At 34.3% G+C, this 576,716-nt stretch overlaps 1 protein-coding gene and 1 pseudogene across 5 annotated transcripts; both read left to right on the forward strand.

Annotated features, from left to right (window-relative positions):
* Nucleotides 1-10,127: 10,127 nt before the first annotated feature.
* MCTP2 (multiple C2 and transmembrane domain containing 2) lies at nucleotides 10,128-276,508 on the forward strand. 5 transcript variants are annotated; one of them, XM_074234162.1, is made up of 23 exons: nucleotides 10,129-10,241; nucleotides 73,589-74,121; nucleotides 87,335-87,397; nucleotides 88,168-88,276; nucleotides 113,994-114,136; nucleotides 115,150-115,226; nucleotides 115,850-115,961; nucleotides 119,826-119,861; nucleotides 135,481-135,645; nucleotides 138,125-138,255; nucleotides 148,639-148,825; nucleotides 151,187-151,280; nucleotides 175,079-175,181; nucleotides 176,486-176,588; nucleotides 194,325-194,426; nucleotides 195,676-195,750; nucleotides 197,878-197,997; nucleotides 241,486-241,608; nucleotides 247,162-247,203; nucleotides 260,904-261,013; nucleotides 264,284-264,393; nucleotides 272,836-272,933; nucleotides 275,301-276,508. In XM_074234162.1, exons 2-23 carry the CDS (start codon nucleotides 73,660-73,662, stop codon nucleotides 275,367-275,369), a joined length of 2,634 nt encoding a protein of 877 aa, XP_074090263.1. In that variant the 5' UTR covers nucleotides 10,129-10,241; nucleotides 73,589-73,659; the 3' UTR covers nucleotides 275,370-276,508. The 5 variants fall into 5 exon arrangements, with proteins under 5 accessions (XP_074090265.1, XP_074090263.1, XP_074090267.1 ...); XM_074234163.1 differs by lacking the exon at nucleotides 10,129-10,241 and adding an exon at nucleotides 52,865-54,455; XM_074234164.1 differs by lacking the exon at nucleotides 119,826-119,861 and having other exon boundaries at nucleotides 10,128-10,241.
* Nucleotides 276,509-474,699: 198,191 nt separating this feature from the next.
* LOC141520034 (large ribosomal subunit protein eL33 pseudogene) lies at nucleotides 474,700-475,032 on the forward strand (annotated as a pseudogene).
* Nucleotides 475,033-576,716: the final 101,684 nt, after the last annotated feature.

A 576,716-nucleotide genomic window follows, 5' to 3' on the forward strand; every position in this document is an offset into this window, starting at 1 on the left:
AGGTGATGAATCAGGGAATAAGGAAAGTGGCCAGTGGAGCAATAGAAAACAAGAGCAGCTGGTGTTTCAGAATCACTAGGATGAAAAAAGAATCATGGAGTGGGAGTATGTTAATCAATGAACAGTCAATTCAGGTAAATTGTCATCCTCCTCTGTTTGGCTTAGGGGTGGAGTTATCCCAGATATGAGATGGAATGTAGATCAAAAGGTGAGGGGAACTAGAATTTTATGGAATTGTAGGAGGGTGGGAGCATCATGACTAGAAATCAATTTAATTCCACAAACATTTATTAAGCACTCTGCCAAGAACTGTAAATACAAAAACATCAATGTTATCCCTATCTTCAAAGAACTTACATTCTTTAGAAACTTTTTTACCAAACACCAAGCTAAATTGGTTGTTGATTGGTTGGTTCTTGTCCTTCATTATCAAAGAAGACCAAAGTGACATCGGTATGTTTGAAAAAAATTACAGTGTGTTGACTCGTAACTGATTAGATCAACACGAGCTCAGAATACTCCACCACAAATAGTTTATTTGAACACCTGGGGTCCTTATCTACACATATAATTGTCATGTTTCCTCTTAGTTGCTTCCATTCTGCCATCCTTATGGAATGCAACACCCTCTCAGATGATGGCACATCATGCTGGGCAGTCCTGTGCCAATATCTCCCATGCTGTACAATCAATTCTAAAATTGTTAAGAGAGAACTTCAAGTTGTATCGGTATCACTTCTTCTGACCCCTTTGTGAGCTCTTGCCCTGTGTGAGTTCTCCATAAAATAGTCTTTCTTGGCAAGTGCACTTCTGACATTCTGCAAAGCTAAGTATATATTAAGTATTTAGCAAATTATGGAAAATAATTTCAAGAAGGTTGTAAGTACTAACAACTGGAAGAGTTGGGTGGAACCAAGAAAGGCTTTCTGTAAGAGTATGTTATGCTTTGAAAAAAGGTGAGCATTCTAAGAGCCAAAGTTAAGGAGGGTATGAATTCCAAACAAGATGAGACATAAAAGCATGGTGACAGGAAATAGAAGATCACGCATCAGCCTGTTTCACAGAGAAAAAAGTTTAGGGGAATAAGATAAAATAAGACAAATGAGGTAAGGGGAAGCAGATACTCCATGAAATATTATTTTGTTAAAGAGAATATTTCTCTTAAAATTATGAACAAAAAAGTTGAATTTAAGAATTGTATATTTTAACTGAGAAATAAAAGGAAACATGTAAAGTTTTATTGGTTTGTGGTTGTTGTTTTGTAAGGGAATATAATAATATCGTCATATTTGTTAGGAATATCAATTCTATAATTGCGTGGACAAAAGATTTGGAAAGAGAAATTGGAAACAGAGAAATCAATTAAGATATTACAATAGTTCAGGAAAGATGAATTAAGGCCTGGAAATTGGATAGAAGCTCTAAGAGTGGAAAGGAGAAACATAGAAGAGATATCGTAGAGACAGAATCAATAAGACTTGGCAACTGATAGCTTTTGGTGTGGGAGAAGTGACAGAGAGGGAAGCTTCAAGGATGACCCCATGGTTATAAACCCAGCTGATTAAGATGACAACGTCCAGAGATAACAAAAAAAAAAGTTGAAAGAGGACTAGACAGGGGAAAATGTGATTAATTCTATTTTGGACATGTTGCTTTTGAACTATGAAACATCCAAGTGATGGAGTCTGGGATCAGGGAATAAAAATAACAACTACAACATAGTCTTAGAAGTTGTAAGACAAAGAATTGATACTGGTGCGATCAACCAATGAAATTTTATAATCTTAGATCATAGTATTAGAAAAGTTACAAATCATGGTTAGATTAAATGAAAAATCATACCTCTGTGTGACTGAGGTGGAATGAAGATGAGGTGGTGTTTAGGAAGTTCATGAACTAAAAGTTTATTACATTCAAAGGAATATTAATATATATTATTATGCCCAACTTAGGGGTCAGGGTTTGGGATAGAAAGAAAATCTAGGAGTCAGTTATTGAACTCCTTGAGAAAGGAAGATAATGAGTTGAAGATTATGACTGAAAATAATTTATATTTTTTGATGTCTAAGGAATGAACTTCTAAGAAGGAGAGTATATGAAGGCATATTATGAAAATGATAATGTAGAGTCAGTGTAGGACTGCGCCTTGCTTCAGAGAATTATGATCCTCTGGGGAGAGTTAGGGGTTTTATTAAGGGTTTTGTTTTTTTTTTGCAAGGCAATGGGGTTAAGTGGCTTGCCCAAGGCCACACAGCTAGGTAATTATTAAGTGTCTGGGGTCAAATTTGAACTCAGGTACTCCTGATTCCAGGGCTGTTGCTCTATCCACTGCACCACCTACCGACTCCTGAGTTAGGTTTTTGTTAACCCAAGGAGATGGAAGGAAGGTGAAGTGTACAGATCCAAGTATAGGAAATGTTATCCAAAATGGAGAAGTTACAAGACATACAATAGAATGAGAAGAGAGGATATGGATTTAGGTGGGATAGGGCTAAGAATAAGAATGAGTGCAGGAAAGACAGGAGGTAAAGAGGATTTTCAACCCAGCAGATTAGGTAATATTGAATTGCTAGAATAAGAGAAGGGGAAAGCTAGAAATATGCTGATATAGCAAGGAATGGATTTGATTGGGGCCACTAATCTCTTGTTCTGTAATGACCAAGCACAGAACTATTTCGGATTCACTGTCTTTGATTCCCAGATTGAGACTGAATAATGATTTAGGAAGTGATCTGGATTTAAAATATAATGACTGAATAGTGTATTATCTATTGTTCTATCTAATACAGAACCTCATTCTAAAACAGCAGTAGATAAGGCACAGGTAGGAAATATCCCTAATTTGACCCAGGCACAGACATCCAGATAAATAATATAAAGATATTGAATAGTTCTGTATTTTTTATGGTCTTAGCAAACATGAGCATTGCCACATGCAAAGAACAGAAAGATTATATATGGAACTTAATACACAGGGTAATTTTATGTGTGTTGTCTGTGTATGTTGTGTTTGTTGTAAAGCACCATGATTTGAAACTACTATTTTTTTTTTTCTGGACAAAAAATCTACCAGTGACACGTCAACTTAATATTAATTGAGGCCAACAGTAATAATTTTGATTTGTATAATGCCTCCTATTTTGCAAAATTCTTTCTTGCAAGTACAGAAAATGAGACTTTATTCTGTACTACTACTCTGTGTTAGATACATGGTTTGGGAGGAGCCATCCCTCTTGCTCTGTCCTTGTGAACATACTTCCTAGTGGGTGAGTCTGATATCCAGGCCCCACAATAGGCCACTCCCTTCATTTGATAGACAAGCTAGAGGTAGCTTCTCAGATCCCATCTTCTGTGAGTAGAAGGAATAAAAAGGTCCCTTTTCAAAGGGATATCTTTTGGTTTGGGCTCTCTAGACAGACAGCCCCTCCCCCCTGCCCATGCATGCCTGTATAATCTGAGAACTTAGAGAAATATTAATAAGATGTGTATATGTTAAATAATTCTCTTTACTAAGACCAGAATCTTGAGGTTATTTGTCCCTTAACACATATTTAATGTAATTACTATTTTTAAGGCCAAAACTCAATGAGGATCACTTCTAATTTTGGGGGCACACCTCCTCATCATCTAAGAGCAAATTACACTCATGGTAATTTTTTTTCTGTAATTAAGCACCATAATGGAAACATTGCCATTCAATTTGTTTTCATTGTTTCATTACTTACTGTTTTTTTTTCAAATTGCATACTGTGTACATAGAAACTCAGTAAGCTCATAGCGAAATGAAAAACTTAAACATCCTCCATAATTGGTGATGTAGGTTTAATATTTAAGTAAAGATGATTAAAAGCTGAAAGTTTAAAAAGATTCCATGTTATGCAATGTTTTAAGTGACTAAAAATTCTTTCATTTTGAAGCTTCCATAAATAAATGTTTCAATAAAATACAGTTACCCAACATCTTGGGAATATTAGAGCTTACTCATAAAAGTTAATGCATCTGATTTTAGGGGATATCATTTTGTGTGTCTAATTTCATAGCCATTAAATATCAAATTTCTAACCCCTTTATAAATGATGCATGTTTTGTTAGTAGTATGAGAGAAGCAATATTTGTAAGGAAAAAAGAAAAAGGAAAATGGAAAAATTCACAGTATGACCTCTTCTTCAGTTTCTTCTTCTGTAAAATGAAAATAATGGATCAGAGGATTTCTAATGTCCAACAGTAATATTTCTGAAAAGCTTTGGCCCAAGGTAATTGTTGCTCAGTTTATATTTTCTGAGCCATTAGCTAAACAGTCCAAGTATCTTTCAATATGTCTTCTCTTTGTTTTGTTAAGTATTGTAGTGTGCATCTCTTTTGTTGCTTTTTTCCCCTCTCCCTTCTTTCCCCTCTTATCTCCTTTTCAGCTGTTCCTTCTTTTCTTTCCTGTTCTCTCTCAGCAAAATTAGTTTTTCATTACTATACATGTCTTCATTTAAAAAAAGCTTTAGTAGACTATCTAATTTTCAAGATACTTTGAATTTATTTGAATAATTTTCCATACATCCCAAAAGTGACTTTTCTTCATAGGAATCCAAAAGAAATTCCTTCTCCCTTGCTAGAAACTCAGTTTTAGGATTAGATTCATTTTGATTGCATTGATTTACTATTTTGGGTACAAATATTTTCAGGAAGTAGAAACAAATTGTTCCATAGTTTTGCTACAAAATCTGTAAGCCTCATAATTGCATACTGAACTTACTTGTAAATTACTGTTATTACATATTTATATGACACCTATTTTCAAAGTGTTTTTCTATCCATTAATTAGTAGAATCTTAAGTACTTCCTCTAAAGACCAGTATTTTGATCTTTACTTTGTAGCTAGATAAATTAAGCTCAAAGCTAAATGTCTCATAGAGTCAAGATTGGACCTCAAGACTGAAAAATATGTCTTATCTTTGTGTATCAGGTCAAATTATTTTTAGTGCTATTTATATATTTTAAATTCTTAGAGGAATCTAATTAGATCAAAATAACAATGTTGTTAGAAACAGTTTTCTTTTCTCTTCTCCCCACCCCCTTTGCTCTTTTATTTGGGTAAGCATGTGCCAAATTAGGCCAGAGCCCTAACTAGAAATTTTTGCACCCGGGGCAAGTGACACAGAATTTACTCGGGGCAAGAAGCATGAAGTTCACCTTCAATTAAGTGATGAGGTGGCAAGCACACTGAGTCATGGGGAGGAAACCTTTTTTTTGTGAATGCTGGCTTGATAACATCAATATGCAGAACTCCCAAGAGGCCTGGCAGTAGAAGGAACAAGAGAATTCACACTAGTCTTCTATCGGCTAGTTTGTTATTTTGATCTTTTGCTTATTATTTTTTCTGTTGTTTTCCTAATTAAACTGAAATTCTTCTTAACTTTCATGTTTCTTCCTATCCCCAGTACTTAGCATATTGGAGGCAACTAATAAATATTTATTAACTAACTGGATGATTGGTTTATGTGGTCTGTGACAGTTCACAGAAAGCTGGAATAAGTTGTTTTCTGAATGTGGGTACATGTATTCCCCAAGATTTGATTGGTGCATTACCTTAAAAAAAAGGTTATTCCAAAGGTTCCTCTGTTCCCATAAAAATGGATGAGGATGGGGATTTTTGACCCAAGTCTTACAAATTCAAAGAGGTCTTCCTTTATTGAGTTTACAGTATGGGGTTACTTTATCTCACAGGACTAGAGTGATTAGAAAGTAATTATAGAATATTCTACTTTAGATGATATGGATTACTTTAGCAAGCAATGAAGCATTGTTATGATTCCACAACAGTGACTCCAAATTGTTTATAAATGCATTGCGGGCAGTGCCAATTATGAAAACAGGTGAGAGAATCCTGGCCAATAGTTTGCTGTATGAAATTGTAATAAGCCAAGAAATATTATTAAACTACTGTTCAACTAAGCAGAACTATCCCAAGAACAGACACATGAAAGATAAATTAAGTATGTAGTCCTGGTATAGGGACCAAAACAAATGTGGTGATTGAGAAATACCAAATTAAATTAAATTATATTGGCAACATGTGTAGTTCCTCCCAGATTAACCACTTTGGCAGTGACATTATTTCAAAAGACTAGAGACAAAAGATTCCCTGTCACAAAACCAGATTATTATCTCCACCATAGTTACTTAGAATTGGTTTGGCTATTGCACCTTGTTATACTTAGTAAGAAACAGGTTAATTTAAGGTATCAGATACAATAATAACATCTTAAAGTTTTATTGAGAGCATATTATAATCATAAACCTGTTCTAAGAGCCTCTGGCATGATAAGGGAAAAGAAAAAAAAAAGTTTGGCTGAGTTCTTTTGGCAGATCAAAATATTAAACCAATGGTTAACACTGTTTCGGAGGAATATAACAAACACACACACACACACACACACACACACTCATGGACATATACACACACAGAAACCTACAGTGTCTATCTGTGAAGAATAGAGATATCATGATCTTAGGTGGTTATGTTTTCTATTATTATTTCACTTTTTACATAATGAGCAGGGTTTTGAGTCTTTTAGGGTCAAAGTACAATTAGTTAATAAGGAAACCTAATAAATCTATTTAGGAAGAAAATGGTGGTTGGATTTATATATTGTTCGACTATCTATGATATTACTATCAAAATAGCATTTATAAATTTATGCTTGTTATTTTTACTCATACTATTAATACTCATTTTTTTTGTTATCCCCTGAAAAAATTCCCATGCTGTATTTTTCTTTCCTATGAAGAAAGCCCCCTCTAAGTTGGAGTTACCTCCTCAACTCCAAATTATATTTCACGAATGCTTCATTTTTATGTCTCTAGGGTTAAACCTAAAGATCAATTGAGTTTTCCAGTGCTTTTCTCATCAGTCTCTATGATGGGACTTCCTGATGATTATTAGTCAGACTTAATTATCATTTATATTCTAAGTTAACAGCAGTGGGTAGGGTGTTGGGTCTGGAATCTGGAAAAACCCAAGTTCAAATTCAGCCTCAGACATTTACTGGGTGAAAAATTAACACACAAAATGTGAGATGAGGATATAATGAGGTCAGTTATTACAGAAATAATCAAGTTCTGCAAAGAGTGGACCTGTGGCTTTTGTTGAGGGTAATATCTTGACCTGCTTGTGAATCAGAATTAAACAAAGTAGAGTTTCTACTCACTCTCTCCTCCAGAGTTGTTAAAGTCTGGACACAAGTCAATAGTCAAGAAATCCAGGGATGATGTGGTATGCAATGGTTGATGTTGGCCTTTCTAAATTGAGGTCTTTTCCAGGTCTCAGTTTGTCTTCGGTAAACACCCAATCAAGAGGGTTCTAAACTTTTTTTTTAGGTTTTTTTCAAGGCAAATGGGGTTAAGTGGCTTGCCCAAGGCCACACAACTAGGTAATTATTAGATGTCCAAGGTCAGATTTGAGTTTAGGCACTTCTGACTCCAGGGCCAGTGCTCTATCCACTGTGCCACCTAGCTGCCCCCTCAACTTTTTTTTATAAAAAAAACATAAATAAACAATAGGGTAGATAGGTGTCAAAATGGATGGAGTACAAGACCCAGATGGCTTCAGAGGAGAAAGTGAGGCTGGTGATTTAGCATAGAACTCCTCATTCAAATCCAATCCATTTACTAATCATGCCATCACCTCCCAGATGTCATGTTCTTCTTTGAGTATGAAGGAAAACAATAACAATAATCCCTAGCTCATTCCAAAATAATAACAATAATCCCTACCTCTCTTCAAAATACTCACTAAATTTCTCTGTCTAGTTTTAAGGCCCTTCATAATCTAGTTTTGTATAACTTTTCCAACATTACTTCCCATTACAACTCCAATAGAAATGCTCAACTATAGTCAGTCCATTTGTCTTACAAATAAACAGTGCTGTATCCGAAGAAATAAATGTTCTTTTCTTCTTTACCTAATATAAGCCCTACCTGTTAAGTGAGGTCTTAGTCAAGATTCATGTCTTCCAAGAAATTACCTCTTGTGTTCTACAGAATGTTATTCTCCACATTTGCCACACTTTTCCTAAAGCACTCTATTTTTCCTCCACTGACATTTATAATAACCAGTTATAATCCCTCAGCAACACTTTCATTCTTTACTCTCTAACTACATTCTCAGCTTTTGAAAGAAGAGACATACTTGTAGTGGATAAGATGCTCTCCTAGCTCAGTACTGGGCACAGTCATAGTATTGCCGAAGTAGACAAAATCTTTGAAGTCATTTACTTTGATCCTTAGCAAGTCTTCAATGAGTACTTAAATATATATTTATTGATAACCTTCATTTTTACATTATCTTCATTTCCAAACACATTCTTCCTCCAACTCTCTAGAGAACCAGTCTTATATCAAAATTTAAAAAAAGGAAAGAGTGGGGAGTGAAAGGAGATCAGTTCAGCAAAACTAATGGAAACAATTTGAGTTTGGCAATAAATTCAGAATTCCTCATTTTTTGCAAAGAAGGGAGTTAGATTTTTTCCCCCAAAACAACATTCCCTCTCTCCCTTCCTTATGCCTCCTTTCTCCCCTATTTAAACTGTTTTTTTGTGCTATATATTGTTCATCTTTTTTTGCTTCCCTTTGAATCATTTCATATATATTCCTTCTTATCTGAATTTCTCATATTCATTTTTTCTTATGATATAACGTTCCATTCATCTATGAACCAAGATTTATTCAGTCAAAACCCAGTCAATTCTATCACTTTTTGTTTTCATCTTTCTGTTATGAGTATTTGGAGCTCTTGAAATTTTTATGCCTGTGACTTCCTTGGGGTGTGTAACTTACAGTGAGAATGATGTCAAAAATATGAATATTTTAGTCGCTTTCTTAACATTAATCTGAATTGCTTTGCACTCTATAAATATTTGGGGGCGGGGGAGGGAAATGAGACCAGAAGGAGGAATGAATAAAGGATAGAGAGTTAAAACAGTGAAATAGATGTAGAGTGGTGTTGGATGTCAGCTACATCAAGAATGGGTACAGGGGGAAAAGTAGTGATTTGGGGAGCAGAGGACTTGGCTTTCAATCCCAGTTCTGGTGCTTCCTACTTCTAGCTTGGGTAAATCACACAATATTTCTGAATTTAGGTTTCTTCACCTGTAATCTCATCTGCTTTATTGTCTCCCAAGGTCCTTCCAGCTGGAAACCTATGACCTGTGATTTAATCTTGCTGCTCTTCAGGTTCACGTCATTCAGTGATGTTCCTATGTTTTCCTATAGAGATGTGTGAAAATTATTAAATAATCTTAACTAGCATTTACACTTCAGATTCATTATCTCATCAGGCAAGCACGTTTTTTTATATTTTTGTAGTAAAGGAAACCTGAGCCTAAAAGAACCAGGCCCGTCAGCTGACAACAAAAATTTACTTGGTCCCTCCAAGGACTCTTAGAGTCTCTCTCTTAAGTGAATTATTTCAGTCACTCAGTGACTGGGTCTGAGGCAGTAATTAAACTCAGATCTGCCGAATTCCAAGTCCACAATTCGATTCAACTAAATCATTTAGCAAATATCTGAATCGTTGTCAATAAAAGCCCTACAAAATGTAATGGTTATGTTGGGCCATTTGAGGAAGCTTCAAAGTCAATGCATTTATTGTGTCTCCCCTGTGCAAGGGGCTGAACAGGGCTGTTGAAAAGAAAACAAGGAACCTTATAACCTGTCAGGATTTTACAGGTTAATATTACCACAGCCAGGCCAGGCGCATCCAGCCTGAAGTAGTCTCTTTTCCTGCTCATTCCATGGAAATCCCGGGACCTGAGCCTATGCTAACCCTGCCAAGGCGCTACCGTCTTTTTGGTCGGCGGTAATTCAAAGTTCTCCTGTGGGGGGACTGACTGTTCCCCTTTAAGAGACTGTTCGCGTGTGAGAGTGTCAGAGTGAGTTTCTGTTTGCGTGTCTGTGTGTGTGTGTGTGTGTGTGTGTGTGTGTGTGCTTGGAAGGTGCAGCTGTCGGTCATGTCGGCTCTGCTGCCGCCCCGTTCGCCCCTCCCGCCCGGCTGCGCGACTCCCTGGGGGAGAACCTTGGCAAGCTCTGCCCAAGCATGAGCGGCCGCGGCCCGGCCAGTCCCAGGCGAGCAGGTGAGCCGAGCGCGGAGCTCGCCGACCAGCTTGCTCCGCCCGGGCTGCAAGCACAGCGCCCTTCCCGGGGCTGGAGCCCTGGGCGCTGCTGGCCTCCTGGAGAGAGCAGGCATCCCACAGGTAAGGCAGGTACCCGCCACTCGCTTGGATCTCTCTCGGCGTGGAAACCGGATGGGAGGTGGGGAGTGGGGAGATAGTTGGTGATGGGCGAGGGGGACTCGCCCCTTTGGATTGCTGCTCAGGGGCGCTTTTAGGACAGGTAGCTCCGCCTGGCAAGGCGATCCCAACGGAAGAGTTGGAGCAGGGCACTGGTTTGTTGAAACTGCGGGGAGAGGAGCTTGACTTGTCTACGGAAGGCGTCCTTTGGGGCGCAGAGAGAGTACGTTGGGGAACCAGCCACTGTAAGAACCTCTAATCATTCCTACTGTGTGGTTAATTCAATGGCTTTGAAGCTCCCCCCAAGCGTAGCCCCGGTGAATCCTCTCAGAGCAGTTCTCTTGGTGTTTAGCAACAAAGAAGCAGAGAGGGCTTAATTTCACAAATGATAGACTTCCTCTGTGCAGACTCAGGAAAACTATCAACTATGTTTCGAGCCAGACTGGGTGTAAGTAAAAGTTAAATATTACTGCTGCTAACACTCCAGGCAACAGTCATATTTGCTAACCAAGTCATGCATTATCAAACTTTAAACTGTTCCCATTTTCATATTCAATATTTTATCTTGTCTAAATGAAGTTTAGAGGAAGTCAGAAGTGTGAAGGAGGCCATTTAAAAACATTATTTTAAAAGCATGTACAGGAAGTAATTTTTAGCATAGTCATAGTGGAGTGTTTAAAACTCTCCTATTAAACTGCTTGGCATAATTGCAAACTGGTTTTCTGTTGATGGGACTTTTTAATTCTCCACAGAGCATTTCTTCTGGTTAGCCCAGTGAGGCTTTAAAAATCTAACACTTTGGCAGCTCTGTTTGTCTTCTTTGACACTAAAGGACAAAATTATTTTAAAAATTAATTTATAGGCACAAAGAAATTGTCAAATAGAGATTTAGTAAATAGTCTAGGAAGCTTTTGAGTGTGTCTTAAATGCTCAAACAGTGAGACATGACAGCTCTTATTTTATTTGAAAGGTATGTTGTGGGAATGTCAAATTTTAAGGAGATAATAATGTTAATCTATCAGATTCAAAGCATATTACATAAAATGTTAAAGAATCATATTTTATGGGACCACAAGTATATGAATGTGCACATACATGCATAAATATGTGTGAACTCCCATATCAATATAATACAATCTTACCTGATGTGGTAAACTGATAATTTTTTTTAAAATCCTACTGTTTTTCTCTAGTGAGTATATACCCCGTGGTGCTGACTTTGATCTATCCAAGCCTTCTTACCTTGCATGACTCTAGTCGATATATTTCCTGTAAATCCTCCACAGGAGTTTCACTTAGTGTACTCTTGATTTCATGATGTGTCATGAGTACCAACAGAGCATTTGCACTTTCCATTGGTTTTAAACATCGACTTACCTTTTCTGGTCATAACATTTTATACCACTTTTGAACCCATTTTCAGTTTCAATAATGATTTGGTTTACTCATGTAGAGCTTGTATGCCTCTGCCCTTTTTGTGTGACTGAAAGCTATAATTTTTCAGAAACTGTGTATACCTTGCTTCATAGCTCCAAGAAAATTGGGGTAAAAAAGATAGGCCTTTGTTTAGTGGGAAAACTTTTAAGTTGTTACTATGTGTTGTAAAATTTTTAAAATTCAGTCTAGTTCTCTAATCTTTTCTTGATATTGAATTCTGGTTCCTGTTTATTTTCCATCTGCAATAATTGACTAATAAATTGATGATGATAGACAAGTTGTGTGGTTTCTCCAATCAAATACCTTGGAATATAATTTGAACAAGAATATACCTTGAACAAGAAAAAATGGCAAATTTAAGACATAATATTGTTTATTTTATTTATATAATGTCTCAAGAAAGTCCAAAATGGAAATAAAAAACTACAGTGAATGATTTGTAGGTGAATTTTCTATATGGTAATGTTTTTGCCATAATTAATTTTCATTCCTATAAAAAAGAGTTCAGTATTGTTACTTTGAATTTCATACTTGTTCTATACCTTCTTTATGGAAAAAACTCAATAATATGGTCATTTGGGAAGAAATTCAGAATTTATTAAATTTATGATTTAAGTAAATGATCTTTAATGGTTTGACCTGTAAGTTGTTTTACTAAATATAATCTCCTTGACAAAACTCATTATTTGTTATAAAATGAGAAAGGACAGTGACTTTTAAGAATTCCAAAGAATCTTTTCTAATGGAAGCAGAGTATTTCTTTACAACTTCCTAATCATTGTATGTGGTTACATTCTAAAATAGGAGGTTTAGATCATTCAATAAATATGGTTTTATATCTGCCAGACATATTGAATTGGATATTCTTCCTGGATCAAATTTGATGCCAGCTTCTAGCATTGTTATTTGACTGTAAAATAAATGACACCCAGAACAACTTGGTAGAAAACTTGAAAACTTTTCGGCAAAAGATTTGTTCTGAAAATATTACTTTGAATTAAAAAGATCTTATAAGATTAATGAAATAGCAGAGCTATCCAGAAAGGCCAAAGAGTGATGAGTATAATAAGGAAACCTGGTCATTAAGATACCAAGTGGGAGAAGTCAAAAGGACTAATTCTATTTCTAGCTCTACCACCAATCCATTCTCTCTTGCTTTGGTGACTAATGTCATTTTTCCGAGTCTCATTTTTCATTGGAAATTAATTCAATACTTTCCCCACATCTTTTGACCTCTTCCATTTCTATAGAAGATCTGAGTTTTGGTTTTGTTGGGGTGGTGGTGTTCTTTTGTGAAGAAATCGGGTTAAGTGACTTGCATAAGATCACACAGCTAGTAAATATCAAGTGCCTGAAATAGGATTTGAATTTAGGTCCTCCTGACTCCAGGGCTGGGGCTCTATACATTGCATACTTAATTGCCCCAAGGACTGAGTTTTTTAAGTTTTGCCCCACAAATCTCCAAAGAATAATGCTACTCTACAAGTTTCCATAACTAATATTATATTCAGTGAATCTACTAGTTTATTAGTAATGATACCAATAATGTTAGGCAACATTAGTATTGATATACATTATCAGTGTGTAAATTTTGTTTCTTGATTGTAGCCCTCATTCTTTAGAAAACAATCTGCTTTGACCATCACAAGTAATTTTAATTTAAATAGAGAGGGACATGTCCAAAAAGAAAACCCCTAAACATGTAAATTCTTTCCTTCTGACTCTTTAAGAGGGCAACAATTTGCCCACCTTTCTCAGTCACAGAAGGGAAAAAATATTCATTTACTTTCTGCTTCAATATAGGCAGAGAAAATCTCTTTCAATGCCACTATAAAATTTCCACTAATCTTTAATTTGTCTGAATGAAAACGATTAGTAAACTAATCCAATCAGTGTAGTAGTGTTCTCTGCATATCCATTGAAATTCGAAATTCAAATTGAGTGTAAATGTAGTGGAAATTTAAATCATGTTATTTTAATGTATTATATAATCAATGTCAAGTCTTACTGATCTGTTTTCAAGTCACATATTTATTTGTATAGTTTGATCATCATTTCTCCTTAATAAACTAAAAATATTATTTACATAAATCAGCAACAAGCATAAATGTATATGTTCAGGGCAGAATTTTTGAATTAATGAGGTCTGTCATTATAATGTTCCTGAAATTAAAAGTTTAATGACAAAACCCATAAGCATTCCGGCCCTCAGGCAGTTTAGAGTCTATTTGGGGGATATCATATATCCACAAGAAAACTACCAAGAATAGTGAGCCTAGTGAAAGCTTTAATATTTGTTGGCAGGGAATGGAGTAAGGACGGTTTGATGAGGAGAAGGAAAGCCCATTCCAACATGGGGGTTGGCTTATGCAAACATACAGAGCCAAGAAATAGAAAATCAAATTAATGAAAGAGCTTTATTACTTTGGGTGAAACAGATTTAAGAGTCAGTTTTCCAGAGTAAAGTAAATTCTTCACAGTTGATTGAATGTAACAGTAGGTCTATTTTCACTTGTTATCTCTGCTCCTTAGATTGTGAATTCCTTGAAGGCAAGACACTTTTAGTTTGCTAGTGTCTAGAAAAAGAATCTGATGTAGTAGTATCTTAAGAAATGCTTGTTGATTGAACAGTTTAAAATTGAAAATAAATATACTGTATGTGTAAGCTACCAAAATAAAATGTAATATGGATAAATATCCTATACTTAGGTTCAAAAAATAAACTGCATAAATCAGAATGGGCATCCTGATACTTCTATGACCATGTACAAAAACTAATGACCCTTCCAAATTTAAATCCTATATGCCAACTCTAAATCCTTAAATCTCTATTTCCGAATTAATCCCATTATGTATTCTTAATAATCATTTAACAAAATTTTTGAATTGGCATTCTCTTAAGCCTATTTATATAAATATTGTGAAAACATTAGTTGGAACTAAAAAAAAATTAACAGAGAAATGGCATTATTTTTGATGAAGTGGGGACAATAAGGAGACTCAAATCATAAAATAATTTTTGGTAAATTTTCCATCATTTGGGGGAATTTTCAATTATGTGACATATTTTATGTAAAGAATCTCCAGATTATATGAATTTAAATCTTATTAGTAAAGAACAATGTCTTGAACCAAAGAAACTTAAATTGTTGGGGTTATTCCTACAACTTGTCAAGATAGCAGCTTTCAGGGAAATCTACATTTTGATGATCCTGCAAATGACATTTTACTCACATTTTTCATCTCATTTATGGGAACAGAATATGTGATTAATTCTTCTTCCACCAAGAAAGACTCCTTTTATAAAGAACTCTTTCTCTTTAATCTTGCTTTTTTTGACCATTTCACTCACTTCCTTATAGGTTTTAGTATTTTGAATATCTCAGGAGACCTTGGCAGTGGTTATTCTCAGAATTTCAGACCTGTCTAAACAAGTAACATTTCTCTTACATTTTCTTCACCTTCCTCAGTACTTTGTGAGCTGGCACACAAATACCTAGCTTTACCAAGTCATAGAGGCATAGAAGCTTCAGATTGAATGGGGCCATAGAGATTATCTAGTCTATTCTTGTAATTTGCAGAGCAGTCAGGGAAGGAGTGGAGTTATCCAGAAATATGGTTCTTTAGCAGTTTACAGGCTTGCTCTGAAAAACATAGCAAATATAGAGAAAGGTACACAGCCAATTGCCTTTAAACAACATAAACTATTTATGCGTGAGGGGAAAAAAAGAGACTTTGCAGGTAGGGTGTGGTTCTGGTCATTAATAACAAATTGGTTTTTGAGACATTTCCTCATTAACTTGTTCCTCCCTATCTCACAGGCTTCTCTTATGGGTAGTTTTAAAAATTTATATTCATCTATCCAATTGTCAGAGTTTTGAGATTATTATTTTTATTCTGTGTTTTGTGTCAATATGTGCTATTTTAGTCATAAATGTTTTGTTTTTTTTTTCTCAGTGGAAGAAAGCTTTCAATAAATATATTGAAATAACTATTGGGTGTTTTTACTTCTTAAAATTGAAAGCAATTTCCAGGGCCTTTCTATTTAGAAAGCATAGTGAGGAATAAAGAAAATTAAAAAATATATAATTATATGTGATAATTTTAATTTTTTTCAGAAATGCATTCATTTTCTTTCCCTCAATTTCCCCATAGTCTATTTCCAAAATCAATTTCTCTTTCAAAGGAAATGCTTCTTAGTCTATCTAAAATAATTCTGACTTTCTTAAGTAGTAGTCCAGAACTAGGAATCAAGTCCCAATTTGGCCAAGACCACCTTCATCATGTAAGTCAAATTCTGTGGGACCCTGTTTCCTTGTTCTTTTTAGCTCTAGGTTAATGTGATTGTTGTATGTACTCTCAAGTTTGGATGCAGAAGTGAAATCCTCAGATAATACAGATTATTTTGAACTAAATGAGAGATAGGGGTGGGGTAGGGCAAGACGACAGAAACAGGCAAACTGAGACACAGACGGGCAGGCTCGCAGAGAGAGAGAGAGACAGACAGGAGAGAGATGCAGGCAGAGACACATAGGTAAGAGATAGACAGAAACATAGTAATACATACACACATATGTGTATAGATACATTTAATATATATTGACATAGGCATTGTCTATAATAGTTGATTTATACAGATCAATAAATTGATATATTCCTTTGGTGACATTTCTAGTATACATGATGATCATGAGCAAATATGACTGAATGCTTTGGTAAAGTTGTCTTTCCTTCACCTGAACTAGATGCAATAATATTATTTCTCCCAAAGAAGTCATCTAAGTAGAAAGCCAAGAAATCATTGGTTTTTAAGTACACACTAGAGATAGACGAGATATAGAATTAAGTTTAGTTTTAAAATTATACATTTTCTTATGAAGATGAAAATTTATTGACATTTCAAGGCCCAAACAAAAACATTTGGGTGCTTGTTGTGGGTGTGGGTGTAGTTGTAGTTGTGATTTCATTAAGGATAGGGAACTTCCCTTTGGAGGAACTGGGTCTACCAGGGCAGAACAATAACTATTGAGAGCTAGTGTCAGCCAGGAACCTGGGCAATTGAAAGTGACTCTTCTGAGATATCACACAGTAAAAGGTGAAACTTGACCATGGTGGCACCCTTGATTTTAATCCAATATTCTTGAGTCTTACTATAATAATACAGCAAACTCAGGAATTATATATACATATATCCAAGATGTCTTTAATTGGATCCCTCAAAGACATTGTATAGCTAATATTGTTTTTAGATGTTTTTTCCTCAAACTAAATCCAAATATTGGTTAACATTTTCAACTAAGTAAGCTACTAATTACATTTAACACATTGCCTCCATTTTATAAGTTTAAATGATTATAATGTTCCAGCTTTTAAATTCTGAGATGTTTTCTTTCTTTCTTTCTCACAAAGCCGGAGGACTGGGACAGACAAAATGAACAAAACAAAACAAAACAAAACACAGTCTTAGAATGTGACAGAAAATCTCTAAGACTGAAAAGTTCACAACTCTAAAGTGGGAGGACACAGTTAAGTCTCATTATAATTGAAATCTGATGCCCCAGATTCATTCCCAATGCACCTTTACTGACACTCATCAAACCTGTTACAATATAGAGTAAGAGGTCAATCATTTCCTTCCTGTAACTTTATCTTCATTGAAAGAAAAGGAGGGGAAACCAAAATTTGCAGAGGTAAATCAGAAAAGGCATATTATCTTTTTGATCATGTACTAGCAAGCCTGTGGAGTGTAACACTCTTGTTTTGTCTGATGTTTCTTTCAAAGAGATTCAAGAAGGAAAGCTGATTTGGCCATGGATAAGAGTAAAGAAAATTTCCTTTCCTCTTTCACAGAGATGGAAACCCATATTAGCATATGTACAAAGGTTTTGTTGATGATTGATTTTGTTGAATTGATTTTTTTTATATAAGGAGAGATTATATTTATATATGAAAATGATGCAAACTAGATAAAATAATCTTTAAAAACATTTTATTATTTCCATATAAAAGAAAAGAGGATTCAAATGATCAAAACAGTCTTTTAAAAACTAAATAGAGACATATTTTTAATCACTGATGCATATTTTAGTAAGCAGGGAAGATTTTCTAAAGCAGATCAAATTTGGTAGTTAGTGAGCTATGAAAGCTTAGTTCAGTTTCCTGAATTTTTGTCCTTCCTCTTATTTTTTTGGCAAGTCAGTGGGGCTAAGTGACTTGCCCAAGGCCACTTAGCTGCCTGCTAGCCTTCCCTTTTAAAGGAATACTAAATATTAGCTTTTAGTGAACCAGGCAAATAGAATACTAATTAAAGGCATGCAAATATTAAAAACTTAATGCAAAGTTCTTATGAGAGAACTAAAAGCTGAACTTGATGATGTGTACGTGTCAATGCATTATATCATAGTTGTTCAGGGGAGACAGAGAATCCTTCAGTATACTATCATCAGAGAAAGCTTCTTGGAAAAAGTGGGAACCTTCACTGAACCTTGGAAAGGCCAGGATTTGGATAGCTCCAGGTCATACAGTTGTTCTTTATGGGAAGAGTACCTAGTTTCTATAATTGCTACCTTATTTTTGCCTAATTCATCCTAGGACCCTCTTATCAAGCACAGGAGGATATATTGCCTATTTAGGGTCATTAGATGGTGCAGCAAATAGAATACCAGACCTAGAGTCAGAAAGATCTGAGTTTAAATATGGCCTCAGACCCTTACTAGCTATTTTACCATGGACAAGTCCTTTTCCTCAGTTTCCTCATTTTGTGAAAGGGGCTAGAAAAGGCAAAGGCAAACCACTTCAGGATCTTTGTTCCCCCCTCCAAAAAAACCTAAATGAGATCACAAAGAGTCAAACATGAATGAAATGACTGAAGAACAACAACAATTTAGTCACCTTTATTAAGTGCCTACTATTTGCCAGGGAATATACTAAGTTCTATGGCTGTAAAAAAAGACAGAAAACAATTTGGTCTTTCATGGAGCTCACCAGGGAGAGAAAACATGAAAATAACTTTTCATACACAATACAAAAAGTATAAATTGGAAAAAATCAATAGAGGGAAGGAAGGGTTTAGGATTATAGAGGATCAGGAAAAATTTCTTAGAGAAAATCATGTTTAGCTCATGCTTTAAGGAAGCCAAGGAAATTAGGAGGTATGGATGAGAAGAATATTGCAGGAATGAGCAACAGACTATGAAAATATACAGTCTGAAGATGAAATATCTTATGGTGAGAACAAGAAAGCCCATGTCACTAGATTACAGAGTATGTGAAGGAGATTATGGCATAAGGAAACTGGGGAGAAATGGAGGTGACAAAATTGTGCCTTGAATGCTATACCAATGAATAGAGATTAAAGAAGCCACTGGAATTTTTTAAATAAGGAGGTATGTCTCAAAAATTATAGCTCAGTTTTAATCTTGCAATAACAGAAAGCAGCACTAAAAATTTGGGGACACCTCATCACAATAAATAGAGACCTACTTCTACATTCAATGACCTTTGAAGAATTCATTCTAAATGTAATGAAATGTTAGATATCATGAGTATTTAATCTTATTTAGTGATTACTCCATGTTAAGATTTCATTTGCCACATTTTAGCCTAGAGTGAAAGTGTGCTATCAAGCTGCTATTAATCTTTGCCACATAATGTTATAGTTGACAATCTACTTTAACATTAAATGAGCATTCCAAGAAAATTATAAAAGGTTAGAATGGGGTAGCTGTCCACTTAAACAGTTACAGATTAAAGTTCATTTAATAAAATTGAAACTGACATGGATATAATCAAAACAGAGGGAAGGGGGGGAAAGCCTTTAAAAAATAAAGATTGTTTTAAAATTGACAAATTCTATTTAATTCAAGAAATGGCCTCACGAAGTCTTTTAAATACAAATGGGAATATGGACTAAAGAGGTGTCATCATCTGCAAGCATTTTTGCTGTGTGCCAATTACTCTGCTAAGAACTATGGTACAAAGAAAATTATTGATAGGTTAAATCTTCAAAGAAAATACTTGTGGCTTAACAAATGGAGAGTTGACCTAGAACCAATAAAATCTGAATTCATGTCACACTGCATATAGTAGCACAGTGCCTAGTTTATATTAGTATATGATAGGTGCTTAATAAAGATTGATTGATTGACTAAATGATCCTAGGTAAGTCATTTAACTTCTATGTTTTTCGGGTAATTCTAAGACTGATCCTTGAAGAGAAGGTACATGAGTAGAGTTTTCTCACTCAAAACCTATTCCATTAAAATCACAAGTCTAGTCTCTACTCTTCAAAAAAGCCATGCTTCACCTTCAGAAAAATCTATCTGCACATGTTTTATCTTCAATTTAAAGGAAAGAAAGGTTATAATGCTTGTTCTCAGTTGACCTGAATTCACTTTTGGTCATTCTCATTTAGCTCATTCAACAATGCATCAGACTTGGGGAGAAAAATAGAGAAAAGGAAGTCTTGGCATAGTAAATCTCTGTTTATGCTTTTTAACCCTCAATTTATTCCTCTTTGTATTTATTTCCCAATAATTGTTGGTGGAAGGCAGATAGCATTAAGGGAAATTCAGTTTTGAAATATCAAAGACTTTCCCATCAAGCATTATTAAGGGCAGCTATGTGGCACAATGGATAGGGTGCTAGATTGAAGTCAGGAAGAATAGTGAGTTCAAATCTAGCCTCAGACACTTGCTATTTGACCATGGAAAAGTACTCAGTTTGTCTCAGTTTCTGTAAAATGAACTAGAGAATGGAATGGCAAATTATCTTCCCAAGAAAATCCCAAATGGTATAACAAAGAGTCATATACCACTGAAAAAAGACTGAACAACTAAAACAAACATTAATGGGGGACAGCTAGGTGGCAGAGTGAATAGAGCACCAGCCCTGGAGTCAGGAAGACCTGAGTTCAAATCTGGCCTCATACACTTACTAATTACCAAGTTGTATGACCTTGGGCAAGTCTACCCCATTGCCTTGCAAAAACAAAACACCAAACATTAATGGAGGAAAACAGTATAGCAAATGACTGATACTATAATGGAATTTAGTCATGTCACCTTTATGTTTTCCTTCAAGTATGATATGTTTATTATCAACTTATTAACCATTTTTGAAGAAGATTAGATGAGTAGATGATCTGTTTTGGAAAGGGTAGCAGGAAAGCCCCCTTGGGCTGGAGCTGTGAAAAATAGCTTTCCATATCTACTTCATTTAATAGTGACCTTCAAAGAAGTTAATTTTCCTTATCTTATTTAACCTACTTTGTATGAAACAGAAGTATGCCATTATAGCATAATTATTTAATAATTAAGGAGCTGATTATATTAAAAAGTGTGTTTTAGGTTCTGTACTTATTCTTGTTTCTGGTCAGTCAGTATTGATTATAATGATAGTAAAAGGAATCACTGAGCAAAGTGACTTATAGGAAAATTAATTTGTCTGAGGGTTGACCACTGTCTCTTTTCAAATGCTTTTCAAGTTCACAGTCTCATATCATATTTCTTTTGCTCTGGGACCCTTGGTCTGAACAACCTGTGCTTTGTAGATATTCTCAATAGTATGATCCTTATCTTTGAAGATATCTTAGATTTACAATTGCATAAAATCCAAGTTGAAAATAACTGCTTATATGTTTTGATTCCTGGCTATATTTCCTTTTAAATTATATTAGCCTTCTTGAAAATCAGAAAAGGAATGAGTCCTTCTTAAATTAATTTTGTATATAAACACCCTTATTTTGCATTACCTTTTAAAGCTGTTTGTAGAAGATATATTATTCCTTTAATATTCTTAGGTAGTCAGAATGTATTGAGACACCTGCCGGAAGTAGGAGCTTTCTCTTCATACAATATGATCTTTCAACCATGGATTGTAGTTATTTTGTAATATTTATAGTGTTTGAATAATTTTATGTACTTACAGAAAGAGGCACTAAAAACAGCAACAAGCATATAGATTTCTTCCCTGAGACTAAGTAAAAAAAAAACAAACGGAAAAAAACCCTCACTTGTATAATGGAAAGCTTATTCAGCAGTGTAAACTGTTCTGTGGTTGTTTAACCACATGCACTTTCTTTCCAATCGATTAACTCTCATCGTGGGGAAAAGGAAGAGAGGGAGAGAGAGAGAGAGAGAGAGACAGAGAGAGAGAGAGAGAGAGAGAGAGAGAGAGAGAGAGAGAGAGAGAAGGAAAAAAGAGAAAATAAATTGAGTATATGAGCAACTAAACAAAGACATGAGTACAATTGAATTGAACTTTAATACCGACTTTAAAAAAATAGAATCAGGATTTCAGGTGCCAAGATGGCAGTGAGGAAGGAACCCTTTGAAGCCCTCCCAAATTCCCCTCCAAATAATAGAAAGCTGCCTCAGAATTGGTCTAAGAGCTGAGAAGCAAATTACTAGTTAGTAGGAACAGTCTATCTCACTAAGGGAGTGGGAGCAAAGTCTAAGAGCAGCATTGTAGCCAGCCTCACATCAGGGGGCTTGAAGCAAGGGATCCAAGATTGAGGCAATTCATCATCAAGTCTCCACCTACCTGCAAACCAGCAGCCCCTGTGCAGGGCAATAAGGTCCCACCCTAGGGTCCCTAACTCAGCACAATGCAAGAGCTAGATTTTTACCCCATTTTTGTTCTCTGCTCCAAAGCAGGTCAACAGTGACCTCACCCTGGGGCCTAGTAGCAGAGCTACTGTGTTTCCATAACAACTGAACAGCAGGATCCCCACTCCTCTGATAGATCAGCAACAAAATTATTCTTCTAGGACCAGCTACCAGAAAGATCCTGTTTGCTATGGAAGTGTCCGGAAGTAGGTTAATGGCTAAACTCCACAGGCTGAGGTCAACAGAGAGGCCTTATTTCCAATATGAACCAGAAGGGAAGACTACTATCCAGAGAAAGTAAGCACCTTGGCCCTGAAGTTTAGTGAAAGCCTGCAATAAGGTCCAAAATCCCATCCCAAAACCTGAGGACAGTGCAGGCCAGAGCCCAACTCTCAGAAAAAACACCCCCAAAACACCCCCCCAAAATAAACACAGTCACAAAAAGCAGAAAAAAGAGCAAAAAACAAACAAAAAAAGAGCTTGACTATAAAAAGTTACTATGGGGAAGATCAAGATATAAACTTAGAAGAGGATAATATTGTCAGAATGGCTATATGTGAAGCCTCAAAGGAAAACATACTTTAATCCTTTAATCTCAGGCCCAAAATATATTCCAGGAAGAGTTTTAAAAGAATTTTAAAAAAGAAATTAGAGAAGTAGAAGAAAAATTGAGAAAATAAAAGAAGGGAAATATGAAAGAATCATGAAGAAAGAGTCAGTAACATGGGCAAAGTTAACCCCATGTATAAGATGCTCCCATGTAAAAGACCCACCTTAATTTTTGGACATGAAATTTGAAAAAAGTATTAAATAAAGTTATTGAACTCAAGTATTAATCATCATGAAATTCAAAGACCTGCTGCTCAGAGCTTTCAGACATCTTTTTTTGGGAAAGTTTGGTGCATGTATGCATGTTTAGTCCATTTTGTTTCATGAACCTGAAGTACCAATTGTATCCTCCTTTGAAATCTGTAACTTCTTTTCATCAGCCATTCTTCTAGCTTTACACTGAACCTTCGTTTTGGACACAGGAATTCCAACTGCCCTTTGCTCTTCAATTAATATCTTCATTTTCCTCTCTAAATCTGTTGATTTGACTATCATGGTTGCTTTCTGCCACTGCATTTTCATTAGGGTTTCTTCTTTCTGCATGCAGTTAGTGTCAAATTGTTTTCTCAATTGGAGGAGGACCAAACTTAGGTCCAGCAGCATGGTTTCCATTCATTTTTGCAAACTGGATCACATTGAACTTGAATTCAACGTAGTACAAAACTTTTCTGTGCCATTTCTGGGCAGAATGTTACAAAATGTAACCTAAAATATTGGTAAAAGTTAAACAATTGAGTACAAAGACAACAATCATGAAAATGTGGGAAATCCAAGTAAAAAAAACTTCAACCACTGTATAAGATGCTCCCAGTTTTTAGAAAACAATGAAAGAGCTGTTATAATGGATGGGAAGATTAGGGGAGGAATGGTGGGTGGGGAAAGCTTAAATTTTACTCACATCAAAATTGGTTCAAAGAGGGACCAGTCAGTTGTATATAAAAATCTATTTTACATTATAGGAAAGTGTAAGATGGGGATTAGGAAGTTCATTGATGGCTTGTTCAATTTATTTTTCTAAGATTTGGTTATTTAAGTATTTTTATTTCTTCTGTTAATCCGGGTAAATATATCTTTTGTAGATATTCATCTATGTATATTGTCAAATTTTTACTGGCATTATTTAGGCAAAATAACTCCTAATAATTTTAATTTCTCTTCATTGGTGCTCACCACTTTAGTTTTTGATACTAGCAATTTGCTTTGCTTTCCCCACCCATTTTTAAATCAAATTAACCAATGCTTTATGTATTTTATTGATTTTTTTCATAAAACCAGCTTCTAGCTTTATATACAAATTCAATGGTTTTCTTGCTTTCAATTTTATTAATTTCTTTGAGTTTCAGGACTATAGATTGGGGATAATAGAAGGGGGATTGATAAAAGGGAGGGTATATTAGGGGACTATGTCAGAAGTAAAACACTTGTGAGGAGGGAAAAATAGGGTGAGAAAGAAATAAGGAAGTAAAAAATATGGAGAGAATGCACAATTATCGTAAATATAAATCTGAATGGGATGAATTTACCCACAAAATGGAAATAGGTAGTAGAATGAATTAAAAAGCAGAATCCCATAATATGTTGTTTACAGGAAATACATTTAAAGCAGAAATATACAGAAAGGTTAAAGGTAAGAGGCTGGAGCAAAATTTATTAGACTTAAATTGAAGCAAGAGAAACCATGGTTAGCAATCATAATCTCAGGCAAAGCAAAAAGCAAAACTAGATATAATCAAAAGAGATAAAGAAGGAAAGTTGCCTTAGACAAGAAAGTCATACCAATACTAAACTTATATTTATCAAATGCTATAATAACTAAATTTTTGAAGGAGAAGTGTAGAGGGGAATAGATATGAAGGAAGAAATAGATAATAAAACTATTCTACTGGGGTACTTCAGCTTTTTCCTTGAAGAACTAAATAAATCTAACCAAAAAATAAACAAGAAAGAAGTTAAGGTGGTGAATAGAATTCAGGAGAAATTAGGTATCATAGATCTCTGGGAAAAAAAAGCAAATGGAAATGAAAGAAATGTAGCTTTTTTTCCAGTAGTACATGGCACCTACACAAAAATTAACCATGTATTGGACATAAAACAACATCACAAAATCAATACAGAAAAGCAGACATAGTAAATAGAGCCTTTTCAGATCATAGTGCAATAAAAATTCCTTTTACTAATGGATGATGAGAGATGAAAAATTAATTGGAAATTAAATAATACACTTCTAAAAAAAGCAACTGGGTTAAAGATCAAATCATTGAAACAGACAGTAATTTCATTCAAGAAAAAGACAAGGAGACAACATACCAAGATTATGGGATACAACCAAAATGGTCCTTTAGGGAAATTTTATATCTCTAATTGCTTACATCAAGAAAATGGAGCAAAAGTAGATCAATGAATTTGGTATGCAAAGCAAAAAAGAAGAAATTGATAAAATTGAAAGCAAGGAAACCATTGAACTAATAAATTAAGCTAGAAACTGGTTTTAAGAAAACAAAAATCAATAAAATACATAAACCATTGGTTAATTTGATTTAAAAAAGGAAAGAAGAAAACCAAATTACTAGTATCAAAAATGAAAATGGTGAGTGAACCACCATTGAAGAGAAATTAAGACAATTGTTAGGAGTTATTTTGCCAGCTTTATGCCAATACATTTGACAAATATCTACAAACATATAATTGCGCAGGTTAACAGAAGAAATATAAAATCTAAATAACCAAATATTAGAAAAATAAATTGAACAAGCAATCAATGAATTTCCTAAGAAAAAATATCCTTAGGATCAGATGAATTCACAGGTGAATTCTACCAAACATTTAAAGAACAATTAATCCCAAAGACTATAGAAACTATTTGAAAAATAAACAAAGTAAGGAATCATATCAAATTCCTTTTGGAGAGTAAAAATAGTAAAAGAAAATTATAGAATAATTTCCCTACTGAGTATAGATGAAAAAATTTTAAATAGTGTATTAGCAAAGAGATTACAACAATGTATCACAAGGATCATACACTATGGGTAGGTGGAATATATATACCAGAAGTGCACAACTGGTTCAATATTAGAAAACACTATCAACATAATTGACCATTATGTACAATACATGGTCAATTTTTGTGTAGGTGTCATGTAGTAAAATCACCACAAATCATATGATTATATCAATAGATGCTTAAAAGCTTTTGACAAAGTGCAATACTCCTTCCTACTAAAAACATTGGAGAACATGAGAATAAATATAGTTTATCTAAAAATGATAAGTAATATTGATTTAAAAACTATCAGCAATCATTATCTGCCATAGGGAATGCCTATTATTTTCTCTTTGATATTGTACTATATATAGTAAGAGAAGAAAAAGAAATAATTAGAAAAGGCAATTAATAAACATAATAATTCTTTGAAGATGATAAGAATCAATTACATAGCTTGAATTTATTAATAATGTTAAAGTTAACTCACATAAGTAGAAGTTAACAAAATAAGCTCACATAAATCAACAGCATTTCTATATATTACCAACAAAGGCCAGCTGCAAGAGATATAAAGAGAAATTACATTTGAAATGACCATAGACAATATAAAATACTTGGAAGTCTACCTGCCAAGACAAACCCAAGAACCCAATGAACACAACTGTAAAATATATTTGACACAAAGTCAGATCCGAAAAATTGAACAATATTAATTGCTTAGAGATAGGATGAGCCCAAAATAATAATTCTGCTTAAATTAATCTACTTGTTCAGTTCTATACCAATCAAACTATCAAAAATATTTTAAGTGAGGAAAAAAATAATAGCAAGATTCATCTGGAAGAACAAAAGTGTAAGGATATCAGGGGAATCAGTTAAAAATACAAAACACATTCTAGCCACACCAGATCTCAAATTATATTATAAAGCAGTAATTATCACAACAACCTGGTCCTGCTAAAATATATAGTAGTAAATCAGTAAAATAGATTAGGTACAAATCACATAATAGTAAATGACCTTAGAAATCTAGTATATGGAAAACCCAAAGACCCAAGCTTTTAGAACAGTATTTAGAACAGTTTTTCTCAATATTAAAAAAATGGGAAAACTGGAAAACAGAACCAAGATTAGAAGGAAACACAACCAAGATTAGAAGGAAAGCTGAAATCTGGGAAATTTTTGCACTCAGTGGTCTGATTTTTTCAAAAATTTACAGAATGTAGTCAAGTTTATAAGAATACAAGTCAATCCTCTATTGATAAATGTCATAAGATTTGAATAGAAAGTTTGAGACAAAAATCAAAGTTATCTGTAGTGTGAAAAAATATGCTAAATCAGTGTTGATCAAGGAATGCCAATTAAAACAATTCTGAGGTGACACCTCATAACTATATGACAAAAATGGAAAATGATAAATATCGGAAGAGATGTGGGAAAGCTGAGAAATTTATGCAATGTTATTGCAGTTGTGAACTGATCCAATCATTCTGGCGAGCAATTTGGAACTATGCTCAAAGGGCTATAAAACTGCCTATCCTTTAATCCAGCAATACAATACCACTGCTAGGTATTTGTTCCAAAGAGATTCAGAAAAAGGAGAAAGGACTTATTTATACAAAACATATTAGCAACTCTTTTTTGCAGTATCTAAGAATTAGAAATCAATGGGAAGCTAAAAAGTTAGACAATGGCTAAACAAACTGTGATATATATGATTGTAATGTAATAGTATTGGGCTATAAGAAATGATGCAGGCAGATTTCAGAAAAAACCTGGAAAGATTTCCATGAACTGATGCATAGTGTAGTGAATAGAACAGAGGGAATGTTGTACACAATTACAGCAATATTGTTTGATGAAGAACTGTGAATGACTTAGCTATTCTCAGCACTACAATGATCCAAGACAATGTCTAAGGACTTATGATGATGTATACTGTCTGCCTCCAGAGAAAGAAGTGATATTGATTGAATACAACCTACAGAAAACATGCTATTTTTTACTTTCTTTCTTTTTTTCTTTTATTTGGGTCTTTGACTAATATAGAAATGTTTTACATAATTGTACATGTATAATACAATCTAATTGCTTCTTGGGGGGTAGAGGTAAAGAACAGATAAAATTTGGAACTCAAAATTTTAAATAAAACACTTAGTAGACCTTAAAATAAGAAAAAGATAAAAGTAAGATATGTATATATTATATATATATATATATATATGTATATATATATATATATATATATATATGTATATGCACTCCTGTTCTGTAATCATATTCGTAACTTCCTTGGTAGAAAACTTGATGAATGTAATAAGGAAGATGGAAATAATTGTGCTGCTATTCTACTGTATGAATAGAAGGATCTCAAGATCATATCATTGTTAGGCTAGGTATCTGCAAAAACTTGCTGACAGTAGGGAAAAAATAGAATCTGCTAATATTTTGTGATATTTAGAGGCTCCCTTCCTAAATTAGTATTTTCTGGATAAATAGGGATAGATCTGGTCTCACTACTCCTCTTTGGGTCCCAAGAAACACATTGTCTGCAACCTCTCCCCAGGTTCTGGGAGTAACCTAGAGGAGCTCTATTCCTGTTCTTATACCTCATGAGTGTACTTCCTCTTAGCAGTCATCTAGTAGTTTAAACTCTTGTTATTTAATCATTTCAGTCATGTCTAACACTTTATGACCCTATTTGGAATTTTCTTGGCAAATATATTGGAGTGGTTTGCCATTTCCTTCTCCAGCTCATTTTACATTTTCGGAAACTGAGGTAAACAAATTTAAGTGACTTGTCCAGGAGTACAGAGCTGGTAGGTATTGAGGTCATATTTGAATTCAGGAAGATGACTCTTCCTGACTCCTGGCCTGGCACTTTTTCCACTAAGTCACATAACTGCCCTTAGAACTCTTTAGAAAAAGCATTTATTCAAATGACATAGCCAAAATAGTTGTTAAAATATTTTCCTTCCAAACAAGTTCATTATTTCAAAAATATAGAAACCATAGAAGGAGAATGAATTCAGAGTTTAACGTTAGTGAGGATTCCTTATATTCATGGCAAAGGAAATTTACCACTTTGTAAATACAGGTCCCCAGTGGCTTTCTGCCTCTCTCTGCCCCCACCTCGCAGAAGGTCTTCATGAACTTTGCTATTGGGCATGCCATTAGTAGATGGTGCATTTGCTACTTGACTGGACTTAATCCTCCAAGGATGTAGTGTCATAGTGTCTGCACCTGATGAAGAATTCACCTTAGTTTACCATGGAAACTTTCTATGGCTTGGTTGGATGTTGGACTGTGCCAGGCAAATCACTCAAAAACTGGTATAGTTGCTTCTGATGTAGGCATGGACCACTATTGAATTGGGCTAGGCAGCTACTACTTGCCTGGGCTGCTCAGGCTATTCTTAAGGAATGCTTGTTGGATGGCTTCATCAGCTACATTCTCCAAATTTGTCCTTTGAAGATCAGTTGAAATCTGATTTGGCTTTATCACAGTATTCTTTTCAACAAGTGTTACTGTGTCTTTTTGCTACTACCATAGCAGTTCATCTTGAATTGGCAAAAGCCTCTCCTCTTCCCATGCTTTCAAAGAATTAGCTCTTGAGTTTGTTTTGTTTTGCTTTGTTTTAAGACATGGGTTTCTAGACATGGGTTGTTCAATACTAGTCCCCAGCACTGAGGACTACTTGGATTAGGGTGGCATTCCTGATTCAGAGGATTATGCTGAGTGGCTAAGGTCAAAGTTTAAGAGACAAATTCATTGTTTCACTGACTTTTTCAGTTTCAATTGAGCTATTCAAGCTTCTGGCTTTTTCTGAGAAGTGGAATTTTTTTCCCCTGGAGATCTTTCTTAATATTTCATTCATTTACTACCTCCCTAGGTATGTTGCTAAAGTCCCCCTGGAGCAAACTATTACTTTTATATGATCTGTTTATCTAGATTTGGTATCCTTAGGGAATCTGTATTTCACACAGAAAGAAATTTCTGTTGCATTTAAGTTGATTTGGTTTAAAATTGAGCAGGTTCTTATTACGAGCATTACCATTAAATGTTCATTTTAATGGAGGCAAGAGACGATAATTCAAGTCTGATGTTACTTTAGTGTAAAACCTACTCTAATCATAGAGACCAGCATAAAAACTCTTTTCATAGCAGTTTTCTTTCCTACTGGTGCTGACTGAAATAGAGAATTTCTCATATTATCTCTTATGTGCAGTAGCTCGTATGGTCATGGCTTATTTGTTGTGTAATGACCCTTGTTGTGTAATGACCCTTTAGTTGCTATGTACATATTAGCCTCACTGATTTCACACATTTTTTATTTCTATTTCCACTTTGAATTCTGAGTTTTTCTCCTTGTGTGTAGTCTAGTGCTTTTTTATATGTTCATGTGAGCACATATGTTTCTCTGTATATATTCATGTATGTGCACTAAGAAGGGCTCCTTCAAAAATGAAGAATATCCTCACTAAATTTTCACCTTAAAAATAATAATTAGATTAAATATATGTTAACCCCAAGAGTTTGTCCTAATAAAGGACAAATATAAACTTCCAGAGTTTGGCCTTAAGAAAGAGCAAAACAGAATTAAGTTAACCAAAACATTTATTGACATTTTATGCAGGCAGTGGAAGGTCTGACCAGAAGGTCAAACACCTAAAGATTCAACTTTGAAAAGCATTATTTTATTTTATTTAATATCTTATTTTCCCCAGTTATATGTATAAAAAATTTTTATGTTCGTTTTTAAAACTTTTGAGTTCTAGATGCTATTCTTTCCTCCCTTCCCACCCCCTCTCACTGAGAAAGCAAACAATTGGAAATAAGTTATAAATGTATAGTCATGCAAAACATTTCCATAATGATCATATTGTGAAAGAAAACATAACCTCCCTACCCCTTAAAAAACCTTCAAGAAAAGTAAAATAAAAACAAAAGAGTTTGTTAATCTGTATTCCACAAACCATCAGCTTTTTCTCTGGGGAGGGATAGCATTCAGCATTACAAGTCCTTCAGATTTGTCTTGGATCATTTTATTGCTGAGAAAGGGTCATTCACAGCTGAACATCCTATACTTTTGTTGTTATTTTGGCCACAATACATTTCACTTTGCCTTAGCTCATGCAAGTCTTTCCAGGTTTTTCTGAAAGCATCCAATTCATCATTTCTTATAGCAGAATCATAATCACATACCACAATTTGTTCAGTCATTTCCCAAATTGATGCATCTCCACAGTTTCCAATGCCTTGTCACCAGAAAAGAACTGTGATAAATATAGGATCATTTCCTTTGTTATTTATCTCTTTTGAGATACAGTGACATTACTATGTCAAAGGATATGCATAGTTTTATTGTTCTACAGAATGGTTGAATCAGTTCACAACTCTACCAACAATGTATTCATGTCTTATTTAACCTACATCCTCTGCAACATATGGCATTTTCCTTTTCTGATCTATTGGCCAATTTATTACATATAAGGTAGTACCTCAGAATTGTTTTAATTTGCATTTCTCCAACCAATAGTGATTTAGAACATTTTTTTAAATGTGACTACAGAAAGCATTGCTAACCTTATTTGAAAATTTTTATATCTTTTAATTATTTATTAGTTTTGGAATAGTTCTTATTTTTATAAATTTGACTCTGTTTCTACGTTTGAGAAATGAGGCTTTTGTCAGAGAATCTTGCTTCAAATTTTTTTTTCATGGTTACTATTGTCAACATTTCTCTCTCTCCTTTTACCTTGTCCCTCCTCAAAACTGCTTTGCTTCTGACAACCCCATCCCCTAATCTTCCCTCCCTTCCATTCCCTCCCCGCCCCACTTTCCTATTAGGTAAGATAGATTTTTTATCTTAGTTGAGTGTGTATGTTATTCCCTCTTTGAGCCATTCTGATAAGTCAAGTTCACTTATTCTCCCTCACCTGCTCACTCTTCTCCCTCCATTGTAAAAGTTTTTTTATTGCCTCTTTTATGTTTATTCTCATTCTACATCTCCCTTTTGCTTTCTCCCAATCCATTCCCCCACACCCCATAATCCCATAATATTATATTTATATCATCCTTTCATATTCAATTCACACCTGTGCCCTCTGTCTACATATACTCCTTCTGCCCCATAATGAAAAAAAGTTTTTATGAGTTACCAGTATCATCTCCACATGTAGGAATATAAACAGTTCAACATCATTAAATCCCTTATGATTTGCCTTTCCTATTTACCTTTTTCTGCTTCTCTTCAGCCTTGTATTTGAAAATCAAATTCTTATCAGAAAAGTTTGAAAATCTTCTATTTCATTTAATGTTTATCTTTTCCCCTGAAAGATTATGCACAATTTTTCTGGATAGTTAATTCTTGGTTTAAATTCAAGCTCTTTTGCCTTCTGGAATAGACTAGTCCATACCCTAGGATCCTTAACAGCAGAAGCTGCTAAATCTTGTGTTATTCTGTCTGTGACTTCATGGTACTTGTTTCTTTCTGACTGCTTTCAATATTTTCTCCTTGACCTGGTGGCTCTGAAATTTGACTATATTATTCCTGGGAATTGCATTTTGGATCTTTTTCAGGAAGTGACTGGTGGATTCTTTCAATTTCTATTTTACCTTCTGGTTCTAGAATATTGGGATAGTTTTCCTTGATTAATTTCTTGAAAGATGATATTTAGGCTTTTTTTAAAATCATGGTTTTCAGGTAAATGTTTTTTTCCAAGGAGATATTTTACATTATTGTCAATTTTTTACATTTGTTTGGTTCTTGATTTCTCATAAAGTCATTAGCTTTCATTTGCTCAATTCTAAATTTTAAGGAATTATTTTTTTCTATGAGCTTTGGTACCTCCTTTTCTGTTTGGTGCTTTTTAAGGCATTCTTCTTCTCATTGGCTTTTTGTACCTTTTTATCATTTGAATTAGTCTTTTTTTAAGGTGTTGTTTTCTTCAGTATGCTTTGTGACTCCTTTGTCAAGCTGTTGACTCATTTATCAGAATTTTCCTATACCACTCTTATTTTTCTTCTCAATTTTCCCCTCCACTTATAACTTGATTTTTCAAAATCCTTTCTGAATTTTTCCATGGCTTGAGATCAAGTCATATTTTTCTTGGAGGCTTTGGATGGAGGAGCTTTGATTTTATTTTCTGCCTGAGGATATATTTTGATCTTCCTTGTCATCATAGTAACTTTCTATAGTCAGATTATGTTTTCTGGTGCTTGTTCATTTCTCCAGTCTATTATTTGACTTTTAAGTTTTTGAAAAGATAGGGCTCTACTTTTTAAGGAGTGCAGTGTGGGGTGTGGTATACTGTCCCAAGCTTCTGTGGCTTTGTACAATTATTTTCAGAGATACTTCTGGGGACATGCAAGTTTTCAATTCTTACAAATAGTACGATTTAAGGAGAGGTGATCGCTACTCTCCTGGCTGGTACTCTGGTCTATGAGTGGCCATAAGTACTCTTTTCTGCCCTAAGACTGTGATGAGGGTGCCTGCTCCATTGCATTCCACAAGATCCATTGTGTTCCTGCTTCTCCTCATCTTGGGATTGTGACCAACCCTAGTCCAAATATGGACAAAAACAACAGTTTTGCCTCCATGATAGCAAAGAGACCCCTATAATCTCTTTCCATTCCTTATCATTTATGGGCTGAGAGCTCCAGAAGCAGCAGCAGCTGCTGCTAATTCAGAGGCTCTTAAGGCTACTCCTGGTTTGCCGGGCTACTAGATTCCACTGTATTGTACTGTACTGTACTGTACTCCACTCCCACCCAGACTTTTCCTGCTGACCTAAATTTCTTTGGAATCTCAGGGCTGAAGGATCATAAAACCATCACTGCTGCCGCTGATTCAGTCTCACAAGGTCTGATTCTGGTTTCTGAGGCCAGGGCTGTGCTGGATTGTGCTCCTCTCTCATCCTAATACACAGAGCTCTCCTGCCAATCTTCTAAGTTGTCCTTGGCTGCAAAATTGTTTCAATCTTTTTCTGAGTTCTGCCATTCGAGCATTTATTTAGAATCATTGTTTAAAGGTATTTGGAGTGGTTTGAGGGAAAACTGGACTGAGTCTCTACCTTTATTCCACAATCTTGGTTCTCTACCTTTTATTTGCTATCAGAAGGTGGGATCTGAACAAATACCTCTGAATTTTACATTAAAGGAAGGGAGGGTCCCCTAACCTAGACTGGGACTAGATATCAGACACACCTATGCTGAGGTATAGCTGGTGGAGCATGCCAGGAGGGATGGGCTCTTCCCAAAGCTAGGATCTTGTACCTTATCAAATTTGCTAAGAACTCTGTAAATGTATCTTTCTTTCATGATTATCTGCATACCCAGTAACTTTTGATACAATGGGATTAATTATTAGAGGTCAACACGTACCTGTATGGGTATGATTAAACATATATTACAAATACATGAGGCCTGAATGCATATAGATACATAGAGGCAGAATAGTATAACTGGTAGAGATCTGAACTTGGAATCTAGGAGAGCAAGTTTCAAACCCTAAATAATATTTCTTAGAATCCTGAGTTTGGATAAGTCACATAACTTCTTTGTTCCTTGGAAAATACTATATGAATTTACATAGTATGTCACAGGGGCAGCTAGGTGGTGTAATAGGTAGAGTGGAGCACCGGAAATCAGAGTCATCTTCATGATTCAAATCTGACTTCAGACACATACTAACTGTGTGGCCCTGAGCAAATAACTTAACCCTATTTGCCTTGTTTCTTCATCCATAAAATGAACTGGAGTAGGAAATGGCAAGGAAATGGCTTGCCATAACTTTTTCCAAGAGCATCCCAAATGGGTTCATGAAGAGTCAGACATGACTGAAACAACTGAAAAGCAAAGACTAAATCAAGGATTGTTACAGTAGACACTGGTAATGGGGTTAAAATGCCAAGAGTTTTCCAAAGTCAAATTCATGGATGCTTCTATGTATAAGAGATAATTAGGTAGCACAGTGATAGATCTCTGGGCCCAAGTACTTATCTCAGGAAGAACGGATTTCAAATCTACTCTTAGACACTTACTAAATGTATTACCTTGGGAAAGTCACTTAATCTTTGTCTTAATTTCCTCAACTACTAAATAAGAATAATAATGACCCCTATTTTCCAGAGTTGTGAAGATAAAATGTGATGTTATTTGTCAATCACTTAGCATAATATCTGATATGCTTAATAAATGCTTATATATATATATATATAAGCATGTGTACAATATAAATATATTCCTTATATGTATATGCATTTATTCATATATTTCTGTAGTTCACACCAAATGTATTAGACCTATAGTGAATTAGTGAACTCTAGTGATTTAGTTGTAGTCTCAAACTGGCTGGGAAAGATAAATTCTATTCCTCCCCTGTAATCCTGAAGGTAATTAAAATTTCACATGGTGAAGATACTTTGGGAATTGGTGTAGAAGCTTGTGAACCATATATTTTATTTGTGTGTATGTTTTTTGTTTATTTTGCACAATTCAATGTCTATTTAAAAAATATGTTAAGGCAAATCACTAGACTCCCAAAAGGATCAATGTCTTCAAATTACTTGTAAAACAAAATGTATCTAAGTAGATTTATGACAGCAATGGGAACTGGGAGTTCTTTTTTCCCCTTTTTGTTGACTCTGAGTGAGTCTTTTTTATTAAGTGATATGAGCTAAAGAAATATCTGCAAATAAAATCATTCAGAAGGTAATGGTAGCATTAAGTACTAGGGGGAGAAATAATGTATCTTGATTTTTATACTTATGTATAGAAATGGGTATAGAAATGACTGAAATAGCAAGATGAGAAAAAATACTACCAATTTTGGTGCAAATCTTATCTGTTATGAGGCAAAGTGTACTGCACTATGTTATTAAGAATAACTCAGTGTCAGTTATTTTTAAAATGATGACTGTGTAGGTTGAAATTCATAGGGGGTATTTTCAATAAGTACAGCAATAATAAAAGCAGTATACACATTTTCACAATGAAACCTTATCTATCTGGAACCTTAGGGAAAGAATCATTTCAGAGAGCTTTTTTCCAGATACCTTATAGTTTATCTCTTTAAGCATAAATGCTTCAAAACATTTTAACCAATTTGAATGGAAATCTTCCTAAAATAACCTTTCTTACCCCCCTTAAACAGTATATTGAACATTTTTGAACCTTTTCTTGATGACTCAGGGTCATCTCTGAGAATCAGTTATATTGTTGTCTATTATTATAATGCCCTTGGGAGATCTTGAGGCATGTAGAGATGTTTGTTTCTACTCTAAATGATATCAGATTTTTGGCTTTTTGTTCTATTTTTAAAATACTTTTTTTTTTCCTGTTTCCACACTGACTTTCATCTGAAACTTTGGTATCTGTCTCTAAGTTCTTGCTCTCCCTTCTTTTTTCTTTAATCCTGAGAAACAGAAACCAGAAAATGAATCTAAGTAGAAATCCATGTAAAATAAGAGAAAATAGTTTAAAGTCAGAGTCAGGGATACTTCTCCCAAGGTAAACTTCTTTGTATATATAGATTTTATGATAGCTCTTTTGTTCAGAGGATTATTATCATAGTTTCTTTTGAGGTGTTTTGGTACTTATTTTTTGGTTCTTGGAAATTTCCAGAAAGATGAATTTATTGGATAACTGAGTTCAAGAAAGATGAAGTTTCATAATACTTTTATTAATTATATATAAAGTTTGAATATTACATTGTACTTTATTTGTCCTCTACCTCCAAAAGACATAGAAACTGAATCTTACTCATTTTTTTTTAGATTTTTGCAAGGCAATGGGGTTAAGTGGCTTGCCCAAGGCCACATGGCTAGTTAATTATTAAGTGTCTGAGACCGGATTTGAACCCAGGTACTCCTGATTCTACGCCTGGTGCTTTATCCTCTGCGCCACCTAGCTGCCCCCTATATTACTCATTTTTGTCTCTATACAAGATCGAGAATAGGAAATGCTAAGAAAACTAAAGTTGAATTCAATTACCAAAGTAAGTAGACACATTTTAAAAAAGACAACAAATTTTTGATAGATCTAGATAAGGGTATTTTTTGTGTGGAAATTCCCCACTGATGCAGTTTTAGGATTCCACTGCAATTTTTTCTTTTAGAGAAGTGTCTGGAGCCTTGAGAAGACAACTGGTTTACTAAAATTCACATAACTAATGGGTCAGAGGCAATATTTGAATCAAAATCTTCCTTATTCTGTAGCTGACTTTCTATCCACTAGTATGATATGGTGAAAATGTGCTTGCTTAGAAGCTTTAGGACTTCAGTTACAATCCTAACTTTGTCACGTAATACTGATGTGACCATGGGAAGAAATCATGACATATCTGGGCTGCAGTTAATATATTTATCAAATTAAATGTTTTAATTAGGTGATTTGTTACCTTGAAATTTAGGTCAATTATCTTGTGATTATTTAAGATGATTGCAATTGCTCATTCTTGTAGGTTTTTCAGTTGTAGATGCTCTCATTTTACATGGATTTCTACTTAGATTCATTTTCTGGTTTCTCAGGATAACAAAAACAAAAGAAGAGAGAGCAAGAATTTAGAGAGATACCGAAGTTACAGCTGAAAGTCAGTGTGGAAACAGGAAAAAAACTTTAAAAAAAAATTTAAAAGTCAACAATCTGATATCACTTAGAGAAGAAATAAACATCTTTACATGCCTCATTATAACAACTCTAACATTTTGTTACACTATAGGTAGGACCTCAGTAGCAATTTAATGAAACACAATCTTATCAAATATTTTGAGCAGGAACATTGCTTAGGAAAAAAAGAAAGGATTAGAAAGTTGAAGGTGTGCTAATGTAAGAAGGATATTTGGTTAGCATCCTATAAGTGCAGAAGTGTAAACCTCTTGTGGTCTATGACACTCACAACCTGAATCAGATTAAAATGTAATCCAGATATGTTTAGCATAATAAATGAAAATGAAACAAAAAATAAAAACCAAGTGCACATGTGGCCTACAGAGATCTTTAGGTATGCATTAGTGAAACCTGTTCTTATTTGAGTTCAATGATAACTGCTGGAGACAACTGATTGATATCCACCAGAGTTATGAATAATTGTTCTATTAAATATCACTCATTTATGTAAACCTATGGAATTATGCTTTAATTTAGGAGTATTCTTCTACATTTATGCTGCAGGGTTGGTTTTTCAATCTTCTGTGTTTCTAGAGTGTCTTTATTTGATATGAATAATTAGGAAGGTTGAAGTAAAAAGTAAATATTTAAACTGAGAGGAGGGGCTCTGGGATACATGCTCTTTAAAATCTATGATATACATATATATATATATACATGTATATTTATATATGTGTATATACATACACATATATAATGTATATATCATGTCATTGGTTCTTGTCCTTCATTATTGAAGAAGATCAAAATGACATCACTATGTTTGAGACAAATTACAGTGTGAACTACTGTGGCTGATCAGACCAGTATGAATTCGGAATGCTCTACCATAGGTTGGACAAAAATAATCCATGTGAATACTAAGGTGGGTACTCTAAACTTACGGATGTCACATTTCCTTTGAGCTGCTTCAATTCTGCCTTCCTCATAGAGCACAGCATCCTCAGTGGAGGCACACCATGCTGGGAGGTCCTGTACCAGTGTCTCCCTGAGTATACAATTAATTCTAAAGCTCTTCAATGAGATCTTCAGGGTGTCTCCACATCACTTCTTCTGACCCCTTTGTGAGTGTTTGCCCTGTGTGAGTTCTTCATAAAATATTTTTTTTGACTAGCAAACATCTGGCATTCTAACAATGCATCCAACCCATTGTAATTGTACTCTTTATAGTAATGTTGAAATGCTAGTTAGTTTAGCTCAAGAAAGGACCTCAATATCTTCTCCTACCAGATGATCTTCAGAATCTTCCTAAAACAATTTAAATGGAAGTGATTCAGTTTCCTGACGTGGCTCTGGTAGACTGTACAGGGATCATAGGTATATAGTAATGAGGTTAGCACAATGACTCTGTAGACCTTCAGTTGGTAGTCAGTCTAATATGTCTTCACTCTCATACTTTCTTTTGGAACCTCCCATATACTGAGCTAACTCTGGCAATGTCTGTGTGTCAACCTCATGGTCAATGTGCCTCTTTGGAAAGGACCCTGCCAAGTTAAGTGAACTTGTCCGCAGTACTCAAAACTTCTCCATTTGCTGTATTCAATGGTTTCACAGATGGATGGTGTAGTGCTGGTTGATGGAGCACCTGTGTTTTCTTAGTGTTAATTTTTCCATACTTTGTTGCATCTCAGCTTCAGAGACTGCAGTGAGGATACAATCATCTGCAAACAGAAGATCATGCACCTTCCACTTTAGTCTTGACTTATAACCTTTTCAAGTTAAAGAATTTGCCATCAGTGTGGTGGCTGAATTTGAGGCCATGTTCATCCTCATTGAAGGCATGGCTGAAAAAATCTTGCTGTGATTGTAACAGGAAAATCTATTCTCTTTATAGAGATGGACAGTGGAGGAATCTTTGAATTCTTGGGATATAATCTCTTCATGCCATGTAACCTGGAAAATTTCAGTAAAGTTTTGGATGAGCAACGGACACTCCCACACACACCTTATAGATCTCAACTGGAATAGAAACAGCAACAGATGCTTTGCCACTTGAAAGGAGCATAATGGCTTCCAAAAACCTCTTTTTCAGTTGGAACTTCAGCTAGGGACTGGTTGACTTCAACTTGAGGTTAATGGTTAGTGATTTCTGCATTGATTGATAATGGTTTGTTAAGAACACTATGAAAGTGTTCAGCCCATCTCACTAGGATCATGTCCCTATCATTATTCAATGCTGATTCATCAGCACTGAGTAGTTGAGATGCATCATATGTCTTTGGCCCATAAATAGCTTTCAGGGCATCAAAAAAGCATTTTGGTTTGTTATTATCTGCATAAAATTGAATTTCATTGGTCTTCTTACTGAGCCAAGAGTCTTGCATCTCTCTAAGCTTCACTTGGACTTTACTTTTGATGGAATTAAATGCTGCCTTCTTAGAAATGGATGAACTATATTGTTAGTAAATTCTGTGGAGTTCTCATTTTTTATTTAGCAGCTTCTGTATTTCCCCGTAATTTTCATTAAATCAGTCTTGGTGTTTCGAAGTGTTCTGGCTCAGATGAGCAAATGCAGTGCTATGCAACTCTGAAAGTTGCCCATTATTTTCCATACACTGATGGTGAGTGGAATCTTCTTTGAAGGAGTTTTGTAGTTTTTTTTTGTGTCTCGCCCACACTCTAGGATTCCTTGCCTGTGGTGGTAATCTGGCCAAGATTGGGTAAGCAGACAAATTGTAGGACACTTTTTTCTAGCCCATTCCTCTCATTAGCAAGTGAGCAGTGCAATCTGTAAAAGAGCTGCTCAGTCACCCAGGGGACAGTTGAATCCCACAGCTGCTTTCAGTGGAGAAACGACCTTATGTCCCTGGGCCCTGTGTGCAGGGTTGTAATTACAGCTCCCAGTGTATCTGTACCTACCTGTCACCACAGGACTTTGAAGAATGGTTATGAGTAATGTCTATTGTTGCATGCGTAAATTTGATTTAAATGAGACAGAGCTGCACAAAATCAACCTCCTCCCTCTGTCTTCCAAAGTCATCATGATCCATTATGGCAGGACAGTGTCAAGACAACTGGTGATGGCTCTAGCTAGATGCACTGGATGACTTTGGTGTCTGATGCCTAACCACCTGCTTCAGTGGACTTCATAGCCATTGGAACAAATTGTTCTTCTCTGCCCATTCCACCAGTGGAAGACTTCGTATGCTTGGGGTAGACACCCCCCACTACTCACTGATGAGTTTGAGACTACCTTGGTTACCCTCAACCTGGTTTAGCTCACCTGCCAAAATGATTTATTGAGGTGTGGCCACTGTGCATGCTATAGCTTTTGGAGCCACAAGTGCAAGTTAGGTGACTTAGTTGGACATAACAGGTGGAAGGCAGCCCTCACACCAAGGTACTAGTCTTCCTTAAATACACCCTATACCCTTGTGAAATATAGATAGACAGATACACACACACACACACACACACACACACACACACACACACACACACTAAATCAGTCAACATGACAAAGCCTGCGATTCTTGTACCAACTGTTATTTGAATCAACACCACTAAAACTTACTTCACTTTCTAAACTATTGTGTCTTCTTTTGTTTTCTTTACAAAGAAGAACTTCTTTGTGAGTTTTATGGGCTTTTTTCACTTCCCCTTCCAATCTTACTCATTCTACTTTAATGCTGGCATGTTGTATAATTGAGCAATGTAGAGAAAATGGTGCTAGTATTTCACATTCTATCAGGAAAACCTAAATGTAGTTTGGTTTCTAATATTCCTAATATTCAATGAATTAATGGGGAGATGTTACTATCTTCTTCATATACATATTTCTTTAAAGAACTTTGGGGGTCATATGATTAATTGATACCTTGCTAATTCTAATAGATGATTAGGATAGGTTTCAAAAAAAGGTTTTTTAATAATACCAGAGTTGTTGGATTATTGATAGTTTTGAAGCTGTAGAATAAGGAAAAAGGAACTTCGAAGTTTAAATTAAATCTGCATAGTAAACTTCAATAATACATTAGTGATATAGGATACTAGCTTTAGAGTTCAAAAGAACTTTCAAGATCATCTCAACTCCTTTATTTTTTGCAGATGAAGTTGCTGAGGCCCCCTTAAGGAAAGAAATTTGCCAAAAGGTCACACCGGCAACCAAGAAACTAACTCCTCTGAATTTGAATTGAGAATTAATTGGAATTTATGTAACACTTTATGGGTTACAAAGTGTAGTACATAATTTGATCTTCAGTGAAACCCTATGAAGTAGATACTATTATTATCCCCATTTTACCAATGAAGAAATTGAGGTAAAAAGAAGTTAACTGACTTGTCCAAGTTCCTACAGCTACTAAGAGTCTGAAATTGGATTTGAACCCATATTTTCTTGACTTCAGGCCCAGAATTCTATTCACTTCTCCTCCAGCTACTTCAATTAAAATATGACAGATTCAAATGCCAAAAGGCTGGATTTGAACTTGAGTCTTCCTGGATCCAGACTTGGTACCACCTAGCTTCCTAAGTATTTATTAAGACCTTAGTATGCGCCCAGCTAGGCTTGACAATTGTTGCATGTCTGTGATACAGATGTAATAGGTAAAGACCAAATATTAAAACTTTTATTCTTCAAAATCTCTCCTAAAGCCTATTTTGACACTTCACAAGTGACATGAAGGGTGCCTTGGGTTCTCAACCTTGAGATTTTGAGTCAGTAAAATATACCTTCAACAAATATTGCCACAATGGAAAAAAGTTTCTGTTATATGACTGAAAGAGTACTCAGTGCAACTTTTTTTCCCCCAAAATGTCCATTCTTTCCACTCACATAGTTAAAATCCTTGCTTGAGTCTTCTTGCCTCTCCTCTGATCTCGTGAAATAATTTCTTCATAAGACTTGCCAATACAAGACTTCTGAATACAATCTGCCATCCACACTGTTACCAAAGGAATTTTCCTAAAGTACAGGTCTGACCAGTCCCCTCCCCCATAACAGTGATTTCCTGTTACCTTTGGCTCAAATAAATATATATCATCCTTTCCCTGACATTTAAAGTTGTTCGCAGCTATACCCTTTCTTGCTTCTCCAAGCTTCTTACATGTAATTTTCCTCCATATGTTTCATAAACATAAATATATGTATTCTTGATATAGTTCATTCACAGAACTTTATTTTCCAACTTCATATGAGCTGACCTTTATGCAGAGAATGATGAAGATCTTTCTCACCTCCCAGTCTTTTTGGAACCCTTAAAGACTAGGCTCAAATGCTTTCCTCTATAGTAGGCTTTTTATAATACCCCCTTTCCCCTTGCCAGCTAAAGATGCTAGTGCTTGATGATTTAGTGGTTGGAATGGTAGACCTGAGTAGGAAAACCTGAGTTCATGTGTGACCTTTGATACTTAACAATGTAACCTCTAAGCAAGATATTTAAACTTTTGCCTCAGTTTCCTCACTTATAAAATGAGGATAGTGATAACATAAGCTCCCATAGATATTTTGAGAATAAAATGAAATATTTATTCAGTGCTTTGCAAACTTTAAAGTGTTGTGTGAATCTTGTTATTATCATTATTTGTATGTGTCATATCTATTATCTATCTCTATTGATATATATATATATATATATATATATATATATATATCCCCTTAGAATATAAGCTCTTTGAGGAAAAATGACTCATTCATTTTTTGTTTTTTTATTGCTAACAGTTAGCACAATTCCTGACCTGTAACAGACACTTAATTATTGGTTCTTGTCCTTCTTGTCAGAAAAGAACAAAATGACACCACTATGTTAGAGACAAGTTATAGTGTGTCTGTGATGACTGTGACTGATCAGACTACAGAATATAAATTCAGATTACAAACTCAAAATATGAACTCTACCACAGGTTGGGCACAAGTAGTCCCATGTGAACACCTTGGGTGGGTACCATAAATTTACATATCTCATGTTTCCTTTGAGAGTCTTAGATTAGCTAAACAACCTAATTACCTTTGGAGAAGTTTATCATATCTTGGTAGAAGCAAGATGATCTTTTCTGTGACAGGAACTTTTTTAAAAATTTTTACAGATTTCATTCGATTTTTAAGTTTTATAATTTTTCTCCCAATCTTACTTCCCTTCCCCCCCCACTCCCCATGGAAAACAATCTGTCTGTCTTTATTTTTTTCCCATGTTGTACATTGATCAAAATTGAGTGTGATGATAGAGAACTCACATCCTTAAGGAGGAAACTAAAAGTATAAGAGATAACAAGATCAGACAATAAAATGTCTGTTTTTTTCCCCCTAAATTATAGGGAATAGTCCTTGAAATTTGTTCAAACTCCATGGCTCTTTATCTGGATACAGATGGTGTTCTCTATTGCAGACAGCCCAAAATTGTCCCTGGTTGTTGCACTGATGGAATGAGCAAGTCCATCAGGGTTGAACATCACCCCCATGTTGCTTTTAGGGTGTACAGTGTTCTTCTGGTTCTGCTCATCTCACTCAGCATCAGTTCATGCAAATCCCTCCAGGCTTCCCTGAATTCCCGTGTGACAGCAGTTCTTAAAACAAATCTACCTACTAAACTGAAAGAGCAGTTCTGTGATCTATGGGAAGAATACCCCACCAAGAAATCACATTCTTGAGTTATTGAAGTTCTTCAAAACCTAAAACAAAACAAGACTTTGATTAGTGTAGCTCTTCAGAGAATTAAGTGATGTTTGCTTTCTTACCTAGATTACTTTTCTTGCACTGCCCAGGGCTGATTTTTTTCAACTTCCATCTATTGAAATCAGGGTTGTGTATATGCTCTCAAAGGAGAGGATGGATGGATCAGAAGAATGTGACACTTTAAAAAGTGTTTGAATACATCCAGATTGGTTGTGCATCGTGATAGTTTCCTTTCTTAGTTCGTATTGAAATTTCCACTGTTCTTTTAGAATTTCTACTCTTAGGTGTTCATCAACACTTTTTAAATAATCCTTTTTTTTTGGCTAGTTTTTCCTCCATTCAGCATTGGGCGCATTTTGTTTTTATTGCTGGAAATTATGTATTTTGTTTTTAATTTTTAAAATCACTGGAGAGAAAACTGTTTTTATACAAACTAGTTAGGTTTTTTTTGTTATTGTTGTTCAAATTTTTGATTTCATCACCTCGTGAGGAAGTGACAAAATAAGGAAATTCCCTCTACTGGTGTATAACTGCAATAGTTTTACAACCTAGTCTTACAGTTGCTTGGATTATTTAGACATAATTTAAGTGATTTGGTTAGGCAGTCTATCAGAGACAGGATTTGCTGACACTGAGGCTGATTACAGTTTCCTTATTCAGTATAACAAATTATTCTACTATGGACTTATTGCATTTGTCATATATGGATAGTTTATAAGTCTCTAGCAAAGATTTCACTAGTGGGTATAAAAAAATTGAACATTTATTAAGGTCAAGTCACTCTCCTTGGTGCTGAAGGTACAAAAATAAAGTGAAGATCATTACCTTTTCACAAGAAGTGTAAGTTCTATTGGGTATAGTATATTTATTTACATAAATAATTCAGGGTAATTTATCTATACAGACAGAACTAAGAACTAGGGCATTTAGGAATATCCATTGGAGGTTTTTAGGGAGTTAAGCTGGTGAAATAAGAGAGAAAGTACAAATGGCCCTTTCACATGAAGCTGGTGATAGAATCCTGAGCTGAGTTTGGAGAATGTTGCACTTGTCTTATGTGGACATTTATACATATACATATACATATATATATATATATATATATATATATATATATATGTGTGTGTGTGTGTGTGTGTGTGTGTGTGTGTGTATGTGTGTGTGTGTGTAAATAATGTATATTAAGAAAAGCCAAACAAATCACATTTTGCATTCTTCAAAATATATGGAGAATGGTTTGACTTTGTGCTGTTTTTCTTTTCATTCTGACAGTGTTATATTCATCAATAAACCCCAGAATGTAATTTATGGTTATTTGTGTAGAGCATGATATTTTTAACCAGTTACAATGTTTTATCTCTCTTACTTGGTGGGACACTAAATAAAGTCATTTTTTGTTATTCACCTGATATGCAATTCTTCAGGTGGCCATTTTTATAAAAGAGATATTATAGTCACAAAAATTTAAAGAAAGAAATTGTAAGGTTTGACAGATTTCTTACTAATAAGAAGACATTCATTTTCATTAAGGAAAATGGATGAGGAACTTACATTTATTAAGTGACTACTTTGTACCAGACACTCTGCTAAGCACTTTACAGATTTTACATTCTCACTACTAACCTGCTATTATTATCTCCATTGTACAGTAAGAAGACCTGAGGGAGACAGAGTTTAAGTGACCTGCTTGAGGTCATATAGAAAGTGTCTTAGACTGGATTTAAAATTAGTTTTTCCTGATTCTAGACCCAGTGCTCTACTATTATTCCATAGTGAGAATCATCACCTAAGGACAAAACTCTATTGAATCTACTGCTCACTATCCCCAACAATATTTCAATGTTAATAGTTTATGAATACTTTTTAATCATTAAAAACATCTTATTTAAGAAAATAATTATTACGAGCACTAATAGAGCTTTAGTAAAAACCTATTGAACTCTGTCTTTAAATTACTTCCTATTTCTATAAAGGGTGGAGTCTTTTTTTTTCAGATTTACCTGGCAAGGCTTTGTAAAGATTTGCACAATTTTATGTGGCATTGCTTAAGCTGAGAGAGGATGTTATAATCCTATTGCTAAATATCTGGGAAAGTAAACTTTCTTTATGTAATGTCTTCTTTTTAGCTGTAGGGAGAGAATAATAAAAGACTGAGTTCGAGAAGAACATAGCTTTTCTCTTTATGTGTCACCCAATGTGTGCAGTATACTTTGTGGTGCATTAAGTAAGGGGTATGGAGTCTGAATTTAATAGTGTAGTATGCTTTCTGAAAGTTTTCACAAGTGCTTATAATTTTGACACATAATAAATATTGCTTTATTAATAATATGAGCAGTTGGAAGATTCAAATAACCAAACTGTTGTTTTGCATGCTCTAAACTCCATTTACAAGAAACTAAATGTAAGCAGACAATAGATAGTGTTTTTAAAAAGTAACTCACCAAATTACCTATCCTATGACCACTACTTGGTGAAATTTTCTCTATATTGTATTTCTATTACACTATGTGGTAAATACCATTATTCATGGAAAGGGATTAAGAGAATAAGTACTGTACAAATGCTTTTTACAAATATTATTTTGGTATTCCTCACAACAACCCATTGAGTTAGGTACTATGTTTATCCCCGTTTTTACAGTTGAGAAACCCAGGTCAAATAAAGTGACTTGCTCAGAGTCACACAACTGGTGCCCAGAGTTAGACTTAGAACTCCCTGACTTCAGACTGAGCTCTCTGAACTACTGGCTACCATAATTATAATCTTAATTAAGAACAAGTCTTAATTAAACATTATTTTTCCCAGAAGAATTATGAGAAATTTACTAGTATAAATATTTTTATTTTGAGTTTAACAAATACCAAGATAGAGTGTATATATATATATATATATATATATATATATATATATATCAGATTTTACATGAACTTACTTCATATAATTTGCTTAATATCAATACATATAATAAATTCAGCCTTACTTTAAAAATATTATTCTATTTTTCTGTGCTTCAGAACTTCCTTTAATTCTCTTTTATTTACTTTATAAATGTTTAAAAAAGCCCCCCCTCTTCTTTTTTTTTTTAGGTTTTGCAAGGCAAATGGGGTTAAGTGACTTGCCCAAGGCCACACAGCTAGGTAATTATTAAGTGTTTGAGATCAGATTTGAATCCAGGTACTCCTGACTCTAGGTCCGGTGCTTTATCCACTGCGCCACCTAGCTGCCCCCTCTTCTTTTCTTTTTCTTGTTTTTCTATCTTTTTCTTCTTTACTTCCTTTCTTCCTCATTTCCTTCTTGATATTAATACTTCCTCTGCTCCCAGATTAAACATGGGCATGGGGATGGGGAGGAAAAGCTTATAACAAGGAGTCAAGTAAAACAAATGCATTCATATCCAAAAAGAATGTTTCTTTCACATCTTGGGTCACATTAAGATTAAATACAATTATTTATTCTCCTTCTAAACCATTCTTCCAGAGCTTTTATTTATACTTCATGTCTTCTAGGTATTCAAGGAGTACTTAGGGGAAAGGATACATTTTTTATTTTTTTTTGCCTGAATTTTAATAGAATTGAATTTTGAGATATCTTTGGATTTTTATTTTATTTATTTTTTTTCAAGGCAATGGAGTTAAGTGACTTGCCCAAGGTTACACATTTAAGTAATTATTAAATGTCTGAGGTCAAATTTGAACTCATGGTCTCCTGACTTCCTGGTGCTTTTTCTGCCCCCCCCCCCACTGTACCACCTAGATACTCCGGTATCTTTGGATCTTTATAATAGACTTTATCTTCCTGATGTGGGATCTATGCCAGGGCCAAATGATTGCAATCTATTGCACCTTGGGGTGAATTAGTCAATTCTTCTTGCACCTGAATGAAGGAAGTTTTTGCACTGTGATTTATACTTCTGGGTTGGGTTCTGGGATATTTGAGGTACACATCATTGGATCTTTTTGGCGTGGCTCTTTGGTGTCTTAGGAAAAGTAGTATGGACCTGGACTTAGGGTTCCTTAAAATGAGCTCACCAGAGCCCTGATTAGTTGTTCCTGCTCCCAGTAGCTTCCAATGTCCCCTTCCCTTTTGCGATTCTGGCTGCTCTGAGGTTGCCTTCAGAGAACTCTCCAATCTTGTTGTTTTGGGTACTGAATCTTATTATAGCCCACAGATGTCCTTGTTCTATCTGGGAGGCTACTATTGGATCTTCTCCCCTCCCCTCCCCCCTCTCCCCCTCCTCCCCTCTCTTCCCTTCTCCTTCCCTCTCCTCTCTCCTCCTCTCTCTATTATTTGGTTTGGGTTTTTAGGTTTTTACCGGATTAGGCATAGTACTACTGGGCTGCCAGTCTCTGTGCAGGCAGTCAGATTTATTTGTAAATTGGTTGTGCTAGCAGCTATAAGATTAAAAAGTTAAAAATAGCAATTGTTCTCCAGAAAAATACAGATCCACTTAGAATTGAAGCAGAGGAAAAAATGCATTTTCCATTGAGTATAGTTCAAATAATATTATTGGATGAAAGAAAAATCTAGACAGAGTATTAGAAGAAATTCAAGGGATAGAAAAATCAATTGTTGGCATCAGGGGAATGGCGCTTGATTAGAACTTTGAAGTAGAACAAGAATCTACCTCTTTCACTAGCTTGGTGACCTTGAGCAAGTCACTTAAATTCTCTGTACCTCAGTCAACTGAAGAGATGAGGAGGATAATCTAGAGAAATGATCCTGTCTACAATCATTCCTCTTCTTCTTCTTCCCTCTTCTTTTGCTTCTTTTCATACTCCTCTCATCAGAACTCTGACTCATGCCTCCACAATCTGCCTCTAATTGTTGAGATTTTCCCCTTATTTCTTCTGGTCCCAAGTCATTTAGTGACCATCTATAATTCATGTAATATAGGGATACTTTAACTCTACCATATATGTTATATTTTGCTATTCTGAAACATGCTTGGGTTCAATGACTTCTTTTGCTTATATTTGTAACTGATATATAGTAAGTACTTAATAAATGGTATCTTGATTCATTCCTTTATGAAGGAAGTACATTCCAGGAATGAGGAACTGCCTGTAAGAGTTGGAGAAGTAATAGAGGGCAGGATGGGACCAGGGAACCGCTGCTAGACTCCCCATTTATTGGAAAGAGTAAGAAAGAGTCTAATGAAATAGCAAGGAAAAGGTAGGTTTAAGCCAGATTATGGGATACTTTAGGTAGTGGGGAACTACACCTTCCAAATAATCGAAAAATAACTTACTCTTTTGTAACTTGTAACTTGAGTTATTGATGTTATTCATTATCATTTATGTATTTAAGGAAGGTTTCATTTTTCAGACTGATAAAATAGAAGAGTCAAGGATGATTCTTAGGTTTCAAGCCAAGGGGAAGTTGAGAGGCCTTAGAAGTCACCTTTTCTTCAAAATCATATAAAGATTGCATTAGTTTCAGGGACAATGTTGTCCTTATTGTGCCCTAACTTTTTGAAATGATATTAGCTTATTTAGATAGCATTTTACAACTGTGAGATGACGAAAGTGTCATTATTAGTTTACAAATGAGGAATCTGAGCCTGGGAGTGGTTATGTAACAAAACTCAGATTCAAGTCTTCTATTTCCTGATTAGTGTGTGTGGTAAAACTCAGTTGATTGGACAATGTTGTCAGTGTTCAGTTCCTCAACTATTTTTAATTGATTTGCTTAATAATCTTGTTGTACAGACTTTTCCTATCAGATCGGGCTATTCCAAGTGAGAAGGAAGAATTTTTCCCCATATTCCATTTGATCCCCTATTAGGAAGAAAGAAGGATACAAGGATTTATTAAGTGCTTACTGTAGGTTGACACTGTACTTTGAAAATATTATATCATTTGAATTTCTCAATAACTCTCAGATGTTGGGTTATAATATAGTTAGACCTGTTCTATAGTTGAGGAAACAGGCAAATTAACATGACTTGCCCAAGGTCGCACAGCTAGTATGTGTCTGAGGGCAGATTTTGAATTATTAACAGCCCAGGGTGCTATCTATTGTACTCCCTTTGAGTAAGTGGAAATGAATCTTTATACACTTATGAGAGATGAACATTCTATAAAGTATGAGAGGAAGCAAGAACATGTTCTGTACTTAGTGTTTTGCAAAACATTTTATGAATGAGATCATAGGATCATAAATTTTGAGAGGGAAAGAGTTTTTAATGGTCATCCAGTCCCACCTCTTTATTTTTGCACATTAGGAAATTGAAGCCTGAGAGTTCACACCAGTAGGAAGTGTCTTAGCCAAGATTTGAACTCAGATTCTCTTAAACCAAATTCAGTATTCTTTCCACTTTGAATACTACTGGAGGTAAAAATAACTTCAACTACAAATATCTTTTATTATAAGAACATTTCCTTTGTTTTAATTTGCATTATTTTGTTATTAATTCTACTCCAATGAAAGAAAGGAATCTGTTTTGAAAAAGCATTTATCCTGAAGAGAAAGAGAAATTCTACTTCTCCAATTTCCACTTCTTTGTATTTAATTTCATAGGTATTTTAAGGTAGATATCTTAATATTTAACAAAATAAACAACAGACCAGTCAGTTATTGTAGAGGGAAACTTTAATAAATGAAATTAATTTATATTTGTCTAATTTTGGTGATGTGTCCACAATCAATTCCTATTTGGAAAGACAATTTTATAAAATTGTAACATTTCCACGTTCTGTGATTTTATTTGTATTAGTGTTAATTAGCATTATTACAGATCCCTATTCCTTAAACACCTAGTAAATGTTTTCAGAATTCTCTATGGCTCAAAAGTAACCTATCTTACAGGGAACTAGAGGATGAACATCTTCAGACTTAGCCATGATTATCTTAAAAAGCAGATGTAACATCACATAAATATTTGAAGCCTTTCCAAGTTATCTTCCAGTGATATTGCTTTAAAGGATTCAAAGTAATTGGTGGAAGACTTTGGTGGAAGAGTCTTCATTTTAAACCTAAACTGCCAAGAACAATTAGCAAACTTGCATAACTTTTTGTAAAACATTAATTTCCCAAGGTAGATCAAGTTGGTTTGTTCTAGGACTGTGATAACAGGATCATAGATATTTTCATAGTAACCTCTAATAATCAATTTTATTCTTTACGTAAAATCAAGATTTGTGAAATGAATGCACCTGTAATTACAGTTAAACTTCATTCACTGGTAATCATAAGGGACTTTGTTAATCAAAAATTTAAAAAAATATTTCTTAGTAACGTAAACTTAAGATAGTTAATAAATATTCTGATTTTCTTTGTTTTCTTATATGCTTGAACTAGATTTATTGTAATAAATATTCTGATTTTCTTTGTTTTCTTATATGCTTGAACTAGATTTATTGTAGTGAATTCATAGTTTGCCTGAAGTTTGTGCCTCTAATTAAATCCTTCTACTAGCTTTCAAAAGACACACACACACACACACACACACACACACACACAAAGTATTACTGTTCCATTTGGATAGACCCAATTTAAAACAAATTCTTGTTTTAAGATGGGTTCCAGAACTTTAAAAATTTTTAGAACCTTTTAAAAATATTTGGATCATGACATAATGAAGCTTCAGTATATCATCTTAGGTAGTAACATAACTTTTTTCTGGAGCTATTATGCAAGACTTTAGTTTAATGATTATAAGTTATGGATACCAATTTGCTAGAGACAAATTCTAATTATCTAATTCTTTTTAAATAATTCACCATTATAGGATATTTCTGTTTTAATTTAGTTTTATGCAGAGCCATTTATATTGATAAAAATTTAAAACATTTTCATCAATAAACACCTTACTGTTGCTAAAATATGACAATGAAATGTACTTCTAAAGTTCCTACTAAAGTCCTTCTTTACTCCCTCATTAAATCATCAAAGTGACCCTGAGTTTTCAAAGTCTGCTAGCAGAGCACAATTCCTGGCAGTTTCAATAAGCAGAAAAGTCTGTGAGTGAAGTCATCAATAGATTGAATGTTTTCCATAGGAGCTTCTCATAAGTTAAAATTATGAACTCCACCCTGCCTTGTACAGAAAAGGAAACCAAGACCCATAGAATCATATATTTAGAACCAGAAGGGCATTAGAGTTCTTCTGGTTCAAAACTCTCCCCCCCCCCAACTTTCCAGAGAGATTGTGATATACCCAAGTTCTAGTAATCAGTGACATATTTAGAATTTTCCTTCAGTTTTCTGACTTCAAATTCAGTGTTCGTTACATCTTGCTCTACAGAAAGCATTTAGTGACTTACCCAAGGTCACACAGGCAACAAGCACTGAAAATTGAACCAAGGACTTGTGATTTCAAAAGTAGAATTCTTTTTTTCTATTCCTGAAGCTTCCCTTTGAGTTTCAGAATGATGAGTTGTTTTTGTTTGTTGGTTGGTTTTGTGGAAAGTTTGTTGTCTGCTTTGAAAAAAAGAGACCCTACATTGGCAAAAATGAATTGAAGTTTTAATTAATTATTAAATACCTTAATATTGATATTGGTAAGTTGTCAGTCCTAATTTTGGCTATTTTAAAGAAACTATTTTAAATTTGATACATATGAGTATATGTTCCTCTTGGTTATCTTTTTACTTCACATTATCACATCAAATGTTTAAATTGGTAGATAAATTAATCATATCTAAAAACATTAAGCATACTTTATTAAAATTAATAACTTACAAACCTACCACTAATTTTATCTTTACTTGAGAAAACAAATTCAGTACAACTATAAGATTTACAAAGGTGATAATAGTAGTATTAATAAGCTCAATATCATGTCCTTCATATTTGACTACTTTTAGGGAACATATCTTAATGATGCTCACCATGAATTATGCAGCAATATCTCAGTCACAAAGCAAATTGAGCAGATAAGTTGTTGAAACAACAAAGGTAACTCTTATTGCTTCATACTAATAGACCTACTATCAATTCTTCGTTTCTCTGTTCTGCAGTTGTAGGCCACAAATAGTACAGCTGTGGTATTCTGGTATTGTCTTGGACATAATTGGACATAATTTTTAATGAAACCACCTACTTTTAGATTCGGACTTAAAAGAGGAGAAATCAGATTGTCACTTACTTATACAATGTATGTTTTAAAATTTTTGGCTTATGACATTTTCAGTCAGTAAACATTTATTAAACACTTTGCAAGTTATAGATATTGTGCTAAAAGGCTGAGCATAAAAGCAAGGTGAAAACAGGGTTTTTGCCCCCAAGGAGTTTTCACAGAATTCTAATGGGAGAGATGACATGAAAAAAATAGTACATAGAAACTATATAAAGATCAAGTAGAAGATTATCTCAGAGAGAAGACACTAGTAGCAAAGGGGGAAAGTGGACATGGAATGGACTCCCATAGGAGCTATAATTTGAGCTGTGTCATGAAGGAAGCCAGAGAATCTATGATAGAATATGTTTTCTACAGCTTCATGATGGGACAAATGCAAAGGTAACTACCCCATCTGGAAATGAGAGTTAACAAAGGGCATGTTATTTAAATCTGGTACTCAAAATGACTTAATTCTGGTTCTGTTAGGGATTTTATTATTTACTGGAGTATGTGTATGTGTTTTTACTCATAATTGTGTCTACATTTTCTGAGATTGAGTGAGAGAGCAAATAAGCAGTTTCTGTGGTTTATGTCATCTTAGTCATTAAAGGAAATACCACTCAGTAAGCTTTGAATCACTAAACAGGATAGTATTGATTTTAAAGAGTTTGCTATATTGGAAGGAGAACCCCGATTTAGACATATAAAAGCAGGATTTGGTGAGATGGACTGAGCTACAACTGATGAAACCCGAAAGGGTCAATATCAAATCTTATGCTTTCCAGTGGTGTTTATCATCCTATTCCCCATTTGTTCTCTATGCTCCTTCCTTTCCTCCCTCTTCTCTTTTTTGTCTGAACTAGTTATTGATGGTGAGCACAGGTTAAATTTGGATCTAGGCTTAGAATATGGCAACTTCTGGTATTTCAGTCTTTTAATTGCCCTGAGTAACTTAATTAATACAATATCAATCAATATTATATAAAACTTCCACCATTATGAATTAGCTGAATGTTTAGTTTAATTGGTAAATTTCTGATGTTAACACAAATAAGACCCCTAAGTTAAACACTATTTTTTCTTTATCCTCTCTTTTTTTAGAAGAGAGAGAGAATACAAAGGAGTGGGAAGGAAAATGATGGACTTAGTGAAAAAAAGAAAAATAATATCCAGAGTGACATCTGAAGTGTTTGATGACAGAGGTAAGGAGAGAAATGAGGAAGGGACCAGAATTGGGCATCTACTTAGGGTATCAGTGACCAAAGGATGGGATCAGATGCCAAAGATTTTCCAATCTTGAAATCCAGTCAGGCTTAGTTACCAAAAGATCAAGACATTCCTCGCTTCAAGTTAGGGTTTAGAAATCAGGAAGTTAGTAATTATAAAGAAGAAAGAAAACCCTAAACTCAAAAGCAAAGACCAAGTCTTTGATAACTTTTGACTACCTTGGGTAGTCTTAGATCATCAAGGTCTAAAGTCCAGAAATAAGCCTGTCATATGTAACAGATCACTAACAATGTTTTCCTGGAAACATAATAATAAGAGAGCTAGGGAAAGATGGAACCCTGGACAATATTTGAAAATTGTATCTGGAGATCCATTCTTTGGATACTTTGAGAACATTCACTATAGCACTTCATTTATTTACCATAAAAAGAATACACAGGTGGTAGTGACAGTAAAATTCTCTAGCATGGTAAGTATGCTCAATTATATAAATATATATTAAAAAGTGTCTCTTGTAGTTCCCTTCTGAATGTTGCTTCAGACTACCTACCTAATTCATAGTGTGTTCCTGCCTCTGAATAAGAAAAGTATATTCTGGAGGCAAAATTTGAGTTACAGAATGAGGAAACTGGAATCACCTTCCCCAATACCAATCCTTCTTGAACCTATTTCCTCTCCTATCACTGCAAAGTTAGAGAAAAAAGGTTAATTTTCTCTAAGATCATGCTTATCTCTAGTTCCTATGATCCTTTGATAAAAGGAGTAAGATAATTTGGCAATTCATTTAAACTAATATTTACCATATCAAAACACTTCACCAGGTACCATAGATGTCAAAAATGAAGCATAGCACAGAACTTAAGTTCAAACTAATCATTATCTAAATATGAAGAGAGAATAAAATGACATGATGAAAGAGTAGATTAGGAAGTTGTTAAAAGTTGTTACAATAAGAAAATTGTCACTGATCATGCTAAACATGACCTGTAGTCTCATATCAAATATTTTTGAGCACCTAGTATGAGTAATGCTCAAATATATACAGTATATAAAATGCATGCTCTTTGATTGTTTCTCATGAAGAACATATTAGGATCAGCTCCCTTTTCTCATTTTTACACTACTTGACCTTGGCAGCATTTAGCACCATTACAACCATTCCTTCCCAATCTGATAATGTCTTCCCTTGATTTCTATGTCACTTGGAAGAGCAACATTCTCCTCCTATCACTATGAATACTTACCTCTTTATCTATCTCCTTTTTTCTATGCATCACCTAAATATAGGCATTTTTAAAGGTCCTATCCTTTATTGTCTTCTCTTTATATTTTCTCTATAAGTGATATCATCCACTTTCTTTCTTTCTTTTTTTTTGCAAGGCAAGTAGGGTTAAGTGGCTTATCCAAGGCCACACAGCTAAGTAATTATTAAGTGTCTGAGATCGGATTTGAACCCAGGTACTCCTGACTCCAAGGCCAGTGCTTTATCCACTGCACCACCTAGCCGCCCCTAATCATTAACTTTCACTGGTTCAGCCATTACCTCCGAATTTTTCTCTCAATGCCAGTCTCTCTCCTCTGAGTTTTCTGTTAAGTATTTTCAACTTCCTGGTAAATATTTTCTTCTATAAATTCTACCTAATGATGTACAAAGCTAAAACAATTCAACATATCTGAAACAAAGTTCTCACCCTCCCCTTGACTGGTTTTCTATTCTCTATCTGACTTCTTTTTTTAGCACTATCATTCTCTCAATTACTGAGGTTTGAGATCTTGAAATCACAGTTGATTTTTACCTTTGTTTTCCACAATCAGTTACTGAATCCTGTCAGTCCTATAATTGATTTCTTCCTCCTATTTCTCCTATTTTTGTTAATCTTATTGACACCTTCATAGTTCAAACCTTCTAGCTTTTTCCTGAACCTCTCTTTCTTGTAATTTTTGAGACATTTACCTAACTAGTTCCCCTAATTCCCAAATCTCTCAACCCTTCCTTTATCCTGTCTATTAATCATTCTAAAATATATTTGTGATCATTTCAGTTTCCTTGGTCAGAAATTTTCAGTGATTCCCCATTGTCTACTGTGTAAAATCTAAACAATTTATCCTGGAGTTAATAATCTGGCCCTAACTTTTCTACTTTTATCTCAGATTATGTTTCACTTTTATTGTCCCCTATGCATCAATTTAACTGTTCAAGTGTAGAATGCTCCTTGCTTTTCTTTTTCCAAAATGTTGTTTGAGGGGCGGCTAGGTGGTACAGTGGATAGATCACTGGCCCTGGAGTCAGGAGAACCTGAGTTCAAATCTGGTCTCAGACACTTAATAATTCCCTAGCTGTGTGACCTTGGGCAAGTCATTTAACCCCAGTGCCTTCCAAAAACCTAAAAGTATATAGTCCTTTGTGGTCCTCTAAACCAAAACGTTTGTATCCATTTTTCTCTGCCTAGAATTCTTTCCTTATTTTCCTTTGCTCCTCCATTCCCTTTCCCTATAGCTTCCTATTAGATTCCTATTCATTCTTAAAGTTTTATTTTAATTGCCTCCTCTTTAATGAAACTTCTGTGAATTTTAAGCAATCTCTTTTTTCAGAACTCTAGTACTATGTGACGATGATGATGATGATTAAGGTTATCATCATTTATATCAATTTTTAAGGTATGAAATACTTTATAAATATTATTTGATTTGATTCTTACAAGCATGGGAAGTAGGTGCTTTTATTGCCCTCATTTATAGATGAGGAAGCTATGTTCTAACCACTGCACTCCCTGATGACATTTAGCTATTCTTTTCTGTCATAATTATTTGTGTATATGCTAAATTTCCATTTTCTCTTAGGACTAGAACCTTATTATTTTTTCTCATTCCTTTGTTAAATCATGCCAATGTAGCATGTTACAAATTACATGTTAAAATTAGATTTTATTACATTAAAAATCATTTTACTCCATCCTTTCTAGAAAATAGGACAGATCTGGTAGCACTTTCTAATAACTGAACATATTTACTAAAGTATCTTTAAAGGACTTCTATTCTTGCCAGGTACAATCATTACAATTTCTTCATCTTTTCTGATAGATCAGAAATTTTTTTTTTACTTTTTGCAAGGCAGTGGGGTTAAGTGGTTGCCCAAGACCCCACAGCTAGGTAATTATTAAGTGTCTGAGGACGGATTTGAACTCAAGTAATCCTGATTCTAGGGCCAGTGCTCTACCTACTGAGCCACCTAGCTGCCCCCAGATCAGAAATTCTTAACATAAGGTCTACAAATCTCTAAGGTATCTATCCTTAGATAGGTTTTGGGGAGGAGGTCTTTGAACTTGGTTAGGGACAGAAAAATTCTCTAGCATGGTAAATGCACTCATTTACATAAATACATATTAAAAAGTGAAATTATATCTTTATTTCACTACTGTCATGGTGAAATTTAGCATTTCTCTTTGTTTTAAAATAGTATAATATGGAGGGGTCCTTATACTTCATCAGATTGATAAAGTGGTTAAAGATTCGAGAAAAAAGATAAATCCCCATGCTTGAGCTTATTTTTAAAATTTATATCAATTTAATTTGTATGCCTCTGCAACTTCTAAATTCTTATTATTCTTCTGAAATTAAATAGTCCAACCTTAGATATTGTAATCTTCCATTGGTCTGACTGTTTCCAAATAGAATTGTAAAATTGCTTTGCAATTTCTCCACTGACTTTTTTAGTTGAGTCATTTTTCAATCCTATGCAACTCTTTATGACCACATTTGGGGTTTTCTTGGCCAGGATACTGGGGTGGTTGTTCAAGAGCAAATTTCATAAACATTTTCTTTACATATATGCAAACAGGATTGCAATTTTCATTTCTTCTTTTCATTTTGTTTTTCTTTTAAGGGCCAACAGCTTTCTATCTCTTAAGATCCTAAGTATTACTTGGACAAAGATAGTTAACACGCATTTATTAACTGCTTACTATGTAATGGGAAGTATGATGACTTCTCTGAAAGAAGATTCTACAAGATAGTGATGTCCCTGTGTAGTGGACTTCAGATAGTTCCTGATTTGCAGACTAACCATAAAGTCCAAAGCACAACTTCTCCCTGCCCCCTACTTTGTCATTCAAATGACCTAGAGTCACTTTTATCTCAGGCAAATTTTTTTCAAGTTATCATTCTCTAACTCTACTAGACAATTTTTTCCCCTTAAATGACAGGTTGATATTGTTTGCCTTTCCTACTCTGTCCTGCCTGCAAATCAAAGATGAAAAAATACGAGAAAAGGGCAAGAAATATGTTGAACTGAAGATATTTACTCCTAGACTATTTCCAGAGGAATTTCTTATAGATTTATTTCCCTGGAGATGTGTTTTTCATCTTTGCCACAACTACAATCTGATGTCATGGCATGGATGAAATTCTAAAGGCTCAACTAATAGAATGTGAGCTTTCATAGACTTCAAGGATGGGAGGAGTAGATATCTATGATATGATAGCCTAAGTTTAGGGAGACCACTTCAGAAGGTGACGTGTGCATGAATGCATTCATACATGCATGTCTCTGCCTATGTATGTGTGTATACATATACACATATATTCTTATATCTATTATATATAGGTATATATATACACATGCATGCAAATATACATACACATGTTTTATTATGTTCTTGGCTCAATTTTTGACTCTCTAGTTGTTGCTCTTTGTGGTCAACTGTCTTAACCATCAAACTACTCAGTTCCTTGGACTTTCTGACCCTGGAATAATCCTTCACAAGGCCCATATTCTTTTCTCCTGGTGCATTCTTTCTGTGGCTTCCTTTCTTCATTCCTCTATTTTCAGTTCCTTTTTTAATATGTTTCATTTGCCATTAGAATATAAGATTCTTCTTAAGTGATGTTTTATTTTTCCAAATTTTTCAACTTTTATCCATATGCCTATGTATATATTTTAAGTTACAAAATTCCTTTCCACCTTCCCATTATCAGATTCTGAAGGATTATTTTGTTTAGTTTTGTTTTTCTTCCTCTGAATGGGGATAGCATTGGTCACAGCCAATCTCCCAGGTTTGTCCTAGCTCTCTGAACCGTTGAGAGGAGCTGCTTCCATCAAGGCTGATCATCTCACAATGTTGTTATTAATGTGTGCATTGTCCTCTTCATTCTGCTCCCTTCACTCAGCATCATGTCCTGTAAGTCATTCCATGGTCCTCTAGAGTCCAATCATTTATGTATTTTTTATAAAACAATAGTTAGAATGTAAGATTCTTAAGAAGCTGTCTTTCTTTTTTTAAATTTCTATTTGTATTCTCAGTGTTTAATATAATGTCTTGAACACAATAAGAACTTAATATGTACTTGTTGCTTGCATTGCCTACATATCCAATGGATCATAAAAGAAGCAAAAAAATCAGAGGAAAACTACAGAATGAATTGTATTGCTTCATTTGAGAATTGTTAAAAATATAATTACCTAAGTGACTATAATGTTTACAAGGAAGATGAAAGAAGGCAAGGATTTATCATAAATTCATTAAGATAAAGAAAGACACTGAAAATGTAATAAAGTGCAATAAAGCAACATTTCACCCCACTGCAATACTTGGGTGAATAGGGCTGTTGTTGATATTTGAAATGAAATTTTTATAAAAATGATGCCATTGGAGTAGACATTAACAACAACATTGTGAGATGATGCACCTTGATGGAAGCTGCTCCTCTCAACGGTTCAGAGAGCTAGGTCAACCCTGGGAGAACGGCTATGGGCAATGTTATCTCCATACAGAGGAAGAAAAACAAAACAAAACAAAAAAAGAAAAGCCAACTCTTCAGAATCTGATGACCACTTTATAAAAATTATCACTTAACAAATTAAAGCATCTCTGAGGTACCACCTCACATCTCTCTGCCTAATATGATCAGAAAGAACAATGATCAATGTTGGAAGGGATGTGGGAAATCTCGGACACTAATACATTGTTAGTGGAGCTGTGAATTCATCTAACCTTTCTGGAGAGTAGTTTGGAACCACATCCAAAGGGCAACAAAAATGTGCATACCCTTTGATCCAGCAATACCACTATTGGGTCTATACCTTGAAGAGATTATGAAAGAGGGTAAAAACATCACTTGTACAAAAATATTCATAGCAGCCTTGTTTGTGGTGGTGAAAAATTGGAAATTAAGTAAATGCCCTTCAGTTGGGGGAATGGTTTAACAAAATGTGGTATATATATATGTATGTCATGGAGCACTATTGTTCTATTAGAAACCAGGAGGGATGGGAATTAAGGGAAGCCTTGAGGGATTTGCATGAACTGATGCTGAGCGAGATGAGTAGAACCAGAAAAACATTGTACATCCTAGCAGCAACATGGGGGTGATGATCAACCTTGATGGTCTTGCTCATTCCATTAGTGCAACAATGAGGGAGAATTTGGGGTGTTCTGTGATGGAGAATATCATCTGTATCCAGAGAAAGAATTGTAGAGTTTGATCAAAGACCAAGGACTATTACTTTTAATTTAGGAAAAAAAACTGATATCTTATTATATAACCTTGGTATCTCCTATACTTGGTTTTTCTTCCTTAAAGATATGATTTCTCTCTCATCACATTTAATCTGGATCAATGTATACCATGGAAACAATGTAAAGACTGGCAAATTGCCTATTGTGGGGAGGTGGGGCTGGGAAGTAAGATTAGGGGAAATATTATAAAACTCAAAATAAATAAAAGCTTTAAAATAAAAATATATCATTAATCTCTTTCCATTAATACTAATTTCTCACCTCAAAAATTACTAATATTTAAATATGTTTATCCAAAATATGTATGTAAAATGCTAACCTGACCTTTTTGCCTCTGAGGGAAGGGGGATGAGAAGGGAGGATGGAAGAAAATTTTGAAACTTAAAAATATACATGTACATATACATGAAAATAAATAAATCAATTTAAAAAATGATGCTATTGGAATGGGATTCATTAGAAAGTCCAGAATTGTCAAATACTGGAGAAGAGTCAGCTGTTACACAAATGTATATTTTAAAAAAAATTTTTATTGGCAGTGATTTGTAATTTGACAGAAATTATATATATATATATATATATATATATATATATATATATATATATATATATATATATATATATACCATTTAATCTAATGAATACATCACAATTTTCTCCAGGTTAATACACCTTACAAATAATTGGCCAGCCTCTACTTGAAGACCTCCACGGTAGTGGAAAACATTACCTCTTAAGATATACCATTTAACTTTTGAGCAAATCTTGATTTCACAGTTGTTTTATGCAATTGCAATGCTTTCTTAACCACCAAAGACGTCTTGGAATGTGGGTAGAAAGGTTTCTCACAATGTCAGTTATTAGACATTCCTCTTTAACTGCCCTTGGCTACAGAAAAGTATTTTCAGTGTCTCTACTTGAGTTCCCAGAAACATGTCTATTTAGAACTCTCATATGGTTGAGAGACAAGGATCACCTAATCACAGAATTTCAGAGTTGGAAGAGATTTCAGTGAACATCTACTTGATTAATACTCAAAAAAAGAATGTCCACTGCAACATATCTGACAGCTGGTCATGCAGACTATTATAAAGGCCAAGAAGGCCATAAAGGCCACTTGCAGAAATCTCAAGGAAAACCAATCATTCTCTCAGAGATTCAAAGTGATAGAATGTTGGTTTGTTGAAAGCACAAACCAGCCCATTTAAAGTATGGCAGATTTTTCTCTGTTATGAGTAACTTTTTATTTGGAAGTTGCATGCCTTTGTATATCTTTGTATTAATATAAGATAATGGATGATAGAATCAAGATCCAAAATGATTATGACAGACTAGAATATTTAACTCTTTCTAATAAGTTTCAATTAACTGGTATAAATTAATCTCAAAATTTATTTAAAAAATCATCTTGATGAACATATAATGGCAGAGGCATGCATGTTTAAAAAATATTTTTTTCTGAAAAAGAAAATCTGGTGACTTTGGTGATCTGAAAGGTCAATTATAGTTGATCCTGTGCTATGATACCTAAAAAGCTAAATAGAGCTGGGCTGCATTAAGAGATATTGGCATAGGGGTGGCTAGGTGGCGTAGTGGATAAAGCACCGGCCCTGGAGTCAGGAGTACCTGGGTTCAAATCCGGTCTCAGACACTTAATAATTACCTAGCTGTGTGGCCTTGGGCAAACCACTTAACCCCATTTGCCTTGCAAAAAAAAACCCCTAAAAAAAAGAGATATTGGCATAGATTCCATTTACTCTTATCAGGAGTATTATATTTAGTTTTGGTGACCACAGTTTAAGAGTAGAGAACATCAGAAGTCAACCAGGAAAGTTAAAGATCTCAAATCATATGGAAATTGAAGGAATTGTGAATGGTTAACTTGGAGAAGAGAAGATTCCAGTAGGCATTATAACTTAAAAGTCAAATATTTAAAGGGCTATTTTGTGGATTAGTTTTGTTTCATCTAGAATTAGACAACATGAGTTAAGAGCAGTGCTTAGAAACAAACAAGAAGGAAAAAAATTTGATAACATTTAAAATGGTCTGCATGATCATCTGTCAGGTGGACATGCTTTTCTGTGTATTAGTTAGGATAGATGACCACTGAAGTACCTTCCAACTTTGAAGTTCTGAAATAAGGTGCACCATAAATGTCTCTGAATGTAGGGCAGTAATTTTTGTTGTTGCTATTGATTCCATTGCACATTTTGAATAGGCTATGAAATGGTTTCAGGCACATTACTTGATTTCTAGACTTAAAGCTTATGTCTTTGTGAGGGCAGACAGATATTTTGAAAAGAAAATAAATGTTCCCCATTATAACGGATGTGGTTAAGCGGCATTTCATTCAACAGGCATTTATTGAACATCAAGTATATGCACAGGACTCTGCTAATCAATATAAAGGTTCAAAAGATGAATATTGCATCATGGTGGTAACTCTTTAAGATTATAAATTGCAGATAAGCATTTGGCTTACATTCCCCATCTAGAAATTCTCTACACTAATGCAACACAGATTCAGTTCTTGTTCTATCTAAACTAGATAATAATAAAGGAAATAAGATTGTAACCTTCAAGTATTTATAGATGGGAAACAAAAGAATGACTGAAATTATATAAGGATTGATATTTTTGCTTCAGTACAAATAACTAGAGCTTCCCAATGATGGAATGCTCTAATTTGGATAACAAAGAACTTCCCAGAATGGCAAATGAATCAGTAGTCCTTTGGGGATAGAACAGCTTCTTCACATTGTTAGATATTGTCCCAAATGACATTTTAAGATCCCTTGCAGCTCTAAGTCTGATCCTCTACTTCTTCATAAACCATTACCAGTGGCTATGTCTGGTCTCTCTCAGAGCTCCTGCTCACAGAGAAATTTCTTGTGAGAGCTATACATTCTTTGTCAGTTAGAATCTTTGATTTTTGTCAAGGATTTGAATGTTTATGCAGAGATTACATTGTTCACATTTTTAATTTGAGTCTTCTGGTATTGAATGTACTGTTCTTCAGTTCATTTCTCCCCGGTGCTCTAGGCAGGATCATGACTAATTCTGTTTAATTGAATTTTCTTGGACATGTTTGCTAGCCTGTATTTGGGATATTTTAGACTCTAATGAGATTTGCTTTTTCTGTTTGACCTTGTTTGTTTTTCTTCACTTGTTTGTGGTAAAGCACTATTGAGAACAATTAGTCTTCCACCAAATATCATCCTCTGAATCTTTGGGATTTTGATAGTTTTATTTTCATTTGTGTTTAACAAGTTCTTGGTCACAGAAACAGGTTGGAGGACCTGTAAAATTTTAGAAACTTTTTCATTACACTTGACACATTTGGATTTGAGGACCAGAAAGCTAATTTTAATGACCCAGTATGACTTGAGATGAAGTAGGACAAAGAATTTTCTCCATGATCTCTAAACATATTTTTGTCCTATAATCCTGACCACTTTCCTTGACTATATAACATATTTTGAGGAGAGAAAGCAAAAGTTATGAAGAATGGAGAATTTAAAATGGAAAATAGGTATGTTCTTCAGTGATGTATTTGGGAAAAGTAATAGGTAATTAAATTGCCAAGAGAAGATGTGGATGTTCCTTCATAACCAACTGAAATGTTAACCTTTGGCAAGCTAGGCCAAGTTGGATATTTAAGACTGGAATTCCTGGGCTAACTTCTTGAGCTCATCATGAAAGAATGACTGAAAAATGATTTATCAAGAATTCACAATGTGCATATTAAATTATTAGAATACAAATAAGAAACATTAACTGCATTATTCTAATGGAAAAGACAGAAAATATAGAGTAGTAGTGCCCAGAAAAGGGAACATTGTTCTGCAGTCAGGGAACATGAGTTGATCCATAGGACAGCTGATTGACATGTCTCTTACAAATCAGTGATAGTATTGATTTGATTATTAATCCTAGAGCAGGAAATAAAAAAATGTTATTTCTCCTAAACTGAATGGGATGTGAGACATGATCTGCTGTGTATCAAATTGGGTGTGCGCTCAGTGAATTTGACTCACTTAGGACTGCTCTATAGGTGTCCCATCACTGAGTGGATTAATTTCCTTAGGGGCAGGAGACATAATTTTTACACTTTCAAACTGAGGGGAGCTATTCCACGTGGGGAGAAAGAATCAAATAACTTGAATATCAGCTTTTCAAGTCAACATTGCTTGATTTTTACTACGGTGGCTAGGGACTGTTTGATAAACCAAATTTCTGAATTCTATGTTCATATGAATTTATAAGAAAACATCACCAGAAATTCATGACTCGTCAGGTTCACAGGATGCTCTGTTTCTGAATGATAAGTCTATTTAAGGAAACAATCAAAAAGTTGTTTCAAAACAAGATATCATAAAAAGGAAACCAGATGTTGCCAAAAGTATCTATACTTGTAGTTAATATAACAGTGAGTTATACTTCCTTAGTTTAGGGATATTTTTGTCTTAAAGACATGGGAAAGTTATGCAGATTTGAAATGTTTTTTGCTGGTCTTTATACAGAATCCAGTAAGTATGATAGAGAGTGACTGTTCTTTTACTTCTTTTACTGCATCATTACCTTTTGATGGATTATGGTTGCCAAGATTGTGACTTAGTCTTCATTAATTCTTTTGTGATAATTTCTCTCATATAGGACCTCTAAACTATGAGAAAATTAAAATTACAATTTTTAATGGATATTACATCTAATTTCATTTATTATTTTGGGGATTCTTCTAAAATATTGGTATATATATATATATATATATATATATATATATATATTTATTTGTATTATTTCTTAGTTTCTGGGATCCTATCCCATCTTAACCCTTGAATCTTTAGCTCCAAGAAAAAGTGTAATATAATGAAATGCATATTGAATTGAGAAATGGAAAACATAAACCTATTTTAATATTGAATATGTTTACTTTTTAAAAATATTTAGTTTTTAATGTTCAGTTCCAAATTATCTCCCTTCTCTAGCCCCTCTCCCAGGCATTGAAAAGACAAGCAATATGGTACCCTTTCTATATGTGGTTATGCAAAACATATATCCACCTTAGCAAAAAAAAAAGCAAGAAAAGTAATGTGAAAAAAATTTTCTTCAGTTTGTACTTAACAGTTTTTAATACTTAGGGGCAGCTAAGTGGTGCAGGGGATGGAGCACCACCCCTGGAGTAAGGAGTACCTGAGTTCAAATCCTGCCTCAGACACTTAATAATTACCTAGCGGTGTGACCCCATTGGGCAAGACACAACCCTATTGCCTTGCAAAAGATAAATGAATAAATAAATAAATAAATAAATAAACAGTTTTCAATTCTCTCTCTGGAGGTGGCTAGCATTTTTCATTATAGCTTCTTTAGTTTATTTTTTTTAATAAAATTAACCATAGGTTTATCTATTTAAAAACAATAAAACTAACTTCTAGTTCATTTTTAAATTTTTTTTAAATTTTTAACATTTTCAATTTTATTAATTTCTCCTTTGGTTTTTAGGGCCTCCATTTTAGTATTTAATTGGAGGTTTTAAATTTGCTCTTTTTTTCTAGTTTTTAATTATATATTCAATTAATTTATATAAGCAACTCGAATGAAACTTTGAATTGAGAGGTTCATGAATCAAAAATTAGACTTGAGTTTGTTTTTTCTTGTCTCTGAGGTAAGTTCTTTATCTACCTAACCTCATATAAGTGTGTGTGTGTGTGTGTGTGTGTGTGTGCATTAATATGTGTATATAACAAGGTAAACATATTTTCTTATGGAATGCAGGGTGACAGACTAGATGACGTAGTGTTGGATGGATAGATGAACAAATGCTATATTTGGCATCAAGATTTCCTTGGTTCTGATCCACATTCTTCTATTTACTATTTTTGAGACTTCATATGATCAATTTAGCTTCTTTAAGTCTCAGTTTCCTCATATTTAAAATAACTATTTTCTAGATTTCCTCTGGAATCATATCTAACATAAATCTATAATTCTGTGGTGGTCTATGTAAATGCATGGCATGCAGGTTTGTTCTGAGCTCACATGGACTGGGATCAATCTTTGTGGCTTCTGAATAATGCATTAACTATCCTCCTTTGATCACCTTTCAAATGTAGCTTCTGTGATCAATCCTGGGAATATTAGAAATTTAGGGGAAGGTCATGTTTTTCTGCTACTTCTTCCTGTCCAAACAGTGAAACTTATAAAATAATTAAGGAAATTGTTGACCAATAATAAGAATTAAAATAGCAAATGAACAAAAATGACTCAAGTCTTTGATTTCCCTTTCTCTTAATTTTCCTTCTACTTAAGCAGTTCATTTGAAGTTCTTATATGTTTCACCTCCTATTTTTGAAGCTTTACCTTTCTCTTCTTGCCCCTACTATCATCACTGTTATTGTGTTTTATATTCCTCCCTACTTTCCAACCCTCTTCAATCTATTTCACCAGCAAAATTACTATAGCAAGTTCTTTTCTGCTATAACTATCATTAGACACATAGAATAGATTAGGATCATAAAATTTTGTTGTTGAGTCATTTCAGTCATCTTTAACTTTATGATTCCATTTTGGTAAAGATGCTGATTTGCCATTTCCTTCTCTAGCATGATTAACAGAAGAGAAACCGAGGCAAACAGGATTAAATGTCTTATTCAGGGCCACACCACTGGTGTGTGAGGCCAGATAAACTTAGGAGGATGATTCTTCTTGATTCTAAGCTCAGTCCTCTATCCACTGTGCTACCTAACTGCCACCAGGAAGATAATTACTCTCAAATAATGGTTTTTAGGTACAATGTTCAAGGAAAACCTTAATTACATGAGACTGTAGAGATTGCCAAACTTTTAAGCTTCAAGGGCATGTCTTAAATTCAACTCCAAAAGTGTTGTCTCTAAATATGGCAAATAGGAAGCACATCACAAATGTATAAATTAGTAATTGAATGAATGACCATATGTGCCAAACACTAGGAATACAAATTCAATACTAATGACATTCCTTGCCCTCCAGTAGTTTTTAATCTAATGAAAGGGCAGAGACTATATGTATAGGAGAGTAATGGTTAGCATGCCCTTTCCAAAAACCATCACAGTTGGTCCTGGATTTGATTATGTTTCAAGAAAGATGGTGTTATTCTCTATGGCATGGCAAATGTTTAGGATTTAGGCCAGGGACTGAAGTGAAGCTTGTCCAGAACCAGATCTAAATGTAATAGGAGACTATGGCAATCACCAATTTTAATAAGACTGGCATAAAGGATTAAGTCCTCCATAGATTGGTTTCTTTGCTTTTTGCAGTTATCATTGAGTCTGTCTAATGTCTATACTGACTTTCACTCATCCATAGCTAATTATTACCTGCTAGATACTTCCTCTTGTTTGTTCCATTATAATCTCAAGTTCAATACAGTCAACAGAACAGAACAGATATCTCTCCCAAGAGATCCCCTCTCCAAACTTCCCTATTTCTGTGATGGACACTATCATCTTTCCAGTCAGATTCATTGCCTTTGAATCTTTTACAATATTCCCCTCTCCTATATAAAAACAGGTGTCAAGTTTTGTCTATTCTACAATCACAGTTTCTCTATTATCTCTTGTCTTTTATCTCTAGCCAAATATCTAGTTTGGAACTTCATTGCTTTTTAACAAGGGTTATTGTTATAGTTTCCTTATTGGTCTCATTTTAGTTTCTCTCTTCTTTAACCTGGAATCCATATGGTTGTCAAAGTAATCTTCCTAAGGCATAAGTCTGACTATGTCACTTCCCAGTTCAAAAATCTTTAGTCTTTCCCTAGAGACTGTAGGATTATGTTTTAGGTTTTCAGCCTGACACAAAATCCTTCTCAGTCTGACTCCTAGATGTGTATATATACATACATACATACATACATACATATATATATACATCCTGTTATATTATAAAATCAGTCCTTTCAAACTTATTTTATATTACCTACCTTTATAAAATTTACCTTCCACTCAAACTGGATTACCAGCTATTGCCAGAATTCTACCTATATTCTGCTATCTCCATGCCTATGTCTGTCCCTCTGGCCTGCTGCCCCTTACTTCCTAAATTCTATCTCTTAGTATCCTTTATTTCCTTCAAGACACAGTTCTTTAACTAAGTCTTCTGACTTTTCAGTTTTGATGCTTCATTCCTCCTAAAATTTATTTATGTAAATGTAAAATTTCTTGCAGAAAAGACCATTTGATTTTTATCTTTGTGACTCCAGTGCTTAACTCAGTATCTTGTACAAAGAGCTTAATAAATGAATATTGAAGTCATGAGAGTAAGTTTTCATGGCAATCCTAATGGTCTAGGTTATTATGAATTATTTTAGAAATTTTTGAGATCTTTTTAGTTGATGTACTTATTTATTGCAGCTTAAGTGATATGAAAAAGATGTCACTAAAAGATTAATGACAATTATTGTGCTTTTGTTAAAAGATTGTAAATGTAAATTGTAAATAGACTTCAGTTCATGGGGGACCTCCATCTGACTCCAGCAATATATCTAGATTAAAAAATCTTATTCCCATTAAAAAAGAATTTTTTAAAGAAAGAATTTAAATTAATCTGCTTAAGGAAATTGTGCCCTGATCAGAGTTGATTTTGCTTCTTAGGAGTATCTATATTGATTCTAAACTGGTCATTTGAACTAAGAAATCATTACTGCTTTAACATAATGTTGAGAAATTTTGGCTTAGAAATAAAAGCTAATTTATATTAAGAAAAATAGGAGGATTACAGGGTATTGCTGGAGACTGAACTGAATGGCCATGTTTCTCAACTGTTCTCAAGTTTGATAATGGACCTAGCTATCCAATTGTAAAGCTATGCTCTCAAAAATGAAAATATATTTGGTTGTTAGGTGATGTAGTGGAAAGAGTTCTGTTCTTGGAATAAGGAAGATCCAAGTTCAAATCTTCCTCAGACATTTAATATTACTTTATGATTCTTGTGAAGGCCCTTAACCTTTCTCAGACTCAATTGCTTTAACTGTTAAATGAGGATCTATTAAAAAAATCTATGATCATATGTAGATTCTAATTGACCCAGGTAAAATAGGATCTTATCCTAAATATAGTCTGGTGTAATCTAGAATGTATTTCTCTCCTTCCTACTCTTTATAGACACAATTCAGGGTTAAATATATTGAATTCTTTTTTCCCCCCCTCCCAACCCCCTCACCCAAACAGGAGGTAGTACAACTTCTTTGAGCTATTGGTAAATCACCATATCAATATAGGATCCAATTAAAGACAACAAGCTAGATTGTTGGTTAAACAAAGGGAGAGTTGCAATCTTGAGTAATTACTTTACTGTTCTTTCATAGAATTTTTTTTAAATCCAACTTTTTCAAAGCATTTTTACTTGAGGCGAACCTAAGGTAACTGATAATGTGTTCATAGCATTTAAAGTCAGAGATATCTGCTTTACACTTTATTCGTATTATCTCTTTATTCTTATTCTTTTACTATGTCCAAAACAATCTTTCCATTCATGTATATATATATATATATATATATATATATATTTTTTTTTTTTCCATCAACTCTGAGTTAGATAGTAGTATCTTTGGTTACTATTTTAAAGATTTTTGAGGCTTTTTTCCCTTCTCTTAGGCTAGTTGATTGCAGTCAGCTTAGAAAACTATACTTTTAAAGCTGTAATAAATGAGGCTTCTTCCATTAAGTGACTTGGCTCAGGAGTCAGCCAGGTAAAGATCTTGATTGCTTTTGGGGAGCTTGGCAACCTAGTATAGTCTTCTAAATTCAATAAATGAAAGCCATGGTTTGCCAGATAATGTGGTACAAATGCTCTAGCCTAAGGGAAATACTTTACTTTTCTAGTGCATGATTACATTTGAACTTGTAAGGTTGTTCAATTATGTTTTCCATAGTAAAGGAAAACAGACCCTTAAATTTTTTTTCAAGCATATTTTGGGAGGAGTGCAGACAGATATTTTGTCATATGTTAAGATTTTCTTTTAAACTAATGTTCTGAGGGAAGAGACCATGAGCCACAAAGATAGGCTGAGAATAGGCTAAAAACAAGGACTCTGACTAATGAACCTATCAGATTATTTGCGCTCTCAGGAAAATGACTTGAAAATAGTTTAGGAAAAATGTCTTAAATGAAGAATAAAATATATTGAAAAACTAGGATTGGCAGTTTCTTTCCTTTCAGTCCCATTTATTTTATATGTAATTTGGATTCATCAATTCTAATTTGCATTTTGGCATGTTTTTCTTTAAATGACATTTCTTTATCTATAAGCATTTATAAGTGTGTTGATCAAACTTTTTTAGGCACTTCATCAAAGTTTCACTTTTGAGCAGGAAAAGTGCTTTTACAAAAACTTTTCAAAATGAATAATCTTTGTCGAATAGATTTTAAGATTGGAAAATATGTTTTGTGTCTGCAGGGGTAAACAAATAACAGGTTTTGAAAAAAATTATGTACATATTTGCCAGCAGAGAATACTTTCAAACTTTGAATAATTAGGTAGTTCTTTTTTTCTTCATTTGCTTTTTTAGACTAGTTGGGAATATGCATGAAATAAATAAATAAAACCATACCTGTCTTCTAGAGAACAACTTAAAAAGGTTCTCTCCTTACCTGGGTATCTTGATATCATTGGAATTTCAAACATAATGAATGAATGTAAAAGAATAAACCTCAACTATTTGCCAAGCCCCAACTAAATTTTGGGGACATACACACACACACATACACTTAAAAAAAGAAAAGCTGTCTTGCATTTAAGAAGCTTGTGTTTAAAAAGAGAAAGTCAACATTTGAATAGTAGAGAGTTTGAGCCAGTTTTGGTCTGCAAGGTCAAAAGGATGGGGAATTGCTCCAAACAATTAATTGACTTGCCCTTTCTAGAAAAAAAATGATACTATTGATTGATTACTAGGTCCAAAATAAAGGATGGGAAATTGTGGAAAAGAAACGATCAGATGTTAAAAGCTCATGTAGCTGGATGTGGAGGTGAAGCATGGTCTGGTGTCTGGAGGCAGGTTGTAAATTTAGTAGGTGAGTTTACAATTGTGTTGAATCACCAGATAGCTAGCACAGGAATTCCAAAGATGAGTAGATGATCTTTCCCAATGACTAGGATTTTAGATAGGAAGTCCAGCTTGCAAGATCTGGGTAAAATGTGAAGGTTGATCATACAATTGGGGAAAACCAGATGTCATTGGCGGGCAAAGAGTAGGGTGCCTTGGAAATTGCCAGATGAGATTGGAGGTGCAATAAGGTCTGGTAGATGGGTTACCTTAAGTAGGGTCATTTTCATTGTGTCAACCAATCATATAGATTAGATCCTAGAGAAGATTGCATAGCATTGAGTCTGAATAAAGTTTGGAAAGAGGGAAAGGGTGGGGGAAACCTTTTATAAAGTACGTCAGACACCTTGTAAAAGTTTGATCCTTACATTTGATCCTCACAACTGGAGGTAGACAATATTATTCCCAATTTACAATTCAGGAAACTGAAGCAGACAGAAGTTAAGTGACTTGTCCAGAAGCACACAACTTGTAATTTTTTGAGACTGGATTTGAATTCAGGTCTTCCTGAATACACGCCCAGTGTTCTATCCATTACTCTACATACTCGCCTAGATCAATATTAAGGCTTCTCTTTCTGTCATTTTCCAGTAATGTCCAACTCTTCATGACTTCATTCGGCAAAGATCCTGGAAGGAGTGGCTAGGTTGCTCAGTGGGTAGAGCACCGGCTATGGATCCAGGAGTATCTGAGGTCAAATCCGGCCTCAGACACTTAATAATTGCCTAGCTGTGTGATCTTGGGCAAGTCACTTAACCTCATTACCTTGCAAAAAACAGCAACAACAACAAAAAGCAAAGATCCTGGAGTTATGTGTCATCCCTTCTCCATTTTACAGATGAGGAAATTGAGGAAAACGGGTTTAAGTGAATTGCTCAGGGTTACATAGCTAGTGAAGTGTGTGAGGTCTAATTTGAACTCAAGAAGAGGAGTCTAGACCATTTTATCCACTGTGCCACTTAGCTACTTTTCCTTTCTGAACGTTTTACTTTTGCTTTGAAGGTTCTACATGAAATCTATATAAAATATTTACTGATGATTTTACTTTTTTGCTGCTAATTTTGAAAACTGCATTGTTATGAGATAATGTTCTGATTGATATGGGTTGTCAATTGACCTCAAAAATAAGGATAGTGGTTTCCATCACACTAGTCAAAATAGTTGAAACTCTTTTAATCCACAAATGTGTAAATAATCTGTAGGAAAAATTTCTCATTATGCTTACCCTGGGGAGGAAAAGAAGAAAAATACTTGACTAGATCATGTGTTCCGTGCTTTGTGTATTTCATTTTCTTGCCTGGTACTATTGTGATAAAGTCTAAAGACCTCGACTCATAGCCAAAAAAATATTGCAGTTCCCCAGTGGGAAAAAATTACTAATTGAATTGTTCTCATTCTTGAGTCATTTTGGTGGAAGATTGGAAAATTCAAATTGTGTTTTCCCCAAAGTATTTTGCTCTAAATTCAATCTATTTATAAAATTAACTACCATTCTTCCTAAATTGTGTTTTATAGGATTTGTTGAAGTTGTTTTAAGTTGAAGCCTTTCCCAGCAGAAAGAATTTTTCAGAGCAGCTTCTGCAGCCATGGATCTGGATAAACCATCTGTCTGGGGATCATTGAAACAGAGAACACGACCTTTGTTACTCAACTTAAGCAAGAAGGTGAAGAAAAATTCAGACAAAACTCTGGACTTAAGAGAAAGCTGTCGTTTGGACCGACGACTCAGCCTGTCGGTTCCTGACATCCTGGAGGCCGGGACTTTGGCCCAAGAGGGACATCCTTATTCGGAACACCAGGCCTCATTCACATCTGTGCCTCATGGGCTCTCCACTGTGGGAATTTCTCTCAAGAGCAGTAGCAGCTCCTTGAAACAATCAGAAGACTCAGAGTGGAGTCAGGATGAGGTAGCCCATTTGAGTGTGGCTGAAACAGATTCTGAAGACACAAGTGCTTCTGTATTGGAGGAGAGGAGGGCTTCTAGTGATGGCATCTTTGAGGTACTACAGAAGGCAAACCTGGGTGCTGACACCATGGGAGAGTCAGAGGTAAGCTGGATGGGAGGTGAGGGCTTTAATTCTGTGAAACTCAATCAAAAGTTGTAAAAAAAAAAAAGTTGTTTGGGGTGTGTGGTTGAATTAGACTAGGAAGGCAAAATTTTGCTAGAATTTGTTAGTGGGGGAGCCCCAGTCCTGGAGTGAGGAGGACCTGAGTTCAAATCTGGTGTCATACACTTAATAATTACCTAGCTGTGTGATCTTGAACAATATCACTTAACCCTATATTGCCTTGCAAAAAAGTAAAAAAAGAATTTGTTAATGAAATATTGACATCAGTAAGTAGTTCCATGAGTTATGGAACTGACATACATAGTTTTATATGTTATGAATATTTTTTCACAGTGTATAGTTCATCAAATGTTATATTTCATATTTAAGGATTTTTGTTGTTTTAATTGTTTTTACTTCTGGCATGAAAGTCTAAAAAGCACCTTTTACTAATTTAATATAATAAACATTTTTGAATTAATTTATTTTTTCAATTACATGAAGATCGTTTACAACAAAATTTTTTGATAAGGTTTGAGTCCACATTTTTCCCCTTCCTTCTCTTCCCTCCTCTCTCCCCCCAATCAGGAAGCAATCTAATGTAGATTATACATATATAAATGTGTTAAACATATTTTCACATTAATTATGAAATAAGCATTTATTAAGCATAGACTATGTAAAAGATACTGGACTAGGCATTGATGATGCAAAGGACAAAAATGATAGTCCCTTCTCCCAATAAGAGTACATTTTCCTAGCAATATACAATAGATGCTCAGAGAAATAAACATAGAACAGCACAGAATAAGTATGAAATAATTTGAGATGAGGAAAGAGAATCACAAAGTGGGGCAGGGTCCTGGATAGAGAGCAGGACAGAATAGGTCTTGTATAGACAGCAACATCAGAACTGAGTTTTGAAGGAATTTATAGAATCCATGAAGTAGCAGTGAAAAGGGAAGAAAAGTTTTTTGGGCTAGGATTTGGGGGTCAAGGGAGGGAGAAGAATGCTTAAGAAAAAGCACAGGGGCAGGATATATTGATGTTGCATAGAGTAGGTTGATGTATTTGCAACACCTGATGAGCTGGAGGAGGGGGTGAGAGGAGGGAGTTATATGTAACAAGTCTGGAAAGAGGTCTCAGGCATATCGTGACTGGCATTTACATAGTGAGCAAAGGATTTTAAATTAGAGAAAACTCCACTTCTTGGGTAGAGTCAAGTTGCTGTTTTAGACAAAATATGTTACTAAATTTTTGGAGAATAGATTGGGGAGGAGTGGTCCTGGAAGCAGAGAGAGCGAGATTTGTAATGCTTTGAGAAAGAAGGCCCTTTAATAAAATAGAACCCAATCCTCTAGTGAAACTATTTTTAAGTAGTTAGTTTTTTAAGAAGGCGATTAATTCTGTCAGGCTACTAAGGTAATCATATATTGACTGGGAATAATTACCATATTTTCCTGAAACTGTGAGATCTTCAACTCTGAAAGGCCCTTTTTTGAACATATTCTTCCATTTTTCTAGTCTTATTTCTTCCCAACCTCTTCCTCTCATCGTTTCTGATTTGACTTTATTTCCCTTCCTTCAGAGTCTTCTTAAAAAAAGTTTAAATTTTAATACTGTTTTTTATTTTTACATCACCTTCATTTCGAGGTACCTACTCTTCTCCATTCCCAATGAGTTATTCCTTGGAACAAAAAAAAGAGCAAGGTGTGTGGGTGGGTGGGAAGGCAATTTGGCAAAATGAGCAAATCTCCATGTCTACCAGTATAAGCAATGTTCCATACCTAGGGTACCCCACATTTATGCAAAAGAGAATGAGGTGAATTTTATCATTTTTAGGCAGCTAAGTTGATCTGGAGAATGATTGCACTATGCCAGCATCAGGAAGACCTGAGTTCAAATGTGATCCAAGTATTTACTAGGTATATTAGCCTGGGCAAGTCACTTAACCTTGCCTGCCTCATTTTTCTTAACTGTAAAATGGAACCAATAACATTTACTATCTTACTTAACTGAAAAATGGGGCAATAACATTTACTTCTCAAGACTGAACTTAGGATAAAATGAGATATTTATGAAGTCATTTGCAAACTTCAACATGCTATATTAATGCTTTTGTTATGTCCAACTTTTTGAGATCCTGGGGATCACAGCCACATTGTTTGTGGATATTTCTTGTCAAAGATTCTGGAGTGATTTACCATTTCCTCCCCCAGTGGATTAAAGCAGATTTGAATGACTTGTCCAGGCTCACATGGCTAGTGGGTGTCTGAGGTTGGAATTAAAGCCAGTTCTTCCTGTCTTGAAGCATAGCATTCTATCTACTGAACCACCTAGCCACATTATATAAATGCTAGTTATAATAAAAATAACTAACACTTATATAACTATAACATATAATTATAATATGCAATTATACTTTTTATATATATTAAAATAACAAAATATAATTATTTGTAAACATAATAACATAAAATAGTTATACATAATAAAATATTTAATAAGATATATTTTGATATGATAATTATAGCAATACAATTAACATAATAACATTGTCATTACTGGTTAATACAATAATTATAATCTTAATTCTCTGGTGATCTGAGCCTATTAGTTCAAAAGAAAAACAATTCCTTCCAAGTTCTGACCATTGAGTTTACTACCCAAATCTATTTGGTATCAGGCCTCCTAGTGTCTTTCTTTTCACTTTGGTCTTGGAAAAACAGATTTTCTTCATATACTTCAACAAAAACAATATATCGGGGCGGCTAGGTGGCACAGTGGATAAAGCACCAGCCCTGGAGTCAGGAGTACCTGGGTTCAAATCTGGTCTCAGACACTTAATAATTACCTAGCTGTGTGGCCTTGGGCAAGCCACTTAACCCCATTTACCTTGCAAAAAATATATCACAATGAATTGAATAGAGATACATTTATGATAGCTTTCTTCTGTTAATTCAATCATTGAAGAGACTTTTTAAAAAATGTAAAACAATACTACTCTCACTATTTGGGGAGAAATGTTATTTTTTCATTAAAATAAGTAATTTTTTTTAATTTAAGGGGTCTATTACAAGTTTACTGAATTAATGAATAAATAATATATTTCTTTTTTAATTTCTAGTAAAATAAATCTTCAATATATGTTTATATATGTATACATATATAGACATATGTTCCATATGAAACAAAATGAAAACAATGAAATTGAGAGTCACTGACTTCACTATTTCTATTGCTGCCCTTGAAAAAATGAATTCCAATGAGTGTTTTTATTGATTTTAAACACAGAGATATATATATATATATATATATATATATATATATATATATATATATATATACCGTTTTCAAAAGAGAATCATAAATTTATATTTAGATAGTCATCTGGTTCAACTTCTTCTAATATATGTGACCAAGGTCACATAGGAATTAAATGTTAGCTCGTTAGCTCTTTGAAATGACGTGGGTTTGTGTGTGTGTGTGTGTGTGTGTGTGTGTGTGTGTGTGTTGAGAAAAGTGGAAAATCAAGGCAATACTTTATATCAAGTCATCGAGCAGAGACTCAGAAATAGACTCTTAGGGTAGTCAAGGTAGGAGGGGAAAAGAATTCTTAAAGGGATAAAGGAGAAATATATACTAGAAGGATAAGTAAACAAAACTTGACTATGTATTGAGAGCTGAGGGAGAGTATGGAGTCAAAGATATCATCTGATTTTTCCAGCTTGTGAAATTGAATGAATAGTGATTATAATTGGCAAGAGATAATAGATTAGGCAGCTGGTGATAAAGTGGATAGTGAAATGGTCCTGGGTCAGGAAGACTGAAATTCTTATTCAGGGTTAGACATGTACTAGCAGTATGACTCTGGAAAAGTTACTTAATCTCTCATTTCCTCACTCTCCTCAACTGTAAAATGGGGATGATAATAATAGGCCTTACTCTTCAGGATTGCTATAAGATTCAAATGAGTAGAATATGAAAAATGAAATGTTTTAAATAAAAAATGATAATAGAAGAAATGTAAAGACCACTTAATATGCAGAATATAAAGAGATAACAAAAGATGAGAAAAATTAAGATTTGAGGGGTTTTGAAAAGATAGGTACACTAACATGTGTCTGAATCTGAAAGGAAAAATTTGGAATCATTAGTCATGTTTCAAAAAATTAATAATGCCTGTCTAGTTATTAAGTAAGAGAAAGAAGAAGAGCAAAAGGAAAATGAATAATTTTTACTTAATTCTTATATGTACTTGTAAACATTTCTTAATTTCCTTGAGCCTTGATAAAAATGAGAGGGTTTTGCTGGATAACTCCTAAGGTCTCTTTCATTTATGAATTTATGATTCTTTATAGCTCTTACACATTAACTAAATCAGATTTGATTCAGTGACCTGCCTTTGCAAAAAGAAAATGAAGCACTTTCCAAATTCTCTTCTTGTTAGCCCATAGAATTTTTTATTCATTCATCCATCCATCATCCATCCATTTGTTTGTCTGGGAATGCCAACCACTGGCTTAAAATGCAAGCAGCCCATTCTTTGACCTTCTGGATTATTCTTTTTTATTTATTAAATAGTTTATTTATTTATTTTTTTGAACTACTTGAAATGGTAGTATTCAACAAGTATTTTTGGCAAAGTTTTGAGTTTTATAATTTTATCCCTCCCTCCCTCCCTTCCCTTCCCTTCCGCTTCCCTACTGTCAGAAAGCAATCCAACATAGGCCTGGCATGAATAATTATCCTAAACATAGATTCATGTTAGGTATGTTGTGAGAGAGGAATCAAATAAAAACTGAGAAAAACAATAGAGAGAAAAACTTAATAAATAAGACAAATTTTAAGAACTGAAAATAATAGATTTTTAATTGCATTTAAATTCTTCAGTTCCTTCTCTGAATATGGATGATGGTTTCCATCATAAATCTTTTAGAATTGTCTTTGATTATTGTGCTGCTGAAATAAACAAGTCTGTCATAGTTGATAATCACCCAGTGTTGCTATTACTGTATATAACGTTCTTCTGGTTCTGCTCACTTCATTCAGATCTTGCAAGTCTCTCCAGGCTATTGTGAAGTCCCATTCCTCATGATTTCTCATAGAATAATAGTGTTCCATCACATTCATATAACACAGTTTGTTCAATAATTTCACAATTGATGGGTACCCCCTTAATTTCTAATTCTTTGGGCAAGCCACAGAACCCCATTTGCCTTGCAAAAAAAATCACAATGAATTGAATAGAGATACATTTATTATAGCTTTCTTCTATTCAATCATTGAAGAAATTTTTTAAAAATGTAAAACAATACTACTCTCACTATTTGGGGAGAAATGTTGTTTTTCATTAAAATAAGTAATTTTTATTAATTTAAGGGGTTTATTATATGTTTATTGAGGTAATGAATAAATAATATATTTCTGTTTTAATTTCTAATAAAATAAATCTGTAATAAAAATAAATAAAATAAAGATAAAATAAATAATAAAATAAATGAAAAGAGCTGCTATAAATATGATTATACATGTGCATGTTTTTAACCCCTTTTCATGTTCTCTTTGAGATACAGACCTAGTAGTGCTATTGCTGATCAAAGGATATGCACAGTTGTATTGTCATATATTAATTCCAAATTGCTCCCCAGAAAGGTGAGATCAGTTCACAACTTCACTTCTGTATTATTTTCATCTATGCCTTTCCATAATCCCTCTTCAGTGTAGGGATTAAGCTGCCCATTTTTTAACTGTAACTTTTGTCAATGTACAGGTGACATTTTCTGTTCACAGAGGTAATTTGCCTGTCACTTGTTATTCATAAATTATCATTTGTAATATGTGGAAGCTTTTGGAGGTTTATCATTTGACTATTATTCTTTAGATTATTTTGAGTTTAGATTCATTTAATTTTCTTTTTCTTCATAGTCATCTCATATTATTATTAAACAAATCAAATAGGTAAAGATAAATATATGCATGTTTATTCTTTTAAAATGATTTTAAGAAAATTCAGTTCAACTAATGTTTCTTAAATATCAAATATGTGCTACATATTGTTTTAGTTACTGAAAATCCAGAGGCAAAATTAAAAAACCATCCCTCTTCAAGGACCTAACATGTACTAACTAAAAGGAAAATTTTAATCTTTACCTAATTTGTATAATAACACATTGATATTGAAGCAGACAATGACCTGTTTCCTATAAAAATGAGTATAATTATGGTTTAAAATCTTATATTAGTCTAAACTCAAATCCCTGGTTTTTCTAGTGTGATTTTTACCTCTCTTGGCCTCCAATGATACCAAGGATAACAGTGTTTATATAGTGTTTTTTTTATGTGTCAAGTATAATGGTCTTGGGAGATAGGTTATTCAAATATGAATATCCACATTTTACAAAGAAAAAACAAGACAAAGCAAAACTAGCCTTAATGAAATGCAATGACTTGCTCACATTCATACAGTTAACATTGGGACCAATTTGTTGTTGGGCATTCTTTCCATTATGCCTTTTTGCTAAGCTAAGAGGAGATATGAATGTCAATTAAACCCTTTCTGGGGAAAGTACACACCCTGTTTAATGGTAATTCCCAGCTTTAGTAGTTTATTCTATTTGAGAGTGACAGCTAGTACAAAATGTTGCAACTGGCAATAGGATTGGTCTTTGAATCTTAGAAAGTACCCAGATTCTATAATCAGAAATGTTCTTCCCTAATTGAGCAGTTGGTGATTCAGTATGTTTTGTTTGCTCTTTTAGTTGTAAAGCTGAGGGGAAAGGAAGAGGGAATTATTAACTTCAATAAAAATATATTAAGTTGGATAAATATTTACTATGTCTAAGACATTGTGTTTGCTTTGGGTGCAGAAAGATGAAGAATGACAGTCCCTTAAGGACCTTACAATCAAATTGCAGAGAGGAGGGATAAAAACATGTATGCAAATGATAGCAGCATAAGATTGAATTTAAAAGGGTCACAGTTCAGACAGAGTGTGGTAGAAAGATTTGAGGACGGAGAAAGCTTTTGAAGTTTGTATGGGAGAGAGATGGGAAGGAGGTTGGAGATTTCCATGGAATAGTTAACAACTGACCTTGAAGGGAAAGAATATAGCTTAATAAAGCTGTAATGGTATACTTTACAGGTGTGGTAGCTAGTCATAGGGACTTTTGCCAACAGGTTTTCCTGTCTCTGCTTTTGCCTTTGTACAATCACTTTCATGCTGCTAGCAGAATAAACTTCCTTATAGATCAGCTCAAAAACCTGAGCTACATCCTTTTTTTCCTGATAAATATGGCTTAAACTCCTTTCACTGGAATTCAAGGCCTCCATTATTTAACTCCACCCTACCTTTATAGTCTTTCTCATGTTATTCCATTAGTTTCTTCTATGTTCTTTGTTCTTGTGTGGTCAACCTAGATCATTCTTTGTTACCAAAGATGTTGCCTTTATGTGTTTTTGCTCAGTCTTTTCTGTCATTCTGCAATATCTTGCTCCCCTTACTTTGCTGAATTCTTTCCTGTCCTTTGGGTAAAGTCCAAATAATAGTATTATAAAATATGATTAAAGATCTAAACCTGGAAATCTCTCAGAGGTCACCTAGTTTATTGACTTCATTTTGCAATTGAGAAAACAGAAAGGCTGAGACACTTGCCTAAAGCCATAGAAAGTCAGAGACAGCATTTGAATTCTAGTCCATTTGACTCCAGAGCTCGTTTTGTTGTACTGCACACCCTACTCCAAATATTATCCACCCCATGATGCCTTCTCTGATCTTCAACATGCTACTGTAAGCTTCACATGAAACATCAGCACATTTATAGCTGTTGGTGGGTTAACTATTTGTGTCCAATTCTTTAATGTTCCCATTTGAGGTTTTCTTGATAAAGTTACTGAAGTGCTTTGTCATTTCTTTCCCCAGCTCATTTTACAGATGAGGAAACTGTGGTAAACTGATTTATACATAGCCGCATAGATCTCTGAGGTCAGATTTGAACTCAGGTCTTTCTCATTTTTAAGTTCTAGCACTCTATTCCCCTGTGCTACCTCATTTTCCTTAGGTGCATTAGAGAGATGCAAACAATTGAACAATAATCATATTTTGAAGTTATCTGTTTCTTCTCCCTTTTGCTGAGTCACTGAAGGCAGGGAATATGTCTCATCTAAATTTTGCATCAGCCCCATGCTTAGGACAGTGTTTTACCTATAGTAAATAATTTAGTACATGCTTGTTAAATGAATGAATATTAATATTAAGGATTATAATCTGCCACAAAAATAGCATGAGTTTCAAAGTCAAAGTTCATGCTTCAATATTCTGCATTTTCATTTTATGTTTTGCCTCCTTTTCAGGATCTTCATCCTCGTACTGCTTATTATATTTTGTTGCAGCTTAGGACTTGGTCCTAGACCCTCTTGTCTCTCTCACTGATTTCTTCAATTCTCAAGGGCTTCTGGGTGGTTCAGTGGATAGAGCACTGGCCTTGGAATCAGGAAGATAGGAGTTTGAATCTGATCTCAGACACTAGTTAGGTGACCTGGGAAAGTCACTTAACCCTGATTGCCTCACATCCAAGGGCCATCTCAAGTTGTCCTGATTCACATCTGGCCAATGGACTCAGATGCCTGGAGTAGAAAGTGAGGCTGGTGACTTAGCACAGCTCCCCCTCCCTCAGATCCGATTCATGTGCTTGTCATGTCATCATCTGGCTGATGTCATGGTCTTCATTGAGAATAAAGGACAAAAAAAATCATCTTCAATTCTCATGAGTTCAACTATCCCTACTATGTAGATTGTTCTTAGATCTATAAATATATCTCCACATTCTGAAATATACTTAATTATCTCCAAATAAATTGATATTTCTAAAGCACCTATGTAGAATTAATCAACAAATGTTTATTAATCACATGTTGGTGTCAATCACTGACATGCATGCAAAGAAATAACATGGTTAATAATATGATTCATTATCATAAACAAGCATTTATTGAACCTACTCTGGGGAGACCTATTAAATGGCAGAAGGTAGATTCTGGTCAGGAGAGAAGCATTTGACTATTTGATGTGGCACATTTTCCCACTATATATATTTTACTTTTCATTTCTAACTTCTATTAAATTCATACAGGCTATAGTCAATATAATTTTACTGACCAAGGGAGAAAAATAAGCTTAAAAATGTGTATGTGCCCACATTTTTGCATGCCATATAATCATAAAGATGGAATATATACATGTGTGTAGTTCAGGCACACAGGAGGTTAGCTAAAGAGATAATAATACTACAACTCTAACTCTCAGTAGACTGTACTTTAGGCTTTTTATACATTTGTACATGACAGAATATAAAAGTTATTGTTCCCCCAGTGACAATAATTCTGCCCTTTTGTGCATATGTAGTATTTTCTTTTACTCCAAAAGGTGATCATTTTTTTACCTTTATATGTATATATAGTGTGTGACAGTTACTATTGCTTTGGGAACCATAACTTTAAATTCTGTGACTTCTCTGCAAGTATAACCTCCATCATAATAGTGAGTTAATGGAGCTCGTTGCCTTTAATGCCCTTATTGTTTTAAGGAGAAGAGTTATTATAGTGTTTTGAAATAAATGTACTGTACCTGTCTATTTAAAAGTATGTAAATAAATTTAAGTGGTTAAATGATGTCATAATCGTACTTGTATGGAATAATACTGTGGCAGAAATGGGTAAAGAAAACCTAGAGAGACAATAAAATGTCATATTTGGGTGAGTTAGGAGAAAGGAGTTACTTAGATATAGAGTTATTTTCTGCAGGAATGGGATGCTAGTATGTACTCCTACTCTGAGACATTATTTTTAGAGAATGACCCTTACTTCTTGAAGTCTTTGTCTACTTAGTTCAAACTTTGGAAGGGCTAACCAAGCAGTAAAAACTTTGACAAAATGCCTGATAATAGACTTTCTGACTTCTCTGAGGACATCAGACAGCTCCCAAAAGTTAGTCATCAGGTATTTGATTTGTGGGGGGCTATGGCAATTGAGAAGAACACCTGTTAAAACTTGTAAGGGTTGTAATCTGTTATTAGGAGTTGTTATAAACACTCATGGAATCATTGATCTTTTGAGATATTAAAACAAAATATGAAAACAGGATTATACATGCATAAACCCTTATCAGATTCCTTGCTTTTGTGGGGAAGGATGAGGAAACAGAGGGAGATAGAAAGATTTGGAACTCAAAATCTTACAAAAAGATGAATATTGAGAACTATCTTTGCGTGTTATTGGAAAAAATAATTTTTTTTAATTTTGCAAAGTAGTGGTGTTAAGTGACTTACTTGCCCAAAGTCACATGGTTAGGTAATTATTAAGGGTCTGAGACCATATTTGAACTCAGGTTCTCCTGACTCCAGGGCTGGTTCTCCATCCACTGAACTATCTAGCTACCCTGGAAAAAATAAAATACATTTTCAAAAAAAAGGCAATATAAAAGTACTGAGAAAAGTATTTCAGAAGTTTTTTTTTCTCCTCAATATCACCATAGCCTAAGATCAATTAATCAATAGGTATTTTTCAAGCACCTACTTTTGACATCATAGTAGAAGCTGTGAGAAAAAAAGACAAAAATGAAGTGGTCACAACCCTTATGAACATACATTCTACTGAAAGAAAAAGCAAATTTCCTCATAAGTAGGTACAAAAGGCATAATGTATCAGGCAAATTAGCACCTAGGGAGGAGCAGGAGCAGGAAAGGCCTCATGTACTTTATACTTGAATTGAGTAGAATTAGAGACTGTATTTGTATTTGGAGAAAGCCAACGTAAAGCAAAGAAAAAAAATGGAATGTTATGTATAAGGAACAGACAGTAGTCTTATTTGGTTGAAACATGATGATGAACTAGGGATAATATATTATAATTCTGTAAAGATAAACTGGAGTCAGACTGAGAAGAACTTTATTTTTTTTTTCATTGCAATCCTCCAATAAGTATTCAAAACCTTGATTGCAATTTATGTCATTAAATATCAGGTTTTTAATTAATTTTAAATTAAATTAAATTTAATTTAAATTAATGCCATTTGATATCAGGTAAAAAATAGCCCCTGTATCTTCATCATTAAAACTGCAAAACATAAGTGCTACAGCACTTATGGATGGAATGTAAGCGTATTGAAGTCCAACTTTATTGGACATTAAAAATCTAATATCTGGGGTGGCTAGGTGGCGCAGTGGATAGAACACGGGCCCTGGAGTCAGGCGTACCTGAATTTAAATCTGGCCTCAGACACTTAATAATTACCTGTGTGGCCTTGGGCAAGCCACTTACCCCCCCCCCAAAAAAAATCTAATATCAAATCCAAAATGAAAGGAAGAACATCAATAAGTTTACAAATGACTAATGTGGAATGGGGGAACCTGGAGGCTTTGTGAGATAAATCCTATGATATTTAAATGGCCTTGAGGTGGGATTAATGAGTGATAATCTAAAAATGGGAAAATAGAACAAAATTTTGAGAATACTCTCAAACTAGAATTCCTTATCGCATAATGTTTACTTTGATAGAACTTCTAGACAAAATTAAGAGTCCTTCTAATTCCTATTAGATCAATCAATCATTCTAGTCTTTGCTAAGGATTAGGTACTGTATTCTAGACTGGGAATCCCAGCACAAAGAAAGGTCCTTACTCTCTGAATTTATATTCTAATTGATGATATAAAGGAAAGACGCATTGAACTTGTAATTGGTAGACCTGATGAAATCCTAGTTCTAATCTGGGCTAATGCTATGACCATGGATAAAGAATTCAATCTTCCTGTTTCTGTTATCTAATTTATTAACTTGGAATAATAACAGCTTCCCCATCTCTCCAATATATCCAAGTATCTGAAGGACTGCAAAGTGTTAGTGGTTATATGAGGCAGATACAGTTTTAATGGATAGAAACTGCAGAAAGGCTTAATTTTAGAACATACTGACAAAACTATTTCAAAAGTTATGAATAAGACTTGCAAAACATTAAATAATTAGAATTTTTCTATCAGAGATTGATTGGTTGATCATTTGTCTTAGATTAATGTATCAGGTAGAAATTTGAATTCGTTAACCTCTGAGTTACCTTACATCTGAGATGAAATTAAACAGTGAATGCAAAAATCACTTGAACTATAAAGTTCTATGCAAATTTAAGGAAGCATTGTTTAACCATATGTTTCATTACTCTATGGCATCATTTTCTGGGTTTCTTGATATATTCAATCAGGAAATGAATAGGCATAATTATAAACTATGTATATCCAGAGAAGAGCAACCCACATATTTAAGATCCAAGATATTGTTCAGGATGAGGATCACTTGAAAGAATTTAGGGGAGCCTTAAATTTAGGGAGAAGGCATGTTCTATCTACCTTATAATATCCAAATGGTGTTTATGTGGAAGCAGATTAAACTTCTGACACTTAACTATGAGAACATGGAAATCAGGGGAAGTCAGATTTTGAGTCAAGAAACAAATATGTGTATGTATATTCCCTTTAGCAATTATTACTGTCTCAAACAGGGAATGGTTTCTTATGAATGATTTTTTCCATCCTTGATCCCTTTCATAGAGGTGGAATATTGTAGATGGGATTTATAATTTGAGGAGGATCTAGACTAAATGACCTGACGTCCCTTCCAACTGTCATTCTCTATTTCATGTAATAGTCAACTTGTTTAGAATATGTCTTTAACCCAGAGTTAATGAAATTTCACTCTCCTATTTAGTGAATTTGCAATCTAACAGTTTGAGTCAGGAATACAAATTCCACAAAGGTATAGTATAAAGTAGTATCATTAGACCTCATTTTGGAAAATTTCTCATTTTATTTTCCTTATTTCTACTTCAGTTCCTGAGTATAATATTCTGCCCAAAGTGTTCTGTGAAACTAGTCAATCACACCATACCACGGTATACCAGTCCACACAGGCATTAAAACATTATAGCACTTCCTAGATTCGACTGACATAAAATGTGTAAGAGACACATTTGCAAAGTGAGAACCCTAGTGAAGAGCTGTCTTCAGAATCTTCTGATCCAAACAAAAGCTTTTAGCCTGTCAAATGTTCAAAGGTAATGAAGCACTTTTGGAGGGTGAAGCAACATCTCTCTATATTAGTTCTTTCAATTGATTTATTATCAAGGTTTTTTTTTAAAAAAAAGGTTCTTATTTTTTTAAACAACAGAATCCAGGTGGATCTAGTGATTTGGATTCTTCAGTGACCTCCCAGCATTTTGAAGAGCAATCTGTGAGTTTGTGGTTATTTTATTTTTAAATTCTCTAGCACTCAAGTAAACAATTCTTAGGAAATATTTATTGGAAAGTAAAGCTAGGATTAAGTTTGATTTCAGGTCTATATAGAATGTTGAATACAACCTCATTCATGGAGTTTGTAAAACATTTTGTAATAAACATGCACTGACTTGATATCAACAATATCTTCAGTTCTCAGGATGTTAATTTTGCAATCTCATGTATAAGCTTACAGAGCAGTATTTGATTTAAGACAATAAATGGCTAAGTGCTGACCATGGGCAGAATACTATGTTTGGTCACAGGGAGAGACAGAGAAGTCATCGCATTGTAGAATCAGACCAACTTATGGTGTTACCACAGTTACATAAATGATGATAGACAGTAGATGCTTGCTCTCCAGTGGGAGTGAAGACTAAACAAAACAAGCAACAACATTAAGTTTAGAGGTAATATTCCTGACTAATCAAAGAAGATTTTACCTTGTAAGAGGAATATGAGGAAAGAATTACACAATCTGAAGAATAAAGTTTGCATGTCTATCTTTATGTGTCTCTATGTGTATAAAACTCATAACATACCTATCAACATTTCACCCCTATGAAGAATCATTATCTTTAGCAATTTTTCCCTCCTAAAGGAAGAAAACTTAGTTTTATTTGCTTTTGTTTTGTGTAGTATGTGTGTTTGCATGTACCCATACATGTATTTGTTCTTTGCTTACAAATCAGGAAAAAAAATAAATGTTTTCTCTATCTCTTACAGATTCTAGAAGAAGCAGGAGATTGCTTAAGTAACCTTCCCAGCCCTTTTGCTTATCTCCTCACCATACATCTGAAAGAAGGCAGGAATCTTGTCATTAGAGATCGCTGTGGTAAGGACTCAGTTTTATTGATATGCTATTTGTGTTTTTTCCCCATATTTTCCTTTCAACTCTGGTATTGAACTCTCTATTTCTTTTCTAATTCTGCTACTTACTTTTTTTAGGCATAGGTACATACAAATATTTTCAAGGAGGAAAGAAACATAAACTTGGTCATCAAGTTTCAAAGTGGTATTAGTTTTTTGGAAAATATTAGTATATGATTGTAGGGGTACACTTCTGCAAATACTCTACTATCTTTAATTGAACTTTTCAGAAATGGCATTTTGTTGGCTGATTAGTTTTTGCAACCATATTTTTTGTAATTTAGCATTTTCTAGAATATGTCAGAGATTTCTTGTTAGTCATATTGGGAAGCAAGTTATGATTAATAGATGCAAAATAGGGAGTGAGGAGACTTAAAAGATAGAACTTTTCTCATAAAGAGAAACACTTATGTATAAAGAAAATATCTGCAGACCATAATGCATACCTGTTTGCTTCCTAGCTCTCTACAATGGTTTAAGCCTTTGCTGTCTTCCATATTAAGAACTGAATTCATCAATGTAGGAATAGAAGTTAGAATAACAATCCAAGTTTGTTATACAGTGAAGAAATGTTTGAAAGCATAAGAACTTTAAATGAAGTCATTAAAAATATTTATTTAGGGCAATGGGTTTAAGTGACTTGCTCAGGGTCACACAGCCAGGCTATTAAGTGACTGAGGCCGAATTTGAACTCAGGTCCTCCTGACTTCAGGGCTGGTGCTTTATCCACTTTACCCCAAATGAAGTCATTTTTAAAATTTGAGTTAGCTTCTGGCAAAGTGTTTTTCTGAACATTGAATGTAAGAAAATGTTATATTCTTTAGGTGATCAAATTCTCATCTCCAGAATGAAGTTTTGATGGTTTTCTGAGTGGAGAATTGTTATGCTAAGGATATTTATTATTATTATTTTGGTTCTTAAGTTTTATCATAATAAAAGTTGACTAGGTGTATGGAATGAATAAGGGGTCCCAGTTGTAAGCCAAGCTTTATTTTGCTTTCTAGGCCCATCCACGAATCTTTTATGGTCAATTCTCTTTTTTAAAATTAAGAATGTTAAAGATTAATGTGACAGGATTAAAAATATAAATCAATACTCAACACTGAGAAACTGATTATTAGGAAGTCTGAACTCAAACATGTCATTATGATTGTTGGAAATAAATTTAACTCATTTCAGACACATTCACTTAATTCAAGAGACAGTAAAGACTAAAATAAATATTATGATCAGTGTATGTGGTAATCCATGTTCAAGACTTGATTCCTTACTTCGTTTATTATCCTTCTAAACTTTTATATTCTCATTGTCACCAGTCACCTAACAGATTTCTTGAATTCTTCCAATAGAAGCAATTAAGGCAAAGTGGGGAGTGCAGAGAAGGAAAGGGAACACACTGACTGAAGAGATTTGTGATATGATTCATTTGATTTGTTGATCAGGTTGAAAGAGGGTTAGGAATGAAAAAGGCAGAGCTGAAGAATGAAGACCATTTCAGAAAAAAGGGATCAAAGTGAACCAAAGGCACAAAAGGCACAAAAGTAGAAATACAAGGATGATGATTTCTTAGAGTTTTCTTCTATAAATATGAACTCCTTTTAAATATGTTTTAAGAATTTTTTAAATCAGAGATTATATCAACAGTTCTCAAAGTTGACTGTATTTGACCTACTAATAATTAATTTTTTTATTTTTTTAATCATTTTGATGGAGTTAATTTGAATTTTTATCTTTGAGATAAAGTTTCTCCAAAGTGATCAGTGAGTTAAATTTATTATGCCAAATATATTTGCAATATATTGCTTTCAAATGTTCTAAATATTTAATATCAACCATTTGGGATACATTTTAGTTTAAGGATATAAATGGAAATCACTGTTAATGGTAAGTTAAATTAATTGAATTGCTATTTTGTAGAGAAACTTAAACATTAAATATTTCTGGCAACAATTCATCAACCACAATAACTTAAAAAGTAGTGCTAGGGTAATTGTTAATGAAAGGAGGTGACAGACCAAAATCTGTTTGCTAATTATATATGAGTGAAACTTGAGGCTAAAACTTAAAGGTAAAATACCTTTACAGAGAATCCAGAAAAGTATTTTCTTTATGTCTTTTGTTTTTATTTTAACATTTTTTGAATATATATTTCTTCTAATAAAGGATTAAAAAGAAGGGCAGGAAGCAGTTCATCAAAAATGAGCAACCATCAATAGAGTCTGACAGTCTATACACTCTCTGACAACTATTGCATCCTATCTTTGTAAAGATAGGAAGGTGTCCTTGCAAAGTTATTTCCTGAGATTTTCTTATTTTTCTATTTAATTCCTGAGTATAATTTTGCTTTAACACTTGCTCATTTGTCTTCTAAAATATTTTATTATAATTTATTATAATTTTCTCAAGGAGATGATTTAATATTTCTGGGTTTTGCAGTCATATTTGTGAAACCAGTGAATGGCTACTTCTCAATGAAGGAAAGTAATGGATTCCTAATTTCCCCATCATGAGTCTGTTTCTCCTTTCCCATCACTCCTAAATATCTATTTAGAATGAGCACCTCATTAATATGGTTTTAATATTTTACATATTTACGTATGTATATATACATACATATATACATACATACATATATATATATATATATATATATATATATATATATATATGAGATTAAACAGGTCAGAAGTTATTTGGGGGGGGAATAGTAAAAGAATCTCTTCAATCCAAGACTAAAATGTTTGGATTTTATTTTATTTTGTATCATTTATATCATTGCTTATTTCCATTATATAAAATATAAATGACTATCTCTATTATAATGTTCATTATCAGCATGTGGAAATATTTTTATTTTTTATTTCTTGGCATATTTATATTAAGAAAATGTCTTGTTTTCGTCAGTTTTGTTTGGGACCTAATTTATGGGTCATATTTTTGAAGTAGTTGAAATACATAAATAGTATATTTATTATTTGTAGGTGATGAAATGAGACCTGACACAGTAGATTAAAGTACCTCAAAAACTTTATAACAATAAAATGTTTTCCATTCATGCATTAAAATTATTCAAGATTCTTTGAAAAAACATAACAGAAATATCTTTGTTCAGTGAATGACCCTAAAAATCAAAGTAGAAAATGGGATGTTTGATCTTCAAAAGGGTCCACTAGGTGGCACAGTGGATAGAGCACTGGAGTCAGGATGACCTGAGTTCAAATCCTGCATCAGGCACTTAAAAAATTTAGCTAGCTATGTGACCTTGAGCAAGTCACTTAATCCCATTACCTTGCAAAAACAACAAAAAAAGTGATTACTATGATGAAGGAGATTTTTCACAGTATTTGAGTTGAAGAAGAATTCCCTGGGAATGATGAAGTACTCCAGATCAGAAGTACTGAGTACATGGACCACTAATGCAACAATCCCAAATTCAATCCAAACCAAAATAAAGTATAATTTGGAAATATTTTGCAAAATAAATAAACATAAAATGGAATGTAGATGTTACTTTATAGTTTTCTAAGTTAATATGTGATGTGCAAGAATCCTTATGTATGGTTTAGCCCCTTCATTTCTATTCAAGTTTGATACCTGCTCCAGATGATTTGTTAGTGAATGATACTAGTCAGGCTACACCAAATTCTGGAATATTGAAGAGTTTGGTTTTTTTATTGTATAAATATTTTATTTGTTTTCTAATTATATACAATAGTAGTTTCTACCAATCATTTTTTACAAGGTTTGATTTTTACAATTTTTCCTTCTTTTTCCCTTCCCTCCCCCTCCCTCCAACAGAAGGCAGTTGGATAGTCTTTACATTTTTCCATATGATGTTTAGATCAAAATTGAATGTATTGAGAGAAAAACATATCCTTAAGGAAGAAAGAAAATATTAAAAATAGCAAAATTATATAATTCATAAGACAATGTTGTAAAAATTGAGATAATAATCTTAGGTCTTTGTTTAAACTCCACAGTTCTTTCTGTGGATACAGATGGTATTCTCGATCACAGATCCCCTAAAAGTGTCCCTGACCATTGTAAGTCCATCAAGGTTGATCATCACTCCATATTGTTATTAAGGTGTACAGTGTTCTGGTTCTGCTCATCTCACTCAGCATCAGTTCATGCAAGTCATTCCAGATTTCTTTGAAATCTCATCTTTCCTGATTTCTAATAAAACCATAGTGTTCCATCACCTACATATACTACAGTTTGTTCAGCCATTCCCAAATTAATGTACATCCCTTGATTTCCAATTTTTTTGCCACTATAAACAGAGCTGCTATGAATACGTTTGAACACATGGGGTTTTTACCCTTTCATAGACCAGACAGTATAAATGAATAGTGAATAATACTCAGACTTAAAGATTAGGAGGGCTATGAGTTGGACTTTTTTCAGGGAATTGTAAATATACTTTAATGATGTCAAGCTACTCCAAAATTAATGAGGTGGTCATCCCAAATAGATATTTAGGGATAGTGAGAAAGGATTGGAAAAGCATGCTCATGATGGGGAAATTAGCAATCCACTATTTTCCTGCATTGAGAAGTCACCCCATAGTTCTAACCACATGGTTAACAAGAAGTATGAGTGTAATATTTTGAAATATTTAGTAATCACCTTGACAACTCTAAGGCAGTATTGTTTTTGTTTTTGAGGATTGTAATTGGTAATTTTTTTTTCCAATTATATGTAAAAGTAGTTTTTAACAATTATTTTTGTAAGGTTTTGAGTTCTAAATTTTTTTCCTTTCCTCCCTTTTCTACCAGCTTTTCATTCTATCTATCTCTTTTTTTTAGTTTTTGCAAGGCAATGCAGTTAAGTGGCTTGCCCAAGGCCACACAGCAAGGTAATTATTAAGGTCCGAGGCCGGATTTGAACTCAGGTACTCCTGACTCCAGGGCTGGTGCTCTATCCACTGTGTCACCTAGCTGCCCCCATTCTATCTATCTTGACAGCTATACCAGTATGGTTATATGACTCTGAGACAGGAATTATTGTCTCTCTGTATTTTAGAAAAAAAAGGAATATTCTTCAGAATATAATAGAGGTTTATATTGGGTGTGCTGTAAAATGTAATCACTCAAGAATTTAGAAGAGGAATAAAAGCTTGTCATTGCAAGTGTATGACAGCAAGAGAAGATGGGCTGGTCATATGCCCAGGGTTAAGGATAAGACAGACCAAGGTAGACAATCCAAATATTCTTGGGCTAGTATTCTACTTGTGAGAGAGAAAACTATGAGAACCCCTGTGGCAAACATACATAAGTACAAATACCAGAGTCACAAGGAATGAACAGGAATGGATTGTTATCAAGTCTGCCTCATGGAATGAACATCCACATTGATGAGACAAACACAAAGAGCATATTAGGAAAATATAATGAGACAGGAGAAATCATAGAATACTTGAACTAGAAGAGAGACTGGAGAGACAATCTAATTCACTATTCTCATTTTACAGTGAAGAAATTGAAACCTAGAAGGATTAAATAACCTGCTTATGATGACACAGACTAGTGGAAATTTAGGACTCGATTTCAGGTTTCTGGGTTTCTAAGTTAATTTTTCTGCATGTATATCTGTACATTCTTCCTTACTCTGCCAGTAATATTTTCAAATTTTGTCACTCTCTACTTTCCTTCTCTTCAACACTTATAAATCACAGCAATATTTAGAACTTTTGTCCTAGAAACATTTCAAAGAGTGATGTCTTATAGATTTCGTTATGATTCTTAGTTGATAGATAAATAGATAGGTAGATGATGCATGGATGGAATTTAAGTAAGAGACATGCTGAAGGCAGGTTTCAAACTTATCATGAATTCACTTTAGATTTTTATTTTATCTCTATTTTTATATTTGAATCTACAGTCTATATTTGTCAATCTGGATAAAAACAATTTGTGCCTAACCTCCATTCTTTATAAGCAGCCTATAATGTTCCTTGGAGTGGTATATATAATTAATAGCTTCTCCATACTTCTTTCCTGAAGATTACAGTGTACTGAAATTGAATTTAGCTATGAAAATTTGCTTTTTTAAATTACTGTTTGGTAGAAATAATTTAGGTAAACAAGAAGGTTTTATAATTAGAAGGCATATTAAGTTTTGTACACTTTGTACACTTCAAGATGATTACTTCCATAGAATATCTTATCAGTTGATTGTAAGAAAAAAATGAGGATGCTTGGAAAGACAGTTTGTTTTTTAATCTACTATATTTCCATTGGATTGAAGTGAAATAAAGAATTAAGCCATTTACCTTGAAGCATGAACAATTTTGAATATCTTAAATGAGAGTCTTAAAAGGAGGCTAAAGTATTGTATGTCAGAAATCTGCTATCAGTGAACCCATCTAAAAATAATAAGCCTGACAGGAAAATACTGCTCCAATCATGTGTTTTTGGTAGAAAAAGGAACTCAGCAAGGTGCTGTGATATGGTAAAGCTTTTAGCCAAAGTTTCTTTGTATCACTGGCTTTAGACAATAAGGTCCTTTCTTTGATTAGTTTGATGTCTTGTACCTTGTTTTGTGTTGAAACCAAGAGATTTTGGCAATATCCTGGATGCAGTATATAATTATATAAATATTTTTGGAAACAAACAAAAACAAGTATTTTTAACTCCTTTTGAAGAAGAACTGGGACTCATCAGTGTTTGACACATCTTCATATATTCTTTTTTTTAGAAAGATTTTATTTATTTTTGAGTTTTACAATTTTTCCACTAATCGTGTTTCCCTCACCCTACCCCCCACAGGAGTCAGTCTGTTAATCTTTACATTGTTTCCAGAGTATACATTGATCTAAGTTGAATGTGATGAGAGAGAAATCATATCCTTAAGGAAGAAAAATAAAGTATAAGAGATAGCAAAATTACATAATAAGATATTTTTTTTTCTAAATTAAAGGTAACAGTCTTTGGTCTTAGTTCAAATTCCACAATTCTTTCTCTGGATACAGATGATATTCTCCATCACAGACAGCCCCAAATGGTTCCTTATTGTTGCTCTGATGGAATGAGCAAGTCTATCAAGTTCGAACATCACCCCCATGTTGCTGATAGGGTGTACAGTGTTTTTCTGCTTCTGCTCATCTTACTCAGCATCAGTTCATGCAAATCCCTCCAGGCTTCCCCGAATTCTCATCCCTCCTGGTTTCTAATAGAGCAATAGTGTTCCATGGCATACATATACCACACTTTGTTAAGCCATTGCCCAATTGAAGGACATTTACTTAATTTCCATTTTTTTTGCTACCACAAACAGGGCTGCTATGAATATTTGTACAAGTGATGTTTTTACCTTCTTTGATAATCTTTTCAAGGTATAGACACAGTAATGGTATTGGCGGATCAAAGGGTATGCACAATTTTGTTGCCCTTTGGGTATAGTTCCAAACTATTCTCCAGAAAGGTTGGATGAGTTCACAGCTCCACCAACAATGTATTAGTGTCCCAGATTTCCTACATCCCTTCCAACATTGATCATTGTCCAATCTGAGAGGTGTGAGGTGGTACCTCAGAGAAGCTTTAATTTGCATTTCCTCTAATAAGCAATGATTTAGAGCAATTTTCATATGATTATGGATTGCTTCTATTTCCTCAACATGTTATTTTGATAGGATTTGTGCTGCCTTAGTTTTAATTGGCTTTATGTGCTTAGAAAGAACTGATAAATTAGTGATTATAAAATAGCATATTGATAATATTGATAGCATATTGATGACTATGCCCTTTCTTCCATACACATTTTCCAACTCAAGCTCTGAGAATAGTAATTAAATTAACACTGACCTTCTTAGACAGTACATGTTATTCAATGACTATAATCCCAATCTCCATCCCTATAATTTCACTGGCCAAAACAATTCTCTTTCCTATGGATGTTGTCTCCTCCTTTATAATGTATACTCTTTAAATACAGATATTGATTTGCTTCCTTTTAGTTGTGTCCCTAGCCTTTATACAAAGCCTGGATTATAGTAAACATGCAATAAATATTTTTATCCTTTGATTTATACAGTTGATGGTTTTACTCACATCAGTTATGATATATAATAAACTTAAGATATGTTCCATTGAAAAATATGAATATTTATAAAAAAATAAGGGACAAAGAGGATTCTGAAATGGTTAAGTACAGACTCTTAATTGGAAGGTCTTAAAAGTCAATCTCCTACCCAAAAAAGGACTCTCTACTTTGTTGTTCCACAGTTCCAGTTATTATTTATTAAGGCATGACCTTTCATCTCTTGGATTCCTTTATTTTTTAATAAGATATTTACTCTAAACTAAAAGGTGCCTTCTTAATGTCTATTTTAATTTTTTCTGAATAGCAACATAGAAAGTGAATAATCGCTTTAAAAGTTTACACATACAACCTTCTGATTTTAGGATGTTTACATATGCATATGGTCAATATTCTTCCTTTCCACAATTAATAGGAATAAGAATCCCACATGTAACAAGGTTTTCACTAAACCATACATATTTTATATTGCTATTCTCTTCATATATATATATGCATATATATATATATATATATGTGTGTGTGTGTGTGTGTGTGTGTGTGTGTGTGTGTGTGTGTGTGCATGTGGGAAAGCTAAGTGGTACAGTGGATAGAGCACTATTTCAAGAATTATAGAGTATTAGATTTAGGGTAATCTGTAGACATAAAAAACTGAGGAAATATAAGTAGAAGGAAGTCAGAAGAGGAAGGACAACAGAAACTCAGGTGCTGTTTCCACAAAATGATGAAGAATTAATGAAAGTTATTGGAGGAGTGATAAGAGGTGAGTTAGAAATTGCAGAACCACAGAAATCAAAGGATAGTATTATAGTCAGAAGGAGAGGAATAGTGTCAAATGCTACCATACCATATTCTTCTGGAAAAAATCACAGAGGCCAGAATTAGATAACAGTACAAATTCAACTGGACTGTTTCCAAAACTGCTTTCTTTGTCTCTTTTTATTTCTTAAATGTTGTGCTTTATTCCTGTACCTCTCCTTTTCTTTCTTCTACCTGAAGAAATCATGAGAAAGATCAATTCCTCAGAATGATTTCATTCTTCCAAAGCATTTGATCATCAAAGATCTGAGACTGAGCTATTCTTGAATGACTCCCTTGAGCAGAATAGATTTGATATTCTTAGTTCAGGTAAGCTGCTTTCAATATTTCTTTATTTGGATATTAGATGGAGAGAGCTTTAGTGCTATATAATTTAGTTCTGAGTTTCTAGCTTTCAGAACCAAGAATGTGGTATTATTCTTTGATCTTAGAATTTCCAAAGGTGAATATTGAAAGTATTGATAGTTTTCTGGCATATAATCTCTGTTTAACCTCAATTTCTTCATATCTTTCATGAAGGGGGTAGACCAGTAATTAACAGAAGACATTTGTAAAAATTTATCCCATGTGTCACGGAATTTCAATCTTTACATCTATCCTATCAGAATACAGCTTGTGCTAACCATAAATTCCAAACCTATATTTCTGTTATCCAGAGAATTTTATATGACTCCTTTGGAAAAATCTTAATTATTTCATGCAATAACTATTCCAGCCTCTTGATTTTTTGGTAACTGAGTATAATAAAGTGCCACTTGCAGATAGAAAAATATAGTATGTTGATGCCCTCTTGTGGCCATTTCAGAGTGCTACAATAGGGGAAAGTGAACAACTCCCCAAATTGTATTCTGAATAAAAGTTTGCTAAATTCCCCTATTATCTCGGGCCCAGAAATGAGCTGATTAATGTAATTTTGTTCAGTGTGAATGGCTAAATGTTCTTGTAAAAACTCATGAACTGGCTGTGAAGGTAATTTAAGAATTAGCAGCCCAATTCAGACGCAAACAACTGTCCATTTTTGAAGTATTCATAATACCTTATTTTCAGATGATAGGGAATATTTTGAGTATAATTATGAATATTTATAGATATGGTTTTTAGGTCATTCTTTGTAGAGATTCACTTTATATATAAATACGGGATTTTGTCAGCATGATGAATTATTTGTTAAATCCCAGTGATTTTCCAGGGTCATAACTACTGCTAAGAATATTGACCAGGGTCAGTCATGGGGTTAAGTAGTGTAAGGGAGAGGATTTGAACCTAAAACTTCTAGACTTAAATATAGAATTTATTTGTATACACCTTACCAAATTCATTCTCTAACTCAGAAATTGCTGGTAATAGATTATATAAATGTCATAGTCGAAATACAATAGACTAGTAGGACCTGATTTTTCATTTTATCTATAATGATATGTGATCTTGAGAAAATAATCTAACTTCTTTGTCCTTCAATTTTCTCATCTTTAAAATGAAGGAATTGGACTCTAAAATTCTAATAACACTATGAGTCTGTCAGTGAATAATAGATTTAAAAAAAAACATGCTTCCTATTTATTAGTGCTGAATTTTAATAAGAAAAAAGTGTTATAGACTCATTACTTTGTTTTTCCATGATATATGTGTGTATACATGTTGATAGACAGATTGATAGATAGATAGATGTGCATATACTAATCTAATTAAAAATGTAAAGCTTGTACTAAAACAAAAGAACAAAATCTATTTCTGTCAGTTAAGGATGAATTCTAGGGAACATTGTGGCAAGTTTAGTTCCTGTAGATAAAGATTTTATAGACCATTTAATGTGTTTTGAGCATTTGGAATTGTTTTTATAACTCCAGTCCAAATCACTTATGTTACTGTTTTTATATTTAATCTTTATCTCAGGTTCTTACCAGAATATAATATTTTTCATTCCTAGTCATTTGCTTTAGATTTTTCATTCTTCCGTTGAATTAACTCTCCTTCCTGTTGTTCTTAAGTGAGTTTGTTTGAATTTTATTTACTGTCTGAAGAGGCTGACCACTTCCTTTTACTGACTATCCTCAATTTCATCACTTCCAATTTCTATGTGTGAAATGTGGATTCTTTTTAATATATAACAATTGTGCCTTGTAAATGCTAGAGTTCGTATGTCAAGTCATGTGGCTTAATCTTCCACATTTATAATTAGGTTCTACAAGTTTTACTTAAGTGTCATCATCACCTCTTGTCTGAATTATTGCAATAGCCTCTCTATTGATTTGTCTGCTTCAATTCTCTGCCCTCTTCAAACCATCCTCCTACCAAAAAAGAGAAACATGAGGAAAGAAAGAAAGAAAGGGAGCCATTAGGCTATGGCTCTAAAATAGTGTTTGCTACTTGGGCTAGAGAAGAACAGAAGACACAGCAGGTAGAAGAGTTAAGAAATAAAGAAAATGTGAGATTTTTTAAACTGAACCAATGAATAGGTTCTCTGCACACACATGTTTGTCTTGTAACTGTTTTAGTAATTAATTTATTTACATGAAATTGTAAAAGTCAGTAGAGACCATTATTGGATCTGTTCACAAACAAAGTTCCTCTGGGTTAGTAAGTTTTCCCAGAGCATAAATTTTGCTGACCTGGTATTAAGAAAATCAAGAGTCACCTCTATACCATGATAAGGCACTACAATTAGACCTTTGTGGAATAACACATTGTATAGAAACAAAATATGTAAAAGCCTTTTGAAATTTTCATAAGATACTACTTTTAGTAATGTTCATTTATCTGAAGATTAGATTTCTGATAACCTAGGTTATTCAGAGAGCAGACTTGTAAACTGGAAAAAAATATAAAAACCCCATTTGAATCAGGGGAAGTAAGTTGCTATCAGAAAACTCTGATTTTTAAAATTGTGTATTTTATTGCATGATACAAGTTTTTACCTCTCACTTAGAAACTTTTGAAAAAAAAAAAAAACATAGTTCTGACAAGGTCAGTTATTCAGTTTTCCAGCCCATGGCCAATCAAAAAGGGAGATAGCATTGCTGGAGCGTAGCACACCGAAAGCAAAGTTATAATTATGTAAATTATGACAGTTGCATCTAGTCTAATTGAAATATATAGTGAGAATTCAAATAATTCAACCACTCTATGAATTCATTATATACACAAATCAAGACCTAAATGAAAGTGTAGAAAAGTAGAATATAAGAACACATAAAATATAGTCATCTAGGGTCTTCTGGCCCTACACACCTCAGCACATCCTGAGAGCATCAAACATTACAGAACAAGATAACCCAGTACAGTAATTTTATTTACCAAAAAAAAGGATGAATATTTTTAAAGTGATGTTTTTCTTTTTATATCTCAATCATTTTCATATAAGACCACCCCCACATAGAACAAAGTAAAATAGTTATATCAAAGTCAATCAGTCAATAAACATTTATTCAGTAAATATTGATCAATAATCTATATGTTAGTTACTATGCTAAGCACTGGTTACAAATAAGGAAAAAAAGAATCTCACTACCCTCAAGGAACTTACAATCTAATGAGGAAAGACAGAGCACAAAGGAAAGCAGAAAAGGAGGGGACTGGGATAAGAAGAGAAGGAACTTGGGCTGAGTATAATGGAGGATGCAAAGATAGTAGGTAAAGAAAAGATGTCTGACCCTGAGCCCTCTTTAGATGGAATTTTGGAGAAGAGCTGTCTAGAACACTGTCCATTAAGATGGATCCCAGGTGCAGAGTATACCAAAGGGATGTGAGCACTAAGGTTGATTTGATCTTGCAGGATGATGAGATACAAGTGGGCATGATGGAGAAGTCCAAAGAAGGGAAGCTAGCTAGGAAATGCAAATCACTATAAAATAGTTAAGTCAAATAAGGACTGACATAAAAACCATATATGCAATATTCAGTGTACAGTGTATTGTATTTTGTTCAACTTTATTTGTTTCATGTTACATCTTCTCATTTAATCAACTTTTAGATGCCTTTTAGTCTGTTTTCGCTTAAATTATTGTAGTCATGATGATTATTATTGTCTTGTTTCCATTTTCTTTATTCTGTCAGTTCATACAAGTCTTCCCTCATTTCTCTGAACTCCTTATATTCTTTTGTCCTGGGCAATAATATCCCATAACATTCATGTGATTCACATGAGAGATTACCAAGTAAATAAGGTACTTGAGTCTGCTTGTTTTTATTCTTTTTTTTAAGTTTTTTTGCAAGGCAGATAGGGTTAAGTGGCTTGCCCAAGGCCACACAGCTAGGTAATTGTTAAGTGTCTGAGACCTGATTTGAACCCAAGTACTCCTGAATCCAGGGTTGGTGCTTTATCCACTGCACCACATAGCTGCCCAATGTTTGTTTTTATTCTTGAGAAAAAAGATATTACTATGAATATTTTTGTATAGGTGAGACCTCTCTTTTTGTCTTTGCTCTTAAAGATATTCAATTTAGTCATAGAATTGGTAAATCAAAAATATGATTAATGGTATTTCTTGCATTATTACAAATCATTTTATAGATTTAGTGGAACAAATCACAGCTCCACCAAGAGTAAGTTACTATTTAACATTGAGTATGCCATTTATCCTCTTCAGATTCAATGGCTCTGATTTATTTTAATTTGTATTTCTCATGATTAATCATTTGGTACATTTTAATACAGTTCATATTTTATATTGCTTTTTTAGCAAATGTACATGCCATTTGAGCCATTACCTAGCTATATGCTAGAGAAGACCTCTTTGATTAACAGTAGGTAATTTTGCTGTCTGGTATCTCGACTTCCAATTGAACATATCATTTTAGATCTCCTATAGACAGCACAAATGCAACATATCAGAATCAGGCCTCATTTTCCTTCTCTCCAATCCTTCCCTCTTCTTAATTTTTCTACTTTTGTCACTGGTGCCACCATTCTTCCAGTGACCCGGGTTTTCAAGCTGAGTCATTCTTGATTAGCCTTATTGACACCTCCTATCTAATCAGTCTTGTCAGTTCTACCTTCACAATCAATCATCTATTCATCTTTTGCCACTTACTGGTACAGATCCTTACCACCTCACATCAGAACTATTACATTAACCTCCTAACTGTTCACCCTGCCTCCAGTCTTTTCTCTGTTTAATTCCCCACCAAAATGATATATTAAGCACAATTCTGACTGTTGCCTCTAGTAAAAAATTCAAAAACTCCTATGTTTGACCTTTAAAATCTTTTGTAATCTGTTTTTCCCCTAACATTCAGGCTTTTTTTCTATATTATTTCACTATATTTCAGTGAAATTGACCTGATTATTGTATTCCATATAGGATATACCATGTTATGCCTCTCATCCTAATTACTATTCCCTCTGGTAGAAAGTACTCCAATCTGCTATATCGACTCCTAAGTTTTTTTCAAATCTTAAACGTGTTCCTCCTCAGGCAATTATTTTACATATATTTTGTATTCTTATGTATATGTTGTTTCTCCCAATAGAATTAAAGCTCTTTAAAGACAGAAATTATTTGGGTTTTTTTTTTTTTTTGGTAACCCCTGTAACTAGCAAAGTACCAGACACCTTAATAAATGCTAGGTGAATTGAGCTAAATTCAATGCTGTGTTGCAAAGGAAATTCTATCTTGTAAAGCAAGAAGAGAATTCTAAGGACTGATGTATTGGAGAATGGTTTAGAGTAAGGTATCTTTTTAGATAGAGGGTCCTTTAAATTTAAAGACATCTAGGAAGGAAGCAGGTTTTCTAAGACTAAGTCAAGTTTATGGAAATGGAAGTATAATAGTGGAAATTTGCAATTAGTTTTAGGGTAATATTTTGTATTCATAGTGTTCTCTTTTCTTTTTTTTAATTAAAAAAAAACTTAGGACTCTCTTTTTAGTAAAGAGTACCAGATTTAAGGGGTGGCTAGGTGATGCAGTAGTTAGAAAACTGACCCTGGAGTCAGGAGGACCTGAGTTCAATTCCGGCCTCAGACACTTAATAATTACCTAGCTGTGTGGCCTTGGGCAAGCCACTTAACCCTATTGCCTTGCAAAAACTAAAAAACAAGTGCCAGATTTGGCAAAGTTTTCCAGGAGTTAAGTCATATTATGAACTAACTGGAATGTATTTGATGAGAAATTAAGTGCCTACTGGGACTATTATGAAAGACTTTAGAGGATAGAAAAACATGAACTGGACATTGAAGAAATGGGTATAATTTGGATATGCTCAGGAAATTTCGTTCCAAACATGGAGCAAACATGAGCAAAAATTTGGAAGTTGTTTATTAATAGTTTGTAATAGACCTGGATAAAAGGAAGCATATATTGGTGACCAAACAAAATAAGGTTAAATAGATGATGCTAGTTTGTACACATTTCCAAAAACTACATAAAAGAGTGGATAATTTATGCATTGGAACTTTGGAAGCATGGAACTTTGAGCATTTTAATAACATTTAATAACATGGTGAAATTCCTATTTAGAAAAAACAGTCAATAATAACTTATATTATTATTGTTATTATGTGTTAAATATTGGGCTAATCGCTTTACAATTATAATCTTATACAATTATAATCTCATAATAATCAGAAATAGCTTGTGTCTGAGACATATAGTCGACTATTGCACAATACTCTAACCACTGTATCAATCTTGAACTAGCATACAAATTATATTGGTAAAAAAACCCTAAAAGTCAACATAATTCAGTGACAATACATGATGGTGAAAGATATGTAAGTACCTTAAATTTCCCAAGCTTGAAAGACTCTGAAAATTGTGGTACCACTGATGAAGATAGGAAAGTATGAGAAAGAAGACAGTTTGGTTTTTTTCATACTTTTCACTTCTCTATATTATGATAGCCAATCAGTTACAAGTACTTACAAGGTACAAGGCACTGTGCCAACCACTGGTGATGTAAAGAAAGACAAAAGCATTCTTCCTGTGTCAAGGAACAGAGATTGTAATGGAAGAGATATTTAAATGATTAGGTGTATATAAAATATATACAGATTTCATGAAGGAATTTTAAAGAGGACTATAGTGGCACCTGAGGGTATGGGAAAATCTCCTACCAGCAAGTGGGATTTGATCTCAGTTTTGAAAGAAGCCAGACAAACTAAAAGGTGAAGATGAGAGACCAGAGCATTTTAAGCATGAATCTTTGATAATCTGCAAGTAGGTCATTGTATCTGGATCATAAGAGCACTCCTTGCTGATTAACTTAGAGATACTGTCTAGCTCTGAAGGTCAATCAAAGATTTACTATAGGAATATCCACATTGTCAAGTTTTTATTGGATTATTTCAGATTGCATCTAATTTCTAACTAGAGTAGATATGAAAAACTAACCCCAGAACTGGTCCATTATCTCCGAAATCCACAAAAGTTTAGATAAAATTACTTTGGTCCCCTCTTGACCTCAATCCTTCCCTACAGCTAGAACCAAACAAGCCTCCAGGAGTCAGGAGCAAAGTGTTAGAATAATTTACTTATGCAAGCGATCTTTTCTTACTATCATTTCTTCTATATTGTCTTTTATCCTTATGAACATTCTAGAGTGGGTTCTTTCAACTGTTTTTTTGGTGTGGTCAAAAATAACCAAATCTTTATGTTTATCCTTGTCAAGAACTCATTCTAAGTTCCCTAAGTTCTAAGTAGTAGTTTAGATTTGATAATGAGCAATATAATGACTAAAAGATTGATTTTTAATGTTTCTGTAACATTGTTTAGAATCAAATTTGAGGATTCAATTTTACAATCCATCACTTAAATGCAAAACAAGCTACCTTTATAGTGGAAAGGTTTGATTTGAAGTCTAACTTTTGATTAAAAGCATTAGTACAGGTAGTGATAATTATGACTGAATCTATGTTATCAGAAGTATAAGTAATTGAAGTAAGAAGTGATTCTTAGCATCCCTGACCTCAGGGGTACATCACTCATTTATAAGATGCTTTATGACTCTACAAAGTGCTTTCCCCAAATTAGTATTATAAGGTAGAGAGTACTACTTATTCTTCCATTTTAAAGAAGAGGAAACAAGAGGTAAAATTAATTTGCCCATGGTCATAAGCCTATTATCAAGCCTGGATGAGATTCAAATTTGTTTTTGTTTACTCCAAATATTACTGTTCTTTGTTCTATATATGTATAGGATATTAATAAAGAAGATTTTTATATTTTTAAATATTACCATCAAATTATTTTAAATACAAACCTATATTCTCTAATGCAGTAATTCTGAAGATTTTGGAACACCACCAATAATCATTATTAAATGTAATCCAAAAAGCAATGGAAAACTACACAGTAAATTTAAGTACTGTATGTTACTGAATGATAATGACAATGATTTCCCTAATAGAAGAATATTAAGATACATCACTAAGGACCTGAATGACTAAATACATCAGTGGGCAAGTCATAGCAAGAAGAAAGAAGTCAGATCACCCAATGGTACATCAATGCTTCCTTCTACCAGGGTATTAAACTTACATGAGGAAAGTTGCTGACACATCAGGGTCAACTCTCCATGAACAATTTCTTGAAAGACATGAATTAGAATTGCTCAGAATGAAATGAGAAGACATGGGTATATTATGACTCCTCTCACTGGAGAGAAAACCTAAATCACTTTAATCATAGATCTCTAAAAGTGTCAAAACTTGAATGACTTGGCTCCTTTCAAAAAATTATAAAAAAATATTAAACTTGGAAGGTACCCTAAAAATCATTTAATTTAGTACCTTTATTTTCTGAGAAAACCAACCAAGACCAAAATAGTGAAGACCAATCCAGTGAAGTTTGAAGTCAAATTAGTTGAATATGTTTGCCCCTTAATTGCTCGTTGTACCTCTCTGTTACCCAGAACTTTTACCATTCCTGAAGCTATGTTCATTTTCCTCTGTAAAACTGGATTTTGAGCTTGGTCCTCTGCCCTCTTTTGTATTGTTCTATATGGTACTGCTGTCCAGTAAGCAAGCACTATATTTCATTAAGGTTCTGTCTGACTGCTTCAGGGATACCCTGGAGCCACTTTGAAACAGTGCAGCCTCAGATGCCTCTCGTTTACTGTTTTGTCTGTATTAGAGACAAACTGTAAACAACCTAAGGACATATACTTAGGTTTAATTTACTATGTCTCTTCCATTTAGTTCAGTGGGAGTTTCTCCATGATGTTTTATTTTATCTGACAACACAAATAGTTGATTTCTGGACCAGTAAACTGGGAATGATTTTGTTGCTGGATGCTGCCTCTTTTCATGATTTACATCTTGTCTTTGCTTGTGAAAATAATTTAACTAGTAGTATATGTGTGGAGGAAAAGGGAAAGTTAAAGGGGAGGGTAACTTCTTTGTGACTTGAATATGGTTTCATATGCCAGTTATACTGGAAATGAAGCCCTTAATTAACATTGAAGCATTTTATCATTACATCATACTTTAATGTTTGATGTTTCAATGTAGGAAACAGCTATCTCTCCTCTCTCCTTTTCAAGAAGGAAGTTACAGTATCATGGATTCAAAGGGATGATTACTTATGCCACTCTGTTTTTCATATTACCCATACTTTCTGTCTCCCACGTGAAAAGGAAAAGACTAGATCAGTCTTCCAAGGGTATGATTATAGTACAGATTACTGTGTGGGATTCTCACAAGGGACTCTTGGCACAAGTAATTTTTCTCATTGACAGAACTGGGTACCAACATTGTTTCCTAATTGAAAAATTGTTAAAGCTATGGATGGAATGAAGAGTTAGCTTTTCCTCAGCCATATCGTTCACCATTTCTTTTTCTGGGAGTATGTGATCCAATAATGCTTTTTCCTCTGTGCTATAACTATGATGCTGAATTTCCAGTGATCTGATGTAGTCATACATTAGATATAGATACAGATCTAAAGATAATACAGATATGCTACCTTTTAGATGAAAGATTATCAGACCCCAGATTTTGAGAAATATATTGTTAGTGATTTAAGTCACAGGTGAACTATAATGATAACATTATAAAGTGCAGAATATGATGTGTACTCCATGTACCCTCCCTCAAAAATGTATCTCTAGTCACAGAAATTCAGATAGAGTATCCCCATACCCTCCCATGTAGGAAAGAATGAATCAGAAGATATCTGAGAATATTCAGCACATCTCTCTCTAGTATTTGTGATCCAGGTTTGCTTTAGAAACCTAAAATTTGATATGACCTTTGTTTTTCACCAGGTTTAAGCTTTCATGAAGATTATTAGAGTTCATGAAAGGTAAATTAACTGCAGCAGTTTGTAACCATTGCATTAAGAAATCTCTGCTTAGCTGCTAGAGGGCAGCAATAGATGATACAAAAGCATCACTGACTCCTTTTGGTGTTTAACTGTTGTGCTCAGCAAGCCCCAAACAACTATAATTTTAGTCCATGGATAACCATGCAAAAATAATTTGAAACCTTAAGAGACTTTTTCTTGACAAAGCCTCTTTCATTCATGAAGTTAAGGATCTGAATGTGTCCACAGAGAAACATTTGCTTACTTTTGTTATCCCAAGGAGTGTGGGAAAGGCCAAACTCCTGTTTATCTGTTTTTTTAGGAAAGTTTGTATAGGATAACTGTGCACAACTATGAATTTCAACCTCTTGTACATGGTCCATAATACACTATCCTTAAATACATTTCTGGTTCAGTAGATGAATGATGACTTCTCAAAGAAATTTGATAATTTAAAACAATTTTAAAATTTATCTATTAATAACTTTTTCTTGCTTATCTCTCCCCTTTTCCTATTGAACAATCAAAAATTCAGAATCTTCTAATTATATGCATAGTTAACAAATTTCCAATTTGGAGAGGACCAAACATCTTTATCTTATTTTGCTTTATAAGTCCATTAGCTCTCTGGCAGCAAATAGGTAGCAGGTTTCATCCATGGACATCTAGAAATATGGGCATGTCATTGTTTTGATAATAGTTGTAAAATCTTACAGTTGAATTTCTTTATAATGTTGCTGTCATTTTACAAATTATTTTAATGTCATTTTCATGAAGATTTTTAAGAATAAAATGATGTTAGCTATGTAAACCTTACTGTAGGAAAGAAATGGGGAAAGAGGTGGAATAACTTTCATTAACATATCTTTGAGATATCTTCTTCTTTTATTTAAGATTTTCTAATTTAAAAAAACCTTTCTCTTTGGAGAATTGAAATAATGATTGGTATATACTTTGAGTAATAATATGTCTCTTGATTTCTGCCAGGATTAAAAATTTTTTACTCAGGCAATTTTTTTTGAGGATATGAGTCAATGATGTTATGATTTTTAGTTATTGAAACATAAGAATTTATGATTGTTGAACCTCAAAAATGGATCAATTCAATTTGGTTTAAGCTCTTCATTATTACCCTTCAGTAAGTTAATTGTATCTTCCTTCCCAAATAGTCTTTTGTCATGAGGACAATTAAGTAAGTCATTAGGTTGAAAAATAAAGTACCTACCAGACTCTGGCATTTATCTCACCATCAATGGACTGTTGCTAGTTTATAGACTTCAGAAACTAATATTTTTACTTTACAGAAACTATCCTCACCAGGTACTTTAAGATCTTCAGAGAAAGGTCTTAATATTATAACTACAATAGCATCATGAATATTAACTTTTTCTGTTTCTTATTATATATTTTTGCCAAAAATCACTTTTTTCTACAGTTTACAAATACAGAAATAGAATTAATCATAGTCTAAACAACATAAAAATTTATACCCATAGGATAGTATAAAGGTAATTATCATCATTATAGATATTTCACAGGATTATAGATTGAAACTAGATGCAAGGACCTTATAGAGACTATCAAGGCTAATATGCAATTTCTGAAATGAAATTATGAGTTCTTAGTACCCTCCCTGTTTGGAGATCTGTTTTTTTTTAATTAACATCAAACCAAAGCTTTTGATTTCTATTTTTTATTTGGCTTTCTGAGGTGTCAATTGTATACAAGACATTATATTTTGACATCATAATGAATTTTTACATTTACATAGTAAACTGCAGAATTGTAACTTGATTACAGAGCTTCCGACTCCAAGATAAATACTTGTTCCACCAGTCTACTCCTATGTAGGGGACAACAAATATCTACATATTACTAGATAAAATTACTATTAATATAGTATCTCTTATTCCTAGTTTGCTAAAAAATTCTGAAAATGTGTGCTTTTCTACAACATGTTACATTTCAATCATTTCAATATGTATGACACTTTGTGACCCCCATTTGTCATTTTCTCCTTCAGTTCATTTAATAGATGAGGAATCTGAAGTAAAGTGAATTAAGTGATTTGCCCAAGATCGTTCAGCTTGTAAATGTTGAGGCCGATTGGAACTTGGGTCTTCCTGACTCCAGACCCAGAATTTTATCTTCTCTGCCAACTAATTGTCTTAATTTTTAATCTACTGGTCTATATCAAGGTAGAGGTCTTCTTTAAGTTATTTGATTCACTCCATGTACATGGTGATATTAGTAAATTAAAAAAAGTTTTTTATTAAGCAAATATCCCGTTATAGGTACTATACTAAGTGAAATGAGGAAAGACCAACTGTGTTGCATAGTGGATAGAGGGCTGACCTCATAGTCGGGAAGATTTGAGATTGAATGCTTTTGCTTCAAAAAAAATAATAAGATATTCTCCCTCTTATCTATCCTGGTTATATAACCCTTCTCTATGTCCACATAGGGTGTCATATCCTTACCTGCTAGTGCTCTGTCCAAAGGAATGTAAATTTTGATCACTGAAATTTCCCAAGATATCTTGGGGTTTACAGCTAGATTTCTTCTAAGGATCCATGCCTTATAATAATCCCAAATCACATTGACTAACAAATAGGTCCCAGGCCAAGCCCCATGATTTGGTCCTGGTTGACTAAGTGAATGTAAAATGCAATGGTTTCCTGTTTTTTTTTCCAGAATCTCTGAGGGTCTTCCTCTCTCAGATTTCTTTTTTTCTTTTTTTTTTTTTATAAACTACGTTAAAAAGGCCATTCTTTGTCTGGTTTTCTTACCTAGCAGGACAGCTGAAGTCAGGAGGACCTGAATTCAAATGCAACCTTAGACAGTTACTAGCTTTGGGACTTTGGATAAGTCACTTAACCCTGATTGCCCTGCATCCTGGGTTATCTCCAGTTGTCCTTATTCATATCTGGCCACTGGTCCCAGATGCCTGTGGAGGAGAAAGTGAGACTGGTGACTGAGCACAGCTCCCCACCCCAATCCAATGTCATGGCATCACCTCCCTGATGTCATGGTTCTTCTTCTAGAACTAAGGACAAACATCATCATCATCATCATCATCACCATCATCATCAGTGTCTGTTTACCTAGCCTTCATCACAGAATGGGCATTGCCTCAGTTAAACAGAGACCTGGAAAGGTTAGTTATAAGCAGGAAAGGTTGCTTTAAAAGACCAGAATGAAGCTTCCCCTGCATCCAGAACTATCTCTAGTCATCATGATCTTATATATCTTGCCACTGGACCTGGTTTCCTTGGGTGGAAGAAGTGAGACTGATGGCTTTGCATAATACTCCCTCCCTTAAATTCAGTTCACTTGCATGTCATGGCATCACCTCTCAGATGTTATGGTCCTTTTCCAGAACGAATAACAAACAACAACAGTATGACCCTGTGTAAGAAACTTAATTGTCAATGGCAACAGCAACTCTTTGCCTTGTAATATGCATTAATAAAGGGACTTGGTTCTCTATGCTAATGAATCACAGATCTCATCAAAAAGGAGAAAATAAAGAGGGAGAGAAGAAGGATAAAAGGAAGGAAGGAGGAGGAAAGGGGGAGGAAGGAAGGGAGGAAAGAAGGGAGGGAGGAAGAGAAGAAAGAAGGAATGAAGAAAAGAAGGGGGGAGGAGGAAGAAAGGAAAGAGGGAGCAAGGAAGAAAATAAGGGAGGAAAGGAGAAAAAGAGGGAGGAAGGAAGAAATCATTTAAGGATTTTGTGAACTGCAATGAGAAAAAGTGCATCTTTATTTTCCCTTATCTACAACTAAAATTGAGCATTTCCTTCAAACATTAATGTAGAAAACAGATTTTATTTTGAGAAGGGGTTCATAGGTTTCTCCAGACCACAAAAGAGCTCCATCACACATTAGGAACAGGACTCTCATCTAATCCAACCTCATTTTATAAATGAGAAAATTGAAATCTGGAGAGATTCAGTGACTTCCTTAAAGCAGCAGAGCTTGTTAGAACCACAACCTGGGTCTCTTGACTTAGTCCATTGTTCTTTCCATTTCACCATATCACCTCTTTTGCCACAGAATCATATTATTTATGGAGCTCCCAACAAAAAAAGGCCAAAGTCCTATTTAGGCACCATCTCATCATTTGTATAATGGGGGAGGTGTATGGCCAGGCAGCCAACCCCTTTCAGAGCCTGCCTAGTTGAGATGTTACTTCCCTGACAGTAAGACATTTTACGCTCAGATAGAAAACCACCACATGCCCCAACTCCCCTACCCCCAGCCCCCTCCTCAATGATTTTCCCTAACAATTAACGCTGTACTAACGTGACACTCTTTTTCCTTGTTTGGCTTTGTAAACCATCATCCTCTTTTCTATTAATTCCAGACATTAATATTTTCTTTCACGCAAGTGCCGCCATTCACCCGTGAAACAGTTTGAACATTATGTAGCTGTCAAGACGCCTAGGGATTACCCAGTATGCCTTGCCTGTGAGAAAGTGACACCACTGAGGCCTAGTTTTGAGATGTTTATTTTGAGAGTAAGCTGACAGGCATGAAGGCTTGATCCCAGAGTGGCAATTTCATTTAATTAAAGGCTTCTTTTTATTATAGTTTTTTTCCCACTGTTTTTTTTATATATATATATCAGAATGATTGTTAAAGTCTGACTCACCAGAGGCCCTCTGTTGTACTGTAAAAGGGGGAGGGGGTTCACTCTATTGCTTAGTCCCATCTGCAGAATGACTAGGAAACATTCCTTTTACCTTTCTTCTCCGTGCTTTTAACTAAATGAGGCCAGGATGGGAGAAGGGCCAGCCATAGAGTTTCATAGTAACGAAAATGAGAGGGCAGATGTAGAGATTATCAGCTATTTTTTGGAGGGTGGGGGTCCAAAAATAACTTTTTCCTTGATGACCTTGGTCCATACCCTTGAACTATTGCCCCACTTATTCTATTCAATATTTTATTCTTTTTTGTTGTTTGACCATTTGTGGGACAAACTTCCTCCTTAAATATAATAATTGGAAATGACTTCAATAATTGCAAATCACTTGTCAATAACACATATATTCAATAATACAAAATGGTTTGGTTAAATAAACAGATAAAGAGGGCTGAAGACAAATACAGATTGAATAATTGATTAAGAGTGAAGGATTTTATATGTTTTGTGATAGATTATTTAAATTGATTTTTTAAAATAAAAAGTCTTTTTAGCCTGTCTATGATATTACACCTGATTTCTAGAAATATAAGCATTTTCTATATATACTTATTGAAAGATAATTTTCATATCCATTTTAAATATATTTATAAACATATACATAATTCTTACATTGAAGTTTAAATTTATATTAAGATTCTTAAAATATTTTAGATACTTTATTTTTATGTTGTATTTATATTATTTTATTTCTATTTCATTATCATGCTTTTAAAATTAAAAATGATATTCCTTAATAGTAATCATTATTCATTAATATTATTTGTTGTAATATATAATTATAGTATTTAATTATATATTTATTTATCATATTTATGATGTTATGTAATATATATTTATACATGATTTTATATATATATATATATAAAACATATAAATTTTAAAAATAAAGCATTTAAATACTTTAAAAACTGCATTGGGGAATTCCTGCATAATTTTCTTCACATTTTCCAAAAAAAAATAGTTTTGGTACATGCCTTTGAATTCTCAAATTTTCCTCATATGTGTAGTTAATGATACTATAGTAACACCGACAGTTTGCCTGTTTGCCAGTGTTTTTTTTTTTTTTCTGGTTGTTTGAATGTCGAAAACATTTTTGTATTGGACCATTCCTCATGTTTTCATTGTAATTTGGGTTCAGGGGCTATTATTATAAGCGATTCTCTTAATCCCCTTGGGGATCAGTTTAAAAGCTCCGCAGTAGGTGCCATTGCAGGTCAGGGATGTCAGGTCTCTGGCCAGCTGAGTAACTGGTTTGGAGTTCAGCTGGCTCTTGTGGAACAATATGTTAGGGCTTTATTCCAGGTGCAGAGAGTCAAAAAGAGATATTGACTGTCAATTTAATCTCTACGCCCTCCTTTTCAGTGAACGCTGTTCAGTCCCATCTTTTGAATCTCAGTGGCTTCAGAGATTTTTTTTAAAGAATCTGCAGGTCCTGTAGAGTCAACCATCTGGCCATTCTCTTTAAAGTGGTTTCTTTCCCTTTTGCCTGACACCCCGCTGTTCCTGGGAGGTACGGCCTTCTTCCCATGATTTCTGACACTGTCACTTGGTGCCTGTGAATGTTTTTTTCTTGAATTAAAAAAAAAGAAAGAAAGAAAGAAAGAAAGAAAAGAAAACAACACAGAACAAAACTGAGAACTCTATTCAGATTCTACACACTGAAGGGGCAAAAGGAATGTCATTTATCTCGACACTTCTCATCTTTTTTTCTTTCTTGGCCCCTGGGGCCCTCCATATATAGGAGTACTTTCATTGAGACTTTATGCATTGAGTGTGCATTGAGTCTTGAGGGAGCATAGAAGGACTTTGTTTGGTGATTCCTTGATTTTTAAAAAATATCTTTATTTCTTCCTATTCCTTTTTGGTTTCTTTTTAAAGGTACAAGTGATCCATATGTGAAATTTAAGCTGAATGGAAAGACCTTGTATAAAAGCAAAGTCATATACAAGAACCTGAACCCAGTTTGGGATGAGATAGTTATATTGCCAATACAAAGCCTTGATCAAAAGCTGCGAGTTAAGGTAACCAACTATGGATGTGACATTATAGTATTACTGCTGCTTTCCCCTTTTATTTCCTCTGTTGAGAATAGAGGACAAAATTAATATGATAAAATGAAGACTATATTCAAGTGCTATGCTTTCAGATTTGAAGACTGAACAAAATTCTGTATTCTGTATACTGATGGCTGTTGGACCCAGTTTATTGGGATATGAACAGAAATCTTTAATTAGGACAATTTTCTCTGCATTTTAACTTTCAGAATATAAAGTTCTTACCTCTGATGTAGCTATGCTTAGTAATGAAGGTTTCTTGTTAGAAATGTGTTTGTACTTAACAAAATGCTAAGGTACCAGTTAGTTGTAAGCAACAATTGGCCTAATAGCTGTGTGGAAATAGCCAGATAAGTTTTGCTACAGGTGTGTTTAGCAAATTTACATTTATTTGATGAAAATGTTTCAAAAGGGGAAAAATCTACCTGAATATTGCATATGAAAAGAAGTATATAAAATGGTTTTGCATATGAATTGGACTTTAGATCTTTTTCTTTTGATGTTTCAAAGTTGGGAGGCAAAATCCTTGAGGTGAAGTGAATTCTTCCTGTCCTTGGGATCTGTTAATTTTGTCTTAAGGAAATACACATATATCATTGTACAATTCTTGTACAATTATAAAAAAGTAATTAACTAAAAACAAAAATTATAAAAGGTAAATGAAGAGAAACTATAAAGTTCAATTGTACAATATCATTGTACAAGCAAATACACATATATTATACAAAATATAATATAACATGACTAATCATAAAGTAGTATAATATATTTTATATGTATATTTATCTATATAATAATATAGTATACTATTAATAGTAATATAGTATATTAAATAGAATTCTATATAACTGCATATATATTATATGCTGAGCTTAAAAAATTCAATTCATAGTTACTGGCATAGCTTATCTAATAATAATATTAATATATTTGATAACTATAAGCAAACTATTGATGATTTTTATTTTCTTCCCTTTCAGGTATATGATCGAGATCTTACTACATCTGACTTTATGGGTTCTGCTTTTGTAGTCCTTAGTGACCTTGAGCTTAATAGGTACTGTATCTATTCTAAAATAATTTTCACAAGATAAACATAGGAGGAGAAATGAGACAATTCTTACCACAACTTATCTGTGCTTCTCATTTTCACCGAATTTTAGTAGCTTTATTCCATATAAAAGAAATATAGATGAATGTCAAATCATCGGTGATATAGCAGATAAATGAGATTATACCATTTAGTTAAAAAAAATAGATTGGACTTTTAATCCCTTATGTGACATGATTTATAAAGAGCAATCATTATGCTAAAGCTCAAATGTCATCAAAATAACTAATAGGGAAAGTGAGGAGATAACTGGTTAGTTGATTTGATCTGTTCTCTCAACCTTCTATTTCTCTTACTCCCCACCTCCCGTACCTCTCCTTAGCTGAAGTGGGCTATAGTATTGGTATTATAGCAGAGTTCAAAACCAGAAGTACAAGAATTTTCCATAATTTTCTAGTTTGATGTAATTATACATATGTATAATTAAACTAAATATATATATATATATATACATACATATATATATATATATATATATATATATATATATATATATACTAAAAACTTCTAAATTTTCTGGTCTGGTATATGTGAAAATACTAATGCTATTTATTATTATTTACTTGTAGAACAACTGAACATATTTTAAAATTGGAAGACCCAAACAGTTTAGAAGAGGACATGGGGGTTATTGTTTTAAACCTAAACCTGATAGTCAAACAAGGGGATTTCAAGAGAAATGTAAGTAATGAATCTATGGACATGAAAAGAAATGCTGACTTCCTTCCTTGCTTACTTTGCTATCAGATTAAATAATTAGATCTGTGCACTAATTTTTATGTTTTATTAGTGTAGAAGATCTCTTGGTAATTAATATAGTTTGTCATTGAGCTCAAGTCCTTCTTTTGCCATCTATAGTCTTAAAGACTTGCTTTGGTCACTGAAAGATTATATTATTTATCCAGTAATACAATGCCAATATGTGCCTGAGTTCAAATTCGAATCCTGGTCTTTCTGATATAAAGTTCATCTCTGTACATATTACATTATGCTGCCTCTCATCCTTGTAGTATAAAATATATTATTATAAAAGTATATTTTAATTTTTCAGTGAGTGAATATAATACTTCTCCCTAGAAGAATTAGCTCTAAAGTGAAAATATCTCAATTTTGAATGTGCATATTATTTTTGAAAACTATAAAGAACATAAGTAACTTGTGGTTTTAGGGTTATGTTAATGATAGTCTGAATGATGACTCTAAGTATGTTTTGACAGTTTTGTTTACTATTTATGCTAGGTTTCAAATGACCCATGCAATGCTCAGCTGTGAGGAATAATTTCCTTGCTTTAAATATTGCATTGTATGTTTGTTACAGTGCTAAAATATAAACTCAGAGAACTGTGGTTTATTTTAACCAACATATTTTCCATTCATATCTCCTTCAAGATATATATTTGAAATATTAAATTTTTCCATAAGTGAATGAAAATACATTGTGATTAAATTATTACTAGATCAAGAATTCTAGATAATGAACAAATAGCGATTTTATCACAGAATTTATGAAGCATGATATGGATGTATCCTTTAAACTTGTTTTAAATTCAGGGAAGATTTGTTGACTCTTTTTAGAGAATTAGACTATAATAAAAATATACCTGTGATGGATCTAAGATGTAAAGTAATTTAAAAATATCACTGCCTTCCAGGAAAAAAAAGGATAAAATGTGGGTTCATTTATTAATTTTTATTTTTAGAATAAATTGTGCAAATCCGTAGCCTGCTGCTAAATTGATAAATTGCTGAAATCTGATTTTTAAAAGTTTTTATATTGGGAAGGGAGCAATTATTGGAAAAAGACATCACGTTTAGATGGCAGCTGATTGTTGAACTTTATTGTTTTTCTTCATTTACCTTTTATAATTTTTGTTTTTAGTTAATTACTTTTTTATAATTGTACAAGAAATTTTGATTTATCTAATATAATCACATAAGTGTGTAGTCTATAGCAAAAGTGAAAGATGATACCTGTAATTTCTAATCTCTTATATAAGAATAGTAGAATAAAAATGTCCTTTTATATTCAGTATAGGTAGGTAGCTCTTTGCATATGGATAGACTGAAGCATCAAAGTAAGGTAACCTTCCGAAGATTTCTTTTGGAATCATTGACAGAACCACAAACAGAATGTCAATTCCTTATTTTTATGTCTAACTTATTTGAGCATCTGTTATTTTTGGGGTACTGAAATAGCTTAAAGTAGTTACAGAATTTAAAATATATTTTGTGTCCTCAGGAAAAATTTTAAGCTTATAGAAGATTAAAATGATCTGATGAAACATCAGTTGCCCAGGGATCTCCTAGTTAGACTTGGTTTTTCTCACTCAAATTTCTTGAAATGAACATATCTCATAATAATTTTGCTACAAACAATAAATGCAGAACAAGTGGTTTAGTATGAAATTAAATCTTACATTTCAGATTCTCTAAAAGGAGTTTTTAATTTGGAGAATTTGCCCCTGAAAATACTGTGTATTTTTAAAAGAAAATGATAGACTTTCTCAGTGCCACTGAACATATGAGAAAGTTGATGAACATAGGGTCATTCTCTTTTAAGGGTTATTAATTTTATTTAAATTTTATTTCTAATACAAAGACAACTCACTGAGGGTGTAAGTTATAGAGTGGGTAGTGATGGGCCTGGTGGAGGGAGGTTTGTTACAAGGAGCTCCTGTTAATAGCACAAAAGTCCAAACTAAAGCAGAACATATATATTTATTTGTAAACTATTTAAATAGTTTAGTAAATGTGTTTTATTTTTCGTAATCATCAAGAAATAGTTTAGAATTAATCCATTCCATGTAAGATTTGAATTGCTGAATATGGCAGCCTTATTATAATATTTAAATTTGTTTAAAAATAACATTTCAGTGCAGGATATGTTTACTTTTGTCATTGGAAACAATGAATGGCATGTATGATTTCCAAGTAATGTTTCTGATTTGGAAATATCTAAGTATACTTTTAATGACTTATGTTCTGATTTAAATACTATTATAAGATAGTAAAATTTCTAGGCATATATGGATTAAAGTGTATCTCAGAATTTTCTGGATTTGTTTCTACTTTCCTGGAATAGCCTGAGTTGAAGCTATCTGAAATATGGTCTGTGACAAATTGTTGCAGATAATCAGGTACTGTGATGCCATGAGAAATTTAACTCTGTTTATGTTGGAGTGAACATATGCAAGAACATTATTTTGTGGGAGGAAGTTTAAATTGGAGGTTATAGAACTGTTATCAATGTACTTGGAATCTTAAAGAAATAGATTTGTAAAATTTATAATCTAATTGATTGAAAAATAATTTACCAAGAAAGAAATTTATCATACAATGTGCTGCACATATGGTCTAATACCTTTGTTGAACTTGAAATTTTAATGGTGGAAATAGACTTTTAATAAAGAATATGACAAATAAGAAAAGTTTGTCTATTAAATATTTCATTTTCCTCCAAAAGTTACTTATACTTTAATTCTTACTTTGTTGAGAAAATGTATTTGGAGAAAGAAATATATAATTTGCCCAGTCACCTCCTCGCTCCAACAAACCCACCATCATATTCATAATAGTAAATGTAGTATGCTTGATTATATCCTTAATTAAAATGTAATCGCTAGCATTTATTCAAGTTTTAGCAACCAGTTAGTCGTTTAACTAACCAGAGTGGAGCCATACTAAATCAGAGAGCAATAGGAATAATGAAAGAGTAGTATTGGAAGAGAATTTTAATTAAGAAATACATTCAACAACTTGGGTATGACAAATGAGTGTTAAAATAGAGTATATGGTAAAGCTTCCTGCTATTTGAAATAATGGTGTTTCCCTCAGTGCTTATGTAAATTAGTCTGCATTTTTTTATTCATTAAGTAATGATTCAGGTTCTTCATATATGTGTGTATTACATGCAAACACACACATAAAAATATATAACATATACACACAGACACAGACACACACACACAAACACATTCCTAAGATTCTTTTTCTAACTCTTTCAAAATAAACATTTCAATCTTTTCTTTATTTGAGACCTCTTAAAGTTATATTTCTAAACAGTAGACACATTTGATTGTTTCAGTCATCTTTATAAGGGATATTAATAAATGAAGTCAAGTAGAGTTCATATATTGGCTTCCGAATTTATGTTGGAAGGTTAAATCTTTATCTTTACAAATTCTTTTTCAGCTTAGTACAAAAATGTAATTATTTTACATGAATTTTTTCTATTTAATTTCAAACATAGATAATGAACTTGTTTTTAACTCCCTCATCCTATCTTTTATTGGAAATTATTAGAAAATCATTTCATTAAAATATCTTTATTTTTGAAATAATTTCTGTAAATTGTTAAAGTAATGCTCATCTTTGTATCAAATTCATTCACTTTAATTCGGGTAAATTTACTACAGACTATAGTAATTATAACCCATTTTATTGTTACTAACATTATAAACTAAAATTATAACCAATTGTATTGTTACTCTTTCCCCTTCATTTATTTACATGAAATCTTGGGTGATCCTACTCAACAATTCTTAGAGGTGGTCAAATCGGAAAAGGTTAAGTGGAAGTAAGGTAACTATACTTTTTTCTTATAAATTGATTAGTTGATTCTATTATATAGTCATAGCCTAAATAAACTAAATTCTAAGTTTCATAATATATGTTTTTCTGATGTAATTTTTTCTTATAAATGAGAAGTATTATACATTTCTAGTTGTGTTTATTGAATAAATTATATGCAAACATTTATATAATATTTATAGTAAACAAAAATGAATAAAAAGATAGCATGTGGTTCAATGGAGAACCAATAATACTTCCTCAATTGGTTATTATTTTCAGTAATAATGTTTTCCTCACTCTTTGATACATTTATTTTCTTGCATTTCTTATAATTAGAGGGAATTAAACAATTTTAAAATCTAAAATTATATTTTTAACTGAAATTTAGTTTTTTTAATTTTTTTTAAAATTAACTTTAGTAATAATAGAAGCAAACATTAGAATGCTAATTGAGAAAATGAATGTTATCTTCTGAAAGCATATTTTCAAAATTCTTCGTCCAGGCCTGCTGAATTTTTTTAGAATATACATACATACATACATACATACATACATACATATACAAATCATGATATATGTATGTATGTTCTAACTTATTTATTCAGTTTTATTTGCTGCAAGATTTTTTTGTTTTTTAATGTTTGTAGGTTTCAATGTCATAAACAATCTTTTCAATCATAAAATATGTTTGAAAAAAAGTTATATTTTTTAACTCCTAGCAAAATACCAATACTGGAAGATATGAAAAGTGGAGAGACAGAAATAAATAAACAATTCAGCAACTCAAAACAATTTTGACTTGACTAATATGAAATTTAGGCTAATTATTAAGTTCATCTAAAAACTGTTCTGTCAAGTAAATTATCAAGCACTGTATCTGTTGAGTCTGTGTATGTGATATAATGTAAAGATGGGGAACTACATAAAACATGTTCTCTCCAACTGTGAATAAGACAACCGAATTATATCATCTCTATTATATATTATCATATTAAAATAGGAATATTTCTACACATATACATGTATGCAAGGTTTATAAGTATGTAGCACTAACATACGTGGAATGTGAGTATGGACCTAAATATATATAAAAAGATATTTGGATTTCATAATTACTAGAAGCTTACAAGAAAAAAAAAATTAGTGCTTCGAAATTTGCTCTTTGGTTTTCAGAAGAGCCAAAGTTCTGTTCTGTGTCTTGACATTTAATCTTTGCATTTTGGGATACTTTAAAAATAGGTTAAGATAAGGCTTTATATTATCCTGGCAGATCATTTGGTTCCCAAGGCTCTGGTTAATGCCTTAGAATATTTTAAAACTAAAAGGCATCAAATAATGATATTGGATTAGAGAAAATATCATGATTTATTTTCTTAAAAAAAATCCCTAAACTTTTGCTTTATTCTGTTGTAGTCACTAGAGGGTAGAAGAGCATCAGTTCTCACCAGAGAAAGCCCAGTTCAAGCTCTCACACATTAAGAAGAGTTTCTGTAGCCATCTGAAACAGTAAAGAATTTCCCAGAATGCTCTGGTGAAACCTGACAAAGCAGTATTTTCTAGTTTATTGATTCTGCTACTGCACTAAAAAACTAGTACTGCACATCAATAACCATCTTTAGTTAGGGAACTCTGGTCTGTGCAACAGTACTGGCAGTTTGTGGAAGAACATAAAGGCTAGAAAGAAAAATTGTGAGCTTGGGGAATATTGGAGTCTAGGGAGGACAGGAAAGGTTATGGAAGAATGGTCAAAGGAGTGGTATGGGGTAAAAAAAAATGTTGACGGCCTAGATAAAGATATCAAAAATATGAAGGAAACATGGGATCCTAGAGAGCAGTATTATCTATATTTTCAGAGCTCAGTGGTAGCATTCCCAATTTTCCTTCTTAAAAAAAAAGACTTAAAAATCATAGAGCACCTAGGGATTTCTTTCTATATAATATACCTTATAGTAAAGTAACTGAATTTCTCTAGAATATACATCTAAACAGAAATGTATGTATATCTGAATATATATGCACTATATATAAATGTTTACATATAGATATATACACAGACACCCCCCCAAATACATATCTTGACTATTGTAAATAATCCATTTATTGGAATCATTGCTTATTTGAAAAGGAAAGTGAGAAATGACTTATATATTTTAAATATGAATATATGGAAAGTCTTTTTTAGACAAATTTAGACATAGATATACTCATAGATATACTAATTAAGTTTGTTAATTCAGGGTTTTTATATTCTCCAACATTAAATTTTGAGTTGTATTCTATAATTTTTTTTTAAAATGCATTCTATAAGGATCCTTAAAAATGGAGCTATCATATTAAAAATATCCCAAATTTTAGTGGTTCTAAGTGCTTGTGTTTACCATGGAAATGTTGACTTGTTCACCTCAATTTTATTTTAGTGATAATTTGACTTTATATCCATAATTATATTCAAAATGATATTTTTGTCATCATCTTAATTCATCAAATAGAAGGTTCCATACTATCGTGCGTCTGTGGGCTTTCTTTCATAATCATTTCTTGACACTACATCTCAAGTTTTAAAACAGAATGTATAGAGAGTGTTTTTAATAGATTTAGGAATTAATCCAAATGCTTTGTTCTCATTTTGATGTCATTAAAAAAATGTCAAGATTCTCCCTTTCACTGAAAATTAGGTTTGCTCATGGATGGAATGTCTGCATGATAACATATATATATATATATATATATATATATATATATATATATATATATATATATGTGTGTGTGTGTGTGTGTGTGTGTGTATTTGTGTGTTTGTGTGTGTATATGTGTGTGAGATCTGTAGTACAGCTAAATTTGCAATTTAAATTTTACTTCTATCTTACATTTTGATGTTATTAATTATAGATAAGATAATCATCATTATAACATACATGTCTTAAACTTTGAAAAAATATCACAATTACATAATCTCATTTGTTTCTCCAAACTACCCCTTAAAGCAAGTACTATTGCTGTTATTATCCCAGTTTTTCTTAACTAAAGAAATCAAGTCAGAGAGGCTTAGTGACATCTCTATCGTCACACAACTACCTAATTAGTGTCTCAGGTCCCTCCCAGCCCCAGCAATCTTTTGACCATACCACACTGCTTCTAGTCCTATTTTCCTTACGCTTTTATGTATAAGACCTGAGACCCAAAGAGAAATATCTAAATCTGGTGTGCTACCCTTCAAGTAGAACAAAGAGAATTATTTTGCTTTTTTTCTGAGAACGTATACTGTGAGATTCTAGTATTTAATGGTACTGAGTTGGCCCAGAGCCTTCTGTACACTCACTTGGCCTCTCAGCGTGGATTTGTGAGCCAGCTCAATATTATTTAGCACTCTACCCCATGTGAAGAAGTGTTTTGCTGTATGAAGATCAATATATAAAGATTGAACCCTAGACTTTGACTGCCTCCAATAGTGTCCTGCTTTTTTTCAACATTGAAATTTCTCCATAAATTATCTAAGTAACTTGGTAAGAATTCATTGCTGTTGCTTTTTTTGTCATATTTTCTTTCCCTGAGATGATGATTTCAGTCACCAATATCCAGCCAGGCAGTAGCATTATGAAACAACTAGACAAATGAACAATTTGTTTTGCTTGGGGAAGCTCTTGCTTGGACCTGCAGGATGACCTGCCAACAGTTTGAGTGACAAAGTTGCAGCTAATCCTGTTTTGTTGCCATGTATTCAGTCAGAGTGAACTGATTGAATAAATTGACTAAAATGTTACTTCAGAATCATGATAACTAAGCTATCATAAGGCAAAGACATATTGCCTTCCACACTACTCATTGTGCTTTAATTTTATTTGTTTGACTGCCTCAGTGTATTTGATTTTTTAGAGACACCCTCTGGCATTGGTACATCTTGAGGAGCAATCTCAGTTGCCACAGGGTTTAGTGCCATCCCAGCAATCTACTGTCAGCTTAAATGCTTTTTCTTCTACCCTTTCCCAGAGGGCAGCTGCCTCCACTGGCTGGTTTACTTGCCAGTGAGACTCTGGAATTCTCTTCTGCAAATGATTTTGACCTAGTCACAGAGATTTAAGTTCTTTCTGTGCCTTACTTTGCCTTATTTACAGTACTTTACTCCTCTCTCTAATACTCTGGTCATACTCAGACTGCCTTCAGAGTACAATATGAATCACTTTCACTTGATATCTCCCTAACTACTCATAGGATTTTGTAGACTTTGTAATTTGTAGAAAGGGTGATGATATGGGTTTGAGAACTTTCTTGGTTTAAATTTGTTTTAAACACTTTTAGTCACATGATTGTTTTCTAAGTATGGGAATAGTTAGATATATGAGAAATGGGGAAAAAGTGGATGAGAAAAGGGAGAAATGCTATTTGCGGATTAACTTATGTTACTCTGTAGCTACACAGAGAAGGGAAGAGTTAGTCATTCATTCTGTTCTCTTTTTTGTTCATTTGTTTGTTTGTTGATTGTTTATTTTTTTGTATTAATTCTGTGATTTTCTCTGTGCAAAGAGCTTTTGGTGAGAAAATCTCTCTATTAATGTAGAATAACTCCTGCTACTCTGTCTTAAAGAGTTAAATGGGGCATGAGAGTTGACAAACCCAGGATCACACAGCTAATAAATGTCAGAAATGGAATTGAACCCAGGTTGTTCTGTCTCTTAGATCTGATTGAGATGTAGTGATGTAAAATTCAAATAGAATGAAGTCTTTGCAGACTTAATTTTTTTCTGTCTTTGTTGAATGTGGATAAAGTCTTGTGATTTTAAAAGGCAAATTAAGATAATCTATGTCATACTGTATTTTTATTAGTATTTGTTAAACATTTCCCAGTTACATTTTCATCTGGTTCAAGCTGTACTTAGTTTTGCTAGCAGAGAATTTGAAATTTTTGTACCATACCACCCTGTCCATTATGTATTATATAGCTCCCCTCCTCCTCCTCTCTAAGTATATTCAGAAATTACTCATTCACACATTCTATGTACTTATTGAATAGGAATCTCCAAATTTAAACACATTGGACTTATATATGATTGCACATACTGCTTGTGAAAATTCTAGCCTATTTTTCATCTCTCAGTTGGAGAGATTATAAGAAGAAGAGAGAGAATATATTTCCCTCTTCCTTTTCCATTTTCATTTCAATCATATATATGTTCTCAACCCAATTCCATTTCCCATTCAGAATCTCTTTTACTCTTTGAAAAAAAGACTACCCTGAAGTTATAAGACTGTATTTGTAGTATTGTAGAATTGTATTTGAAAAGACAACTAGTTAGCTCAGTAGGAGGAGTCAGTAAAATAGAACTATAAGTGCTAGTAAGACTAGTCAGTTCTATTAGTAAAGTTATTTTGAGTCCCATGGTAAGGCACAGCCTCTATCTACCTATATTTTTCTCTTTTTTAGTATAGATTTTGTTCATTTGTCCAGGGACCAAGAATTCATACCTTTTTACCCACTTTGTACTGTCACTCAATGACCCTCACTGCTGTATTCTCTGCAGTCCACAAAAATGCTACTATTCTAATATAGAACCAAGATTAGGCTCAGCAGAAATGGGTTTAGGTGCTTGACTAATTTTAATTGCAGAATTACCTATTCCAATGTTTGATATATCAATGCATTGATGGTCTTACTCATGATGTGAATTGTGATGTATTTGGACTTCTCATTTTGGATTATTACTCAATTTAATTCTACTATTAAAACACTAATTACTACTATTGATATTACTATTGTATTACTATATTACTAACATTACTACTGCTACTGCTACTACTACTATTACTGCTGCTATTGTTACTACTACTCTTGCTGCTGCTCCTACTACTGTTGCCTCTGCTTCTGCTGCTGTTTTTACTACTACTACTAATAATAGTTGAATGTATATCATACTTAAGAATTTACAAAACTGCTATCCAATGTTCTTATTTGATCATCGTAGCAGCCTTGTGAGGCAGGTGTTATTATTATCCCTATTTTAGAGCTGAGGGTTCCAGGAATACCATTGTACTTCACACCACCGACCTGCTTGCAGTTCAGCCCTATCAGTTATAATGGTGGGACTATAGCTCAGTAACTGTAGTCCTTGCTGTTGGGACATTAAGGCTTGCTAGAGTTTAGGATTTCTGACCTATAGTAGAGTTAAAGCACCTAAAAGTTATCCATCACTATGAGGACCACCCCAGGACTGGGCGCTCACCAGACTCCTTAAGGATGGACAAATCTGTTCAGGACTGAAGTAGATGAGGTCAAAGCTACTGCAATGATATTGAGTGCATCAGGTCAGTTAGGACATTACTGAATTTCTAATCCAGGTGAGAAGATCTAGTCTAGGAGAGTAGAAGAGTCCAAACACATGGTAAGGAGAGGGAGAAAATGAGAATAAGACCTAGTAATATTATCTGCAGTTGCTCTCAGGGGACCAGAAAATCCTCATCTTTAAAGTCCTTGTCACTGCCATAGACATAGATATGTTTTTATTAGTGGAAATCACATTAAGGAAGAAACGTTGGGGTGGCTAGGTGGCGAAGTGGATAGAGCACCAACCCTGGAGTCAAGAGTACCTGAGTTCAAATCTGGCCTCAAACACTAAATGAGTGCCTAGCTGTGTGGCCTAGGGCAAGCCACTTATCCCCATTACCTAGCAAAAAAAAAAACCTAAAGAAGAACCTTTACTACTGTACTTTAAGGATCATGGGTCCTTCCATTTTACTTGCAACGGAAATTTCCTAGATATCTTGCCTCCTGATGTTGGAATGCAGCCTCATTGAAAGAAGAGACTATTTTGCTTTTTCTGTTTCTATCTGCAGTCTTTTTACACATAGTGCTTAATAAAGGCTTTAAGAAGTTTTCATTCATTTCTCTGGACTTTTACTTCCTCTATAGGAGGAAAAGTTTATACCAAAAGATTTCTAAGGTCTCTTTCAGCTCTACTCATAATTTTGGAAAATTCAGCATTTAGCAATTTTCTTGCCTCCCTTTGATGTACTGATTAATATACAATGTGATTGAGATGGCTAGGTGGTGCAGTGGATAGAGCCCCTGGAGTCAGGAGGATTTGAGTTCAAAGCTGGATTCAGACATACAATACTTCCTTAGCCATGTGACCTTGGGCAAGTCATTTAACCTCATTACCCTACAAAAATTAAAAAAAGTACAATATGATTTCACAGTGATGATTCTCTGACCTCTCAGAATTTGGAAAATTGTGTTTAAAAAATAAACTATTGGTAAAATATAATAATTAAGCAAAGGGAAGTTTTTAAGTTTGAGGACATTACTTGGCACTGGATTACATGAGAATTTTTATCCACTACGCCACCTAGCCTCCCTACATGAGAATTTTTAAGTCATTCTTGAACATTGAGTAATCACAAAGTCCTGAGAAATGGAAAAAAATTTTGACAGAGAGGACAGTGTTTGAATTTTGGTGTTCTGGCATTTTGTGCAAGTTTAATTTCATACCTACAATTGAAAAAGATATGAAAAATCTCCTCTTATTTGGTCGGCCAATCTCAAGTCTCAGCCCTTTCCAGTCCATCCTCCAAATACTTTCCATAGACATACATGCCTAAGAAGGACAGTTGACCACATCACCTTTCAACTCATTAAGCTTCAGTGCCTATGTTACCTTGAGGATCAAATATAAACTTCATATTTTAAAACCCTTGCAATGTTTTTTGCACCTCCCTTTTCAGGCTTATTAAACAATCTCCCTTTTGTACAGCCTATGATCCAGTCAAGAAGTCTTTGTTACTATTCCTCCAACATGATATTTCCTCTCTAATCTTCATGTTTTGAACAGACTTTACAACTTCACTGTAATGCATCTTTTCTTGCCTCCACTTCTTAAAAATTCCAGGCTTCTTTCAGATGTCAAATCAAGTGCTATTTCCTACCTAAGGCCTTTCATCGTCCCCTCACTTTCTAGTGCCTTATGCCCCAAATTGCATTGTTATTTATCTACTTTGTACAGGCTGGGTATGCACTTATGTACATGCAGTTTCCAATGAGAAAATGAGTTCTTTGATGGTAGGGACTATTGATATTTGCCTTTGCATTGTCAGTGTCTAGCATAGCCTGTCTCATAGTATGCACTTAACAACTGCTTGTTATTTGACTAAAGTAACTAAAAAATCAGTGATCATTTATACAATTCTGAACCCCAGTTCAATATTATAAAATGAGAGCCAAATCACATTTGGTTACCTTGTTATATCTTCCACTCATTTTGTGACAACTCAGCATTTCCCTTTCCTTTGATCAAGAAATATGGAATAAGTAAAATATAATATATCCTCTACAGACTAGAGCATGTTGATCTTCTTTTCTTTTGAAAAGGAAATAACTCAGTGATGACACTACCTTACTGTTTAAGTAAATTCAATTAATTCCACATAAACTTTTTTAGCTAAAGTGTGCATATTTGTGTGACCAAATTATTTTACATTTAAAATTTTAACCACAGAGCTATACATAAATCCTTTCAAAATCACTTAAGGGAAAAAATAAAAACTAAATTTCCCACATAGGACATGGGAACCAGGAGAATTAATGCCTACAAAATCTGCTTCCTCTAACTTAAAGAAGCTGTTTAGTGTTATCTCTTTTGGAGGTCTGTTCTGTGGAAGCATGGATATCCTCATGTCATTCCATAAAAGCTGTTGACAGGGTATAGTAGTTTCACATGATGAAAGTCAGGCCAAGGATATTTTGGGGAAGCATTTTATAAACTAAATGTTCTTCCTTAACTCTTTCAGACTAGTGATCATCATAGGAATCATCTTTAGGTTAGTGTTTATATTCTTCCTTAGATAGATATTGCTGGAAAGTTTTTTTTTAACCTTCTTTGTTCCATTGACTACCTAGTTGCTATTAGAATCTTGGGGGAAAAAATTGTACATGAGAGTTGAATTAGAATATTAGTAAAATCATTTCCTTTCCATCAACACATCCCCTTTCCCAAAAAAGTGGTCTTAGAGAACTCTAAGGAGAATTCTGGTGTTGGAGTTGGTAATTAATTAAAAATCATTCATGCATTTATTAAATAACTATATGCTATGTGCTAGACATAGGGAATATAACAAAGAATCAAACAGTTGCTACTTATATGAACTTACATTTATACTAGAGAAGCAGCATGCACATATGTAAAAAATAAAATGTGTAAATGGCAAATGATATCCTTTCAACCAGCAGTTGAGGGTATCAGTAAAGTCTTCATGTAGAAGATGGTGCTGGGGGCTAAGTCTTAAAAGGAAGAAAGGGTACTCTATGAGGTAGAATTAAAGAAAGAGTTCATTCTAGGCAAGTTAGATGACCAGTCCAAAGGTATAGAGTTGAGAGATAGAGTGTCACATGTGTGGAACAGAGTAACAGAGTAAAGGCTAATTTAGTTGGAATGAAGAATTGAGGGGTGAGGGCAGAGAGAGATAGGAGTCAGTAATGTCTAATGAGGCTAAAAAGATAGGTTCAGGCTAAGCTGTTTTGGGCCTGAAAAGTTAAACAGAAGAACTTCTCTATCCCTAGTTTGCTTAAGGAATTGTCACCTAGCCAAAGATATTAATGGTACCTGATTTGATCTTTGGTTTTTAAAGGTACCTGATTTGATCTTTGGTTTTTAAATAGTATAGTTTTTAATATTCAGTTCTATTTATCCAGAATTTATTGTAGAATATGGCACAAACTGTTGATCTGAACCTAATTTCTGCCAGACTGTGTTCAAGTATTTTCAAGAAATTCTTGGCAAATTCCCCAGGCAATTTATTTTTGTGGATTATTGAATTCAGATATTTTTGATTTTTCCTTTTCTAGTAACTGTTTTGTGGGTCCATTTTTAATATAATTTAACAAATAGTAGTAGTCATTGTTGTTTGTCCTTAGTTTGAGAGAAGAGGATCCTGACATCAAGGATCTGGTGCAAGTGACCTGGATTTTTTTTTTTGCAAGTCAATAGGGTTAAGTGACTTGTCCAAGGTCACAGCTAGATGGCTATTAAGTTTCTGAGGTCATATTTGAACTCAGTTCCTTCTGTCTACAGGGCCAATGCTCCATCCACTGTGTCACCTAGCTAGCTGCCCCTTGATTTGCATTTAAACAATGGAGGAGTGTACAAAGTTATCACAGGATCATTTTCTCCTCCAGAACCATCTGGGTCCAGTGACCTGATATGGAACAGGACCACTGGATATTTCCCTGGATGAATTGGGCTTTTTAAGCTAGGGTCTTTAACAGCTCTCAGTTTGAATAAAGATTAAGTCTAGCTAAGCCTGGGGTGGTTAGATGGCACAGTGGATAGAGCACCCGCCCTGGAGTCAGGAGTACCTGAATTCAAATGTGACCTCAGACACTTAATAATTACCTAGCTGTGTGGCCTTGGGCAAGCCACTTAACCCCATTTGCCTTGCAAAAACCTAAAAAAAAGTCTAGGTAAGGCTAAGACATTTAGGTTGTACAGTGGATAGAACACCAGCCGAGTTCAAATTTGACCTCAAACGCTTGACATTGTGACTTTGATCAAGTCACTTAACCTTAGTTGCCTCAAATTCAGGGCCATCTCTAAGCAACTTGATCCATATTTGGGCACTGGACCCAGATGGTTCAGAGGAAAAAAGTGAGACTGTGTGACTTATCACAGCACCCTCTCTCTCAAATCCAAATCACAAGCTTGTCAGGGGCTTCTTCAAGTTGAAGGACAGCTAGATTGTGCAGTAGATAGCACACTGACTCCAGAGTCAGGAGTTCAAATCTGAACTCAGATACTTGATAATTACTAACTGTGTGACCTTGGACAAGTCACTTAACCACATTGCCTTGGAAAAACAAAAAGAATGAAAAAAATAAAAGAATAAAGAACAAATCAGGAAGAAAGAAATAAAGGAAAGAACAGCCTCTTTATTAAAAACAACAACAACAAAAAAAACTTCTCAGGGTTTCTGGCCAAAGCAGAAATAATTGCTATTTACATTCACTCTTAGACAATCTGGATCCAAATAATGAACAAGTAGGACTGGGCCAGGGACCTAATGTTGGCCAATCAATGAGAGCCAAAGTGATTTGAGGTTTGTAAACCCCAATATAGCTTGCCACTGGACCCAGATGGCTTCAGAGGAAAAAGTAAAGCTGGTGACTTTGCACAACCCTCCCTCATTTTACTCCAATTCACTTGCATGTCATGGTATCACATCCCTAATGTCATAGTCCTCGTGGAGAATTAAGACAAACAACAATCTACATGAGTAATAGGAGTTGCACCTTTCCCATCCCACTCCTCTTCCTTCCCCTCTTCAATCCTCTATTTCCTTCTTTCAGTCTACATAGGGTGCTCTGCCCAATGTAAATTTTAACAAATAACAATTTTGTTGAAGGCTGCTTTATAATATGATTTAGATCTGTAAGTACTATTCTTCCTTCATTGTTATTTTGTCATTGTTTCCATCCATATACTAAACATTTTATTCTGCTTGATGAATTTCGTTATGTTACTGAGCTCTATAAAATATCCCCAATTTAACTGGTATAGCATTAACTGTGTAAATCAATTTAGATAGTATTATCACTTTTGTTACCATACTGGAATGCTTCCTAGTTCAATTTGATATAGCCAAGCTTTTAGAGGCTGTATGAGGTTATGGAAAAATATTAAACAAAGAAACCTAGATTCTAGGAAATCGGTCCTTGTGCACACCAAATTATATTTCAAGGGCTTATGATTTCTTTGCCATAGGTACTACTTCTACTAGCACACCTTACAAACTGTCTGATCCATGAGGTTCCTGTTGTTTAAAAACTTCATTATCTAAGAATCCAACTTTGCAGTAAACCTTTATGAACTAAACTATAGACATCAGATATATTTTGTGTAATATAATTTATTCATGTATCTGAAGCTTATCCAAATTGCTACCACTTAACACATGGCATAGATGTTGAGAACCCACTTCTATACCATGAGACATGAGAAGATTTCAGTGATGATGATGATGATAATGATCATTATAAATTTATTCTAATGTGGCATTTTGCTACTCACTTTTACTTTCATTACATATTATAATTTTAATACCCTCTTTGAGGTAAGGAGAGAATAAATTATTTCTACTTTATAATTGAGGAATCTAAGACTTAAAGAGATTGTAACTTGCCTAAAATAAAGCAGGGATTTTATTAAGTATGGCATAAGTTTCCATTATATTTCACTGCCCTGCTAATATTCTTTTCTTCTTCAACTCTTTGATAATATCAATGACTGACATTCATGCTGTAACTTTAACTTCATTCCATTTTAAATTAAACATCAACAATATCAGTCCCTTCACTAATATACTTTTTGGTTCTAAAGTTTTAAAAAATAATTATTTCAACATAATCATCTTTATTAGATTCTCTTATCCTTTGTTACAGAATAAGAAAAAATTTTAAAATGTAAAGAATTTTAGAGATTAAGTACTTATTGACAAATGTGGAAATATAGCTTAGATTTCTTGAGTTCTAATCCAGATATATTTTTCAATTGCATTACAAGTAAATTAGAAGATGCTTCATGACATTTTTGCTGGAAAAGATAAAACACTGTATCAAATCACTCTAAAAATAAAGTTGCAGCAATAACTAACTCAGTGTATGTTCATTTTATTTTGTATATATTTTAAGTGGTAGATTATTTTTGGTATGAGAATAGTTCTTATGATTCTGTCTAATTTCTTCATTTATTTAAAGTTCCATGGTTCAAGTTGAAGATAGTAAAATAAGTACATTGTAATATGAAGGGGTTTGGAGAGACAAATAAGGTAGATTAATATATGATTTTGATAAGGTGAAGGGGAGGAGAAAAATGAATCTATTTGAAGTGAAGTACTTTGTGAGGTGAGCTAGGAAGTTAGGGTCAGAACTGAAGGTTTGACACAGTTCAGGTGGAACAGACTTCCCTTTTGATAAGTCACTTCCCTTTCTTCACATTCCAGCTCTTAGGACAGCTAATTTTGTTCATAAGCAGCTCAGGCAGAGACTCAAGAATCTTAGTTGTACAGCCAAGTGAATTAGAGGAGATGAGATGATTTATTACTAGAAGAAAGGGAGTGCTAGAGGTTAGCACTGTAGCACTCTGAGAGCATAGATCCCAAAGCAGCACACACAATGGTTCAGACCTCACCGACCTCAAAGAAAGACTTATTGCCCTTCGAAGAAAGCTAACCCTCAGCTGTGCAAAACAAATGTGGAAGTTATTAAGAATCCTTTATGTATATGCACATAAACACCCCAACAGAATAAAGGGCTTAGAAAATGAAATTTTATTTTGAAGAGAACTATTTGATAGTTTTTAATAGATATTTTAGAGGAAAAAATAGTTGAATGGGAAAAAATGCAAGTCTCTTTCACTTTGTGAACCATGCAATAAATATGTCCTCTCCCACCGTGTCTTTGGGAAAAAAAGGAAAAAAAAAAGATAAAATTGGACTGGATGCAGCAAGTACATCACATCAAACATGACTGTGTTAAATACTAAAATGTTCAAAGTACGACTGAGATAGATAAAGGCTTTGATGGGAAGTGGATATTTCCCAGGGACATTACAAGCAATAATCCAGATGTTATGGTGTAATGCAACGAGTGTCCATGGATAGATCGGGAGCTCAAGCCAAGGAGCGCCTGCTGTAGGCCTTAGCCCTCCACTCCCATGCTGTTCTGCCATATGGAAGCAATCTCTAGGCCCCTTTAATAACCAGCTTTGGATTCCATTTTCACAGGGCTCATAGAGCTAAGTGGAGCTGTTTTATGGACAAGTTAGATAGAAGCCTTTCCAAGATAAACATCCAATTTGAAATTAGGACATACCAAGCCGCAAAATTATTTTAGGGCATATTTCATGGAAGTACTGCCATTTTTCTTAGGCAATTGCCAGACTGTAGGATGCCCTTTGATCCCTTGTGGACATTACTCCCTTTTTTATAAAAAGGATTTTGAAATAGTTGCTGTGTTTAGGGAGGAATATATCTGCCGGGACTTTGAAGTATGTCCATGGGAACAGTCATGCTTTAGCTTTTTGGCCTGCGAGTCAAACTTTAAAAAAAATGCAGCTGGATTTATGAATCAAAATCTCATTTTCTTTTTAAAGGTAGGAGGTTTCAGTCTGTGTCTCTAATAAGCCAAATAATGATTTAAAGGGAAGTATATTAACATGCATATAGAATACATTGACTTGCATTTGCCTTAATAAGTAAGTAGTAGGAAGTGTAAAGACATTTCTGTTTATGTGTCTTATAAACCTTTATTACTGAATGTGTCACAATCTAATTCTAAATTTCAGCCTTTAAAGGAATTACTCATTTTCTTGTAGCTGATGTATTTGTCTTTCCTCTTCAACAGCCTTCAAACTATAGTCTTTGAGTATATTGAGAGAAAGAAAGATTCATGCAATTTTTCTATAGTTTTTCCTTTTTAAAGTTGTCATAAAAGAATAGACAAAACATCCTGTGTTTGTATTGGTGCTTCATCTAATTAAGGATAGGAAAGTGACTTGTATTGGATGAGGTAAGCCACTAGATAATTAATATGGTGCTGACATACCATTTGTTCTGGTAAATTGTGACTAACTGGTGTCTGAGTGAGTCTTTGTCTAAATGATTCCAGAAGATATATTGCCCAGATGACAAGAATGAACAAGCTAAGTTAAGAATTCATCCATTAACTTGGATCCTTGATGTCATTTAAATTTTTCTTGCCCCCCTCCCCTGAGAGAGAGAGAGAGAAGAAGAAGAAGAAAAGATCTACATCCTCTCATGAACCTGGGGTTTTACTTTTTGAATTATGAAATAAATATCACTTAGATATCTCCATGTGACCTAATATTACAGGCAGTTTGACAGACATTTGTGTGTATCCTGAGCATCTACTGCTACTTCTTTCATGTTGCAGTATAAATCTGTACTTACAAAGGTCACTATGAGGTAGAATGTAGTTCATACTATTGGAGAGGCTGAGGCTGGTAGACCATTTGAATTTGAGCATTGCAAGGGATTCCATCTATATGAGATATAAGGAACTACTAAGTAAGATAACTCTCTCCCTTATTGCATAAAAGTGAGAGGTCCCATTCTTTGTAACTCATACTCTTAGAAAGATGCCTAAAGCATTAGAAATTAAATGACTTGTCATAGTTGATATTATTAGTCAGAGCTGTGCTGGTTGGTGACTCCTATTGCTTTGAAGAACTGATTGTTAAATAGTGTAATCTTTTACAGATCAGAAATCAGCAAACTCTACAAATCAGGCTTTATTTATTTATTTTGTTTATTATACACACACACATAGAGACTTAAGAACATGAGGGATAAGATATTAATGATGCAAATTAAACTTAAATGTGTATCCTGCATACTTTTTTTTTGATCCACCAGCTGACCTGAACCCAAGTCTTCCTGGCCCTGAGGTCAGCTCTCTTTCCTCTATGACATATTAGAATTCTCACCATTAGAATTCATTTACAAAATGCTGTCTTTAAATTCTTTGCTTGCTTTAAATGAGACATTTTCAGAGTTCATTTATGAAATCAGATCTATAGTATTATAAAAAGATTTTAGTAATTAATTCATATATTTTCCTTTTTTTATTTAGTCCTCTTTAATACGCAACCTGCGACTTTCAGAATCCTTGAAGAAGAACCAACTCTGGAATGGGATTATTAGTATAACTTTATTAGAAGGGAAGAATATATCTGGAGGAAGCATAACAGAATTATTTGTCCAATTAAAACTAGGAGATCAGAAATATAAAAGCAAGGTAAGTTTCAGCAATTTTATTAGGAAATAAGTATCTTTAAGGATGTTAAGATGACCCCTTTTTCTTCTCTTGCCCAATCCTGACCTTCTCCCTACGTTCTGTTTAGTAGAATTTTCGTATTGTGTAAAAATAACTAAAGTGACTACAAACATTTCAAAATATATTTTCCATATAATTCAATAACTGTGAAGACCTAATCATTTTAAAGATTATTTTGAAATAAAACTAGTGATATTGTATGTGTATAGACAGATATCTATATATAGATATATATGTCTAAAATAGATTTATTCAAATGTAGTTTTTCCTTTGTGACTGCATTTATTTTTTTATGATAAACCTAGTCATTATAATTTCTAGGAAGTTTGCAAAGTGTTTTTATGACTATAGAGGGAAAAATAACTAAAACAGTACATTGCATTTTAGTTGAAATGATTACATATCATGCCATATATTTTTAATAATCTGTGTTCTTTGATTTCTTTGCCTTGTCTGTATGATCATCAAAGATTTTAGTAATCTGTTTTCCTCAGCAGTACTATTGTTCCTTGCTGTTTTATTCTTGACTGACTTAAACACTGAAACCATTTTTATTTATGTTGATAAGAAATGTATTTTAGATTCCTTGCCAGATTTCTCAACTTATTTTTGCCATCAAATATTCATTTATTTTTATCATAATAATATAAATTTATACACAAAGACACACACATATAAACACACACACACACACACACACACACACACATATATATATATATATAGAGAGAGAGAGAGAGAGAGAATTCACTGATAATATTTCAGAATAATTAAACTGTTATATCACAGAAGTATTATAGAATGTAAACAAGTAAATTCCAGATATTTTCAGGGAAGTATATTTGAACCTGTAGTAATTATCATTTCCCCTACTGTGTCATTTTTAGCTTAACACATCTATAACTATGAAATGTAGTGTAGATTTGAAGTCACAGAGTTTGGAAAAATCATTCCTTCCTTTTCCAGAAATAGCCTAATAATTAAGATGCTTTGTGAAATATTTAAATAACACGATTATTCTCATAATTTCCTCCTTTATCCTCTTTCATTTACAAGTGTAGATTCTGAGAATTCTAGCTAGTGCAACCAAATTTAGTCTATCTTCTGGATTAAGATTCATTGAGTCAGTCCCCAGTGGGTCATGCAAAGGATTTATAGGAAAATGATTCATCACTAACCTCATTTAGCCCTTTTGACTAGGTGAAGTGTAGTATTAGTTAAATATCTTGTGCTTTCTCCCTCTGGGGAATTCTGCACTTAATTTGTGGTCTAATAGGTTTTTTCTGTTTCTGAAATTCTGTGATTTGATATATCAACCCTAATGTGAAAAAATAGCTTAAATTATTTTAAGTGATGTTGGTTGCAGCTGAGGCTCAATATTGCTGAGCGTTTTTGTTCTTCAAGGGAGAATACACAATACAGTTTGGGCATAAAATAATAAGTTCTACTGCAGGTCTGCCCTGCTCTTTATAATCTGATGTTAGTGTTTCCCTTTGTCATTTTTATAAGCTCAATTCATAGTCTAAATGAATAAAATAATTAAAATTATTCTAATGAATTAAAATGTATATAAGTAGTTTAATTAAAATATGGGATTGAACATAAATACTAAGTGTTTTAAAAGTTAGTTTTTAAACTACCCTCATTAACTTGTCAGATTGTCTTTATATTTAAAATGGTAGAGCTCCTAATCAGACCTTAGTTTAGCCTTTCACTGTCCAGGAACTGGCAACGAACCTGTTATAACATGCTCTGTGGCAGCAGCTTGTAAGAATTTTCTTCCCATTCTTATCCTTGGCTAGCCTGTAAACTGTTCAGTAACTTAAATTGAAAAATCACTGACCATGTATATATATTCTAGGTTTCTGGTGACAGACAATATTTTCACATGTTTTAATGTGTCTAGCAGATGCTAGATAGCTGCAAGGTCTTTTCAGAAGACTATTTTATTTGCATTTTTAAAAAATCACTATACTCTATTCAGAACTCTTACTGATGAACCAGGGCAATGAATGGTAATATTTTGGAGATTGATTGTCAGAAGAAAAATATCATTCCCCATTTGTGAAATTTATCTATTCTGTGTTCTAACAGTTCTAAGACTCTTATTCCATAGTCTGTATAAAGGTGTATTGACTTAAAGTATCTCTTGTTAACAATTATTATAATATATCTATAGGGAATAATATTTTTTCCTTTCAAAGATAATTTGTTCCATTCATAGCCTTAGAAAGCATCTAAATCGAGGTTTTTTTAAGAGAAACCCTTTAATATTCCTTAATGTGTTATTTTTAATTTTATCAAAATACATTTTTGCATATAATAAACATTGCCATTTACTCTCATAGTCCTTATATTTGAATTGATTAACTTTATGTATGAATACTATAGACATGAATAAAGTTTAAGAAAATAAATACTATAACTGCATGTTTTCTAGACACTGTGTAAGAGTGAAAATCCTCAGTGGAGGGAACAGTTTGATTTTCACTACTTCTCTGACAGGATGGGCATATTGGACATTGAGGTGTGGGGAAAGGATTACAAAAAGCATGAGGACCGTTTGGGGACGTAAGTCTTAAATATATAAATAATGTCAAAATCACATGAAAAATGTGTTTGCAAGTAGTTTATAGTTGGAAGATGGTTTTACAAATTTGTTGGGTATAGGATGTGCTTTCTTTGACAACCCAGGTGGTGATAACAAAGTAAACTGCTGACTCTGGGTTCCCTGCCAGCAAATGCTCAGGCACTCTCTTTGTATTTTATTTTAATGGTCATTTTGTTATATTCAAGAGAATTATGCATATTTATTGGGGGGAGTTAGGGGTAAAGGTGAAGGGGGATATAAGACAATATATTTAGTTTTGATACTTTTGAATCATCAGGAGGTTTTTCTAAAATAAATACAATTTTCAATAGAAGAGCATTGCTCTCTCTCAGGCAATAAAACTTTTCAGAGGGAATATAAAAGGAAATGATGGAGACCTAGTTCACTTTTAGACTTTTTTTTTCACTGCTTCCTCTATACTATTCACTTTAGCAGTTGGAACTCTATGAAAACAATTTGCTTACAAAAACTTGACCTTTGTCCTCTATAGGATCTGGCTTTTTGTACTCTGGCATAGATAGGGTCTTAGTTTAAAAAAAAAAGTCTTTAAATCCATATGTTATGCTTTCCTAAAACTTTTTCGTGACTCTCATAACCTTGGCAGGCTTGATCTTGAGGCTCCTGGAAATCTATATACCCGATGATCTTAATATAGTTTCATTGTTATTGTTTTGCTGCTGGGCCTAGCTGGGGATCACTCATGAATGATGGTAGGGAAATAGCCCACATCATTGGCTAACTTTAATATAAGCTTTACTGGTACTATCCACATCGTGAATAGCATCCTTTTTTTCACTTAGAGAGACAATATAAACTTTATCTCAATTTTCTTAACAGTTCCCTCCTTTTCCCTCTCCCACCATTGAGTTTTTACGTGTCTAACTGAATAGTATTACCCACAGGCATCTGAGAAATTCAGGTATTGGCAACACCAATGGTCTTTGTAACAGTCCTCTTTCTCTTGTGCTAAAAGGATATGGTCAGATATCTTTTCAGTGTCTAAAATTTCATTAGATCATTACTGGTGAAAAATGAGTAGGTTTTTAATATATATAAACTGAAATGTTCTTATTTTTCAGAAATCTTTGTGACGTTCCATTTCCTTTATGCAATAGGAAATGGTTTTCTACCCAAATTCATCTCTCCATGTAGAAATATGTATTTTAAGATTGCCTTTTTGCTTCAAGTTTTGTCATTTGGGCATGCATTTATTATTCTAGATATTTCCTGTTTGTAACTTAGAAATATACCTGCATTAGTGATCAGTCTGACCTTCCTCTCCATGGGCTGTAAAGGATATTTTTTGCATCCTTTTCCTTTTTCCTCTCCTGGGTTATAAGAGATAACAAAGTACTCTCTTGGGAGCACTGATCACCACTGAACTTCCAGGTGGAGCCAAATCCCACTCTTAACTGAGTTCTGTTTTTTTAACTAGGGAGAGATCAGTTTCTTAGGACTGTGCAAATCATTCTGATTTTCTAGATCTTTTGCTCTTTGGACTTACTGCTTTTTTGTATTTTAAAAACCTTAGCTGAGAGAGATGGAGACAAAGGAGGGTGAGAAAGACGAGGGTGGAGAAGGGAAAGCAAAGTTTATAGGGAAAACAATCTGATGAATGAATGTTCCTTAACAGTAGTAATTTGGTTTTTCTGTTTTGTTTTTTAGATTTTTTTCAAGGCAATGGGGTTAAGTGGCTTGCCCAAGGCCACACAGCTAGGTAATTATTAAGTGTCTGAGGTCGGATTTGAACCCAGGTACTCCTGACTCCAAGGCCTGTGCTCTATTCACTGCACCACCTAGCCACCCCTAAAAAGATTCATTTTTTTTTTGTTTTTAGGATTTTTGCAAGGCAAATGGGGTTAAGTGTCTTGCCCAAGGCCACACAGCTAGGTAATTATCAAGTGTCTGAGACCAGATGTGAACCCATGTACTCCTGACTCCAACACAGTAGTAATTTGTTAGAACAAGATGGTTCAGATGACTCCTAATAAATGGAAAAGATCAATTTGAAATGTCTTTTTGGGGAAGAAGGTACTTATTTAAATTAAGATGTATTCTTTATGGGGAAATTTTCTGTACCAAAACTTCAGTAGTAAATATAGTTGTACATCTTCTCTCAGACTTGATAAAATTTTCCCCTCTAATGGAGAGCTGTAGATATCTACTCTTATTTAAAACAAACAACAACATTTTTTATTCATGGATTTACTTTCATTTGTCAGTAATCTCATTCTTCTTACTGCATTTTAAGTTGCTCACCAACAGCTATATAATTCTATATTTTTTCTCAGCCTTTTTTTCTTATTATAAATAATCATAATACTTTTATATTTCCAGTTATTGTGCTTATAATGTACTTTTATTCAGCTTTATGTCTCTCCTCTAGCTTTGGTAGTCTCTGAATTTTAAAACATCTTGCTTATATCAAATAGGAAATATTTATGTAAAATTTTATAAACCCTATCCTTATACTTCACCATTTCTAGCTACTAGATTTTTATGAATTCAGATATTTAAATGAGCAGTTATTGTTTTTGTTGTTGTTAACTCCAAATCAAGTCCTCTTTCTACCTGACCATGTTACTTCTCTTAATTAGCACCTTCCCTTTCACTTCTTGTGGGAAATTGTAAAAGATCATATGTAGAGACTTTACTACAAAAAAGGTTGAATACTCCTAAATCTGAAGCACTATGGAAAGATTTTTCAGTTTGTAACATTGAATACCAGTGAACTTTGACTTCTATTTCGAATCCTTGAAGGGATAGTAAAAATTATAAAATGAAAAGTCAATCATTAGGTCAGAGTTGAGGCAACTTCCTTCCTTTTGTGAGGCATGAGTTTGTAGTGGCTGTGAAGGAAGCTTTACATGTACACATTTGAATTTTCAAATCAAATGATAATAGTCTGGTTATAGAATGGCACTTTTTTCCCATGTTCTAAAAGGACTCTCTGACTCAACTAGTATTACATTTTATATGGTTATTTTTCACAATTAATAGTTTCATAGAGATAACAGACATGGAATCATTATTGAATGTCTAGATTAATTTGGTCTGAAAAATTCTTGAATGATAATGCACAGACCCCTTTCAGAAGCTCTTTCTTAGAGGCTGCTCAGTTCCAGACTTTGTCACATAAACTTGATCCGACATTCTGGCAGTTTACTTCACTGGAGGGGTTTGTTAGTGGTTCAAAGCTGGTAGGGAATCTGGGTAGGAGAGTTCCTTTGGACAGACAAATTGGGCCCAGTGTCACTGATTTGATTTTACAGCCAGACTTGACACATTCATAGTTTTCCTCCTGTTTTTTTTCCCCTTAGCCCCAGAGATTTACAGCTTTTAAAACTATTGCACTGTTTTTTGTCTCCCACATTTAAGTTAAAAGCTGACCAGTCTGCAATATAAAACATAGAATTATGGTAATGAAAAAGAGGTTAAAAGCTATCATGACAAGTAAAACTTGAGCAGGTTTGGCTGACTGATATGGTAAAATTATGCATTGAATTAGGGCATTAAAATTCAGTAGAATTAATGGAGAGGCGAGAATGGGAGGGCAGTAGCAATGCTGTATCAGCATGTAGACTGCAAATGGGCTGAAGTGGGCATCTTAAATGCTTACTAGATACAGAAAATATTTATATTTAGGACTCTGCTGTCTTTATCAGAATTGTAGAATTGAATGAAACAGTTAAAGATCATTTATTTCAATATCTTTAACTGACAGCCTAGAGAAGTAAAATGACTTACCCAAAGCCATATAGAAAATGTCAAAAAGTTGGATTTAGATTTTAAGTTTATTGCTTCTACTCCTTGGCGTTTTATTTCATATATTTTCATATAATTCATATAATTTTATTTCTTATAATTATTTCATTTAATTCATATCATTTCATATAATTCTATTTTTTAAAATATTTTAATGAAAAAATATAAAATTTATATGAAGATTACTCAGTTATTTTTGTTGTTGTTGTTGTTAGATGAATCCAATATACCCATGTAGGCTATAACATTGCAGTGGTTTATGGCAATTTCCTAATGAAATGGGATTTTCCAATGATATTTCAAGATTAAAAAGTATATTTTTAAATTAAGAAAGAAGGAAACAAGTGAATTAATAAATAATTCTACAAAATCTAACCCCATAATCCTTTATGTTACATTGATTCCAGGTTAAGAGTCACTGAATTAGATTAATTAAAAATATTTATTCAGCCTTTGCTATGTGCTAGAAATTTTATAAAAAAAAATACAAAGTTAAAAAGTTTATTCACATATATCAGGATTTGTACTAGTGCTAGAAAAATGGAGAGGCAAAAGGATTTTTTTTCCTTTGGTGTTTTTAAGTTAAAAATGATTTTCATTAAAGTTTCTCAGGTTCATTATATTTTTTAGGTTTTTAACCTGGTGTTCTTTATTAGAAGTCTTTCTGATTTAAATGATCAACTTCTCACATTTCATGTTCATATGTACTACAAATTTATAGATATTCATGCTCTATATTAATAGTAAGACATGAAAACTGCTCTAAACTTAACTAGATTTCTAGGGAAAGGAAACTGGATGGTATAGCAGAAAGCAATATATCACAGTGAATGAATATAAAAATAATTTAATAAGTTCTAAAATACAGATATCAGATTTACATTAGAAAAGTCAACCTAAGATAAATTAAAATAATGTCAAATCAAGATGTTATTTTGAAATGGTAGAAAAGATTTTTGAATTTTGCATCAAGCTTCTGATAAATATTACAGTATCCATTTTGTCCCTCCCCACCCCCCCAAAACAAGAATAGGCTATAAAGTATTAAAAAATAAATCATCAGTTATTATAGTCTTTGACTTTTGTTAGTTCTTCTGAGTGTCTCTTTATTGTCCTGCCTCAGAGTCCACATTCCACATTAACATTTTGCTGTGAGATTGGAATGCTCTAGGTTGAATTCAACCTGGTTGCCCTTCCCCTAATTTGTCCAATAGTTCCATTTCTTTTGTGAGTTTCTTAGACAATTAAATAAATTCTAATAATTCATGGTCAGATTGACAAGGAAGATTGGTAACATGGGAAAGTTTGTCTACAGGATGTATTAATTTGACATCCCTTAGCAATCACTCAAGATGTTTGTCTTTCTAGGAAGACCAGGTTAAACAGAAGATAACCATTAGAAGGGAGAGGGGGAGGAAGTTGGTTCATGGAACAGCTCTTTAGTTAATAAATTAAAAATTATATTTAGGAGTAGCAAATTTGTACTTATTATAAATTTATATTATTAAATATATGTAATATCTTATTTATATATATTAAAATATACATTTTTTCCTTTTCATCACCTATTTCTTTCCTATAAGGGAAGAAAACTGAGGAATGGGAAGGTACAGAAAAGATAACTGTTAATTTTTTTAATATATTTTAAACAATTAATAAAAATACCTTGCTAGGTTCAGCTATCCTAGTTAAACCAACAGATGGAAAATCTTTGAAGTCAGGACTACTTTCATTTTTTTCATCACATCCCCAGCATAAAGCATGGTACAAACTATATGCTTAATATATGTTTATTGAATCACATAAAGATTTTCCATTTTCTGATGAAACAATGCTTAAACTTTTTCATGAGCTTTACTGTTGGAATGACATTTCATCTAATGGACTTAACTAATGATTGCTTTTCATAAATTATAGTGCATGTGCAAAAGAAATGCATACCAAATTGTGCCTATCTGATATAAAGACAAGTGACTTTGTCCATTTCATTTAGCTTAATGGAAAAATTCACTACTTGAATAAAAGAGAACATATCTGTCTCCCCATGTCATTATACCCAAAACTCGAACCCTGCATCTATGAACTTTTTTTTCACAATGATGTTTAAAGTTTGCTGATTTTTTTTATTTCATCACAAAGTAAAGACAACTCTTCAATTACATTATCTTAATAAGCAAGATAAAACAGAAAACTGATAAAAGTTCATTAGTGGAATAAAAAAAGTCAAGGAGTCTGCTTAATATGGAGTACCTGAAAAAGCAATATATAACTTATTTATTTATTTTCACATTTATTTCTTTGAAGCCATTAAGAGCATTTTGCAATTTCCTAACCAATTCAAGCTAGTCTCTTCCCATTCACTTTTGGATCCAAGTCTTACATATTTCCTGTCTTTTCAAGACCAACAGACTGAAGAACAAACTCTAGGTCACCTACCTATTTATATGCACATCAAGATCTGAGTATTGCACTGTGTTTCTTTAGTCTTGCTGGTATTGGACAAAAATTGAATTGAGGGTCAGGGCAAAATGTTTTGTGTTGTTGTGAATCTCTTCCAGTAAGCTATGCATTGATGCACTAGGAAACAACACAATAATAAGATTGACTTTTGTAAACCAATATATCCAACCTACTATATTTTCAATTGATTTATATTAGTCTTTACAGTGTCATCAAATCTGAGTTTTTAGACACCTCAGAGGTCTTCCTTTCTAATATATACCTAAACAAGAATTTCATCTCAAATATATCTAGCTTTTATTTTAAAAAGCTTCCAGTAACAGGAGGACCACTACATTCCAAGGCACTCTGTTCCACTTCTGGGGAACACACATTGTTATGAAGATTTTTTTTTCTTAACATAAAACCATTATTCTTGGTTCTGTTGTGAGGAGTCATACATAGAAGTCTAATCTGTCTTTCATATGGTCATCCTTCAAATATTTGAAGGCAGTGATTGAATTCCATCTAAATATTTTCTACTACATGATAAACATTTCTTATTTCTTCAGCTGATCCTTATATGGTATGATCTTGAATCTCTTCATCTTTCTGACACTCAAGGCAGCTAGATGGCTCAATGGAAGAGCTGAGCTTCCAACACTAGCTGTGTGACCCTGAGCAAATCACTTAACCTCTATTTGCCTTTATCTATTTAAGAAGGAAATGGTAAACCATGCAGTATATTTGCTGAGAAAACTCCATGGATAATATTTTGTGTGCTGTGGTCCACAGGGTCATGAAGAGTCAGACATAACTAAATAGCTTATCAACCCTAGGGAGCCATATACTTTTAATAGCCCTGATACTTAAAACATTTTGATACTGTCTGATATAGAATTACATTCTAAAAGTGTCAAGTATAATCAGTTTTCAAATATTATTGGTTCATTATCAAGAAATATCTTTCTGTTCCAATTTCTACATTCCACATATGTTAGTTCAAATCCTCAATGCTTCTCAACTAAATTATTGCAAATGCCTTCAGATTGGATATATGACATTCAGTCTCTCTCTTTTCCCATCAATTCTTCATACAACTTTTAAAGTCTCTGTATAAGAAGAATTAGTATTCCCTCCTGACTCTAGGATCAAATACGAACTCCTCAAGTTGATCATTTGAAAGTCTTTTACAACCTGGTTTAAGACTATCTTTTTAAACTTCTTGCAATTAATTGTCTTTCTCAGATTGTACATTCAATCCAAATACTATGATGATTATGTTGGTTCTTCATTCTCAAAAAAGATCATGACGTCAGAGAGTGGATGCCATGACATGTACATGAATTGGAATTGAATGAGAGAATGCTTTGTTAAGTCACCAGTCTCATTTTCTCCTCCCCAGACATCTGGTCCAGTGGCCAGATATGAAACAAGACAACTGGAGTTGGTCCTGAATGTGAGGCAATCGGGATAACATGACTTGCCCAAGGTCACACAGCTAGTTAGCATCAACTGCCTGAGGCTGGATTTGAACTTCCATCTTCCTAACTCCAAGACCAGTACTCTATCCATGGTGCCACCTGTTTGATGTTTACAATGCAAAACAGTCTCAATTCCCTTCTCTGTGCCTTTGCCTAGGCTAGTCCTCATATATTCACTATTTATTTCCTAGAACCATAACTTCCTTGAAAATTTAATTCAAGGCATATCTCCTCCAGAAAGTCTATCCTGATTTGTCTTTCCTACTGTAGTTACTAGCATTCAACTCTTCATAAATAACATTACACAAGACATGTATAATATATATGTATACATATAAACACATAATACAAATATATATGAACACACATATACATGTAGAATTTTGTAAATATCATTGTATATAATTATATATTATTATATACACTTGTATATTGTTATAAATATCTATATAAAGTCTTAGATACTTGTAACTATATAGACAGTTATAGCACTATATCGAGAGAGAGCAATATCCCCTTGAATATAGATAACTATGTAATATTAAATGAGTCTCCATCTCCAGACTGTGGGAATTTCAGTGATTCTCTCTTATACTTGGAATTCTCTCTTCCCCTGACTTCTTCAGCCAACTAAAATGGGAACTAAAATGTTCCTCTACAAGAAGACTTTCCTTATTCCCTTTAATGCTAGCACTTTCCCACTTTTGTCTCCATTTTATTTTATATAGCAATATATGTTGTTTATGCCAAGGGGATGGTCCTTTGCATTTCATTGTACCCTTAGCATTAATGCTTGGTATGTTTTAGGTGCTTGATAAATGGTTAGATATGTATAGAGAACATGAGCTTCTTCATGGCATAGCTATTTTGCTATGTGTTTTTTCATTCTTGGGATCTAATGGTCCCTGGAACCACAAACTCTTTTAATAAATGTTATCAAATATTTGAATCAATGAATGAGTGACTGAATAAACATTCATCTAATTCTATTTGTTCCAGGCTAAAACCCAAGTTCATTACTTAGAAGTCATATTTGTTTTTTTAAAAACCAAAATCAGTTTGGAAGTACAGCTTGACCATTCATTTCAATCAGTAGCATTGATTCTGATTAACTTTTGGAGGTTTCTAAAATAACAAATTTAACCTCAGAAATCTAACATTTGTTGCCACTAAGCGTACCATTGTATATTTTTGTCTTTACATCTTTATTGTCTGACTCGTGGCAACTTTGTGGCAAGTGTTTAATAGATACTTGTTGAATGATAGATATATCATTTCAGAATTCTTTGTTTTTTCTCATTCTCTAGGCTCATGTACAGTTTCATTTTTAACAGTGAGTTGATTTCTTAAAAGGCAATGTACAGAAATATAAATCAGTTATGATGAGCTAAATTAATTCTTTTTAAGGAAAAGGAATTTGAATATTTTCTCTCTGCAATAGCTAAACTATAGATTTATATTCTGTGTCACCTGAATGAAAACTCTATATTCTTTTAAATATAATTACTTGTTACCTATATCTCTTTATTTCACGTTATCTGCATATGCATTAAGATGGATGATAAAGGAAAATAAATCATCACGCCATCTGATCAATGATGAACATGGTCCTACTCTGAAACCTTTAATATTAATTTTTGTTAGAAACTGCAAAGAGAATAGAGGAGGAAAAAGTTACACATTATGGTACCAAATCTACTTAACATTTTCTTAAGCTTAACCCTCACAGTAGTAGCACTGTATGTAAACAAATCAAGTGGGGTCCAGGCCAACCTGGAGTGTTTTCAGAGGCAAAGCACATAAATGGTTTAGCACCTCAGTCTCTTTTCTGTGTGTTTGCTTCTGTATTTAAATGTGTTTGAGGTTTTCAACATTCCCAGAAAATTGGCTGTTAAGAGGCAGAAAACATGCAATTTATAGCAGATGGGTACAAACTCTGCCAGCAGTACAACTGAAATGGGATCAATCAACAGTACTTCATGCCCCATTTATCCAGAAGGAACCCACCTGGGGGAACCCTGTGGAATTTTTGCCTATTAAGAAACATCTTAACAAGTTTTCTTTAAATAAAAACTTGCCAGTTGGCATTAATCTGGCAGAAAATGGTTTCTCCATTAGCCATCTTTTTGTATTTCTCTTGTTCTCTTTTTAAAACTGTTATCCTTTGTTCTATTTACTTGTAAAAGACCAAGCCTGGAGAGGAGCCCAGATTAATAATGCCCAACCTTTGGAATTGGTTACATTTGTCCAATTGACTTCATTCGGAATATAAATACACACATACATACATATATGCACATATATATGTATATGTTGCAAAGATTCAGCTCTTCTTATTTCTGCTCACATGCTAGCTCCTTATTTCTTTTCTCTGTTTTCCTTGTTCTTTCTTCCTCTTCCCCTTCTTAATTTTAAAGTGTGTCTGATCAGCAATGAGTATTATAAGCCTGGGGAACACCTGCAACCTTCACTACCCTTCAGGGAAATGGAGCAATAAATTGGAACCCAGACTTTGTGAGGTTTCTGAAAGAGACTGGCCTATGCAGCACAGTGCGATTTTAAAGTAAAAATCAGTTGCTTTTGAATGTTCTAAAAGAACCATGAGTTAATCACCCCTCTCCTTGTTTCTTTTTGATTTGTGAAAATGATATATAGGTGTAAAGTGGATATTGCAGCCCTCCCACTCAAGCAAGACAATTGTTTAGAGTTGCCGCTGGAAAACCGTCTTGGCTCACTGCTTATACTGATCACGCTTACACCCTGTTCAGGTGTCTCTGTCTCTGATCTCTGTGTCTGCCCCTTGGCTGATCCTGATGAAAGAAAACAGATTTCCCAACGCTATGTGAGTTCTCTGGAATGATATATCACTTTTCTTTTAAATTTAAACAAATATTTTTATGATTAAAAATAGTATTTAGAAGGAATCTTTATCCAGAATATAATAGTTTGCTTCATAAAAGGAGAATTAACGCAGTTGTTAGGCAGATAAAATGAGATGCCAATATGCCTAATTATACATGGTTTGATGTTTATAAGAGAAAAGGTGAAAAGGTATCTATGTAGGTATCAACAAAGATTTGTGGATTGTAGGAGTAAACTTCACCTTATCATATTTACAAAGGCTAAGCAGTCACGTATATGATACATATCTGAAAGTTACTGTTGACTCTTCATGAAGCATATTTACAAAAGCAGTTACTGATAATGCATTTCTGAATATTTGCAAAATCGTGTACAGTCCCATGAATTTTCACTCCTTTTGGCTACATAAATATTATACCAACAACTGTCATTTGCAAGTGATTTATAGTAATCTAAATGATCACTTTTTTAAATGAGTATTTTTTCCCCTTGATTTTATGGTCTTTGATCCTCTATTTTACATTCTTCATTTATTAGTTCCCTAGTAACCTAGTTACTCCTCAGTTAATGGGCATGATTAAGGAATAACATAATCTAATTACAGATAAAATTCTTCATACATACAATGAAGTGCCCATCAATGTAGATGATACCATTCAGTTGTACTCTAAAATCTCTATTTGCCTAGATGCATTAACCTATATTTTAGCTATATTTCTTTTTCTTTCCATTTTTTTGGAGATAATCATATTTTAGTGACTTGCTCAGGGTCATACAACTAATAAGAGTCTGAGAACAGATTAGAATTCACATTCTCCTGACCTTGGAAGATCTGTGATCTATTCATTGTATCACTTAGCTGTCTCCCTTAATTATATGCCCATGAAAGTATAGAACTTAACTAACTACAAGTCTTTTAAAGATACTTTTTTTAAAAAGATACTTAAAAAACTTGTGATAGTTGGTAGTTAATATATCTGATGACTTTTGATAAGGGAAAATAAACTTAAAATGTTAGGGAAAGGTTAGGATGTAAACATTTTCAGAAGTCTATGACAAATGTCATTTACTTTTTAAGTGATCTCAAGAATAATTTTGGAGTTATTGATTAAAATTTTTAGGTTTAAACAAGGCAGCATTAAAAATAAAACTTGAAGTCGCTCTGGCTCACTAACTAGTAGAATTAACAAACTTGAATCTTAATTCATTTTTTTTTCTTTTACCCAAAAGCTGGCCAGTTCAAAAATTAATTATTTCTTTTACCCTTATATTTTTTGCAAATGTTAATGCATAGATTAATAAGTATTAGCCTAATTTCCTCATTTTAGATAAAGTTAATTGCATTTATTAAATATTATATTCATTAAGGACAGATTCACAACTGTTAAATTTCATTTATGGCTGAAAATAACAGCTATTTTGTATTTTTCAGAAACATTTCTGAAATCTTTTTCTGTTACAAAGAACCAAATGGACAGTGAAGTTATTTGCCACAATCATTTAAGTACTGGTTGTTTGAAAGGTTCTAGTTATGCAGATGTCAATCAAGATGTCCCTGTTTAAGAAGTAGTGATAAAAATATATATCTGATGCCACTGCCATTCACAGTAATGAATAACAAATGATGATAGGAGATTTGGTTTATAAAACCAAAGGGAAAAGACATTTTTCATTAAATATTAAGAAAAAGATTTCTGACCTGAGTTGCTTTAAAAAAGCAGATCCCATGTATCTACTTAATATAATTGAAAATTAATAGCTGTTGGGTCTATTTTGGATTATTTGTATCTCCAGAAAAACATCATGTCTTATATGCAGTAGGTACATAATAAATATTTTTTGAATTGAGTTGAATTTTCATTGGTAGAGATACTTATACAGAGACCAAATTCCACCACCTAATGTCCATAAGTTTGCATTTGTGGAATAATAATGGGAACTTTTAGGGAAGTTCAGAGTTGATTTAGTTAAAAAAAAAAAGGAATATTGTCTGTAACTATAAACATTTGCCCTTGGATGAAGAGGAAGAGTATGTCTAGTGTCACCAGGGAATGACGTTAAAGAGAAATCTTATGCAGTCATAATGGTTTCATTTTGAAGATGCAGCTGATTAATGCTTGACCATTTGCATTTTATGTAGCAGATATGAATGCCTATTTTGCTAATGGGTCCATTTTCTTAATGGGTTTAGTTGATTTTACCTGCATTTTTGCAGCTCTTCTTTAAGGATATAAAAAGGAAGATAAAATGAAAATGTTCTTCCATAAGATTTAAATGCCATTTAAAGAGTATATCAATGAACTATTTTTGTACTTACTTAATTCCTTTTTTCTCTCCCCAGTGCTTACAGAACTCCCTGAAAGATATGAAGGACATTGGCATTTTACAAGTGAAAGTTTTAAAGGCAATAGATCTCTTAGCTGCAGATTTCTCAGGTACAGCATACTTTCATTTACTCATCAACAGTTATTTCTCTTTCCATCTATTGGTGTCATTGCTTTTCCACCTTCTTTGTGATCTAGTGGCAACGGAAAATATGATGAGCTACGAATGTTTATACTAAAATCATTCCTTGTAAGATAGTCAGGGACTTAATCAAATTTGTTTAATATATTCCTTTGCACTAAATACTTATAGTGAGTTTTATGATGATTGGTTTAACAAAGTAAAAACAATGGGCATTTGCATAATAATTTATTTTTTATGTACATTATCATCTGATCCTCACAATACTTAGAGAGGGAGACAGTACAAGCCCTATTATATCGATTTTACAGATGAGGAAGATTGAGGCTCAGAAAGGTTCAGTGACAATCAAGATCAAATATTGTTTAAGTGGCAGGGCCCGGGGGCAGATATTAAACTCACAACTTTTGTTGCCTCATTCAATGCTCCTTACACCATGAACACTTCCTCAGTAGTAATGGGGTTTGAGATTTTTAAGGAAGCAGGTAAATTATGAGCATTGCTATGTTTTTAATACTGTTAATTTGCAACCAGAATTGATGTAATAGTGACCCTAAGAATGAGTTATTTTACTTATTTCCTGCCTTTGATCAATTAAAAAAAATTCTTTCCTAGTTCCAGGGTCTTATCTTATAGGTCTATCTAAACCACAGACAGAATGTGTAACATATAAATTTTAGTCGTAAGACATACATAATATATACTTGAAATTCACTATAATGATAAGAAGAAAAATTCATGTTTATATTGTGCTTTAAGTTTTCCAAAGTACTTTCCTCCTAATGACCCTGTGGGATAGGTAGTGATATAGAGTCTAGAGCAGGGGACCCCTCTATAGATAAGTCAGTTTTATGAGTTTCTTTTTGAAATTCACTAAACATAGATTCTTGGATGCAGACAGAGATAGTCATATCTCATACAAAATTAAGTTCTCTAATGAAAATCATATATATTATATATGTATATTTGCATGTATAAACAAATAATCCTTATCGTCCACATACTTATTTTCCATGATCACTAAGCACAGAGTCATTGTAGGGGGCAACGATTTGTCTTTCCATGGATATTCCTTCAAACACAGGGAACATGAGAGTAGAGATTTTAAAGACTTCTTTATAGAAGACTGAGCAGTTGGAACTGACATTTGGGTCTCTCAGCATGGGCTGCCCTCACTTCTAGTGCCAGCCCATAAGCTGATCCAAAGATTGTGAGGGAGAAGTCATTAATTTATTCATTTAACAAGAATTTATTAAGTTTTATTATGTACCAGACATATCTAGACATGGTGAATACCCTGAGAAAAGCAAAATGATTCCCCTCTCCTAAAAAAGTTTACATTCTGTTTGGAAGATACAGCATGAATACAAATAAGTGCACATATAAACATACATGCAGATTAAGTACTATGTAAGTTAGCATGGGGAGGGAACTAGTTATTGGAATTTATCCAGAGAAGTCTCTTGCGAAATATTTGGTACTTGAATTGTCTTGAAGGAAGTAAGTAATTCTAAGAGATAGAGATAAAGAGGATATATATATATATATATATATATATATATATATATATATATATATATATATATATGTATATGCTAGCCACCATGAAAGATGGCCCAAAGATGGGAGATGGGAAGTTGTGACATATTAAACCAGTAGTCAACTCAACAAGCATTTATTAAAGGCTGGGTGTGTGTTCTGGAATGCATATAGCAGAAAGATATATAGTCATTGTCTTCAAAGAGGGAAAACAACACAAGAAAATTGAAAGGAGAGGCTGAGGTGGGAGTAGAAGTTGAAGGAAGGGAATTTGAGAGATATTCAAACAGGTGCATGATACATAAAGACCAGAGTCAAAAGGGAAACAAAGGGGAGTGAAGATAAGGTTGAGAGGCAGCTAAGTGATGCAGTGGATAGAGCACCAGGCCTGCAGTCAGGAGGACCTGAGTTCAAATGTGACCTCCAACACAAAATAATAACCTAGCTTGTGTACCTTTGGGCAAATCACCCACTGCCTTGCAAAAAAAAAGAAAAGAAAAGAAAAAGACAAGGTTGACCAGGGCATTTTCCTTAAAAGATAAGTTTTAGGAGGAAGAAACCTGAATGGTGGAAACAGGTGTGCTAAGGAGAGGAAAGTATGCATGATGTCCTTTTAATTTTAATCTGTATTTTTAATACTTTTCTCCATTACTCTCTTAAGACTAGACTATCAGCAAATGATAAATAAATCCTTGCCTTGTGGGTTGCCTGTTCCCAAAGGGAAAATACTTAAACTGAAAATTTAACACAGCTCCCAGGAGCCAGTTCAAACTGACTCCAGCTCATTTTGAGGCAGAAAATACTTCCACTGTGAGAAATCCCAGAGTTAAGGAGATGTCTTTGCTATGATAAAATTCAGAGAGTTATGATAAAATCGAGAGTATGGCCTGTAGAAGAATGAGGATTAATTTGGTTGAAACATAGAATACAAAATATACAGTAAGCCTGGAAAGGTAAATAGAAGTCATGGTCATGTTATAGAGTCTTTTAATCAAGATGAGAATTCTGCATTATATTCTAGAAGTAATAGGGAGCATTAGAGTTCCTAGAGCAGTGTAGTAATATAGTTAGACTTCTTTAGAAATATCACTGGGCAGGGGTGGCTAGGTGGTGCAGTGGATAGAGCACTGGCACTGGAGTCAGGAGTACCTGGGTTCAAATCTGGTCTCAGACATTTAATAATTATCTAGCTGTGTGGCTTTGGGCAAGCCACTTAACCCCGTTTGCCTTGCAAAAAAAACTAAAAAAAAGTCTTTTGGGGGTGGCTAGGTGGTATAGTGGATAAAGCACTGTAGTGGATAAAGCACCGGCCTTGGAGTCAGGAGTAGCTGGGTTCAAATCCGGTGTCAGACATTTAATATTGACTTAGCTGTGTGGCCTTGGGCAAGCCACTTAACCCCATTTGCCTTGCAAAAAAATGTAAAAAAAAAGAAATATCAATGGGGCTTCTATATAGAGGCAATCCTAGAAAATACTTGAACATAGAATAATCACCTTGGTTTCATAAACATTTCTTGCCCAGAATCACAACTAATATCCAAGGCCAGATTTGAATTCAGGTCTTCCTGACTCCAGATACAGTGTTCTGATCAAGTTTCTCTGCATTTGCAGTATAATTATTACCATTTTCATACACAAGTATAATTAGCCCCCATTTTTTCCAGACTCCAGATCCAGAGGCACTGGCTTGGTGTATCTTCATTTAACATACTATAAGTATTATTATCTCCTTGTTTTTGCAAAAAAAAAATTGAATCCATTGAACCTTGAGATATTTGCTCATGATCACACGACTAGTTATCATCAAAGTAAGACTATTAACTACTCTGCTGATTGCCAGTGCTACATCTTTTTATCAGACCAAGTTAATGCTATTTGAAATATAGGAATACAATGTAGTTCCAGTGTAGAACCTATGCCTTACTTACCAATGACTATAGCTAGCTGGTATAAGGGATAGAGTGCTGGATCTGAAATCAAGAGCAATCATCTTACTGAGTCCAAATCTAGCCCCAAGCAATTAGTTGTGCAACCCTGGGTAAGTCATTTAACCCTGATTGCCTCAGTTTCCTCACTGTAAAATGAGTTGAAGAAGGAAATGACAACCACTCCAGTATCTATGCCAAAAAATCTCACTTTGGATAACAAAATTTTGCAAGACTGAAAAACAACTGAATACACAACAGGAATTGACTCAGTTCAGATGCATACACTCATTTAGTATAATGACTGACAAAATAAATTGGTGAATAGGGAAAATAAAATAGTTAGTGTAAGCTTTGGTATTCGCTCATTTTTGAATATACTACTTAACTTGCCTTTACCTTTTTTGAATCCATTAATGCTGTGACATCTCCTAGAACAAACTTTTCTTGATCTCCTCTGATGATTAGTTTTAGTCCTCTCCTAAATTTGCTTGGTTGTGTACATCTTCTTTAGCCAACTTGAATGTCAGCCCTTTAAGGGCAGGAGCTGGTGTGTATGTGTGTGTGTGTGTGTGTGTGTGTGTGTGTGTGTGTGTGTATGTGTATGTGTATGTGTGTGTGTGTGTTTGTATTTGTAGCCCTCAGGGCTAAATATTACTTTTTGTATAATAAACTTGTAATTATGCTTGTGAATTCATTTGAAATCTTTGCCTGGCCTCAAATATAAGTCTTCAGTACCAGGACTTCCATCCAAGATGGTGGAGAGAAGACAGGCACTATCTCAAGTTCTCCTGACTTTCCTTCAGAACAACTATGAACCAAGTCTCTTAACAGAATTTAGATCCACAGAACCCAGAGAACCTAGGAGAACATCTCAGTAAGATCTACCTCAGGGGAATGTGGGTGAACTAGGGGCAGAGAGCAGAGAGCCAGTTCAGGGAACGTGGGGTGAGGCCTGGGGACTAACCTGAGAATATAGTGGCAGAAGTATTTGCTATATGACCCAGGAGAGCTCCAGCACGGTCACTAACCATCGATCTGGTCAACTCTGCTGGTCTGGAACATCAGAGTTGTGAGCCCCTGTGTTTTCATTGAACAATCAGAGTTTCCATTTAAGTCCTCCCCCCATTCCTATGTATGAAAGTGACTCTTCCAGAACACACACAGTAATAGCTCCCCAGTCCCAGGTTCATGCCTGGGTGGCAGATCTCTTCCAGTGTTGATTAAGAATTAAATAGACAAATTATGTAGCCTAAGGGCCCAGCTCACATTGCTCCAGATTATTGCTGATCCTGCTGCCTACTCCAGCCCCCAGGCCTAGGGAGTGTGTCACAGAAATTCCAGAGAAAGCATCTAACATCCCCTACAAACTGGCCCACTTGAAGTTACTAAACACAGTGAGCAAAACCTCTAGAGATCACAACACCAAAGTCTGTGAACCAGCCCCTCCCCCAGCACAAGATCCTAGGAAAATGAAGAGAGGCTAGTGAAAAGCAGGGTCCATTGACTGTTACCTTGAAGATAAGGATCCTAACTCAGAAAGAACTAGAACTTTAGAGGAGAATATAAATTAGTCTCCAACCCAGAGAGACTTCTTAAAAGATATCAAGAAGGAGTTTTAAAGAACTGAGAAAAGAAACACAAGAGAAAATTAACACTTTGCAAGAGAAAAATTATCATCTTGCAATAAAAAAATGAAAATACATTTGAACAAGTGCAAAAAGAAAATGCTTTTCTCAAAATCACAATTGGACAAATGGAAAACTCCTTCAAAAACTAGAATTGACCAATTGGAAAAGGAGTTGCAAAAGGTAAATCAAGAAAATTCTTCTCTGAAAAAAAGATTGGAATCTGTGGAAACTATTGACTTCTGGAGACAACAAGAATCTTTTAAACAAACCCCCCAAAATGAAAAAAATAGAGGAAAATGTAAAATACCTCATTGGCAAAACAACTGACCTAGAGAATAGATCCAGGAGAACCAATTTAAGAATCACTGGACTCCTTGAAAACAAGGAGAAGAAAAAATGCCTGGACTCCATACTTCAAGATATAGGCAAGGATAATTACCATGGTATCATGGAACCAAAGGACAAAATAGTTATTGAAAGAATACATCTATCCCCACCTGAAAGGAAACCCAAAATGAAAACACCAAGGAATACTGTGACCACACTCTAGAACTATGAGATAAAAGAGAAAATCCTTCAAGCTGTCAGAAAGAAACAATTTAAATACCAAAGAGCCAAAGTAAGGATTACATATGACCTGGCTGCATCAGCATTAAGTGATCAAAGGGCCTAGAGTATGTTATTTCGAAGAGCAAGGGAATGCAGCCAAGAATTCATCATCCGGCAAAACTGAGTCATCTCTTCCAGGGGAAATGATGGATATTTAAGTAAATAGGAGACTTCCAACTTTTCCTGATGAAAAGACCAGAGCTAAATAGAAAATTTGTACTTCAGATAGGAGATTCAAGAGATACATGAAAAGGTAAAAAAGGGAATAGGAAAAAAAAACTGTTACCTATTAAGATGAAACTGGCTATATCCCCACCAGTGAGAAAGATTCTCATAGCTCTTGAGAACTGTAACTTTATGAGAAGGAATATACTTAGCCAGAAGTAATGGACACTCATGACTAGTCTATGAATTTGATAGAATGATTTAAAAATAATATCACCTTAAAAAGGTAAAAGAGAAGGGAGGATGGAAGAGATTGAATGGGGTAAATTACGTCACTTGAAGAGGTGCAAAGGACCTATTACAATAGAAGGGAAGAAGGGAGGAGGTGAGAACCACCTGAATCTTACTCTCATCAAATTTGGCACAAAGAAGGTCACACACACACACACACACACACACAAAGAAACTCTTTATCTCTCTCTCAATTAAGTTTATAAACATATCCTACTTTTCACATATTAAGAGGTAAAAGGGAGGATGAAAAGAGAAACTGATGGAAGGAAAGGAAGAAGGGGCAAAGGGAAAGGGGAAAGAAAGGGAAGGGGTTTGGATATAAGGGGGCAAACACACTGAAGGAAGTGATATTCAGAAGCAAAATATTGGGAAATAGGGATAATGAAAAAAGGGGGAAAATATAAGCAGAGAAAAGTTAGTATGGAGGATAATAAAGATTTAGTAATTATAACTTTGAATGTTAATGAGATTAAGTCTCCTGTAAAATGTAAGCAGATAGAAAAGTAGATTTAAAACCAGAATTCTACAATCTACTGCTTACAAGAAAACCATTTGAAGCACAGAAATTTATACAGAGTAAAGGTAAAAGATTGGAGCAGAACTTCAGTGGAAGTCAAAAAGGCAAAGGTAGCAATCCTTACTACAGAATTGTTTTTGTTTTATTGTTTTTGTTGTCTTATTACAGACAAAGCAGCCACAAAAATAAATTTCATTAAAAGAAATAAGGAAGGAAACTCTATGCTCCTAAAAGGTACCATATACAGTGAAGCAATTTCAATACTAAATATGCATATACCAAGTGATATAGCATCCAAATTCTTAGAGGAGAGACTGAATGAGTTCCAGGAAGACATAGACAGCAAAACTCTTTGATAAATCTAACCATAAAATAAACAAGAAGGAAGTTAAGCAGGTAAATAGAATGTTAGAAAACCTAGGCATGATAGACCTTTAGAGAAAATTGAATGGGGAATAGAAAGAAATATACCATTTTTTCCTGCAATACATGACACCTATACAAAAAATTTACCATTTATTAGGGCATAAAAACTTCATAATAAAATGCAAAAAGGCAGAAATAGTGAATACAAGTCCTTTTCAAATCATAATACAATTAAAAATCACATGCAATAATGGGCCATGTAGAGATAGACCTAAAACCAATTGGAAATTAAATAACCAAATTTTAAAGAATGAGTGGATCAAACAACAAATTATAGATAGAATTAATGATTTCATCGTAGATAATGACAATAATGAAACCACTTACCAGAACTTAAGGGCCAAAGCAGTTATTAGGGGATGTATTATATCTCTAAATGCTTGCATGAATAAAATAGCAAAAGAGGAAATCAATGAACTAAGAATGCAAGTAAAAAACAGAAAGAACAAATTAAAAATCCCCAATTAAATACAAATTGGAAATTATAAAAATTAAAGATGAAATTAATAAAATCAAAAGCAAGAAAACTTTTGAACTAATAAATAATACCAAGAGTTGGTTTTATGAAAAAAATAACAAAGATAAACTTTTGTTTAATTTGATTTAAAAAAAAGAAGGAAGTAAACCAAATTACTAGTATCAAAAATTAAAAAAGGTGAACTCACCACCAATGAGGAGGAAATTAAAGTAATAATTCAGAACTATTTTACCCAACCGTATGCCAGTAAATTTGATAATATAATTGAAATGGATAAATATTTACAAAAATATTTTGCCTAAGGTAAATGAAAAGGAAATTAAATAACTAGATACTGCTATTTCAGAAAAAAGAAATTCAACAAGCCATCAATGAATTTCCTAAGGAAAAACATCTCCCTGCCCAGATGGATTCACGAGGGAATTCTATCAAACATTTAAGGAGCAATTGGTTCCAATTCCATATAAACTTTTTAGAATATGGAACTCTGCTTAATTCCTTCTATGAAACCCATATTGTGCTGATATCTAAACCAGGAAGAGTCAAAACAGAAAAAATTATACACCCATTTCCCTAATGAATATGGATGAAAAAAAATCTTAAAATTTTAGCAAAGCAAGTTATCATAAGATAGCATATTATGACCAAGCAGGTTTTTTTTCCTAGGGTCGGTTCAATATTAGGAAAACTGTCAGTATAATTGACTAAATTAATTACAAAACTAGCAGAAATCATATTATCTCAATAAATGCTGAAAAAGTATTTGACAAATACAGCATCCATTCCTACTAAAAATACTAGAGAGCATAAGAATAAGTTCCTTAGAATGATAAACAGTATCTATCTGAAACCCTTCAATAAGCATTATATACACATAGGGATTAGTTTAGAGGCATTCCCAATAAGATCAGGGGCAAAAAAAAAAGGATGCCCATTGCCACCAGTACTATTCAATATTGTATTAGAAATGTTAGCTTCAGCATTAAGAGAAGAAAAAGAAATTGAAGGAATTGGAAGTAGAAAGAAAGAAAGAAAACTCTCATTCTTTGCAGATGACATGATGTTATTTACCTAGTGAAATCTAAAAAATCATCTATAAAGCTACTGGAAACAATTAGCAACTTTATCAAAGTCGAAGGATATAAAGGAAACCCATATAAATCCTCAGCATTTCTATATATTAATAGCAAGATACAGAAGTAAGCACTAGAAAGAAAAATGTCATTTAAATAACTTGAGACACCATAAAATATTTGGGAGTCTACCTGCCAAGGCAGTCTCTCAGAAACTCTATGAAAGCAACTATAAAACACTTTTCACACAATTAAAATTATATTTAAATAACTAGACAAATATCAACTCCTAATGGATAGACTGAGTTAATATATTAAAAATGAGAACTCTACCTAAATTAAACTATTTATGTAGTACCATAACAATAAAAAAAAATACTTTGAAGAACTAGAAAAAATGGTAACTAAATGCATATGGAGAAACAAAAAGTTAAGAATATCAAGGGATTTAATGGAAAAAAGTACAAAAGGAGGAGGCTTAGCCTTTCCAGATGTAAAATTATATTATAAAGCATCAGTCATCAAAACTGCTTGGTACTGGCTAAGAAATAGAATTGTGGATCAATGGGAAAGACTAATGCAAAGAGACAGCGGGAAATGGTTATAGTAATCTACTGTTTGATAAAGAGCCCAGCTTCTGGGATTAAAAACTCACACTTTGATAAAAACTGTTGGGAAAATTGGAAGATATGCCAAAAACTTGGATTATACAACCACCTCATACCCTATACCAAGATAAGATCAAAATTTGTGCGGGATTTAGTCATCAAGACAGTATTATAAACAAACTAGGAGGAAAAGAAACAGTTTACCTTTCAGATCTATGGAAAGGGGAGGCGTTTATGGTCAAAGAGAGAGAGAGAACATCATATAAAACAAACTGGATAATTTTGGTTACATTAAAATTAAAAAGGTTTTGTACAAACAAAACCACTGTAACCAAGATCAGAAGAAATGTAGCAAATTGGGAAAGAATTTTTACAACTATTGTTTCTGACAATGGACTGGTTTCTAAAATATATAGAGAATTGAGTCAAATTTATAATAAAACAAGCCATTCCCCAAGTGACAAATGATCAAAGGATTTACAAAGGCAATTTGCAGATGAGGGAATCAAACCTAGCTACAGTTATATGAAAAACTGCTGTACATCATTGCTGATTAGAGAAATGCAATGTAGCACCTCACACCTCTAAGATTGGCCAATATGACTGGAAAGATCAATGATCAATGTTGGAAGGATGTGAGAAATCTGGGACACTAATGCTTTGTTGGTAAAGCTATGAACTGATCCAATAATTCTGGAGATCAATTTGGAATTATGCCCAAAGGGCAATGAAATTGTGCATACTTTTTGATCCTTCTATACCACAACTAGGGCTATACCCTGAAGCGATCATGAAAAAGGGTAAAAATATAACATACAAAAATATTCATAACAGTTCTATTTGTGGTGGCAAAGAATAGGAAATCGAGGGGATGTCCATCAATTGGGGAATGGTTAAACTAATTATGGTATATGTATGTTATGGAACACTATTGTTATATTAGAAATCAGGAGGGATGAGATTTCAGAGAAATCTGGAAAAACTTGCATGAATTGATGCTGAGTAAGATGAGCAGAACCAGAAGAAATTGTACACCTTACAGCAGCTTGAGGGTAATGATCAACCTTAATGGACTTGCTCATTCCATCAGTGCAATAATCGGGGACAATTTTAGAGTATCTGTGATAGAGAATACCATCTGTATCCAGAGAAAGAACTGTGGAGTTTAAACAAAGATCAAAGATTATTACCTTCAATTGTTTTTTTAAAAGTTGTCTTACATACTACATAATTCTGCTATCTCTAATATTTTATTTCTTCATCAAAGATGTTTTTTTCCTCTCAACACATTCAATTTTGATCAATTCATAGCATGGAAACAATGTAAAGATTATCAGACTGCCTTCTGAGGGGAAGAGGCGGGAATGGGAGGGTGGGTAAGGAAAAAATTGTAAAATTCAAAACCTTACCAAAAAAAGATAGGTAGAAACTACTATTGTATATAATTGGAAAACAAATAAAATATTTATATAATTTTTTTTCAAAAAGAGTCATTAGTACCACAAATGTTCAGTTTTCCAGAGAGCATTCTGAACTCATGAATCAGGAGTTATCTGAACCTAAATAGTATATGAGTTTGAGAGGGAGACTATTAAGTGTTTTATATATAATCTCTGGTTATATCAACATTTAAAATCCAGATATTTACCTTTGCTTTTGAAGAGTCTTATCACCCTTTTGAAACCAGGAATTTATTGAATTGTATTCAGGATTCAAGAGATGAATATTTGAGAGCCAAAGGAAAAGAGAGTCTTCTTTTTCCTTTAAAGAAAATTTGATCACAGCTAATGAATTCTTTGAGATTTCCTGAACCTTCTGGCAAACCCTCCCCATCAAGAATTTAACTTGTAGGGGTGGTTAGGTGGTGCAGTGGATAGAGCACCAGCCCTGGAGTCAGAAATACCTGAGTTCAAATTTGGCCTCAGACACTTAATAATTACCTAGCCTTGGGCAAGCCACTTAACCCCATTGCCTTGCAAAAAAAAAAAAAAAAAAAAAAAAACCCTAAAAAAAAAGAATTTAACTTGTTGACCATTCAGTTTGTATTTGGCATATCAAATACATTTTCAGAGTGTTGTGTATAAGAAAAGACATTCGTCTTCAGTAAAACATATTTATCAACCAGTTTACTCTTTATTTTAGAATAAAAATTATTTGCAATCTGTCTTATGTGGGGATTGCATATTCCACAGTGAACTATTTCGAGATCTAAAGGAAATACTTCAACTCTTGAGTTAAACAGGAAATGTTTTATACATTTAATAAAAAATAGCTTATTCTATTAGGTGAAAACAATGTTTCTGAGTGTAATAAGCAATCCATCTGGTATCTTGATTTACAAGAAGGTTTAGATTATTTTTTAAAAGGATCAAATACAGTTTCCTTGATATATTTTAAAATGTACTTTGACAAACTATCTAAAAATTGCCTGAGGTTGCACCTCAGAGTGCCACCACTAGGAGAGTTAATAAATAAAACCTCATGTTCTTTGGAATCCTATCATTTAGAAAACCCTGTGAAAATATCTATCTAGTTGATATGATCACATGAGTATGTGACATTATAGTTATCCAGGAAAAGAAAGTTTCGCCAGTTATGAAGAGTAAACAGATTTATTGGGAAAAAAAGCAGTGCCCACCCCCCCTTAAAGACAGTCCATGTATAAGCAATGATTGGGGACAATAAGTAGTTATTAAGCTCTTTTCTTATGCTAGGTAATGAAGGATACAAGACTAAAACGTCAATGTTCTAGTCCTTAGAGAGCTGCCTTTCCATCAGACACACACACACACACACACACACACACACACACACACACATACACACACACACACACACACACACACACACACACACACACACACACACACACAGAAAGACACGCAAAGGATAGAGGTAGAGACTAAATCTATGATTTGTCCTTGCAAATGCCGGTGAACAGCATCTCTACAACTTATAGTCTAGAATCACCTAAAGCCCTTAGATATCATATATCCAGTATGCATCAGAGGCAGGACTTGATTCTAGGACTTTCTGGCTTTAAGGCCAGTTCTCTTTGCACTACACCATGTTGTCTCTTATCCTTACAAACATGTGTGTGTGTGTGTGTGTGTGTGTGTGTGTGTAAAACATTAAGTATATGCAACATTTTGGCAGGATGCATTAATAAATAATTGAATAAGAAAGGCCTTATTAAAAAGGGGCTCCTTGAGATAAGTATTGAAAGAAATCAGAATTCTAAAAAATGGTAAGGAGGGAATAACAGAACATTCCATGAATGGAGGAGAACTTCGTAAATTCATATTGATAGGAATTACCAACAGCAAGGACAGTGTGACTGGATTGGAAAATGCCTATAGGATATCCATTTTAAAATTTTGAGATAGGCAATTAGAAGCAATGTGAGACTAAAACCCTAGACAGAGAATTATGCCAATCTTTTCTTTTTGCTTCTTTGCTTAACGATTTTACTAAAAAATAAAAAGCAAGTTATCAAGTATAGGCAGCAAAGCACTGTGGTAGATACAGCTCTAGTTCTGAAGTCAGGAAGATCTAGGTTTAAATGTGGTGTTTGATTGGGCTGCCTCTTTTAACCTGTTTGTCTCGGGTTCTCCATTTGTCAAATGATCTGAAGAAGGAAATGGCAAGTCACTCCAGTAATTTAGTCAAGAAAAGCCGAAATATGGTTGAGTCAGTCATAACTGAAATAACCAAACAACAAATCAAATAGGTTCTTCTTCAGAATGTAAATGACCCAGGCAAGAGGAAAGAATGGAGGAATGGTTCTTGAGTCATTCTTTTTTAAAAATTTTATTTATTTTTTCCAATTACACGCAAAGCTGGTTTTCTACCTTCATTCTTTTGCAAGCTTTTAAGTTCCACATTTTTTACCACCCTCTCTTCCCTCTCCTTGCTCTCCCTTCCCTTATGACAGTGAACAATCTTGTATAGTATGTACATGAACAGTCATGTTTAACATATTTCCATATTAGTCATAGTGTGAAAGAGATTTTAGAATTAAGGAGAAAAATCAAGAGAAAGAAAGAAAAAACAAATGACATTTTTAAAAAGTGCACATAGTATATTTTTTTCTGAATTCAGATCTTGAAAATCCTTCCTACAAAAGACAGTATTACAGACATAAGAAATTCTGCTTTCAAGAATCAGTGCAAGTTTGCAAAGAACTTTTGCTGTAACTCCTGTTTGTGATGATTTGTAATTTTCTTAGATCTCTTGATAATAAATTTCCAATTATGTTCCAAAATTTTAAATAACAACTTCAGTGAAGGGGTTTCATCAATATCTATTGCTATTGTTACTTTTGGAGTTCATTGACCACTTAAAAAAGACTATTATTTGTTATTGTGCAGATTGTTGCAGAAGAAAAAATTTAAAAGTCACTAAAAATAGGCATCATTTTTTTTAGTACTCAAAATAATGGCTATTAAACAGATGTACTAGAGTTGATTTTCTTTTGTTCTTGAAAAGAATAGCATTAATTGTAAAATGGGTTATTATTTCTGAAGATATTTCTTAGAAATGCAAATCTATCTAAAAATCAATAATATTTAAGTTTCTCTTCAAACTTTTAAACTGGTCAAATCTGTTCATATATATGCATATATATATACATATATATATATATATAACTTTTAAATATTTTATCAAGTTAGAGCAAAATAATATCCTTAATAAGTTTATATTTTAGGTATTAAGTGTTTTAATATGTGGAAGTGCTATCTATATCACATTTAAGTAATAGTTAAATTCATTAATTTCTTCTGAAATATTTTAGTTTGAGCCTAAAGTTATTTACATGTATATTTATGAATTTACTTCCAAATATCCCAACTGAATTTTGTATTTCAATTATTCCAATATTTGTCTATCAAAAAGGAGAAATGTTTTTCAATCCTAAAATATTTTATCTTTGTTATGATCTTGTTCCTTTTAATTGGAAGAAAGACAGTCTAGTATTATCAATTCTGTAATTAACATTATTAGCCCCGTATGTGATTATCCTAATGGAAAAGTTAGTGCTTGTCAGATACTTTCTATAGTTTGTCTTACAAGCTTATGTCCAGTAGAGTCTAAAATCATCTTTAAGTAAAAGGTTATTCAGTATAATGTCATTTACATTGAAGTAATTCATGCCTGAGCTTTGATTCATGAAGCAAATGACAAATAATTTTTTGAGACTAGTGCCAAAGATAGCCTCTGTGTTTTAGTGTAATGCAACCAACACATCTCATTTGGCTGCTACTATTTAAAAAAAGTAATATCATAAGTTCTTATCACACAAAAGGGGAATCATAAAGATCAACGTTCTCTCCTATGCCATTGAGAAATAATGAGTACTGCAAGTACTGTTTCCATAATAATGCCTTCCTCAAATGGTGCTGTATTTCCTACTCTCCCTAGGCAAGCTCTTAGATTTATGAATTAATATTGATAAAAAGTAAAATCAGGGTCCCTTTAAGAGCATAATAAAGAGCTAATCAAGAAGACAATAAAGATCTCTAAGGGTTAACAGAAGAGTTATGAAGGAGCTTTAAAACTTTTCATATGGTCAGAAGAGTATTGTAATTCAGTGATCATAACCTTACTTTAAATGCTGAGAAGCATCAGTGACCGTCTGATGACCCTACATCTATTGTTCAAGTAAAAGCACCCCTAGTGAGGAGAAAGGATTTGTAAATGGACCTGGATAGCCTAATTGCAGAAGCAGCACATAGGATTGCTATATTACTTTAGGAAACTTCAATACACACATTGTCACATTAGGGACTAGATGGAGTATAAGACAGAGAATGTCAGTAGTGAATTGAGAAAAACTCTCTTCTTCTTAATGTATATCCTAGGATAATTAACACTTGGACTCTCTTCTACCTAAATACAAAATACATAATCAAAACTATTATACTTTATTAATAATACAAGACTCGTTCACATGACTTGATATTTGAGTTACTGTACATATCATGGCTATAAGTATTGAATTGACTGTTCCTTGAAAAATGCTTCAAGGTCTCACCAATGCTACTACATAGCACTGAGCACACAAAGGTAATGTGAAAACTTCTGCAGGACAAAGGCAACCATAGAAAACTATGACAGCAACTCAGCAGTTCTACAAAATTGTGTGATCCAAACATGAAAATAGTGTTCAGTTATCTCTGTAAAGCTATTTAGCAGGTAAATTATTAAGAACATCCAAAAACTGATCTTTAACATTAATTCCTATAATTTGATAATGAATAGCTAGAGTTTTATTGACATGCTAACTTTTGGGGATTATTGATGATGCAAACAAAACCACAGCTTGAGAAGCTGATTTTATAATCTGAAGAATAATTTTCAGATATTTTTTTATCTGATATTGGTAAAATGAAAAAGTCATAGACATTAAATTCTATGAAGATTGCCAGAAAGATTAAACTTTCTGTGCTGCATTGAAGGATATATATATATATATATATGATAATTTAATAATCATACTAAACCCCAATTGATAAATGGTCAAAGGATATGGAAAGGGAATTCTCAGATGAATAAATTAAAGCTATTTATAGCCATATGAAAAATTGTTCTAAATAATTATTGATTAGGGAAATGCAAATTAAAAAAAAACTCTTGAGTTGCCACCTCATACCTATCAGATTAGTTAATGATACAAAAAAGGAAAATGATCAATGTTGGAGGTGATACAGGAAAACTGGGACACTAAGGAATGTTGGTAGAGTTGTGAACCAATTCAAACTTTCTGGAAAGCATTTCATAATTTTCCTCAAAGGGCAATAAGACTGTGCAAACCCTTTGATTCAGCAATAACACTATTATGTCTATACCCTAAAAAGATCAAGAAAAAGGATTAAAAAAACTCAAATTACCAAAATATTCATAACAGCTCTTTTCATAGTGGCAAAGAATTGGAAATTGAAGGGATGTCCATCAATTGAGGAATAGCTGAACAAATTGTAGTATATGAATTTGATGGAACACTAATGTTCTATATGAAATCAAGAGACAGGACTTCAGAAAAGCCTGAAAAGACTTGATGCTGAATAAAGTGACATCAACTGAAACTGAGTAAGATGAGCAGAATCAGAAGAACATTATATACAATAACAACAACATTTGGTGATGGTCAGCTGTGATGGATTTATTCATTTCAGTATTACAAGTATCAAATACAATTTTAAAAGACTTGTGAGGATAAGTCCCATGCATATCCTGAGAGGGAACTGTGGAGTTAAAATGCAGACCAATGCTTACTATCTTCAATTTTTAAAAGTTATCTTATATATTATGTTTTTTCTCTCTAATGCTTTTTTCTTCTATTTGGATTTAATTCTTCTTTCACAACATGATTAATATGGATCTATGTTTACCATAACCGTACACGTAGGGCCCATATTAGATTGCTTTCTGTCGGGGGAGGTGCGAGGGAAGGAAGGAGAAAAATGTAAAACTCAATACTTTGCCCCCCCCCAAAAAAAGATTGATGAAAGCTATTATTGGAAAAACAAAAATACAAAAAATATATACTAAAGTGAAAAGATTCCCCTTCACCCCTGAAAGGAAGAAAGTCATGAATGAATTGCTACTGATGACAGGTTTGATTTTTGCAAATATGTATTCCAGCATCATTGATAAGGTACTCAGAAGTATAAGGTGTCTTTCTAAGACACAAATATATTGGAACATCAGTTTTAAATCAGAATTGGAAATTATTTCAGAATTTCTACTGCCTCTAAACCCTTTACTAGCTTGTTTTTTAGATTTCCTACTCATAAAAAAGTACCTCCTCATTAAATGTTACTTATCCAATACTTTCTGGAGGGAACCCTCTTTCAGGTTAGAGTTTCACTAAATGATTTCAGAAGTCTGTTCTAACTCAGGGATTATGTACTTTCAGAAAAAAACTGGGGCTTTGAACAAATAAAGTAACCCTTTTTCAGCCACCTGCTTTTCATATTCTCCCATTTCAATGTTCATCAGAAGAGTATCCTTGGTAGTGGATCAGCAATTGTAGAAATCTATTCTCTTTCATTTGCTTCCTTCTCTACAGAGATATAGAAATTTATCTGACCCTAGTCACCAATGTCTTTGTTTTATTTTGTTTATTTTAACAGTATAATTTGTAGGCATATAGCAAATTACATTATCAAGGAATATCAGGTGCACTCAAGTTCTAATACTATTGGGACTTCTCTCAGTCTATAAAATTGTGACTGTATAGAAATCTTGATGAGTAGACTTCACCATCCAAAGTGATTGGCACATTTTCTGAGATTTATAGTCACAGAGATAATATCTGAGGTGAAGAGCTGTTAAGTGACTTTCTCATAGTCTCAAATTCTCTATGTGTCAGAAGCATGATTATTTCTAGTGTCATGAAAATATTAATTTTTATCATTTAATATTTTTCATCTTTTTTAACAAACACCAAAAATATTTGGAATGTGTTCCTCATTTGTTACATGCTTTAAAAAGAAGAAAATATACTTTTTTAATAAGAACATCCACCTTTAAAAAAATTTGATCTTTGCACACTAATTTTTGATTATCTAGATAATAGTTTTGTTAATGTGAAATGTCTTTTCTGCCTTAGTGAATATCTTGGTATGCATAAAAATGCTATTCTCAATAACTGTTGACCAAAAACAGTATTCAGAACACAAAATTATAGAGTAGGAATTGTTCTTGGCATATTCTATAATACTGTGCATTTTAAGTAGATTCTGTAAGTTAAGAACAGTGGCTGTTGTCTTTTGAAACACAGGTCTGTGTAGCAGAAGAGAATAGTTCCTATAGTTATTGTTCTTCTGGCATATTAATCAAAAAGTCTATTTTCTTGTTTTTCTCCCCATTGTTGGCTTTTGAAGCTGTATCCATAGCAATACATCTCCTCTTAAAGACATTCTCATTTCAAAAACATTTTGGTAATTGAAATTCTTAGAAAACTTAATAGTAGCAATTGAATGCTTTTAATATTGTTTGTGAACACCATGGTGATTTTAACCTAAATCAGGGGGAAAAGCACTTTTTAAAAAAATTGAAGGTTTGTAAGTAACTTCAGCAGGAATTCCTCTTTAAGACTGTCAGAAAGAATGGTATCTAGTTTGTGTAAATTTGTGGAATGAATATAAAGTTTATAATGTTTTATTAATCTGTTGCATTTTGAGTATGAAATCCAGTTCATTCATTTCTAGGGTTGATGAATAGTTCCCTTTATATAGATAAAACACTTCTTAGTTTCCAGAGTATTTTTGTCATGCTGCCTTGTGAATTAAATATCACTAGCTCCCCTTTTTACCAGAAAATAAGTAAACTGAGGCACATAAAGGCTCAATGACTTGTCTATGGCCATAAAACTATAAAGTCTTAGAACTGAAAATCAAACACAAGATTTGGAGCTCCAAGTCCATTCCTTTCTCTACTGCAGCATGCTACCTCAAAGAAGCTACTCAATTCTTACTGAAAATATTCCAAAAGAAGTTAAAGGAAAAACATCATTGTGTATTAAATTAGTCAGGAGAAGCTTCATGAGGAGATAGGTTCCAAACTAGCCTTGAAAGAACCATAAATTTTAGATTGGGAGAGCTGGGATTTTAGATCAGGGAAGAGAGTGAGCAAATACTTGTATGTAGGAATAATATTTCATATGTGGAATGGGACAGCAAGTAAGTTAGTTGAGCTGTTGAAGAAGATGTTGTATTGAGGAATTTGGAAGTGATCTACTAAGCCATGGTTGGTTCTCTCACAAGAAACTGTTAACAAGTTTGTAAAAGCAGTGACTTTGAAAGACTGTGGCATGTTATCCTGGTCTCCCCACCATGATACTCTTACTTCTTTGATTCAAATAGCTCTTAAGAATAGCTCTTATAGGGGCAGCTAGGTGGTGTAGTGGATGAAGCACCGGCCTTGGAGTCAGGAGTACCTGGGTTCAAATCCGGTCTCAGACACTTAATAATGACCTAGCTGTGTGGCCTTGGGCAAGCCACTTAACCCCATTTGCCTTGCCAAAAACCTAAAAAAATAGCTCTTATATAAGTCTTATTTTAATCATCTTCCTTTAAGGGGCAGATAGGTCCAATGGAATTTGGATTCGGTATGATGGTCATTCATTTCCCTTCATTCTCAGTTTCTTCATCTATAAAATAGAAATAACTATAATAATACCTACCTTAAAAGATTTTTGTAAGGATCAAATAGGATGACAGGTAAAGTGCTTAAAGTATATAAATATCTAGCCATGATGATGATGGTGATGATGGTGATTCTGATGATGATTCTTAACTCTCTGTTCTATCCATCTCACATGCATACTGTAATTATTTCATTATGGCCTATTTTGTTTTCCCAACTGATAAATTGTCCTTTATTCTTCAGTATTTTCTACTTCATCTGGAAGGTCCTATCTACTTAATTTAGAAAAAAAATTGGCACCTTTAAAACTACACAATCAGGGCAGCTAGGTGGCATAGTGGATAAAGCACCGGCCCTGGAGTCACGAGTACCTGGGTTCAAATCCGGTCTCAGACACTTACTAATTAGCTAGCTGTGTGGCCTTAGGCAAGCCACTTAACTCCATTTGCCTTGCAAAAAAAAAAATAAAAATAAAACCCAAACTACACAATCTCTCAACCAGCATTAATTGTTGACAATGTAGACAATGCTGTAGACAGGCTATACTAAGGATCTAGAATAAAAAGTGAAATAACCATTGCCCTCAGGAAGTTACATTTCATCAGAGCAGGCAATATATGTGTATAAAAAACATACATGACTATATGGAGAGAGAAAAAGTTATGGTTATATACAAGGTAAATGCAAACTGTTGGAAATATCCCAGGAGTTGGGGGTTGAACAAGAAAGGCTTCCTCTTGAACTGAATATTGAGGGAAATTAGAGATTCTAAGAGGCTGAGGTGAAGAAGGAGTATGCATTCTAGGCATGAAGGAAAACCCATAAAAAGTCATGGGCATGGGAAATGCCAGATATGAGGAACAATAAGAAAGTCTGTTTGACTAGACCATAGAGCATATGAAGGAGAGAGATAAATAATGAGGGAACAAACAATATTTAATGGTAAACTATGTTACCAGGTACTATGCTAGGACTTTATAAATTTTTTCACATTTAATGTTTACTGAAACCCTGAAGGTGGCTGCTATGATTCCCATTTTCCAACTGAGGAAATTGAGAAAAAATGTAAATGATCTCCTAGTATTACATAGCCAGCCAGTGGCTAAGTCAAATTTGAATTCCGGTCTTCTTGTCTCCATTACAGGAGTTCCCTCTGCCTCCTGATTGCCTAGACTGAAAAGGTAGATGAGGGGTTAGATTGTGAAGACTTTAAAGTGCAAAGGGAAGAATTTGTTTTTCTACACAGATAATAGGGAGTCACAGAAATGTATTAGATTTGCTGCTCAAAACCTTTGTTCTGAAATTATTCTGAACTTGATTCCAAGCATTTTAATCACTCAAGTAACTTAGGTAGTCAAGATCACATTTTCCTAAATGGATCCCATTGGGAATGGGAACTACTGAATTGTAGCTAGGGCCATAAGAAATAAAAGTCTAATGATTTCTAGCACTAGAAGATAGGGTATGTAGGTACTAGCCACATGAAATTTAATGTGGATTTTGAGTTACTGTAAATACTGTAAATATTTTCTAAGATTTTTGAAGGGAGGTTAAGTCTTTGGAAGGCCTTTTCATACAGATATAAAGAACATGTCGAGGTTGTCATTTTAAATTGTAGGAGACCACATAGTACAGATACTCTCTCAAGGATAGAGGATTTCAGTTCAAATTCTGCCTCTGATAATTAATACTTGTATGACCTTAGGAAAATCATTTAACTCCTCTGGCATAACTCTATCCTGACCTGGAAAAAATCTCTTCTAATTCTAACTGTGTGATAGCTCAACTACCTGTACATTGTTTTTATTTTGAGTTCACTAAACATAACCATTTAACAAGAAAGTCTACAGGATATGAAAATAATATTTTATAGATGTTGATAGAAATGTAATTCTTTGTAGTAACTAATAAAATTATTAGATAATGATTTCTCTCACCAATTGCAGTTTTTTTAACTATAACATGGGTTAAAAATTCACATTGAAAATCACATCTGATAAAATATTTCAAAATGGAAAATGTTAGTAAAATTCTTTGTTTAAAAATAAACCATAAATACATTTAATATTGACTTAGTTACATGGAAGCAAAAATCTTAGCAATATTCATTTACCTGGAAGATCTTTAGGATGAAAGAAAAATGTTGAAATAGGTGCATTTGTGTATTAGATTAGAGAGGAGGATGGCAAACCTTTCCTTCCTTATGCTTTATGCCATTCCTTTCTAATACTTTTTTAGAGATGCTTCTGTTATTAAAGTGTTTATATTTTTGTTGATTAAAACTTCTAGTATATCATTGACTTCTTTTGAGGAAGATGGACTAAATTGTAAAAGTATGCATAAGACAGCATATGTGGTAGTTAGTCCTTTTATTTCCTGGTACACTACCTTCCTTGTTTATTCTGTAATGAAGCATTTTAATGAGCTTTGACTGAATTATAATCTAAGGGCTGGTTCAGGGTGTTCCTCAGAGACATGTTGCAAAAGTTTGCAATTTCTAAGTAGAAGTCTGTTCTTCATTAGCTGGGACAACCAGAAGTATACTTGCTCCACAGTTTCAGTGCCAAACAGAGAACCTATGTCTCAAAAGGACAGGCCAGAGAATTTGCCCTGCTGTAGAGTAACCCCAGGGCTTTCATTAAAAGTGTCAGTCTGTTTCACTAGAGCAAGTGCTGATCGGATGTCATATTGGTGCCTCTGGAGGCTAAGCACTGACACCCACTAATAGTCTGACAAATTGTTAAATAGATGATGTAGTTTTGGTTGAAGAAACAAATCACTAAGGCTTGGTATACCTGGGCATGAAAATGTAGTGTTTGCTGTCTTGATAAAGATGAAAGCTCTGCTTTCACATAGTAGAAAAACAAAAGTCTTTGCAGAAGTGGAACTTTGTGGAGAACTTTGATTAGTTATATAGTCCTATGTACTTGGGGGGAAATTAGCAAAGTGGTTACAAGCTGGATAAAAGATGCTAAGAGATATACCAATTCTCCCTGATCCCTCTAAACATCAAATGACATAAATTCTGATTCCTGGTTTTACACCATTCTAGATAATATTGGGTTGAATGTTTCTCAGGCATGGCCCATTTGATCTTTGACTCTACTCCTGCTTCTCTCTCTTTTCTCTTTCTCTGCTCTTTTATATGGAGTTTCTATGTATGTCAATCATTTTATTGATGTGTAATACCATGGAGTTCTTAGTTACTAATTGTAGATATATAGAATGACAAATGTTTGGACCACTAGATTAAAGAGGGCTCAGAGAACTCAACATTAAACCCTGACTCCAAGTCCTCTTTGGCCATTTGTTGGAAAAGCATCTATTGCCCTGCTCCCTATTAATTAATTTTTCTCTATTCTGTGAAATGCCTATAAGGATTTGACCTACAAAGCTAGGCATTTTAGGAATGTTACATGGAATCATTATAGAAAAAATCAGTTCTTTCTCTAATAATTACTTGAGACCAAATTTAAAGTTTAGAGAATTTAATCTCCCCTTAATTGTTCTCTTTGGTTGGGTTCTACTTTAAAAGACAAGAGGAAGGGACTAGTGAAAAATGGGAAAGCTCCAAGGGTATATCCTCTTTTCATTTTACCCATAGACAAAAATGCAGAAATGGACTCTAACATATCCCCAAACATTCCCCGAAATTAGAAAAAACTGCCTCCTGTTCATCCAATCTTATATTTGTGAGAGTGCATTCACATACTTATGGAAATGAATACATAACCCCTATCTTAGTTCTGTATTAATACAGATCATTTAGTTTAGTTATCTGCCATTACTATTGGGCTCTGCTTCCCACGCCTCTTTTCTGCCTATACTCAATTCTTCCTTGACCTCAGTCATATAAAGATTCCACAGAATTTGCCAGTTCAATAGAATATCATTTGTGTATCATGGTTCATATATTTAGAATGGGAAGAAACCTTAGAGGACAAAGAAATCTCATCATTTTACAGATGAGGAATTTGATGCATAGATTGCCCATAAGCTCTGAAGCAGAAATTGAGCTAAGGCCTAGTCTTCTACAACTCTTGATTCTCTATCACAGGCAGTTTAATATTAGTATAACAATTGCTTCATAGTTATCATTTAGGGCAGCTAGGTGGCTCAGTGGATAGAGTGCCAACCCTGTCGTCAGGAGTACCTGAGTTCAAACCCAGCCTCAGATACTTAATAATTGCCTAGCTGTGTGGTCTTGGGCAAGTTACTTAACTGCATCACCTTAAATAAAAAGCAAAAAAACAAAAAAAAAACTTACTCAACTACAAAGTTACCACTTACCTCTAATGAAATACCTTTAATGTGATATATTTTTCACTCTCATGTATATTTTCTTTTCAGGAAAGAGTGACCCTTTTTGCTTATTAGAATTGGGAAATGACCGACTTCAGACACATACAATTTACAAAAATCTCAATCCTGAATGGAACAAAGTTTTTACATTGTGAGTAAATGACATTAACAGCAAAACTAATCAGTCTTTTAGCTGTGAGAACTTTTAACATAGGAGATCTATCAATTATGTTATTGCTCTGTGTAGGTTGAGACAAGGGAATGGAATTTCTATTTGTTGAGAGAAATGTCCCTTTTTTTCATTCCCTAAAACCTCTTATGCATTCCTTTGAATTTGAAAAATACTGATATTGAAAATAACGATTTTGAAATATTTGGTAAAGCAAATTATTTAATGGATAGATTAGTCTACATATTAGGTTTTTTTCTACCCAGAATAATTCTAGGGTTAAAAAATATAAAATTTATATCTTGAGTTCAAGAAACTGCAATTTAACACATATGGTAAAGTCAAAATATCTCAAACTGCATAATATTTCTGAAAACAAGCCATCTATGAATTCTCAATGGTTTCATGTTTTTTTTTTCATTCTTGGTAATCTTATCTATCCAACTCTTTTTAATCCCTACCATGTTTCTCAAATCTAATCCAAATGTTTAGGAAATTTAATAATCTCATAGTTTAGATTGGAAGCTGTAATACTTGGCAAGAAAATGAGTGCTTGTGCTGTTTGAGTAAAATGGGGGTTCATTCTGCTAAGAGACTGGTAATATAAGAACCTTATAAAGGAAAGAGTGGGATTGATTAGAAATGATGTAGGCTAGAGCAATAGAAGAACCTGAAGAATGCAATAGAAGTGGTTTCTTTGCTTTACTGTTAAAACTAGTAAAATTCCAGGTGCCACCAGCTATATATTTGTGTATTGCACTCTAAGAACTTTAGTTCCATCTTTCATCAAAGAAGATTTTTGACTGTAGGTCTTACGGTAACGTTTCCAGATATTTATGGAATTGTTCATGTCTTATGTTTCAGTTCAGAGATTTTGTCAACTGTTAATTTTTAATAGTTTCACCAGAAAGCAATTCCTCAGTTTATTATTAATAAAGTTCATTTTTCGTTGTTACTTTGAAGTAACTCACTCTTAACCTACTTAGTCATCTTTCCCCTAATCGTGTTTCTTTCACAATTCCAAACTAAGTTCATGAACACATAAAAAAGTCATAGAAGAAAAGTTGACTTTTTTTTTTATTTTTCACATGGTTGTCTGAATCTTCTATGATGGAAGGTTTGGGAATATAGTCAGTTTGATTTAATTTTTGGAATTTAATTAAATGGTAGTTTTATACTCTAAGGAAATGCAGACTTAATTAGTGAAACAGTTTTTTCAGATCTTCAAGGAACAGACTTCATTTGTGTGTGTTTGTGTATAACACACTCTGTACTTCTTGTTCCAGTCCCATTAAAGATATCCACGATGTTTTGGAAGTGACAGTATTTGATGAAGATGGAGATAAGCCCCCTGATTTCCTTGGGAAAGTTGCCATCCCCTTGCTGTCTGTAAGTTATCATCACTGGAAAACATTGCTTCTTTCTACTTTGATGGAATTCAATGAATTACAGTTATATTTTTTCTAACAAAATTAAAAAGCTTGATGAAAAGATAAACAGCAATAGGGTTACTTATTGGGCAATATAATAAGAATTCTTGCTCTATGAAAGGCTACTTTTTATCTAATACTTTTACTAGTTAAAATGTTCGTAAATTTCCCATACCACAAGGGTAATTTCCCTATTTTCAGGTACCTATTTATGATTTATATATGTATGTATATGTGTGTGCGTGTGTGTACTGACAAAAAAATTACTATTTTCCCAGAATTGTAATTGTAATTTGTAACAACCATACTGAAAAGAATTGCTCCAAAATGAGTTTATTAGTGTCTGTCTGTCTGTCTGCCTGTCTCTCTCTCTCTCTCTCTCTCTCTCTCTCCCCTCCCAATTTCTATATATCTATACACATAAGTATATAGAGAGATAGAAACATACATAGAATATATGTGAAGAGGGAAAAATACAGATAAACATCACATTTACATTTACATATATATATATATGATGCATGTTTATGCATATGCTCATATTTGTGTGTGTCTTGGAATGATCTATGGACTCTCCTAGTAGAAAGAAAGGTGTTTTCATGATCCATAGATATGTTAGAATTTGAAAGCAACTAAGAAAGGAAACTTTAAATATAATTTATTGAACAAACTCAAAGGAGAAAAAGATGACTCAATACCCTACACTTTCATGGAAACAGAAAGAGCATGGAAAGGTGGGTACTAGACTCATCCTAATCAATTTGATATGCATATCCTTTTTCATACAATGTGTTCTTCCACCTTGGCCATTTATTGGCCTTGTTGGGTTTTGGACCAACTCAAACTATAATAATTTGTTGGTAGCCATTCAGCCAATGTAGCTTTATATATTTCTTTCCCAAGATATACATTTTTAAAAAGCTCTTAGTACAGTTCACTGGATAGAGTTAGTCTATATTTTTAAATGATTCTTCTGCATAACATGAAGTGCCATTTGATGTTTACAGGGAACAGAGAGGATTGGTACACCTCTTAACATCTTTTATTCTGTTTTTGATCACTTTGCTAATTTTTCCCCAAGTCCTAATATCCCTGATGTTACTGGAAGAGAGTGGCTGGAGCATCTGCTCTCCTGTAGAATCTGTTCTTGCCAAATGCTCTATATGATTAGCATCAGGCAATGTGGGCTATAGAGGAAAGTTCTTAATTTGGAATTTTCTTTTCCTTTTTTTATTAGGACATTGTCAGTTATTCCTTAATGAATTCATATTAAAAAAGGATATAATTTGTAGTGAAATTTGTAAGGTGTTCAGTTAATTTGAAGGAAAAGAATATTCCAATCTAGTCTCCTTCTCTGTGATTCATTGATCTTTCCAATTAATTGCTTAATGCTTATACATGTGTCTTCTTAGATGAACACAACTTAGTATCTTTAATTTCTCTCTTGCTCATAAAACTTACTTCCTTGAATTTTTTATATGTAATCAGGGAGTTTATTTCTCCTTTTAACCTGTGCTGTACATATGTTAAAAAGTGAGCACTAAGGTAATAACTTCCTAGCTTGCGTGATTAAATACTTCTCTCCTTCCCTCCCACCCTCAACAAGGATTGGTAATTCTCAAATGTTTGACATATTTAGCACTTCTGCAGTCAGAAATCATTTTTATATCTATTGTCTTCATGAAATGCCTTGACCCTTTACAATTTGCCTACTTAATATTGTCTTTCATCTATTCACTCAAAAAAAATTTACTGTGTATCCTATAAGACCCTGTGTGGGATATAACATTGGTTGTTGTTAATTTAAGACACTGTAATACTTCTTGTTATCCATGTGTCTCTCTACCACTAGGGTGTGCTCTAATTAGAGATATGGTCTCTTTTATTTACTATTTGCCCTTGCTTTTGCTATCCCTGATGTAGCACCGGTGACTATAATATTTTATTTTATATATTTTATATTTATATTATTTTCTTCTTTATTATTTATTTATTTTATATATTTTATTTAGTGAGTGAGTCATTTTAGTAGCACACTCCTCACTTTACTGCTAGACTGACTTTTTACCACCATCACTCATCATCCTCTCCCATTGAGATTCACTTTATCTTTATCACCCAAATCAACTTATCACAGATTCTTGTCACATCCTTTCTTAAAAAGTTCAGCAACTTATTCCTAGTCTTCCATTCCACATTGATCCCAACCTTAATAATTGAACATTTCAACTTCATTTGTTATCCCCCCAAACACATTGGTCTTCCTCCTAATTCTTCAACCTCCTCCTCCTACAATCTCCATACTGATTTCACCTCAACCATAAACAGGAATGGTCATCATCACTTTGGAGATCATCATTTACATATTACTTCCATGATACAAAGCTCTGACCATAGCCTTCTATTGCTCTATCTCTTACTGTGCCTTCTACTCCTAAACCTATTATCCATATTCTCTGTGATGTTTACCATCAGAACCTTATGGTTGATCAGTCCAACATGAATCCCTTACTTCCATGTCCTATTATAAGTCATGTTTTCTCAAAGCCCAAATAGTGATTTCCTCTTCTCTTCCTATTCACATGCTGCTGAACTCTTCTGGTCTAAATTACACAACTGTGCTGAGAGGGTCCACCTCAGATTTATTTTATCTGATCTCAACTGGCACCTCACAGTTGCATGGCAATGTAGTTATTCTCTCCTACTCTAATATTCCACAAAAATAGTGCCAAGTTATCAGAATCCCTATACTCTTCCTCCCTTAATTGAGAAAATAGAGTTCATCCAGTATATGAGTTTCCTCTTCTCTCCACATCTCAAAAATAAAAAAAAATTATCTTTGACATTCCTTATTCTCTCATTTGATTTAGACTGTGATGGAGATGTGGACTTTCTCCTTGTTAAAAAGGATTCCTTTACCTGTGCTTTTGATTCCATCACCTCTCTTTTCTTTTTCCTCTTTCAATTGTTCTACTAATCTTTAATCTGTCTTATTTGCCCTGAAACTTCTATCCCTTCCCTACCTCCATCTTTTATCTTCTCTCTCTCTCTTTCACAACCACAGTCTCAGAAAGGGGTTGTCTGTTTTCATTACCTTTCTTTCCTTTTCACTCTCTTCTCAATACCTTGTAATTCACTTTTCTACACTACCATTTATTGGACAATAGTACTACCTAATAGTAATGATACTTTACATAGCTCTGTAAGGTTTATAGAGCTTATTACATATTTTAGCTCATTTGATCTTACCAACCTTGTGAGATAGATGCTATCATTATCTCTATAATATATAATACTATCTCTATAATATATAATATAACTGAGACATTGAAAGGTTAGATGACTTTACCAGGATCTCAAGTTCTTCCTCACTTCTAACCCTTCTGCCTAGCTGCTTCTTTCCAAGGTTATCTCCACTAGCTTATCAGAAGTATTCCAAAACTCAGCATCTCTGAAATGGTACTTAACTCTGTTTTCTCAACAAAATCCATCCCTCTTAAAAGCTTTACTTTTCAGTTGAAAGTACCTCATCTTTTCAATCAACCAGGATCAAAATTTTATAGTCATTTTGATTTGTCCTATTTAATAAATATTCATGTTCAAGGAGTTGTCAAATGTTTTATATTTAGATTCTATAACTTTTTATTTGTCTCCTCTCCATTTACTCATCTTTTACCCTTGTTCAGTGCCTCTTCATTTCTCATCTATTTCAGTACTCCCCTAATCAGAATTCTAAGACTGTTCCTGACTATTTTGAAGAAAATATTTGGTTATACTTTTGACTTCATATGTTACTTTATGATTAAGTGCTCACTAAATCACTCTGAGAAAGAAAGTTACTTTCACTAATTTTGCAGAGCTAACTTTAACTCACTATCCACCTATGATCATAACACCAGATAGCACCTAAGGAAAATTCTGAGTTTATACAGTCACAGATTCACAAAATTTAAGAGGATGACTGTCAATATAATCTAAACCTTTAAGAAATCCCCACATTCAAACATTACTTGTTACAGAAATTAGATTATCTAAAAAAACTTATTTACAGTGGTAAATGTGATATTTTTATTAAAATACTCTAGTACAGTTCCAATTACTGAATATGAATTAAATGTACCTTATTTCAAATTTCTGCTTTAGTTTGTTCCCTTGCTCCACAGTCTTCCAAATACATAAATAAAAAATGTATAGTTATAATTATAAAACTGTTACAGTTTGTTCTTTGAAGCAATTTAGCATTTCACAGGTTGAAAAATGTATTTGACTATTCTTCTACCTTAAACAGACATAATTCAGTTGTTTTAGATTGATTTTGTGCATTGTACAGCTAGTAGAAATTCATAAGCCTTATTGAAAAAGATTGATAATAATAAAAAGTCTTGAATGACTTCAACAAACCATCTAGAGAATTTAGCCTTAATTATTTTCATAGAGCAAGACTGATGAAATAATTAGATTTTGCACGTATTATCAATTCATCAATATATGTACAATACAAGAGTATACTAGTCAGTATATTATAATTATTTAAAATCAATTTTCAAAACTATTTAAAACATAATTTTGAATATAAGAAAATTATTTTAAAATCATTTAAAATATGAAGTACCCAACTTTTTAGTGTCTTCTATCTTATTAATCTTGGTATTTGTTATTTGGTTAATATTTTCATTTAGGAAGGTTTCTGCTCATAGTTCAGGTACTGTGATGCCATGTTTTAAAACAACTCATTTGCTTGGATTATCAATATTAAAATATCATCAAATTAATTTGTGAATTTTCTGAAATAGCACAAAGCCCAAAGTCATGAGAAACTGAGTTCTCCTTAAGTAGCCTCAGGCTATCTTCCTTAGATGTAAGTATTTTTCTACATTTATCAGATATGCTTAGGTATTCACTTTAGGAAAATAAAACAGATGCTACTGAAAGCTAAATTTAAAAAAGTTAGAAGTCATAGTGCATGTTTGTATAACCAGTGGCCATAATAATATAAGTAGAAAATTGTTATATATTAGGCCTTTGCAGCTGCCTTTTGGAAGTTCTAGCCCCTTAAAGAATCAATTCAACTACCTCCTATATGAGATATTGAGGTATTTATATTCTTTCTCTTCCATTAAAATTCACTTTGTGTTTGTTTTGTGTATATTTGTATTAACATATCTGTTTACTAGTTATTTTCTTCCAGTAGAATGTAAATAAACTCCTTAAGAGTAGAGACTTCCTTTTGCATTCTCAGCACCTAATATAGTGACTATAGTATGTGTTCAATAAATCTTGATGAATTGAACACAAAAAATGAATTCCTTGATGAAAAATGTGGATTAATCGTGCTAGTATAATTAAACTAGTAATCAATTTTTAAACTATGCTGTTTATAAAAAAACTAAGAAAAAAGGGTTTGTGTGTGTCTGTTTTAAATAAAAGTTCTAAAATTGTTAAGGGGCAGTCAACACATTGAATCTTGGAACATGGTCTTTGTCTTATTCAAAATGGTAATATTTTAATAAAGTATCCTTAGGCTATTAAAGAACCTGTTCTTATAAGGCAATTGAATGAGTCCATTTTAGTTTTATTTTAAAAAACCAATATGTTGGCTACCTAGTTTTATTTGATATACTATACTTTCTTATATTAGTTGTGAAAAATTTCTAGAAAAACATTACTTGATTTTTTAAAGGAATCTAGTTATGAAATTCATTCTGTTTGATTTTATTTTAAAATAATGTCAAACATGAAGTTGTAACAATGTAAAATATGATCATGATTATATAATTTAATATAATAGATAAAAATTTATAATTTAAAAATACATGTATTAAAATTTATTCCTTTCTTTTTCCTTCCTTCCTTGCTTTCTTTCTTTCTTTCTTTCTTTCTGTCTGTCTGTCTGTCTTTCTTTCTTTCTTTCTTTCTGTCTTTCTTTCTTTTGTTCATTCATGCATTCATTTTTTCTCTTTCTTTTTTTTAATATGAGAATTTGAATTTGGTTTCTTGCCTCCATTTCTTAATCTTTTAGTCACTTTTAATCGATAACAATCTGCTTTCTAACTTTGGTACTTACTCAACTGAAACTATTTTTCTTCATAGTTACCATTATCTCTTTACTGCTAAACTTTTTCTCATTAGTCCTGTTTCTCTTTGACCTCTTTTCTCTTTCTGAAACTATTATACACATTCTTTTCCTGGATATATTCTTCTCCTTTTATTTCCATAATGCTGTTGTTAGTTGTCTTCATAACTTTCCAATTATTGCTTCTCAGACTTTTTGCTGCATAATCATCCATTGTCAAGTCATCAATCCTCAAGGCTCTGTTATGGACCCTCTTCTATATCTGCTCCATATTTTTGTAATCTTAAATATTTTGTTTTATGTCTTTTCAAACACTATTTTTGAGAAGCGGTCTGTAGGATTTACTAATGTTTTAATTGTCCTTCATTTTCAAAGAAGACCATGATATCAGGGAAGTGATACCATGACAAGCATGTATATTGCATTTGAGTGAGGGTGTGCTGTGCTAGGTCACCAGCTGCACTTTCTCCTCCAGGGATCCAGTGTCCAGATATGAATCAGGATGACTGGAGATGGCCCTGGATATGAGACAATCAGGGTTAAGTGACTTGGACAAGGTCACACATCTAGTAAGAGTCAATCTGAGGTTGGATTCAAACTCTTGTCCTTCTGTCTCCAATACCATGCTTTATCTGCTTTAGTGTCACTTAGTGGATAAAGGAGCCATACCACAACAAATGATTAAGAATACCTATTCCAGGGGTGGAGCCATGATGGTGGAGTAAAGGCAGGAATTCCCATAAGCTCTCCCCTAGACACTCCAACTACTTTTAAATAATTCCTCCAACCATATTCTAGAGTGGCAGTACCCACAAAAAGACTGAGTAAAACAATTTTCCAGCCCAAACCAACTTGGAAGATGCCAGGGAAAGATTTGTTACAACAGGGTTAGAAAGATCCCACAGTGCAGCCTGGCCACACGATAGTGAACTGACTCCAGTCATTCAGGAACAGCCCACTGCAGACATGGGTCCCCGGGGAACACCTGGATTTGTGGTAGAAGTGGCATTTTTCAGACTTCTTAGTCCAAGGTTGCCATGGACAATAGGGAAGGGCAATGGAAAAGTTTGCAGTACCAAAGTGAGTGTGGAGCCCAGTCCAACATGGGCCTCGGGGGGAGCCTCACATAGCCCCAGTCCCCACAACCAGAAGTTGGCCTAGGGAGTCACCTGGTAGCTACTTCCAGAGCACTCAGCCCACAGATGGCAAGGGGGTTGGGGGAGACTGCAGAGGTCTCTCTACTACTGCTGTGGCTTTGCCCATACTCAGATACAGGGTCCAGTCTCAGAAAAAGTAGTTTCACTGACATAACAGAGAGAGGCCCTCCTCACAACTCCAGGACAGAGGGGAGTGTTTGTTGTCAAGCACAGATCAGAGCACAGACCAAGAAAATAATTGAAGCTTCTCATAAGACCTTGGATGAATTAAGGTCCCTAGAGGGGGACCTTAAAAACAATTGCAAAAGCCCTCAAAAGTGTGACCTCCACCCTGGAAGCAGAACCCCACCTTAACAAATAATAAAAATCAAGTCATAGGTTGGAGAAATGAGCAAACATCAGATGAAAACCAAAATCCAACCATAGACAATTACATCCCATAGAGGTTCAAAAATCAGAAGATACAAAGTTAAAATTCCTATATCCAAAACTTCCAAGAAAAATATAGATTGGTCTCAGACTATGGAATTTTTCAAAAAAAGATTTTGAAAACTAAATGAAGGGAGCTAGAGGAAAAATTGGGAACAGAAACAAGAGCAATATGGAAAAATCATGAAAACCAAATTAGCTGTTTGGTGAAGGAATTATAAAAATGATACTGAAGAAAATAACATCTAAAAAACCAGTTTGGGTCAAATGTAAAAAGCAGTCCAAAAGGTCAATGAGGAGAAGAATACTTTAAAAAGCAAAATTGGCCAGATGGAAAATGAGATACAAAAGCTCTCTGAAGAAAATAATTCCTTCAAATGTAGGATGGAGCAACAGGAAACTGATGATTTTGTGTGAAATCAAGAAACAATGAAACAAAGCCAATAGAATGAAAATCTAGAAGAAAATGTGAAATATCTCATTGGAAAAAAAATTGATCTGGACAAACAGATCCAAGAGAGATGATTTTAAAATTATTGAACTACCTGAAGGAATTTTTCAATAAATTCTCCAGGAAAATTGCCCTGATGTACCAGAAGCAAAGGGTAAAATAAAAATTGAAAAAGTCCTTCTCCTGAAAGAGATCCCAAAATGAAAACTGCCAGGATTATTATAGCCAAATTTCAGAACCCCAAAGTAGAGGAGAAAATATTACAAACCAGAAAGAAAAAATTCAAATATCATGGATTTACAGTCAGGATAGCACAAATTTAGCAACTTCTACATTAAGAGCTCATAGGGCTTGAAATATAATATTCTGAAAGACAAAAGAACTTGGATTAGAACCAAGAATAAACTCAGTAAAACTGAATATACTCTTTCAGGGGAAAAGATGAATATTCAGTGAAGTAAAGGACTTTCAAACTTTGCTGATGAAATGACCACCTCTGTCATTTTATCTCTGCTATTCATTTCCATCATATATATTTATAATTCAATTCAGCAAGGACTTTCTAGGTACAGGGCATCATGCTGTCAGGGATAAAATAGTCAAAATAAAATGCCTCACTGGCAAGGAGATTATATTCTACTGGAGGTTAGAAGCACAATATTTATAAACTTTTAAGTACAGGATAATTTAAGGAGAGAGAGGAAGTTTCTGAGGAAATCAGGAAAAGTATACTTCTAGAGATGACCTCTAAGCTCATTCTTGAAAGACGTTAGAGATCAAAGTGGTAGAGGTAAGAAAAGAGTACATTACAACAATGGATCTAAGAATGGATAAAACCCATGCAAAGGTATCTGAGAAGAAAAAGCTATCAAGTCTAAGGAGTAGCTTACAGGTCAGTTTAGTTGGAAAGATGTCTAAGGTATTGTTTCATTTTTATCACCAATACCTAACAGAGTGCAATATAGGGCTACATTGCATTTCTGATAAAAAGGTTAGAACTTTGTAGAAACTTGGATATTAAAATACAAGAGTAAGAGAAACATAAAGCAAGTGTGAGCAAACAATAATAAAGTACTCAATAAGGATAAACATCTTACATTATAATATAGGAAAATGATACAGGTGTAACCTCTGAAACTTATAATCAGGGGTTATAAAGGAATTCTAACTATGCCAAAGTCTTGACAGTGGTTTCTTTGTTTCAAGGTGGTCTAAAAAGAAGAGAATAAGGAATGTTGTGAGAAATAATCTCACATAATTGGAGTGCACAAGTACTATACAAACAAGGAGGAAAAAATTGGGGGAGTGGTTGTCACTTGAACCTTACTCTCACCTAAATTCTTTAAGGGAGTCAAAAATATATATACCCACACATCCAGATTGGGTACAGAAATGAATTTCACTCATCAAGAAAACAAGAGGAAAGGGGTAAAAGAAAGAAAAAGGGAAAGTAGAGATAGATAGATTAAGAGAAAATAAATTACTCCTAAGCAAAGCAAAACAAATTTTAATGATGTAAAAAAAATACCTTTTTTTTAGAGAGACAAGAATTAGAATCTGAAGTAGAATGAGTACTCATCAATGGAGAAATGGCTGAATAAATTATAGTTTATAAAACTTATGGAATACTATTGTGCTGTAAGAAGTAATGAAGGAGGGGCAGCTAGGTTTTGCAGTGGATAGAGCACCAACCCTGGAGTCAGGAGTATCTGAGTTCATATCTGACCTCATACACTTAATAATTACCTAGCTGTGTGGCCTTGGGCAAGTCACTTAGCCCCATTTGCCTTGCAAAAACCTAAAAAATAAAAAAATAAATAATGGAGATGTTTCAAAGAAACCTAAAAAGACTTGTATGAACTAATGCAGAATAAACTACCAGAAAAAACAATTTATTCAATCATAACAATATTGTAAAGATAAATAACTTTGAAAGATTTGAATATTGAAGAGTATAATGACTTGAGAGTGCTAATGATGAAACATGCCAGCCACTTCTTCATAGAAAAGTTAGAGTACAGAAAGAGACATACACATTTGTATGCATATATGTGTGCATGGGTATTGTATGTCTTATGAATATAAATGTGTAGGGTATGTTCAAGGAAGACTAGTACCTTGGTGTGAGGGTTGCCAAGCCCTTTTCAGGGCTGCTTTCTACCTTTGGTGTCTATCTGAGCCATCTAATTCTCTTTTGTGGCTCCAAGAAACTGTAAAGCATGTACAGTGGCCATCCCAGTAAACCTTCTATGCAGGCAGACTTAACCAGGTTAAAGGTAACTGAGGGAGTCTCAAAGTCATCAGCAAGTAGTGGAGAGTGTTTATCCCAAACATGTGAAGTCTTCCACTGATGGAATGGGTGGAAGAGAATTCATTCCAATGTACTTGAAGCCAACTGAAGCAGGTGTTGTGGAGTGCTTAGAGCTTGATTAGATATCAAAGACACCAGTTTCATCCACTGCATCTAGGGCCATCAAGAGTTGTCTTGACTGTCTTTATATGCTGGATCAATATGACTTTGGAAGAGAGAGTGAGACAGATGACTTCATGCAGCTTTACCTCTCACTTAAATCCAATTTACTCATTCAACAAAAGATATCATTCATAACCATTGCTTAAAGTCCTGTGATGAATAAAGGCCAACTTACTGACATCAGAGCTGGATACATATTTTTCTGGATTGGTTGCAGTGAAGGAGAACACAGTGAAACTGAAGTAGGTTTTGTAATCAAAACTAATCTAGTCAATATTCTTGAATGCCTACCAAAAGGAGGGAATGACAGCCTCATGACAATGAGATTGCCACTTCCAGGAAGATGCCTATGCATGCACCATGACAAACACTGATGAAGTTAAATAAAAATTTTATGAAGACCTGGAGACCCTTATCATCAATGTACCAAAAAGAGGACAAGTTTATAATTTTGGGTGATTTTAATCCTAGAGGAGACTTAGGATTACCAAACATAACAGGGAGTCCTTGGGAGAATGCAGTTGGAAACAGCAACAGCAATGGTCACCTACTACTGATGACTTGCACATCTCATGGACTTCTCTTCATAAACATTCTCTTCAATTTACCTAAATGCAATAAAACTTCGTGGATGCACCCTTGAAGTAAACATTATCATCTAATAGACTTTGTGATTGTAAGAAGAAGAGACAGGAGGTGAGAGTAGCCAAGGCAATGTATGGTGCTCAGTGCTCGACTGATCACAGACACATCCTTTCCAGGCTAAATATTCATATTCAGCCAAAGTGGTGGCCCCAAGGAAAAATAAATATTAGAAAAATTAATGTCAACATTTGAGTGTCTCTCTGAGCAGGAATAGTTTGTTGCTAACAACTAAGGGACAACTAAGTCAACACACAGTTGGCGATAGTGGAGCAGCAAAAGAGTGCAGCTTTCAGACATTAGCACATCTGGGCAAGAACACTCACAAACACAAAGACTGGTATGATAAAAGTAATGGAGAAATAAATACAGAAGCTACTAAATGAAAAATAAGAACTCCACAGGGTTTATCAGAAGGGTAGTTCATCCATTCTAAGAAAGCAGCATTTAATTCCATCAAAAGTAAAGTCCAAGTGAAACTTAGAGAGATGCAGGACTCTTGGCTCAGTAAGAAGACAGATGAAATTCAATTTTATGTAGACAGTAACGAACTAAAAATGCTTTTATGATTCCCTGAAGGCTACTTGTATAGGGACATCTCAACTACTTAGTGTTGATGGATCCATACTGATTAACGATAGGGACATGATCCTAGAGAGATGGACTGAACACTTCCTTATTGTTCTTAACAGACCATCATCGATCAATGCAGAAATCACTGACCATTTACCTCAAGTTGAAGCCAATCAGTCCCTAGTTGAAGTTCCAATTGAAGAAGAGATTTTGAATGCCATTAGGCTCCTTTCAACTGACAAAGCATCTGGTGTTGATTCTATTCCAGCAATGATCTACAAGCTGGTGGTGTCCATTGTTCATCCAAAAAACAGACTGAAATTTTCCAGGTTATATGGCATGAAGAGATTATCCTCCAAGAATTCAAGGATGCCTCCATCATCCATCTCTATAAAGGTAAAGGGAATAGATAAACCTGTGACAATCACAGGGGCATTTCTCTTTTAGCCATTGCTGGTTAAATTTTTGCCAGATTCCTTCTCAGTAGGCTGATCCTTCACCTGGAAGATGGGCACCTCCCTGAGAACTAGTGTGGCCTAGAAAAGGTCAATGTATTTGCTGCCCAATCACTCCAGGAAAAATGCCAGAAATGGAACAGGAGGCTGTAAATGACATTTGTAGATCTGACCAAGGCCTTTGATACCATCAGTTGTGAGGATTTATGGAAAATTATGTGAAAATTTAGTTGTCTGGAGAAGTTCAAGATGGTATGTATGTCTGGGTTCCGGATAGTGGACAATGCTCTCGAGATTTACCAGTCACCAATGGATGATAAAAGGATATGTCCTTGCTCCTATAATTTTTAGCATATTGTTTTCAGCCATGTTATCAGATACTTCCATTAAGGATGACCGTGGCCTCAAGGTTAGCTGTGGCACTGGTGGCAAATCCCTCAACTTGAAAAGGCTTTAAGCCAAGACTAAAGTGGAAGGAGTGTTGGTGCATGATTTTCTATTTGCAGATGATTGTGTACTCAGTGTAGCTTCTGAAGCTGAGATGCTACAAAGTATGGCTTGATTTTCTACTGCTTGTGCTAATTGTGGTCCAAGAAAACACAGGTGCTCCATCAGCCAGCACTACACCATCCATATGTGGAACCACTGATTACAGCAAATGGAGAAAGTCTGAGTACTGTGGACAAGTTCACTTACCTTGGCAGTATCCTTTCCAAAAAGGTACACATTGACTTTGAGGTTGTCAGAGCTAGCTAAGTACTTGAAAGAAAGTGTGGTAGAGAAGAAGTACTGACTATCAAACTGAAGATCTACTGGTACTGACCTAATTGCTATATGCTATATGCTATATGTCTTCCAGTGCCATGTCAGGAAACTGAGTTGATTCTATTTAAATTGTCTTAGGAAGATTATGAAGATTATTTGGCAGGTAGGTTATTTCTTGAGCTAAAATAAAACTTGAGAACTCCAATATTACTACAGAGAGGGCAATTACAGACATGTTAGAATGCCAGAAACAACTAGTGGACATGTCAGAATATCAGATGTACTTGCTAAAAAGAACTATTTTATGGAGAACTTACAAATGACAAGCACTCACAAGAGGGTCAGAAGAAACAATACCAAGATATCCTGAAGCTGTCATTGAAGAACTTTAGAGTTGATTATACAGCATGGGAGACACTGGCATAGACTGTCCAGCAGGGTGTGAGAATACCTCACTATATGAGGAAGGCAGAATTGAAGCAGCTCAAAGGAAAGGTGATATTCATAAGGTTAAAGTACCCATCCCAGATGTTCACATGAACTGTTTGTGCCCAACCTATGGTAGAGCATTCTGAGCTTGTATTGGTTTGATCAGCTATAGTTGGACACACTGTAATTTGTTTCAAACATAGTGATGTCATTTTGGTCTTCTTCAATAGCAAAGGAAAAAAACCAATCACATATATGTAATTAAATGTGTGGGTTTTTTTTTCCTTTTACATATGACCAGTGCTACAATTTGTTTTGTAAGAGTATACAGATGTAATTTATTTTTTTTTTGTTTTTACCTCATTTGAGGGAAGGATAAAATGGGAAGTGGAGAGGTAGATTTTTGCTTTAGGGAAAAAAAATAATTTTTTTTTAAAAGACCTCTTACATTTTGGGAGATAACTTTGGAATAAAAAAAAAGAATGATCATAATACTTATAGTTAAAAAAAAGGTTCTGATTCCTTGCAAATGGTACCACCTAACTATGTAACTCTGGGCAATCACTTAAACTCTCATTAACTCCAAGCATTAACTCCAACCCATTAACTCTATTGAATCAGGTTGTGATGGTTTGCATCAATGAAATTCTAAATGCAGGAAATGCAGAATAATGATAACTCCTTTCTGAATGTATAAAATACAGAGAAGAAGCTGATCCATCTTAGAGTAGGTAATTTGTTTCTCCTTTGAAGTCCCGTATACTGATAAAATCACAAGTCTGGTACAAAAGTGAAACTGATACACCTTTTAAAAAGCCACATTTTCAATGTAATAGCAATTACCTCCCATCTTAAGGTGGAATAATTTAAATTTTCTCATAAAAGGAATCCAAAAAGCAAAAAAGATACTATTTTGCTAGAGGTTCAAGGGTATAAAAAGCCAAGAATTTGTCATGAGGCAAGTTTGTTGATCTGTGAATCTATCACATTCAATAGGCATCTGTGGGGACAGTAACTAGCTGTGCCTATTATAACAGTTTCAGTTAATTAGGTTTATAGAGTAATTTTTCTAAAATTGCTTGTACCTACTAAACATCCATGCTTTAAATGTGTATTTGCATTTCTAATTAAATATTTACCCAAGTTCCACTTGTAGTTGTAAGTTTGGAGGTTTACACATTCTTAATAGATAGACTTTCTCCAAAATAATTTTGGAGGCTAACAACTCTGCCCTTAATATAAATGCAAAAACATAAAATCAGATCTATAAAAGCAACACCATGGTGCCCTTTTTAACATTTCTTACTTATTATCATATAGTTTCATTCCTCTTTCAATGAAAATAGTCCTGATTTTAAATTTGTGCTGGAATCTGACCTACCTTCCAACTAAGATCTGATTCATTTTCTTCGCTACATTGCTTGGCTTATAACCTTTTTTTCTTTGAATTCATCAGAAAGGTAACTTTCTATTGTACAGCATCTGGAACAAGTTAGGTTATCATGCCATTGCTACATTAAACTATTTTTTCTCTTTTGTATTCAATAAAAGGTGCTTGATGATGTATTGTTACTTTATTTCCAATTATTCTCTTTTTTTCATGAAGGTCAAACAACTGAAAAATTAATATGATTCTTTAGTGTTGTATTGAACTATAATTGCATATCTTTCCCACATAAACCAAACTGATTGTTTTATTCCTTGATATTAATTCTTATTATCTTCTCTATTGAATCAGGTTGTGATGGTTTGCATCAATGAAATTCTAAATGCAGGATAATGATAACTTTTAGCATAAAAAGAAATGTTCCAGCTAAGAAAAGAGAATGCTTTCTGTGTCCTTGGACATCAATCGCTTTTATAGGGACTTCTATGACCACTTAACTTTGTTAGACAAATTAATGAACATGTATTTGCTATATACATATATATAAAATATATATTTATATATATTCATTTATATGAATATGCATTACAATAAACATATATATATATAAACATGAAAACTATGGGTATCATCTATGCTTACATAATTTTTCATCCAAAGAACCTGAGATCCAAAAAGAACAAAGGAGATATTCCAAGTTACACAATGTTAGTGTGAGAGCTAGGTCTTGAAAGTCTGCTAATTGTCAATCATTTTAACCTCCATTATAATCTCATAGAATTATATATAACAACTCTTTCACCTTTGAAAGACTCATTTTTTGTTTGTTTTCAATTAGCTCCCAGAAAACTAGAAAAAAAATGCCAATATTTGTTGCCATCAAAAAACTTTAGTCAGTTTTAACTTAAAGACTCAGTAACAGTCTGTAAAGTAGACTTGGCACTAAGACTGTATTTTAATAGAAGTCATCTCTTAGCTCTAAAATAATTTTGTGTTTTTATTTAATACTTAGAATTGAAAAATCTGTGAACTCATTGCTTCCCTCCCTAGCCCCCATGTATAAAAGCAGATATGCAAAAATTTTGGAAGTTAGGATATCCCAGAGTTTTTCAAATACAGTGGAAAGTTCACTAGACAAAAAGTAAAAGGAAATGTCTTAAGTATTTATTATCTATTATTTTGCTTTCTGAATGGATAAATGCAAAATATATTTCTATATATATATATATATTTCAATATATATTCAAAATATATTTCATCATTTTTATAAGGGTGTGACAAGACAATTCCCAAGGCAATTGGGTAACTCTCTTGCCAATTTCTCCTTTCTACTTTTTTTTTGTAAAGGAGTTGGTAGGATCATAAGTAATGGACTATTTCTCTAACTTAATTAATTAAAGATCCATAGAGTGGTCCAGGTTTGGGCTTTAATTTGAAAATTAAACTTATCAATCACAATGATGTACTGGTTCAGTCTTGAAAAAGGGAAAAAAATAGTCACTTAGAAAATCAGAAAGCATTCTTCCTGCTTTGTCATTTTTTTCCCCATTAAGATCCCTTATCCCTAAAGTTGTCCAAGTTAACCTCATTAGATCTTGAGGAAAGATGGGAATTGCCAGACAAATGTGGCATGACTGTAGCTTAAATTAGAACAAAGCTGGGTCAACATCAAGTTGGCGTATTGTCATATATTTTTCAAATTTAAAAGATCCCATGTTCAATTAACTGGGACTATGAAAACAGAAACTGAGATTCCTGTTTGGACACTGTTCAGGAAGGATACCAGTTCTTTATGAGGCACTTCTTCCTCTCGGTCACTGGCTAGGGAAACTTTCTGCTGAAAATCTCCTCAATGTAATGGAGATGGGTGGCTTTGGGAAGGAAAGTGACCTCTCCCTTGTAATGTGAAATTGTTGTTTCCCTTAATGACTTATTTAACTCATTTCCACCTCTGTTCATATGAACACTTGTACTAAATTCATGCAATGACAGCAATAGTCATTTAAAATATGGTTGAAATTTCATGCCCTCAAATTTCCCCTGTTATCTTTAATCTTTGATCATTATGATCCCAAATGGAGCGTTTGGTGAGTTGCAGCTTTATGTTGTTAGCATCTAGAATTATCTGGTCTGCTTCCTAAAAAGCCAAATGTTTAATCAATACATATACTACTGTGTATAATAAAAACATTGCTGCCATCAAATTTGAAGAGCGAAGGCCTTTAACTTGAGCCAAATAGTTTCCAAAATGGTAAGGGAGATGTTTTTCATACATGTCTATTGTGCTGGGGCCAACAGGCAGATTAGTACATGGAACTGATTTCACATATTGGCAGAAGGAGACTTTCAGGAGGATTTGTTTATTTTGAATGTTTATCAGAACATGGTATATTTTGAACATTTCCTTTACCTAATTTTTAGCTGTGATTTATTTATTTAATTAGTTGGTGCCCTGCTTACAGCAAACATGATCTATTTAATAAACCAAAATTTTCTTGACCTTTGGATCTTTGGAAGAGAAGTTCCCAGTTTAAATTGCTAATTAAAGTATTCTGATTGTTTTCCATCAACACATTGGCTTTCAGGGCAGAATTTTCAGATTGGTTATTATCATAGTTTGTTCTACATACTGCATCACTGTGGAATTAAAAGTTGGATTATAATGAGTTTAATCTACAGTTTAATATTTGTCCCATTGGTGGTCATTTTGTATACTCAGCTTTGAAGAGATGAGACTCTTTGAGTAGCCATTTAAAACCCCATAGAGAGATTGCTCATCCATCTATCTATCTATCTATCTATCTATCTATCTATATATATATATATATGTATATATGTATTTTATCTTTTATTCATGATAGATTAGAGATGGGCAACAAAGTTGCTACATACTGAAGAATAAAGATTTAGAGCAAGCTTCAAAAGGAGTGATTTATTTGGAGATGGACGTCATATATAATCCGGTAAGTCTAGACATAGTTTCTCTTTCGTCACTCTTTGTAACATCACTCTTTGTAACCAAGTTGTTGAATTTCTTGGCACCCATTTGCTTATAAGGGATAGCCTTTAGATGTCAAAGTCAAATATAAATTAATCCAGGTCTGGTTGCATCTAAAAGGAGGGATGATCATTTTTTCTTTCATCTAAAATTTCAAATATCTGTCACAAAAGAAAGTGAAAATTATTTTGCTTACTTTATTTTCTGCTATATGTAATCAGGGAGATCCTCTTTTTAAAGTCTCCCATCTTTTGCTTCAGAGTAAAAGTTATTGTTACAGTAACTTAACATAACTCTTACTAGCACAACCCTTCAGTGTATTTCCCTCAAACAGTATGCTCAGAAAATTTTAAAAAAAAGTTTTACCCATGTGGGAATTGGTACATTTTATCACTTAACATATTTATGATTGTGCTTTATCCAAAAGATAGGTCAAGAAAAATACGATGATTGTGTTTTATAGAGCTTTCTATGTTGAATCTATCTGCTCTTCACTTCTCTCTTCTAATGCCCTCTCTCCCAAAACATATCCTAAATGTGTGTAAATCAATATATGTTACTTCAAAGACCAACAAGAAATTACCTGTTTCCTTTTTTTACTCTTCACTGTATAATAGCTCTGATCATTTCAGTCCTGTTGGTAAGTATTCATAAGCAGAAAAATTTTAAATATTTAATTTTAAATCAGCCTGAAGCTAAATATATTCTTATGAAAGCACTAATAATTTATTTCAATGTCATTCAATCATGTGAAAACAACAGAAATATATAGGAAAAGATCTCAGATTACAAAATTAATTTGCCTCTTACACTAAAAACCAAAAACTTACAAAAAATCAAGAAAATCAAGAAAGTATCAAAAGTAAATTTAGGAATTCATTGAACAATAAACTCTAGAATGCAACTGCAGTAGTTAATAACCTTCCAGTGATTTAGGAAGGTACAACATGCCCAGCTAAAATCTCATTAAATCAAGTTTATTGAAATGCTTATAGAGCATTAGTAATATTCTGATTTCTTCTCTGGCCTTAGCCTCAATTTTGTAGGTGCCTGATTCAATGATACTCACTACTAAAATAAATAAGGAAATAAACATAAACAAAGAAAGCCCATGACTAACAAAATGTTTTGGTTTACTTTTTAAAAAAATGTTTTATTTGCTTATTGAAAAAGAAATTACTGCAAAAACTGCTATTTTCAAAACGTTTTTTTAGGTAAAAGCAAGCATTAGGACCTTTACCCCCAGAGAAAAGCGTTTTGTTGAAGATAGCCGCAAGCTGTCCAAAAAGGTAGGTCATTGTCTGCCACTTTATTGTACATTCAGTCATCATTAGAAGAAGTTATTTGGTGGTGTTTTTTTTTAATTTTATTTTTTTAACCTTAAAGTCAAGACTTCAATGAGAACTGCAGGAAAGGGATAAATAAGGTATGGGACAGGGAGAGGAAAGAACAGGAATGAGAGGGAAGAGAATGAGAGGAAGGAAAGGAAATCTATTGAATGAAATAGAAGCGATCAAATCATCTCTCTCTCTCTCTCTCTCTCTCTCTCTCTCTCTCTCTCTCTCTCTCTCTCTCTCTCTCTCTCTCTCCCTCCCTCCCTCCCTCCCTTTACTTGTCATTTAAAGAACATGTCTTTCCTGATAATGAATCCACTTGCATTAATGCATTCCACTGTCTTTTATCCATGTCTCTTCTTGATGGTCCTTTACAATTAATAAGCTTTTATGCCTGTGGTGTCAATAACTAAATGAAGAAGGTGGGAGAGGAGGGTATATAGCAAAGAGTCCATCATTGATTCTCCAATATGATCTTCACCCATGGCCTCCCTGACTATTTTTAGTTTGACTACAGGGTTAAATGTTATGACTTTCTACACTCTTTTGAACAAAATACCTTTCCTCTGCCTGATGCACTTAGTTCCTCTCACATCATTTCAAAGAAAAGTGAAGATAAGGTCTTGCTAAAGGAAGTACCACATTTTTACTATGACCTTTGCATTCTTTTTCTGAGTCCCTCCCTGGCCTATTCAGAGATAATTCAGGATTTTATTCTTTTACCTATTGTCCCTCTTCAGTTGTGTAACAAAGAACAAAGTGTCCCTTTTTTAAGTGTTTATTACTTCCACCATTTCCTGTGAAGGGAACAGCTGTGGATTACATAAAATAGTTAAAAATATCACAATGGTTTCTTATCATTCTTTGGGTTTTTTTAAAAACCATAAAATATGCTTCTAAATTTCTTCTGAAATTAAGCAACATTTTGTTTAGATTGCTTAGATTACCATAATATTATCTTATTGTCTCAAATAACCTTTGAATTTTTAAAAATATTTCATTTCCCTTACTGTATTTACACACTGTATGGTGAAAAGTGATTTGATTTGCAAACAAATTGAAATTAAAAATCACTGATGTAGATAAGAATCAGGAGATCTGTTTTGTTTCTAGCTGGGTGACCTGAAGCAAGTGGTTTTACCTGTATGAGTTTTGCCTTATTCAACTCTAAAATAAAGTAGTTTGATTAGATAATCTCTTAAGATCCAACTTTAGTTCTCAAATTCTTTCAATCTGTAATCAGTTTTGTGTTATTTTAAAATTTTCCTTTTCTACCATACTAAAACCCATTGGAAAGATGGATGACAACTTTCTAATGGAGAGATTCCAAATGGTCACAGGGACAGAAATTATATGGAATTTATCAAATGGAGTGTGAGAGCTAGAAAAGAACTTCAAGTCATCTCATTCAACCCTCTAATTTTGTAGAGAAAGAACCTGAGATCAAGATAAATTCTGTTGCATTACCAAGTATACACAATTATTTACTGTTGGGCTTAGGATCAGAAATCAGGTTTACTAGCTACTGGTTCTTTTTTTTTTTTTAATTTTACAGCAGATTTCCTTTTTCTATGTTCCAAAGGGTCAATGATCATGTATTAAGATCTAGTATTTGGGCTACAATTATTTATTCTCCTGCTTTTTTTATGGTTGAATCTTTAGCTATCCTGACTTTTTATTATAGATTCTAGTTTTTTCCAATTGTTCCAGGCAGAAAACTCAAGAACATTTCATGGTAAAGCTATCTCTTCTCTATGACATCTTAAAAAAAACAAATAAAATTCAACAACTTCTATGGTTTTATTATCCAAAGAAACATTATTTTAAACAAAACAATTAAAAGAGATATGGATTTCTTCTTCAGATGAATACTTTACATTTTTTATCCTGTGGATTATGATTTATCTGAACTAAAGCTTCAGATAAAATCTCAGGATTTATTTTATAAAATAATTGTTATTAATTAATAGTTAATATAGAAGTAATCAGAAAATATGCAAAATATATGACAAAATATCATTAATAATCAGAAGAAAGGATTTGCATTCAATTCATTCTTGTTTACTCCTTAACATTTATCAGATTTTATCAAGGGATGTTGATCGTGTGAAAAAACTTATTATGGCAATATGGAATACAGTACAGTTCCTTAAAAGTTGTTTCCAGTGGGAATCTACATTGAGGAGTATAACAGCATTTGTGGTAAGTGGTAAGTTCAAGTGTGGTAAGTGTGGCAAGTTCAAGTAAATTTTTTACTGAATAATCAATGCTTAGTACCATCATTAATGGTATTTTGAACCCATTTTTGTATTCAAATTATTCTCTCCAAGGTTCCTAAAGTTATTTTAATTGTTAAATTCTATGGACTTCTCTCAGTTCCAAAGCTACTTGACTTGTGCAGCTTTGGTCAAACACTTCCTCTTTCTAGATACTCTTATTCCTCTCATGGCATCTGTGATACTCTCCTCCCATATGGGTAACTTTTCCTTCTCAGGGTCATTTGCTAGGACACAGGATCATAGATTTACAGTTGGAAGGGAATTCACAGATCATATAATGCAATATTTCCATTTTATAAATTAGCCAACTGAGAAAAACCCCACTCCAAAAAAAAAAAAAAGAAACTATTGAGTTGCCTAAGAAGAGATTCCATTGAACTCATGTCATCTGTTTCCAAGTTCAACATTTCTTTTTCTAATGCACCACACACTCAGTCACTATTTATGGACACTCACTAAGACTTCCCTCTCTAGAGTCTCTCTAGATGATCTCATTAACCCCCTGGGATTCAATTTTCATTTTTAATCAGGCATTCCAAAATATCTGTATGTCTATATCATCTGTCTAGTTCTCTTTCTATGGAAAGATTTATCTATATTAATAGATATATATCTCAGAGATATATATCTAACATCTATTACATTGATAAATATATATTTAGAGATATGTTTATATTTCTCTAAAGACACTATAGATATGTAAAGTCTCTATAAAGAGATATATGTATATGTATATGTCTATTTATGTATACAGTATGCATATATTATATATATATATAGAGAGAGAGAATAACAAATCTCTGCATATCTCTCCATAGAGCTATGTAGATGTATGAAAGATGTACAATAGAGACATGGATAGATGATGGGATAGGATAGATATTTGGGAATTATCAACTAGAGATGAAAATCTTCTATCTCTGACCTTTATTGTTAGATACATGATTCATGTAAATATAGCTATTTCATTTTTAATCTCTCTCCTGAATTACATGTAATGTAATATGTCCAAAATGGAACTCATGACTATCTTCCTTCCAATTTCTCTATTTTTGTTGAAGGCACAATTCTTCTCCTTATCTAGGTTCACAACCTTGGAATCATCCTTGACTATTCCTCTCTTCTGGATATATCCTTTCATATCAATTGTATGGCTTACTTCATGTATATATATATATATATATATATATATATATATATATATATATATATATATATGTGTGTGTGTGTGTGTGTGTGTGTGTGTGTGTGCGTGTGTGTGTATGTGTTTATGTATACACACACATCTTGAATTGGTTTTTGCTCCGTTTACATGTTTACTATCCTAATTTGAGCACTTCTTAGTTAGACTTAGCCAATTCCTAATTGACTTCCCTTCCTCTAGTTTTGTATCTCCTCTAGTCTGTCCTCCATAGATGCCAAATCATTATTCATAAATTACAGGTCTGACCATATGCTCAGCTCCACCATCTTCAGGAAATCCCTATAGTCATTAGAATGAAATATAAATACCTTTGCTTAGCATTTATAGCCCTTCAAATCTGAGTGCTGCCTACTTTCCCATAATTTCAAGTACTCTTCATTATAAGTTTGCCTTCAGAACTCATCCTGCCCCTTCTGAATCTTCCTACCATTGTATAGACTGTGTCTTTGCCTAAAAAGCAGTTCTCTTTTACTGTCCTTACAGAAACCCATTTTCCTTCAAACCTCATTGTGGTTGCTCCTACTTATGTGAAGTTTTTCTTAATCTACTTGTTAGTTCTTTTCCTTTCTTTATATTTTCAATTTACTTATCTGTATGCATGTTGCACAAACATCAAAAATAAAAAAAATAAGATTTTGGAAGATAGGGACTATTTTATTTGCCCCTCTAACTACCTCCACAATCTACTGTGACTAAGCATAGGAAGTAGACAGTAAAGGTCTGTTGAATTGAATGGTAAAGCAAGTTTGGAAGTATTATTGGGTGGGAATAGGGAGATCATCAGTCATATTTCTCTGGAGACTTAATGCTATTTGGGATCACTTTAGTATTGACAAATATATTTGCATACCATACACATGCGTGACAGTAAAGAGAGGGCCATATTTGGGATCAGGAAGATAAATTCTTTCTATGCCACTTTCTAACTTGATGACAATGTACATATTTAGTCCCTCTGGGTCTTGATTTCTCCATCTCTAAAATGGAAGATAAGAATATCTACATGGGGCAGAAATTTTGTTAAATTTCCTCTCTAATATAGATCCAAAGTTACTTGAAATGTGTAAACTTGAAGTGACATTAGTATTTCTTTATTTAACATCAAGGTCCCTTGGTGTAACCTAGGTTTGGGATTGTTATGGACAATTGTAAACTTTCCCTAGAATGGATAGCTAGAACTTTAAGAGAATTTGCTTCCTTTCTGATGAGATTATGTTGTGCTTATTTCCAAAGTTGATCTTATTTTTCACATGAGGGTACTGGTGTCTTTACTTATTAATTTAAGAGGAATATTACTATAATGTTGTCGCTTGCTTGTTTCTTTTACTGTTGGTACTTTGAAATTGCCAAAGATAATGCTTTTAGTATGAGTTTTGTCAAGGTTTCTTTGTTTAGCTTTATTTAAAGGAATTTCTGTAGGACAATTTTTAAAATATCAATTAATATCCTCCAAGATTGATCTAAAGAAATGAAGAAAAAAAGCAAGTAGCAAATTCCAGTGGGTTAGTGGACTAAAGATGAATTCTAAAAGTTAATTAAATATGAGCTGAGTATGTGATCATTTGCTTTTCATTATACTTAATGGCTCTGGTTTTTTTTATTATTATTGTCTAAAACAGTGACAGTTTTGTCCGGATTCAAGAAGTAGTTTGCTGTAGGTAACTATAAAATTTGGAGGGAATCACAGAATTGAAGATGGACAAATAACTTTAATAACCTCTAAAAGTCTAAGTTGGCAAAGATGCAGTTTTAACTCATGAAAATTCAATATTTTTGTCACAATGTGGGCAGTGAATATTTCCATTATGGGCCATTTAAAACAAAACAATCCTATAGATAACAATTCAACCTTGCCTACTAATTGTATAAAAGTGTTAAGTCTTGGGGATACATTTAATATTGTCTTACCCCTTTTCCAATGTCTAAAGTTCATTTGAAACTGCTATAATTTCTCAGCTGATCTTCAGTAGCAGATATTATCATTGACCATGTTGCTATATCATTCACTATATGGTATATGAGTATAAGTTTGAATGAAGTTTGACGAATATGCTTAATACATGAAATATTACCATATATGATATTAGTTGATCCCTCTCAAAAAATTCTTTGGTTTTGTTTTGAGAGTCCAGAGGCCTTTCCTATCTGTTCATTTCACTACATAGGGTACCCTATTTTCCTAATAATATAAATATTTTTGTTGTCATAATATAATCTAAATTCAAAATGTTGCTACTATTTTATTCAACAGTAAGACAATTTCTTCACATTTAAAATGTGTGGCACATTATTAAAAGTTATTGACTAATTTCTTGGAAGTCCTGAACAAAGTATTAAACTGAGATTTATTAAATGATACAATCATGTTTCTAGAGTTCTTCTCTCTATATTAAAAGTTGTGTAAAAATAATACAATCTAGGAATAATTTGTTCTTTGCTAAAACAAGAAGACCCTAGCATATTTGAATAAAATTAGGTATTTTGAATAGAGAAAAACAGGGACCTTCCTTTTAACTGCATTTCTAGCCTTCCCCAAAAGATCTAAAGTCAGGAGAATTTGGCAGGAAAGGTACTTCAAGACAGCTGAGTTTAACAGTTTTTTTCCCCTTAACAGCTTTGTAGTTAATATTATTGAACCATTGACATGCTGCACTATTATCACCTTCAGAGGAACTGAAGTTTGTGTATTCTATTAATATTAAGATCATATGAAGTAAAACCATATTTGTAATATTACTTACAGTGAAATAAATAATTTAAAATACAATTTATCTCTTAGAATTCAAATGGGCTTGATCTATGTATAGTCTGAATTTATGGGGAATCAGATTAAACAATAGCCAATAAAAGAGCAGAGTAAAGATACAACTGTCAGGAGGTTGACTGAAAAGTCCCTCCCCCAGTAGAGTTGCATTGAGATAAGCTGCTACTGTTTTCATGAGTCTTTATGCAAAAGACATTGTAAACACTGAGCAATTCCCATGAAATGATGTGTGGGGATTTTTTCCCTTTGAAGGTATGATAACCCTAACCCTGGCATTATTTGATCCTACAGAGAGAACCTGTAACCCTATCCTTCAATTTCACCTTTATTTTTTTTTTCTGGTTTTATTAATAGCAAGAAAGTAAGATTGGTACAGTTTGGTTCTTCTGATATTGTGTTTCCTTACTGGTGGTTGTTTTCAGTAAATTAACAATTATGGTAATAATTGCTGTATTAGTGCTTAAAAAGCATCTAAAACTTATGTAACTTAGTTTCTCTGCCTCCTTATTCCATCACTCTTCTGTCACTTTAGAAATTGAAGGAGCATAGGACTAATGATTATTTAGTAGTTTTCTTTGTTACATGGATTTTCAATAGTAAAATTTTTTAAATTTAATGTTTTAACTTTTTAAAAATAATCAGTAACTAATAGCAATAACTAATTTTTAAAAATAATCAATAACTAATAACAGTAAATCTCTCAGTACTTAAACAAGCTTACCCCCAGAAAGCAAACACACATTGTCTCTGCACCTACAGTTGAATCCTTTCTAGGATTATAAATCCTCCTAGATTTATAGCAGTGTGTATATGTGTCTGTGTGGTGTGTGTGTGTGTGTCTGTGTGTGTGTGTGTGTGTGTGTGTGTGTGTGTAAATGGACTGCTGGACTTAAGTCTGAAAACCTGAGTTTAGATGCAGCCTCACATACTATTAGCTATGTGAATAAGTCACTTAACCTCAGTCTGTCTTAGTTTCTTCATCTGTAAAATGGGGGCAATAATAGTGCCTTCCTCCCAGGTGTAGTGAGCATAAAATAAGATATTATTTGTAAAGTACTTTGAAAAACCTTAAAAATACTTTATAAGTGATACCTATTATTATAATATAGAAAACAGAAAGTTATATTGCAGTATTATTTAAATAGTAGAACTATTCATTTTAAAGAAATGATTTTAAAGAAAATTTTAAAAATTATTAAACCTTTTAAAGAAATTTATAAAATTAATTTTCGGAGGACTACTCATGTAAAATAAGATAAACCCATAGTAAGTAGAATTAATGGGTTCCTTATTTTCTATTAACCAACTTCATCAATATTTGAATTTAAAAAGAAATCAATAGTGTCTAGTTACATGTACTGTATAAAATAGGTTTGCAATGCTTTATGAACAGTTTTTTCCTATCTATGAAGCAGTGATTTAAAAAAATAGTAAGCAAAGCAAATGGCTTAATTTTCATGACTTCAGTTATAAGCTATTACTTTAAAAGCCTTAAAACAATACTAAGAACAATAGCAGCCTTTTTTAATTTCTAGCCATTACATTTGTGAAATGGCAGAATATTTTTCCATAGATTCACATTTTCCTGAGTGTATTACTGGAAGAAGTATTATAAGAGAAATATCTTTTTTTACTAAAAAAATGCATGAGATGGTACAGGTAGAAAAGGAAAATTATGACAACCATGGATAAAAAGGAATGCAAAGTTGATTTGCTTGCTTTTTAGAAGTGATGATGTGAGAGGAATATTTCTTTGAACCTTTAATAGGTGACTCTATAAGAATAGATCTATAGACTAGGGTATGTTGGAAATTGACATTTTAAACTGATGGTAATACTTCAGAATTCTCAGCCATTAAGGGTGCAAATTGTTAACAATTACTTTTTTTTCTTTATATGTTGCAATTGCTAATATATTCACAAGTTAGTCTTCCTGCATTTCACTAAATTTACAGAATATACTTTTGTGTTCCCACCTCTAAAACACTACCTCTCCACTTCATCCAACAGTGTCAGATATAGATATTATAAAACAAATATCACTCTCTATTCTGCTTGTCTTTTTTTGCACTTCTGGGTTGTTGTTAGCATGCTATTGACAGGAGAACTTTTCCTTCAATAGAATCTTTTTTTAAGGGGAATGGTTTTTTGGTCTCATTATTAACTTCATTACATATGGGCTCTAAATAATACTGTAATATTAACATGTTTTTGAGCCCATTGAAACGCAACTCTCAAAAACTCATTTAAAGGATTTAGCTGAATAATATATTTTAAAATGTTTTAAAGTTATTTTTTCAGAGGATTTGAGGAATTATCCATCATTGCATATTACAATTACAATTTTTGTACAGCATAATTACACCTTTTATTAACAACATTTCAGGCATCAACAATAATTGTGACCTTTAATAAAATTATAGTAATTGAATTAAAAAGATAATCTATTGCAATTTAAAAGGACACTACAAACTTTTAAAATGCTTGTGTTGTTGCTATTTTTATTTTCCCCATTTTGAAATGGAATTACAGCTTGGAGGAAAAAGTTCAGGTTTACTGATTAGAATCCCACAGACCCAGAAAAGTATCATCAGCATACCTCAGTGTTGACTTACCAGAACTGCTTGCTATTCTCGGAGTAGAATATGCAGTTGCATAGAGTTAGCTAACTTTTATTATAGGCCTGACTCCTCCCTTTGTCAAAATAATTCTATTACTATATGCCTTTTTTCTTGCTTTTCCATTTTGGGGATTCAAGAACGGGAGCTTTGACTCTCCACTGCCAATGTGGGATTTTTTTCTTTTGAGCCATCATGTATCATAGAGTATACTAAGATCTGTTAAGTTCATTTCATTTAGCTTGTTATTGCTTTTTTGAAGCAAGTTTTTGAAAATATAACCTAATATTGATTTGAACTTAACTCTATTTATTGCCTGATAGTGAAGAAAATGCTTCAAAAAATAATAGACTATAATTGTCTAACACCATCATGACTAAGAGCACTGAATAATGTAGATGTTTGAATATATTCCTCATTAACTTTTTTGCCAAATAGTAAGTGTTTTGTGCATCATATGGTCATAGGTTCAAGGATATTGGAGTGTAAAATAACTTGACTATCTAATTTAAGTCATGCTTTGCTGATTTTTTCATATTTATCATTTCTTATGACACAGTATGATTGTTACATTCATGTACAATTTGTTCAGCTAGTCCTCACTTGATGGACATCTATTTTGTTCTAGTTCTCTGCTATCACAGAAATAACTATTATAAATATCTTAGTCTTTGGGAACATTTTGTCTTTGACCTTCTTGGTATGGATACCTGTCAATGGAATTCTGATTAAAAGGGTGTAGTTATCAGCTAGGTGGTGCAGTGAATAGAGCATGGATCTTGGAATCAGGAGGACCTGCATTTAAATCTGGACTCAAACATTTAACGCTTACTTTGCTATATGACCTTGGGCAAGTCCCTTAACATCATTGCCTTACAAAAATCCAAAAAAGAAAAAAAAAAGAAAAATGGCGTTCTGATAGTATAATCACCTTCTTAGCAGAATTTGAAACTCTTTTTTCTGAATGTGGGGCTATAATACATTAATATGGTTTTGTAAGCTATTGAAGCTTGAAATTGTACTCAGACTTTTAGGGCACACTATTTCAACAATCCCAAATATTGATTGTTCCCGATCTTTTGTCTTATTTGCCAATGTTCTAGTTATAGGATGTAGCCGAAAGGTTGTTTTGACTTACTTCTCTCTAGTACTTTGAAATGGTCTTTTTAATTAATTGTTTTACTTTCTGGGTTTTTTTAATTTTTTGATTTTACTTTTGGAAAACTGCTTGTTCTAATTGGATAAGAGTTCTAGGTCATGTACATATGTGCATACACAGATATATATACAAATATAACTATAAGTAGGTCTGATATTCACCTTATATAAAGAATAATATGATGGATCCATACATAATATTTACATATATGCATACACTGTAGTTGTATTTGATTATGTATGGATGGATCCATTTGTATTATTCTTAATATACAATGAATATGATACCCTCTTAGAAGTATCTTATTAAAAGTTTTTCCCTCAATTAACATCTTCTCTTTTTGTCCTAATTGCATTGATTTTGTTAGCGCAGAAACTTTTCAATTTCACATAATCAACATTATCCTTTTTATTTTATATGATTTCCTCATTTTATAAGCAAAACACAGCCATACCTATGAAAGATATCTGATCTAATATTCTTCCATTTTAGAGATGGGAGAGTGATCTTTAGAAATCAGGTTAGGTATCTATTTTGACTTTATTGTAGATAATGTAAGGAGATTGATCTAAACCTGATTTCTATCATATTAGAAGCAGGAAGCATTTTTTAAAAAGAGCTATTTAATGATTCACATACATATTTCTTTTCTTTTAGTCAAACTGATCTGTTCCAAGACAAATATTATCATATCACTCAACTTGTTTTAGCACATCCTATACGGACAGAGTAGATTTTTATTTTTATACGAATATCATTAAATTAATTATTAAAATAGGTGTCACTCTAGAATCATCAGTTAGAAGTTCAATTATCAACTATATTACAAAGTAAATGACTTATCTGCTCCATATGTTTTGCTTTTTTATGGACCAAAATGGGGACAGGATTTGATAACTTCTGAAACATAAAGCAACATCAGTTGTGGAGGTTTTAAATAAATTAGACATTAAAATAAAGCTTGGCTTGCTTCCTTATCAAGGCAACAAAAGTGTCTTCACAACTGTTAACAATCCTTTTTAAAAGTTCAGAAATGACAGCATAAAAATATGAATTACTTTAATTAAATAGTTTGTTAAAACCTTAACATTATACAACCTAGTTCAAATTGCTGACTTTAGGAAGTAGCAATGGAAAGAAGGGTAGTAGAAAAATGTGGAACTCAAAGCTTGCAAAAGGATAAATGTTGAAAGCTATCTTGGATGTAATTGGAAAATAAATAGATAAAGAAAATATTCAAAAAGAAAAAAACATTGCATTAAATACAAGACCTAGAACTCTTATCCAATTAGGACAAGCAGTTTTCCAAATACAAGTCAACTGAAGTTGCTTGTACTTTAATAAATTAATATCAATTGGTCTCAATGTGTGAAGGTTTTTTTACATTTTCATGTTTCATATAGGTAAAATTTTCATTAATTTTCATTAGTCCTTTCAATTTTTATTAATTGTTAATTTTCATATAACTTCCATTTACTTTATATTATTCCATGAAGCTATTTTCATATAGCTTTTTATTCCTTATATTTATATTGTATTGTGACATTTCATGATGTTATCACATTTTATTTAGCCATAAACCTATTGTTAAAAGATTATTTCCAGTTTTACTATAAGTTCTTTTCTTATAGATTTGGATAATATTTTCAAGGGATATACATACAAATATGTATATGTATGTATATATATTATATATATATATATATATATATATATATGTTCTACAATGAAATTTTGGTCCACAGAGGAAACATTGTAACATTTTCTAGCAAATACCAGATTCTTTTCTCCAAAAAATTCTACATATTCTCAATTATGCCAAGAATGGAATGATTTACATCCTTCATAATACTACAAAATTGAATTTTGTTGCTTTTTTATTACTTTGGCAGTTTGATGTCTATGATATGTGTCCTCAGTTATTTAATTATTTTATTTATTTTATTTTTGGTGATGTTGAGCATTTTATATGATTTTTAAAACTGACAATTCTGAACTAACAATAAAAATTTCATGTAGAAATATTGAATACTTATATTTGTATGGCCTTATTTCTAGGAATTTGAGTGGTCTGGTTTGTTCAAAATGTCAAATTCTATATCACATTGCTTTTTTTTTCAGCAAAAGAGTCAATTAGAATTTGAAGACCTTATACATCTTGTAATCATATTTCATTGTAAAATTTAAATCCCTAAATTGTTGCTCCAAAAGTTATAAAATTATTGAATGTATGAGGCCAATACATTTTACTCTACTGTCTACAGCCAGTCCCTATAGCATATTGGAATATTTTACCTTTAGTTGGATTTCATTGAATTTACTTGGACTTCAAGATCTCAATCATTGCATGGAAAAATACAAAATAACCCTTGCTTAAAGTAATTTAAACTAAATATGATGATGCTTAGAAAATTCATAGAACACAACTAATCAATTCCATTTAATAAATCGTGCACCTATGATATGCAAATTTGTGCACCTATGATATGCAAAGTTCTTTGTTAGATACTTGGCATACAAAGTGAAGCCTTCTCCACCCTCAGAGAGCTTATGTTTTAGAGTACTTGTGTGTGTTTGTGTGTCTGTGTGTGTGTGTGTGTTTGTGTATATGTGTGTGTATGTGGGTGTTAATGTTTTCAGAAATAAGTACAAAGTAAACTGATGTGAAAGAACCACGAAAACCTAGGAAGATCCAGGAAGGCTTTATGTATTAGATCACACCTAGAAAAACTATTCCAGTCATGTCTGTACTGAAGAAAATTGTGTGTAATGAAGATGTTAAAGAGACAAAGTTAGGTCTGATATAAGGGTGAAAACCCTAACATTATAGCTATCCACAAGTACAGCCACTTAGTGGGTTCCTTCCTCCTCATAAATCATTAAGCAAAGACTGAATGAATGCAGCTATTCTGTAGATTGTATTCTTTGAGGAAGTCAGGCTGTGGGGTGAGGAGGGGTATGACTAGGAGTAGAGGTCCCTTCCAAGTAAGTAATTCTATGATTTTGTGTATCAAATTTAGGAAAAGGTTATTGATCCCATTTGTCTTAAAGCTCACATAAGAGAATAGTCTGAGGAAATTTTGGAAAAACAGGTAGTAACCAGGCTTTAAGACTGCAGAGTTTGTATTATATTCTAGTTGCAACAGGGAAGCTCTATAACATTTTAAACTCAAAAGTGAAATGGTTACTTCTGTGCCTTGGGAAAATTATTTTGGCAACTGTGTGGGGAATGGATTTGAAAATAAATGAAAATATATCAAAATGTCCTCATTTATTTTGATTTTAAAAATATGTGATCTTACTGATAGTACTATTTCTCTGCTTATATAAGTTCTCCAAGTTGTCTAATACTAAATTTTTGTTGATAATCTTTCCATAATTCCTCCATAAGCAAGATGATAGTGCATGCAGTCCATCTTCTTGTTTTTTTACAGTATTTCATTGGTTACCAGTTCAGCATTCAGTCATTTCTTTTTTCTTATATGTTTCTCAGATGATCCCTGCCTTTCACAAAACTTTACATGTAATGATTATGGTTGTGTTGTTCAGTCCTTCATTTTTGAAGAGGACCAGTGACATCCTGGGTGCAGTGGATAGAACAGTGGCTCTGGAGTCAGGAGGACCTGAGTTCAAATAGGCACCTCACTTCAGATACTAACTAGCTAAATGACCCTGGGCAAATCACTTAACCCTCTTTGGCTCAGTTTCCTCTTCTGTAAAATGAGCTGGAGAAAGAAATGTCGAACCACTCTAGTATTGCTACCAGAAAAGCTAATGAAATTTGACTGCATATTTTGAAGCATGCTTTTTTTCTTTATTCTTCAAAGATTTTCTTTTTTTTCTTTCTTTTTGATCTGTGCCTTCTTGTGCAACATGACTATTATGGAAATATTTTGCATGACTTCACATGTATGAGCTATATTGCCTTTTCAAGGAGAATAAAGGAAGGAATGGAGGGAGGAAATATTTTACTCCAAAATTTAAAAAAAAAACTAATATTGAAAATTTTAGTTCACATGCATTTGAGATTTTTGGAATTTAAAAGAAGCTAGGGAAGACAGTAGGCAAAGATGAGGAGGGAGAACATTCCAGGAATGAAGGAAGGAACGAAGAAGGAATGAAGAAAGAGTAAGAGAAAATATCCAGAGATGAAAGATGAAGTATATACCTATATTTTAAGAAAAGTTAATTAGTGACTAAATGAAAGAAAAACATGGTCATTGTTACTTCTATTCATTTTGCTTTATGCTTCTGAAATTTTGCATCAAGGATATCAAAAATTTAAATTTAAATAGAAGTAACAATGACCATGTTTTTCTTCCATTTAGTCACTAATTAACTTTTAGGAAAGAAAGGAAGTTGAAAAATACATTGCTCTCTCCCTACCCCTACAAAGAGTTTTTGAATGGTCAGTCATGGTCAGTCAGACAAAAAGCATTTAATTAGCATATACTATAGCATACCACCCTGTGGTAAGTGCTGGGGATATAAAGAAAGGCAAAACATGTTCCTGCTCTCAGATTCCACATTCTCTACGGGGAGACAAATTGTAAAGAATTAGGTACATTCAAGATGTATAAAGTAAATGGAAATAACCTCAGAGGAATCCAGCAGAGGAGATTATATGGGGAAGGGAGGGAAAAACCTTCTGATAAAAGTTGGTCTCAGAAACAAGGCAACACCAATAAATAAAATTCTGAAATACTATAGGAACTTCATCTTAGTCTTGATGCCTCTAACTTTCTATCTGGCAATACTAATACAAATAATAGATTCATATGCATTTTTACTGGCCTTTCCTTGACCTTGTTCAACCTAGGGTGGTGCTAATAAGGACAGAAATAACCAAAAGGCAGAGAGGCCAGTGAATGTATAACCTATATAACCATCCTCTATAGGTAGTTTTGTTTAATTTTTTTTCCTGCTTATACAACTGAATTAGTGAATTTGTTCTGCTAACTTTTTATATGCAGAACCAAAACGTGCAAATATATGCAAAGTAAAAATATTTATAAATAATAATAATAATAAAAAAAGAGACCTGGTGCATGTGTGAAAACAGCCTTTACTGATTTCCTGCTTGGACTGTGACCTGTTGAAGAACCATGCTCAGTACTTACCTTTCTAGCTAATTTGACATTGCCTTTTTTGTGGTCAGAGCTTTGTCGTTTGTTTCTAAGCTGTCATTTTTATTAGTCTCCCTGGCTGATCTTTTTGGGCTCCCGTCAGGTGGTGTGTGTGTGTTCTCCATTGTCTGCCTGGTCTTGGCAAGCCGCAGGTCCTTTTATAGCTGTATGATGTGGGCGTGCTTGCAGTGTAGCCTGTAATTATACCCACCACAGGTGACAGTTACCGGAGAGCCTTGGTAATAATTTCAGCTGCCTGATCTGATGTTTATGAAAGAAGAGAAGCCCTCTTTGTGGTCTGGTTAGAGTTTACTATAGTGTATTATGCTTTGACTATTTCATTTATGATTTATGAAGTCTTTATATCTTTCCCTATCCTTCATTTGGAGTTATGGATATAATATCATTGAAGAAAACTGGATAATTACCTCATGTTAAATGCTTTAAATAATACATGCAAAATTTAACCAATACCAAAGTGGATAGGATTAGTTAATTTATGGTTATTTCAAATAAATAAATGTGTGCATATATATATAATATATATAAAATATTACATTGAACACATTCCTATAAAATATATTTTATATGTGTATATTATATTATATAAAACATTTAGTCCTATAAAATATTATATACAGCAATATGTATATTACAGCACATATACACATATATAAGACATGTTATATATTTTATATATTACATATTATACATTTCTTAAACTTTCGCAATTTATTTTCCAGTTTTAGTAAAGTTGTGACTATTTTCTCAGCACAAATAATTTTACCTCCCTCTACCCTCCTTACCCTTAAGATTTCAGCTCCATGTTTATATAAGAGAGATTTTCATTTCTTTCCAATCTCTTTTAATTCTATCTTTCAGCTCATTGTCAAGGACATTTCATTTTGCCAGGCAAAAGATCACATGCAGTTTAAATTAATTAAAAAAAAACTTGGACAAAACACCTGCTGCATTAGGTTAAGAAAAGTATAGAACAAGAAGATGTTATAATTTGAGGAACCAATCTAATCTAATCTAACATCCTCATTTTACAGGTGAAGAAATTAAGGCCCAGTGAGATTGAATGCCACCTGAAAGTTACATAATTTCATAGGAACAGAGTCAGAACTCAAATTCCTCTCTTAAGTTGGCATTCAATATTTTTTTATCACTAGGCTACAGTGAAGATCAAATGAACTAATATATGTAAAGCACCTTGCAAGCCTTAAAAACCCTAAGAACATGTAAGATATTTTTAACATTGTTCTATCTCATATTTCTGATAATAAAAAATACAATTATGATTTTCCTATAGACCTATGAACTAACAGGAGAAGGTGGTGGTTGATTTTGTTGACCAGATAAGAAGTTTCCTTATCTTCCAATGCCCTGAATTTCTGTACCTTTTCTCCCCACTCCTCCATACTTTTTTTTATAGCTGTTAGGCATCTTTGCCCAGAGGCAATAGTGTGTTAAATGGGAGAACTGAAGTCTGACTAATTACAAACTTATGTGAATATATGTATCTTGCTCTTCTGATTAGTGAATTAACATTTCATTTTTGTTTTATTAAAATGAATTTAATTGATGCTTTTTTTGTTTTAATAATTTAGGCATATCCGAATTATACCCCCACCCCAAATTTTGTCTATGTCTATAACAAAGGGAAGAAAAAGCCAGCAAAGTAATCAATAGGCTTGGTGACCATGTAGACAACATTCATTCTTGGTAGTTCTTGTATTTAATCTTCTGATCTCTTGGGGGCCTTATTGGCTTTTCAGTCACATAGAATATGGCTTCCTTTTAGTGACTTCATTTACATTATTGTAGCCAATGAATTAATCAGATTAAGGCTGTATCTAAAATGTATGTATCTAAAATCTTTTTTGACATCTTTCATTTAAACCAACATAATAGAATAATATTCACAGATTACATAACAATAGTGCTTTAAATTTTCAGATTTCCTATTTGTCACCATATTTAGTCATCATGATTTTAAAGGAAGTAGTAGAATTTTATAAATGAGGAAATAGAAGTTGAAAAATTATAGAGACTGGAGTATGATATTCCTTCCTAAATTGAATGAGGAAACTATTTTTGTGAAAATTCAAGGCTGAAATAATTATGTCTGCTTCCCAGAAAACTTATGTAAATGCCTGGGGGAAGCTAGGTGGTACAGTGGATAGAACACTGGCCTTGGATTGAGGAGCATTCCAATCTGGATTCAGACACTTGACTCTGTTACTAGCTGTATAACCTTGAGCGAGTCACTTAACCCTAATTGCCTCTCAGCCAGTCATCCTGATTCACATCTGGCCACTAGATCCAAATGACAGTGGAGGAGAAAGTGAGGCTGGTGACTTAAGACAGTATACCCTCACTCAAATTCAATTAATGTACTTCTCGTGGCATCATCTCCCTGATGGCATGGTCTTCTTTATAGTAAATGCCTTAACTCTAACTTTGTAATACAAAAGAATGCCATAACATCATAGTTTTAGAGGGACTTCAGAGTTGCCTATTCATGCTCTGACATTTTACCTATGAAGAAACAGGCCAAAGAGAACTTTTGACTTTTCTATCATTCAGGCGAATAGGCTGAAATGGAATTTGAAAACAGGTTCCTTGACTTCAGACCATCATTCATTTTATTATATTACACACTGCCTAATATACATATTGCTACACTATTAAAGCACACTTTTTGGTAGAAGCACATCATGTTTTTATTTTTTTATTATTATGGAACATTGTCATACAAAATTATTTCATGTTTTCAAAATAATATCAATGTATATATTTTTCTTTTCATAAGTAACCCTTTTTTCCTTCATCACAAGAGCACCATAATTTTCAAAAGGAAAATAACCATTTTATTCTATTTCTTCTCTCTAAAATAATTTCCAAGCATCAAATAACTAAAACATCCAAAACATCAGGTTTTCAGAAAGAAGAAAAATCCTGTAGATGGCGATAGAATCTCATAAATAACTGACATTTTTCAGTACATTTCTCTAGGCTATTTCTTGAATATTTTAATTTAAACTATTTCTTTTAATTTTTCTTAAGCATCTCCTAGCAAAAATCTTGACCACTGGCAAAATTTTGTGTATTATAAAATAGTTATCATCTTTTCTTTTGTGATACTTTCCCTTACACTTCTAAGTTCTATTTGACAAAGCTGGATGATTTTCATAGGTGGGGGGAAGGCTTTCATGAGGCAAACATATATTTTAAGCTTCTTTTTTTTAATACTTTTGTTTTTGCTTTTTTTTACCTGCAGCTAAAATTTGATGCATATGTCAAGGGTTAGATTTAGCTTCAAGGAAGTCCCTTGTTATTGGATATGAGGTTGCTTAAGGATAACAATAAAAAAAAATCCCTCAAATCAAATCATTGTATCAAATCCAATTGCTTCTAGAGTGTATTTCCCTCCTTAGCTACTTCTTTAAGGTTTATTTTTATCTGAGTATGACTGAAAGTTCCTAGAAAACCATTTTACCAGTGGGGGAAAATACAACTAAATATTTCCTTTAAAAAATAGAAAATATGCTTGTTGATATTGTATAGCTTTTCTGTTACTTGTTTTTGTCTTCTATAATATCATATAGTTAAAACATTCAGCAAATATGAATTTTATCTTTTCTACTAGTTAAGATTCAGAAGTCCATTAGTTGCTTTCTCTGTTAAGTATTTACATTTGCCTTTTTTTTAGCTTGGGTTTCAAAAACTAACTACAAAATGATTCGCTTAGATGTAAATCCAATTTTCAGTAGACTTATTTTCCTGCTAATTTGAAAATCTTTACAATGAACATTTACCAGAGAAAATGTGTTGATACTAGGAAGATATAATTATTTTGGTATAAATGTTCTGAGGCTTAGTGTCATCAACTGACAAGTGTGATGATCTTGTGCAAATTATATGAATTTCTATCTTAGACTCCTCCAAACATTTCACGATCTATTAGTATATCATTCAAATCCAAAGAATCTTATAATCCCTACTAATAGAGCTATAATTTCTAATTTGTGGGTGGGAGTGGGGATGAGGGGGGGGGATCCATGACTTTACTTGCATACTTTGTTAATTCTCACTTTGATTATTTACAAAGAGAGAATGAAGGACAAGTTGTCCTGTCTGAAGATCCATTTTTGCAGCCTTTGTATAAAGGATATTCAGGATTCTATCCTGTTAGCAGCTGACTAAATCCAATCCATTAAAAAATATATAGTGGTAAGCAGTTCTTGTGCATGTTTATAATAAATGGTAAAAGCAAAGCTTACATAGTGAGATTAGCAGTTGGAACAGGATGTGTTCATCAGGAAATAGGTTATTGCCTGACTAGAGCATCCTGTGAAACAGGAGTGACCTACAGAATAGATGAAAATATAAAAATTTCACAATACAGGATTCTTTGTTCCTCCTCCTCCTCCTGAACCCCTTCACACTTCCTGTCTTCTGCATATTAGAGATACTTTATGCAATGCTTTAAAATGAATCTCTTATTGATTACTATTAGTATTATCCATATGGTTATCAATGGACCAAGAAGTATTCATTATTGTGTTAATGGAACATTTTTTGGACTGCCTTTTAGAGTCAGAAGAACAAAATAAATTGATCAGTATTGTGAGAAGCTAACAATTGTGTCTCTCTATGTGCATGAGTGAATATGTGTATATGGACATCACACACAGTTGTGGCTTCTAGTAGAATTCTCTGTTGCTGTTCAGAAATGATAAGAGTACCCCCCCCAGAAAGAATGGACACATAATGCACCTTGAATAATACCTCCAAACCTGTCACCTAGTGTAACACTTACAGAGTCTGTGTTGTTGTTCTTTCTCTAAGAGGACAGTGACATCAGGAAGGTGATGTCATGACTTGCAAGTGAATTGGATTTAAGTGAGGCAGCATGTACAGAGTCACTATGAGATCAAATGCCCAGGCTAAAAAGCCTTAGGGAAGCATTATGTGTCTGAGGTCTGATCTATTGTCTGTGAGGTCGGAGAGTGTTAATGCACTCTGCAAAGATTAGACTCCCTCTCTAATTGCTCCAATACTTCCTTAAAGGATTTAAACAGTCAAGAAAGGTGATGCTTTTTGTCAATTTTTGTCTTCTGACTACAGTTGAAGTTTATCTCTCTTTCCACTGAGACCACTAGATCAAGTAACCCAGCCAGGTTCAAAAGCATAAACCCTGAATTAGGACTGAAAGCAATGAGTGACATTATTTACAGCTCAGTTATTTTTCCTCTCTAAATCTCCTAGAGAGGAAGATTTCACATTTTACATTCCATTTGTATTGTTTACATTGTGAAAAGATAGCACCTCTAGGTTGAAAAATGGGAGGGTTTTTTCTTTTTTTCTTTTTTTTTTAATCTTAAGCTTTAATTTTACTTCTGACCAGATTTGTTTTCACGACCTGCTTTCCACTCCATAACTTCCAGTCTGTCATTTTGTATTTAGGTTATTTCAGTAAAAACTAAGATGACTGTATGAAAGGGTGGAACAGGGAGAAGGCAAGGAGGCAGATTATGAGACTGGTGAACTTGAACCCTCATTTGAAAACACAACCTACAGTGATAGTTTATATTGCCAAGAGTTTATCCAAAATTTGGCAAGCACAAGATCAAACTGCACTTGGAAGTTGGTAACATGTGGCTGGAATGTCATTGTAAATTGAAAATGTTGTATAAGCACATCTTAAAACTTGTTTCCTCTTTCTATTAAAGAAATTTTATTTTTCTTTATATGTTTGCTTCTTGCAACAGCTATTTTCTGACTCACCATTCTTCATGTTTATATAATTATAATAAAGAAAGTAGACCTTGAGTTCCTTTAATTCATATTTAATAGTGTAAGAGGAATTTCTATTAATTTTCCTTCATAAGAATTTGGGAATATTCAGTTCAGTAAAATCATGCATGTAGCCTTGTCAAAGTACAGGGGGTTGATAATTATCTTTCATGGATTTTTTTTACTAAAATATATAATTGGAACCATTATTTCCATTGAGACTGGAATTCCCATTTATGATCGTTTAAAACCACTAATAAATATAACTTAAATAATGAAAAATTAAGTCTATATTTCAATAAGAGCTGAGAGGATTCCTCAAAATGGTAACCTGATTGGTGAATGTACCAGGATGTTAAAAAGGGAGATGGGGGAGGGAACCCTTGTTTGTCCCGTGGGATTTTCACACTTTTCCACTGATGGCACTGTATTTTAGTCATACTGTATAAAGCTGTCAGTGTATTCTTTATGTGTCTCTTATGAAGACTCTGAGCAGATGACTAGAACAATTGCTGGAGGGGGAAAAACACATTTGAATCAAAATCTAAGAGGAGAATTTGTCTAGTATATCCTGATCATTCTCTCGCACGGACAGTTCCCTCTCACTTTTTCATATTGCATGTTATCTCACACTGTTGGTGTATTACACTGAATGTTTCATCTGTATATAAAAATTAAAAATTCAAACAAAAATCTGGCCCACATGAAGAACAGGCCCTTTGGGCATATGGTTCATTATGCATATTCGTTTAATTACTAAAACACTTGGGATGTCTCTACTGCCCTTGCTTTCAACTTGCAAAGTTGGATCTGTTCTGTAGCAAAGAATATGTAGAAAAGAATTCTGCTGTGAAGGATTTTTAATTTTTTTTTCTTGCTTTAAAAAAATAGGATTGGGTCTTTGGAAGAATTATTGGAATTCAGAGTGGTGGTATGATCCACAGTATGAAAGCAATTATAGTGTATATTTCTTTCCTTTGCTCTCCTTTTTTTCTTCTCCCACCCTTTCTCTCTTGCTCCCTCCCATTTCTACCACCACCCCCTGAAGGCCAGTTTTACAGTGGTTAGCTCATATTAATGTGAGTAGCAAAGTAATGTGAGACTGAGGATTTAGGTTTCAAGCACATTCCCTCAGAGCACCTAAAGTCTCACGGCAAAGCTGTATAAGTTTTATTGGCTAGGAAGGGATTGCTGTGATAGTGTGACTTTAATTGATTTTCAGGGCAAACAGGTGGTGATGGTTTAGACATCCCCTGGCCTCACTGCCATTCCTAATTTGGGGCTGCACATATAATGGCTTTATTAAAATAAACAATCTTCTGGCTTTGGTTTTACCTGAACATCTGCCTTGTGGTTTTAAAGGGCCTTTTAAAATATTTCCATTCTGTACTTAAAAGGATCTGATCTTAGAAAACCCCAGAAATGAAAATTCTTTTTTTTCTATTTGTATTTTAAAACTTTCTTTTTTGAAATTTAAGATATTAAAATGTTTTATTATTATTTTAGCAGCTTTGGGTACTTTTATTATACCTTATAGAATTTAAAGTTAATTTCATAGACCTAAAGATGAATTGTATGGATAAAGATAATTATGTAGATATGCACATAAGTATTTTTAAAGTTTTATTATGGTGGACTTCTTGATACCAAAAAAAAATACAGACTATTAGAGAGAACTGTTGGACCACTAGTCAGAGAGATAGGATGAATGGTCTCTCAAAATATATTCAAGCTCTTATTGTCTTCAGGGTCATTTCTTTTTTTAAAAAAATTACATGTAATACATATGACTCAATGCAACTTTTTAAAAATTTACTCTTGCTATGACCCTACTAACTAATGTAATATTGGGTAAACACTAAAGAGAGACTTGATATCTGTTCCCAGTTGGAATTGTATTTTGCTTCAGATAGTATCCTACTCTAAATAAGATTGGTGGCATCATGAAAGAATGAACCTTGGTCTGTTTTAAGAATACTGAATACAAATAGAACTGTTCCATACTTAATCTGAACCTTGCATCCTTAATTCTTTTAAAGTTTAAAAAAAGCAACAAAATGAGTAAAATGACAGTACATGAAACTATAGTATTCTATTACTGCACTAATGCTAATTATATACATACTTTTTTATAGGGAGTGAGTTTTCCCCCTCTTCATTCAAAAGATATAATCTTTACTATGAACATGAGGGAGTCTGTTAAGTATCCATTTGAAACTTTTATCACAATTGTAAGATGATGCTCATTTGACCAAAGTTAAAGAACATTTCTCTTGAATTCTTAGACTCCAATTTAAAACCCCATCTGACTTTTACCATGGATGTTTCATATAATACTAACAATTATGTCCCTGAAGTGAACAAGATAGTTATCTGTGTCTTTAATGGGGACTTGTCTTGCTCTCTTTAACTTTAGCAGGAACAAATAAAATTGTTACTCTCTCTAACCCCCCCCCCCACTTTAATCTGTGAATAGAATTTACTGATAGATTTTTGAAATATGTGTTTCTACAAATCTGACTTTCAGTTGTTCAAATACCAACTTTCCTGGAAATATATAATAAGAAACTAACCTTCCTATTCCAGACCTGAAAATCTAACCTTGCTAGAGGAAAGAGAACAGCAGTGATGCTTGGACAGCTATGACTTTTTTCCATTTGATCTCCTTTTTTTCATTCCTTTCCAGTTTAGAACTAGTTCTCCTTGCTTTCTTTATGTGTGTGTGTGTGTGTGTGTGTGTGTGTGTGTGTGTGTGTGTGTGTGTGTGTGTTGAGGGTTTTTTATAGTGCCATGGGAGACTATCTGATTTTTTTCAATTATATAAAACTGTCAAATGTAAAGCACATGGTGGTCAGTAGCATGAGGAAAAAATTAGAATGGTTGGCATTTTAACAAATGTTTTTTTCATTTAGGACAGAGAAAAATGTTAATTATTTGACTAGAAATAAATATATGAATGAATATAGTTTAAAAACAATTTTTCCCTTTTCTATTCATCCCACTATATGAATACACCAAGGAAAAATAATAGCCAAGAAAAATTTTTCTACCTTGATGAATACATTTTAAAACTACAATTTAATTTAATGCTTAGAATCTATTTATTTTTTTTAATTTCTAGACTACCTACTAAACAAGAAGGAATCACTTCTTTCCTTTGTAGAAACTTTCATTGCATTTTACTATGAGAATGATGCCCTTTGTTGGTTTTCCCAGAAACCTGTGACACAGTACCATTGGGGAGCATATTTCCCAATGCTCAGCCTACAAAAGATAGCAACCTAAGGCCTCCATTTTAGGTTCTGCCCATCCCAAAATAGGAAGAAAAAATAGTTTATTAAGGGAATAATTAGTTTTGACTTCAGGACTCCTGACCACCATTACTGAGATTCTTCCTTCAATGAAGGTTGATATCCCTTAGGCAATTATTTGATTCTATAAGGCAAGTAGGCTATATATAGCATATAGAACACTGGAATTGGAGTCAAGAAGCTCTTAGTTCAAATGCTCTCTCAGATACTTATTAGCTAAGTGATCCTGGGCAAATCAAAACTACTCAGTGCATTAGTTTAAAAACCTGTAAGATGATATGGTCAAACTTAGTGACTTCTAAGGTTCCTTTCAGCCCTAAATTTTTGATGGTAAGAAATAAAGACTAGGCTAAATGGAAGAGATGTAATAAAGAATAAGGACTAGATTTAAATATGAGTTTCATAAAACTAATATCTAATGAATATTAAAGAACAATGAACAGAAATTTAAAAGGTAGGTTTATGTTTAATATAAGAAAATATTTCTAATCATTAGAATAAATCAATTGTTTTCATTTTGTTTATCTTTTCTCTATTCCTGCCTAAGAAAAAACTGATTTACCTGCTCTGCTTGACTCCATCCCCAGAATAGGTTTATCACCTGAAATCTCATTATCTTGAAGATTGATTCAGCTTTGATCAGTACTTCCTCAGCACCCTTAGTTGCTTCTCCCCTTTGTTTGGAAGTCTGAGCAACAAATTTCTTCCAAGGTGTCTCTCTATAGAAACCTCAGAATTTTCTATTTAGCTTCATCTACCATTGATTGTCACATAGTAGGTACTTAAATAAGGGTTTATTGACTTTTAATTAAATGGTAAACTTCCATTTTTCAATGGCTAGCATCTTTCTGTACATTGAATCATACCCATTTTTTCTTAAACTATCCATAAATATATACAGTTTTCACCTAAGCCATTTGATTATAATGACTCTTTAAGATACTTTATTATTACTCTCATACCTTTTGTTAAAAATCAATGTATGTATATATATATATATATATATATACACACACATTTCCACTTCCAACTACAATTTTCCCATCACACTCTTTTTAAATCTCTTTAATCCAACTTTCACGATATCTACTGAAACTATATTCCTAGAAGTCATTAATAACATCGTCACTATTAATTTCAATGAAATTTCTGTTATCCTCCTTCAAACTCTCTCCTCCCTTAAGCTATTATGGTTCTATCCTGACCTGATTTTCTTCCAGTTGCTATGACTGTTCCTTCACTCTGCTTCTCTAAGTCCGTTTTGTCCCTTCTTCTCCCTAAAGTATAACATCCTTCCCAAACTATTCCTTTATATTCTTTTTTTCTATATAGAACCTCTTCTTTTAAGAATTTCTTCTACTGTCACAATGGTTTGGTATTTTCATCTTAAACATGTATAAATTGAAATCATCAGCACCCCAACTCTGACTTTGTTAGCTTTATGGCCATGAGCAAGTCACTTGACCTCAATTGCCTCATTTATAAAATTAAAATAACAATACTTGATAATAATACTTATACAAGATCTTGTGTGGAAATTTGTACAATGAAATGCTATGGAAAAAGAAAATTTGATGATACTTATTTTCCACCTTGACACTGGAAAATATGACCTCTTTAGTTCTGTGAATGATGCCACTGATGTCCCCAGGTCTTCTAAACTTAATTACTTGTAATAATTTTGATACATTACTTTTTCTTCCCTTCCTTCTACACCATATTCAATCAAAAAGCCTATTCAATTTTCGTTTACAATATCTCATATCTCTTTTAATTTTCTTTCCCATTGAATTATCACCATACTACTTTACACCTATACTGGCTTCAAAACATTCCTACATGGTCCTCAGTGTTCAGTCTTTATTCTTTCTATTCCTATTCTATGACACTTCCTAAAACATTGCCATTATCATGTTACCCAAACTTTCAATAACTCTCTGTTTCTTATACAATAAAGTGAAATGTCCTTGATTTATCAGTCATGGGAGTGTGCTATTTCTGCCATTATAGCCTTACAGTTTTCTATTTTCCTACATAAAGCTATAACTCAAGCTACCTTAGTATACCATCATCAGCAGGCTATTTGCCTAGAATGTGTTCCTCCCTCCCTCCCATCTATCTATTGAAATTTTCTGTAACTTTCAAGACCCAAATTTTTAAAAATCTCTTCACTTCGAAACTTTCTCATCAATCCTGATAAATTTTTCTCTCCTGCCCATTTCCATAACAGTTATAATTATTTTTATAATATTTTGTTAATTAATCATGCTTTCGATTTTTTTATCTCTGTGGCTATTTTAAACTTTTAAAAATTTTATGAGCATGTAACTTGTCTTAGCCTTGTCTCCTTGACCAAATTATAAATTAGAAGACAATTAATAATGCTATATTCTCCAATCTTCATAGTTCTTAATTTGACACTTCCAATATAAAAGATGATAAGCTAAATAGTTGATGCTTGTATAAATGCCTTTGAAGTTAGAAAGAGATAGATAACTGTAAAGTCAAAGCAAAGTATGAAGGAAGACCTTAATTTCTTTTAGAAATTTGTACAGGTTTAAGAAAATAAGAATATTTAACTTTCCTAAATGTCTAATATATTGAAATTATTGGACTCTTAAGCTTCCTGTAGAGCTGCCCAATTATTTGCCATATGCTTACACAGATATACTTTGATTTATGATAAATCCCCAAAAGAATTAGCATGGTGATTATCTATCATCATTATCATTATTATCATCATAATCATCATCAGCATTAGCATCATCATGTGTTTCAAATTAAATCTTAGTACATCAATTATATTTTAAATTTACTAATGACATAAACAAGTTAAACTAACTCTGTAGTACATTCTTTGTAAGGATTATTTCATGATGTGAATTACATTTTTGCATATTTAGATTTCATAAAGCACCTTACAACGCAAATATTCTGTGATTTCCAGGAGGAGAAAATGGGAAAAAAATCATGGTGTTACTGGTAGAATCATCAAATCATAAAAGATGGGTAAAATTTAAGTAGATGATTATGGGAAGAATGGGGTTGGGAGGAATATTTTAGGGATAGCCAGTTCATGAACCAATTAGATGGGTAACCTGAGGGTGTATATGGAGAACAGAGGTCAGTCAAATTTGACTGTATATTGTAGAGCATAATATAATATAAGAACAAAAATAGTGTGAAGGAATTTTACTAGAGAGCATGAATACTAGGGAAATACTTTTGACTTGAATATTCTATTCATCAGGAAATCAATAAAGATTGGAGAGTAGAAGAATGATTTGTTTATATTTTTTGCCTAAAGAAGATTTTTCTGGCAGTCAACAAAAAAATGATTTGAAGAAGTTAGTGACTGGACTTAGGGATACTGGGTAAGAGATTTTCCCAACAATTTAGCCTCATAGCAATGAGAGCTTGTATTAGAAAGTAGAGAAAGCCTGTGAGAAGACTCTTGGAGATAAAATTGGCAGAACATGAGGTATGATTGGATATGACAAAAGAGGGAAAAAAGAAAACTAAAAAAAATACAGGAATTTTTATGATAGTAGCCTGGAAATGATAGATATTAATGATAAAAATAAGAAAGAAGAAATTATGAGTAAAGGGCATTGATTTTGTTTGAAACATGTTGAATTTGTGTTACTGGTTTGACTTTCCTTTAAAACTTCTTGGTTCTAGATCATTCTAGAGGGAAAGTAGAAAGAGTTTTAGAGTAATGGGTTAGAGGTTTCTCAGAAATGAACACCTCAAAAATACCACAAAACCTTCTGCAATCCCATTATTTGCTATCTGTTATTTTTCTGTGCCAAATTCATCCATCAGAAATGGTCAATTGCATTTACTTTATGGCATTTTCCCCATTGTTTAATTAGTTCTGTAAACAATATGTAGGGGTGCCATAATTTTTTTATTATTGTTCACTTTCAATGAAGTTTTGAATCTATATCATCAGATATATTCTAAAATATACTTCTAATGTACCTTTATTTATACAGGATATAGTGATCATCTTTTTAATAATTAATCATGTCTCCTTTCTCCAGGTTAATGAGCTTTAATGGATAGCAGGCCTTAAGTATAACACTACCTGAGTAAAATTATATTTTAAGAGCCTATTAAAGAGTTTATGATTTTGCTTTATCTTTAGTATCATTGTCATTTCATTTCCACTTCATTTCCCAACATAAACAATGCTACTTTGTTTCTTATTGTCAAATCGTATTTCATGCATCATCTTCACATCTTCAAACATTTCCATTGTTGCCATTACAGAGGATGCTTCTTTTCAATTGGAATGGTTCTGATAGAATGTAAGCTCCATAAAGGCAAGGTCTGATTAATTTTGGTAATCCTTAGAGTTCCAGGACATGGGGAACCCAGAATGGAGGACTAGACATTTTTCTTTAATCCTCACAATCACTCAAACCTCTAACCTCTCCAAAACAGAAATTATACACCAAAGATAAAGCAACTCCAATTGTCTACATGGTCTAGAGTGCACCAAAATCCAAAAGAATGTAAAAAAAAAATTAAAATGAGCTGACACCTGCTCCTGAGTTCACTCAACATCCTTTCACCTTTCACAATACTGGCAGCAAAATTGCACTAATCAACCCAAGGGGACACACACACACACACACACACACACACACACACACACACACAAACACAAACTTGAAACCAAACCGAATTCCATATTCTAGTCCTTCCCTCTGTTCAGTGCCATGGAGACCCTGCCTCCTTGTTGCAGAAGTTTCCTTGGGCTGCAACAAATAGCTAGTATGATGAAAACTTCTCAAGAGCAGGACTTTGCTGGGGCCCCCAACATGATGGTAGCATGATGGTAGACAACCTTATTTACCATCACTATAAACTCTGAACAGTTAATGCAGGACCAGAAAATTGAAAAACAAAGGGAGAGGGACAAGACACCAGGTCAGGACCATAAGTGTTTGGTGGGCTTGGCTGGAAGGAGCATGGAGGAGAAGGTGAGGGAAGTAGAAGGATAAGGGCTAAGTGCTGAAATATTCCAGGAAACCTGAGGGGAAAAGTTCAGCATCCAACTGAGGCCAGTTCAAGCTACACATTAGTTCCTTGAGTGACTAAATTGAATTGTCCAATGAAAAAGGGAATCATAAGCTTTGAGGTCTAGGCCCTAAGAAAACTGTTATTAGAAAGGATAAAGTCAGAAAGGGAGTAATAGTAGGAAAATGGTGGGGTCACTGAAATGACTAAAGATCTAAGTAAAAAGAAAAGCCAAAGACCTTGAACATAAACAGATAAGTCAACAGGGAAAACATTAGCAGCAGAAGGAAATGTTGGAAAAATGATTGGTAGAGTTGTGAACTGATCTAACAATTCTAGAAAACAATTTGGAACTCTGCCCAAAAAAATCGTAAAACCATGCAAACCCTTTCCCCAGCATTACTGCTACTAAGTCTATTTTCCACTGAGATTAAAGAAAAACAAAACTGAACAAGTTGTGGTGTATGATTGTGATGGAAACTATCATGCTGCAAGAAATGCTGGAGATAATTTCAGAAGAACATGGGAAGACATGAACTGATGTAAAGTGAAGTGAGCAGAGCAGGGGAGCACATTGTATACAATAATAACAATATTGTAATAATAACCAATAACAAAAGATTTAACTGCTCTACTCAATATGATAATCCATGATAATTCCAAAGGACTAATGAAGAAAAATGCCATCCAGAGAGAGAGAGAGAGAGAGAGAGAGAGAGACAGAGACAGAGAGAGACAGAGAGAGAGAGACAGAGCAAGAGAGCTGATAAACAGTAAGTGCAGATAGAAGTATATTTTTGATTTATTTTCTTGGTTTTTTGAAACATAGCTAATTGTTTTCCATGATTTCACAATGGGGGCGAGGGGAGAAGCCAAAGGAAAGGAAATAATTTATAACTGAAAAATAATTTTATATGAATGCTAAAATAAAAAAAAGAGAAAAGGAAATATGCCTCAAGATCTAGCAAACAAGTTCCAACATCCATGAATATCTACTATAAAACAAAATAAAATGATTCAATAATTGATTAGACAGAAAACCCAGAAAATGTGAGGAGAACATGGAACTATTCTATTCCTAAATAATTCAAAAAGCGAAAGAAGAATTATGGAAAGAGAATTTATGGCTGCAGAACAAAAATAGTAGGTAAAAAAGAAAAACTAGAATCTACACTGACATGTCTCATTGTAAAATAGAACAATATATTGGGAATGCAAATATAGAGAAGTAAAGGACAATCTAGAAGAAAAGCAGAAAAAACAATAATGGTAAAATAAAATATGCATGTTTTGTATATTCTTATTAAATATTATGTTTATGATAACATGGGTGTTTGTTAATCTTGATTAATTTTGGCTTTTTTAGATTTTTAATTTCTTGGTTTGGTAGTGGTAATGATACTTGATATTGTCAGAGGTTTGACCTCAGAAATAAATTATGTTCTTTTGTAGCAGTAGAACTATCATGGTTCACTATAAAATCCATATCTATCAAAAGATAAAATATTTAATGTATAATTCTTATGATAAATATTTAATGAAAAAAATTCCTCCCTCTTACATTGATTTTTGGGCAATGATACTTCTAATATGGTAGTGACTTTACATGTTCTTGGTTGAGAAATACAGCAACTTCAAACTGAATGATAAGAGGAATGAATGGAGCATATAGTATCTCTGCCAGAGTTATGCCCTTAAGCAAAGTATTTGTTATGCTAATGAATAATCATAGTGTAGAATATCTGTTATAAATATTTAAAATATCTACTTCTCATTTCAGTTTTTATTTTTGATGAGTCTAGTTTACTAGAAAACACAAAATTCTTGTTTGTTATGTAATTAACCTAGTTTGAATTGTTGTTTAAATGTAATTTTGAACAAATCAAATTTCAAGTGGTTTTAAGATCCTAGATAAAAGAAGTTTAAAAGAAATAACATTCTTTTTCTAGCCTACTTTTATTATATCTTTTTAGTTTTATGTACACAACTGATCTAATAATTAAGTAGCATGAAACTGCTTAACATCAATAGAATAATTATACTGAAAAACACGAATTACCTTTGTGTTATTTAATTCAAAACACAGTTCTATCACTTATTATTTCTATGTCCTGAGTTGTTTATAAGCTACTTAAACACTTTGGGCTTCAATTTCTTATAATGTAAAGTAAAAAGGAAGAGTACGTGTGGACCTTTTATTTTTAAGTGAAATTCTAAGCCTATATGGTACATATTCTATAATTATAAGTACAAGGTGAATCAGTGAAAGAGATTTTCACAGGGGATTGTGGAAATCACTTCCATTATTTTATAATCACATCTCATACAAAATCTTTTTGTATAGAAACTAGGTATTATAAGTTAGGAAATGTTGCAAAGTATATTATTTGAAGTTCGGCTTGGCAGAACTTTAAGAATCTTTCTTGAACTATACTTCAGTTAACCCGATTTCACTTTAATATTACAGTTTAAATGAGAACATATCCCACCTCTTTTTGTTGGGTCTCCATAATCTGGCTCCAAGTCTCCTTTAGGACTCCTGGGGTACCTCTGAATGGTCAAGAGTGACCCATCAATTTGAAATTGAATTGGCATGATTCCTCATTCAAGATTATCAGTTCAAAAACATTTTACTTATCCATCCCTTAGTAACTTTTTGTTGCAAAACATTCTCCAATAATGTAGAATATAGTCTCCCATGAGTACATGCAGAGTGCAAAGTAAATTGGGTTTCAAGCTTAGAGAGTACATGTGGCTAAAAGGGACAACCCACAGTATCTACTTGTTGAAAGTCCTTTTCTCTTTTTCAATGTGTAATAAAACCAATAATTAAGTAATGTTATCAATAGTGTAATTTCTCTGCTGGGCATGTTGTCATTCATTAATTCTTAATGGAGACCCAACCATCAACTGATCAAGGGCTATTGACACCAGTAGGAAAATAATAAGCTCAACATCTCTTAGACCCTTTAAAACTTTTAACATGCTTCTCTCACCAAGGGAAAGAGTTAGAGAAAAAGAATCTCATCACAACTGAAGTTGAGGTCTCTCCTTCCCACCAAACAGTTCCTCCTTATTGGTGGTGCATTGTAAAGACACACTTATTCCAAGTAGATACTTTTTTATACAAGTCCCAAGAATATAATGAAATCCCACAACCAATTAGAACAGACTTCCAGTTGAGTCATTTCCTTTCATCAAGTGTCTTTCAAAGACTTTTCATACTTAGAATAAGGACTATGATTGAAATTGTTTGATTAAGCATATATATCTTATGACTTAATTCAAATGAAGTGGAGTGACTTGAATGAGTAAATTTGTAACAACTCTGCCCTTAAACTTTTTTATATTGCAGAAAATAGACTTCCCTATTTGGATAACACTGATTCTTACATTTTAGCCTCTAGCATATCTTTTACATCTTTCATTCAGCCTAGATTAACCCATTATTTCCTAAATGAAAGCAATTTCTACAAAGCAAAAAGATACAATGTTTAAGCAACTAAGTAATGTAGTGTGTAGCCTATCAGGGAAGAGGTTTGATTAAACAATCATTTTTCAAGTCTAGTTGGGAAGTTTTAGTTGTTTCCTAAACCCCTTTTTTTGTTCTCATAAAGCTTACATATCCTTTCTCAGGATAATGTTTTTAAAAGTATAAAATATATGGTATTATAAAAGGAAACCAATTCTGTTGAAATAGTATTATCATTTTCTAAAAAAAAAGTACATGGGGAGGAGGTGAAGTTAAAAATTCACAGAATGATAAATCACATAATTTAAAGACTATAGAATGATTTTGTAAAGACTAGGTTATGTAAAGGAAAAGAGGAGTTTGTGATTTTTTTAAATTTAATTGATTATCAGAGGATGCACTGATTTAAGCCATCAGATGAATAAAATCTGAAGTACCTGACTGGAAGAGTTTAGAAGTGAGCAGAAGAGTAAATAGGGAATAGAAAAGTCTGAGGGATTTGTGTGGAAAAAAAAAATAGCAGCTTCCTATGCTAGTTCCTGATTGACTGGAGAAAGACTGATTCTACGTAGAAGGTGGCAGTTTTGTTTGCTAATACCAACTACAATAAGAAAGATGAAGTTTCTTCTCAAGTACTTGTTTTCTATTGCTCTATCTGGTGTGAAAGGGAATAGCAGGAAAGAGAAATAAAAGTTTTACAGCTGGTTTACTGCTAAATTGGCTGCAAGCTGATTAGATGACTGATACAGAATCTTCATAAGTGAAGAGTTTTAGGCATTACATAGAAAAAGGCCAGATCATAAGCTTTGTAGTTCTGTGAATTAAAAGGGACTTTTAACCTATAAAATATTTTAATTTTCTCCCTATCATCTTAAAACTGATTGTTAGTTTAAAAGAACTTGAAAATGCTCTATCCGACCTAGGGTAGAAACCAGGAGTTTGTTTAGCCGGAGAACTGTGGGGCAAGAAGCAGAGGAATTAACAGAGCCCTATTAATTGGACTGATTTCATGTACTTGAAGACCTGAATTTCAGAATTAAGAATTCTCTTGAGCTTACGAACTTCTTTCACTCATGTGTCGCTACATTAGTTTTTCTTAAGTGTATGTCCATCATTCTCTACAGATTCGTTGATGAGAAACTATAAAACCAGCTTTATGTGCAACATGTAATTTATTGATTTTCCTGTATTTATATATAGTACAAATGATTTTTATTGCTTTTAGCTTATTAAGTAAATAATTATATTTAAGATCTGATGGTGTTCTATTGTGAATGCCTAACCAGTGTAAAAATTTAGATAGTAGTACATTGACAGAAATTCAAGACCTAATGTGGTGATTAGATAGAGTATATCCCTATGATAGGTTTCCTCCTAAGTCTGGAGAGTGTTCAATTGTAGCTTCATGGTAGTAGTCCTTCTCTGGGAATTTGAAACTGTCAGCTTAAAGAAGGGCTAATTAAGTCAACTCGCAGAGAAAGAAAAAAATATAGATGGCTTATACCCCAGATGAGATGTGTGGCAATCCATCCAGTATACCATTCAGGAATTATATTTATATCTAACTATATATGTAACTAATAATTATGTTTTCCTTTATAAATTTCAAAAGATTCTTTGCATTCTTAAATGGCATTTTACAGAGGATCATATTTCCAATTTAATAATGAAAATCAGCATAGGATTGAACATAAGAAACTTACATTAACTTTTTAGGAACAGAACTGTATAGATACCTATCCTATTTCTATTAAGTATTAAGGTATTACAAAATAACTATGGAAAATACCTGGAAAAAAGGCAGACGATGACTAATATGTACACAAGGGTTAAGCCCACAAATTCTGTTTCTGTTCTCTTTATTATCAATTTTTACTATAGTTTCATTCACATGATCAGAGAACCATAGAATTGTTATTAGCAAGGGATATATAATGCCATCTACTTTAACATCTTCACTCTTTAATTGAGGAAATGAAAACCCAATGAGATTACTTGATGTTTGCAAAGGCCTAGGTACAGTAAACATTATAGATGGGATTTTAAACCCAGGTCCTTTGACATCAGAGAAAATAAGTCATGTAAACCTGTGGCCTCATGTCCTAATTACAGCTTTTAGTTAATGAAAGCAGATTTCCATCTCTACAAATTTTGAATCTTACAAATATTTCCATTCCTACTGGAGATGAGATCAAGAAATCCATTCCCTCAACAGCAATAACAAAAAGTTGCTGAGTGAGGACACTAGATGATAGTGATTGAGTCCTTCCTCAGTGACATTACCACTTATGTGATCCTTACCACACCTAGTAAACTTCATGGGCCTCAGTTTCTCCAAATGTAAAAAGGAGAAAATATTAGTACTTGTCTCATGGGATGTTTGTAAGGATCAAATGAATAAAATGTGGAAATATTTGAAAACCTTAAAGTTTTCTATAAATATCTATTATTGTTATTTTAAGTAATATGCACAGTTTCCCATATGAACTAACTACTGCTGGATAAGAAAGACTTTGGGATACCTATTTTCCCATTTTACTTTGAAATTTTTCCATCCTGTATTACTATAGCCATTTATACATACATATATATATATGTCTTTATGCTAGTGCCTTTCCTCTGTTGATTATCTTTATGTCTCTTGTCTGTAAATAGTTATTTGTACATTTTCTCCCCAGACCAGGAGCACTGCCTTTTGTTTTTGTTTCTTCAGTGTTTCCTACAGTGCCTGACACAATGGTAGATGATAAATGCTTATTGACTACTTGAATGCAGACAAAAAGTAAATACTGAATTAGATTGAATTAGGTCCTATAATCGATTGGTAGACCACAAGCAATATAGACATAGATATACACACATATATGTATATATATACATATATATAGTATATGTAATGTAAACATATTACATATCTATGGAATATTAATGTCAATGTGTTATTTCTATGTGTATGGTAGCTAGATGGCACAGTAGATGTAGCGCTGAGCCTGGATTATTCTTCAGTCAAGTGGTCAGTCAACAAATATAGATATAGATATAGATATATATTATATATGTATATGATTTATAAAATATATTAATTTTATATACATAAAGTAAGATCTAAAGTATATTTATAAGTTCATTCATTGTGCTTTACATCGTCAGGGCCAGAAAGTACAAAATGACCTTTATAAATTTCATGCTACTTAAATCAGTGTCATATTCTATAAATGTTTTAGAATATTTGTCAGTGCTTCAGTTTGGAATGAGGGAGTAACCTCAATTAACTGCCTGACTTTTTTTTTTACTATTCCTTTTGGAACTTTTTTTGTGATTCTTGTGGTTTACTACTAATCTGTTTAGTGATTGATATGAGTATTAGACAATCATCACTATAAAAAATTACAAGATGAAAGAAGGGTCATTAGAAGTAACTAAAATTTCTTGAGAAAGGGTATTCTTATAATTTTTACTTGGGATAAAAACATTTCATTTGTTGTAGTAAAAGAAAAACATTTAATGTGATTAGACTAGCAGTTGCTTCTTTTGCCTTGGGGATTTTTGGAACTGCACTGGGATTCTCCATTTTGGATTCTAATGCTATGATAAATTTCATATCTACTTGCATTGTCTGAACTTCAAATACCAAAAAAGAGTATATGGAATGTTACTCAATAAATACCTCATAACTATAATAATAATAATAATAATAACAATAATAACAATAACAATAATAAAAAAAATCTCTGGTTGTGATGTACAATTGAACAAGAGGGTCGCTTTGGTCAAATGGTATTCCTGAAGAGTGTATGTGATTTAAGTTGAGATTGTCTTCTCTCATCTTTGACATTTCTAACAAGAAGTCCACTCCAATAGAACCATCCCATGAGACAAGTACTAATATTTTTTCCCTTTTACAGCTGGGGAAACTGAGGCCCATGAAGTTTACTAGGTGTGGGCAGGGTCACATAAGTGGTAATATCACTGAGGAAGGACTCAATCACTGTGCCATCTAGTGGATTTAACCAGATTAAACAGCTCCCAATCCTCAAGTATTTGCTTGAAATCATTAGGCTTTTTGATATAGCATTGCATTAATCAAATGAAATCAACTTCACCAACACTAGCTTCAATGTTAGTGTTCTTTTCAGTACTATAACAGAAATCTAGTCAGGTCTGAGTTTTCTGATGGTTTTAGTCTAATTGACTTTCCACCAAAGTGTCTATTCAACCTCTGCTTTTACTTTGAGTATTAAAAATTATTTATAATTATATTATAATTTTATTCAATATTTATAATTATATTATTTATAATATAAACCATTTTTCATTTATCCTTCTTGAGATTCAGTTTTCACTTTAGGATAGGGGTACAGATTGCAGAGTTGTCTACTGGTTAAGCTTATTTTATTCATATATCCTATTATCATATGTGAACTTTTTTTGCATACATATTAAATTCCTAATGTCTATATTCTTTTTATAATGCTACTTCAATATTCTTTGATAAAGTGAAATAGATAATTAATGGTCATCCCCTTGATTGTCAATAATGATTATATTAAACTAACTACCACCAAATCACTACTTTAAAGATTGCTCTAAATTTAAGTTTAATTAATATTTACAATGTTTTCTGTGGTAAAAGAAATTAGAATATTTGACATTTTTATTCTTCATATGTCCATTTAAAAGTGTCATTCAGGGGCAGCTAGGTGGTGCAGTGGATAGAGCACTGGCCTTGGAGTCAGGAGGACCTGACTTCAAATCTGACTTCAGACACTTAATAATTGCCTAGCTGTGTGACCTTGGGCAAGTTATTTAACACCATTGTCTTAAATAAATAAAAAGAAAGAAATTAAAAGTGTCATTCCAATTCCTATTGTGGTGTACAGTTCTCAAAGACTATGTTAATAAAGAATAAACTTTGGGAGGTTGCATCATGCCAAAAATGTTTTTAGCTTGATTTTGGCAAAGACTTTCTAAGGACAAGCCTAACTATATCTGAAGATGGTTGGTTATTATTAATTTGACTACTTAGTCCTGAATTATCTGTCTACTGGAAAGACAAAATAGACCTGTTATATGTGCTTCCTTTCTGATTCTGTCTTAATAACTGAAGTGGTAGAAGAGGAACTAGGGAGTGCTAAATATCACATTTTTAAACCATTAACAAATATTAGCTGTTAATTTTTAAACTTATGAAATATTTTTCTAGTAACAAAAAATTGTCCATGATACTTAATGTAAATCTCAACATTTTAACAATGAAACAAAAAGATTAAAATAAGATGGAACTAAATAGCATCAAGGCTTATGATTTTCAATAGAGGGGCAAATCAAATAGATGATTTTATTTTTTATCCAAGGGGGAAAAAAGTATTTTAAGAGATAATTGATTATCCTGTATAGTGTTCATGTTATACAAAATGACCACCATGAAAGCATGAAATGTTCAGATTTTTTTTTACAAAGACTAAGAAATTAGAAAAAATCTATGAAGTAAACAAGATCCAAATTTGAGTGAATATTTAACAGGTTATATATATATATATATATATATATATATATATATATATATATATATATATATATATATATATATATATATATATATACTGGGGGATACAGTATATAGGTGGATAATAGGTGGATACTAGGAAAGGTCTATTATATCGGAAGAATTTGACATGAATCTTGAGGGAAGCCAGAGAAGCCAGAAGACAGAGATAAGAAGGGAGAGAATTTCAGGAATGGCGTACAGACAGTGAAAAGACAGAAAGTCTGTAGTGGTATCATATTCAATGACTTCCATGTTAAGTATTGGTGTTGATGGGGGAAAAAAACAATTTTTGTAAAATATGATTCAGGAAAAATAAAATAATCCAGAGTAAGTTAAATGATAGAGAAGCTTCAGACCTAAAAATCTTAAAAATTCTTAGAGTCAGAATATATTTTTCAAAATAACATACACACACACACACACACACACACACACACACGCACACACAACATTAGTAACATTTTTAATTCACAAGAAATAACTTATATTTATAGGGTTATCATTGTTGAATCAGAGATAGACAATTATCTTGTTAGAACAACTATTGAAGTTAATATAAAGCTAGAAGAAAGACTATGAAAGGGAAAAAATATTTGAATTAATCCAATTGAGTAGTTGTTAGCAGTTTTCTTTTAGTTTATTAATACATTGTTTATGAATATTTGTGAAGAGAATATATATATAAATATATATATGTATATATATATATATATATATATATATATATATATATATATATATATATATATAGTGTGACTGTTGATGGAAAAGTTGTTCATGCTTCTGACCTGACTACTTCCCCAAATAGTGATATCTTGTAGGACTTGGAAGTTGTGTGGTTCTTTATTGTTATTATTATTTAAAATCAGAGTGAGTCCTGAATAAGAAGAAAGCGAGTTTTGCCTTTTTTACCTTGGTTTACTGAGAGAGTATTAGCTTGAGACTGAACTCTCAAGAGAAAAAAGGCAAGCAGTTTGAGAAACTCAGGAATGTGAGACCAAGGTCAAAATCAGGAGTAGAGCAAAGGAAAAATGCTAATGAACTCAGTGAAGAGATTCTAAGAAACAAAGCAAAATCAAATGTCTTTGGGAAATTTAGAAACCCAACTATTTAGCATTGGAAGCTCAACTGTCATCATCATATTGGTGATCCTTAACAGGAAAAAGAAAAATAACATCCTCATCAGTCTAAAGGCCTATTCAAGTCTTTGAAGCAATGAGTTATAGGGAAAGAACGAAACAGTTTCCTCCATCATTAAAATATTTGTTGATTTAGAGACATTATTAATATGAGTAATGGTGAAAGATAGGGACTTCAGAACTGTTGCTAACCTTTCTTTAAATAATTTAACAGTCACATATAAATTACCCAGAAGAAGCTTGCCTTAATGGATAGAGAGTTGTCCTGGTTTCAACTTCTGTCCCTGGTACATACTGGTAACTGTAATCCTCTAGGCTACTGTTTTTAATTGATATTTTATAATTCCAGATACATGTTATGAAAGTTTTTCAACTCTAGGCTACTTTTTAATCTTATAAGTCATAGAGCAGTTGCTGACCCATACTGATGAATGAAGTTTCCTAGTTAGAACTTCCTTATGTCAATAAAATCATAGGTCCAATTTCTATCTCTGTCTTATAATGGTTAGCAGAATAAAGTGCCCCCAAAATACTGCAGACATCTGACTTAAATGGCTAATGGAGGAATGTGACAGCAGAGGCACTGGTTTAGAATATAAATTAATTTTGCAAAACCTTATGGAAAAAGAGCACAATATGCAATATTGACTCAAAACAAGTAATAAGCAGTTTGGAGGGCAAAATCAATTTAACAAAAGCTTGGTAAGACACAACTAAGCTAAACCATCCTGAGGGACAGGACAACAAAGAGACAAAAAAATGGAAAAGACCTGTGGAGAATTTTTGAATGAACCCTTTTCATCATCAGTAGAACCACATAATTTTGACTCTAGCATAGCAGTCCCTTAGGAAGTAGAAATGCTACTGAAGAAAGTAAGGTTAGGAAAATCATTTTAATGAGATCAGAAAAGGTCAGTAATTTGAGTTTGCATGATATTGAGGAAGCAATTCTCAAAGTATTTAAAGAAAAAAGAAGCTATTCAAAATGTGGACCTTTTTTTTCCCCCTTTGTAGACTAAACCTAAGATTTCATAGATACAGGAAACTCCCAAAGGGGAAACTCCCTTAAACTATACATATTGAGATCTACTCTGCCATTTATTGTTTTAAAAAAGTTTCCTCGGGGTACTGAAAGATTAGGTGAGTGAAGCTTGGACAAATAGAAGAGAGGCAAAACTTGCACCCAGGTCTTTCTGACTCCTGGACTGCTTTCTGTTCATTATCATACTGCCATCAGTCAAATAACATCTGACTCTGCTTTTGATTGCCATTTAAGGACTAAACTAAGATCACAGAGCTATTTTCAGAGGGTTTGGGTCAAAGGTGATGAATGTTTTATTTTGTTTTATTTTAATCACCATAACAGTTCTTAGAAAAATATGTGTGTATATGGATGTACATATGTACATATGTTATGGATTTGTGTGTGTGTGTGTGTGTGTGTGTGTGTGTGTGTATTTCAGGATTAGGGTTAAAAAGGCAAAATGAGAGTATGATCTAATTTAATAGATAAAAATCATGGATGTTAAATGCTATTTGTACAGTCAAGAGTCACTATACTCAAACATCATCTCAAGCTTTGAAAAGGACAAAATAATTTTTGATACTATTAAAGGATGTCATTTGTGAAAACTTGTCTATTCCCTGATAATGCCTTCAAAAATGTCTTTGATGCTCATGTAGATTATTTTTATAAAAAGTATGTAGAAAATGATAGACAGACACATGTGTATACACAAATGCTTTCTCATATCTATTCAATTTTATGAGAATAATCTACATAAGCATCAAAGGCACCATTAAACACATTAATTATATGTATATGCATATGTATATATGTATATGCACACAGAGGCATATATATAAATACATACACATACAGAAATATATGCATTTCCTATTTTATACAATTTTTAAAATAATTTACAAAAGTATCAAGGACATTCTTTAGAATATTATAAGGAAACAGGCAAGTTTTCTTTTTTTTATTCAGAATCTCATTTTTTCCTAGTACAAATTTTTGTTTTAGGTTTTTACAAGGCAATGGGATTAAGTGGCTTGCCCAAGGCCACACAGCTAGGTAATTATTAAGTGTCTGAGGATCAGGCACTCCTGACTCCAGGGCCGATGCTCTATCCACTGCACCACCTAGCCACCCCCCAGTACAAATTTTAACATTAATTTTTAACTGAGTTCCAAATTCTTTTTCTCCCTCCCCATCCCCATACCCTATTTTGAGAAGGCAAGCAATTTGAAAGAGGGTACATGTGTAGTCATTTAAACATTTCATAATATTCATGTTATGAAAGAAAATCTAGATCAAAAATAAAAGAACCCTCAAGAAAAATAAGAAAGTAAAACAAGTATGCTGCAATCTATAGTCAGAGGATAGCATTCTTCATCATTAAGTCCTTCAGATGTGTCTTGGATTATTGCATGCTGAGAATAGCTAAGTTATTTACAACTGATCATTTTACAATATTGCTCTCCATTTTTACATAATACACTTCACTTTGCATCTGTTTATATAAGTCTTTCCAGATTTTTCTGAGAGTATTCTGCTTATAACAGCACAGTATTCTTTCATAATCAAATACTACAGTTTGTTCAGCCATTCCCCAATTGATGTGCATCCCCTCAATTTCCAATTCTTGGCTACTAGAAAAGAACTGCCATATTTTTGTATATATAGGTCATTTAATTTTTTCAATTTCTTTTGGGATACAGATCTAGCAAGGGTTTTGTTAGGTCAAAGAGTATGCATAGTTTCATAGACCTTAGGGCAGAATTCCAAATTGCTCTACTGAATGGTTGAATCAGTTCAAAACTCTACCAACAATGCATTAATTTCTCATTTTCCCATATCCCCTCCATGTCATTTTCCTTTTCTGTTCTGTTAGCCGATATAATAGGTATGATTATAGTGCCACAGAAGCATTTTAATTTGCATTTCTCCAATCAGTAGTAAGAACATTTTTTTTCATATGACTATAGATAATGCTGATAACTTCATCTAAAAATTGTTCATATCTTTTGGTCATTTATCAATTGGACAATGGCTTTTACTTTTTTTAATTTGATTAAGTTTTCTATATACTTAAGAAATGAGGCCTTTAAAAGAAGAAACTTTTTCAAAATTTTTTTCGCAGTTATTATTGCTAACTATATTTCCCATCCCATTCTCTCCTTTCACCCTGTCCCTCATTTTGCTTGATTACTCCCTACCCAGTCTGCTGTCTCTTCTATCACAATCACCCCTTCTCTTATTTCCTTCCCTCCTACCTTCCTATAATTTAAGATAGATTTCTATACCCAATTGAATGTATGTAATTCTCTTTGAACCAGTTCTAATGAGAATAAGCCCCCCTCATCTCCCTCCATCTTCTCCTCCACTCTAAAAGCTTTTTGTTGTCTCTCCCTTTTTCTCAGCACATTTCTTTACTGAATGCTTTTTAAGGCATTCTTCTCATTGACTTTTTTCACCTTTTGTACCATTTGGCCTAGTCTGTTTTTTTAAATGTTATCTTCATCATTTTTTTGTGTCTTCCTTCCTAACCTGTTGACTCATTTTTCATGATTTTCTTGCACCACTCTCATTTCTCTTTTCAGTTTTTCCTGTTTGCCTCATTTGATTTTCAAAATTCTTTTTGAGTTATTCCACAGCTTGAGACCAATTTATAGTTTTCTTGGAGGCTTTGAATGTAGGAGTTTTGACTTTATCTTCTGAGTGTATGTTTTGATCTCCCTTGTCATCATATTAATTTTCCATGGTCATATTTTTTCTGTTGTTTGCTTATTATTCCAGTCTATCATTTGACTTTTCACTCTTTGTTGAAGTAGGACTTTATTTGCAGAATGGAAAGCATACTGTCCCAAGCTTCAGAGATTTTGTGTAGCTGTTTTCAGAGATACTTCGAGGGACCAGTAAGTTTTAAGTTCTTCCAAGGTAGTATGACCCAAGGAGACATTTGTTTTCCACTTTCCTGTTCTCTGGTCTGTAGGTCTCTACAAGGACTATTTTTTACCCTAGAACTGTGAGGGGAGGGGTCCCTCCTTCACTGTGGCTGTAGGCTTAGGTGTGCTAGTGTTCCCAGTACTGTGACCCAGATCTGAGTATGGGCAAAGCAAGAGTCCTGCTTCCATGCTAGCAAAAAAAATCCCTATAATCTCCTTCTGACCAGATGTTCAATCACAATACTATCTGTGGGCAAAGAGCCCTGTACGCAGGCAGCTACTGTGTCTGCTGATATATTCATTCCTATCACTTGCTCCTAGTTTGCTGGGGGTTGGTCTGTGCTGGAAGAGTCTGCACTGGACTGAGCTCCTCTCTTGACCTGGTACAAGAGACTCTTCCTGCTTCTCTCCTAAGTTGTCTTTTGTGGCTGTGGTCTAAGGGATTCAGTTACCCCAACACCTGTTCCTGGTCTGCTGGTTTACACTCTACATTGGTTAACCTGCACTGGACTGAGCTCCTCTCTCACCCTGGTACAACAGACTTTTCTGCCAACCTTCTAAGTCGTCTTAGCCTGGAAAATTGTTCCAGTTCCTGTATTGTGGTTTTTAATACTTTAGAATTTGTTTAGAGCCATTATTTAAAAATATTTGAAAGAGTTTAGGGAAAGCACTGGGGGAGTCCCTGCCTTTGCTCTACCATTTTGACTCTGCCTTTAGCAAATTTTCATAAATAACAAAACACAATTTATTACATCTTTCCTATCACACAAATATTGGGTCCTTTGCAAAACCTAAAATGGTTTTTGAATACAAAGACTGACCACTCATAATGTCTAACAGCAATTAATTAAATCTTCTTTCCATTTCTATCATTTCTATCCTCTTTACCCAGGCTACTTCTCTCTCTCTGTCTCTCTGTCTCTCTGTCTCTCTCTCTGTCTCTCTCTCTCTCTCCTTCCCTCCCCCTCTCTCTGTTCCTGTCCCCCTCCCCCTATATATATATATATATATATATATATATATATATATATATTTCATATGTATATGCATATACATATATACTTACCAAAATACAGATGTGTATATGTAAAAAGACATGTATGTATAGACATTCCAATGAACTGCTATGGTGTGGGGAAAAAAGTCAACAGCTTATCTCTTTGCAAATAGATTTTTGTAATCTTAATTTGGTTAATCATAATCAAATTTCCTTGTTTGAAAGGACTTAGTAGATTTGTGTACTAGTCATACCCTACAAACATTTTTCAGAAATCCCCATGGTCTTCTGCTTCTTCATAAAGTGCTGGAATATTTTCAGAGTATTTAATTTGATCCTTACAAATTTCTGTAGAAGGGAGATGCTATGATTCCTGCTTTATAGATGAGGAAATTGAGAAAAAAAGAGGTTTAGTTACTTGCCAAGGTTCACACAGCTAGTAAGTATCTGAGTCCATAGTTGAACTTACTGATTCTTTTATTTTTGCAAGGTAATGGGGTTAAGTGGCTTGTCCAAGGCCACACAGCTAGGTAATTATTAAGTGTCTGAGACCAGATTTGAACCCAGGTACTCCTGACTCCAGGGCCGGTGCTTTATCCACTATGCCACCTAGCTGCCTCTGAACTTACTGATTCTTGACCCAGAACTCTAATCATATACTAACTGTGCCACTTGCTCATATAGGGAGTAGGGGAAGGGGGGAAGGGGGAGAGGTCAATTATGATGTAATCTTCTTTTTATGGCAGTGAATTCAGTTTCCTAAGCTTCTACTTTTTAATCTTGGAGTATCCTTCAAAGAATAATTTTTGTTTTAGTTTCTTACCATCAACTTTCCTGATTGACAATGCTATTAGCTAATCAGAGGATCTCATGAAGCATACAAGCAAGCAAGGAAAAGAAAGGGAAGGAAGGGAGGAAAGTAGGAAAGGGACAGAGAGGAAGGGAAAGAAGCAAAGAGAGGGGGAAGGAAGGAGGGAAGAGGGGGACAAAAAAAGGATAAAAACCAAGAATAGCTACCCTAAAAGTCCAAGTTCAGTGAATGGAACTTCTAAAACTGAATGGTACCCTGCTTAGCTGAAAGCTTATTCTTCTAACATCCCTTCCCTGGTGAGTCAAAAACTCTTGTATTTGCCTTTTTTGCACATTATAATCCCTTCTTTTTGTTTTTAATAGTTTAATAGTTTTACATTGAAATTTAAAGAAAATACAAGTTTATATTCAATGACACAATAGATCCCAGTTCTCTTCCTACTGTTTTCTCATGTAGTCTCACTTTCCCCCCTCAGGTGTTTCTGGTCACTGTCTGGAATTTTGACCTGTACATGATCCCCCTGGGTTTATTGTTGCTCTTTGTTTATAATTTCATCAGACCCATGAAAGAAAAGGTCAATAGTGTACAAAAAAGCCAGGTAAGCCAAGCTCCCCATCAGCTTTGACATTTGAGTAAAGAATAATTTGTTGGTTTAAAAATCTAATTCAAATTTGCTTTATTTTAGACATATTTAACAATATGGCCTATTAGTTTCACTGAGGCTATCTTTTTATTTGTATGAGCAGAGCCTCTTTCCCCTAAGGCATATTAATGGCTCGGCCTTCAGGTATGTATCTTTGACACTCTAGAAGAATTTATGTTATTATAAATGTAGAAAAAAATTCATATTTATGGTATACTACTCTCTTCAGTTCTTTTTCTGAGGAAATTACCAAAATCCAACTTCATTAGAGGGTATGGGTTGATAATATCCTTTCTATGATTAAATCTAGGTCACAAATAAAAGGTTGGATAGAAATGACTTTTGACTAATTTTCATACTATTTTATTAGGATGAAATTTATATCAAGAATAATATCCATGGGGATAGAATAAGAGACATAGTGGTACACTGGCAAGATTTTGCAAGAGACTAGAATTTGTTTCCCAGATCTGCCATTGACTAGCTAAGAACAAGTTCCTTAACCTGTCTGTCTCAATTTCCCTACTTATAAAAATGGGAGAATATCTGGCTTTATGTCTTACATAATTATGAACTTTGTGAATTATCCATGTTTTATATAGGTAAGTTCTTATGTTTCGAAATTAATTTTTATTTGCAATTTCACTTAGGGAAACTTGCCACTGAGTTAAATATAGAGAAAAGACTTATTACAATTAATATGTATGTATATATGTATATATACATATATATATATATATAATATATATATACCATCTTTTACTTCGCTAGTTTCTTTGCCAATGATAAAGTCGATTCAATTTTTCCAGATATATCTGTGTAAATATTTTTGTGGGTATGTGTATATATATATATATATATATATATATATATATATTCATGCACAATTAGTAGATCTAACCAAGATTTTATAGTATTTCAAGATCTGAAAAGTACTTTCTAGAAATAATTTGATCCCTACAGTAACCCGGGGAGGTAGATGTAATTCTTATTCCCTTTTTACAGTTGAGGAAACTGAAACAGAAATTTAATGACTTGCCCAAGGTAACACATACACTAAGGGTCTGAGATTGGATTTGAACTCAGGTCTTCTTGACTCCAAACTCAATGCACTACCCATTTCACCTCCTACCCATGCACTGTCTAATGAGCATGAGTCACATAATCAATGTATTGTTGTTCAGTTATTTCAGTCGTGTCTGACTCTCCCTAACCCTGTTTTGGGATTTTCTTGGCAAAGATATTGGAGTGGTTTACCATTTTCTTCTCTAACTCATTATCCTTATTATGAGGAACTGAGTCAAACAGACTTAAGTGACTCACCCAGATTCACACAGCTAGTAAGTGTTTGAGACCAGATTTGAACTCAAAAAGATAGTCTTCTTGATTCCAAGTTCCTCTCCACTGCACCATCCAGCTGCTCTTTTTAATCATTATGATCTCAAAACAGGAGCTGGCTGGGAAGTTGGGAAGGAGGTAGAAAAGAGGGTGGAAATTGTATATTTTGTGGAAGCACAGTGGAATCAGTAGGAATTGGCAATAGATTCAATAGGATGAGAAATGAGGAATTCAGGAACACTTTGAATTTATCACCCTAGGGACTGGGAGAATAAAGGGTAGAGGAAATAAAGATGGTTAGAATGAGAGCAGGTTTAAGGATGAAAAATAATGAATTACATTTTTAATATATTGAATTTGAGCTGCTCATAGAACATCTACATAGAGATGTCTAGCAGGTAATTGAAAGTGGAAAACTGAAATTTAGATAAGAATTTCAAGCTAATCATATATTTTAAAGAAATGTGTATAGAAATGGTCATTGAATTCCAAGAAACTGATGAGATGATAAAAGAAAATCATCTAAAGAGAAGAAGGAGAAGAGCTGAAGGCAGAGCCTTGGGAGACAAACTTACTTAGTTTGTGTGTGAAGGGCAGTAGGATAGATCCATCAAAGGAGTTTGAGAAGATGCAACCACAGAGTCAGGAAGATAACAGACAGAGAACAATGCCTTGGAAACCAAAGAGGATATCTAGAAGAGGAGATGAAGGATAGTGTAAAAAGTTATTAAAAAGTCAAGGAGGATGAGGGCAAAGGCCATTAGATTAACGGTAAATTGATTCAGAGAAAGGTATCTAAGATAGGAACTTGAAGGGAAGTTTCTAAGCCATGGAATGAAAGGAGAATCAAATTATTAATTCCCCCTTCCTTTTAAGAGCTTATGAAGTAGGAGAGTGGTATCAGTATTAGTGCAATTTATTTGTAATGTATGCTCTCTCCAAACACTGGTGAACTGTACATGGAACCCAAGTTCAAGGGTCAATTGATTGAGTTTAACTGGAGAAGTTTGGTTTGGAGAAGACTTAGGAAAAACATGATCACAGGTTTCAATATCTAAAAAGCATGGAAAATAATTACACTTATTGCATTTTGTCCCAGATTATAGAAGTAGAAACAACTGGTGGAAGTTTTATAGAGGCAAATTTTAAAATAGCATAACAAAGTTAAATTAGCGTTTGTCAGGATATTAGAGTGTGGGTTTTAGTACTGATCTATTTGGAGTAGATGGAAGTCCCTTCTGATTAAGATATTATGATGAATGTATTGTTATATGCTTTCAATACAATTCCTGAGTTGGTCATAAAAGGTTTTTATATAATAGGCGGTTGGATGAGAAATGACATTTAAAATCCTTTCTAACTCAAAGATTTTGTGATCTCTTACTACATGTATGTATGTATGTATGTATATATGTTCATGTATCATCACTGCTGCTGCATCCTAAAGATGCTGGGTTCCTTCCATTTCCCCTGCAGCTGAACTTTCTTTGTGTTTTTTCTTATTAAAATGGGGGGTGCATTTTTCTTTTTTGTGTCCTCAGTACTTAACATAATGCTCTATACCCTAAGAGGTTCTCAAAAAATGTTGTTTGTCTGTTTCCTTCAAGACAAATAGATGAGGAAGCTACTGTGAAGATATGGGAAGTATCCATAGAATATTTGTCCATAGAATATTTCATTTGATCCTACTTCACATTTGATGTAATTCATTCTGTGATAGCTCAGAATACAGTAAGCAGCACTGTTCCTAATAACCATGAGGATGGTTTCGTTTTCTCTTTTCTTTGATAAAATAATATTTACATTTTTTGTTTTGCTTGAAACCAATTTTTCACTGATATGAGGAATGCCCATTATAAAATTAACTCCATCAATGTGGAACAACAATTGACCTATCATTCTGTCATAGATAATGATGCACTGAAATAATACCAGATTTATAGTCAGAGCACATGGGTTCCAATTCTGGCTCTGTATCACCAGTGTTCCTTAGACAAGCCATTTCTCTTGTCCTTATTTTCTTTATCTGTAAAAGTGGGTAAATGAATTAGGTGACTCTTAGGGTCCCTTCCAAAATTTACCATCCTATGACTTGCTCATAGTCATATAGTTAGTTAAATATACCATAAGACTTGAGCCCATGTTTTCCTTTATTCACTAAATATCTCTGCCTTTGAATAGTGTAGTTCTTTCTTATTAAATATTAAAAGTAAAATTTTCTTTTGTAAAATGTGCTAAACCAAACAATCATTTAAAGACTAAGAAAAGTGCATCTGTCTTGAAAAATAGCCAAAACTTAAGGCTCACCAAATTCTACATTCAGCATTTTTTTCTCTAAGGTGAATTTGAGATCTGGTGGTTATTGGCATAGTAACTTTAAACATTTTTAAAGTTTAAATGGTAAAATATATACCTCTAAGTTTTCAGGCTGAAATGAATCATTTAAACCAAGTCATTCCCAATCCCTAGTCGAAGAGATTTTTTATTATTATTTTAAAGACCTCATTTGCTTTCATAAAATACTGCCTACTGACAATGCTGAGCACTTTATTTCCTTTCATCTGAAGATCTCTGAGTGTCATACAGGCTGCTAGTGAATACTCATCATATTCTGTGAAGTAAATCAGAATGGAAACTTGTGAAATTCAAAGATAATGAAGTCTTTGGTACCAAATTCTAACTACTATTAGTTGACATTATGTAATCAGTAAAGTCTACTCCAGTAAATTCAAGAAGTAACCCCTTTAATCTTATTGCTGTAAAACTCTTTTCATAATGGAACATAAAGATAAATTGATTCTCTATCCTGGAAGCATAAGAAAGATTTTAACACTTAAAGCAAAACCCAATTTTTAGTATCTAATATTCCTTTCAAACAATTATCCGGTGTTTAGAACTAAGTGTATGTATATGCATATAAGCTTTCTACACTTGCATTAATATGGTTTAAATCTGCCTATTAAATAACAAATTTTTAAAAAAGCTAAACCAAACAGACCAATTAGTTGGGCAGCTGTTCTGAATGAGAACCAAATGCTCTCAAGTTCAGATCATTGCCTCCTCTTTTAATCCACTCACCTGTCACCACAGAAACCAAAGCGAAATTATAACGCTATAGAGAAATCTGTATCTTATTCTTGAGATTGATTATACGCACATTATTTTTTTTCCTACCATCTAATCTTTCAGCAGTGTATGAAAAGGAAAGCACTCATTGTAGCAATGAGTCTGGAATAAACGAAGTATGGAGTCCCCAACCTTAATATGTCAACTGGTTCATTTGTCAAAGAACAAAATGGTTTACAGGCAGTAGACCTTGGCAATTAATTTAAAAGTCTACTGCCTTCAAACTATGGATACAATTCTAATGCCTATATTTATACTTAATTTTATATAGATTGCAAAATAATCAATTAATTGTTGTGTATCAGTTACAATGCTAACTGTTGGGAATGTAAAGATAATCATGAAATTGATCTCTCCCTCAAGAATGCTTTATAATGGGGAAGACATATTTGACCTATATAAATATTCACAGTATATTATATATATATATATATATATATATATATACATATAAATGAATATGTTCGAATATAAATATGTGACATGTTACTTATTGGTAATATATTCTAATGTTTATTGGAATATGGAGAGCATGAAAAGTGAATAAATAAAATAACTACAAAAAACTTTTGAGAGAGAGGTCAAGAACAACTGGGGAGACCAGGAGCAATTTCATGTAGCAAGTGTCATATGAGTGGAGTTTTGAATGTAACCACCCATTCCAAGAGGTAGAAATGAGGAAGGAAAATATTTCAGGCATGGGAGACATAAAACAAGGCAATATTGCTTGTCTATAGATTATAAGGAAGGAAATAATGAGAAAAGGAACTTAAAAAGTTAGAAAAGGACCATGTAAGAAATTACTAAGTGTCACACTGAAAAAAACATATTGGATCTGAGGTAATAGAGATTGTCCCAGAGTTTGTTGAGTAAATGGAATAAGAAAAGGTGTCATAATATTTACAATTTTTTGAATTTTAAAATATTGAATGGTACTTAAATTTTGAGAGATCTTTTAAAAAAATATGGACCATTCTAATGACTAATTTAAACATGGTTTTCAGAATATGATTAATAATTAATAATGAATTGTATTTTTTTCAGGAAAGCACAGATATAGATGATGACGATGAAGAAGATGATAAGGTGAGTGTGTCTAAAGTCAAACATCTATGAAGAAGCTAATTTGAAAATGAAAATAATGGTTGTTATATAGTTATTTTTAAAAGACAAAAGTGAGAGAATGAAAACATGATGAAATAGAAAAATGATGCAAAGGAGTATCTATATAAAGCATTTAAAGTGAAGTAACATGAGATATGCCTTTATTTTGGGGAGAAATACACTATATAATAACAAAAATAATAAAAGTATAATAGCAGTTACTTTGGAAAGATATTTTCACTCTATTGGTTTGGTCAACAAATGTAAGTCTGTCACTTTCCCAGCTTTTGTTGGCACCATTTCCATCTGGATATTCAAGTATTTCTGCCCATTTTCCTCTCAAAGGAGATCCTCTTGAACCTGCTGCTTTATTGTCATTAGACTTTTAGACATAACCTTATGGAATAAAATGGAGAAAGTGAAGTGCCAGATTAGAAATCATTAGCTGAATGTACTTCTCCCCTTCCTAGAAACATGTAGAGATTTGAAACTATGATAAATAAAACATAAGGGACTTGATAAATAAATCAGGGACACAAAGACTCAAAATCATAGAGCAAGGCATTGGAATTTGGAACAAAAATAGTTAAAGCTCAACATTGAGAAGAGCAATACCCAGAATTAGCTTTTAAGTCAAAGACTAGGTCTGCATCAAGTTAAAAGCTCAATAAAGTCAAAAATGTCATCTTTTCTAAACTTTGTAACTATACATAGTAAGTTACCAATTTTTATTTAATTTTATATTAATTCATACTATTTCAATTCAATTTGTTATCTTATATAATATATTAATATTATTTTATATTTATTAAATTGAATCAAATTTCATTATATGATAGTTTCAGAATGAAAAGTAGTATTCTATTACTTAGGAACATCTTGAATTCTGAATAATGAGATCATATATAGATGCTCTTGATAAAAAGATCAATGCTCATGGTGAACATCTTAGTGATGCATCCAGAATAAGGAAACTTTTTAAGTTCCTACCAAGGTGTTTCCCTGGTATCAGTTGCTCCCTGAGAGTCGGAGACAATCATCTTGTCAAGAAAACTCCAAACAAACAAGTAAAAGGTATTCAATCTGTTGACTTTTGAATGTTAATAAATAGAATGAGAGAGGCATTGTAATAAAGGAAAAAGTTATATAAAACTTTATTCCTTAAGTATATTAATTAAATATGTAAATTGCTACTCTCAAGTTCATAATCAGCTTTTTCTACAATGCACAGAAAATGATGTGTTGAGAAGTTGTATTTAACCCTTGTATTATTTGCTGTCAGTATTTAAGGTAGATTTTGAACCTAGGTCTCCTGACTGATACCAGTACTCTTTTTTCCCCATGATATGATACTCTCCAATAATCTCGCTTAAATATAATCTATGTCTTGGCCTCTGAGGACTTAGGATCTCAGATATTAGCATCTTTAGAAAATACTATAGCAAAGTTTTTTTTGTTCTTTTTTAAAATATAAAAAATTTACTCTTAAGACCTTTTTTTCTCTAAAACAGTTTGATGAACCTGAAATAGATGTTCTTAAATACTCTACCCTTATCTTCTTTCTCCCATCTCCATTATTACTAAGAGGTTTGATAGTTTAAAAAAAAAAACTTTACCATCTACCAGTGTGCATTTCCCCATACCCCTAAAAAAGACAAAATGTAATATTGACTTTGAAATGAATGAAAATTTGAAACCTTGAAATTCTTATGACAATGAGTACATGTTGGTACACACATCATGACTTATACTCTCTCCCAATCCCCCAATCCTCTTAAAGTAACTGCCAAGGCTAATATTATTTTATAGAATGCATGATTCATGATATGGTATATATACTTCTGTTTGTCATCATTAATATTCTGCATCAAGATATTCACCCAGAACTTTTCTGGATTCTGTTGTATGTTAGACATAACAGACCCTGCTTCTGGGAATTGTAACTCATCCTCTAAGAGATGAACTGTTTACAAATTCTAAATATACATGCATTAAGATCAAAAACAGAAGAGCAAAAGAACTCTTTTCTATCTAAACTATCAGTTTTGAAAATGACAACTCTTAATTGTCAGTTCCCTTCCCTACTAAATTTTTAGCCTTCTTGGCAATCTCCTCCATGGACAAATGCATTGCAGAGATTCTCGATGTCTTATATGTACAATCCAGACTACAGCATGTCAATATTGGGCCCTATATGCTTTTAACTTTTGAAATAGGAATGATAGTGAAATTACATCATAGAAATATCTTGTTCTTTTCATTACTTTAAGTACCTGAATGTAACATATTAGAGACAAAATTTTGGCTTAGCAGAATTGGCTTCTGTTTTTATCAGTTTTCTAAAGATTTTTCAATAAAGATAGCTTTTTGACTTTATAAAAGTGAATTTTAAAAACTAAACTTTGAAAATAGGATGCCCATTCTCTCTTATAACTAATGGTACATATGAGAAATTGCTTGTTGCAAGAAGAATTCAGTAAGGACCCAGCAGAATAGATAATGGCAAGGTTCATCTGGTAGCAAAGAGATGACATTTTCTATTTGTGTTAGATTTAGCATGTGGAATTCTTCCGTATGGGCCTTATTTGTACGGATGGATTACAATGAAAATTGCATTAATTTTCTACACAGTAAAGGTCAGTAATTGAAACATGAACCAAGAGTTTATTGTGTAAAATGCTGTATCCCCATACTTAGGAAAGGTCATTCAAGACAATAATATCTTGTTTTCATTCCTGAAGGTATAAATAATTGCATTAGAGTTTCTCTCTTTTTCCAGCCCAACAATCACTTACATAGAAGATTTTCAGCATTTACCATTAACATCAGGAGGGAGGAATGATAAGGGCACAAAGAGAAAAATTAAGTTAAAAGAACTTTTTTCTGTTTTAAGGGTGGGGGTGGGTAGGAGGAAGTTAGAAGGACATACCTGCCTGGTGGCCTTAAAAATATGACTAGAGTAGACTCCAGGTCTTCTATATCTTATTGAGAGAACTGAGCTTTACCATCACAGGTTCTTCTAAAGCATCACTGCCTACATATAAATTATGGATAGCAGATATATCTCCTTTTCTTTAAGAGATTAGAATTATATGTAATAAATGTTGGTTGGTTGAAAAATGTTTTACAGTATAATCAGTGATTTTGTGTTTAAATTGAATTGTCTTCTCCAAGCACATTAATCTTCCTATATTAATTAAAGGCAAAGCTTGTTTGGAAAAAAAAGATACAGAAAATATGTACTTGGAAGGGCCCTTTCTAAGAATTCAGGCTCATGTCACTTTGGATTGGTAGTTCAAGTCTAGAACAACTGATCTTGTTGTATTTTCACGGAGAGAAGATCATTCATAAGATTTTTATCAGAGAAGACTTGTCCTCAGAGAAAAATTTTTCCTTTCAAACTGATAGTGAGAAAGGATGATTGGCTTTTTTTTAATCCCTTCCTTGGAAAATGCTCAACTCAGAACTGTTTTTTTTATTAGAAATGTACTTTTTGTAGCCAGCTGGGAATATTTGAAGTTTGTGAAGTGTTACTTCCTAAACTAGAAATTAAAAGGAAAGAACATGGTTCAAAATTAATTTTGTATGATTAGTTGTTTGTGCATATATGTATATGGGAGATATGCAAAGGGTAAGAAAAAACCCATCTAAATGACATCTTGTAACAGCCTGATTATGAATAATTGTTGAAGTAATAAAGTAAATGGTCATTTTGATTTAACTCCTTTTAATTTGATTTAATATGATTTTGGCTATGAATTGATTTAATTGCTAACATTTTTACCATGCCATCATAGTTTCAAGACTTTAATAGTAAAGTGGATCAGAGCCAATTCTTAATTATCAGTTTATTCATGTTGTGAATGAGAGGGGATTGCTTTCTCCATTTCCTGTAGGCATTTCATTGAGACATCAACTTCCTCAAATTTTCTTTTTTTAAAAACACAACCCTTTTACTCATAAATTTTCAAAGCAGAATTTTGGCTTTTATTACCAATAAAGGTCATATTGGAATATTTGTAGGACTTATTCAAGACATATTGAAACCTACTTTGAAATCAAGCCAATTGCTGCAGGAAGTTTAGTTACTTTCTGGTTCATAGACATTCCAAGTGGGTCCTTTATAGTGTTTTCAGGTAGCCCAACTCGCATTTGACACTTTTTGTATTGAAGAAGAAAATATGCACTTCACAGTACTGTAATTTGGCTTTTGTATAAGAAGACTTTTAAATGAGTGTTATATCCTCCTGTCAACCAAGGATAATTCTCCATTCAAAATGTAATAAAGGGGATTCAATGTAGCATTCATAGTAGAAAGAGCCCTACTCTTTAGAAGTACTGTCTTGGAGTTTAGTACCAATTCTGCCACTTAACTAGGCCCAGTTTCCTAATCTTTAAAATTCAGGCCTTAGACTAGATGCCCTAAAGTTCCTTCCCACTCCAATGTTGAATAGTTTTGTATTTTTTCTATTTTTTTATCTCTTTGTAGAATTGCAGCTTTTATTTATCATCTGTTATTTATTCTCTCTAAGTTAGCCATAACAATATATGAAATTTTTATTAGTGAATTATTATCACTCTTGCATTAAGTGGAAACCAAGGGGTAATTTTCCTAATATGCCATTTTGTTTTACAAAATTTGAAGTAGGAGTTTTTGTTCACCTCCCATTAACAACAACAACAACCCCCTCTGCTCCAATAAGCTTTGAAGTCCTCAGCTGGTAAAAAAATGTTTTAGATTCAATAGGCATAATTTATAAACAGATTTAATAAATTGGGGATCTGGGGAAAATATAATGTTGTTTGTGATTTTTATTTTCTGTTGATCACATACATGAAGGACTCCAAATACCTCAGAATCTCAGACTGTAAAGTTCTCTTGCAAAACCCATTTTTAAATTCATTAGTGAAAGAATTCTATGGCAATATTAGCCCTATTTAGCTTGCAATGACAATGTCATTCTGGGTATCTGCCTCATATAAGCTTTTCATGAAAGTTTAAACTTGCCCGAGGGCTAGCAAAAGTTCCAAATAAGATTTTTCTAAACTGTCCCAGGTTTTTCATTCATGAATTATCATTATTTTTCCATTTTCCGTTCTTCATTACTTTTTCTACTTGAGCCCTCTGGCTTGATACCAGATGAGTTTCCTGTTGCGTGCCAAAAAATGTGTTGATGAATACCAATTGTGTGAAAGTTACATGTGCAGTGTGTGAGTGCTTTATATAATGTACAGGAAATTAGAACAGCATAAAGCCACTTAGAATGGATATTGATTCAAAGCCTAAATTCTCAGTTGTGTTCCCTAATATTGAGTGTAATAGATACTACTTGAGTAGGAAGTGTTCTATTAGAATTCAGAACATTTCCACCCCCATTATAATAAAAAAGTAGGTTTCTTTTTTTTAAGTGCAAACTTTCTCATAGGAAAGGAGTCATAAAGACAATCCCTGGTACATTCCAATCGAAATTCAAAAAACAATTTATATTGCTTATAAAGAAAAATCTTTGGATGACTTTTTAAGACAGATAATGACTTTTTTCATGCTGCACATTACTTTAAAATCTATTCCTGAAATTTATAATTCATAAGATGATCAATATTCAGTCATGGTGGGCTTAGAGAAACAGGATACGTTCTTTTGGCAAAACTGGGCATTTTTTAAGTCTGACATACTTAAAATAACATGCTCAACAGAAAACGTGAAGATAGTGATTTTGAATCTATTTTTTTGACAAAGTTGATGTGCACTATTTTGACAAATGCTACTTAATTTTTAAACATGTAAAATATATTTTTCTCTGGCATAGTTAATCTTCAGCAATGTGTCCCTGTTTTTGCTCAGGCAATTAATGGAGAAATGAAGGTTTTTTTTCTTAAATCAGACCATGCAGGAAAGATTTAAAGTAACATACTGATTGTATAATTAATTCTCAGTTGTAAATTCATTTTGATGGTGTTAATTCTCTCCCAGAGGCTCAAGACTAGTTTATTTCACCTACAGTGCTGTAATCATCTGAGAAATTAGGAAGAGAAAAGGCCTTGAAGAAAGATTGGACTCTTTATTAAAAAAAAAATCAGTTGTGGCAATTGGGGTTTGGGATTGGGTGGGAAAAAAAGAATAAGTGATTATTCAGAAACAGGCAGAATATTTATTTTTAATCTACCTAAACACCCCAGAACATAAATTTTAAACCTTCAAAGCCTCAATCTATTTTTAACAAATCATATAGTTTTTGTCTTAAAGTCACCAAGTGATGATAAAATATCTTGAAAAGACCTTGGTTTCAGTTTATATTTTCCCAAGGAATAATGGAAAAAGGAAACACAAGCATCTTAATAAAAGAAGTTATGTGTTTACGTCACATATGCCAAATTTATCAAATTTCCTACAATCATAGGAGCCTAATTTTGCTTCTCAAGCCATGATAAATAGAAAATAATTAGATATAAGTTGTAGACCTCAATATTCCACACTTGTATTCTTTGTAGTCCTACTAACATAAGTCATCTGTTTGATCACGTGATAGCTCCCACCCTTGCATAATTTTTAAAACTCCTGAGTCATATAAATATTAATTATTATCCTATTATATAGATTTGTATGTGCTGTTATTTTAAAACTGTGAAAATAATGGTGACATTTCTTTTTTTAAAAAATCATAACAATTTTGCATAATTAGATATTCCTTAGCTTATAATATCTAGTTTATCTTCTTGCTCTTGTCATTGTATTTCCCTCATTTCCCGCATATTCTATATTACATATTGAAAATATCAACTGTACTTTTTGGTGCTAGGTATTAAAAAAAAGTATGCATCTGTGATTGCTATTATGTCTTTCTGAATGAATCAGTGTTACTTTTCTTGGAGGATTACTAGCTGCAGCAGATGTAATGTTGTCTTTGCTAAACTGTGTTATCACCACATTTCGTAGTTCAATTTGAAATGTGTAAATAAAGCCAGCATGATATAGATAGAACTGCCAGATGATCTTTCTTACAGCTCAGGGCAGCATGAGTAGACTTGTCCTGGAAGATCATATTTCTAAAAATTATTTTATCTTCTCCAGTTTTCTGTAAGTTAGATAAGGGTATTTATTCTGGAACAAGTGAGTTTCTATACTCTGTTGGAAGCTGATACCAATGCCTTATTCCAGTATGTAAATCTGTAAATCATAAAATTGTAGATGCCTATATATATATATATATATATATATATATATATGTATGTATATATGTTTTTGCCTTTACTGTTTCTTTTTAATTTACCAAGCAAAGCCCATTCCATATCACTACCATTCTTTGTACCAGTAAGTGAAAGTACAAGTAGAAATCTGCAGTTAAATGTTCATCCACAAATGCAAAGGATCACAGAATCTTTGAAATAGAGTTAAAAGTCCCAAGACCATTTTTACAGAAAGGAAACTGAGGTCTAGAAAGATTAAGTGGTTTGTCTAATCTCACACAGCTTGTAAACAAGGCAGGATTTGAAGTTAGGACTTGCTGAGTTCAAATCTAATATTTCTGTCACTTAGCCATGCTGAGCATGTACAAGTTTTTTTTTTCCTCTTTTTCTTGAGGTTTCTTTCTTTGGGTGGGGTCGTTTACTTTCACATCATGACTATTGTAGTAATGTGTTTTATAGCAATATATTTTAACCTACACTAAATAACTTGCTTTGTCAATGGGGAGAGTGGAGTGACAGGAAGGGAGAGGGGGGCGGCTAGATGGAGCAGTGGCTAAAGCACCGACCCTGGACTCAGGAGTACCTGGGTTCAAATCTGCTCTCAGACACTTAATAATTACCTAGCTGTGTGGCCTCGGGCAAGCCACTTAACCCCATTTGCCTTGCAAAAACCTAAAAAAAAGGAAGGGAGAGAATTTGGAACTCCAGGTTTTGGAAGTAAATGTTGAAATTTGCTTTTGCATGTAGCTGGGGTAAATTTTTTAATTTAAAAAATAATAAAGCAAGTGCAAGTGATAGAATATACAAGATTATACATTTCATTGAAAAAGAAAGGAGGCAGAAAGGACAGAAATAATTTTAGTGCAAAACAGGTGGATTTAGTCAATGAACTGAATACCTAAATTTTGTTAAGAACTTTTGTTAGGGCTTTGGGAAATAAAACTATAAAATGCTGTTAAAGAAAAAATAAGATAATCTACATGGAACAATGAGAGAATAATTAGAGATCATGATGAAATATAGTATAAAACAACATAGTAAATGAAATACAGAAATAATATTATAATATTATTATAATATAATACTCTGTATTATAATTATCTATAACCATGCTTTTATATGCCTGCTAAACTATAAGTTTCAACAAGTTTTATCTATATCTTTTTTTCTACATATCTAGCCATAGTTTAAATCTCTGTCCTCAGTACACATTTAATAAATATCTGTTTCATGAACTATGTACAATCTGTACAATCAAACTGGATGTAGACAGAAATAAAAATGTTAGAGAACAGAGAAAAATGTTGACTAGGTTTACTAGCCAAGTTTCACAAAAAGAGACACGGTAGGTTGGACCTGACAGAACAGGTAAGTTTTGGAAACATTACTAACAAAACAAAACAAAATAAAACAAAACAGAAAAATCTTTATGACTGTATGTATTGAGGGAGAGGAAGGAAGGCTATTCCTTCCACCTAGAATTATATATAGTATTTATAAAGCACTGAATACTACAAAAAAATTTATTTTCCATTTAAGGGTTAGTTCAGAGATTGAGATAGTGGCATATACAAAGAGTTCCCCCCATGAGAATATTGAACTCAATAAATGTTCCTTAAGTATTAAATATGTACAAAACACTATAGCAGACACCAAAGATAGTGGTAGACGGTGGAGGACTGTGTGTACCGAAATTCAGGGACACAGATAACTTTGACATAGACCTTAATGGAAGAATGCAAAGGCAAAGGTCTCAGTAAAGTATTGTGAGAAATTTGAGGCTAGAGAACTCACTGCCATTTGGGAGGTCAGGAAAGTTTTTTTTGTTTGTTTGTTTTTTTTTAATGAAAGAAGGTAAATCTAAGTGGGCCTTGAAGGAAAAGAAGCACTTTAGCAGATGAGGATTTCCAGACTTTGAAGGATAGAGCAAAGGCATAATGATGAAATAAGACAGGCTAAGAACAGAGGATGGAAATTGTTAGTCTAGTTTGGTGTATAGTTTGTGAGTAGGGATGTCATATGATAGGCCTAAAGAGTTTGTCTAGAGGCAGACTGTAGAGAGCCTTGGATCAAGTAAGAAATAGGAAGCACAAGAAATCTTTTCATAATAATTCATTAGGAACCCAGTTTATAAGTTATATCTCCTGACATAGATGATATAGAATGATATAGAATGTTTTGTAGATATAAAAGCATAAATTTGTTTTAGTTTTTTATGCTTTTGTTAAAATGATTGATTGAGTTTTTCTTTTTTCCTTTTTTTTCAAATGGGCAGAAGTTGGGAATTTGGGGCATAAAGTGCCTAGTAATACTATTGCTAGAAAAAAAACAAGAGAGTCAATGAAGAATTTATTAAAAATGAACAGAAGAAAATTGAGATAAAACACAGAGAATCACAGCAGTCAAAAATAATAGGATAAAATAGAAGAAAACAGATAAGCAAGACTATAATAGTAAAAAATTACTGTTTTTTAAAAGTTGAAAGTAATATGTTGAATTTTTATATGCTTTTATTAAAGCATCTGTATATAGTGGAGATTCTTGGTTTCACTTATCTTCATTTTCTGTTCTATTTTGTAAAATGAAATTTTTGTGAGGAGAGTCAGAGGGAATTGTTAAGTTCAAAATAAAAGTTACTAGTCTTTTTTAAGATTAAAGTATGAATTTGAGAGGATAGATTGGTGTGAGAAATCCAGTTAGGAAAGTGTTTCAATCATATAGGCAAAGAGGGCAAGTGGAGGGACAGACTGAAAGAAGATCTTTTGCTTTGGAGAAATTAACTTGAGGTTGTAGTATCAAAAGACTCAGGAAAAATCAATTAAACTTAGCAACTAATTGAACTGTGGGATAAGGAAGAGAGAGGAGTCAAAGAAAATTCTGGGACCAGAGTTGGAATAGATAGAAGAATTAGGTAAGTTAAGAGAAAGTTTAAAGGAAAAGATGTACTCTTGTTTTAGACCTATTATGTTCTGAGAGGCATCATAGTGAGGATCAAGTGTCTAGCTGGAGATACCACACAGACAAGTGGAAATATAAGGTTAGAGCTTTACCAAGAGGTTGGAAGAGTTTTATTTGGGACGTGTATGCATGGCATAGTTGTGGTTGCCTCAGAACAATCTGTGAATCTGATAGCTAATTTTTAATAATTGTTAGCATTTACTTAGTGCTTTACAACACATCAGGTTCTCTCCTAAACACTTTATAATTATGTCATTTTGTGCTCAAAAGAACCCTGGGACATAGGTACCTTTATTATCTTCATTTTACCTTTGAGGAAACTGAGCAAAATGGTGGTTGGGCAATTTGCTCAAGGTCACACAGCTTGTTAATATTGAAGGTCAGACTAGAAATCAAGTCTTTCTGACTCCAGGTTCACACTTTCCAATGTCCCACCTCCTGCCCATAGTTTCTCTTCTGAATAAGGAGAAAAGAGGGCTAAAGACAAAATCTTGAGGTTATATGATATTCCATTTCCCATACCCAAACCCAAATAATTATCCCAATATGTTTTCAAACAGCTTAAAAATCCTCTTATGGAGATGCGTTTGCTACTAATGTGGACATAAATATTTCCAACAATTAATTTCTATTTTATTCCTTTTTAAAACTTTTAACAATTATTTTTTTCTTCAATCGGACTACCAAACTAGTTCTAGTTTTACTAGAGAATAAAAAGAAGAGGATGCAAGGAAAGTGTTTCTCTCTCTCTCTCTCTCTCTCTCTCTCTCTCTCTCTCTCTCTCTCTCTCTCTCTCTCTCTTCCCACCTCCTCCCTCTCTATCTCGGGCTCTAGGGAAAGTATAATACAAGAGAGACTTGGTCACTTGTGCATAGTAATAACATTAGTAGATCAAATTTATGTGAATAAGGCTTTTTCTTTCTTTAATATAGAATTACTCAAAGGTCAAGCCAATTAAAAAGTAAGATGACTTTTATATGTGTAATTTCTTATTTTGGTTTGCTAACTTAATTTTCATCTTGATAACAAGAACCCAACTACATGTTTGGTTTCTGGGTGGAGGGGGATTGCTTCATTAATAAAGGAAAAATTTGTGAAATTGAACTAAGTGGAAATCTTAGTCATTGCTCAAGAAATTGTTTTGACCTAAACTGTAGGCTGGTAGAAAGGGGAAACAACGTCTGCCCTTTGTATCAAATTCCCAAATGTTCTCAAATGTCCCTTTATACACATGAACCCTTATGTAGCAAACATAGATGGGTTTTCATGATTGTGTTCAGTTAATATATGTTTTTGGATTGCTGAGCATGAATTAGGTCAGAGAGACAGCATAACTAATTATCGAATACAAGATGCTGAAAGACTTGGGAGTTCGAAAAGAAAGGGAAGCAAAGAATTTAAAAAACCAGATTGAAAAATATAAAATTATCAGAGCCATTAGAGTAGTACAAAGGAGGAAATAATGAGCTTGACTTCTCATATAAAGTTTGGGGAAGTAGTAGAAGCAACTAAAATTGGAGTTATTGTAGTATTGCTGGGAACTGCAGCATATTCTTACCCAGGGAAAATGGAAGTGAATCATGGTCATCATTCTCTCTGCCCCCCTACCCCCGCTTCAGACCCTTTTGCCCACAGATCCAAGCTATGAACTGGGAAATAGAGAAATATATAGTATTTCATATTTATGAGCAATGAGTCTCAAAGCAAAGGTAACTTCTCTTAAATTATAAGGATTCTTTTTGCCTGAATCTGCATAGGAGTAATAGAATAGCTCTCCACTATATCTGGGCCTAAAATGGGATGAAGCTAAGGAGATAGACTTTTCTGTGATCTGAATCAAATAATTTGAATACCATCCTGATCTCAAAATTCAAACTTCAGGCCAATAGTCTGATAAAATTCTGTTGTGGCTTTCAAATTTGAGTATGGAAGAAAAGATATTTCAGAAAGTGTGTCTTTTGATTCTGTACTATAGACATTATGTCTGGCAACCATGATGAAAAATACATGCAATAGTCAGTTAAAAGAACATTGATTATAAATCTTTTTAGAATGTGTGTCCTTTGTGGGGCAGGAATACTTAAGCATTATATAATGAGAAAATACTGGGTTTTTTGCATTTAGAAGATCTGGGTCTAAATTCCAGCTCCACCATTTACTATTTGTGTGATTTTGAACAACTCATTTTACTTATCTGATCTCAGTTTCCTCCATCCATAAAATGTAGGGTTGAATTAGATGACATTTAAAGTTACTTCAAGAGCTAAATCTATGCTTCAATGAGTATTAGAATTCAAGGCATATTTTACTTCCAGTTATGGAGATAATGGTAGTTATTTTGAAACTCCCCCCCTTTCTCCATCATTTAACTAATTTTTAAAATGTTATTTACAAGCATTCATTATTTTTAAACCCATTCAGTGATTTAGCAATAGATATTTTCAAAGTAAAGCAATAGTTGTACCATTAAAAATTCCATTCAGTTTGAAAAAGGCACAGAGGAAAAACGAAAAATACATGGAAGATAAATGGAATAGATTATACTTTACTTTAGCTTCTATAAAAAAATAGATCAACTCTAAAACTTCCTTATATGAATTATCCATTTTGTCAGTCATAAAATTCTTAAATTAGAAAATGGCTCAAATATTATTATCATCATAATCACTATTACTATGAATTATCCATGGAAATGTTTTAATCTCTTATTGGTTTTTCACAGGTGTATACCTTATTTTAGGCATTGATTGATCTGGGAGCTCAAATTATTTTAACATTAAACACAAAATTTAGAAGGCATTGTGGGTACAGGGAAGAATGTTAGCTCTGGAATCAGAGACCCTGAGTTCAAAATCTTTTATTGATATTTATATCTATGACCCTAATCACAAATGCCCCTCTGGATCTTACTGTCTTTCTATGCAAAATAAGGAGTTTGGACGAGTTGGCCTCTGTGATCCTTTTCAGCTTTGTTTTATAATCCTATGAAATAAACTAAGGAGAAACCCCACATTGTTTACATTTTTTACATTGAAACAATTTCAAATGTCTTATAAGTTGTTGCTTAAGGTTCTCCTTATCTCATATAGTCAGTGACATTAAATACTATTAAATGAGTCAATTCATTTATCATAAAAGATAATCTAGTAAACTATAATTTCTCATAGGCCTCATATATATATATATATATATATAAAACTTCCCTAATATTTGGTCAAATTTCTTATATTGGATTGACTTTTCATTTATATTAACTGATCCTGATGATTGGCAGTAAGATTGCCTGTAAAATATAAAAAGAAAATACATATGTAGGGGTGATGATCTCAAAGTGAGACAATTAGCTCAAGTTATATAGAAATATATAGAGAGATAGATATACATATGTATGACTATATTCATATATGTCTAATTTTATTTGTATCTAGAGTTTGTTAACAATCCTATCTGATTCATCTTATTCTCTTGTAAGTGTGATAGAATAATTGTGTAAAATATTTTTCTCAAAAAAAATGTTTTTTTCTCTCTCTCTCTAGGAATCTGAGAAAAAAGGTTTAATGGAAAGAATCTATATGGTCCAAGACATTATTACTACTGTTCAAAATGTCTTGGAGGAAATGGCATCTTTTGGAGAACGTATTAAAAAGTAAGTGTTATAAAATAACTTGTTCAAAAGGTTAAAGTCCAAAGACAATACAATATAAATATGCTGCAAAAATATTCAATTAAATATAAGAGAAATCTTGGTTTTCTTGAATCTCATTTAACTTTAGATGGTCCATGACTAGAGACATGCATGCCTCACAATCTCTTAACTCATTTAGTAATGACACAGGAAGCAAATTTGCTTTTTATACTCTATGTTTTGAGTTAGAGCACTGATATCAAACTTTTTCAAGAGCCAAGGAACCTGCAAAACATGTGCTCTGAAAAACTCCAAACTAAATTAAAATGTTAATTGAGAAATGTTTAGCAAAATAAATAAAATACAAAATAAATAAAAAATACAGTATAACATAGGTAATGTTAAATTGTGATTTTTTAAAATCAATATTTGGCCTTCAGAGATCTGTTTCTAATTGTTTCATGCTGTTAGAGAAGTAGAAAAGTTATTTTGTTTCTGCTTCTATAGTTCCTAAAAAGCCAAATCTAAACTTCACTTGAACAGACTGTATTTGCATGCCCATTGATTGACAAAGTGTGTGGCATACCAGAAGCACTTAATAAATGTTTGTTGACTGAATGGGAGGATTTTTCTTTTTCTTAATAGCAAAAGTAAAGCTATGTCAGCCACACTGTTCTTGATGACATTAGTCTGAGTGCTTGTCTTAAATAGTAACACAGCTTCTGGTCTCTGTTATGAAGACATGTGGATGTGATGTTGATTTTGACAGTGCAAAAATAGCAATCAACAAACATCCTACCTGAAGAAGCTACTTGGGAAGTGGAAATATAAAATATGAAAATGAAAAGTAGTCATCCTCATTTTGTTCATTAGACTACACATAATTTGGCAAATGTTTATTAACTCAGAAGCCAAAGTAGCCTAGGGACAGCAAGGGATAAGTGAACAGAGAATTAGCCTTGGAAATTTTAAGTCTTGAAGGTTTTAGTCTTACATCGGATAATCATTTAAATTCCAAGTGCCCCGGACTACCCTAAATTGACAGAGCTGCTACTAATCTGCTTTGATAGAAGGAGTTTTCTCCTTAAAAGTGAAGATGATAGAATGGAAGAAGTGTTGAATTTGGAATCAAATGTGTCGGCCTAAATTCTGGCTCTTTCTCTTACCAATCTTGTGATCTGGGAAATTCTTGATGAAATTTATTGTCTTCATCTATAAAATAGGGATGCTAATAGTTGAACTAAATAATATTGCTATTAGGAAATTACTTGTAAACCCTAAAATACCATATTTAATTCTCAATTGTTATTGTTGCTCTTAATCTGTAACAAAACATTCAAATTGGGAAGCTAGGTGGCACAGTGGATAGAGCACCAGCCTTGGAGTCAGGAGTACCTGGGTTCAAATCCAACCTCAGACACTTAATAATTACCTAGTCCTGTGGCCTTGGGCAAGTCACTTAACCCCATTGCCTTGAAAAATCTAACAAAAAAATAAAATTATGACTATATTTTCCTGTTGCTTTATAATTATCTTTTCCAAATAAATTATATAAATTGTTCCATTTTTTATTAACAAAATAAGTGCCTTCTGGGGATTGGAGGTAAATTTTATTTTAATTGAATTGAATCATATATTATTCATCTGGTTGTGACTTAAAAGGGAAAAATTTTCAGAAAAGAAGGATTTCAATTCAAATGTATTATATCTTCATCTTTTGTTAGGGACAAAAGCAATACTGATTAATACACATTGAAATTAGCCTTGGAAATATTTTACTCCATTGAAGCTAGTAGTTGGTAAAACCATAAAGTGGTGATGGTGGAGAAGAACTTCATGTAGGTGGCTAAGAGGCTCTAATTGCTTTAAAAGCTTCTATGAACAAAAATGTCCATTGAATGATTAAAGAAAACAGAGGAAAGCCTCTTTTTTTTAAGAGGAAGACAGAAGAATGATTTAAAAAAAAATTACAAGGTCTTTGAGGTTCTACCCTGCCTGTGCAGCTGTGGTGGCAATGTCTGAGACATATATTCCAGTCCATGAACAGGGTACTGTTCTGACCAGCTGCAATGCAGGAAGACTTCTAAAACTGGTACTATTAATTTGTTTGCTATTCATTTTGATAATAATGACCTTAAAGAGCCTTTGGGCATTAAAGTAGTATGTCATATGTAACTGCATTGGAATTCCACTTTAATTTGGTGTTCATGAATCAGGAAAAGTTTTGCTTAACTATTTTTTTATCAATTGATGGATCAACTGATTTAAACAAAATATTTGGAGTCTAAAATTCATATATATATATGTATATTTCTAGTTATATGTAATATCAAAGATTGTTTAGAACTTTCGTGTCATTACATTTCAGTCATGACACAGATTTAAAATGTGTTAAATTTTGATTTGCTTTCTTGTAATTTGGTTGTATTATAGAATGTCTCCACAAATATTTATTAAACATCTAATGCATATTTTTTTTTAAAAACTAACATTCATATAACATTTTAAGGCTTTAAAAGTACTTTACATATTTTATTTCATTTGATCCTTACAACACCCCCTATAAGTTTGGTGCTACTATTATCTTCATTTTACAATTGAGGAAACTGGGGCAAACAAAGATTTTAAGTGACTTCCTCGGGGTCAAATAGCTAGTATCTTTATAAATAGGTGTTCAATAAAAAAAATTAATTATAATCTCCTTCTGACTATTTCATTTTGCCCTTGTATCTCTAACGTCTGATTATAGTTATAGATATGTGTTAATAAAGTGGCAATGTGGTCAAGATATTAGACTTGGAAACATGAAAACCTGAATTCAAACTCTGCGTCCAGTGTTCCTCAATATTTCTTGCCAAAAATTGATAATAATTAAAATAGAATCAGAAATAATGAAACAGAAGAGGTCTCAGGAAATATTTTTTCTAAGCTACATATCAAGGCAGATCTATTCCTATTGTTAAGGCCTTTCTAGGAGCAGATGGCAACTTTTTCTCAGATAATTTCCATTATAGCCAAAGCATGCTCTTATAGAAAAAGAAAGCTTTCTTAAAGAAAGCTCCATAAAAGTACAGCTACCAATATTCTGACAGGCATATTTCTAAGGCTTTTTTAGAAAAGCATCATTTTCAGTTGCTTGAAAGGAAATTTCAAATTTGTTTGAATCTAAAATAAATAGCACTCAACATATAGTAAGCATTGAATAGATACTTGATTGACATTCCAAAATTAATATAATGTGACACTAAATATTTCAGAAACATCTTTATTAAGTTCTTCATTTTTCTGCAGCACATTTAACTGGACAGTTCCATTCCTCTCTGGACTGGCTTGTTTAGCACTGGCAGTAGCCACCATTACTTTGTACTTCATACCACTGCGCTACATCATTTTAATATGGGGTAAGTTCTGCTTAGTTCTTCTTTCCCATTGATTTTCAGAAAATAATACAATTAACTTACATTGACTATAAAAGTTAATTATTCTATTGTTGATATTAAATATGAGATTATAAAAAATAACCTCAAGTAAAAAAATTTCCAGTAGCTCCTTGAAATGATCAGTTGTAGAAGATTATTGTAAGAATATGTGTATGTATGCATCCACCTCTTGCATAATGTTGAACAAATACAAATTTGAACAGATACAAAGCTCATGCTTTGTTCCTTTGCATTTTCACAACTTCAAAAACCCTTGATTAAAATACTGCTGAGTTTGTGCATCTTTGCAGGAAACACTATTGTTTATATATTGAATGAACACCCAAAAATTCCCTTTATATAATATTTTAAAAAAATGGACTCTTCCAATGGTTTTCCCAACATCATATCTCTCTCTCTAAAAGAAAAAAAAAATAACAGAGTCTCTAAGTCCAGATGCATTTAAAGAAATAATCTATGCCTCCCTGACTAATGCTTCAAAGATAAGGAAACCATTTATGGGAAGAGGGGAAAAAAACACTATTGTCCCTATGTACAGTTTTATTGATTTTTTTCTTTTTTTTCAGAAACAAAAATGGAAAATATATAGGAAATTTTAGCACTGGCTTTAATACTGTTAGTAACAGTTATGATTTAAATCTCTTGGTAAAAAGCAGCACTGGAGATTGCCTCTGGTTAGGCTCTGTATTGTGATATGAAAAGAACTCACTGCAGGATTTTTTTTAAATGTATAGGGGAAGTTGGTTAACTTTGAAAGATCTTCTGAGTGTTCACCCCCAAATTTTATTAACCTTTTTTTTTTATTAGAGTTCTATCAATCATGACTTCTCAATGCAAAAATCCTTTGACTCCTGCTGTTATCTAGTCTCTTGTCACTTCTGGCATTTTTCAGTCTTTGACTTTGAGGAAAGCCATATAGATGGCACAGTATACTCTGGGAAGCATTAGTGTCTAGGACATAGAAACTATTCTCTTAAAAAAAAGAGCAAAAACTGATAAACCACTCTGTAATAAAGGAATGACCTCAGATAGAATTCCTTAAAATGAATTTTTTTTGGCTTTGAAAGAAATTAAAATAGGGGCTTTTGGAAAAGGGGAGATTGATTAAAATTCTCATGTTAATCCATCCTCTTTTTATTACTTGGACATAGCTAGCACCTTACAATTTTTCATTTTCATGTTTTTTTCTAGCCAAGGAAACTTCATCAATTTTTGTCCTTATTGATCCTAACTCTTTCAGTTGTTCTTTTCTTCTATCATTTACCAAAATTGCTTGAAAAAGATTTTTAATGTACTGGCTACTTCTCCCTTCGATTTGGCTTAATATGAACTTATATTGTTAGTATTGAATACTTCAGAAGGGCAACAGGACTTTGTATTATAACTCAAAATACTGAATGATACATTGTTTACTGTGTACAGTCCCTTAATATATTTTAATCATTTATTTATTGCATTGTTTAAGTCAAAAATCACAAGTTTTAAAATAGGTTATCAATTATTTTATCTCATTCTAGGTCTACCAGGTTGGCACAGAATATATTAAAATATTTCTATAATGGTACTCATTCTTTACAAAGGCATCTTCATTATAATTCAACAACCATATCTCTTAAATTTTAGCATAAATTATAAAATACTTAATTTTCTAGAATTTTTTTAAAATATTAAGGTTTTTCTAAGATTTTATATCATCTGGGTTGTTCTTTCTTTCCCTTAATTTTTAATGAAGAGAAAATATATTGCTTCAATATTATTTATTCGGGAAACTTCTAGCTTTCCAACATATTAAAAATGATAATTAAGCACTCTGCTAGGACTTCCTCCCCCCCCATATCATTTTGAAAGGTACAATATTCTAGTGTATAAATACACAGTATTTACTTTAGTATAAAATACAATATATAAATATTTTCTAATGTGTCTATAATAATAAACTGATTTCCAGAAATCACTCTGGAAATTTGGTCTCATTATTCATTACATGATGTATTTCTTACCTTCTTAAATTGTAAATTTCTTAATGGCAGAAATATATCCTATTCTTCCTTTGTATAGTTCCTTTTCCAGTATAGTTCAATGCACATGATGGATTCTTACTACATTATTTTTAAATGTGAGTAAAGTATTTATGGGTAATAGGACCAACAAAATGACAAACTAATTACTTTCTCTACCTCCTACTTACTCATGTACTAATACTTCCCCCCCAAAAAAGTTCACTGCACACATATGTGCACGTACACATACATGTATATTTGCACATGTGTGTGTTTGCGTGTATGCATGTTTGTGTGTGTTTGTAAGTGTGCATTTATGCGTGTTTGAATATGTATATGCATTTACATAAATATAAAGTTTTTCATTTTGTTTGAATTTTCTGAATGTCTTACAGTGACTTACAATTTTTGCTTTTTCTAGAGTTCATCTTTCTTAAAGAACTTTCTTGATTCCCCTATGTTTCTCCCTGCTCAATTTCTTTGTCCTCCATTGATACCTCTTGCTTCTTACTCCCACCTCCCTTCCATCCCTCCCTCTTACTCTTACTCCCACCACATAATTCCAAGGCATTGTCCTTGTCCTTCATTTTTCTTTTTATCTTCAAAGATGTCACAAAATTTTTATAGAAATTTAGGCCTGGCAGAGCTGTCTAAAAGTAGAATGGTCTACCTCAAGATTTTTGTTTTCCTTTATTCGAAGTCTCAAAGCATGAGCTACGTGAACAAATATCAGATATGTTATAGTGAAGATATTTTTTTCAATTCTGATGATGTGAATCAAAACCTGTGCTAGCTTGAATTAAATTCCCTAACTCTGTACTTCTACCTAGCATAATTTTGAGCCAAGACTCTGGAGAACAGACCCAAGGCAATTTGAGTTAACTTTATCCCTAAGTAGACTAACCTAATAGCTTAGCAATGGGTCTTTTTTATTAAAAAGCATATAGGATGACTTTATGCATTGAGGAAATGTTTCAGGGTGGCTAGGTGGTGCAGTGGATAGAGCACCGACCATGGAGTCAGGAGTACCTAAGTTCAAATCCGACCTCAGACACTTAATAATTACCTAGTTGTGTGGCCCTGGGCAAGCCACTTAACACCATTGCCTTGCAAAAAAAAAAACTTTAAAAAAAGAAATGTTTCTAGGACATCATTTAAACCTCCTTATGATGCACTTTTACTTTCCTGTAGGTAATATTTTCCAATGGGTAATGGAGTATGTTTTAGTAAAGTTTTTTTTAAATAACCTGAGAATTCAAATTAAATGTGATACATTACACTAGATAGAGAAATTCTCTCAGGATATATATGTTTCATCATATGACCCCTGAAGTGACCAATTCTCTAATGGTGTGACTACCCAGAGAAGAGAGAGTATTCAGTAGGAGATGGTAGTCAACAGTGTTAAATACTTCAGAAAAGTCAAAAAGAATGAAGAAAGAAAAAAAATTAGATTTCTCATATTATTCATCATTAGTAACCTTGAAGAGAACTGTTTCAATCAAAAAATGAAGTCAAAAGCCCTAGTTTATCCTAGCTTCTATCAACCATTTGAGAATTTTATCAAACTAAGGTCCTGCCAGACTGAAAAAAGATTGTTCTCTCAAACTGGTTTTATACCAATATATCATTGTTCATGTATTTCTTCATGTCTAAAAATATTCCGTCCCTTTCCAATGTTATCTTTTTTGAAAATCTTATCCATCTGTCAAGATCCAGCTAAAATACCACTTTCTTTATGACTCCTCCAATGCCTCCTTTCCCAATATAGAAGGGTTTTTTTCCTCTTGAATTCCTTGCATTCTTCTTTCCATCCTGGTTATCTGAGTCTATATTTGTCAGCCTCAATATTAATTTGCAAGGATCTTGTTTTCTTTATTTTTGTGTCTCTCTCAGAATCCACCATAGTTCCTTGTATGTAATAGGCTATCAAATTGTTTGAATTGAGCTAAAATAAAGAATTGTAGAACCTCAGAGTTAGAAGAGATTCCAGGGAACTTAGTATCCACCCTTTATATGATTGGGAATCCCCTCAATGGCATTCTGTGGAAAAATGATCATACAGCTTCTTCTTGAAGATCTCTATAGATGGTAAGTTCAGTCCTTCTCAGGGTAAGCCATTGCCCTTGTAAACAAACTTAATTTTGAGAATTTTCCTTATCCTGAGCCAAAAACTACCTCTCAAAACTTACAATTCCAAGGTCTGCCTCCTAGTGTTAAGCAAAACTCAAAAGTTCTTTAGATATTTGAAAACAAATCTTATATCCCCACCTCCAACCCAATCAGACATCTTTTATCCAGGCTAACAGTACCCAGTTTCTTCCATATGGCATAGTTTCAAGTCCCTTTACCATCTGGTCACTCTCCTCTAAGTATATCCCAGCTTTTCAATTTCCTTTCTAAAATATTATTCTCAAAACTGAACACAATAATCCATATGTGATCCAACTGAAAGATCCAACCTCCATCATAATAGAGTCTATGATTACATTAATCCAGTTAGCATTAGCATTAGCTTTTTTTGGCTGCCTCATCATATTGTTGATTCATTGAATTTGGAATCTACAAAAATACCCTTCTTTTTTCCCTAAATTATTTTCTATTAGTTCTCTCCCCTCCCCTGATCCCTGGGGAGATGATTTTTTTCTGATCCAAAAGTAGAATTTTTATTTGTAATTATCAAATTTCATCTTAGTCGATTTGACTCATCAAGTCTATCCCATTTCAATATTTTGAGATCTAGATTCTGCTTTTCTGTGCTTCCAAATTCTCATCATCTTCATATTTGATAAGCAACTGCTCAGAGCAGTGATAAAAATGTTGAACATATTAAGATCAAGAACAGATTCCTAGGTGGTGCAGAACAGCTAGGTTGCACCTGCTCTGGAATCAAACACTTAATAATTACCTAGTTGTGTGACACTGGGCAAGTCACTTAACCTCATTGCCTTACAATAAAAACAAACCAAAAAAAAACATATTTCTGTAGTATTGTGATGGTTAATAATAAATTTTTGGTTCTACAATCTAAGATTTTTGATCTGGAAGAAAATCCACTTTACAAAGAAACTGAAGCCTAGAAATCTTAGCTGACTCATCCAAGGTCAATTGCAATATAATATCAGACTGAGATAGTATTGCAGACCTAAATTTAAAAAATAAGAGTAAAATTATCCTCCTACTTAATTTGCATGATGTTTTATCATCTAATGTACCTGTTTCCCTCACACTATTATTAGACACCACCAAAATCCTTCCCAAAATTCATGTATATTATATCAAAGAATGATAGACAATGATCTTACCCTTGAAAAGAAATGAGTTTAGATTGACTGTGATCCATATGACCTTGTAGTCATCTCATGTTTCTTTTCTAAGTGCCTATAAAACATGTTATTAATAGTTTAAATTTTTGAATTGAAAGCAAGCTCACAAGCTAGAGTGATAGATAACTTAGTTTAACATCTTCCTTTCTTCATTAGCCAGTCTGTTCCTAAAAACATTAGTCTATTTTTTATGTGAATGTCACATCTCAAGGTCATGGTCAAGGAAGCTAAAAAATTGGAACAGCATCACTCCTGAAGCTGAAAAACAACTCATGTTGTCTTTCTAATAAGCATTTCCCATAATAGGGAGGACTGAGGGAAATTCTATCCCACCTATTCAAAACTCTGCAATCTTTTAAATTGGCATAGACTTAGAACTGATATCATTTATGTACATATTTATGCAAAGAATTGGTCTTATCAAATCATTTTACTTTGATTTCTTTTTAGATTTAGGTCTGTAGTAAGCAACTAATCCTGGGAACCTTCATGCTTGCAAATATCTTCCTTTCTTTCTTTCCCTTCCAAAAAGTAATAAACTGATGATACTATTCTTTTATTTATCATAGAATATGACCTTAGATTCCTGATTCCCTGGGCTGAGCTAATTCTATTCTTCCAGGGCAAGAGTGGACCCCTGTGTATTTGTAACTAGGACTATATCTGTCATTAATACTTACAAAAGAAGTGATATAAAGCTATTCCCAGGGGTGGTCTGAAGGTAGCCATGTAATGGCAGAGGATCTGGTCTTTTTTTCCCTCCACTCAGATTCCTTCCTTAAAAAAAAAAAGGAGTGGGGGGGGTAACTTCATAGACTTTCTTTTGTTGAAATTTTCCCAACAATCGTCTTTCATAGTCTTATAAAATCCTTCAGTATTGTTCATTTGCTAGTTTCCCAATAGAGTGAATCCCCACATTAGAAATTCCTATTCTCCTTGTTACTCTGCTAAAGTATTCACACTGTATATCTACAATGGGACCCTGTTTCCATCTGGGCTAGACATTGGAAGCACCTTTTAATTTCCATAGATTATTCTCATTCCTTATATTGTTTCAAGGGCTAACTCATCCCGGCATCATTTACTTTTCTTGATTCAAGGCGATTCCTGGGTTTCTGACCCTTGACCTCATGCTGAAGAAAATTATGTGTGACTAAGAAAAAATAAAGTCCACAAAATCTTATAAACCATTGGTGTGCTTTTGAAATATTTGATCTCAGTTTCATATAATTTTTTTTATACTAACTAAGCTTTTCAGATTACTTCAGACAGATTCAGTGCATTGTGGACAACTTCTGCCTTTATTGGTACATTTGAGCTGCTGTTCAGGTTTATAATCTTCTCAGTCACTAAGAATGCAGTGTTTTGATCGGTTGTGATATTATCCTTGCCTTGCTGTTCATTGTAAAGACTCCAGATGCGCACACTATATATAATTAACAATAGAAGATATATCTTTTCTCAATACGTCTTTGTCTCCCTTCATCGTTTTCCCTTGTCTGTTTTCTTTTGCCAAAAAAGCCCACAATTAAATTTCTTCAGACTAGCATAGTTGAGTGTATTTTAGTTTAAAGGAGCTATGGGGAAATTTTAGCTAGAAGCATGAATTTTTCTGTGGGGGTAGAGGGGGGAAAAAAGCCCTGGTGGGAACAGCCTTTTGTCAAGGAAAAGGGTTCCATTACTGAGCAGCCTTTCACTGTCAAACCACCACATGATCCCATATTTCTGGACAATGGTCAGTTCCTATTACCTCTAGGGTAGTAAAGCAGTTGTTAATCTCCCTTTTCAGCATAAATGGAAGTTGGCAGTATGGGGGATAATAACTCGGAGGAAACCAGAACTAGAGATGAAATCAAAATGATATTTAATGCAATAAGAAAACGTCAAACCTTTCATGTGTGTGGAAAAAGTTCAATAGATAAATATTATTTCTGATTCTTTGAAGGATACTGACTATATAAAAACTATGCATCCATTCAGCATCATTAAGACTGAAAGGATCTTCAAGTATGAACCATGTAAAATAAAGATCCTATGGCAAAGCTTTGAAGACCACCTAGAATTTGTCTTTTTAAAAAAACCAAATTTATAACAAATGGAGGTGAAATTTGGTAAAAATAATATAGCTTAAAAACCACTGGTCATACTTTTAGCCAGATGCAATCTGAAAACAGAGAGACATGGTGTGGGGGAAAACACATATACAAAGAGGGTTTAGTCTGAACTTGCATGTTGACATAAGTTATAGACACCTCTGTGGGAGTTTGCTGTATATTGACATCTTAAATGTTGATTCCACCTTCTGATTATCATCACTCAAATCCTAAATTAACATTCACTTCATTGCTCAGAAAACTAGAAGTGATATTAGTGGTAGATAAATGAAGTTTGTAACCATAGTAAGATAATTTTCTAATAATAACTTTTTCATAGTTTCTTGGAGGATCAGGACTTAATCAATGTGTCAAGTTCTGTTTTTTAGCAAGAGGAACTGTGAAAATTATTGAGGGGAAGAAGAATGGGAGGGGACAGATTTAAGAAAAACAAAACAAGCCAAACAAACAAACCAAAAAAGCAAAAGCAAAAAACCTCATATTCCCCTTTTCCTTCTCTCCCTCCTTCCCTCACCTCCTCTCCAATACGTTTTGTCTAAAGCCATCAGGCAAGAACATGTTTGGGCTAATAAAGGCCTTTTCCCTTCTGGGACATTTGTTTTCATAGCAGAATAGGCTGTTAATCAGTATATTCCAAAAAAGCACATGAGCTCCACGGTTTCCGCTTGTGTACCTTCTACCCTGCTGCTGAGGCTGTAATGGGATTTTCACAACTAAAGCAAACTGAGTTCTTTTTCTCTCTTTCCCCCCTTCCTTCCTCCAAGAAAAGGCATTTGTGAATGATTCCACATGACAGCAACATGTGCATGACTTGAGGTCTAGTAATTGTTTTCACACTAATTTTTACTTGTGAATTCCCCTCCCCACCCCCACTCTCATCATCACCACTTGGCCAAGGGACTTTGCAAAAATAGAAAAAATAAAAAAGGCCCTATGTTTCTGGGTTTGTTTTTTTTTTTTTAGGCATAAATAAATTTACTAAGAAGCTTAGAAATCCCTATGCCATCGACAATAATGAGCTACTAGATTTCCTCTCCAGGGTACCATCTGATGTTCAAAAGGTAAGTAATGAATGACCACCACCAACAGGGGCATCAGGCAGCAGTAGCATTGCCCGCCACTGTGAAGGAAGAATACAATGCACAGGCTTTTTGAATAACAGAGATAAGAAATCAGAAAATCCATAAAGGGAGATGGATAGCAGGGGAGGCAGCTACAAAACCTTTGTCAAAAGCATAAGATGATTGTGGAAAATTATCCTGAAAAAGAGCTGCTTAAAAATGATCTGGAACTCACACCGAGTGGCCACCGAGCAATGTTTTTCTCACCTTTTTGCTCTCTGGCTTCCCTGAAGGGGATAAAATACACTCAGTAAGTGACAGAGACAGAGATACAAAGCCTGGGGAGGTTTTACTTATTTTTTTTCCCACTTCCAGATGAAGAGATGTTGGGAGGAGGGGGATTATTCTTTTCATTTTGTGCTTGCCATGATTATCTGCTTGGTGGGATAAACTCCCGTATTTTTCTTCTACAGATTTAGGAATCCACAGTCATAGAAAATGTTAGAGTTAGGAAAGAACATAGCAGCATTTAATCTAACATCACTATATTCTGAATGAGGAAACTGAGGTCTGAGGAAGGAAACATAAAATTCATTAGAGAGATGGAACTAGAATCCAGGTCTGCTGAATCCATTGAATTCTAAATCCGATTTACTCCTAATAAGTATAGACTAAGGATCTGGAAAAAAATGGACTCCAGATCAATAAAAAGCAGTATTAGTAGATCGCTGAATCTGGTACCATCCTCTTTCCCTAAATTTGCTGAGATTGAAAAAAAAAAGTCCAAGTAAAATATTACACATATTAGTCTTATTTGGTTGGCTAATCCTTCTGACCTGCTAGGATTCTAGAAAGGAGGCAGTTTGTTGTTGGAGTTTTTTAAATTTGTATTTTATTTTTTAACAGGAGTTATCACAGGTGCAGAACAAATAAGAGGTAGAAGGTTGGTGCTTAGGGAGACATTTGATGGTAAATTTCAGGGAAGTAATCAAACAAATGAACCATTATCTGAAAGAACCTAAAAATCAGATCCTGGTTTTAATCTGTAAGAGATTATAAAATAATTGTCAATATACCCTCAGGCATATTTGAATAAAATCATAACTTCAGAAGTTTGTAGATTCTTTTAAAGTGTTTGTAAATTGAGGAAAGAGCTCCTTGGTTATTTCTCTGCATTTTTTATTCTTATTTGATCAGTCTAAGTTCAATGCATTGTTGTTTGCCCTTTGACATTTACATTTGAAGGTAAAGATAGCCCAGTTCCTGTTTGTGTAATATTTGAGATTTATATTTATACCATTAGCCTAAATGGGTCTGGACTCCTTCGGGATCATCCCTGAATCCTCTAAGAAAGTAGATACTTTTTTTTTCATTTATTTTCTTGTGAGGAAGTATTGCTAGAATTTGTGAGATAGAATATACCATCCTAAGGGAATTTGGCCCAAATACTCAAAATAGTGAGCACATTGTGGCAGGTAATACAATATCATAATTAAAGCCATGCATATCTCAAAATTCCTACTCAGGACCACTTTGTCTCAAGCTCACCATCACTCATGAAATTATTTCTGAGTCCAATTCTGCAATCCTCCTAGTAGTTGAAATTCCCATCAAAACTACTCAGTGACATATCTATACACAGACTAAGGACTGATGCTTAAAGCATTAAGACCGATTTGTTACTGGAACAAGTACAGTGAGGAAAACAAATAGAGGATTAAGGGAAGATATACTGTACCATGAATAAGAATCTCAGTGCTTCACTGGGAAAACTTTTCAATAATACAATAGACAGTTTGCCACTAGGGACTCTACAATGATCATATTTATCACATATGTTTTAGCCATTACACTGTAAATGAAATTCATTTTAAACAGAAGTAGATCTAATTCTTGGGATCAGTATCAGATCTGGGACTTTTTCTCTTTATGGAAAAATAAATAAGTATAATTTGCTGACATTTTTCAAATTTTGAGATACTCATTTAAAAATGAATAATTCTGAAAAAGTTGTCATGCTGTACACTTAGATACACATGCTTTGCAAATCCCCCAGAGACTCTTATTAAACTTACTTACAGGTTAATGCTGGCACACACAAAAATAATCTTACAGTGCTGAGAGCAGGTAGAAAGCCATGCATCTCATTAGAAAAATCTGCTTTTAATATTTTGGTTTCATGAAATGATGCATGACTTCTCAAATCCTTCCTGCAATTAATCCCCCATGTTCCTGTGTTTAGAAAATGATTCATTACTTTTGAACCTTCCTTAGTTTCCCTTGGTTTGTCCTTGGGGAGCCATTAACACACACTGTAGTGAGCTTGAGTTACCTAGCTGCAAACGTCATGTCTATTTGTTTTTACAGGTGCAGTATGCTGAATTGAAACCATCCAGCAACCAGAGTCCCCTTAGGAAGAAGAGGAGTGCTCTCTAGGACACACACTGATTTTGGAATGCAGCATCTCTTTTTGGATTTGGTTTAGACTAGCACCAAAACCATTAGTGTCCATATAGTCATTCTGAAAGGGCATATTTATATCACATTCTCCCATCTTTCCCCTGTAGGAACTCATGAGTATTAGCATTAGTTTGTTTTTGGGGGTTTTTTGCACAGAGGGTCAGTTCAATTGGAGGAGACAATCTAGGGAATGTTCATAACTATTCCCATCTCAGAAGAACTGAACTAATACCTCATGTATCTTGATTTCCCCATTGGAGAATAGCAATGGCTAGTTTTTCTGAGTATATCGTCTAGACTTTTTGGACTGAGAAGAAACTTTGATCTTTTTATTGTCTCCACCAGAAGATTTAAAGAGCTATTTTTAACACCTTCATTTAGATCATTGTTCCCTTAAATGTTTTTATTCTAATATCTTTGATGCCCATCATCCTTTCAAATATTGTGTGATTTAGGGGCGTCTAGGTGGCGCAGTGGATAGAGCACCGGCCCTGGAGTCAGGTGTAGCCGAGTTCAAAGCCCCAGACAATTAATAATTATCTAGCTGTGTGGCCTTGGGCAAGCCACTTAACCCCATTTGACTTGCAAAAACCTAAAAAACAATATTGTATAAAAAATAAATATCTCATGTTGACCAGAAGGGGAGGAAAAACTTGAAGTTTCAATGATGTCTTAGTAGGTATTGTATAGTTGCAATTACTGTCTTGGTACTGGATGCCATATTGCTCCATAGGGTCCATTGCTGGCAATGGAAACGTCAGGAGCAACCAGTTTGAATAAATTAAAGAAATGCAATCTTCCAACTGAACAAAGAGTTCATTTTTAATTCAGTCCAATATTATTTCATTGATTTTATCAGTATCATTTACTTTTTTATCAAAAAATAAGGCACAACACTACAATTTTAGGGGAAAAGGCAGATTTTTAAAAATTTAAGTGAAGGGGACAAAATTGTTTCTTCCAATACATGATTTCTCTATTCAAATAAATCTCTACTAATGATCTCTCCCAATGCCTTTTTCTGATATAGAGGAGGCACTGAATCTCCAAAGGTTATATTTACAAAATCCTAGTTCTGACAGTTTCTACCAGGATGGAAAAAAAAAAGTTTAGAATCTAAGATCTAGAGGGAGAAGGATCTCAGAGGCCATCTAGTTTAACACCCTCATCATTTACAGAAGATAACTGAGATTCAGAGAGGTGGTATCATGATTGATATGAATCCAGGTTTTGTAAGCCTAGGCATAGACTGCATGTTTTTCATAGGACCAGCCTAGCTAAATGTATAGAGGCTCATCACTATGTTGGACAGATTTGTTTTGAGGCGGGTGCTATAGAATGCCTTTATAATTTCAACTGTTAATTCTTACATGTGCTGGTGGAGTTGAGGGTCCACAACAATGGGACTACTGATCCTTGAAGAATCTGTGAAATTAATCTAAAATTGGTTTATAGCTTAAAAAGTAAAATTTGTTCTCTTAATTCAATGTGCATTTATTAAGCACCTGCACTTTCCAGGCACTATGGACTGACTTACTAAAAACAAAAAAAAACAAAAAACAAAAAAAAAACAAAAAAAAAATGACTCCTACTTTCAAAGACCTTAAATACTATTGGCTGTTATTTAGGAACATCTTTAGGTTGGCTTTCTAATACTGGATCTAGGATTTCTTTTCTGACTGTATTGGACAATTTAAGAATTTATCCCAAAATCCTACAATGGGTCAGGGAGAAAAAGCAATCTAAATTTGAAATTAATTCCCACCTTTTTGCCCATCCATCAAAAAACATTTATCCTTTCCCAAAAAATTAAAAGTTCTTGTTTTGTCAAAATGAACAATTAAATAGAATCATCTCTTTTCAAATGAAATTTAAGTTTATAAAACTGTATTTTGTTGACACATAGCTTTGTATTGAAGTTTTGTATATATATATATATATGTATAAAACTAAGTTGGAAAAACTAGACTTGATTTAATAGTTTATTATTTTTGTGAGCTGTAATTTAATAATCTTCAAACTAAATATTTATGAAAATGCCAAAGATTCTAAACTTTATCATCCTGTGTCTGTTTTTCATTTTGTATCTTTCCTGGGTTGTCTTTCTGACTGAACCAGATTTCTGCATGATTTGATTTACTTCAAGTTAATGAAACTGGTTGGAGAGAGCTTCATAAAAATTACAAAAGCTTCTGTAAAGCTCTTACTTTTACATACAATAGATACCCAAGAATCTCTTTTGTTCGACCAGTTACTCAATCTTCTGTGTAAACAATGCCTCATTGTCTCCCTCCCAATGATCATCTAGTTTATCATAGTCTGTCATTTGTAAGGACCTAAGGCAGACATTTTTAAACAGACATGTGAGATCAGATCAGTCATTTCAATGAAAAATTTCAGCAGCCAGATCACCCCTTATTTATCCAGATGTAAGATGAGTATTTTATCAGCATTCATTTTGTACAGGATTTTCAAAATGAAATAATTGAATAGTCAGAAAGCATGGCAAATTGGACTTTTTTACCATTACCTGACTCTGGGAGGCATTCATTGCAATAGGTGAACATACAAGAAATGCACTCTTCAAATAAGCCTGGTAAGCAAATAACTTAATACTGTATCTGATTTTTAAAAAATTTGTTAATTAAATAAACAAGCATAGAAATCAACAAACATTTTATTAGGAAGGAGTTGAGGCTTAATGTCAATCATAAGAACTGACCTTTGTATTGATATTAATGTTTTCTAGATTTGTGATCACATTATATAGGTACTCCTTCCAACCATGCAAATCACAACCCATTCATACCTGACTATTATTTGTGAATCTTAACCCTATCTTCCTATTCCAACACAGAATGTTCACCCAGTGTTTAAAGGTTACCCAGGCTTTCTTTTGACAGCATGTGGATATCAATAGAGGTTAAAGGCTGTATATTGCTTAACCCTCTTTAATAGTGGCTGCAAGTGACACAGTGGATACCTGAAAATTGGAAAGACATCTTCCTAGGTTCAAATCTAGCCTGAGACAATTACTAGCTATTGTATATATCCCCCAAAATAAGCCTGGGTCTTATATTAATTTTTGTTCCAAAAGATGCATTAGGGCCTCTTTACAGGGATGTCTTTTTTTTCCATGTACAACAATCTATATTTATTCATGTACAAAAAATTACTTTTATTCACTTACAAAAAGTCTACATTTATTCAAATACAGTCATATCATCATCTTCTGGAACATTGGCATAACTCACCAAACCCTGAATCTCCATCTGAATTTCTTGACTCCATTTCCTGTAGAACCATTGGCCCCAATCTCTCATAGGAATAGCGCTCTCCTTAAATGAATACTTCTTGTCCAGATAGTCTGCTCATAGTGTGAAGGCAACACAGACCTCTTGCAGGCTAGGCTTCTATGATGATTTTTCTCCATTCTGTTTTCAATGAGGTCACTGATTTTGATGACCAAATAGTCCTTGAATACTATTTATTGAAATATCAAGAGTGGGAAGATAGGCATCATTCCTGCAGGGATCATTATTTGATCTATTCTTTTCTTTACAAGAAAATTCTTCATGTCTAGCCCAGTGAGTGCTGACTGAAACCCAGACTAGCAGAGATCTCTTTGACCACCCCACAAAGCAAGTGGCCACATTAAATCAACCTATTTCCTTGGAATTGCTTGTGTATACCAGGGGGTTTTTTGGTTTCAAAAGCATATATGTCTGATACACATTCAATCTTATCTTCAGTGATGATTTCAGGTGAGGCTTTTTTTTAGGTTTTTGCAAGGCAAATGGGGTTAAGTGGCTTGCCCAAGACCACACAGCTAGGTAATTATTAAGTGTCTGAGACCGGATTTGGACCCAGGTATTCCTGACTCCAAGGCCGGTGCTTTATCCACTACACCACCTAGCTGCCCCGAAGCTTTCTTTTCATCCAGAGTGCATCCATTATTTATGGGCTGTGCTTTTACTCCAACTGATCATTTAGCAATAAGTTTTGAGTTCATTTGTTTCCATGGGCATTTACCTCTTGTCCAAAGGTGCCTGCCTGGGTATTTACAAATACTTAATTATAATTTATAGTATCATTTATTTCAACTATTAATGTCAATAATATTATTTATATTTAATTATATATTAACATTATTATTATTTTATAATTCAATAAGAACATCTTGTGTTGAACTGAATGTACTAAAGGAATCCATCTGGCTCATGGTCTTAACTGGAGCTTATTTTTGGGAGTAGGGCTTATATTATGAGCATACTGAAAAAAATCATGTTAGGGATTAGTTCCCAGTTGGGTCTTATTTTCAGTAAAATATGGTATGTGACTCTGGGCAAATCATTTAACCCTGTTTTCCTTAGTTCTTCATCTGCAAAATGAACTAGAGAAATAAATGGCAAGACACTCCAGTATCTTTGTCATGAAAACCCCAAATGAGGTCAAGAAAAGGTGGACATAACTGAAGAGTAGCAACATCTTGATGTGTTGGTTTTTTTCAGTCTTACATTTTTCTTACAACATACTTCATATCACTTTTCCTACATAATTTTTCAATTGTAATGTGCTACATGAGAATTAAGAAAATGGGTTTTTGTTTCAAAAAGAAAGGAGAGGGGATCATTAAAGCTTTCCAGTCCAATGTTCTCCTCTGATTACTCTTCTATGTTTCTGTCTGAGATGAGGCAGCACAGTATGGTGGAAGGAACAGTGTGTCTAGAGAAGAAGGTTACAGGATCAAATTCTCCTTCTGCCCTTTTGTATTGTATAAACTTGAGTAAATAACAGCATCCAAAGACCTCATTTTCTTCATTTTTTAAATGAAAGCATTAGACTAGATGACCACCATAGCTCTAGATCTGATTCCATGATCCAAAATGGATGAACTCCGTTTTGCTCTTCTAATTTCATAACTAGCAATTAGAATATAAACTTCTTGAAAGTTATGATTTTCACTCTTTATATTTGCATCACCATCTGATAGTACAGCATCTGATTAAGTAGGTGTTTAATAAATGCTTGCTCATAAATCAATTTTCATATCTTACTCTGGAGAATGGGTATTGTTTCATTCACTTAGTTTTCCCAATGTGCAGTTAGGTCAGGGAGCATTTGAGTGATTGCAAAATCTATTAATGAGATCCATAATGTTTGATGTAGTCTATATTTCATATTCAAGTAGGGCTATATGAAAGATATCTTATTTCAAAGATAAACCACCTTCATCATGCATACATTTCCCTGTTTTATACCTCACTTGCTTCTTAAGGGCAAGGACTGGAGTATTGTATTCTCTATATTTTATGAAATTATGTGATTTTAAAGATATGGTCTACTATGAAAAATTATTTAGAAAAGTTTCCCTGGTTTCTTAAATTTTCCTCAAGCATATATGTGATGTGTGAGGAAAGGATTTAAACCTTAAAATCATTAAATAGATGACAAAATAGTTATTTGAGTCAGTGGTTACTGATACTTTTTCAGGTGCTTTACTTTGGTAAAAATATCCAAATTTTTTTTCTATGTCTTCAGTAAGTTCCCTATCATCTGATCTCTTGAGAATCAATTCCTTAGCATCCTCAAAATTATATTGCCTTCATGCCCCTCTGTGTATGCTTCTTCTGGTATAGCTGGTTCTCCTATCTTTGTTTTCTTTATTATCATTTTCACCTTTTTTTACATATTACTATATTACTTCAAGACCTGGAATGTTGAGTCCAAATATGTTGTCAACCTTGCAGAATGTGGCAACATGGCTCTTGAGAAACTAGGATCACTTCTATGTCACAAGAAGTTACCAAAATAGGACTTTGCGACAGTTTCTTGAAAAATTTAGAATATTTGTAACTGATGAGCTCTTTTATGTTATAAAGGGAAGATAAGTGAGTTCTTATCTTCTTAAGTTATACTAAAGAAAATTACCACTACTATGCATTTTCCCAAAAGCATTTTGGCCACCACTATCAGAAATAGAGTATTAGGCTATAGCAACCATTGGCAATATAGGAATTTCTTTTTTTTGTTGTTTTCGATTTTTTTTGAAAGGCAAGGGCTTTAAGTGACTTCCACTTATTTAAGTGTCTGAGGTCAGATTTGAACTCAGGTACTCCTGACTCCAGGGCCGGTGCTCTATCCACTATGCCACCTAGCTGCCCCAACATAGGAATTTCTCATGTTAAATAGAAAAAATAATTCTATAACTGGAAGGAAACTCAGAAATCATATGTCTTCAGTTACTCATTTGTCTGCTCAAGGAATCTGTGACTAAAAGAGGATACATAATTTTATTTTCAACACAACAGAATTAGAAACTAGATCTCATTTCTAGTACTTTATCCATTATAATATTCTGTCTCCTTCCTCAGCTCTAATAAGTTCAGTCCATGGATTCTTTGCATATCAAATGATCATTTTCAAATATAAATGCCAAGTTTAAAATGCTTCATTAAATGCTTATTTAGAAAAAATTCATACAAATTAGTGAGAGAAAGAATATGTATACTTTTGCTTCTTAGTAGTAATCCATTTTTTTGGTCAGATATACTTTAGATGTGCAATATAATTTAAACGAGAATGAGAATCTGAATTTGTCATAAATCCAACAATCACCCATTAGTTCCAAAAGATTCTCACATGTATAAATGGTAGGTACATATGTTTCTGATTTAGGTTTGCAAAGGATGTTCATACATAATAAACTATAGGTACTTCAACATTTTAATATTATTCAATCTTTTCACCTATTAATACATCACATTTCTGACAGCAGAACAGTTGAGAAGTATAAGTAAAAGAATCACTGGACCTTTGTTTGTATTGTAAACTGGTAACTGATGGAAAAATCACAATTCTGAATAGTGATTTGTGGTTTCTGCTACACTGCATCCTTAATGTCTTCAATTCAGGGCTTAAATGGCTCTCCTTTGAGTGAGTGCCACAGGATACTAAAGTAAATTCACTTTTCTTGTATTAGGCTAACCATGTCAGAGAAAAGGCCTGGGGAAATCTACAGACCTTTAGGTTTTAAAGACTATTCTAGATTGGAGACTTGAAAAACACCTAACTTCTAACAACTCCCCAAGTCTTAGACAAATTCTAATAACAGGGCTTTTATTGTCTCTCTTCCCACTTCTAGAAAGCAACTTTGTTAGGAAATTTCTCATATTGAGCTGAAATCTTTCACTGTCACTTATACCTTTTGGTTCAGTTCTGCTTTCTATGACCAAACAGAGTAAATCTAATTCTTCTTTAAGATAGGTAATATTTTATGGCATTTGGTGATGCCCCTTTGCCATAAAAATCATAATATGTGAGGAATAAAAGGTTTAGGTGAATCAAAGCCTAACCGAGAACTACATTGCAGAAGCAAACATTTTGAAAGTATATTAATATTAGTTAAGAACCTAATACTGAGTTAAAGCGATGGGTTAGATGACTACCAAGAGCAAGAGAAAACAAATGGAAAGTCTGACTTTTCTACTCATATCCATAAAATGTTAAAAGACCTAAAGGAATTATACCAGGTCTGCAGGGTTGGTTCAATATTAGGAAAAATCAGCATAATTGATCAAATCAATCAGAAAAACCAACAGAAATCATATGATTTCCTCAATAGAGTTTAAAAATGCTTTTTGGCAAAACACAGGCTCCAGAATAGAGAACAAAGGAATAAAGAGAGCATTCCTGAAAATGCTAAGTAGTAGTTATCTAAAACAATCAGCAACATTATCTGTAATGGGAATAAACAAAAAAGCTCTTCTCAATAAAATCAGGGGTAGTATTAAAAATGTTAGCTATAGGGGTAGCTAAGCGGTGGCGTAATGGATAAAGCACCGGCCTTGGAGTCAGGAGTACCTGGGTTCAAATACGGTCTTAGACACTTAATAATTGCCTACCTGTGTGGCATTGGGCAAGCCACTTAACCCCATTTGCCTTGCAACCCCCCCCCCAAAAAAAGAAATGTTAGCTATAGCAAGAATAGAAGAAAAAGAAATAGAAAGTAGAATATGCAATCAAGAAACTAAACTATCACTTTTCAAATGATATGATGGTAACTTGGAAAACCCTGGAGAATCAGCTAAAATTTATTTGAAATAATGAACAACTTTAACAAAGTTGCAGGATATAAATCATTACCATTTAAATCATCAACATTTCTTTATATTACCCTGCAGCAAGAGATAGAAAGAGAATTTGCATTTAATATATGTGTAAGCAATATAAAATACTTGGAAGTTTATGTGCCAAAAGAAACCCAGGAACTATATGAACACAATTACCAAACACTTTTCACACAAGTAAAGCCAGATCTAAGTAATTAGAAAAATATCAGCTACTCATGGGTAGGGCAGGCTGATATAATAAAAATGATATTTCTACATAAACTAATTTACTTGGCCTGTGCCATATCAATGAAATTATCAAAATTTATTGATAGAGCTTGAAAAATATAATAAAATTCATCTAGAAGAACAAAAATTCAAGAATATCAAAGGAATCAATAAAAAATGCAAAGGAAGATAACCTAGAAATACCAGACCTTAAATTATATTATAAAATAATAATCATCAAAACTATTCAGTCTAAGAAAAAGAGTGGTGAGTCATTGGAATAGATTAGGTACATAAGACACAGTAGTCAATAACCATAGTTACCTAATGTTTGATTAAACCCCAAAACTCCAGCTTCTGGGATAAGAACTCACTTTTTATCAAAAACCACTAGGAAAACTGGAAACACACAAACTGCATATAGACCAACATCTCACACTGTATAACAAGATAAGGTCAAAATGGGTGCCTGATTTAGACCTAAAAGTTAACACCATAAACAAATTTAAAGAGCAAGGAATAGTCTAATTGTCAGATCTATTGGGAAGGGAAGAATTTTTGACCAAGCAGGAGATAGAGAGCATTACCAAATAAGTAAAATAGATAAAAATAAAAATAAATCACATAAATTAAGTAGATAATTTTGGTTTTATTAAATTTAAAAGTTTTTGAATAAACAAAAAAAATGATACCAAGATTAGGAGATAATCTTTGCAGTAAGTATCTCTGATAAAGGCCACATTTCTCAAGTATATAGAGAACTGAGTTGAATTTATAAGAATACAAGCCATTACCAAATTGATAAATGCTCAAAGGACATGAAACGTCAGTTTTAAATGAAGAGCTCAAGGCTATCTATATGTACATGAAAAAGTGCTCTAAACTATTTAGAAATGGAAAATGCATATTAAAACAACTGTTGCACTTGCAAAAAAAAGGAAAATGATACATGTTGGAGATGATGTGAGAACATTGGCACAATATTGCATTGTTGATGGATTGTGAACTATGGGAACCTTGCCAAAGGACATCCAAAAATGTGTATACTCTTTGATCCAGTAATACCACCTCTAGGTTTGTATCCCAAAGAGATCATAAAAAGAGAAAAGGACTTACATGTGCAAATATATTTATAGTAACCCTTTTCTTGGTGGCAAAATATTGGAAATTGAGGGGATGTCAATAAATTGGAGAATGACTAAACAAGCTGTGGAATATGAATGTAAGGGAACATCATTATGCAATAAAAATAATGAACAGATATTTCAGAAAAACCTAGAAAGACTTGTATTAACTGATGTAAAGTATAATGAGCAGAACTGCGAAAACATTGTACATATATCAGCAACATTGTATGATGCTCAACCATGAATCATTCAGGTTCTCAGCAATACAGTGGTCCAAAATATGTACAAAGGACTCACAAAGGAAAATGTTATCCATATTCAGATAAAGAACTAATGGACTCTGAATGCAGATTGAAGCATATGTTTTCATTTATTTTATTATTTTTCATGGGTTTTGTTTCCTTTTGATCAATTTCTTCTTTCACAACTATGACAAATATGGAAATATGTTTTACATGATAACACATGTATAATATATATCAAATTGCCTGCCATTTTTGGATGAAGGGAAGGAAGGGAGGGAGGAAGAAAGAGTTGGAATTCAAAAATCTTTCAGAAATGAACACTAAAAATTGCCTTGACATATGATTGGGGAAATAAGAATACTCCTAAAAATCAAAGACCTAGATGATGGACAACTCCTGAAAGGCAACTATATGGAAGATCTGTGAGAGGATATGAGCAATGATTGAGCAGACTGAAATGTAGTTGGGTTGAGATCTGAATCACTGAAAAAAATCTCACACTGACAAGATCAGAAATTCTCTGAATTATTCTTTCCTTATAACAAGACTACAAATAATGAATACTGAAATTGTATCTTACCCATTGAGGCTTCTATTTATTAAAATAAATATCTCCATATTTCATTGATGATTTCTGGTTATTAATTTAAATTATCTTGGTTCTGTTCAACAAATTACTTCCACTTCTGCCCTCTTCCCAGCTGATTTGATCAGAGGGGTAAATTCTTCTATATGTATTTAAATTTACAGAGAATGGACCATCCCAAGGAATGAACTTCTCATTCCTAACTCTTGAATGGAAAAACAAAATTGTTATCAATATTGAAGTGAAAGTGGTATAATAGTCACTTACATATTGGTAGCCCCCTTTTTGTCTAGTCCATTTTTAATTCTTTTATAGTTTTTTTTTCTAGGAAGGGCACAATATCATGTTTTATAGGATTGAGAGAACTAATTTCAGTATATTTTTATATTTGTTACACCAAAAACCTCAGAAATCATTCAATCAGTACTTAAATGGGAACTCTTTCTACAATTCATTAGCAAGGGATCATGCTGGCTTTGTTGAAATTTGACAATAATGTGTAACTAACAACCTATTTTACTATAGAAGAAACCACTATAGAAACATCACATCAAATCTATTTGTAGGGAAATGAAAAATTAATTCAATCAGTTCCTTTAATTGTGGGGGTTAGACTATAGCATCTCTAAAATCATAATCTATCATCACTCAAAACCCATAGTGTCAAATAATCCATTTAGCAGTTTTGAAATCAGATATTTTGGGATAATAAAGCTATAACTGATACTTATGTTGTTAGTCATTATAATTTTCAGTGGGTGATGCAAAACAGAAATTGCACTAAGAAACCCCCGCCAAAAGACCCAGTCAAATGTCCTCTTATAATTCAACCACTCCCCACTTGAAACAAATTGGAGAAGTAGCTTCAAACAATTTTAAGATTCAAAGGATTTAGGACAAAATAAGTTACATAAATATTTACTTCCTTTATGTAGTTGCACACAATTGCAATCAGGCAATTCTATTGGATCACTAGTTGTAGTAAAGCCATAATGATGGAATAAAAAATATGCATAATTCTTTTTCCTGGTGATTCTTTGCAATGTTTCCCCCTAGTTCAACACTTTTGATATATGCCTTGATGGTGAGGTAGTTTCCTTCTTTCATTTCATTAATAAAGTAGTTGAGTTAAAACTACATCTGACAATAAACTTCTTGGCCATTTCCTAGAAACATCTCAACACCCTGACCCACTGTGATTTATCTCTACTCCTTGCTTGCAAACTTTTCAAATTCTGTTGAAATTATGGAAAATAGGGGTAGCTAGGTAGTGTAGTGGATAGAGCATTACCCCTGAAGGCAATAGGACCTGAGTTCAAATATGACCTCAGATATTTAATAATTACCTAGCTGGGTGACCTTGGGCAAGTCACTTAACCCCATTACCTTACCAAATAAAAAGAGAGAGAGAGAGAGAAATTATGGGACTGTGTTCTCCCTACAAGTTAAACATTAATGCTACTGGCTTCTTTGGATACACTCCTAGGTACTTTATGAATGTCTAACTATAGAAATGAAGCATTGACCTTAATCAAAAATGAAACATTCTCCAAAATAAACATCCTATTTTGTGTTGTGTTCATTTTAACCTCAGTGTTTTGAAATGAATTAATGTCACTATTCCCTCCCTAAAATATAGAGTGATTCTGCTGATAGTTATCTTAATTGGTTATGCGTTATTTAATGTATTCTTTAGCCTGGTATATTGGAAAGGGTAAAGATGTAGTCAGAAGACCTAATTTCTAGTTTCAGCTGTGTCACAGATTAGCCATGTTATAGTGGCAAGTTATTGAACCTTTGATAAGTCTGTTTTTTAGAAAAATTAGGTTTAGCTACTCAGATTGAGTTAAATCAAACACTAAAAGGGGATTATAATTCCTGCATTGTCTGTCTTTATAAAATTGGAATCTTTTCTTGTTACTGTAGTTATAAGCCTTCACTTCTATCTAGTAAGTATTCATATATGCTTTCCTTGGGGAAAGTTTGCAACATTAGTGCCTCATTCATTTAACTTATAGCTATTCCTCTTTCTTTCAGTTCTTCATTTTTCCATATTTTAGATTGCTCATAGACATATGGGAGCATGGGTAAATGAAATACATATAGTTTTAAAATTTTATTTTAACCATTAATGTCTTGTGCATGTGATACTTGACATGAGTTACTATAAAGTGGCTATGTCATTTGATTAGTATTTGACCTCTTCTATTGCTTCCCACCTGATAATGCTGGTTTACAAGTAACAGAATGATCCAAAGGGGGAGAAGATGTAAAAGGAAGAAAAATAAAGTGGTTTAAATAAAACACAAACATCAGATTCTTAACAGTCAATAGAGATCATTAAGATAAAATCAACTCCCTTTTCAACCAATAATTTTTACTAGGATTTTTGGAGTTTGGTCTTGGCAGTTATATAATTGCAAGGTTAGCTATCTTTGTTGCTACTCTTCAAGTTTTAAGGGTTTGTGGATATAAAATGAAGACATAGAAAAGGATGACCTTTATACTTTACTTCCTATAATAATTCCTATAGAACTCAACAGGAAAACTTGTGTGTAAATAATAATAATAATAATAATAATAATAATAATAATAATAATATACTTTAAGTTTATAAAGCATTTTACAAATACCTGATTTTATCTTCACACGACTTCAAACAACCATTTATCCCCATGTTACAGATGAGTAAATTGAGGCAAACGGGTCAACACAGCCTTGCTTAGGGTCACATAGTAAATTTCTGACACCAAATTTGAACTCAGATCTTCCTAACTCCATGCAGTGAGCCACTTAAATGTTTCTACTTCATTAAGTACTACCCTTCTTCAATCAGGCTCTTTTTTTCCCCTGGTCTCCTAACAAGACTGTTTTCTTTTAGTTTCACTCTGATTGGTGTACAATATCCCTCCCTCAGCTTCTCATACCTCACTGCTTCTCATCCCACTCTCCATGTCCAGTAAAACATCATGTCTCTACTTGTATAGGATATTGAATAAATATATCTTACTTCCCAGCCGTCTTTTATCTCATCTTCCACTTTGCTTCCTTTAAAAAAACTTCCCTCTCCCCTACCCCAATAGCATCACCATGAACTAGTCATTCTTAGACTCTCAGCTTTTAAATGTTCTACTCACTTCCAGCCACCATTATTCTTGATCTCTCACAACATTTCTTGACTTATTCCTTTATTTTTTACTCTTCTCTCATTCTTTAAACCCCTAAGTTCAAATTGTCTTTCACCCTTTGCTTTGCTTGTCCTTGTGAATTTGCTCCCACCATCAATTAGTATCTGTAAATATGAATTCCCACTGAACACAGGAACCTGATATCTACAGGCCAAAGGGGATACTTGGAGCCTTTCATGGAGAAGGAGATATTATCACAACTTGTGAGCTGTTTTTTTCCACTTAGTCATGCATGGAATCTTGGAGGAAAAAAGTGGGCGACAGAGCTATTAGTTCAGTCTCTACTAGGGTGTTTAGTTTCTTTTTTCCATTCCTCAAAATGTGTTTCATCATTATAAAACACTACTGAAATCCCACTCTGTTCATAGTTAATTTTAGTTTAAAGTTTAAATAAGCCCTTTTCTCCATTAAATTTTCACACCTTTAACATCATTCCTCTTCTTGTTACTCCCACTGCAATCACCCTAGTTCAGACCCTTGTCTCATTCTACCTAGGCTATTGTAATTAAATCCTACCCAGTTTCCTTACCTCTAGTCTATCTCCTCTCAAATTTTCTAGTCCATCTCCTTTCAAATTCATCCCTTAACAACTGCTCAAATAATCTTTTTAGTACACTGTTCTGATCATCTCATTCCTAGCAAGATATTTTTAGTGGCAGGTCCTTGGTCTATTGAATAAATTAATGAAACCTGGTCCCATTATTCAAGTTCTTCCAAAGTATGATATCCATCTAATTTTTCCAGCACAGTCTTGTATCATACTACTCACAGAACAAAATCATAAATATGGATGAAATGTGAGATCATCAAGTTTTGCCCATAACTATATTGGAGTTCCTTATGGCCTGGTGGATAAGAAACTGAACTTGGAGTCAGAAGAGCCTAGGTTCAAATTCCATTCCAGATATGAAGTAATGGAATGAGTTTGAGCAAATCACATCCCTTCTCTTCTTTAGTTTCCTCAACAATAAAATGAGAGAGTTAGATTAGAAGTTCCCCGAGATCCCTTCTAGCCCAAATAGTTGAATCTTCTAAGTGTCTTTTCTTCTGAACAAATTGAATGAATCCATATCCCAAGGTTTCTTAAAGTCCACTCTCTATGCTTTTGTACACCCTGTTCCATATGATGGACTGTCTCATACCACCCCCTCTCCATCTCTGTGAAATCTCTTTCAAGGCCAAATGCAGATGGCACCATTTTCATGAGGTCTTATCTAATCCCTCTCCCTCCAGGAAAAAGGGAAAAAAAGTGAACTCTCCCTTCAGAAATATCTCACTGCCCTACACCAGGACTTCTCTGCACTTCTCATATTCCCTTATGTGTTGACTTTTTTGTATTTGTCTTATGAATGAACAAGTGAATAAAAGAATGATTTGTTAAGTGCTGGGAAAACAAATGGAAAAAAAATCAGTCCCCAATCTCAAGGAACTCACACTCTATTAGGAGGAGAAAAGACATAAAAGGAGTTCAACTGAAAAGTGGATAAAAACATGGGGGGGATGATCAACCTTGATGGATCTTGTCATTCCATCAGTGCAACAATTAGGCACAATTTTGGGCTATCTGCAATGGAGAATGCCATCAGTATCCAGAGAAAGAATTGTGGAGTTTGAACAAAGACCAAAGACTATTACTTTTAATTTTTAAAAAACCATTATCTCATTATGTAATTTTGCTATCTCTCATACATTATTTTTCTTCCTTAAGGATATGATTTCTCTCTCAACATTCAACTTAAATCAATGTATACCATGGAAACAATGTAAAGACTAACAGACTACCTTCTGTGGGGAGTGGGGAGGGGAGAGAAGCAAAATTAAGGAAAAAATTGTAAAACTCAAAATAAATATAATCTCACTTTTATTTTAAAAAAAAGTAGATTAAAAAGGTCTGGAACCCCCAAAGATTGAGAGGAGAGATATATGGCAAGGCCAAGGAGTCTTTAGTCTACATAAGTTGATTAGATAATCATGGTGGAGGTTTCCAAGTCATGGGCCCAGGGCAGATGGTAGAAGATGTTGATCTTTCAGGGAAGAACATCTTTGTTTGTGGGGGTGGAACCAAACAGAGAAGGAAGATAAAGGGATGACACCCCAGTGGTATCATATTTTCCTGCCAATTAACTAGATACATTTTGGTGGCCTTCCAGGGGAAGAGGCAAGGGGGGAAAGGAAAGCATAGGCCCAAAGGTCATATGATAATGTATTTAAAAAAAAAGGATCTTTTTTCTTTGTGGAAAAAAAAGATGTAATTGATTATAATCCTGTGTTTTTCCCCAAAACCAATTCTGTCAATAATATAACTTCATCAAATAATATTCCATTTGATACATAAACAAACGTGTCTTATTCCTCTTCAAAAAATACCTTTTTTTTAATTTGTACATCAGAATCATAACCAATAAAGTGTGTTCTAAGGTGTGATGATTCTTCATTGAAAGCACTGAAGGCTATGTGAATGAAGCACAATATTCTTTTTCTAAGATTGATGTGCTTTGATGGTGGATTTGGTGATAGACTAATGTATTTCCCCATGTATAAGACACACCTTAATTTTGGGGTCTGAAATTTGAAAAAAAAATACATAGTTATTAAATTTCAATTTTATTCAACATAAAATTCATACAACTCCTCATCACTGTAAAAATTCCCATCCATTAGCTAGTCCTCATCACTCTGCCTGCTCTCCTGCCCGTGCTCTGGTCTGTGGTTAACCACAAGCTCTCCCTGGGCAAGTCTGGTGCATGGACGCATGCTTAGTCCATTCCGTTTCATGAACCTGAAGCACCCATTGTGTCCTCCTTTGAAATCCATCACTTCTTTGTCATCAGCATTTCTTGTCTCCCGCTGAACCAACTTTGTGGACACAGGAATTCCAGTTGCCCTTTTCTCTTCAGTGCATAGCTTCAATTCTCTCTCTAACTCAGGCCATTTGGCTGACACCTCTCATGGCCTTCTTCTGCCCTGGTGTTTTCAGTAGGATTTCTTCTTCCTGTAGCCAGTTGGAGGAGGACCAAACTGACAGTCAGCTGTACAATTTCCATTTGTTTTTGCAAACCGGGTCACTTTGAATTTGAATTCAGCACTGTACGAGAATCTTTTCTGAGCCATTTCTGGGCAGAAGGTGACAAAACATAACCTAATATACCAGTAACAAATGCAAAACATTGAGTGCAAAGACAAGTGCGAAAAAATGGGAAATGCAAGTAAAATAATCTACAACCCCTGTATAAGATACTCCCAGCTTTTAAGACCCCAAATTTTCCAAAAAAGGGTACATCTCGGATAAAGCACCAGCCCTGGAGTCAGGAGTACCTGGTTTCAAATCTGGTCTCAGACACTTAATAATTACATAGCTGTGTGGCCTTGGGCAAGCCACTAAACACCATTTGCCTTGAAAAAACCTAAAAAAAGGGTACATCTTATACATGGGGAAATACTGTATATGCTCACTGTGTAAGCACAACGTAGATAAATCAGAAAGACTTCTCAACAGGTGATTATTTTTTTGGCCATAGCAACTCTTCTGAATTAAAGAAGGCTCTCTCACTCTATCTCTCTCTCTTTCTCCATCTCTCTTTAATATATATTTATATTCATCCACTTTCTCAGGTGCTTAACTGGATAATTATTTTTGCATATTTGGAGCTCTTTTTTTCTTCTGTACAAGACTGAGATGAATTTATCATCATTGGAAATTTTCCCAATACTAAATATGAATCACATGTCTACTTCTAAAATTTAGCAACAGGCTTGGAACCTGATTATAAATGGTCACTTCTAAATGGTCAGTATTTTAGAGTGAACTCAGAAAGGTAAGATCCTAAACTATAATTCATTATATGACACTCAAAAATCTTCATTTATTCTACCCCAAAGTTTTCTGCCACTGGCCCTTCCCTATTAATAAATACCTCAGTTTGTTTAATAGAAAGATAACTACAATTGAAGTGTTCCAATGACCGATAGACTGGTTTAAAAAATTATAACAGACCTACTTTTTAATTATTTTCTGAAACTTTTTAATGATAAATCTGTACTGATTAGATCAGAATATAGTACCAAAAATGCATAGATAACTAAATTGGTCTTGGTAAAATTTAGGTTTGTACTGAGAAAAAAATCTAGAATAATAAATTCATATGCTACTTAATGCCTTCATATACATTATCTCATTGGAGCCTAAGTAGTAATATGTCCATTTAGCAGACAAGGAAACTAACATGATCTGATTTTTTCCAAAGTCGGAAAATAAATGAGTAATAGAACCTGGACTAGAACCCAGGTCTCCCAATTTTTTTTAAAACCAGTGATACTTCATCTCAATCAAACTCTATTTCAAAGTCAGAGACTGTATGTACCATTTAATCTGGCTAGGCATTATCTAAACACATGCCACTGGCTAGATGGACTAGAGAAAAATTCTAAGGTAATGTCAACACAAAATTGTCACTAGGTCTAGAAAAATAATTCCCAATGTATCTTGGTAATCGGACCCATCACCTTCATATGATGATTATCTATTTATTATAACTAGGAATCCAAAAAATCATTTTGTTTCCTTTTTAGACTGTTTGCATTAATTTACATTATGTGATCACCATAAAAGAAGATAATAATGAGTTTTTAACATTGTAATACTTTCAGTAGTGCACCACTCTCTGCTTTTGTAGAAGAGCCTTAATGTAGGAGTTAATGGAAGAGAAGTCAAAAAAGGTCAGTCTGTTTTTATTTGCTTCCTTTGTCAGGAAAGCTAGCCTGTTCTACTAAAATTCTTTAATTCACACAGTAGAAGAGACATTAATATGGTCATATATTATAGAAAGGTGCTTTGTTTCCTTCTTGTATAGCCTTGGTATCCATGCACCATCCTGAATAGAGTCTTCATTAAATTGTAAAGGACTAAGCTAACCCAGGCAAACTCATATAATCGACATTTACTTGCATTGCTGCTAATACTGTGATGGCAAAACATTTGAAAAGAATATTGAAAGTTACCAGACTAGAAAGAAAAATAAAAGAATTTCTGTAGTCATCAGAGAAATCAACTCTGCAAGAAACACTTAAGCCATATGTATATATATATATATATATATATATATATATATATATATATATATATATATATATTTGCAAAGATATTTGTAGAGTAGGCTCTTAATAAATGCTTGTTTCCCTTACTTTCTGCCAGATAGCAAAAGAGCATTTCTATGATCATTATTACTGAAGTAACCCCTTAATTTTTAAAACCTGAGAGCAGAACTTCACCTTTTAGAATTCTTAGCTTCCCAGACTAACCTATCCAGTGGAATCTTTCTACCTTTTTCAGCTTTTAGCACTTTCTTCCTCCTCATCTTGCCTTATATTTACCTAACAATATTTATAGTATAAATCCCAATAGAAGGAAGCTTCCTGAGGAAAGGGAAGGCGTTCTTATCCTCCTTATATACCCAATGCCTGGAACAGTGTTTTGTACATTTATCTTCTTTTCAGTATGGATCCATGATTTTATGCCTTCACAAAAATTTGATTTAATTGCCACACAGAGAGTTGGCAGTCTAATGTAACACTGATTTAGCAGATAGATTTATTCAAAAAATCTTCTGAAGCAAAATAGACTAAAACTTTATATGAACAATATCCTGTACCAAAGGAGAGAGGCATCAGAAAGCAAAAATCAATTTTTACCAAGGCATTTGGTAAAAAAAAAAAAAAAACAACAACCTAAGAAACATCCTCCTGAGGGTATTTAAGTATGTAAACAGGAGAAAAACAAGAGGTGTAAAATGGAAAAAATGTTGTTAACCCTAAAACTGGGAAAATCTTAAAAATATAAGGTTAAGGGGCAGCTAGGTAGTACAATGGATAGTGCACCAACCCTGAAATCAGAAGGATCTGAGTTCAAATCCAACCTCAGACACTTAATAATTAACTATCTGTGTGACCTTGGGCATCACTTAACTCCATTGCCTTGCAAAAACCTAAATACACACACACACACACACACACACACACACACTCACACACACACACGGTTAAAATAAAATGACAGAAAATATAGGCTAAACATTTTTACATTTTATTCTCTAAGATCTTACTTCTAAACTTTCAGGTGAAGGCCATTGCAAAAATGGCCACACTTCAAATGGGAAAGAGTTGATTTTTTTCATGCAAAAACAGAGAATAGGGGAAATCATGAACCTCCCTTGTGACCTGACCATGAAAGTTGCACAATATTAAGTTGTCAAAATTGCTCTTCAAAGACTGTCATTCTTGTACAATACTATCTGACCCCTTGCCTCTTCCTGGCAGGACATGTCTCCCAGTATCCTGATCATTGTCCTTTTGAGTTTGTAATTAATATGGGGTAGACCTAGGAGTCTTAATTTCATACTGAGTTTGGCAAGGTGACTGATATGAAGTCTGAGCACTCTAAAAATATCAATCTTATTACCAGAAATATAGTTTTGAGAACCTTATACTTTGACATTATCCCCCATTTTAATCATAGGTATATTGGAGAGAGAGAGGTAGCATCTCTTGGAGACCCCGAGTTGCTAGAAGAACTGAAAAGCAACAAACATAAGGTCTATCTATGAGACATGGGAGGGGAATAAGGATGGATGACACATTTGCAGAATCAAAGAGAAAATTACAGAGATCAAAAGGGGCAGTCCTCTTTGATTAAATAGCCCATACAAATAAACAGAAGAGGGAGAAAGTAAACAATCACATAAACTTCTGGTCCATTTCTTCTTTCTTCTGGAGACATCTGATGCCCTGTATCTCTGAAATCTGTCAGTGACCAGCCTTTTCCAAGTATATTCAGACTACTTGTTTCTATCTTCCATCCTGGTAAAAGAAATATCTCAACACAACGTTTTTAAACAGATCATATTTTGGAACTTCTTTAATTTGCCAATTGTCACACATAGGTCTTACACACAATCAAAAATTTTGAAAACTAAGCTAGTTTTGTATTTGACATTATCTTATTTTATTTATGTATTCATTCATTCTCCCATTTGGAGGATGCTATTTTCCTCAACAAAATAAACTTCCATAAAAATGAGGATTCCACTGTAAAAGTGAATTCTTTAAATATCTACTAAATTAATTTTGAGCTTCTATCATATGCATTTGATAGTCACTTTAGATCAGAGTATCCAATATATGATTTACAAATAAATTTTAACCTTTTGCTAATATTTAATAAAATCAAAAATTCTTAACTGAAAATGTATTTTCTCTTTAAAATATTTTAAGAATAAACTATAGAATCATGTGGTTGACAACAGATGCTAAAACTACATACTAACCTAGATGATTATAGAATATGGTACAAATTTTTTTATACTTGATTTTAATATCAATCACTTGACATTATTATAGAAAATTCCTTCATTTATTTAGATGTCAGTTTCCAGGCAGATGTCATGTGGATGGTCAAATTCCTTAAATCAGACTTTAAGTCTGCCAAGTGAGACATTTCCAAATGTCATATCTAAGAAACATAGTCAAAAGAATACAACTTTAGAGTGGGTTGCACAACTGCTGTTAACCTCATCCCTGCCACCTGCAGTGTCTTTTCCAAAACCATAGGGTTACCAGCATCAATAGAACATTGATCCAGGTGCATGTCCTTTATTTATCATACCTAGATTTGAACTCAGGTACTCCTGACTCCAGGGCTGGGTGCTCTATCCACTGTGCCACCTAGCTACCCCTAGAGTCAGATAGAATAATGTCAATTCAACAGTACTATAAGATTTTAAATATTGATTTTCAATTAATCAGAACTTCAGGTAAGTTCAACTCACAATGATAAAAAAATTAATTATAATATATTGGCATAACAAAAGAATATCACAAACTATTTTATTCATGTTCAAATAAAACATGAGCAATAAACCATTGCTTCCAGAATCCCTTTAAAACAATTAGATCATCTTTTAAATAATTGGCATATAGTTCTACAGTTAAGTTTCAGGTGTAACAAACAACTTAAAATACATTAGATTCCAAATAAGATAATATGTGAATTTTTGTCCTTCACTAAACATGATGCTGCCATGCTAAAAACTTATTTTCTTAGGACAAAACAAAGCAACAAAGAGGTTTTCTTAACCTGAGCCTTCTTAATGGATTTTACATTTTGTTTCAAAAATTTATTCACTTTTACCCACTTATACTCATATCAATCCTCAAAAAGAAAATGAGATTCTTCCAGAATTTAATCATATATATGATAATTTCAAAGTATCAAAATAACTCTCATTTATGCCATGGAATGGCAACAGATTTAGATCAAAACAGCAAAATCCTTTTCTGTAATAATTATTATAGTAACTTTACATTTTTCAATATTAACTCAATGACTAACTTATTTAGTAATACAATGCAGCGTCCAATTTTCTATGAAAACTGTAATATCATCACATTATTTCAATAAATTAGCTTACAGATTTGGAAATTTATTAGTCCTTATACAAATCACATAAAAAATACTTTTACAAACCATTCTTTTCTGAGAGACTTTATCTTCTTAAAAGTAGAAATAAATATTCCTAATATTAAAAGAACAATGACAGGGGCAGTTAGGTGGCACAGTGGATAGAACACCAGCCCTGGAGTCAGGAGAACCTGGGTTCAAATCCCACCTCAGACACTTAATAATTATCTAGTTATATGACCTTGGGCAAGTCACTTTACCCCATTGCCTTACAAAACAAAGACAAAAACAAACAAACAAGGACAATCACAAAACCTTCAGGAAATACATTAATTGTAAATTTTTAGAGTGATAGAAATCTCTTATTCAACCTTAAAAATCTTTAAAGTTGGAATTTATCAAGTTTAAGTCAGTATAAAATTTAACTATAAGTATCTTAAATAAATCTCCAAAAGTTCTTGACATCCAATAATCCTCTAATTATCACAAAATTCTAAGTACCACTTTCCTTGAGCCAAAAGTTGTTTGCAAAAGGAAGGATCTGTTTACTTCAGAGAGAAGAACTCAAAGACAAGGTTCAGCAAGGTTTTAAGAATTGCTCAATCCATTCCTCTTTGCCTTAACTTTATCTCTAGAAAGAATCCCATATTAAATCTTCAAACATATAGTTACAATAAATAATAATAATATAAATGAGATTAAATTTACTTAAATTTTCTTTATTTCCTTCATTCTGTTTGTGGGTGAATGGCACAATTTTAAACTCTCATATGTTTAGTTTTTAAGAGTTTTTATCCTTACTAGTAATCATAACTGATATAATTATTGATGAATTCTTCTTTAGGATACTTAAAATAGCATGATCCCAATTATTCATTTTAAAAACTTAAAAACTTCTTAAGTTAATATATTTTTAGTAATGTACAGAAGATTAACCATATATAATTATTTAATTAAAAGAGATCATATAGCATTAATACAGGACTAACTTTTTCTTTCTGAAATCAAACCAAATTGTTTTGCTGCTAAAGCAAGGGAAGTCTCCTCCAGATATTTATCTCAAATCTTTCATTTAAACCCAACTTCCTAACTTGATTTCTTTTCTTTTCTTTCATTTTTTTTGGGGGGGTTTGCAAGGCAATGGGGTTCAAGTGATTTGTGCAAGATCATACAGTTAGTAAATCTTAATTGTCTGAGATGGATTTGAACTCAGGTCCTCCTGACTCCAGGGCCAGTTCTCTGTCCACTGTGCCATCTAGCTGCCCCCAACTTGATTTCTAAAGGGAAAGTTTATCTTTGGAGTTTCTAACTGAAGTCAAGTTACTTTCAGAATAAGACTTTCAGCTTCCATCCTTTATTCTGAAACCAAACACTTCATTATTTCATGAGAACTCATTAAACTGTACTCACTTTCACAGTGCTAGGATTCAATTAACCTAATCTTTAGCACATCCTAAACCATTTCAAATCTATGTTCCATACTCCTAGAAAGAATCAATAATTTAACTTTTGATTTATAGTTCTAAGACACCCATATACACTCACATATATATCATTTTAAAAACTCCTAACTTCTTCATATGCTTAAGACCATCTTTCCTCTTCAGAAAACTCAACCTGTCATAACTTCCATTTTCCTTTTAATGTTTTCTATTCTCTTTTAGTCTTTCAAAATCCATTTTAAGTTTGCTTTTTATTATATTTTAGTCTGTTTAAACATATTTCAGACTATTCTTTCTAATGAACATTCCTTTTTATGTTTTTTATCAGTTTTTACTCTTACAGTCAAACTGTAGTTACATATTTAAATTTATCTATCACTATTTTTGCTGTTGTAACTTAGATATCCCTTAAAAATGAAAAACAACAACAAAATTTTCTTAAATATGCTAACCCTTTAAACTATTCACAAGCCAGCAACAAAACATTTTCAAGTTATTTTATCAATTTGTGAAGAGGAAATTTAAAATTTTGAATGTATTTAAGTTTTTTATCTAATTTGTATTAAAATTCTAAAAGTTCACCATATACCTTTCAAATCAACAAAACATCATATATATATAATAATCCATAATTTGTAACTTTTAAAATATTCAATTAAACCTAAATATCTATCATTTTGACTCCTATTTTCTTAAAACAAACTTTTTTGTTCAAAATAGCAGCTACCCTATGCTATCTTTTTTAGATTTATAGAGAAGCAGATTCAGGAATCTAGGGAAAAAAGTCTCCAATGTGAATGAAAAAAGAAGAAAGAAAGAAAGAGAGAGAGAGAGAGAGAGAGAGAGAGAGAGAGAGAGAGAGAGAGAGATAAGAGCAGGACCTGTCCAACCAGGTTATCAGAGCAGAATTTAAGAATTGAAAGGATCATTTTAACCCAAGCTAGGAATAGGAAAAATAAGATTCGTTTTCTGAGAAAATTTCTAATTCCTTCCCTCCATTTAAAAAAAATCATAAAAATGAAAAAAACTGAGTAGAGAAAATATCATTCTCAATTGAGAGAGAGAGAGAGAGAGAGAGAGAGAGAGAGAGAGAGAGAGAGAACTACCGCCAACCATTTCAAACATGACATGATAGCAAACACTCAGCTGGGAAACTCACTTTCCCAGCACCATTCATTTGGAAGACTCACTTCTCCCAGCTAGAAAGGGGAAAAGGATTTTAGACTCATGGACAGAAAGGCCACAGTTGGCCAATCCAAATAACAGCTTTTACCTTTCATTTGCTGCTCACAGCAGCTGGGAAAGGGGTAAGGTGTAAAGGGGAGGGAGAGAAAGTGAGACAGAGACAGACCCCTGCCAGTCTATTGGAGCTACCGAAATATAAAAGGCAGCTGGAAATAGCTAATCAAGACACAGAGAAAGAGGGAGAGATGAAATTTTCCCAGTGCCGGTCACAAGACCATCAGACCAAAACTTAATGAAAGTTAGGGAGAAAAGAACAGAACTCTTTTCTTTTTCAAAAACAACACAATTTCAGGAAAATCTGTCCTATGGTGCCAAATTGTGAGTTTTTTGGAAAAGGAAAAAAAATTCCAATTTCCCCTATTTCCTTGCTGTGAAGCAAAAAGAAGGGGAGAGAGAAGGCAGCAAGATGCTAGCCAGAAAGGGAGGGGAGGGAGAAAAGGGAGCAGAGCAAATTGGCCAATCAGGACACAGACATGACACCAAGCTGACCAGGTAGAGAGGGGAAACTTTGATTCTGATCCTACCACATAGTACTCACAATTTAAACAAGCACCTACAAATCACATAAACAGAGTGTCACAGCACCTACCTCAAAACAAATTCTCATACCAGAGGCACCAGACACTACAAGGAAGACCAACTTTGCTCTCATACTAGAGGATCCCAAAAACACAACACAAAGACAGACAACAGGGTGCCAAACAAAATCCCTTACTTGGGATCTTAGAGCCAAAGATCTTAGAGTGTTACCTTCTGAAATGAAAATCACTTAGGTCTAGGGACAAATCCTCAGCACCTACCTGGCTGAAAAAAAAATAGGTGAACATTACCAAAGATGATAATTCCTAAAACCAGAGGTAAAATCCAGAGAATATTTAATTTCAAAATAAAACAAAAATGGAGTTGAAAAGGTGATAGCTTCACCTTATTTCAAGGTCAGTTCTGGGTAGGCTCAAAATCTATTCTAGCTTTTTCTAGGGATCCCATATCCAACATTGTTATTCTACCCCATTTCCAAGTCAAATTGTCTAAACCCACATCTGTGAAAACTCTTGTTCAAAACAGAGCTGGGTTTTGAAAAGCTACCCACCTCTTTCCGTCCAAGGAGCATGTCTGAGTATAAACCGAACACCTGTCCTTTCTCAAAATTCCTGTCTGTCCAAGTCATGGCAACCAAAAAATGTTAGACCCCAAATTGCAAAAATCTTCAAAAAAAGGGTTAAAATAAAATGACAGAAAATATAGGTTAGACATTTTTAAACTTTATTCTCTAAGATCTTACTACTAAACCTTAAGTGGAGGCTACCGTGAAAAAGACCACACTTCAATGGGGAAAGAGTTGATCTTTTATGCAAAAACAGAGAATAGGGAAAATCATCAACCTCCCTTGGTGACCAGACCATAAAAGTTGCATAATATTAAGTTTCCCAAACTACTTCTCAAAAACTGTCATCTTTATACAATATTTTCTGATCTCTTATTGTCTCTGCCTGGCAGAGCAAGTCTCCCAACATCTTGATCATTGTCCTCCTGAGTTTGTAATTAATAGAGGGGGAGATACACTGAGTTTGACAAAGTGACTGATGTGAAGGCTTAATACTCTCTAAAGAAATCAATCTTTTCACCAGGAATGTAGTTTTGAGTGTCTTATGCTTTGACATTATATAAAGGTAAAAATTTTATAAAAAGTTTTTCTAACCATTAAGGAATTGGTTATACTTTAGCATAAGTATACTTATACTAGTATAAGTGCACTTATACTTTAGTAACCATCTCAAACATGCTTAAAGAAGTAGCAGAAATGTCACTAAAGAGAGCTAAAGAATGAAACTAGTCAGATTAGACTGAAGGTATAAAGAAAATAATGTTGATACTGTATGAGGCTATTGAGAGATTGATTCATAAGGCACATTAGGAAGGTAAGCTCTTAAAAGTGTGGAAAAAATCTCAAATCTTATTAATATGAAAAAAGACAACTCATTAACAACCACAAACCTATATACTCATTTTTCCATCTAAATAAAATATTTTAGTGTTATGTATATGCACACACATTGAGAGCAAATTTAGGGTTGGTGACAGAAGAGTAAAGTTAAGCTCAAGAAATAAAAATACAAGAACTCCTTCCCTCAGGGAGCTTACATTCTTATGCAAAAGGACTAAATAAACAGGGAGCTGTGAGGTGGGAACAAGGTTTAAAAAGACAAGAATCAAAGTTTGGAAAGACAAGAATCAAGGTTTGGAAAAGATAAGAAACAAAGTTTTGAGAAAAAGATAAGAATCAATCAAAAGTTCACACCTATCAGAGCCCATATACCCAAAGATAACCTCCAAGGTTCTAGTAGGGGTTAGATGAAGATGATGCTAGCATGGTGTAGAAATAAAAACTGGCAGATGTCATGAAGGTCTGATTACAGCAAGATAAAATTCTGTGATCCTAGGTAAATCACTTACCCTCTCAACTTTATTAGTTGTCCAAACAGGTGTCAATTTCTAGTGGTAGCAGAGGTTTCCTCATTTCCCTACACCAAAATAATAGCAAATTATTAAAAACTAAAACTAAATGAAACTGTGATTTTATGATTGTGAGCTGTACAAAACATAAACTATCCAAGGGATTAATAACAAATAGCTTGTAGAGGTAAATGTATGAGTGCCCAGTGGATCTGACAGGCTGTGACATATGCAAAATAAGGAATTTTAAAGAAAAACTAGAATAAAGGATGCCACTAAAGAAACATCTAAGAGAAAGGATGGACCTATCATGTGGCCAGACCAAATGTTGAATACTGGAAAGCCTTTATTCCAATGGTATCCTCATGACATCAGTAAAGTGGAAAAGATATTTAAAGGTAAATTTTATAATAATAAACTTTTTTTCTTTAGCATTATGGACAATGAAGCCACCACACTTGTATTCTAATATCATGGTCTCAGATGTGCCTAAAGAGGAAACAGAAACATTACTAAAGAAAACAAAGATGGGAAAGGTAAGACAGGAAAATCCCAAGCATTTTGAGTGAATCCTCTGTAGGGAAATTATAAGAGAACATAGATAAGAGTTGCATAGGATGGGCAGGCATAAATGGATAACTATCTGTATTGTTATAGGGGAAAATCCCCATTGATGAGTTCAAACATGCATGGAAATAGTTAATGAACCTCCTCCTACAGAAGAAGAACAGCTAATGGTCTTAGAGAGTTATTAGTAGTAGCAAGAAGTTTAATGACTTAACCCTGATTGCTCTTGTCAGTAGAGGGACTTGAAGCTACTTCTAACCTCAAAAGCTAGCTCTGGAACCACTACTTCAAACTGCCTCCTCCTTGCAGAAAGATTGTATTTAAAAAGTATTAATCTGTCTATTTCCTAGGCTTAAATGTTCACATTTGTTCAAAACTATGTGATTTTGATTTTATATGAATAACTGAAAAAAATAGCAAAGAAAAGTTGAAAATCTCTTAAATGAACAAAATAGATTATCACACGGTTATTAAAATCTTAGTGAATTACATAGTCCTTATGAGTACATCATGGATATAGCTTTTGAGGTACTAAGAATGAAAATAGAAATATAAACTAGATGGATTTTTCTATGTTCTATTATTTTAAGTTTATACATTGACTAGTATTTTATGTGTTTGTGCATGCATAGGCCTATAGAGTACATTTAAACAAAAAAATCTAAGAAATTCTGCTGTGAAAATGAATAAATATGGCAGATATCCTCCCCCCCAAAAAAAGAAGTTAAAAATTGACTATTTCCAAAATTGGTCATTTTCAACAAACCTTAATGGTATCCCTTGAGAGTGGTCTACCTGCTCTAACCCTTTAACCTACAAAACACCTAGAGATCTAATGTCAAAATGCACAACCTTTTATGATTTTTTAAATTCATTATTAAGTCCTTCACTTTTTTGTGAGTCAAGAAGTCTTTATTGCTCCTGACATTGAAGCCATAGTTTTCTTTATTATGCTTTCAAGAAATGTTGAGGGAGGGTTAAGAGGGGAAGTTTTATTTTGTGTTTTCCCAACAGGCAGAACATCAACAACTGCTTCTCTCTTTCTCAAAAGCAGCTGTTTTCCAATTCAGAGATTATGATGTGAAACCTCAGTAATTGGTATTTCCTGTTGCATATGAAATGTGGGTATCTATAGCATCAGAAAACCCAGTATTAAAATAGTTGTTTATCCTTTTTAATGTGTTTTGATTGTCCTTCCCCCTCATATTATGATAGCTATGTATTTCACTAGAAGGTAATAATGATTCCTTTTGTTTTGCAAGATTCTTTTCTGCTTCCATTATAACCAGGATTCAAATTTCCTATTTTTTTCTTTTATGATGGTTAAAGAAAAGTGTCCGAAAACTAAGTACTCAGTTTGAGAAGTTACTTTTGAGGTATTCTCCTTATCACTGATGTCAACAAGGTAACAGAGACATTACTATTTAGAAAGGGTAGCTGGATAGCAGAATGGCAAATGGTGTCCTCAACAAGCCAAGGTACTTCCCCAAGTGCCCAAGCTAAGAATATCAGGGAATAGAAGGGAAAAGAGTCCCTTGATAATGGTTTTCACCTTGTATGTTCTTCAAAGACAGCACATGAACATACAGGCATCTACTAAATATTCATTAAATTTGATACCTTCATTAAGTGCCTCAAAACCAGGCCCAAAAGGTCAGCCTCTAGAGGTGGAGTTCAATTCTTGATCTTTTCTGCCCAGACTTCAGCAGAAGGATAATTATGATGGGAATTTGATACTAGTGATGCCTTTACCTAGCAAGCCTAGGACAGTATGATCCAAAATATAGAGCTGAAGCTTGCTTTCTGTTCCTGAATTTATCACTGACTTGGTGTGTGACCTTGAGAAAATTGTCTTCTTACTCTCTATGCCTCTTTTTCTATTAGTAAAATGGGATAAGCATGTGGTGGGGCTATTTCAAATGTGGATAATGTCTATGGAATTTTGGAGATGACACACAAATGATGGATTGAACCCATTTGGCTACTTGTTACCAATACTATAACAAAGTACATTATAAAAGGTATTTGAAACTCGATGTATATGAGACTAGGGTGTATTTTATATCTTTGAATTTTTGGTTGTCATTCATGAATGGAAAAATCATTTTATTTCCTTTATTTCTGCCTTTGACTTTTTTTGGAATACTTTCCTAGGAGTGGTATCCCATGTCAAAGAGAATGATGATGCTGATGCTGATGATAAGAGGAAGAAGAATTTATCTGGGACTTTAAAATAAGCAAAGTACTTTACAAATATTATCTTCATTCATTTTCCTCTTAGCCAGGTGTCTGACTGCTGTACTTGAAACCATGCTTTTTCTGATGGGCATTTGGGAGTAGGGATAGAAATTCATCCTGTATCTTCTCTCCACACCAGGGGCCATTTTGCCCAGGAACAATTTACTACACCTCTGGTTTGCCCATCTAATAATTTTCCTTCACAAGGTCTGGTTTTAGTGAATTCCGCCTAGAACATCCTTTTATTTTCTTTCTTTTCTTTGATTTTTGTTTTTTTGTTAAAAAACTAGACTATTTTGTCTTTATTTTCTTAAGGCTCTGACCCTGCCTTTTTTGCATTTCCTCCCTACCCTCTTTTTTATGTTGTCTTCTCCAGTTAGAACAGAAACTCTTTAAGGATAAGGACTGTCCTTTTTCCTTTTCTTGGAACATAGTAAGGGCTTAATAAATGTTTATTTGTTGATTTTAATTGTTTGTATTGTTTCAACCTAAGTTGTCAGTGTTATTACTATTCTCATTTTATAGTTGAGTAATCTGAAGCATACAGAAGTGACTTATGGTCACACAGCTAATAATTTTCTGAGGTGGGATTTGAACTCAAATCTATTGGTTGAGCACTGTATCCTCAACAATCAAGAGTATAACATTTTAATCATTTTTTCATTTAATTCCAAATGTTATTTGAAATAGAACCACATCATATTCTAATTACTTCTTTCCATCCCTCTAGTCTCATGTTTTAACTTATAACCTCAGTTCTCAACTAGTTTGGGAACTTATTCTATGTTAGAATCATAAGAAGGCCCTTGGACCTCCTTCTGAGCTTGATATGGGGAAGATGGATCATTGCTTATTCCTGTTGTGTCAAGAGTGGTGTCACCCACAGTTCTAGTGTACCTGACAAGTTCTCTCAAGAAAAATATGACTTCCGAAATATCAAATGCAGCCATATCCTGGGAAACTGTTCTGTGAATGATGGCAAATTCAAATAGAGATGGGGGACAATGACCTTTACATAAAGATCCCTGAAGGCCATTTGTTGACTTAGCTTTAAAATAGTTCATTATGCATAATAATACAATTCTTATTTTACTAAATATTTTCCAATTACATTTTAATCTAGTTCCTTTCACTTGGGAAAGTTGTGAATCATATGTAACACTCAGACCTTGAGTTAGATACCTCTGATTTGGCAGGTCCCCTCCCAAGTTGTCTATTCACTACTCCTGCTTGGTTAAAACTCCTTTTTCCTATCCCAGTCTAAAGACCATTGACATTGCCAAGCCGCATGACCTAGACTTTGCACTCATGTGTTATATTGCCAACTTTTAAGAAACCTGCCTTTGATAAATGAGGTAGAACAGTGGAAAATTTGCTGAAATTAAAACCAAAGGATCTGGGTCCAAATTCTGACTCTATCATTCACTACCTATGTGACCTTGGGCAAGTCACTTAATCTCTCTTGGCCTTGATTTTCTCATCTATAAAATGAGAAAGTTGGACTCTGACCTCTAAAATAATTTCTAGCTCTAAATCTATGATCTATAAACAGTTGAACCAATTCTCCAGGGCTCTTTCGGCTTCAGTGTTCTAGGACGTCACAAGTTGACTATAATAATGATGCAATTCATTTGAACAGGCTGTCAGAAATAAAGTTTTATAAATAAAAACTGGAGCCCTTTAAGGGAAGTGATTTGGAAAAACTGTCTCTGGAAGCAGGATACAATTTGTTTGAGGTGATGGATCTTCTTAACAATCCACTTGGATTTTAACTGTAACATTACATATACCACTGAGTCTAACCTTTCTACTCACACTAACAACTGATTCTGTCTGGACTAGAATTATTAAGTTTGAAACAGAGGGACACTATGAATGTCCATTAATCTGGCATGTTGCAAATGGAGTGTAAAACTGTTCAAAATGAAGAAATTAAATTACCTTTCTTGCTATGACTTTTGAATTTGGATCCTGTTGAGATGGGATCGACACCCCTATCAATTTTGTAGGGGAAACTTAGGTATCTAATTTGGGAATTGCTTCCATGTTAGTTCATAAACAGAAAAGATCTGAGTAATATTAGCCAATAGAATTTCATCACTTTTTAATTGACATAATTTTGAAATGAAATTTGATTATAATCATTTTTGCTACCAAGACATATTACTGCTAGTTTTAATTTTCCATTTTAATATACAATGAAGGAACTTTCCTTTCTGAGCTGATTAGGGAGTTATAATGAGGATTTTGAGTTTCTTTGTGGTGAAACTCTTATGACCAATCTGGTGAATTGACACTAGGTCTCAATTATGCTTATGTTCAGACTATACCTAGGTCTAACACTAGATGGGAATTGAGATATAATGGGCAAGTTACCTCATCTCTCTAGGTCTCAGTTTCCTGATTGAAAAGAATAGATTGAATTAGATGATCTCTAAGCTACCTTCCAGTTTTATGGTCTATGACCTTAGGTTAAATTTTACTGTAAACATAGTACTGAATGAAAAAATGCAGGTATTTATTCCTTTGTACTGATTTAATTAAACTAAATTTCATTAACACAATGCTAAGCAATGGAGAAATAAAACAAATTATATCAGACACATATCTGTCCTGTGGCACTTGCATTCAATACAGTTATATAACAAATAAACAATAAATGACAATACAGCATGAGAGATAAGTAAATAAAATTCTATATGAGGTATAAAGGGGAAAAAGGTAATAAATATTAGTGAGATGGGATTAGAAATAGCTGCATCGAAGAGGTATCTTGGCTTTTAGAATGAAGAAATCAGACAAAGAGGTAGAAGAAAAACAGTCAGAATAAAGACCTTAAAGGTTTGGAAGTGGGAAAATAGGGGATATATTAATCAGCTAAATAATCCATTATAGTTGGAATATATAGGGTGAAAATGTAGTTTGAGATAAAGCCAATCAGATAGGATATTATGAGATTGTGCAGAACTCTGATGTTGACAAAAGATTTTAAACCTTACTTTGGAAGCACAAAGGAGCTATTGAAGATTTTTGAGAAGAGTGACAAGACCAACTCGATTAGGTCTTATGATTTCAAGTCCCAACTCTTTCTCTTATATGGTGCCAAATATTAGAATTATAGGCTAAGATAAATATAATGTTAAAAAAGATTACCCTTTGCAAATAAAATCCTTAACACTCTATTGAAATTTATCTTCTTAAAGATCACCTATATAAATTAAGAGAGCCCAAACTTTGCTTCAAAGTTCAAAATCTGAGGGCATCTAGGTGGTGCAATGGGTAGAGCACAGGTCCTAGAGTCAGGAGGACCTGAGTTCAAATCCAGTCTCAGACACTTACTAACTATGTAACACAGGGAAAGTCACATTCTGCCCCCTCCCAAAAAAGTTGAGAATTTTCCTAATGAGGTTGAGATGATCATAATCATTTGTTGAAATAAAATCTCTAAAGTTGAAAGGCAAATATATATATATATATATATATATATATATGAGATATGTGTGTGTATATGTAAAGAGAAAGAGAGAGAGAGAGAGAGAGAGAACGTTGCCCATAGATGTAAAATGAATTGATTATTGTTACTATTTACATGTGTATATTTTACTGAGACTTTCTTTTTAGTATCACATTAGTTCGCATAAATTTTTCCATGTTTCTCTGATTTCATGTTTCCCATTCCCTTAGCACCATAATATTCCTTTGCATAAATGTGTCATAGTTTATTTAACCATTCTCTGATCAATGGGCATCAACTTTGATCAAGTTCTTTGCTATCACAAAGTGATATGAATATTTTGGTAACTATGACCTTTTGTGAATGATCTCTTGTCTAGCAGTGGAATATCTGGGTTACTTGGTATGGAATTTTAGTGACTTCATTTGCATAATTTCAAAGCACTTTCTAGAAAGCTGTACAAATTCACACTTTGATCATCAATTCCTCTTACAACTCACTATCTGTCTTTTGTTACACACGATAAATTCTTTCAATTTCTATATAACACTCTATATCCAAGATACTGGTACAGTTCTGCTTGATAATTTCTTGAAATATGCTGTCTAGGTTCTTATTTTGATCATGACTTACAGATAGTTCAATAATCTTTTTAAAGATCTCTGAGTAGATATTTCATATTTTATGCTATTTTTTCATTCCTCTGATTCAATTTTATTGTTTCTTGAAGTCTTGTGGAGTGATTAGCTTCAATGAATTTTTGGACCTCCTTTTTCATGTGGCCTATTCTGTTTTTAAGGTGTTATATTTTTCAGTATTTTTGTGCCTTTTTTACCAAGCTGTTAATTTCCTTTTCATAACTGTTTTGCATCAATCTCATTTCTTTCCCCAATTGTTCTCTCTCTCTTTTTTTTTGCAAGGCAGTGGGGTTAAGTGACTTGCCTAAGGTCACACAGCTAGGGAATTATTATGTGTCTGAGACTGGATTTGAACTCAGGTCCTCCTGACTCCAGGGCCAGTGCTCTATCCACTGTGCTACCTAGCTGCCCACCACCACCAATTTTTCTTCTACCACAATTAGCTCTTTAACTCTTTTAAGTGTTGCTGGACTTGAGATCAGGTAGCATATTTCTTTGAGGCTCTGGTTAGAGCTGTTTTCACATTGTTGAGTTCTTCTGAGTTTGTGTATTTGTCTTCCCTGGCACAATAGTAGATTTTTACAGTCAGGTTCAGTTTTTCTGTTTGTTTTTTGCTCATTTTTATAGCCTATTTCTTCATTTTTAAGTATATGTTAAATTTTGAATTCTGCTTACTTAAAGATGAAAAACTTTTGGGTTTTTGGATGTTGCTGCTTTCAGAGTTAGTTCTGAGAGGTCTCAAGTTTTCAATGTTTCCAAAGTAGTGTGATTCAGGTAGAGCTAGGCTTATTGTTCTTCTGGTCTGATCTCTGGTGTTTCCAAGGAAGGGCCTTCCTTTCCTGCATCCACAAGGACTAGCACTTCTCTCTGCCTTGAAATTGCTCACTCCCTTGGGAATAACCAGAAGCTCTCAGCTCTGCCCTGTACTGCAACCCAGAACTATATATGGGCAATAGGGTTGCCAAGGTCACATCTGGCACCCATTGCCAGTAAAGGATCTGCAAATGCTCTCTGACCAGTTGTTTAATCTTCTTACCATCTCTAGGCTGAGAGATCTCAAATCTATTGCTGCGATGATTGCAGCAACTTTCAAGGCCCCATTGGTGGTGCTGCTATACTTTTGGCCATCCCCCATCTTGTGTCCCAATCCTGTCTCAACTCTAAGCTGTCTAGAATAATGCCTTCACTCTGACCTTTTGCTGATTTTCTCACACCATAACTTTATTTGAGAAGTTATTTTAAAATTGTTTGGAGGGGAATATTGAGAGAGTTCAACTGGATTGCTCCCTGTACTCTGACATCTTGGCTTCACTCATGTCTCTCATTTTCATCGCAGAATAGGTTTTTAAAAATCAACTCACTCTCTTCTCAGAGGGAAAACACCTTAGTTGCTCATGTAGGTGCTGCCATAGTCAAATATAGTTTTTGTTCTTTCAGCCCGCCCTAGACTCTTTGCCTCACCCTGGACTCTTTACCTGACCCTGGACTCTTTGCTTCACCTTGGACACTTTGACTTACCCTAGAGTCTACCTCACAGAGGCAAGTGCTGGGAATTTCTGAGGACAAGTCTTGGACAGCAAAAGTTGTTGCTGTCTGTTTCCTAGGGAGAAAGTATCAGCATGGGAGAAGCCTGCAGAAACTTTACATTTATCACTGCCAGTCTTGCTCTGCATATTTTTGGTATTCGCCATGCATTGTTAACAGTGATTGTCATGTAATTAAATCACTGCTCATCACAAGAGCTTGGTTTTTATGCTGAGATAAGCATCAGAAGTCTACTGCAGGGCCCCCAGATCAATAAAGATGTTCCCAGTAGGATTACAAAGAGGCTGGGGGTGAGCAGGGCACCAGAATTAATTAGGGATGATTTCTCTTTTTCTTCTTACATTCAATACATTTTTAATTGTTTATCCATTTTCAATGGGTTCTTTAAGAGGAAAAAAAATCTACCCTATGCCCAGACACTTACCCCTACCATCTTTGGGGGGTATGGATCTACTAGGTCACAGTCATTGCCAAAGCCTACTATGGTATTAAGTCAAAGTGAATGAATGCTTTCAGGATTTGAAACACTTTTTTGGTGTGTTTGTTTGTTTAAAGAAATTTTGAAATTCTGGGTGGCCAACCAAGTTCAAAAAACTATTTGAGCATTTAAAGTCAAGTTGCTTTGAACTATATGGCATTTGCACTTGATTTAGGATTTGCCTTGGAGTTAACTGAATGTGATTTTCATCATCTATAACTATTCACTTTTGAGAAAGAGAAGAACCAAAACCAGAGAGAGTTTTTATAGCCTTTAAACAAGTCTGGTAAACCATCATTTTGAGGAGTGATGGGGTGAAGTAATGAGACGCACACATGGGAATATGAAGATGAAGGAAGAAGCTACTGTCTCTAAAGAAATGACCTCTAAGTAAATGTTCTACTGCTTAAAGGATGCTAGCTCTGCATTAGATATACCAATTTCTTCATGTCTTCAAATCACTGAAATTTCTTGAGAAATAAATATAAAAGATAAAAGAGGATAAAAAAAGAATAGATTTAAATGAAGCAATGCTATTAAAGGGAATAGAAGCTGGAGAAGCAGACTTAACAAAAGAGAAATGATTTAAGGAGTTGCAAGAAAACAGAAAACAAGAAGGTTGCAAAACATTTTAGGGAAAGAAAAACATTTCATTACTATTGAAGACCAAATGAAGTAGAAGCAATGCTGGTCCTGAATTCTAGATACATTCTAGTCTGGTGCTACAATGTTATTCTGATATTTATCAGATGTATGAATGATGGGCAAGTCACTCACCAAGCATTAATTATTTCACCTGTAGAATCAAGATAACATTTGCATTCAAGCAGCTTGGTGTGGGACCTAGACTCAGGAAAGTTCATCTTCCTGAGTTGAAATAAGGCCTCAGTCACTTACTAAATGTGTGTCCCTGGGCAAGTCACTTAATCCCCTTTGCCTCAATTTCTTTACCTGTAAATTGAGCAAACCACTCCAGTATTTTTGTCAAGAGAACCCCAAATGAGTATAACGATTCAGTATGACTGAAATAACTGAATAACAATAATTACTGACTCCAAACAATCATATCTAGCTTTACTGAACAGTATTCTCCCTCCCACACTCTGTGATTCATTCTTTTCCCAAGTCATCTCTCTTAGTTGGGACTTACTCCTTCATTTCCTCAAGTTCACAAAATCTCTCAATTTAAGATGAAACTGGGGCATCACCTTCTGCAGAAATTCTGTCTTTTCTCATTCCCCTAACTCCTAAGGACTTCCTTCCCAAACTACATTATATTCAACTGCTTTGTAAATGTTTGTATTTATGAACTTTCTGTTTATCTTCTATATGTATATATTTACATATCTATACATTTATATGTGCAATGCCCCGAATGTCTTAGTGCAATCTGAAACTTTTATAACTTCTGACCATAAATGCTACAAACCTAAAAAAATTCTCTGAAAATTTAATTATTCACTTTTTAAAACCTATTTAATTGTATGATTTTTGAATAACAGTTTTAATTTTAACAAGATGGGGTACCCTGTCATTATATATTGTTTGTGCAAATTTCTGGATAACCATTTCTCAGGTCAGTGGTTGATAAAGGAAATATTCTTGCTGGACCACCTGGATCACTTGGTCTCTTTACATTAGACTTTTTCTTTTGGGGTCACTTTAAAATGGTCTGGTATCCATGAAAAGCTGATTCTTTGGTTGATCTTAAAGCTGAGAGTACAAATCCAATCCTTTCAGGGACCAAAGAACGTCCAATAAAAGATTTTACAAAGTTCAAAAACAGACTAGAGAAATGTACAACACAAGATGATGGTTATGTAGAATTTAATAAGAAACATATGAATATTTTAAAATGCTAAATAATTAACATTTCAAATTTTTTATGTTTGTAGAATTTATACTTCTGAAATTATTAAAATATAAAACTACTTGAAGATTTTCAGGATATCAAATTCATACACATATACATATACATATACATATACACATACATATACATATACATATAAAAATACACATACATATGCATATGCATATGCATATACATATACATATGCATATACAAATACATGTATATGCCTATTCAAGATACAGGTACATTTATATACATATGCAAATACATGATACATGTATGTATGTGTAGTATGTACTTATCTCCCCCATTTGAATGTAAATTCAATGAGATTAACAATTATTTGTTCTTGGGAATTGTATGTATTTGTATCCCAAAAAATTGGTTGGTTGATTGATGGATTAATTGATTGATTGAATCTATAAGATCATTGTGAGAAATGATACTTTGTTATAATTGTGAATAGGAAAATGATGACAGTGGCCGGGAAGTTCTGCAAGTAGTCATTCATTTGTTTATACCTCACAGTGAATCTTCGGGGTCTTTGTTTATTCACTTCTTTGCACCCAACTCTTTGTGATTCCAAAGACCAAAGAACACCAGAACTTTCTGTCCTCCATTATCTCCAAAAGTCTATACAAGTTCATGTTCATTGCTTCTATGACACTGTCTATTCATTTCAGTTTCTCCCATTTCCTTTTGTCTTCAATCTAGGGTCTTTTCTTCTCATTAAGTGGTCTAAGTATTTTAGCTTCAGCTGTGGTATTTGACTTTCCAATTAATAGTCTGAGTTAATTTTAAGTATTGACTACCTTAACATCCTCGTTGTCCAAGGAACTCTCAAATGTCTTATCCAACTCCACAATTGGAAAGTGTTAATTCTGCAGCAATCAACTATCCTTATAGTTCAGCTCTCATATCCAGTTATTGTTACTGGAAAAACTGTTTCTTTGACTATATGGACTTTTGTCAGCAAGGTGATGCCCCTGCTTTTTAGTATGCTGGTCTGATTTGCTCTAGCTTTTCTTCCAAGGAGTAAGCATCTTTTAATTCATGGCTATGTTTACCATCTGCAATGATCTTTGAGACTAACAATATAAAATCTGACACTGCTTCCATTTCTTCTCCCTCTATTTGTCAGGAAGTGATGGGACCAATCGCCAAAATCTTAGTTTTTTGATTTTATTGTTTTCTATGCTTCAAGCCAGCTTTTACATTCTCCTCCTTCACACTCATTAAGAGGCTTAATTCTTCACTTTCGGTCATCAGAATGGCATGATATGCAAATCTGAGATTGTTGATATTTCTACTAGCCATCTTAATTTTAGCTTTTCATTCTTCCATCTTGGTATTTTATAAGATATATACTCTGCACATGAGTTAAATAATTAAGATGAGGAGTTAAACCAAACAAATAAAATAATCTGCTCTTTCCATCTCTTTGAGGACTTACCACATTTTGTGGTAATTCACCAAGTCAAAAACCTTTGCTGCAGTCAACGAAGCAGAAGTGGATGTTTTTCTGGAATCCATCTCCCCCTACCTTGCTTTCTCCATAATCCAGAAAATGCTGATTATTTTTCTAGTTCCTCTTTTTTTTCAAAAATCAAACTGTCAGGGGCAGCTAGGTGGTGCAGTAGATAGAGCACCAGCCCTGGAGTCAGGAGTACCCGAGTTCCAATCCTACCTCAGTCACTTAATAATTACCTAGCTGAGTGGCCTTGGGCAAGCCACTTAACCCCATTTGCCTCACAAAACAAAACAAAAATAATAATAAAAAAATTCAGAATGTCCTTTTTGTAATTCTCAGCATAACCTTACTTGCATATGAAATAAGAGCAATTGTTTGATAATTTGAACATTCCTTGGCTTTGCCCTTCTTTAGGATTAGAATGTAAACTGATTTTTTTCCAATCCAGTGACCATTCTTGAGTTTTCTCTTTTTGCTGGCCTAACAGCATCATCTTTTAGGATTTAAAAAAATAATTCAACTGGAATTCCATCACTTGCATTAGCCTTAATCTAATAGTGCAACTTGACTTCATTTTCCAGGATGTCTGGTTCTCCATTAGTAGCCACATCAACATGCTTATTGCTGAGATTAAGATTTTTTTTTTGCAAAGCTCTTCGGTATTCTTGCTACCTCTTCTTAATCCCTTCTACCTCTGTTAAGATCCTACAATTTTTATCTTTCATCGTGCTCAATTTTTTTCAGGAAACCTTCCCTTAATGCCTTTAATTCTTGAAAGATTCTTGTTTCCATTTTATCAATTTCTTTTATGTCTTTACATTGCTCATTTAAAAAAATCTTTTTATCTCTCCTTGCTATTCTCTGGAATTCTGCATTCAATTAGGTATATCTTTTCCTTTCTCCTTTTCCTTTCACTTTTTTTCCTCAGCTATTTGTTAAATCTCAGGAGATATTTGCTTTCTTGCCCTTTTTTTTTATTTCTTCGGAATGTGTTTTGTTGCTGCCTCCTTTTATAATCTAGCAAAAACTGTGTCCATAGTTCTTTAGACACTCTAGCAAATCTAATACCTTAATTCTGTTTTGGCACTTCCACTTCATATTCATAAGAGATATTATTGAGGTCCTTTACTATATGATCTGGTGTTTTTCCTACATTCTTCAATTTAAATATGAAGTTTGCGATTAGAAGGTGATGATCTGAGTCACAGTCAGCTCCAGGTCTTCTTTTAACTGACTGTATAGAACTTCTCCACTTTTGTTTGCAAAGAATATAATTAATCTGATTTCGATAAATGTCTATCTGGTGATATTCATGTGCAGAGTCACATTTTGGGCTATTGAAAAAAGAATTTTCTATGAGCAGAGGATTGTGTTAATAGAACTCTATTAGTCCCTATTTCATTTTGTACCACAAGAGCAATTATCTTGTGACTTCCTACTTTAACATTTCAATCTCCTATGATGAATGTAATATCTTTTTAAAAAATATATTATAGAAGATGTTGCAGGTTTTCATAGATCTGTTCAACTTTGGGTTCTTCAACATTAGTGATTAGAACATAGATTTCTATTATTGTGATATTAAATGACTTCCCCTGGACTTGAACAGATATCATTCAGTCTTTTTTTTGAAATTATACACCAGTACTGCTTTTCATGCTCTTATTGACTATGAGAACTACTTCATTTCTTCTAAGGGATTCTTGTCCACAGTAGTGTATATATATATAATATATATTTATATATAATGATCACCTAAATTAATTTCATCCCATTCCCATTCATTTGAGTTCACCAACACCCAAGATGTCAATGTTGAATCTTTCCATCTCCTGTTGACCATATCCAGCTCCTCTTGGTTCATAGATCTTGTATTCTAGGTTCCTATGCAATACTGATCTTTACAGCAAGGGACTTTCTTTTCAGTACCAATCTATAACAGAGGAAGCCAGGCTCCAACTGATTCTATCTAGAGTGTCTTTCAAGATGGAGCCCCTAACCTCCTGTCTGACTGTCATCAGGTGATCAGTATTTTATCCCAAGAGAAACATAAGCAGCTTGCTATGAATTTTGTTTTTAAGTGCAACACCTAAAGACCAAATCCTACTTTATGGAAGGGATTATGATGAGCCTAAATAGACTGACACTCACCTTGAAAATACATGCATTAATTTTTTTTAAAAAGAAACACACATTAAAATACTGATGTATTAATAGATAAGGTTTGTATGTAATAATGTTTTCACTAAAAGTGACACTGAAGGTAAGGGTTGGAATGATTTTCAGGGTTTGTCATTTGAGGCCTTTATTAGAAAAGGCTAGAGTCAAGTACTGGCTCTGTCTTGTTCTAAACAATAACAAGAATGAGTTTGGTCCTTGAAGGAAGGAAAACTGAGTGGAAACTCACAGTGGCTATAATACTGCAAGATGTTTATCTAGCAACTTTCCTTTGAAGAAGTTCAAAGGCTTTTCACATCAGTTCTTTTAACCACTAAAAAAAAAAGGGAGGAAGATTCAGTTGTGTGTGGAGTCAGGATTGTTTATGCATTTTCAATGGTTTGAAAGGTCAGCAATAGCCAAGAGCAGGACAAAGAATACTTATTATTGTTATTTGTAAGTATTGATACTTTTTTAAAAACATGAATTTTTTCCATGCCAGAAAATTCTTACTAGTGGTGCAAAGTTATTTTTTTGGGGAAAAAGTAAATATGTTGCTGTGAAGGCTCAAAGTTTCTAGTGTATCATTATATATAAGTGCACACCATTTTTTTGGCCTGGATTCGGGTGGGGTATAATAGTTAAATCTTTCCTAGGAAGTTCAAATTCATTTGCTGATTGTTGTGATTTTGGTCAGTTTATTAACCATCAATCAATATCAATACTTCTGCAACTAGAAGTCAGTAGTTGGATTATCTAAGATTCACTATCATTTTGGAATAGCTAGCTAACAAATATTTATTCAGTATCTTCTGAATGCCAGGCCCTATATTAGGGAAATCTAAGAGCTGTCTTCTCTCTTCTGTCTTTACTACTTCACAGTGATCTCTTCATCCTCTATAGATTAATAACCATCTCTATGATGATCCTTAAAAATTATCTCCTCTTCTGATATCTAATCTTACATCTCCAACTGTCTTTAAGACATCCCAAGTTGGATGACCAGCCAGCATCTTAAATTCAATATGTCCCAAACCAACTCATTATCTTTTCCCCTAAATCTTCCTCTCCCTATACTGTCCCTATTACTATAGGGATCAACACCAGTTTCCCAGTCTTTCAAGCAGCCAACCAGGTTGTCATCCTCAACACCTCACTATCTCTCACCTGGTGCCCAAGATGTTTCCAAGGCCTGCCAATTTTACCTTTGTAGCATATCTGGTATATGCCCACACTTTTCTCCTTTAGTACTGCCACTAATTCTGGGGCAGGGTCTCAATACCCCATGCTTCAACTATTCCAATAGACTGCTGGCAGTTCTGTTTGCTTCAATTCTCTCCTCACTCCAATCAGATGCAAGTTCGGTCATGTCATACACAGGATTCCCTGATTCCCCTTCCACCTTTTGAATTCAAAGTCCTTTTTAATCCAATAGTAGTTCTAATTAGAATTAGGGATAGCTTCAAAATGACCTGGGTTTAAATCCAGACTCAGATACTTACTATCTGTGTGACCCTGGGCAAGTCACTTAACTTCTGACAGTCTCAGTTTCTTCTTCTCTAAAATGAGGATGCTAATAACACCTACCTCCCAGGTAAAGATAAAATAAGGAAATAATTCTAAAAAGCTTAGCATAGTGCTTAATGGATAGTTAGCACATATAACTATTAAGCTATTATTAGGACTCTATGCTCAGCATGAACTCTATCTCTAAGAAGTATTAAAAGTATAACATAGTAAAGATGTCCTTCCCTAAAGAACAACACTCCAGAAGATCAGTAATTTTAGAATTTGGAACTGAAAGAGATCTTAGAAATCACTTAGTTCTGTCATATCTAATCATTTAAAAATTACAAGATATAAAACAGATTTTAAGCTAATAAGTGGCATTAGAGATCAGTTAGTCAAACTTCATCATTTTACTATAGTAAAGATTTTCACTTTTCATGGGATTGGGTCTGTGCTCTGACTCCTTGCTATAGGCCATAGCTGCTGATTGGTATTTTGATCCCTTTGTGGGAGATTTGCAACAAAAAAAGATGATGTGTTTGAGACAAGATCCCAAGTCCAGACTGCCTCTTCTACTTTTATGTGTTGTTGTTGTGTTTTTTTAATTCCCCTGAGCTTATAAATAACCAATTGGAGAACTTGAAAAATAGACATCTCCATCCTAGTCCATCCAAACATAAAGAATTTCTCAAATCTTGAATTAGTACAGATTGCCCCAAAAGAAGTCACTTTTTAACTTTTCTGAGAAAATAAACTCTGACAGGATCATCCTGAACTTGAAGGGAATAAAGAACAGGTTCTGGATGACTGGAAGATCTGGATTTTGTGAATGACTGGACAATACATATGTGATATGAATGCAGAAATCTGCTTAGGTGGGCTTTATCTCCTGGGAGATCAAATAAATCTGAGGGGTTATTGTTTAATACTTTAAGTATTTGCATACACATGCTTCTGAGTGTTTGAATTTTAAATATATTTTTTGTGGTGGAGGAAATAATTAACTGTTCTGCATCTTATATCTATTTTTTTCATTCCCTTTCTAAAGGGACTTTGCTAATTCTTATAGAAGAAACTCTAAACATAAGCCATACCTGAATTTGCTTATGAGATTTTCTCCTACAGTTAATCTCTGGAGTGGGGACTTGAGTAGCCAGCTAGTGTTAGGAAAAAAGATAGTTTTACTGTCCTCATTTGTGTCAGAAACCCCAGGATAAAAAAGATTCATTGTGACTTCAGACTTGGGGCTCTTTTCTTGGAGCTCTCCTGGGTCTCAAGTGGCATCATAAATGAGGAAACTGAGAACTGGAGTCTGAAACCTCAGATTCAAACCCAAGTTTGGTGATTTTTTTACAAATAAAAAAAACATTTTACAAATAACAAAACCAAGGGCTAGGAGGTTAAATGGTTTATATGAAAAGTAATAGATGACAAAACCTGAATCTGAGCCCAAATCCAATATTCTTTCACCTGTGCTATGCTGCCTTCCTGCTACTTAAGTTGTTTCTCAATTTTCTTCTAGAAGTCACTGGGAAGCAACAAAGAACCAGAGGTGGCATCTTTATACATTTATCAAGTTTCTAAATTAACAGTATTTGCAAATTTATGTCTCCCTTAGGATCAAAAGATCATAAATTTCAAGCTAGAGAAGACCTTATTCTAACCCTTCATTTTACAAGTGAGAAGACTGAAGGCCAGAGAAGTTGTTACTTGCTTAGTGTTACACAACTAATAAGTGTTTGAGAAAGGAATTTAATATATATCTTCTTGATTCCCAAATCAGTATCCATTGTACAACTTCAGGGTTAGTCTTAACTGAACTATATTTCCATGAGGACAGGGACCATGTTTTGACTACTTTTGTATGTATCTAGTCATAATATGCTGTACTAGTAGACATTTGATAAATAAATTGAATTGAGTAGCTAAAAATGAAAAAGAACCAGCTGCAAGGCAAGAGTCCATGAATATGAGTATGCATGAAATAGATATGAATCAGAGGAAGTTCCCCAGTGCTTTGGATGGATTCTCACTGGAGAAAATATGGAAAGACACAGACTAGAATCATATAGAATAAGGAAAGGTTTAGGAAAGTTTCATTGTGTGTACCAGGAGACAGAAGGCTCATGTGCAAGAGATCTCCAATCTATTGAATTACTGAATTAAATTGAATTGGACCCGAAAGAAACTCTAATCGGTAAATTTCATGCACCTACTTAGTAAAGTGAATGGTTTCAGAAAGTGTAGGAGAGATATTCTTGAGGCAAAGAAAGTCTTCCTAGAATTCTGTTTAAATTACATGCTGGAGCAACTAGGTGGTGCAGTCAATAGGCCCTGGAGTCAGGAGTACCTCAGTTCAAATCCGACCTCAGACACTTAATAATTACCTAGTGGTGTGGCCTTGGGCAAGCCACTTAACCCCATTGCCTTGCAAAAAAACCTAAAACAAATAAATAAATTAATAATATGCCATAGGTAACCAACTAATCCTGGAGTAGGATTCCAGTAGTTGAAGTTTTAGCTACAGCTGCAAAAAAAAAAAAAAAAAAAAAAGAGCAAAAAAAAAAGAGAAAGCAATGAATATTTATTAAGAGTCTGCTATGTGCTTGGCCTTATGTAAGCATTCACAAATATTATATTATTTGATCCTCCCAACAAAGCTGATAGCCAAGTATAATTATATATATATATTTGTATTTACATCATGTATGTATACATATATACACACATATATATACATATACACATATACATATGCACCTACTTGCTAAAGTATATATATATATAAAATATATAAAGTATATATATATATATATACATATATATATATATAAAATCCATCAGAGAACTCAATGAGAGCAAGAGGCTGTATATATATATATATATATATATATATATATATATATATATATATACTTTACCAAGTAGGTGCATGAAATTTACCAATTAGAGTTTCATTTGGGTTCAATTCAATTTGATTCAGTAATTCAATACATTGGGGAGATCTCTTAAGTATGAATGATAATATACAGCCCTGAAGCAACTAGGTTGTCCAATAGATAAAATGCTGACTTTAAGTCTGACCTCAGACATTTACTAGCTGTATGACTCTGGCCTAGTCACTTAACCCTATTTGTCTCAGTTTCCTCATCTGTAAAATAAACTGAAGAAGGAAATGACTGGGGCAACTAAGTGGCACAGTAGATAGGGTACTGGTCCTGGCGTCAGGAGAACCTGAGTTCAAATTCAGCCTCAGATACTTAATAATAACCTAGCTGTGTGACCATGGGCAAGTAACTTAACCCCATAACCAAAAAAAAAAAAAAAAAAAAAAATGACAAATTAGTCCAGTATTTATGCCAAAAACAAAACAAACAGGTTCATGAAAGAATCAGACATGACTAAGAAAAAACTGAACAATTATTATCGCCATTTATCTTTCATTTACAAATGGAAGAAACAGAAAAAAGTTAAATGGCTTACTTAGGGTCAGATAGCTAATGGCCAGATTTTAATTTAGTTCTTCTTGACTATAGGCTCAACCCTCTATTCACTGTGTTACATGCTTGTTTCATAGAATGGAAAAGGCATGGTACTTGTTCTTGCTCCAAAACTAAGTTAAAATCTCAGTTTGGCCACTTAACCATTTTTCAACTTGATACCTGAGTATTATTGTCCCCATCTATAAAATGCAGATAATAGTGATACATACCTCACTGGGCCATTATGGGGAACTTATAGAATCATTTACATAAAACAATTTGTAAACCTTAAAGTACTACTTTTCATAATTGAGAGCATTATTTTCAAAAAAAGAAAAGAAAATAAGATTCAGTTAGGCTTGGTGAACCCAAATATGAAATCTTGACATTGCTACTAGTTCTTACTGCTTGTCTTTAGGACCAGCTGATTATTAGAAAATACTTTGCATTGCAATCCAGACTGGTGGAATTGTACCACCAATCCTTGAATCAAAGGAATTTTCTTGAAAGAATGGTACCATGGGAGTAAAGAATTATATTATTTATTCTCCTTGGTGTCTCTATTGAGCCTTCTTTAGCTGAATTTTCTCTGTATTCTGTGTCTTTCACAAAACCAAACCTTTTCCCTTTACAGTAAAGACTGGAAATGACCTTCGTTGTGTTTATTGCCTCTCTTGCCATGTTAAATCTCCAAGCAGTGCAATGGGATTTCTAAAGGACAAATGCATCAAACCTGCCAACTTATCAATTTAGTTGAAAAAAAAATAAAAGTTTATGTGCCCTTACAGTCCCGAAAAGTATATTTGTAACTAACACTCTGTGCAAATCACTGTTTATTTACCAAAACCTATTTCTATGGGAGAATTTTAGATCAACTGACTGCTTTCTTCTATCACTGACATTTTAGATGTTCTCTTTTATTCCCCAAGATGAAATTACTTCTCTTCTTTTTCTCCTACATTCTCTTTCTCTGGAGTGTGCTATATATGTTTAAGGTAGGCATCAACAATGTACAAGTGCGACAGACCTTAAAGAAATCATTCTCGGAACTAAGAGAAGACATTATTGCCACCAGGTCTGTAGATAAAATGGTAAAGCAAATGATAAGAAAATGACAAGTAAAATGTTCATTATTTTCATACATTTCTTTCTCAAATCCTTATCTCCTCAAGAACTCTAATTCTGCTTGCATCCTCTATGATTCCTACTTTCTATCTGTACACTAGTGTCTGAAGATCGTGATCTAGCTTTCGTTCCTTTGAACTTACCCAGGCTTTGAATTTATCTCAGTTCCCTACTCAGTCCTTTCAATCAAGATCCTTCATTACCTTAGTGGGCATGATAGCTGTTAATCCTTAGACAGCTGTCCTTTCTATGGCAATTTATATTTACAAAGTACTATATAGTCATGGTTTCATTTGATCTTCACAAACATTCTCTAATGTAAGCATGAAAAGTACTGTTATCTCCCTCTCTAAATGGAGAAACTGAGTCTTAGTGAAGTCAGGGGACTTGCACATCTTGCATAGTTGCACATCTGGTGAATATTGGATCCAGGTCTCTCCTGACATGAATTGAAATCTCTCCAGGTGGAGCAGTGGAAAGAACTGCATCTGGGATCCAAAAGATCTGAACCAAATTGCTCTTCATATACTTACTGTGTGACCCTGGGCAAGTCACTTAACTTCTACACACCTCAGTTTCTTCATCTGTAAAATGTAGCAAATAATGGTGCCTACCTGTCATAGTTAAGAAGATTGAATGAGATAATATTTGTAAAGCACTGAGTATAACCTTTATAAATACTAGTCATTATTTTTCTATATCTGGGAACCTCAATCCATTCCTAAGCACCACCTCTTGTGTGAAAGCCCTAGATTTCACATAGTGGAAGTATCCTCTCTTCTTGTTTTGGCCTTTTACTTCAAGAACTTCCATTTTAAAGAGGGTAACAATGTTTTATCCTTCTCTAGCCTCCATTCTTTAACTAAATGCCCATATTGATTACCTTTATTTATTCCTCCTCCCTCCTTTTCAGGAGAGTGGATAGAGTGCCAGAACTTGAGTCAGAAAGACTCATCTTCCTCAGTTAAATTCTGGCTTCAGACCCTTCCTAGTTGTGTGACCCTGGACAAGTCACTTAACTCTATTTGCCTAGGTTTCCTCATCTGTAAAATGAGGTAAGAGCAGGAAATGGTAAACTACTCCAATATCTTTTCCAAGAAAACACCAAATAGAACTAAAACAAACAAAAATAAACCCTCTCTTTTCAACTGTCTTCTTTATTTAGTCTTCTTCCATTTGAATATAAACTCCTTGAGGGTAAGGATTATCACTCTTCTTGAATTTGTATTCACTGCACTTAGCAAAGTAGACACTTAAATGCTTACTGACTTGAATTTTTGTTCTGTATCATTATATCTCTAGTACAGGGAAAGCAAGCAATCAGGTTCTCTTATTGAACTAATTCATATTAAGATATGGTTAAGTGTATTTAATGAAAAATATGGTGTCATGGCTAGGACAATGTACTAGAAATTTGGATGTTAGTCCAGCCTCTGTTACTTACTAACTATGTGACTTTAGTCAAACGATATCACTTAAATTACATGAGCATCCCTGTTCTCATCTATAAGTTAGAAATAAAAACAGTTGCTTTCCTACCCTTCCAGGATTCTTGCAAATGCAATTTACATGAAAAAATTCTTTGAAAAACGTTAGAATTCTATACAATGTGTGATCATTATTAAACCAAAGAAATCTCAAAGTTTAAAAACATGTGGGAGTAGATTTTTTGTATTGTTTGGTCTCTTACTAAAGGTCAGTCACATAACTAGATGAGTTGTGGAACCAGAACTAGAGTCTAAGTTTTGTGATTCCCTGGTCAGTGCAGAAGGCTTGCTGACCTGGAATCTGTCAAAATAACCTCAGTTGGCTGTGATGTTGACACAAACTTGAGATTTCTCATTCCAAACTTTAAGCTCAGGTATAATAGATTTACATGGTTGAATGCTGTTTGCTGGAAGTAACAAAGCATCCCTCTTCCACCCTCCCCTCTGTACACTGGTGCATGCAGTCATGAAAACAGCCACATAGAAACAGCTCAGAATACTTCAGTTAACTTTTTTTAAATAACCGTTGGGACACAAAGGAGAATATCAGCGTTAGGTAGCTATGTTCTTGTACTGTCTCTGATTTAAAGTAAATCTGGTGTTCTAAGAATTGTGAAATATATTGTAAGATACCCTAAATAGTCTCTAGTTCCTTGACCAATGTCTATCAGAATGTGTCCAAGCATATTGGATCCTGTTTTTATGACGTAGCAAAACAAATGGCAGACATATTCAAAAGATTCATATTTGAGTCTCAGTGCTGATCATCATTAGCTCTGATAACTTGTGGACAAATTCAGACCATCTCTCTGAACCATATGGTGTCATGGCTAGGACAATGTACTAGAAATCTGGATATTAATCCAGCCTCTGTTACTTACTAGCTATGTGACTTTAGTCAAGTGATATCTCTTAAATATACACCTTTTCTGTAAAATGAAGATTATTATTGCTAGGTATTCACAGTTTGTAATCTTTTGCAGTTGGAAAGTTTGAGACTGGCAAATCACTTTGAACTTTGTGAATTTCTGTGCAAAGGAGGGCTAAGCCTATTGAATGGGGGCACTAAGCTTAGTATTAATATAATAAATTCCTTTCAAGGGGTGAGATAGACAGAGTTGAGTGTGTATCTGTATTGGTGTTGAAATAGGTAGGGTGAATCAGTCCAAATCAAAAAAAAAATGTAGCTGGAATCCATGAGTAACCCTTCCATTACTAACCTGAGTAAGATAAGAAGGCTTAGTTTAAAAAAAAATAAAATGAAGATCATACTAATTTGACTGCATTTCATATGGTTATTGTAAGGGAAGTATTTTTCAAACTGTAGAGTTCTATATAAATATGATGCTATTAAAATTCTTGGATTCTATGTGTCCATAAAAGCCTTTCATAGATGTGAGATTTCCAAGTTAATGACTCTTATTTACATAAGACATGAGGTCATTTCAGATGACTTCTGACTCCAGAGAGAAAAATTAAATTATGCTTAGTTTGGTTTTTAGTGTTATGTGAATTTTATTTGACTTCAGTTTTTTGAACATTAATACTACATCCATGATCTCTTTGGTAACTAATAATCATAATGTTTGATTAACTAAAATGTCTGTTAGCACAATACAATGAGAACAAAGGTAGAGGATCACAGCTGACAAATGATGTTAAAACGGATGTTTATTTTCATCCATACCTGAGTTAGAGTGGAGAGAATATTTAGACAGGACTAGGGGTGAACAGACAAAAATGGATTCATTGAAGTGACAGATAGATACATATATACATAAATACATACAAACTTACATGCATACATATAATATATAGTTAGGGAAATTTCAGAGTTAATTATGACTTGAGGAATATCAAGGTTATAAAGCTAGGAGGATCCTAAGGATATCTCCTTTGTGTCTATCTAGTATGTGCATCTTACTTCTGACACCCTTGACAGAGACAATAAGAAATACTTGTAGTGCTTCTACATAGGCATGAAGTCATGCCTCATCATGTTCTAGGAGCAAGACACAAGCTACAATTTCACTTCTCTGGGACTCAGTTTCTTAATCTGCAAGATAAAAAATTAAGTTGAACTGAAAATAATACATTGTATCACTTATTATTATTGATAATTATCAATATTTTTTAAAAAAATTTATTACTTGTTACATATTCAAGCTAAAAGCTACATATCTAAATTTCACTGATGATTTTGATCCCTTATTCCTTCAGAAGTGGAACATAAAAACAAGTACTGTGATATGATAACATTGGGAAAAAAATTTCTAACAATTAGAGCTATCCTACATTGGCTAGCCTTCATTGGAATGGGTGGTAAAAGCCCCCTCCTTAGGGAACTTCAAAGAACAAACAGAAGGCTCATTTATCAAGTGAGTTAAAATCTGGATTTTTTTTTTAGTATGGGGTGCACTAGATAGTCAGTGATGTCCCTTCCAATTCTTAGATCTGTGATTCTGTGACTATATGATGACTAATGTCTCTCCCACCTCAAAACTTCAAAAATTTTATCTTTTTTATTTAGCAGTGGCAGTTAAGTGGAGAAAAAGTTTATATTGCCCAGGAATATTCATTTCATTGAATTAGAGATACAAACTAGATATTTGATTTCACTGTTGTACAGAACTCACTTTACCAAAAAAAGTTTTGTCTGAGTTATATAGTCTTAAAGAGGCTCCTAAATCAATGAGAAGTTCTTGACTTTGTCTTGGTCAGTCAGTTTATGCCAGAGGAAGGACTTGAACCCAGACAATCTTGGCTCCAAGTCTATTTTTTATATCCACTATTTCATATTGTTATTCATTTATTTTGTATGCAAAGCAAATAAGAATAACCCATTTTAAAGTAAACACTCAAATTCAAATCTCTAGAGGAATTTTTTTTTCCTTCAGTGAAATTCAAAAAATCATTTGATAATATGCTTGACCTTCTACAAATGATTCATTTAGGTGTTTACTGTTATAAAAACTTAATTTTTTTTCTATGTGAGAAATGCTTGGGAGCTGTGAAGGATTGATGAGTAGGAAGATTAACAAGAAATGGAGGCAAACAGAGAATACTGAGTGAGAGGAACTGACATAGGGACCTCTGAGGATAAGTCCGTTACCATTTTGCATGCTCAATATCCCACACACTGACTACTATTTAATTGTACTTTCCAGTTTCGCCCCTGTGGATCTTTGATTCCTAAATTCTTTTATTTTTGAAACTTGAATATGCCTCTCATACCTTGAACATACCTCACTCAGTCCTGGTTATTTTTCTTTTGTAGATCTTTAATACTTGCAAAGTACTTTTCATATATTATTTCATTTAATCTTCAAAATGACCTTGCAGCATAGGTGACTTGCCCTGTGTCACTCAACTACTACGGACTGAGGCAGGATTTGAACTCAAGTCTTCCTAACTCTAAGCCCAACAATCTATCCACTGTACCACCTGATTGCCTCACTTTCAAACACTCCCCAAAATTAGAGAGAATTTATTATACAAGCCCAAGAGAAAATAATTAGTCTACATTGAAAAGTGTCATTATCACAAAATCAAATGAACTAATTTTAGGCAGGAAGACCTCTCATAAAGACAAAATGCAATTCTCTTTGTCAGAGAGGAGTCCTTTACCAGATAGTTAGGACTGGTATAGTCCTTATAAAAGCCATATCTCTAAGAAAGAGTCTGGTGTTTCTCTATGTGGGTCCTTTGTGGTTAATAAGATTACTTGGCCCTCAGACCCATCTCTCTCCATTTGAATTTTATCCTGAACATTTGCTGTTTCTAATATTTGGCTTTCCTGATAGAATAGTATATGTAGGGAGAGAAAAGAAAGTGCTTATTTCTAAATTTACCCATAAGGTTGTTATCTTTTATTCACTTTCTTTAGTGTTTTATTTTTATTTTAAGAATAGTAATAATTTAGATAACACTTTTCTCTCAAATTTTCACTTTTTAAATCTTTGAATTTGTCCTTTAAACACAACCAGGTTTAACATGTTTGGTGACAGGATGATGGATATGGAGCTAAAAATACCTGAGTTCACATCTAGTCCTTGATAGTAACTAACTGCATGACCCTGGTGAAGTCTCTTCTCTGTACCTCATTAGTAAAACTAGGGACTGGGCTAAATGACCTTTTAGGTACCATTTAATCTATGATTCTATAATCCTTCAAACAAATGTAACTTTATTATTTTTAATAATAATAGTTAACATTTATATAGAATTTTAAGCTTTTCAAAGAGCTTTACAAATTTAATTTTATAGGAACCCTTATAACACCTTGAGAGGTAGGTTTTATTATTGTCTCCATTTTTATATATGAGAAAACTAAGTCAAATAGGTTAAATGATATATGCCAGGATTACAAAGCTAGAAAGTTGGATTTGAACTAGGTGTTTCTTCATTCTAGTTTCAATGCTTTATCCTCTGGATCATGTAACTGCCTTTAAGAAAAAATGATTTAGAATGGCTCTGTTTCATATATATACATACATATATATATATATATATATATAGAGAGAGAGAGAGAGAGAGAGAGAGAGAGAGAGAGAGAGAGAGAGATTTTTCCAAAGAAACTTTATCAATAGGTATTTAGCAAAGAACTGCAACAATGTGACTTCTACTGATGGTTCCAAGTCTCTTCCAACTGATCAATCTTTAGGAATAATGTTGACTCTCATTTATATGGCACTTAAAATAATATAAAGTACGTTCTTTACAACGCTTTTGTGAAGTCGATAGTGCAAGTTTTGTTATTCTCATCTTTTAGATAACTGAGGTTCAGAAAAAGCAAAATATGAGTTGCCAGAGATGCATAGCTACTAAAAACCATCAAAAGAACTTGAACTTAGCTCTCCTGACTTGATGCTAACAGCTCTTTCTACTAAAACTCACTGCCTCCCCATCAACATTTAAAATCATTTTACTTCTATCTAAGGAGAAAGGGGAAATCATAGAGTTAAAGAAATTTAAATCTTTGAGGACTTTGAGATAACCCAATAATTCAACTTCCTCATTTTACCGATGAAAGGACTGAGTCCCAGAGAAATGAAATGACTTGCTCAAGGTTACATAGCTAATTAAGGTCTGATGAAGGACTCTAAAACCCATGCCTCCTAGCTGCCAAGTCAATGTTTTTTTCCACCATTAATTGTACAATGTATTGCAAATGACCAATCATCCCAAGGAGCTTCAAGGAAGCTCAGAGTTGGGGTTCAAATTCAGATCTTTAATGAGTGGTGGATAGAGTCATTCAGACATAACTCTTTCCTTTTCTTCTTGTACCCTGCTGTTGTTTCCCTGTTCCTCTTCTTGCATCCTTATCATCCCTATGGGTTACCCAAAGTAAATCTCTTGCAAAACTGATATCTGTTTTGGAGTTGCTGGCAGGAGCATTAGGAAGCCTGGTGCTCCCTGAGAAACAAACCTGCTTCCCTTGGCTGTCAGGAGATTTTAGAAATAACACCCTCCTCTGAGGAAGTCAGAATAGCAACGGGAAAATAAGTAAAACCTATTATAAAACAGTTGTCCAAGAACTTAGGCACGGCGCGGGGTAGAGATCGATACGCTGTGAAGGTTAAATCTATTTTCACACTGTGTTCTATTTCACAGTTTAATGGTGTTTTAATGTGTCTGTCACTGAGCCCCCTTCATGTTATGCAGGTAGAGTCTTTACAAAGGAGAAAGAACCTTGGCTTTTCAAGCTTCACGGTAACATCTTATTTACCAGCTGTGATCTGACACTTTCCTTTCCACTCTGGAGTGATGCCAGGGTCTGTATCCTCCCCGCTCCCCTTTTTGTTTTCATAGACCCTCCTTTTTTTTAAGAAGGAGATTCTAGCTATTTATGAAGAATTCTGAATTGTGTGTCCAAAGAGCTCACAAGGATAACATGAGGCTATGGAAATAGCAAGTGAGTGGGGAAGAATGTAGCAAACTTTCTGTTTTGTGATTTATACAAAGAAGTGTAATCCTACCCTTCTGCCTTTCAGATAGTTTCTAGTAGTTTGAGGTACAAATTGGCATCAGTATTTTGTATGATTTCTCCTCTTTCTCCCCCTGTTCATTCTCACCGGGCTTTCCTTTCTTCTTTATGTGTTTGTTGGTCTTCTTTCTCTTTTTTGCCTTAGCTTATGGTATAAAGGACAATATCCTCTAAAGAATTTCTCTGACACTCCTACTCTTTAATTTTGTCTTCAAAACTCTCTATTTGCTTTTTTTTCTGAACACTTCTAAATCATAGTTTGGAAGAATTGGAGTGAAGTGAGAAGTTGTGAGTTTGACTCCCATGTTTATGTGACTGAACAAGTTACTCCTCTCTTGAGGCTTCAATAAACTCATCTTTAAAAAATGAGTATAATGGTTGGTGTGGAATGAAAGACCACTGAGCTCTTTTATGGCTCTAAAGTCCTGTGATCTATGATTAAATCAATGAAAATTATGTAGAATACTACACTGTTTATTTGTGTTCAACAAGGGAACTAGCATATAGGACTCAAACTTTTATAGATTTGAGTAACATTGGCAAAGTAGTCTATTTTTTTTTCTTTTTTCATGTCTTTCAAAGAATTAGCCTTTCAATGGTATTCAAATTAGGGAAGCAATGAAAGACTTGGCATCACCTCCACATAGCTGTGCTGTAGCTTTTGGCTAGACAAATTATATGCACTGATCTCCCCCTCCTACCCCTTACTCCCAAACTCATTTCCATCATTGCAAAAGTGATATTCTACTGAGTACAAAAAAAAAATTCGTCCAATATTGTGTGGTCAAAGTAAATCCAATGTTTACTATGTTTTCTATCCTTGACAAGGTTATATCCCAGGGATAGGACTGAAAGCTTCCTCAATCAAACTTTGCCAACCTACAAGTTCACTTTATGGGACCAAACCATCATCTTAAGTTACAAAACTTATTACTCTCAGGAAAAAAAAAAGATTGATTAGGGTAAAATTAGTGGGAACATGAGAGAATAAAGTGTCTCCTGCTCCCCTTTCTGGATCTTCAAGCATAATTAAGAAGCAATATAGTATATATATAGAGTACTGCCCTTGAAGACAGGAAGACTTGAGTTCAAAACTACTTCTGAGTGTCTGTGTGATCTGAGGCAAGTCACTTAATTTTTCAATACTTCAAGCAACTATAAATTGCAGGGAAGGTGACAACCTGGGTTGGTAAAGGAAATTCTTTAGCTGGGGGCTCCCTATATCAATAAAATCCTGGATCCAGTCTTCAGCCCTATGCCAAACACTTCTAAAACACAAGTTTGTTCTCTCCTTCCAAAATTACTATTTACTATTCACTTAGATATAGTCATAGAACTATAGGCTCTGACCCAGAGAAAAGATCTGACTTATAAGTATCAGTCCATAGACTAATTCCATTATTTTTTATATTTGAGGATATTGAGGTCCAGAAGACTTAAGAAAATAGTCACATAGCTAGTCAGTGGCAGAATTAATTTTGTGTTGTTGGGACTTTTTTTTGACTTTTTTGAATTTTGAATTGTAACTTTCTGAAAGGTCTCACTAAACTAGTAGACATTTGGGTTGCTGATTGGCTATTCATATTAGGTAGAATGTGTGAGACATTTCACACCCTAGGGTACAGAAACATCCCCATGAAGTTAAGGCATTGGACACAGAATTTTTAGAAATGATTTAGTTAGTTAGTTAGTTAGTTAGTTGCCAACTTTCTCCTTCTATCACTAATGGGGATCTTTAAGATCCTTTAAAAAGTTAAGTTATGAGGACCAATTCAGGCCAATCTGGATTTTGGCTTAATTATAAAGGTGAAGTTTTATGATATGCTATCTTAGCTACTATAAACTGAAGAAGGGGCAATAATTTCAGCTAGTCATTGTTCCTTGACATCTATTGGACAAATGACCTCTGAAGGCTCTTTTTTCTATCCAAGAGAACAAGTTCAAAGCCCTCTATTTCAGAAATCTGTAGGCATACTTTTCTGATTTTACACATGGTTTGAATTTCAACTTGTGTTTTCAAATCACATACATTATTGCTCTCTGTGGACTCTATTTTAATAAGTCTGTTTAAAAATTCATAATTCAAATACAAAGTCCTGTGTTGCATCCTGCAAGTAACTTCTGCTATTCACAGACTTCAGTCACTGGCCTTTGATCTGTGTGGCAAAGACTCTATGAACCAAATGGCCCCACATTCCTACTGCATTGGAGGATTCTCATGCACAGACCCTCAAGCCAGGAGGTTAGCATATAGAACCTCTCTGTGCTTCCAAAACTATTAATTGGATGGGAATCTGCTCTATAGGCAGCTGGTTGACAACCACACTGGGAAAAGTCAAAATGGTTATAAAATGTGTTGCAATTCAAGGAGAATTGATAAATGTTCTGGAATATTTTGTGAAATAATTAAGTCATTCTTTTTCTTGCCTTTTCAAAATCCCATGTTCTCAAGGACATGTTCACTAAGTACTGCTGAATCCATGTCTGACTTTAGTCAAATGTTTCTTCAACTTTTACGTCCATTTCTCCTTGCTTCTTCAAAGACTTCTCATTATAGGCCTCCTCCTCCTCCATTAAAGCCTTGTCTGCCTACCCAACCCTCATAGACCTATCCTTTGTCTAAAATCTTGTAGCTTGGTCTCATTGCTTTAAACCAGAATCACAGGATCATTTTCTTTGACTGGTTTGTTGATTCATTGGAGTTAATGGACTGTATTTCAACTGTCTCTCTGCCATTTGCTACCTATGTGACTTTATGTAAGTCACTTAACACTTAACATTGTTGATCTTCCATAATAAAATCAAAGTATTGGAAAGATGACCTTGAAGATCTCTTCTATCTTTACATCTATGATGTTCTGATCTTATTTCCTATTTATATTGTTTGACCTTTTATTATGTATTATGCTTTGTATATATTTGTATTACATTTTAAAAAGTATAATGCATATTGTATTATGCTTTAAAAAATTCCAAAGAGAACTGGCAAAAGGCAAAGTAGTTAGTAAATATTTTGCAAATCTATGCTCACATCCTTTTTAATGGTACTATATGGAGCACATATCCAATATTTATTGTTGTTGAAAGCAGCAGTATGGCATAATGAAAATACAAATTCTCTGAGGGTAGGGACTGTCTTTTGCCTCTGTGTATATTCTCAAAATTTATCACAATGTCTGGCATGTAATAGGCATTTAATAAATGTTGATTGCTTGATTGATTGATTGAATCATTGTGAGAAGTTAGGTATGATTCTGTCTATAATTGAAGATGTAACTGTTGTTAAATCAATCTCACTGAACCACAAAGTTTTTGCCAAGATTAAAATAATTTGCACAAAAAATTATTATTCATAAATACTATGCATGTGTCTGAGTACATAGAATATATTTTCGAGTATGTATATGTCAGAGTGGTGAGAATAATGGAATTTTAAATCAGGAAAATCAGTGTTCATATCCTGCCTCTGACACTTTGTTCTGTGACCAGTGATGTTACAATAACTTCTATTACTCATTTGTAAAATAGAAATAAGATACATGTAGTACCTGTATCACAGAATTGTTGTTAAATCCAACTGAGATAATATATGTACTGTGCTTTAAAAACTTTAAAACCCTATATAAATTTCAGTTATCATTATGTCATCTATTTCTTCTTCTCCTCCCTCTCTTCCATACACTGATTCTTCTAATGGTTCCCATGGTTATCTATATTTGTGCCTCTTTTCCACAAATAATTAAATAAAGAAATAAAGAAGTAGCCTTGCAATGAAACTCCTGCTTGTATTCTTTAGCTCTGAGTTCTCTTAGTATTATAGTATAACTTAAAGATAGGAAAATATACATAATGGAAAAATAGCATTTCATATAGTTATGTGATGTCTTAAGCCATCTGAGGTTCAGTTTCCTTATCCATAAAATGGGAATAATACCGCAAGCCAACTATAGAGGATTGTTTGGCAAATTCAGTGAGATTGCAACACCTCTAATAACAATAATAATTCATCTTTGCTTGGTCTCTGAAGTTTGTAAATTCACACACACATACAACACACACAAACACACACTTGAATATACACTCCTAGAAGGCAGGGGTTGTTTCATTTTCATCTTTATTTTTCTACCTTTTAACAAAACTCCTGGAACCTACTAAGTACTTGTCATTTAAGCTTCATGATCACCTTGTGAGGTGGGTACTATTATTTCCTCCATTTTTCAGATAAGGAAACAGACAATGAGAGACTATCTTGCCCAGAATTACTCAGTATATATGTGAGGAAGAATTTGAACCCAGGATTTCCTGACTCCAAATACAGCAATCTCTGTGATTTCACACTATCTGTGTCAAATATATATCGATCCAGGATTATTTATGTAACTGATTATTATCATTATTAAAGTTGTAGTGGCATGAATAAGAACTAGGAAGGACAACAAAAGATTTATGTAAATAGTAGATCACAGCTGTCACCCTATCCAATTGCCTACAGCACCACAAAAGTGGCCCCTTATGTGCAAAGAATCATAGGTATTGTTAAAGTAACTGAGAATGAATCAACATAAATGGAACCAAGTCTGCATTGCATAACAAAAAGGAAATATAGCTTTTGTTTAGATGTTGCTTGAATATTCAATCTTTCCCTCATTGTCAATTTCCTGTTCATAATCCTTTTGAAAACCATTTCAAGGATTTATTTATTTTTCCTGAATTCTTGGATCATTTCAAGAATTTATTTATTTTTCATCTCCCAGACAGGAAATGTATGGAAGATAAAGAGAGAAAGTTTTAGGGATAGCATAAACACATCCTTTTTAAAAAACAATTTGTTACTAGTGTTGATACTAAATACAATAGAGCTTGTGCCAGTTGAATTTTGAGGAAAACATAGATTTGGCATGTAAAAATCATAATGGTAGAAATAGATATGTTTTCTCTGGGAAATTTCAGTTAAAGTGACACACTATGCCTCATGCTCCTGCCAGATTGAGTGTGTCTACTTTAAGGGACAATTTCAACTTCTTTTTTATACTCAGAACTTCAACCTTGGCTCCCTCTCAGTCAGGAATGGGATGATAATCAAAAATAGCACAGCAGTATAAATATGACTCTATATTTTCACAAAAATTATCAGAAATGAAATTTGATAAACTTTTCCCCCCCTGTGGTTCTGGAAACCATCAAATTGTTTGCTTTGGGTCCATAAACATAGTTTGTGATTCTGCTTAAGAGAAGAAAATATTCTAACCAGAAATGCCAGCTAAATAGATCAATCAATTATCACTGTCCAAATGGAGTGAGATTATTTTTGCCCTTCTAACAAAAGGCAATGTTAGTGAAGGAGTTAGAATTTGATGTTGACATTAATAATGCCCTTTCCACTAAAAGCCCATCAAGTCCACATTGTTGAAACAGATTGACTTGATAATCAGGGATAGTTCAGATCAGTTCTTACTCTTGACCTCTGATGAGAGAGGAATTAGAATCTTGGAGAAATGGCCACCATTTTTACTTTGTTAAATCACTCTCTTATACTGGAAGGTCGCATGAAGGTCAGTGTTAAATAAACATCTGACTTTGTTTAAATACTAGACTTCAGAAAAGAGATTTAGCCTACATGCTTATAGTTTTAAGGGATTTTCCCTACTTACTCTTTGAAGAAACTTTTCACTATGGAAAATTTTGATATTGATAGACCATTGAAATTAAAAGTCTGTACTCTTTCTCCCCACCACAACCAAAAAAATAAATAAATATAATTTAAAAAGGATTTTCCAAGTGAAATATGATAAGACCTCTATGTTTTGAAGCTTCTGTCGGAGAAAAGAAACCAGATGACATAGTCATCCTACTCTGCCTTCTGTTATGACATGATGAGGATTTTTAACTGTCCTGCTCTGTTCAGATCATGCAACTCTGGGTAGAGAAAGCATGTATTGCTCACTGAGTATACCATAACTCTCAGGTCCAATGGCAAGAATATGAAGAAATACATGTGAAAAAACAAAAATGTAATTCCTGACTCCAAATCCATTGACCAATCCACTATGTCTCTCTACATCTCTAGAAAGCAATTCTTGGTGATGACCCTAGGGAGAAAATACTGGGCTAGACACATCATTTGTTTTTTTTTTTTTTCAATCCACTACTGCATTTATTGAAATCTTTAATCTTCAATTAACATAATTCATCTTAATGACTACAGAGACTTACTTTCTCCATCAATTAGTACTAATATTTCTGTAGCAATTTTTCTCAGAACAATCACATCAACCAATAAAAAAGTTACTCTTGCTTCCATTTTATAAATAAGGAAATTGAGACTTTAAGGTCACAGCTTCAGAACCAGAGTCAAATTGAATCTTTCTGATCTAAAATCTAAACCATTTTCTAAGATCCCAGACTAACTCTTGAAATATAGGTAGAATGCCTGAAAAGTATTAAATAAGGTCATAATTCTTAAGAAGACTCTAATTCAACTATTAATCTCTCTTGCTTCAAAATAATAACTGGAATAAAACTAGTAGGGGGTGTTGTTAATAGGGACTCTGGTTAGATATGCTGTGTGAAAACCTAAGACTTTAATGTTGGCTTGTTCTGAATGTAAATGCATGGCAGGGGTGGTGTGAAGGAAATGCACATAGGTCCTACTCACATTATTCCTGGCTCAGTCCAGTATTATTATTAGAGTTGGGAGACGTGAATCATAGGAATTAAGAGTTCGGAAAAATGATTAGGTCATTTTAAATGGATCTCTCTGTGAACAGAGACTTGTACACTTTCTGCTAAGTTTTCTGTCCTCCTTTTAGGTATCCTGAGTTGCATTTTTAAAAATTGAATTTAAAATTTTAGTTCTAACTCAAAATCCAAAGCTAAATAAGAATTGAAGCAGCAGGATAAATTAAATGATTTTTATCTATGACCCTCTTTTCTGCTATTCAAGACCTTCCCCCTAGAAATTAAGGTGAAATTAATTAATTGAGGTAGCTATGTAGTTCAGAAAGACCTGGATTAAATTTGGTCTAAGACACAAATTGTTTGGTCAAGTCAATAAACATCTTTTTGCCTCAGTTTCCTCAAATGTAAAATAAAGATAATCACAGCACCTACTTTAGAGTGGTTATAAGGTTCAAAAAAGATAATGTTTGTATGGCTATTTCCATAGATCTTACCACATAGTAGAATCTATAAAAATATATATTACTTTCTCTTTCCTCCACTCAATGTCAAAAATTCAAATTTTGATGGAATAATAAATTATAATTAATAATAAAATGAATAAACAACTAATCTCATTTCTTTAGTGCTTTAAACATTCCAAATGTCAGTGGATATTACTTTCTTTACTATTTTTCATCCCCATTATTTACTTTCCTAATTTTTTCAAACTGGAAAAGAGCCAAACCTTTTCTCAAGAAGTCATTTTTGAAGCCTGTAGATCTCTAATCAATAGACCCAAGAAAGACTAATCAGTCAAAATAATAACTGAACTAATAACTAAATAAACACTTTGCCTCAAATTTAGCATCAGTTGCTATGATTTCTATTATAAATTTTAAGTGAAAGCATCTTAGCCCTTAAGGTCACTTCTATCCGAATGTTCTCAGATACAAGTGAACATTAAGGTTAGGACTCTACAATTCTACCTCACTTAAATCCATTTCACAAGCAAATCAAACATCATCCTCATGATGTTATTGGTCATCTTCTAGAATGAAGAATGAACAGCACCTTTGACATTGACAGTAAAATCTGAATACCTCTGTTTTAGGATTGTTTTATTTAACAAAAAAAAGTATTCTTTATTATCTCCTTGCTTTCCTTTTCATGGTTCATGTCACTAGATAATTTAATCAATATTTGCTTTAAAAAAAAAGAAATTAGGCAAGGTCAATGTTATCATAAAATATGAATTTTATCCTCGGGTTTTATGAAAAATCAAATATTTATAATAAAAATACTTAATTTGGGGGGTGGGGTTTAGACCTCTGATTTCACAAGTGTAGGGAACTTTTGCATTGGCCAGTAATTTGTAATTCAAAGTTTTAAAGAGTAGTTTGAGGCACCAAGTGGCTTGCTCCTGTTCATATAGCTGTGTCAGAACTAGGCACTGAATCTCCGTTGTCCTGACTACAAAGGCTACTCTCTAAGCAAAGGTAGCTACACTCTCTTTGTATAATTCCTAATATCTTAAGTGGTACTTATTCATTATAATTACTATAGAATTCTAGTTCACTTGTGCTGTCCCTCAAAGACTTCTGATCAGGGAACAAAAGAAAATAGGATCCTTGATTTAGGATTGGAAGGGAACATAGAGATAAATGATTCAACTCTTTCATTTGATAGGTGAGGAAATGGATCTAGAAAAGTTAAAGGACTTTCTCTAGTTCACATAGGTAGTGATAGAGATAGAATCTGAATTCAATCCAGGTGTAATTTTATTACAACAATTTATTTAGGTTTGAATTCACAACTGTAAGGGAATCAGCTGTCTCCACCTGGTATTTGCTAATGCATTTCAATGTAGTTTCATTTGTTTCCTATTGATAGGTACCTAAGAATGGAAGACCTCTTCACAACAATGATAAAGGTAGTTCACATTTACAAAAGTGCTTTAAAATTTGCAGAGTTCTTTACATACATCATCTCTTTTGATGCTGGAGTTAATGGGAAAGCCATAGAAAAATTTGTTGTGTTTAAAGTTCCTTTCTTGAAGAAAACAGTCAGTACAATTCTTTGGCAAATTGTGACTATGCTTCCTTTCCCAGCAGGCTCACTGGAGAGCAATGTGTCCAGTGTGTTCTGGCCCAGAGTAATCCTCATTTCTAATTAAGGTTATTTGCAAGTCTACTTATCTGACATGTGCATACAGCAAAAAATAAAGCAATGAGGATCCAGCCCTCTGAAATGAAACCTTTGTTTTGAAATCCTCTCCTTTATCTTCTCCTTGTTTAAACTCCTATTGCTTGTAACACAAAGGAAATCTCAACAATACTATCCATTGCTCCAGAAGCTTGCTACAGTTACAGTTGCTCAAATTGTTTTCCTATCCCCAGTATATCCCATCGTGGAAGAGGAGAAACCACTCCAAGGAGTGACCCATTCAGCCATTCTATTAACTTCTCTGTTTCCTCTGATTTCACATCACTTTCCCTCTCAAGTTATCCAGCTGTGGAGTTCTCCTTGACCACATGTAAGAAAGGCAACTGTACTTAGCGACTGAAGTCTTTGTCATTTAACACAGGACTTTTTCAAGATGGCTAGGGCCTTTTTGAAGAAGAGCAATTTTATGGAAGGTTTTATCTTGTTACACTAAAGAAAATTGTATTAAGAACACTGGGGAAATGTGCAGTTAGAGTGCATGGGATTGTAGTGTGAAATATGTCCATTCCATCTCCCCTTTTTTAAAGATATAGAAACTGAGACCTAAGTCACAAAGCTAATTATTGGCAGAGGCAAGGTCTGGTCTCATGAATCTCAATCCAGTTCACTTGCTACTAAAGAATCCTGCCTTGACACATACTGAGTTTGGGAAGTGGAAAGTGAAGAAATACTTTTTTTTTTAACTTTTCACAATAAAAAAGATGAATGATAGGGTGATGATAATAACAAATTTTACATGATCTCTGACAAGAAATGCCATAGAATCTTTCTTCATGATTCTCCTCTTTCTGAGGGCAATATAGAAGTATCTTCTTTTTAAAAAAAATTTATCGGGGGTAGCTAGGTAGCACAGTGGACAGAGCACTGGCCCTGGAGTCAGGAGTGCCTGAGTTCAAATCCGGCCTCAGACACTTAATAATTACTTAGCTGTGTGGCCTTAGGCAAGCCACTTATCCCCCATTTGCCTTACAAAATCCTAAAGATATATATATATATATATATATATATATATATATATATATACACACACACATATATATGTATATATATATGTATGTGTGTGTATGTGTGTATACATATATATATGTTATTCTAAACTTAAGAAATAAAATAGACAATTCTATAACATAGTAGCATAGATTTGATTAAGCAGGAGTTTTCCTCTCTTTTTTTGTTAACCTTTTCTTTCATTTCTTGGCAGGATATCTTGTGTTTGATACACATTGCCAGACCAACCTTCTTTATTACTGATTAAAAATTGTCATATGATCTCAATTTTATCTCATGACATTAGGGCAGAGTCACAGCATCATAGAATCAAAAATGGAAGTACACCGGAGATGATCACATCTCAATTACCTTTTTTAGAAATCTTGAACTTTCTCAAATTTTCTTTAGTAATTGATCTGTACCAGAAAACAGAACTCCTTCCAATAGGAAAAACAGCAAACATTATCATTGCACAGCAAATAGACAAATGGAACAGAAAAAGCAGAAACAATCAAAATACTGCTCTCCTGACTGCTCCCCTGGAGGTCAGTGTTAATGGCAGATTCAATCTAGACCAAAGTGAATAGGACTCCTGATCTTATTCACTTTCTACTATAACATACTGTCTTGACATATAGTGATTTTTTGTAAAACATACACTCAAAAAACTAAAACTGAAAAAAAAACCCAAACTCAAACCTTTCCTTTGAAATTTCAGCAATAAATGAAGTGAATTACTGTGTAATAGTTACAAAATTAGTGCAACATACACATCAAGGAAGTTTCCTGGAGAGTCTAGATAATGCAAACAATTTTTTAAATTTAGATACTTGTTTCCGATTCTCCCTCTGCAAATAATTAAAATTTCCAGAAAGTACCTCAGGTGTTGGCCAGCTTAGTTATCCAGATACTTCTTAAACATTCCAGGTTCATCCCATTCCTGCATGATGATGCAACATAGATTACTGCCAGCTTCCAGGTTCACTCAAGGCATGTTGTTAAAGACTGACAAAATTTGGGTAACTCTAAGCTTTCATCATTCCCCACTTTCAAATGCAGGCTATATCTAGATTCTGGAATAGCATGAACCATAAGCCTGAACTGATATACACACATATCTATATCTATATCTATATCTATATCTATATCTATATCTATATCTATATCTATATCTATATCTATATCTATATCTATATCTATCATCTATATCATCTATCATCATCTATCATCTATCATTTATATCTATACAGAGAAAGAGAGAGAGAGATAAATATTTCCATACATTACAATGAAGACACAAGGGGAAAAAAGACCCAATATCATGGATGCTATAAATGCACCATATATTTTATCATTGACCAGTTTTTCTCATTCACTTTCCCCACACATCTGTTTACTCTCTCATACAGTCAATTAGATCCTGGATTAGTTCCATTCTCATAATCCAACTTAATTCCCACTATCTGTACAGAGTGATAATTACTATCAGGTGAATAAGATTTTGCCCCAGAATAATGACAGGAGTAGGGGGATGCTTTCTCCCTATGGCAGTCCTCCACATTCCACACTTCTCTTCTCATCCAGTCTTTTTGATGTGACTTCTTTTTATTAATCCCTCAAACACACTTGAACTACCTCTGGCAGTACAATTCTCTTGGTGACACACTCCCAATCAAGATACTTCTTCCTTCATTTTACCTGTGTGACTGCACCCAGTTGGGTAATAGAGGCATACACCTCAATTGAACACAAATCTAGTAACTTTTGCCACATGACATACCGATGATCAGCTTTGATGACTGCATTCTAGTTTCTACAGAAGCACTACTTTGGGGTCTTTTGCTCATTCTCTCCCCTGCTTTCCCAACTGAATTAACTCCTACTTGCTTTAATTCAACATAGGTATGGTTTTATATCTAGATTAAATTACCACCTTGGCAATAGCAACAAGACAATCAGCTGCCAGTCATTTTAACTATTTGTATTGGTCCAGAGAAGCATCAGTATGAAACACAAGATGCCATCTGCACCTGCTTCTTCCTTTGCATCTCAGAGGGCTTCTTCTTATTATTATATTGATACGGGGGAAGGGGCAGTAACATTGTAATATATGCTATGTCTAGCTACTCTTGTGTTAATTTACCAGCCTGAAGGGAAACTAATACAATAAACTTTGAACAGGAAGCCCAACTCTGATCACCTTTAATAAAAAGCAAAGTTTGTTTTCCTCGCATCAATAACCTAAATCTTCTACGGAGTTTCAACTTTGCAGTTACAAATATCATTGGCAAAAATTGCCACTTCTTCACAAATGATCATATTGGATCTGAAAATTATTTTAAATTTAGTTGTTCAATCAACTCAACATAAAGTATCCAAAGGAATTAGGTTCAATTAAGCAAGGGGATTCTCAAAATATGGTATCAACTAATAAATCTTGATGAATAACCTCTCCATTATAAAGAAAGATGACAAAAATGACTAATTAGGATTTTGTATCTATTTTGTCAGTTTTTTAAATTAGAGAAACACCATGAAATATTGGATAGAATAGTACACTTGAAATAAAACTTTTGCTTTACCTTTCTATTCTATTTCATGCTATTAGCTGTGAAGCCTTGAACAAGTTATTTACCCTCTCTGATTTTTCACCAGTAAAATATAATGATACAATCTCTTTGGATCAATGAGAAGAAAAAGTTTGAAAGTGTTATATGATCGTATTCTTGTTATTAAGAATAAACCTGGAAAGAACTGATATTAAGAGAAAAGATCAGAACCGTGAGAACATCATATATATAATCATATGTATGTATATATAATATATATTATATATGTATGTATATATATGTATATTAACAGCAGTGTGTGATGATTAATTATGATAGACAATGGATTTTGCTCTTTTTGGTAGTACAAGAAAGACAATTCTAAAAGATTTATGACAGAAAATGCCATCTACTTCCAAAAAAAGAAGTAAAGTTTGAATGTAGACCAAAGGATACTAATTTTATATTTTAAAATTTGTTTTACATTCTGTGTTTTACCCCTCAAACTTTTCCTCTTTTGTTATGATTCTTCTTTCACAACATGATTAATCTGAAAATATGTTTAACAAAGATGTACATGCAGAGCCTATATTAGATTACTTGCTGACAAGGGGAGAGGAGATGGCATACAGGGAGGGGAAAAATGTGGAACTCAAAATCTTTCCAAAAAAATGAGGATTGAGGGGTGGCTAGGTGGTACAGTGGATAGAGCACTGACCCTGGAATCAGGAGTACCTGAGTTCAAATCCAGCCTCAGACACTTAATAATTACCTAGCTGTGTGACCTTGGGCAAGCCACTTAACCCCATTTGCCTTGCAAAAACCTAAAAAAAAAATGAGGATTGAGCAAAATCAGGAGAAAAATTCTAAAATTCAAAATAAATAAATAAATTTAATAAAAAGAAAAAATAAGGATTGAAAACTATCTTTACATGAAATTGGAAAAAAGAAAGAAAAATAAAAAATAAAAGAGAATGACTTGGTAATCCCATTGCACATGTTTTTTGGTCTTTCTCAATGTACAAATCAATTGTGCTGTCTTACATTTTACTTTCTAAAAATATTATTTGTCATATGAGATGACTTTCAAAGGAGGAGGAAGAGTAATATGGGAGATTCCATGGTGATGTAAGAAACCAAAAACATCAATAAACATTTAAAAAAATAGATTCCCCTCACTTTATCAATAGCCATACCTACTAAATGGCTAAACCAATTTAGCAGTATAATTAACAGTGGTGCAACTGTGTTTGTCTTTGTGTATTTTTCAAAATGCCCACCAACTTGATGTATGATAGTGGAATGTGATCATGTAACTTTTGGAGTTACATCTCTGGAGTTACATCTTTTGGAATTACAATTCTCCGAGGAGAGCATTGGAAATTTGTGGAAGGATTGAAAGTTTTAAACACTAAAGCAAACTTCCTTTTATCAAACACACTTATACAAATACATTTGAACATTTTCAAAGAAAAAAATGTTAAAAGATTGGTAGAATTTCAAGTTCTCACTTTTATTTCTTCTTTTGCATTTAGAGAGGGAGCTGTTCCAGCAATAGGAAAGTTTATAACTTTATTCCTCAATGGAAATTAGCTGAAGCACTAAGTTCTCATTGATCACCAATTATCCATTCTCCTAGGAATAAGGAATAGACCTTCACTTTCTCCTCGGTAAAACAGTGGTAACAACCTCCTCAGCAGGGAGACTTTTAATTTTATACAACAGTATTAGAAGTACTTGCTAAGAAAAAAAAATGGTACCAGAGAAAGGTAAAGTGGTTATTATTTTTCAGTGTTTCATATATTTTTTTTGGGGGGGGTGGTATAGAAAACAGAAATATACATAATGGAATAAAAGAAGCATTTCTAAATATCAGATTAAATTTGCTCTAGTACATTCCTGTACTAGCCTCCAAACAGTGTTGTATTTCACACATCATGTTTGTCACCTCACTGTGTGGATGCTGGTTTGTTTTCCCCTCCCCATATCTCTTAACAAGCTCCTTGGTGCAGCTGGAATTAATGCTTCCTGTCGTTTTAAATAATGTGACATTGAAATACAATTTTTTAATGTGCTGGCATTTAACATGCCACAATATTTCAGTTATTTTACATTCGTTTGGGTGCTCTAGTGTTATTACAGCTGTTATGAAATTCTGACAAAGAGGTGCATTTCTTTCTTCTGTTCCACCATAATTGCTTTTTGCCGCATCTCTGAACCGTAACCATGGCAATCCGCAACATTCATCAGAGGACCTCTTGTTATTTCCCTCGTGTGAATGGAAAACAAAGTGGCATAAATATTCGGAGAAGTTTTTAAAAGGCGGCATTCTCTCTATCTCTTTCTTTCGTTCATTTTTTTTTTTTTTGTTTCCAATTGTAGAGGCCCTATTGAGGGGAAAAAATAAGTCGCATGGCTTGGGGTTTTTCATTTTTAAAATGAGAGATTCTTTAAACAGGGTCTTTCTGTAGACAGCACAGGAGGAAACCAGAACTCTAAGTCTGGGCTGTTGGAAAGAAGGGACTGTTGTCATCATGGAGAAAAAGAAGAAATAAGAGGTTTAGTCTTTCCCATTTTGACTAGTGACAAACAAGTCCTTGTTTGGGCTACTTAATATGGCACATCATTACCATATTAGAACCTTGTAAATTATGTCTGGTAATGGTGGAACCTTCTTATTTCTTATTGGGAGAGCCAAGTGTTGGGGGCCCTCCTACTACTGTCTTTCATTTTATAGACAATGTCGAAATAACTGAATGCTGGCAAAATTGCCATCTTTCTGCAATTTTGTGTTACTCTTCTAGTTTTCTATACTTTATCACTCTACAAGTTTTCATGTCCTTGAGGGTTGGATTAGTGCTGAGATTTTGAGGCAGAGCAGTTTTATCAAGTTTCCATTAGGTTTTCTGTGGGAAGTCATTGTGTGTGAACCTGATAAGTTCCCAAATTTGAAATGAGAAGATGATACAGAGCTTGGCATTTCTTTTCATCCACTACCCGCTCCCCCCAACTAGTCCCGGGGTACTATGTTCCAACAATCTCCAAATGACTTGTGGAACATTGCTTTGTCAAATTGCAAGCCCTGCCCCACACGTTAGAAATTTAGCTCCCAAGTCTTCCCAGGACTAGTTTCAAAACTGCCACACTTCCATGTAACACATAGTGTTTAGCTGAGAAGTTAATATGACTTTAGACTGTGTGTAAAAAAGTAAAGGGCTCAGAACAAAGTAGGTAATAAATTCATTGTACTTTACTCTGGTCAGCTCATAGCTAGAATGTTGTGTACAAAGCTAGTCACTACTTTCTAAGAGGTACATTGAAAAAGCAGGAACAGGTGGAGATAGGATGGACCATGTAGGTAAGGGAGGGTTGGGCATGAAACCAAGAAGCAGCATAGTGCTTAACTTAGTTGCAAATCTTAGTTCCAATCACAACTCTGCTATATATGACTTAACCCATGACTTCTCTATACTTTAGTTTACTCATCTACAAAATGAAGGTTAGACTAGGTGACCTCTAAAGTCTTTTCCAGATCTATAACTATGATCAGTATGAAGAATTGTCAAATACATTACAGATTTTAGATTTTCAGAGAGCATCTAGTCCAACATATATATGGATAAACATGCTATACATTATATATGCATACACATATAAATATATATGTGTGTATATATATGATAACCTTCAAATACTTATCATTTGACATCTATTCTCTAACTCTAAAGACCTTAATAACCAATGACTGATATTTAACTGAGATCACTTTGAATTTCTGTTATTGTACTGATTTCTCTAGGTACTCCAGTTTGTTGAATATTTTTCCTAAAATATAGCACTAAGGACTAAATATTCTAGGTATTGTCTGACCATGTAGGAATATAATTAGACAATTCTGTCTCTCAGCTTGGATTCTACTATGAATTCAGTCTAAGACTATCATCAATAGACAAGGTGGAATAAGAGACAAAAGAATTAAAGAAGTTCTTGTGTGAATCAATTTCCTTTGGAATCTAAGAGTTTACATCAGGGGATAGAGAAAGTTGAAATCAGAAGCAAGTAAACTACTATACCCATCCCACCCTTCAAACTAGAGTAAAAAGAAATGCTGGGGTGAGATTAGCAAGCCCCAGACTCAGTTTCTATTCAGTGATTTGTTGCTTTTTAAAGTTTAAAATATTTTTCTTCAGGTTGCACTGACTCATTCTGGCAGAAATGAAATGGATAATGGTGAAAAAACTTACTCCTGCCACAAAAAATATATTCACAGTCTCAGAGGTTGCATTCATCTTACCTACAGAGGTGAAAATATATGTTTGAGTTAATTTAATCATCTAGTTGAAGGTTACAAAGATGTAATTTGAAGATGATATTGCTGAAATTTTGTCATTTAAAATTTTTTCATTACTTTAAGTGTGAGGGGGAAGAGATTTGAAAAAGTGCTGAAATCTGTGGGCGAAAAGTGTCTTAGGTGGTTGCTAGAGGAATGATGATGAAAATGTACACTAATTTATAGGTCTGACCCACTTGAAACTGAAAGTTCATTCCTAGTTTTTTGAAAAGTTCTACAGTAAGTACAAGATAAAACACAATTACCTAGGGGATAGCAGAAATCAAAACAACTCCAACTTTTATTCAGGCAAATACAAAAAAATAAAATATTAATAACATTTCTAAGTTTACATAATGCTTTGCAAACAGTCTTAATTGATTTAAATTCTACAAAAATTTGATTTAATCCAATTTGAGCATTCATTAAGTGTCTACTACAGTATGGGTAAAAATTTCTGCAAGATGCTGGAGATACAGAAACAAAACAAATCTCTGCCTTCCAATAGCTTAATGTTTATCTAATAATTGTTAATAGTTAGAATATTATTATATTATACTTCCTCTTCTGTATCCTGGATAACATATATAGCCTGGTGGCATATTTTCTTCCTGAAATTTTATTTATGACTGTTAAGAGAATCTTTTTGTTGAGAATAGACCTCCCTTGTATGATCAACAGTTAAAATATTATATATAGATAAGAGCTCACATCAAAAGTATTTGTTGTCAAGGGCCCTGAACTTCTGCCACCAGAACATCAGAGGAAAGGATTATACAAACATATTTTCAAGAATACAGCTACCTGTGATACTTATGTCCTATGTTCTATACCTATGTTTACCTATGTTCTAAATCCTTTGGTGGTCTAAATATTGAAAACTTTGCCAACTTGCAGCACTGTACAATTCTTCAAGGGAAACACACACACACACCACACACACACACACACACACACACACACACACACACGCACACACACACACAAATACAGAAAGCCAACCAGAAACACCAGTTCCTCATAGAGATCTCACCTAGCTCTATCTCCACCTTCACTCCTCCCTAGAAACAACCAAATTTTCTAATGCAGTCTAATAGTTAAGCCTTAAACAACTGATAGATCCTGTTTCTCCTTTCTTTTGTTTGAAAGATCCTTATGCTCTTAGATGGCTGCTGTTTTCCCATCCTGTAGCTCAGCAGTCCCAATATCTGGGACTCTTGATGTATTCATGGTAGTAAGATTGGCCTTAATCGAAGGCAGAGTAATCACCCACCTACATAGTATGATTTACATAATTCCAAAAGACCTTAAATTTAAAACATATATATTTTCTGCTACCAGCATTTGAAATGTCTGAATTATCAATTCCTTTGAGATAGAAGAATGGGGTTCAGGCTCTCAGGTAGCATGTCATAGTGGATAGAGTGTTGGATTTGGAATTGGGAGATTTGGGTTCAGATCTTCCTTCAGACATGTACTAAAGTCTTTAAACCTCAGTTTCCTCCTCTATGATATAAAGAGTTTGGGCATGATGATTTCTTTTTTCTCTTAAGGCTTTGGGTTTTTTTTGGCAAGGCAAATAGGGTTAAGTGGCTTTCCCAAGACTACACGGCTAGGTAATTATTAAGTGTCTGAGGTAGGATTTGAACTCAGGTACTCCTGACTCCAGGGCCGGTACTCTATCCACTGTCATCTAGCCACCCCTAGGCATGATGATTTCTAAGGCCTTTCTTTCTCTTTTGCAATAGTATCTTATTTTTTTCCCAATTACATGTCAACACAATTAACAGCATTCAGTTTTACCACATTTTAAGTTCCAAATTTTTCTCCATCCCTCTTTCCCTTTGCTTCTTCCTAAAAATGGTAGGCAATTTGATATGTGATATACATGCTCTATCATGCAAAATATGTTTCCATATTAGTCACAGTTGTGAAAGAAGAAACAAATCAAAAGGGAAAAATAGTTATGAAAAACAGCATAGGAAATGAAAAATAAAATGCTTCTATCTGCATTTTCCTTCAAGAATCCTTTGTACTTATCTTAGATCATTACATTACTGAGAAGAGCTAAGTCATTCACAAAATGTTACTGTGTACGATGATTTCCTGGTTCTGCTCCTTTCACTTTGTATGTCTTTCCAGGTTTTTCTGAAATTTCCTGTTCATCATTTCTTATTGCATAATGATATTCCATTATATTCATATACCATAGCATGTTCAGTCATTCCCAGTTACCTCAGTTTTCAATATTTTGCCATCATGAAAAGGGCTGCTATAATTATATTTTGCACATGTAGGTCCTTTTCCCTTTTTTTATAATCTGTTTGGGATAAAAATCTAGTGGTGGTATTGCTGGAGCAAATAGCAAGCACAGTTTTATAGCCCTTTGGGCTTCTAAATTGAAATCCTTTGAATAAGCTTTTATTTGGGATAGCTTTTATTTCTTTATATGAAAACTATCTGTTCATATTCTTTGAGCATTTATCAATTAGGAAATGGCTTATATTCTTATAAATTTGACTCAGTTCTCTATAAATTTGAGAAATGAGATCTTTATCAAAGATGCTGAAAAATTCTTTCCCACCTTTCTGCTTCCCTTCTAATAATAATAATAATAATAATAATAATAATAATAGGCTTTTCATGAATTCTTTCTGGACTTGAGGTCATCTCCCATTTTAATTTGTGCTTTTGCCCATAGGTGTTTTGACATGTAACCTTCTTATGAATTTGAGTCTTGGTCTTCCCTGTCACTATAATGACTTTATATGGTTCAGATTATTTTGTTGTTGTTTTCTCATCTTTCTTGGGTCTTTTTCCTTTTAAATTTGAGCTCTGCTCCTGGGATGGAAGAGGCATACTTTCAGGCTTTTGGGGCCAGTGGTTTTCATGTTGCCCTGGGGCCCACAGGGGCCCTTCATGTCTGGAGCTACACTGAGGATGTGTATGGGGGTGGGAGTGACTGATAGAGGTTGTAGGGGTCTGTAGCTTAACTGGGGCTGAGCCAAGGTCCTAGTGGTATTGGGCATGTGCTGAGGCTGGTGAGTTGTTTCCATGATTACCCAAGGCTACACTGAAGCATGTGGCAGCCTGGCCTCTGGAGGCTGTCTGTTTGCCTGGGTTCATACTGAAGTGTCACAGGGCCAGAACTGGGGGGCTGCTGTTGGAAGATGCCTATTTGCCCAGGGCTATACTTGAAGCATTGGAGTTTATTTGTTTCCTTGACTAGACTGAGGCATATGAGGGGAGCCTGATGTTGGCTTTTGTCTATTCCGCTGCACTAGGGTTCAGTATATACCACTGGTTTGCTAAGGTGGAGTTTACTAGTAGCTTGCTAGGAAGCTTCTTATCTTGGATTGCATTCCCCTTTTACCCAAGTAAGACAGACCTTTACTGCAGATTTTCCAAGTTTCTTGAGCTCTAAAATTGTTTCACCCCCACCTTTTTGCTGCTTCTACTGTTCCAGAATCTGTTTGTGAAAGCTATTTCATAATTGTTTGGAGGTGAATATGGGAGAGTTATGGCAATACACTGCTTACTCTACCATTTTGACTGCCAGAAGTCTTCTATTGTCTCTAAATATATAATCTTAAAATAATATGTGTTTCTTGGTAGAGGTAATCAACTAATCCAATATTACATGTTATTAACCCCTTATTGAAAATTAGATTATTGGTTTTGATAGCCAGTCAGTTTAGTAAATTTTGACTCAACCAAGTTCATGGATTATGAGGAATGCCATAGCAATGAAAGCCACAACATAAATAATAGAAATAATTTTATTAAAGTGATAGAAAAAAGGGCACCTAGGTGACACAATGGATAGAGTATCAGCCCTGGAATCAGTAGAACCTCAGTTCAAATCTGTCCTTAGACACTTAATAATTACCTAGCTGTATGATCTTGGGCAAGTCACTTCACCCCATAACCTTGCAAAAAACAAAAATATAAATAAAAAATAAAGTGATAGAAAAAAATTAAAAACAAATATTAAAAATTTATTTTATATGTAACTGGGAAAAATAAAATACTAAATTAAATGAAAAAGAAAAAATAAGTAAGAGGAAATTTAGGCTTCCAACATTAAGGGGCAGAGCAATAATATCCTTGTTAAGTGACTAGTTATTACAGTGCATAACGTATCTTATAGAATTAGGAAGACCTGAGTTCAAATCTAGTCCTAGGTATCTACAAGTTGTATAACCCTGGGCAAGTCACTTAACTTCTGTTTGCCTCAGTCTCCTCATCTGTTAAAAAGGGGAGGGTAACAATAGCACCTATTTCCCAGAGTTGTTGTGAGGATCAAGATTAAGAGGCATAATACTTATAAAGTACTTAGTACAATAGTTGGTTCATAAAAGCAAACTATATAAAATGTTGACTATTATTTTAGGAAGCTCCCAGCTTCATGGCTTGATCTGAGTAGAAACTCCCTTGAACTAGGTCACAGTAGTGCTTTTTAGTTGAAATGAATTTCTTGTTTTGGAATTACTTAGGTGCCGTGTCTTGCAAAACTGTCATTATCTGTTTTAGTATTTGGGATAAAATGTAAGGAAAAAGGGGGGAATTCTGGTAACTAGGGTCAGAAATTAGTCCTTACATATTAAAAACCAAGAAAAAAACTTTTGTTTAAACTGCATTTATGATAAAAAAAATTCTTCAGCAGACTTCTGTGTCTGTTATGGGAAGCTTCAGAAGTTGGGACACAGGAGAGGAGAGTTTTGTTTAGATGTGCTAAGGAAATATTTAGAGCATTCTGTGTTTTATCTGAGGAGATAGAAAAATGAAATATTTAAATGTAGACCCCTAAAAGCCCTAAGAAACTGCATGCAGAAACTGGATGGTAGGGTTCAGCCATTCAAAGTAAAATATGAATAGGAATTGAGTAGTCTGCTTTCTGCTGATGATGGAAAGAAAATTACCTAAAGCATATTTTCAAGGGTTATCTTTACCAGGGAGAATTTCCAGCAATGCCCAATGTACTCTCTGACTCCTTTCTTGCAACTCTTCTCTACTGCCCTAATATTAGGAATCTATACATTTACAAAGACTACTTTTCTGCCACTGCATTTTGGAAAATCAAGTCATGTCAAATTCAGATCACTCATCCTCTATATCCATCAGTTGCCAAGTCTTCTGGATTCTATTATATAACTCATCCCCTTCTGTTTACTGGCATGGCCATGTCCCTAGTTCAGGACCTCATCTCACCTTACCTCTATGGACCATTACAATAATCTCCTAGTTGGTCTCTTTGCTTCCAATCTCTCTCCTTGCCAACCATCCTCTACACAACTGCCAAATTTTTACTCCTAAAGCATATGTCTGATCATGTCACTCCTATGTTAAAATACTCCAAGGGTTTCTTATTGCCTCTAGGGTAAAATACAAACTCCTCCTTGGCATATGAAACCCTTCACAGTCTAGTTCCAACCTATCTTTTCAGGCTTATTATACTAGCTCCACTTCAAATAATCTAGAAAAACTGGTTTCTTGCTATTAACCAAAGTACCATCTCCCATCGGTGACTGTCCTCTACATGACTAAAAAATGTTCCTAGACTTGGGTGTCTCTAGTTAAATGGGTCTACATGAAATATTTTTCAAATAGCCTTCCCCAAATTACAAAAAATGAGGACTTTTTTCTTTTTGCATTGGTATTCTATGAAATTCTTCTATAAAGATCCCTTTAAGTACCAATTCTGAGTTATACAGTCATACTATCCTATGTGATGATTTTATTCTAAGTAACATTATAAAAAGTACTAGAAGAAAATGAAGAGAAATTTATAAGGTTTCTAAGTCATGACCTTATGCCATAACTCACAGTTTCTGAAAGTCCTTTCTCATTCTGATTTCTCCATCAGAATTCAGTTTGATTAGCTAATTGTGACTCCCATTCATCTTCTCTCTTTCATCCCTTTGTACCCTCCCTCAGCTTCGCTACATGAGAATAAACCAGCTCAAATACATGGTTTCTTGCATGAACTAGAAGGGGAGCATATGAGATAACTTTTCTCCATTTAACTGGATAAAGGAAGTCTGTCCTTTTCATTATTCCCACTAAAATAGATAACATGTGCTCTAATATCTAAATAAACTGGGAAGCAGAGACTCAAGTTGTTTTTATTTGTTTGCTGACAGTGTGGGTCCAGCTGTAGCTGGCACTTTGCCCTGATACAATTTGTCTTTTCCCTTTCCCCTACAAAAAATACCTGGTCAGAGATAAAAAAAAAAAAATACCCCTTTGGCCTAAGTTACATGACATCTGAAAGCTCTCTGCCCATAGTTTTTAGCTTAGTGTTCAATTTACAACTCAGAAAAATGGAGAATAGGATTTAGAGCCAGATGGAACTTAAAACACCATCTAGACTCATAGTTTCACATTAGAGATGGGGAAATGAAGACCCGAGGAACAAGCGACTTGCCCAAGGACACAAAATGCCAAAGCCAGAATTTGAAACCAGTGCCCCTGATTCCAAACTAAGCGAACCTTTTTACTGTGCCAGTCTTATAAATGCCTGCTTTTGGGAAGAACCCTCTAAAGTGCTATGCAAATATGATTTGTTAGCATTGTTGTTGTTATTATGTTGCTGTTCTTATCCTCTGGGAAACTAAATGACCTAACTCTAAAGTTGTTCCAGCACTTAAAAATTTTAGATTTCCTTCAGTTTAGATATTGTGCTGTTTGACACAGAAAAAAATAATTTTAATCTAATTAAGTTTGATAGTTTTATAATGTATTCCCCCCTTGACTTTACTATTTATTTATATTTTATGAGGAACAAGAAACATGTCAAGGCAAGAAAGTCCAGTTTATGAGGTATGTCTTATAAAACTTATGAGGCCCTATGCCTTTCTCATATCTCACCTATGTCCACCCCAACTCTCACTGTTAACTGTTTCCAATCTTTCTCCAAAAACTTCCCAACAGACCTGCACTTCACTCCCCAGAGAGACCTCTTGTTCTGAAGGACCCCCTCTCAGGGGGAGATTGAAAGTTCCACTAAAGACAAAGTTACTGAAGGAACATGCTGTCTAGTCCTTCCATTTTAACTGATTCCTTATTTCCCCTTAGCAATACAGACTGCTTATAATATTGATTTCTGTCATCTTAAAGAATACAATCTCATTTTCTAGCTCAGACAACTTTGAAAGAGATACCGGACACCTAGTGTTTTATTTTAATTTAATTTCCCCTTCTTTGATTTTTGGCAACAGAAAGTAGACGATCCAGGGGCACATCGTGGGGATTTTGCTATTTGAAGCTGCCCTGGATTTTTCCCTGCACAGTGTACTTGGCAGGATCATGTGGTGAGAAACATTTATTTGCAGGTATAGAGCCTGTAAAATTGTATCAGAAAATTAAAAAATTTTAATTAGAAGGCAGCATCTGTGAACCTTTTGCTAGAAGCCACTGTTTTTGCTGATAAATTATACTAGCTCTGTGGCCCCTTATCCCCCTCCCACCATGTCAGAGACTGTAAAACCAGTCTTTTCTCCCCCTTGTGATCCTTGTGTAACAGTCAGATGGAGATTTCTGTGCTTAATATTTAACAAGCTGCTGATGCCTCCTGGAAAACTTTGAAAAATATTTCATTTAGAAAGCCACTTCTGCTTATATATATACATGCTTGCCTGGCTGCTCTGTTCTCCACCCTACCCCTTCTCATTCTTCTTTTTTCCAGAAACTAACAAACAAACAAATGAAACAAAAATAGGAAGGATGTCAAGGGTAGTAGGCACTGAAAAGTTCATGAGACATTTATTCCTTATCCAGATTCACTGTGTGCTGACTCTGACAATATAAAATATAGTCCCTATTTGGGAAACCATAGAGGGGAAAATTGATTGAAAGTGAGGGATATTTGAGCAGGTACAAAAAGAACAAAACCCCTTTTAAATAACCATGATCTTATTTTCTCAATGTCAACATAAGGACCTTAGCAGTAGCACATGTCAGGAAAAACTAGGACCAAGAATCTACTGGAAAGAGAGAGGTCTGATAGATTTTAGGAGTTTGGACAGCATGGTGTCATGGCAAGGAGGTCAGTTAATAAATGTAAAGATGGAGCATCCTGAAAGTTTAGGAGGAGTAGAATCCAAAATTCTGGAGATAAGCCCTGACCTGAAATAGCAGGTAAGCTGGGCCAGAGTCCAAGAGATCTGAGCAAACAGAAAGGAGCAGATGGATAGAGGGATTCCAAGTGGCCGCACTGACACAGTGGGCCCCATCTGTAACTACGCTAATGAGTCAGATCCGGATAGGGATGGGGAACAGAGTCAGCCAACCTAGAGGTTAAAGCTTTAGAGAAACAAATAAAGTTACAGAAGCAGCCTGCACTCTGATACTCAGTATAGTCTCTCTCCTGATCCAATACTGAATCAATCAATCAATCAACATTTCTTAAGGAACAACGAATAGATTGTCAGGCCTGAAGTCAGAGAGAGCCAGATTTTCCTGAGTTCAAATCTGGTCTCAGATACTTATTAGCTATGTGACCCTGTACAAATCATTTAACCCTGGTTACCTCAATTTCCTCATTTGCAAAATGAACAGAAGGGGGAAATGATAAACCACTTCAATCTTTGCCAAGAAAGGCCCAAATGAGGTCATGAAGAGTTGGATAAGACTGATATGACCAAACAGTGGTTTGGGATCATTAATAATAAGCATGTGGGGATATTTAAAAAAAGGCAAACAGTCTTTAACTTGAAAGAGATTAAAATCTATCTAATGGAGGAGACAACATGCAAATATATAGAAAGCAAGTTATGTACAAGATTCATGGGGGATAATAAACAGAGGGAAGACATAAGAATTCAGAGGAGTTGGGAAAATCTTCCTGCAGAAGGAACTTTAGTTGGGACTCAAAGGAAGCCAGAAAGATCAGTAGTTGGAGTGAAGGAGGGAGAGAATTTCAGGCAGGGAATGAACAAGAAAGAATGCTGAGAGCTGAGAGATGGAGAGTCTTCTTGGTAGAACTGATAGGAGGTTAGTGTCACTTAATCAAAGAGTAGGTTTTGGGAAGTAAAGTGTTAAGAAGACTTGACAAGGTAAGAGGTGGCTGGGTCATAGAGTGCTTTTTGTATTTGGATTTTGTATTTGGATTTGGATTACTCCTGGAGGAGATGGGGAATCACTGGAGTTTTTTGAGGTAGGGGAACGTTGTGGTAGAGGTGGGGTTGACATGATTGAACCTGTGCTTGAGTAAAATCACTGATGAATGAATAGAGGATAGATCGGAGCAAGGAAGAGATCCAAGGCAGACAGACCCACCAGCAAGCTGTTGCAATAGTCCCAGTGTAAGGTGATAAGGGTTATGCACTAACCTGGTGGCAGTATCAAAGGAGAGAAGGAGGTGTATTAACAGTATTGCAGAGGTGACAGGATGGATATGAGGGGCATAGGGAGGAAGGGAGGGTATGTGAGAAAGAGTGAAGAATGTAGGATGAATCTGTTTTGACAACTGGTTTCCTTCTATCTTGGATTTTGTTACGAAGACACATTAACATGACTTTCCATTTTGATTTGTGTTTTCAAGTGAATCTGGATTCAGAATCAACCATCCTTTCCCTAATGTAGGGGAAAAAAGGTTACAAAATAACTTTATTATATATTTTAAAGGAATAGCAAGTTGTATATAACAAGCGTGCAGTTTCATGTATGATCAACTTTATTTTCTATTCTACTATGTTATAGAAACGCTTGCTTAATTTCTTAAGTTCAGTATAAAATAAATGAAATTTAAACACAACAGACACAGACACACAAATATAATCTTTTAAAGACTGGAATGGAATTCAGAGATCATTTAGAACTATCTATACTGGAATCATTCTATAATATGGTGACCCAACATTTATATTGAAGATCTTAATGAGAAGCTACTTCTGCATTCTGAAGCAACCCATTCCATTTTTTAAAAAAAATTATTTATTTAAGGCAATAAGGTTTGAGTGACTTGCCCAAGGTCACACAGCTAGGCAATTATTAAATATCTGAGGTTAGATTTGAACTCAGGTCCTCTTGAGTCCAGAGCTGATGCTTTATTCACTGTACCACTTGACTACCTCCAACCCATTTTGAATTTCCCAATTTCCATTTTGAAACAGCTTTAACTAATCAATCAATTAAGTACCCCATGATACAAAAATAAACAAATAATGATGATGATTAAAATTATGTTGTCTATATTAATAGTATATATAATATAAATGCAAGCTATATTTTATAGGCAAAATTTTCTATGACATATATTTCCTATAATAAGCATAATTTATACAATTATATAATACAGATAATATAATGATGTAATATATGTAACAATGTAATATATTGTGTATGTAATGCAATGATGTGATTATAACCCACATTATTATATTTTATATATAAATATATATATAGTTGTTATAGCATAGACTACATAATAATTATCAACACATCTATTTTTGTTATATATACCTATAAAATATATTTAATATGCCATTATTATATTACTATATTAATTATATTATTATTATTCCCTACATTTATACTACTATGCTAAGTACTTTATAATTATTAAGTCATTTGCTCCTTACATTAATCCTGTAGATGAAAGAATAGAATAGTGAAAGTTTAGAACAATTCCCTGGGACATCATGTCTATGAAACAATTCTGTAAGTTTTGGGCTCATCCCTTCAGACAGTTCTCAATTCATCTAATTTTAACACTCCCCTTCTTGCTTTGTTCTGGCTCCCAGACTTACAAAAGCTGTCTAATCTTGAAACTTCCCTATGAGCCAAGAATCTCCTGGCCCTGGAGCATCCAACTACCCCCACGGCCTTCTTAACATAGAACCAGGGACATAGGGTTAAAGGGGTGGCAAGTGAGGCAGAGTGGAGCCTCACCTCTAATTGTAACGGTTGGGTGCAAACACTGATGTATACACTAAGATTGTACCAGGTGTAGGCAATAAATGGCTCACAATCAGAGTCGAGGTTCCGCTCTGCCTCATCTGCCGCCCCCAAATCCTGTGGCCCTGCTTGACCAAAGTCCCTCAAGAAGGCTCTCCCCCTTCTCCCATTGATCACTTTAGCCTAGAGCTTCCATTTTGTGGAGGGATTCGATTGGTCTTCATTCCCTTCCAGGTATTGGTCTTGGATTCTGCATTCAAACCCAAGCAACTTCATTCCATCCCACTTCATTTTCACCTTCCTTCTTCAAAGGAAGAATTTGAATTTGAATGTAAGCATCTTGATGGCAGGGACTATACATCTTTTCACTTACTTGTTTCCTTCCATTCTATGCTAGTGTCTACCCCATGTGTCTCCATCTTAACCATGAGAATAGTATGAACCTTTTCAATTGCTTTGCTAAAATCAAAATAAACTATCAAAAGTATTTACCTGGTTTACCTGTCTTTTTGAACTGCCAGCAAAGAAAATTGGGTCAGTCTTTCACCCTGACCTTACTTTTGATGTAGCTATGCTGATGGTTTGCTATGATTGTAATGAAAGCAATTGAAAGTAAACATGTAGACTAATGAATTAAGGTCATTAAGCTAGATGAATTTTTAGGTTGTTTATCTTTGTATCATCAAAATTCCATTCTTGAATTAGTTTCCTCCCTCCTATTTTAATTTCCTATTTAGAAGTTTAGTTCATGAGATCCTACATATATATTTCCTGAGCTCCTTGAAATTAGCACTCTCAACATTTAGGGTGCATATCAATCAGTCCATCCATAAACATGATACTCCACCTGATTTTTCTCTCCTTTTATAACAAAAATTGTAAAATGGACTGGTCATTTCAACGGAAGTCATCTGGCTACTTCAGCAATCTATTCTTCCTTATCATAGTCAGATGCAGAATAGTTTTGTTTGGTTCCTTCCATCTTTTAACAAATTTTTAAATATCTTTTAACTTATAATAAAGGAAAATTTTCCCTTTTGATAGAGAGAAAACAAGTAAAATATCTGGATAACTGACATCTACTAACTTAATTGTGCCATGCCTCTGTGACTTGATATTTATTGGTTATTGGTTATTTCTGCTTCAATTATCCCCACTCAGATGCTCTCCTACTCTGGTTCCTCAATTTCTTTGCAGGAGTATATATCTTCTTAATAATGTTCTGTTACTTTTGAATAAGTTTGTTCCTTTCAGAACAGTATTTCCATTGTGGGTCCCCTCCCATCAAATCTTAATTATCACCATGAGATGTAATTTGCCGCCTTATATTAGAATTTCTGTTTAACATTAATTTTTGTGTTTGTTTTACTGATATTTTTAATGATTTTTATAGACATTTGAGGCCATGGATTTTATTGCTAGCTTCATTCATACACTTTTGTCTTTTGTGAATTTCTGAACATTTTTATAGATTTTTTTAAAAGTTTGGAGCTCTTAATAGTACCTGATTCATATTATTTCTCCCTTCTTTTTTAATTGCAAGACTCTAGGAAAATATAGAAAATATATTTTTTTTCCTAATCCCTATTTGTATAGTACAACCCTGGTCAGGCACCTGACATGTAAGTATCTATGCATGCTTGTATACATGCATATGTGTATTATATGTGCACATGTGTGTGATTGTATGTGTGCATGGACATATGTGCATTTCTTTGATTTTTAATTTTTGGAATAAAACAAGCACTTCTATATGATAGCATTCTCTATATTCATCTAACCATGTCACCCTCTTGCTCAGCAATCTACAATGACTCCCTCTCATTTTAAGAATCAAAACTAAGGGGGCGCCTAGGTGGTACAGTGGATAAAGCACCAGCTCTGGAGTCAGGAGTACCTGGGTTCAAATCTGGTCTCAGACACTTAATAATTACCTAGCTGTGTGGCCTTGGGCAAGCCACTTAACCCCATTTGCCTTGCAAAAACCTAAAAAAAAAAGAATCAAAAATAAAATCCTCAGTTTGGCATTCAAATCTTTCATAATCATCTCCCCCTCTCCAAATGTTTCAAGGTCTTCTTTTCCTTATATCCCTTCCCTCCTCTTCTTCTCTACCACCATGTACTCTGTAGTCTAATGACAGTGGCCTCCTTGCTATTCTTGGATGAGGACATTCATTCTTCCAGGCACATTCTCTGGTTGTCCCTCTGTCTGGAATGTTGTTCTTCATTTCTACTTCCAGACTTCCCTTAAGTCCCAGAGAACATCTCACTTTCCCCAGAAAAATCTTTTCTGAACTCTCTTTAATTCTAGTACCTCCCTTTTATTGATTAATCCAGATTTATCCTGGATTTGACTTCTTTGTACATAGGGGTTTCAGTTCTTTCCCTCATTAGACTGTGAGCTCCTCAAAATTGTGGAATTTTTTTTGCCCTTTTTTTGGTATTGCTAGAACATAAGGCAATGTCTGGCACATAATAGACTTTAACAAATCTTTATGGACTGACAGCCATGGCCCAGAAAGGGAAGACAAATCTTGTTTTTAGACACCATCTTAACTATCTGTTCACTTTCCTAATTTTCTTTCTGAAGTCAACTACCTTAGAATAAAAGGAATAATGAAAATATTACTTAGAATCCTAGAGTTTTTTGTTTCATTTTCTAAACTATGTGCATAATAATATATGTAGAAGATAACAGATATAATAATATATATTGTTTCAGAAAGACAAGGTTGGTTTTTTTTAGATTTTTCAAGGCAATGGGGTTAAGTGGCTTGCCCAAGGCCACACAGTTAGGTAATTATTAAGTGTCTGGGGTCGGATTTGAACCCAGGTACTCCTGACTCCAAGGCCGGTGCTCTACCCACTACGCCACCTAGCTGCCCCAGACAAGGTATTTTTTAATCCCATGACAGGTCCAGTTATTTTGACTTATGTAACTATGTTCTAACATAACTAGTTAATAGAATAGTCAATCAACTGTATTTATAGAGGCATAGCCAATAACCTCATTGCTTCTAATTTAATTCTATACCCTAATTGCTATTACCTGCAATAAGAAAAAATTAGAAATGTGAGATTATTAGTAAATAACCTTAATTGATCTAAAACAAAATGTATGTAGGATTTAGAGCGAAAAGGAAGGATCTTGTCTTAATTTCCTCGTTTAAGAGATGAGAAACCAGAGGTCAAGAGATGAAGCAACATAGCTAAGGTCACACAAATAATAAGTAGTGCACTTAATAGAACAGAACAAACTAGAATTTATTTTTCCTCTGGCTTATTAGGAAATTTCACTGGAAGTGAAAGAAAAGTTATGTAATTATTATGGCTTTCAGTGTTGTTTATTCAGTGTCAGTTGATATGGTATCTCAGTATATCATAGTTAAAAGCCAACTTATATAACACAGAAAAGATACACTTAAAAAAGTAAATTGGGGGCAGCTAGGTGGCATAGTGGATAAAGCACCGGCCCTGGAGTCAGGAGTACCTGGGTTCAAATCTGGTCTCAGACAATAATTACCTAGCTGTGTGGCCTTGGGCAAGCCACTTAACCCGTTTGCCTTGCAAAATCCTAAAATCAATCTATCAATCAATGACATGTTTATCTGACAACATACATTTAATAGGGAATATCCACAGTTCCTTGCATATATAAGAGTCTTAAGAAATGTTTGTTGATTTGAATTGGTTATTTCTAAAAATTTCACTTAATTTTAAGAAATTTCTTTAGTTTCTTTTCTGGGTCTACAATGTGTCATTGCATAAATTGTTCAAATGGACGTAACTTCCAAGATGATTTTTTGGTGGCATATTCAATAGTCAGAAAGCAATCTAAACTCTATGAACTTTAATCATGATCCAATTCTAGTAAGTATAAATAATTTCATTTAGAGTATATGGTTCCTTGGTCCTTATTCCTTCCAGTCCTCATTGGTAGGCTCACTCACTTGTCCCCCATCAAAGGATGTAACCAAATGGACAATTAAGGATCTGAAGTGGGGATTCAGAATTTAGCAACTATTATCAAGTAATAGAAATAATAATAAGCTAACATTTATATAACATTTTATGGCAAACCCTATGCTTAGGACATTACAATATTATCTCATTTGATCCTCACAATAACTTTGAGAGATAAGTACTAGTATAATCCTCAATAACTTTGAGAGATAAGTGCTAGTATGATCATCTTTTTGCAACTAGAGATTAAGTAATTTATTCAGGGTCACTCAACTAGGAAATATTTGAATTTGAATTTAAATTCATGTTTTCCTTTCTCCTGGTACAGTGCTTTATCCAGTGTCCCACCTAGCTGGGTAATTTTTTTAAATAAATTTTTATTTATATTTTCTGCTTCTTACATTACTATAGAATCCCATGTATTCTTTCCCCTAACCATTACAAAGAACCATCTCACATGACAAATAGTATTTTTTGGAGAAGGAAAAAAACAAGAAAAAATTATAAAAGTCCAATTCATAGTAATAATACCTGTGGACTTTCTGCCTCCACAAAGGGGTTACTTATTGGGATCCCCTTCTGTTTCTTCATTTAAGCTTATAAATTACATTTATAATTATGTTTTTATTATTATAACTATAATTTTGTTATATTTACTTTTGATTTTTCTGTCATCATACTTTCCATTTATGTTGTATGTATATATTGTTTTCCTGACTTTGTTTTCTTTGTATCAGTTCTTTTAGATCTTTCCATGCTTCTTTGTATTCATCACATACATTATTTCTTACAGATCAGTAATATTCCACTACATTTATGTACCTCATTTTATTTATATACTCCAAGTGATAGACACCTATGTTGTTTTCAAATCTTAGCTATCTTAGCTAAAAAGTACTGCTGCAAATATTTTGAAGTATATGGAGACTATTTTTCCCCTTATCAATGACTTCCTTAGGGTATAAGCCTAGTCTTTGGTTCAAAATATATGCATGTTTTGATCACTCCATTTACTTTCCAAAATAGTCATGCCATTTTACAGTTCTACCAATAATGTATTAATATGTCTATCTTTCCATAACCCCTCCAGTATTGACCATTGTTTCTTTTTTTGTTGTTCATATATAAAGAGTCCTAAGAAATGTTTGTTGATTTGCATTGTTATTTCTAAAATAACCAACAATAATTGGTTGTTTGATTTACAAATTTTCTTCTTTGTAGAGATTTGGAACAATTTTTTTATTTGGTTATGAATACTTTATATTTTCCTTTTAAAAAGTATTTGTTCATATCCTTTGACCATTGTCAAATGGGGAATAGCTGGTCATACACACACACACACACACACACACACACACACAAACACAGATCATTGAGAGAGAAGTTCAAAACAAAGATTTCCCCCCGCCCCATTCAGTGATTTTCTTTCTTTTCTTGGGTGTATTAATTTTGTCTATGTAGAAGCTTTTCAATTTCAAATTCCCTCTTCTACTGTAGACATAGTATTATGTTTCTTCAATTTCTTTAATTCTTTTACAATGATTTTGTTCCTCTTATCTTTCATCTCTTCTTGTTTGATATTTTCCTTCCTATTCTATTCTCCAGCTAATCGTGTTCCTTAGTTTTTAAATTTCATTTTTGTTACCCCCCCTTTTTTTTAGTTTTTTTCTTTTGCAAGGCAGTGGGGTTAAGTGGCTTGCCCAAGGCCACACAGCTAGGTAATTATTAAGTGTCTGAAGCTGGATTTGAACTCAGTACTCCTGACTCCAGGACTGGTGCTCTATCCACTGTGCCACCTAGCCACCCATGCCACCTAGTCACCCTGTACCCCTTTCTAAAAAGAATTTCTCTCACTTTCTTCATGATCTATATTCTTTTTTTGTTTACTCTAGAACTTTATTTTTTTTAATCTATTTCCTCTAAATATTACCTCTTCTCACTCTTTTCTCTCATCTAGTTTGGGCTTTCCCTTCTAGGTAATTTCTGCCACTGCCTTGTGGTGCTTGCCCCATGGATTCCCCTTTTCCATTGTACCCCACATCCAGAACAGTTCCAGTTATTACAGGTGTCAAAGAGGTCACTGACCCATTATAGAGTCCTTACCACATCAATGATCTATTCTTGTTGACCCCTTCTTGGTGATGATTTTTTCCTACATTTGCCTGGAAATCTTCTTATGTCTACCAGTTGTCCCCAGGGTCTCCAACTCCCATATTCCTCTCACAAATAGACTTTTCAAAGCACCAAATTCCCCAGGTCTCATCTGGTGTAAGCTCCCCATCTCCCTTCACTGACCATCTCTCTTTACCCATAGGAGCAATCATTAGTAAAACTTCTTCTCACCTTCAAAGTAAGATTCCCCGCCCCCCTTTCACCCAGTTTTTAGTCTCCCTTCTTCACCTGTTCCTCCTATGTAGTCTCTTTCTGAAACCAGAGGTCACCTTCATCTTATTGCTAGCCTTTGATTTAAACCTGGTGTATAACTCATTCCTCTTTACCCCCCCCAAATCCTTCTCCCTCTCCAACATACACTTTTATATACTCTTCCTCTCATGTTGTAGTGTACTCCCACAAAAAAAAATCAATTACTTTTAGGCAGACTGTTGCCAAAATCTGTCCATAATGCCCTGTCAGCCGCTTCACTGTACCTCTACCAGTTTTCCACCTTTACCTTTGTCTCTTATTGTTCTCTCTGGAATTATTCTATTGCTGTACTGTCCTTGCCTGCTGTGTTTATTCACTGCTTTTGCATTTCTGTTGTTTGGACTGTTAAGGAGGCAAATAATCTCTTTAGTTCTGGTTTTCTTTCTAAAATATGTTTTAGACTCTTCTTTATTATTAATGTTGATTTTTTTTTTGGTCTTGCATGGTTAAACTCAGATTTGCAGGATAGGTCACCCTGGCCAGCATTTGAGCTGTAATGTTCTTTGGAACAACAATATTCCATTCCTTCCTCCTTTTTCTAGTGGGATGTGGAATAGTCTTGAGTTATTAGAATGTTCTGTCCTTTGTTTTTGAAAGTCTTTCTCCTTTGGTTTACAGAACTTGTTTCTGAATTGATTTGTTAAATTTAACTACTAAGTGTCTTAGAATTTGCAGCCTCAGGGTATTTGTTGTTTTCCTGGAGGCGATTTGTGAATTATTGTAATTGGAACTTCATTTTCTATGCTCAGAAGTTCAGGGCAATAGACTTGCTAAGATTTGTTATCCAGGTCCAGCAACTGAACTCTGATTTTCCCTTTACTTAGCAACAACAAAAAAAAAATCCTTTACCCTGTACTCTACCTACAATAATTGAATCCCTGGCTCATCCCTCTCATCCAAGAGTCCCTTCTTTTACCATATCTTCTCTCCATCTTTAGCCTTCTTAGAGTGCTTTCTTATCCAGAGTTGCTATAAGGCTATGTGATGGAAAAGTGTATGGTGGCATGAATTAATTGCAGTATGATACCAATAAAGTAGCAGGGGAAAGAGGCAGGGAAACCTGCTCTTTGCTAGGCACATTACATACTAAGCATGTTACAAATGTCTCAGTTGATTCTCACAGCAAAACTATGAAATAGGTCCTGCAGTTATCACTATCTTGTTGTTGGAGGTAAATAGAAGTTGATCAAGGTCACCTAGATAATTAAGCATTTGAGGTCAAATTTGAACTCAGGACTTCCTGACTCTAGGCTCAGAGTTCTATGGATCTTGTTACCTCTTTAGTAGTATGTCATTATATTCTGAAATGTACAACCAGGGAAGAAGATATTCAGTCATACAGACAACTAATGAATAGTCTATGGGCTCCAATAGTAGCACAGAATTTCAGGGGAACTAGGGAAGTTCCACTGGAGTTGGAAGACATAGATGAGAGGCACAAGGAAAATGAATGAATGAATGAATGAATGATGAATGGGTGGCAATGTGCTTCGTTTAATGGAATACCCATTTCAGTGAGATGTGTCAGATCAATTCAAACTCATTTGAAGTAAGAACTGGCTCTAAAAACCTGGGTGGTTAGGTCTTTTGAGTCTACTATCAGTCAATCAACCAACCAGTCAATCAAAAAGCATATATAAAATTCTTTGTATATCCATGCATTGTGTTAAGCCCTGAGGATTCAAAGAATGGCATAAACAACTCTGAACTTCAAGGAGCTCACATTCTAATGGGAGAGATGTACATACTTTTACATAAATGAATACATACAAGAAATATTAGGGTAGTTAGAAGCTAACCTTAGAGGGAAAAGCCATATCAGCTGGGGAAACTGGCAAAGGTCTCTGGAGAAGATAGGAGTTGGAGCTGTTTCTTGAAGAAAAACAGGGAGGCTGTTAAACAAAACTAGCATTTTCCTGAATGGTCTGCTTTTTTTCTCTACTTCCAGGTTCATCAATAGCATGCTGCACCTACCCACTGGGACATTCAGGCACCTTCAAGGACATCTACTTGATGCCATTCTTCATGCCCTAGTAGGTCTTATCTTGTCTTAAGGTACTTGACATCCCCGGTTTACATTGTCCTGCCTACAACCAACTCCATTTCAAATAGCAGTCTTCAATTTTGGATGCATCTAGAGTTGACTCTGTGACTGATTTCAGTTTCAAAGGTGACTGTTATTGTTGGGTAAGTAGCTGTTTCTGAACTTAATGTATAATTAGCATATGACACAACCCATGATGATGGTATCTTCTTATGAATGTGTGTAGGACTGCATGATCCATCCCTCTGGACTATTAACAAATGGAGGGGGGTGGAGAGGAGAGAAAGATATCTAGAGCTCTGCTTTGCCATTGAGCAAGTCTTTTCTATAATAAAACCAAGTTCAGAATAATTAAAGATGGTTGATTGGTTGGTTCTTGTCCTTTGTTATTGAAGAAGATCAAAATGACATCACTATGGTTGAGACAAATTACAATGTGTTTGATTGTGCCTGATCAGACCAATCCAGGCTCGGAATACCCTACCACAGGTTGGGCACAAATAGTCCACATGAACACCTGGGGTGGGTATCCTAAACATATGAATGTCATGTTTCCTTTGAGCTGCTTCAATTCTACCTTCCTCATAGAGTACAGTACCCTCACTGATGAGCACAAGCCATGCTGGGAGGTTCCTGTGCCAGTGTCCTGTTTCTCAGGACTTTATGTTATGGTTTCAGTAGACACCCTGGAAGGAAGAATCACTGAGCTCCTTTAGTTGTAAATGACACCTGTGAATAATGGTTGAAGATGACTATGTGGGTAATGCAACCAATCTCAAAAAACTCCTAGGAAGCATGTCTTTAGTTAACTAGAACCAATTTCAGTATGTTCACAGTCTCTCAAGGATACTTTCACATTCATGAAAATTCTCCTGGAAGCAGTTGCTCAGTGACCAATAGTTGGAGGAACTATATCAGCTGAGCAAACTGATGGAGTCTTCGCATGTATCAGAGCTTATTATAAAATAAACAGAAGGAACAATTTGGGTAGGGGGAGCACTAACCATTGAAAAAAGATCAGGAAAGCTTTTTTTAAAAAGTTTTTCCAAGACAAACAGGGTTAAGTGGCTTGCCCAAGACCACACAGATAGGTAATTATATTAAGTGTCTGAGGTCAAATTTGAACTCAGGTACTCCTGACTCAAGGGCCATTGCTCTATCCACTGTGCCATTGCTGTATCCACTGTGCCACCTAGCCAGCCCAGGAAAGCTTTCTTCAGGAGATATTCATTGAGTTTTGATGGAAACAAGAAATTCCATCAGGCTTGGGGATGATCAGAGGCTAAGGTGGAAAAATGGGAGGTGGAGTGTCATATAAAATGCTCAAGAGAGTCCCATGTAAATTATTTATATATCACATTCTTAATGCAAAAGAATTCAGCCAAAAGGCTGAATTCAAGTCTCACTCTGTTCTCATATAATTTTTTTTTATTCCAGCAATAGACCATTTCTCCCCCCAACCCCAGCCCACATTCTAGGCTCACTTGGTCCTAAGGTTTTGCAGATAGTTACAGCTAAAGAAAGTAGCCTCATTACAATCATCCCTTTTCTTAAAAACAGCTGTGAAAAGCAGAAGTTGCAGCCGACATTTATTCTTATGCATTGTTCCCTGGAATAAACCTAATTGTTGATAAATTTGGCCAAATGAGCAAGCATTTTCTAGCCTTTTTCTCTTTTATATGTTGAATTCTTAGGTGTTCTCTCTCTCTAAGACAATCATTTAAACAAGACACTTTGAATTCTGTTTCTCCCCTCTAAGACAGTCATTTGAGGGAGAAGCTCTAAAGTCCTGTCCCTGAATAGATAAGAGACTGCTGCATCATTTTGGAAGTTCAAATATTGCTTACACTTTTTTAAAATCAGAGACACTTACTGATGGTTAAAAAAAATTTTAAACCCTATAAACTGCTGTGAAATGTTGCATATAATGTCAGGAGTCATTAATGTGTTGTTTACTTTTGCTGATTTAATTTTTTTCTTTTTTATTCTTTTGTTGCAAGAAACAGTTTTCTTGGTGGGGGAAGGGAAAAAATGAAAGTTCTATAAAAAACAAAGGATCAATTAAATTTACAAAACAAAACAAAAATAAAATCTATTAAAATTATACCCTCCTGGGCAGCTAGGTGGCACAGTGGATAGAGCAACAGCCCTGGAGGCTGAGTTCAAATCCGACCCCACACACTTAATAATTACTAGCTGTGTGGCCTTGGGCAAACCACTTAACCCTACTGCCGTGCAAAAAAAAAAAATTATACCTCCCTTCCTCCCTTATTATACAATGCTACTTTCCTTACTCCCCTTTATACTAGCATTTCCCCTATTAGTACTGTTTGTTCTATAGTTTATACACAGTTGTTGGCTTGTTCTTTTCTCCATAAGATTGTAAGCTCATTTAGGATAGGGAGTAATATTGATTTTTTTTTAAATCCCCCCAAACTTACCAGCCTTATCTGGAGTTTAGTAAATACTTGTCAGCTTGACTTGTTATCCTGTCTTCCCTTTTAACTATCATTTCTTTTTTCAATAAAGCATATAACCATCCTAACCCATATCTCAGACATGGGTCTCAACCTGCTAGGGAAACCTAAGAGGCCAAAATTGACCCTTGTATAAGGACTTCTAGTTCATCTTAACTGTGGCCTCAATTTGGGCTATTTATGTATAGACAGTTCAGATTTTTGTTTCCTGTGAACTTCTGGGTGTTCTTTCTCATATGGTAAATAGTAATTTTCCCAACCTAGTAGATATACATAAGCAGTTTCCTTCTTTGTTCATTGTTTTCAACTTGCATCTGGGGTTTGATCTAGGGATTCCTTATTGTCTCTCCATTTACTTGAGGATTTTACATGAAAAAGAGAGACACTTTTAATGGAGCTGGATATGTACTCTAACTCATGAATGAGCAACATGCTCCTTGATGAAAAGACACCCTTGAGACTGGAGTGCTGAAGATATCGGTGACCAAACAACAGCATGGATAGTTTCTTGAAATGAAGGGTCACTTTCTCTCTGGTCTGTGAAACTACTTCACCATCTCTTGGGAGGAGACAGGATACAATCAACAGTGTCCAAGGGAGACCGAATTCCAAGAGTGGGAACCACCACCCAGTCAACAGATTTTTGTTTCTGTCACATTCACAATTCTCTACATCTTTTCTCTGCATCATACCAACAAGGAATAGGCTGGAATTTGGGTGCTGTGAATAAATTTGATGAAGAGGGAACTAATTGAAAAATATTAAAATGAGGTGTAAAAATGCTTTTAGAAAAAATGTTTTTTAGGGTGGCCTAGTTTCAGGTTCAAAGATGACAAATTCATGAAAGTGCAAGTCTCTAACCCATATGTATTTAGGGACCAAAAAAGGTTTATTTAAGTATTGCTATGATTAGCAGAAACTAAGGGGGAGAGAGAAAAGGGGAATAGCAGTAGTAGCAACATCAGCAGCATCAGCTACTTTGAGAGAATAAGGAGTAAGGAAAGGTGTAGGGACATGAAAGGTTGCCTGGAGGATCATGCTCCCCAAAAGAGACCTGGGTTCTCAAAGAAAGACTAGCAACTCAATTGAGAAGAGGTGAGCTTATAAAGTGGCAGGAAGATGAGGTAATTAGATATAAAGCTCAGAAAGCAGAGATGAGGTAATTAGGTTTGCTTTGATGGGGGTAGTAAGCCTGAAAGCAAAGATTGGTAATAAGGGATAGATAGATGGGGGCAGTAGCTTAAAGACTTAATCCTTTATGCTAGGGCAGGGATCCATTGTTTGGTAGGGGCTTGTCTTGTACCTGGGGTGGGGAGCAGGAACTTACTGGAAATTCTTTCCAGAGAGGGGATAAGGTATCTTACTAAAAGTTCTTTGATATCTTCTCTACTTTAAAGTTCATTGACCTCAATTTGGACAATAGGATGGAGTTCAGTGTTAATATAACTAACTAAGAGGTTAACCATTTGATATTGGAGGTATTTCTCTATATAATATTCCCTGTATTTACAAATTCATTTAACTTGATAGTATACTTTCCAGGAAAGTCCACAAAGATGATGAGGTTGTTGCATGCATTGCCAGAGCTAGCTCAGAAAATTGAACTGTTTCCATTTTAATTTTTTAGGAAGAGTCTATAGGATATCTGGCAAGATAAGTTACTGAACACTGAGTTCCTTTCTTGAACTGAACTGTAAGGTATTCAAATTCTACTGTTTTTGTTTGACCTTCATTCTGGAAGAAGGTCATGAACTAGGAGAAATATTAAGAGAAATATGTTCTATAATTAATAACACTGACCCCACATCAATCCCATTGTCCAAGCTATGAAGTGAGGCCAATGAACTTTTAGTAAAGTTCCTTGTAACAAGACAGCTAGCTGGTGCAGTGAATAGCATACCAGCCCTGGAGTCAGGAGGACCTGAGTTCAAATACAGACTCAGACACTTAATAATTATCTAGCTCAGTGGGACAAGTCACTTAACCCCAATGCCTTGCAAAAACCTAAAAAAAAAAAAAAAAGTTCTTTGTCCCTCCCTGGCAAAGACTGGCCAGTAAATTCCTGGCCCCAGGCATAAAACCTCCCACCCACAAAACAAAGAATCTCTGCCCTAGTTTGAAAGAATTATCTTTGATCTACCTACCACCCTTCATCTACATACCTCTCACTTCATCTCTGCTCTCTGATCTACCTGTTTCCACCTACATCTCTCTACATCCTCCTTAAAAGCTCAGCTCACTCAGTCCTCCTATGGAGGAACCTGCTTTAGGGAAGAGTCATCCTCCAAACTCTTTTGTCTCTAGGTCCTTCCTTCCTTTCTGCTTATACCCTGTGGCTACTCTGCCTTTGGAGAATAACCTGCTCTGGTGAAGTGGGATCCTTTGCTCCTTTGCTCTTCTCTGCTACTTATTCCTTCCCTTGTCTTCCTGTGTGCTAAGTGGGGTGATAAGTGTCTTTCCTGTGGGGAAATGATCCCCAATAACCTCTTACACTCTTTCTTCCCTGTTAACTGTCTTTGATGTTCTCACCAACCCAGCTCTTGGCTGTTTTTTCTTTACTTAAAGTACTTCTACTGAATTTCTTTTTTTTTTTTTTTTTACTTAAAGTACTTCTACTGAATTTCACTATCTTGCTGCTTTTCCAAAGAATTTAACCTGTGAACTTTTTATAGTCACCTTGGAACTTTATGGAGTAATTTGTGAACTTTCTTATTTGTAACCTGTAAAATAAAGTCTAAGTCTTTCTTATCCTTCTGAGTCAGAGAGTTGGTGATTTCTTCACCCAAAATAAAATCAGAGATTCTTAAAGTGCCTCCTTTCCCCTAGCACATTTTCCTACCTTCAGTCAGGGAGATGATGCCATTACATGTCAAGGAATTGAATTTGAGTGTAGGGGTTCTGTGCTTCATCTTCTTCTCTGGAGCTATCTGGGTCCAGTGGCCAGATATGAATCAAGATAATTGGAGATGAACCAGAATGTAAGACAATCAGGGTTAAATGACTTGCCCAAGGTCACACAGCAAGTGTCTAAGGTTGGATTTAAATTCAGGTCCTCCTGAATCCAGGACCAGTGTTCTATTCACTGTGCCACCTAGTTTTTAGTGGAGAGAGTACCAGATCTGTAGTCACTTTACTTCAGTATCTTTGACAAGAAAGTCACAAATGAAGTCATGAAGAGTCTGGGCATGACTGAAAAATGATTTAATAACAACAAACATAAATAAATGTTGCAAAAATAATAAAATGATCTTAAACTGAGCTTGGTTGGTGATAAATTCAAAAATGTTGTTAAACTCTACTGCAGAGAGTGCAAATCTGATGACTTGTCATGTAGCCTGAATGCCAAACATATGTTTACTTAAAAGAGTATTTTAAGAAAAACTCACACAAGGCAAGGACTCATATGGAGTTCAAAAAGATTCAAGGACACTAAAGATCTCTCTAAAGAACTTTGATATTGATTGTGAGATATGGAAGACACTGGCACAGGTTCATCCAATGTGGCATGCCTGCATCAAAGAAGGCACTGTCCTCTATGAGCAAAGCAGGATCACAGTAGCTCAAAGAAAAGGTAAGATGTGCAAGGCTATGTGGATGTTGATCTGTTTCTTGGGTTCAGTTCTGCCTCGTGATGAATCACAACTCAGACTCTGGAATGCAGGTTTTGGAAAGAAGATAGAGATTTATTAAAAGAAGTTACAACACATAAGAAAGGTGACAGAAAATTTAAGAAGAGTTTAAAGAGACCCACATGAATTGCTGATTGAACCAGTCAGGTCAATTGAATTGAAACCAGGGTTTCAATAGGAGGCTGGAAGGTCAAAAAGAGACAAAACCCCTTCCTCCATCTCCTTAAATTCCACCCCCCCCCCCAGAGTCCAAGGGAGGGGTGGTGACCTGGGAGTTACCCAAATCCCACATTGGAGATTTTGCCTTTTGAGGAGGGGGGGTCTCTTTTGGGTGGTCTTGGGTGTTTCCAGGACCTGCTCTCTCTGGCTGCCCCACCAGAGGACAATGAAATCCAAATCAGATTGAAGGTCAGGCCCACAGATATGGCTTAAATTAGATGATAAAGGAAGAAGGAAGATTCCTTTAACAGTGCAAATAAAACATTTACAAAGTTTGTCTCCAAGTGATCTCATCACCCCCATGCCCACTTTTCTCTGCATCAGCTAAAGACAATATCATCCCAAATATTCCAGTAGCCTATTTGTGCCTAACCTGTGTGGTAGAGCCTTCTTGAGTTCATATTGTACCTATTAGTCACAGTCAACACAACATCCCAATGTCATTGGTTCTCTGTTAGTATGAAAGACAAACATTAACAACCAGCCAGGAGAGTGGGAAAGATTTCTTTTCCTCTCTACCGGCAGGGGCAATAGCAGTCCGTACCTCCATCGCATAACATCAGGAGACAAGCCTCAAGTCCCGACTGGATTCTTCTGCTGTTCTGTTTCCTTTCCCAAGCACAGGCCAGTGGAAAAGGACATTTCCAACTTTGGTGGCTTCCTCATAAGTTGGACAGTTTTTGAGTCTGATGACAGTTCCCCAGGAGAAGGAGGTATTTTCTATAAGTGTTCCCTTGTAAGAGGATACTACCATCAGAGGCTTCTAAAGTCAAAAGGAAGGAAAGAGGGAAGGAAGGTTGGAGGAAGGAAGAGAGAAAAGGAAGGAAGAGAGAGAGAGAGAGAGAGAGAGAGAGAAGAAAGAAAGGAAGTAAGGAGGGAGGGAGACAAGAAAAGAGGGAAGGAAGGGGAGGGAGGGGGTAGAGAGGGAAGGACCATTTATTATTACTATATACTGGGAACTTTACACACAGTACTTTTTACAAATGTTCTCTCATTTGTTCCTCACAACAATCCTAAAAGGTAGGTTCTATTAATTATTCTCATTTTAAAGTTGGGGAAACTAAGGCAAAAAGTTTGTGAATTATCCATGCTCACACAGTTCTGTGTCACAGTGCTCTATCCTCTGTACCACCTAGCTGCCTCTAAAGAAATCTGGGATTTCTGAGGTTTTTGGACAGCACAGATCAGCAAAGAGCTTCTTGAGTACCAAATGCCAACAAACCATCATTCTCCTTTTTGTCAATTTTTTTTCCCTTCCTTTAAACTTTGCTGGGTTATCATTTCCCTAACAACACCTGTGGATAGGAATGTTCAACAACACCTTGAATTGGATAAGAAGCAGTATTGTCTTCCTCAGAGCAACTAGCTCCCTTCTGTTCACAAAAATGTCTCCAAATTCTTTGTGTGTCTGTGTGTGTGTGTGTCTGTGTGTGTGTGTGTGTGTGTGTGTGTGTACACATCCAAGTTTACAGTTGTCCTTTCTTTCCTCCTCATTGTGACATTTCTCTACTTCAATCTTCAGACACAGTTTCCCTCTGACTATTTCAGCTCCTTTTTTCTCCCTCCCCAAAACTGCAACCAGTTATTGTGGTTATCTTTAGGAACACTTCATTGTGTCTGATGCCTTGAGGGAGCCCCTTTTCCTTTAAGAGGGAGACCAGACTACTCTTGGCACATGGATAGATAGCAATGTAAATCCCTTCAAAATCTCTCCTTTTCCCCATTTTGACTGCTAGTAAGGTCCTCAGTTCTCTTTCCAATAGCTGGTGTTAATCACTTGCCTCATTAGCACTTCATTAACACTTCTGTGTCCCTTTGTATCTTTTTACCCTTTTACCCCTTTCCCAATTTCTTTATACCCTTTTATCACCTCTTAATAACTTGCTGGACACTAATTTCCCTTCCCTTTTTTTTCAGGATAAATTGTCACCTACACCTAATTTGCTTTCCCTTTGCAAACCTCTTACCTTTTCTTAGCAATTTGTTTTGCTTATCTATTTAGTGATTTCTACCAACCACCTTCTTTTACTTCTTTACTTCTACTTTAATTTTCCTTGATTCCTTTTCAAGGTTAGATATAGTCATCCTTCAGACTGAGCCTTCTCTTTCTTCAGTTTAAGTCATTATCCTTCCACGTTTCTTCAAGTTCTCCCAAATTTCTCTGGCCATCTTCAGAAACTCAAAACTCTCTGAATCACCTTCTCAGTTTTTTTCTTCTTACTTGTCTGTCTCCACCAGCTCCTCCTGCTAAACAGTATTCTCCTTCAGAAACCATTAAATAGAAGGTTTCTTAGTGCTTAGTAACTTTTAAGTATGACCTTTCAGAGGCTTATTACCTACTTGGATCCAAGACTGAAGTCTCTAGGAGAATAAACTAATAGGCCAAGGAAAAAAAAGTTTTCTATTTGCAGTTACAGCTCCCAGAATTCAAGTTACGTGGAGTCTGGTTCAAAACTCAATGTAACATGCACTGAGGAGCTCATTTTAAAGTTCTTCAAAAAAGTATTTACAGAACTACTGAAATGGAACAAGTCTACAAATTGGCCAGAATGAAACACCCTCATAAATGATCTCAGGGGCAGAGACCTATAAGGAAACATTTATTTCTAAAATGCTATAAATATAGTAGGTAGATCCACCTATAGATACCAATTTCACTATAGAAGTATACTTTTCAAACCTTTTTCTTTTGTGGTCAAAGACCATAATGGACAGGCCCTGATGGAAGTGTTATAGCAGCAGAAGAGATGGGGTTTTTCTCCTGGAGATAACAATTCATGCTTTAGAAAAGACAGTTTTCTGATGGGTTTTTTTTAAAACCTTAAAACCTGATCCTCTTCTGACCTGCAATTTTTATATCTTTGCTTCTGAAAGAGGTTGGAATGATGTAAACTAAAAACATACTCTTTTACTTATACTAAATCATGATTTTAAAAAAACGATATAAAGGTAATTTACCATATTGGAGTTAGAATACACCATTTTCTCACCCACTTTTTCATTTGTTTTTGTTCTCTGTAAGAACCTATGCGGACTCTTCCTCATGGAGAAGGCAAGTCCAGTTAAAGTTGATATGTAAATTGAACTCAGGAACTAGTTTGGGGATTTGGTCCATTTATACCCTGTGTATTTGGGGCGGGGAACTAGAGGACAAAGAATAGTTTTGGATTTGTGATTTCATAAATATTGAAACTACTGCTTTCATTTACTGCTTAAATGATTTTAGTACATCATCTAAGACTCTATCTCAACTCTTCACCTGTAAAAATGAAGGGACTGGACTACATAGTCTTTCAAGTCCCTTTTGGCTCTAAATCTATGACCAGCTCTCTACCTACTTCACCACACTTCCTCTCCTAGATGTGTGACAGAGGCAACCAAATCATCTAAATTCATTTCAGCCACTTACATATGATCAACTCTGTCACAGTGGAGTATGTATAACACACAGTGATTGTCAATTGGCAATTCCTTTATTGAAGTATTCAATAAATTTGCCTGCTTCAGACTCGCACTTAAATTGGAATGGTCATAGATTTTTTTTAAAAGGCATCCTTTACTAAAATTATTACTTAAAGAATTTTTTAAATGGGCTGAAATTTTTATTTTTTATTATAACGTAGACTCACTATTGGTTCATTGTATTATAGGCTCAATGGGGAAAAAACAGTAGACTCATCTAGCATCAGCTTCATTTGGGGGTAATCTTCACCTGCTTCAAAAGAGAAGTAGAGATAAAAATACTTTCTTTCCATTGTATTCCTTGCCAAAAGAAACCTCAAGCACAACTAAAAGCTTTGTCATTCTTAGATATCAGATATTCTGACTCAGACACCTCTATCAGAATGCAAGCTAATAGGAAATCATCAGGATATTTCAAGAGAGATTGCTTAATTGAGATTTGAGGCAAAAGTGGGTCATTCTCATTATACTAGGAAGAAAATCAAGCCCATTCTTTCCAGGAAACTTGCATTATGTTAAGTTCCCTGCAATTCTAGCTTTTTTGGTTCATATTCTATGCATAATCAAGTGAGTCCCTGATTCTCCCTCTTGATACAGTTATCCATTGCATACACATGCAAGTCTAGAATTGCCCATGTGGGGAATATAGAGAAGTCAGAGGGTAAATTCTCCCTTCTTCTAGGATCAGACACATGAATGTTTCTTCTGTTCCTAATTTTTTGCATCTTTCTTGACTATCAAGATATCCGATAGATTATTTGCTGTAACCTTCAGAATCTACCTAATCCTTCTGGTTTCTTTAGACTTCCTGACCTTGAAATCTTCCACTCTGACATATAACTCTTACCTGATTTGTCATACCATGTATGAGGATTCATTGTGCTGTCAATTTTATCACCCTGAGTCCTTATCTCATAGTGATACTAGGCAAAGGTTAACTTTCCAAATTTTATTTCTTTATTCTCTTATTAGGAAAAAATATGTAAAAACGGGCTTCGCTTAATTCTGAAATTGTGGATTATCTTACTTTCTATTGGTTAAACATCTATATAGATCAGTGATGTGATGAATGTAGATATTCCTTTCAGTACTCCATGTCTGAGAGGCAGCTAAGAAGTTCAGTCGAAGAAGACTCATCTTCCTTTGTTAGTCACTTAAGCTACTAGAGAACGAAGTGGCAAACAACTCCAATATCTTTGACAAGAAAATCTCTTGCACACTATGGTCCAAGGGGTCACACAAAGATGCAGAACAAGAAGACTGAACATTAATATCCCATTTTTCTCTTGCATGTGTCCTCTCATAATTTTGTAAATGGAATATGCCAGGGGCGGCTAGGTGGCACAGTGGATAAAGCACTGGCCCTGGAGTCAGGAGTACCTGGGTTCAAATCTGGTCTCAGACATTTAATAATTACCTAGATGTGTGGCCTTGGGCAAGCCCCTATTTGCCTTACAAAAAAAATAAATAAATGGAATATGCCCCATTTGCTGAGACTCTTCTTGCTTTTTTCTTGCCCCAGTGGAGCACTCTGACCATCCATTGATTTTTATTACATTTTTAACATATGATCCAGTCCATCATCCTATTTAGTAATATATTTTTTATGGCATGCTATTTTTTCTTCTAATCTGCCTTCTCCTTCTTATATGGTTTGCATTAGATAGAAATGCCAATAAAGAGGAAGGAAGACTAGAAAAACAGCTGGATTACATATTCACATGAAAAAATCTTGGATCTTATCACTACTTAAGTAAGATAACTGAAGGAATATCAATAACTAGCGAATAATTTCCTCTCTATATAACTTTTATGAGAATCTCTAAACAGGTATGCTTTTTTGGGAGTATTAGAATGTAACAGGAAAGATTTTACAACTTATTTTCCAGAATAAATTACATTTATACCATTGTATCACTGACTAAAAGTAGAAAAGTCAGGGTCCCATTCTGCTTATTATTTGAATAATATTTAAAAATATTCAGTTTAGCAAAATGTCATCTTAAGATTCTCTCCCAAAAATGTGCTTCCAATTCATCTGTAAATATTATATGATTCTTTGAAAGATATAAAGGAATTAACCTTTTTTGTCAAACTTATTATTATTAACATCAAAGGAATAACACAGGGAGATATATACTTGTCAAAGATGTTTGTCACTTGCACAAAGAAGATCAAGCTCAATTTCCTTATCAGAAATTCTTAACCTGGGATCTGTGAATTAAAAAAAAATGTTTTGATAACTATTTTAATATAATTAGTTTCCTTTGTAATCTAATATTTTTATGTTTTGCATTTAAGAACTTTATCCTAAAAAGGAGTCTTCACTGAGCTGACAAATGGGTCATACAAACACACATAAGTTAAGAATCCTTATATCAATGGAGAAGTCCTCCTGATATTTCTATTTGTGTGGATGACATTGTGCTAACTCCACCAAGGATCTTTTCATTGCAGAATCTTCAAAATGAATTATTGTCTGAGATGTGCTTTTATCCCAGTTATAACTTATTTACCTTTTTGTTGCATTTTGCAGTATATACAACACTTTCATACTAATAAACCTGTAAAGTTGTTGTGGTCACATTGGAAATTACTAATTTCTGAGAGAGAGAGAGAGAGAGAGAGAGAGATTTGTTCTGTTGAGTCTTATGTGAGACCATGAAGAATCCATTTTTCATCTTAAAGGATTTCATCCCATTGAGGAATATGTAGAGAAAAAAATTCTTTATTTTTTGCTTGTCCATTCTTCTAACCTACTTCTGGTTTTTGACTTGATGTTAGGGCTAAAGCTCTCTGGCACTTCAACACCAAAGTTCTGACCTGATCTTGTTATTGCTTTCTTGGCATTGAATATTTTGGTATCCTGAAATCTTAGGTTGGGGACCTGCAAACTTTCATGTTCTCAAAATGATCCAGAGTAAAGTCTATGGCTTCCTCCCTGGTTTGAGCTCTACAATTTCCGAATTGAATTTGGAACTGAACAAGATTAGATTGGATTCTAACCTGTAGACCTGTAGGCTCTCCTTTGGTTGACTTTCCCAATCTGGTCATTCCACTTTAGGCTGGGCTAAATGGTTTAAGTGAGACCATATTCTGTGTCTGAGTTCTGAGCTTCATCACTTCAAGTTTAGAGTTTAAAACCCTGAAGTAGTCATTCATTGCTGGTGAAGCTATGCATTGACCAACAATATGGAATAATATAAGAAAATTTCTAAATCCTACCTTTTTTATCCAGAAATTCTACTACTGGATTTTTATCTCTTGGAGATTAATATAACCATGAACAATCCACATAATGAAAATACACATAGCAGTACTTTCTGTAATAGCAAAAAGCTAAAAACAAAATATGTGTCTAACAGTTAGGAAATAACTAGATAATCTCCATGAGGTATGTTCCTGTAATATACTACTACTACTACTATTATTATTATTATTATTATTATTCCAAAAGGAAAGATGATTTGAAGAATTCTTAGAAAAGTGAGAAGACCTGTGTGAAGTAATGATGAGTGGAGGAAGCAGTCAAAAGAACATTAATCTCAATAGCAACAATAATGTAGATAAGGCAACATTGCACATTTTCTTTGACCTGAGTGAGCTTTATTGCCTTTTGTGTCTGACTAAAATTTTTAACTTTTGTGTCCAGGAACATGGTCCTTGAGAATTGATCCTAAAAACCAAGTGAAATAGAATACTCTCAAAGAAACTGCAAAATTAGAATAAAGTTCTTTTCTTTTTTCTTTTTCTTGGAGTAAAAGAGTGGAAAGGAGAAAGAATGTGAATTTGGTTTTGACTATAATAAGTTAAAGATATCAATTTGTTATCCAGGTAGAGACTTCTACAGGCAGATCCTAGGTTTATAGTATAATAGACAGGGTTCTTAGAAATCATCTAGCCCAATCTTCTCATTGTACATATGAGGAACTAAGGTCAAAGGAAATTAAATGACTCATTCAGTATCACATAACTCCTTATCATCAGAAATGGAATTTGAACCCAAAATCTCTGATTCCTGACCTAGAACTCTTTCCAGTTGGGAAGATAGAACCAAAGTAAAGGAAGATGTTGGACTGGAAATATATATGTAATATATGTATATATATACATATATTATATATATGTATATATATAGAGAGAGAGAGAGAGTGATATGCATAGAGATGATAACTGAAGTCATGCAAGTGACTGAAAAAAAAGAATTTTGACTGAGGAAAGACCCATAGGGAACAATTGCAAGACAAGAGAACAAGAGGATGAGGAACCATCAAAGGAAGTCTCAAAATATATGATGAGAGAATTAGGGTAAAAATGAGGAGACAGTTGTGTTATTGAAGCCAGGAAAAGATTATCCATCTGTAAGAGGTGTTAACATTGTTAAATGTTTAAAAAAAAGTCAATGAGTGGGGGGGGGTTAGAAAAAGACCATTGTATTTATCAATAAAAAAGGTCATTGTTGACCTTGGAGCAAACAGTAATGGCAGCCAGATCACAAGTGATTGAAACCTGGAGGAAGGGGAAGCAGCCAATGTAGATTGCTCTTACTAGAAATTTAATCCTGGAAAGAAGGAGAAACAGGGAACAAAAATAGCTTGAGGGGTTAGCAAAATCAAAGGAAGGCATTTTTAGAACTGGGGAGACATGAGCATATTTGTGGACAAAAGTGAAATTGCCCTTAGAGAAGGAATGATTGAAGATACAAAGGAGAGTGAGAATGATTGATGGAGCCAGATCTCCAAGGAGACAGGAGTGGGAACGGGATCATGTAAATAGGTGGAGGGCAAGTCAGAGAGCCTATGGTATTATTTTTTTTTGCTTTGTCTATAAATTGAACCTATGCTGATAGTTTTCTAATTTGTTATACAGTTTAATCCTCATATATTGAATATCTAATGAACAATAAAGGTGATGAAAATAAATTGCCAACAACTTGGTTTTCTTGTATCCCTACTAACCCTCACATTTTTTGGGATAGGAGGTGAACTTTTCCTGTGCTCCAGATCAACTGTTTCTCTCACCTGAAATGTATATTGAATCAAGTAGAGCTTTGCCTGAGTTTCCTCTATTGGGAAGGGACCAAACCAGATATCTTGGATAAGAAAGGACACCAGAAGAAATTCTATTCTTGAAATAGCGGTTTGTGGTCAAGACCAAATTCTCCTACTAGAGACTCCTACTATCCTATATATGTCCCCTCATATTAGAGTTTATCTAAGAAAGGATGTTAAGAAAAAATGAAATTTGTACTGATTCTGGATGCTTAGAATCACACTATTCCCATAAGTAGTACAACTTTGAAGTAAGCTTTAGGGGCAACACAGTGGCTGCTCACTCTTATGCAGGGCAGCTAAATGGTACAGTGCATAGATGGCCATGGAGTTAGGAGTATGGGAACTCAAATCCCACCTCAGGCTGTGTGAGCTTGGGCAAGTCACTTAACCCTAACTGCCTCACATTCAGAGTCATCTCCAGTCATCTTGATTCATATCTGGCCACTGGACTCAGATTGCTCTGGAGGAGAAAATGAGGCTGGTGACTGAGCATAGTACCCCTCACTCAAATCCAAATTATGTGCTTGTCATGGCATCACCTTCCTGATGTCATGGTCTTCTTCAAAAATGAAAGATAAACATACATTACTCACTCTTCTCCACCTTCCTAATGTGGTCTGTTATTCAACAGAAAAGACCCCATATGTCCCTGAAAGTTCTGTTCCATCCTATGTTAATGAAAATTGAAACAGAAAGCATATATATATATATATATATATATATATATATATATGCACCAACATCTCACGTTACTTTTGATTTCTTCTTTCCTTTGTTTTCATACCAGTAGTGTCACTAAGAATCTCATACCTATTTCTTATATGTGAGAAAACTTTCATTGTTTCTCTTAGATTGTTTTTTTTTACACAAAGCATTTTTATTTTTTAATCTGAATAAATGTTGACTTTTCAGGACACAGCCTTAGATATCTTTTCCAACTCATTCATCATCTTGTTGTACTATGCCTTTCTTGGAAACAGATGCCATCCAAAAACTTTCTGATATCCTTGTTTTTGATTGTGATGACCTTTTGGATCAAGGCAGCTGAATTTGAAACAAGTTCAATATCATTTCCTTAGAGAATTAACTCATCTTTTTTGAGTTTGAGAAACAGCACAAGTTAACACCTGGTCTCATTTGTAATCTTCAGATGTATTTTTCCACCCAAGAAATTTCAAATTTCAACAAGTAAGCCATTCTCTTGAATTACAGCAATGATGAGGAAGTGAGCATACACAGACTTCATGTTATAACGAAAACTCAGGGTAACATATACATGACTACAGATTGTAGGCATGGTTGCAAGGTCTTTTCAATTTCTGCCAACTTGTCCACCTGGAGTCTTTTTTTCCAAGGAGACTGAGTTCAATATTTATATGGTTGAAACTCCTGTGGAGGATTCTTCTGGCCCCCTTCACAATAACTGTCAAACTCTTTTTTTTTAGGGGTTTTTTTTTGGCAAGGCAAATGGGGTTAAGTGGCTTGCCCAAGGCCACACAGCTAGGTAATTAGTAAGTGTCTGAGATGGGATTTGAACCCAGGTACTCCTGACTCCAGGGCCGGTGCTCTATCCATTATGCCACCTAGCCGCCCCCAACTGTCAAACTCTCAAGAGAGATGTCTTCATTTTTTGGAATGTTGACAACCTAGTTGCTTAGAATGGTCTTCACTCTGGTTATGAATGGACCAAAAGAGGCTTCTCTTTTTTATAAGTGTAGCCTGAAGGTAATACTTGGTATAAGGAAGAACCAAGCCCTAGTTCTGATGAAAACAGTCACCTGCTCGCTCTCTCTCTCTCTCTCTCTCTCTCTCTCTCTCTCTCAACATTTTTTATTTAAAGTTTTGAGTTCTAAATTTCATCCTTCTCTCCCTCCCTTGCCACCCCCTTCCCTGATAAAGTAAGCAATAAGATATAGTTTATACATTGTAAAGCATTTCCATATTATTCATTTTGTATGAGACTTGAATAAAAGGAAAAAAAGAACAAAAGAAAGTTAAAAAATAGCATTCTTCAGTCTATTTTCAAATGATCAGAAAAAAGTTTCCATTTCTCTGGAAGCAGAGTATGTTTTATCAGTCTTTGGGGATTGTCTTGTATCGTATTATTGAGAATAGCTAAATCATTCAGAATTCTTCACTGAACAATATTACTCTATACAATATTCTCCTGGTTTTGTTCACTTCTCTATCAGTTCTTATAAGTCTAAGCAGGTTTTACTGAAATCATACTGCTTGTCATTTCTTATAGCACAGTAACATTCTATTACAATCATATACCACAGCTTGTTGAGCCATTACTCAGTTGATGGGCAGCCCTTTAATTTCCAATTCCTAAACAACATAAAAAGACCTATTCTCTTTTCTTTGATTCCACTGTGATGCTTTTCACTGGGTTCGCAGAAAGCACTTAGAGTATACAACCTCTCCCTTCTACCTCATTCTCCTACTCTGTAAATACCACTTCATCTATGATGAGAAAATCCCTGGGATGAGAGACAATCCCTAGGACTACTTTGTAAAGCCTTCAGGAATGGTCCAGGGGTAAATTAGGTATGATGTCTTATAAGGATTAAGGTGAGAAAAGAAATAACAAACTCATTCCCTCTGAGATATAAATGAAATCAGAAGGTAGATGTAGACAAATTTTGCACTTCATAATTTTGCCTAGGAAAATAAAAACTGTGTAAACAATTATTTTATATCATTCCTGGTTCTGAATGACAAAAAGGTACTTCCTAAAGCTACTCCAGGAATAGTCCTCTTCCTTGCCAGTTTAAGTAACTGAGACCATTTTCTGTACTCCATGATAAGCTAGCAAAGTCATAAAAAGCCAGAGACAACTTAGAAGTGTGTTGTATGGAAAGCTGAACTGGAGTCAGGAAAACCTGAGTTCAAATTTAGCCTCAGACACTTACTAGCTGTGAGACCCCGGGCAAGTTACTTAACCTGTTTTCTCAACTGTAAAATGGGAGTCATAACACTGACTTTCTAGGATTGTTTGAAGATCAAACAAGATAATATTTTAAAGTGCCAGCCCCACGCTTAGCACATAGTGGGCTCATTTTCTACCCTTTCCTTTCTGCAACTAGAAATCTAGGACCAAGGAAAACCCAATTCCTCATGAATTCTTATTTTCTATATTTAGAAATCCATGTCCTAGACTAAACCAAGATCTGATTGAAGCCAAGGGCTTCTATGTCTTCATTTAAAGAGTGAGCTGTTCTGGGACTTTCAGTCAAGAGGAAGTGTACATTTCTTTGCCAACTTGAACATGGCCCAGCCTTGAAGAATTATACAAATCTGAACTTCACTTCTGCATTCACATCAATTCTATGAATTGCAGTACATGGGGACTTCAAGGCCCAATGTTAGTAAAAATTATTAGTAATTCTGATGATAGCATGTTTTATACTCAGGTAGTTGACTTTCTCAACAATAGGCTAAGGTGAGGGTTAAGTCAATTTATTGACTTAGTAGATGACTTCACAGCCACCAATTAAATATTTTATGGTGCATTTTTCTTGTATGTTATATTTGTGCAGCTCCTTCTATATACCTGTCACTTGATGTTTTATCTGTGAATTGTAAAAATGTTTAATAGTAGGACAACTTTTTTTTCCCCTAGAGAATTCTAGGAAAACACCTAGGAAAAACATAATCTGGAATAAAAATAAAAGATATGTGCGGACACAACTGTTTTTAGCATTCAACTTATACACATCTTTTTAATTAAATAGTAGTAAAGTATTTAATTTAATTTTTTTATTTTTTTTTTGTTTTTGCAAGGCAATGGGATTAAGTGACTTGCCCAAGGTCACACAGCTAGGTAATTATTAAGGTGGCTGAAGATGGATTTGAACTCAGGTCCTCCTGACTCCAGGGCTGTTGTTCTTCTGCTGTGCCACTAATTAAAGAATAGTAATACATTTTTAAAAAAGCAAACAGTATTATAAATTTTTTTAATTTATATATTTTAAATTTAATTTATATATTTGAAATATACATTTAAAATTCATTTAAAAATAAATATTTGGTTTTTGTTCTAAAACTTTTCTGGGAACTTGAAAAGCTCAAATGTCACCAGCTCTGACCTCTTAGTGATTTTCCATAAGTGAATTTTTCTCCCCTTGTAGTTATTTTTATATATTACTTTTTGTGTTTGTATGTGTGTGAGTGTATATATGTATGTATGTTTGTATCTATTTTTCATATATTTGTGTGTGTATTTTTCTTTTCCTCTAAATTATGAGTTCCTTGAGAGTTCATTAATATTGACTTTTACATATTCCTTATTACCTATACATAGTGGGCAATCACTAATAGAAACAGCTGGATTTGTAGTCAGAAACCTGAACTCAAATCTTTGACTCTGCTATTTACTACCTCTGTGAACTCAAAGAAGTCACTTGATCTTTCTGAGTCTCAGTGAACTAACTAGATCTCTATGACTCCTGCTACAGCACTTACTATAATAAATATTATATAAAAGAATGTCTAAAAGTGAATTCCTATATATTCCATCAAACTCTTGCCTCTGTAACTTTCCTATTACTATTGTGGAAACCACCATTCTCTCAGTCACTCAGGCTTACAATGTATTATCCTCAATTCCCTACTCTCTTTCACCCCCTTTATTCAGGCTTTGTTGCTAAGGTTTGTCAATTTTACCTCCTTAACATCTCTGGTATATGCCCACCTTTTCTCCTGTGACACTTGCTTACACCCTGGCACAGACCCCGATCACCTTAAATCCAGACTGTTGCAGTCACCTGCTTGTTGGTCTCCCTTCTATAATCCTCTCACCACTCTAGTCCCTCCACTTTTCAGCCCTCGAAGTGATCTTCCCAAAGTCCAGCTATTTAAACCATTGCCCTGGCCAATCCCTTAACTCAGGAAATTCCAGGGATTTCCTATCACCTCCTGCATCAAATATAAAATTCTGTCTGTCATTCAAAGACCTTTATAATCTACTCCTACCCCACACCCCCACTGTCAATAACAACAGCACACACACACACACACACACACACACACACAAACACACACACACAGACACAGAGACACACACTTCTACTAATATTCTTACACCTTATACCCTCTCCTTCCTTGTTTACATTGCCCTCCATGCTGTTCCTCAAATAGTACTCCCATCTCCATACTCTCTGCATCTTCACTGTTTCTCCCCCAGGGCTCAAAGTCTCCCCCTTTTCATTTCAGCCTCCTGTTTTTTCTGAAGTCTCAGTTAAAATCCTGCCTTCTATAGCAAGCCTTTCTGAATCCCCCTTAATTGTAGTGCATTTCCACTGCTGATTATTTCCAATTTACCCTGTATATAGCTTGTTTGTACATAGTTGCTTGCCCATTGTGTCCTTTAGATTGTGAATTCCTCCAGAACAAGGACTATCTTTTACCTTTCTTTGTTTTCCCACCATTTAACACAGTATCTGGTCAATGGTAGACACTTAACAAATGTTTATTGACTGACTGACTGAATGCACAACTGTCCTATTTCATTTCATCTTATTCCATTATAGATAAGAACACTTAAATTAGAATCTTTTGGTCTCAATAACTAAAATACTTTTGGGTATGGTACAAGGACTCGCTTTTTCTTTCAATTTTACTTAGTAATGAATAGTGAGGTTCAAATTCAGTTGATATTTCATTGTTGTAGCTGAATAACATTTTTGGAATAATGAATTTCCCTGAACCAGTTTAGAAATTGGGAAAAGAGAGGAGGGAAAAGAGAACTATTTAACTTGTTCAATTTAAAATAAATTACAATTGAGTTGGAAACTCTTTGAGGGCAAGAATTTTTATTTTTCTTTTCATCTCCAGTGCTTGACATAGTGTTTGTTAAGGAGTAAGACCTTACTCCATATTTTTTCATTTTTTTGGTTGATTGTGTTGGTAGTAAAGAACCATAGAATACATTTGCTCCTTAGGGTCCAATGTTAGTAAAAATTATTAGTAACTCTGATGATAGCATGTTTTATACTCAGGTAGTTGACTTTCTCAGCAATAGGCTAATGTGGGGGTTAAGTCAATTTATTGAAAATCTGAAATAAACATATTTCTCAGTTTTCTTTAACGATTAGTTTCAGCCTCTGGGGAAGATGATTACTACTTCATCTATTTTTATATAACTGTTTCATTACTTCCTAAATCATTTGCAATTTCTGAAAAATTTTTATTTCTTCATTTAAAGTACATAGTTTTCCTTCCCTTCTGGAGTGGGAGTGGCTAGGTCAGGAACCTCTAAATTAAGAAGCTGTGAATAAAAAGAAGAACTACAAAGATCCAAAGATTATAGGAGTAGAACAAAAAAAAAATGGGATCATAATGAATTCAACCTCTATTTCATGTAAATAGAGAAATAAATCACAGAAGGATTTTCAATTTTTTCCTAAATATGCTGGAATTTTTTTTCTTTTTCTAGACTCATTTAATTCAGTACAATTTATACTAAAAAAAAACTGGGAGCATTTCAAATATATGTATTGTAAGATGTAATAGAGATTTTGGTAGATATAATGAAAAACATCACATGGAATATGGATCTCATGTTTAAAGTGCTGATAGTTAGATGAATGTTTGTCTTAAAAAGTCTGTTATTCTTAGCAGTTGTTTTAATGGATAGAATGCTAGTTTTGGAGTCAGGAAGGTGTGATTCATATTTTCCCTCCAAAACTCTCTAGCTCTGTGACCAAAGGGCAAGACACTTAAGAAATACTTAACATAGTTCCTAACTAATAGCAGGATCAAATGAAATGCTAGTTGACAGAGACTGACTTAACTGCATTTCAGTTTCCTCATCTGTAAGATGTAGGCTTTGGAGTCAATGCCCTCTAAGATCCCTTCCATCTATATCTTTAGGAATCTATGGTCCAATTAATTAGTTTAAAGCAAAAATATTTTTAATGGAATGACATAGTAAGAAGATATTTAAAAAATCTCATAGAGCTAGATGCTTCTCAATTTGCTATAGATGACTAGTCTTCATTGAATGCTTCTTGATTTGCCAGATACACTTCCTTTGATAAGGAGATATTATTCAACTAGACTCTGCTCAGCTGGCCACATAGTCTCTATTATTGATTTGTTGCTGGGACTTGGGTGAAATTCACTATTCTCTTCATGCTTCTCAACTATCTTTGGCTATCTTTCTCTTGAGCTAGACTTTTGTTGCTACAGGTTCTTTTCAGAAAAAGGTAGTGATTTTTGCCAGGAATCCACAAAATTCCTGCCCTACTATTCTCCACTCTTTTTCCCCTCAGGATTTTTTGGAGGCTAGTTCTTCTTCCTCAGAGTGAAGAGGAGAAATTGCTCAGTAAGCAAATTCCCTTGGGTTTAATCTTTTCATTGAAGTCAATTGAATTTCTTTTGTCTTACCACATTCACCTCGGTGAACATTTCACGAAGCTACTGATTTTACTTTCCAGGATTTGACCATATGATGAGTAGTAGTTATTTGGCCAATAAGTACTGATGTCCCTGGTGTTTGAGGTTCTAAAGTTTTTCAAACTCCACTCTCTATCATTTTTCTTTAGATTTTTGCAAGGCAATGGGGTGAAGTGGCTTGCCCAAGGCCACACAGCTAGGTAATTATTAAGTGTCTGAGGTCAGATTTGAACTCAGGTACTCCTGACTCCAGGCTTGGTGCTCTATCCACTGTGCCACCTAGCTGCCCCTCTACAATTTTTTCTTAAAGATGACTAGGTGGAGCACAAAGATAATCTGTTCCTTGGGGACAAAGACATTGCATCATTCATCTTCTCATCAACATTTCTGGTCATCCCTTTCATCTGAAGATAAAAACTAGGGACAACCGGAAAGACTTCATGAAGGGGAGTAGCATTTAAGTTAAGACTTGAATAGTGAGGGAGTTCTAAGAGTTGGAAGTCAGGAAGGAGAGTATTCCAGGGTCAGTAAAAATCTTGTACAAAGGAAAGACCAATCCTCCATTGAACATAATTCCACATTTATCCCTTTCTCTATACTTATATGACTGATTTTAAGTCTTTCTTCCTCTCATGGATCTATTTTACTAGTCACTTAAATCGTTTATCTCTTTCATATTCATTCCATATTCTATGGAGCTAGCATTTTTTTTATTATTAAGGCACGGGTCTATGTGACTCCATTGCTCAAAACATTTTGGTGGATTTAAAATTGCTTTTTATGAACATCAAAATGCTCTACAGGCTCTTAATCTCACTCTTAATCTGACTCTTCTCAATGCTTATATTTTCTTTTCTTTTTATATTATCACCTTTAATGACCATTATATTTCAAGCAACTGTCCTCCAAAACCTGAAACTCCATATATTCCCTCCTCAGCCCAGGTTTCTAGATCTAATTTAGGTCACCATACTCTTGAGAAGGTGTACCATAAGAACAGTATAATTACATAGGTATTAATTGCTTTAAATATGTTCTTTCCAATGAGTTTTGACTTCAGGGTGCCAATAAGTGTCTAAATATATTCAGACATAGCTTTTTCTTTGATAACAGTATGCTCTATGTCTTGCCTAAAGGATAGCAAGATATTTATAGTTATGAATAGCCATCATTTATTAGGTTCAAGCTTGAAGGCTTTAGTAAGGACCTTTCCAGGTACACATTAAGAATTTTAAACTTTTTGAGTCCAAATGTTATTTTAATGTGATTGAAAAAAGATTCTATAAGATTAAAAAAAACTGATTAGTGTCTTCTTAAGGGGAATCATATAGCTCGAGCTCATCTGTGTTCATTGTGATTAATAAAATGTTTTAGTTCAACATTTCCTTTGATTTGGAAGGAAGCCATGCTTTTAGTTAGGAGATATGATAATAGGTTTTAAATCAAGGCAGAAAAATAATTGGCTTTAATTAGTCTCTTTGAAAATGATACATTTGATATAAATTGTTTTTGTTATTATTTTGTGAGTGGAATATTTTAATAGAGAATTGTTATCTACCTGGATGCCAAATGCTCTTGGACTATTACTATACTTGGCTCTATCATACATTATTAATAGTGCATAAATCAGCCATGAGTGTAGATCTGAGTCAAAGGCTTTGCTGCTATCAACAAAAGGAAGATAAATATTATGGTATATTCAAATAATTAATGAATTGATGATTTATTCTTGGAATTTTAGGCACACTCTTTTGCTCTTCAGTAGATATATTCTTGGGATATGTGTGTATTTAGTGATATGAACTATGACTATATTGTATATTGTATACAATTTAGTGTATATTTGTTATAATTATTGACATAGTTTTCAAGGTCACGCGTGTTCTTATCTTTTGGCAATAAATGTGTAATGTTTTCTATTAAGAAAAAAACAAGAACTTTTAAAATCAGATTTAAAGCACTTTGCTAGCTATTCATGCCTTTTTCTTTCCCTTCTCAGTCTCTCACTTCTTTCAAAATTCTACTCAAATACTATAATGTATCATATCATCATATCCTAATCTGCACAATGAGTAATTCTTCCTCTAACATATTGTAGGTTCTTTAACAAATGGTTAGTGACTACTATACATATATATATATATATATGTCGATTCTGTATTTATTTAATCATTTTGTAGTTACATATGCACATTTATATGTATCTATAATGCACGTATAAGCACACACATATATAAACATATTTACTAATATATTATATATATAAATTTTTTTCACTCAATAGAATATTAAAGGTTTGAATAATAGAGATTATTTCACTTTTTGTCCTTTCCCCCATAGTATTTATGTCTAATGCATGTCCAGGACATAGAAGTATCTGTGATGGATGTCTTGATCAACATGATTTTGACCAGAATCTCCCTTTTCAGTGCTTTAGTTTCATCATATTGAAGATTTTGGAAATGCCATCATTGCTGGACTTCAACTGGCCAGTATTCCAGTGTTCTTGCCGGATCTTTATAGCTAGTATAGAAGTAATCTCAGAGAACACAAAGTCTTTGAACATCTAGAGTCACATTTCCTTTTTATTGTTACTCCTTACCCTTCTCATTAATGATGAGTTGGTGTTTGATGTTCTTTATTTTATGTAGTTTTTCCTAATCCAGTAGAATGTACATTCATCACTGAGTATAGCAACTGTTTCTTATTTCCATCTTTTTGTGTACAGGATGTAGCATAAATCCTTGCACATAGTAGGCACTTAATAAATGTTTATTCAGTTGAGTCTGATTAAATGGTATATGTACAGAGAAAAATTCTAATTTTTGTTAGATTCAGCATTTTTTAAAAAATTGAGTTCATTCTGGATATCATGTGTGTGTAGGTAAGGCTAAAATCTCATTAAACCCAAAAGGACAAACAGAATGGACAGCATACAGCAGCAGTGACACTTGTTTTAGCTTATTTCATTTTCTTTCGTGAAATCATGTGTAACTTTTTCTTATTTACTGCCTTAGACAAGTCTCCTGTTTCCTTTCACCACCATAGCCCATTTTCCCACCTTTCACCTCAACTGAATACATTTATTTTCTTGAATCCACTTTTACCATAACATTTAGAACAAGTTGTTTTTTTTTCTTTTTTCCCTCCTTAAGAATATTCCTTTTATCAGTTTTTTTTCAACAGCATGACTATCTAAGTTATATAGTGGTTGATTCAAATATAATCAAAAGTATTTGAACTCATATTCCCAGACATCTGTTCTTTCAAAGTCCTCATCTGATTCCTATAAATCCTGTTCTTTATTTTAATAATGCTACTCTAGTTGGTACTATTCTTTTTGTTTGTTTGTTTTCATTTAACCATCTTATCATTTATTTATATACTCATTTATCTATTTATTTATGTATTCACTCCTAGTTTCTTCATCTTTAAAATAAGGAAAATAATATCTTTGATATCTTCTATGTAGCATTATAGTGAAGATTTGTAAAACACTTGGTAAACTTTAAAGCATTATAGAAATGCTGATGTTAGGTTGCTATTTATTGACTTTCCTCCAAATAGGTTCAATTGCACAGAATGAAGGCCCGGCATCTCAGGTGAGTGACAGAAGGCATTTTGGGAATTCTGTTTGTGGAGGTCCAAGGTCAGGGTAGCAGAAAAGTGGGGTGAAGGGAAATCAATGCCAGCAGAAGACTGATTATAGTATAGTATATAAACATTGCTGAAACAAAGAATGGGAGTGGTGGTTAGATAGAGGAAAGGGAAAGGAAGGAAGCCAAGATAGTGAGTTCCACACGTTCTTCCACAAGGACTCTGGAGCTTTTTGAAGTTTGGCAGAACTGATCTTTGATAAAACCTTATAGTGTTTCTAAGTTCAAGGTTAACAAAGGGGAAATGTTAATCAAGTCAAGACTACACTGGATGAATATTTAGTTTTAACTTTTAAAAAGTGTCAAGTTGAAAGAAGATTAGGAATGGGGGTTTAAAAATTATATATATCTCCAAGCTTGAAATGATAATAATTTTGTATGTTAAAGAGGGTTTGCTTTTTAATTTTTAAAAATTAAATGTGTATTAGTGTTTCCTATGTAGCAGTACAGACTAGTTAACACTCTCAAGCATAACTTTTGAAAATCTGTTAATTCAATCGATGATTAGATATATGCATTTTAACACTTCCTGCTGCCCTTTGAAATCTCTTATAATCAAGATGTTAGATTGCAAGTTATTTTCTGGTTATTAAGATGCATCTCTCTGTTTTAATCAACAGAAGAACTACAAGATGTCTGATACCACATATTGATGTGAACATGTATGTGTATATTTATGCACCCAAATTGACATTTTGTCACATATTTTGAGTTTGTATCCTCTGGTGTGTATTATTAACTAGAAATTATAGCTTAGGTCATTTTTTTTTCAAAATAAAAAGAAGAAAAGAGGCAGTGGTTCTTTAAATTTCTGAATGCCCAAGGGCTAGTGATGTTGGTGGGGGAACATTAGCTCTTGCCCTATTGTCAGAGTCTGTACTGGAATATTGAAGTCACAGAATCAGAGGAAATGCATCCAGTTGGTAGATAATGCCTGATTGCCCTTTGATCCTCAGGTTAAACTGCTGTCTAGCTTTTCAGTCCAGTACCTTAGTTCCCAAGAAGGACAACTGCTAGTTGACTGTCAGCATGCCAACCCACTGAATCTCCCACAAAGAGACAAAGATGCAATATCTTTTTAATGGCCTGTCCTTTTATCCCCCCTCTTGGTTAGTAGCATTTAGGATTATTCCAGTGTACAGAGTTTGGGGTGGTTATCCAGTAACTGAGGAACTGATGATTTTTCCATACCTTGCAGTGAAAGAAATTAAGGAACAAATTAATCTCTCTCAATGTTCAAGGCTTTCCTGTTAATAATTATACTGAAGATGAACCCGTGCTTATATATAGAAGTCCCTTATTATTATGAAATCACATTTTATGCATATATAAAATAAGCACATTCTTATGGTATTTGCTTATGTGTGGAAATATGGAATCATATGAATATAGGTTTAGAGTTGGAAAGGATTTGTAAGATCATTTAACCCAACCATATTATTGCACAGAGGTGGAAACTGATGTCCAGAATGGTTAAGTGACTTACCCCAGGTCTCTCAAGGTTATTAAGAAGTAGAGCCAGAATTCACCCTCTGAATCTGTACATTTACACACTTCATTGATCTATCCCAACAGAGACAATCTCTGAGAAAGTGAGCATTGACTTATTACCAACTTTACTCCAATTATAACAAATGGACAAATTAATCAGTCAATTAACAAGTATTTTTTAAACACCTATTGTATACCAGGGACTGGATCAGGTGCTGAGGATAGGATGACAAAAATAACAATGCCCTCCCTCAAATTGCTTATTCACAATGAGGAGAATGACATGAATATAGATAATTAAATATAGATACTCTAAATACAAAGTCATTTCAGGGAGGACAGCTACAGGATCAGGAAAAGTATCATGCAGATAGTGATACTTAAACTTTGTAGGAAGCTGTGGTTTCTAATAAGCAGAAGCTGAGAAGAGGGGGGTCATTTTAGGCCTGTGAGTGTCCAACAGTGTGAAAGGCATAGAAATAGGAGATGAAACACTTTGAAAAACAGCAAATTATTCAATTTGACTGCACCTTTGGCTGTATGAAGGGGAGTGATATTTAATACATCTGAAAAGTTAGGGTTGAGACAGATTGTGAAGGATTTTGTATGCCACCATAGCTAGGAGTATATTACATTGTAAGGATTAGGAAACAATTGAACCTTTTAAAGCAAGTGAGTAAAGTAATCAGACCTGTGCTGTAAGAATATCACTTTGTGGAAATTGCTGTCCCTGGAAACATGGGTTTATAATTAGGAGACTATTGCAGAAGTCCCCATAAGAAACCATAACATCTACAAACATGTTTTATGTTATGTCCTTAAATGAAGCTTATGCAATGATAAGGTTGTCAATAAATATGCTTAGTTGGAAAGTAAATGAACCCTGAGCCTCTCTAGTATAGGACTACGATGGACAGGCACATTAGAGGGACAAGGCCAAGTACCTGATAAAACCAGTGAGGTGCTTAAACATTAGTGGTCAATGTTAATAAAATCCACCCTTCACCTTCCTTTTTCAAAAAAAAAAAACTTCCCCCCCTTTGATTAGAGCTTTCAATTAAGCTGTGTTAAGGGAACTAACTGAACATGTGGAATTTTAAATGCGTTAATGGGACCTTGAGATGTTTCACATTGGTCTCTTTTTCCAGTGTCAGAAAACCATAGCTCATTCAGTAGGTGGTGCTGTCTGCCTTTGAGTCAGACCTGTCTTGAAAAAGAGGGTAAACAAGTAGTCAGAATGACTATTTATTATAATGAGATTGTTTTCCTGTATATAGGAACAGCTTTGATCTAGGACCATCCCCTTACCCAGGTTCTTATCAAAGTTTCACTCTTCACTTTGGTCTTTGGAAATTCTTAGCTCAGCTCTGAAGAGAGAGGTCTTTCCTTATTCTTACAGTTGGTAGTACTCTCTCCTACATATAATGAATTTGTATTTATTGTTCAGGTTTTATGATGACTTATCTAAATATTTATTACTTCTCCAATGAATGCAAACTCCTAGAAGGCAGGAACAGCTTTACTTTTTTGTTTGTGTTGCTGGCATTCAACATGATTCCTAGTCTGGTCATTTGAACTGAATTGGGAAAAATTTAGCTCACTCTGGTGACATAATCTGTTATTGAACTATCATCCTTGCAAGCAATTGATCATCAATTCATTCATTCCCAAAACTTTCAAAATACATACATGTTTATATATATAATTTTCTGGATATATGTAATTGATAAATGATTTTTGAATGAGTTTTACATACATACATATATATACTCATATACATGCATACATATACCCAGAATCTCTAATAAAGCAAATATTAGTCTCTTACATTAGCATATTGGATATTTTGAAATATTCAAAGATATGTGGATATATGATATGAATCCTATCAAAAAGTTTATAATATGATAGAGAATATGAGATATGTACAGATAACTGAAGGGCACTGTATATGTAAAATTGGTATTTGGAAAAAAATGCTGAAGCAATTCAGAGAAGGGAGGGATCACTTCTGCTGGGGCGGGGGGGTGATCAAGAAAAAAACATTTGATTGAAAAAATAAGCAAGATTTTGACAAATAGTGATTGGGGATTGGAAGGAGATTTTCCAATTCAGGATTGGGAAAAAGTGTGGAGAACAGAAATAACTCAAAAAATCTGAGAGGACAACTATTTCTGAAGAAGATGAGGATAAAATAAACTGGGTAGATCACTTAAGCTAGCTTCCAAATTTAATAAGTTTTCTGTCTCAGGACCTTGGACCTGTGCTATTCTACATTTATCATTGACTTGTACAAAGATATTGATGTCATGTTTATCAAATTTGAAATGAGAGTGATATCCTCTTTCTCTCCCCCTAAAAGAGATCTTGACAAAGTAGGATGATGGGTTGAATCTACCAGGATGGAATTTAATAGAAAAAAAAAATTTGTCTTTTCACTAAACAAATAAATAAATAAATAAATGTCACAAGGATAGGATCAGATGTGGGAAACATGGATAGACAATAGTTCACAGGGAAAAGATCTGGACATTTTCTTGGATACCATGATATAGCAACCAAAAAAACCCTGAGACCTTTATTTGTCCTGCCACAGGACTTTATATTTGATATATGTTTCATGCTTGTTGAATTTATTTGTATAATGAACATTTATATTATGTTTTAAGGTTCTATAGAGTATTTTATTACTTTTAAAGTAGATGATACAAGTATTGTCCCCATTTTACAAAAAAAAAAAAAAGACTGATACTGAGAGTTTATATAACTTACCCACCTATGGTCACACACCTGAGATGAAATTCAAAACTGAGTCACCTGATTCCATGTCCATATTTACTACCCCTGAGGACAAACTATGTTTCCACTTACAGGATCCTTCTGAATTAAAATGGAGCAATGAAAATGCCTTCACTTTTTGATGCTGGGTGTTTGATGTGTTCCACCCCAGAAGCGGGAGTGTTACATTTTGAACTATGGTAGGAAAATTATTCTACAGTCAAATAAGATTGTCAACCATTGGTCGGGGTGTATTTCTTCATCAGCCTTCTTCCTTCATTAGTTTATGCACCAATATTTTCGACACAGGAAAAAATTCTTGGAAATGTCCGTTTGATGAGAGCAAAGGTATATCACATCTACTGAATCCCCTCAATGATTGGACTGCCTATAGATTCATCTTTACTGTGTCCTATATAGAAGGGTGCCTTTTGTCTCTAAATATTTGGAAGAACTATCCAACTTAGAGAAGTCATATGAACATAAATGATTAGAGGACTATGCAACCTCCCTTCTTCTGACCCCCTTCCCCAATTTCATTGAAGTTCTTTACTCATATTATAAATTTTTCCTACACTCACCTGAGTTTGACACATAAACCTTGCTTGAAGGATGGTACTGAAAGCAAGGTCATGGGAAATCTGAGAGGGAAAGAGTAAGCAGAGAAGCAGAAACTTATTGTGACTGGATTCTAGCTTAGGCAACCTAATAAAGATACAAGGAGCCAGTGCATTTGTCTTTTAGCCAAAGGTACTGGAAACCAGGACCCTAATTAGAACTGTTGTGGTTTATTTATTGTTTTAATGAGCTTTGCTTTGTAACCACAGCACCATTATGACTGGGCCACACCACAAGAGAAGGAAGTTCCAGTAATTCTTTTCTCTCTTTCTTTTTTGTATTGCTGGAAGCTGCCTCCTTTCAGTCACCCACTTCTCAGGTTTCTGGAGTTGGCAAGACCTTTCCTCTTATACAGTGATGCCCTCCTGTCACTCACTACCATCTCTCACCCTCTCATCTTTTCTCCCTTCCTTGTGATGCCTTCTTTACAGATGCATCAGAGATGACCCAGGGGTTTGTAATAAATACTATTCCTTTGCAGGACCCATTGTGGGAAGAAATGCTGGTTCAGAAAGGATGGCAAAGTTGTTACTGACATGCCACAGTTCCCTGGATAAGTCATAAGGGAAAAATCAACCATTTTATATGATTTTTTTCATGAGATGCCACTAAGCAAGAAAGTACAGAAATATATTTGATGTATAAGACTGAGAGACTAGAGAAAACATTATTCAATTTATATGGAATGTTGATAAAATAAAGGACAAGAATTCAGGATTCTAAAGTTCTCTAACATTCATTTTTGTCATTGGCACAATTTAGGGGTAAGTGTGAATCTGATCACAAATAACTGGTTACACAAGCATAAATACAGATCAGTCTTTCAAAGGTGGCTCAGGAAGCAGTCAGTGTATATGGGACTGGAATCAGGAAATTTGTGTTTGAGTTCTGACTCCTTCACCTACCAAATATATGACCATGAGTAAGTCACTTAAACTTTCCTTAGCTTATTTTCTTGTCAGTAAAACAAAACTAGAGAGGCAGCACTACAATGGTTAGAGAGCTGGCCTTAGAGTCAGGAAGACATGGCTCAGAATTCCATTATATTGTCCATGTCATCTTGAATAAGTCACTGGATCTCTTGGTGCCCCTAGGCAAGACCCCTTAAGACTATAAGTGACAGAAAAATGGAGAAAACTATTTTATTAAGGACCCACCATTTACAAGGCATAGGAAATATTAAAAAATAAAGGGAACATCCCATGCCATCAAAGATGCACCATTTAACTAGCAGGTGTCCTAGTTTTCTTGGTCCTGGGTCAGCCCACAAGTTCGTCATGCAGGCATACCATCTGGTTGTACCTTATAGGTAACTTTCTATTCAGGCCACCACATTTTCTTGGAAAGTATGCCATATGTTTCCAGATATATCAATATACTATATCAGAAAAGAGTGCACTGATGAGTAGGGGTAGGGGTAGGGAGAAACTTGGAAAAGACCTCATAGAAGTGACACTTGATATGCTTCCTTTAAAAAAATATAAAAACAAAAGATCACCCCTTGAAATTGACTTCAAGGAGATCAAAATGTGGCTTTGCAGAAGGTGGATTGACCACATTACAGAAGTTGGAGTCATCCTTTTACCCAAATAGTGAGCAACTATTGGGAGAGTCTCAATACTATATTTCATTACCTTTTTATTTCTTGCATTACATAGAAGCATGTTTTCCATTTAGGTCATATATAACGAGGATAAAGATAAGAATCTTAAATGGAAATGAGATCTGTGCTATATGTCTAAGTATATTTTTAAGATTTTCTGGGGGAAATAAATTCTAAATATGGGTAAAGATATGAGACAAAGTTGGACTGAGTTTATAAAATATTATGAGTTCTTCTTTTACATTTTTAAAACCCCAGACTGAATCTCAAGAAATTTGGACCAAGATACAGGGGTCAAATATTTGATTGCTACAGCAAGGACAACCTGCCAGAGAAGTGGATGAAATGCTCTAGTTCTCTCTTTATACTTAAGTATCAAAACTGATATCACATATGTGACCATTATTATCAACTGTATAATGAGAAGTTTTACTAGATGCTCTCCCATTTCCTTTCTAGTTCTAATATTCTATTTTTGTAATCCTCTCAGAGTTATCCTTCATGTATTTATCAGTTTGAGAGTCTTTCCCCTTTGTCTTTGAAGTAGAGTTGAACACAATAATGTAACTCCAATTTGAATCTTCCACTTTTGTATATTTAGCTCTCTTCAATGCTCAACTCAGTGTCTACCTAAGGAAGTTTTGCCTTATCTCCTCCCTCACTCCCTATTCCTGTTCCCTTTTGATTCATTTATATTCATTTTGTATTTTTTGCATTTACTTATCTATGTGCATACTGTTTTTTCTAGTAAGCATGTAAGTTCTTTGAGGGCATGATTATCTTCATTTTTCCTTATTTTCCCAGCTTGTGGATAACATATTTTTTTTTTTGCAAGACAATGGGGTTATGTGACTTGCCCAAGGCTACACAGCTAGGTAATTATTAAGTGTCTGGGCTGGGGGGCCTGCCTGGAGCATAGCAGGATGATAGTTGGGTGTCTGAGGCCGGATTTGGACCCAGGTGCTCCTGGCTCAAGGGCCAGTGCTCTGTCTGCCACCCAGCCACCTCTACTATTATTACTATTTTATTTTATTTTGGGTCTTTTTTTTTTCCTTTTTTGGTTTTTGCAGGGCAGTGGGGTTGGGGTGGCTTGCATGTCACAGTGCTGGATGATTGTTGGGTGTATGGGGCCAAATATGGGCACAGGTGCTCCTGGCTCCAGGGCAGGTGCTCCATCCATTGTGCCACCTGGCCATACCTACAATTATTACTATTATTTTTTATTTTAATTTTTTTCTCTCCCCTTTATTGCTCAAGCGAGTCTATATTTTTGGGGGAAGGGGTATTTTGTTTACTCTTAAACAAGAATATTTTATTAATATATAAAAAACATTATTTATACAAAATGAGAATAAATAAATAAATATTAAATATAGAAAAAAATTATTAAGTGTCTGAGGCAAGATTTGAACTCAGATTCTCCTGACTCCAGGACCAATGCTCTATTCACTGCTCCACCTAGCTACCCTGTTAACATATTTAAATACAAAATTCAATTACCTAATAATCTAAGTAGAGCAACTGAGTTGAGATAATAATAATTTTAAAATAATTATTATAATAGCAGTTTCATGCCAGTTTAAGGTTTACAAAGCACTTTACAAATCTTAACTCATCTGACAACACAACAACCTTGGGAGATAGGTGCTATCATTATTATTATTATTCCTCACTTTACAAATGTGAAAACTGAAACAAATAGGGGAAGTGACTTGTCCAAGGAAACACAGGTAGTTTTAGCCTGAGGAGATTTGAGCTCAGGTCTTCCTTACTCTGTCTGGGGGTTTTATCTACTACATCACCTAGCTACTCCTTGCAAATTCTCAGCATAAAGAACCTGTCCATTCCTGCCTCACTTTCTAAGAATTTAATTGTCTATTATCTTCAATCATTTTGCATCTGTCCTTCATTTGATGGAGAAGTGAACAAATACATTGGGGATGACAGAACCCATCCAAAAGCATCCTCTATTTCACCTCCTTCCTAATAGCCTGGGAAATGGAGCACAAAAATACCCTGCGGAAGGTTAAGAGTTCTGTTCTAATGAAGTGGATATAGAGTAACCAGTGAAACAAAAGGTGTATTAAGGGTGGGGAGGGGAGGCAAGGTTTTACATATAATGTCTTTCTTCTTTGCTTTATTTGGATGTAATGAGGCTATATGACAATTAATATTAAAGTGAAATTGCACAGAGGAAGACAAGGCAGAGTTTATAGGAGAACAAAATGAGTAATTAAAAAGGAAGTCCTATTTGGTCTTAAAAGGGATGAGGAGAACTACCTGGCCCCTGTCTAGTTGATGTGGAGATTAGGGTATTATCAGAATGTAGACAGGTTTAAGAGCCCATGGAAGAAGGTATTCTGAACAATGTTGTCAAACTCGAAGAGAAAACTGCTACTAATTCATACCTAAGGATCCCTGTTAAGCACATAGTGGTTTAGTTTTTAAGTAATATCTATTTAGTTGTATTTTTATTTTGTTAAATATTTTTAATTACATTTTAATCTTTGGACTGTTGTGGGTCATGTCTGCAAGCATGTTTGACACCTTTTGATCTGGAAAACTTTCAGGGATCTCTGGAGGCCTTCTGCAGAATCCCCAAAGAGTCTGATCTCATCCAGATTAGGTCTCATCTAATCTTAAATGAACATCAATCAATCTCTCCTTCAACTCTTTAAGATCATCCTGCAATTCCAAGATCCTGCTAGAAAGGTGAAAATCCAGAGCCAGAGTTGCTCTCTCAGAGCTGCTGTATTAGTGTAGAGCAAAGGTTTCAAACAGACAGCAGCATGCCACACTCCTAGTGTAGGGTGAACCAGATTAAAATGTAATAGAGAGGGGCGGCTAGGTGGCACAATGGATAAAGCACCGGCCCTGGAGTCAGGAGTACCTGGGTTCAAATCTGGTCTTAGACACTTAATAATTACCTAGCTGTGTGGCCTTGGGCAAGCCACTTAACCCCGTTTGCCTTGCAAAAACCAAAAAAAAAAAAAAGTAATAGATAAATAGTTAACAAAATCAAAATACAATAATTCAGAGATAATATTACATATGAAAATTAAGTCAATATTAGTAATATGCAGGGACTGTTATATACATATTATTCTCCTTTTCCCTTTTCTATTAAATTTGACCCATGGTCTACAATGCATTGCCCAGGATTCTAGGTTCAGACTAGATTGACTTTCAGGGCTGAGGGGTTGTCCCTGCCTAGAATTCCTTCCTTTTCTTTACCAGATCAAGTCCTATGCATCCTTCAAAGCTAAGCTTAAAATTTACCAACTTCCTGAAGGCTTCCTGGACTCCAGATATATTTGGCTATATTCTTTTATTTATTTTCTAGTTGTTTATATATTTCATCTGTATAACGAGCTTGTAAGTGTCTCAAAGGCAAAAGACTTTGTTTCTTGCCTCTTTCCTTTCTCTCACAGTTCCTTTCATGACAGGCATATTACAGGTGCTTAATAATCACTTGTGGGCTACTGACCAATGGGAATACTTCTCTGCTTATCCCTGACATGCATTTTATTTTACCAATTGCCAAAAGACAGTCTCTACATGATACCAGGCAAGATCAATTGAATTTTTTTTAAACTACCTGAGAATTGTTCAGTTGAACTCCAGACTTAGAGTTTAGGTAACTTTCCTGAAAGCAGGTATGTACTTGGAGATATGCTAGAGATATTGCAAGTTCAGTTCCATACCACCACAATAAAGCATCACAATTTTTTTTTGAATTCCCAGTTTGTAAAAAAAAAAAGTTTATATAATACTGTAGTCTATTAAGTGTGGAATAATATTGTATATAAAGAAATTCTACATACCTTAATTTTAAAAATACTTTATTGCTAAAAATTCTAACCATCATCTAAGCATTCAGCAAGTCGTAATCTTTGCTGCTGGTGAAGTATCTTGCCTCGATGTTATTGACTGCTAACTGAGCAGTTGCTGAAGGTTGGAGTAAATGTGGCAATTTTTAAAAACAAGACAATGAAGTTTGCCTCATCAATTGACTCTTCCTTTCCCTTGAACACTTTAGAGGCTATGTAGGATTATTACTTGGCCTAATTTCAATATTGTTGTGTCTCAGGGAATTGGGAGGCCCCAGGAGAAAGAGAAAGACTGGAACAGCCTGTGAGTAGAGCAATAAGAACACACATACCAGTTACTGATTTAAGTTCTCCCTCTTTTATATGGGCACTGACCATAATGAATCAAAACAGTTGTAGGAGTAAAATTTAAAAATCACTGATCCTAGATCACCATAATAGATATGTTAATGATGAAAAAGTTTGGAATTTAATCAAAATTTGATATGGTGACATGATGTTGGAAAATGCTGCTGACAGATTTAAACAATGCAGTGTGATGCAAACCTTCAATTCTCACTGATATTTGTGAAGTGCAATATTTGCCTAGCACAATAAAGTAAAACTATATGCCTATTTCCATAATCTTAATATATCAGTACTTGATAATGATAATAATAATAATAATAATAATAATAATAATAATAATAGATATTTGTACAGTCTAAGGACTTCAAAATGCTTTACCCATTGTAAAGTTTAATACTCATCTCTGTGAAATAATGCTATATACAGTATAACTTTCATTTTATAGGTGAGCAAACTGAGACTCTTAAAATTTAGTAAATTATCTAGTATGTATCTGAAACGAGATTTCAATACAGGACCTTCTGGCTCCAAGCCCCATAATCCCTCTAGCCTACCACACTGTTAAACAACAGAGAGGAGATGAGGAAGAGAACACTCTGGACTCACCAGTCTATCTTGGAGTAAATAGAAGAGGTACTTAACTAGAAGGAATGATGTTTCAAAAGACTTGGAATGGGTAATTAAGACATTGTCACTACTAAACTGTGAAAAACAGCTCTCTTTAGTTATAAGAGTTGCAGTTGGGAGTCATATTGTGAAAATACATTTGTGCAACTTGCCAACATTAGAACTCAGAGATAGTACAATCTTTAAAGATTGTCCCTTGAAACAAAGTGGTGAGGTGGCCAGGGCTGCTCCAGGAACTGTGGTGAGTCTTTCATCATTTTAAAAGCATTCCTGTGGGGGCAGAAAAAAAGGACGAAATACTGAAAATAAAAGTTAATTAAAAAATAAAATCAAGAGAAATGTGTCTCGGAGGCCACCTCTGTTACAGAGACCACCTGTCATTAAGCATTTTCCTGTCTATAAACCCAAGATTGGAAGCCAATCTACTATTCAGTTCTTTAATTTTTAATGCCTCTCTTCTGGTCTCCAAGGTAGCTATTATAGGCAGAAGCTGTCGCCTATATTTATCCTTATAGATGTCTGTGTGTGTTTGTAGATGCATGTGTATACAGATACATATGTGTTGTACTTTCAAAAACTGAGTGCTCAGGATGCAGACAAAGATACCCTTTGTGAGTTTTTTTTTTCATTCAATTGTAAATAAATGAAGAGTTCATTCTTATAATGAACTATCCTTTCTGTCCTCTTGATGCAGCTGGATAGGTTTAGAAGAGAAGGTTGGAAATGCCTTAGGGTGGAATGAAGTGAATAGCACAGAAGTTGGAAGATAATGTGTAAGCTCAGTTCTTGAGCTTTTTATTTCTTTGACTTTATAGAATACACATGTTATAACCATAGGACAGTAGGAACTTGATTGGAATAATTTGGGCAATTAATAATAAACTATGAAGACCTTTGGTTCTTGGACAATCAGATCAGTCCTGAATCTGACCAATAAAAATGAGAAGTTAAAAATGGTTTCATTTCTCATTCTTGTAAAACACAGATTGAATGAGTGATCATTCAAGTCAACCAGCACTCAACTAGCACAGGGAGAAGAGAGAATGCCAAGTTGCGGGGTAGATAGAGAACTAGTCTTAGAGTTAGGAAGTTGTGGGTGGGTTCAAATCTTGTCTCTGACTCGTTCAAGCTATGCAACCCTAATTAATTAGCCAAATCCCCTTACCTCTCAATACTCATGCAATTCTTCAAACATATCTGTTTCAGGTTGGTTAAAGATCTATATTGGGGGAAAATTTTCTTTGGTCAAGATGCCTTGCCTTGATGCTATGCCTTGGATATTCAAAGAAAGTGAGGACACAATCTCAACTCTAAAGTCAGTGGAGGGAAGGTTAGCTGTAATACAAGTGAAAGTGTTAGAGCATGAGAAAGATCCTGGAAAAGGGCTATAAGAAGGGAAGGATTAGATAGTTTTCACATCAGATGTGACAATGGATAAGAAAGGACATTTTGGAGGAGATCCAATTTGATTTGGCCTTTTAGGAAAGGCCAAACTTAGCCAGGTGGAAAAATGAAGAGAACAATTCATTCCTGATATTGGTTATAACATAATTATAACATAAACAAGAGAGAAGAAAATGAAGGAGGAATAGACAGCAATCTACTTTATAACAAAGAATACATTGAGAGAATAATATAAAATAAGACAGAGCAGGTATTTTAGAGCAAGTGATTGAAAACCTTGAATGCTAGCCAGGAGTTTAACTTTTAAACCAATGGTGTCATACTTAAATAATTGCAGAATATTGACTTTGAAAACCACAAATTATCATTAACTATGCTGTATAATATTTTTATTTAATGTGTTATACATTTCCCAATTGCATTTTTAATCTGGATTCTGTGGGCACTTCAGAGTTTTAGGGGAGATGTGCTTTAAACCATAGACACAGGGGAGCCAAACATTGGCAAAAGTTTATTAAATATTTTCCATCAAGACATGGAAATTAAATAACTTCAAAATAAAGCAAGGTAGGAGAGACTTTTCCAAACCTGATAGGCATATGTAGTCTTTGGAAACTTGGAAATTTTTTTTCAAAAGTATTATATTAACTTGAGAAAAAATGAAGCCTCTGCATTTCATCAGTTCTTTCTTATTTTTGACTCTTCAAATTGGTATGTCTTTTCCCTCCATCAAAACAGATAGCAACCTCACCATATTCTACCATATTCTATCATCCTGTGTGATTTATGTTCATGATTACCCCCAAATCCTCCCAATATTCCTAATGTCTGAAATGTTTTTCCTTAATTATTGTTTTAATATCTTCAAAATATCAGAATATACCTATCACTTAACCTTTCTATGTTATGTCTTTCATTCATTTTCATTTTATATTATGCAAGTATCCAGGAATATCTTTTACTTTATGTATGTCTAGGTTATTGGTAACATGCTGCATGCCTACTATGCATCTTTTCATTAATTGATATTTGGTTTATTTGTAATATTAATTCTTCGAAGGATATGATATTCCATGATTTTCAGGTATATAGCATCACCAAGAGAAGATGGATGTTGAGATGGACAAGCACTATTCTAAAAGCTAAGGATAGTCCTTTCCCTCAAGAAGCATACATTCTAAAAGGAGTAGTAAGAAAACATCACATGTAATCAATAAGATACACATAAGGTACATACAAAGTAGATGGAAAGTAATCTTAGAGGGGAAGGCAGAAACTTGTCCATTTGTAGTTTCTGATGGGCTAATGTGATAGCCTTCTTGCCCATTGGTGAACCATAGACTGGTAATGTTTATAGTTAGTTAATTATTTAAGATATAACTTTTTTTGTTCCTTCCCACCTTCATCAATGTTAAAATCATTTTATGGATATACTCTATCAATTCTTTCTGTGAAGGTGGATATGATCTTCCTTTATAGATCCTCTGTGTCTGACAAGTATTTATAATACTCAGAAGAATGACAGTTATACTTTGAACAATAATATTATCACTATATACAATGTTTTCTTGCTGTTACGCTCATTTCTTAATTATTTCATTCAAGTCTTTCTAGATTTTTTCCTAAAATTAACCAGTTCATCATTTCTTATAGCACAATAGTAGTCTATCACAATCATATATTGCAACTTATTGATCCATTACCATTATGTTTATTTTTAATAAACTTTCATCAATTTTTCTGCTGTGGGTGGTTAGACTATGATTTTTCACAATGCTATGGATTTTTCTGAGGAAGGTATAATGCAATCCACAAATAAGAACACTTAGAGAATCTTGTCATAGATAAGCCTTTACCAGTGGCATTTCTATGACATAAAAGTAAATGTATGCTGTATGTCCAATATTTGTCCTGTCTGAATCTCAGCTGCAGTTCATATAAGTTTTCAGTCAAATGGTTTTACCTAATTAGCTAGTCCACAGGAACATTAAAGATATCACTAGGTTTCAAAGTCACAAGGGAAAGGGGAAATTCCAGTGGAATATTGATGCTCCCTTAGATCAAGTATGATTTTTTTTTTGTCTTCAGGTTTGGTTTTTTTGGTATCTCTGGCACCTTACACTATACACAAAGTAGGTATACAATGAATATTGAATTGAGTTGAAATCAGTAACTATAATTGAAACTGAATATAATTAACAATATATTTGAATAAGCATAGGTCACAAACTCAGAATTTCTGATCTGAAGTCCTGAAATATTTGATTGCCCCTGCCTTAGGTGAACATGTTTTGCTTTAATGTGTGTGTGTGTGTGTGTGTGTGTGTGTGTATATATATATATATATATATATATGACACCTGATTTGAACAGTCATTCAAGTCAGTAGCAAAAATCCAGCACCTACTATGTGTTAGATCCTCTTCTATGAGTTTTTTTTTGGAAATTTTTAAGAGCTATATGTTGTTATACTGAATAAATTTTTTAAATCAATAAGCAATAAACACAGTAGGATCTTATAATATTCTCTAACACCTCTCAGTCAGTAGAAAAAATCATCTGTGAAAGCCTGTTGTTTTATTAAGTGACAACAATAAAATTCTGCTGTTATTACTAACAAGAGAGTTTTAAATTATGCTCAATGTTTACAATGTCATTTTTGGAAGGGCTTTAATTTTGTTGTTTTAGGGTGGTTGCAAAGATAAGGAAGAAACTCCTCACATTAGTAAACGAGAATATCTCAGGGGGACTCTGGAGAAGTTATAAAGCACAAATTGCCATTGTTCTAATTAGAACATCAGTTATTAAGTTATATCATCTCTAATTTCTTTACATGTCTTCCAGAGCTGTGATTATGCACGTCTGTCTGGAAAGAAAATGGTACTTCCACTTTATAGTGACATGACTTTGATCAGAGACAGCTGATAGAATAATGGAGGTGTTCCTTTTACAAGTTTACCATGGAGACCTTAACAAAAATCCATTGTAAGAAGAGTTGATGTCTCTACTTAGACAAGTGGTTCCTCTGAGGTTATAACTAATATTGAACTTCTATAAGAAATTCTATGATGCCTCATAGTCTTCTTTAAATCACAAACTGAAGTAAACACAGAAGAGATAAGTATTGAGAACATTGGTACCTTAAATCAGAACATTCCATGAATAGCTTACTGTATAGACAGTAGCAGCAAAAAAGAAAACCACTCTTGGCTATATGTTAAAATTCTCATTTAATCCTTCCATTCTCACAACTTGAACCCTTAGAGTTGCTTTTTCAATGACCTGATGATAGCTCCTAAGTTCTGTAGAGTCCAATTTGAAAAAAAAATTATACTTTCCCTTTAAAATGATTCTTTGACATGTAACCTCATTAGTCATCATCACCACATAACCTTGCTGCCACCTGTTATTCCTGTCAATGGGTGCAATGTTTTAAAATTCCTTTTTAAAACAAAATATCTTGGTCTTCACCAGCTTCTTTGAGCCATACCATTACCTTTCATTCATGGAGTACCATGGACCTTTGGACAGTTTGGTCCCATGTGTATAACTTTTTGTTGTTGTTGCTGTTTGTAATTTCTGTGAGAGGATAGAAAGATACCCTTGTCCTTGAACTTATAATGAAGAGGGAAAAAATACAGAAAAAAACAACAACCAGTGATTAGTACTAATGTATGAATGTGATGATAGTTCATTAAAAAAAGAGTATTGTAATAGCCTGTTGTTGAATCTCCATACCATAAATTTATTTTCCCTCCAATCCATCCTTTATTCAGTAGTCAAAATGATCAGGAATAAGGGTGTAACCTCACCTAAGATCATCTCTTTTATCTTTGGAGGTTGTTTGTGCAACTAGACAAACTCCAGAGTAGCAAAAGCTAAATACTTTCCTGAGACAGGAGAATAGGGTCTTACTTTTTAGGATAATACATAAAAACCAATTTCTAGTAGTACATGGCACCAAAATGTAGAATAATGAAATCTAAAAGTCTGAGATGAGTGGGAAGAAGAGTTGGCTCATTGATGGGCAATCTGAAGTAGATCAGGAAGCCAAAATGTATTGATGGCCATGGAAGAACTGACTCAAACTGATTTCTCAGAGCTTTAGGCTTTTTATGTCAGCTGATTAAGTTCCCTGCCTTTACAGAATATGGTCATGTATGGGACCCATGGACTCACAACTCTGGGTCTCAAGATTATAACTAATGAAAAAGCACTGATAGAAGTTCTCAAAGAATTCCATGAATTATGTTCTTGGATCCATTTCCCTTATAGTTTTTGGTATTCTTAATGAAATCCTAATGACTTCATAACGTGTTCTGAACAATATATTCTTCCTGCTCTTCTGTAATTAGCTATAGTGACTGAGTACCTAAATGGTATAGTTTAAGTAAGACTGTTGTCAAAAAGATTATTTGATGGGTGGGTAGAGTGAGGAGTTGTACTCAGTAAATAAGCCAGGGTATTTCAGTATTGGATTGTCACTTACTGCCTTCTCTGACAGTTTTTGGAAAGTCACTCTGATGCAGAACTCATGGGAGGATAGCCAGATCTCTTCTGTTGTACTTGAGAGATCCCTGGGAATGAAATGACTATTGACCCTCCTGTATGCCCTTTGGCTTCTCTTAGAATACACTTTATAAATCAGCCTTGGAAGTCTCTGACTTATCCAGGTAGTCAATGAATGTGGAAACTTCAGTATGTGCTATGAAAGCAGGAAAACATTCTCTCTCTCTCTCTCTCTCTCTCTCTCTCTCTCTCACACACACACACACACACACACACACAGAGAGAGAGAAAGAAAACCATAATTTATATAGATGTAGAACAGTGGACTAGATAATTACAATATAATTATACAGTGGGCTGTAGGGTAAACCATTTTGGTCTGGCTGCCACTTAGATGATGATGTATTCCTGGAATGGGAACAGGTCTGTGACAAAATCAAACTTCTGTCCAGAGACAGGGGAAACAAAGATTACAGTGAACTTTCTGACTGCCTACTAAGCCCATTGCCCAAGCATATACTTCATATAACTGCCTGACATGTTTTAGTCATCGGAAGTTGTCCATAAGGTTTTAAACAGTTTCTCTTTTCCCACCACTGACTGTCATGGTAGAACTGGCTTATTGCCCATCAAATTTCACTGAGAGCAGCAGAAGTTCAGGATTATATTCAAAATTCATCTTTCCTTGGGTGCAGAAGTCTGGAAAGTGGAAAAGTAAACTTGATTCTAACAGGAAAGATGTATCTACTACTGTCAAGTTAGCTTCATAACTCTGTATATAGTTCAGTGACTGGACAATTGAGGTCTAAAGAAGAGCCCATCAGGGTGATTGATTGTGGGTATCTGGTTTCAGACTTTTGCAAGAGCACATCTGCCTATAGACTGCAAAGTCTGAGAATAAAAAATGATAAACTGAAAAAAATAAAAACAATGCCTACTGTCTCACTAATTAAGCTGCCTTACCTCCTTCCCCAAATAAAATGTTCTTGCAGCTTTTAATATATCAATTTGTAGAAGTCAAATCAAACTGGTCCTCCAATTCTTTAAATGTTCCTTTTGCCTTTTTTTTTAGATTTTTTAGTATATCAGTGTGCCATCTAGCCATATAACCTCATGTGGGTCTAAAATAGTGGCTCATGGAGAACAACAACCATAGCATAGCTTTGTGAAGCTGGAAGGTCTACCACTGTAGTATCGCCTTTATCTAACATCAGTAGATATGGGTATCCCTAGGAGCTACATCTCTTCTCAAATGGATATCCTTCCAATTTGACAAATAATCAATTCTGGAACACATGTGAGAGAATGTGTTATAATAATCATGCATGCTAGGTGAGATCCAGGGAGTAGATGAGGAGGTCAATGAGTTGAACTATCACTTCCTGGCAAAATATTTCTTCAAATATTGAATTCATGATACTTCTAAATTTACTTTGTTATACCTGTGGTATCATCAGTATAGGTATTTTCTCAAATGATACAGATTGCAAGCTATCTCTGTCTGTCCATTTTGTGTGATTTTTGCCATGTCCTTCCACAAGTTGTCTACCAAGACCTTCATTCATCATATTGGGGGACCTTCTTCTATATCTCTTGATATCGCATAAATACCAGTGGACCCTGATTGTTTATTGGTTATCCTTCACTCTTACTATATAACTAGTCCTCTTTTTAAAGTTATGCATAATTCTCCAATAACATCCTGCAAACTATTTCTCCTGTTCAGTTCTTCAAAGGTCATATATTGTAGTCAATTGGTCAATAAATATTTATTGATAGTCCAGGCCCTGTAGTATGTGCTATGGAAAAACAAAAAAGACAATCCCTGCTCTCCTTTTGATCTAACAAAGGAGACAACATATAATCAGCAGCTAAGTGGCACAGTAGTTAGAATGGCAAACCTGGAGTTGGGAAGTCTTGAGTTCAAAGGTAGATTTAGATATTTACAAGCTATGTGAATTAACTTGTTTGCCTCAATTGTTTTATCTATAAAATGGAGCTAATAATAACACTCACCTCCCAAGATGATTGTGAGAATATAATAGTAATAATAATAATAATAATAATAAAGCTATTATCATAGTGACTCATACATAGTAGACACTATGCAAAGCTTAGCAATTCTTATTTCTTATTTATTTATTTGTTTGTTTGTTTTTAGTTTAGCATCACTCTTTTCATTTATTTATTTTTTGTGGGACAATTTGGAGTTAAGCAACTTTCCCAGGGTCACACAGCTAGTAAGTGTCAATTGTCTGAGGCCACATTTGAATTCAGATTGTCTCAACTCCAAGGCCAGTGCTCTATCTACTGTATATCAGCTGCCCTAGCATCACAAAGTCCATTTACTATTGTACTAGGAAAATGACAGAATCCTGGGTAGCAGAAAGTCCAAATTGATAGAATATTGTATAAATTAACTGTGTATTATAATATTCTCTTTGCTTTGCTGACATTTGGCACCAAAGTTTAAAACATCACAGAAGCTGAAGAATAGCATCAGACTCAAATACTGTTTGAATACAAGAATTGGTCAAAATTGCAATGATTCCCTATATTTTAAAATACAAAAATATACTTTTAAAAAGACAAGGAAAGGCAATTGACACTAGTGAGCAGGTTTCCAACAATCAAAATCATTATTATCATAAATGTTTAAATAAAAAAGACTTGTGTTTTCTTTTTTTAAAGAAAGATTTTATTTATTTTGAATTTTAAAATTTTCCCCTAATCTTGCTTCCCATCCCTCACCCCCCACAGAAGGTAGTCTGTTAGTCTTTACATTGTTTCCATGGTAGTCATTGATCTAAGTTGATCCTTAAGGAAGAAACATAAAGTAAACGTGATAGCAAAATTGCATAATAATGTTTTTTAAAAATATTAAAGGTAATAGTCTTTGATCTTTGTTCAAACTCCACAATTCTTTCTCTGGATACAGATGGTATTCTCCATCGAGTTACCCCCAAATTGTGCCTGATTGTTGTATTGATGGAATGAGCAAGTCCATTAAGGTTGACCATCACTCCCATGTTGTTGTTAGGGTGTATAGTGTTCTGGTTCTTTTCATCTCTCTCAGCATCAGTTCATGCAAATCCTTCCAGACTTCCCTGAATTCCTATCCCTCTTGGTGTCTAATAGAACAATAGTGTTCCATATCACAGTTTGTTAAGCCATTCCCCAAATGAAGGACATTCACTTAATTTCCAATTCTTTGCCACCACAAACAGGACTGCTATGAAAATTTTTGTACTAGTTATATTTTTACCCTTTTTCATAATCTCTTCAGGGTATAGACCCAGTAGTGGTATTGTGAATCAAAGGGTATGCACATTTTTTGCCCTTTGGGCATATCATATTCATTACTTAAATAATGATCAAAAAAGCTATTAGGCAGAGGGGAAAGCTCCTCATACCAATCGCTGCCCTTCAGTAGTATAGTAGATAGAACCCTTCACCTGGAGTAAGCAAGACCTGAGTTCACAAATCTAACCTCATACACTAACCAGCTGAGTGTCCTTAGGTAAGTTACTGAGCCTTAGTCTGACTTAGTTTCTGCAAGTGTAAAATAGGGAAAAATAATAGCATTTCCTCCCAGGGTTGTTGTAAAGATAAAATGAGATATTTGTAAAGTACTTTGTAAACTTAAAAGTGTTGTGTAAATGCTAACAATTATTTTTTACTATATTGTAATAGTCTGTGACTTAAAGCCCAAGGGCATTGCCACAAAAATGTTGAATCAAGAAGATGAGCTTTTGCTTCTCAGAGTCATTAAAATACCACACAATTTCTAGACCACTCTCTTTTTGTTCACCTTTAAACCAAAACTCATCCACGGTCTGTCTTAAGGTATATTTACTGATAAAGCACCTCAGTGGGTGGTCCATTTAACTGTGCATACTAGGCTGTATAATTAGTAGGTGAAACTATTTTGAATGATTATGGCCCCATTTGAGAAGTCTGGAGTATTCCAGGACTTGATATAATTAACACAATGTCATCTAAGACAAGAGTCTTTTGGAGAATGTCCTTATCTCTAGGAAAATCCTGCTTGAACTGTGCATTGAATATGAATCATGACAGTGACAAGTTCTTTGTTCATTTTTCTACTCTTTTTTTATATCTCACTTGATATTAATAATCAGAAGTTCCTAAAACAAAGTTTTTTTCCCTTGATATCATTCAAGGGATCTTCTATGATACAACTTGCAAAGGAGACACCCTGTTGGAAAAGAGCCTTTAAAATGTATTTTTGTTTCCGAAATGAAATGGGGTTTTTGTTGTTTTTTTCTTTTTCTTTTTCTTTTATTTATTTATTTGTTTGTTTGTTTGTTTGTTTGTTTGTTTAGATTTTTTCAAGGCAATGGAGTTAATTGGCTTGCCCAAGGCCACACAGTTAGATAATTATTAAGTGTCTGAGGCTGGATTTGAACTCAGGTCTTCCTAACTCCAGGTCCAGTGCTCTAGCCATTGGGTCATCTATTTGTAATATAATGATACCGGTCTTTGAAAGGCAATTAGGTTAAGTGACTTGTCCAAGGTCACACTGCTAATAACAAGTGTTTGAGGCCAGATTTGAATTTAGGTCCTATGGACTCCAGGACTAGTGCTTTTTCTACTGAGCCACTTATCTACTTCCAGGATATATGTTTTCTTGTTTAAAACAAATGGTTTAGTTGAGCTATTTTTTCCATCTGACACCATAATATGTTAGAGTATTAAAGTAGAAACTGTGATGTCATTGATGACAAAATGAGATTTTTTAAAATAAAAGTCATTGCAGATCTCTTTCATCTCCCTCTGTCTTTCCTCTAGTTTATCCTTAACTTAACTAACAATAATCAAAATCATAATTTATCAAGTTTCTACTTGAAAAATTTTCTGCACACTGCTCTAAGCATATGACATATCCATGCTTGCTTAACCGTGTCTTTGACCAAACCTTCTTGATTTGAATTTATCCACCTGCTACTTTTTGCTGTTTTATGAGGAAATGCTACTTACACTCTTCCATCATTTTCCACTTAGTTACATTTAACTAAGTTTGCATTTTGTCCTAGGCTGTCATATTTTTTCCATTTTACAACGAAGGAAGTAGGGGCAGCTAAGTGGCATAGGATGGGGTAATGGGGTGGTGCAGTGGATAGACTACCCCCCACCCCGAGTCAAAAGGACCTTTAAATCCATCCTCAGACACTTAATACTTACTAACTGTGTGATCTTGGGCAAGTCACTTAACCCCATTTCCTTGAAACAAACAAACCAAAGAAAGAAAGAAGTAATTGTTGCTTAAGGGTATTTCTGGATTCTATGATCGCTTCATGGAATTTGATTAACATCAGTTAAATAGTCTATGGCATTATCTGTTCACTGATTCATTTCCATTTTTTTATTGTTAGCAGAGACAACATAGTATAGTGGATAGAATCTTGTTCTTGGAATTATAATGATCCAAGTTCAAGTTCTATTTTGGACTCATATTATTTCTGTGATTTATGGGTATGTCACAGCTTCTCAGCGTCCTCAAAAAGTTGAATAAGAAAGATGTCTATCTGCACTGGTAAAGGGAGTTTTCATGCTAGGATTTCCCCACACAAATGACATTACAGGTTTGTACCAACACAATATAAATCAAAGCACATAGCAACTTGTTTAAAGAGATTAAAATGGAATTGTTCTAATGACATGCTGTGTTTTCTTATCTTTCATTTGTTCTTCTAGCTTGGTTTTGATTTTGATTTTTGTTGTAAGAAATTTATGGAATGACTATTCAAAGAAAGCTAATTGAAAAATGGCTATCACAGAAGTAACACTCCATTTGCTGTCTTGTGGAAATCAATCAATATCATTTTTGATGTCATTTGGTATTTGACATGTTCAATATTACCTGACTTACTTGAAAGGAAATCTTTTAGTAGAGAAGAATGAGATTTGTTTGATCTTTATGTTTTGGGTTTTTTGTTTTGTTTTTGACTTCCAAATCACATTTTCCAACATGATTTTTTTGCTGTCCTCCCCCATATCCATCTCTGTTTTCTGAATGCTAAAGTATATGTTATTTTGATTTGGAATTTTTTACTAAATTCTTCATATAATTTCTCTATGTCCTTAACTTCTGTAATTAATACTGGTAGACAAGATATAATTTTCTTCATGGTGACCTTTCTGCAAATGCTTATCATGAATGCTGCAATTCTAGGTGACCAAATGTCTCATTAAATGATGTTTTCTTTGGATGCATGATAAAACCAACTTTATCAGCTTGTTTATTTGCCTCTCCAAGGACAGACTGTTAGTTTCAACTTCCTGCTTTCTTCTGGTTTTATTCTTTGTGAGACTGTCAAAATGGATAAAAGTAAGTTTTTCATTAACTAAAAAAGATCTTATATTTAGAATATCAATGAAAGCTAATTCAATATCTATAGATGACCTAAGACCTAGACCATTCTTAGCATCCTCTCTTACCATGTGGTCACCATGCTTGGCAAAAGTGAACAGAGGCTTTGCATAGAACTGAGGACCATTATACAGTGTTTGTTTCATATTTTACCACAGCCAACAATTAGTTACCAGTTGACTAAGACCCTAGTGATAAACATTTTTCGCATTTATCTTGGCTAATCTTTGGAAATCAGACAAAATCTGGGACACCTCCATCACCACCACTAACAACCTAATACAGTTAGGTCCTGCAGTGGATAGACTGCTGCTGGCCCTGAGTTCAAATGTGATCTTAGATACTTAGTAGTTATGTAATCCTGGGAAAGTCACTTAGCCACTGTGTCCTCATCTGAAAAATAAGAATAAATAATAGCACCTACCTCCTAGGGTTTTTATAAGGACAAAGTGAGATATTATTTGTAGTGTTTGACAATACTTAAAGAGCTATGCAGATACTTGTTATTATATAGATGGTAGTCAATGCATATGGCTATATTTGGAGAAGGTGACTTTCTTGAGTCACATATAATGGTTGAATTTTAATACGTCAGTATTTAATTTAATACATTTAATACATCTGAAGGAATATTAGGAAGAAAGAGGAAACTAGTTAGGCAGAATAACTGGCAATATTTTTTTACACTGATCCATATATTTCCCTGGGGTACTGAGATCTGGACTAAAGTGGATACTTTTACTTGTCTCAACTATCCCTAGGTGGCATGATATCTTCTGTTGGGTCAGAGCTTAGTGAATAAAGTTAGAGTTCATTATAACTGGTATCTATTGAAGGTCTTGGCAGTCTTGAGGGTCAACAAAAAAAAAGGATTGTTGAAAACAAGGATTGGTAAAACTTGATCAATACAATGATAGAAAGAGACAAATAGTATTACTGTCCCCTTTCCTGCAATGGCAGGAAAGTTAAGTGGAGGAACTTTAAGTATAGGTGGTGGCACTGGGTCCCATCATTTAATTTGTTGCTCAAGAATGGTTTAGGAGAGTGCTAAAATATCTGCAACAATTATAGCAATAATTAAGATGGGATTCAATGCCTAAACATTCTTTGATAAGTTTGGTAGCCCTATTCATTGAGTTAATTCATTGCAGATAGGTGGATAATCTTCCAAAGCCTGATTCACCAGAATGAGGATATTCTATCACAATTCTAATTTAGACTTAATAGTCTTCTCTGTTCTATTGAATTCAATAATTTTTTAAACAAAGAATTAAGTAAAACGGATATGGCAGCAGTATTTTACAGCAATATGCAACATCCTGCACCAGCAGACCCCCTCATCCTTTGCCAAAAGAAGTCATGGATGTTTTATCCTCTGTCCTCTAGAACAGAAGATTGCAGGAGATTTCATCTGACCTCAAATTTTGCTGGATATAGTACAAATAATGAAGGCCATGGCATAAATATACTATCAGTGACATATATGACTGAAAAAGGATATGAGCCAGTCACTCTTACTTTATTTATCAAATATTCCAAGTCCTAGAAGAGGGATTCCAGGGTATTGAGTAAGTCATTCGTGTAGTATTTATGGAAAGGCTTGAGGAAAAATTGCACATGATAAACGGACATAGAGGAATTTGGATCTGAAACTGGTAGATGGAGTGCCCACAGCAATGATATCTTAATGTTCATTGATGTATTCAAATATACATTTGCAGTATAGTAAAATTGTCATTATGCCTCATTCTACTATGCAATATAGTCCATTATCTTGTAATCTATTAAACCCTATAATATATTAGGGGTGAAAACACAATGTAACAGCAGAACATCTTAAAATTGCAGAGAAGGGTCTATTATAGGCTTAGGTCTTTTTCAGTTGTCCTGACGCCAAGCTGCTTTGGTACTTAGCAAGATTAGTTTATTCTAATGTATCTAAAAAATATGCTCAAAAGATTTGTAATCTATTGAAATCTCTTTTCAAGACCTATTCAAAGTTGTTACATTGAAATTTAGCCTAGACTGGTGACATACTCAGTGTGAGGAACTGTTCCATAGCTGTGTTCTGGTAACTCAGCTGATACTTAGCATCTTAGAGAATTACCTAGAAACTGAGAGTTTAAATGACTCACCCATAATCACAATGCTATTATGGTCAGCATAATCAGGACTTGAATTCAGGTCTTCCTGATTCCAAAGCTGATTGTTCAACTATTACAAAATGCTACCTGTCTGCATGGAAATGATTTCCCATTAATTATTGTTGTTATTTAGTCATTTTCAGTCATATCCAACTCTTTGTGACTCCATTTGGGGTTTTCTTGGCAAAAATACTGTAAATAGCTTGCCATTTCCTTCTCCATCTCATTTTATATATGAGGAAACTGAAGCAAATAGGGTTAGGTGACTTGCTCAGACATATAGAGATACATCTTCCTAATTCCAGGCCAAGCATTCTATCTACTGTGCAACTTAGCTGCTCTTTCAATTTATTGGTCTGGGTTTAAAAAAAGTTCTTTAAAAGTAAATAGGTTCAGCCTATCTACCCTCTTTTTTCACTAAACCTTTCAGATCTAGGCTAGATTCCTATAATCATGGTCAGAAAAAAAGGAGAGGAGTTTGACTTATGAATTTATGTATTTTTTCTTGCTCTATTATTTCAAAATGCTTTATTTTAGCACTATGGTAATAGATACCATAGAAACTGTCAGACAGACAAGAACAGAGGCAGGGTCAATTCTTCATCTCATGGAGCCTCCATGAAGAGCAATCCTCATATTTTGGTGGCAGGTGAAGCAATCAGTTGGTATTGTTGGTGGTATCTCTAAAGTTCATGAAGATTACCTGGGATTAAAACAGATGCAGCATGAACATGAAGGCATGGATTGCCATTTTAATTTTGAAAGCCAAGGAGAATAAAGGAAAACCCCTGGAAAGAAGTCAAGGAATAACTTGCCTGCAAAAGTCCAATAGGTGACTAGGCCTCTGCTGCTGCCAGAGGGCCACCACTCAGGGTTGTCTGGGCAGGGGATCAAAGGCTGTACTATCAGTGTGAAGTCCTCCAGGCCCCATCTCCTTGACAGTGTGATTTAAAGAAAAATGTTCTTCCTCTGTCCTTTCCCTGCTCCTTTGGCCTTGAACATGAAGCTGCCTAGGAGAGGAAGGGGCTTTGTGATAAGTGTGCGTGTGTGTGTGTGTGTGTGTGTGTGTGATATGTGATGACTAGTTTTATAACACATACAATGAAAAATATTTTCAGTGCTGAAAATTAATCAGCTTCTGGTTAAACAGAAATAATATTTTGCCATACAAAGCAGTTCTGTTTACTTCCTTATTTATGACTTTTTTTTTGGCGGGAGGGAGTTTGCATATTACCTCCCAGACAGAGTGCCTGCATCTACTGTGTAGTTCACAGGAGCTTTCAAATGTGAGAGTTTCATGGGAAGACATGATGCTGTTATTTTATATAATTTTTTGATATAGACCCTAAATGAAGTCTCTGAAGAGGAATATGTCTTTTCTAACAACCATCATTTTTATATAAAATAGAAGGTATTCATATTATGTCTTCATCTTCTATATCTCAACTAGTAACAATATCAGAACTACTCCCTCCTGACAACTATATTCATTTCTCATTAAAGATATTTCATGTTTTATTCAGGAATTTAAATGAAGCTATCAGAGCCTGTAATAGCATCAGTTTGGTATAATTGTATCTCACTGATGCCAGCCTCAAGAGTTCTAATTAATATATATTTAGCTCCCTGGCTGTCTTTAGACCAAATGGTTGAATGTGGAAGACAGGAAGAAAAAAAACACATTTAGATTTGGACAGGAAAATCTTTTTGAAAGAGGGAGTTTTTTGGTAATTGTGCAATTCAAGGCCATTTGCTCCTGCCTATTTCCAGATCAGAAATGACTTTCAGGCCTCTGAGTTCTTATGAAAAAAGATAACACAAGATCATTTTTTTACTGACCACACATGCAAGTTATTAATTTTTTTTCAATTTAGTTTTTTTATTATTATTTTTCGCACCCAGGGATTTATTTGCATTCTCAATCCTCTTTGGGTTCTCCCCCTCCTCCCTTTTTACTTCCAACCCCACATTATTAAAAATAATATTGTTCAGCTTTTTCAACATGAAAATGAATGAAGCCAGCCTGGGATTACTTGTCCTCCCTTAACCTATAATATGAAAAGAAGCTAATTGGGTACCAACTGCATTTCTACTGGGGTTTGCCATTCTTCTTCATTTCACCAACTACATACCCATTTTTACTCGTAGGAAATGAGGCTAGGGAAATTTCTGGTGCTACTTGGAGATTGGAATTCATCATATTCGCATTCACTTATAAACCTGGAATCTTTTTTCAAATCACTTCAGTTCCTGTGGCTCTCTCAGCCTGGAGTTTATAAATCACTCCTGGGGAGCACTATATTCGGGGATCAAGACCTCTGGCTGCTTGAGACATATTGAATTGCATTGTGCTATGGAGTGTCATTAGGAGTTTACAGTTAGGGGAAAAAAAAGAAGGAAAGGCCTTATAAATAGGCTAATTCAGGGGGCACTTATATTTTTAAAGGCATTCTTGAAGAAGAGAGGACATTGGTGTTATTTACTCCCAATTTTATTCTTATCAGCAGCTATGATTCTATCTCTTCAGTAGGAGATGAATTATAGTTTCAAGATACCCTGTTCTGAAAGCCTGAGTTTTTATTTAACCAACCGTTAAGGATCATTTAGTGGTTTATTTAGCTTACCATAAACTTGCAATGAATCCAATTCATGGAAAGAATTGCTTAAGAGCCCTGTCTACAGTGGCCATAGTATGTAGGATTGCTGTCCCTTATCTCTATTCTAATCAGTTTAGATGATCTTCTGAAGAGTCTTGCTTAAGGTTTGAGGATATGAGGACTTGCTGACAATGAAAGGATTTCTGGTGGAAAGTTTACTCAACAGCTACATTTTTTTCCTCTTCCCAAATGACAGTATCTTTTGTGGGAAAAAAGCTTTATAAAATGTGCTCTGTGTGTGTGTGTGTGTGTGTGTGTGTGCGCACGCACACGCATGTGTGTGTGTGTGCATGTGTGTGTGTGTGTAAGAGAGAGAGAGAGCGAGTCACAGAGAGAGACAGAGACAGAGAGATAGAGACAAAGAGACAGAGAGGAGAGAGAGCTCACAGAGAGACACATTTTATTTCTAGAAACATTAATGCACAGCCTTATTGGAGACTGAGTCTATTTGTCTAGACTCAGAAGGGTTTTATTATCTAAAACTTCTCACTGTGTGGTCATGATGACAGGTGTGTCATGAGGAGAACAATGACCAGAAACAGATGCGTGGAATATTCACTAATGTGTCAGCAACTCCAACTCATCTCAGTAGGAAAAAAAAAAGGAAAGAAAAGAATCTATATTTTCATGGAGCCAACTTCCATGCCAAAATGAGCATCTGTCTAGCTTTTGTGTTTGGTGCAAACAGGACTCACACACACACAAAAATAATGTCAAAAGTTCAAAGGGTGGAGAGTTGAAAATCCTCACATGGGTGAATAAATGAGGTCTGCTGATTGGCTGGCCTTCACGAGGCTTTACATGAAGTGTCTCCTTGGGACTGAGTTGATGTGTTGCTTTGATACTCTGCCCTCGCACTTCCATAACCTGGATTGGAATGTAGCCCGGTCCTAAGAGATTGAGGGTCACTCCAGTCTGATAGTGTAAGGTCAAAAAATGGAATGAAGCGAGGATATCTCAATTGAGATTTGAGTGTATAAAAGTATAAATCAAAAAAGCAAAATCCTTGAAGGGACACCTTGCAGCTGTCTCGGCAAATGAAAGCCTTCAAAATAAGCAGATACAGGACCAAGAGAATACCGTGGCCAGCGCAATGAATGACATCATCCACATTCTGCTTGAAGGATATGAAAATACAAGGAAGCACAGGGAAAAGTACAGAGGGCATTGTTACAAGGGTAACTGGGTGCTGGCCATGGATTGCACATCAGTTTTCAGATCATTTTGGTGACAATTGTGAAAACATTCTTTTTAAAAAAAATCCTTTTCTTCAAATTCTTTGTGGCAGGATGCAAATCGGAAATTCTATCCAGTGACCCAAAGAAGCATCAGAATTGAATCCCTGGTGTGTCTCTTGTTCTTTGTCCTTGAAAATTCTGGTTAAGCTCAAAGTTCAGGCATTCACTAATGGGGGAGAAAAGAGCATACAGTTTTTTCTCTTCATTTAGTCCTAAGCATCATTGTTTCATTTGGCTTTAGGATATTCATAATTTTATGTTTATTTAAACAGACATATCTGTAGTTTATGGGCATATTCCAGAATAGAAATACACATAGCTTGGAGTACAGCTCTTATGGGCAAACACCTGATCCCCTTTAATAAGAGATAAAAGGGAAACTATTCCCTGGCCATTTGGAGACATTACGGCGCCTTGCTAGTAGATAGTCTGGTTGTTTGTACTTCTTTAACCAGAACATGGCAGCCTGTGTACTGATCCTGCAGGTACAGTGATCATGAATGGATCGTGAAGATGCCACTTAAACCCACTCTAGCAGAACTTGCTGGAATCGGTGAGTGCTCTGCAATTATGATTACCAGACAAGGTTTAAGAGTTTAGGATGTGCACAACTGCCAATCATCCTGGATCAGAGTAGTTCTAATTGCTGTTCAGCTGCATCAAATTCAGTCCTCTATATTTAAAAAAAATCCAAGAAGTTTCCTGTTCATCCTGCTTTTAGCTAGCCATTTTTATTATGGTAAAAAACAGTTGCACGCAATCATCTTTTTCCCTTGTCTTCTCTTAGTTTTCCTTTCCTCCCTTCCCCTTCCTTTCCCTTTGCTTCTCCTTGACTTCTCTTGTCTTCCTTTCCCTACCTTTCCATTTCCATCTGTCAGTCTGTCTAGCTATCATATTTATCTATATCTATCTTTGTCTATCTGTCTGTCTACCCATCTATCATCCAATCTTGAGCCAATCAAACCTGTTTCAGTCTTACTTTTTTACATATCAACTGGCAATGAGACCCTTCCTCAACACAATTTTCTTCTCACTGCTTTGGTCAACTCACTAAGAATATAAACTCCAGGAAAGCTACTGATCTGCATTGTCAGAAAGAATTTCCTTATGTCAAAGTTCTCTATACCAGTGAAATGGCAGGTCCCTGTATAAACAATGCACCTACATATTTAAAGTGAAATGAAAAAATGTGAACATGTTTAATGAGAAAAAAAGATTGATTTTCGGTTGGGGAGACAGATGTTTTTGCATACAGTTAGACTTCAAATTAGCTTAACTGCACTCTGGTTACCATTCCATACAAATCAACTAGGGGGAAAATCACAAATTATGTACTTGCAACTGAAAAGAATAAAGGATACAGAACTTATTAAGTCACCCCTCTAGCAGACACCCACATAGAACTTGGTAAATCATTTAAAAAGTGACAACAAAAGAAAACCCGATCAAATGGCTGTCCAAATAATTATAGTTTACTCTTCAACTTTCTCTCACTGAAATCACATCATTTGAGTAGTCAGCTCGCCACAACTAATTGTTACTGTCCAAGAAAAAGAAAAAGACTCATTGTCATACAACCAATTCTCTCCCAAATATGAATGAGAGAGAGAGAGAGAGAGAGAGAGAGAGAGAGAGAGAGAGAGAGAGAGAGAGAGAGAGAGGCAAAAAGAAAGGAGAGCAGGGAGAGAGGGGGGAGAGAAAGGGAGAGAAGAGCAAGAGGGAGGGAGGGAGGGAGGGAGAAAAGAGGTAGGAGAGTATTCCCACCATCCCAGCTTCTCCAGAGTTTACAAACATAAACACAGACCCATATCCACATGCATATGTACACAGTTTAGGCAATGGTTTTCACTTTCTGGTGACTATGGAAAACTGATCCTTGAAGTCCTGTTCAACCAAAGCAGTTCAGATTGCTATAATGCATCTCTGAATCATTCTCAAAAGAAATGAAATGGTTGATTTGAGTCTCACTTTACCTTTGCATCTAATCTGCCCCACCTTACTCAAATCCAAATCATGTATTTGTCATGTTGTCACTTCTCTGATGGTGTGATCATCTTCAAAAATGTACAAACATTACAATATTAAATAGAAAGAACTAGGAGGAAGAAATAAAGAAGAGCAAAAAGGCTCTTAGATCTGAAAAGTGAACTTCTAAATAATTAAGAGTTTTCACTGGCTTTAAAGTTTCGTGAAAATGGAGTCCAATTTGCCTTTCAATAGATACCATATTTCTTTGAAAACATTATGGATGTTCTAGAATATTATTGACTCAGAGATGACTATTAGTTCTGTGATTTTTTCATACATATCCTCCTTTAGGGCAACTCTTGGATTTCACATATAAGGTTTTACATGTTCATCTTTCTCTTAATAGTAATTAAAAAATTAACTTGAAAGCATGCTTAATGTTCACTAGCAGTAAATGAACATAGGGAACTAGTTCTCACACTGTTCTCTTTCAAAGCAAGAAAAAATTGCCAACCATGCATACTCACATCCAGGAAATAGATATTTTTTTAAAATGTTAAAATGAAAGGATTAAGACTTGATCCTAACCTGACTCCACTGCTTCTTTTTTACACCAAACCTCAGTTAATATGTATACTCAAATCAAGAAAAATTACACTTCAGCTGAAAATAAAATTGCCTAAATATTTCACACAGTCACTGTTTGCTTTTGCTATTAGAGACTGTTTTCATCTCCTTGCTCATTACAGGATACTACTTGGAAGCATGTTTTCCAGAGCTGAGAATCAGGCCAGTGACTACTGATGTTAAAAGGACATGACACATGCACAAGGCAGGGCAGAGGGTCTGGCTGCACATATCAAAGTCAAACACATCACAATCCGATTAGCAGAAATGGACTGGGAATATCATCTCTGGATTTTTCTCCCAAAAGTAACACATGAGGTATTTTTATTTCTTTTTGTAATAAACAACACTTTTTGATTTCCATACTGTTATGTCTCTTCTCTTTTTTAGTGTTAATTTCTCACTTTATATTACTTTGTAAAACTATAATCTGTTTGACTTGTGTTCAACAGGAGGTTTCTCTGAATGTAGTGCAAAATATTGAATGAGGGACAAAGCACATAATCATATTTCAGAATTCAACATTTTTAAAAATGCTGCATTCTATGGGGCAGCTATGTTGGGCAGTGGATAGAACACCAACACTGGAGTCAGAAAGACTTGAGTTCAAATCTGACCTCAGATACTTAATAATTATCTTGCTGTATGGCCTTTGGCAAGTCACTTAACTCCATTACCTTAAAAAAAATGCCACATTCTAAGCCTAAGACAATTTTATCCATGAAGGGTTTTCTTTCTTTCTTTTTTTTTTTTTTGAGATTTCTGCATCTGTGGAGGGAGTACCTACAATGATGAAATCCTAATTCAAATATCCAAAAAAGCTTACTTATAATATTAGAGGACGGGAAGGAAAGAGAGAAAGGAAGCAAAAATCATGTGGGAGTAAAGTCTACAGATGTATGTGGGAGGCAGAGAGTTCAAAAAAGTTTCTTTAATGAATAAAACTTTTATTAGAATTTGAATTGGTTGTCTATCACAGTAGTTAGGGTGGTATTGGATCTCTTTCCTATCTAGCCTTATGTGTTAATTTATGGATGAAGAAACCTAAGACCCAGTGTCTTGAAATGATTTGTCCAAGATCACATAGATACTAATAGGAAAAAACAGAATTCAGATTTGATCCACTGATATCAAACAATGAACTTTCCATAATAAAATGTGTGCACCTTCGCTGCCTTTCATGGTTACTTCTAAAGGTGAAAGTGACCTACTCTAAGGCAAAATAAATAAATATTATTTTCCTTGTAGAATCAGGGAACAATGATTCAAACTAAGACAAAGGGCAAGAACTCTAGGGGTTTCTTTACCCATTAGCTTATCTAAGAGAAAATGAAGTAAAAGGATAATAAGAGTGGTACGGGGCGGGGAGTACAGCAGAAAATCAGAGGAGGTTGCAAGCTGAACTTGCTTCCTGAACTGCTTCCATCCTGAAACTTCCTATGCTCTGATAATCTCAGCACAGCTGTTTCCTCTGTAATCTCAAAACCCAGCTGGCAATGCATCTCTGCTCTCCTGGATTTAGCTGTACAAAATGTACATCAAATCTGTCCTTGATAGGAAATTCTCTTCTTCCTTTTCCCATGTCCCTACCTCCCTTTGGATTCACTTTATTCTTTAAGCAGATTATAGTTAGAAAACAGTTACAAGTACTTAGGACTTTTAACTTTTTAATATTGTAAATGATAGGGTAAATTAAAAAGATATTTACAATCTAAAAATAGCAAGTTTTGTTCAGAAACCTTCTGCTATGAGACAAGGATGGGTGGGCAGGGTGATTTCACTAGTTTGTTAAATGGAGGTCAGCAGAGTAAGCTGAAGCAGGTGACCAGGAGAAAAGATGAATCACACCTCAGGATTTTGTGCCTCAGGATTTTGTGCAGAGGTTCTTTAAAATAGAATAAAGAGAATCTACATATGACTAAGGGTTGAATTTTTAACAATTGAGATATTTTATGTGAAAGAGACCACATCACTTAAAAAGTGAAATGAGTATCTGCATTTAAGAATCTACATTTGATCCATATTTAATGAAATACAAACACCTATGTACAAATTAAGTAGCATATGTGTCTAGATGTGTTTAATACTTTACTAATTTGGTTTTGTAGAAAACCTATCCAGGTCCTTGACATCCAACTAGACTGGATCATCTTGCTATTCTTCAGTTGTGCAATTCTATCTCTTGTCTTGTATGCACACACTGAATGCCTTTTTTCCCTTACCTCCACCTCTTAAGATTCCTACTTTCCTTCAGAATTCATCTCACCTACCAGTTCAAATATAAGACTTTCCTTATCCCCACCTTTGTCAAAATTGCCTAGTATTTTCTTTGAATAACTTTGCACATGCATGTATATATGGATAATTTTTTTCTCTGATAGAATTTGTTTCTTGAGGAAAGGACTGTTTCATTTTTGTCTTTGTGTCCCTAGCACCTTGTATAATACCTAATAGACAGTAGGTGCTGAATAAATACTTACTGATATGTTGATTTACATTCCTGGAGAGAAAGTCTAGATAGTTGTCTCACCAACAAGCAGAAACCACCATTTTTTTTGTGCTATGTTGCTAAAGAGGGAATAATCAACATGTCTTACAAATTCAAAATTCAAAAGTAACAATATATATCAAAGACATATAATTGATAATTTTTTGCTTTGTTAATTAATCATATTTGAATAAGAGAAAATAAAGTGAATATATTTGTGCTATTAGTAGCAAAATTAGTTTACCTCTATAATATTTATTTGGACATATTTTCAGACAATTTTTTGTTTGCCATTTATTTCACTTTTTTAGAAAGATTTCATTTATTTTGAATTTTTCAATTTTTCCCCCCTAATCTTGCTTCCCTCCCCCCCACCTCCCACAGAAGGCAGTCTGTTAGTCTTTACATTGTTTCCACGGTATGCATTGATCTTAAGTTGAATGTGATGAGAGAGAAATCATATCCTTAAGGAAGAAACATAAAGTATGAGATTGAAAAATTACATAATAAGATAACTTTTTTATTAAAGGTAATAATCTTTTGTCTTCATTCAAACTCCACAATTCTTTCTCTGGATACAGATGGCTTCTCCACCACAGATACCCCAAAATTGTGCCTGATTGTTGCACTGTTAGAATGAGCAAGTCCATTAAGGTTGACCATCATCCCCATATTGCTGTTAGGGTGTACCATGTTCTTCTGGTTCTGCTCATCTTGCTTAGCATCAGTTCATGCAAATCCTTCCAGGCTTCCCTGAATTCCCATCCTTCCTGGTTTCTAAAAGAACAATAGTTTTCCATCACATACATATACCACAGTTTGTTAAGCCATTCCCCAGCTGAAGGACATTCACTTAATTTCCAATTCTTAAGTTAATCATTGACAGCTAGGTGGTACAATGCATAGAGCACTGGGTTCAGTAGAATATGAGTTCAAATGTGACCTCAGACACTAGACTCTTTGTTACTAGCTATGGGACTAGCAAGTCACTTAATCCTATTTGACTCATATCCAGGGCCATCTCCAGTCATGATCCATATCTGGCCAATGGACCCAGAGGACTCCAGAGGAGAAAGTTAGCCTGGTGACTTAGCACAGCAACCTCTTACTCGAATCCAATTCACATGCATGTCATGGAATCAGCTTCCTGATGTCATGATCTTTGAGAAAGAAGGATAAATATCATCAAGTTAGTCATAAGCTTTCAGAAGAAAACAGATTGAGCACATAATGACCATGAAATCATCATCATCATCATCATCATCATCATCACCAAAAAGACTGGTTCCCATTTACTTGCTTCCTGATGTGAGGAGGAAAGGAATGAGAGAAAAAATGAAGATTTCAATCTAAAAATGGGAGGGGAATATTAGAACTGGGCAGAGGCTAGGAAGGAAGCTGAGGACAGATAAAGATTATTAATTAAAGTTTCTTGGATCATCATATTTTCCCATGAAGAACTTCAAACTGACACAATTGTTATGGTCAATGAACCATAACTTTCAATTCAATTGATTAATTTTGATAAGTTCAAGTTAAAATCTGCAGTCCTACCACTTAAGGAATAGTTCTGCCTCTGAATGAGATAATAATTATCAAAATTGGTTGGACTTTAAAGACAATTTGAAAAATTTATCATAGACTGCCTCAATAAAAATGATGTATTCCTTCTACAACATCCTTGATAAAATTTTGAGTAAATATCACCAGTAATAGGACATTTTTCTTTTCTCATGAAATGTCTCATTTCATTTTTATATAGCTTTAATTATTGAGAATTCTTTCCTTGAATTGAATTATTCACTTAATAAATGTTTGCTGGTTGATTGACTGTTACTGCTATCCGTTGGTCCTAGTTTCTCCCTTCTTAATCCCTCCATCTGAAGCCACAGAGTAAGTGATAAAGCTCTCAAACTCTTGTCATTATTCTCCAGTATATTTTGTGGAAGGTCTATATACTATTCCAAGAACTTCCTTCTTATTCTCTTGGCACTGATATCAATGAAATGTATATATTTTCAATTTATTATTTATTATTATTTATACTGCCTTGAAATATGTTTAGTCATCCTCTTTTCTAGTCACACATCTTCTTGTTCATATTGCTTAGTATGTGGAATTAATTGTTCATAATAGACTATAGTCTATTTATACCCACCATGTATCATTTCAGTTGCTCATAATTTTTATTTCTAGAAGATTGTAGCATCTTTCATGATTTACAACTAAAAAACATTATGGGAAGAAAATTGTTGTTTTAAGTATGGTATTTCATTCCAGAGAGAAGCTTTGAAACTGAATTTTTAAAAATTATACAAATATCCAAATAATTATATGGAATCACATAATATTTTGTTCCAATTCAGTTCTGGGTGGGTCTGGTTTTTAGTCATTTGTACATCTTTCTGGGATATATAGGCTAACAGACTTGCTGTATGACTGTTTAGTAGACTTTGTTGATGTTCTTCAGTCATGTCTGACTCTTTGTTACCTGTGGGGATTTTCTTGGCAGAGATATTGGAGTGGTTTGACATTTCTTTCTCTAGTTCATTTTACAGATGAAGAAACTGAGACAAACAGGATTAAGCTATTTACCCAAGGTATTCCAATTAGTAAGTTATTGAGGTCAGATTTGAATTCTAAAAGATGAATCTTTCCTGACTACAGCCCTGGCTACCCCTGTACCACCTAGCTGCCCTTCAAAAAGTTAACTATTAAAAAATCAAAAAAGATATCAAGTAGCTATTTATTTAATTAGTTAGTAGAGAAACTAGGTTTTCTAGTAATAGAGAGCTGAAACTAGAGTAGGAATCCCTGAGTTCAAATTCAACCTCAGATACTCATTAACTGTGTGACCCTTGGCAAGTCACTTTATCTTAGGTTTTTCTCAGTTTTTTCTTCTGTAAAATGGGGATAATATTGGCATCTCTTGCAGAATTATTTTGAAGTTAAAAAGAGATTGCTTATAAAAGTTCTTTGTAAATCTTAAAGTGCTATTTAAATTCTAGCTATTGTTAACATTATCATTTGGTTATTTGTACAGTTTTTTTCAGTTTCCAAGCTTCTCTCAGGAATGAAATATCCTTTTAACACTAATTTTCTTTCCATGATGTTTTTTAGTTGCAAATCATGAAAGAAGCTACAATCTCCTAGAAATCAAAATTGTGGGTCAAGTGAAGGACCATGAAGTGACATGAACAATGTGGAATCTAGAAATATGCAGTCTTTTTGTACTCTTTTCACCATATAAATAGGTCAAATTCTTTTGAGAGATTTTAGACCTCATTTTCGAAGTTACTGAATGTTCCAGAAGTCAGCCCAATCTTATCTTCAGAAAAGATACCCTAAAAGAGCATATCTTCTTTCATATGTATCCTCTGTGCTAGATACTTTCCACAACAGAGGTAAACACCTTTAGTAAATGTGCATCTACTCTTTTATGTTTTAATATTAATAATAAATGATCCTCAAAGTAATTTCTTTTGTTACTTCTCTAGTAGGTCAGGTCAAATCCAGACTAGTCTGGTACGTCAGGTACTTCAGAACATCTGACAGTTAAGAAAAGGAGATTTACTTAGTCATACTTGTCAGGGGAAGGCAATTTAGAGCACAGAAAATATATACACCAGGATACAGTGTTGACTTCTCTGTTCTGGTGTTGATCATACTGGTCTATCAGATAAAAGCAAAAAGCAGAAAGAGAAATCTAACTTTTGTATTGAAGACACTAGGAAGCTGCATCCCTTGACCAAGCCTTAGTTCCCTGAGGAAAATAAGGAAAATTTCTATCTTTTTCAAACAAAAAGTTTTGAGAATTTATTATACAGGTATGCTACACTTAACCACAAATAAAACAACCAGTCCACTATGTCAAAAGTCCCATGACCCAAAATCACAAGGCAGGTAGGTGGAATTTGCATTAAAAGATGGTATGTCCTTTTTTGTAAGGGAGGTATGTCAAATGGTGGTAAAAGAGTCCTTTATTAGATGGCAGAGTTTGTAGAGTCTTTTGTAGGGTAGATGATATCTCTTGAAGGATCTGCCTTCCCAAGAATGTCAACAAGGATTATTTCATTTTTGCTCCTGTGGTCTGTGGTCAGCACAGTCTGGTTACTTGGACTTCTGCCTCATCTTTTGCTTTTTGCGTTCAGTCTGCACATTCGTTTCTTCCTCCATTTGGCTCTCATTGGAGCAATGGAAGTCAACAAAATGGCACTAAGAAGAAGAGACAAAAATTTCTATCTTTTAAGGACAAATTAATCTATCTTGCATGGGGGAAGACTTTATGACAATGGAGACCTTCTTTATGGTAGAGTTCACATTGCTTCTTACCACCCCACATCTCTTAGGTGGCAAGGTCCTGCATGTAACCTACAATGCACCTGTATGTAGCATGTACCAGATTCAATTGGAATTGGGAAATATTTAATGAAATAAATAATATAACATTTAATTTAAATAACTAGATAACATTTAATTTAAAAAACTATGTAAACATGTGAATTTATTTACGATTTAGAGCTCCTGTTTCAATTTGAGTGTGACTTCACTGTTCTGCCAGCTTTGGAGGTATTATTATAATTCCCTGACCTAGGGATATGGAAATTTGGCATTGAGCATCGATGGAGGAAACCATAAAGACCACAGGTAATATAATAGTTCCATGAAGTAATTGTCAAATATAGAACAAAATCAAGTCCTCTACCCCCTCCCCTATATTGAAACCTGCCCACTGACCCTTATTATGCCAAGATATGAGCGTGCCAAGGCATGAGCCACGGATATTGCCATTTTCCCAATGTGTCTGCCACTGCCACTGCTGCAAAATAACTTTGACCCCCCATGCCAGGCCTAGTAGCATCTTGTGGTATGTCAAGCCAAGTGGTACTCCTCACTTCCCCCACCCAACCAAATGCCAAAGCCTTATCCCTGCCTCCAGTATTGCCACTAACCCTCCCACCATCTGGAAAAAGGAACAGCATTGCAGGGACCTTCAGCCCTGTGCACCCCTTTACAGAGTCTGAGAGTTATAGGTGTTGACTTCACTATCTTGAGCAAGGAACTGCTACTATTAATGTCTGAACTCTGCCTCTTCTTCCTTGACTTGAGCACTGATCTTTGTACTGAGATCTCCCACTGGACCCTTGCAACAGACCAAGAGCTGACTTCCTATGTCTGAGCTGTCCTAATTATGGTCAATGCCACAAGTGAGGACAGCTATCCTGGTGGCTTCACTTCATTAAGGGCAACACCGAGGGCCAGAACTTGGGTTCCTCCTCCTCTCAATAGTCATCCTCTTCAGGAAATTCCTTTTCTTGCTAGTCACTCTTGATTGTGAGACATAGGAGCTCTGGACACCTCAAAGTTACAAGGCTATAACCAAGGCTAGAAATAACCAGCTAAGAATAACTCACCTATGCTAATGGAGAGATACAAAGCAAAAGAAGTAGCCAGAGATCATACTTGTGTTCTAGTTGCCACAACAAATATTTGTTTAGATCCCTAATTCAGGAAAGATCTCTTGGTTCCTGGGATGGAGTAAAGCATTATCCTTATAAGTACTTTCTTCATTCTCAGAAAAGGAATATAAATATAAAAAACTCCAGGTAGTTGCTTCTGTACAATTCTTAATCAATCCCCAAATTCCAATCTCCAGGGACAGAAGTAGGGGTGGGCAGGCTTACCACACTAGTGGATCTGGAATTCACAATCAGTCCCTCTCCTCAATATAATAATTTAAATGGAAGCTCACAACATTTATCAACTTCAAAGTATGAATTTTAAAGGGAAAGACCACATTAACATCATTCTCAAGGTAGCGAATATAGACTGGCAGTTTTTTGTTTTTTTTTGGTGTCTCACAAGATGTTAGGTAGACATAGGTAGGAACATTTTCCCAAAGAAAAAATACGGAAGCCTCCTTTAGCTTCAATCCCAGTACCATTGAAGTTTATGAAGAGGCAGGCTCTGTGTTAAGTACTACAATTTGAAAAAGAGATAAAAGATAGTACCTACCCTTAAGGCACTCCGAATCTAATGGGGGAGTCAACAAGGAAATAAATACTAGTATAAACTAGCCACAAACAGCATAAAGAGGAAGGAAATAAGAAAAAAAGCACTGGAATTAAGAGGGATTGGGAAAGACTTCTATGGAACATAGCTTTTAGGTGAAACTTAAAGGAAGCCAGAGAAGTCAATAGATAGAGATGAAGAGGAAGCATGTACCAGTCATGATAGACAGGCAGAGAAATTGCCCAGAGACAAGGAGATGGAGTTCCTATTTGTGGAATAACCAGAAGGTCAGCATCACTGGATCTAAGATTACATGTTAAAGAGTAAGATGCAAAAAATCTGGAAAGGTAGGAGGTGGGAGGGTTATGAAGGATTTTATATGCCCAAGAGATGATTTTATATTTAATCTGGGAGCCAAATAGGAAGACACTGGAGTTTATTAAATCCAGAGCTATGACATGATCAAAACCACTCTCTAGGAAAATTATTTTGGTGGTTGATTGGAAGATGAATTGGAGTGGGGAGAGACCTGAGACAAGCAGACTCACCAATAGGTTATTGCAATAGTCTAGGTATGAGATGATGAGGGCTTGTCCTGGAGTGGTGGCAGTTTCAGAGGAGAGAAGGAGGCATATACAAGATATATTTCAAAGGTGAAATCTAGAGGCCTTGATGACAGCTTGCATGTGAAGGTTGGGAACTAGTGAGGAGGCTAGTATTATATATATAGAATGTAAGCTCAAAAAACTAGGAGGATGGTATTGTCCTCTGCAGAAATGAAAAAAAAAATGGGGATAGGGTTAGGGATAAAGGAAGAATTTAAGAGGAAATACGAGTTCCATTTTGGATCTGTTGCATTTAAGATGGCTACTGGACATCTAGTGCAAAAATGCATGAAAGGCAGTTGAAGATCCAAGATTGGAGGTCAACAGAGAAAATGAGACAGAAAAAGTAGATTTGAAAATAATCAGCATAGAGAGAATAATTAAATCCATGGAAGCTAGTGAGATCACCAAGTGAAGTACTATAGAAGGAAAAGAGAAGAGGGCTCATTATCTTGACAGACATCTATGGTTAGAAGAGCTGAACTGAATAAGTATCCAACAAAAAAAGACAAAGAGGGAGTCACCTAGAAGGCAAGTGGAGAACCAAGAAAGAGTGGTATCCTAAAAACCTAGAGAAAAGAGAGCTTCATGAAGAAGAGGGTGATCAGCAATATCAAAAACTTCAGAGATCAAGGAGAGTAAGAACTGAGAGGAAGCTTATAGGATTTGCAATTAAGAGATCATCCATAACTTTGGAGGGAACAGTTTTGGTGGAATGATAAAGTCAGAAGCCAAATTGTAATGAGTTAGGAGTTAGAAGAGAGAAAGTGGAAGTACTTATTGAAGATGACTTTTTCAAGTAGTTTAGTCACAAAGGGCAGAACAAATGTAAAGAGATGAAAGGATCAAGTGAGAGGTTTTTGAGGATGGGGGCCATGTGGGCAGGTTTGTATAGAGGGAGAGATTGAAATAAGTGATAGAATAGAGATGACAGAGAAAAAAATCTCTTGGAAAAGAATGGGGTTGTTTACACAAGTAGAGGGTTTAACCTTGAAAATGAATAATGCCACTTCATTTGAGATAGGAATGAAAGAGGATGTGGTGGCAGTAGGCTTGTGAGTGATATGAAATGGAGAGGGTAGGGTGAGGGAGATTTGAGGAAAGATGAAAAGGTTTGGAAGAGTCTCTGAGTGGAGAGTGGAATAGTGATTTGATAAGGAAAGAATAACCTCCCTTATGATTGCCTAAGCAGCAACAGAGGACTCTGTTGAGTTTGTGCAATATAAATTTATAGTGGGCCCAGTCAAGACAGTTATGTGACATTCTCCTTTGATTTGTAAGAGTGAAGGCAGTAGATGGTGGAAGTGATCCAAGACTGAAGTTTAGCAGGTTTTGATTAGCAATATGATTATGTTGGGGTAGGGACTTGAGGAGAGTTAAACTTGTTCAAGATGGAGGTAAAGATAGGGGGAAAAAGGAGAGAATGGCTAGTGCAGGAGTGATGATTATGAAAATAATTAAGGAATTGAGGGCTTGGAGGTCACAGTCTAGATAAAAAGACTGGTTTGGTAAAGGAAGATAGATAGAGATGGAAAACTAATAGGTTATGGTCAAGAATGGGAGTTTTATTTAATAATAGCAGAGGAAAGGTATTTAGAACAAGGGAAAGCTATTCAGTGAGGTCACAGCATTTTTCAGCCAAGTGATACTGTCCTGTATTGGTCATACTTCTCTCTGGATGGAAACCTGAAAGAAAGAGGTGTGGAATGTTTGACCCTTGGCTTTTGCATTTAGGTCACCAAGAAGTTACCTTAGCCTCATTTTAGTTCCTTGAAATAATTCAATGTCAAGGACAGTTTTCATTATATTTAAAGAAAATTCACTTAGACTTATGAAGTAGAAACTTAGGAAAAACCAGCTCACCTTACATAATGAAGTTCTAGGAAATATTTTTTCTACCTTAGTTTTTAGAAAAGAATCTCAAGTGATTTTAACATTAATTTCTTCTAAGAGGAGCATTCAAACCTCCATTTTGTTCTCTGCATCAAATGCTTTTTTATAGCCAACAAACAATAATCAGAAGGGAATCTTGCAGTATACAGATCTGTCAATTGAGTACTTCCAAAGATGTATTCTGATTTAAAATTTCATTTGTGAAACACTACCTGGTCTCTTTTCATCAAGGGTACAAGCACGAAGATGGTAAATCAGTTCAATATTTTCCTTCTTCCAGTTCTGTCTTTCTCTAGGCTTCTTTGGGCTATTATGAGAATTCACAAATTTATCATTTTGAACAAAATAGAGATTATTGCTTGCAATTCAGTATGTGCTCCCTTTGGGAAGATGAGACCAGTTTAATGTCCTTTTTATTCTCAAACTTCATTAAGCTTGTACTAGTGGTTGAGTGAAATTAGTTTTGTGGATTATAAGGCATTTTGCAAATTTGTCATTTGTAGATTGTATTAAACTGACCTGATTTACTTCTACTTAGAGAAATTATATAATTTGCATTCATTTCTAAACTTTTAGATTTTTAAATATTTGACATTATGAGACTTGAACAACCTGGAAAATGAGTCCCCCCAAAGTATTATTGTGTCAATGTCATTTAAAAAACCAAATAATTTTGACTTCAAGTGCTTAGATCTTTAGTATTTGGAAAATATATATAGTCTCTAATGACTTTAAAATTCAATTCTGTTTAATAAGCATTTATTAAATACCTGCTAAGGTATTTAATACCAGAAATTCTTCAAGGGACTTGGGTTTCAAGGCAAAAAGGGCAATTTTTTGCCTTCAAAGAACAGGCCTTCCACTGAGGGGAAATCATGTATACTCAAGTAGGTAAATAGAATCAATTTTTTTTCTCCAGAACTGTGACTTTACTGGCATAACCAACTTCCAGTGAAGAATCACCACCACCTCCTCCATTCCCCCAGGCAGAACAGATTGGTGACTGGTCTAAAATTCCTCATCTTTAAGAATCACTGCAGACACTGAAATATTAAAATCTTTTCCAGGGCCACAAATACCAGTTGGTATTTGTGAGGAGCCTCACGTGAATTCAGGTTTCATGATCCTAGGCCATCTCTCTATTCCCTAGGCCATGTGGCCTCCCTTCAGAATATTAAATCTAACAATATTTAGAGTTGTTCAACTATGAAGGATGCAACTCCTCTCCACACAGTTCAGAAAGCTAGGACAACCCTGGGAAACATGTTATCCACACTATTTCCTTCCAGATGAAAACAAACAAGCAAAAACAAAAAAAACCCAAAACCCACAGAATGTGAATAAAAATTATATTCCTTTTTTAAAAAATTTCTCTTATGTTTTTCCTTCATATCCCATGGATTCATTTCTTTTCCCTTAGTACCAATTTTTCATACATAATATGTAAATATGTTAGACACAAATGTACACGTACAACATTCACTGGACTGTTCAATATTGGGGTGAGGAGGAGGAGGAAGGGACAATGGAAGAAAAGTGTGTAACATAAATGTGCAAGTGGGTAAATTCTGAAAAACTTTTATATCACATAATTGGAAAAATCAAATCAAGTATCAAAAAACCCCAATATGAAATCTATAAAAGATGAAAATAAAATTATTTCAGAGGGAAGTACTAACAACTGGGAGGGAATGTAGAAAAGTCTATTGTAGGAGATAGATATTATAAACAGCTTTCTCTTTTCCATTTTTATATAAATGATAATTTTTTCAAGAAAACCATTCCCAGGGTAGCTAGGTGGCATAGGGGATGAGTCAGGAGGACCTGAGCTCAAATCCTATATCAGATACTTAATAATTACCTAGCTGTGTGACCCTGGGCAAGTCACTTAACCCCATTGCCTTGTCCCCTCCCAAAAAAGCTGCCAAGAAAACCATTCCCTTCTTACCCTCTCTAGTATGGTCTTCCCATTCTCATTGACAGTTTCTCACTGGGAAGAGACCCATCTCTATTATCCAAACCATTCTCTTCAAGTTTTTCTCAAACAAATAGTAGCAGATTTAGCAATTCCTGAATGTTTGAAGATTTAAAAAGTTAAAGAAATACAGTCCTGGCATATGGTGATAGGAAGAAACCTAGAGATCTTAGGATCATAGATTTATAGTTGGAAAGGTGGGTTAGTGTTAAAGAAACCAGAACCTTGGAAAGTGATTTGCCCAGGATGACATAGTATGTAATGGTCTAAGGCAGAATTTGAACCCAGGTCTTCCTTAAGGTCACATCAAACATTTTATCTACTCTAAGAGATAAATATATTTATGATGATCTCTGAATTTGCTAAGAATAATCACTGCAATTGGAAATCGCCCTGTCTATAGGGCGATGTTGAGAAAGAAGATAGGTTAGGATGGGCTGGCAAACATATGGTGCCCAACTAAACAGTGCATATTCAAAGCCTCTGTATATCCTCCATTCCATCAGCCTCCCTGGCTGAATGTTGTCTGCCTGTTCTGTGCTGCTGGGCCATCTCTTTCATATTTGTGAATACTCTCTCAGGTCAGAGAAATCAGATTGCTTCATTTAAATTTAATTTGAATTTCTGTTTGAAGAATCAACCTGAGACATCAAAGAGAACCAAAGAAAAAATGCACCACAAAATAAATGATCAAAATGACTTTTAAATGCGTTGCTTTTATATCTGGAAATATTCAGTCAAACTCTAATTTCTTTCATTGTTAAAATTAAAAAGAGAAAAGTACAGAGGAACTTAAAAAAGAAACTGTAGTGAAAATTTGACACTGCATTTAACCTATATCAGATGATCACAACCTGGTTGGATGTGTCTATTTCTCTATAAACATACCTAAAGTCTCTTTCCATCCCTTAATGATTCAAGTTCTTCTGGTCCCTAATCTCTTCCTTGGTTATAAGTTTGGGAGTTACATTAATTCTTTCAGGCCCTGAAGGTATCTTTTAATACACTGTCACAGATGCTTAATTTGTAGTCAGGGAGTAGTTGAGGTGCTGTGTTGAGGTGCTATGTTGAGGTTTCGTCTACACACACAAACCAGTTAAATTGTTCAGAGTTGGCAAGCCAAGTTCTTTGTAGAGATATGACCTGGGAGGATATAGCCCTGCCAGGAAAATGGGATGACTTTCTTGCAGTTCTTGCTTTAAATATATGGTCTTTTATTTGTGTAGGGCTGCACTTGTTTTAAGCATCTTGCCAAAAGGTAAGTTGAATATTTGCCCCTTTTCTGAGTGGAAAATCTGAGGTACAGAGATTGAATAATTTCCTATCAAGATTCAGTGGCTCACTTAAAAAAAAGGATTTCTGGTTATAACCAGTAAGCTATGGGTATATCCACATGTCCCCACTTGAGATGCTTTTGGGGTTTTGTCTACATGTGAATTGTTAGCAAAATTAAAAATGGATTTAAGAAACACAGAAACCATTTTGACTATTTAATTAATTTTTAATATCAGATATAGGGGTGTGTGTATGTATGTGATGAGAGGGATGGTTTGCATGCATGCGTGCATGTGTGTGTGTGTGTGTGTGTGTGTGATGATTTCCAATGACTTGCTTCAAATGGTTCCATCACAAACATTAAATTTTCTTTGAGTGAACTAAAATTGAATTTAATCTATTTTTAAGGATGATTCATTCCCATTTAAAGGCATTGACATTACAAGTGTTGGGAATCACATATGTGGACATAGCCTACACTATCCAACTTTCATCTTCCAAAAAAAAGCCCAATGAATTTCTTCTTTTTAGGGAGATGGGGTAGCTAAGTAGCATAGAATGTGATAAACATTGTCAGAAGACATAATTGAATTGGATGTTTTGTTTATCATTTTCTTCTTAAGGGGGGGGTTCAGTGCTAAATGGGAGGGAGTAAGGGGAGGTAATATTTCCAGAAATTATAATTTATATAAAAACAAAGAATATCAATAAAACTTATTTAAGGTGGGGACAAAAGAGACATACACAGACAGACAGACAATTGAATTTCTTGATGTTGTGAATTAGAAAGTTCTAAAGATCTTTTTTTTAGCTTTTTTTTTTTGCAAGACAATGGGGTTGTCTTGCCCAAGGTCTCACAGCTAGGTAATTATTAAGTGTCTGAGGTCAAATTTGAACTTAGGTCCTCCTGACTCCAGGGCCTATGCTCTGTCCACTGCAACACCTAGCTACCCCAAGAAGTATTTATGTTTAATAAATTTTGGATGGTTGAAGGAGGTAAAGAAAGACCTTTTCTGCTAAATGGAAGCTTCATAGTTTTCTTCCTACATTTCTAACTGATCTTTGCCTTCTTTTTTTTTTGTGGTCCCTAAATTTTGGAATTCCCCCATTGTTCTATTGACTCTCTTTTCTATTTGAGCTTTAGATAATTTCAAGGTTATAGTTCTTATGCTGACCTGATTCCCAAACTCGACTTTTCACTTTCTAGCTTCACATAGTAATCATGTTAATTTTCCCCTTAAACTTCCCAATTTCCATGTTGCACTTACTGTCACCACCATTCTTTCTTTCAGAACTCCTGAGTCAAAACTGAGAATTGCCCTTCTGATCCTTTAATTCAACTCACAATCAATTGCCACACCCTACTGGGTGTCTTATACTGTATAGTATATCTGTGCTGTGTTTTTAATCTTATGAAATTCACTGTAGTTCATTCTGTTTCATGTTCCTCAGTTGTTCCAGTTATGTCCAGTTTTCCATGACTCCTTTCTTGAGGTTTTCTTGGCAAAGATACAGTGGTTTGCGCTATTTCCTTCTCTAGCTCATTTTACAGATGAGAAAACTGAGGCAAATAGGGTTAAGTGACTCACCCAGGGTCACATAGCTAGTAAGTGTCTGAGACCAAATTTGAACTTAGGTGTTCCTGACTCCAAACCCAGCACACTATCCAATGTGCCACACAGCTGCTCATTCACCGTAGTTCAATCGAGCCCTTATTCTGTTATGACTAGATCATTGCTTCCTACTGGTGTCCCAGTTCAACATATAGACATGTATGTATATGTAAAAAATCCAGCCTTACCTCCCAGGGTTTTTGTGAAGATAAAATGATAAAATATTTGTAAAGAGTTTTGCTGATCTTTTAAGTACTCTTTGTATATATATATATATATATACATATATGTATGTATATATATATATATATATATATACTATTTTTATTATTTCTATACTACTAACAATGATTGGGAAGAGTTAAAAGTGTTTTGAGCAGATACCATACACAATACAAACACATATATATGTATACCTACATTATGTGTTTATGTATGTATATAGATGAGTATGTATATCCACTAGAGAAAGAAATGTCAAATCTCTGCAGTAGCATTACCAAGAAAACCCAATGATCAGTCCTAATGTACTGCAGTCCAAGGAGTCAAAAAGAGCTGGAGCAGCGACTTAACAATGATATAGATAATATACATATATATGTATATATATATATATATATATATATATGTGTGTGTGTGTGTGTGTGTGTGTGAATCTATTTATAATGTAGTTATATACATGAATACCTGTATCTGTGCATTCACAAACACATGTATTCATGCCTAGAAACTCTCTGCCTATTGGATTCCCCGACTTTCTTTAAGTTATAACTAAATTTCCACCTTCAACAGGAAGCCATCGCAAACCCCCTCAATTCTAGAGTCTTCCCTCTGTGATTTCCTGTTTATCCAATACATAATTTTCTTTGCATAAATTTGTTTTCATGTTATCTCCTACATTGATTGTAAGCTCCTTGAGTGCAAAGACTCTTTTTTTGCCTCTAATTGTAGCACACTACCTGTATATAGTAAGGATATATATGTTGATAAATATAAGTTGATTTATATGACATATATAAATATATATTGATATATGATATAGATATATAAATATATGTTGATTGATTTTACATCTTTGTTTGTTCCATTATATTTGTCTTTCTACTATATCTATCATCTTTCTTTGATGAAATTAAAGCAATCCATTAAAGTCTCTGTCAAATGACAATTTTTATAAGAAATATTCGATGATCACTGCAGTCCAAAATCAGATCATAGATCTAGAGTTGAAATGTCCCCAGCCTCGCCTAACCATCTGTTTTATAGATTGAAAAAACCCAGATCCACAGAGATTGTAATTACCAGAAATAAGATTTGAACCAAGGTCCTGTGACCTGGGTACCAATCAATGCCTTTCCCATTATACCATGTGATCTATTGCTTCTCTTAACAATAGTTTCTTGTTCACATTATTAGTATGTTGGCTTGTAATTTAATATAGTTATTTGTATACTCTCTTAATGGATTGTAGCTCCTTTAAGATCAGGGACTATGGTTTAATTATTGTTTCTCCCATAGCCCTTAGCACAGTACTCTGCACATGACAAATACTCAATTAATTATTATAAAAGTCATTAAATGGACACATCCTATATGCTAAATATAGTGGTAATGGTGAGCTGTCCTTCATTTCCAGGGGAGACTGGACTAAATCACATGTAAAACAGACCCTAATTTTGCCAAGAGTAAGTTGGGTAAAGGCATATTTGCCTAAGGCATGGTTCCTTCTAGACCAGTCTCACTAATGTTTTAAAAATCTGTAGTAGAAGAATAATGGAAACCTGGAGATAAGGAAGCAAACCATTATCCAGATAACTGCAATCCATAAGGAAAAGCAAATCCTTTTAATTATAAAGGAAACAAATCTTTCCCAAATCCCTTATTCGTTTCTTCTGACCTCATCTTGAAGAGTTAAAAGAAGGGAGAAATATACAAACACATGCATAAATACATATGCATTTATATTCATATATATATCACATATTTAGTAGATGCAATAATATAAAAGTATATTATATCTTTTTCATATGTGTATAATTTAATACAAGAATGGTCATTTCCAAGCAAATGATAGAATAGTTTATAACCCTATCACCTCCAGGAAGAAAAGGTCTCTTGTATTTCACTCTCTAACCACTATCACTCTAAATGGAAAAGCCTCTCTCTACATTCTCCTCTTTCAGAGCTGGACTGTTCCCTACAGGATATTACAAGTGCTTTGTCTGATCTTCTTTTTAATAAGTCCAGTAATAGGGGTTTCCACCATTTCCCCTGGGACACTTTTCCATTTCTGTGTTATGAACTCACTGTATGGATTTTGAAAGTTTTTTTTTTTTAATTTTAATTGACCAGTCAAGCAGCAGAGAATTGTCCGCTGGCTCTGACTTGGTGGAATCTGAGATTGTTCTGAAATTGGAAAAGCTTTCAGACTGAAGTGGGGGAAGGAGAATTTCCCAAATCCCTGCCCAGTAAAACATCTCATTTATCCTCCAAGCTTCATCCCATTGGATTTCAAAAGTACTCTGTAACCTGAAGCGCCCTTTGTTTCAAGGGACAAGAAATAATGGACTGTTTCCAAGTGAAAGACAGGCTGTGCCTTCTATCAGAATCTATTTGTACCTGCATGTAACACTGTGTGATAGACATCATGTACTTTTGGAAAAAGGAGGGATGTTCTTGCCACCATTCTTCCATTTGTGCTACCAATTTGCTTCCCATTCGACATTTGAACCCATTTCTGTGTTGGAATTTTTTGAATCACAGGAAAATAGAGAAAATTTAAGCCCCAAATAGGTTTGAATTCTCAGACTTTATGGTATTTTTTTCTTACAGAGCATTTTTTTTATAGTAGGAAGACCATCATGTGTTAGAATGCTGGTATGAAAGTGTGGAAGGAATGTTGACATACTTGTCCCAGGTACTTACTGAATGAGCCTAAACAAGTCACTTAGCTATTCTGGGCCTCACTTTCTTCATCTACAAAATGGGAATGATAACAGCACCAGTCTCAAAGGATTATTGTAAGAAGGAGAGAATGGTTATAAAGTGATTTGCAAAATAAATACAGCACCCTATAAATGTTAGCAATTATTATTACAAAGAATTCCTTGTTTCTGAAGCATATACATTTGTGTCTAGGTGATCAAGATCTTGAGGAATAATCAAACTAAGATATGAGACAAATTAGTTTTGATTCTTGAGGGCAGAAAGAGTTAATGAAATTCAGTGCTTGAGAACTCAGCTTTATCCTGCACTGTTTGTGTACATCCAGGACAGTATGCTGAGCGTTGGGGTATTTGTACTAACGGGTGTGCTAATATGATGTATTAAATGTCATGCTAGCATCGCTGGGTATGCATATCTCTCCTGTTGTACTGCCTGTTTATGCTTATTCAGCCCTTTGAATAATTTAACACATTTCGTACTCTAAATTACCCACAACAATTTGATGGGACTGCTGGCAGTTTACTTGAAACACTCAATGTTAGGTCAACAAAGGGTCCCAGCTTCTGCTAAATAGAAGTACACTTTCACTTAGAAAAACATAATTAGATTTCTCTATGGATATTTTTAAGGAGGGGGCTGGGATATAGGAACTATGTGTTTTATCTGCTTGGCAACTTGGAAGAAGTGCAGGGATGTAAGGGTTAAAATTCTAGTAGGGAGGGCTCTAAGGTAATAGAAGAAGAAAAAGAAGGGGGAAACCAACGCTATAGTAAAAATGCTGCAACTTGAGTATATGAGAGAGAGAGGGAGAAAAAAAAATTACTTAGTTAATAATTCTGACCATTTGTATCCTCCTTTCTATTTAATTCATATTTGAAACTCTAAGGGTACCCAGAGATGGACTTGCTAATATTATCCATATCCATTGGTTGAACAATAGTATAGATACTATAGCCCATGCCTGTTTTTGTTTTTCAGAGTTTTAAGCAGACTTGAAACTTTCTAATATTTACTGTCCTCAGTTTACCATTTGGTCACAAGTGATGAGAATAGCTAAAATGTTACAGTCTCTTTTCTTCAGCATTTCAGAGTAGAGAGAGATGCTGCATTCCTTTAAGGTTCTAAGAATACTTTTGACAAAGAATATCTTCCTCCCCTGCCTCTTTCTTCTCTTTCTTTCCCTTTGCACAGGCAATACAGGATGAAAAGGGCAGGCATAGTGTACAAAAGGTGAACTTTTTCAATTAAGACTTAAAATCTGAGCTTTGATGATGTGTCCTCCTGCATGGAATTCTAGCTATTCTAACAACACTAGCCAAGGAAAGGTTCCACAAACTGATGATTCAAGGAGCAGTCGGCTCAGCTATTTGTGAAATGACAGCAGGGCCCTGATTGACTGGACCCTTTCAGTCTGAGCTCCTCTTCTACTTTCAGGATATGCTGAAAAATCTTCTTGAGGATTTGGACAAGTCTTACACAAACTGAGACTTCATAATGAAGTGTTTGCTTATCATCCATTTTACCCCCCCTTCAAAATAGTCTGAGCCTGCACTGTAACCTTGGGTCAAAACTATTTGGGGTAGAGGAAACTCATGATAAACACATGCTTTGGAAGGTTAGAATGTCATCAGTTTAAGAACATCAGATTAACTTATGAAAAAAAAGAAAATCCCGAAGTGTGAGGATGACCAAATTTTATAGATGCATTTAGGCATAAAATGTGTGCATACATACCTTTAGAAACATGTGTAATGTTTATATGCATGCATATATATATATATATATATATATATATATATGCACACACACAATTGGAATTTTTAAACAGTATTTTTTTTAACCACAATAGAAAAACATTTGAGATTATATAATCTCATTGCTACTGCAGGGGGGAAAATGCTTGTGCAGTTTTGAAAACTTAACAGCACTTTTGAAATACTGTATATAGTTTCTTCAGAACCCCAACCTCCAACTGAAAGATTGCATGTGTCTTATTTTTGATAATGAAGGGGAAAAAAATTAAGTCCAAGGAGAAATATAGACCACAAAAGTGCTGTTTCCTTTAGTGCTCCATTTTGTGTATGATAATTTTGTACTTCAAAAATAGTTAATTTGATTTTTATCTCTGAATTAAAGTATATTAATTTAATAGAAAATATTCATTCATCCCATTGCTTTTGCTGAGATTATTTATGACAGATAACCCAAACCATTAATATGTTGTAATATATGTATGTGATAGACATTTGTGCTATTTTGGTCTAGGTGTGACTTCATTTGTATTGGGAACACTTGGAGTAGAAACTTCCTTCAATTATGGAGAACATAACTTATTTTCAATGTACAATGTTGGAGATTTACATGGCTCACTGGGAAATTTAGACCCTTGTTCACAAGCTAATATGCATCAGCGTGGGGTTTCAATCTGGATCTTTCTGACTCCTATGCTAACATTTTATTGCCCGCACCATGTTTATCCTCCTAATTGTATTAAAATACTTTTAACATGTGTCTTCCTTCTTAAGAGCTGGATAGCAGCTATAACACAGCTTTCAGCAAAAAAGAAACTTTTCTTAAAATGACATCATGGGTTACATAGTTGTCTTCTCAAAATGACTTCTTTATCTCATTTTCTCAACACCCAAGATGATGTTTTCTAAATACTGGTATCATAAATAATTAAAGAATTAGAAAATGACAAAAAATCTACATATTCTACAAATCTAGGTGTATCCTTTGCCATCACTAGTTTCAGAGGTGCTATACCAAGCACATTTTTGTTACTGACAAGAAACAGTGGATTTGTTTTTCTAGTCATTGCCTTTGCCTCAAAATAAGATTTATTTTTGCAGCAAAACTGAGCAGCCACATCTCAACACCTAGGGTACAGATACATAGAATTAGAATGTGTCGTTTTTATTTGTTTAGCTCATCATAACCTCATTTCAATGCAAAACCATTCAACAAATTCCAATAGCAGTTGTTTAGCACTGACTTATGTGAAAGTTGCCGTGTCAGACCATAGAAAGACAAAGAAGAAAAGCAACACAAACCCTGTCCTCAGAAAGCTTAAAAGCTATAACACGGTTAAGCAGAGCTTTAATTAGCAATTTTGTCACCAAGGGCAAACAGCTCTAAATATACCTTTAAATAATTTTTGTAATTCATGATATGAAAATTAAATTAAAAAGTATTATAAAATGAGCAATAAATAATAATATATGGATATAAAAATTAAACTTGTGGGAGGGATAGTATGCTGCATCTATCACTGATGGGTATATTTAGTAGTTTCTTATTTAATTAATTTAAAGTTTTCTTGCTAATTAATTAGATGCTAAATTCAATTGTTCTGATTGAAGAAATACATGTGTTGAATTTTATTTCCTCTAAATTCCTGTGCTCAAAGGCAAAGCCTTGATTTCCTTACCCTAGGTAAGGGTTTAGGAATATGGTACGATGTAGAATGTGGCAAAGGCAAAGTAGAGATCTATTCAAACTTTTACTATAACAATTGAGAAGGTAGAAATTGCTTTCAGCTATGGGCACCAGGGAAAGCTTCTTGGAGGAATGACCCATGAACTGGAGAAAGATTATTTTAGAAAGGGAAGGAGGGACTGTGGCATTGAGTCAGGAAACTATAGGACAAAGGGAAGAGCCACAAAATGAATTGTAATGAGCTCTCAGTCTCCTTAATATCTTCTGGGCTTAGTAGGTGGGGAACAAGTTCTAGTGCTTCCTTTTGATTCCTTTTTCTGTAGATTATTTTTAAATAAGGGTCAAAAGGACCATCTACTCAGAAGTGTAGCTGTTATACTTTTTTACTTGTAAACAATAGATTTTCCACATGAAATAAAAGGGCAAATACAATTTGCTATCAATTTTGACTCAGTGGAGTGATGTAGAATACAATCTCTATTATTTTTCCTACTGTTTGATGGTGACTGTTGCTAGGTAATGCCTTTCCACTAAGCATCAGTGATCTAATGTGAGGGCTTTGAGAATAGGTTTCATTATATAATTAAGCCCTTACTTTTCTGACTTTCATGTTACAGAAGTCTCAAATATATATTTCAGGGGAGGAAAAACCTTTTAGAATAATTCTTATTAACATTAAAAGTTTGAGGTATTCAGGACCAACTTCTGACGCTAATTGAAAGTAAAGTGTCAACACTTGAGAGTAAAGTGTCTGAGAAACAAGAAAACTAACACAACTTTAAACTGAACCAGGAGATGATAATACCTCTTTGCCTGTGCTCAGAATATTGCATTAAGTTTTAGGTACTACACTCAAGGAAGGAAATTGATAAGCTAAAGAGGAAAGCACCCAGGATGGTGAAAGGTCTCAAATTAAACCCACATTATTGTTCATTCTTTGTTCTCAAAGAGGACAAATGACATCAGGAGGTGTCTTGACTTGCAGGTAAATTGTGTTTAAGCAAGGTAGGGCTCTGCTAAATTATCTGCCTTATTCTCTCCTCCAGAATCAATGGAGTCCAGTGGTAAACCATAAACTGGGGATGTAGTGGGAGACTTTGGCCTTTTAAGCTCTTTCCCAAATGTCAGCTATGAGGATGAATTGAAGAACCTGGAGGTTTGTCTTAGAGAAGAAAAGACTTAGGAGTGACGTGATGGCTGTCTTCTAATGAAGGGCTGGCACGAGAGAGAGAGAGAGAGAGAGAGAGAGAGAGAGAGAGAGAGAGAGAGAGAGAGATTAGAAAAGTTCTCCTTTTTCCTAGAGGGCAAAAGGAAAAAGCAAAGGATGGAAATTGCAAAAGGAACATAGTTAAGGTAATAAACTTTTATCAATTAGAGTTATCCAAGGCCTTGGGAGGTAAGATGGATAAATACTTGAATGACATATAATGAATTATTTAGTTTTATTTGCAAGCATATACTTTAATTTATATTTGGTAATGTGATTGGGATGTGCCTGGCTGTGACTTGGTCAAAAAGCTTAGAGTTATGAAAAAATGCAAATGCTAAGAAGAAATGCCTTTGCCTTTAATGGTAACCCTTTAATGCCCTCTAGATGCTTGAGAGAATATTCTTTCCTCCTTGAACCAAAAGCTCCAATTGTCATCTACAGGATTGGGTGGTTTTCTTATTGAGATAGAATGAACTTTCTTTGAGGGTTTTGGATATGTTGAATTTGAGATGCCTTTGAGATATCCAACTTAGAGGGGCGGCTAGGTGGTGTAGTGGATAAAGCACCGACCCTGGAGTCAGGAGTACCTGGGTTCAAATCCGGTCTCAGACACTTAGTAATTACCTAGCTGTGTGGCCTTGGGCAAGCCACTTAACCCTGTTTGCCTTACAAAAACCTTAAAAAAAAGAGAGATAACCAACTTAAAATATCAAATAAATATCTAATGATACTTATTTGGAATTCTAGAGAAAGACTTGGCTTTGATGTATAGATCTGGTAATCATCTACATAAAGATGATTATTGAACCATAGAAGTTGATGAGATTACCAAGTTTGATAGGGAAGAGAGAAAAAAAGAGAAGAGGTCCTGGGACAGAGCCTTGGGGTACTCCCACAGTTAATAAATATGATGTGGAAGAAGATCCAGCAGAGGAAATTGAAAAGAAGCAGTTAGGCAAGTAGGAGAACTGATAACAGCGCCACAAAAACCTATAAAGAAAAGAATAACATGGAGAAAAAATGATTATCAATTTTGAATGATACAGAAGGGTCAAAAAAGATGAAGTTAGCCGCAATGAAGTCTTCAGATATTTGAAGGATTGCTGTATAGAAGAGGGCTTAGATAATCTGCTCTCTCAGGAAGAATTGAAGGAGTTTAGTTATTCAAAAATGTCATTTCAGATTTTAATTCATTATATCCTCAGAGACAACTTGGAGTAGAGCTGACTAGAGAACTGACTAGAGGACTAGAGAACTGACTAGAGAACTGAGATCAGAGTCAGATGATTGAGTGTGTGGACTGTTTTTGTTGGATTTTTTTGGTTTGGGGGTTTTTTTTTTTGGCCTTTCTTTGTATTTCCCAGAAGTTAGCATAATAGCTAGAATACAATAGGAACTTAATAAATGCTTGTTGACTGACTAACAGACCCCACTTTTGCTCCATACTATTTTGTATACCTGGACAAGTTCCTTTACCTGTTAATCAGAATTGGAAGAAAGACATTCCTTGCTAAGTAGCTCATATATTTATAAAACCATATGGTTGGACTGGAGAATGATGGCAATGACAATGAATACAAAATATTAGAACCTAGAATCTGAAAAAATTGTAAGGAAAAAATTTTCTTAGAAAATGTATTCTTATTGTATTAAAATATCCTAAAATGGAAAACTATCTCATAAAGGAAGGAGCTATCTATGTGTTTAAAATATTTAAACTGCAACTGAATGATTGCTGATTAGAAGTTTTATAGAGAAGATCCTTGTAGTGGGTAAGAAGATTGGGTTTGATGTACTCTGAGGTTCCTTCACCTTAGATCCTATAATTATAGTCAACTCAAGTAATTGCTAAAAAGCATCCAAAATACTTCACTTTATTACTAAATGTGTGAAGACTTGTGATGAATTATTTAGTTTTATTTCTAAGCACATATAATTGCTTTTTGAAGCTAATTTTCTTTTGGGGACTAAAACTTTTTGCTTGCATCTTTCTCCTTGTGGGAATAAAATAGTGTCCACCTTGGAGACCCTAGAAAATAGGGCAAATAGCATTAACTAACTCAAAGAGGAAAAGTATAGAAAAATATTTTCATTGTAGGTCAATTTCTGAAGAAAATTGAAACATATTTGAAAACAAGGACAAATAGAATACTATTTGGCAATGTGAAATTTTTGGTATTCAATTTGGTATTCTATTTGATATTGTATTACTTTGGTATAGACAGAATGTTGAATTGAATAGGAGGGTAATTTCTATGTACAGGTGCTTTAGTGGGATACATCTCAGACTGAACCAAACATAGTCTGATCAATGTGGGAAAATGATGGATGACACTTGAACCTCTCATATCAAGGTTATTTTGAGAAGTGAAGGTTAAGACAGAAAGTGACAGGAAATGAATGGCTATAGAGTCAGAAGACTTTGCAAGGCCATGTTCCCTTCTGCTTTGGGATATTTAGGGCTCTCACCAAGAAGGAAAAAGGAGAGAGAATGGTTCCAATCTAGAAAGTCAAGGGGAAAGGTTTCTTGGATCTTTGCCTGCTCTTCCTTTGAAGATGATTAAACTATGACAGAACTTAGGTAGGCATTTGATTTCTGTTTCAAGGCCACTGTACCCTTTTTACTGTTTCTAGATTTCCTTAGAAAACTGCATAATCCCATTAATGAGATAGAACATCTGTGTGTGTGTGTGTGTGTGTGTGTGTGTGTGTGTGTGTGATAGAGACTGGACAAAATCTTCCTCTCAGAGGAAGGGGTTGATGTTCATGGAGACAAAGTGTGTGGCACAGGCATGAATGTTGTGCTAATGACATTCTAACATATTGATACCTCAAAGATTAATTATTTTTTAACCAAATTCCCCTCCCAGTTTTCAATCTAAGTGACCTGTAAACAATAGCCTAATTTTTTAAAAAAAGAATGTTAATAAGTGAGAAATGAGCCAATAAGAATAACTGGAACTCTGGGAATAATAAGAAAAGAAGATCAGGGAGGGACTATTCATACTCTGAGTAATACTCATATAGCAATCCACAAAATTATTGGGAAAAACACAATGGAACAATTTAGTTCTATAACTTGTGTGTTAAAAGAATTCCTTAGATATGGACTGGAAGTGTTTCAACTCAACAAGCATTTATTAAGCTTTTGCTGTTTGCTTAATAAATAGTGCCTCCTTCTAGAAACTGAGTTAAAAATTTTAAAATACCAAGGAAGATAAAAATAATCCTTGCCCCTGAATTTATAACAGGTGAGACAACATGCTAAAACAAGATAAATACAGGATAAGGAGATAATCTTAGATGGAAAGGAACCCACAAAATACCACTCTTTGAGGGGGGAAACACATTTCCCCTAAAAATACAGGGAAATATTAAACAGAGTAGTATCTGTTCTAAGCAAATTTTAAAAACTCTTAACAGAAATAGCCATCATAATAGGATGAGAAAGACAAACTTCTTTGTTGTTAGTTCCTAAGGTATAACATTTCTAAAACATGAAAAGACAGAAAATATCCAGTTAAGAAGTAAGTAGTAAATCACTGAAGATATCTTCTTGCCATTTCAGAATATTCATATGATAGTTGGTTATAACTGGCTTTCTTTTATAAGCTTCACCATTCTTACCTGCAGCTAGGGCAAGCATTCCAACTGGAGAAAAATCATTTACTACTTTTGAAAAACAGTTATCTAGTCTCTTCCGATAGCTTCACAAGTGCATGCTTTTAATGATCAACTATGAAAATATTCAATATTTTTGGCATTATTCTTAAAGTATCAATTATTATTATTATTGGAGCAGGAGTGGATTTGGGGTAGAGTAACAAATTTGGAGTTAGAAAAACTGGGTTTAAATCTGGACCCTGCCATTTACCATGGAATGAATGACTTTGAGAAATTTACCACCAAACCCAAGTTCCCATATCTCTTACTAAGGCAGGTCTACACAATCAAAAGGAATTTTTATATGAGGAATTCCTTTCATTGATGAAATTGGGGTGTAAACATCAAAAAAATGAAGAACCTGGATCAGCTAGATGGCCAAGATCCCTTATAATTCTAAAATCTTGTGACTCTGGAATCTTTCTTCTATCGTTGCACAATACTATGGAACCTCTTGCTTTTATAGAGCCATTAATACATATATCCTTTCCCCTCTATAGGGAAAAAAATGCTTCTTTGTAAACAACATCAAAGAGAGAGGAGAGAGAGGGGGGGGGAGGGAGAGAGAGAGAGAGAGAGAGAGAGAGAGAGAGAGAGAGAGAGAGAGAGAGAGAGAGAGAAAGAGAGAGAGATTAGGAGGAGAGATAAGGAAATGGGATCTTTGCCAACTACATCAACCATTCCATTCTGGACCTTATAATCTTTCTCTCAAACATAACATTCCCACCCAGTGGACACATTCTGAGATAAGAAATATGATAAACTCATTTACTCTAAGGTATAAGGGACTTATGAGTATATGTTAGAGGATCTCAGGGAGAATCTGTGTTGTTCCATATAAGAGAATGCATTGGCAAATGTGGAACTGTAGATCCTGTAGTATTAGGTAGGGAAATAGCTTGTGGTGGGGGGAAATTTTCAAGTACCTCTTATGTCATGGTCTCATATCTGATCTTCACATGCATATTCATTTTCTTTCCTTAACTATCTCTCTCTCTCTCTCTCTCTCTCTCTCTCTCTCTCTCTCTCTCTCTCTCTCTCTCTGCGACTGTGAGCTGCTTGAGGGCTTCTTGACTATTTTTATCACCATTGCTTTTATAGTAGGGACTTAATAAATGCCTTATCTTTTAAAAAATGTTTAATTTTATTTTTTTCAGTTATATGAAAGGTAGTTTTTTTGCATTCTTTTGAAAACTTTTGAGTTTCACATTTTTCAACCTTCCTTCCCTTTCCCCTCCCCATGGCAATAGGCAGTCTGATATAAGTTGCACATATACAATCTTGTTTAACATATTTCTATATTAGTCATGTTGTAAAAGAATTAGAACAAAAAGAAAAGAACCATCAAAAAGAAAGTAAAAAAATAATTTTTTGAAAGTGAATAATATGTTTTGTTCTGCATTCAGACTACATAGGTTTTTGTTTATTGTTTTTATGTGTTGTTTTTTTGGATGCGGATGGCATTTATCCATATCAGGTACATCAATCATAGTTGATTATCTCATAATGTTGCTGTTAATGTGTATAATGCTCTTCCCACTTCACTCAGTATCAGTTCGTGCAAGTCTTTTCAGACTTTTCTAAAGTTCGGTTGCTCAAAATTTGTTACAGAACAATAATATTCCATCACATTATCATACCATAACTTGTTCAGTCATTCCCCAGTTGATGGGCATCTCTCAATGTCTAATTCTTTGCCACCACAAAAAAGAGCTGCTATAAATATTTTTGGACATGTGGGGGGTTTTACCCTTTTCTATGATCCCTTTGGTATGTAGAATTAGTTGTAGCATTGCTGTATCAATGGGTATGCATGGTTTATTTGAGCATAGTTCCAAATTGCTCTCCAGAATGGTTGGATCAGAACTCTAACAACAGTGCATTAATGTCCCAACTTTCCCACATCCTCTCTAACATTGAACATTTTTCTTTTTGGTCACTTTAGCCAATCTGATAGATGTACTCAGAGTTGTTTTGCATTTCTCTAAACAATAAAAATTTAGAGCATTTTTTAATGTGACTACAGATATCTTTAATTTCCTCATCTGAAAACTGCCTGTTCATATCCTTTGACATTTATCATTTGGGGAATGACTTACATTCTTATAAATTTGGTTCCATTTTCTATTTATTTTAGAAATAAGTCCTTTATCAGGAACACTAACTGTGAAAATTGTTTCCCAGTTTTCTGTGTTCCTTCTAATCTTGGTTGCATTGGTTTTATTTGTGCAAAAACTTTTTAGTTAAATGCAGTTGAAATTATCCATTTTGCAATTTATAATGTTCTCCATCTCATGTTTGGTCATAAATTCCTCTATATGTCTTTTTTTTAACAAGACTTAACTCTTTTTTAACTTTATAGGTTCTCCCAAACATATGTCAAATATTTTATCTTTCCAGTGACAACTATGACTATAGGAAACTTTGTTTTTATTCTTTTCCCATTTTTCTTAGACTTCTAATTTAATGTCCCAAGAAATTTATAACATACCTATGTTACTTAACTGATGGACTTTACATCTTAAGTTTTTGGTGGTAGCTATAGGAAACCAAAATAAATTAGTTCATTCAGACAAGTATTATAACCAGTAATTGACAATAAAAGCAACAAACCCTCTTAATTTACTGTTCAATTGAATTAATATATTTAATAGAAAAGAAAGATGGGTTCAATTAGAATTCTAGAACAAAGAGCTGAAAAGGAGTTTGAGTATTTTATAGACCCAGCCATAGTCTTCTTTTCCTTCATCCTTTAGCTTGATGGTATCATGGATAGAAACAGATTTGAAATGGAGAAGACATGAACTCAAATCCTGATCCAGATGCCTCCTAGTTTTGGGTCCTGGGAATAATAACACCTATCTAATAGGAACAAATGAGATAACATGTAAAGTGCTTTTTAAAGTTTCAAGAGTTACATGAATGTTAACTCTTATGATGATATGTATAGTGATTAATATATGCATATGGTGATGATGAAATAGAAACATTTATATGGGCAGTATTTTCAGTGAGTGTTCATTATCATGAATGGTCTAAGGGCCAACTCATAGCTATGTATGGAGTATAGAGCTAGTGTGCTATACTGAGTCATGGCTCCAAAGTGGCCATGTACCCCAAAGTGAGTGAGTGTATTTCCCCAACTGTCTTGAGCCCTATTGGAAGTTTTTAATTCACTTGACTCACCCCTTTTAAATCTACCTGGCACAAGTCCTGCCTCCCTGCTCTTGGGCCAGCTGGTCCCCGTTCTTGGAATGCACTGCTGCCAGCTTGGCCCCTCTTTGAATCTTTCCATTTGGGGCTTAGCCCAGTCACTGTCTAAAGTCTTCTCTGAAGCCTTTGTCAAACACCCATTTAGTATTTTCTCACATCTCAAATTAGCTTGTATTTACATCTTTATTTACATGGCGCATCTTACAATGTGAAATAAGAATACACCTTTGGAGGGGTCTTTATTGTTCTTGCCTTAGTATCCCCATTATCTAGCAGAGTATCTTGCACATAGTAGTCAATTTTTGTAGAGATGAATTGATTTTTTTAAAATTCTCACCTGATGGAATTTCAAAATTCACAGATAGGACATTTTATATTCAATAATTCTACACTTTGATTTTTGTCAAACACCTATGTATATTCATCTCTGTTCTTCCTTCTTATCATTCTATATGATTTATGAAGCACCTACTATGTATCAGTACTCTTCTAGTCACCTGAATACAAAGATTTTCTTAGAAGAAACCTGGTGATCAGGACTAGACTACTTCTATGATCTCATCCCTTCTGACTTCTCTAGGACCCAATTCCATCTCTTTCTGTCTCTTATCTTCAATGTTTCCCACTCTAGTACCTCCTTCTTTTTTTTCTACCTTCAAATACCTAGATCTTGTCATCTTAAAAACAAAAACAAAAATTCCCTTTGACTAAGCTATTCTTTTTAGCTACAGTTTGTCCCATTTATCTTCTACCTATTAAATTTCTAGAAAGAATAGACTGCATTCCCTAACTTTTTACTTCCTTACTCTTCATTCTTCAACATTTGTAATCTGCTTCCCAGTTCCACCATTCTGCTCAAAATATTCTCTGTTCATTGACCTTTCCCTATTGGTCTCATTCTCTCTGACCTCTCTGCAATATTTGACACTGACAAATACTTTTTTTTTTGGTATTCTCATTCCAATCTTTTCCGAGACAATATATATTAATTCTCTGGGTAGCAAAATGGTGTGGTGAATGGAGTAATTTAACTTAAGCATCAGGAAGAGTTAAGCTTGAATCCTAGTCACTTTTAATAGCTGTGTGAACCTCAGTAAGTTTCTTACCCTCTCAACCTGTCTCAGTTTCCTTAGCTGCAAAATCAGCAAAACAAAATAACAATGATTTTCCAGGCTTAATGTAAGGATCAAGAGATATACATGAATTTAGAGTACTTTACAAAATGCTTTTGAAAACCTTAAAGAACTATATAAATGGTTGTGATCTTCCTATTTCTCCAACCTTGCTTTATCTCTGATGGCTCCTCTTTCTTCTCTCCATTCTAGTTCTGTGTTGCTTTTTCCTCAGATCATTTTTTCTCAGAACATTTTCTCCCTTGATGATTTCCTACATTTCAGTGGATTCATCTTTATATAGATGATTCCCAAATCAAAATCTCTTGCTCTGATCTCTATCCCAAAATTGAAATTTCTATTTCACATTGTCACTATCTCTAGTTTATCCAGAAACTCAAGCTTGGTGTACCTAAGACTGAACTTTTTATACCCAAATCTATTCCCATTTCCCACTTATTTGTGAGACAAATAAATAGCATTTAGTTCAGTAAGCTAACTTTGCAAATAGTTTGCTTCCATGGTAACAAAAATACAAAAACATTTGTTCTGTAGAACTTTTCTGAATAAATAAAGGTCAAGTTCTTTAAGGAAAATTAAAATATACACAAAACAAAATTTTGATTAATTTTTTAAAAGTGACATTAATAGAAGACACAGTCCTATTTTGTTTAAACATTTTTACATAAATAAAATAGGATCTTTAAGAAAAATTCCAATAGCAAAATTTAAACTTTCCATTTTGAGTCAAGTAGCTGTTAAATGTTATTTTTTCTGATTTAATTAAGTTTACATGCTTTTTGTGATTTTTGTTTGTTTATTTGTTGCTCTTCTAAACAAAGAAGAAAATACCTGATAATTTTGGAGAAAAAAATAGTGCACATCTGAATAAGTTGGATACTGTCAATGGTTCTATGATATTTCTAGTTATCCACTCTTAAAATTTCTATTTATTCTTCAAATTTAAAAAAAACAACAAACATGTACTTATTAAGTGCTTCATATGTATGTGTATATATAAATTCTGCTATATGCTAGGAAGACACAAGGTTTAATTCCTGCTTTCATGGAGCTTGCTATCAGGAAGAAAATTCACAGACTATGATAAAACACATTCCTAAATGACAAGTATTTTAAAACAACTCAGAACCAAACAGAGTGAGGTCTGAGGTAGAAGGTTATTACTGATGGAGAACAGGAAAGGCTTCATGGAGGAACATTTGAAGTAGGTTTTGAAAGTTGGACAATTAAAATGCAAAAAGCGGTCTAGCAGATGTATAAAAATTTTCTACAGCAAGAAATAGGAAACCTTTGAATACTTTTGAGTAACAACCAACATGACCTCACCTATGTTAAGAAAATTATTCTAGCAGCGATATACTGGTTAGATTAACAGCAGGAAAGTAGACTGTTGCACTAATCCAGGAATGTGATGGGATCCCTATTAGAATAAGCAGTAGAAGTGGAAATATAAGTAAAAAGATAGATTTGAGTGATGTTGTGTAGATTGAATCACTAAGACTTGGTAATTGGTAATGAAAGATGAGGGAGGGAGAGGAATAAGTCAAAGATTACCAGAAGTATTTACTATGTAAAGAGCACTGATACATACAAAAAAATAGGAAAGGAAAAAAAATCCTATCTAAGAAAAAAGGTTACTCTGAGGTATAGTGGTTGAAGTATCATTATGACATCTTGAGATAAATGTATTGTGGGCAATTGGAGCTTTAAGTTTAGAACTCAGAAGAGAATTAAGAATTAGAGAAACAGGGGTGGCTAGGTGATGCAGTAGATAGAGCACTGGCCAAGCAGTCAGGAGTACCTGAGTTCAAATCTGGTCTCAGACCTTAATAATTACCTACCTGTGTGGCCTTGGGGAAGCCACTTAACCCCATTGCCTAGCAAAAACCTAAAAAGAAAAAAAAAAGAATTAGAGAAAAAAATGTGGAGTCATCTCTATAAAAGTAGTAACCATGTGAATGAGTCAAAATTATTATTTTTCTTCTCTTCAAAACCTACCAACCAGTTTGTTAGTCTAGCCATTGATCAGTCACAAGTACTTGTTGACTTTTCCTTCAACATATCATCCTTTCTCCCCATTTCTTCTGCCAAAACCCTATTTCCAGTCTTTGTCTTATTTTGATAGAAAATTAAAACTTTGGGGAGACAGGTTTAGACATAAAGGTTGATTTTCCCTCCATTATCTATATCTTCTTTCATGAGGTAGTATTGTGCTGCCAGTCTGAAACTGTGGCTCCATGAACATATCCTTTCTCATCTCAGCCCTCAAGATACTGATATCCCACAAAGAGGTCTGTTGACTCAGTCTGGCCTTTTTGGCTTATGCTTGTCTGACTCTCAATTCAGATTTTCTCTCTCTCTCTCTCTCTCTCTCTCTCTCTCTCTCTCTCTCTCTCTCTCTCTAATTGCTATTCCCCTGCCTCAGGGGCCTTGTCTAATCACCATCATGTATTAACTTATCCCCAAGGGACATATAATTTTATCATTGACTTACTAAATAGACTGCCTAGGAATTTCCAGTAGGATGGTTAGGTGAATGGTTGTATTCAAACATAATGCTCTCTTTTCTCATTTCAAAAGAGCAAAATCCATACCAAATTAAAAAATGTGAAATATTCAAAAGAGGAAAAGAAAGATATAGAAGCATTAAAGAGATATCAGAGGACACTTTGTCCACTCCCTCCACATTTATTTTATAGATGAAAAATTCAAGATCCCAGGTGATTCAGTGATGTACCCAAGGTCACATAGGTAGTGTCAGAGGTGATATTTGAACACAGTCTCCCTGAAAATGGAATCAGTATTCTTTCCCCTACTTATACATGCCTAAATAAAATATTGCAAAATAATTAACAGAGAAACTAAAGAATGGAGTACAAAAAAAGATGCCCTAATATTATGAGATAAAAGAAAGTAAGGAGAGCTGGGTAGAAAAAAAATCACTAATGCTTCAATAACAACAATTAGACCTTAGGAAATGAGTAGAATGACTGCAGGAACTTCCAGAATGGGTCAGAATCTAATAAAGAAATAAAGAAAGAACTATAGAGGAGAATTAGAATTCTTAGGGGAAAATTTAAAACTGTAAACATTTAAAAATGTAAAACAGAAGGTTCAAAAGTTTAATTAAATAATGGATATCTTAAAAGAATGACAGAGACTACACAAAAATTAAAAAAAAAGGTGAAGCAACACATCAGAGCAAAACAGAATAATAAACCTAAAAAATAGAAGAACACAGGCAACCCCAAAGAAAGTGAGCTTGCAAGTAGTGTTCAGGGAGGCTATCTGAGAATTTTCTTCCAAGGTGGGAATGGGGAAGGGGCGAAGGTGGGAGAGCCAATACCTTCAATATTGTATTTCAAGAAGTCCCACAAAAATAGTTTCTAGAAATATTGCAAAGAGGATATGGGAGAACATTGAGAGAAGCTGTAAGATACTTCCAGGAAGGAGAGAAATTTGGAACTACACCCAAAGGGCAACAAAAATGAGCATACCCTTTGATCCAGCAATACCACTACTAGGTCTATACCCTGAAAAGATGATGAGTAAAGGTAAAAACATCACGTGTACAAAAATATTCATAGCAGCCCTGTTTGTGGTGGCAAAGAATTAGAAATCAAGTAAATGTCCTTCAATTCGGGAATGGCTTAGCAAACTGTGGTATATGTATGTCATGGAACACTATTTTTCTATTAGAAACAAGGAGGGATGGGAATTCAGGGAAGCCTGGAGGAATTTGCATGAACTGATGCTGAGTGAGATGAACAGAATCAGAAAAACACTGTACACCCTATCAGCAACATAGGGGTGATGTTCAACCTTGATGGACTTGCTCGTTCCATCAGTGCAACAACCAGGGACAAATTTGGACTGTCTGCAATGGAGAATACCATCTGTATCCAGATAAAGAGCCATGGAGTTTGAACAAATTTCAAGGACTATTCCCTTTAATTTAGAAAAAAAAACAGATATCTTATTGTCTGATCTTGCTATCTCTTATACTTTTTGTTTCTTCCATAAGGATGTGATTTCTCTCTCATAACACTCAGTTTGGATCAGTGTACAACATGGAAACAAAATAAAGATTGACAGATTGCTTTCCGTGGGGGTAGGGGTAGGGGGAGGAGGGAAGTAAGATTGGGAGAAAAATTGTAAAACTCAAAACTCAAATAAAATCTTTAAAAATTAAAAAAAAATACTTCCAGAAAAAAAATCCCAAGTTTCTCTAACCTAGTATTGTCAAGTTCTAGCATTCCAAATTAAAAAAAAAAGAAATAATTTTTTAAACAGCTAGAAGTAGTTTATTTAAATATCAGTGAACAACAGGTTGAATCACAATGGAGAGGAATCAACAATTAGAAAAGGAAGAAATGATGGTAATCTAGCATACTGAAAAGCAAAGAAAATAAACTTGTAAAGTAAAATATCCTGCAAAGCTAAATAATCTTGAAAAAAATTTCAATAAGATGGTAAATGTTTAATATCATCAAAGAAAGACAAGGGTGATTTAGGTTTGTAAAGTGGAAATTGACCAAGAAGAAGAAGAAGCAATAAATATAAAGGAAATTCAGGGGGCAGAACCAAGATGGCAGGGTAAAAGATGGGACTCCCACAAATTCTCCCACAATCCACTCCAAATATCTTTAAATAATGACCCTAACTAAATTCTAGAGTGGCAGAACCCACAAAAAGATTGAATAAAACAGTTTTCTAGCCCAGGACAACTTGAAAGAGCCATAGAAAGTATCTCTTGCACCAGGATTAGAAAGAACCTATAGTGCAGTCCAGCTGCACCTGAACAAACTGGCTCCAGCCAGCAAGGAAGAGACCACAAGGCATCTGGATCTGTGGCAAGTGGTGGTGGTTTCCACACCTCTTAGCCCAAGGATTGCCAAGGACAACTTGGAAAGTCACAGAAAAACTCCACTACACAAGAGTGAGAACCCAGTTCAATGCAGGCCACAGTGCAGACCCAGCCCTCCCCACCACCAGGAACCAAGAGTAGGCCTGGGGAGCCACCTGGAAGCTGCTTTTAAATTGCTCAGCCCATAGATATTAAGAGGGTTGGTCTAGATTGAAGATCTCTCTTTGCTGTCCCTGAGGCAGGACTCTGTGACTGCCCATACTCAAATCCAAATTGCAGTCTGAGATCCCAATCTCAAGGAAAAGAAGCAGAAACCCAGCTTACTGCCTGCAGAAGAGCAGGAACTATCCTCACAGTTCCATGGAAGAGGGTAGAGCTTATGATCATCCACAGACCAGAGCACAGGCCAGGAGAACAGTCATAGCCTTTCATAAAACCTTGGGAAGAATTAAGAACTTTCAGGTTCTTGGGGGCCTGCAAAAAAGCTGCAAAAACCCTCAAAAGTTTTGGACAGTGTGTCTTCCACCCTGGAAGCAGAGCCCCACATTAACAAAGAGTTAAAACCAAATCATGGGCTGGGAAAATGAGTAAACAACAGAAGAAAAATAATCCAACCATAGACAATCACTTTGGTCCTATGGAGGATCAATGCACACTCAGAAGATAACAAAGTCAAAGCTGCATTCAAAGGCTCCAAGAAAAATATGAATTAATCTTAGATATGGAAGAACTCCAGAAAAATTTTCAGTAAAAATCAAAAAAGATTCAAGTAAGGGAGGTAGAGGAAAAATTGGGAAGAGAAATGAGAATGATGAGGGGAAAATCACAAAAGCTGAGTCAGCAGCTGAGAGTTTGGGTCAGGGGAGGAGCCAAGAAGGCAACAGGGAAAGAGTCTCTCTCTCTCTCTCTCTCTCTCTCTCTCTCTCTCTCTCTCTCTCTCTCTCTCTCCCCCTCCCTCTCTAATATTTCAAAACTCATAAAATAACTTTAACTAAATTTTTGAGAGACAGAACCCACAGAGGGATACAGTGAGGCAGTTCTCCAGCCCAAGGTAACCTGGAAAATAGTGGTTAGAGGGATGGCCTACCAGAGTGAAGGAACTTCAGCCTCCTGGAGGCAGACCAGAGTACTGGGTTCATGGAAGCGGGGGCAGTTTCCTGACCTACATCCCAGGGAGCACGGGGCACAACTTGGAAGATCAGCAGGGAGGCCTCTGTCACAGCAAGTGCATGAAGACCAACCCTCAGGGCACTCAGCAAGCAGCCTGGCAGCTGCAGCCCAGATCCAGGAACTGGAAGCAGATGGAGCCTGTAAGCAGGAGCCCACAGGCAACTGAGCCTTGAGTGCTCAGCCTAAGTAGGGGACTGGAGGGAGACTTCCAAGGTCTGTGCTTTGTACCTGGAATAGGACATTCAGATCCTGATCACAGTCTAGGCCCCCCATAGAACAGCAGCCCCTCCCCACTTCAGTCCCGTGTCAGAGGGGCACACTTGTGGTCATTCACAGATCAGGAGGGAAGATAGTGCTTCACACACTGAGACCCTTGTAGGGGAGTGTGTCTCAATAATACTTAAAAGCTCAGTAAGCACCCCAAAACCAGGCACAGACTGGGGAAATGAGTAAACAGAGAGAGAGAGAAAAAGAACACCATTGAGAAATACATTGTCTATGATTCCAAGAAGGATCAAAATACTCAATCTGAAGAAGAGGAAGTACAAGCTCTTGCATCTAAAGACTGCAAGAAAAAAGGGAGATTGGGCTCAGGCTATGACAGAGCTCAAAAAAGATTTTGAAAATCAAGTGAGGGAGACAGAAAAAAAAAATAGGAAAAGAAATGAGAGAGATGCAGAAAAAACATGAAAGAGAAGTCAGCAGCTTAGTCAAGGAGATCCAAAAAGAATGCTGAAGAAAATAACATGTTAAAGTCCATCATAGGTCAAATAGATAAAACAGTTCAAAAAGTTATTGAGGAGAAGAACACTTTAAAAAGCAAAATTGGCCAAATGGGAAAAGAGATAAGAAAACTCTCTGAGGAGAATAAATCCTTCAGACAAAGAATAGAATTCAGGGAGATTGATGAATTTACCAGAAATCAGGAATCAATACTTCAAAACCAAAAAAATGAAAAATTAGAAGAAAATGTGAAATATCTCATTGAAAAAACAACTGATATAGAAAACAGACTTAGGAAAGATAATTTTAAAATTATTGGAATACCTTAAAGGCATGATCAGGAAAAGAGCCTTGACATCATTTTCAAAGAATTACTACAGGAAAATTTGCCTGATATTCTAGAAGCAGAGGGCAAAATAGAAATGGAGAGAATCCACCGATCCCCCTGAGAAAGAGATCCCAAAAAACCAACCCCCAGGAATATTATAGCCAAGTTCCAGAACTCCCAAGTCAAAGAGAAAATATTACAAGCATCCAGAAGGACACAGTTTAAATATCATGGAGCTGCAGTCAGAATCACATAGGACTTAGCAGCAGCTACATTGGAAGCTCATAGGGCTTGGAATATAATATACCGGAAGGCAAAAGAGCTTAGAATGAAGCCAGGCTGAATGTCCTCTTCCAGGGGAAAAAGAGACTTTCAATGAACCAGGGGAATTTGAAATGTTCCTTTTGGCATGGCCAGAGCTGAACAGAAGGTTTGATCTTCAGATACAGGACTCAGGTGAGGCATGGAGATTGGAGGAGAGGGGAAAAATATGAGGGACTTAATGATGATGAACTGCATGTATTCCTGCATAGAAAAATGACACTGATAATACTCATGTGAACCTTCTCAGTTAATAGAGCAGGTAGAAGGAGCTTTTATAGTTGAAGCACATGAGAAAGCTGAATTTGAAGATAAAATATGGTGTAAAAATGGAGTCAATAGAAAAAAAGGGAAATGTAATGGGAGAAAGAAAAAGGAGAGTGGGAATAGGCCAAGATATTTCATATAATAAGATTTTTCTTTATTACAATGAGCTACTGCAATGATATGGAAGGGGAGAGGCAAGGGGGAATGAGGGAACCTTTGCTCTCATCAGAGGTGGCTAGGAGAGGAAACAGCATATATACTCAATGGGGTATAGACATCTGGAGTAAGAAGGAGGGGGGAGCAGGGGGAAGGGATGAGGATGTGAATAAAGGAGGAGAGGATGGACCATGGGGGGAGAGTGGTCAGATATAACACATTTTCTTTTTTACTTCTTGCAAGGGGCTGAGATTGAAAGGCCTGTCCAGGACCACAGGGCTGGGTGGATTCTGGGCCTAAGGGGTGGTTTGGGGGCTCAGGGCCTCTTGGCCACAGGACCAGGGATCTGTCTGCTGCACCACTCAGCTACCGTACAGCAGAGTCAGAGTGAAAGGAGAAAGAAAATAGAGTACATGGTAGTGGAGAAATAAGAAAGGAGGGGGTTGTGACCAGCAATGGCAACGTTGGAAAAATATGGAAGTAACTTTTGCAATGGACTTACCATAAAGAATGTGATCCACCCATGACAGAGTTGTTGGTGTTGGAACAAAGACTGAAGCACATTTTTTATTATTATTATTATTTGGGGGAGAGTGCAGGGCAAATGGGGCTGGGTGGCCTGCCTAGGGCCACATAGCAGGGTGATCTTTGGGTGAGTGAGGCCAGATTTGGACCCAGGTGCTCCTGGCTCAAGGGCCAATGCTCTGACTGCCACCCAGCTACCCCTACTGTTATTACTATTTTATTTTATTTTCGGTCTTTTTTTTTCTTCTTTTTGGTTTTGCAGGGCAGTGGGGTTGGGGTGGCTTGCATGTCACATGGCTGGGTGATTGTTGGGTCTACGGGGCTGGATGTGGGCTCAGGTGCTCGTGGCTCCAGGGCTGGTGCTTCGTCCATTGCGCCACCTGGCCGTACCTACAATTGTTACTATTTTTTTTAATTTTATTTTTTTCTCTTCCCTTTACTTTATCGCTCAAGCAAGTCTATATTCATGGCAAGGAGGGGGTATTTCGTTTACTCTTAAACAAGAATATTTTATTAATGTAAAAAAACATTTGTACAAAATGAGAATAAAAAATTAAATTAAATTAAAAAAATAAATAAAAATTATTAGGATACCTGGAAGTCATGATCAGGAAAAGAGCCTTGACATCATTTTCCTTTTTTTTTATTTATTTTTTTATTCTCATTTTGTACAAATGTTTTTTTTTACATTAATAAAATATTCTTGTTTACAAGTAAACAAAATACCCCTCCTCCCCCATGAATATAGATAGACTTGCCTGGGCAAAAAAAGTAAAGGGGAGAGAAAAAAATTAAAATAAAAAAAATAATAGTAACAATTATAGGTACGGCCAGGTGGCGCAATGGACGAAGCACCAGCCCTGGAGCCACGAGCACCCGAGCCCACATGCAGCCCCGCAGACCCAACAATCACCCAGCCGTGCGACATGCAAGCCACCTGATCCCCACTGCCCCACAAAAACCAAAAAAAAAAAGAAAGAAAAAAAAGACCCAAAATAAAATAAAATAGCAATAATAGTAGGGGTGGCTGGGTGGCAGACAGAGCACTGGCCCCCGAGCCAGGAGCACCCAGGTCCAAATCCAGCCCCAGACACCCAAAGATCACCCCACCACGTGTCCCCAGGCAGGCCATCCAGCCCCACCCGCCCCGCACCCTCCCCCAAATAATAACAAAAAATGTGCTTGAGTCTTTGCTCCAACACCAACAACTCTGTCATGGGTGGATCTCATTCTTTATGATAAGTCCATCACAAAAGTTACTTCCATATTTTTCCACCATTGCCATTGCTGATCACAACTCCCTCCTTTCTTATTTCTCCACTACCATGTACTCTATTTTCTTTCTCCTTTCACTCTGACTCTGCTGTAGGGTCATTGACTGGCTCAGCATACAGATCCCTGGTCCTGGGGCCAAGAAGCCCTGAGCCCCCATACCACCCCTTAAGCCCAGCATCCACCTGGCCCCATGGTCCTGGGCAGGCCTTCCAATCCCAGCCCCTTGCAAGAAGTAAGAAAGAAAATCTGTTATATCTGACCATTTCCCCCCATGGTCCATCCTCTCCTCCTTTATTCACATCCCCACCCCTTTCCCCTGCTCCCCCCTCCTTCTTACTTCAGATGTCTATACCCCATTGAGTATATATGCTGTTTCCTCTCCTAGCCATCTCTGATGAGAGCAAAGGTTCCCTCATTCCCCCTTGCCTCCCCCCTCCCAAATCATTGCAATAGCTCATTCTAATAAAAAAAATCTTATGTGAAATATCTTGGACTATTCCCCCTCTCCTTTTTCTTTCTCCCATTCCATTTCCCTTTTTTTCTATTGACTCCATTTTTACACCATATTTTATCTTCGAATTCAGCTTTCTCATGTGCTTCAACTATAAAAGCTCCTTCTACCTGCTCTATTAACTGAGAAGGTTCATATGAATATTATCAGTATCATTTTTCTCTACATGCAGTTCATCATCATTAAGTCCCTCATATTTTCCCCCTCTCCTCCAATCTCCATGCTTCACCTGAGTCCTGTATCTGAAGATCAAACCTTCTGTTCAGCTCTGGCCATGCCAAAAGGAACATTTGAAATTCCCCTGGTTCATTGAAAGTCTCTTTTTCCCTGGAAGAGGACATTCAGCCTTACTGGGTAGTTCATTCTTGGCTGCATTCTAAGCTCTTTTGCCTTCCAGTATATTATATTCCAAGCCCTATGAGCTTCCAATGTAGCTGCTGCTAAGTCCTATGTGATTCTGACTGCAGCTCCATGATATTTAAACTGTGTCCTTCTGGATGCTTGTAATATTTTCTCTTTGACTTGGGAGTTCTGGAACTTGGCTATAATATTCCTGGGGGTTGGTTTTTTGGGATCTCTTTCTCAGGGGGATCGGTGGATTCTCTCCATTTCTATTTTGCCCTCTGCTTCTACAATATCAGGGCAATTTTCCTGTAGTAATTCTTTGAAAATGATGTCAAGGCTCTTTTTCTGATCATGACTTTCAGGTATTCCAATAATTTTTAAATTATCTTTCCTAAGTCTGTTTTCTATATCAGCTGTTTTTTCAATGAGATATTTCACATTTTCTTCTAATTTTTCATTTTTTTGGTTTTGAAGTATTGATTCCTGATTTCTGGTAAATTCATCAATCTCCCTGAATTCTATTCTTTGTCTGAAGGATTTGTTCTCCTCAGAGAGTTTTCTTATCTCTTTTTCCATCTGGCCAATTTTGCTTTTTAAAGCATTCTTCTCCTCAATAACTTTTTGAACTGTTTTGTCCATTTGACCTAAGCTGGTTTTTAGCCTGCTATTTTCTTCAGCATTTTTTTTGGATTTCCTTGACTAAGCTGCTGACTTCATTTTCATGTTTTTCCTGCATCTCTCTCCTTTCTTTTCCCAATTTTTCTTGCAACTCCCTCATTTGATTTTCAAAGTCTTTTTTGAGCTCTGTCATAGCCTGAGCCCAATTTCTGTTTTTCTTGGAGTCTTTAGATGCAGGAGCTTGTGCTTCCTCATCTTCAGACTGAGTATTTTGATCCTTCTTGGGCTCATTTGCAAAATATTTCTCAATAGTCTTCTTTTTGCTTCTCTGCTTGCTCATTTTCCCAGCCTGGGCCTGGTTTGGGGGTGCTTCCTGAGTTTTGGGGGCACTCCCACAAGGGTCTCAGTGTGTGAGGCTCTTGTCTTCCCTCCTGGTCTGTGAAGGAACATAAGCGCCCCCCTCTGCTGCTGGCCGAGGTGGGGGGGGGGGCCCTGTTGTTCTATGGGGGGCCGAGACTGCAATCAGGATCTGAATGTGGTCAGAGCCCCAGAGTCCTGTTCCAGGGGCAGAGGACCGAGCTTGCAGTTTCTCTTCACTCCCCTCCCTCAGCTCAATGGGCTCATGCCCTGGGAGCTCCTGCTTACCTGCTCTGCCTGCTTCTGTTTCCTGGTCTGGGCAAAAGACCAAGCTGCTTGCTGTGTGCCCCAAGGGCTCGGCTCCACATGCTGCTCTGGCAGAGGTCCCCTGCTGTTCCCCCACTTTGTGCCTGTTGCTCCCTGGGGTACAGCTCAGGAAACTCCTCCACTGCTGTGAGCCTCGGCTCCCAGCGCCCTGGGGCTGCCTCCAGGAGGCTGAAGTTCTTTCACTCTGGCAGGCCGCCCCTCTGATCTCGGGGAGCAAAGCCTTTCTGCTCTTTTCCAGGTTACCTTGAGTAGGAGAACTGCCTCACTGGGTCCCTTTGTGGGTTCTGTCTCTCGAAAGTTTAGTTAGAGTCCTTAGCTGATGAGTTATATCAGAGAGCTCCTAAGACTAGATCCCTTCTTGTCACCATCTTGGCTCCGCCCCTTGACATCATTTTCAAAGAATTACTACAGGAAAGTTGCCCAGATATCCTAGAAGTAGAGGACAAAATAGAAATTGAGAGAATCCATCAATCTCCCCTGAAAAGAGATCCAAAAAACCTAGCCCCCAGGAATATTATAGCCAATTTCCAGAACTCCCAAGTCAAAGAGAAAATATTCCAAGCAGCCAGAATGACACAATTCAAATATCATGGAGCTGCAGTCAGGATCACACAGGACTTAGCAGCAATACATTAAATGCTCATAGGGCTTGGAATATAATATTCCAGAAGGCAAAAGAGCTTGGAATGCAACCAAGAATAAACTACCCAGCAAAACTGAATGTCCTCTTCCAGGGAAAAAGATGGACTTTCAATGAACTAGGTGAATTTCAGATGTTCCTGTTAAAATGGCCCGAGCTGAACAGAAAGTTTGATATTCAAATACAGGACTCAGGTGAAGCATAGAGAGTGGAGGAGAAGGATAAAATGTGAGGGACTTAATGATGAACTGCATGTATTCCTGCATAGAAAAATGATACTTATAACACTCATAATACATAATACTCATTTAATAGAGCAGATAGAAGGAGCTTTTATAGATGAAGCACAGGAGAGAGCTGAATTTGAAGATATAATATATTGTAAAAAATGGAATCAGTGGCTAAAAGGGAAATGTAATGGGAGTGAGAGAAAGGAGAGCTGGAATAGGCTAAGATATTTCATATAATAAGATTTTTTTTATTACAGTGAGCTATTGAAATGATAAAGAATGGGGGAAGGTGAAGGGGACTTAGGGAATCTTTGATCTCATCAGAGGTGGCACGGAAAGGAAACAGTACATATACATATATATCCTCAATAGGGTATAGACATCTAGAATAAGAAGGAGAAAAGGAGGACAAGGGGAAGGGAGGAATGTGAGTGATGGAGGAGAGGGTGGACCATGGGGAAGAGTAGTCAGATATAACACATATTTTTTTTTATTTCTTGCAAGGGGCTGGGATTGGATGGCCTGTCTGGGACCACAGGGCCAGGTGGTTGCTGGGCCTTAGGGGTGGTATGTGGGCTTGGGGCCTCTTGGCCCCAGGGCCAGTTATCAGTCTGCTGTGCCACTCAGCTACCCTACAGCACATTTAAGAAGAGAGACAGAGTGAAAGGAGAGAGAAAATATAGTACAGGATAGTGGGGAAATATGAATGGAGGGAGTTGTAATCAGTAATGGCAACAGTGAAAAAATATGGAAATTGCTCTTGTGATGGATGTATCATAAAGAATGTGATCCACCTGCGACAGAGCTGGTGGTGTTGGAACACAGATTGAAGCACATTTTTTTACTAGTACTATTATTATTGGGGGGGGGGGGGCTTTTGCAGGGCAGGTGGGGTTGGGTGCCTTGCCCAGAGGCACACGACTGGGTGATTGTTGGGTGTCTGAAGGCAAATTGGAAGCCAGGTGCTCCTGGCTCCAGGGCCGGTGCTCTGTCAGCTGAGCCACCTGGATGCCATCATTATTATTATTATTATTATTTTGAGGTTTTGGGGGTTTTGTGGGACAATGGAGTTGGGGTGGCTTGGCTAGGGTCACACAGCTGGGTAATTGTTGGGTATCTAGGGCCAGATTTGGGATCGGGTGCTCCTGGCTGCAGGGCTGGCGCTCTATCCACTGTGCCACCTAGCTGCTCCTATTATTATTATTATTTTAATTTTAATTTTAATTTTTCTCTATTTTATTGCTCATGAGGGTCTATATTTTTAGGGGGGGTATTATGTTTACTCATTTTTTTTCAAGACAATGTGGTTAAGTGGCTTGGTCAAAGCCACACAGTTAGGTTAATTATTAAGTGTCTGAGTCCGGATTTGAACTCAGGTACTCCTGACTCCAGGGCCAGTGCTCTATCCACTGTGCCACCTAGCTGCCCCTTTGTTTACTCTTAAACAAGAATATTTTAGTAATGTATAAAAAAATCATTCGTACAAAAATAAAATAAATAAATATAAAATTATCATTTGGGTCAAATGGAAAAAGTAGTCCAAAAGGCCAATAAGGAAAAGAATGCCCTAAAAAACAAAACTTGCCAAATGGGAAAAGAGATGCAAAAGATCTCAGAAGAAAATAATTCTTTCAAATGTAGAATGGAGCTAAGGGAACCTTATGACTGTGTGAAAAATCAAGAAATGATAAAACAAAACCAAAGGATTGAAAAACTAGAAGTAAATGTGAAAAGCAATTAGAAAAACAACTAATCTGGAAAACATATCCAAGAGAGATAATATGAAATTTATTGGACTACCTGAAAGACATGACCATTTTTCAAGAAATTCTTCATGAAAACCACCCTGATATCCTAGAAGGAGAGGGTAAAACAGAAACTGAAAAAATACAATAATCACCACCAGAAAGAGAACCCAAAATGATAACTGCCAGTAATATCATAGCCAAATTTCACAATTTCCAAGTCTAGGAGAAAATATTATAAGCAGCCAGAAACATTTCAAATATAGAACTACAGTCAGCATAACATAAGATTTAACAACTTCTACATTAAGGGATTGTAGGGCTTAGAAAATGATATTCCAGAAGGCAAACAAGCTTGCATTATAACTAAGAATCAATTACCCAGCAAAACTGAGCATACTCTTTCAGGGGGAAAAGAAGGATATTCAATGAAATAGGGGACTTTTAAACTTTCAGATGAAATGACCAAAGCTGAGCAGAAAGTTTGATCTTCAAATACAAGACTCAGGTGAAGCATAGAGAGAGTGGATGGGTATGGCAAATTATGAGAAACCATGATATTGAATTGTTTGTCTTTCTGCTTGGAAAGATGATACTGATAACTCATACGGACTTTCTCATTTATTAGAGCAGTTAGAAGGAGCATATATAGACAAGGCACAGGAGGGAGTTGTATTTGAATGTATAAAATATTTTTAAAAATGGAGTTAGGGGTGGCTAGGTGGCACAGTGGATAAAGCACCATCCTTGTAGTGAGGAGTACCTGAGTTCAAATCCAGCCTCAGACACTTAATAATTACCGAGCTGTGTGGCCTTGGGCAAGCCACTTAACCCCATTGCCTTGAAAAAACTTTAAAAAAAAGATGGAGTTAATGGGGGAGAATGGAATATACTGAGAGAAAGGGAAAGGAAAGGTAGAATGGAGTAATTTTACATAAAAGAGGCAAGAAAAACCTTTTGCAGTGGGGTAGAAGAGGGGAAAGGTGAGAGGGGAGTGAATGAGTCTTACTCTCACCAGAATTGGAAGGAAAGAATCCATATGTAAAGGTATTGAGAACATGGGAAGAAAAGAATCTATATATATATAATATATATATATATATATATATATACATATATGTATATATATATATATATATCTATATATATATATACATATACATATAAAGGTATATTTATAGCAGCTCTCTTCTAGTGGTGGGGACCTGGAGATTGAAGGAATTCCTAGTGGTTGGGGAATGACTGAACAAAGTGTGGTATGTGATTGAGATGAAATGTTGTTCCATTATGGGAAATAATGTACCAGATACTCTTAGTTAAAAAAAAACCCAAAACTTATAAGAGCAAGTGCAATGGGAAATATACCTTATACAAAGGAACAGCAATATTGCAAGATGATCAGCTGTGAATAATCTTCCTTTTCTCAGCAATACTGTGATCCCAGGGAACTCTGAAGGATTTATGATAAAGAATGTTATCCATGCCAAAGACAGAACTGATGGTGTCAGAATACAGACTTAAGCATGCTTTTTTTCACTTCATTTTTCTTGAAGTTTTTCTCTTTTTTGTGTATGTGTGTGGGGGGGTGGCTTATGTTTATTTCTTCCCCCAAGGCAGTGACTTGCCCAAGGTCACACAACCAGACAATTATTAGGTGTCTGAGGACAGATTTGAACTCAGTTCCTCCTGACTCCAGGGCCAGTGCTCCACCCACTGTGCCACTTAGATGCCCCCAGTTTATGTTTACTTTTACAACATGATTATTACAGTAATGTTTTTCATGGCTACACATTTTTAACCTACATCAAGTAATTTGCTTTCTCAATTATGGGGAATGGGGTGAGAGGAAGGGAGAGAATTTGGAACTTAAGCTTTTGGAAGTAAAAGTTGAAACTATTTTTTTTTTGCATGTAGCAGAGGAAAGTTTTTGAAAAGAAAAAGAAAAAATGAAATCCAGCTAACCTTGTTTATAAACTTTAGGGGCAAAAAAAAATCACTATTTTCCTATAGATACCCTATTTTTTTAAAGTTATTATGGGAATAAGGAAAGATTAGTTAAGGATAATTAAATAAAATATCCTTGACCAATATCAAAGAGAAGAAGAAAAAAAGAAAAACAAGTGAATTAATATATCTGGAATTATGATGGTTTATTAAGGTAATTCAAAAAGGTGAAAGTCTGGAGTAGGAAGTGAAAGAAGGGAGTCCCCTGAGGTTGGGATAGGGAATATTAAACTTTTCAAGGAAAGTTTAAAATAAAAGAAGGTTATGTTATTAAAAGTTGAATCCAGGAAAATGAATCTATCCCAAGGAGAAAAGGTTGTGACTGCCTGTAAGAACAGAGACTAAAACTAGTTTGTTTAAAGAGAAATAAGGAACTTCTAGAGTCACTTTAAAAATGATAGGAGAAAAAAAAAACCCAATATGTGTGATCTGAGCTTGGCAGGGAAGAAAGAAAGGGACATGACTATAAGAGAGGATGCTTGAACTGGATTCCTTTTCAAGGTAAACCAAAAAAACTGCCCAAAAGAAGATATTTAAAAATTTTTTAAAATAAAATTGAAAACAAAAATAAATTATTTAAAAATAACTTTTAAAAAATAGCAATTAATAAAATATTCATTTGACTTTTTTTGAGAGAAAAAACAAATAGCCAAAACTGAAAATGAGAAGAGAAAAAATCCAATAAATAGAGAAGTAAAGTAAATGTTCAAATACTACCATGCCCAGACATGCCAGTGAAATGCCAATTACCTAAAATGAATGATTAAGAAAGCAAATACTTAAATTGGTAAATGAGTAGGAAGGTGATCTAAACATCAAAATATCATAAAGAGAATTATAGGGAGCCATGGATAAACTTCTAAAAGGGGAAAAATGCAAATCACTAATAAAAATAAATGTATTTATTGATTCCTCCTTTTGATAAGCATTTATTGAGAACCTTTTGCTAGGCAAATTATTGGAGTTACAAAACCAGAAATAGAAATTCTATGAACTTAGACAGTTTATATTTTATTTTCTAGAAATAAGATGTATACAGATAAGTTAAATTATATATTAATATATAATTTATATATATAATTTATATATATATATAATTTATATATATTAATATATATATTGGCCCTGGAGTCAGGAGGAACTGAGTTCAAATCTGTCCTCAGACACCTAATAATTGTCTGGTTGTGTGACCTTGGGCAAGTCACTGCCTTGGGGGAAGAAATAAACATAAGCCACACACACACACACATACACAAATATATAATATATATATAAATTATATATTATTTTTACATTATATATGTTTACATATATATACCAATTTTATATATATATATATATATATATATATATAACATGTGTGTGTGTGTGTGTGTGTGTGTGAGAGAGAGAGAGAGTGTGTGTGTGTATGTGTGTGTGTGTGTATGTGTGTGTGTGTATACAAATTGAATTTGGGAAGTGAAGAAATTCAAAAACATCTTCAAATAAGCATTAATCCTTGAACTGAGTCTTGAATCAGGATAGAGATTCTAAGACATGGAAAAGATGGATTCAATCCAAAATTAATGGAAACTATAATCCCTAAGCACAGCATGTCACATTATCAATTGAAAGCCTGAAATAGATGAAACTTAGAAGTTACCTACCAACTCACAAATTTTATTGGTCTTAAAAAAGGGGAAAAAAGATTAGTTAAATCTCTTTTATGGGATGATTAAAATTCATATACTTAGAGGAGGGAGGGATTGATTAATCAAAGAAAGAGCACTATAGACCAATGGTACTAATTGATTTGATATAAAACTATTAAATTTTAACAGAACATGGACTTAAAAATGTATAGATATAGATGATGATGATATAGATGATGATGATATAGATGATGATGATGATATAGATATAGATATAGATATAGGTATAGATATAGGTATAGGTATAGATATAGGTATAGGTATAGGTATAGGTATAGGTATAGGTATAGGTATAGGTATAGGTATAGGTATAAGTATAGATATAGATATATACCTAAGCATATTCATTATTATAAAATTTTATTGCTGCCAATTAAAAAATTAATCTTAGACTTCTTCTTTCCTCCATCTTAGAGCCAGAAAGACTGCTGGAAACAGGACTTCTAGAACAGCAAAATGTCTGGAAGGCTGTGGTCCCAGGCCATTTTTGCTGGCTACAAGAAAGGGCTACAAAACCAGAAAGAACACACAGCTTTTCTGAAAATTGAAGGAGTCTATGCCCGGGATAAAACTGAATTCTGTTTGGGCAAGAGATGTGCTTATTTATACAAAGCCAAAAACAACACAGTGACTCCTAGTGGGAAACCCAACAGAACAAGAGTTATCTGGGGGAAAGTTACTTGAGCTCATGGAAATAGTGGAATGGTTCAAGCCAAATTCAGAAGTAATCTTCCTGCTAAGGCCATTGGACACAGGATCCGAGTGATGCTCTATCCCTCAAGGATCTAGAATGTGAAAATTGATTAAATAAAATTATACATTTTTTACAAATGTAAAAAAAATTAATCATAACAAATTTTTAAAAAACCATTTGAGCCTATCAATTAACATAGTCATAAATCCTTCAAAAATATTGTAGATATTTCTAAATAACCAAGAATTACCATTATTTCAAATATAGAAATAGTGCAGTTGAAGTTTTCCCAACAGGAACAATGGTGAGCAAAGGATAAATATTGCTTCTTTTATTTATTGCTATATAGTTAGAAATGCTAACTAAGGACTCTAAAATAAAAAGAAATTAAGGAGGTAAACGTAGAAGAGTAACTAGTATATATTTATATATTATATATATATAGTGAATTATGTAATGGTTTAATGTGAAAATCCTGAAAAAGCAACAAAAATAGATAAAAGAATCAGTTCAATAAAGTAACAGAACACAAAATAAATTATAAAAAAATATGCCAAGATGGCAATATGAAGCTAACATGTTCCTGGAGCTTTTCCTGACACAACTTTAAATGAATTCCACACACACAGAACTTAAAGCTACAGATCCCACCAAAAAGATATTGTGAAGGATCTTCAGTAAAGATCTATCTTTTGGGGAGTAAAGGGGAAATATAGCCCAGCATAGACAGGAGAATGGGAAAGCCGGGGAGAGGTTCTTAGCCATAGTATAACTCAGGTCCCAGCTAAGCTTGATAGCAGGCCAGTAGGGAGGGTTCAAAGCCCAGAGAAAGTCTGAACCCTTGTGAAGACTAGGGCAACAGACATGACTGAGTTGAGAACAAACCATTGCATAGGCAATGTCTAGGCTGCATAGACAACACCTTGGCAAGGGATAATTCAGAGATCAGTTCCCAGTCCCAACACAAAAATGCTTGGTATTATACTCTCTGTACCCCAGGAGCAGAGCTCAGCTAAACCACAATCAGAATTACACAGGATTTATCAGCTTCAACATTAAAGGATGAGAGGGCATGGAATATGATATTCTGGAGAGCAAAGGAGCTTGGATTAGAACGAAGAATTAACATATTCTTTCAGGGAAAAAGATGGATTCTCAATGACATAAAGGACTTCCAAAATTTTCTGATTGGCAACGATGAAGCAAAACTTTCACTCTTTGCAGACGACTTGAGAAATACTTAGAGAAACCTAGAAAATCAACTAAAAAGCTACTTGAAACAAAGTCGCAGGGATACAAAATAAAGGTAGATAAATCATCAACATTTCTATATATAAGAACAATAAAACCCAAGGGCAAAAGATAGAAAGATAAATTACATTTAAAGTAACTGCAGACAACATAAAATACAGGACAAGACAAACCCAGAAACTATATGAACACAATTACAAAATACTTTTCACACAAATATAGTCAGATCTAACATTGGAAAAATATTAATTGCTATTGGTTAGACTGAGGTAATATAATAAAAATGACAATTCTATTCAAAGTAAATTACATTTTCAGTGACATGTCAATCAAACTACCAAAAAACTATTTTACAGAGCTAGAAAATATCATAAAAATAATTCATCTAGGGGCAGCTAGGTGGCACAGCGGATAAAGCACAGGCCTTGGCGTCAGGAGTACCTGGGTTCAAATCCAGTCTCAGACACTTAATAATTACCTAGCTGTGTGGCCTTGGGCAAGCCACTTAACCCCATTTGCCTTGCAAAAAAAAAACTAAAAAAAAATTCATCTGGAGTAACAAAAGGCCAAGAATATCAAGGGAATTGACAAAAAAATGCAATGGACAGTGACCTAGCTGCATCAGATCTAAAACTGTACGATAATGTGACAGTTATCAAAACTGCCAGGAACTGGTTAAGAAATAGAATAATGGACCAGTGGATTAGAGTAGATACAAAAAGAAACAGCAAATGAGCATAGTTATCTACTGTTTGACAAACTCTAAAACATTAGCTTCTAGGATAAGAGCTCACAAAATTTGATTAAAAAAAACTGCTGGGGAAAACTAGAATACAGAATGGCAAAACTAGACATAGACCCACATCTCACACTCTATACCAAAATAAGGTTGATATGGATATAGGATTTATAAATAAAAGATCATAACATAGACCAATTAAGAGATTAAGAAATATTCTGTCAGCTCTATGGAGAGGGGAGAAATTTATGACCCAACAAGAAATAAAGAACAATATAAATTGCAAAATAGATGATTTTAACTATATGAAATTAAAAAGGTTTTGCACTAATAAAAACAATCTAGCTAAGATTAGAAGGAAAATAGAAAGCTAGAAAACAATTTTCACAGCTAGTATTTCTGATAAAGGACTCATTTCTAAAATATATAGAGAACTGAATCAAATTTATAAGATTATAAATCAATCCCTATTTGATAAATGGTTAAATGATATGAACAGGAAGCTTTCAGATGAAAAAATATATAGTCATATGAAAACATTATCCAAAGCATTATTAATTTGAGAAATAAAAATTAAAACAACTCAAGGTACTAGCTCATATCTTTCAGACTGGCTAAAATGACAAAAAAGAAAAAATGATCAATGTTGAAGAGAATGTGGGAAAATTGGTATATTAATCCATTACTGTTGGAGTTGCAAACTGATCCAGCCATTCTGGAGAGTAATCTGGAGCTATGCCCAAAGAACAATAAAAATGATCATACCATTTGACCCAGCAACAATCCTAAAAAATAGGAAAAGTCTCACATGTTTGAAAATATTTATAGCAGCTTCTTTGTAATGGCAAAGAATAGAAAATTGAAAGAATGCCCACCAATTGGGAAATGACTGAAAAGTTATATATACCTTCTTCTCTGCAGTAGATGGCACCTATCCCAAAACTGACCATGTACCAGGGCAGAAAAAATTTTACATAAAGACTGAAATAATAAATGCATACTTATCAGAACATGATGCAATATAAATTACATGTCATAAAGGACATGGAAAGACAATCACAAATTAATTGAAAGTTAAATAACTTAATTTTAAAGAATGAATGTAACAAACAACAAATGAGAGAAAGAATCAATCATTTCATCCAAGAAAATGATAACAATGAGACATCATACCAAAAGAGTTTTTTTTTAATTTGTAGGTCAATGGTGTTAAGTGACTTGCCCAAGGTCACACAGCAAAGTAATTATTAAGTGTCTGAGGCCAGGTTTAAACTCAGGTCCTCCTGTTTCCATGGCCAGTGCTCTCTCCATTGCATCACCTAGTTGCCCCCAAAGCAGTTTTTAGGAGAAATTTACATGCTTATATGAAAAAATTAGAGAAAAAGATGAATGAATTGATTGTGCAACTCAAAAAGATAGAAAAGCAACAAATTAAAGATCTCCAATTAAATACCAAATTAGAAACTCTGAAAATCAAGGGAGAGATAAGTAAAATTGAAAGCAAGAAAACCATTGACCTAACAATAAAACTAAGAGTTGGTTTAATGAAACAAACCAATAAAGTATCCTTTGGTTAATATGATTTTAAAAAAAGAAAGTAGGACACCAAATTACTAGTATGAAAAATGAAAAAAAAAAGGTGAACTAACCACCAATGAGGAAGAAATTTAAAAAATAATTTGAAGCTATTTTGCCAAACTCTTTGCCAATAAATTTGATAACTTGAGTGAAATGCATGAATATTTACAAAAATGCTAACTTCCCAGATTAACAGAAGAGGAAATAAAATACTTAAATAACGATGAAGCAAAGCCTTCACTCCTTGCAGGTGATAAGATGATATACAGTAAGAATCCCAGAAAAAGAAATCAAAGAAACTATCAATAAACTCCCTAAGAAAAAGTCTTCAGGTTCAGATGGATTTACAAATGAATTCTATCCAATATTTAAGGAACAATTAATTCCAATTCTACATAAAGTATTTTTAAAAATAGGAGGAGAAGAAGGAGTTCTGTCAAATTTCTTTTTATTTTTAGGGGATTTTTCTACAAGGCAAATGGGGTTAAGTGACTTTCCCAAGGCCAAACAGCTAGGTAATTATTGACTGTCTGAGACTGGATTTGAACCCAAGTACTCCTGACTTGAGGACCAGTGCTTTTCCACTGTGCCACCTAGCCACCCCTTGTCAAATTCCTTTTATGAAACCAATATGGTGCTGACACCTAAGCCAGAAAGAACCAAAACATACAAAATTATAGACCAATCTCCTTAATGAACTTTGATACAAAAATCTTAAATAAAATTTTAGCAGAGAGATTACAACAAGTTATAATTAGGATAATATACTATGATCAGTAAGGATTTATACCAGGTAAGCAGGCATGTTTCAATATTAGGAAAAAATTCAACATAATTGAAAATATCAATAAAAAAACCACAGACATCATTTGGCTCTCTCACTAGATAATGAAAAAGCCTTTGACAAAATACAGCATCCATTCCTATTAATAACTATACTAGTATATGGATAAATGGAGTTTTCCTTAAAATAATAAATAATATCTATCTAAAACCATTAACAAATATAATATGTAACAGTGATAAACTAGCAGTATTTCCAACAATATCAGAGGGGAAAACAAGGATGCCCATTATCACTATTATTATTCAATATGGTTATTAGAAATGTTTTCTTTAGTGATAGAAGAAAAAGAAATTGACAGAATCAGAATTGGCAACGATGAAGCAAAGCCTTCACTCCTTGCAGGTGATAAGATGATATACAGTAAGAATCCCAGACAATCATCTAAAAAACTATTTGGAACAATTAACAAATTCAGCAAAGTAGTAATAAAATAAACTCACAAAAATCATCAGCATTTTTCCATATGAACAACATATTTACATATTAGTTATTTTTGGTATGAGGAATTAGGATTAAGGGAAAGAGATACATAAGAGATAATTTTTATAAAGTGCTCATCAGATTCTGAAGAGTTGTTTTCTCTGTGTGTGTGTGTGTGTGTGTGTGTGTGTGTGTGTGTGTGTGTGTGTGTTTTGTTTTTCTTCCTCTGAAGGGGGGGATAACATAGTCCATAGCTAGTCAGATACAGTTGTCTTAGTTCTCTGAACTGCTGGGTTTTTTTTTGTATTTTGTTTTGTTTTATTTTTCTTCACCTGGATTGGGATAACATAATCCATAACTGGTCTAATACAATTGTCCTAGCTCTCTGGACTGCTGAGAGTTGCTGCTTCCATCAAGGTTGTTCATCTCATGATGTTGTAATTGATGTGTATATTGTTCTCTTGGCTCTACTCCTTTCACTCAGCATTAGACCCCATAAGTCATTCCAAGCTTCTCTAGAGTCCAACCATTTATGCTTTCTTATAGAGCAATAGTATTCCATAGTACTCATGTACCATAACTTGTTTAGCCATTCCCCAATTGATGCGCATCCCTTTAATTTATAATTCTTTGCCACTACAAAAAGGGCTGCTATGAATATTTTGGAACATGTGGGACTTTTTCCTTTCTTATAATTTCTTCTGGATATAGACCCAGAATTAGAATTGCTGGGTTAAAGAGTATGAACAATTTTATTACTTTTTGAGCATAGTTCCATGTTGCTCTTTGGAAAGGTTGGACCCATTCCCCAATCCACCAGCAATGCACTAATGTACCAATCCTCCCACAACCTCTCCAACATTGATCTTTTTCCCTTTTTCTCATCTTGGCCAATCTGATACGTGTGAGATGATACTTCATTGCTGTTTTAATTTACATCTCTCTAATCAATAATGATTTGGAGTATTTTTTCATATAGTTATATATAGCTTTAATTTCTTCATTTGTAAACTGTCTTTTCGTATCCTTTGACCATTTATTAATTGAGGAATGAGTTGTGACCTTATGAATTTGTTGCAATTTTCTATATATTTTAGAATTTAGACGTTTATCAGAAATTCTAGTTGTGAATATTGTTTATCTTTCTGCTTTTCTTCTAATTTTGGCAACACTGATTTTATTAATGAAAAAACTTTTTAATTTAATATAGTCAAAATCATTTATTTTGTAGTTTATAATATTCTCTAATTCTTGTTTGGTCATAAATTTATCCCCTTTCCATAGATCTGATAGAGTATTTCTTGGTCTATTATTTTATTTATGGTGTCACTCTTTATGTCTAAATCCTGTACCCTTTTTGACCCTATTGGGTGTGAGATGTGGACCTATGCCTAGTTTTTGCCATACTATATTCCAGTTTTCCCAAAAATTTTTGTCAGAAGCTGATGTCTTTGAGTTTGTCAAATAGTAGATTGCTGTAGTCATTTACTGCAGTTTCCTTTTGAACCTATTTCTAATCCACTGATCCATTACTCTATTTCTTAACCAGCGGCAGGCAGTTTTGATGGCTGCTGCTTTATAGTACAGTTTTAGAACTGGTAGAGCCAGGCCACCTTCCTTCACATTTTTTCATCAGTTCCCTTGTTATTCTTGCCAATTTGTTGCTCCAGATGAGTTTTGTTGCTATTTTTTAATAGCTCAGTAAAGTAGTTATTTGGTAGTTTGATTGGTATGGCACTGAATTTAATTTGGGTAGAACTGTCATTTTTGACAGTTTTTATAATTTGACATTTTTTTATAATTATTTAGATCTGACTTTATTTGGGTGAGAAGTGTTTTATAATTGTATTCATAGAGTTTCTAGGTTTGTCTTGGGAGGTAGATTCCCAAGTATTTAATGTTGGTGATAGTTATTTTAAATGGATTTTTTTTTTATCTCTTGCTCTTGGGCTTTGTTGTTCATATATAGAAATGTTGATGATTTATGTGGGTTTATTTTATATCCTGCTACTTCGCTGAATTTGTTCATTGTTTCAAGGAGCTTTTTAGATGATTTGCTCAGATTCTCTAATTATACCATCATATATGTAAAGAGTAAATGTTTTGCTTCCTCATTGCCAATGTGATTCCTTCAATTTCTTTTTCTTTTCTTATTGCTATAGCTAGCATTTCTAATACTATATTGAATAGTAATAGTGATAATGGGCATCCTTGTTTCACCCCTGATTTTATTGGAAATGCTCTGTTTATTCCCATTACATATAATATTTGTTGATGGTTTTAGATTGATACTATTTATCATTTTAGGGAAAACTCCATTTATTCCTAACTTTCTAATGTTTTTAATAGGAATGATGTATTTTATCAAAGGCTTTTCAGCATCTATTGAGATAATCATATGATTTCTGTTGGCCTTACTATTGATATGTTTAATTATGTTGAGTGCTTTCCTACTGTTGAACCATCCCTGTCTGCCTGGTATGAATACTACTTGATGATGTATTAATTACTAGTGTATTATCTTAATAATAAGTATGATGTACTATCTTAATAATAACTTGCTGTAGTCTCATTGCTAAAATTTTATTTAAGATTTTTGCATCAATATTCATTAGGGAGATTGAGCTATAATTTTCTTTGTTTTGATTCTTCCTGGTTTAGGTATTAGCACCATCTTGGTGTCATAAAAGGAGGTAGGCAGAACTCCTTCCTCTCCTATTTTTTTAAATAGTTTATGTAGAATAGGAATTGTTCCTTAAATATTTGGTAGAATACATTTGTAAACCCATCTGGACCTGGACACTTTTTCTTAGGGAGTTTATTGATGGTTTCTTCAATTTCTTTTTTTTCTGATATGGGATTACTTAAGTATTTTATTTCCTCTTCTGTCAATCTTGGAAGTTTGTATTTTTCTATATATTCATCTATTTCACTCAGGTTATCCAATTTATTGGCATACAGTTTGGCAAATTTGCTCTGAATTATCTAATTTCCTCCTCATTGGTGGTTAGTTCACTCTTTTCATTTTTTGGTTCTGGTAATTTGGTTATCTATTTTCTTTTTTTAAAATCAGATTAAGCAATGTTTTGTCTATTTTATTGCCTTTTTCATAAAACTAACTCTTATTTTTATTTATGAAATCAATGATTTTCTTGCTCTCACGTTTATTAATCTCTCCCTTGAGTTTCAAAATTTCTAATTTGATACTTTATTGGGCTCTTTAATTAGTTCTTTTTTAGCTTTATTAGTTGCATGTTCTTCATTTTTGAAGAGTACCACGATATCAGGGAGGTGATGCCATGACAATGCTTGAATTGGATTTGAGTGAGGGAGTGCTATACTAAGTTACCAACCTCACTTTCTCCTCCAGAGCCATCTGGGCCCAGTGGCCAGATATGAATAAGGGTGACTGGAGATGACCCTAAATGCAGGGCAATCAGGGCCAAGTGACTAGCCAAAGCTTACACAGCCAGCAAGTGGCAGGTATCTGAGATTGATTTGAACTCCCATTTTCTTGAATGCAAGGCCAGTGCTCTATCCACTGTGCTACCAAATTGCTTGACAAACTCAAAGATATTAGCTTCTGGGATGAAAAGTCATTATTTAACAAAAATTGTTTGGAAAACTAGAAAATAGTATGGTAAAAACTAGGCATAGATTGATATCTCACACTCTATACCAAAATAAAATCAAAATGAGAATAGGAGTTAGACTCAAAGTATGATACTATGGGCCAAATAACAGATCAAGAAATACTTTATTTGAATTGTTAAATGGTTAAAGAATATGAATAGACAGTTTTCAAATGAAGAAATTAAAGCTATATATATATATATAATTATATAAAAATGCTCCAAATCATTAATGATTAGAGATATGCAAATTAAAGCAACCATGAGATTCCACCTTAACTATCAAGTTGGCTGGGATGACAGAAAGGGAAAATAATCATTTTGGAGAGGATTGGGATATTAATGCATTGATGATGGAGTTGTGAATTGATCCAACCATTTGAAAAGCAATATGGAACTATGCCCAAAGAGTAATAAACTATCACACTCTTTGACCCAGCAATGGATCTCTGTCCAGAAGAAATCATAAAAAATGGGAAAAGTCCCACATGTTCCAAATATTAATAGAAGCTCTTTTTGGAGTGGCAAAAATTTTGTAGTGGAAATAAAGGGAATGCCCATCAGTTGGGGAATGGCTGAACAAGTTATGGTATATGAAATACTATTATTGTATAAAGAAAGCATAAATGGTTGGACTCTAGAGAAGCATGGAATGACTTATGAGACCTGATGCCGAGTGAAAGGAGTAGAGCCAAGAGTACAATGTACACATAAACAACAACATTATGATACACATGATACACAAAGTATGTATACACACATACTTTGGTGGAAATATATTGAGAAATTACAATATTGAATATTAATGCATTTTGCAGCATTTAAACAGTTATTTAACTTTTTCCTATTTTTCTCTAATCTTCAAATGAATGTTGTTAGCAAAAGTAAAAAAAATACTTCAATAACATGTAATTGAAAAAATAAAATATCAAGAAAAAAAGAAAGGAAAAAAGTTGTGAATTCATTCAAATATTCTGCAGAAGAAAATGGAATTATTCAGGAAATTTACTAAGTTATTTATCTGTGTTTAACTAAGGAACTGGATGCAAAATTTAGATTTAGATTTTTCTTTAAGCAAATCTTTTTTTCTTTTTTTTAAAGAAATTTAAGAAAGATCAACAAACTTGGTAAAGCATATTGTAAAAGCGGGAATGACATACTCCTGGCCATGGATGCAGACACTTACAAAAGGACTGATAAGATTGTATTTAATTAGTATCTTATAAAATATAATCAGGGTGATTTCATACTAGAAAACACAAGAGAGGGGGGATATCTTTGTTTGTAATTGTAAGGTCCTTAACAAAGTGCCTGACACATCTAAGTGCTAAATATATATTGATGTTGTTGCTGTTGTTTAGAAAGCTAAATACCAAGAAAAATTCTGTATAGAAAGAAGAATGAAATCTGGTCTATCTTGAAATTCACAGGTTACAAAAATCTAAGAAAGGAGTCAATAATAAAATCCATGACCTACACTGGCTATGCAAAATGTATTCAGTTAAGCCAACAACAAAGATAAATTAAAAGTTCTAAAGTAAGAAGCATAGAAATTTGCTATAATTCATATTACTGAAACATGGTTGACTGAGAAATATAACTAAAATATGGCTCAGTAAGTGAATTAAAAAGAATAAAATAAAGAAGAGGATTATAATAGCTTTATATATTTAGACTATATACTTGTGAGAAAATCCAGTAACAGAGGAGGGAAGGAAGAAATATGGTGGAGAGCAAGCATTTCACTAAAGATTGATGAATACCAAATAAAAATGATATGGTCATGTAGATTATACTAAAAAACTTGCTGACAAAGGAAATAATGTTGGTGAAACATGGGGTACTCTGATAGGGGTATAAAACAATAATGATGAGAGACTTCAATTATTTGGAAAAACTGCTAGGGCTCTCTTCCAAAAATGGAGCCACTAATTATTTCTTAACTTCTTTTGATGGTAATTTTAAAAAAAGGAGGCATTAACAAAGGAAAATTATATTATGGGTCATAGAATTTTAATGTTTGAAGGAATTTTCAATAAAAATTGAGTTAAATCCATGATGTAATAGTTCCTTCTACATCAAAATTAACAAATAGTGATCCATCCTTTATTTGAAGACTTCCAAATAGAGAATAGTCTAAAACTTGATGTAGCAGTCATTTCACTCTTCAATAACTCTGAATGTTAAGAAGTACTTTCCTTATATCAACCTTAAATTTGTCTTTTTGCAATTTCTATCCATTATTCCAATGTCCACTTAGAATAAATCTAATCCCTCTTCCACTGACATTTCTTAAAATACTAGAAGGCAACTATCATGTCCTCCCAAAGTGTCTTGTTCTGAGATAAAGTACACCCAGTTCCTTCCATCTTCAAACTGTTTCTTAGCAATTTCCTTTGCTCTGCTCTTAATGCTCTCTAGCTTATCAATTTTCTTCCAAAAATGCCACCCTCAAACAGAACACAATGTTTGAGTAGTTCAAAAGCATAGCAGAACTCCTGATCCCTTATAACTGAAATTTCACTTCTTTTTATCCATTTCCCAACAAAAATGTGGAAATGATGGGAACCTTAGAAAGAAGTATCTTCATTTTAGAAGTTCCAATAGAAGGAGAAGACTGGACTAGTCTGCTATGCACTCAACATGAGGTTTGGGAAGCTTTTAAGTATTAAATTCTGGGGGAAGCTAGGTGGTGCAGTGGATAGAGCATAGGCTCAAAGTCAAGAGAATTTGAATTCAAATCTATCTCAGACATTTTAATGCTTACTTGGCTGTGTGACCTTGGGCAAGTCACTTAACCCCATTTTCTTCCCCCCCTAAAAAAGAATTAAATTCTGAATGCACAAAGGGAAACAATGCTGATGAGAAGGAAAAGAAAATTTGCATAAAGCAAGACTTTAATAACTTCTTTTTTCATGGATCACTCAATTAATATAGTGAAAACTAAGCTCCCTTATTCAGAATAATGTCTTTAAAGCCACAAATTAAAATACATGAATTTGCAAAGAAAACCAATCATATTAAAACATGGTTTTCAAAAATATAAACAAACAAACAAAAAACCCCAAGTACACAGAACCCAGGTCAAGAACCTTTGACCTAAAGAGACCCATGTTGATGCACAGGTAACTCACAAATAAACTTTTAAAACACATGCACAGAAGGCAGGAGCAAAGAGCAGTGAATGTGAAAATACAAGTTGGGTACATACTGTAAGAATTTTATCAAGAGTGCTAAAGCTCAGAAGAAACTAAGCCTGGTTAGAAAATCTAATGATGTCAATAAATCAACAATCCTTTTAAAAAATGCCTACTAGCAATAAAGTTAACATAGTGACAGAGAGAACAGAACCCATTACAGGATGACACTGTTGCTTAGAATGTATGGGAACTTTGAAAACCCACAGAAAGAAAAATCTGTCATTTCTTGTTCTTCCTGACTATAGAATAATTTTGTTGTTGTTGTTGTTGTTGCTGTTTGTCCTTTTTTTATTTTTTTTTTTGCAAGGCAAATAGGGTTAAGTGACTTTTTCAAGGCCACACAGCTAGGTAATTATTAAGTGTCTGAGGCCAGATTTGAACTCAGGTACTCCTGATTCCAGGGTCGGTGCTCTATCCACTGCACCACTTAGCCATCCCCTTGTCCTTTTCTTTTGAAGAGGGCTAATGACTAATGTCTTGAATTATAGATGAAATGGGATTTAAGTAAGACAGAGTTGCACTCCATACACTCTCTCTAGAGGACCAAAGAAGAATAATGGTGGAATTCGAAGAGTTAAATTTATGCTTTATATAATTAAAACATTTCTTAGTGGTTAAGAGATTAGATGGTGAGTTCTTTAAGATCAGGAACTTTTTTTTCTTTGCATTCCCAGGGCTTAGCACTATGTTCAGCTCTTGTAGGTACTTAATAAATACTAATTGATTATGATGCACCAAAATGGAATGGGCTATCTTAAGAGGAAACTCCTTCCAGACCCTAAAACAGTTCTTCATTAAAGGTCTTTGAGAAAAGATGAAATGAAACTTATTGAATAAATTGCAAAAGGGATTCTTATTCAATTATGGATTGAATTAAATTATCATTGTGATCCCTTCCAATGCTAAAATTATGTGATGCTAGTGGTCTTGATAACTCATTGCTAGGCTTAAACAACAAAGATATTAATACAAAAAAAAGACCCATATATATCTATATCTATCTATCTATCTATCTATCTATCTATCTATCTATCTATCATCTATCTATCTATCTATATACACACTCTCCTGAGCATCATTTTATAAGAACAAAAAACTGGAAACATAATAAATATGACCCAAATCAAACTGACCAAACAAACTGTAGCATGTGAATGTAATAGGAAAGTGTTGCAACACACAAACAAATAGTAAGATTTCAAAAAAACTGGAGAAGAGCTGCAAGAATACTATATACAATAAAACAATGTAAATAAAAGAACCTGAAATTCAACAAAACTTGGGTCAAAGACAATAAACAGTATTGGCTCCAAACTAAAGTATACATCTTTCCTTTTTTTTTTAAATTAGCAATCAGTAAATTACAAATGTGCTACATGACATATACAAGTAGTTGAAATCATTCTATTGGGCAGTTTTGTTTAAATAAGAACGAAGATGTACTACAAGTTCTAAAGTAAAGATAGAAATTCATGGGAGGTGTGTTTGACTATATATTGGATTGTGTCTATCTCACAACAAAATTATCTAATTAAAATTAACATTAAAAATAGACTGCTTGGGGGCAGCTAGGTGGCACAGTGGATAGAGCACCAGTCCTAGGGTCAGGAGTCCCTGAGTTCAAATCCGGCCTCAGACATTTAATAATTACCTAGCTGTGTGGCCTTGGGCAAGCCACTTAACCTTGCCAAACCTTAACCTAACCATTTGCCTTGCCAAAAAAAAAAACCCTTAAAAAAATAGACTGTCTGCAGCTAAAATGGCTGAGTCAACTGTCATACTACAAACTACACAACAGTGGGGTCCAGAGACTGTAAAACCAAGGCAAAAACAATAGGTCCTAACTTCACATGGGCTGCAGTATGAGGGACATAGTTTTCTGGTCTAAATAATAGTTAGAATCTGTGACCCTGACACTGGAAAGATCTTCCAGAGTTTATGGTATAGTGTACGTTTTTCACATGCCTCTGCTCTGTGGATCATCTATAGATTAGGCTAACAGAGCACACATATGCAGTACAAATTGCCTTGCAGGAAATGATGGCCTACTAGATAATGTGGAAGGGTATCTTCAGGGGAGTAGGGCACTTCTGACACTAACCTTTAGAAGCAAAATTCAAAATGAGCCAAATAGGCAGTTTTCTGAGCAAAGGACGGTTCTAGAATATGCTAGCTTTTCCCCTACCTAACCCAGAATTTAGCATGCAATATCTATCCTCAGGAGATAATTTTGTTTTTAGCTTTTTGCAAGGCAATGGTTAAGTGACTTGTTAAGGCTACATTGCTAGGTAATTAATAAGTGTCTGAGGTTGGACTTGAGCTCAGGTCCTCCTGACTCCAGGGCTCCAATCACTTGCCACCTAACTGCCCCAGGAGATAATTTTTGAAGAGCAATCAGCCATAGGCAAAATACCAAAGCTTTGGGAAGTAGGATTGAGTCAGAAAAATCGTTCACCTACTTGCATTTTGGTTTACTAATTTAGTAAATGCTTTGGCAACTGGTCTTCCCAAATGACTTAGCTTCTAGACAGTCTAATACCAATCTGTGTTAGCTTTGTCATTCTAGATTTTTCTCTTCTCAACTCTGATCCATCCTCCTTTGTCCCAGGTGGGGATATTCTATTTCTTGCTTCAATTAACTAATAATTTTCTAATGACTTGCAGTTAACCAATTTAATTGACATACTGGGACCTCAAAGCAGCATGTCCAGAGATCATGAAGTTTAGATAATCCTCATCTCAGACTTCTAAGAACAAATGACTACACCTTTTGCAATTTCAATATCAGGACCTTCCTGTCTTATACAATTTTAGAATTAGAGGTCTTGATCCCAAATATTACTCAAATTTCTCAAAATCCAATGTATACTTACTGATCAAGATGATTGCAGAAAAGGCACTTGGTGAGTATCACAGTCTGGATAGGGACACTGAGCTGCATTGCTGTGCACACTTTTGATTCTATGTCATCAAAGATCCCTTCTTCAAGCAATCTTTTCCATTGATTCAATGCATACCTAGAGCTCATACCCCTCTGTGGTGATGAAAAGCAAGTGTGTTGTGGCATTGTAGGACAGATGAGATCCCACTTTGCTTTTCTGTTTTGAGTAATGAGGAAAAATCAAGGATCTGGCTTCAGATTATCAGGTAACCAGGAGTGATGATAACTCCTGATAAGAACTAATTCCATCCTGGGTTCTTTTTGTGAGAGTGTGGCTACTAACAAAGGTCAATACTCAGGAAAGTGCACCAAGATCTTTTATCTTCTCATTTAAAGTATTGATATTAATTCAACTCCTTTTCTCAAAGATAATATAAGTTATTCAAAAGAGAGGATGGCTTTGTCCTGCATCCTAATTCACTAAACGACATTCTCAGAAATGTTTAAATAAATTCCTACTTATTTCTACTTCACAATTTTTTTAAGCAGTAATTTAATGTCCTTACCCCATGAGCACAATGTGTGAAGTAGAATAGTTTTTCAAACTATTAACCTGATATTATTTATTCAACTTATTCCCGAATCAGAATTTAGGTAATAATCTACTTTAACATTTGCAAACAAACCACAAAAATACATATTTCTTCCTACCTTTGATATTTCTTGTCTGAGGGAAGAGAATTGATGCTGTACTATCCCTTTGCTATGCAAGTCAACTTTTTTTTTACACATTTATAGGGTATGGGAGACTATGAAAGAATGAGAATACTCAGAATCAAAAAATCAAGGATCTTGAGGATCAGCTGGTTTAATCCTTTTATTTTATAGATGAGAAATAGATCTAGTCACTTGGGCTATGTTATGGGATTATATGGCAGCATTAAATAGCATCACAGTAAATGAAAATGATATGTTATAAAATAGAGGGATTGATTCATTATTGATGTGTGAAACACATTCTTAAATTAAATGTGGAGATATATATATATATATAATTAGATGACTGAATTATTATGGCAAAGTAAAATATTAATATGAAGGATGGATGAGAAATTAAGAAAATATGTTGTGCATTAAAGCAACTACAACCTGACCTGTTTAAATGAGTTATTGAGAAGATGTTTGGAACAAAGGATATTGATATCATTAACACTTTAATATAAAATTGAGCCATTTGAATTAGAGAAGAGACCAAAATAAACTAAAATCAACCATAGTTGGCAAAAATTTGATTTATCAAATAGAGAACTAAGAAACCAAGGACTTAAACTGGCTTATAATATAATCATTTGTTTAATTTTGAGAAAAATCATAGACGTTTATGAAGGTCTGGTCTTTTTTTTTTTTTTAACAAAACAGCAAGGAGCAAAGAAACCTAGTTTGAAGAAAGTTTAGCAAGAGATTCAATTAAGCAATGGGATCTTGAGGCTAATTAAGATTGAAACTGGAAGAAAGTCAACTATGTCCACAACTACAACCACAATCACAATAACAAAAAAAGGAAAAGATCTGCAGATATTTATATATAGATAGATATATAGTTATATACACATATATCTACCTATATTTTTATTCACCACTTGGACTCCATCATCATAATTATAGTTATGCATTTAGCAGAAGTGGAAATGGCAACAACAACAAGATGAGAAATTCAATTGAATAAAACCAGGTTTACATAGAAATTCCAAACTATAAATAATATGGTTTGAAGGCTTTGGGGGATCTGAAGAAAGAGAATATTCTAGAGATTTGTGGAGAAAAGAATTTTGGACCTTATTATTAACAATATAGTGTAATCAAAAGAACATAAAAAGGCAATTTTCTTTCTCATCTACAGAAACTTCTTATGAAAAGAATCTACACATGCATTGAGGGAATCTTTAATGAGAGTATTCAACAGAAACAAGCAGACTTGTGCATGGAAGGCTACATCTTTTCCATTATACAGATTAGCAAAAGGTTTATAGAATACATGATCCTACTGTGCTTATTGTTTGTTAGTTATAAAAGCTTATTCGATTTGATAAAGTAAAACACTTTAAAAACTCTCCTTTAAGAAGAAAAAAAAATTCTCCCATGCATATATCAAAATTATTTTAAAGGACTGATAGAATATATAATATTTTAAAGCTAGTATCTAATCAATGAACTCTTGATCATTGATATCAGGAAAGACATAAAACAGTGTTCTATGCTCACCAAAGATGGTCACTATCAACACAATGGAGACCTAGCATAGAATCAAAATTGAGAAGGCATGATAAGCTTTCTAGTTACTTCTTTTTGTGGATACATTGTGCTGATGGCTGTAAATATTGAAATATTTTACGGCTTTTTAAATAAAATCCTTAATCACGTAAAGTAGTTTTCTTTCACTATAGGGTAAATTATACAGAATGCTTACTTCTAGACTGTGATATGCAGTTCAGTGGAAAAATCTATATAACTTGGCCATTAATATCTTGAAGAAATAATGCAGAGTAAAATTAAACAGGATGAAGAAAAAAAGAAAGAGAAAGGACTAGAATGCCTTTAGGAAATTTCTAAGTTTTTAAATATTCCATAGTTGCCTCTCCCTAAACAATATCAGTATTCTAAAAGTATTATTATAATGGGAAACACTAGTCTTTTAAGCATTAAAATTGAAGATCAAAATGAGCATGCTGAACCTTATTTATAGACAAGAAATTGAGAAGTGTGAAGGATTTTTATGTACTGTTCTTTGTAGTGAACTTGTGGGAAGATATAGCCAATATAGTCAATAATCACATAGGTTGCAATCTGATTGTTTGAGGAATAACCACATTGATGAAAGCAGAATTACATTAGAGTAGAGCCTACAATTTAAAAAAGAAGTTTTCTGCATATATTTTTTGTGTCACAATCACTTTCCAATAACCTATCCCATAGTACTCTATTTTTCCAGTCATTTTTTAAAAAAAGGAGTAAATCAAAACTGTACAATAGTGTTCAGAGATAACAGAATATTTAACATTTCAATCCCATTGTCAAATTCATCAACTCACAAAAGAAACAAAGTATATTCACATATCAGTCATTAGAAAAAATAGTGATCATTGTATCTAATCTAAATTACATTGCTTTTTAATGTTGTCTCTTCTCACATTATTCTAGTCATTTTATATATTTTCTCTTGCTTCTGCTTTCTTTACTCTACATACAGGTTCTTCACATTTGTCTGAAATCTTCATTCACTTTTCCTTATCATTCAGTATTATTCCATTACATAAATATATATATGCAAACCTGATCTCTTGGAATCTAGTACAGAAAGTCTTGCCATTTGTGCTTCAATTGTATACTCTTTTTACCTCCCTCCAGTTTTGTAACCATGGGCCAAGATCAAGTCAACTTTGCCATTGCTCATGTAACTTTACTTCTCTATGATCCTAATCACCATCTCCATGATTTTCAGGACAAAAATGCCCTTCCTTAACCACCAAATTTTTTGTATGTTGTCTTTCCTTTGCTTTTGTAGCTGTATCTCCAGTGCTTCAAAAACTGCTTGGAATTTGATAAATGCTTTTTCATTCGTTCATTTGCCATCATTTGTTCAACCAATCCCTAGTCAATGGACACAAAGTTGCAACTTTCTGCTACAACAAAAAGTGCTGTTAGAAGTATTTAGTTTAATATGAACTGTTACAATGAATTACTAGGTCAGAGATTATTATCAGTTTAATAAGGTTTATGTAATTCTTTTCCAGAAGTAAAGTAATTCACAGTTTAAATCCTGGATTGGACAGAACTGTTAAAATGGCCTTCTCTGCTGTTTTTATTATCTATTGCCTTGTGGAAAATTATTTTCTTTCTACATTTAATTTTTGTTTTTCTTACTTTGTTGGGAGGATTTCTTGCTGTTTTAAGGTGGTGAGTGTTGACTAGGAATGATTTTATCATGGAAAATACAAATAGTGAGTCATATGAATTTTAAAATTTTATGTGAAGGTCAAATAAAGAGAGAGGAAGAACTGAAAGCAAGTTCAATCCCCTGTAAATGTTTAAGGAACAGAGGGAATGACTGAAAAGACTATAATAAAATTTGTAACTTTTCCCTTTGATTTGTTATCATAATTTTCATATACCCATCCACAGAGATATCCCTGAATTATTTGGTAGGGAAATGATTTTACACAAATTAGAAAAATATGTTATGTGCTACTTTTATAGAGCATGAGAATGGGTTATATCTTTTCCTGAAGATAGACTCTCAGTCTAGAAAGAAGAGTAGCCCTTGGAAAGTAATAGATACAGGCAGTGAAGCAAATTGAAAGGTTGTAAAGAGACCTTGGGCAAATCACTTGACTCAGGGTGAAAATGAATACCTTAATTTGCATGCACACCTCTCCCCAATTATCCAGGTAATTAGAATTGTGTGAGGACTGACTGTATTGGTTTGACATCTCAACAATCTTTTGTGTGATTGAGAATAAACCTTGCTGGAAGTGTGGAAAATAGGCAATTCTGAAGCCAATTAAGCATATACCAGCTTTGAAGCTGACCCTGAGCCATTTGGTGGTCTATAGACATCTGAAGAGACTCTTTGTTTTACATCCTCTTAACTTATTGTTTGTGCTCATACCTTGAACTGTCAGGCTGATTTGTGTATCAAAGGGCCACTTATCTAATACCTGAAATTCCTTACTCCAGGTCCTGAATATCCCCTTTCTCCCTAAAAAGGACTGATTATTTCCCCAAATTTCCTGCCTCCCTTTGTTGGAAAAGTATAAATAACCCATGCTTTCCAACTTGGCCTTGAATATACAATTGTTCTAGCTTGCAAACTTTCTCTTAAGTAACAAATGCATTAATAATCTGTGTAAATTGTGATGGGATTCTGGTTCATTCCAGGTTCTCCTTTTGGGGTTTGGGATTTCTTCTGTTTAGCAGTTCATAGGGATTTTTCTTTAATATGTTTACTTTAAATTTCTCATCTGTAAAATGAGTTGAAGAGGAAAGCAGTAAACTGCTCTGATATCTTTGCCAATAAAATCCTAAATCTAGTTAGAGTCAAACATGCCAGAACAATAATAACAACAAAAAAAGGAAGAAAAAGTTGAGAATAGGGAAGGGTTAGAGGAGAGATATGGTAAAGCTGTGGGGTTTTAACCATCAGTATTAAGCCATTGTCTGGAATCTAACCTTAAAGGGAAAGCAGGGTTTTGAAGGAATTGGGACTAGATCTGAGATTTCATTGATAAACAGACCTCCCTTGAGAGAAAACAGCCACTATCAATCCAGAGCAGTACCTGCTCTGTAATTTATAATCCTGGAGAATAGATGAAAGAACTGAGAGGCATAGGGGGGTCACACAGCCAGAATAAATCAGAGTTAGATTAGAATCTAGGTTGCTAAAGCTATGAGGTTAGCTCTCTTTCAGTTGGATTATTTTGTTTTTAAAATTGGATTATCAGTCATCAAATTTCATCCTTGAAAGGGATCATACAGATTATTTATGCCCAGCTCACATGAAAACAGAATTTCCTTCTAAAACATTTCTTCTCTTTCAGCATCTTCCCAATGATGGGTGGCTATAAGTCCTGAAGCAGGCCATTTCACTTCTGAACAAAGCTGATTGTTAGACAGTTTTTTCTCACAATGAACCAAAATTATTTTCTCTACACTAACCCCTTTACTCCAAATTTTTCTCAATAGGATCAAACAAAGCAAATCAAATTCTTCTTCCAGTTCAATTCAATAAGCAGCATTTATAAAGCACCTGCTATGTCTAAGTCACTGTGATAGGTCCTGGGGTCTACAAAGATAAAAATGACTCTACTTTCAAGAAGTTTACATTAGACTTCTAGGTGGAGTCAAGATGGCAATGTGAAGCTAGGAAAGTCCCAGAGCTTTTCCCTACAGCAACTTTAAATGAAGCTTCTAAATAGTACCTAAAGCTACAGAACCCACAAGAAAATAAGAGTAAAACAAGTTCTTAACTCAAGATATTGTGGAATACTTCAGACCAGCAGTGAAGGTCCCAAACTCAGCTCAGGAGACAAAGTTTGAACCCTAGGAATACTGATACAAGAGAGAAGACTGGGTCAGGCTACCCTATCTCAGGGAACAAACTGCTAGCAAGTAAAGCATAGGCAATACCCTAGGCAAACGGTTAGCCAGAGACCAGCCCCCTCTCCATCCTTAGCACAAAAAAAAAAAAGCTTGGGTTTATACCCTCTGTGCCCCAGGAGCAAACTATAAAACTATCAAAATGAGCAAAAAAGCAAAAAAAGTACTAACCATAGAAAAACTACCATTCTGATAGAAATGATTAAAATATTCTCTCAGAAGAGAAAATGCCTACATATGAAGCTTAAAGGGGGCTTATAAATTGGTCTCCAATCCAAAAAGATCACTCTGAAAAACTCAAAAAGGATTTAAAAAACCAAAGAAAAAAGGAAGAGGAAAAATAAAGAAAAATGAGTCATACAGGAGAATTATGAAAAAATTGACTGAAGAAAATCATACCTTTAAAGTAAAATTGGCATCATGAAAAATGAAATCAGCTCCTTTGAAAGTAAGAAATGACCAACTGGAAAAGGAAAATAGCTCATCAAAAAGTAAAATTAACTAACTAGAAAAAAGGAAATAAATCATTTAAAAGTAAAATTAATCAACTGGAAAAGGATACACAAAAGTCAACTGAAGAAAATAATACCCTAAAAACTAGAATTCACAAATGGAAACTAATGACTCCATGAGATACTAAAACTCCATCAATAAAACCAAAAGGCTAAAAAAATAGAAAAAATGTAAACTACCTATTAGGAAAGATGGCCAACCTGGAAAATAGATCCAGAAGAGATAATTTAATATCTTTCAGGAAATTATTGTGTAAAACTGCCCCAATAGCCTACTCCTTCAAAAAAAATCTATTGATCACCCACCCCCAGAAAGAGACCCAAAAATAAAAATTCCAAAGGAATATTAAAACCAAATTTCAGAATTCTCATCTAAAGAACAAAATACTACAAGTAGCCAAAAAAGAAGCAATTTAAACATATCAGGGAACCACAGTAAGGATTACAAATGATTTATCAACTTCAACATTAAAGGAAGGCCTAGACTATGATATGCTGGAGGGCAAAAGGACCTCAGATTACAACCAAGAATCAACTCTCCATCAAAATTCAACATATTCAAATTTATCTGATAAAAATTTATTTGATAAAAAAGAAAATTTGATCTTCAAATACAAGACTCAAGAGATACATAAAAAGGTAGATGGAAAGGGAGGAAATGTTAGTCAATAAGACTAACACAAACATATGATATATATATATATTATATATATAATATATATAATATATATTATATATATTATATATATATAATTCTATATCCCCACATGAGGAGACAATGCTTGTAATTCCTGAGAATTGTATTTCTCTTAAGACAGTTGAAAGAGGCATACTTAGTTATAGGATGTAGGTAGAAATTGACCATGTGATAAAATTTTTAATTCTTGAGGGTTGTGTTTTCATTGGGACAGTTAAAGGGAGGGTACTTAGAAAGAGGGTATGGATATAAATTTATTATAATTGATAATGTTTATTGGTCTTGAGAGTTGTATTTCTAATAGGACATTTGGGGGAGTGTAATTGGACAGAGAATGTGGGTATGAAGTGATTATGAAGTGATTAAGTTTATAAAACAATTGATCAACTCTTGAGAATTATACTTCTATCAGGACAGATACAAGGAATATACTTTGACAGAGGGTATGGGTATAAAACAAGTATAAAATAATTAAGATATGAAGAAGAAGAAGAGGATTATACTGGGAAAAGAAGACACTAGAGGATAAATATCACCGCAAGATGCAGCACAAAGGCCTTATTATAAGAAAAGAAAAGAAGAGAGAGTATAAGCACAGAGGAAATCTCACTCTCAACAGATTTAACTCAAAGAGGGAATGATACAGCAATTCTCAATTGAGTTTAGAAATGCATTGTACTCTATAGAGAAGTAGGGGAGAAGGGGAAAGAAAGGGGAAGGTGAGACATCAAAGGAAAGGGGGGGTAAAAGTAAAAAAGTTGAAGTAAAAGTTAAAAAAAGTAAAGGAAAAAGGAGAAAGGGAGAAGAAAAAGGAAGAGAGGGCAAATTGAGAAAGGCAACAATTAGGAGCAAAACATTGGTGATAAGGGAATAAGAGGAGAGAAGAGAAAAAAGTATAGAGGGGTATGATAGGATAGGGGAAATCTAGAGCTAGTAATCTTTTTTTGAGGTTATTTTGAACTCTGTGATTTTATTATTCTTTGTTAGACCAAAAAAGATGAAAAACAAAACATGCTAAAAATCTCAAGGAGATTAAAATTTAGTGAGCAAAATATGTACATACTCATTGAAAAAATTAATATTTGCTATATTATTTAATAAGTATCATTCTCTTTGACCCATACTTTTCCTCCTTTTCAAAAAATAATTTATTTACACATTACTAAAATAGTCTTGTTGCAAGAATAAACATAATCACCCTCCCCCTCACAAAAATAGGATAAACCTCATGAAATAAAGTGAGAGAAAAAGAAAAAAAAATTGTACTTCAGTCTTCGGGAGGGATTGCACTCTTTATCATAAGTCCATCAGAGAAGTTGCTTCCATGACATTCTCCTCACAGTTGCTATTGCTAATCATATTTTCCCCATCCATTCCTCCCCACTCCCATTTATTCTATTCTCTTTCCCTCCTTTCACATTGTCCCTTCTCAGAACTGTGTTATAGGACAGCCATGTGGAGCAGTGGACAGAGCACCAACCTTTGAGCCAGGAGAGCCTGAGTTCAAATCTTGCCTCAGACATCAAAAACCACCCAGCTATGTGGTCTGGGGCAGGCCACCAAACGCCATCACCTTGCAAAAAAAAACAAAAAAAAGAGTGTGTTGAATCTAACTACCCTCATCCATGATCTTCCCTCTACTTTATCACCTACCTTCCCCCTACCCTCCCCTTGTCCCTTTCTCCCATACCCTTACTCTCCTTTTTGCTTTGGGGTGAGATAGATTTCTATACCCTATTAATATTTGTTGTTTCCTCTCTAAACCATTTCTGATGAGAATGAAGGTTCACTCATTCCCCTCACCTTCCCCCCATCCACTACATTACAAAAGTTTTTCTTGACTCTTTTACATAAAATATCTTTAGCCCATTCTACCTCTCCTTTCCCTTTCTCCCAATACATTCCTTTTTACCCCACTGACTCCATCTTTAACATATATTATACTTTCATATTCAGCTCTCTCATGTGCCTTATCTACATATACTCCTTCTATTAGTTGAGATGGTTCATATGAGTTTTCAGTATCATCTTCCAAAACAGGAATACAAGCAGTTCAATATCATTAAATCCCCTCATAATTTGCCCTCTGGGCAGTTAAGTGGCATGGTGGATAGAGCCCCAACCCTGGAGTCAAGAGGACCTGAGTTCAAATTTGACCTCAGACACTTACTAATTGCCTCACTGTATGACCCTGGGCAAGTTACTTAATCTCATTACCTTAAACAAATAAAAGTTTTAAAAAAGTGATAATTTGTTCTCCTTGCCACTCTCTCTCTATGCTTCTCCTGAGTATTGTACTTGGAGAGCAAATTTTCTGTTCAGCTCTCGCCATTTGAGCAAGAAAGTTTGAATGTCATTGAATGTCATCTTTTCCCCTAGAAAAGGATGTTCAGTTTTTCTGGGTAGTTGATTCTCAGTGTAATCCAAACTATTTTGCCTTGTGAAATATATATTCCAAGCCCTATGAGTCTTTAGTATAGCTGCTGCCAAATCTTGACTGTAGTCCACATTAGTTGAATTGTTTCTTTCTGGCAACTTGTAGTATTTTTTCTTTGACTTGGGAGTTCTGAAATTTGGCTATAATATTCCTGGGTGGGTTTTCTGGGGGAATCTCTTTCAGGAGGTGGTCAGTGAATTCCCTCAATTTCTATTTTTACCCTTCTAGGATCTCAGGGCAATTTTCCTGTAGAAATTCTTTAAAAACAAGGTCCAGGCTCTTTTCCTGGTCATGACTTTCAGATTAACCCAGTAATTTTTAAATTGTCTCTTCTGGATCTTTTTTCCCAGGTCAGTTGTTTTTCCAATGAGAAATTTCACATTTTCTTCTAGTTTTTCATTCTTTTGGTTTTGTTTTATTATTTCTTGATTCCCTACAAAGTCATCAGCTTCCCTTAGATCCATTAAACATTTGAAAGAGTTGTTTTCTTTAGAGAGCTTTATTATCTCCTTTTCCATCTGGTCAATTCAGCTTTTAAAGGTATTCTTCTTCCCATTAACCTTTTGGATTGTTTTTTTTTTTATTTGACCTAAACTGATTTTTAACATGTTGTTTTCTTTGGTATTTTTGGTATCTCCTTGACTGTCACTGACTTGGTTTTCATGATTTTCCTACACTACTCTCATTTCTCTTCCCAATTTTTCCAACTACCTCCCTCTCTTGATTTTCAAAATCTTTTTTTTTAGCTCTCCCATAGCCTGAGACCAATCCTCTTTTTCTTGGAAACTTTGATAGAGAAGGTTTGATTTTACCATCTTCTGAGAATGTGTTTTGATCTTCCATGGGACCAAAGTAATTATCTAAGATCAGATTATTGTTTTTGCTGTTTATTCATTTTCCCAGCCTATGCCCTGGTTTTGAGGTGCTTTCCAAGCTTTTGAATATTATTAGGACACCCCTGCAAGGACCTTAATTTCTTCAAGGACTCATGAGAAGATCTGAGTGATCTCCTGGCCTAGGCTCTGGTCTGTGGATGATCACAAGTACTCCCCTCTTCCCTAGAGCTGTTGAGGAGGATCTCTGTTCTGCTATAGCAATAGGGAACCCCAACTGTGACCAGAATCTGAACATGGACAAAGCATAAGAATCCTGTCCCAGGATTCGTTGCATTTTTGAAGCAGAGAGACCTCAACAGTCTCCCCCAGCCCCCTCTTACCTTCCATGGATTGATCACTCTGAAAGCAGCTGCTTGCAGAGGATTGTGGCTACACTGAGGGCCATGCTAGCTCACTCTGACAGAGTTTTCCTGCTGATCCTACAAGTTGTGGCTAGTGATCCCTGGGTGGGGAGTTATGGAGACCACTTCTCTTGCCATGAGCCCAGGTGTCCCTAGGGGCTGTTCCTGGAAGATTGGAGCTCTTTTGCTGTGGCACAGGTGTGACTCTAGTAACTTTGTTGCTCCTTCCAACCCTGGCTAAAGTTTTTGTAGTATTATGGAAGAGAACTTCTGGGAATTCCTGCCTTCATGACACCATTTTGGATCTGCCCTCCCCTAGAATTGGGGGGAAATGGGATATGAATGTGAATGGGATGGAACTCTCCAATAAAACAGAAGTGCATATCAGAGTGGATTACAAAAACCAGTATACTGCAATATGTTCTTTACAAGAAACTCATTTGAAGCAGAAAGATACACAAGGGGCATGAGTAAAAGACTGGAGCAGAATATATTGTGCTTCAAGTAAAGTGTAAAAATGTACATCTCAGACAGAGCAAAAGCAAAAATAGATTTAATTAAAAGGGATAAGAAGTAGAAAGATTGTAAGGTTATGAATATTAGATATATTTATCAAATTCTCTTTATAATACTCACCAATTGGGGAATGCAAAACAGACTATGATATGAATATTATACAGACATACAGATATTATACAGAATACTGTTCTGTAAGAAATAATGAGTTTAACTTCAGAAAAACATGAAAACACTTGCATGAACTGATGCTAAATGAAGTGAGCAAAACCAAAAAAACACTGTATACATTAACTGCAACATTGTGAAGTGATTAACTATGATGGGAGCAACTTCTTTTAGCAGTTCGGTAATCAACAGCAGTCCTAAGAGATCTATTAAGGGAAATGCCATCCATAGAAAAGAAGCTATGAATTCTGAACACAGAGCAAAGCATACTATGTTCAATTTTAAAATTTACTTTATTTTTCCTTTCCTTCTCATTTTTTCCTTATTTTAATTCTTCTTTCACAGTATGACTAATATGGAAATATATTAATCATGATTGTACATGTGCAAACTATATCAAATTGTTGCTTCCATGGGGAAAGGGTAGAAAAATGTGGAACTAAAAAGCTTGCAAAAGGATGAATGTTGAAAATTATCTTTACACATGTTTGGAAAATATAAAAAAAATTCAAATAAAAGTTTACATTAACCTGGGAGAATGAAATATGTATACCAAGAAAATGTATAGAATTGAATTTGAAGAGGAAGAGTGTTAGTAACTAGCAGATTAGAAGAGATTGTTGGGCATTAGGAGAGATTTTGTGTTAGAGGTGCCACCTGATTTGTGCTTTGGATGAGGCCAAGGATTTTATGAGAGAGAGGTGAAGAATGAGTATATTCCAGCCAAGGGGGACCACTTATGCATAGACATTGAGGGTGGAGAGGAAATAAGGTATACAGGAAATAGTTATTAGGCTATGAGTTCCAGGGAGGAAAAGGACATAATAGGAAATAAAAACCAGGAATGAAAGTGGGAACCAGATTAAGGAGAATTTTGCTTCAAATGTCTGCCTCAGGTGGCTAGATGGAGCAGCGGATAGAGCACGGGCCCTGGAGTCGGGAGTAACTGAGATCAAATCCAGCCTCAGACACTTAATAATTACCTAGCTGTGTGGCCTTGGGCAAGCCACTTAACTCCATTTGCTTTGCAAAAATCTAAAAAAAAAAAATGTCTGCCTAAAGTTTTTTCTTTTTGGTCTAGAGGCAATGGGAAACCATTGAAGATTTTGAATATTTGTGACAAGTGGTAATGGTGAAGAGGAAGGGATTCAGATTAAGATTTTAAAAGATGGAAACCCTTCAATATTTCAAAGCAATAACTTTTTGTAACGCCAGCTGGTAGTCTAAGCAAAATCTTAGGAGTGTAGTGACTAGGGTCCTAGGTTTGGAGACAGATCTGAGTTCAAATTTGACTATAGATACTTACCTAACTATGTGACTCTGGGCAAGTCACTTAACCCCTGCCAATATAAAACTGAAGAAGTAAATGGCAAATCACTCCAGTATCTTTGCCAGGAAAACCCCATGGACATAATCAACAAGTTCATGAAAAGTTGGACAGATTGAACAGCAACAAGAGAAAGCTTTGCATTGGGAGTCAGGAAGTCCAGGTTCCCATTCCTAATTTGTCACTAATTTAAGTAAATTGCCTCACCTGTTTGGAACTCATTTTCCTCATTTGGTATAAGAAGAGGTTAGACTTGAAGATTTATCCTGGTACAATATTTTATGAATCTGTTATTCTTTCTATGCATTGGTGATACTAAATTGAATCTGATATTGAAATCATGAGATCTAATCATTTTTTTTTTTTTGTTGGAGAGGCAAACAGAACTCTGGTCTAGTATAGAGATGAAGATAGTTCAGGACTGGTTGCTAACTACAAAAGCCTTTCTCAGCTCTTTAATCACCTTTGAACTAGCAGCCCTCCAGGCAGTCTTGCCACTCTTCACCACCATTAAAAAAGTGTTAACAGCAAAAAGGCAAATTCATTAGCTTGCATTCACATTTATTCCTAATGTTAATTACCAAATCTTAAAATGTATTGAAAAATAGCACTTTATAAATATCAAATATAGCTGTTGTTTCCATTCAGCATGTGCTGGGTAAATAGGAAAATTTAAGCTAATGCTAAAAAATAAATAAATAAAATTGTTACAATTTGAAAGCCAGCAAACAACAAATTGGAATGTTATTTATTTGTTAAAAATCCCAAATAAATTAAAACCTCTCAACTCATTATCCCTCTCCTGGATGTAACCAGACATCTACCATCAGGACTAAGTCTGATGCAGTGTTTGCAAAAATCTCAAACAAATATTGACAAATATTTCAAGAACTAGTTATATAAAATCCTAGTCACATCATGCATGCTTCATTAATTTAAATCCAAACCATTAGCTCTGTTAAATCCCTACTTATTGTGGTATAGAAATATTACTACATATAAAACATTTTTCATAGTGAGGGGACATGGCAGTAATTTATCATACAGCATCCTTACTATCCAATAACATTAACCTTAATCTTTGTCACACTGATCCCACCAGTCCAACAACACTTGGCATTTTGTGAATAGTGCATTTATCTCTGAAGTTCACATGAAGTTGCAAACCCTAACAAGGCTTAATGGCCTTTGGAAACCATCTCAGTGTACTCCAACATTCTATTCTAAATTATGTTTCTTCTCCCTGTACATTCTTTGGTTTTAAAGAAGTATATATTTTAAAAATATATTTAGTATCATATTTAATGAATCAAAACCAAATCAAAGTTATAGAAAGTCTTGTTTCTTTTAGCCTGCTGCCTCAACACAGTTCCCCCCTTTTGCACCTTTGGACTCATAGGCTGACCTTCATGTGATTATAGCACTCCTTGTTTACCTCAGCCTTTTAGGATTCCCAGCTTTAAAGCTCTAATCATGTACATTCTGCTGTGGAGGGCATTTTCCCGTAACTGATAGTGCTGTCTTTCTTCTTCTCCTTCAAACTATCTTGTAAATATTGATCTTTTTACATGTCGCAGAACTCCCAAACTCCTGTAGAATATAGAAGAATATAATTCTAATTTTGCTCAGTAGGACCAAGGTTCTTGAGGACAAGTCTTTTGCCTCCATAACTTTTATGCCTAAACCTAGTGACTTAGATTATTTGACACAGAATGAGTGCAATTTGTTCTTGTTGCTGCTGTCCCCAAGAACCAGCTATTTTCCCTGTTACCTCACTTTCCCTGTTACCTCACATTTCCTTTGATCTTTCTCTTATACAGCCCACAATTTTCTCTGCTTACCTCTACCCACTGTGGCATTTGAGATCTTTGCAAGATAGTTTTCCCTTCCACATTGCAGAGGCTAAGGGCATGGTGCCTGCCATCCAGAAAATCTGTATAAAAATTTTTGACCCTCCCCTTGTATTAGAGAAGTCTGTTTTTTTTTCTTTTTCTTTTATGGGGTGCTTACACTACATTATAGTAAAATTGAGATTGATATTATATAATAATATGTACATATTTTATACATTTTTGAGTAATAAACTTTTCCTGAGTTGTCTGCTAGCCTTGATGTGTTGTCTGTGGTTTCCAAAACTCTCCAAAATTCCATTTCATTTCTTATAACAGTCAGCTATAGGTTGCAATAGAGAAAATTATAACAAACTCCCATTTATCATTAATCTCTCCTTGTATACTTCTACCTCCTAGAAATAATCCTGGCTCTATTATCCTCCCTGAATTTACTATCTCTCTTACCATGAATTCTGTTCTTGTGTCCCTGACTCACAGACAAGAAATTAGCATATTCTTTTCTCTCCATTTAATAAGAAAAATCAAAGAAGATAATCAGTTTAAGAGATAGAAGGAATCTTTGAGGTCACTGTGCCCAAACCCTCTCATTTTAAAGATGAAGAAACTAAAGTTAATTGAAGTTAAATGACTTTTTTTTTTGCAATCTTCCCCCATAACTTGTTACTTTCTACTTTTAAGTTTGCCCTGTTTAAGCAGAGACAGTGTGGTCCAGTAGAAGGAGTGGCGAACTTTGAATTACAGGTACTGAGTTTATGTCTCAACTTGACCACATGTAACCTGTGTGACTTTGAACATGTCACAACCTTTCTGGACTTTAGTTTCCTTAACTGTTAACTGAGGAGAGGGTTAGACTAGATAATAACTTAGATTCCTTATGATTCTCAAGCTATGATCCTCTGTTTATACTACCTTCTAATCCTTGTTCTACCAGTTACTGAACTTCATTGCAAACACTGATGCTTTTTTAAACTTCATTTTGTTCTTTCCATACTAAAATCTGAGCTACCTTTACCATCTAAATTCTTGGATCATCTTAGAGTGCTGCTAGTGTAAGTCTTGAAACTTGTTTCAATCTATTAAAAATGCATACATTGCTATCTAACTTCAGTTGGGCAATATAGCCTATACTTCTCCTTTTTAAAATATGCCCATGTCATTCCTCTACTTAAAAAAAATCTTTTGTGACCTTTTTTGTGCTATGGCCCTATTTCTTCCCATTCTCTCTGAAAATTCTAGAAATGGTAAGTAGTATCTACTCATGGCTTCCATTTTCTTATTCCTCACTGAGTCTCTTTTTCTCAGTCCCTTCAAAAGTGTCTTTCACTCCTATGATTCTACTAAATCCCTAAGATCAACAGTGGCAGTTTTAGTGACAAATCCAATGTCTTTTTTTTCTGTCCTCATTCTTTCTGACCTTTTCTGCTCCACTTCTTACCTTTATCCATTCTCTCCTCAATAGTTTTTTTCCTCTTTTAGCTTCCTCAGGATCATTATCTTTTTTACCATTCTCACTTTTTTAAATTTGTTTTTGTTTTTCTTTCTAATGACTTTCCCTTTTGTTTTGATTTTTCTTTCATAACATGGTTAATATGGAAATATATTAAACATGATTTTGAATGTATAACCTATATCAGATTACTTACTGTCTTGGGAAGGAGTAAAGAGAGAAAAAATTTACAGAAATGAATATTGAAAAATGATGTTAGATAATATTTTATTGTGTTGTCTCTAAAGATTTATATGACAATAGGGGTGGCTAGGTGGTACAGTGGGTAGAGCACCTGGCCCTGGAGTCAGCAGTACCTGAGTTCAAATCTGGCCTCAGACACTTAATAATTACCTAGCTTGAGGCATTGGGCAAGCACTTGACCCCATTGCCTTGCAAAAAAAAACCCTAAAAAAAAGAATTATATGGCAAGCTCTCTCCAAGTCATCTCTTGATTCTTCTACCTCTCAGCTGCTTTAAGTAGGTTCTTCCTTCCCAGTTACAATGTATGTGCAACCCTCAATGTTCTGTTAAAGTATATTTTTTACTTCTCTTTATATATGATCTCTCAATGCATTTTATCCCTTTCTGTGGTTTAAATTATCACCTCTGTTCAGAAGATTTATAAATTTCCATCTCCAGAGCAGATGTCTCCTTTTATCTCTAGAACTCTAGTCTAGATCAAGTACTACACCTCCAACTACCTATGGGACAACCACATTTGTATTTCCCCATTGGAACATCAAGCTTAAAACACTCTAATCTCAAATTATTATCCACATTCTCCCAATAATTCTACATTTCTGACTAACTTTAAAATTTCTAATGACAGTAGATAGTGCCATTTCCCTTGAATACTTAAATTAGTAGTTTCAATTTCCTACTTGCCACTACCTGCTATATCTAAGACTTGCTGGTTAATAATTTTTTGGATAGAATTAGATTGAATTGGATTGATATAAAGGGTGTGAAATGAGAAGAGATGATTATTTAAGGGAAACACAACTGCACAATAGAAATTCCTCAACATACTATGAGAATTTTGAGGGCAGAGAGACCCATTTCAACCAGAGTTCATAGTTGGTATCAGAAAAAGCTTTTTTGGAGGTATTTGTACCTGAGTAGGGTCTTCCTAAGTCTCATTCAAACTTATCATTAACTTTTATATCTATCCCCTACTTTTGACTCAGTGTCATCACCTAGTTTGAACCCTTGATGTCTTTTGCCTTGGCTATGATAATAATTGCACTTATTTTAAAACTCCTTATTGATCTCTTTGCTTCCAATCTATTCTACCTTCAGTTCATCTTTCACACAGTTGCCAGATAAATCTTTATAATTCATAATGACCAGACCTGATCAATGATACTCCTTATTCTAAATGACTTTTTGGTTCTCCATTGCTTATAGTAGAATGCACAAACTCCTCAACCTATCATTCCAGACCCTTCACATCTATGGCTTTATTAGGGGAAGACCTGAGACCTGACTCAGTCTAGACTTGTATTGATTCAAATTTTAATGCTGGGACAAAAACCGACCCTTACAGACCATCTAAGAGTTAAAAAAGGTTTACTTAGTCATAACACAGAAAGGATATTAAACAAGCCTAGTTTATCACAGCTTTGGTTGACATGGTGTCTCCATCTGGTCAGCAAAACAGGATGAGGTGATTTGCCCAGTCATTCTCCAAGTCTGAGGGGGCTGAAATTCATATGGATGTCCCTTTTTGTTAATGTCTTTAGATGACCAGGAAACCACATCAATATAGTCATAACCTACCAGGAAGTTCCAGCAAAGAAAAATGAACCTGGAGCCTTAGCCCTCTGAGCCAATCAACCCTGAGATACTGCTATTCTCTTCAAGGGAAAAATTAACTTAACTTGCATGTGAAAAAGGATGCGGCTATTGCTCCTTCTAAGGGCTCCAACATATATTTCCACACGTATTTATCTGTTCATTTACTTTATATTCTGGGCAAAATGGAAAACTAAGAATTCTATTTCTTATTTTCTCTTTTCCCCCTCTTCATGTTTTCAATGGAATATCCTATATCTACATTTCCATAGTTTGAAAATCTTTTCTTCCTTCATGTTTGAGCTCAAGCTTCTAACTTGTCCTGTAAATCTTTCTCAATCCTCTCACCAGAAATGATCCTCCTTATGAATCTCTCATCCTCTTTTGTTGAAATTTTCTGTTCACTTATTACAATTTGAGTTGCATATCTCTTATCCCCTTAGTAGACTGCAAACTTGCTGGCAGATAATGTGGGGTTTTTTTTTAAATGTTTGTTCTTTTTCACTCCTAGTTAAACTGTCTTAAACATAATAGGTACCTAAACTTTTGCTGGTTTAATTTACTTTTTATTTGGCTAAGTTTAATGTAGACAGAACAGAATGAACTATAATCTTTATATATAATATATTTACATATATATTATATATAATATTTATATATTGTAATGAGTTTAGGTTGTGGTTCATATGGTATTATTTGAGGAACACCAAAGGTTTTCTATATGTTTTTCCCCCAACCATCAGCAAAAAAATAATAATAATAATAATAATAACAACCAAAAAACTGTCACTGCCACAATAACTTAAACTCCTACCATTAATATCATTCATTTGGGTTAAGACAGTGTCCACAGGAGTTGCCAGTTAAAATGAAAATACCACTGGGAGAAATAAAAGAGTAAGAAACTCTTTATAAGCTTTAACAGCCTAAAGATAGATTTATGATAACAAGCTATCACCAAAGAAAGTGAAGAGTAGGACCATCAGGGAATGGAATATAGGAGAGGGGTGTCTTAATGGAGAAAGAAGATGAGAGTATCCATTTTCAAAACTAGGAAGAGAGTAGAATACTATAAATCAGTGAATTTGACTTTTATTCATAACACAGTTATAGACTATATTCTTTATTTGTAAGTACTTAAAAGCAAGCAATTTTCACAAAGAATCAACAGGACTGATCTTGCAGACTAAGTTAGTTCACTTTTTTTGGACAGGCTAATTAGACTTGCAGATCAGGGGATACCTGGAGACATAGTCTACTTATCTTTCAGTTAAGTATTTGATGGCAGAATGATGTAGTAACACCCTTCGGGCAAGTTAAGTCTGAAAAGATCTGGGGATTGTGTTTCTTTTCTCCTTGGGAAAAGAGGAAGCCAATGTGACATCAAGACTGCAGAGTGGGGTTTTTCTTCTTATAATTGGATTTTTGAGAATCTCTTAAGAGGGAGGGGGGAAAGATGGCAAGACAGAGGCGACTGAGTCAGAGCCCTCTCCACCCCAACTACAATGCAATCATGGTGACTGTTGGCAGCCTACACCAACTCATTCTTCAAACACAGACCTTTATTAGAAGTGACCTCTAAACAAATCAAAAGAGGGTTACCTGAATATGTTTTGTTTTGTTTTGTTCTTAAGAGACTCTTGCTCTAGAAGCTAATGCACTGAGAGAAAAACTGAGAAGAGGAACTGATTTTGCCCCTATCTTTGGCCTTACTTCATTTGGGTATAATTGGCACTTATTTCTAATTATATCCTTTTCACAAATTCTATTAAGGACTACATTTGATGGATTTAACATTAATTCTCATAAACACCTATGACTGTCCCTGACCTTACTTTTCCTGATAAGCCTGCACTCATGACTTGAAGTTGGGGGACAACTAGATGAACCATCAGAACAAAATGATCTTTCTTTCTCAGGAAGGCTGGGATCTCAAGCTTCAGTGTATTAATAGAGTATTTCTAACTGGAGTCATCATCACAATAATAATTAACCTTTCTTCCAAGGGCAAAACTATCATGAAATAAGACCCTTTAAAAAATCACATTCATCAGACATAGAACTAATATAATAAATGGGGATTTTAAGTTCATAAAGAGCTGGTCTCCAAGCCAAGAAGACCTGGGTCCACATCCTGCCTCTGAAGGTCCTGATCCTGTAACCCTGTGTCTCTACCAGAGCATGAGATCAATAAAATGACAGAGAAGTTCATAATGTCCATTACTAGAGAGGGTTTCTTTAACCAAGCATTCCCTCTACTAGTGAAATCACAGATCTAATCCTCATTTCTGTTTCATAAAATCTTTCACGGTATTCTTATAGACATGACAGAGAGACATGAGTTAGATGAATGTATATTTAGATGAATTTGAAAGTGGTTGAGTGACCAGACTCGCTAATGGGAACAAGTTGGGGAGAGATCTCTATAAGCACACTCTTGGGAGCTTTCTTTGGCTGTGGTATTTAATGTCTTTATTGACTTGGGTGAAGGCAAAAATGACATGCTTGTCAAGTTTGTAGTTAACGTGAAATTTGGAGAGATAGTTAACACATTGGATAAATGAGTTTACATAAAATAAAATCTCAACAGGGTGAAAGATTTGGGTGGATCTAAGAAGATAAAATGTAATAGTAATATAAATTCTTATAGCTCAGCTCAAGACATTAATATAAGTATTAAAAATAGTGAGACAAAACTAGATAATATTTTCTGTTTAAAATAAAGGTCCTGGAGTTTTAAAGAAACACAAGTTCAATGTGAGTTAGCAGTGTGATACTGAATTTTAAAAAAAAGAGATAATATTAATCTTGGTTGCATTACAAGAGCCATGATGTCCAGAAAAAAGGGGAAATAATAATTAAAGTGTGCTGTGTCATGGTAAGTTCTTATTTGTAATACTGTGTGTAATTCTGGGGCCTGCTATCTCAGAAGGAATTGTATGTGATAAAGCATTTTTAGAAATGGCTGGAATAGTGAGAAAAGTAGATAATATGTCCTTCCAATATTCATTGAAGTGCCTGAGTAGGTTTAGTCTGGAAAAGAAAATACTTAAAGTAGACATGATAGCAACTCTCAGGTCATAGAAAGGCTGCCATGTGGAGGGAGATTTATTCTACTAGGCCTCCAAAAGACAAGAGTAGGATCAGTAGATGGAAGTTGTGGAAAGATAGAGTTAGGCTTAATGTAAAGAAAACCTAATCTAAACAACCATTTGAAAGTGGAATCCAAAGGACAAATACAAAGAGGAATTTGGATGATCACTTGGTATTGCAGAAGAGATTTTTGATCAGATTTAGGTTTGAGTAGTTGACCTCACTTTCCATTTAACTGAGATTTTGTGAGGGATGGTACTGTTTTACATTAGCATTTCTGTATTTTTTTCTTTCATTCCTGTGGATGTTCCTGTGCATGGTACAGATCACCATCCACATACATGGTCTTATCTTATTCAGTTTCTGTTTGTCTTCACTATAAATCCTCCATGATGGGCACACCTACTATTCTCTTGACATTGTTTAGATACCAGAGCAACTCCTTTTAGTTATCTTACCTTCTTTTTAAAATAGTAATGCCTACTTCACAACTTTTACTTGACCTGGCTCTAATCTTGGAGTCTATGGCATCTCATACTATGATTCTTAAGATATATAGAACACCTTTACAACAGAATTTCACAATTTGTAGTTAAAATTGCAAAAAAAAAAAAAAAAAGAAAAATTTGTCTTCAGGAACCTGTTATTAAAAGGTCAAATTGACCCTTCCTCAGAGCAATGAAATCGTATTCATACTCCATGTATACCTTAGATATGTAGAACACCTTTCCAACAGAAGTTCACAATTTGTAGTTACATAGGGGTAGTCTTTCTTAAAATTGCAAAAAAAAGTAAAGTTTGTCTTCAGGAACCTGGTATTAAAAGGTCAAATTGATCCTTCCTGGGAGCAATGAAATCATACACATACTCCATGTATACCTTAGATAGTCATGGAGGCAGCCTTTACCATTCTGTTGAAATATTGTAGTTAATCCAGAGTTGACATATCTGATAGTGAATTGGGATCAAATTTATATATCTTCTCATGCTTTACTTTGGGGGAATATTTTCATCAAGTGATTCAGGTTTGTATAAATATCCCTAATTTTCTGTCAAGTTGGAATGTCATCATTACTTTATGTAGAAAAATAAATAATAGAAGAACATTACTGAAAGAGATCTTTAGGGGAATTGTATGGGGTAACTTAAAAAAAGGAGTGTGAGTATTTGCTTGATCATAAACATCAGTGACATTACTCCTTACAAAACTGCACTGATATCAGTCAGCCAGAAAATTCCTGTCACATTCTCTATGGAATAATAATAGAAACTGTGCAAAAAGAAAATTAAAAATGAATATTCCTAAAAGCTCACAGAAAATTAATATAAATATTTAAATATTTATTAGAGTTCTCAAACTTTTAACCTATGGAGGTCATTTTTTTTCTCATCATATCTACACACTAATTCATCATTCATCTGAGCAATAGATCTAAGTGAGAATACAAAGGACGAGAGAATGAATCTGTTGTACTTCTGCTTGTCCCCTATTAAGAGGACATTGGTGAATGCCAAAGAATCTCAATGTAGCTTGTCTTCCACTGATCTGGATACAGTTTACCTCAGGTAAGGTTCCCAGGTCGGTTTTAGCTTCCAAAGGGAATCTATGCTTTCTGACAATGACATTTTTAAAGCTCAGTGCTCAGCAGGTCTTGACTACATCACTGCACACAACTATTCAATTTATGTACTCAATGATAAAAACTGCAGAGATGTTGAACTGCTGCCAAAAAAGGAAAAGAAAATAGTCCCTTTTCTTGTCTAACAATGTGATCTGTTAGGCCCAGCTGGGTATTATGTTTTAAGCACCCTGGAGCTGCATCATTTCAATTCTTCTATCCAATCTTCTGGGAATAGACATCAAAGCACTGACCAAAGGCTATCTTCTTCCCTTGACAATGTGTTTGCAGGACAATCAGCCTGTCCCTCATTCACCTTCTCTGAATCCTCATGAGAACACTGGCTGGTTCACTGTCCCAATTTGCAAAACTGGTGAAGGACTGTGGGAAACATTAGCAGGACCAAATATTATTCACTTCCTAAGCCCACTCAAGGAGAGATGGGGCAGATTAATAAGCTGGGTTTATTATGACTATAGACTGGAACCCTTTCCTAGACAGCTGGCTCATAAATGCCTGTCACAGGGAATACAGAGAACATGAATAGAATGGGACAGATCTATCAATTCTACTGGCAATATTTCTCATGTAGTAGATACTCAATATATGACTGTTAATTCATCACACAGGGGGCAGTACCCTACTGAGAGTGATTGGGTAGTATCATCTTTTCATACAAAAAAAAAGATAGCATGTGCAAATATGCTGATAAAAACTTTAATGTTAACTCATTATTTCTTGTTTGGTTGCTATTTTTCCTGGGGTGTTAGTTTTACATAGTTTAGGATTAAATCATAATATAGGTAAGATAAAATCAGCCAAGATTTGGCAGTTGACAATCTTTTTTTTATAAATATATGTATTCTTTTGTAATCTATAATCTATAGTGTTATAAATTATCTAGTTTAATAAGAGATTTAAGACTTGCCCATGATAACACAATTGGGAAGTATCAGAAGCAGGTCCTTCTGATCCCAAAGATCTATTATTATGAAAGGAGAATGTTCCCAATGGAAGTTTCCTACACCAAAACTATCATAGGACCAGAAAGAAGCTCCTACTATTAAGTAAAGAGAGCTGGGTCTGAGAAACTTGCTATAAGATCGGAAGGCAAAAGATCACTTCGACCTTGGGATATAATTTTTATGACTGTATTTTTGTAAAAGAGATCAAAGTGATATATTCCATTAGAGAATTTATATTTACTGAGAAAATCAAAGATGAATGTAATATAAAAATAAAGTGAAGTAAAATGTTGGCATTCATATTTTAAAATTTTTACTTTGCTTGTTTTTAGGAAAAAGGAATTTACTCTGGAAAATTGTAAACCTACCTCTGTTTTCAAAGAATTTTAGGAACCTACTGGTGATTAAAAATTTGCTTTCTATTGTTCTCTGGCCTCTTTTGTTGTCACATTCCTGAGGTATGACTTGTCTCCTTACCACTGTAGTAAAAGTTCTTCCTCCTAGACCACCAATGATGTTTTAATTAGCAAATATAATGACCTTTTCTCAGTCCTCATCTCCCATGAATGCCATTTTTCTCTCCTAGTCTTATCTCTCCTTAGTTCATCTTTTTTCATTGCGCCCCCAAAGTGTGAGTGTCCCTCAAGGCTATGTCCTTGGTCCACTTCTCATTTCTGTCTATACTCTTTCACTGATTTTTATCCACTCTCATAGCTTCAATTATCACCTCTATTAAGATTATTCCCAAATCTTTATATCCAGTCCTAAGATATCCTCTAAGCTTCAACATTGCATTTTCAACTGTCAGCTAATTTCTCTTTTAACTGTTCCACTAGCACCTTATACTCAAGTGTTTTTAAAAACTGAATTTATCTTTCTCTTCCTCACCTAAGGAATATTCCTTTCTTCTAAATATTTATTTACCAACTAACTCTTAACTTCTATTTCTGTTGAAGACTTTGGCACCTTCTTCACTAAACTAAATTTATGACCTTCTTTGACCCTCTAATTATCTCAAACATCAAAGCATTTGCCAAGTCTTGCAATGTCTACCTCAAAAATATTTCACTGTATATAACTTCCTAATTCCCCTCAACATTTCTCTGGTTAATGTCTTTATTATACATTTAATTCTTGTATTTATTAAATGGCTTTTGTTTTTGCTTAATTTCAATGTATCCCATCAAAGGGAACTTTTCTTGTGACTTAGGGGTAAGAAATTAAGCAAAAACTAATATACATCAACCTCAATAACAACATAAACAACATTCCATAGCCATACTCCCTTACTTCTCCAGTGAAGGAAAGAAGTGTATTTCTTCAGCTATTCTGAAAGACCAACCTCTACCTAGTTAGCTACTGGAGAGAGAGCTCTGGGACTGGCATCAGAAAGACCCAAATTTAAATGCATCCTTAGACACTTATTTGCTGTGAGATCCTGGGCAAATCACTTAACTTGTTTCATTGGTTTCCTTATCTGTGAAATGAGGAAAATAATTGTACCAATGTTTCTATAGTGACTGGCACACAGTAGGTGCTATTATTATTATTAATCTATTATAAAGGATTGACCTTCACCTAAGCAGCTAGTTCAGTTCTCCTTCCTTTTAAACTTGTCCCTATGCTATTGTTAATGTTTTTTATTCTTTCATTCTGTCTCTCCATTCCATTCTTTATAGTCTGTCCAAATGATATTGCAAACACTTCAGCCTGTAATTACCACTACTCTAAACTTTATGTGACTTCCCATTGCCTGTAGAAAAAAATGCAAATCCCTTCTGCTGGCATTTAGGACCCTTCCTAACCAAACTCCATTTGGTCTATTCAGACTTCTTATAGTCTACTCCTCTTTATTTTTAATCTTGTAAAGCACTTTATAAACCCTAAAGTATCATCTAAATATGAGTGGTCTCATATTTATTAATGGATTTTGGGTTTTGGGGGGTTTGGGGATAATTTCAATGTATCCCATCAAAAAAACTGGCTGTTCCAAAGTAGAATACTGGCTGTTCAATGAGTTCAGCCCATTATTTCTTTCTCTTGTTTCCTCATTGCAATTCAGTTTTTTTTCCCAGCTGGAGGTCCCTGAAGCCTTCCCTGAATGTCCAACTGAAAATTTTTCACCCTTAAAAATTTCTCATAACTCATTTTTAGACCCTCTCACTTGTACTCATTCTAGTCTAATATCATACTTGTGTTCAAGTTTTACCCTCCTTGTAAACTACTTCAGGGGAGGAACTGGGTTATTTCTCATCTTTGTATTCCAGTGTCTCTTATCCTATGTACATAGTTGGTGCTTAAATGTCTAATGAACTGAAAAAAAAAGAGCTTCTATATGATGACTGCTTTTTAGAAAAGTGCAGTCTGTCACAGCATGATCATTCTCAAGCTCTATGACTCAAAAAATGTCTTTCCAGGTTTACCCTTTTCATCCTGGGAGATTAAGTCAAAGAGGGCTAGTAACAAGTAGAGAAATCTCCATGAGTTTCCATTAGCTACACTATAATTCATTTCATGTAAAGAAGCTTACTTTTTCAACCAGTGTTCATTGTGTTAGGCTTGTACCACCTTCCTATATTTCCTTGGGTTCCTGTTGATCTAGTTTTCTTGAGATCAAAGGGGCTCCCTTAATTTGACCCACTTATTCAAACATTACTACTGCGACCATAAAGAAGACATATTAAACACTAATGACATATCCTATCCTCTCATCTCTCCCCATAAGTCTCTTCATTGAGTTATGTGTCATGGCTATTTCTAATTTCCTACAGTATATTATCCATCCCTAATTTCTCATTGTTTATACAGATATTTCTACCTTTTGTATACAATTCCTTAGACTCTTCATCTTACTTGCTTGCAACTTTTCTTATACCTCCATGAGGTTTTGTCTCATAAAGATTGGTTCATTTTTATGAGATAATAAAAGCATAAATGATCAAAGTAATAACATGGTTGTCATTTAAATGATTTTAAGAACTTCCTAACCTCCCTTCTTCTAAACTTGAAATGAGTGACAGTCATTTAGAAGCAGATGTTTTATTTGCATTTCTATTTGTAGCAGCTCAAACCACTTTGTATAGGTCATCCATATAAATGTGAACTATTTTCCATAAAAACTAAGATGACTTTGTTTGCAAAAGTTAGCAATTCAAGCAAGACATTCAATATGGGTTTGCTCTGAGTTTATAGGATTTTCATTTTGGAAATGTGACCTAGAGGATAAAAAATGTCCTGGACCTGTTAATGCATTCTAATATTTTAATTATTAAAGTTTCTCTGTGCAAATAAATGTATATTGTATTACATTTTGGAGCAGCCAGTAAACTTTGAGGTATTAATGATTTTTTTAAAATTTTAGCCTTCATATGGAAATATATTCCAGTTTTGTCATCCTTTCAAAATACCTACAGTTTCCACTTTCCACTGGCCCTCTATTTAAAGAATATTTTCTTTACTTAAAAAAAGAGAAAATATTATTTACCCTACTTTGTTGTTGTTTTTACTTTCCCAGTTTTGATGACACTTTTTCATTTGTTCCCCTTGTGAATAATCTCCCATGATTAGTAGATAGTTTCCATGGTTTTCTTGGGTTTTTTTTCTTTTTATCCCTTATAACTAGCATATACATATTAGGACCTTGGCAAGGTTTTGTTCATTTGAATTATATTTAGTTTTGGAATAGAAAAAATCACTCTGGAGCACTTAGAGGGACATAAAGATGAAAACTAACAGTTCCTCATCTCAGAGAACTTAAAGTCCCTAGGAAGGAATGCAGAATAGCAATGAACATTTACAAAACACTTTCTATCTATTATCTCATTTGAACCTCACTCTCTTGTTCGGGGTAAATACCATAGGAATTATTTTTCCCATTTTGTAGATGAGGAAACTTAGACTGGAGGAGATTAAGTGATTCCCTCATCTCACAGAAAGTTTCAGATGTTCAGTTCAGTTCAGTTCAGTTCAGTTCAGAATTTGAACCCAGATTTTTCTGGTTTTAAGGCTTACACAGTATCTGCCAGATCATATTGTCTCTCAACTGAAGACCACACTGACAGGTAATCTTTCTTAGTGTAAATACATGTTTCTTGGGAAGTCTAAGTTCATACACAAAATAGTAATAATTGACTACATAAAAATAGAGTTTTCACAAAAGCTGACAAAAGTAATAAATAGACCATGAATGCATTTAAAGCAGCAAAGTGACAGGATAGAGACTTAGAGGAAAGAAGATCTGAGTTTGAATCCAGTCTCAATCATTTACATGCTGAATTCCTTGAGCAAGTCACTTAAGCTCTTTCAACCTCAGTCTACTCATCTCTAAAATGAGAGGAGTTAGACCAGAGGGTCTCTAAGGGCACTTAGAATTCTAAATATGTTGCCCTTTGAACTAAAGTTTTAAAAAAAGTTACTTTCTTTTACAGGGGACAGCAGATAGTCAAATAATGGAACTTTGTGAAGACTGAAGGGGAAAAACAGCAATAAATCTAAACCTTAGAAGAGATCTCACTTCACTTAAAAGCATAAAGAGTATTTCTGTTATCCTACACACATGCGTATCTGCTTCTCTTTCAGTAAAGAAATGCCATTTATCTTTCTTGGATATAATACTTTTCATGTACTGTCCTATATAAGAAGATAATTGTCTAATTCTATCCCAAACCATAGAGGATTATAGATGTATATAGATTATAGACATATATAGATTATAGATGTATATAGATTATAGACGAAACATTAGAGATTCTAGTTCAATTCCCTCACTTTATATATGAGGAAATGAAGACCCAGAGAAGCTGTGACTTAATCAAGGTAGTAAAAAAAAGCACTTAGACCACTCATTCTCTCTCTCAAAAAAGACAATGATAGCTTTGACTTCTCTTCATTTTCCATCAAAGAGGAAAGGAAGAATTTTGACTGTTTAAACAACCTTTTTCATAGTTATTAAATCTGATCACAGACACTTGCCAACTGTGTGACCCCAGGCAGGTTATTTAACTGTCTACTTTCTTGAGTTTTCTTAACTGTAAAATGGGACTCAGAACCTCACACATGGTTGTTAGGATCAAGTGATACAGTACTTACAAAGTATTTAGCACAATGCCTTTTTCAAAGTAGGCACTTAATAAATTCTTGTTTGCTTCTTTCTTGATCAAGTTATACTACACTTTAACTACATTAAAGATAAAAAATGAGCAGATCAAGAAAAACTTTCAAAGCAAAGGCATTTCTTCTAATTTCTTACCAGTGATCTGAAGTGAATTGAACATCCCCTCTCTTTACCAGAAGATATCCTTGTCATCTACTCTTATAGTAACGGTCCTAGAAACAGCACTAGGATGGAAACTTGACTATTTATGAAACATGAAACAATGTTGATCTCTTTCTTGCCAGATAAAAAATGCTGAACTTTTCCATTGGGATGTTTTTACATGGCTGTTCTTTTCCTCTTTTGCAATGCTTTGGTAAACTAATCAGAAAACACAACAGGCATAGAGGAGTTTCAATAAGTAGTTATGCTATTCCATGTCAAAACTGAAACTTTAATATTCCAAGTGAGGTCATTTCAATAATTGTCAATAGAATTTCTCTCCTTAATATTGGTCAATGATATTTATGAGCGGTTCAAACATCTCTCTGTGAATATGAAAGAGGATGATCTAGAGGCAGAAAAAAAGAAATAGTGAAATATTATTGCAGAGAATGCAATTTAGATTCTCAGTTATCAAAATCATTTGTTCTTTATATTTACTTTTTGTGATTTTCTGTGATGCCTGTAGTAAAGAAGTAAAGATTAATCTCATCATTCTTTTAGGTAATGCTTTGCCTTCTTTCTCAGAAAACAAAAAAAAGACAAAAAACACTCAAGCAACATTCTGCAGGAGAAAAAATTGAGGTTTTTTAACCTCTCAATCTCCTATCAATACTGCAATTTCCCAGTTTCTTCTTGCTTCTCACCTCCTTCAAATCCCAGTACCTTGCTGCTACTCCTTGTGTTTCAAAAGTTTCCTTAGCAATGTTCTATACTGAGACTGTTGAATTCAAACATTTTAATGATCTCAGGTTATAAAAACCTATCGACTCTTATGATATATTCTTTCTGGTCCTGTGCATTTCATTCATTCATTCATTTGTTCCACCAGTCATTCAGCTAGTATTTTATTAAACAGCTTATCATGTTTATCACCCTGCATTAGGTCACTTCTGCTTTAGAGGACCTTGTAATCTATTTGTGAATATAAGATATATATTGATGAAATAATTAATAATGAATAATATATTCATATAAATAATATCAATAGTTCAGTAACTCAAGGATCTTTGTTTTTATTTATGTGGTTATGCCTTCTATTGTCTTCTACAATAATCTTTAAGAGTTAACACTTCATGAGCAAAAAGATGGTGAACTGCCCTGAATTTAGGTTTTATCTCAAACAAAATCTGTATTATTGCCATCATTAGGCTCATCTTTGAAATCTTTCTGGTTTGGTAGAACCTATGAAAACATATGCTTTATTTATGTAATCTTTATGCCCACAATAATTTTTAATTAATAGTTTTATTGATATATTATAGATAATAAATACTTTGGGGGTTCAGAAGAAAAATATAATTAACTTAATTCACATTCATGAATGCTTAAAGTCTTTTTCCTGAGGATTTTATTCACTGCTAATATACACTTGCTTTCATACTCTACTTCTTACTGTATCTGTCTATGTATAATTGCACATATACACATATGTATATGTACAGATACATAAGTAAAGTGAATTAAGTGATTAAAGATCACTAAGGCTTTGGGGACACCATATATACATACAAACATATACACACACATATATGTATATGAATATCATAAATAGATGTACATTATACAATGTATTCTTAATTATTGTTATTTTTCTATCTTTTAAAAGAAATATATTCTGGATCATTTGCCCACAATTTTTAAGAATTAACCATCATATATGATTTCTCTGTCATCACATTCAACTGAGATCAATGTATACCATGGAACCAATGTAAAGACTAACAGAATGCTTTCTATGGGGGGTGGGGGGAGAGAAGCAAGAATGGGGGAAAATCATAAAACAAAATAAATAAAATCTTTCAAAAAAATTTAAAAACCATAGAAAATATTAAAAAAATTAACCATCATAAGAACATTTCTTTTTTACTTATTAGCTATTCATTGTTAAAGTATACATTTCTAAGCTATGACATAAAGGCATGTCCTTTCCTAGTGAAAGTTCTCTGTCCTCACTCACTGGTAGTCCCACTTCTCCCTGGTAAGGGTAATCTTAGTTGTTAGTAAGGATTCCATATTTTATCTTTTCTGACAATCCTTTTATAGTGTCAATCTTTTTAAAACATTCATTCTCATGACTGTCCCCAAACACCTTCATTCCCAGTGCATTGATCATTGATCCTCTACTCTACCTTAAAAAAAGGGACAGCTCTATTTCCTTATATTTCAGCCCCTTGATCTTTTAGTATCACTGTATCCTCCCACTGCTCCCCCAAACCTCTCACCACTGATCTTCCTACAATCGGGTGTCTTTAGCTCTCCTTCTATTCTACAAATAGTCCATCAGGATGTTTTGTCTCTTTCTCCTTGGTAATTTCCTATTCTTCAAATTTCTCAGTACCACTTTCACTTTCCCCCCCACTTCCTTCAAACAGTACTTTGTTCATATACTTTTCCCTTAGGACATCTGCATACAATCCTATCAGTCTTTCAACAGTCAACTCCTTTTTCTTTATTCCATCCTTGCCAATCTTCTCTCTCTCTCTCTCTCTCTCTCTCTCTCTCTCTCTCTCTCTCTCTCTCTCTCTCTCTCTCTTTTAAAAATCTCTTTTTATATCTTATCCCTAAGTCCTTTACCTTTTTTCAAGGTGCCAAAAATCCTCCCACTACTGTTGCAAGTAGGGGAAGTAAAACCTTTTCTCCGTTCTTCTAGGTCCCCTTTCTTATTAAATTATGATACAGAAAGATAACTCCTGAGAAAAGCTCTGAGAATATCATTCCCTAGCTGTCTTGACTGTTCAGGGACTATGATAGCTGCCTTTTAATCATATTGGCCTTATTGTTCTGTGAGGCAATAAAAATCAGTCTCAGCGGAGACAACGCACATTCCACTGGAGCTACATTGCTTAGGTACAGAAAGAGCAGAATTAAATACCATTGAGGGAAGACTGTTCAAAAGACTACCCTCCCAATTTCTCAATTTCATTTCATTTAAACCATCTCCTAGCTTCTCTTTCCATCATCCTTTCAATAAACTGCATTCCTAGAATAAAAATGGATCTTTCTTCTAATTCTATTCTTCTTGTATTATCTTTCTTCCTCTTCCTTATCACTTGAAGTCAATTTTTAATTAATCACTGGGGCTACATAGAATCGTGGATTGTTCTATCCAAAGGGTTCTTAAGAACTTGTATTGTCCAACCCTCTAATACTAGAGTTTCAAATTAGTTCAATCATTCATCATGTGTATGCTATTGTGCTGGGTGATAGAGAAGTTACAAAGTTTAAGTAACTTCTGAAACCACTTCTTGAAACTTCAATTCTGGTAGAAAGACAGATCACCTATGCAAATAATTATAACACAAAAGAGCACATGGGAAGTTATATGTGAGATGTGAGGGGAGAATCTGGAAAAAAAGTTTCCTAGAGATGAATATTTGAGTCAGGCTTTAAAGGATGGGAAAGAATTCAACAAATGAGTCTAAAAATCATCCTAAACCAGAGATTTTTACCCCTTTTTGTATATGCTATGAATGCGTTTGGTACACTGATGAAGCTTATGCACATATTCTAAATATAATTTTTTAATGTATAAAATAAAACACACAGGATTGCAGAGTAAACCAATTGTATTGAAATGCTCTTTTAATAATTTCACAGATTTTTAAGATAATCATCACTAAATAAAGGAGTATGCATAAAGGTAAGGAGGAGGAAAAGGATAGGATGTCCCCAAGAAATAGTAAATAATTCAGTTCAATTGGACTAAAAAGAGTGTCCCAAAAGTCTTCCTGCAGTTTTCAGCTTTTAAAACTTTAAAGTAAGATTTTAAAAAGTTTCTTTTAGATATTGAAGTTGAAAAACTGCAGGAAGACTTTGGGGATGCCCTGGATAATCTAATCATACTGGATTATTATTTGTTTCTTCCTTGCTCTGCTTAGTGATTTTAATAATACTAGTTAAAATTTATATGTCACTTTAAAATAGGCAAAGCACTTTATCACACATTTAATATCCAATTTGATCCTCACAGTAACCTTATAGGGGTAGGTGTTGTTAAACTAAAATTGAACAAGGTTAAAAACTGACATGGCTCACTTAACTACAGGTGCCTAACCCCAAGATTTGAAGTCATGTCTCCCCTACTCCAAGTGTAGTCCCTTTTCACTGTGTCACCTTATTTTATGGGGACTTCACTTCATTTTCCACCTCTCCTCCTTTACATACCCCCAACTCCATAACTATTCACTATCTTCTAAAATTCAAAGGTCAAGGATAATAAAACCAGCCAAATGAAAGAGAATGGATGATGGAACTGGGATTTGCTGTATGGTAGAGATTTGCCAACAAAATTGAAATATATTCTGATAGCATTTTTAATCTTTTAAATAAAGTTCTATGGATTTTTAGTGGCAGGGAGGAACAGATAATGATGAATGAAGAGATTTGGTTCACTTTTTTTTTTTAGATTTTTGCAAGGCAATGGGGTTCAGTGGCTTGCCCAAGGCCTCACAGCTAGGTAATTATTAAGTGTCTGAGGTCGGATTTGAACTCAGGTACTCCTGACTCCAGGACAGGTGCTCTATCCACTGCGCCACCTAGCTGTCCCCAGAATGAAGAGATTTGGGGTATGATCCCACTCTTATTTCAACTAGGGGATATATTAAGACCCCAGTCCCAGTTCTTGGGGTTCCTCCAATCAGTTTGTGTACTTGTATGAGAAAGGCCATGGTAATCTTTCGGTAGGAGTAATATGGCTAGCTCTGCCTGAAGAGATCCTTCAAATTGTGCCTTCATAGCAAAATGTCTCCCAAGCAAAGAGAGCAAAACATCTGTAAAACACTCTACTTCCCTCTACTCTTCAATTACCTCCTTGAAGAAGGGATGGAACAAGGTCGAAAGAAATTGAACTAATTTGAAACTCTAGTATTAGAGGGCTGGACAATACAAGTTCTTAAGAACCTTTTGAATGGAGCAAGGTCTGGTGGGACAAGGTCAAAAGAAAAGACTTCAAATTTTTTCTGACCCTCACCCCTAGGTACTGTCAGATGACCCAAGTTGACAAGAGTAGACTTTCCAAGGACATGGACCATGCTGCCTCAAGAAAGGAAATAAGTGTAGAAGTTCTCTAGAAGTCTCAGCCAGATTTATAGGATTGTTGCAGTTCAGATGGGACATAGCAAAGAAAAGAGCCTTCCCTTCAGGTATTGAGGCCTTTACCATCCCTAAAATTTTGCCCTGTCTGTCTTTTTTTTTTTTTTTTTGGCTTTTCTCTTCTTTAAAAAAAATATTTTATTTATTTTGAGTTTTACAATTTTTCTCGTAATCTTGCTTCCCTCCCCCCCACCCCCCACAGTTAGTCTTTAGTCTTTACACTTTTTCCATAGTATATATTGATTTAAGTTGAATGTGATGAGAGAGACATCATATCCTTAAGGAAGAAAAATAAATATAAGAGATAGCAAAATTACACAATGAGATAACAGGTTTTTTTTTTAATTAAAAGTAATAGTCTTTGGTCTTTGTTCAAATTTCACAATTCTTTCTCTGGATATAGATGGCATTCTCCATCGCAGATAGCCCCAAATTGTCCCTGATTGTTGCACTGATGGATTGAGCAAGTCCATGAAGGTTTCTTATCACCCCCATGTTGCAGTTAGGGTGTACAATGTTTTTCTGGTTCTGTTCATCTCACTCAGCATCAGTTCATGCAAATCCTTCCAGGCTTCCCTGAATTCCCATCCCTTCTGGTCCTGTCTGACTTTTCAATTTTTCCTAGGTATATATCCTGATGCATTAGATAAATACTAATTTCATGGAAATTGTTAAATGAGATTAATACCCAATTCTCTGAAAAGTCTGGTGTCCAGTGGGGGAAGTCAAATTAAATTTTAACAACCCGTCTCTATGAATTCAACATCTGTTTCAGTAAGAATCAAATCAGTGACCTTGGGCAAGTCATTTCCTCTCAGTAGTCCCCCTCTGTAAAATAAAGGAATTGAACTAGAGAATCCCTAAAGAGTCTTCCAGCTTTAATATGATACTGTGACAGGTTTTGAGGGCTGCGAGGTGAATGCATTTATTTTTTGAGTTCTATCCCCAAAAGCATCTATCTGCTTTGTTACCTTTCCACTATATTTTGCAAAGGGTTTCACAGCCCCCTTTCCCTACTTTTATGATATCCAGTTCCTTTCCAACCCCCCTATTTATTTCTATGATCTGTCATTTATGCATTTTTTCAACTTGGGATGATGGCCCATTTCCTTGCATTATTTTAAAACAAAGCTGATGTCCTGTCTGTGAAATATCTTCTTTTCTTAATCCAGATGAGTTTGTCTCTGCTCTTTTGCTCTCTCTCTGTCTCTCTCTCTCTCTGTCTCTCTCTCTCTCTCTCTGTCTCTCTCTCTCTCTGTCTCTCTCTCTCTGTCTCTCTCTGTCTCTCTGTCTCTCTGTCTCTCTGTCTCTCTCTCTCTCTCTCTCTCTCTCTCTCTCTCTCTCTCTCTCTGCCCTTTTGCTTGCTCATTCTCATTTCCTTTAAGAGGATCCACCAGTTATCATTTCCTGATGGTCTAGTTTATTCTCCCAGAGTCAGGATGCTAAATCCTGAGGGGTGATAGTGTCTCACTTGCACTGCCACAAACTTGAAACAAAACTGGTTATATTCTTACATATTTTTAAAATTTTATTTATTTAAGACAATGGGGTTAAGTGACTTGCCCAAGGTCAATTATATTATTATAGGTAATTAAATGTCTGAGGTCAGATTTGAACTCAGTTTATCTTGCCTCCAGGGCCTGTGCTCTATCCACTGTGCCACTGAGCTGTCCCTTATTCCTATATTATTGAGGAGAAGTGAATAGTACCCCAATTTCCTTTAGCCAATTAACATTGAGAGGATTTATAAAAGTATATTTACTTCAAAGGTAGAGCAAGGACAGACCAATATTTTACCATCCACTCCCCCTCCCAAACCATGCTCTCCTCTTCATTACCTCTGTCCCTGTTGTCTTGATGGGGATTGAAAGGTGGGAGTAGGAAAGTGTTATAACTTTATTCTATTCCTATAGAACATTGATTTGCCAATTTTAGATTCAGATACAGAAAGATTCCTGGGTATTTGTCTTAGTTTCCTCTACTTTGAATGCAGGTCATTCCTGAGGACCAAACCTTGCTTCTTGGGGTGTTAATGCAACATTTTTCTAGAACCCAGATTTTGGAATACATGGATATCAAAGGCTTCTCCTGACCATTCAGACTCACAAGGTCAACAGTTTAGATCTCTTTTACCTAAAAGGAAAAGAACAAATCTGAGACCCAGAACCACGGTCATATAACCTCAGAGGGGAGATGTCAGTCCCATTGCCATTCATTATGAACAAAAGATTTATATCACCACAAGATAACCAAAGGAAAAATATCTAAAAGGTCCAGAAGAACAGGCCTTTTGAATGATTCTGTGGCCAGAGATTCCCATTATAATGAGATTGATTAGTAGACCAGAATCAGTTACAAAATGCCTAAGCATGATCCACATCCCTCCAAGATACCTCCTTTATGACTGGAAGCAGAATCTCAGCCTTTCCACTGGGAAAGTTTATGCCTTCTATGCATGCTTCAGATCTCCATTACTCTTTGAAACACACACACAGACACACACACACACACACACACACACACACACACACACACACACACCCAGGTGCTCTATCCACTGCACCATCTATTTGCCCCCAGAATTTTCTTACTTTAGCAAGGATTAGTTTTCAGATTAACCATTACATACCTTAGACCCTGAGAGACTGAGACAAAGGTAAATTTCTTAGGGGCTGTATATGGTTGCAATAAGTTCTGGGTTGCAGATTTCTGCAAGGAGGTAGGTACTCCGTAGCAGAGATAGACCTAAAGTAATGAGGTTTCAGTGATGGATGCCTGGAAGGAAGGAAGAGACTCTACTTCATAATGTTACTGGTCTGACCAAACAACTATCTTCATTTTTTTCCATCCATTTAGGTTCTTATCATTTAGAATTGAAGAGGCTTTGGGAGGCTAGGTGGAGCAGTGGATAGAGCACCAGCCCTGGAGTCAGGAGTACCTGAGTTCAAATCTGACCTCAGACACTTAACAATTACCTAGCTGTGTGGTCTTGGCCAAGTCACTTAACTCCATTTACCTTGCAAAAACCTAAAAAAAAAAAAAAGAATTGAAGAGGCCTTAGAATGAATTTGAAAAAAAAGAGATATTACAGTTTCAGAAGACTGAAAAATCAAGATGAATCAAATGCAATTTAGCAGTCAAAGCAGTTTGAGCTATGTGAAGAGAAATGAGTTATGCAGCATTAGAGAGTTACAGAGAGGTCCTACTCAAAATGTATATGAATTATTGTGTTCCATTAAGACTTTTCAGGAAGAATATTGGCAAATGGCAGACTGTTCAGAGGAAGCACAACAGGATGGTGACGTACCTAGAGTTTGTGCCCAATGAAGAACTGATGATGCAAATAAGTATGTTGACTTGGAGATGAAGGCGAGGGGTTGGGGAAGAAGGATATGAGAGCTGTCCTCAGGATTTAAATGGTTTTCTTTTCTTTTCTTTTTTTTCTTTTTTGTTGCTTCTGTTTTAGTAAAGGTTCTTGTTTAGGAATTGGTTGAATTAGATGGTCTCTAGTGTCCCTTCAAACATTCAATTGATATAATTCTTTCATTAGAATAGACTTTAAACTCTTTGGGTAGCAGGGAGTATACTTAACATTTCTTCTTGATTAAAGATGAGAAAACTGAGGCTTAGGAGGACTAAGAGTTATATTGGTAAAGCCAGAATTTGAATCAAAATCTTCTGAATAAAAATTCAATTTTTTCCCACTATACCCCCTTCTGTGCCCACCTAATCAAGCAGAGTAAATAGTATATATAAGATATTTCTGAATCGTATATTACTGTATCTTTTTCCAAAATAAAGCAGAGACTGAAATAAACATTTATATCAATCAATGCCTGACATCCCAGTATATTTTGCCCTAACTTCTTTCTCCTTGAGGAAATTTCCATGATGGAAAGTACATTCATCTATTTATTCATTCAGCAAACATTTAAGTGCCTACTAAATTCAAAGCTTTGGCCTAGGCATTGGGGATATGAAAGATAAGAAAATTAATCCATCACAGGTCCTGCTTTCAAGCTTGTAATGTTAACAAGAGGAAATGGTCAGCTCTAAATCTATTTCTTTTTCTCTATTGTTATTTGAGGCAGCTAACTGGTACTGTTTATGTGACCTTGAGTCAGAAAGACCTGAGTTCAAATCCAACCTCAACCACTTAGAAATTGTGTGACCCTTAGGCAAATAACTTAACCCTGTTTACTTCAGGTTCTGCTTTGTAAAATGAACTGGAGAAGAAAATGTAAACAATTCCATTATCTGCCAAGAAAACCCCAAATAGGGTCAAGGAAGAGTTAAATTCAACTCAACAACAACAAGGGCAACAACTTATCTTTATTTAAGCTTATCTGTTTATTTACTTAGCTATCTAATACAAAAAAACTAGCTATAAAAGGAGCACCTGGCTAGAGACTTGAAAGAAAAGAAGACCTTCAACAAACTGGGAAGGGGATAAAATAGATACAATGGAGTGAACAAAGGCATATACTGGGAAAAAGACTTGATCCCATCATGTCTCTTACCAAAATTATTTGTATAATTAGAAGATATCTTTATACATTAACCTTCATTTCTACTGAATAATAAATTCATGTTCAGTTTTCCGTTTAGTACTTGTTTAGTTGTCCTTTTCAGAGCAAGTCAGTAGTCTCATGACTTTTATTTTTTCTCCAGAATTATTCTCTAAAATATGTTATTTAGTTTCTTCCTAAAATTTAAATTGTGTTCCCTAGCAATGAGTCTATCACTTTCAAATCTCTTATAAATCAAAGTTACTACAACATAGTCCTTATATGTAAATTTTATTCTCTTCATTTTGTTACTAGTTCCTTTTCTCTTGAGATTTTTAGCAATTGACTCTGTACAGAGGATTATAATTACTCTCCCCTTGTTCCATCTCTCTTAGCAAAGGATTTTATCTCCTACTTAATTCAGAAAATCAGAACAATCCACTATGACCTCCTTCACTTCTACTAACCACCTCAAAATTCCACTGCATTACCTTCCAATTTCTTTTCCTTTACTTCATTCTCTGAAATGACTGACCCTTCTCCTTGCCAAGGTTGCACCTCTCTCATGCTCTTGTCTTCTTCCTGTCTGGACTTTTCTAGGAACCTGTTTGTTTGATCACTCTCTCTCCCTCCTCTTCAATATCTATCTTCATATCTCATGACTTTTCCCTTTTTTCCTTATAAAACCTGCCCAGGTCTTCTCTATTCTGAAAAATCAATCATTAGACCCTGGACATTCTCTAAAGCTTTCCCCCTATATCTCTTGCCCCTTTCACAATCAAACACCAAAAAATCACCTGGTGAATCCTGTACCTGCTTCTACATCCTTATCTCCCAATAAATCCATTGCAATGTGATTTCTGACTCCTCTAGTGAAGCTCCTCTTTCAAAAATTACCAATATATTCTCAACTGCTAAAGTCAAGGCTTTTCCCTAATCCTCATCCTACTTGACCCCTCTGAAACTTGCAACACGTTCTTTCAGATTGATGGAACACTCCTCTCTTGGGTCTCCTGCCTCAACTCTTTTTCTGGATCATCATCCAGCACCTTCTTATTTGTCCATATTTCTTTTTTCTCTCTACAGTCTCTTCCATATTGACCTTCCTTGCTCTTGTGGTCTATATATCTAGCTCTAACCTTTCTCCTAAAATTTAGCTGCATCAACAACTCTTTGTTGAATACACCTAATTCTATGGCCCATTGACATCCCAAATCCAACATGTCTGAAGCAGAGAGCTCTTCCTCTTACCTGATTCTCCTCCTCCAAATTCGAGTATTTCTTTTGAGAATATTACCTGTCACCATTTTACTCGGGATCACAACACTACTACCATCTTTGATTCCTTCCTCTTCCTCACTGAATGTAAGCAATAGTCAAGTCTTATTCATTCTTCCTTCATAGTAGCACCTTCTACATTGGTCTTCTCTCCACTCTCATCACTATAAAGGTAGCTCAATTATTTATCACAACTCCCTCTGAAGTTCTGGATTGTAACTGCATCCTTTTTTTTATCTCTATTTCAACAAATATTTCATGCCTACTATGTTAAGGCACTAAAGCTAGACAAGAGAATAAAAACAAAAGTAGAACAATCCCTGCCTCAAAGAGCTTACATTCTGTTGCTTCCAAATCCTTCCCCTCCACTATTTTCCAAAGAGGTTCAAGAATAACTGAGTTTAGCCAGTACACTCTCTTGTTCAGAAATCTTTGAAAGCCCCTTATTGTCTCTTGAGGAAAAAAAATCATCCTATAAAAGATGACTTCAACTTACCTTTCTAGATGCCCTTTAAGCATTCTGAGGTCCAAGCAGAGACTTACTAACTATTCTTTGAATCCATTCCATCTTCCATCCTCTTGCAAACCCCAAGTAATCCCCATTCCTGGAAATCAATTGTCCCTTTTTAATGTCTCTCTGGATCTTGACTTTTCTTTAAGGCATAGCTCAAGTCTTACCTTACCTTTTCTTTCTTTCTTCCAATCACTACATTATTATAGATTTGATATATCTTCCTACTGGAATATGAGCTCCTTGAGGGAAAGACTGTTTAGCTTTTATCTTTGTATCCTCAGATCCTATTAGATGTCTTGTACAAAACAGAGGCTTAATAAATGTTTGTTAAATTGAAAAATTGACAGTTCTCTTTAGTTCCTTTCATCTTCCTCTCATTTTTCTTTTCTCTTCTCAAATATCAATTTTTCCATTCCTGAACCTTTGATTCTCTCTCTTCTCTGTTTCTGTGCTTCCAATTCATGACACAATAAGTTCCAAACTACCCCACCTTTCTACATTTTGCTTCTATTGCTGTTGGAACTGCTGTGACAGTCCTGGTGTTCATCTTTATCACTTAAATCTACATTATTCATTCATTGTTATTATTCATTCAGACAGTTCCCTGTAAATCTAAAGTTTGACATAGGTGATTTATTGATCTCTTACCATTATCTTAAGGTAGGTAGATAGGTAACAAGTAATTGTTACAAGATGCCCATGTGCCAGGCAGCTAGGTGGCACAGTGGAAGGAGTGCTGGTCCTGTAGTCAGGAAGATCTGAGTTCAAATCTAGGTTCAAACGTTTACTAAGATACTTAATTAATTGTATGATCCTGAGCAAGTCAAATAATGCTGTTTGGCTCTGTTTCCACATCTGCAAAATGAACTGGAGAATGAAATGAAAAACTAAGCCAATATCTTTGTCAAGAAAACACTAAATGGAGTTATGAAGAATCAGACATGAGTAAAAAGACTGAACAACAATAACAATAAATAATATGCACCAGATATTGTGCTAAGTATTGGGAATACAAATACAATTAAAAAAAAGAGACAGTCCCTACTCCTAATTTGGTTATGGTGACATAAAATCTGCAACAACAATACAAGTTCATGTGAACATCTTTCTGATGTCATTGGTTCTCTTTGAGAATGAAAGTCAAACAATTTTAATAAGTAGAGACACCTATAATTAAATTCACATGAGCATCTAAAGAACAAAGAATTTACATCAATTATATACTAGACCTACATGCAATCACACATAAAGTTTAAGGATAAATGCACAATTAGAGTACAAATTAGTGAGAGAACAACCAATAAAATTCCAGTTTCTGGCAAGGTCTGGCCAGGGAATCTGCTCTCTCTTATCTGATCAATCCAAGAAGGCTTCCTGGAGAAGATGAGCATCATGTCCCTGAGATTAATTAATACAACACAATGCTTAATAAGTTCCTGACATGTGTCTCTGAACTTTCACAAGTCTTTGTTTTAGCTGCTTATAAGACTCCCACTTTGATTTACTTTATATACCACTTGTTGGCATATATTTTGCTCCCTCACTAAATCTTGAGTTCTTTAAGGTCAGATCTGTCTTATTTATATTTCTATCAAGGTTGTGAACAACATAATCAGCAAATATTTACTGAATGAAAACATGCCCCAACATATGAAACTTGGGAAGGAATGATGCCCTTGACTAAGAAAATTAACAGTAGTGGACATTAAGTTATTTATCACCACAACCCCATGAAGTAAAAAACTAGAAACATTATTATTTCCATTTTATAGATGAGGAAACTGAGATACAGGGAGACTAATTGACTTGGCAATGTCACAAGTTAGATTTAAACTCAGGTTTTTTTCTCTCTAGCCTGGGTACCACATTTCCTCTCAAAATATAAATGCTTAGAGGATTGTTAATAAGTAAGCTCACATGAATGGGGTGGGAGTAGGGTTTGAAGTATAGTTAAAGGTGAGCCTTGATTTTTTTTTTTACTGAATAGGAAAGATAAATTTTAACTGAATGGGAAAGATAAATTCTTTGAATAATTATTTTAAATTCATAAGGTAAGTTTAAAGTGAAATATAGATAGATATTGTCTATCGTGAATCAAATGAATCCAATGTTATTTGCATATTTCCTTTGGAACAGAAGTGAAAGTAATTGTTAATGTTAAATTACCCTTTCATTGTCTTGGTGTCCCTCTGCTGCCCTCCCCCCCCCCCCCACTATCCTTGCTGGATAGGTTTTTCTGTAGCTGAGGACAGCAAACAGCTCTTTGTTACTGCTCTTTGGCTAGCTGATGGAGGAATATATAACAAGCATGACTCCCTCCAGGAGATTTAGCATCAGTTCTACTACATCAACCTCTTCCTGACCAAAGAGGCATATGATACTATCTTTTCATTAACATTGCAGCTTCAAAGGGCTCATTAGATCTCTAAAATCTTACAACTGAAGGATCTACATTTTACCCCATGTCTTTGTTGATTGTTAGTGGGATTGATAGGGAGTCAGATCTTCAGAAAGTGGAACCAAGGTTTATATTCAATTTGTTTTTATTAAACTTTGCTTGTATATTACTTTCAATCAAGATAAAAGTTAACTAGCCACAGATTTATTACACAGGTGAGAAGGTCACAAAAAGAATAGTATTCCTCCTCTGTAAACTAACAAATCCAACTAGCAAAATGGTGATTAAAATAAAGTTACCGATTTATTTAAACTGTGGTATTTATTTCTATATTTTTCAAGTGGTATATGAAGTCCAAGTACTTAATTAAATAATATAATGAACTGATTGAGAAGGAAATGATTTCTAGAAGTACAGACATTAGAAAAAAAGAATATTTGCATTGAAAGAAATTCTGAAGAACATCTGGCCCAATGTCCGACTTTTACAGATGACAAAAAGTGAGGATCAGAGTAGAGAAGTGATTTTCCCAGTATTGTAAGATAGTTATAAGGGAGTAAAGACAAAAAAAAAAATCAAAAACCATAAACAAACCAGATTAATTCAGACTTCATGACTGATTGGTATGGAAATTCTGAACTGGTCAGAATTCAGATTAATTCAGATTAATTGGACCACCTACTGTGTAATCTTGGATAAAGTCCATTGATCTCTGAATTATTATTTTCTAGTTGCAAAATTTAACAAGATGTTTTGAGTAGGGATTAATAAACATACTGATATACACACATACATACACAGGAACAATAATTAGCAAAGTTTGTGCATCCTTGAAGTACAAGAAATAAAAATAATTATTATATTATTATAATAATTGCATGACCTGAGTTCATATTTCAGTTCTGGCATTTAGTTAATTGTGAGATCCTGGAATAATTATTTAAATTTTTGTGACTTAAACAACTTCCTAAAACTTATTTACTAAGTGAGAAAAACAAGACAGTTTCTGGTGGAAAAATGATTTTTTGAGTATTGTTGCTATTTAGTCATTTCAGTTGTACCTGACTCTTCATGATATCATTCAGGGCATTCTTGGCAAAGATATTGGAGTTGTTTGCCATTTCCTTCTCCAGATCATTTTACAGGTAAAGAAACTGAGGCAAATGAGTGACTTGCTTATGATAGCACAAATTTAAGTGTCTGAGGACATATTTGAACTTCCAGAGATGGATCTTCCTGATTTCAAACCCAATGCGCCACCTAGCTGCCCTTCTTTGCATATTAGCATAATAATTTAGTGTTAAGGTTTGAACTTTTTCACATAGAAGCTGGAAAGGTAAAAATCTCAACTCATTCACTTCATATATATGGTTTCATAAATGATGAGAAGAAAATTTTCCTTTAAAATTCAGTTGGGGGGGGCTCTTGGAGTATAAAAGAGACTTTGCTTTAGAACCAGAAGACCTGGGTTTAAAATTTTGTTTCTGATACTTCCTGTGGGACTTTGGGCAAGGTACTTAGCCTTGTTGTGTTTCCACAAGTAGTGGTGGGCTACTAAGACTGAGACTGATGGATCTTGTGCCTAAAGTCTGAGCTACAGAAAGTTGAGCTATTTAGGTATCTTCAATAAATTTAATGTTTGTGGATATAAATGATGGTGAGCTTCTAGGGCAAGGAAGAGGTACAACTAAGGAGGAATAAAGTGACCCGAATTGGAAGCAGACCAGGTCAGAATTTCCATACCAATCAGTTGTGAAGTCTAGAACTGTGAGTAGCCCCTGTACTTCTAGCCTGGATAAGATAAGGATGCTCAAGCTTTAATATAAAATAAGATTCATAACAACATATCAAAATATAATATAATATAATATAAAATTTTGATATGATATGATATAATATAACCTAACCTAAACCACTTTCCTGGGTTTCAGATTTCTGATCTATAAAGTGAGAGAATGAACTCAATGACCTCTAGTTCTATGATCCCATAAATACCACTCAAACTTTTTGAACATCATTAAGCCATGTTTATACTTTAAGAATCAATGCAATTACTCCTTCTTTGCTTAGTAACTGTCTTCATGAATAACTATGACTGAAATAAGTCTCTGATAATAAGTCTCTTCAACTTAGTCTTTCTGGTCTTTGGACTACAAATGTAAGGTCTGTCTCTAAATCCAGGTCTGAAGCCTTTCAAGCTTGATAGGTTCTTTCAGACCTTTTGAGTCTCTCACCTAGCAATCAGAAGTTGACAGGATATCTGAGCAGGAAACTGATGTATGTGTACAGGAATAAAGGAGAGGATATGGCAACGATTGAAAAGAAAAATTGAACATGGGTATATTTTAACATAGTTCAAAAAAGATAAAAGTGGTGATATTTAATTATTCTCCACCTTAATCCATCAATTTTCAGATACTAATATACATCAGTCTTCAGCATTACTACCCCCATTTTGCAGATGCTAATGGGCAAAAATAAGATTTCTAAGTAATAGGACTAATAAAAAGCACATAGATTTATACCATCTTAAATAGTGAGAAACTGAATTGAATATTAGATTGACCATTTTTCATCAATTTCCCAAGATCATATAATATATATCATTTGCTATTGCCATTATTTTTATATTATATGTAGAAAGAGTTTTATCATACTTAATTCCACTGCAAAATGGGAACTAGTCCATCACAAGCTACTTTGAAATACTTTAATACAGTACTAAAAAATTTAGTGTTTATTGTTTGAACATTCAACTCCATAAAAAGTAATTGACACCGGCCCTGGAGTCAGGAGTACCTGGGTTCAAATCTGGCCTCAGACACTTAATAATTACCTAACTATGTAGCCTTGGGCAAGCCACTTAGCCCCATTGCCTTAAAAAATCCTAAACAAAAAAAAGTAATTGAAATGAATTCAATAGCTTGAAAAATGGGGCTTAGAAAATTGAAAATAAAAAATTATAAACGTTAAAGATGGAGTCACAAAAAATTCAAAAATATTTGTGACAAAGATGTGGGAAAAAACAGGTTTAACTTGTCATTCTGATCACTTTTAATATTACTAATGGAAAAGTGATATAATAAAGAGAGTATGTGTGCATGTATGTCTGTAGAATCAAAAAAGTATCATTAAGGTCTCCTTTTTTTTATTATTTTGGGGGGAATTTTCCTATATTGTTTAACATTCTCACTTTCTTTCTCTCTCCAGAAGAGGGCAATGAAGTTACATGATTGAGAAATGTACAAAATTCAACTAGAAGAATTGCTTCTTAGAATAGCTCAGTGATTGGAATTAACTTTTCCTTTATGGCATTAAAGGCCATCTAAAATTACCTGAAGTTTTTTTTTTCTTTAATAAATAAACTTGAGATACAATACTCCTGTGGCAAAAGAGATAAGCATGAAAGTATAGGTCTATTTTATAAGTTTCATTCATGCATGAAACTTTTATTTTTCCTCTTAGTTTTCAATATTTGACTAGCACTTAGGGGGGAAAAAAATCTTGCCATATATGTTTTACTCCCATTTTATAACCTAGGAGCATTTTTCAAATGAAAAAGATGCACAATTCAAAGAACAGCCTAAAGATTTTTTAAAAAATTATGAAGTCAAGAAGAATAAGGAAAACTCACAGCAACTGAAAAATAAACATCTCCCAGAAAGAAACTTAAAATCCAAAATATTTTCAAGCAACAGTCATTAGTTATGTAGACAAATTCCATTTAAAAACAAAAATCAACATAAAGAAAGGGGGTGGGGGGGAGCAGGGGGAATCATTTTTCTCCATAATTTCTTAGTTGATTTTCTTTCTCAGTAAAAATATTTATAGTTAAATGCAAAATGTAACAGATTATTTCTGTTACCCTTTCCTCTGTCTCACCAGCATCATGGCCAGACTCTAGAAAACTGCTGATTTAATTGCCTAGAGGAAGATAGAAAGACTGTTAAATTTGTAAAATTTTAATAAAATTAATTTGAATTTTAGCAAGGATTGTTTTTATTTCCATTTTTAAAAAAATCAAATGAAAGAAATTCTCTAGAAATTGATTCCTTTCCACTTTCCAACTGACTAGCCATATCATCAATTCACTATCTGTCTAGGCAACATTAGTCTTAAATCTCAATTTACATTTTCATATTTTCATCTGAGATTGAAATTTTCTCATTGGACTGGAAGTGCTTTGAATGCTTATCCACAGCCTTTTATATATGTAATGCTTTTTTTAAAAAAAGAAATTGATGATTTGCTTCACTATGTCCTATTAACTACTAAATACAATCCTTCCCAATATTCTGTGAATTTATCACTGGAGAGCTCTGCATTCGGTCCCTCTTGAGTCCTATGGATAAGCTAGGAGGCTATATGGTCGTGGACCCACTGCTTTTCTATCATTCCCAGAGATGCTGCCTTCAGAAAAGCGATGCCTCTGAAAGTGACCTTGCTTGGCAAATGCTGATTGGTTGCTGCTGAAATGTCTTTCCCAGAAGTGGTGCTGAACGATGCCAAGTTGTACTGCAAGGATGGGTATTAAGGGGGTAGGGGGAGGAGGTGAAAGAGGGATGAAGCTTGCCAAGTAGCCTATGCTACTTAAAAGTAAACTTGGGTTTTTTTAGAAAGCCATTTATGGGTGAAACAAGCGAAAAGGACACACACTGTGACCAAGCTACTTTGCATCCTATGTAAAGCCTTAGGGAGAGCTAGTTTTGAGAGATTTGGTTTAGGAGATGGTTTACATCTGGCTACTTTTTAAAGATACATGCTATTTTAGTTTAAAGCTGATGACTTAGTAGAACTACATTAGGGATTAAGAAACTGCATGTACTTTAAAGTCTTATGAATCGGAATAACTGATAAAAAGAGGCTCTTGTTACTCTTGCCATGTTTAAATCTGAAAAGCAGCTGTTTTCTGTGGGGAGGGCCACAGGGATGGATGTTATTTGGATTTAACCTGCAAAGTCTAAACTGTAACTATAGAATACTATTGACTATTTGATTATTGAAAATACTCTAATCAGTCTTAGATCCATTAACACTAAAGAAAATGAGTAATGAGAGGTACTTAGAGATATATGCACATATGTGTGCAAAGCATGAAAGATTTTGGTAATTTTAATCAGAATTTAAAGAATTTAAATAGTGAACATCTGATCAAAACACACTGAACTTGATAGCTTCACCCTTCTACAAATTAACCCTTTAAGCTTTTGAAACACCATTGCATTAAGAAGAGAAGGATAGGTGGGGGCCAGGAAAGGATATTGTTAAACCCTCTTCAAAGTAAGTCCCTAGAGTAAAATGAGAAACTGATACTGGATTACACATTATGATTAAGAATGAGGAAATAGAACATTTAGTTCACATACCTTACAACTCTTTTTTTTTTAATTATTATTTTAGGTTTTTGCAAGGCAAATGGGGTTAAGAGGCTTGCCCAAGGCCACACAGCTAGGTAATTATTAAGTGTCTGAGGTCAGATTTGAATTTAGGTACTCCTGACTCCAGGGCTAGTGCTCTATTCACTGGGCCACTTAACCGCCCCCCTACAACTCTTAAATAGAAAAATCTGCAAGGCATAATACAACAAACAAAGAGAGAAGGCACTGAGAATTTAATACTACAGGAAACTCTTGGAGTAAATGAAGGGATAAGATACAAGACCTGGAAGACCTTTGCAAATGATACTGATTTTGACCATTAGTAACAAGATAATACTTAAACATAAATATCACTAAAGTAGTCCATCTTCAACTTTGGGTCTTCAGTAGGATCTTAGATCTGGATTTAAAAGGGCCCTTGGAGTCTTCTAATCCAACCTACTCCTTGTATGGGTAAGGAAACTGAAGCTAGGAAAGTTATTGCTTGACCAGTAGGGTGCATCAGAAGTAGTATTTAAGCCTAGGCACTTTGTCCCCATAGTCAATATTCTTTCCATAGTCACACAGTGCTCTCTAGGGGTGGTGCAACTCCATGTGATGCAGTATTGTACATTATATTGTTATATGGTCTTAGAGAAATGTTATCTCCTGACCTGGAGAGAATGAGATTTCTAAAGGATTCTGCAGAGCATTTCAGTATTAAGTTCAGGATTAGAGAGTCTCTTGTAATGGCATCTCCCTGATAAAGTTAGGTACATACAGACTCCCATTTATGCCATTTATTATTTTTAAATAATATTCATCATATTAAAAAGTAAGGAATTAAACAAGTAAATGTGGTGTGTGGTAATGACAAATCTGGAGTTCTTACCTAGCTTGTAATTATGTATAATTCCCATGCAGGGGAAGGTTTGACAGATCTATCCTGAATGCTTAGGAATTTCTATCAGAGCTGAACCAAATGAAGCATTTCAGCCCTTATCACACACAGCCCGGACCATCATTGAGCTGGAGGGTTTGATTTGCTATCAAAATGACTCCACAAGTGCTCCAGAGAGGAGGCTCTAATAATGTGGAGAAAGACGAAAGAGGCAGAAGGGTGGATGGACCAGCAGAAAGAGGCAGTCAGTTCAGAGCCTACTCTGAGCACAGACAACGCCGGTTGCTTCATACAATATCTCTCATCTTTTGCCTTTCACCAAAAGAGAGTGTCTGTGTTCAGGAATACAATTTTTAGGATACCCAACTTGTACAAATTGCTGGTTTGTTGCAAAAAAAATTCTTAAGAATATTAATAACAATAAGCAGATTTACTCTTTCTGCTCTCACATACAGCATATTATCACCAAGGATTTAGAATGCTGTGATGGACTTCAGTGATTATTTCTGACTTAGCTTCCTTCCACATAATAAAAAGGCGACAACTCCATCACCAGCTAACCTCTCCCCCAACCCTCAGACAGACAAAAAGCCAAAAAATACAATGTAAGATAGGAAAGTGCAGAAGCAATCAGCTCTGAGCCCTGAATAACTTGCAGCAGAACTGGCCAGCTGCCTGGTTGACCCGCTGCTGCCATTGCTTCTGTCCCTGCCATGGCCACAACTGTGGCTGCTGTTAAACCAGTTCATCTGGGTTTCTTAGCACTCCTGCTCCTACTTCTTTTCTTCTTTTGGAGGAAGAGGAAAAGGGGAAAAAAACAACAATGTGACTATGGAACATTAGGTTTGACGAAGGGAAAGCGATTTAGTATCTTTTAACTGAGAGAGGTTGATTTTCATTTGAGACAGAATGGTTCATTTTTACCTTTTTTAGCTCCTGGAAGAGTAAAAAGTGAGAGGTCAAATCTGCATCACCATGGCAACCCCTACAGCTATGAGGTTTGAAGAGATGAAGGAAGGTGATAATAGCATTGAAGTTACTCCCCTTTACATAGCATTTCCCCCCTTTGGGGTGTGCCTATATATTTTTTCATAGGTGGGAACTAAATCAACCCTCTTCTTTAAAAAATGAATAAATATGAACACAGAAGTCACATTTGTTTCATGTTCTGACCTTATACCAAGCAATTCCATATAGCATATTCATATCTAGGTTTAAATAAATTTATAGAGAGAAGAACCTAACCTATTTCTGAGGCAGGGAGAAATATAGATTATGTGAATAGCACACCAAGTCCAGTAATGGGAGCTTGGAGCATACCAGAATGGGCATTTGGTACCCCCTTTTCCAGGGAAATCAGTCATTAAATCAAAAAGGCCACCTGAAGGTGTTTGAAAAGCCTGAAGCAATAATGAGGAGAGCTTCAGGCTCTTGATGGTAGAAATCTATTGCGGTAATCCCAAACCCCAAGCACACTGCATACTATAGGAGCCTTGTGTGGAAAAGAAACTTCAAAATGCCATTACAATTCAGGTAACTTAAAAAGTAAAGAGGAAAAAAATTGATCATAAAAATAAATGTGTTAGCTGCTTTTGGGGCAGAGGTGTTCTGTTCCAGAACTGGCAATGAGCTCAGAGATCTAGGGGCACAGCTTTTAAAATGGTTTAAGATGCTTGCCTGTGCCTTCCCTTCACCTTCCTTTACCTCTTATCAGTAAAACAAATTAGCTGTTGGTTGATTGATCAGGCCTGTGACTGATCAGGAATATTCTTCTAAAAAATGTAAACCAGTCAAGACTGGCACACTGAGCCTCCAGCCCAAGCTGTTCTAAGAACACCACAGGTCCTCAGAGTCAGCAAGACCTGGGTTTGAATCCTGGTTTCTCAGCAGCTTGACTGTGAGAGAGGGACTGAATCTCTCTCTCTTGGTCTCTGCTTGTTCATTTGTAGAATGGAGAAAATTCTAGTGCCTGTTTGAAGCAGAATGAGTCTTCTTAAAAGAAAATTAAAGCTAATATCTATATATTGTATCCACTCTATTGCAGACACTGCCCTGAGCACTCTATAATTATCTCATTTGATCCTGACAACATCTCTGGGAGGTGGCTGCTATTGTTATCCTCATTTTACAGATGGGGAAACTAAGGCAAAATGTCTGTTGTTTTTAGTGATGATGATAATATGTTAAGTACTCTTTCTTTTTCCCTTCCTCTTAGGGTTTTTGTGCAACTGTAGCAACCATAAGTATCTGGAATGCACAAAATGGAAAAGGACCTCTGCCTTGTAGGGAGACAAAGAGAATAAGCATTTATGAAGTGCCTACTGTGTGTCAGTACTAAGCTAAGCACTTTACAAATATTGTCTCATTTGATTACTAAAAGAACCCAGACATGAGTGTTTTGATCGTCCTCGTTTTACAGATGGAGAAACTGAGGCAAAATGGCCATTGTTTTCAATGATATTGAAAATATATTAAACACTCTTTCTTTCCCCTTCCTCTTGGAATGCACAAAATGGAAAAGGACCTGTGACTTGTGGGGAGAGAGGAAGGAAATAAGCATTTATGAAGCACTTACTGTGTTTCAGTACTGTGCTAAGCACTTTACAAATATTATTTCACTTGATTATTATAAGAACCAGAGATGGGTGCTTTGATCATCCTCATTTATAAACGAGGAAATGAGGACAGAGATTAAGTGACCTTTCCAAGGTCAGGCAGTTTATAAATATATGAAGACGAATTTAAATCTAGTTTTCCCGACTCCAAGACCTGCACTCTATCCACTCTATTCCTTAAATTGCCTTGGGATATTAGAGAATCTGTGAGAAACAAGTGAGAATGTACTACTCCCACATCTTCTGCTAAATAACCGTGTAGCCTCAGACAAATCACTTAACTTTTCTGATTCTGAGTATGATTTTCCAAATAAGTAAAAATGAGAGCGAGTCCTCTGAGCTCTCTTTTTTGTTCCCTACTTTGAAAATCTATGATTTGGTAATTCTGAGCAGAAGGGAATAAGCTGGAGTCACCTCTAGTACTTTGCAATAATTTCTTTATCTTACAGCCCTGCAACTGCATGATTCTTCTCAGAAGATTTACTTTAATTTTCGACCTATTCACAGCAACCCATATTGAGACACAAGAACTCCCCCCTGACTTCTAAAGGATTTTTCACTCTCTACCCCTGCCAGATATTTTTATCAACAGTTCATGTCTGTTGTGTCCGATGATTTAGATTTTGCATACCTACATAACAGTAATAATAGTTGGCCTGTATATATCGTTTTTAGTTTTGCAAAATACACCTATTCTCTTTTGATCCTCACAACTCTATGAAGTAAATGCTACCATGATTACCATTTTATAACTAAGAAAACTGAGCCTAGATGGGTTTTTTAATTTGTCCAGGATTATGAATCGAGTAAGAAATGCTTTTAAGGATTAGAACTCAGATCTTGGGGTGGCTATGTGGTGCAGTGGATAAAGCACCAGCCCTGGAGTTCAGGAGTGCCTGAGTTCAAATCCAGCCTCATACACTTAATAATTACCTAGCTGTGTGGCCTTGGGCAAGCCACTTAACACATTGCCTTGCAAAACAAACAAACCAAAAAAAGAACTCAGATCTTTCTGACTTCCTAGTGTTTTATCCACTGTAATACTTAGCTGGTATTAATTAATAAAGCATATACATTTGATTTTTGAACTTTTATTAATTATTTTGTTTTAATATTACAGATATTTCTATATGTTCTCCCTCTCTGTCTTCTTTCAATGATCCAGCCTCAGATATTTATTAGCTGCGTGACCCTGGGCAAGTCACTTAACCCTGTTTGACTTAGTTTCCTCATCTGTATAATGAGCTAGAGTAGGAAATGGCAAATCACTTCAGTCTCTTTGAAAAAAAGACTACCAAAAAACTCCAAATTGAGCCACAAGGAGTCAAATACAAATGAAATAATTGTACATCAACAACATGGCATTTGGAATACTACATCAGCATCGAAACAACAGAGTTTAGAGCCTGGTTAGTAAGAGTAATGAATTAAAATAGGAAGCTATTAGATGATAGGTTAGGGTGAACTCCACTCACCTTCAATCTGCCCCATACTAATGGAGGGCACTTCATGATATTTTTCTAAATAAATTGATATTTATTTGCTTACTCATTTAATCCTCCCAAGTAGAATGTAAGGTCCTTGAAAGGAGAGAGAGACTGCTTCATTTTTGTCTGTTTCTCCATTTTCAGAGCCTAAACCAGTGTCTTGTACTCAGTAGGCACTTAATTAATTTGAATTTCTGGTGCTTGCCCCATACACAAAATATTACACTTATGTCTCTGGTTTCGTCATATCCATCTGGAATGAATTAAACTCAGGTGGACAAAGCTAAAGCCCTGCCTTTACTTATTTAGCAATGAGTGTGCACATTGAGACCTGCTTTTAGTTATAAACACATTTTCATAATGAGAAAGTTGTTGTACAGGAATAGGATGATTGGGACTGGCTTTCTCCATCTGTCCCCCTACTTCTTATAAACATGGGAGGCCACCCAGGATTGTATTAGTTTCCTATGTTCAGTCCCCTACCCAGCACTATCACGAGAAGACCAAGAAGAATTTCAGAGACAGGAGCCAAAACAGTTACTCAGAGAAGATTATGTGATCTTTTTAAGCAAAACTAGGGGGAAAAGGTATGCTTTGGCTCTTTATTTCATTAGACAGCATCTTACATAAGGGTTATATTATGATGAAACTTCTAGCAGTTTTGTACTGGATGCCAATTGTGTGAGGTGGAAAAAGCAATGCAGATCAGAGAATATCATGTAATCCGTGTATCCCAGACATACATGGATACAGAATTATAACTAGGCTGTGATATGCTTCTGAACAGACTGGTCTGAAGCTAATGAAGAAAAATCTTCACCTTGAAGAATTTTGGACATAGAACCAAGAAGACCTGAGTTCAAATCTCCTCCCTGGTAGGGGCAAATTATTTAATTTCTCTGAAGCTCAATTTTGGGGGCAGCTAGGTGACCAAGTGGATAGAGTCCCAGGTTGGGAATCAGGAAGACCTGAGTTAAAATATAACCTCACACTTTGTGATCCTGCACAAGTCACTTAGCCCTGTTGGCCTCAGGTTCCTCATCTATAAAATGAGTTGGAGAAGGAAACAGTAAAGCACTACAGTATCTTTGTCAAGAAAACCCCAAATGGGGTCATGAGGAGTGAGACATGATTGAAATGATTAAACATTAAAAAACTAAACTTTTCCCTTCTTTTTGTCCTTACTACTCTTCATATGCTTCCCTACAATTCACCTATCTATAAGTCTCAAATTTGAATTGTCAGGCCATTGGGTACTGAGGATCCTATTTATAGAGAAACTTGAAAACTTCTATGAACCTTAATGACTAAGTTCTAGGACAAAGAGAATGAATGTCTCTTTAAATTCTGTTCAATCTTGGTAGAGAAGGGAATTTGTTTAGGATTACTGAGACAGACAAAGGACTTGATTTAGACTATCTGACTGCTCAATCTGATTCTGAGAGGTCACATAATCTGGTCTGGAGATAAAATTTTAGAGTAAAAAGAGAAGGTAGTGTTTTTAGACCCTTTCATGAGTGCTGGCTTATACAACTTGAATTGTACAGCATTCTCACACTTTTTTAGAGGTTCATGACTAATGCATACTTGAATAAGAAATAATAGTTTATATCAGTAAAAATTCTCATTTAGTCTTGGGATCATGGAAATATCAATTTGTTCTAAATCATCTTATATCCCCAAAGTTAGAAAATCATCTACAAAACTCATAGTTTACTACTTAGAGATCATCGATCTTTGTTATAAATGCTCAGAAATTTCAATTTCCCAAAAGAGTACTAAAGTGTCAAATTCTGGCCTACATAGTCATAAGTGGTTAAGGGAGTGCCTGAGGTAGAGATGGTCAGTTTAAAGGGATCATTGAAAGCTTACATACACACACACACACACACACATACACACACACTTTCCTGATGGTTAATTTTCCAAACTGGTTGAATATCAACTTTAGAAAGAAGAAGTTAGAGGCAGCTAGGTGGTGCAGTAGATAGAGCATCAACCCTGGAGTCAGGAGGACCAGAGTTCAAATCTGTCCTCAAGACACTTAATAATTACCTAGCTGTGTGACCTTAGGCAAGTCACTTAACCCACTGCCTTGCCAAAGAAAAGAAAAAGAAGTCTTGGAGCATATAATAGATCATCAGTGAATTTCTTTGAATCTATCCAAGATGGGGACTGTTTTGTAGAAGGGAGAAATCTACTTCCACAGAAGACAAAAAGCAGCTTCTTAGCTGTAGGGGTAATTATACAACTTCAGCCCTCAGTTACCTGACTTTGACAATACCTCTTATCAATTTCCTGAATCATCTAAGACCTTTCTAGAAGATAACAGTTACAGAAGGTATGATTAATAAACTGAAGAACAATTTAGAATTTCCATGAGTTCCCACATTCCAAAACACAGATCAATCTGAGATAAGTAGGACACAAAGGAGTGGGTCTTCCCTGTGTATTCACAGTGTTGAGCACCCTCAGGCCTATAGGTCTAATGGAAAAATAAAGTTACCCCATTTTGTTCATTGTGTGAGGTTCCACAGAATAGGAAAGTCACAAAACTTTAGAACTGGAAGGGACCTCATCAGTCTTCTAATACAGTTCAATTAAAAAATAAAATATCTTCTCACTAGAGCATACTCCCAAAGTTATCTCTCTGAAAGGCATCCAATGAGAGAGAACCCACTAACTCCTAAGTGAAACTTTGCCAATTTTAAGCTCCATTTGATAGAATTTTTTTCTTGAGTCAAGCCTAAATTTACCTCTTTGCATCTTCCATTCATGTGCCCTAGATCTGTGTCCCATCTTCTCAGTTCAAATAAACAAATAAAAAATCTAATCTCTTTTCCACATAGGCCCTTAAATACTTTGAAACAACTATGTTCTCTACCCAGATAATCAAGTCAAAATGCATTGTTAGGTACCTAGTATATACCAGCCACTCTACTAAGTGCTGGGATACAAATAAAAAAACCCGAAAAGCATCCCCTGCCCTGAAGGAGCTTACAATCTAATCAAGGGAGACAAAATGCCAAAGGAAGCTAAAAAAAATAGGGGTGAGGGGAATAATTACTGGGGAAGATACCTGACAAATAGGGCAATATAGGAAAGTTGATGAGGTCCCAAAATATTTCAGCCACGATGAGAAATAAGATATTCTGAGCTCTCCCCTAAAATAAAGGTCTTTGGAATTCATGTATCTACCTGCCCATCAGAGGGACAGAAGGTGGCAATGAGGTAGATTTCCAAGACTGATGGGATCTTGCAGGATGATGATGAGATCTCCCCAGGAATGAATTTTCTAGAGAATAGTGAAAAAGAAATTCTAAAGTAGTTCAGTTGATGAGAATGAGAAGTTTGAGCCTTCTCTTCTTCAAAGATCTTCACAGGACCTTCTTTCAAGTCCTTATCAGAATCTTTTGCATCTCATCAATGCCCCTTCCAAATTGTGCCCAGAGTAAGATACAATAGTCTAGATATGGTTTGTAGAGATTAGAGTAAGCCCTGAAGAGTAAATATCTTCACAATCTTAGCAACTATTCCTCTCATAATATCCAGGATTGCATTAGTTTTTTTCACAAGCTATATCACATTTCTGCCTCTTGTTGAGCTTAAAGACAATGGCATCCTCAGATCTTTTTCAAACAAATTGCTCTCTGACCCTATCTTTTCCTTTACTTGTGAAGTTTTTTAATTGAAATACAGAACTTTGCATTTTTCTCTGTCAAATCTCATTTTATTAAATTTAGCCTTTGTTCTGTATAGCCTATGTTCACAATTTTTTTTGGATTCTGACCATCAGCTGTATCACCCAGCTCTATGTCATCTGCAAATTTGATACTCATACCATCCACGCATGTTTTTACACAAATCATTGATTAAAAAAAAAAGTCAAGCAAGTCAACACCATGTACAAACCCCTGGGTTGCTCCAATGGCTATCTCTCAGAAAATTGATATTGAATCATAAAAGACTCTTCTTTGGGTCTAGTCATTTAAACATTTCCAAATCCATCTGATTTACCCATCATCTAGTCTATATCTCTTTACATTTTCCACAAGAATGGTATATGATAATTTATCTAATGCTTTGTTAGAATCTAGATTAACTATATCCATACCATTTTCCAATGTCAGCAGTTTTATACTGCTGTGAAAAAGGGAAAATAAGGTTAAATTGATGTGACATACTTTTGATAAAATCATGTTAGTCTCATAATCAATACTTCCTTATCAAGATGTTTACATTCACTTTAATGAACTATTCTAGAATTTTTCCCAGGAATCAAATTCAAACTCATTGTTCTATTGTTTGGAGAGTGTGTGTATATATATATATATATATATATATATATATATATATATATATATATATATATATATATATATATACAATGTTCCATATTATTCTTCGGGGTGGGACTTGGAAAAGGACAAGGAATAACAGCCATGCAGCACCTAAGGTCTATACCAGCCATGACCTGATTTTGAAAGGGAAATTTCTGATGTTCAGATGAATCTGATACTTTTTGACCCCTGCCATCTACCCAACTCATAGCTTACTACCTGGAGATCATCCATCTTTGTTACAAATGCTCAGAAATTTCAATTTCCCAAAAGGGTATTAGACTATCAAATTATAGACTGCATAGTCATAAGTACTTAAGAGTTGCAAACCTAACTTGCACATACACATAAACACCTACTACTTCCTGATGATTAATTAGTGACATAATCTGGACCACATTATTTTTTAATTGATGTTTTACTTTTCCAAATATGTTATAATAGTTTTTTAAACATTCATTCATATGCCTATGCACATTTCTAAGTTATAAATTTCCTTCCACCCTCCCTTCCTACCATACAGATTAATGTTGTACTTATACTTTTAAGCATTTTTACCAGTTAGCTGTTTTGGCATGAGGAATTAGGATTAAGGGAAACACATAGAAGATATTTTTTTAAAGTGGACCACATTATTTTTAGATGTTTTCATTTTTCTTGGTTATTCATTTAATGATGACTTGATTTCATATAGATTCATCTAAATTCCCTTAATGTCATCTTTAGCTTCTTAATTGTACTCACCCCCCCACATAAATAATTTCTTATTGAGTTGTGTTGTTTCAGTTTTCACAGAATCTCTCCTATACATTCCCTACTCTTCCATTCATAGCCACCACCATAGGCCCTCAAAAGCCTTCAAATTGATCTACTTATCTCAAGGCTCTCCTCACTCCAATCCATCCTTCACTTAGTCACCAAAGTGATTTTTCCAAAGTACAAATCATGTTATCTTCTTATTCAAGCTACAACTCCCTGTTATCTCTAAGGTTAATTATAAATTCCAGTGGTTTACTTTAAAAAAAAACCTTCACAAATTTACTCTTTCCCACCTTTCCAGGTCTTTAGACTCTCCTCCCCTCTACAGCCTAGTTGTTATTCCTCAAATACTACACTCCATCATCCAATGTCATTTCCACTGATCATCCCCTATTGCTGGAAAATTTTTCCTCCTTACTTCACTAATGGTTGTCCTGGTTTATTGCAAAACTCAGCTTAAGTAGTACCTTTTGGAAAGAAATCTTTCCAATATCCCTTTTACCCACTAGTGCCTTCCCTCTGTGATTGCTTTCCCTTTATTTTGTATGTATCATATATTCATAATTACTTGCATGCTGTCTTTCTACTTAAATTTTTATTTCCTTGAGTGTAGGGAGCATTGTCTTACACATTTAGCACATAGCAAACTCTCAATAAATCTTTGAGGCCTGATTGACATTCAAATTTTATTTCTTTTTGTGTTTTTTTTTTAGGTTTTTTGCAAGACAATGGGGTTAAGTGGCTTGCCCAAGGCCACACAGCTAGGTAATTATTAAGTGTCTGAGGCTGGATTTGATTCCAGGGCTGGTGCTCTATCCACCTAGCTGCCCCAGACATTCAAATTTTAAAATTGAATTTAACTCAATAAAAATGTTGTGAAAATAATAGAAACTCAAATGTGTATTAAATGAATGGATATATGAATGAATGAATTTTACGATCTTTTAGATGAACTCTTTTGACTCATTAGTTCATTAAAAAAAACTTTCCTAAGTAGCAAAGGAAGGTAAAGAAAAAAAATCTTATCTACAGGCTAAAATTATTTCTTTTTGGCCATGGTCACAAAACCTTCTCTACTAATCGACCTGTCTTTCTGAGGTCTCATTCATCTTGCTCTTTATAGTTCTTCAGCCAATCTAGCCTTAATAAAAAGGATTATATAAACTACCTTGAAAGATCATTTCACCTTGTAAAGAAACCCATCAAAATCTATTTTTATTCAACATAAATTGGCTTCCTTTACTTTATTACATTACTTCTGTTAAGCCATTTGTACTCTGCTAAATAAATGTCCCTTTTTCTTTTGTTGCCTGACTGAAACAAGAGTGATATAAGTTAGCTATATGGAAGACTTTTGGACAGTAAGGGCTATAAAACAATAAAAAATGGGCTCTTGAGAAGAGGTTTGTGTAGGTCAGAATTTTTTAAAAGTAAGAATTTAATCGAAGACCTTTGATGAAATGTCACTATGGCCTGATTTTTCTCACTATCTAACCTCCCGAACATAATGTCACATTTTAACAACAAGAAGCAAATAGCCCTGATGACCTCTAGCATCCTGTTTTACTTCTGAGTGTTAGGTTCTTTCAGCACTCATTATCATCAATTGCCTGCTAGACAACTTCTCCTGAATGTCCTATAGACATTTGGAACTCAATATATCCAAAGCTGGACTCACCATCTCCAACTCATACAACTTGCCCCTCCTCTAAACTTGCATACTGATGGGGATAGGTAATTTAAAGGTGCCATGACACTGTTATTATGAATACAACTGAGAGTTCAGTGGTTCAAGGTCCATTTGAATTCCATTCTAATTAAACAATAACTCTATCTTGTATAATAAAACCTGTATGAGTTCATGATCACATGAGACACGTCACCGATGAAGTAGAACTGCATCTTTACACGATAGGAATGTTTACCTAGAGTAGACACAGAGGAGATGGGAAGAGAGGAGATATAAGACAAAAATTCAGAGTAAGTTGTCTGGGGAGCATCTAGATCCAAGGGAGTCTGAGAAGACTTAGAAAATTGATTACCATTGCTTGCACACAGTTAATTGCATTTGATTTCTGCATTAGACTTTTAGTTCCTTGAGAGTACAGACTGCCTTTTGTCATTTTTATATCAACTAAGCTTAGCACAGGTCCTTGTATATAGTAGGTACTTAATAAATGCTTATTCTGACAGACTGAGAATATAAATTATCTTAGAAAGCCAAAATGCAGAGCATTACAGTTCCAAGGTATCATCTGTTGTCTGATTCTATCTCATTCCTCAGAGAATTAAATTTCTTACAATAATTACCTTTAGTTCTACTATAATGCAACATATGTTAGCAAGGTCATGGAGATGGGCCTACCAAACTGACTCTGCTGCTCCCAGCAAGTCAAGAGTTGTACACCATCCTTCCCCTAAGCACAGCTTAATGAAACTTGATCCTATTGCTCTGTGGGAATACAGTGAAAGCCATTTTTTCTTTTGGTGACTCATACCATTCCCTTAAAACTAAGTCTTTGCAAGTCCATTAGTCACTGGAAATGACCCTGTAGACTTCATCAATAGATGACAGACTTTACACTTTATTCTTCTTGCCTAGTTACAGTTATTAGCAATGATGAAGATTTGGAGATTGGAATTTGGGGCTGAGGTGAGCCCAAAGGAATGGGGTAGGGTAGATAAGTATTAAGGAAGATAATCTTATTCTGACCATTTAAATAAATGGGAATTTGAATATTGTAAGTTCTATTTCTGGAAAGGTCTAAGGGCAGAAGTTATAGGAGAATAATCAGACTTTGACCTCTCTGCTCAAGGGCTACCCAAGGTTGCAGTGGCATCATGACCCCATTTGTATGTCACTGTGATTATTCACAGGATGTGTTGTAAGCCATCCTGGGTGATCTCCACTTCCCCAGGGAGTCATTGACCATACTGTACTGCACAATATGTCATTTCCATAATTGGGCTTCCAGGTTTCCCAATCCAATATAGGGGAGAATGTTTATCCCTCATTTCTCAGATGTCCCATTACCATACAGTTCAAAGGGGATTTATAAGAATATCACAGCTCAAAACTAAGATAAAAACCAATTAATTCCAAAAGGTACCACATGTTATTCCTAAAGCTAAAATGACCATTATAGCAATTTACAATCCCACATCAATTTTCTTAATAGAATAACGTAAAATCACAAAAGTACTAGAACTAAAATTGTCATTATGATAGTTTATAGTACACCATCAATTTCCTTTATATCAGAGCATCTCCCAATAAGGTACAATGTTCTCTAAGTCCAATACACATATACATCCAAATATAATGTATAACCTAATATTGCATTTTTTTAGACAAAGATCAAACTTTTCCTGACTGCTCATTATTTTTATAGTGTCCAGAATGAGAAAGGAATTGACAAAGGAAATTATAATGAAAAAACTTCTAACTCCTCCCTTGTCTGTGTAAATTAAAGCTTGTTATTTATAGCCTAGAATGTTTACTCAGTCAATTAATCATAACACTAATGTCTATCTTAAGAAAAAATTTTGTCTTTCTGTCACTATCAACTACTACAAAATACATGTTGGTGTGCTTTTTAGAACAGAAAATAAAGGTTGAAGAGATTGTTTCTCCATTCGATATTACCATGGAGAATGAAGATTTCTTTTTTAAAAATTGAAAAAAGGACTTTTCTGATAAAATAAAGAATAAAATGATCTCAAGAGGTAAAAGGAAATGCTCATATGTTAGGAGCTGGATTGTAAGATGTGACACAGAGGAAGAAGAGAAGGGCTCCTCAGCACTTATAGCTAAATAAACAGGTATGAAGCTCTTCCTATGGAGAACAGAATTGAACTCTTTTGAGAAGAATAGCTGTAGGCTTCTAATTTTCTCTGTCTGTACCTTACTAAGTGTAGGCAATATTAGGATGACAGACAGTATTGGAAAAGGCATTTTTGGTAAGGAAGATAATTTAATGTGCTTAGATTGCTAGCCAAAAGCAGAATATGCCATAGATTTTGGTGTGGATTTAGGTATATAAAATGGATCTGTCCTTATGGGAATATGTTATATTAAGAAAATTGATGTTCGATTGACTTTCTATAATGGTGATTTTAGTTCTAGGAATAAATTATGTGTAGATCCCTAGGTTACATCAAGATGGAGATCATTCAAGAAGTGTCAAGAGAAGGAGATAATAGTAGAACTAATTGGTAATGCCTTATGAAGAGGTATCAAGGAAATAAAATATTTTCACTCAACTTTAAAAATGAAGTGGTGGTCAGTTGTTTCCAGGCTTGTATCTAGGAAGTGATGGAAAGGCTCGAAGCCTTGTGAAGCCAAATTCACTTTTGGCAAACTATGTTAAGATAAATGATATTGCCAGGAAGAACCTAAAAAGCACTATTAAGGATTAGGAAAGAAACTCATGATCATAGAATAATGGATGGTATCTAATGACTATTATCATTTGAAGACAACAACCTCAGCAGAGGATAATAGATATGGGGAGTGAAGAGCTGATAGAGATGATGGTGATTAAGAACAAGATATAGATTTCTGGGCCACAGGTTAAAACATAGGAATTATGCTTTATTATGGGCACTTGGTCAAGGATGAAGTACATCTAAAGAGTGTTAGTAAAAAAAAGTTGTCTAGAGTCTTAAAGATACAAGTTTAACTATCATATAGCATTATTTGCTTCTAATCTGATCCTATTTACCAAAAAGGACCTGATTCTGAGAAATCTAAGCTCATCCTGAGAGTTGTTTAACTATCCTTCTGAGGATCAATGTTGGGGAAGTACCAAATTATCATTCTCAGAGAATGGGCAACGTTTTATTCTCCAGCTCTTTCTCTTCTGTTTCTTTCTTTCATTGTTTCTCAGTAGCTTTGTCATTTTATTATTCAAAGAATCGTTATTTTTGTCAATTTATCCAATCATAATCCCCTCTGAAATCTCATCTACTAGAAATCCTTCCTCTTCTCTGATTATAATATATTTATTTCACTGGGCTCTAGGAACATGGCTTTGACATTGTAGTCACTTCCTCAAGTGAGCAAACAGGTATGCTTAGATATTATACATAGTGTTTTACATTTTTACATAAAATCAATTAAAGGAATATGTAAGAAACATATAAGAAATCTAATACTTAGGTATGGACCCTTAACTTCTAGAAATCCCCCAATAGAATACAAAGAACCTCAAAGCATCCTGATTTCATCGTTACTTCTCATTTGAGCAAAGAAAGAATATAGGAATTATGACACAGTTCCCAACTAAAGGGCTCTGGTTCTAGGATTCAGCTCTTTACAGGATGAGACATGGATGCTGTGAGCCATCTTGGAGACCGAAGCTCCTGTGTTTGGAGCTTTTCTGTTCAGGGTGCTGCCCAAGCTTGGAACTTTCCCTGCTTCTTGCTATAGTTAAACCATTGCTTGCTTAGCAAGAAAAATGAAATAAAGACATCTCCCTGACAAGGAGAGGTTAATACTACCATTCTACTTCCTCATTATTCTGACCTTGAGACCTTCATTTCAGTTTTGTAGTGGGCAAAAAAAAGTAAATCACAACTGTTCTCAGCCTTTTGATGTTCTACTGGCTTTGTGGCTTTATGAGTCAGATGAGGGCACAGACCTATGGTCATTAGATGGGTTAGAGATATTTAACCCTTGTATGTGTATCAAAAGGGCTTTACACTAAGAAAAGGAGATGGAAAGAGAAAAATGCCTATATATATATATATATATATATATATATATATATATACTCTCATGTAGAGTCTAGTGTATAACATAGTAGTTACAATATAAGACAAATGATAGGAAAAAGTTAATTAACAAGGTATGAAAATCATTATATGAGATAGAAATAAAATCCATGGTGTCAGATGTCTATGGAACTGAGTTTTAAATATCTATGTCCTATCTGACATAGTTCTAGGCCTTGGTCAGACTTGTCTGTAAAATTGAAATGAAAAACAGAACTGAAGAAGTAGAGAGAGTAGGGCATGCTATATCTTGGGGTACACTGAATAAAAGGAGGTAGAACTCCTAAAGTTAGATGAGAAAGTACAGAAAGGAGATAACTGACTTTCCTTGCCTGCCATTGAATCTGTTTCCACTCATTCCAAACTCTGAGCCATCAATGGCAAGGAAGAATTTCATATCCCTGCCAGATTTAAATTGGAAAATAGCAACTGCCAGACATTCTTTCTGTAACCAAGTCCATACCACAAATTACAAGAAGGAACTCAAAGTCAGATTCAGATTTCTAACTCCATTTTCTAGAGATTGAGTTTTATTGGGGGGGTGGGAATTGTTAATCAAATCACTTTGTAAAATATATTTTCTTTTTTTGTTTTGTTTTGTTTTGTTTTGTTATTAGGATTTTTGCAAGGCAATGGGGTTGAGTGACTTGCCCAAGGTCACACAGCTAGGTAATTATTAAGGTCGAATTTGAACTCAGGTCCTCCTGATTCCAGGGCCAGTGCTCTTTCCACTGTGCCACCTAGCTGCCCCATGAAATATAGTTCATTTCATATAGTTCATTATTGCTATAATTTCTGGGTAAAGAGCTAACATACTCTTTTGGGATGTATTGAGTCTAGGGGATGTTGCACAGTAATTTTTATGTGGTTTTTAAGAATTCCTTTTATTCTGTCAAGAAATAAACCAATGTATACAATATCCAAGCATACCTGTCTGTGACTCCATTATGACAAGGTCATGTAATGAGACCTCAACAAAATATAGTGGATTTAAAGAGAAAGTAGAATTTTTCAGGAGGTAGACAATGAAAATCACTGTGACTATGTTAATCAAGAAACACATTAAGCACCTACTAAGTGTAAGACATTATGCTAAATGCTGGAATGCTAATATAGACATGAAATAGTCACTAACCTCAAGGAACTTAACATTCTAGCATATAAAGCCCAATAACTATGTCAGTTGAGAGAAGTAGATATATGTGAGAGATGTTGTGGAGATAGAAATGGCAACTTTTGATTTTCATGTTTCAATATTTGAAATTAATAGAAATGGTATAAAAGTTGTCAAATTAAGTAACTAGGATGATGGTGCCAACCTTGACCCTAATAGGAAAGTTAGGAAATGGGATGGATTTTTCAGTGTAACATTTTGAGTTCTGTAGACATGTTGAATTTTGGATACCTATGTGATGGTCAATTAAAAAATATGCAATAGGAAATTAGTGATGTATGACTCATAATCAGGAAAAGGCTAAGACTGGATATATAGCTTGGGAACTCATCAGAAAACAGATAAGCATTGACCCTAGGGATGTTAATGTTAACCAAATGGACCTTAACAGTTTGGGGTAATTAAATTGGAAGGGACTTGAGCCAATAGCATGAGTAAAACATACCCCACTTCCTCAGGTTTAACTCTGAGGGGAAAATACAGATTCTGGGAAAGTAAGAAGTTAGGATGAACAACATTACATCTATGGGCTACTACTTGTGTAAAAGCAGGGACACAAGGTATATAAAGAACAATAATAAATTAGTTAGACTAGCATATAAAATAAAATGCATTAGGAGAAATAATATGAAATGACTGAAAAGGTAGATGGGAGCCATATTTGGAAGGCTATAAACTGGTATCACATTTCCTATTCAAGTCATTGTACTGTATATTTTCACTGGATATGATGAACTACATGATCTCACTGCCCAGATTTGTAAAATTATTGCCCTATGAATACTGTTCAGTATATCATGGTCTCATTGTGTGAGACATTTGGCAGTGTCTTAATAGAGGAGTTTGCTGATCAATCTCCTACCACTGGATTGATGTTGTCCTGGCACTGCTACTTCTTTCCATAGAAGTCTCAAATGTGTTGTTACTAGAAAGATAACTCAGAGGGACTAAGAAACCAAGGAACTACTATTCACATTTCAAAACTGTAGTTCAGTGACAATAAAATAATTTTCTTTTAACTTTTAAATTTATTTATTTATTTTGAATTTTACAATTTTTCTCCTAATCTTACTTCCCTCAACACCCCACCCCTCACAGAAGGCAATCTGTTAGTCTTTACATTGTTTCCATGGCATACATTGTTCTAAATTAAATGTGATGAGAGAGAAATCATATCTTTAAGGAAGAAAAATAAAGTAAAAGAGATAGCAAAATTATATAACAAGATAACTTTTTTTTAAAATTAAAGGTAATAGTCTTTGGTCTTTGTTCAAACTCCCCAATTCTTTCTCTGGATACAGATGGTATTCTCCATTGCAGATATCCCAAAATTGTGCCTGATTGTTGCATTGATGGAATAAACAAGTCCACTAAGGTTGCTCATCACCCCCATGTTGCTGTTAAGGTGTGTGATGGTCTGGTTCTGCTCATCTCGCTCAGCATCAGTTCATGCAAATCCTTCCGGGCTTCCCTGAATTCCCATCCCTCCTGGTTTCTAATATAAACAATAGTGTTCCATCACATACATATACCACAGTTTATTAAGCCATTCCCCAATTGATGGACATTCACTCAATTTTTCCAATTCTTTGCTACCACAAACAAGGCTGCTATGAATATTTGTGTACATGATGTTTTTACCCTTTTTCATACTCTCTTCAGGGTATAGACCCAGTAGTGATATTGATGGATCAAAGGGTATGCACATTTTTGTTGCCCTTTGGGTATAATTCCAAGTTGCTCTCCAGAAAGGTTAGATGAGTTCACCTTCCACCAACAATGCATTAATGTCCCAGATTTCCCACATCCCTTCCAACATTGATAATTGTCTTTTCTGATCATATTGGCCAGTCTGAGAGGTGTGAGGTGATACTTCTGAGATACTTTAAGTTGCATTTCTCTAATAAGTAGTGATTTTTTTTAGGTTTTTGCAAGGCAAATGGGGTTAAGTGGCTTGCCCAAAGCCACACAGCTAGGTAATTATAAAGTGTCTGTGTCTGGATTTGAACCCAGGTACTCCTGACTCCAGGGCAGGTGCTCTATCCACTGTGCCACCTAGCTGCCCCTATAAGTAGTGATTTAGAGCAATTTTTTCATATGACTATGAATTGCTTTGATTTCCTCATATGTAAATTGCCTTTGCATATCCTTTGATCATTTGTCAATTGAGGAATGACTTGTTCAAAAAAATAACTTTCTTAATTGGTGGATAAGGTTGGAAAAAAACCAGCATCATAATTAAAAAGCACAGCCAACAATCTTCATTTTCTGTTTGAATCTCTAAATCTTTGTGAACTATCTTTTTCAACTGCGATAGCCATGTATGAAAAATAAGCAGAACTTTTAGCCAAACCCTTAAATCAATGTGTCATAAAATATTAAACCACGATTTTAAAAATTAATGAAACAGAAAATCACATCCTCACAAAGTAGTTTTATTAATAATAATATCTTAGTGGACAAAAGATTTTTCTACCATTAATAAATATATTTTTAAAAAATTACTTATTTCATACTTTAAAATTTATATTTTTCATATATTTATGACATAAAATATAGTAGAATACTTGTCATATTTAATTTATAAATAAATATACAAATATTAGGGATACATACTTACTTTTTTCAATTAAAAATTTTATTTAAAATTTTGAATTTCAAATTCTACCCCTCCTTCTCTCCCCTCCTGGGATGGTAAGCAATCAGATATATGTTATACATGTGCAATTAGGCAAAACATTTCCATATTAATCATTAGAAAAAAATGAAAGAAAGTGAGAAGTTATGTGCTTTAGTCTGTATTCATTCAGTATCAGTTCTTTCTCTGGAGACAGATAGTAAGCTTCATTCCTTTGGGATTGTTTTAGATTATAGTATAGCTGTGAATTGCTAAGTCATTCATAGTTCTCCATGAAACAATACTGTTGTTACTGTGTACAACATTCTGCTACTTCCATTCATCTCACAATGGATTAGTTCTTGTTAAATCTTTCCAAATTTTTCTGAAATCATCCTGCTTGTCATTTCTTATAGTACAATAACTTTTCATTACAATCATATAACACAGCTTATTTAGCCATTTCTCAATTGATGGGTATTCCTTTGATTTACAATTCTCAAAAAGAGCTGCTATAAATATTTTGTATAAAATCAGTCCTTTTGCCTTTTTTTGATTTCTTTTGATATATATACCTAGCAGTTGTGTTGCTGGATCAAAGAGTATGCACAGTTTTATTGCCCTTTGGGCATAGTTATAAATTGTTCTCCAGAATGGTTAGATCAATTCACAACTTCACCAACAGTCATTTAAAATTCCAGGTTTCCCACAACCTCTCCAACATCTAACATTTTCTTCTTTTGCTATATATGCTATTCTGATAGGTGTGTGGTAGGACCTCAAAGGAGTTTAATTTGCATTTCTCTGAGTAGTTGTGCTTTAGACAATTTCTCATATGACTATAGATGGCTTTGATTTCTTTGTCTGAAAACTATCTGTTTAAAACCTTTGACCATTTATCAACTTGGGAATAATTTGTATTTTATAAATTTGACTCAGTTCTCTACATATTGATAAGTAAGGCCTTTATCAGAGATAATTGTCACAAAATTTTCCTGTTTTTTGCTATCACTATAATTTTGGTTGCATTGATTTTATTTGTGCAAAAAGTTTTTAATTGTATATAATCAGAGTATCCATTTTATATTTTATGATGCTTTCTCTATCTTATTTGATCCTAAATTCCTCCTCTATTTAAACTATTCTATGAACTCTTAATTTGCTTATAGTCTCTCTCTCTCTCTCTCACACACACACACACACACACACACACACACACATATATATATATGTATGTATGTATGTATGTATGTATCATTAGCACATTTGGAACTTATTTTGTTATATAGTATAAGATGCTGGTCTTTGCCTAGTTTCTTTCATATTGTTTTCCGGTTTTCCCAGCAGTTTTTGTCAAAGAATGAGTTTTTGTTCCAAAAGCTTGGATCTTTGTATTTATCAAGATTTCTCTGACCATTTATCATAATGTAATTTCTACCTAATATACCACTGATGTACCACTCCAATTTTAGCACTTATCAAATTGTTTTTATAATTACCACTTTATGATATACTTTGAGATCTAGTACAGTTAATGTCTTTTGCATTATTTTCATTGATTCTTTTGTTCTTCTAGATCAATTCTGCTCTATAAAATAATTTTTGTTAATTTCATTGGTATGGCACTGAATAACTAGATTACTTTTGATAAAACTGTCATTTTTATTAAATTGATTCAACCTGCCTATGAACAATTAATATTTTTCCAAATGTTTAAATTAGATTTGATTTGTGTGAAAAGTGTTTTATAGTTAGGTGTATGTCATTCCTGAGGTCTTGACAGGTAGGTAGTAATTGTCTATAATTACTTTAAACAGAATTTTATCTCTTGCTGGTAGGCTTTGTTGGTAATCTAAATATAGATAGATAGAGATAGAGATAGAGATAGAGATAGAGATAGATGATATAGATATAGACATAGGTATAGGTATAGATACAGGTATAGATATAGGTATAGATACAAGTATAGATATAGGTATAGGTATAAGTATATGTATAGGTATAAGTATAGGTATAGGTATAGGTATAAGTATAGGTATAGGTATAAGTATAGGTAGATAGATATAGATGATATAGCTATAGCTATAGATATAGATATAGATATAGATAGATATATACAATATATAAAAATATAAAATATATTTTATAATATAAATATTATATATACAATATATAAATGCAGATGATTTATGTAGAATATTTTCTATCCTTCAATTTTGCTAAAGTTATTAATAATTTAAAATAGTTTATAGTTAATCTTCTAGGATTTCCTAAGCATAATATATCATCTGCAAATAATGTTCCTAAGATCCTCTCCCATCTAGTTAACAGCCTTAGATTATCTAGTTTTATGGGGAGGGGGCAGGGAGGAATCCAATGTAATCTCTGTTCAAAGGTACCCATTCCTTCTGAATTGAAACTGTTCAAAGGCTCCCAACACCTACCTCCTGATCCCCTCCATTCACATAAATATATTTTTTTAGGAATATTAAGCAATGTTCTTGAAATATTTTCATTAACTATGATGTATTAACACTTCTCATTTGGGCTCTGGCTTGGGGGGAGCTAAGTGATGTAATGGATAGCAAACTCAACCTAGAAGCAGAAATAGTGAAGTTCAAAGCTGGGCTCAGATACTTACTATCTAAATCACCCTGGGTAAATCACTTAGCTCCTATTTGCATCAGCTCCTCTTCTCTAAAAATAAAATGGGAACTCACTGGAAAAGGAAATGTCAAACCACTTCAGTTTCTTGCCAAGAAAACCCCATGGACTGTTCATGGGGTCACAAAGAGTCAGACATGACTGAAGACTGAATAATAAAAACAAACCCTAAATGTTCATTCACCACTCTCTCAAATCCTCTAATATGTATCTAAAGATTGAAAAAAAAGCCATAGTCCTCTCACCTCTTCAGCTCAGGAAAGATGAGAATGCATCTCTGGTTGCACTCTGTCTCTCCATTCCACTTTCCCATGTACCACACCAATCCCTCAAAATATTACTTCAATAATAAGCAATCAAGGGTTTTAATCTAGGAAATATTAAACAATTTCTTCCTGCTCTCTTTCTACACAACAATTCTTCTAGGTCAATGGAACAATTTATTTTCTATTCCCTCTGAATCTCAAATTTCTAGCTATTTATGGCTCACTGAGAGTTTCCTACTTGGTTAATTACCCTCAGCCTCAGTGTTTTCATTTAAAATGAAGGGGGTTAGACTAAATGACCTTTGAAATCCCTTCTAGCTTTGAATCAATGATCTTATGAACTGTCATTTTCAGTCATTGTTATTTGGACTCATAAGGGGCTTAAATTTTTTTCTCTTGAACTTTCTGAATTATTCAGGTAAGGATCTTAGTAATAAGCATAATTCACTAGATCCAATGTGGCCACAATAAAAAATAATCTGATACCACCTAATGTCTCCTTCAAGGTTTTCTGTCAATTAATAATGTCTTAACATTTATCACTGCAAAATTAAGAAATTGAACTAATTTTATTCTTACAGCATAATGTGGTATTATAGGCACCATTTTATAGATAAAGAAACAGACTTAGAGATTAAGTGATTTGCTCAGGGTCATGTAGCTAGTAAGAGTTGGAGGATGGATTTGAATTGGTCTATCCTGAATCCAAATAAATTATTTGTCTTAATACATTATCATTCTTATTCTCTTTTCTTGTTTTTTACCATATCTATTTAGTGTATTGTAGTCAGACTTCTCTGGATGTGACATCTATATTCAAATAAATTTGATAGTTTGTTACTATCTGATCTGAAAGAATTAAACTTACCTGTATAGCTAATCAATGGAGATCATAGAGAGGGAGATAATGATTCAATATAAACTGGAAAAATTTTTTTAGCAATAACATCTGTCTGAAAATGAATTGGGTGTTTCTGTGAATAGTGGGACTGTTCAAGTTGAGACTGGACAACTAACCATCTGTGATAAAGTAGAAGATTCCCAGGGTAGTAGGTTAGAATAAATGACCTCTTAAATCTATTCCAATTTCAAAAATCTCTTTAGTCTTTTTGACATCCAGAATTTGATGAATTTTAACAAAAGCAATAACATCTTTTTCTCATAATAAATTATTAACAGAAATTCAAATCACTCCACACATTATTTGAAAAAAGTTTCCTTATGGGTAGGTTATAATAAAAAAATTATCTGTACAGACAAATTGAGGCAAGATTCTAGGATAACCAGAAACTGTAACAGAACCTAAGTAAAAGACCCCGCTAAATCTGTTCCAATTTCAAAATCTCTTTAGTCTTTTTGATATGCAGAATTTGATAACTTTTAACAAAAGTAAATAATATCTTTTTCTCATAATAAATTATTAACATAAATTCAAGTCACTGTTCATTTTTTTGAAAAAAAGTTTTCTTATAAGTTATAATTAAAAAATTATCTGAAGAGCAAATTAAAGCAAGATTCTAGGAGAACCTGAAATTGGAGTGGTCCTAAATTTTTCATGCTTTGAGACCATATTCTTGTTGCTTATTGTTATAAGTTTAGCAAAGAGTAGAACAGAAAGTCATAAATGTATAAGACTATTTGCCTCTTTTTCTTAACCATCAACTTGAAATGTGTCACTAAGTAGAGAAGTCTGGAGATTAAAAAGAAAAATCAGATCATGGAGTCCTTGCATTTTGAATTCCTATCTACTTTATTGCAACTATGGAACAGAGTAAGGCATCATACTCCTTGTATTCGATCATGATTTGTTCATTCACATCTATTTGTTAAACATATACTTAAGGGGCGGCTAGATGGTGCAGTGGATAAAGCACCGGCCCTGAAGTTAGGAGTACCTGGGTTCAAATCTGGCCTCAGACACTTAATAATTACCAAGCTGTGTGGCCTTGGGCAAGCTACTTAACCCCATTGCCTAGCAAAAACTAAAAATAAATAAACAAACAAACAAATAAACAAACAAACATATACTTAGTAAGCACACACTATTTTCAAGGAGCTGTACTAGGTAATGGGAGAGACAAACATTTCAAATAAGATATGATCCTGTCTCTTATGGATATTTCAGCTTAGGAAGAGAATATGATGTATAATAATTAAGATACAAAATAATATATGGGAAATCAGCAAGAAAGCAAAGAAAAGCTGGCCAGCTTTGAAGACAATTATTTATTATACAGTTTTCTATATGGAAATTTATTGTTTTATATTGAATCCTCTCTTAGGTCTGTTCTGTATGGGGCAATTTTTTTTCTCACTTCATTTTTAAGATTAAAATTTAAAAATTACAAAAAAATAAATTTAAAATATCAGAAAATAGAGAAGTTTCTGGTTGAGTTATAAATAATTCCAAATGAGTATTTGTATGGTGAGTGGAAAGATTAGGAGCATCTATATGGTACAGTGAATAGAGCATACACTCTGAAGTCAGAGGACCTGAGCCTCAGACACTTACTATGTGACCTTGGGCAAGTTACTTAACCCTGATTGCCTTGCATCTAGGGCAATCTCCAGTTGTTCTGATTCATATCTGATCAGATGGCTCCAGAGGAGAAAGTGAGACTAGAGGCTTAGCACAGCACTCCCTCACTCAAATCCAGTTCACGTGGCATCACCTTCCTTATGTCATGGTCTTCTTCAAGAGTGAAGGATAAATATCACCATCATCACTAACAGGAGAGATATGAAAAAACTTCTGAAAAGAGACATGATTTAGAATGAACTTTCAAGATGAAACTATGTAAAATTCAAAATAGCACAGATGCCTAATTTTCAGTAAATCCAAGAACGCAAAGTACTGGAGGAAGCATTCTCTATTAAACAAGAATTTACTGCACTGTTTTTTAGTTGTAATCATATAATTATTGTATATATTTTATTAGGTAGAGTTCTGAGTATTCACATCTTCAGTAGTTATTTTAAGTGGCATTTCTCTTTTTATTGTTCCTGCTGATTGTTATTGGTAACGTACTAAAATGCTAAATTTAAATGGGATTGTTTTATATACTGTAATTTTGTTAGTGATTATTTCAATTAAATTTTAATTGATTCTATAGAAGTAGAAGGAATAAACATACAGAAAGATAAGACAAAATTATCATTTCTGGAAGATGATTTAATAGTGTACTTAGATTCATTTTTCCCTTGTTAGATGAGATTCAAATTTTGTTATTCTTGGTTGTATATCATTATTTTTTGCCTGTAAAATATTGTATTCCATATTCTTTGTTCCTATTAGTTGTACTTGCTAAATCTTGTGTGATCCTGATTGTGGTCCTTTGGTATTTGAACTCTTGTTCTGGTTGTTGACCCAAATTCTTCTTTGACCTAAAATATTGAATTTTTATCTCTGGGATTTTATTCAGAAGGTGATTAATAAATTCTTTTTATTTTTCAATTTGTCTTTCAGTTCTAAGAGATCTGGGTAGTTTTCTTTGATGATTTCTTGAAATATACCTTTTTGGGGGGCAGCTAGGTGGTGCAATGAATAGAGCACTTGCCCTGGAATCAGGAGGACTTGAGTTCAAATCTGACCTCAGACACAGAATAATTATCTAACTGTGCGGCCTTGGGCAAGTCACTTAACCCCATTGCCTTAAATTAAAAAAAAAGAAATACACCATTTTTGGTCATGACTTTAGAATAGTTCAATAATTTTAAACTTTCCTGTTCATGATCTGTTTTGCAGGTTACTAGTTTGTTTTTATTTATTTTATATATTATTAAAATAATCTTATTGTGAGAGTAAGCATAACCCCCCCCCCCCCAAAAAAAAAGTAGAGAATAGTGAGAGAGAAAATAAGTGTACTTCAGTCCATGTTCAGATTCCAGTGGCTCTGACTCTGGGATGAGTTGTGTTCTTTATCATAAGTCCACCAAAGAAGTTACTTTAATATCTTTTCCCACAGTTGCTATTACTAGTTCTATTTCCCTCCACTCTATTCCTTCCCTCTTTCATTTATTCTATTTTCTCTCTTCTTTCACCCTGTCCCTGCTCAGAAGTGTGTTGTATCTGAGTACCCTCTCCCATGATTTTTCCTCTCTTCTATCACCTACTCCCTCCTTCCCTCTCCCCATTTCTCCTTATCCCATTCCTTTCCTCTCATTTTTTCCCTAGGGTAGGATAGACTTCTATATTCTATTAAGTATATATATATATATATATATATATATAAATTTCCTCTCTGAGCCATTTCTGATGAGAATGAAGGCTCACTCATTTCCCCTCACCTTCCCCCATTCTACTCCATTGAAAAAGCTATTTCTTGACTCTTATGTGAAATATCTTAGCTCCTTCTTCCTCTCCTTTCCCTTCCTCCAAGTAGTTTCCTTTATCACCCATTGACTCCATCTTTATACCATAATACACCATTATATTCAGCTCCCTCCTATACCTTATCTATATATGCTCTTTCAAACTGCTCTTATAAATGAGAAGGTTCATATGAGTTATCAGTATCTTCTTCCCATGAAGGAATGCAAACAGTTCAACATCATTAAGTTTGTTGCAATTAGTCCTTCTTGTGCACCCTCTCCATGGTTCACCTGAGTCCTGTACTTGGAGATCAAACTTTCTGTTCAGCAACAGGAAAGTTTGAAAGTCCCCTGTTTCATTGAAAGCCCATCTTTTCCCCTGAAAGAGGATGTTCAGTTTTACTGGCTAGCTTATTCTTGGTTGTAATCCAAGCTCTTTTACTTTCCAGAATATCATATTCCAAGCCCTATGAGCCCTTAATGTAGATGTTGGCAGATTCTGTGTAATCTTGACTATAGAGACACGATAGTTGAATTGTTTGTTTCTGGCAGCTTTTAATATTTTCTCTTTGACTTAGGAGTTTTTGAATTTGGCTATAATAATTTCTGAGAGTTTTTCTTTTGGAATCTGTTTCAGGAGGTGATCAGTGAATTCCTTCAATTTCTGTTTTATCCTCTGCTTCTAGGATCTCAGGGCAATTTTGCCATATTATTTCTTGAAAAATGAAGTCTAGGCTCTTTTCCTGGGCTGACACTCAGGCAGCCCAATAATTTTTAAATTATTTTTTTCTGGATCTGTTTCCAAGGTCAGTTGTTTTTCCAATGAGCTATTTCACATATTCTTCTAATTTTTGGTTCTTTTGGTATTGTTTTATTTCTTCCTGATTTCTCGCAAAGCTATCAGCTTCTTTTAGTTCCAATTCTATATTTGAAGGAGTTATTTTCTTCAAAGAGCTTTTTTAATCTCCTTTTCCAGCTGGTTAATTCTGCTTTTTATGGCATTCTTCTCCTCATTTGCCTTTTGGGTTGCTTTTTTCCATTTGGCCTAAACTGGTTTTCTAACATGGCTATTTTCTTCATTATTTTTTGTATTTTTCACTAAGCTGCCTGTTTGGTTTTCATGATTTATCTGCATTGTTCTCATTTCTCCTCCCGATTTTTCTTCCACTTCCCTTAGTTGCTTTTAAAGTCTTTTTTTTGACCTCATCCATAGCCTGAGCCCATTTTCTCTTTCTCTTGGAGGTTTTAGATACAGAAGCTTTGACTTTGTCATCTTCTGAGTGTGTATTTTGATTGGGACCAAAGTCAGTTTCTATAGTCAGATTCTTCTTTTTCTGTTGTTTGCTCATTTCCTCAGCCTATGACTGATTTACTGCATTTCCAAGACTTTGGGAGGTTTTGGGAACACCCCACTGGGACCTTAATTCCTCCAAGGTCTTATGAGAGGCTCTAACTATTCTCTTGCCTGTACTCTGGTATGTGGATGACCACAGGCCCTCCCCTCTGCTCTGTAGTTGTGAGGAGGATCCCTGCTGACTATGGTAGTATGGGGCCCAGACTGTGGTCTGGAGTCTGAATGTAGGCATACAACAGCATCTTGTACCAAGGAGAGCAGAGAGACCTCTGCAGTTTCCTCCAACTCCCTTACCATCTGTGGGCTAGGCCCTCTGGAAGTTCTGGGTGGCTTCTCTAAGTCCTGCTTCAGATTGTCACCACAGGGCTGTTCTGAGACCGGTGTGCCACTCTGCGCTCACTTTGGTGCAGCAGAGTTCTCTCACCACCCCTTCAGGCTGTCCCCAGTGATCCCTGAGCCAAGAGGTCTGGAAACCACCCCCTCTGCCATGGACTCAGGCACCCCAGAGATGGAGGCATCTCATGGGCTGTTCCTGGAAGGCTGGAGCTGGTTTGCTCTGGCCCAGCTGCACTGCACTGCCCTGTGCTGCGGCTTCTCTGCTGCTCCTTCCAACCCCCAGTCCTGGTGAAACAGACCTTTCCTGTGGAACTTCTAAGTTGTCTTGGACTGGGAAATTGTATCCTTCAGTCTTTCTATGGTTTCCACCTCTCTAAATTTTGGCTAGAGTCATAATCTGATGACTTCTGGAGTTTTTTTTTGGGGGGGGTGGTATGAGTTTCCGGTAATTACTCTCTTCATGCTACCATTTTGGCTCTGCTTCACTAATTTTTAATAGATGGTTTTGACATATATATTTTTTCTTCTAATTTCAAATATTTTTACTTTATATTGGGTATTTCTCATTGCCTCATGTAATAATTAACTTCTATTTGGTTTGTTCTACTTTTCAATAGTCTATTCCTTGGGTAAATTTTTTCACCTTTTGTGCTAAATTGTTACTTCCTTTTCCAATACTCTCTTCCATGATTCTTAGTTCTTTTTAAAATTCTTTAATGCTATGATTTTATTTAAATTCATAAAAAAATTCTGGGTAAGATCCAATGTAGCACACAATTGTCTACTAATTGTGTTTCAGTCAATCATGTGAACTCCAAAATATCTAAAAGCAAAGTCTCAAAGAAAAGCACAGACTGAATACAAATTTAATCAGAGTTCCTAGAGAATTTTGAAAAATAATCTTATTTATAAAATGAAAGTGCTAGAGGATATGAAAATGGAAAAGAAATGAGAATTAAGTATGACAGACTTGAAAAGAGACTTAACAGCTTGGCAAAAATCTACCTTAACAGAAAACATACCTTAACAATTAAGTCTTTGAAAATTAGAATAAACTAAAGAGAAGCTAACGACTCAGTGAGACAACATGAAATACAAAAACAAAGTCAAAAGACAGAAAAAATAAAATATCAACAAAGTTGTTGTTAAGCACAGATTTGTCATATTACTAAATTCTGATAACATCCCATTAGAAACACATATGCTAGCAGATGATATTCATATTAATGGTCAGTGAAAAAAAATTTTAATGTGTAAGATTCTTGTTCCCTGCTGCTGCCCTTTTTGTGTTATGACCCCTTTACCTTTCCATTCCCCACTTAGACCCATTAGCAGGAAGTGTTGCAATATGCTGCTTGTCATCTGTTTCAAAGACATAGTGATGTGATACAGGTACACCAGATGGATAAACCTAGTGTGACTAATTATTGTGTATTTGCCTTTAATTATTATCATTTATTACCAGAGGAAAGACAATAGAGGTTCTCAGACTTAGAAGAGAATGTCAACTGAGGGGTCATTTTCCAATTTGCCTTATTTTTTTGTTTTTAACATAATTTTATAATAATAAAGTTTACTCCATGGGAAGGAGAAAGTAATACAAAAGCAAAATATTTCACAAAAGAAAAATACATATCTATTCAACATAACTACTTTCTATGTATGCATATTTATCTTTAAACATATCAAAGCAAAAAGGTTTTCCAGATATCTTTGGATATTAATCAAATATTCTGCCTCACTGAAATATACTGGTTTTTTTTTACTGTTTCATAGAAAAGGATTCAGGCTTTAGGCCAAACAAATGGATGATGACAATCTAACTAAATAATAGATACTCAGATCAATACAATCACCCCAAATTTGTCTTCCCAGTCTATTCCATTTTGTGATTTTTAATTCTAGGATATTTTCTTCTCTCTTCCAAGTGCTAGTCAAAGTAAAATTGAGGAAATGTCAGGAGAAAGATGTTTCTTTGAATTTTTTAGAATTGAAAAGCTTTATGAGAAACTCCTAAAGAAAAAGTTTGATCTCAAGCAAGCTTTCCATTTATACAAGCATAAACAGAATGTGAACATTACAAGAGCCTGAACATTTTAGAATATTTACATGTCAAAATTCCAAATTGGCTAGGGTTCCTTTGCCACAAGATAATGAATCTACAGAAAGCGAATTGAGGAAAAGGCTTTGTAATATAACAAAGAATGTAATGATACATTTTATGATGGGATGTTCTTTTTCATTTCAAACTGAGGCCAGTAATAAAGAAACATCTACCCAGGACATTTTTGGTCAAACAAAAACTTTGGAACAACAGAAATAGTGATTTTGAAAATATCTTTAATATATTAATTTCAAGATATAGTTAAAATTCAACTAATAGACTTTAGAAGACTATTATTGCTTTTTTTTGTTCTCCAAAAATCACCAGACTAATTATATAAAAAGTCCAAGACTTATTGTGTGTATTAATAAACTGTTTTCATGGTATAAACTCACTTTTAAAGCAATGTTAAAAACAGAAACTTGGATATGAATCTAATCTAATAATAATAATAATAATATTGAAACATAAGAAGGGGTGGCTAGGTTGAGCAGTGGATAGAGCACCAGCCCTGGAGTCAGGAGTACCTGAGTTTAAATGTGACATCAGACACTTGATAATTACTTAGCTGTGTGGCCTTGGGCAAACCACTTTACCCCATTTGCCTTGCAAAAAACCAAAACAAACAAACAAACAAACAAATACAAAAAATATTGAAACATAAGAAGCAGGTAAGGAGGGATTTTTAATATGACCCAAGATATATTTAATTCAATTATAGCCCAGAAACATTAAATTACTTCTAAAAGTACTTATATTATCCTTGTTGGTGTTATTAGTCATATTGTCTAAATAAAAAACAGTAAAAAATGAAATTGTTCAAATATTTAGTATTTAAGTAGCCCCTCTAAGAAGTTTATATTCCCTTCCCTTACATGTTTCAAAGTAATTTTTTTGTATTACTATCACTACTAAACTTTCTCTTCGTAATCCCTTCCCCCCATTTAAAAAAATATCCTTTGTAACTAATAAACATCATTAAACAAAGCAAGTATACATACTGGCCTTATCTAAACATATGTTTCATTTTGCATCTTGAGACTATCATCTCTCTGTTGGGGGGTGGTAACATGTTTTATTATCAGACCTCTATTGTAGAGGTTGATGACCATTCTTAAGTCTTTCAAAGTTGCTTTTCTTTCCAAATTTGTAGTCATTCTATAATTGATCTACTGGTTCTATGCATTTAGTATTATGAAATTAACTTTATAATAAACACAAATAAGACGTTTTTTCTCTAAATTATAAAATTTCAAAAGGAAGTTAAATTATCAAATATCAAGTTAGTTTATATGTTTTATATATTATAAAATATATTTCTATCTATATGTATTTTATTATATATGTCAAAGATTACAAAACAAATATGAAACTGACAGAGGATGTCAGATTCATAAAACAATAGGAGTCTCAATTGAAAATATGATAAAGATGGCCTACTTTGCCTTTGATCATTTCATCCAGCTTTCTCTGAAATCACCCCTTTTGTCATTTTTGAAAAGTCAATGTCTTTTTTTTTTGCAAGGTAAATGGGATTAAGTGGCTTGCCCAAGGCACACAACTAGGAAATTATTACTCTTGACTCCAGGGCTGGTGCTCTATCCACTGTGCCACCTAGCTGCCCCAAGTCAATGTCTTTCAATATAATTCTGAAATTATAAAAACCACAGTCTGAAAAGTGATTAAAGTTAATGCAGCCCTAATTCAACTCAATTCAATAAACATTTATAAAGTTCCTACTATGTGCCATAGAATATAAAATCATATATTGTATGTTGAAAATTCACCTGTAATAGAAAAAGCTGACCAGGGTGATAATCCTAAATCAAGTATTTAATATGTGACCTTTGGACAAGAACTTTGAACTCTTTCCCAATCTATAATTCAGAGAAGAAAATGCTGCTAATAATTGTGTCATGGTTATGGTGAGGAACTCGTTTTGTATATTGTATATTTTGTATATTGCAACATATATAAATGTGAACTATTGTGGCCATAAAGGGTATCTTTTTTTTTTTTTGGCAAGGCAATGGGGGTTAGGTGACTTTCCCAAGGTCATCTAGCTAAATAAATGTAAGTGTCTGAGGCTGCATTTGAACTCAGGTTCTCCTGACTCCAGGGCTGATGCTCTAACCTCTGTACCCCTAGTCCCCCTCATAAAGGGTATCTTTGAAAAAAGGCTATCTTTGAAAAAGGTTTTTCATTCTGGCTCAGGCACTGATTTTTTTTTGGAAGTGTTTTTCTTTCTTGTCTCTTCTACATTTTGAATGAAATTGTAGAAATCAGATTTCTTGTTCTTCTTGTTTAAATTAATTTTAGCATGACTTTAACAAAGTATGAGGTACTCCAAACAATTACTTTTATAATGCTAGGGCTGCTATCCCTGGAGTTGTATTCTGATATTATTTTTCCATTGAGGTGGTGCCTTCTGGAAGTATTTTTCTTTTTTTTAAAACCACTTCTCAGACCAACCCATCAGTAATCTAGAGTTCAGACTCCTAACAAAAAAATAAAATCTGTTCCATGCTTAGATCAACCTTTTCTCATAAAAAAAATGTGAGGAGGGAAAAGAAGTCTATTGAACAAGGAAGGTGCTCTCAAGTAAGGAAAGCTAATAAAAATAAATGCTGTTAGTTATTCAGTGACAAGATTTTTAAACTAATCTGAGATATCAGGAGAAAATATCTTTCTAGGAATGATCTAGTGCTGACAGACAGCATGAGGCTAATTAGCATATTGAGATTTCTTATTCTATGATTCTATAAAGATATCAGTCTCTCCCAAGCAGAATTTTGGAGGCAATAAGCCTTTCTGAAAACTTTTTTTTCAGTGAATGTAAGACTAAAAAGTCTTCAAAAGAATGTCACAGAAGTTGAAGACCATTTTTTCTCTTCTGTCATCCAAGATGGTGATTATGCTGTCTTAAGAGAAATTACCAAATTACCAATACAAAGAGTAGATTGTATCACTCTAAAGTCAACATGGTTTTTATATTGTCAGAGAGGTTACCGTCTTAAATATCTGTTTTTCTTGGTAGAGATGAATGATGCTGAAGCAGTCTCTTAGAGGTAAGAATCTTTTTAAACAACCATATATAACTTTGACATGATTCATCTTCCTGCTAGTATATTCATATGCAATGGTATTATAACAATGTGGTAATAGCTTCTATTTATAGTTCTGGTTATATATCTCCATGTGTGTTTTTAAAGAAAAAAAAATTATATTTGAGGGTTCTCAGGAAAAAACACGAATTAGATGGCTTTTTGAAGAATTTTCCAAGTTAATGGAACTCAGAATCTTTAAATAATACTAAGAATGGACACTTTGAGTTTTGTGATTTATTGGCATGAACTTATCTCCCTACTCCTACCTGAATGTACACATCTCAACTGATCTCCCAAAACATTGAAAAAAAGTCCTCCAATGCTGGCAAAAAAAAAAGCAAAAGCAAAGATTCACCATGCATTTTAAAATTTTGAATTTTGTAATTCTGTAGCAAAATAGCTAATGAATCAATATAGCTTCTGAAGCAAGGAAACCCAAGTAAGATAGGATAGAAATGAATTTACTTATGTAGCTTCATCTTTGATGATATCTAAGAGAAGTAATACTATGATAGCAATCCAATACATTGACAATTATGTATAATATTTCACAGTAAGGTACTGCTAATATTTATAATCCAAGCAAATCTTTGGGTGAGCAGCTTTGGTTCTGGGTTAGGCTTGATAGAAATTCCAAAACTTTCTGGTCTTAGCTATCCCAAAGAAATGATTTGGCAGTGCATCACATCATATCATTTGGCTGAATGGCAAGTATTACTATCTAGGGAGCCTGCTTATTGTTCACACACACACAAAACCCACAGGTTTACTTACACCCAGCAGGCCTCATTATTCCCAGCCCAGAAGAACAAGCCATATAGAGTCACAAAAAGGGGCTCAGGAGGATCTTCTTTCAGAAATGATGGCCTTGTTGCTCCAGGGTGATAATACAACCCCACAGATATTCTTTGTAAGTCTTGACACCCCATAGAAAATAATGAACTATCTTTAGAAAGGAGTGACTCTGGGGGAGAAGGCATGGCCCAGAGAGGCTAGGCACATTAAAACCCGTTCACAGGCATGATTTAAGTCCCCCTGTCACATGGAATTGGACAGTGAAGCAGCTCAAACCAACAGGTATCTGGTTGTTATGCCCTTCTTCAAATCAGTAGATTCATTTTTATGTTAGATTACAATAGAGTTCAGTTATTAGAGTTGGGGAGCCTCTAGCCTTTGAAACAATGACTAAACAAATAATTACATTTCTTGCAAGAGACATAAAAGTCATTTCTTGTATTTAAAATGCAATTTCTTTAAATCTCTGTATTTTATAAAATTAATTTTTTATGCCTACATTGAAACCCATTATATAGTACTTGATTATATAACAGATAAATTTATATCCCAGGTTAAAGTATGTTCCCCTATAACAAAGTATGTCATTCTTACTAGAACATGAACAGTCTTTAATGTAAACTTGATCCTTATCTTCTATCACCAGTGCCAAAATGTGATGCTCATTTATCTCCACAATTGGTATTCTTTTTCTCTTCAAGAAAAGTCACTTAAAACTACTGACAATATTAGTTTTTTAGTGAATTGATGAAAGAAAAATTTATTTGTATAATTCTTTAAATGTCAAGTATGATATTTGAAATGCCTATGGTAGTGGAGAAAATAAAATTTTTAGCTGAACTCTAATTACAGTAACACATTTAAATATGTTTTAAATATATGTATATGCATGCATATGTATTTAAATATATACTTGTATATCCATATATATAATATATATATATTTATAAAACACATCCAACATATATTTATGTTACTTCTATCAAATATACCTATATATATATATATATATATATATATATATATATATAGTATAATATCATAAGATCTGTTTTAAAGTAAAAAGCACCTCAGGGAGACCTGGTTCAATCCTCTCATTTTAGAGGTGAGGGAACTGAGGCAATATTTGCTAGTAGGGGATTCAAGCCCACATCTTCAATGTCCAAATCCAACATTCTGACTATTGCACCAAACTGTCTCCCATTCAAACTCTATAATTATAATTGAAGATAATGAATAATCAAAAAATATTGAGAATTAGAGGTATATCATTAGAATCGCAAATACCTTCTTTCCATTAGAAAGAGCACTTTTTTAATTAATCTGGCACTGTGCTAAAATCTTTCCTAATATTAACTCTTTTGAGCTTCACAACAAACCCTAGAAGACAGGAATTTTTTCATATCCATTTTCCAATTAAGGAAACTGTTACACATTGTGTCTAAGATTAGAGTCTTCAATCAAGGTCCAACACTTCATTCAACTAGTTGTCCCTGCCTTGAAGTCTGATAACTTAAACATACATATAAAAGTCTAAGTAGTATTAACATGTGTACATATAAGATTATCTCTCTATTTATGTACCTGTCTATCTATCTGGCAATGCTGTGAGCTTTAAGAAGTCTAGAGTTGAAGTTCTCCCTCTAGTACATATTGACTTTATGACTTTAGGTAACTCACATATCCTTTAGCTGAGAAGCTTATTATTATTATTGTATAAATTGCAGAGAAAATACTCATCACCATTGGAAGAGGGAGATAATTCACAAGGAGTTCCCTAAACTAATAGGCTCACCAATCTAATAAAATGAATGAATTAGAAATAGATATTTATTTAGATGTCTGTTGGTTTGTTTGTGAGTGTGGATGTGAGTATTTTGATGTAAACCTATGATATGGGGACTTTTTGGTAAGGAAATTCTCTGTAACAATGTAAAGTCCAGCAACTGTTCAAATGTTTCTCCTAATGAGTTGAATTCCAACTTAGAAACTAAATAACAATACAAATGTCTCATGACCAGTATGTTTCAGAGAGAGATTTGAATTTAGATCTTCTTGAATATAGGACCTTTTCTCTGCCTACTGTGGAAGAGAAAGATGACAGACAGATAGATAATACATACATACACACATATTTGCATAGATCCATAGAGATATATATGCATGCATTTATGCATATATACATTCTTGAATACATACACATAGATCCATCAGTACCTATATATGCATCCATATATAAAATACTATGTGTGTATATTCCTCCCAATATTCAATGATACTTGAATTCCTGACATTTTGTTGCTTATATGATACAGAAATATATTATTAACTATTCCATAATTATATATTTCTTCCTTAATCTTAATTTAGTCCAAGTTTCTTTTAGTTTATTGGACAGTAAGGAATCTTACACAATCATCTCTAAACTGCAGAGAATCAATGTGTATCATCAATATAATACATGAAATTAATGTTTATATTTTTGACTGAGGAAGAAAAAACATTTAATTTTTGACAGTGATGGAGAAGGATACTTTCCTGGTTTTGCTTGTTTGTTTCCTACAAGCCCTGTCTTCTTCTTTGTCTTTAATCTTTTCATTTTCTTCTCAGCTAGATATATACTACCTTGGGATACAAGGAGAAGCTTCTGGAAAAAAAATTTGAAAACTGACAATTTGAAGTCATCATTTTAGACTAGATTATCATTACAGAAGCAATGTGATCAGATTGAGCATAACTCTAACTATAAACCCTTTTCATGCAACCTGTTCTCTGGAATCAGTAAGACTTATAGGCAAAAGAAAAAGCAAGGAATGCCAATACATCTGAAGAGTCTGGAATTAATAACTTCCTAATCAATTCTTTTTTCCTAGGAAAAATTATATTTTAGAGCATGAAGAGTCCTTTAAAAATCATCGAGTCAACCTTCTCACTTTATAAATGAAGAAACAGTCCCAGAAGGTTTAAATAAAGTAAGCTCCTCAAAGACAGGGAATTTTGTTTTGGCCTTTGTATCACCACCACCTGGTATAGAGCCTTTAACAAATGTTTAAATTCAAGTGACAGAATCAAAGATTGAACTCGGGTCTTTGGTTCTGCATTAAAATTCTTCCTACCCTATATTTTAACATAAAATATAATTATACTAAGCTTTTTTTATAAGATTATGATGACAAACTTTCAAAATTTTAAATTTAAAAAGCAAATCACCTTGAATCTCTTACAATTTGGATGGAGTCTTTTTTCAGTGTTAGACTATTAAGCATTAACCCTGACATTCTATATAAAGTAGATGTGTTTAACTGATTATACTGAGTAACCTGGCATGTGCTACATTTCCTTGGTCTTTTCAATATCAGAATCAATTCCAGCTCAACAGACAACTTCCAGTCAGCACTTTAATTCAAACACCCCTAGATGTGCTTTGTATCATGTGGATACCATGTTGTAAAATTTTATTTAAATAAAGGATGAAATAATATTGGTCTTATTTTATTTAAAAGAAATCATCTGTAGTCTAAAACAATTTGTGGATAGCTTGACTTCTTCAACTAATTTCTCTACTATACCCCTTAACCACATTCAGGTGAAAGTAGGATGATCTGGGATGATCTTGGATCAATTTTATCAAAAAAACAGATAGAAAAAAGTAGAACTGGAAAGCTCAAATCAAGACTTTCACTTTCCTGGATCTGTTGTAGATGGTCCAGGAAAGGAGAATTTAATATTGAATTTCTGTGTTTATGGACAGGTACATGCTCATAAGAAATGAGCAAAACACCAAAGTCATGCATCCATGTTGACATAATTAAAGGTGTAAGCTTACTCTAAGAAAAAGAATTCCCAGGAGACTGGTGATCAATACACATTACAATGACATAATTATAACGGTAACTGCAGGCCTTTTTACTCACATACATTGACCAAAAGCTACAACAACCACCCAACCTTTTCTGTTCTGTTAGATGACATCGTGCTTTAGTAGTAAGCAGCTAATATTTCAACTCCAAGGTGAAGCATCAGTGGTAAGATTTGGCATTCCAGAAAAGCAACTTTATGCTCATTTAATCCAGGGATAAGGAGTGTGCTTTCTTAAAAAACATAGAAGTAGTTTAGCAATAGTGAATTTCTAATATGAAAAATATACTTGAAACTGAATACTCTAGAAATTACCTGACATATTAAAATTACATATAATTTCCTGAAGTCTGTCTACTATTTCACTGTTGGATATTCTCATAATCAGAACACCAGATATCAAACTATACTTTATTTAATATAACACTATACTTTAAATCCTAGA

This window comes from Macrotis lagotis, chromosome 4, assembly GCF_037893015.1.
Source record: "Macrotis lagotis isolate mMagLag1 chromosome 4, bilby.v1.9.chrom.fasta, whole genome shotgun sequence".
Classification (NCBI taxonomy): Eukaryota; Metazoa; Chordata; class Mammalia; order Peramelemorphia; family Peramelidae; genus Macrotis; species Macrotis lagotis.

What these genes read in the sequence shown, in the direction of transcription:
- MCTP2 (XM_074234162.1), top strand. Translation starts at nt 73,660, where the DNA reads ATGGATCTGGATAAACCATCTGTCTGGGGATCATTGAAACAGAGAACA. An exon ending in AGCATTTTGAAGAGCAATCT is followed by an intron (nt 87,398 to 88,167) that starts GTGAGTTTGTGG and finishes TATCTCTTACAG; the next exon opens with ATTCTAGAAGAAGCAGGAGA. An exon ending in TGGAACAAAGTTTTTACATT is followed by an intron (nt 175,182 to 176,485) that starts GTGAGTAAATGA and finishes TTCTTGTTCCAG; the next exon opens with TCCCATTAAAGATATCCACG.